The sequence below is a fragment of the Amblyomma mixtum genome, chromosome 2, assembly GCF_055824585.1.
Source record: "Amblyomma mixtum isolate Tamu chromosome 2, ASM5582458v1, whole genome shotgun sequence".
Taxonomy (NCBI): Eukaryota; Metazoa; Arthropoda; class Arachnida; order Ixodida; family Ixodidae; genus Amblyomma; species Amblyomma mixtum.
This window is the reverse complement of record NC_143013.1, coordinates 22,496,851-23,059,828: the sequence shown is the minus strand read 5'-3', so window position 1 is coordinate 23,059,828 and position 562,978 is coordinate 22,496,851. Positions and strand designations below refer to the sequence as shown.

At 46.9% G+C, this 562,978-nt stretch overlaps 11 protein-coding genes, 3 long non-coding RNA genes, 1 other non-coding gene and 8 pseudogenes across 27 annotated transcripts; 14 read left to right on the top strand and 9 right to left on the bottom strand.

Moving 5' to 3' along the window:
• Positions 1-13,301: 13,301 nt before the first annotated feature.
• Positions 13,302-53,872, bottom strand: LOC149358689 (popeye domain-containing protein 1-like). Of its 3 annotated transcripts, XM_089570843.1 has the most exons (9): positions 53,693-53,872; positions 44,742-44,790; positions 29,013-29,316; positions 27,948-28,217; positions 27,037-27,164; positions 25,136-25,244; positions 24,383-24,740; positions 22,229-22,357; positions 13,302-13,992 (listed from the first exon to the last, which is right to left on the bottom strand). In XM_089570843.1, the coding sequence occupies exons 3-9, from the start codon at positions 29,160-29,162 to the stop codon at positions 13,913-13,915; spliced, it is 1,224 nt and encodes a 407-aa protein (XP_089426969.1). In that variant the 5' UTR covers positions 29,163-29,316; positions 44,742-44,790; positions 53,693-53,872; the 3' UTR covers positions 13,302-13,912. The 3 variants fall into 3 exon arrangements, with proteins under 3 accessions (XP_089426969.1, XP_089426968.1, XP_089426970.1); XM_089570842.1 differs by lacking the exon at positions 44,742-44,790; XM_089570844.1 differs by lacking the exons at positions 22,229-22,357; positions 44,742-44,790.
• A 6,070-nt stretch (positions 53,873-59,942) lies between these two features.
• Non3 (Ribosome production factor 2-like protein Non3) lies at positions 59,943-66,093 on the top strand. The gene is made up of 9 exons (XM_089570841.1): positions 59,943-60,048; positions 60,257-60,389; positions 60,454-60,491; positions 60,560-60,599; positions 60,685-60,843; positions 62,187-62,286; positions 62,610-62,712; positions 63,390-63,534; positions 65,825-66,093. The coding sequence occupies exons 1-9, from the start codon at positions 60,026-60,028 to the stop codon at positions 66,029-66,031; spliced, it is 948 nt and encodes a 315-aa protein (XP_089426967.1). The 5' UTR covers positions 59,943-60,025; the 3' UTR covers positions 66,032-66,093.
• Positions 66,094-71,344: 5,251 nt separating this feature from the next.
• Positions 71,345-74,711, bottom strand: LOC149358687 (neprilysin-3-like). The gene is made up of 3 exons (XM_089568890.1): positions 74,218-74,711; positions 73,481-73,726; positions 71,345-72,013 (listed from the first exon to the last, which is right to left on the bottom strand). The coding sequence occupies exons 1-3, from the start codon at positions 74,691-74,693 to the stop codon at positions 71,896-71,898; spliced, it is 840 nt and encodes a 279-aa protein (XP_089425016.1). The 5' UTR covers positions 74,694-74,711; the 3' UTR covers positions 71,345-71,895.
• Positions 74,712-86,394: 11,683 nt separating this feature from the next.
• Positions 86,395-91,708, top strand: LOC149358686 (8-oxo-dGDP phosphatase NUDT18-like). 3 transcript variants are annotated; one of them, XM_089570838.1, is made up of 6 exons: positions 86,395-87,203; positions 87,536-87,726; positions 87,819-87,939; positions 89,034-89,268; positions 89,831-89,936; positions 90,126-91,708. In XM_089570838.1, exons 1-6 carry the CDS (start codon positions 87,095-87,097, stop codon positions 90,369-90,371), a joined length of 1,008 nt encoding a protein of 335 aa, XP_089426964.1. In that variant the 5' UTR covers positions 86,395-87,094; the 3' UTR covers positions 90,372-91,708. The 3 variants fall into 3 exon arrangements, with proteins under 3 accessions (XP_089426964.1, XP_089426966.1, XP_089426965.1); XM_089570840.1 differs by having other exon boundaries at positions 87,203-87,296; XM_089570839.1 differs by lacking the exon at positions 86,395-87,203 and adding an exon at positions 87,294-87,411.
• A 16,456-nt stretch (positions 91,709-108,164) lies between these two features.
• LOC149358685 (uncharacterized) lies at positions 108,165-111,446 on the bottom strand. Its single transcript, XM_089568889.1, has 2 exons — positions 111,223-111,446; positions 108,165-108,730 (listed from the first exon to the last, which is right to left on the bottom strand). Exons 1-2 carry the CDS (start codon positions 111,444-111,446, stop codon positions 108,442-108,444), a joined length of 513 nt encoding a protein of 170 aa, XP_089425015.1. The 3' UTR covers positions 108,165-108,441.
• A 1,874-nt stretch (positions 111,447-113,320) lies between these two features.
• On the bottom strand, positions 113,321-117,829 carry LOC149358684 (uncharacterized). Its single transcript, XM_089568888.1, has 2 exons — positions 117,625-117,829; positions 113,321-114,093 (listed from the first exon to the last, which is right to left on the bottom strand). The coding sequence occupies exons 1-2, from the start codon at positions 117,754-117,756 to the stop codon at positions 113,824-113,826; spliced, it is 402 nt and encodes a 133-aa protein (XP_089425014.1). The 5' UTR covers positions 117,757-117,829; the 3' UTR covers positions 113,321-113,823.
• A 2,965-nt stretch (positions 117,830-120,794) lies between these two features.
• On the top strand, positions 120,795-143,465 carry Jwa (PRA1 family protein Jwa). Of its 4 annotated transcripts, XM_089570836.1 has the most exons (6): positions 120,795-121,001; positions 121,386-121,531; positions 121,613-121,684; positions 122,171-122,306; positions 141,167-141,246; positions 143,043-143,465. In XM_089570836.1, the coding sequence occupies exons 1-6, from the start codon at positions 120,820-120,822 to the stop codon at positions 143,066-143,068; spliced, it is 642 nt and encodes a 213-aa protein (XP_089426962.1). In that variant the 5' UTR covers positions 120,795-120,819; the 3' UTR covers positions 143,069-143,465. The 4 variants fall into 4 exon arrangements, 2 of the variants coding, with proteins under 2 accessions (XP_089426962.1, XP_089426963.1); XM_089570837.1 differs by lacking the exons at positions 141,167-141,246; positions 143,043-143,465 and adding an exon at positions 126,694-126,733; XR_016288714.1 differs by lacking the exons at positions 120,795-121,001; positions 121,386-121,531; positions 121,613-121,684; positions 122,171-122,306 and adding an exon at positions 134,522-136,539.
• Positions 143,466-149,099: 5,634 nt separating this feature from the next.
• On the bottom strand, positions 149,100-159,418 carry Tim17b (Translocase of the inner mitochondrial membrane 17b). Its single transcript, XM_089570834.1, has 7 exons — positions 159,341-159,418; positions 156,764-156,863; positions 155,331-155,394; positions 154,860-154,988; positions 154,716-154,751; positions 153,275-153,349; positions 149,100-152,044 (listed from the first exon to the last, which is right to left on the bottom strand). The coding sequence occupies exons 1-7, from the start codon at positions 159,364-159,366 to the stop codon at positions 151,974-151,976; spliced, it is 501 nt and encodes a 166-aa protein (XP_089426960.1). The 5' UTR covers positions 159,367-159,418; the 3' UTR covers positions 149,100-151,973.
• A 395-nt stretch (positions 159,419-159,813) lies between these two features.
• LOC149358681 (U11/U12 small nuclear ribonucleoprotein 48 kDa protein-like) lies at positions 159,814-178,977 on the top strand. Its single transcript, XM_089570833.1, has 9 exons — positions 159,814-160,027; positions 162,190-162,303; positions 162,506-162,572; positions 162,640-162,696; positions 169,481-169,666; positions 171,611-171,726; positions 173,970-174,052; positions 175,181-175,357; positions 178,800-178,977. Exons 1-9 carry the CDS (start codon positions 159,905-159,907, stop codon positions 178,903-178,905), a joined length of 1,029 nt encoding a protein of 342 aa, XP_089426959.1. The 5' UTR covers positions 159,814-159,904; the 3' UTR covers positions 178,906-178,977.
• Positions 178,978-188,472: 9,495 nt separating this feature from the next.
• On the bottom strand, positions 188,473-191,624 carry LOC149358680 (uncharacterized). Its single transcript, XR_016288712.1, has 6 exons — positions 189,052-191,624; positions 188,928-188,991; positions 188,804-188,867; positions 188,681-188,743; positions 188,560-188,623; positions 188,473-188,499 (listed from the first exon to the last, which is right to left on the bottom strand). It is a non-coding gene; the product is annotated as an uncharacterized LOC149358680 (long non-coding RNA).
• Positions 191,625-191,629: 5 nt separating this feature from the next.
• LOC149358679 (uncharacterized) lies at positions 191,630-198,878 on the bottom strand. Of its 2 annotated transcripts, XM_089570831.1 has the most exons (10): positions 198,150-198,878; positions 197,959-198,084; positions 195,150-197,811; positions 195,027-195,089; positions 194,903-194,966; positions 194,784-194,812; positions 194,662-194,723; positions 194,541-194,604; positions 194,417-194,480; positions 191,630-194,356 (listed from the first exon to the last, which is right to left on the bottom strand). In XM_089570831.1, exons 3-10 carry the CDS (start codon positions 195,158-195,160, stop codon positions 194,144-194,146), a joined length of 570 nt encoding a protein of 189 aa, XP_089426957.1. In that variant the 5' UTR covers positions 195,161-197,811; positions 197,959-198,084; positions 198,150-198,878; the 3' UTR covers positions 191,630-194,143. The 2 variants fall into 2 exon arrangements, with proteins under 2 accessions (XP_089426957.1, XP_089426958.1); XM_089570832.1 differs by lacking the exons at positions 197,959-198,084; positions 198,150-198,878 and having other exon boundaries at positions 194,784-194,847; positions 195,150-195,160.
• Positions 198,879-201,036: 2,158 nt separating this feature from the next.
• LOC149358678 (uncharacterized) lies at positions 201,037-202,285 on the bottom strand. Of its 2 annotated transcripts, none has more exons than XR_016288237.1 (3): positions 201,963-202,285; positions 201,493-201,556; positions 201,037-201,432 (listed from the first exon to the last, which is right to left on the bottom strand). It is a non-coding gene; the product is annotated as an uncharacterized LOC149358678 (long non-coding RNA). The 2 variants fall into 2 exon arrangements; XR_016288236.1 differs by lacking the exon at positions 201,963-202,285 and adding an exon at positions 201,617-201,676.
• Positions 202,286-211,527: 9,242 nt separating this feature from the next.
• On the bottom strand, positions 211,528-485,734 carry LOC149358668 (uncharacterized). Of its 3 annotated transcripts, XM_089570829.1 has the most exons (5): positions 484,929-485,729; positions 354,623-354,654; positions 277,505-277,632; positions 213,528-213,802; positions 211,528-212,143 (listed from the first exon to the last, which is right to left on the bottom strand). In XM_089570829.1, the coding sequence occupies exons 4-5, from the start codon at positions 213,727-213,729 to the stop codon at positions 212,067-212,069; spliced, it is 279 nt and encodes a 92-aa protein (XP_089426955.1). In that variant the 5' UTR covers positions 213,730-213,802; positions 277,505-277,632; positions 354,623-354,654; positions 484,929-485,729; the 3' UTR covers positions 211,528-212,066. The 3 variants fall into 3 exon arrangements, 2 of the variants coding, with proteins under 2 accessions (XP_089426955.1, XP_089426956.1); XR_016288711.1 differs by lacking the exon at positions 213,528-213,802 and having other exon boundaries at positions 484,929-485,734; XM_089570830.1 differs by lacking the exon at positions 354,623-354,654.
• On the top strand, positions 225,554-226,396 carry LOC149358677 (very long chain fatty acid elongase AAEL008004 pseudogene; annotated as a pseudogene).
• LOC149358676 (very long chain fatty acid elongase AAEL008004 pseudogene) lies at positions 231,302-232,532 on the top strand (annotated as a pseudogene).
• On the top strand, positions 241,750-244,758 carry LOC149358675 (very long chain fatty acid elongase 4 pseudogene; annotated as a pseudogene).
• LOC149358674 (very long chain fatty acid elongase AAEL008004 pseudogene) lies at positions 247,475-248,526 on the top strand (annotated as a pseudogene).
• On the top strand, positions 250,172-251,826 carry LOC149358673 (very long chain fatty acid elongase 4 pseudogene; annotated as a pseudogene).
• On the top strand, positions 262,156-264,592 carry LOC149358672 (very long chain fatty acid elongase AAEL008004 pseudogene; annotated as a pseudogene).
• LOC149358671 (very long chain fatty acid elongase 4 pseudogene) lies at positions 266,924-268,123 on the top strand (annotated as a pseudogene).
• LOC149358670 (very long chain fatty acid elongase AAEL008004 pseudogene) lies at positions 270,795-271,634 on the top strand (annotated as a pseudogene).
• Positions 380,949-387,274, top strand: LOC149358669 (uncharacterized). 2 transcript variants are annotated; one of them, XR_016288710.1, is made up of 3 exons: positions 380,949-381,202; positions 381,986-382,189; positions 386,243-387,274. It is a non-coding gene; the product is annotated as an uncharacterized LOC149358669 (long non-coding RNA). The 2 variants fall into 2 exon arrangements; XR_016288709.1 differs by having other exon boundaries at positions 382,009-382,189; positions 386,243-387,273.
• A 22,495-nt stretch (positions 485,735-508,229) lies between the features above and the next one.
• Positions 508,230-508,305, top strand: TRNAA-CGC (transfer RNA alanine (anticodon CGC)). The gene has a single exon. It is a non-coding gene; the product is annotated as a tRNA-Ala (tRNA).
• Positions 508,306-562,978: the final 54,673 nt, after the last annotated feature.

Genomic DNA, 562,978 nt, shown 5'->3' with positions numbered 1-562,978 from the left:
GCTATACTAAAGTCCCGAGACGTCAATCTTAGGACAGCGGTACACCTTTAATGGTGTAAAAACTTTTACATTAAAAAATACTAAAGTATAAAATGTTAGTTAAGGCTCTGAAGGAGGAAATTTAACGCCTACATGAAAAAGGCGTCCCCCTACCCCCCCCCCCCCCCCCCTTTTAGCGAAACATATTTACAACAACTGACCGGAAATCCATTGTTCAAGTAATGTAGCCTCCCGCAATAACACTACCGCTCCTTCCAACGGTTCTGTCCTTTAAATTCTACCATGAGACAATGAATTGTCATGAGGTGAAAAAGGGTTACGGGGAAATGCTCAAGAGCACAAGAGGTCTACCACTGAGAGAACACGAAAGATAGTAAGTGCATAGTAAGCGAAGAATGTTCAGCCTTCCTGGCAACCAAGATCTTGTTTTAAGATGCAAGACAGTGAGGATTGAGATATAATACGAAAAGGTCAAAGTAAGTAGCCATTGCTACTGCCGTAAGTACCTTGAGCGTAACGGTCGCCACACTCAGCGATGCTGATCCCACCGCGAGCTGAACGCGCTTCCGTCCGTGAAGATTATACTTCGCCCCAATCGCTGATGTCCCACTCCGCATGCACTCGTGCAAATTCCAGGCGTTGTCGTGGTAGTCTGTCCATGAAGTAAAGCTTTTGAGCTGGCACACATGGCTGGACTCCAGCCTCTTGTATTCGCCGCCGAATTGTTCTCACGTTGGCATCTATGTTCAATGTGTCCCAAATTTCCTGGGTGCTCAGAACAAGTCTGCGACTGCTGCTGCGGTGATTATTCGATCTTCTTCCACAGACGTTCTACGTCTGTTCCACAGACGTTCCACAGACGTTCTGCCTGACCGTGGAGCATCTCATGCCCGTCCCGATAGGTTGGTATTGCTCTGTTCACCGCTGACATTGAACGTCCTGCTGCCCGACGTGTCTCCTTGAGATGTTCCCTGTAACGACTGGTTAATTATTTGCTTCGAACTACTAAAGACATTCTTGCCGGCATCTTTCTTCGCCTGTCGCACCGAGATTTCTGCGTCTTCTATTCCCGCAGAAAGTTCGACATGGTCTAAATGTCGGCCCCAGTTATAAAATACCATATCAGTACCAATGGGGAGTGGAGGCTTTTTCATTTTATCATCCGCTATACAGAAAGGATCACTCTTCGCGTTGTGCTTTGGCACGCCAGAGCGCAGTCGACTTTGCTGCGAAGCGATGGCCGCATGGCCTTGAGAGGACAAGATAACATGCGGTACGAGACGGCCGTCTTGCGCCCGTTCACAGCTCGAGCCGCTCCTCGATGGGAGCGACGGAACGCCTGCTGTCGTCAGCAGAATATCAGCACCGTGATATCAGCTAAGCTGTGACGCTTCTATAGGCTTGCGGCAAAAAGTGGGCCATGTCGCCGAACGCTCCCCGCGCGTCCAGACACAAACAGTTCCTGACGGTGTTGCTGGGTGGCGCGTAAGCAGTTTTTCGTGGTTATGCGTCCGCATTAGTCTGACCGCATCTGTATACAGACAACTGGACTCTTCCACATTACTTTTTGAGAGACTGACAAAGCTAATATAGAGCAGTAAAAACAGACTGCACAAAGGTGCACCGAACTAACAGTGCATCGAACAGTACACCGAACTAACAATATAAACTAGAACAAAAGAAAAAGATGCAACAATGTCAATTTTATGACCAGCGTTTGAATCAACATTGCATGCTAGCATACTCCATAGTGGACTACGTGGGTGTCTCTTCCTTCATCTGCCTTTTTTTTTTCGAGGGGGGGGGGGGGGGGGGGGGGCGATGGGGGCGAGGGGCCAATTTGAACGCAGTGCTGTAATGAACCAGCTAGACCAAGGATTTTTCGCATTTTTAACACCTATTGCTATTCCTTTCAATATCAGCGCCAATGGCTAAATAATTCACAACACAACAAAAGAATAACTCGGCCACATTTTTAGTAATTTTTCTTTCATTTCCTTGTCTGCTGCGTTTGTGCTTCTATCCTACGTTTGCCATGGACCCAGAGCTAGCCACTGGATATGGGTACAGCAATTCTTTTGTACTTTGCAAGTCGTGGTATTATTAAAACAATGTATGAATGAATAGACCATCCTTGGTATACTAGTAATGGTATTACCAGCAGGAGCATACGATATCATGAAGGAAATGCTAGACTAGTAGGTACAATTGTTTTGTTCCGGCGTGTTCATCCCGTATGCTATAAGCACATGTTCATTATTTTTTTTCTACAAGCCTTGAGCAGCATCTCGTATATTAGTTCTGCTTACTTTACAGGAAAGTCTTTTGGATTTGTGCTTTTTTTAAAGCTCTTTCATCCATGGTATTATTCCAAGGTGAACGCGAAGAGATTTAAATGTTTAATGCAAATAATTATTTATGTCGGATAATTTAAAATCTTGGTAATGAACCCACTCTCTATAGCATCGCATACGAGAATACGGGAATGTTGTGTGATGGTTCATACTTCCCCTTGTCAGTTATCTAGCGAAAACTTGGAACCACGTTGTACAAACATTAACACATGCCGCTGGTGGTTTCGTGTATGAGCCCTAGAATCCACCATATCTTTCCTGAACGGTACATGCGAGAAAATTTCAAACGCGGAAAATCCGACGTCGGCGTCGTTCTGACTGGAATATCCTAACTGACCAAGAAGCTAGTGCGGAGTTTCGCTATAGAAGAAAAAAATACTGGTCCAGCGGAATCGAACCGCACCTATACAGTACTGAGGAGCATTCGTTCATTAGGATACGTAGAGGCCTTTGCACGAGCATCTCACACCGCGCAGTAAGCAAATTACGTTACAGGAACACTCAGCTAATTGGGGTCACTAATTGGCGTCAGTAATAGTAAATATGAATGAGGATGTGTAATAATAAAAGTCATGTGTGATTATAAGCGTACCGATGTCTGCAAAAGGGTGCGCCAGAGAAAAGCAAGGGTCCGTAGGGACCCTTTAACATTATCCCATCATACTCTCTAGGTTAACGTAAGTGTCCCCAAAGTTCTTAGCCGCATCTGTACTTACCAGTCTTTGTCGCAGTGCGTTCCGTCTTGTCGTCGGTGGAGGAAAATGGAGCGAAGAAGTGAAGCCGCGGCGTTCCCCTGCTTGCCACGAGGTAACCGGACAACGTGCATAGCGCACGCAGGGCAGCAAAAAAACACAGCTGGTGATTAGCGGCGCGTGTAAACGACAGACGGGGGCGGGCGATAATGCGAAAGCGATCCCTCCGCACCGCAAAATGAAAGGCTTGCCCCTGGCGGCAGTGAAAAATGCACAGTCATCCGCAGCGTGCACATCGCAACGCCCAGTCAGCGAATCGGTTGCCATGGTTACCGTCGCATGACCGCTTGATTCGGATGCGCTGTCGTGTTCGCCGACCAAGAAGAGACTGTACTGTAAGCTCTTCACTGGCATGCGCCTATCTCGAGCAGGGCGAAGCAGGGCCGGTCTCGACAACGTAGGTACAGTAGTGCTTTGTCAGATGGCGCTATCATACAGTTTGGCCTTAGCCTGGTTCGGAATGCGTTGGCTGGGGGTATCTTAATTTTGTTCACAAGAGAAGTAGTGCATGCTGCCTCCAGAAGAAAAATCCCGCCGAGGTCCACCACCTCGATCGCGAAAGCTTCAAAATTACAGAGAAAGCTGAAAGGCTGCTAGAGCGGGTGCTCACTCAATGCGCTTACTTTGGCTGTCGAACTCGTTTTATTCTAATGTGCTATGACAGTGAGTAAGACAGAATAGTAGTACTTCGGTTCCACTAAGACCTATCTCAACGAGTTATCAGCAGATTGTCAGCAGAGTAGTTATAAGAACAGTGAAGTTGACTTGAGCAACTTTTCGCTAATTCCCCCATAAATTGTATCTTTATGAAAAAGGCAATTAAATTCAATTAATAAGTACACTACAGCTAATTGATAATTCATCATGAAAAAAACAGCGCAAACAAAAGAAAGGCGAAGCAAACAATGAACTCCGCAAAACGCTGGATCGCAATTAAGGCCTTAATATGACAACGCAAAATATGTGCATAACGCCGAAAAAAAGCAAATAAAACAACACCAAAACAGAAGAAATCAGGCTGGTTACGCTGGACATTCAGAAGTTGAGAAATGTTGGATTGCTGTAGCTTGCCTGGGCTATTCATTGTGCAAGTCATGTTCACTGAATGAGTGGAAGTTTTACCGAACAAGTTAGCAGATTAAGGGGAGCAGGTTTTGCGCACGATATTCCGCGTCATGCCTACAACAGTGCGCTTAAAAAGTGAAGAATGCCAACAGGTCATCGCCTACGAGTACAGAGCTAGGAAAGAACTCAAAACGATAGCATATCTTTTTTACGTTCTTTGCTTTTCACATCACCTGTAAAATGTGGGTAGCAGGTATGGCATTAACGTGGCACTTTCATAAAGTAGCCAGAATGGTGAACAAGCGCTCGAACAGTATTTTGCTTGGTATAGTGAGGAGGTGTTCGGTGAAACACAATGCTCAGTACGTCGCATGTGGGAAAAGGGGTCTACAAACCCCCGCTCTCGTGCGGCCAAGCATACTTCGGACAAACTGTCCGTCGCCTGAATGCGCCCTTGCAAGAGCACAGGCGGTCTTTGGCCAACATTCTATATTCAGTATAGGCGTATACTGCATGAATGCCTATGGTGTAAGCATTTGCTTGAAAAAGTTTTTAAGTCACCCGCGGGTAGTTTTAGCTATGTTTTGGAGGCCTACCAAATCTATAAGAACAAGCACACGCACGTTACGAAGAGAGTTGGCTGTTAGACTCTCTTGACTGTTGTTTTTTGTTGTTGTTGTTTTCTGCGTTCTTTTTCCGACGTTATGTGGATATTCTGCATTTTATTTTTAAACCTTCAGTTACGCGTTAGCATTTGTGGTGTCCGTTCTTTGCTTCGTATATCGCCTGTTCGCGCTGTTGTCTTCCACGTTGCCAACAGAATCCTGCGTATCACTACAAAGAACATTTGCTCCCAAGAGAGCTGGCAATAACATTCCAATCGCCTTATAGCAAAATGGCACTACTTACGGTCCACACGAGCACGCAGTACATCTCTCCTGCCAGCCATATTGATTGCCAAATCCGGGAGAAAATGTCCGGTAATGGCTTCATCGGTTTAACCGGGCGCGATGAGACAGGTGAAAATAATGCTCCTGTAATTTTGCCCTGGTCGCAAAAGACGCTGCTATTTTCAATTTGTACAGACGGAATTCGCACCGTAAACTTAGAGACTAGAGGTAGCGATCCTTGAACAGGTGTGCTCTTTCCCTGAATAGTAATGGCACGTAAAAGTTCGAACAACGCTGACCAACCTAGCACTTTGTGCTGCACTTATTACGCGGCAAATTCGACGCCTGTAATGAAAGGTAAGGAAGTAAGATACGCTTGACCTCACTCTTAAATGCCTGAGTAAGGGTGCCATGGGAACACCATGTCTTTTCCTCTCCAGAATCTCCTTTGCTTTCATAGCTGCCGATCCGACAGAGCAATTTACGTCACTCCGCAAACAGTATTATCTTCCTACCTGATGATTGCCGTTCGCCGCGGCGGTAACTCTCGATCAATACAGTTTTCTTTTCTTCTTTGAACAGCTCCAGCATAATCGCTTTTTTCACATGATATTGAATGAGTCGTTTTAATCTACGTAGAGCGTGTCTAAAGCTGTTTCAAGAGATGTTCTGAGTTTCGTTGGTTGGAGTTGTTTACTAGGAAAAACAGAAGGCCGTATAATTACCATTGGTCAGAAGAACGATAAAGCATATCAAACTCGGCACTCCAACCATTTTAATTCATTCCCGCCTTTAAATTTTCCATTAAGCCCGTTACCATGCAACAAACTAAGCGTCTCGAAGGAAACTAAGCATGCCCGGTTTTTGACTTTGGCGCCACCTCTGCGTCACGAAAAAGAAAAATAAGTCGTGTGGACTGGCGCGATGCTGCATTGAACACAACAGTGACCATGCCTATTACCCTGCTAAATTTCTGAGCAATATGCTTCGAGCCAAGTATAAATTGGTTAAACAGCGTTCTCTACATCATCGTTTTTGCGGTACAACCGTACTTGATTGAGTAAAGCATTTCTGCCTCCGCTCTGATTATGTTGTGGGTTGGTTATCTCTGGACCAGGTACTTCTTGTACAGACAGGTAAAACGGCCTACGTGCCATATATATCCACAAAACTTTACGCGTCAAGCTTTACGGACCTGTTCTATAGCTGCACCGTTTGTCTTCCAGCGTAAGGTGCGCAAAGCTGCTACAGTCCCTCCGGAACACATGGATATAACACACCACAAGACTTTCTCGAAGACAAGGTTTTACCACCTGAACAAGGTGGCGTTTGGCTTCTACTGTGAGATCGCCCCGCCGCGGTGGCTCAGTTAGTGATGTTGCACAGTACGACCAGATTATGTTATTGGGCCTTCACAGCATTTGGAGGAGTAGAATGGCTGTTCGACACTGTGACTTGGATGCACGATCGGTATGTGATTATTTTGTGGAACATGTGTATAAATTAAGAGAAGTCTTGAAGCAACAAGATTACGCTGATGATGTATTGAGTCTGATGGACCAACTTGTGTTAATGAAAGTCCATTAGACACGGTTGTCTGCCAAGGGGCATGACAACTACGATATTTTAGTTATGTATTCATTCATGCAATAAAGAAAAAAAAAAGCCGCGGTGGCTCAGTCGTTACGGTGCTCAGCTGCTGACCCGAAAGACGCAGGTTCAATCCCGGCCGCGGCGGCTGAATTTCGATGAAGGCGAAATTCTAGAGGCCCGTGTACTGTGTGATGTTAGTGCACGTTAAAGAACCCCAGGTGGTCGAAATTTCCGGAGCCCTTCACTACGGCGTCTCTCAAAGCCTGAGTTGCTTTGGGACATTAAACCCCAATAAACCAATAAACCAAACTATACAGTGAGATCTGCAATATAGTGCTGATGGTGGTTAGTGGCTCGCTTCAGTTGTTCATAGAGTACCACTCGGGTGCGTATTAGGCACTCCCGAATGATTATTGATTTTTTTTTATGGCAGTAATTAAAAACTCGATAGGATTGTTCGCAGAGTCCACTGTAATATCTTATAAGCGATCCCTAAGGGGCAATGCTCGATTAAACTGAACTGCTTTCTTTATAGTACGCCCATTATTCGTATAGGCTCTGTCTCGGCGCGCGCCGTTCGTTCTGTATTCTGCCGTACGCACTGGTTTCAGATTCTCCTGTTTCTTGTTTCGCGCTTCTGGCCCTAGCTCGGCCCTCGGCCATGCAGTGGCGCCCTCTCTATTATGAACTATACACTACAGTAGCGGCAGCATTTGATTGTGGAACAGCACACAAGAAAACTGTCCTATGCGGGGAAGCGGTGATTGCGACCGCCCTAATCTTATTACCATACAGAAGAGCAAGCGTGCTGGACTCATTAACAGAATGCTCAAAGCTGCTAACCTCAGCGCAACCGCAGGGTGTAAAAATGCTCGTCGGTAGCCTCTTTTCCGTCCTTGAAACTTTCATCCCCTTTGTTGCGACGCGAAATTCCCAGGCAATAAAAATCCTGCTGTGGGCTTCACTCTGGACACTAACGGCAATGCATTGGACGCAGGCGATGTTTGAGAGATATTTTAATTCAGCTCCAAAGAGTCCAAATGCTCTCTCTCGCGATCGAGACAATTTTCTAGCGCGCCGTTAATTACATATGAGCTGATCATGGTCATGACGTGGCCATACTCCTTGCAACGGAGGGCACCTGACACGGAGGTGTCCTTGAAAAGGTAACAGTGAATATTAGTGACACCACTGGACACTACAGCGACACTAAGCGATAATCTAAGCGGGGTGAAGTGAGTATTACCATGACGGTGACAGCTATAAGCCACAACGGAAATGTAGTTGGGGGGTTCCTCAAAAGATATAAAAGTCTCATGTTTTAGCAGCGCGACGCGAAAAACGGTGACAAGAGCCAAATACTTAACTCAGCGGCGTCAGCGTCGTTAACCGTGAGGAAAAAAGCCACGCTAAATTCCCAAATAAGTAACCTAGATGGGTCACCTAGGTCACGTGACCTTGTCGAATCATCATAACCTTCCCAGTGGGTTGTGAGCGAACTGCCCAACTTGGCAGTTAAATTAATGACTGGTCTCTCGAGAAGAGCAGCCTGGGTCACAGAAGCCCCACTGGTAGAAGCACCTGCCATCGCAGGGCGGTGGCGCATCGCTTAACCACTGCACCACTGCGCCATCGGTGGTATGAGGACTCCTAGGGATCTATGTATGTAAAGTAGAGAATCACCAATACCACATATATCGGTATTAACCCATTGACGTCAAACCCTCAAGGCGGAGCTTAAGTGTCCCTTCCAGTTTTCTCGTGCCCCCAGTTTTCTTTATCCCAACTGACTTTTTTCTCTTAATTGTCTGCTTTGGGCAGTTTCAGGCCTTGGTTATTTTATATGTTATTGTTGCGAAAGCAACACTACGCTAGTCGCCGAGCCATTTCGCGGAGCCGAGGCAAGGCCATACTGCGCATGCGCGAGGAGCAGTGATGTCACACGGCGCACAGCCGGCGCGCCGCCGCCGTTGCTGCGCGGGTGACTCAGAGGTGCCGCCGCCGCGCTCGCCAGTTGCGCATGCGCAGTAGCGGCTCATAGCCAGCGTGCCGGGGCCGCCGCCGCTGCCGGGCGCTCTCCATCCCCCCTTTCTCTCTCCTCGTTGCTTTCGCAATCCTCCAGGTTTGACCAGAGCTAAACCACTGCCAATTTTCGCCTTAAGCACAGCGATAAATGCGTTAGGTGGAGGCTCCCTCTGCTTTTATGCGACAACATAAGAGCCCCATGTCTCGACACCTACCGGTATTGTCGCACTTTGCACCTTCCGTCTGTCAGGTGGCGCGGGTATTACACGAGTGTACCACCTGTCACGGGTGGTACACGGAAGAGCCAGCTGCAACCTGCCACCTGGTTGGCAGGCGGCAAAGTAGGGTGAGGGAAATACCCACCTACCCACCAAGTCATTCCACGCGGCCATCTTACCTTGCCGAAGTGAATGAGGAGACTTTCAACAGGCTTCAAGAATAAACACGCAGGTTGCGAAAGATTCACGCAACTATCGGTTTTCGCATGTTTTCAGTCACTTTTATTGTTCATTTTATTAACTAGCCTAGCTCACTGCTGCCCGGCTATGGTTATGTACAAACATACAAAACAATGTACATGATATATACACAGAAATCTGAACTTTGTACACACAGGAAGCATTTGCTCGCAGAAAAACGCTAAACCCATTCGTGGTACAAGAATACAAAGCTCGCCCAGCGCATTTGGGAGAGGCGCGGTACAAGCAGCGCTCGAGAATTAATAGTCACAGTGAAAATAATGGTCACAGTGAGAATTAATGGTCATAGTGAAAATATATAACGATGAGCGCGTGACATTTGTCGTCAGAAAGGCTTAACGAGACCCGGCTTTGTGGCGCCAAACCCCGTGTATCTTTCCTTAATCATCGGAACATAAGTTTGTTCAAGTCCAAACATTAAAACGCGTGCTTTCATGAAAGGCTGTTTGCTCAAAACGCAGTCAAAGCCGCCATGCCGTAAGCTATAGACGCGCCAAAAAGTTTGGAATCGCATGGCGGCGTTCGTGAGAATGGTAGTTGACGGCACTGGATAGCGGCTTCACAGGTTAAGGGGATCCTGGAACGTTTCGTGAGCTTAGTGTTATAAGGTCGCCTCTGCTGAAACGAACATTTAAAAAATGCACAGCTTTTGTTGAAAGTGCCTAGGACGCACTCTTTGTTGGTGAGCTGATTAGACTGGTACTCAGAGCACTTGTGAAGCTTCAGATCTTTAAAAATTGACGGCGGCTCTTTTCCTCACCTGTTAGGATGTTTCAAACTTCAGGACTGCGGTAACTGCACTCATAACTGCATTCATAAAAAAAAAACATGACCTGGGTACATTTGATCATAGCTGTACAAGGTCGGGTTCACAGGGCAACAGAGTACGCATATCGTTCAGCAGCTCCGATAATACTTTCCAAACCTCAAACAATTAGCGGAATTTTGATACCTCGAATTTACCAGCACACTCTAAAATCATCGTACTGTGTCATAAATTCACAATTATTCGATGATATTGGCTTTCTTCTGGCAATAAAAATGAGCTTATTAAATATCGTAACGTCGAAAGCGTCAGTAGCTTGGTTTGGGCCAGTTGGTAACAGTGTTTTGTTTTTTTAACATGGCGCAAAAAAAAACACGGATGAGACGGGACAGGCGCCTGTCCCGTCTACATCAGTGTCGTCCGTGTTTTTTTTTTTTATTATTCTACGTTTTCAAAGAATTGAAAAGCGTTCCGAGCTCCCTTTAAGAGTAGAGTATACCCAGACTTTGACCGTGACTAGCCGAGCGAGCGCGATGGCGCTCAAAATACTGCCACAACCACTGGTGTAGGTGAACACAATCATGGCCTTGCAAAAAACAAAAACAAAGGGGCATGTGGTGAAATATTGATCGCTTCGTAATTAATAGTCGTCACAGGTGCAGCTTACGCGGACGGCTTTGGTGAAATCGAAACAATGTCACTCAGTGCTCGTGCAAGGTTTGTGCTGTGAGATATGGAGCGCTACTTTCAATCCGTGGTACGATATGAAGTTTTTTTAAAAATCGTGCTGAAACTTATACGTATCGCACTTGGAGTCTAAGGTAAATGTTGGCTGGTATACAGGCGATCTATGCTCGATTTGAGCATGTTGTCTTCCTTTTTGCAGCTAGTAGCTTGTATGATAACCTCTAATAACGCGTGACAACCAGCCTTGAAACGTTTTTAGCTTCATATGCGTACGCTGGAAGGTGTATAAAGAACACAAGTTGTGTGTTGTTGAGCGCCAGCAAGCCACACACAGTGCAAACAAGTTCCAACTGGTACACACGGGCAGACCTGCTCTGTAGCGACGAAGGACCGTTTCGAAGGCAGCGTTCGTTTCCAAGCTAATCCTTTCTTTTAACTGATATAAACGCGTAGGATATCACGGTTCTGCGAAATTACGCCTCTTTACTAATCCGTAACAAAGGACGAACGATGTTCGTATATGGCAGCACGAAAAGAAATAAGGCCTCGCTCCATTTGAAGATTGTCCGAGTACCATTTAAGGACTTCCTGGCCGTAGCTCAGATGAATTGGTATATATGCGTACAGTCTAAACACCGATACGCAATTATGGGAGTAAAAGGGAGTAAGTTCTCTTCTAGCAAACTCCATTTTATAAGGAGAGTTTCTTTATAAAGGAAAGTTTACTTTATAAAGGGAAGGGAAGTAAAGGAAGGAAAGGGAAGTTTTTTATAAAGGGAAGTTCTCTTCTAGCAAAATCCCTTTTATAAGGAGAGTTTCTTTATAAAGGGAAGTTTACTTTATAAAGGGAAGGGAAGTAAAGGAAGGAAAGGGAAGTTTTTTTATAAAGGGAAGGTCTCTTCTAGCAACCTCCCTTTTATAAGGAGAGTTTCTTTATAAAGGGAAGTTTACTTTATAAATGGAAGGGAAGTAAAGGAAGGAAAGGGAAGTTTTTTTATAAAGAGAAGTTCTCTTCTAGCAAACTCCCTTTTATAAGGAGAGTTTCTTTATAAAGGGAAGTTTACTTTATAAAGGGAAGGGAAGTAAAGGAAGGAAAGGGAAGTTTTTTTATAAAGGGAAGGTCTCTTCTAGCAACCTCCCTTTTATAAGGAGAGTTTCTTTATAAAGGGAAGTTTACTTTATAAATGGAAGGGAAGTAAAGGAAGGAAAGGGAAGTTTTTTTATAAAGAGAAGTTCTCTTCTAGCAAACTCCCTTTTATAAGGAGAGTTTCTTTATAAAGGGAAGTTTACTTTATAAAGGGAAGGGAAGTAAAGGAAGGAAAGGGAAGTTTTTTTATAAAGGGAAGGTCTCTTCTAGCAACCTCCCTTTTATAAGGAGAGTTTCTTTATAAAGGGAAGTTTACTTTATAAATGGAAGGGAAGTAAAGGAAGGAAAGGGAAGTTTTTTTATAAAGAGAAGTTCTCTTCTAGCAAACTCCCTTTTATAAGGAGAGTTTCTTTATAAAGGGAAGTTTACTTTATAAAGGGAAGGGAAGTAAAGGAAGGAAAGGGAAGTTTTTTTATAAAGGGAAGGTCTCTTCTAGCAACCTCCCTTTTATAAGGAGAGTTTCTTTATAAAGGGAAGTTTACTTTATAAATGGAAGGGAAGTAAAGGAAGGAAAGGGAAGTTTTTTTATAAAGAGAAGTTCTCTTCTAGCAACCTCCCTTTTATAAGGAGAGTTTCTTTATAAAGGGAAGTTTACTTTATAAAGGGAAGGGAAGTAAAGGAAGGAAAGGGAAGTTTTTTTATAAAGGGAAGGTCTCTTCTAGCAACCTCCCTTTTATAAGGAGAGTTTCTTTATAAAGGAAAGTTTACTTTATAAAGGGAAGGGAAGTAAAGGAAGGAAAGGGAAGTTTTTTTATAAAGGGAAGGTCTCTTCTAGCAACCTCCCTTTTATAAGGAGAGTTTCTTTATAAAGGAAAGTTTACTTTATAAAGGGAAGGGAAGTAAAGGAAGGAAAGGGAAGTTTTTTTATAAAGAGAAGTTCTCTTCTAGCAACCTCCCTTTTATAAGGAGAGTTTCTTTATAAAGGGAAGTTTACTTTATAAAGGGAAGGGAAGTAAAGGAAGGAAAGGGAAGTTTTTTATAAAGGGAAGGTCTCTTCTAGCAACCTCCCTTTTATAAGGAGAGTTTCTTTATAAAGGGAAGTTTACTTTATAAATGGAAGGGAAGTAAAGGAAGGAAAGGGAAGTTTTTTTATAAAGAGAAGTTCTCTTCTAGCAAACTCCCTTTTATAAGGAGAGTTTCTTTATAAAGGGAAGTTTACTTTATAAAGGGAAGGGAAGTAAAGGAAGGAAAGGGAAGTTTTTTTATAAAGGGAAGGTCTCTTCTAGCAACCTCCCTTTTATAAGGAGAGTTTCTTTATAAAGGGAAGTTTACTTTATAAAGGGAGGGGAAGTAAAGGAAGGAAAGGGAAGTTTTTTTTATAAAGGGAAGGTCTCTTCTAGCAACCTCCCTTTTATAAGGAGAGTTTCTTTATAAAGGGAAGTTTACTTTATAAAGGGAGGGGAAGTAAAGGAAGGAAAGGGAAGTTTTTTTATAAAGGGAAGTTCTCTTCTAGCAAACTCCCTTTTATAAGGAGAGTTTCTTTATAAAGGAAAGTTTACTTTATAAAGGGAAGGGAAGTGAAGGAAGGAAAAGTAAGTTTTTTATAAAGGGAAGTTCTCTTCTAGCAACCTCCCTTTTATAAGGAGAGTTTCTTTATAAAGGAAAGTTTACTTTATAAAGGGAAGGGAAGTAAAGGAAGGAAAGGGAAGTTTTTTTATAAAGGGAAGTTCTCTTCTAGCAACCTCCCTTTTATAAGGAGAGTTTATTTATAAAGGGAAGTTTACTTTATAAAGGGAGGGGAAGTAAAGGAAGGAAAAGTAAGTTTTTTATAAAGGGAAGTTCTCTTCTAGCAAACTCCCTTTTATAAAGGGGAGAGCGCTGGAGGACAGTTTACTTCTTTTTTTACTCCTTTCTATATATAGTGTATATACCCACGTGTCTTAATGACGGTCCACGGTCGTTCGCAACTTACGACTTACAAGAACAAATGGCGATTGCTGCTCGTCAAAGCGGCCCTTAGGCGTTTTTTTTTTTTCAGTTGTGGGTTGCTTCGAAAACCAAAGCGGCGCGGCAACAAGACATGCCCGAAGTAACTGCTGCTTAAGCTGGGTAAGCGTGACACTTAGCACACACAGAGAACCACGTGTGCTTCTGCCTTCATCCACAGGAGGTCGGCGTCCGCAGGATAAGGATGAAGGATGCCTAGGCCGCCGGCTAAGCCTCTACACTGGCCGCTCCTGCCACGGCGACCACCTTGACCCTCTTCTTTCTCTCCGGCTCTTCCTGGGGCACGGCTATGGGTGGGAACAAAGGGCGATCGGTGCGAACACGTTAGCGACGAAGGATTGAAATGTGGCCCGCACAGTAATTTACTCCTTTTTTCCTAAATTACGCGCATGCGCACGAAGTTTTTCTACGAGCAACGACACCCCTCCTCTTTTTTTCTTGGGTCAGCCTCCTGCATTGATATCCATCGCTGTTACCTGCTTTGGCCGATGGCATTATGGTATTTATAGACCAGGATATGTGGTACCTGTTTCCCCCTTTTCTGAATAGAATTTTTGATTCGTTATATAGCAACACATTTGAATCCTTAAGAATCTATGCATACCGAAACAAATCAGTCGAATCATTGCCCACTTGGCCAATCCAACAGCTTGTCGAGCTGTGAACAGTAAGCTGGAAAAATTCCTTTTGGAATGTCGCCAAGTAATGCAATGCAGGAGAACAAGAGACTAGCGAACATGAATGCAAAGCAAATCGCTTAGCTCGTGGGCGTGGTTTTTCTTAAGATTTGTTTGCGTATTATTTTGTCCAGTGAAGTGTTAGATTAAGCTGTGCCAAAATTTCCGTCCATGTTAGTGCTAATCTATAATCACTTTAAATTCGCCTGCAGCTGTTCTACCTTCAGGACCCAATTTTCGCATCAAAAATACTTCTCGTTTTAAGCTGTAACAAATTTTTGCATTTTAATCATTCTCGCAATGATTACATGGGGCTGTAGAGAGAACTGATTCTTTCAAAACATTGTTTAGCTTTTATTCGCTTCATTTCACGCCGCCTATCGTGTGGGGTATTAATTACAAACAGGCTTAATTACTGCGAAGAAAAAAAAACATGCACGAGGACTAAATGCCATTGCGATGAGCTGCTTGGTCGGGAAAGATATGGCCTGAGACGAGGACGGGCTTTAATGAAGTGTTACAACTGGTTTAGGAGGAGCGCTCTAAGCTAAACTGGGTAACTGCTTACACACTGTTCAAGTGCGCTTGGTTTGCGAGTGAAAATTCAGACGCATTACTGTTCATATTCTACGGAGAAATTTTACAGAAACAAGAATAGGTGACGTAATAGGGCAAACAGAAAAAAGCTGGGAGCAATTTGAACATGAAAAGCAATGGTCACCCTTTAATGGCGAATAAAACTCTGTACCACGTTGTTTATGTATGGAATTGTCTAGAAATATATTCAATAGCTTTGCAAGTGTTTAACCGCCATAGTTATATACCAATGTAGATCGATTAAAAGCAGGCAGTTGCGATTCTTTTTCGCTCAAACAGCTTTAACTACTTTAAGAATGCTGAACAAATAGTTACAAATAATTTATCAAATAATGTCTGTCGCTGGCGGCTAGAACGGATCGCTTCTAGTAATTTTCATATTAATTTAAATGGCCTCGATCGTCGACTTGGGAAGCAGCGGAACTCTTCACTTGCAAAACCTGTGCAGTCCAAATACTGTACTGTCGAACTAGAATGTTGCGTGCTGCATTCCCTTCACTAAACAAACATTTCAGGCAGCGAAACAGGCCTAAGAGTGCAAATGTGACAGAAAGCATTTCGTTCTATTTCGTCGTGCTAATTTCATGCGTAGAGGAAAAGGTCTACAAGAGGTGTGCATAAAAAAAAGCGCACAAAACAGAATAAAAAGAATAATCCTTCTTTCTGCTACTGTCTAGACTTCGTAAAGACCGAAGTCTCGTTAAAGAACAGCATTGCTTCTTTGTTCTCTCGGGTCCCGTGAACAGTTTTTGCGAGATATTTTGCCGCCTTAGACAGGTTCTGAAAGAGCCACAGTGTTGAACGCACAGAAAACCCTGAAAATGCCCTGATGGTCATGCTCTGCTGACATATTTGCTGCAGGCACTAATTACGAGCGCAGTTACATTGTTTCAGCATTCGCCTTGTTGGATATATCCGTCATTCCTGTTCCTGGCAGAGCTCGGTGTTCTGCTCCATTCGTTATGATCATGTCAGCGGGCCGCACGTTTGCTTTTTCTTTTTCCCTCCTTCTTTCTTTCTTTTTTATTTTACAGTAGCAGTTTTCAACCCAAATGCCCTCTCTCCCTGAAAAAAGTTCTCTTGTTTAGCGGGCCTATGATCATCTTCCAGAAGGTGACGTCAATAGGATTGGCACGTGTGAGCTTTATGACGTCAGAAAACCGAAATCTCTTTAAAGCCTTGCCCTTCTGTTCTTTCTTCCTTTCCTTCTCATTTATTAATTACTGATTAAGGCATCGACTTTTGTTCTTTAGCGTTCTGTCAGACAGATTCACTCGGCCCAGATATTCCTGACCGTGTTCCGTGCACTCTGGCCTGCTTATTCTAGAATCTGGAGAGGTGCTTTGGAATTCCAACAAAAATTTAATACAAAAGTGAGAAAGAGAATATGATCAGGCATTCACAAGGTACGCCGAATTTTTTAACTCATTTGCGTAAACTAATCCTTTACGAACTAAAGACAAGCTTGTTGTAGTTCCAGAGTGACATTATCCGAAGTGGAAAAGGGCGGTAATCTATTAAGTGAGAAATGATGAAGATTGTGGCATATACTTTGAGCGCATGCGTGTTATGTCCATTCTCCTCTCTGTGCATACAAACGGATCTCGTTGCAGTGCAGAGCTTAAAATCAACACCGTGTTCAGCCCCGCCCCGCCATAAGCCAGGCATCTACGGAAGCTGGTGTGGTGCCGAGGTGGTGTGTTTTCTGTGTGTGGTGGTCTGGCTTTATCTCGTATCGTCCTGTGGCGCTGTCGTTTTCGCATTAACTCCGGCGCATTGTATGCTGCTTCATCTTAATATAATCGTTATGACTGGTCTGACTTCGTTATGACAGGTTTTACATTTGTTATGTCGATTTCAGTTCGAAGCAGTGGTACCAAGCATATATGACATACAACTGCGATTGAGAGAGGTAAAGTGACAGATCTGTACAAATTATATACTAATTTACTTCAAAATAAAGTTTTCTTTTATTTCCGTTCCCCTATATCAAGGGTGAATGCCTTCGTTCTCACTAACCATGACGTAAGCTGCACAACAGTGATGAAGCTCGCGCAACGCGGACCTGACTGAAAATTGATATGTCTGGCAATAACTCGATAACAAATAAGCCTGAAACCACCGTGTCAACAAAGACCTGCCTGAGAAGGAAAATGGTGGCTCATCACTTTTAATGCTTCTCGTGAGATGTTTGGTCCTCCGTCGCGTCATCCCTTCATCTGCGTTCTGACGATTTTCATTGTTGATAAACCGCAAGTGATGATATTAACTGTGATTATTTGACACGGTTATAACCTCCCCGTGCAGTAAACCCCCCTACCCGCAGCGTGAAATCCACATCTCGCAGCCTTCCAAGCGTTCCGTTGCCCGAGTTGGCCTCCTTCGCCTTCGGGCGCCACTAAGATGAGGTGGCGCTGATGTCATAACATCGACGGCAGCGGAGGCGGAGCGAATCTGAGCGAAACGTGGAGCGCGTTCCGCGCGCATTGCCCAACTACAACTCGCCAGTCTTTACTATGCCGTGACGTCACGCACTTTTGTTTACAACCGAAAGGGGGGGGGGGGGGGGGTGTACTAGGTACATAGTATACGAGCGAAAGCGCTGCGTCACACACCTTTAACGTGGCCTACACTCATCTACGGAAAGAAGGTAAAGGGATTACCTAGACAACCTACTACTGCCACAACCTTACACGACACGATACATGCTCGTCATCATTCTAACCATAGACGTACTACCGGGTGCACCCGAAATGCGAACGGGACGATTCGAGCGCGAGCACAACAACACAAAAGCAATAACCGAAGAGACGAGATAAAGATGGGGTTCGTCTTGGCTTTCGAAGAGGTGTCACCGCACTCTGGAAGCGATATAGCAATATGTAGATCCTTTGAACAAAAATCTGGTGATTTTGCTGTTCGGGTTTGAACTGTTCTATTCACATTTCGTTTGTCCTCAGTAGTACCTTTCGCGGACTACCACGTCGACGCTAGACCGTGCATAACAAGAGGAACCGCGTTGAAGCACGGAACCACTGCGATTGTCCAAGAGTGACGCTTCTCAAACTACACGCCACAGCGAGCTGCGCATACCTCGATGTAAATGAACGCGTACGAAAGGTGAAGGCAAAACTAAGATAAAATATCTGCCATTAGTTTTCGTGTGGTCTCCTGGATGGAACAACCCTCGAGCTTTCTCTGCCCTGTCTGGACTAGCATTCAGCCATGCAGGTAAATTATTCGCCTTTGATGTAATTTGCCCCTCCCCCCCCCCCCCCCCCCCAAGACGCATGGCATCATACCAAATATTACCAAAATTGCTCCTAACGGCATTTCATGCGTATGCATAAAAAAGACACACTCACTTATGAAGACGCGACGTGAGTTAAAAAGAAAAAAGGTGTTCTGCGATGCCACCTTTGCGGCATGTTGCTCCGGTTATTGAATTTTTTACACATATACATAGCTTCGTTCCTTCGTGCGCGGTTTGAGCATGAGGTTAGAGTTATTGGCTTTTTTTTTTTTTTTTAGACAATACCCGTAGCCTCGCATGACAGTTGCTGAGAGGAGTGAGAAACAGTTTAACTATCTTCAACTTATATTTAAAATGGGAACGTATAAATTACAAACAATGGTATAGAAACATTACATTTGCGGCTTTTCTTACTCTTAAAGTTAAAAGGATGAGAAAACGCTCAGAATAATGATATTTTTTTTATATTTCGACAATTGGGGTTTATCCCCGCTGCTTACTACGTTATAATTAAGGTATATAGTTTCTACAAAGATGATTAGAATATGAATAATTGTTATAATTAATAAATTAAAAACATTGATGGCTCTTTTTGAAAGGACGACTGCCAAAAATAGTTTTAAAGGAACCCTGAACCACAATTTGGCTAAAATTTTTAACAACGTTTTAGCGGTAACACAGTGCGTTCCCGTAGATATTGCAACTAGCTTAAGCAGCCCATCTACTCAAGAACGGAATGTACCGCAAGATCTCCTTCTTTCTTAACAGTGGCTTTTCCATCTGCCATATGTGGTCATAGAGGAACCGCTGGCATTTGACGTCAGCACTTGCGTACTGACGTCACATGACGTCACATGCCCACATCTCCCGGCACCGTCTTTCGAAACAGTGGCAAGGGCACGGTTGCCATTGGCGACGCCGCCGACGCGACCCTGGTAGGCAGGCGTTGTTTCCGGCGGCTCTAGTCGAGATATATACTAAAGACAGAAAATGTGTTGAGAATGAATTTCAGGGCACCTTTAAATTTCACCTACTCTAAATTTATGAAATTTCTTTTTAATACTGGCTCTAGCTACATGGGACAATTTTCGTATTATTTTTGATCGTAACGTTGAATGCCACCAAGTTGGAATGTTTTGAAGCTCGAATGAAGTTAGAAAATTGAGACCTTAAAGAACACATAGCTTTACATGCAACCCGTTAATTGAGCCGCCGTACGCCCACTTCTTCACGTCGAATGTCGAAGTGATAGCATGCTTGTGTTGTCATTTATTACTCCTGCAAATCAAATTCATCTGAACGCGGAAGTACTACGGAGCGTCGTGGCATGTCTGTGGTGATAAAATGCACAAGTACAAAAATTAGCGCATCAGAGCCACAAACCTCGCATGTTTTCACCTCCGTCAGCTGCCCAACTCCGAGCGCTTAATTTCTATTGGCGCAATGGCTTAGCCACAGTGCGTCTCACTTGACGTGGTCGTGAGTGTAATAAAATAGAAATAAAAGCTAAATTTTTATAAAAATATTTTACTCTTTCGTTAGCTTCTCAGCGTAGATGAACTAAATAAAGTTGCATATACCGCCCTCGATGGGACTAAAGCAGGAAATGGCGCCCGAAGACGCGACTGGAGCCGCTTAGTTGTTCAAAAAATTTGAAGACGCATAGGCAATGCCCAGCCTGGTTTGGCCATAGCACAAGGATATCGCAGGGCTAGCCAAGTACTACCTAGTACGATCACACATGCTCCACACAAGAGTCAAAAATGATCAGTCGTTTTGTTTCATGCCACGACATTTGAACTTGGCGCGCACCGCTAGTTCGTAGAGCGCCCATGAGGACTCGGAGGGCGCCACTGCGCTCGCTAACTGTAGCAGTGGAACTCTGGCGCAGCTGTATTGGTTGCCAAACCAGCGGCACCACCGCTGGCGTTACGGAGCACATCAACATGACTAGCCGACGAGCTCCTTAAAGTATCCCTAGAGAGCGTCTTTTTGCTTATTAAATTTAGTGGCGGACTCTGGCACAGATGTACGTGTTGCCAGATCAAGCGTTACGCGCACATCAACTTGGCGAGCCTACGAGCTCCTTAAGCTATCGCTTAAAACCAGTCGTCTCTCTCTCCCTTGAGTTCCGTCGAACTGTCACTTGTATTTAAGCCTTCTGTCGCAACTGAAGATGTGAGTTGCTGCTTTTCTCTTTACCTTAAAGGCAAGGTGATTTTTTTTTTTTTAGAATTCAAGCTTATACAAGAATGCGAATGTGTGAAGCTTCTAGTTAACTCAGGCCAAGTCGTTTTGGGCTAACATTTAAAATGGTGACGTAATAGCCGACTAAAATCGCACTGATGTTCAGGCTTCTCCTCACTGCGCTGGACAACTGCGAGAAAACTTGCAATGACGTCATTGTTGCCGAAACTTCACATGACCGCTGCCTCTTCCCACGTGCTGTCGTGCGTCATCCTTTAATGGCAAACAATACTTCGTGAGCTTCACTTTAGGTGGTTTTGTTTTTCTTTCTTGAAACAACCGTTTCTTCGCTCGGAACATAGCGCCACCGTACGTGACGTCATCATTGCTGCATCTCCCCCATCGCTGCGCACTACAGAGAAGCCTGAACGCCGACGTGGCTTTATTCGGGGATTACTCCTCCATTTCAAACGCTAGCATGAAAATACTTCGCATGTTTTATCTGCACGTTTCACACATTCGGCCGCTTTAAACTCGTCCAGTTCTAAAGCCTCTTCACCTACCCTTTAATTCTCCCTCTTGTGACAGGAGCGCTTATAATAAACTGTTGCCTCGGCTCCGTTTTACAGACGCTTTTATTTTACACAAATATAGAGCGTCTGTGAAACGGAGAGCTCATTAACACTCCACTTGGGGAATTCCGTGTTTTTCAAGAACACCCAAACCGGCATGCTGCAATTAGCCCTATGGATTTGAGAAGTTCATAAAAACACTAACATAAAGTGAGCGTCGTGTTCCGTATTAGAACATCATAGTCTTGAAGTGATATGTAGGTCAGCAGCAGCGGAAAGTGCCCGGACATCGGGGACCCCGGTTGCGTTCTGTGCAACTAAAATTGGGCATTAATTCTTAGCCCATGTCACTTCCGAGCGTGAAATAGGAATATGACGGAGTACAAAGTGCCGGCTAGGGTAAGAAAACGATCAGATAACGTCACAGAAAATCAAACGCACAGAGAAAATGCCGGTGAACTGGGGTCATATAAACCGCAGGCGCCATGGAAGCACGCTATTGTGCTCCGAAAATCTTCACATCCTATCCTCTTCAAGGTGACCAGCTAAAGTATAGCATTAGTATGAGTTCGGTGCATTGTCCTCTACAAATCAACAATCTCGTTTCTTCTACAAATTCAGACACTGCGAGAGAAAATCCATACTGCTTGCGGATTGTGTTTTTTCACAAGCATTATATGTACGAAGGCGGCCTTCACGTGGAAGGCGATACCCTCGAGGTCCGCGTCCACTGGAAAACGACAACGGTCACTGTCATACTTCATCAAACTACAACAAACAAACAAAAAATCTATCGTGACTTGCAAAAAACGCTGAGCGATGTAACGGCAAACACTGCGCACATGCAAACAGACCGGAAGAGGTGCGCTCCGCTTTCGCTACTGGAGCGTCACAGCGGTTGTGTGGCAGGTTTTTCACCTGGCGCTACTATGGCGTCACACTTCTGGGCACACGAGCGAGCAGCCACACTACCGCGCACCAACGCCGACAGGCGGCGCACTGTAACACACCGGAAGCACAGGCAGCACTATCCAGCCAGCGTTCAGCAACACAAGCACAGAAGCACGCGGCTTAGAAGGAAGCGATGTCAGCCGCGGCGTGGTAGCAGCACAAGCAGCAGCAGCGGCGGCGGCAGCGACAGAGACATCAACAGCGGGAGTGCACGAAGCGTTCTCTGTCTACAAGGGCGTTTCCGACACGGTGCCGGTGGCGGGAAGTAGGCTGGTGGTGACTTTACCCCGGCCGCCATAGCGCACCACGGAGCGGCGTGGAGAAGGGCGCGGACTGGGGCGTGGAGAAGGGCGCGGACTTGGACGTGGGCTGGCAAGGGTCCTCTTCACAACGCACACCGGCTCGGTGGCACGGCCTGTGGGGTGGGATATAGGCGAGGTACATACGCGCGGGTTGGGGCATATGTGGACGTCAGGGGCTCGGAAAAGGCTCGTGAAGGAAAGAGAGTGATCGGCTGAAAGGAAGCGTGGGGATCGTGTATCTTTCTGGTCGAGGCTTTCTGGGAGCTTCCACATTTCTGAGCAAAAGGAAGCTTTGAAATGTCATGCTATTTTTATCTATCTAAATCCATCAATCCACATCTATTCATTGACATCCATTCCCATCTATCCGTCCACATCTATACTCATCCATCCATCCACATCCATTCCTATCTATATGTCCTTACACATACATCCACATTCATTTCCATCCGTAAATCCATCTGGAATGTGTCGCCTTCTCTGCACAGCCTCCGCTATTAAAAGCATGATATTCGGCTCCTGGAACAAGTGCAAGACAGGTGGACCGTGAAGCAGAGACAACACGCACCACATGTAAATGGAGGACCCCGTCTCCACTATCGACATGACGATGCCCTTAGTTTCAAATTCCTATATTGTACTGTAGTTATAACTCTTTCGTGTCTCGTCTTTACATTCAACGCCAAACACCGTCACGTAGACGATTACCAGGGATGCTGCATGCAGTAAAGGTAGCTGCGGGTTGGCGCTAGTATAGGAAGCAAGCCAAAAACAAGAAGCAGGCGCATCTGACGGATCGCGATGACGTCAGCCGATAGCCCTTGGCTTAGATACGCCCACTCTAAACCGCATAATGTTGCTCACTATCTTGTGCTATGAATTTAGATGGTTAGTAGCTATGGCATCTATTATGCACACAATGCTTGAGGAGCGTTTGCAGGCCCAAGGCGGCTCACTCCAGTATCTCATACCCAAGCTTAATTTCACGAAGCAATCAAAAACCTGCGACATGCAATGGCGTGAAACACTCAGAAGTACGTACAGAACACAGCAATGGCTCAGCAGCCCGGCCGTTGTCATGCTCGGCAAGGCATAGCGTTCTGTCGCCCAAATGAGCCGACAAAATGTCTGTGCGCCAAAGATTTTTGCGAAGGTGACATCGTCCGGGTCCATACTTTTTAGCCTCCCACATGTGGTATTTTAGAGTAGGTATAGACACTCGAACTAGGTCTTTTCCAGTATTCGTGGTCAAACAAGCCTGTACTTGAGTACACGGCCTGTGTCCAGAAAGGAGTGGACGCAGAGCATATCTGAAAGTTATGAAGTCAATGGGCTTTTACGAGTCAAAGAAACGCTATGGGCGACGTGACACCTTGCAGTGGTGGGATAAAAAAGACAAAGTGCTAAATAGGTTCATAATTTCGAGTGTAACTTTTTTTCTGGCCCATTAATTAGCTCTTCTCGCACACTGCAAAGTGACACCAGCAAGTGCTAGTATCTCCACCTAATAACCGTTCGCCGTGAGAGCTAACACAAAGTGAACGATGGAGGGGAAAGCCTCAGGGTGTTTGTCAACCTTTCGGCAAGAGTCCTTGTCTTCGTCTGGGCAGTGTTCATCATTCACGGCGTTTAATTAGGGTCTTCACTCCGAGTAAGAAGCCCGGTGAGGGGGAGGATGGTGGGGAAGTAGGAAAGGTGCTATGATGGGGAGGGTGAGTCTCTTTAGCAGCCATCGTACCTGGACAAGATTCACTCTCCCCTTCCAAACACTTTTCCCACTTCACACCTTCCTCCCCTTCACCGGACCCTCCGCCTCGGAGTGACGACCCTATTAAACCCCTCCAAATTAACGCTTTATCCAAACGAAGACAAGTTCTCTTCTTGAATCGTTGGATAGCATTCTGAGGTTTTCCCCTCCTCAGTTCACTTTGTGATTATCAAGAACCACCTGCCATACCTCTAAATGAAAACAGTTAGACTTGCGATAACCTATTTTGGGATCATAGATTGCAGCGTTGACGCTCATCTTCAGGTATATGCGTCTAAGGAGGGAGTTGGGGGGGGGGGGGGGGGGGTGCGCCTGTAGCTTGAATGCTACGGTCTCTAATAGTGCCAAAGAGCTGCCCCATTTCCCGTACCAGGTCCGTATGAGAGGTGCGCCGACGAGGCGAGCGAGGAGGAGTCGGGGCGCCTGGCCCGCGCCTCGTGCCAGGCGGCCGAGCGGAGCCGTCCCCCGGGCCCCGTGTAGACAGTGTCCAGACTGAGGCTGCGCGGCACCTGCTTCTCCCAGTCGGGGCTGGCGTCCCGCTTGGGCAGCGGCACGCTGTCGGTGCCCAGCTGGTGGAACTCGGCCAGCGAGTAGAGCTTGATGGCGATGTCCCGACCCACCAGGTTGTGCACCACCGCCGACAGCACCGGGTTGGCCCGCAGCAGCTGCTGCAGGCGACGACGCTGCCACGACAGGTAGGTGCACGGCTCCATCGCAGTGATGGTCACCTGCGGAGCGTATGTGCACGCTGAGCTAACAGCTTTGGTTACACTCTGAGGCACATATAAGTCAGGTTCTCAACTTTTGTAACGATATTTGCTCGGTGGCCATGGTCACGCAATGATTTCTCACTGTCAGGATTGATTTCTCATTATCCCTTATTAACGACGCTTGCAACTTCTAATTTTCACGAATTTCCATGCGTTCTCACTGTAGCTAATTCTTAAGAATTTTCTCACTACGATACACAGGTCTGAAATCAGTTGATGCGAGGATTCCCAGTGAGTGGAGTCACATCAGGGTATGAAAAGGTACATCTTTAAAGGCGGTCACACGCACGGCAATTCGTTACGATTATCTTGTTCTGCTCAGTGTCAGGAATGGGCATCGATTTGAGACTCACCTGAAATAACTTATCACTACCTATGGGACAGGACTCGTATTCTGGAGAGTCGATGAATTCGTTGGGCTGTATGTAATGAAGCAATACGTCTTCGCAGGTCACCTGCAACCTGCGCATCAGGGGACGAAGAATGCAGTGTCAGATCAGACAACAATTTGCGACGAACAGTAAAACTTGCAGATTTCTAGTCCTTCCCTTCCGAGTACAAAAGCGATAGCTACAGTAGACCCCTGCTGCCGTAAAGATTTTCCACCGTTTACCTCGAAGAAAGAGTCCCTTACAGTCATCGTTGCAATATATCCATGGCCAAAATTTCGCTCTCTCCGGTATACTCACAGCAAAAGTTCAATCTTAAGTTGCCGTTTTGCATCACTCGGCTCTCCTTCGACACCTGCTCAAACTTTACAGTCTTCCGATGACCTTCTGGCATGTTTTCGACATACAGGCGATATCTGTTTGTGCATCGACAGTCATCACTGTTTTCTTCTGAATGCCTCCGTACGCCTGAGACGTAAGCAATCCACTGCAGCACGCCTTTCTCTCTATGCCTCTTGCTGCTTCTCGTTTCAACCGACGCTGTCATATCGCCCTATCTTCTCTTGCTCGCTCCTCACCGCTTTGATTCTGCCGGCGTTCATGTCACGCTCCAGTGCGCTGCCTCCTTTAGCAATGCATTTTAAGCACTCTTTGAAATGCAAGCTCAGCCGGTTTTGTGCACACCCACACGATATGATTTCACGTCACCGGATCCTGCGCGATTTCGTGCACATTGATCGCTCCTCTCTAACCAAAGTTCAAATTCCCGTCTTCCTTCTCTTTTTGTTGTTGCTGCTGCTTTTTCCTAAATAACATGACAACCAGCCCTTTATTCCTCTGACAGCCACTGCAGCTACCTCGTCGTCGTTACTACTCCTTCCACTCTAGTTGTCTTTGCTCCTCTCTTTCATGTTTCCTCTCTTTCATTTCTCGCCTCTTGCCATTTATGAATCCCAATCCGCTGTCGCTTTCTTTCTATCCGTCTCACACAGCCCGTGATAATGCTACGCAGATTCCTGCCACCTTTCAGTGAAAAAGAAAGATGTGTCTAAACCCACATAAAAAGCGCTAAACGTTGTCCCATAGATACATACGAACTCCTGAAGAAAAATGGACAATATGTCAAATGGCATCCTAGTCGAAATCAAAAAGAAGAAATGGGCTTGGGCAGGGCATGCAATGTGAAGGCAAGATAACCGCTGGTCCTTAAGGGTAACGGAGTGGATTCCAAGAGAAGGCAGGCGTAGCAGGGAGCAGCAGAAAATTAGGCGGGCGGTTGAGATAAAGAATTTTGTGCGGATAAGGTGGCCGCAGCTGGCACAGGACAGGGTTAACTGGAGAGACATGAGAGGGGCATTTGTCCTGCAGCGGGCGTAGTAAGGCTGATGGCGATAACGTCAAATCGTCTGAAGTGCCCGTTTAGATAGTAATTCCTTGCCTGTTGCTCACTCTTTTCCTTTACACATGCTGTGGGCGGTGTGTTCACCAACCGGGTTTTATTGAGCAGATCCAATCAATCACTCAATTCACCGATCAATCAATCAATCAATCCGCCCGTCTGCCAGTAACTCAGTGCTAACCCCAATGTCGAAGAAGCTCCGGATCCGTCTTGTTTTCTCCTTTCTGTATCCCGATTCTCGCTCCTTCATCTCTCGCACGGGGCGATTCGGGCGTTCACTCAGGGTCGAACAGTTGTCCCGCTTTCCCTTTCTGCATATCCTCCTTCCTTCTTCCCTACACCCCTCCCTCCGCATTTCACTCAATCGGCCATCTTGAGGAACAGGCTTGTTTACCCAGGGGAGTGCCTCCCCAAGTGTACAACTTTTCTGAGCGCTAAAGGCGGCTCGCTTGCAAGGCGTACTCACTGGCCGGTGAGCAGAATGGCCACCCTCTGGTCGGCAGCGGTGACGCCCTCTATGGCGTACCTGCGCTCGGCAGCCAAGTGGACCAGCTCGGCAGCACGCGTCAGCTCCATGAACCGGCTCTTGCTCACCTGGGCAGCAGTCGCGCGGGACCGTGAGCGGCCAACTCTTACATGAATTACGCGCAGTCACAGTGTTAAGTCGTCACTGGCAGCCAACCATATTAAGCGACAATGGAGCCTCAGCTAAACGTCTATGGTATGAAAAAAAAACAATAATAATTGGCAGCATTTTCCGCGTGTCGCCGAAGGAACATACTGCACGGTACATGAAGAAAGCAATCATTAATATATATTTATAGCACGTTCCGTCATAATCTCTAAAAGATAGCATTATATCAGAAAAAACTTCAAAGTGTTAAATCATTACAATGCACCGCCTGTCTGAATGCAAGCAGCCATCGGAGCCTGATTGCAACAAAATGTGACATTCATTTACATCCAATGTGCACTTGTTTCTGTTAGTTATTCTTTGGACTGAAGCTAAGCAAAATGCCTACATGATGATTTCACTCAGTGGTAGTGCAATGAAGGTTTCATACAGTTGTGTGTTAAAAGCAAACATTTAGTACTGTGTGGAAACCTTCTAGAGGGTTAATGTCGGTAGGTGGTACCAATGCGGCTTCACACCCCGAAGCTTCAAACGCCAGATCCACCGTTTTGTAGGAATGTCGTTGTTTTTGCTAGAGCAAAACAATGCACCCTAAAGCAAGGCATTACAAAGAATATGTCTGTTAAGTATTTGACAGCCAAAAGTATAATGCGCTGCGTGAATTCGTCACCGCCTCACAAAATGACCGTTTCTCAGGAGCATCAGTTGCCATCGACCGGGGGAGCGGTGAACGGAGCAGGGACCTGGTAGGGCAGGAACATCTTCTCGTAGAGGGTTCGTAGGTGGCCGGGCACCCGCGGCGGCAGGGCGCGCCACGCGAGGCGCAGGGCGTGGGCCGCGTTCACCAGCAGGCAGGTCAGGTGCCAGGCGAGCACGTCCGGCGCGCACACCACCAGGCCCGCCCAGACGCTGGTCAGCGCGAAGCTCAGCGTCAGCAGCCAGCGCAGCAGCAGCGACGACAGCGAGAACCGGTGCGGCACCAGGAACGCCGCCGCGCAGCAGATCTGGGCGCCCTGTGCGAGAGAGCGTGGACAGGGCCATCAGCCTCATTGGTGGCCACAGCGCTTCTGTACCACCTCGACCTCGTCCTACCAGCTTGCTTAATTACGGTCTTATTCCCCAACTGAGTCGTCTTGATCTTCCGTGTCATCATCCTCCCACCTAAGTATAAATGATAGTACGAGAAAAGGAAACAGTGAGAGTGTCTGTCCTGTTCCTTGGACTGTCTCATCTAGAATAACGGAAAGCTGGGATAGTTGGCAAGCCCACTGCTTCTCAATACTTGCTAGGACAGTAACTTTGAGGTCACTGCGGCGACCCGCATTGGAGCAATGCGAAAGCAAAACGACCACATACTATATCGACGTCCGTGGCTGTTCTGACGTCCGTGTACTATATCGACGTTTGAGGTCTAAGCGTATTTTTTTCGCCTTTTTTCACGTTTAATTAATGAAATAATTACACCTCATCAACCAAATTTCTCCAAGGGCAACATTTTATCACATGTTATCAAAATCACACTTTCAAAAGTTTATCTTCAGAGAACGACGTAATCGTGCGGACAAAATTTGCGGACAAAGTTTGCGGACACTTTTTGCGAACACTCTTTGCTGACGCGACATAGCCATATAATGCTTTCGAATTAATAATAACGCTCGGAAAGCCGTAGGGTCACTGTTGCTCCTTTGAGGACAAGAGGAGCTCCAGGACACGTAACCTTAGAGAGTTTTGAGAAGCATTGTGCCCATCTCTGCCCACAGTGACCATAGCCGTATACAGCTGCCTAGTCTGCACCCCCTCCCCCGTACCTGCCATAGGATGTGCTGCGCGTCCTCCCAGGACTCGCAGCCTCCGGCGTTGGCGGCGTTGGGCAGCGAGACGTTGACAGCAGAGCGCCGGTAGACCGATGAGGAGGACCCCTTGCTGTGGCTGACCGGCGCCTGGGGCAGTTGCACCATGGATCAGGGCATCGCCGGAGGAGGGCCGCCTCCCGCCGCCGCCACCGCCCCCCCTCCTCCACCGACTCAGCGGGCAACCGGCCGGTGGCGTCCGCTGCTGTCCCCACTGCGGACGCCCAGCATCCTCGACACCCGCGGCCTCCTCCTGTACGCGCTGAACACGCCGAGCACACGCCGTCACTCCTCAGACGTAATAATGCACATCACATGACTCAATTACAGCACAACCATCATCATCATCATCAACCGGAATGCATCCACTGCCGGACAATGGTTTCTCCGACTCTCCACAATTTTTTTTATTCGAGATGTTAGCCATTAGGCATAATTTAAAAGGGAAGGAAAGTTATAAGGACGAGTGTAATTCTCCATAATTGTCCCTGTTCTTTGCTAACCACGACCATGCTATTCAAAAAAACTTCCTAACCTCATCTCAACCCTTCTTCTTACAATCACACCGGCTATAGGATTTCTTTCTCTTGTAATCCTCCTGTTACCCTAACAGCCGTCGGCTATCCCTCGACCACATTTAAACATGTACCGTCCATGTCCATGTGTTCCTCCTGATTTCCGCTTGGTCGACATGAACTCGAATTTGTTCCCTAACCTACCTTCTCCTCTTTGTGTCTCTCAAGGTAACATCTGTAGTTTCCCTTTCCATAGCACGCTGAATTCTCAATCTAAAATTAATTGTTTATTACATCACTAAGGATAAATAAAACGTCCGACCTGAATTACTACACATCAAATTGCTCAGATAGGTCGTTTAGTAGAATACACGCTGAAGGGGTGACCTTCGACCGTTTGAGGTTCTTTAGCGTGCACTTACATCGCACAGCACACCAGCGTTTTCGCGTTTAACCTCCGGCCGCCGCGGTGGCTCAGCGGTGATGGTGCTCGGCTGCTGACCCGAAAGACGCGGGTTCGATCCCGGCCGCGGCGGCTGGAATTTCTTTGGAGGAGAAATTCTATAGGCCCGTGTACTGTGCGATGTCAGTGCACGTTAAAGAACCCCAGGTGGTCGAAATTTCCGGAGCCCTTCACTACGGCGTCTCTCATAGCCTCAGTCGCTTTGGGACATTAAACCCCATAAACCAAACCAAACCAAGCATTTAACCCCCATTTAATAATAATAATAATAATAATAGCCTTTATTTCCATCAACATGATGGGGGAGGTTAGGGAAAAAAAGCTGGAAAGCTTGACTGGTTCCCGCCCCCCCCCATATCAAATACATGATTGCTTCCATCAAGGCAGAAATCAGCGGACAACAGAATACATTTCAAAGAACAATCATAGCTAACATGACAAATAAGAATAACACGTAATAAAGCAAGTTATCATGAAAAAAAGACACAGCGTAGTAACAAGAAACAAACAGACACTGATATAACTCTAGTGCTATTTAGGATATATCGCATTCACATGGCTCTAGACATACACAAAACTACAAATGCATATTTACGCGTGGAAAATAGCAGACTTCAAGCCATAACAAAAAGAGCACAAGATCCAAGAAAGGAGAAAAAAAAATCAATTCAGGCACAGTAGGATGAAGGTAGAAATGATCTTCAAGTAAACACATTTGAGCACGAAAAAAAAATTCTTAGGTCCTGCTTTGATGCGTTTTCGGGATGTACGGTGTGTCTATAACAAATATTCAATATTTCTGGCAGTTTATGTTTAATCATTTGCTTTCCGTAGTTTGTTCTGCATCTCTGTGGTCATCGCGATCGGGATTCGATCTGGCGACCTTTGACTCTGCAGACGATCGCATAGCCGCTCAATCACCGTGAAGGACTAAGTGCCTCGTTGGCGTACTGTGATCGAAATATTCTGTGATTTTCGTTCTGTTTCGGATCTTTAATAGCAAGTAATGTAAACGGCGTGGTGTTCCGCGATGTAGATCTCACCGTTCGCCATCTTTCTCATCAAGTGAGTGGCGTCGCCTCGAAGTTTTAGCGTGATATGCAGCACTTCGACACGCCGTATTTTGTCAGCCTGATGAGAAACGTTCTCTGAGCCAGTCTTTGTGTATCTTAGTAAAGCGAAGCGCCTCAATAGCCTCCATAGATTGCGAGAAGGCACCCGAGTCATTAGAAACCTCAGCAGTCAGTAAGGAATTGCAAGAGGCTTATGTAAAGATACTATAAAATATAATAGCGGCTGTACAGTGATCATTCTCCTCCAGAGGGAACGTAATAAAATACCAATCAGCAGTGGTGTCAGGCCCGGAGGCACGATCTCTCTGCTATCATTCCCCGCATGTTTCCAGCAGATATTTGAATAACATGATTGAGGAAAGTCAGGGATAAAAATTAATGAATACTTTACTGCTATCCGATTCACTAATAACTATGCCTTGCTAATTAATTCACAGGACGAATAGCAGAGTACGTCTACTCAGTGCAGGTGGGGACCGCACATACCGACCATAAGAATGAAATAACTAAGAGAATAAGAACGTTACAGAGTTCATTTGACAGGTACACTCAGATCCTGAAGAGTAGTTTACCAGTATTCCTCATAATGAAAATATATAGAGTTGCGTGCTACCGGTACTAGTCTACGGGGCATAGACGTGCAGGTGAACTAAAAGGGGTGAACTTAAACTGAGGACAGAGCAGCCAGCTATGCAAAAAAAAAAGCGGTAGGTGTAGCATTAGGATACCGGGAGCAGAGTGGGTGAGTGAGCAAACGAGAGGTAATGATATCGTAATCAAAATCAAAAAGAAGAAATGGGCCTAGGCAGAACATGTATTGCAAAGGCAACATAACCGACAGCCCCTTAAAGTAAGGGAATATGTTCCAACAGAACGCAAGCATAGCAGGAGGTTCCAGTGAACGTGATGAGCGTAGGAGAGCTTGCACAGGACAGCGTTAATTGGAAAGGTATGGGAGAGGTCATTATCCTGTAGTGACCGTGGTTAGGATGGTGATGATGACGAAGTGAAAAAGTTCCTGTTCGGCTCGAACCTTCCTTGCATCCCGGAGTCGTCAATAGCCTCAAACCTGTGGCACCTCATAAACGTCCTTAAGGCTGCCAAAATCGGGCGCCAATTCTCGCCCAGCACACTCCCAGCCCGCGCCAAAGACAAGCATCTTAAGCGAGCTAACTGTATGTACACAGCTCCTTAACTACGACACCCAAGTGTTCCATTCATCTCTTTTCGTCCTTAGTCATTCCTTCACACATCTATAAATGCAAATCTAAGCAACGCCAAAAGAAACGCACCGTTTTTCACGCTACAAACAAACACTTCAAAAGAATGCATGAGAAGTAGGCGGTTTCGTCCCTCTCTGTCCCTTTCTCCCTCCGTCCTTCCCTCCCAGTGCTATCCGCTCTCTCGATACTATTCTGAGCATACATAAAGGCGTACATACCAGAGCTACTTCCAGCCCACATAGTTAGCGTTTTTGTTTCTTCATTCACTCTCTCCTTCTATTCCTCCTTTCCCTACTTCGTTCATTCCCTTCCGCCTAACATCCCGAAGAAGTTTTTTCCTAGGGCATCACGCACACTTACACGCTCGCGCCATGCACGCCACTATTACGCAGCAACCCGGGAGCCGAGGGAAGCGTTCATTCCCTTCATTCGCGCTCTTCCCGCAGCAACCAAAAGGGGGAAAAGGGGATGCCCGTCAGGGACACGTGATGTCCATTCCTGCGGATGAGCCTTACTGCGGCGGCTGCGCAGCGGAGCACACCGCAACGGCCGCCGAGCACGCGAGCCGTTACGCTGCGCTGAGCGCGGCCTCGCGACGTGCTCCCAGTCGCTCCCTCTTTTTTTAGCCTACGCTGTTTCGGCCGCCCGCGCGGCCGCAGCAGCGAAGAATATTTACAAGGCATGCATGGTCGAATGGCTGAACAGGCGGTGGACACGTGCTCTGCGCGGGCACACGTTATCATACGTTAAACCGCGACTTGCAACGCGCCAAAGAACATGTGGAACTGTAAATGGGGCCGCCGTGCTCCGAAAGATAAATATCTTTCCTTTACGCAGCGGACAAAGTTCAACCTGACTCTTTGTTTCACCCGCCTCGTGGTGGCGCCACCTGGTTGGACTCGACACAAATTGCCGTGGCGGCTCAGTGGCTATGGCGTTCTGCTGGTGGGAACGAGGTCGCGGGTTCGATACGCAGTTCCGGCGGCCGTATTTTTATTGAGAGTGAGAAGGAAAGGAGGGCCGGGAGCTTAACCGGGCCTCTCTGGCTACCCTAAGCACGGTAAGGAGTAAAGAAAGCGGTAATGCGGAGATGATGAAAGTATCAGTAAAACCAAAGTACTTCATCAGTGATTTTATAGGCTGGCGCTCTATCCTGTGGCTTGAAAGTCTGAACGCGTACTTGGAGAAGGGAGTGCATATAACGTAAGTTTTCCCTAGTGTATTTATCCCTTGGTGTTTGAGGCTTTGCCAGATACGGTGGTAGGAAAGCATGCCTTGAAAGCAAGCCTGAGCCTGATTACGGGCGAAGTTTTGTTTATATGTTCAGTGCCGAATAACGCTAAAGCTCTGATACATTCGAAGGTATGCGGTAATATCGCGTATCGTTGATGGTAGTGACCAAGGGTGAATTCAAGGAAGACAAGGAGGAAGTGATTGCCCACTTTGAACGATGAAATTTCATTTCTAAAATGACGCTGGGTTCTTTCTTTTTTTCCCCCGGCGGAGAAAGTTCACAAAATGCATATGCAAATGGGACAGCCACATCCCCCTGCCCAACCGTTCCCTGCAAACCCACCCCTAACTGTGATACACGACAAGGCACACTAGGCACATGAAGTGCCTTCAAAGCGTACAAAGATACAAATCAATAGCACATGATGGAGCTGTGTTATGACGTCAAGGCGGGGCATGACTACAGATGAGTGTTTTAGCGTTTTTTTTTTTTAATACCTCAACTCTCTTGTTCCCGCTGCTAAGGCTTCTTTAACATTCTCTTACCCACCTGTGTTGTAGCACATTGAAGACTGCACCGATGTCGGCTGTATTTATGCGCAGGTCAAAATCACGTGTTTTCGCTTGTAACCAAACAAGAAAGCAAAACGAAAACCACCGCATAAGCTGCCTTAGGAAAAAAAAAAAAGAGTGAACGACGTAATATATGCCATTATAGCCAAATCTGCAATGTGGCATCAGCCCAGAACCAATTAGTACAGTCTTAATGGTCGTAGCACTCGGCGAATTAGCTCGAAACACTCTCATCACTCCACGGATGATTCGGGAAAACCTCAGACAGCGTGATCAGTGTTTCGTTGTCTTGAAATATAGCACATTATTCTACGGCCGTAAAAAGTCTATCCGTAATTACTACTTCTTAGAAAGATCTCTTGTGTGCAATCACTGAGTAATTCGAGAGGACTGGCATTACAGGAATCCTTCCCACGTGGCTGATTGTATTGCCAAGAGCGAATTACGTTACAGGCGGCCCTGTGTTAGTTAGTCAAATAGCACACTTTCTCCATCAGCGGAGGAAAGCAGACACTTCGTAAACAACAGTGAGCCCGTTATTCACTCAGCCATCTGCGCCTGACTCTGATTATCGCATGGTGCACCCTGGAGAGCTATTAACCGGTGATTCGTAAGCCCATACACAAGCGAGTCCTCCCCATCACCCATCTCGACTCTTCCCCTTGGGCGCACTAATATTTTCCTTTTCCGCTCGGACAGTAATTAGCTGTCGCCACAGAGACCTAGCCAGGCCTAATGCGCCTGCCCAATAAGCTCGCCATTAGGACGCGAGCGCGCGCGAGTCTGAGCCAAGAATGCGTTAATCTGAGTACGGCGGCCGCTCATTCCGTATTCTCGGGCGAACAGACCAAATTGATTCTCTTCTCTTGTTTCTCCTTGTTGTGATTGTCTTCAGCGGCGAGCGGCCGCCATACGACTCGTCCAGATCAATTAGCAGATCGCAGATTGCAAGCCGCAATGACGATCACGTCCTTGATTCACTATTTTTCTTTTCCTCACGCTCTGTCCCTCTCCATTCACACGCGGTCACTCTCTGAAACGGACCCGCCAGTCTGCTCCCCTAGAGAGATTTGTTCTACTACGGACGGGCTCTGTTCAAACGAAAAAACAAAAATTACCAGGAGCATTAAGGAACCTGCGTGCGAGTAATGCGACAGTATCGCCGTTCTATTCAAGTTCTATGCTGATTATATTTCAATCCTATTAAATGCTAAGTACTTTTACTGGTACTGACAATTACTAGTTCACATTTCGTATTTTCCCGCCTTTGATGACGTCACATCGTTTCGACCAATCGCGAGTTTTGTAACGGTGCCACTTTTTGGGCGAGGGTGGGTTTTCGTGTCGATGAGCCATTTGGTGTTTTCAGATTAATAATACACCTTGTCCTGTAGCCAGGAGCAGAACTAAGCACTAAATTATTAGAAACTCATAATAACATCTATAGCACTCTCATAAATAACAACCTTTAAATAAGCGACCCGCACCTAATACGTATAAGGAATTGATATTCAGTTCTCACTGACTGCTTGCTGGTCACCACTGTGGCCGATCACAGTATCTTGGCTCAGTATGTAGCGCACTGCTCTCGGGATTAAGAGGCTTGACTGCCGATTCAACCAGCACTGCGCGGCATTTCTTTTTCTTTTTTGGTTTCTGACAGCCGGTGTCAACCAGTACTCTGAAAGCTACATTTGATGATAACTAGTGGTAGACACTTTTTGGGCGGGGCCATTCAAGAATACGCGAGACTATCTAGTGAACGGGCTTTGCTATAGCCCGTTCGATTTTGTTTATACTCATTTCATGTTTGACACTCCAGATGCCGTAAAGAAACAAATAATACCTAACGTGAAGAACATAAAATATATAACATGAATACTTGAGGGAGGCGCCTACCAGCCTTTATTTTAGTTAATGTTCCATGAAATGTTAATTATAACTCACTGCATGGCACATCAGGCGTGGTCAGTGGAATGCCACGTAAGCGACGGACGAAACCACCAAGTGATTCGAAGCAGATATATAAGACGTGGTCACTGTTTCGCGTGGTAAGCAGAATACGATTTATTACGTGACCACGACGACACGCCATCAGGAATTAAGTCTGAAGCACGTACTGTCTTTCTAGCACTTGCCAAATGAGTCTCAAACTCAGTTGGCTGTCGCCACTCTGCAGAGATTGCTTAGACTGTTGCATCTTATGCATGTTATTCCGTATGTATACTTTCAGGGCTGCTTGCCAAGCTCATGGAGTAACCATCAACAAGAAAGCTCCACTGCATGAGCGAGCCTTGAGCAGGTCAATGCGGACGATAGTGCTGAATCGGGCTCTGACCATTCGAGTCGGTGTTGCTGTCTGTCCCAATCACCGTTCCTGGAACCATAGCGCAATTCAGCTGAGGCGACTTTTAGCAGTGCTCTTTAATCCGCCAGAATTCACCTACTAAGAAGCTTTATCACGAGCAATCCTGAACCGGTCCCACTCTCTCGTTTAGCCTACACCGAGGTGCGTCGCTTTTATTTATCTGCCTCCAGGCTATGTGAGTCGTTTGTGCAGACATGCTGGAACAGAAGTTAATTGAATTTTCAAACTTGCTAAACTGACAGGCCAGTTTCTCTCTAGTGAATAGACTGTCTCCACCAACGCGACTTCTCCTATTTCAGACAAAAAGTTGGCTTTGCTGCTGTACAGACCTGCAAACAACAAAGTATGCTTTACAGAGACTAAGCATCTAGTGAACGATAACATATGATACATTTGCACAAAATTATATTTCATCTAAGCAATTACTTATTAAATGCTTGCGCGAAGATCAGTTAGGCACTCAAGGCAGTCTCGCAAATCATATTCATTTGAATGCTGTTGTGTGTCCCTGAGCCCACCGTTCACCAATGGTCAACGGAGCGCTCCTGCGAATCGTTATCTCTCTATCTACATACGTTTACGACGGTCACGGGTCGCCACGCGCACCGACCAGTACAGTTCCTTTTTGTCCCCTACTGAACCCGCGCAGACCACATGCTCTAACGAAATTGGCGTTGCCCGGATTAATTTATAACCGTGGCTAACGGTCTACTAGTGCACCGTACAAGTAACTGCGCAACGTTTCATTCCACTTGTGCCTTTAATTGTCTTCTTTGTCTGTGCGTGTGTGTGGGCGCTTTCTTCAGACAAGGGGCTTTTTATATGTTCGCACATCTGGACTTGGGCTCAGATGTTATGTTATGTTATGTTATGTTATGTTATGTTATGTTATGTTATGTTATGTTATGTTATGTTATGTTATGTTATGTTACGTTATGTTATGTTATGTTATGTTATGTTAACTTAAGTTGTGTTGTGTTGTGGTATGTTGTGTTGTGTTATGCTGTGCTATGTTGTGTTTGAGCTGTATTGTATTTATTGTATATATTATATTACATTATATTACATTCAGGAAATAAAGCAACAAGTAGCAGTTCACGAAAGCGAGACAGCATTAATAAACTTAAATAAAAGCAAGACGATTCGATTACTGCCTAGCAGTTAAGCGGCAAAACGCAGTAACGTTGGTGCAGCATACCAAAACGAGCGGAATTAGAAAGACGCTGAGCACGATACTAGCGCTGTATGGCAGATAAGTCTGCGTGCCGCGAGGGGTGGACTACGCGATCGACAAAGAAAGAGTGCTTCGTGGTCAAGTATAATGCGAGACGTACGCACCCGAACACGCTTCTTATAGAAACGTGAGGCGAATACGCAGCACTTTTCCGCCGCCTGAAACGAGACAGATTGCAATAAGACTGATTGTCCCGTGACGCTATTTTATATTTAGCGTTGTGTCGCGACTGAACGGAACTACGACTAACCCTAACAACACTCTGTCCTTAAAAAAAAAGTCGATGTGCGTGCCTAGACAAGGGTAGATAGCGGGTTGCGAAAGCCATTATGTTGGGCTGTTGCAAGAAAAAGTAAGGAAATAAAGGAAAGAAAGGAGGCAAGGTTATGCTCTGTTCCTTTTCCTTCGTGCTCCCTGGAGACACTTTAGGGCGTGACCAGTATTGCAGGATAGTTCGCCGTGCGGTGGACTGAAAACGAGCCGACGGGAAATCCTCTCACTCGGGATTGGCCGCCGGCGCGAACCGCGAAAGGCGCGACTTTGCCGGACAGTCTAATGAATGACCACCGGTGCGGAACGCCTCGCGCTCGGAAACACCCGTAATGTTTTTTGTACTGCCTCTGAGTGAGATGCTTTCTTGTTTTTTATTAGTTTTACTTGTTTCTTTTTTTTTTCATTGTTGTCACCACAGTTCCTGTTTTCCAGGACATCCGCAGTGTTCTCCGCTATCTGGGACGGTGACGTGGCGGCGGCAGCCGCACGCTGCATCGGGAAAGTAAAATAACGATCGGTAGGTGGTGCATCTGCGCTCGGAGCGCCGATTTGTTGGTGCGGACATTAGGCAAACTACTTTGCTGGTGAGGTAAGTTAGACAAATGAACCAGCAGAATATAATAGCCCGCAGCGAAACAATCCCCACGTGTGGTTCTCTTTTGTTTTCTTTTAGAGCAAAGCTTTAATGGATCGTTACGGGCCTTCGCGGCGGCGTCGGTGCGATGTTGTAACCGGCAAGCAGTTCCCGTGGCGGAGGGTGGCCTTATAGTGGCGGCTATATAAGCGCGACTCAGAAGCGCGGCGCAGTAAATCCGGCAGGTTCTCTTCTACCGCGACGAGAGAGGCAGATGAAGCTGCAAAACGAGCCGCTCAAGCAGGGGATCAGCGACGGTAACGTCAGTATCCAGTTGTAAGCGCGGCTGGAGGAGAAGCAATGCCGAAAACGCCGACAACGCCGACACCGAATTTTCGGCACAACGGGAGCCTAACACTGTCACGTTGAAATTTATTCCTGCGGTGAGGGGGGGGGGGGGGGGGGGGGGGATCTGCTCTGCCCACAGTGTTCGATAAAGCTATGGCAGTGAGTGCTTCAAAAGACTTGCACGCTTGTAAACCCTGAAGAAGGGACACAGTTTACTGCCGAGTATAGACAGATCACAACATGACAGGGGCGGATTAGTGGTCTGCTCTTGGAGGAGCGGTATGGGTAGAGGGGGGGGGGGGGGGGGGGGGGAGGTACGGGGTCGTCTTATTTGTGACCTTTTCGTCCAAAAACTGGGAGCATGGTTTTTGAACGCAAAATTTCTCGCTCGGAGGGAGGTACCACCCCCTCCGCCCTCTCCTTCCCCATAATCCACTCTACCAACACAGTGTTCGATAGCAGTGTTCCTAGGTAAAATTTCTCCCTTGGAATGGGGTAGGTGGGCACGACCCCTGTGCCTTCCCCTTCTCATTAATCTGCTCTTACGATACAGCGTTCGACAGATAAAGTGCTAGCAATTAATGTTGAGAAACACTCGCATGTCTGTAAAAGCTGAAGTAGTAACGCGGTTTAGGTTTCACTATTTATAACTCATCAGTGGTCCGTGCGATCCGTTCGCTTTTATAGCGTGCCAAACGTTCATTTGCTGGTAACACGGCAGACCCGTTCAACTCCCGCCGTAACAAAGCCTCACATGTTCATTAAAAGCCGCCAGTGTTTCGTAAGGTCCCATATTGAGTTCCTCTTTTGCCGTACCTGCGCGTCACAGTGTCGCTGGTGGCGACAGACAGCACACGCAGGCTCCGTCCCTCGTGTATTGAAAAAGCGCCTTTAGCACGCTATCGCTTCGTATGGCTCATGGCTCAGTAAGGAGTTTGTGGGGAAGAAAAAAAGGTCGTGTGCAACAAGGGATGTATTATGTACCGCGAAAGCTTTCGTGAATGCACACGACCTGCTTCTAGGCGAGTTCTGGACGATAACCGACACCCGCTTCGGCACCCTCAGTTTTATGCCCACGCATTCGCTTGCTTCGGTCGATTTTCTCCCTCCTCGTACTTGCGGCAGTCACTTAACGTGATTACCGACTATAACTGCTAGGTTACGGTCGCAGTGATCGGCGATTGTGCAGCTCCTGTGGCAATTATTTAGCTATGAGCTTCACGTATGTGTCGAAAAACGACAGCGGTGGCAATTAAGCCTGGAAGAGCTACGGCGCGCGTTATAGTTGCCGTATGCCGCTGCTCGTATAACTGTTACGACTCTAATTGCCTGACGACAGCCGCTGTCTAGGCTGGAGCGAGACTGATTCTTGAAACCACCGCCATTCTAAAGTCATTTTTAAAAGTAATGACGGCAGAGCGGATGCCTTTAATGCACAGTATTGATGAAAATTCCACCCAATTTTGTCCTTCCAAAAAACATCGATAAGGATTTTTTTCTGGATATGCTGACGTTTGACCGGCAGCAGAAGATTGAATTTATTATTGCGAAAGTTTCATCCAAAATTTCCCGTTACTCGATTCAAACTTGCGACGTCTACACCAAAGAGGACTCCGTGATCGCCGTTTTGAAGCAAATGGCGGTGTAGTCAAGCCTCTGAGACCTGCCCCAGGAAAATTGTGTCGATGCAGCACAGTTTACTTGTGAATTCGGACACCTGCATTTAATTTTTCAACCTTTTCTAGCTGACAGAAGGGACGAGGAGACAGGCTCATCGTTGTGGCAGAAACAACAAACTCGCATGCACACCTGATGGCGATACATATGCAGAAAAACTGGTACAAACGCGCACCGTATAAAAGTCACTATGCTACAAAAGCTTTTCACCAATGCAGTGTTCAGGAAGACACGTATGCAGGGCTAGTCAGCGGACATACTGAGCTGACCTGTAAAACTATTGGACACAATCACTGACAGATTTACGCCCAGGTTCGACAGTCTTTTGGAGATAAAACCTAGTGCACAAAAAACAGCGGTTGTACTCTTCTTGACTGCTATCTCAAATTGTGGTGGTTGCCAAAAGAAAATGAAGCCTTCCGCCGTCATGCTCAGGAGCTTCAGAGAAAGCTGTTTCTAGTTTTGTGTTGTGTTGTGTTGTGTTGTGTTGTGTTGTGTTGTGTTGTGTTGTGTTGTGTTGTGTTGTGTTGTATTGTGTGGTGTTGTTGTGTTGTGTTGGGTTGGGTTGGGTTTAATGGCGCATAAGCTGCTAAGGCTATCATGCAATTGGTGTATCAAGTAGCCCTCTGTGCCCGACATGTGGTGTGCGCGAAGATATTCAACACTTGATCTGCCACTGCCAAATCTTTAATACTCATCGCAAGGCACTGTTAGGTGCTTTAGGACTTCGTCAGGACGACCCCGTGCACCTGGAGCATGTCCTTAGACCCTGGACTGATGCGACTTCGGCTGAGCGAGGGACAAAAGCTTTCTTAGTTTTTCTAAGGGACACGGGTTTAGTGGACATACTTTGATAGTCATCTAAGGGACACGGTTTTAGTGGACATACTTTGATACTCATTGTGTGTGTGAGAGTGCGTGAGTGTTGAGTATGTTTGATGTCACTTTTTTTTTTCACCCTTTTCTTTCATCCTCATCTGGAGTAGCATGCCAGGCCTATAACCAGGCAGACCTCTCTATTATCCATTAAAGTCTCTTTCCCCCATGCACCAAGCTCAAAGCAAAGGAAAATTCTTTCCTGCTGATTTTTGCTAGTATATCAAAAAGCATAGTGATATAGAGGGTCTAAAAAGTTAGTTCATTCTACCTAGTAATGTGAGAGAAAGGAAATTTTATAAATGGCTACTAGTAAAAAGCTTTACAGAAGGCCAGGAAACCTCAGCAGCCGTCCTCGGCTAGGCAAGGATCCTGTTTTTCCCAACCAATATGTTTCTGGCTTTGTCAACGCTACAAATGTCACGCACTCTTCGATATGCGGGTCAATGGGGTCATCACCGCCGGCATCCTCAAATGCATCAGCTGATCCATTATTTTCGTTTAGAGAAGAAAGTTCCACAACATTCCGCAATTCTCTAGACACACTAAGGAAACTTGATTAACTACCTCTACGATCCTCGAGTTTACGAGGCTACTGTTCACTGTTATCCGTTATTAAAAGACGCCTTCATCAACTACAACACGGCAGAGCGCATTTCTGGTTGGTTGGTTGGTTTATGTGGTTTAACGTCCCAAAGCGACTGAGGCTATGAGAGACGCCGTAGTGAAGGGCTCCGGAAATTTCGACCACCTGGGGTTCTTTAACGTGCACTGACATCGCACAGTACACGGGCCTCTAGAATTTCTCCTCCAAAGAAATTCCAGCCGCCGCGGCCGGGATCGAACCCGCGTCTTTCGGGTCAGCAGCCGAGCACCATAACCGCTAAGCCACCTATGGAGAGGCTTTTTGCATTTGCTTCGCTTACTGCATGCCCCATCGAGCGGCTCTTTCTTATAGGTGGTTTGAGCAAATGTTGTTACTTAGAACTTTTGAGTAAAGGTAACATCTAAATAACAAATGTTAGTTCGATATGTCTTGCCTAATGCAACTTTCCCCACTTTAATTTTTTTTTCTAGTTTCTACTCAGAATGTCAACTTCCAGCGTCTGATAAACACGGAGAGAAATAACTGTCCGGCTTTCCCAAGCGCACAGAGCGTTCGCCATTTAGCGTAAGGCAAAGGCAGAGGCGACTAGGCAAATATGGCAGTAACAAACTAAAAGCATTAGAAAAAACTTTCGCGTTGTTGATAATGAAGTGCTCTCAGGCCGGCTCACATGAAGAAAATTAGTTTTAAAAAAATAAAGATTCTGCTAGGCTGCTTATAGAAGTTAGCGCTTAAACGTCACCATTACTTCAGTCCCATACTAAAGCTGTAACAAAACTAGCCGCGCCAACAATGCAGCTTACCGGAACTGGAGCTTTAAATAATCCGTGCGGCGGGATTTGTTTAAGCTCTTTCGCCAACAATGCGCTATATAACCTAGAAATTTAAGAAACCGCGAATTTTTTTAAACCTCGGTAATCATATTACCAGCTTTATTAGCGATTTCAGCAATGTATCGAAGTATCGAAGATGCAGTATCCAGTATGTGTATCGGAAATCAATTTAGGTTCTGTATTTTGTATCGGTACCGAATTTTTTTTAGCATCGTGCACGCTCAGCCCTGCTGGTCTGTCAACGGCCACGGTAGCAGATGATGGAGCACCTCAGTTTCCGCTTTCTCCCGTTAAGCTTTAACGCCCCACAGGCGGCGAAACGTGCGCCGGAAAACAATCGCCAGCTTTCAGCTGCGTTAAGCAGTGTTATAGCGTTAGCGTAACCATTTATAATTCTTTAGTGTTTCACAGTCTGCGGGCGTAAAACTGCCACAGCTCTCTTGGCAGTCGCCCAAAGCAAACAAGCGTATATCATATCTCACCTGTTAAAGGCTTAAGAGGCGATCTCGTCGATCGCACGCTATGACGTCATCACCACGTGACCAGTGGTGCAGCGTCACCGGCGGCCAAACCCGTCGGGAACCCGCCCGGCCAATCAAAACTTATTGTTTTTTTATAGCTTTGCGAGTATCAGGAGAGTAGTTTGATGTATATGCGACCCCTCCTCCCTTTCATTTTTTCTTTTAACTGGTTTGCATTATAGCTTGCCCCTGTTGTGTTGATGTTGCCGGGCAAGACTCGCGAGATGTTAGGGCATTCGAGCGCTCTAGAGGTAGAAAAGATACACGCAGACAAACTGAAGAAAAACAAGGCCTCGGCGCATCGGACGATCGCCGTATACACACACGAAAGCGTGCTGAACGTCTCTTGCGGATGGGAGGATTGTGCTCCCGCGGGCATCGAAGTAGACGCATCTTTCTTCTCCCCTTTTCCGCGGCCTCATTCGCGTTTCCGACGCGGCCAGCGTAAGCCGCATCCATCAATTTCTGGTAGCTCTGCGGGAAGAGTTCGATTCGGCCCATCCGTCGGAAGCATGACACGGGCGGCGAATCGGCCACCCCGTACAGCAACAGCACTTTGCCCAAGCAGCTTCTTCCTTCCCTTACTATTCCTTTTTTTTCTTTCGTTTCTTCCTTTCTTCCTTCTGCTATTCGTTACTCCAGTATATCTATGCGGCATGGCTAGACGATCTCTCTTCCCTATCCTCACAAACACACACAACACACGTAGGACGTACGCACGGGGAAAATAGAGGGAAAGGGGAACAAACAGAGAGCAAGGTAAAACTGGAGAGGGAGAAAAAGGAAGAGGGAGGGAGGGAAGACAGTCGCCGCCCTGTTCAATCCAGAACGCTGGAGTTAGCGGTCAATCGTTGTGCTTGTCCTGGCTTGACAGCGTCGTCGATGCTCCCTAGGGTCGAGCGGAGACGATCGCGGTTGGTGGATTGCCGCGTGGTTGAGACACTCGTGCTCAGCGGAGGGAAAATTGTCGCCTCGGTAAACACGGTGCGCGAGAGCAGCAAAGTGACGGATGAGCCCCGGCTTGTGCAACGAGGCCATATATAGAGAGAACGAGCCGTGTCGCGCGGTCAGGCTTCTCCTGCTGCTAGCGCTGGTGTCGCCGATTCTTTCTCTCTCTTTTTTTTTTCTTTGTCATCTAATATAATGATCGGATGGGCCAGAAATTGGTTGTCGCGCACGTATACAGTGGATAGAAGAGACAGACTTGGGGACACGGGTACAAAATAAGAATAAATAAAGGCGCTGTGTATTCGCTGGCTCATGTGAACAGAGAAGACAAAGAAGCAGAATACATACGTATGGTCAGGTGCAGCACTTAGGAGCTAAGGGCCGTGAAAAGAGGCCACTGCGAGAAAAATATTACCACGGCAAGTTTACTTACTACGGCAAAAAAAAAAAAAGATGTCACAGTTATATGCCCTCTTGTATGTAATAATTCTATATGTGCGATTGTAGAAACAAGCGAACCATCCATAAAACCTAATGTAATACTACACATAGTGCTTGTGACTCACACTTTCCGCATTTTTCTATATTAGCCGCAGCGGTGACTCAGTGGTTATGGCGCTCGGCTGCTGGCTCGAAAGAAGCGGGTTCGATCCTGGCCGCGGTGGTTTAATTTCGATGGATGCGAAATCCTTGAGGCCCGTGTACTGTGTGATGTCCGTGCTCATTAAAGAGCCCCAGGTGTCCGAAATGTCCGGAGGCCTTCATTACGGCGTCCCTCATAGCCTCAGTCGCTTTTAGACGTTAAACCCCATAAACCAGCGATTTTTCAATATTACTCCAATTTTTTACTTTTGCGGATAATTTCGCCTCTCATGGTGCGTCCTTTTGCATGAGAGGAAGACCTTAAAACCGAACATGAGGAAGAAACGGAGGTGCCGAACAGCTTAAAGTTCCTAAAAGCCTTTTCTGTTGACATCAAGATAAAAATAAATGAACAAGGACAGCAGAACGTTGAGCACATAATTGTTAAGGCGGATGTTGAGAAAGTGGCGAAGCGGAGAATCGGAAACCATGAACAAGCAAGCAAAACAGACAAAAAAAGAACAAGCCGGAGAATGCACTTTAGTTCCTGTCGCGACTTAGGTTCGAAATAAGACGGTGAACTACTTGGGCGACAACGAAATGGAAGTTGTCGTACCGTCTTCTTTTCTCTACTCCCTTTCCGTTAGTGGCTCTTCGTCTGGAGCGTTCCTTGGCTGCTTACCCGACTCGAGCGTCTTTCTCGAAAACAGCGCGCCGTTAAAGGAGCATGAGTGCTCACGACTGCTGCTGCTCGTTGCGCTCCTGTTGATTTGTCCCCGGGACGCAGAACGCACTACAGATACAGCGAAAAGGGGGCGCCAAACAGCAGCAAGAACAAAAAAAAAAAACGAACGTGCCGACGTAAAGCGTACTAAAGCGCTGTCTTCCGTTTTCGATTGTGTGCTGCCTTCCGTTCTCCCAATCCTTTCCGTCGGCCACGTACTATGTGGCTGTTTCTTTAGCATGTTTTTTTTTTTTTTTTTTTTTTCCCCTCCGGCGCAGTTGCTCGTTTCCGAGGCGCTCGGCAGCCGCTTCGGGGACCCGTGAGCAGTACGCTCGGCCTCTCGCCTTCCTGAGCGGTTGCTAGGCAACGCCTGACGCTAGCCGGGGGGCGTCCCGATGAACCATGGGCCTCTGTCAACGTCTGCGTGCGCAGGCAAGACGGCTCCGGTAAATACGGCCCGAAACGGTCACCTGTCACACTGCTACGTTGCCGCTTCCAGGATCTGCCGCTTATTTGCTTACTTATTACACGCGTACGCCTACACGACGTACTATAGATCCGCCCTGCCAAACATGTTCGTGCCCCTCTCAGCGTCACGCCGGCGAGCTGCAGAAATGCGCAATGCATACGCGGCGACGGAAAGATCGATGCGTCGTCGTCTTGTCGTTTTCGTTTGCGTCTGCTGCTCATTAAAACCGAAACGAAGCCCTCAACGGCTCCTAATTGGCGAAGGCTTTATGATGCCGGGGCTCTGAGCGAAGGCTCTGTAATAGGCCGGCACGGCGGTGTTCAGACGAGGAAAGAAGTTTGAGAAAAAGTGCTTCAGGAAAAAAAAAAAATGTGCATGTTTTTTCTCTCTTTTTTTTTGTCATTTAAATACTGTATTCCCACTTCTTAAGAAACCTATGGGGCTTTTAAGTAAGTCGATGAGCCCAGCCAGTTGGCCTCTTATAAAAATCTTGAGTTTGTTTTGGGTCATGAAACTCCTCACACCACTGCAAACATGCTTTAAATTAAATTTATTTCCAGTATACACAATATATTTCATTCATTCTGCAAATTTAAGTGCTTCCAGCAATATAAACCACCGCGATGCCCAACTCCGGTTTATCTTTTGAATGGCAGTCGGCGCGTTCATTAGTAACACACTCCTGCTTTTGAAGCTCCTATGGACGTCAAAAATAACAAAATCCAGAACAGGTTCCAACATGGCATTGCAAACGCATGGCAAACGCTGCGCGCCTAACGCGAAGCAGGCAACGCGCATGCATGACTAAAGTCATTAGCGGTGCCCTCATCATCTCAGCACTGCGATATACTATAAGAGCGACGTGAAGAGGAGATGGGTTTCGAGCGCGGCTTCATTGTACGTAGAAACAAAAGAACATTAGCACGTGTACGACACATACGTACGCGATGTGTATCGCGCACAAAGCGAGCAGCTCACGTACGAAAAGGAAAACGGTAAACGCTAGTTTGGCAGGCGCGAAAAAGGAAGCCGTAGCAGCCAAGTACGGCAGGGAAGCAAATAAAAATTGGCTGTCAGTAAGAAGCGTGTAAGTCAGATTAGATTAGGTGCCGCGTTCGGGTAGTAATGAACAGTTCCTGGACGCGAAATTCACGTGGCGAGCGGAGAAAAGAAAAAGAAAAATTTCGCGCCCCGAAGTCGGTAAGAAACGAGCAGGAAACGAGCAGTTCCAAAAGTGTTGATTTTGTAGAGAACAGATTTCGCCAAAGTGATTCCGAAAAGCAACGGAAACACGAAACGCACTGAGAGATTTCACAATGATCGAGATTGACTTGCAAATTGTTCGCATTCCTCGAGAGTTGAAAACGTCTAAAGAAGCTTTTTTCTGGACACAAAGCTGAACCAGCTTTGCTTGAATTGATCGAGATGAAAGTAACAAAAAAAAAAATGAGAAGCACGACATGCGTAAGAAGCAAGTTTCGACGAATTCCACTGGGAGTCTTTGTTCACAGAGAAAGTTCCTGAGAAAGGCCCAGGTACGGAAGCCTTAACATCATTTTTTTTTTCAGTGGTCGGCAATGTAAATGCTTTCATTATCATAATCTTTATACCACGACTTCAGTTCACTTGAGGCTTCTCGTAGTGGTTACCAACTGACCCTGTTTAATTCCCCTCTGTGAGGGCAAATTTTCTAGACCCATTGCAACACTCGAATTTTTTTCATCCCCAATCACGTTTCCCTTCTCTCGGCACCTGTATTTGACAACGGTGTAGAAACCGGACAACAGCTCTAAGAGTGGTATGTCTGAACCTACTGCTTCCTCCTGATGTTAGCTATATATGATTCCCTTAACTCGTGTCTTCAATACGTGCCGTTACCAATCTAGTTTTTCGAGCTCCACTTCAACTTCTCCTTTCCTCGGCTTGCTGCGCTCTATACCCGTTCAATCGACATTTTCGTTAGCCTCCAGGTTTCGGTCGCATATTTTTTGATCAGCTAAATGAAGGCCCTGTCTCCGATCGATACGAGGATAGGGTGGCCCGCAGGCGGCGAGGGACAAGGCCGATGGGAGAACAATAGAAGGAGCTTTAGGCCTGAACTGGGCGCGACCAGTCTAATGATGATGATCTGAAAGAAAGAAGGAAAGAAAGAGAGAGAGAATGAAAGAAAGAAGGAGAGAAAGAATGAAAGAAATAAATAAAGAAAGAAAGAAATGATGAAAGAAAGAGAGATGGAAAGAATTAAAGAAAGAAGGAAGGGAGGTAGGATGGAAAGAAAGAAAGAAAGAAAGAAAGAAAGAAAGAAAGAAAGAAAGAAAGAAAGAAAGAAAGAAAGAAAGAAAGAAAGAAAGAAAGAAAGAAAGAAAGAAAGAAAGAAAGAAAGAAAGAAAGAAAGAAAGAAAGAAAGAAAGAAAGAAAGAAAGAAAGAAAGAAAGAAAGAAAGAAAGAAAGAAAGAAAGAAAGAAAGAAAGAAAGAAAGAAAGAAAGAAAGCAAGCAAGCTCGCGGAAACATGCATCTCTGCTTCCGCTCACCGTACGAACACCGAACGGTCAGAGCCAACAGCTTTGCGCAATGCATGATTGTCGATGCGAGAGGTGTACGCCTGAACGTAGTGCGCACTGTTCCCGCAGTCGCACTGCAACAACGCTGCAGATACGCTGGTGAACACCGCCTGGCGCTTACAGACCCTTACCAAACAGAACTCTGCCCCATCAAAGTTGGGTGCAATGCTGTGGAAGGGACTTTTGCTCCGGACCCGATATCAGGTGAGGAATGGCGCATACTTTACCTCTGTATCTCTTTTATCTCTGTATCTTGCACAAGGTACACTCATGCTCCATTTGAGTCACGCACGCCTCCCTCGTATTCTCACAACTTGCGCCTCTCTCAACTGATGCAAACTGATGCATGCATCTTAGCGAGGATGTCTGAAGCTACGCTTCTTCGTTACACTGATTTTCCGCAGCACTGCAAAGAATTGAAGCGTGGATCACGGTGTCCATTAGGCTACAGCGACTGCTACTTGCTGTTCTACCTTTAGTTTCTTTTTTTTTCCTGGACCGGAACGGCATCCACACCGCACATGGTAGTGCAATAAAATCCCTCGCTCACTCAGTGAACGACTGACCAATAGTAGATAGCTTTTCCTCAGTAGTGACAGGGTTTCGGTGGCAATTTCCGGTTCCGGAAACTGCTCTTACGGCTGCAGCGAGATCTTAGGACGTCTTTGTGCCGAGATTTCGGTTACCGTTAGAGAACCTTACAGATTACCCAAACCAACTATAGCGCGTCTTTGCCATCGTCTGCCTGAGGTTGCATTCCCCTCTACATGTTAGCCCGTATGTTCCATGTATGTGGTGCAGAGTCGCTGGAGTGGTCGCTAGACTGAAGTAACTACTGCGATTACTTTTTTTCCTTTACTTTTTTTTTTTAACTTGTACCCTCGAAGCGGTTAGGACAAACAGGCCAGCGATAGTCGCGGGCCATTCCATGGGACAGAATATAGCTAGCGGAAAGCCCACAGCGGCATCAAAAATAAGCCTCCGCAGCAGGGACATCTCCTTCCATATAAGCGGTCGTTTTTGGACCTTCTCCAGCGCGCTTACTTACTTCTACCATCACTCGCTTCAGCGCTCAACCCCGGAGTTCATTCGCTCGTTCGCGCTCGAAAGCACAGATTTGCTTCCTAGAAGAAAGCAGCAGCCCAAAACCGTCGGCGCGTGAATGTTCAGTGCATGGAACATTGCGCCTCTCGGAGTGCCACCTTTGCCTCTTCTAAATTCCTCTCGGCCAAGGTAAGAGAACGAAAGGAAAAGGAGAGGGAAAGAGGAGAAGAAGAAGGAGGCGCAGAAATAGAAATGACGCAAGTACTGGGTAGTATACACGAGGCGCATGACAAAAAAGCAGCAACGAGACCAACGCCTCCGCACTTTTGCTGGTGAGCCCTTCCGCGACACAGCGCCCTGAACATGGCGTTCCTTGATCGGCCTTGTCTGTACACGAGCCGTTCCTCCCCCTTCACCCCTCCCCTGCTCCATCCTCCTCACCCCCGCCCCGCGGCAGCAGCCGTAGGCGATCAGAGCACGGAAGGAATGCACGCTTTTGCTCCTGGCATAGAAACGCGGCGACGACAGCGACCGGGAGCCTTCGTCGCTGACACGACTCCCCCCCCCTTTTGGCCTCGTGAGCCTGCTTGGCCTCCCGGCGCAAGTTCTCGGTCTGTTTTTTCTTTCTTGTTTTTTTTTCAATCCACAGCTCCATTTATTCTCATTTTGTTTTGTTTTGTCTTGTTTTGTTTCGTTTTGTTTTGTTTTTAGCTTTAGCTTCTCCAGCTGTCGTCGGCCGAGGTCGAATTTTTAAGCGTTCGTTCCCTCGGGCGACTGCAAATCACGAGAGTGTTTCGGACAGGCGGTCTTGGAGAAGACGAACGGTTGGGGGTACGCTAATATGGATTGCTCGCTTTTTTTCTTACCTTTTTTTTGTATGCCACAGAACTTAAACGAAAACTGAGAGTAGCTCTTCGCCACAATCGTTTTGTGCAAAAGAAAAAACAAAGCAGAATAGGATTGGGAGAGTAGAAATGGGGGGAGTGAGCGCCAAGACCGAGACGTTTTACACTGTGCAACACTGCTCGGGTCACATTTTTTTCAGCGCTTTATTTTTGTGCCACCCTTGAGCAACCACTTCTCGTTTACGACGTGGCAAAGCGCACCACAATGAAGCCCAAGGCCGCCCTTATTTCGGGTCTCCCGCGCAACTGGCAGACGTCCACGTAAAGGACAAAGAAATTAGGAGCAAAACGTATTGCGCCAGAAAAGTCGCACTCAGGTCGCTACACCTATTCTGTAAACCCACGAGAGGTACGCGAATCAGGTTGTGACAAAAACAACAGACGTTTGGATTGTCTCATTCTTGGTGGAGACCTGAACCGCGCCGTGATGGAAGGGATGGAGAGCGTGAAAGCGGAAAGAGATAAGATGGAGCAGATACTGCATGCCACGAACGGTGTGAGACCTTACAGTACGTGGCTGGTTCCCGCCACTTGTGTTTAGGACCGTGGTGCTGTAAGCCACTATATACGCCAATATACTGCAGATGGCCTCGAGGGTCTGAAATGCAGGAACTTCGAAAAATAACGCAATACCTGGCCAGAGGCGCACACGGGTATACTAATCAGCTTTCAATAGATATGACACAAGCGCGCACGCAATAGGCACATTTTGAAATCGTACAGCACAAAATTACAAGAAAGATTTTCATTCAACGAAAAAAAGAAAATTTAGAAATACGGTCTACATAAATAAATTGAACACTTAAACGTGAGCTTATAAAAAGCGCGTGCAAATACGTTCTCTTTAAAGCGAGTGAAAGTAGCGAACAAAGCACTGACTCCTCCGTGTCATTATGCATCGCAACTTCGTCGCGCTGTTCAGAAACGCAAATAATATTCTCCATTCTTTGAATTATTCATACTTACTACATTCATTTTTAATAGATGTTTGTGGTCTCCCTCCGTAGCTCCTACCAAAGAGGCACTCTTTTCGGTGGTGTTAGTATTAAGGTTGTTTACTACCTTACACTCCCCGGCAAGGGTCCCTTTCATTCGAAACATGCACAAATAATTCGGGCTAGAAGTAGATCACAATGCAGACTACATAGAAGGTATTGAACCCATTTGCTGCCCAACACATTTTATGATAAGCAACTCACCGTCAAAAAAATCAACGCTTCTATTTTGTTCGAAGCCTATGGCAGCACAACTATACGTAAGCGAAAATCATCACTTTACAAATATGCTTTTTTTTTTTTTGTATCCGAAGAGCAGCAGGCAAGTGTTATATCGTCACGACCAGCAAGATGTGAAGAATAGCTCACTTTTCTCCTAAAGTTTACTACGTCATCATTACCTTTGCCAGCGGCAAGTCGGCACCACTGCGTACTTGAATGTTCGATTTCACGCGGCGAACGACGCTGTATATTTGCGCAATGCTAGTGCAGGTAAGTTGCGACGTTCCTTGCGACGCAAGAAGAACTGTGTTGTTCGCACACACTACAGCGCTTGGTAACGAAAAAAGCGATTTCTACTGGCAAACAATATCTAGTCAGACACTTATTGGCGATTAGCAATCGCCAATGATCTGCTATTCGAACAAAAATTCTGGCAACGTGTTTTTTTTTTTTTCACGAACAGATTTATAGTGTGTACTCATCGGCGATGACAAATTTCGTGCCTTCCACTGCTGCATTAAATATTTTTTTCCTTCATTTCAGGAAGTACATATTAAAATTTTAGCCGTCATCAAATTGTAACGCAGCAATTCATGGCAAAAACAGCGAACTTGCCATAACCTTGCGGCAGATTAGTTATCTGGGCAATAATTAAGGGACTAGGAATCAAATGACCCAATATCGAACACGTATCTCAGCAGTTTTCACCCCACTCAGCTGCTAGTTTAATTGCCTCTAGGACAAAATTCAGAAAGCACAATGCTACATTATATATGTGGAACCAGCGAAAAAGGACGATCTCTTTTAACAGCACAGCAATGAACTATTAGAGTAAAGTTTACTTCTATCTTATCAGAATGCAGCTTTCGTAATCGTGACTAAAGAGAATACCTCAACAAAATGTGCGATTCCACTTAAACGCGACGGCAGAATCTCTGGTTGACTCAAAACGAAGTCGATGATGTGTCACCCTTAAACGTAACTTCACTGAATGCATTGAATGTTGAGTGAGAATTGTATTTAACGTTTTGTCAAATGAGAATGGTAGTAAAACCTCCCTCTCAGAATAATGAAGTAAGGTTTTTGTCCGCTTTCAACTAATATATGTAGGAAGAGAAAGCTATAACGGTTTAGACGGTTTAGAACAGCACCGGTGTATCTTCATTGTTTTCGTCAAAACTTTCAAAAACATGCACATTCTCAGATATATTTATAGCCTCACATCGCTTGATGAATCAGTTTCTAACCTACAGTGATTAAGAGCGGCATGATTACCAACCCAAAGTACGTTACGACGATGTCTGAGCCTGGCCAAGGTTTCGGGTGGACTGAGTCATCTAGGAAGCTGCTCGCTTAATCACGAAAGCATGGCATCATTACCTGGCTTCGGGTTATCCTCCGAGAAGTCTTGCGCGCCTATATACACCGATTACTCGCTATCTATAAGCCCGAAGGCTTGCGGTTACCTAATGGGATTCAGCTTTCGTCTGCGCAGGAAGAACGCCGAGGCTTTCTTGCACGCCTTGCAGTGCCGAGGTGAAGCACTCTTTACGAGAGATTCGAGCTTGTTCAGAAAGAAATGCCGGAACGAGAAATAATAAATGCACTGCGCTCGGCGACAGACGACACAAAGGGAACAAAAGATCCACCACGCGGAGCACGATCGCTATATTTGTTTCAACACACTCCGCATTGGTCCAATCTGTCGAGGCGGATCCTCCAAAGCACAACACGGCCCGTCTCTGTCAACGCGTTCGACGCCGCCTCGAATTCGAGCTGGTTGGCGGGACGCTTACCTTTCAAGCGGCGAGCGAAATTCCCGAGGCGAAGCGACGACAGAGTCCCGTGGAAAACAGGAGAAGGCCTAGGCCGTCTGCGGAGTAGGTGTGAAGGCGAGGTCGGTCCTAGGGCTTGGCTTTTCACAGCTCGAGCCGCTGTGGGCTTGGCAGCGCTCGGAGAGCGCAAGCATGGCGGTCGCTGGCCCGACCGTGGTTCCCTCCGGCGTCCATAGAGGGCACAGGGCGGCTCGCCTTCGCCGCCGGCGCCGCCTCTTCGTGAAGCTATTTTCGCTTTGTTCTTTTAGCTCCGTTGACAATCATCGACCGAGGCAGGAGCCAGCCTCCAGTCGGCTCGAGCCGTGGCGTCGACCGGGCTCCGAGAGCGGCGACTGAGAGGCGGACGCCTTGGCAATAAGGGAAGCCTGCCGGGCCCGCCTTGACGCAATCGCTCAGTTGCTTTAGAGATCCCCCTGCTCTCTGAAAGGCGCGCGCTGACTTCTGAGCAGTTGATTACGATCTCAGTGAAGTGCTTTGTTTCGTTGCGCAAGGCAGCAAATTGCCTAGAAATTCTCGATCTTGAGTTTATACGGGAAATTGAAAAGTGTTCTGTTAAAAACCTTCGTGAGTATATTCAGAATAGTCACTTTATAACTTCTTGTATGCCTCTTTGTAACCGTAAGGGCTTATAATTCTTTGCGAGTTTTATTACCCACAGACAGTGTACTCTATATTGCTGAAACCGATAAAAATCGCACATGTGTCTTCATTTCGTTCAAATGCACGAAGCCACCACTGCAGTAACTGGCAAGGTCAAATCATCTTTACCAATTACGTTAAACAATGAAGTGTCATGCTCGTGTCTTTACACGATTACCATCTATTTCCACGATTACCATGAGGTCCAGAGCGTATACTTCTTCACGACATGTAATATGGCTGCTATTTGCAGTGGATATCATTTGCTTGCAATTCTTTTGCGGTCAGGTCGCTGTCTGAGTAGGTTGACCACTTCATTCATTCATTCATTCATTCATTCATTCATTCATTCATTCATTCATTCATTCATTCAGCTTCAAAAATTTTCGCCGTAGCCACTGGTTCATGCACTTAATAGTGTTTTTATTTCTGGTGATTTATACCAGTATCACAAACACCTGGTGATGCCCGTATACTTTTACTGGCTCTTAAACGAAAACTCTGTGCGATAATTTCACCTTCTTCCTAATCTATAACATAATTCCAATCCCGACAGAAGGAAAATGGGGATATTCAAAATCCCGCAAGTGCGCTTTCTCGCATAACAATGTTGTCCCAAACAAGATGGCTGACCATGCGTTTCCAGCTGAAACAAAGCAAGAAAGACGGATTTTTTGTTCGATTCTTCCAAAATACGTTTCTTACATTCTATCCACACCTTTAGCGCCTGTCCTGCAGCCCACGTAGTTCCTTTATAGCGAAGTCGGCCATCTTCAAAAGGGTGGAAATTTGGGCTGGTTGGTGCATGATCTGAGGAAAAAACAGCGCAAACGGGGACGAAGCAGAGAGAGACACGACGCTGACTAACAACCAAGTTTTATTGCACGTTCACAGGTTAAATACCACTCGTTCGTGCAAAAAAGGAAGGAAAAAAAAGAGAAAGAGGGAGGCGTGATAGACGAAAAACCACGTGGCATGAGATTATGCATTCATACATAGATAGTCAATTTCGCTGTCGCGAAGTGAAATGGAAGGGATGCTGACGCACTCTTCACCATTTTGCCGAATGTTGATGGCTTCTTCAATTTCTCTCGTCCGTTGGTCTGGGTAGGTAGATATGATTGTGGTGTTGCCAAGTTGGGGAGCACATTCATACTCTCGGCAATGTCTTGCCAGTTCACTGCTGATGGCGCCTTTCAAAGATCTTTTATGCTCTTGCAGCCTTTCATTTAAACAGCGCCCTGTTTGGCCGATGTAGGTGTGCCCGCATGACAGTGGTATCTGATAGACGACGTTTTTAATGCATTTCACGTGCATGTTCTTGTGCTTCTTTTGGCACTGCTTCCTTCCCGTTCGCTCACTATTTACCTTGGCACACATGCTCCTTAACTTGTTAGGTGCTGACATCAGCACTTTTACGCCAACGTTTTCGCCTACCTTCTTGAGGTTGTGTGAAAAGCCATTAATCTATGGAATTACTGCATACGGCTTCCTTTCTTGTGATGTGGCCTTGATCTTTTTCCTGCCTCTAAGCTCTTGCAGTACTCCTTCTGCGACACTGGACAGTAGCTGCGTCGGGTAACCTGCTTCTTCCAGCCGACAAATTTGGGCGTCGAAACTAGCTTGTACTTCATGGTGGCAAGATCTTGTCAATGCGGCTTTCATTGCTGCTTTCACTATTCCCCGTTTGATGATCTTGGAGTGGGCTGAGGTGTAAGGAAGCAGTCCCTTTTTGCTTCGTGGTCCGTACCGCCAACAAACATGACTGGCGAAGAGACAAGTCTGACAGTCTTCTTCACAGCCATAACTCACAAAGAAGAGTGTCCTTGCAGAGCCATTGTGTCGGAAAAAAGAACCTGGCAGAGCATTGTGGGCGGTTTTTTACAACGGGCCCTCACCGAACTCACGGTGGACGACCCGTTCCTGATACGCAAGCCTCAAAGCGTGGACGACTTTCTTCAGGGTGCCTGTCAGCCCAACGTGAGTGGCTTATCGATAGATGTAAAAGACTTGTACTACTCGCTCCCGCAGAATTTGGTGTGCAGAGAAGTCGAAGAGTGCATTGACCGACACGGCGTGGTGAAATTTCAGAACTCTTGCGGCCTGTCGAAAGGAAATTTTATGGAATTATTAATCCACCATCATCAGTCATAAGGGTAGTTTTTACATTCAGCGAGAGGGGATATGCATCGGGTCTTCGCTCGCCCCCATTCTGAGTGATTTGTTTCTGGCGCGTATTGACAGAAGTCTTATGACTGCTATTCAAGTGACAAGCATCATCAAGGTGTTCCGTTATGTAGACGACTATCTAATTCTTTATAAAGAGGACGAGACAGCACGACAGCAACAGCACGTTGGCCAAATCATTGACGTTTTCAAAGAAGAACTAAAAGGACTAGAAATAACGAGCGAACTCCCAGAAAACAACGTTCTGCGATTCCTTGACTTGACGCTAACCTTTTTAGACAGTCATGTTTGTTGGCGGTACGGACCACGAAGCAAAAAGGGACTGCTTCCTTACACCTCAGCCCACTCCAAGATCATCAAACGGGGAATAGTGAAAGCAGCAATGAAAGCCGCATTGACAAGATCTTGCCACCATGAAGTACAAGCTAGTTTCGACGCCCAAATTTGTCGGCTGGAAGCAGCAGGTTACCCGACGCAGCTACTGTCCAGTGTCGCAGAAGGAGTACTGCAAGAGCTTAGAGGCAGGAAAAAGATCAAGGCCACATCACAAGAAAGGAAGCCGTATGCAGTAATTCCATACATTAATGGCTTTTCACACAACCTCAAGAAGGTAGGCGAAAACGTTGGCGTAAAAGTGCTGATGTCAGCACCTAACAAGTTAAGGAGCATGTGTGCCAAGGTAAATAGTGAGCGAACGGGAAGGAAGCAGTGCCAAAAGAAGCACAAGAACATGCACGTGAAATGCATTAAAAACGTCGTCTATCAGATACCACTGTCATGCGGGCACACCTACATCGGCCAAACAGGGCGCTGTTTAAATGAAAGGCTGCAAGAGCATAAAAGATCTTTGAAAGGCGCCATCAGCAGTGAACTGGCAAGACATTGCCGAGAGTATGAATGTGCTCCCCAACTTGGCAACACCACAATCATATCTACCTACCCAGACCAACGGACGAGAGAAATTGAAGAAGCCATCAACATTCGGCAAAATGGTGAAGAGTGCGTCAGCATCCCTTCCATTTCACTTCGCGACAGCGAAATTGACTATCTATGTATGAATGCATAATCTCATGCCACGTGGTTTTTCGTCTATCACGCCTCCCTCTTTCTCTTTTTTTTTCCTTCCTTTTTTGCACGAACGAGTGGTATTTAACCTGTGAACGTGCAATAAAACTTGGTTGTTAGTCAGCGTCGTGTCTCTCTCTGCTTCGTCCCCGTTTGCGCTGTTTTTTCCTCAGATCGGCCATCTTGTTTGGGGCAACATAGTTATGTGGGAAAGCGCACTTGTGGAATTATGAATATCCCCTATTCTCGAGCAAACATACTGTAACAAGCAACGAAAACGGGAGTGCAAGAAAGGGATGTACACAGGACAGCGCTGGAGTAACAATTAACTAGGCCACATGGTTACCCTGTTGCACCCGAATTTTCGACCGCTTAAGCGTTACTGGTACTGTAGATGGTCATATATAATTGAAATAATCCCGTAGCTGATGCAAGAAATACAGAAAGTCAATGATAACTCAAAGTTGCCAGAAATGGTGGTATTTCATAACCTCACTGCATCAAGGCAGCGTGCGAAACATGCACATTATGTGGTACTAAGAAATGTAGGCAAATCATTGATAATGTAGTCGAGGGCTTCACATGACCAGGTAGAAAGGAAAGCAAAGGAGCTCCAAGCCGTCCGTTATTCAGTGGGAGCATTAGCAAAAAGAGAACCCTCCAAGGCAAACTTTATCAGGTTATCACACGCTTCACGAAACACATGTAGCGTACATCTCACAGAGGTCTCTCTTTTGGCTAAACCGTATTATCGCTCAAACTGAAATGTCGCACAACGGTCACATTTAGGGGCAGAATTTGCTTAATACACCGTTCGGAGGTGATACGTGCCTTCTTTTTCTGTAAACGAATAAAGAAACAAGATCGCCTACGTACGGCCCATGCCAGGACAGAGGATAATTCCACAGCGAAAGCAACCCTTTGATTCACATGTTCCTTGTGTGTGTGTGTGTGTGTGTGTGTGTGTGTGTGTGTGTGTGTGTGTGTGTGTGTGTGTGTGTGTGTGTGTGTGTGTGTGTGTGTGTGTGTGTGTGTGTGTGTGTGTGTGTGTGTGTGTGTGTGTGTGTGTGTGTGTGTGTGTGTGTGTGTGTGTGTGTGTGTGTGTGTGTGTGTGTGTGTGTGTGTGTGTGTGTGTGTGTGTGTGTGTGTGTGTGTGTGTGTGTGTGTGTGTGTGTGTGTGTGTGTGTGTGTGTGTGTGTGTGTGTGTGTGTGTGTGTGTGTGTGTGTGTGTGTGTGTGTGTGTGTGTGTGTGTGTGTGTGTGTGTGTGTGTGTGTGTGTGTGTGTGTGTGTGTGTGTGTGTGTGTGTGTGTGTGTGTGTGTGTGTGTGTGTGTGTGTGTGTGTGTGTGTGTGTGTGTGTGTGTGTGTGTGTGTGTGTGTGTGTGTGTGTGTGTGTGTGTGTGTGTGTGTGTGTGTGTGTGTGTGTGTGTGTGTGTGTGTGTGTGTGTGTGTGTGTGTGTGTGTGTGTGTGTGTGTGTGTGTGTGTGTGTGTGTGTGTGTGTGTGTGTGTGTGTGTGTGTGTGTGTGTGTGTGTGTGTGTGTGTGTGTGTGTGTGTGTGTGTGTGTGTGTGTGTGTGTGTGTGTGTGTGTGTGTGTGTGTGTGTGTGTGTGTGTGTGTGTGTGTGTGTGTGTGTGTGTGTGTGTGTGTGTGTGTGTGTGTGCGCGCGCGCGCGCGTGTGTGTGTGCGCGTGTGTGCGTGTGTGCGTGTGTGCGTGTGTGTGTGTGTGTGTGCGTGTGTGCGTGTGCGCGTGTGTGCGTGTGCGCGTGTGTGCGTGTGTGTGTGTGCGTGTGTGTGTGTGTGTGTGTGCGTGCGTGTGTGCGTGTGTGCGTGTGTGTGTGTGTGTGCGCGCGCGCGCGTGTGTGCGTGTGTGTGTGTGTGTGTGTGTGCGTGCGCGCGCGCGTGTGTGCGTGTGTGCGTGTGTGCGTGCGTGTGCGTGCGTGCGTGCGTGCGTGCGTGTGTGTGTGTGCGTGCGTGCGTGCGTGCGGGCGTGACACGAGTTGTACTAATATATGTGGTCATAAACAAATGCAACCACAAAATACGGTCCCACTGCAAGATGAGAGCACGAATGAGCCAGCTGGGCGAAGCGTAAGTATTCGCCTTCTGAGTAGCGCAACACAGACTTCGCAAAACGACATTGAAAACCGAAACCAAAAAAAACTACCTTGAACATATAAATATTTTCAATAATTAAACATTTAAATATAATTTATCAATTAATATTAGTGGATTTATTTAAATTTTAAAGAACTTTTACAGCAGGCACTTATTGCATTATTATATGCAAACCAAGCCAATCCGATCCAGTAGTTTTGTTTACGGCTAGTTCACTGTGAGTCGACCGTCATATTATAGTCATATTTGGCACGTGTATGTGCGTCCTGTGTCTGATCAATCGTTGAAATGGCTGGCATACCTGGTGTCGTGTACGTATTTTACCCATATGGGCACTTACTACGGATAGCTCATACATGTGGCATGGTTTATTGAGCTAATTTGTGCGAAGAAACCTGGAAGCGGCAGCTTTCTGTCACCTGTTTGATGCTTACTTGTGTACTCGGTTACTGATCGTGAAAGAGACGGGTACGCATTGCCGTTATTTTTATTGCTTGACACGATCTGTTTTCTCTTTAGAAAACCGAAGACGCAAAGGGGAAAGCGGTTTCTTGAAAACCGCGCGTCAAAGCTCGTTGAAAATACCAAGTCCGCAATATTCATTCGTGGGTCCAATGCCAACAACACAGTGCTGAAAGCAATGAAGGATATTGTAAGTGACGCCTTGGACTAGTTTTTGGAACATCGCTTTTACAGACTGCCGTTTTCTCTTCCAGTGCTCTATAAAAAGGCCGAACTCAGTATTTTTCAACAAGTGAGTATCATTATCCACTTGAATCTTTTGTTTTCGATGATATCATCTAACAAGTTGTCTCTCTTTAGGAAAAACGAAATGAAACCATTCGAGGATCAGACAGCGCTTGTAAGCCATATATCTTTGTTTATTTTACCTCTCTTGCTTTTAACCAGTTGCTTATCTATCTCCCATATGTAACCTTGCTTTGCAGGAGTTCATGACACAGAAAAATGACTCGTCACATTTTGTTCTCGGAACGCATTCAAAGAAGCGACCTAACAATTTGGTTCTTGGTCGGACGTACGATGGGCACCTTTTGGATATGTTTGAACTTGGAATGGAAGATTTTAAAGCACTGGCGGATTTTAAGGTAATAATATTGCATGAAGAAATAGCAAGATGACTGAATTAGAAAATTGTGCTGATGTGTAAAAGATTGTGTTGACGTGTGATCGGAAATAATGTAGAGAATACTAAGTTAAGGCAGCGCCTATTCTGCTAGCAACCAGGGAGACCACTGGCCTGAAATTCTGCTGGCATTTAGCTTTCACATGTCATTGTCCCTTAAACTAGTTATTGGTACTCTGATAGCCATCTTTCCGGAAATAAAGTGATCTCGACTTTATGTGCCACACTGCAGTGTGTGAAGAAATTTTTATCAACCAGAAATAGGTGCAGCTTGAGATCAAAGCATCTGCAACCAGTAATCTAACTAGGAAATCTTAAGATAATGTTCATGTGAGATGATTAACACGCAGCCTTATGGTTTATAACACTTAAAAACAGCCCAGCTTGGAATTTCAGCATGTTTAATCAGCTAAGTGCAGTCCACTTAGAGCCTAATCACTGCAAGAAGACAAAGCTTTAAAGGCTATACGAGGGCAAGAAACACCGGCAGGCTGGGCAGGCCAGTGAGCTCAAGACTGTGGTGCCCTTGTTGTCGACTTTGTGCAAACTGTCATTCATTGCTTCCCTCTTTCGGCTGTGTCAAGCGACATAGATTGAGATTTTATAGCTTCGTAGCCAGCATGAGCCATAGAAATAGCAAAGGAATTACTCTCGAGCTGCAACATAGCTGATCATTGGCAGGTGTTTGGTTAGTATGGTACTTCTCCCAACTTTAGCCAAAAGAAACAGGGCTGAGGGAATTGGGCCCATCAGGGGAAAAAAAATCTTCATATGTCGTTCTGAGTAGCAAATTGGAACTGATTGCCATGAGAATTTCAGCAGAGTAATTTTGCCGGCTGCCAATAGAATAGACACTGCCTTAATATTATTGTCCACACTTACGGCTGTAACAGTATGCTGCGCTAAGCTTGTACCAATATATTGCACCTGCTGTCATTAATGCCATTAGCAGCGACAGTTAAAAACAACTTGTTAACAATGGACTACACAACTTGGTGCATGCCTTTGTAATGATACTGGAGTTTGTGACCATGGCTATGCGTAATAAACGCTCCCAAAAGTATACTCACATGTGTGGCACAAATATCGGAAGCATTAAAATAACACAAACCAACATCTATTGCCCAACTTTGCACTAGTATGATATGAACTATTGAATTCAACATTTTTAAATGCTGCAGAAAGTGGATTGTAGGTGCTGTTTTGGGAGGTTTTTTTTTTGTTGTCAGCTGGAATGTGTCACATTGCAGTACAGCTTGTCTTGGATTTATGTTGTGAGGCATAATGAGGATGGATATTTTTCAGGTTCCTAAGGTGCCTGTAGGTACAAAGCCCATGCTTATTTTTGCTGGTGAGCAGTTTGAACAGAATAAAGACCTTGGACGACTGAAGAACTTCTTCATAGGTATGTGCTGTTGTGCACTGTCTTTAGAAGGCTTATTCTCTCCGAGACAACAATAGTCTTGTCTTTTCCTTTTGAATGCACACCATATCTTGTTGCCACATGAACTTTGTGAAATAGTGCCATTTTGTGTATTTTTAAATATTGTGTAATGTCGAGACATTACAATGCACTTTTTGACTGTCAGTAGGCTAAGCTCAAGCAGTTGTGAGGTGCAACTAGAAACAGTGCCTCCTTGGTTTCATAGTGCTTGTTCAACAATTGGTTATAGCACTGATATGTAGCATGCATACGTAGATGTATGTACTTATTGGCTTCCATTCCAGACTTCTTCAGAGGTGAGGTAGCTGAGGCCATCAGTCTACAAGGACTGGAGCATGTGATAATGTTCACAGCAGCTGAGGACAAGATAACGCTGAGGAGTTACAAGTAAGCTGATGTGCAGTCTGATCATTCTTTTTATGTTGCTGTATTGTTCTTGACAACAATGCTTCTGGTATGGAAGCTCCTTGATTGGTGTCTGATAACTTCATTACTAAATGGACTTGTGTCAAGCCCAAGCCCTTGATGCCCTCAACCATAGGGTACTGTCAGCAACAAATAAAACGCAAACAAGAAAACTAAGAAGGTCAGAAAAAAAAAACACCAACTTATTAAATAAGCTCCTAGGGTGGACATACAAGCGAGGTTGAATAACACTTCTGAAGAGGAGTCTTCGTGCCTTAAAAGTGAAAATAACCAGAGCTAGTATTGAGCGTCCCCTCGCTAAGAGCTTAGTATTTTGCTGCCTGTGCTTCACTTGTGTTGTTTGCATTTCATTTCTTGCTGATAGTACATGCTCAGGATTGAGGTCTAGTTGCTGCAAGCTCAAAAGTGCACAGCATCAATAACCAGTGGTTTGGGTAAAACTGGAAATACAGGAGTTGGAAATGGGGAAGTGGAGTGTCCTGTCTCTGTCCTTGAGAATGAGTACGAAGAGCACAAGCATTAACAGTGGTCATGCAAAGGATGAAAAATAGCCTGTTTTTTCTGTAAACACTGTGGGCTGAATTAATATGTGGGGATGGAGGCTGCTTGTATAACTGCTTCGCATGCTATGCATGCAGGGTTTTGATGAAAAAGTCTGGAACCAAGACTCCACGTGTGGAACTGGAGGAGATTGGGCCTCATGCGGACTTCACCCTCAGAAGAACCAAGATTGCATCTGATGACCTCTTTAAAGCGGCAAGAAGGCAGCCCAAGCAGAACAAGGTATAACTGCTCCAAGACCACACATTGCTTCTTTGCTATGACACTGCTGAGTGCAGTCCAGTTTTGTCAGTGCATGAGGCTTCCATTTCTGATGGGTTAATGTTTTCAGCTTTATAAGGGTATCATGGGAGTAAAACTAGTTTTGTTCTGTTGTAGAAATGGTAGAAGGCTCATTGATGAACTCATTATAAAATGGAGGCATGGTCTGAAGGATTGCTGCTTGAGCCACCATTTATAACATTTGCCGCCGCGGTGGCTCAGTGGTTATGGTGCTCGGCTGCTGACCCGAAAGACGTGGGTTCGATCCCGGCCGCAGCGGTTGAATTTCTTTGCAGGAGAAATTCTAGAGGCTCGTGTACTGTGCCATGTCACTGCACGTTAAAGAATCCCAGGTGGTCGAAATTTCCGGAGCCCTCCACTACGGCGTCTCTCATAGTCTTAGTCGCTTTGGGACGTTAAACCCCATAAACCAACCAACCATTTATAACATTCAAACTTGGAAGAAGAAAAAAAAGTGGTGCTGTGTATTTCGGGGCCAATTTTTTAATAATTTACTGTTCAGCTTTTAAATTCCTGATGTGTGGCAGCCGCACTGGTTAGTAGCTTTTATGCGAGATGTGGTTAAATTGCTGGTAGGCAAGCTCAGTTTTTAGCTTCATTCTATACAGTAAAACTTCACTGACATATTTCTGACTCATGCACTCAAAGTCCTGGGCAATAAAAAAGTTGCTGGCGGTTTAGCATTCCTGAGCAGGAAATATTGTGTGAAAGCACATTTTTGCTGGTGGACATCAGCGCCAGGTACCTGAAAGTGCAATTAAATGTCCACTAACCCAGGAAGCCGGTTATGCGCCTTTCCTTTCCTCAAAATCAGCCTCAAAAATCCTCAAAAATAGTCTAGAACGTAAACCCTAACGCCAGTCAACCAAGTGAACACTGGCAGCCTACTGCTTTTTTCGTTTCTGCCAAAACGTTGTCAACGCAAACGCAGGCAACACACATCTCTCTTTCGCTACAGCCATATAGCTCAAAGTGCGATTGGTGTCTCCACTGCCGTAGGGGGCTAATTATGTGCCACACACACAGCGCGAGTGTGTGGCAGTTCGCACGAGGTGGCGTTATAGGCTGCGGCGATAGCTTAGTGCTCTCATGCAGTGACCATAGAAGCTGATCTGTGCCAGTGTCGCTGCACGTTTAGTAGCGGTCACATGCGCCTCAAAATCAATGCTTCAGACGACGTGCCAGAAATGCAGTTGCTCAGATTCTTCAAATACGTTTTGTGAGTCTTCGCTTAGAGCCACCGCCACACTCAATGCCTCTACTAGGTCAGTGCCCAGTGCACTGAAATAAAACATTACCATGATGCTCGCCTGTGGCACAAAAGCGAGACTTGAGTACGCCCTAGCCGGCAGCAGACGTCTTGCTACTACATGCCGCCCACTGGCACGCCGAGCAACATCGGATTGTTACACGCCACTTTGCTCGGTGTCGCTAGGCCTAACGTGCTCTGCAATGAAGTTTTGGAACTATCTGCCGCTTTTCATAAAATGTTTTAGGGTTTCACTGGTTTTCATTGACACGATAGCTTCACACTGAAATGAATGCTTCTGTTATGCCATCATCAGCGAAGCGAGCAAAAAAGCCAAAAGCCGCCTTGCAGCAGCGACCGCGGTTCGGAAGTACAGAGTCCGCGCCGAGTCCACGTCCTCTGCAAAATCGTCGCAAGCAGACTTGCGCCACATCACATCATTACACGCACATGTCCGATTAATTCCAATTCTGCTGGGAATGTCAGCTGCGATGTTGAAAATTCAAACTGTCTTTGGCTGCCATTTTTGGTGTAACCTGTGCCAAAAAAGTCGTTTAGTCGGAAAAATTCCATTGAAGCAGAACCTTGCTTCGAAAATGGTTCGTTGCGGAGGGAAGTAATTGCATTGCCTTGAATGGTTCGCTGGCAGGGAGTGTGTGTGTGTGTGTGTGTGTGTGTGTGTGTGTGTGTGTGTGTGTGTGTGTGCGTGTGTGCGTGTGTGCGTGTGTGGGAATCACAGATACTTCGTTGTGGGGGAAATTTCGCTGTTGCAGCGTTCATTTTAGCGGGGGTTTAACTGTATGACCACAGTTTTTTTTTTTTTTCTATGGATACAGAAACACTCCTTAATGCACATGTCAAGAATGCAAGCAGCACCATGTCAAATATTCTACTGTCTCATTAGTGCTACAGACACGTCTCTTTAACTTGCTAATTGCTGGCTTGTTTATGGACGTGTGTGTTTTCTCTGCTTTGCCTCAGGTCAAAAAGAAGAAGAACATTGAGAAGACACCTCTGGGTGCCACTATGGGACGTATCCACATGGAAAAGCAAGACTTTGGCAAACTGCAAACGAGGAAGCTCAAAGGCCTCAAGAAGACACCAGAAGAAAAGAAGGCAGCCAGAGCTGCGAAAAAGGCTGCAGCACGAGCTGCCAATCAAGATGTGGAGATGTCTGCTGAAACGTGATCTGCACGTTTCTTTCATACTATTGTTCTGTACATACATGGATAAAGTGGTTAGAAACCTCATTTGGATACTGAAAGAGGAGAACATCCAACCCTTGTGGAGTATGGGATACAAATTGTAAATATGTTGGTAAAGTAGCTAAGAACTTGATCGTTTGGTTACTGAAGAACTTCCAAACCTCACAGGATGTGGAGTACTAATTTCACTTCACCTAAAACGCAGCATTAGAGCAGGCTAAATTATCTTCAATGCACAGCCTAAGCCAATACCTAATGTCACCAAAAAGTTATTTATGGTTGCAGCCATGCCTTTTTGTGGAAAAAAATGAATGCTGTGCAAAAATGACAACAGTGTGACCTTCTTTACTTATCCACATAAGCTTTTTCTTGCAGAATATCTGGCGAAGTTTTCGCTATTGTTTATGTGGAAGTTTATTTCTGTGTGCTCCTTGTGTATCTGCATGCAGCGATGCCACACTGTTCCAAATTGACTGCTTTGGAATTGGACGGTGGCGTCTAATGGTTATTCAGCTGGACGCGACCATATAAAACAACACAAGCAGCACACGCATTGAGATTAGGCCGATCGGTGTCCTTCATACGCCCTTCAAATCTGCCCTTTCATAAGCACGATGCAAACGGGCAGCTTAATTAGGCCTAGCGTGAGTGAAGTGATCAGAGCTTGATCTTAACTAGAAGGAAAATATCAATTATTCCTACAATTTTCACTTAGATATAGCACTTTCTGTGCATATTGTGCATCGCATCTAATAAATGCCATCGTTGTTAGACAGTGACGGGCGAGAGCTTGTGGAGAGTCTGCGCCAACACCGCGTGCAGGTGTGGCGGCGACGCATAGAAAGCATTCCATTCTATGCAGCCTTTAGTCTAAATGTAGCGCTTCCGAAGTTTCTGGGCCAAATAAATAGCAAGGAGTTTTGGAAAGAGAGGCTACCTCTTGAGAACTTCACAGGCAGCGGTCTCCGCTTGCATGACAACTAAAGTTATCACAAGGCTCTGATCCGCTCGTCTAATTTAGTCTAAGAGCCATGCAGTTGTGCAGGGCTGGCAAAGGTGTCGGTCTATAGCAACTATGTAATGTTCGTCTTTCTTCGAATGAGTGAGTGAATTGTGCATGTAGCTCAGGAGATCTGACAAACACACTCTAGCGCAGATAAGATTGCGTTGCTTCCTGCAGTATGGTTGAGGGGGGATAAGATCACTTCTTTTACTGCCCAATATAAAAAATAGCTCATATTTCTCTGTTTCAATAACTGGGGGAGGTTGCAGGAAAGGACAAGTGCTGACAGCACATTAGTGTCTCCCTCCACTTCGCGTTCATTCGGCAGGATTGCAACATACCTAACATGGGCAGCCTCGCACTAGACAGCGATGCTCAGCTCACACGAGGTATTTCATGCTTTCTGTTGCATTGATTTAATGGCCATCTTTTCTACATGTGCAGAATATTTTGTGCGGAAAATATACATGCGCGGTGAAGACTGCAGTTGTGCAGCAAGTTCTCGCACTCGAGTTTGTGGCACCTGAGGCTTCGTTACAGCTGAGTACAGCATACATGAAGGTTCGTTCTATCCATGAGCGTTTGTCATAAAAAGCACAACAAGAGCGTCTGTGTGCGTGGACCCTTTAAAAAAAAAATGACGCTGTATGTTGTGTAGGGTTAGTGCAGCCGTGCTGCCTGAAGAACTGTCAAAGACAATGCTTCAACCACTAGAGAGACTAATGAAAACTGGCTTTGCCCACAAGGTTGGGGGGAGTTAGTTGCCTCTGAGTAAGGCAGGCACACGTCTGCAAGGAAATGTGATAGAACTGGCTTTGCATAAATAAATAGCTGGGAGAGTTTTAATATCAAAATTTAACATCTTTTAAGCTTTGTAAGGAAGACTGGAGAGCCACATAGCAGCATATCTGAACTACTACGCTCATGAATATATGCAAAATATGTGCTTTTCAAGCAAACACTGAGATTTCATGAATGTGTCATCTTCAGTCGTACAACATTAAACTGATAGAGCTTTAATTTTTGGTCAAATTATTTTTACTGTGTGCTCCAAAGTGCTTCAAATTAGTGTTTCATTGCTTGGAAGTGCTACAAATTTGAAATTTTAATTGTAGTGCTCCTAGATCAGGCTTTCACTGCTCCAAAGTGCTCCAAATTGAAATTTGCCAGCAGCGTCACTGTGCATAGTAAATGCTAGTTGAAACACCTTTTGCAAGCTAAATTTTAGTCTTACTGTGTCCAGTAGTTTTAATTCACTTGTTCGGTTCAAGTGAGCAGAAATCTCAACTCGTTGCACAGCTCATAGAGTAGTGAAAACGGAGCAGTGTAGCAACACGTTATGTTACAAGGCACGTTGAGCAAGTTTTGCCTCCTGGCTATAGCTTTTTTATTAGACAAACTTCGGGGTGCCCTCTTCTAGGAGCACATCACTTTTGGCATAGACACTACCAATGGCAGTGCGCTTCTACAAATGGCGCGTTGGTCTGCACGCTGCCATAGAAAAATGGGTGGCTATATTGCCTTGCATGTCTTATGGCTTAGACTCCATGGTAGAGAGAGAGCAGGCAGATGGTTTCTTGACACACACAAAGTGAACAAGGGATAGGGAAGCCTCAGGATGCTTGACAACGTTTTGGCTAAAGGACTTGTCTTCGTCTGGGCAAAGCGTACATCATTGGCATGGTTTATATAGGGCCTTCACTCAGAGGAGGAGGTCGTGGTGTGGGAAAGGAGGGTGTGACGTGGGAAGGGTGTTTATGTGCGGAGTGTGAACTTGAAAATCTTGTCCAGGCAGGATGGCTGTTAAAAAGAATTGACCGGTTGACCTGCAGAACTGTCATAAAGAATGCACCAGCTCAGCAGAAAGGAATCTGATGGTGTGGAGCATGGAGGGATAGCAACCCTGGGCTTGAAAGGATGCGTGTCCAGCTGTGACAGGTGGCATGGTATGACTGGCTGAGTTGACCTGGAAAAAGTATGTTAAGGAACTGAGCAGCTCGACAGAATGAAATACCGAGAAAAAGGAAAGAGTGAAAATGGTGGGTGGGTGCAGAGAAAGCGCAAAAGGAAGGCGGCGAGGGGAAGGTGCAGAAACCAAGGGTTCCTGAAAAATGATAGCAAGAGTTGCAGGGCATAAGGTAAGAGTACTAGACTGATAATTAAAGAAAAAGGGGGGGGGGGGGGGGGGTAATTGCAGAGGGAAAGGAGGTTTGGTTGAGGCAGAGGGGTAGGGTGAAATAAAGAAGAGTGATATGATGAAGGAACGTTTGTGGTGCACATGCTCTGCATGCGACAAACACGACAGCTATACCGTGCACCACAATCATTCTGTAATAGATTCTGTAATGTAATGTAATAGTGTAATGTAATGTAATGTAATAGCATTCTGTAATGCAAGAGGTAATAGCATGCCAAGATTACTCCAGTAACGGTAACAAGAGTGTGTCGTTGCTATATAAAAAAGGGGGTTAATATCAAAAAGTGGTGCGCTTCTAGGAAAGAGGATATCTAGAATTTTATTTGTTTAGCATATTTCATTGAATAATATTGAATAATTACTCCCTTGTATAATATAGATATTATTCACCCAGGGGCAAAACATATTGAACCCCACTCGTAAGTCGTGACTAATGCATATGCCGATATGCTTTCATTCTCAGAGACCAAGGAGCTCATCAGCCTGACTACGCCCACTGTAGGGCAAAGGCCTCTCCCATGTCTCTCCAATTAACCCTGTCCTTTGCCAGCTGCGGTCATCACCATATCCCTGCAAATTTCTTAATCTCATCCGCCCACCTAACTTTCTGCCGCCCCCTGCCACGCTTGCCTTCTCTCGGAATCCACTCTGTTACCTAAGGACCAGCGACTGTCTTCACATTACATGCCCTGCGCAAGCCCATTTCTTCCTCTTGATTTCGACTCTGATGTCATTAACCCGCGCTCGTTCCCTCACCCACTTTCCCCACTTCTCTCATTTTTGCCCAAAAGCATTATGTAGGGGTATGGCAACACAGTGTAACTTGTGATAAGCTTCACATTGATGCATAGCTAGATAAGAACAGCATGCACAAACATGACGTTTGCTCAAGCATGGAGCGAAACTGTTTCATGTGGACAGTTGCCCACAACTTGTGGAAGTTATGTGAACTGATAGCAACATAGTTGCTGGAATGCTTAGCTGTAGTAATCATGCAACCGAGAATGATGGTGAGAGAAACACTTGCAAGTGCTGACCTTTTAACATGTATTGAGCACTTTCACAGCATTTAATATCACGATAATATATACACACACAAGCAAAACCGATACAAAACATATATGAATAGTGGAATTTTTGCAATATATTCTTTCTCTGCAGAATTTGTCTGCCAGCTTCTGCTGCAGAAATATTACAATTCTTTCATCGCTAAGAGACATGGCAATATGGAGCACACATTTTTCGAACAAGTTGGTTATGCTCCACAGGGCTCCGCCACTCTACTGTGGCTGGTCTGATGCTAGAAGCCAAGTTTGGTGATAAGTTTACATGTGAAATCATTAATTATAATAGGCTTCTAAAGCCTCAGCTTTCTCGTCTCAGAAGCGAAAAGCAATTCTGTTGGAAGCACATGTCAGGTGCTGTTTATTTATTTATTTATTCATTTATTTATTTCGTTACTATCAGGGCCGTTGAGGCGTTACAGGTAGGAGTGGTAAGTATGCTTATACGAATAAAATACAATAAGGAGAGTAGTTAACATAGGTGATGAAGAAGAGCAGATCTAAAAACTTCTGGTTCAGAGATGGAGACGATGCTGGCGGGCAGGTGGTTCCAGTCTAAGCTGGTCTTGGGCAGGAAAGAATAAAAATACTGGTTAGTTCTGCAACCTGGAACACTCACTTTGAGTCGGTGATCAATGCGAGATGATACATAACTTGGAACAGCGAAAAGACTTTGTTTTAGCAATTGATTTGTGTAATATATATTTTGGAAAGTGAAAAGTCTAGAAAGATGACGCCGGAGTGAAAGATCTGGAAGGTCTAGAGTTCTCTTCATGAGTGTGACGCTAGAGAAACGCGAGTAGTTAGACAAAATAAAACGGGCTGAACGATTCTGAATTGATTCTAAAGTGTTCATCAGTGACTTAATGTTAGGGTCCCATACAGAAGACGCATATTTTACAGCGGTTGTGACCGAAGCAGTTTTATTTCTTAGAGGTGCATCATATGATACTGGCTATGATACTGGCTAACATGCATTGTTCAACACCGGTGCCACCTCTGTTTCTTATAATGGCAGATAACGAGTTAGATGGTTAGCAGATTCCAGCTAACCAATAGTCTCTATACAAGCTCGGCATTATTTTTACAATAATGAACTTTTGGCATTTTCCCGCATAAAGATGCCAATGCACTATCAAGAACATGCAGCTACTGTACTTCTTTGAGTTGATGCATCAGTATAAATTGTTGAAGCAACATATGAACAAATATCTCTGAAATTCTGTGCATCCATTCCAAGCGGCTATCAATTGTCCAGTTCTGTATCAAAGGAGAAACTCGCACAAAGGGCGAAGTTAATTGCCTGTCATTTCTTACCAGGCACCTGCACAAAATAGCACTGTTCAGGGACGCAGATGACGTGTGGACGCAGTATGCAATACCGGCACTGTGAGAAAACATGCAGATTTGACATGGCCTCTGATTCCCCTCTAACAAAATCCATCCTCAAATACTCATGGAAACAGTGAAGTGTTATCAGAAGCACGTGCGTAAGGCATTGTCTATGTGTAGGTGTAGGTGAGGAGTATGTACATATTCGGTCTTAATTAGAGCCACCACACTTTCGCTGCCGTTATTGTGTCTCAGTTGAAGTAGGGACACTTGACTGAAGGGTTCATCCTGGAGCCCGGCTTGCAGTTGAAGGCCTCAGCATAGGGCTCAAAGTGCATGGCCGCTTTGTTGCAATCGCCACCAAAGGACCTGTTGGCATTTGCAGAAAAAAACGAAAATTTAGTGAGACTTCTAAATCTCATGTTACTGCTTTTAAACATCCTTGGATCACCATGCTCTTTATGCTAGTAATTATAGGCAAGTGCTCTAGAGCAGCGAAAGTGACTGAAAAGGTACTCAGCCTAAGTATTGTAGACTTGTTCACTAGTAAGTGTGCCTATCATAGCAGCATTGTGTGTTTTGATGTTGACTGAGTCTCGTGACAAGCAGACCGTGAGCATGTTGTTCACGGGGACTGAACTCTGAATTCGTGGCTTACAGTAAGACATGAACATGTCCACACTGTTGAGCTGAAGACACGGCATCACGAACCGGAAAAAAAAGACGAGCCCTTGGAAGCAGCATTGTTAAGGCTAGCAACCAATAATTAGACAACGTGTTAGTTTCTGTTGAGTTTACAAATAGAGGTTTGACATTTCGGTTTAAACTGAGAAATGTATGCCAAATTCAATTTTCGAAATTCGGTTTTAACCAAAAACAGTCAGTGTCCTTGACATGCACGCCGCAGCTAGCAGTTTGTCACTTAAGAATTATTCAGTCAAAGAAGCAAAATAACATAGTATAGAAACCAGCACCATGATAATATGGTATACTGTTGAAAGTAGTGCAGTTGTACGTTTTGAGACATTGCTCCGCTACCTTGCACACCACTGTGATTGGAAGGCTCCACCTTGTCGTCTGTTAGTGTAAGGTTATTGACTGATAGTAGACGCTCAAAACCATGCATAAACATCGCAAAAATGTGGTGTTCTGTCTACCACGATGATTAATCAGCAATTCCGTCGCTACCATGCATAACCGTGATGAAAAATCGTCTTCTGGCTGCCGTCATGGTTATGCAGCAGTTGTCATCATCATGGGGACCATTTTCCCGGTTTCTCGCTCAGCCTAGCACAACGCCTAGGTAACACATGGCAACACACCTTTTATAAATAATTTCCACTTGCGTTTTTGTGTAAAGGTTACGTCACTTAACTTCCGTTACTTTTGATATTAGTGATACAAATTCCTTCTACAAGCACAGATTAAGTGCTCTACCAGTAATTAATGACCTTTTGTTAAAATTTTAAAGAAAATAAAAACAAGATCTCCAACCATTATTTATAAAACATGTTATGAGGGCATGCCTGCAATTTTGTCATCATTGCAGACAGTGTAAAAGATGAGCATCTTTATCTACCCATGTTTGTTCTTCAGATGATACAGACGGGTCAGGAATGAACAAAACTGAAAATAAATTAAGAATCAGTGCACTTAAGCACTGTAGTTCACTGCAACACTGTGTTCCGAGTGAACCATCCGCAGTCGCAGAATTGGCATCCCTCAAGAAGGCTTAAGGATGGTTTGCCTGAAACAACGTAGTGTCATCTACTGCTCACAGCCAAACTCTCCATGTCTGTAATAAGGTCATGCGATATAAAAGGAGGTCCCGCGTACCTGATGGTATTGGGCAGGCGACAGAGCGTGAAGCAGGCAGTTATGAAGAACACCTGCTGCTCGGTGTATTCGCTCATGATGCGCCTGTGGAGGAGGTCCTGCACCACGTCGTTGGCTTCGTCATCGTGCAGGTCCTTAGGGTCTTTTGGCTTGCGCTGACGCTGATGCTGGAAGGCTGCATGGGTTGCCTCGAGCGCCGGAATTTCCGGAAAGGGGCTATCAAAGGCCGGAGCTACACAGGCCGCCCTGCACATTTGGGGGGTGAACTGAATACACAAAAACTCCCCACTTCCCTCCATCCATGCATGAGCGCAAGACCCAGAAGAAAAGTTTAAACTTTATTTAATAACAAAGATTAAAACCTTCCCGGGGGACGGCTTCTTATTCCAACAGCCCTGTGGCCTTCCCCTCCAGCCTAACCTGGTCAATCAGGTCAATCAGCTTGTGCTGGTCACCGGCTCGTGAGCCAGAAGGGCGCTCTCCAAGTGGTTCGGGTGGGTGTGCGAATGGGCGGGACACAGATGTAATGTGAGCATTCCCACATGTATAGTGATGTTGGGAGGTGTACTGGCTCCGCAAGTGGTACAGTACAAAGGGAAGAAAGTAATATTTCTACGCCAAGCGTGATGCTAGCGGCCATGACTGTGGGAAGCGAAAAAAGACCAAAGGATTTGCGCCGTTGTGTCTCTGGACAAAGGCGAAATCGCGTCGAGAGACATCGTCGCAGAAAGACTTGCCTCTTTTGCGCGGCCTCCTTCCACTGTGGGGAAGCCCATGTGTCGGGCAAGACGTTCCCTTCGGGGTCGATCTTGAGTCCGCCGCTGTCCAGGGCGCGCAATAGCTGGCGGGCGAAGGAGAAGCCCAGACCGCCATAGAGCACGGCCGGTGTGGCTTGCACTGCCCTCAGGATGCCGTGCAGGGCGGCCACTGAGATAAGCACGCGGTTTTGCAGGTAGTCGTAGTCGAAGTAGGGCAGCACGTAATTGGGCGGCATGTCCGGGTCCTTCCGGAAGCTCGGTACGTCGTACAGGACGCGTAGGCTTTTCTGGGCATCGACCCAGTGCTCGATGAAGAGGGACGTGTTTGCCGTGAGACTCGAGGCGAAGTTCGCATACAGCTCGTTGAGTCGCTCGTTGGACAAGATGGACTCCGGCGGCCAGAGTACGGTGCGCGTTTTGTTGAGCTTCTTGAGCGCCACCTGCCTCGTGTCCATGTCTCCCCACACGAGCGAGCCAACCTTGTCGCGGGCGGCCTGCGCGTTGACAAGCATGTGCTATTCGCAGCCACCACGCGTATGTGAAAAGAAAAGCTGACAAATCTAGCAGGCCGCTACCACTAATGAACATTCCAACACGTCGGTTCGGCCTAACGGCCGCAGTAACGACGCGTTCACTTTGCCATATCGTTGACTTCTCTACAGCTCTGCGAGAATTTATGGCATGCGACTAAAAACCGTTTCCTACTGTGAAAATAAAGTACAGGCTTCTACAGAGGTTTTCGGAGCCCAGAAGACATGGAAAAGCTTAATTTCCTCGCGGCATGGAGGTGGGGTTTGGTTTGGTTTATTGGGGTTTAACGTCCCAAAGCGACTGAGGCTATGAGAGACGCCGTAGTGAAGGGCTCCGGAAATTTTGACCACCTGGGGTTCTTTAACGTGCACTGACATCGCACAGCACACGGGCCTCTAGAATTTCGCCTTCATCGAAATTCAGCTGCCGCGGCCGGGATCGAACCCGCGTCTTTCGGGTCAGCAGCCGAGCACTGTAACCACTGAGCCACCGCGGCGGGGGAGGTGGGGTTGGAGCGCACGGCACATCTTTCAATTCGTGGCCGCATGCGTGAACTGCCGACTGCATACATGCGTGCGTAAACTGTTGGCGACCGCTTACAGGTTTATCTATTTGGAATGCTCGGTTTTCCAATGTATGCAGGCTTTGGCTCGGCCTGGTGAAATGTTTGTAAGAGGGTTTTTGATCCAACTTGCTTTGATGTAGCTTTTTTTTTTAATTCATGCGCTCTTCCGCAGCCTCAAGTTCTATAAAGCTTTCACTGGCAGTCAGTCTTCATCTGTTGTGCGCGAAAAGTTAAAAATAGTCATGTTTCCGTAGGCAGCGATGTGTTGCTGCATCGGCGCGGCAGGAGGCGTCCTCTATCTTGGTAGGGCCAGTCGATCTTGTCAGTGGTCTTGTGTTTATACGACAATGGTCATGTCAATTTACGCATGCGAAGCCACGTGCAACGCAAAATCAAAGTACGTATAGTACCTTGCAGACGTTGCTGAATACGTCATCGACGAGACGTCGCATGCGGTTCGTGAAGCGGGGGAAGACATAGAGGGCAGGCACCAGCGGTCCGTACGCGTCCTCCACCTCAGTGGCGCAGAACACGTGTCTATGCTCGGCGGCCTTGGTTTGGTCTGCATACTTGGCCGCCAACAGGTCCCGGTCGGCCAGGGCAGCGAATATCTGCGGTAGGGGCGTATCAGTGTATTCACTTAAGACAGTAGTGTATTCTGCTGACTTACTCTCAATCGAAGGAAGAAAGCGAGCATCGATTTCTTACCAGCCGAGCAGTGTCGTAGCTAGGTGCCACACGGCCACAGACGGCTCGGTGGTGGGTGTACTTGCCTTTACCGTTCATAGCGGTAGGGGTGTCTTTAAGTCAGCTAAAAGGAAGACTAATGTTCTCAGTGCGTGGGACACGCGTGTATAGAAACTGCTCATTGTACCATGTGGACGAACTACGCAACCTTGAATCTGTGCCAGGGTCATCGAACTTTCTCCTACAATTAATGCAATGCTGGCCAAACCTCAACCCATAACTTAGAAGTCGAACATTGCCCCTGCCGGCCACTATGCCTAAACGACTGGTTAAGGTATCTGAAAAGAGTTAATGAAGGTTACCTTAGTAATCTGCAATTCGCTAGTGATGCCTTGCTAAGTCACTCAGGGGATGATTTACAAGCATGATCAATGACTTAGGCAGAGCAGAATGCTGGGCCTAAAAATTAATATGCAGAAAACCTAAGTAATGTTCAACAGTTTTGCAAAAGAACAGCAATTTATAATTGCTAGCGATGCTTTGGAAATGGTTAGCGTATACGTCTCCTTAGAGCCGGTAGTAACCGTCAGATCCGGATCACCAAAGGGAAAGAACTAAAATAAAAATGGGACGGAGCGCATTTGGCCGGTTCTCTCAGATCATGGCGGCAGTTTACCAATATTCCTCAAAAGAACAGTATGTGACAGTTGTATCTTACCGGTACTCACCTATGGGGGCTGAAACGTGGAGGCTAACTGAAAGGGTTCAACTTAAGGGTAACGGACCAAGTGAATGCAAGCTTAGCCTGAGGCGGCAGAAAGAGGTGGAAGGATGAGATAAAGAAGCTTGCTGGGATAAGGTTGCCGCAGCTGGCACAGGACAGGGTTGATTGGAGAGGTATGAGAGAGGTCTTTGTCCTGCTGTGGGTGTAGCCCGGCTGATGATGATGATGAAGGTATCTGAGTGAGTTGTTTCGCATTTGGTTCAAATTGTGCCCATTTCCTGATAAAAATAAATGTGCCGCTACCTGGTGGACATCACTGGAAACACGGACGCAGCGGCCACATTTTCGTTAAAGGCAAAGTGCGATAGGTTTGAGCACGTGGCGCTTACACTTTTTAACCTTCAAGGCTTTGATAAGCTTGAAAAGAAAAGCTACGCAAAAAGTGCGTGTGCTAAGCTTGATGACGACGTTGATAACATGTCCATGGCGCCATCAGCTTGTGAACCTCTTCCCTGTCCTGCCACGGATGCATTTGTAAGGCTCCTCGACACTGCCGATTGCCTTTTAAAAGCTACGTGCTGGCAAACCGTGCCTGCGGTGCACAATGGACGAGATAACAGTGCGGTTTGTTCACTATAGCGGGCGCGCCACTGACCTGAATGAAGAACCATGAGAGGTGGCGCAACAGCACGGTGGTGTTGTGCACGGCGAACAGTCTGTCTACCGCAACGAGCAGTGCCATATCCGTGACCGTGAGGGTGTCGGCTGGCGCGAAGCCGTCAGCACGTGCGGAGCCGTTCGTCGCTTCCTTCATGGAACCAGTGTTCGCGCTCAGCTGCTCAATCCAACGGCTCGCCGGCAACGCCGGCGTGCGAACGCCGATATCGCCGAGCTGAAACTGGGCGGGCTCCTTGTTCTCATTGTTGACGACGCCCAAGAGCTCCTCGAAGACGGCCGCCTCGACTATGGACACGTGCTTCACGTAGGCGTCGCTTCGCTTGGGCAGGCCGGCGCCGAACGCGGCGTAGAAGGTGTCCCAGTAGTCGATATAGCTGTGCTCAAGCAGGATTTCGCTGTGGTGCACCGACCAGAAGCCCACAAACTGTCCCATCTTCATGAACAAGTGACGCCGGCTGCTGTTGCTGTCTAAGTGCCCGTCCAACGTGGTGCCCTCGTCAAATACTGGGGGCTTCGTTGGCAAGCGCAGAGGTTCGAGATCGAACCAGATACCCAGATGCCACCTGCGGGAGCGTGCAGGGGCGCTAATTAAGATATAGCGGCCTGCACCATGCTAAACGTGGGGTGGCCCAAACGCCAAGAAAACTATGCATGCTAGAGTGCAGTGGTTATTGCTTGCACAATTTCAGCGCGGTAGCGTTAAGGAGCTCGTGTCACAGGAAATCCGGCGTAGGCGTCGTCGTCTGTGTTGCTTATTCACTGCATCCCGAATGTGCAAACACTGAGAACAACTTGCACAAGCTGCCGACACGAAACTTCACAAGATTATCATCGTTGGTAGTTCTACTAAAGGACAGTTAAGAAATTCGTCAACGTTTTCTAATTCTTCGTCTGTACGTCAACCGGGCCCACCTGCCAACTGCTTCGCCTCGTCATTTCTTCTGGTTCTCTGTTGTCTCGCTGCAATTTTCCACCTTCCATACATACCGTTTCCTGCGCTTTACACCTCTACTGCATGAAGTACACCATGTTCAACGATTTCGGACAAAAGTTTTGAATGTTGGAAAATTGTAAGATACTCTTATTGAAATATTGAAGGTAATGGTTCATTCTTCTGATATGTAGCAAAATATTCCTTTTAAAGTTTTCCATCGATCGCACGCATCGAACAGCTAAGACTCCCATAGAACAGTAATGGGGAACGCTTTTGACGATACCAGAAACGTTAATGGAAAAAAAAAATTCAAGATTGCCGTCGGGTGATCTGCGGATATGTTGACTGTTATCGTGAAATCTTACATTGTATGAAAAAAACTGCGTTCATAAAAGGTCGCCTGCTCAAAAATGCTTTTGTCCAGTATTGTTTGGTATGCTCTTCCCCAAGTCCGACCGAAACCAACTATCCCAACAGCAAGTTCTCCAACTAAAAAATCCTGGCCCGACAACTTCTATCAGCACTCACCGTGGCGTGCCTCGTGGCCCTTAGTAATGTTCTGCGACCTAACAGTTAACCAGCCTATTGTAACCTGAAACCTATTGCTTTCCACTGCTCAGTGCGGCGTCCTTTTTTCGGCTACATCGTTAGACTCCATTATTTTGCCCCACTGTCATACTATTCGGGAACATTAATTGATTACATAGTTTATTGATGATGCGCCTTATTGGTTATACACTTTAAACATGAATTACCCTATAAGGGAGTAAAAGGGGGAGTAAACGATCCTCTAGCGCGCTTTTTAAAGGGGCAGGTTATGTTTCCCAAGCCCTGGGATAAAATTTCATCGCTAAAAATACGAAATACTTACTATTGGCGACGGAAACAGATTCCCTAGCTCTTCAAAAAATGGCAAGTTTTGCAGATTTTAACCGACGTTTCAATCCCCTCTATTTGCCAAACTCAAGAGCCCCGATGCCGCGTTTAAAAGTCTCCTTACATCGCTAACTGCATCAAGTTACTATGCTTTCAGGTGGGAATATGTTTCCGTTGCTAACAGTGAGCATTCCGATTAGCCATGGAGGAAAGAAAATTTAGGAGAGGCCCTCGCTATCCGAGCTGCAAGCCAAAAAATGTGCCGAAAGTCGCACGCTTTCTCAAGGACGACTGGAAGTCTGGCCGACCGCGCAGCCAATAGAAACGCTGCAAGCAGAGCGGCGTCGTCTGCTACAATGCCTGCTGCGCATGCGCAAGCTCGCTGAGACGGCGGCCAAGTAGGGGGGGGGGGGGGGGGGGGGGAGCAGAGGGGAGCCGGCTTCAAAAAATGTGACGTAACAGCCTCTCCTTAGTTCTTTCCTTCCTCCGTGCAATTAGCCGTCGAAATCTACCTCGTGACTTATGCTGCCCCTCTAGAGGACTGTTTACTCATTTTTACTCCCTTAGATGGTAATTCAGTCTTGCCGGGCGTTGAGTGTACTCGCCTGTAGGCCAGGTCGATGAGCACCCCGAGTGGGTCCACGTCGACGCTGGGCTCGTCGGGCCACGGGATGCGCAGCTTGGTCATGAAGCCGCGCAGCATGCGCTTGCCCTCCTCGCTGCCGTCAGTGCTGTTCTGCACGCAGGCCTCGAACATGGCGAGCGGCTTGGCGCCGGCGAACAGGTGGTTGCTGCCTTCGACCAGCGACGAGTAGAAGCCGTCGAACCAGTCGTGGAACGCCAGGCTGTCGAGAGCAGCGCCGTAGTTGTCGTAGCTGCCACCCACGGGGTGCCAACGCGAGCACGCGAAGGCGTTTAGGTCTTCGCACGGGTCGGCCTTGGGGTCCACCATCGCTGTGATCAGCTGCGCGTGCTGGCGACAGTCCTGTCGTGAGCAAAGATGCGCGCCGCCCGCGCTGGTAACGATGGCTGCATGCGCTGCGGCTTGTGCGTAATGATTATGCATACATCATTATTCCATAGGACTCTTTGTTCCTACCACATAGTAAACTCCGTGTCAGAATTCGGCCATGACCAGTGGCCGGTTTAACATGAGGTTACGCCGTTTATGAGCTGGCCAGTGAGTTAATGGTAGACACTTTCATTTCTTCTCAAAAAGCGTGTATTTGGGCATCACAGAGCACTTCCACCGAATACCACAGGTGGCGTGAGCCTGGTATGTCTTTCAAGTTTTTGCATAATCAGAGCATCAGTTTTGCAGCTTTGGTTTAGCCATATATAGCCTTGTATTCTATCGTGAAATCTACAGGGTCCACCGTAAGACATTCATTACTTAGTGAAGTAATTGAATTCAATTGAATTAATGGAATTCAAGTTAATTTAATTCATTTTAGTTGACATAAGCCACGGTGACAGTGGCTGGAAGATAACGGGAGACCAGGTCAGATTTCGTTGATTCGCATGAGCACGGCTAAGCTTTCTCTTAAAACTGACGATGTAGGTTCCGCGGCCACATGCAGGGATTAACAGCTAAGCCAAAGGTATAACAGCTTTAGCTGATTTATTCGCTAAGTCGGTAAGCTTAGCTTTACAACTCTTATTCGATTCGCGGCCCGTGTATAAAAACATGGCGGAAGACGGGGGCCATATGCAAAGCCCCGTTAACAGGCGTGTACGGTATAAACAGTTGCGGTGAAAGTGTCAGCTAGTGACTTTTCAGGGTTCTGATGAAAATGTAATTTTAAGAACTGGGTGAAAGAAAAAATTTAGGACACAGCACCACGAACAGACACAGTCACCTCATGTGGTGATAGTGGCAGCAAGACACTTTTCTTGGCAGGCTATTTCCCTGTGCTGGCGAAAGTTGACTTTAGGAGCACGGAGAGAGGAATTTTTCCGCACAGAACTGTGCCACGAATGGTCAGCGTTGATTCAACATTTATCTGAAGTGCCCCTACAGCGGCGTATTTGCCGGCAAGTATAAGCAAGCTGCGACTCAAATGTTATGGATGCAGGAGAAAGAGTATGCCGTGTTTAGGGCTCGTGGTTTGCAGTGGCACATGGGCGCCTCAATTTAAATGGTGACGCACCCACTGCAGACGCAATGGTGGCTTATCGTACTACTGTAGTTCCCACTGTGTTGGAAAGCTCCTCAACCTTTACACGAAGCTAATCGCAGGTTTAAGAAATGAACTTAAGCTGCAGGACAAACTCAAAGCGCATGACCGCAATGCATCTGCATAAGTCGCGTTTATATGAATGCGACAGAAGTCGACTCCAGTCCACTTTTTAATGGAAAGTAAAAAGAGTAAAAGACACGCCTTTCCTTCTCAAAACCTGCCCTTTCTCTCGAAAAATCGACAAGACGCATTCTGTCGCATTCGTGTAAACGCGACTATATAGAAACGCTTGTGGAACCCGTCGCCATGGTAAATATTCTGTATGTCGCACGGACAAAAGCGAGGCTACCGTGAAATGTTGCCGTCTGTGATTTGAAAAGCGGCCACATTTACGGATCACACCATAGAGCGAGTCGATCAGCGGCAAAAATAGCCACCGTTCAAGCCGGGTGCCAAACGCGTTACTGATGTCCTGAAACTTCTTCGCAACCGCAAAAGCAGTAGTGCTACAAGGCCACATATTTCCGTACTGTTCTAAATCCAAGTGCTTTTGTATGATCTGTAACAAAGGATATGGGCGAATTTAGTTATGCAGGGCCACATGTTCAGCAATTTCGGGGACGGTTCTTGCGTACGGCGATCCGCCACGTTCATTCGTTTATCTTGACCACTGAAGATCAGGTCATCGCGATAAAACCTCACTTGAGGAGAATGCAGTCTGTTTTGTACTTTGCTTCTTCAACCGACAAAACGAGTGCGTATACACTGCCGTTTCCAACCCAATTAGAAAGCGTATACCGGGAGATTTTTTCATCGTTTGCAGATTATTTTCAAATCAGAGTTACGCATCTGCTTTTATAGCGCGTAATATGATATCGCGAAATCGAAGGCCGCCAACATCGAAGGCGAGCCAAGTTTCAATATTTTCTGAATCGGCACTATGGTTCCAAATATCCAAGCTGCAAAATGTGCGTTTGAAGGCTCGTGAAGTTGGCTTTCTTGCGTTGCACGTTGATAAAATGGCATCGCTCGCATTTCTAATGCAGCAAATACAGACGCAATTTGTTTTTCTATGTTGCTCAAGAAGTCGATGATTTCGGCGACTATACACCATGCGCAGAGATGTCATTTTATAAATGTGCAGCGTGGAAAAGCCAACTCAATGAGCTTCCAAAAGCGTGTTTTTGATACTGGATACAGTTGAATCTTGTTACACTGAAGTTGAAGGGGCCCGGCGATTACTTCGTTATAGCCGTAGCTTCGTTATAGCCCGTGTTGACCGAGTTTCCTAGGGGAATCGTAACTGTTCTGTTATAACAAAGTTCGACTTATTTCGAACCACAATGCCGATTCAGAAAATTTGCTCTTGGGGCTTTGAGACATACGGTGGTGGAGTGCTCGGGATTAATTTAGACGACCTAGGGTTTCTTAACGCGCACTGACATTGCACAGCGCACGAGGGTCCATGCATTTTGCCTCCGTAGTCGGGATTCGATCCTGCAACCTCAGACACAGCAGCCAACCACTATATCCACTCAGCCACTGCTTCGTGTCACTGCTGTCGTCTAATCGTATCACGTGAGACCCCATATTCAGCTGCAGATCCGAAGAGGAACCTGCACCGCAGCTGGAAGACTCGCCTGCGTCTGGCAGTACTGCTCCTCGGTGACGTTTTGCTCGTGGCTGGGCCAACGTCGCAGAAAGGCGACCAGCAGCACGACCACGAGAAGGACGACAACGAGAAGAACGCAGAAGCAGGCCGAGAGGAGAACGATTGGGAAGCCATCGCTGGCGCGCCGCTTCCTCGGCAGCGCCAGGCTGGCAGCCGAACTCCCGGAGGTCTTCTGCACAGCACGACGGCGCCGAACGAGAATTCAGCACTGCATGGGCTAGTTGGTTTCACATGCTTGACTCTTCACCGCAGCGCACAAAAAACGAGCACAGTTATGGTAAGGTGCGTGAGCACAGTTCAAGTGGTTTTGGCGTCTTTCTGTCCGTCCGAGTTCGTTTTTTGTGCGCTGCGGTGAAGTCGAGAATTCATTACGCAACGTCCGTCAGTGCACATCCACATCCATGCATACATCTACAAATAGGTTAGCATACATCTCGCGTAGTGTGGAATATTCCTCGAGGAAAAACGGGCACCTTGCTACTGATCATTATTAGATGCTATCCAGCTGAAGTTTAAGGAAACTTATCTAATCGAAAGGAATACGGAAGCACTTGCCGGAAGCGCGCGCTAGAATGCTTCGCAGACATTCACAGTGCTACTTTGCTATGTCTCTTTGAAGTATAGCGAACTGACTGAGTTGTTTAGGGGCGCGACCGGAGCAAGCCTTCGAATCATAGGAAGAATGCAGTTTTAGCATACAGCTTAGCAATCGAGTTCTGAGTCTGTTCTCAGAGAATCGCTGCTTCCTGGTTCCTGACACGAAGTACTTTAGCGCCGCGGTCATCGTGCTATCAACTCGCTGGCCCGAAGAACGCACTGAGACAACTTATTAGAAGTGCATTGTTGGCCACAATCGGCGCATTTCGACTGGTTGTCACTCAGTCTTGTCGCCTTTGTGAAAGAAACCACGCGGCCGCACGTTTTATAAGCGTAACGATAATACGGGGCCGTCTGGATGAGATTCGCGACCGCGAACGGGACATCCTCTTCAGCTGTTCCTTATATGATGCCGAGGACGCGGATGACCACTGACGGGCGGTTTAAAGAAGAGGAGCGACAGCGAGCATATTCTCTATTGACAAACGAAGCTGACTTTCATTGTTCTCATGAAGTTCAAGGATTGTTTTTGCGAGACCTTGCCTTCCCCCTTCGCACGAAAAACAGCTAAGTCCGCCTCTGGGGTCACGAATTTCTGCACATTACTATCCTCAAAAGCCGCATCGTTCATCGGATCGCATGCAGGCATTCAGGCGCCCCTCGTGAAAGTTGCATGTGCTCACCGACTGCTGATGTCCGGAGCTGACCGTTATCGAAGACTTAGCCGGTATCGCAACCCCACTAGCGCCGCCTAGCTTTGGTTCCGTGGCCACGACTGTCGCCGGCGCCGCCGGTCGATCCCTGGCCGGTGGACTTTTGCCCGATAGGTGTGGTGAAGTCTCTGCCAGTGCCATGGTCTCTGCAGCTGCTGCATTGCATGAAGATGACACACCTGTTCAGTCAGGACTTTGCAGGGACCTGTCAGAAACCTGTCAGTCAGGAACCTGCCAGCAATGTGCTTTACTTAACATGGCAGATTTAAATCTTCGACGAATCAACGACCCGTTGAAGGGGGGTTCGAGCCAAGGACTCTTTCGTCACCCCTTAAACTTCAAGCACCAGGCCAGGCGAAAGCTTGTACCTGCTGAAAAACCGGTGGGTACCCGATGGCACTGGGTATCAAGCCCAGCATCTCCTGCATACAAGGCGGATGCTCAAACCGCTAGGCCACCACTGGTATTATTCGTAAGGAAACTTCGCCGATTCGAAGACACAGCGGCCAAACCATATATATGGCTCTTGAGGTGGCTGCCGGTATGTCCACATCACATTGGTATGAGTTTTACAAATTCATACGCGTACTGCATCCTTTATCTGCCTGTCTATACCTTTTCCTCAGGCAGGAAGGACGGCTGGTAAAGAACAGAACAAAGAAGACCATAGACCTGCTGATACCCCTCCTATATAACTGCTCACCCTGACCGGTGTTGACATCCCCCGCCGAAACACACTCCGTTTTGCGCTTGGCCACCGAGACGGGACTAGCGCTTCCTTCCGGTGTGGCCGACGGTGGCGGCGCGGAGGCTGGCTCAGGCTCATTACTCTTGGTGGCGGTGACCGTCCTGGTTACGGGCCCTGGCTTCACTGGGTCGGCCTTCTCTGTCCTGGGCTGGCCATCCACCTCCGCCTGATAATCCGCACGTGGAGAATCCGCGAGTTGCGTCCGCGGCGACTTGGGAGGACTCTTGGAACGGGACTCCGGAGAAGGCGTCTTGACAGTCGACTCGAGTGTATCCGTGATGTCGGCGGGAGTCCGCTCACCTGCAGCGCAGATGCATGGCATTTCAGTTAAGTGCCAACAGCTGCTACTGATGCTGCCATCTGAACGTGCGGTTTGTCAAGCTGCTCGAACATTCTTTTTTTGTTTGTTTTAGCGCAGGGATGGATTCATTCTTATTTAAAGAGCCAATTTTGTATTCAAGTTGTGCGGCCGTTGCGGAAGCCACGTCAGGTATGTCAACATGTCTTATGCTTGGGCACGGAACTAATGTTCCGAGCAAAGTATTCCGCCTCACTAAGCTTCGAGTCACAGCGATTTCGCAGCGTTCCGTATCGCTACGCTGCACCTTCACAACCAATGCACTGAAATCGATTAGTCGTTCAGCGCATTTTCCCGCTTACGGGAGGTCACTGGTCATTGTGCAGAGAAGAATTCTTACGATGCAACTTCTGATCTGGAGGAGTTGAGAAGGGGAAAGTATTTTATGGGAGGGGGAGAGGGGGTTGCCATATGGTCGTACATATTGGTGGTGGGGCCTCTGTAGATGAAGTAAGCTATACTACATATGGAAGGCTGTCAGTATGCGTCTCCTAAGTACATACCTGATATGTCTTAATACCTCAGTTACGTCAAGTATTGAAACAAAACGCCCTCACGCTTACACATGCAGTTAGTTTTTGCTGGCCACAGGACCGGAAGTGCAGCAACCCTCTTGTAAAAACAGTGCTCCCCCCCCCCCCCCCGCCCGCGAGTTAAGTCCCTGGAAGAACGTTGGAGTAACACCTCCAGGAACCGCACCCAACCACGACACTGCAGCCGAACTCACCTGGTTTCTTGGAGCGGCGGTTGGGTGACCGGTTAGGGCGCTTACGGAGCTTGGAGTGCTTCTGCGAGGTCTCCGACTTCACAGACGACGGAATAAGATCCATTTTCGGAGATGGCTTATCCCGTGGCACGCCCTGAGCCGCTGTCTCTTCTCTTTCTTCTTCGCTTCCGGTTGCAGCACGCGCCCGCGCGAGGCTGGCTGCTGCTGGCACGTGTCTCGTGCTCGTGCCGCTATTCGCCTGGCTGGAATAAACCTGTTTTGTTGACATGTCAACATAGAGTAGTTTAGCAGGACAGCGACAGTTAGGCAACGTGCGACCTCCGTCCCTTGCGCTACCTCTCTTGTTAGTGAGCCGTTTTATCAACTGGAGCGTTACCTTCAACCCTTCAACTGAGATTTTGACAGTCGGATCCATGTTGTAGACTTTCGGCGGGCAACGTGACATGGCAACGCGATTGACAAGATAAAGCGGCAACGACTTGTCGTGCCTGCCGTTGCCGCCGGGACTCGCACAAGATTGGCTGTGTGGGCCATGGGCATGGTGTGGTTTCAAATTGCCGCGAAAAACGATGTGGTTCATCCCAGTCGCCGCCTTGTACTTATTTTATATCGCTTTCGTTTAAAAAAAATTATTGATAACGTTTCAATGTTAACTTCGTGCATTTTTGTTGCTTAAAAGATTAGCACTTTTGGCCATTGAGGTTTATGAGGAACTTTCACTTTTAATCTGCCAACGCGGCATCATGATCATCATCAGTAGCAGTGATGCTCATACCAAAACAAGAAAACTCGCGAATGGTGCGATTGCCTTGGGCGTTATCTGAGCGGCGCTTAATTGGCTCGTTTCTTAGTTAAGCTGCTGCATAATGGACAAAATAGAGAGCGTGATACACGACACGCTCAAGGGTCAGGCAATTACAGATGATGCTGCGGCGATCATTGACTACAGCCTCTCCGATCAAGTTGAAGAGCTTGGTGAGTTGGCTGTCAGAGATGGTCGGTTGTTTCGGATGTCCCTGTCCTCGCTTCTGGAGCAGCCGAGATGAGAGTTCGTATGGTGCATGACAGGTAAAATGTTAACGCACAGCTCTGAAAGTCAATCCTGAGCAACCTGACTGAAGTCAGAGAAAGTGACATCATCTTTTAGCAATGGCGAGCTCGTTGTTTTCCGGTATGCGCTTAGGTATGTCTGTGGCTTGATTGCAGGAACTTCACCTGCCAACGCGGGATCACCACCGCGTCACAGTTTATTCTGAATTCAAGTAATATGCGCGTTTCTGCGGTCTGAACTTTTTTTTTTTCTGCAGCTGCCAAAGGAATCGAGTCAGCCGTGCTACCCGACTACAAACCAGTTGTCAAGAAGTCGGTTACTTACATCGTTGCTGCCGTCGCCGTCAATGAAAAAGGCGAGGTTCTTATGATGCAGGAAGCAAAAAGTACTTGCGCCGGCACATGGTACCTACCTGCCGGCCGAATGGAGCCTGGGGAAACCATCATTGTAAGATTTTCCGTGCACTATATACGTACACATATTATCGAATACCAGCACCGTCTTTTGGACACTCCACCTCGGGCACTTTCACCTTTCAGGAGGCTGCTAAACGAGAAGTTTTGGAAGAAACGGGCTTAGATTTTGACCCCTCTACTCTTCTGATGGTTGAAACTGCTCAAGGGCAGTGGTACAGATTTGTCTTCATTGGGACAGTAGTTGGTAAGCGCCAACCTTTCCCTTTTTTTTTTTTTTTGGTTACATGAAGTAGTTGTAGTGCTGGCTAGGAAAAGAAAATTGATTATTGGGGATTCCTGTACTGACCATGCTGGTATTGCATAAAGTGAGATTGCACTGGTGCCTCTAATTCATTTGCATTCAGTTAGATTTCACTTTTTCTTGCATGCCATGCATTCCTGAGCTATCTTTACTTGCAACTTCAGCTTACGTCCTTAATGACCAGCTGTATTGTTAACATTAACTAACGGAGTCTGTTCTTGTGGGTAAATGAACAATATACTGTTGCATGTGGAATGATGGCAGACAGACAGGCAGAAAAGTGGTAGGGTATACTGGTCAAGGCTTAAGTTGTTCTACTATAAGTCCACTATAAGCACTATCGTACTAAAATGGTTATGAATGTTTTTTTGAGCAAGGATAACTGATGAATTTTGTTTACTTTCTGTCTTTGCAGTGCATGTTTTAATTGATGTGCCGTCAGTTGAGTGCCTGCTCTGCATTACAGGCCGAGTGGAACTCGTAGCCATTTCGTTATTAGGTTTTTTTTTTTGTGCTTGTGATTGCTAAGTAACATTAACTTGGAAATAGCATTCTTTAGGTGCACGTGGACACTATCTTATGCGCACCTATGTAGAAAGAGAAGGATAACAGAGAAAGAGAAGGGTGTAGAAGGAGGCCTATGTAGAAAGAGTAGGATAGCATGTTCAAAAAATGCCACCTCGTGGGGGAGAAAAAATACATCAACAGTGAATCTTCAATTCTCTGACTACAAGCCAGTTGCTCAGTGTGCCCTTAAGCAATGCTGAAGGTTCCGAAATCTGTGCATGAAGTCATCATTAGTGGGCTAACAATGCTTATTGGGTGTGGTAGGGAAAGAGTTAGAAGTTATACCAGCCCTACCTTTTCAATGTAAAGTTTGGATCAAGCACTTGTCCTCTTTTGAATGCAAGCCCCAAGTTTTGAATGGTTCAGTTTTCCTTTGGAATGACGCTCAAGTTGAAGGAATGCTATGTTTTGTATTCTGTTACTTTATTGCTGATTCTGCTGATTCCCGTTATAATTTGTCTGCCCTGAAGGTGGAGAGCTGAAGACTGTGGCAAAGGCCGACTCGGAATCGCTGCAAGCAGCTTGGGTAGGCGACGTTGAACAGCTGAGCCTGCGCTGCCGTGACATCTTGCCGGTGATTGAGCGTGCTCGCCTCTACCACAGCACCCAAAGCTGCCAGCCATGGCACCCAGCCATCCTGCCAGCCCTCAGGCCACACGCCAAGCTTTGCCTGCGCCTCGTCACCATCATACGCAAGAAGGCCAAGTGAGTATTACTTGCGGAGCTGCATTACTTTCTGCATGAGTCAGTGAAAGCAGGAGTAAGGTTAAACAAAGAGGACTATCATCATCAGCAGCAGCAGCCCAGCCATGTCCAGTGCTGGACAAAGAACCCTCCCATATCCATCCATTTAATCCTGTACTGTGCCAGCTGTGGACACCACATCACTGCACTCATCCACCTACCTGACACTTTGCCACCTCCTGCTGCGTTCGCATTCCCTTGGAATCGACTCCATTACCCTAAAGGACCATCAATCATCTACTGCCTGCATTACCTGCCCTGTCAGTATATGGTTTCCTCTTCCTGATTTCAGCTAAGATATCATTAATCCACATTTGTTCCATAACCCACTCTGCTCTCTTCCTGTCTCCTAGTGTTACCCCTATCACTTTCCTTTCCGTCGTTAAGTCCATTAACCTTAATTCATTTGGACACAAATGTATACTTTGTTGTGTTGTTGTATGTGTGCATTGTTATTGCTTATTACTTGCTGCTTGCATTTTTGCTATACGTATGTCGTTTGTTGTGGCCCTCATTTGTACAGCAACCTCCTCCATGTACTGGTCTCTGAAAAAGGAGTGGCCCACCTGCCCACCTGCGAGATCAACCCTTCTCGGAGCATTCACACTGCACTAAAGCGATTTATTCAGGTCTGTTCACACCCACCTCTTCGTACTTTATGCACCGAATACATTTGGAATTGCAATAAAAAATTAAAAGCAGTAAAGAAAGCTGGTAGACGTGGTAGTAGAATCATAGTAATATGACAGTGCCATTCTTGTTTCCAGTGGGTACTAGTTTAATAAATAAATAACTTGCTCTCCGATTCTTCATTTCAGAACATGTTCAGCTCGGAGCCACCACCTCACAAGCCGCTTGGAGTACTCTCCTTGGAGCACAACGGCAGCACAGGGGGCGGCGAACAGGACGGCCTCTGCCTCAGTGTGCTCGTTTCGTGCAAGGCATCCGTCGAGGAAGTGGCGCTCACGCCAGGATACACCTGGCTCGAAGTGAGCTCCCCACTGTCGGAGAAGCTGCTCATGCGCACGGGTCGGAACATGACTGTGCACCTGAAGGTGCAGTGAAGAGGTGGCCGGGTGTACTTAACTGTGGGTGGTTGCAGCCAATTTTCCCTCCTTCAGTTGTTCCTTTTCTGTGCACATCTGCACTGCTCCCTGCTCTTGCTCTATTGTCATCTCTCTAGCGAGTACCGGAGATGACATGCATTTGCTACTCAAGAGTGCGAAAGTGTTTTAGGTGGCCACTCTGTCATGGTTCTTTCTTTATTCTTCTTCTTTGTATCTATGTGCAGTGGATATTTGCACAGAGTATGTACTAACGCTGTCTGTCCGGTGAGTAATAGCCAGTCCGGTAAATAATATTGTGCACTTCGATATTTGTCATGAACGTTCTTTTTATCTTGCATAGTTATGTGCTCTAAAGGTGAGCCTGTGTATGAACTGCGATATGCGCTAGACTGATACCACTGATTTGCAGAGGGGTACCTTGTGCCAGAACGGCTGCTAATGTTATCCTTTATGCAATCCTGAAGGAATGTAAAGGTGGCAATTTCACATCTGCTTCATTGTACACATTCATTTAACGCTGGCTCCTGCTGCTGTTCATTCCGCAGTAGCTGCCACATGAAGCAGTTGCAGGAAGGCTGGAATCAGCATGGATATGATAGTTTACTTCAGCACTGCCTAATACAAATGATTATCCTGCTGCCTTTATGTATTGGTGTATTGTATTGTCGCCGTTGGTGCTGTTGTTCCGTACATAAAGCTGCAAGTCTTAACTGCAGAGGACATGTGGAATTCAGAATGGTTAATGATGTTCCTATGAGGCATACCTAAGGTCCCTAGTTTCCTGCGATTCCGCAACAAATCACGGAATTGTGTGCTAGCTATCGCATTACCTTCTTCGATGCTATTGATGTTACAAACATCAACAAAGTGGATTCTTTGTTCTCAATTCGCAGAATTTCAAATTTTATGCCGCAGGAAGTTAGGGCACCTAGGTATACCACTGTTCAAGTCCCCAGTGACTGACTTGCACTCAGTGTCTGCTGCCCAGCGAACTTGGAAATGTGTTGTTGGTGCTGGATGCATTCGCAAGTTTGACGGTATATTCAAGATGCATGAAAGAGAGAAAGACAAGATGGCGTTTTTTTGTGTGTGTGTGTGCTACAGTATTAAGGTTTAGATATGAGGAGGCATTACTCAAGCTGACCACTGTTACCTCACATGGCCTTAATCTTCCCAGGGCCATGGCTGATTCTTGTCAGAACATACTGCCTCGAGTAACATGAAGCATACTTGTTTGATTCATCTTGTGTTGTCAAGCACTAACACACGCACATGCTTACGGCTTACGACATACTTATTATGAGTTGGTACTCCGAGAGCTTAACACACAGCGCATGATTATGAGTTTGTACTCCGAGAGCTTAACACACAGCGCATGCTTTAACGTTCAGCATAAAAGTTGCTGTCAGGATGCCTTCGAAAAGGTTGAAGCTAAGAAGGCATTTATGGGGGAAATGGGAGCATAGCTCTCTCTCCTGTTTGTTCAGGTGGGGACATTTGTCTAATATTTTGGGAAACGTTATCAGTGACAGGAAACTGTTGCTATTGTTATCACCCTCAGAAAAGCTTGCAAATATGTGCTTACGAGAGATAAAGGAGTGTTTATTTACATGTTTTTTTTTTTTTCATGTTGAAAAATGAGTGCTGAAGGGGGAGCAAAACAAGAAAAATAAAAAGGCAGAGGAATTAATAGAAAAAGATGGTATACTGTCACCAGACATTACACGAGCAGAGATCAATTTGCCTTCCTGGAAAAATAAACTCTACGGAAGCATCATCATTGACAACATGAAATAACATGTTCTGGGCCATTATATTGCAACGTCTTGGTTACCAAATCTGTTGAAGGTCGCTAGGAAAATATTGCATTGCAGTTGTAGTAGGCAGTTGTGGAGAAAAAGAAGGATGCTTGGAACAGGAATGTTTGGAGCGTCTAGCATCACTCTACCTTGTACGCTGTTTGAAAGTAGTAGTCTCACTTTTTGGGAAATGGCCACATGTTAGCAACACATAACGATGAATGGTAGTGCAAAAGAAACGTCAAACAGATGAAAAGGGCGCACACGGCACAGGCGCTATTAAGTTTTACACAATGTTTTACCCTCTCTATTTAGTGCATGTGCTCTGTGTACTCTCTTTGTTTGTCTCATGTCCCGTTTGTGCTATGCTCTTAGTTACTTAACACTGATAAGCCCACATTTTGACTCTCTGAAGCGATACATGCTAAGTTTCTTGTAAGCTTGTCAATGAGCCAAACCTTGTTACAACAAAAGTAGTACCCAAAGAAAAAATGTATTTCATTCTTGCCAGTGACCAGCACACAAACAAAAAGGCAAAAGAGCATAGACTAGACAACACTAAAAATGTGTTTCTTACTCTCAGTATTTTTTATAAAAATGTAAGAGAATATATGTCGAAGTCCTCTTCATCAGCGCAAGGTGTTATGTAAGCTTTCGAGCCCTGATCTAAGGTTGTTTTGTTCCATAGTACACCACAAGGGACCTACACAGTCGCCAGCATTGCAAGAGCAGTACCATAGCAACTCAAGCCATCAGCCATGCTTGATCCTTGTTTTAGGTCATTGAAAATTGCAGTAATCTTAAAGGCCGGGCAAAAACTAAGACAGCTTGGACTCTGTTCTTACATGTTGGAAATAGAATGCATGTTTGCATGCAGACTCTTGCAATGTCTGCAAGATTATGCTTTCTAATTATCAGGACTGTGCACGAACAGTAAAATGTTTTGTCTTAGGCATTACAGTGCTGGTTCATTAGATTTTGTTTTGTGGTAAAAGTAGAAAACTCATCGAAATAGAGTGGAACCTACCAGACATTACATTTACTTTGCCACATTTGGTAATGCGCTTTGTCAGTATTTGTTCTAACAAGGTTTGGCCGTATACTTTGAAGTAAAATTTTCCTGACATCATGCTCTAGGAGAGGTGGAGAACTGCATTTAGAGGCTCAGAGAAGTCTTCTTTTGTACTCAACTGAGTTCTAGTTAGTATTTCCTTCTCACACTAAACTCGAATGCCTGTTTAACCAGCTTGTAAAGGAAACATTTTAAACTTATTGAGAAAGCTGGCTTTTGTTATTCAGGTTATGAAGCACTGAATTGTGCTGTATTTACTGGAAATTTAGTTCTGTTTACCCCTTGGGCCTTTGTTTTTATTTATTGCAGTGCAGCTGCAATGTTCTCTTTTCACAAGCATGCGTTATAATTTTTTCAAGCCTGAAAGCGAGGCAGCTTTCATAGGTGAATGAAGCATTTAACTCTTGTGGGCCTACTTTGTGATGTTTTAATCCGTATATGTTATGGTGTTTGTGACGTATGTATTTAAATGGCCGCTATAGAATCTCATGCATTGGTATAGATCCCATCTTATACTCGTCGTAAGTGAGGGAACCTGAATGTAAAGCGTTTTTTTACTTCAGAGCTGGCATGTAACAGCCTAATAAGTTGCAGCTTACTCATTAGTGCATCTACTCAGATGGATTACGATCCCGGCCGCGGCGGTTGAATTTTTTTCGAGGAGAAATTCTAGAGGCCCGTGTACTGTGTGATGTCAGTGCACGTTAAAGAACTCCAAGTGGTCCAAATTTCCGGAGTCCTCCACTACGGCGTCCCTCATAGCCTTAGTCGCTTTGGGACGTTAAATCCCGTAAACCAAACCCATCAGATGGATTACGCATAATACCACAGATTCCGTAGCAGCACCTCAACTTGCAGTTCACCAGCACTGCAGCTGCAATGGTATTAGTGTAAGCTATCTGCTCTTAGATATAGGAGCTTGCTGGAGTACTATACAACTACAGCAGCCTGACTCATGTCAGTGATTATCTGGTGGTGATTATTTAGTTACCAGAGCTGGACATTCCAACTAGGAGTCGATTTCATTTCTCTCATTTAATTTGCTGTCTGATTTTGGGCAACACACCTTTGCAGCGACTTCTTGAAATCTGCAGTGCGAAGTGGTTCTGCATCATTTGCAGATCTGTCCTGCATAGGCTTATTTTACAAATCTGTAGTGTTGTTTTAATGGACATGATGCATTGGCAACTAAGCTATTTCTGTTGTCAAATGATTGTGATACAGTGTCAGTGAATGTCTCTCGGTGATTCTTGACTTGATTGTCACTGTGTATGCAGAGCAGAGAAGCCATAAACTTTTAGCACGGTTCTTCTATTTCCTTATTTATGAGACAGGTATCATTGTCTCCCATAAATGCTGTCAGGGATCTCTTTTGAAAGAATTCTGTGCTCATTGTGACGGGGTAAGTGGAGCATCTGTATTCAGGTACCTTGGAAGTGATGGCGATCACAAATGTGTATATTCCTAGCTTCTGGTTTGTTTGGGCTCCTTTGGCTTGCATTTTACTTGGCACGTGATAAATATGTCTTGGATTCTCTTGCCACGAGCGAGAGGCACCCCTCCTTTGGTACAATTTACCAGTGACATGCTACACAGATCTGGGTATATTTTTTGTCCCACTTTCCTGAAAATTCTTTTGAACCGTTGACTTGTGCTTTCCCCAAGCTTCAGTAGATTTATTACATCTAGATAATGAGCACTAGCTGCAAATGAATAACTCTGAATTTGCATTTGCGTTCTGAAATGTGTTTTTCTAGGTGTCAGTCTAAAAGCTGGTCGTGAATAGACTGCCTTGATGTCTGTCTTCCAAGATGGCTGTTTTATTCTCTTGTTTCACTGTGGTGATGTGGTGATGGTAATCTTGAATTCCAGACCTTTGGACCTTGTGATGTAGCAGTGAGTGTTTTATGCTATTTTGTTCTGTCAAGTTTTTTTATCGTCAGTTTTTATGGAATGCGCATATATAACAGTGACCCTACCGAGGAAATACTGTGCGCATTGTGGGTTTTCTTTTACTGTTTGGAGTGTTTGTATAAACTGTGATAGCACAGCTAAGCAACATTTGTATGTCTGTAATAATATCCTCTTTAGCTGGCATATTCTGACCCCACTTTACTCAGTTTCGTATTTCAGGCTTAGCTAAGGTGATGACATAGATTCCCTGATGCTGTGTTCATTGTTGATTTGGCATTTTGTGAAGTGACGTTTATTTATTAGTTTTATAGCCATGTTATCATTTCTTTACTTTTCCAACATCCTTGAAACATAGTGTTTAACACTTCTTTGACTTGATTCACAAGGAGCTGGGTCATGCATATTTTGTTTGTGCTTTGTGTGTGTATGTTATCTTCTTGCTTTGTGGTGAACAAGATATATTTAATGTTTACCTAAGCAGAACTGTTGTATATTTGTTTGCTAAGTGCCTTAAGAGACTTACATGAATGTAGGGGTATTTTAACACCTATTTATGCTGTATATACTCAGGCTTCACACAGCTTTCCTGTGTGATGTGCTTTTTGAAAAAAGGCAGGACAGTGTGAAGATGTTGCATTTATTATTTATTACGTAATCGGAATTAGGTTTATGTGCCAGCGTGTACGACCTGTGTGTTTTTTAGACTAATTCTATGGCTGCAGTAGTTTCTCATTTGAGCTCATTTAATTCATATTTCCAGTTTATTTTATCTGATGCTTATGCTCCATGAACATCAGCTGTATTAAAAAAGGCGTGTTTAGTTCGAACAGTGCCTAATTCGACAAATTTTCAGTTACCTGTGCGTTTGAATTATGAAGAAATGACTGTGTTAAAGAATTTCCTGCATGACGGGCACGTATTGTTGGCCTTACAAGTTTGATACTAAGAATTTCTTGCCATACATACTAATACTTGTATCCTGAAGCGTACTAAATACTCACTTCTTTTTCTTTGATAAGTTGAAGATATTTGATAGACCTGCATGCAATATCAGCACTGATGTGCCACTGTTTTACCAGTATAATATTTGTTCTTTATGTTGATAAGCGAGGTTTAATGGTTGACGCATTTTTACTCTTGTTCTTCTCACAAAGGGGACCAGTTTACTAACCTAATAAACATTTACTACATGATGAAATGCCTGTGATGACTGAATTTATTTGCTCACAGCTTTTCCAGTTATCTCTCCATGGAAAAGAGCTGTAGCCTCCTAGCAGCACCCTTTTTGGTGTATCTGAAACAGTGAAGTAAGAAATGCTGCAGTCCATGTACAAATTCACTAAGTTATGTGCGCTATTTAACATGCTTGCGAGGTGCCGTGCCATCAGGACTAAGCCTGTTTTTATATGAGTCCCTACAATTCTAGCCAAACTGACACGATATTTGATCCCCCGACTGCATACAAGGTCTGGCTGACCTAATGTAACGCCATACAACAGTTGCCCAGGTGAGTCAACTGCTGAACTACATTGGCCTCAACACCAGTGGTAGAGAACAACAATGCTTTTGAAACATGTTGCGCTTTCCGATCAAATCAAATGTGGTAAGTGGCATGCCGTAACTGGCGGGAGTGCGTCATCCAGTCAACAAGAAGTTCTGTGAGTACTAGTGTGTGTGTGTATGTGTATGTACATGCATGCAGGCGTATGTGCGAATTATTTCGGAATATCCTAGGGCCATGCTGGGCGTTAGATAGGTGACTGATGAAAAACGAAGCTTTCTTTGTGAAAGAAAAAGTGAGCAGTATAACGCATCCAAGCGGGGTTAAAAGAAAAGGAAGATTAAAACTGCTTACAACTCGTAGAGAAACAGTACATTAAATGCATGAGCAAACGATGTCCAGACAGCACACTGGGCGCAAAATGAAAAACATTCATTCATGTGAAGTTTGGGACTTCATGTAAGCAGTGAAACAAACGCACTACTGGCAGACAGAGTAAGGCTTCAAAATATATTAGAAACATTTGGGATGGAAAGCAAACAGTAATGTTGACTGCAATTGCACCAGGTTTGTTGTATTCACAATGCTAGATGGCAAAGAATTCCACTCGTTTACGGCCAAAATGAGATAATGGTTTTGCTACTTTCCAGTGTTCCTAAATACCGGGCATAGTTAATGAGCGTGATATAGACGAGATGAACAAGAGAGTCTGACATTGACTTGAGAAAAGGGAAGGTCACTTTGATATAAGGTATGAAAAAAAGGTAAGTGAGCAAGTTTTCTTTGCGTGGCTAGTATTTGAAGATTCAAACTGCTTACTACTCATAGAGAAACAGTACATTAAATACAATTCAGGCTTACTTTGTGGCACGAGAGTCTAAAATGCACAAGGCGATAGTTTGCTCGCGCCTGTGACATTTTTGCAATGCAGGGGTTTGCAGAGCTGGCTTCTCGGCATATCTTTCCGACCATGGGGCAGAGCACTCTTTACAGGCGAATCTTGCGGCATTGTTTTTGACAAATTCGATACTAATTTAAACCATGAAAAAAAAAAGGCCATGACTCAGACCTTTGCCTTTTCTCACTGCCTTTAAACACAATAGCGTTCAGGCTCCCGTTCTTTTTTGTTGTCCTGTGGTCAAAATACAGGAATGGCAACATTTGGTCGAAGCAGTTCGTGTTTGGTTCTCATCATTGACCATATTAACGCGAAGAACATCATTATCCTCATTATTATTATCAGCCTAAGTACGCTGACTGCAGGACAAAGTCCTCTTCCATATCTTTCCAATTAACCTTGTTTCTCTGTATTTCGACAAACCATGTTTTCTAATTCCTTGATATCGCTTCTTCACCTGTAGAGGGTGCTCTGCCCCATGGTCAGAAAGATATGCTGAGAAGCCAGCTCTGCAGACCCGTGCATTGCAAAACTGTCGCCATAGACGCGAGCCGACTACCGCCTTGTGCATTTGAGATTCTCGTGCCACAACGTAAACCTGGAGCATGAGCGCATGAAATTCTGCAACTCAAAAACGCAACGGCGAATTCCACTCAAAGGAGGCCCGTTCAGCCAATGGCGTCGCCAGTTCCGGCTTTGCAGCACGGGCTCAGCAGGAAGGGGACATAGGCCTTTGTCCTCAGCCCTAGCCAACCCGCACGGTCTTTTCAACTTCCCCCTTAACCTCTCCGCATCCTTAGCCCGAACAACGAACAACCCGGTGCCCACGGCGAGGGGACAAAGGACCTTTTCCTTCTCCTTCCTCTGCTTCATGAAAACCGGTCGGCGCCATTGGCTGGAGGGCCCTAAATTGAGAGGCATTCGCCGCTGCATTCTTGAGTTGTAACTCACTATAGACGCCGGAGTATATGGTATAGAGAGGGCAGGCAGATGATTTCTTGACACACAGATAGAGTGAAGGAGGGGGAGCCATTAAGCGTAGAAAGCTGGGCTAGTTGGATGCTAGTACAATTGTGACACATCCCGGCGGCGAAAAAGGACACGGACGAAGGCAGAGGATACAGGACGAACGCCGAACTTCAACTGGAGCCTCAACTGGATCTTGGGGGAGCCTCAGGGTATGCTTGCCAACGTTTCGACAAGACGGCTTGTCTTCGTCTGGGCAAAGCGTTCATCATTGGCGGGGTTTACTCCAAGGAGGAGGACCCGGTGTGAGGGAGCAGGCTGTGATGGAGGAAGGGTGTTAAGGCGGGGATCGTGGATTTGAAAATCTTGTCCAGTTAAGATGGCTGCTAAAGAGCATTGACCGGTTCTCTTGCAAATCTATGATACAACTCAGCACAAAGGAGTCCAGGGATATGGAGCGTGGAGAAATAGCGAAAGTGGACTTGAAAGGCTTTGTGTCTACCTGAAAATTCGCAGAAACAACGACTAAAGGCCACACGGCCACAACTTTGTTACCGGTGCACCCTCTCTTCTTGGTCTCCTCATTCCGGGACCCTCTCCCCGTCTTCCCAATCATAGATTAAGGCGAAACAGCACACCGTTACAAGGACGAGGGAAGAACAGACGAGACACAGCGCCGTGTCCCGTCGTGGTCCCGTCTATTCGTGTTTGTGTTTGTGTTGTCCTAATATATAGGGGTGCTGCATAGCCCCCTGGCAGGGGCGCAGTGCCTCTCCGCTTAATTGCTATTCAGAGTTAAACATTTTCTTTCACGAATATGCAGTATGTGCACTGCGATGCTAGATTGAAGTGCATACTTTGTATCGAGCAAAAGGGGGCTCTGAACAAAAAAAGTAACCTTCGACTTAGGTGCCCTAGTACAGTATTGTTACAGGTTCTATTTACAGAGGTCAGTCGACCTGAGCCTTGTTCATTAGAGCGAAGATATCGAGCTGCTTCGGGGCCCGTAGGTAGCGCGTGACACTTCCCCTTTCGCAGACAAAGCACCCTGGGCCAGTAAATTAGGGTCTCGAAACTGACAGAGCTTCATCCGTGCGACATGCACAACTTGTGTTGTTCTACAGCGGCGACTTTATCGAGGTTGTCGAGATACCATGTAATTCAGGTCAGTGATCCGAGAGAGCACAATGAACGGGCGGGTATATAATTCAGGTCATTGATCCGAGAGAGCATAATTAACGGGCCGGTATAATGGGAGAGCAGCTTCTGGTACAAACCACGCTTGCAATGGCGGGCAAGTAGCAAGCATCCTTGCGCATGTGATCGTAGCGCTGTTTAGAGCCGTCCTGCGAGGTCAGGGTTCGTAGCCAGACGATCCTACGAGCTTCTTCAGCGCGGCAGAGGGTGCTTGAAATGGAAGGCTGAGTGTAAAGAGAGAAAGGTAAGATGTGGTGCCGACAGAACTTGGAGGAGGACGAGTACAAAAAAAGGAAAAAGTGGCTATAAGCAGTTGTTTCATGCCTGTAGGTGTTATAGGTGTACGCAATGAGGGGAAGCACGTCGTCCCAGTTCCTACGACAGGAGCCGGCATACGTCGCAAGCATGTTCCGTCTGTCCGGTGGGTGGGTGGCAGTAACTTTGGGGTATTCTGGGCAGGAGATACTGGACGCGAGTTATGTTACTCATAGATGTGTGTCCGGTTTGTACATTAAGCGATACCGTTTGCCTCGGGGTGGCATGGCGTTGAGTGACGGAAACGGCAAGAGCAAAGGCGCAGAAGCTCTTCCACAACACCTGCCGCAGGCTGGCGGCCGCGGTCACTTATAATGACGCGAGGAGGTACAGCCCCCATCAGAAGTATATAGCCCAAGGGGTTTGCCTCTAAGCTGTTTAGCGTGCTCCCTAGCACATCAAGCAGTCCAAACCTTGGGAGGATTGAGGACGCAAAGCCATTCCTCTTTCAAAGGATTACGGTCGCTGAGGATGCATAATGAGACATGCTGCAGGCCTCGCAAGCAAACCCCTTGGGCTGTATACTTTTGACGGGGGCTGTACATGACGGAGGATGACAGCATGAACAAGAAATACAGAGACATCAGCAGCGGTAGTGGAAGGTATGGCTGCAGTCTCAAGTAACACGTGATTGGAATCGACGCACACGATGACCCGTCGGTTACCTTTCTACGACAGGAGAAACGGGCATAGAAGATCTAGACGCATTTGTTCATATGGTGTGCTTGGAAGTGTCACCGGATGCAATTAAGCGTCCCGGCGGAGAAGTTGTCGGAAGCTTGAACCAATGATCTGCACACAGGAGGTCACAACCGATTCGACAGAAGCCATACCGCAGTCGTTGCCTAGTGGTCTTGGCGTCCGCTTCGGCTTCGAGAGGTAATCATCATCATCATAATAAGCCTGACTACGCCAGAGGAGAGTTTTACAGATAATGTAAGCGGCAGCTGGCGCGACTAGGCTGCAGCTGGCGCGCGCGGGTTTCGTCCTTTCCACGTGGCTGCAGCTGTCGCAAAACCGGTTTTCCTCTTTCACCAGGACACCATCAGACTTCGCCAAGACACATAACGGCTGCTTCGCTAGTGACTAACGCACGAACATGAAAGGGGGATCACCTTCTCTCCACTTTGCTACTCATGCCTCTCACACTTCCGCTTCCCTCTTCTATGAAAGTAGAAAGGAGGATTTCTCTCTTTCTCTGTCTCCACTTTTGCACCAGCCGACCGTAGCAGGTGGAGGCTTCAATCGCAGACAGGACGACTTTTTCGCTAGCGAGGCATCTACTGCGACACCGAAAACGGCCATGATCACAATAAAGTAATTACCCCGCCGCGGTGGCTCAGTGGCTAAGCTCAGCTGCTGAGAACGAGAAGGCGTGTTCAATCCCGGCCACGGCGGTCCCGTCTCTATGGAGGCGATATCTAGGGCACTATAGCGATATGCAATATGCTGGTGGGCTGTGCAACGTAAGTACTCATTAGAGGGCCTTAGGCGGTCGAAAATTTTCCGGAGCCGTCCACTGTGTTGTCCCTCATTGCCCATATGTGTCGTGTTGGGACGTTAAATCCCATATATAAATCCCGCCACACCATAATGAAGTAATCAATCATGACGATGTCTTTTTTTTTTCTTTTGCACCGCTTGTTTGAATGGCGATATTACTTCTGAAAGCGCGCCGGCGACTGGTTCGTATCTCACTTCGCAGCGCCCCGTTTTCTGTCCCCTAGCTTGTCGTACGTGCTGTTGTTTCCACTTCGCAGAGTTCGGATTAGTCAATACGTGATTCTTTCTATAGCGAGCATGGCTGGGCGCAAAATTTATTCACGCACGTTACGAGGGAGCAGCCAGGAGTCGTACATCGGTTCGCTGCTTCCCCTACCCTTTTGCGGTGGCACGTTGAACACATTTGAGTTCACGATGATTGTCCAATGCGCCGTCACAGACCTCTTCACTAGGCTACGCTGCTCTGGTTGACGAATATGCCGCTGGGTAGCGACACATCCCAAGGATGCCGACCTGCACCGTCCTCGACGCCCTCGTCCAACGCGCTTGGCGGCTGCTCCGCTCGCTGTGGCGGGGGTGCGACTGCGGGCGGCGGCGGCTGTCGCCGGTCGGAGGACGCGTTAATCGACGCCAGCTGCGTCGCCACCACCGCCACGACGACTCCGACGGAGAGGGAGACGAGCAGGCAGCCGATGAGCACGTAGCGCTGGTCCCTGCGCTGCTCGCGCCGCAGCTCGTCCAAGATGAGCGGCAGTGGAACGTCGGGCAGGTCGCCGCTGCCGACGGTGGTTGTGATTGCGTCCACGCTGTCGTTTGAGGCTGGCTGGACCGTCGAAGTGGCCGCGAGACCGCCTTCGAAGCGCCGCGAGTCGATGCGCACTTCGGGTGAGAAATGCGACGCCATATCTTGACATCTACTTCTTCACCTTCGTGTCCTCGAGGAACCAAAAGGCTAGAAAATCGCGCGAATAACCGTTCTGATATTTTGACTTTTGCTGAGAGAACAGCCGGCCTTTGGAGAAATAGAAAGATACCAGTTTGGCTGGTTAAATGGTATTAGACCATGTGCTTACCCCAGCGTCCGTTGTGAACTCTCTTCCTATCAGTGTAATCGGGTCTTGGCGCCGTTTTCCAGGGTGGACTAACTTTAAGACTATCAGTGTTTCCCTTCTGCGGATTGAAGAGTGTTTCCTTCCTCCTGAACCACGCTTAGGTTAAGCACTCTCCCGCTCTCGCCATGGCCTCTTCTTTCAGAGGTAACCAACCTCCGAGTGGTTTCAGTGGTTGCCACGGAAACCGCTGCGAGTGACGCGCAACCACTACTATACTACCACGTGAAGACCAGAGAACAAGCCCTTAACCGCTGTTGCTAACCCGTGCGCAGTGCGATGTCAGTGCACGTTAAATTAGCATTTCCTGGTGGTCAAAATTATTCCGGATACCCTGCACTACGGCAGCTCTTTCTCTCTTCCTTCTTTCACTCCCTCCTTTATCGCTTCCAATACGGCGCGGTTCAGGTAATGGCGCAATAATTCTCACATCTCGGTGGAGACCCGAATTGCGCCGTAAGGGAAGGGAGGAACGTGGGAGTGCAAAGAAGAAAGAGAGAAAGAGGTGCCGGCTCAGTAGACAAGCGCTCTAACCACTGAGCCACCGCGCGGCGGGTAAACTCCAGCTCCATGAAGATAATTTGTTTTGAGGAAAGTTAAGGCGCGGTCACTGTAGCGCTGCTTGGACACCTCAACTACTCCGTGAGGGAAGGGATGGAAGAAGGCGTGAAAGAAGGAGGTTAGAAAGGTTCGTAGTGAAGTGCTCTGGATTAATTACGACCACGTGGAGTTGTTTAACATGCACTGACATCGCACAGCACATACAGGTGTCCTTTGCGTTTTGCCTTCATCTAAACGCGGCAGCCGCCGCTGGGATTCGGTCCTGCGTCCTCGACGCACAAGTCGCGGACAGATGGGACTCTCGTTACCTCGAACCAGCTGAATTCGAATTTTCGGTTTATTCGAATTACTGTCTTCATCCCGTCAGCGTCCAGTGTATTAAAAAAATCTCCCCTTACGCCATACCCTGCACAACGCGAAGAATATCCAGTAGCCTTAGAGTTCGAATAATGCAGAGCAGACTTAGCGCCGTAGTTTTCGGTATACAGATCGCGAAATATAAGTGTTTAAAGGTTATTTTGTGCTTCGCGGACTATGCAGTTTCTCGAGCATAAATTGAGTCCAGCGGACACCTCGTGCGGACTGTTTACCGAAAATTACGGTAGATACCGCGTGGTCTCCTGAGAATGCGGCAAAAAGCGTTGCCTGAAGTTCGCATAGTAAGGCACTCATTCGAGGCCTCAGCAATGAAGTGGTGTTTGACCACTTCGATGAGAACCCCGACAGCACCATCGCTGACGAATTCAGTCACTCCTCTCGAACGCATGCGCATTATTTAGATAGCGCTAACATGAATGAGCGTCTGAATCAACACATAAATTGGCCTTTAATTGTCCTTAATGGTATGCGTTATCTGAAACGAGAAGCTTATATATACATAAAAGAATTGGAAGGTTTCCTCCCATTCGACTGTTTTCGCCCTTCAGACTCGTAGCAACTAAAAAAAAAACAAAAACAGGTTAACAAGGTCTCCGTCATGCGGTGCGTAAGTCCCAAGCGCATATGCTGACTTCTCAAAGCATTGCATGACGTGCAGTCTTGTTCTCAGCGTCGTCCACCCCAGCTCAAGATCCCCTTCCGGTCGTGCGACACATGGTTGGGGTCAAGACTGGGGCGCAGAGGCCCCTAGAGCGGCCTACATTTTGTCCAACGCCGCATGGTCTGTCGCACTGCCCAGTCTCGACCTACTCTTGTGGGGTCCAGCTCGGCTCCTGAAGTCCCACCATCCGCTGTCGTCGTCGTCGCTTCCGGCTCCGAGGCTGGAGGCGTTGAGACGCTCCGCCGACCGAGGTGCGCCCTCCTTGGACCCCATCGCCTGGATAGTGGTGGGCTGCTTGTACGGAGACGAGGTGAGCAGCCACACGATGAGCACCACCAGGACCAGGAGCACGGAGCCGAGCGTCAGCACGGAGCCGATGATGACACGCCGCTTGTCGCGTGCCTGCTCTCGCTGCATCTCGTCGAGAACGAGGGAGAGCGAGGGCGAACGCGAGCAGCGACCGCTGCCTCCGAGGGCGACCTGCACCGGCGTGGCGACGCCGCTGCCGCCAACAGATCCAGGGGCACCGACGCCCCTGTCACGGGTGGACACTATATCGCGGGAGTGGCGGGGACTTGGCTGCCGCGATGATTTCGCGGAGCCTCGCAGCTGCTCGGTGGCCATTTTCGCGGGTTGCATCGGTCTTGTCGGCCTTGGAACAGTACTGACTTGGTTGGTTGACTGGAGAAAGACGGACGCAGCTTCTTGTTCTTTTTCGATAGCTGTCGCGCGCTCACGCGTAGTCCTGCATGATCACCGCACGAGCGCCGAGCGCATTCCTCTCGTGTTGCCAGAAACGTACCTTCGCCGTCCGCCTGGCGGCCGAGGCTGAAGACCTCTTCTCCTAGACGGGGTCGGATGTCCTCCGGCCGCCGTGCGACAGACTGCCTCCCTGGACGCCTGCGTGTGGACCCGGAGGTGGCTGCCGCGCCATATTCGGCGGAAACAAATGTTATTCCTCCTCCTCCTACCACGATAAAATGAAAAAAGAAGTTTCAATGCGTTATCCCCGCCGTGGGTATGTGCCATTAAGCCTGAGGACATCATCATCATCATCACCGGCGTTTACATGAACTCGACAGTGTCGGGTTGAGTCGAAAACAGGTTTTATTGGGTTCATGTAAACGCGCGCCGAGTAGAGTTGGGGAGACGACGGGTCGGGTTCAGTCAACTCCGCCGCAGGGGATAGGTTGACTCAACACGACCTTGCCCCAACGTGCTTGTGAACGCTGGCGAGTCAAAGAGTAGGGTCAGCGGGAGGGAAGAGGATAAATGCGAATCTGTTTTTCGCTTGGGCCATCGCGCCTCCGGGACACCGGTAACGTTCCGCAATCTTAGGAGACTGCCACTGCACGCTCGCATTGCGCCGCTCGACACTTGGTGTCGCTGCAGTAGAACCGGTCCCGACTCGCTAAAATCGAGTTCATGGAAAATTGCAGTCGTCGAGTTAGGTTGACCTTGATCAACCCGACCCCCGACTCGACCCAATGTTATCTGGTTCATATAAACAGGGCTTAAGGCGCAGAACTCAGCGAGAGCTGCTTGTCGCTGCCGCTGTTGTTATCGGCATTTCCTTTTCGAAATAGGAGCAATAGCTGAAGCACAAGAGCCAACGGCTGCGTCACGCGACGGCGTGTTCCCGCCAAATGTGACGTCACCGGGCAGGCTGACACTGCTCCAGAGTTAAATGTCCCAGAAACAACTTTCTCGGTAAAACTTTCTCGGGGCAGGCCTTCTGGAAGGTTGGGGTGTAATGGTGGTGGATGCCTCCCCCACCAGCCTCCCTTTTGATCACAGCTCCGCTCTTCCCACCTTGTCCTCCATAAGAAGAACACGTGCCCTAATTGTCCTGTGCACTTACCTCCTCCTTCATAACGAGATTGGTGGAGGTACCTCTCCGAAGGATAAGGGCTGGGGCGGGCCTTACTCCATCGGTGACGTGCCGATGGGCTCTCAGGAAGATGCAGTGCCTAGAACATGTCCCAAGTGTTTCACGTAGGCCGCTGAGGTGGATCTCCGCCACCTCAGAAAGCTAATGTTACAAACAACGCCACTTAACGTAGACGTTTTGCTAATGCAGTATTCTAAACGTTATGTTAAAAATTATCAAATAATTTGTTATATATTTTGGGGAAGCATTAGTTTAACGTTCAATCTGAACATTTTCCTAATACTGTGTTCTATATGTCATCATAATATTAAATCATATTTATAAAACATTGCACCTATATTTCGAGCATTGTGCCCCAGAACTTTTCCCTTTGTGCTCGCAGTAAAGATCTTCTTCAACTAGCAGTGCTCTGGAATAGATATTTTATGGCGTATTCCGGTCGGCGATCCGGAGCAGCTCTCAGAATATGCGAAAGAGGAATATGTCTAAGGAGTCTAGGGAACATAACGTCGCGGCCCAATCAGAATTCAGGATCTAAATCTAAATCGCCCATTGAAGCACGCTCTTCAGTTTCGATGAGCAAGAAAACTTGCTCCGCATCACCGATTGGAGCATCACCGATTATATTGCTCCTACCACATTTTGCATGCACAGCCCCATTTTTATTGCGAAAGTAATACTACGCCAGGTTTTGAACCGTCAGCGTGGTCCCGGCGGTAACCACGTTTGACCTTTAGACGACCCCCTTAGTGACGTCACACCAAGCGGAGAGAAAACTGGAGACCAGCTCGGCTCGTCGGCGCGGCCCAGGGTAACCACGTCGCGCCGCGCAGCTGCTGCGCGCCGCAGCCGCGAGGAGGCGCTCGCTGTGGTGGCGTCCACCAGAGATGTGGCATAAGGTTAGAATAGTAGGAAACCGTAGGCAAAGGTGATGGAGAATCTTAATGAGAATTGCCAACACAGTAAACAAAAAAAATAAATAATAAATAAAGAAAAGCTGAGCATGGTGGCAATTGCCACCACCCCGTTTCAAAGGGGGCGCTCCTATCCATCCATCCATCCATCGGTGGCGTCAGACCAAGCGGAGAGGAAACTGGAGGAGGAGGAGGAAAAACTTTTATTAAGCAACCCTTAAAAGGAAGCCAGTGAGGGTGGGGATAAGGATAAGGGGTTTGCAGGAACAGGTGGGCCCTCGCGGTCGCGCTAGGTGGCCAGGAGCCCATGGGCCCTGGCGACCTCTGTGGCCCAGGTCACCATCCGGAGCTGAACCTCCGGCTGTGAGCTGTGCAGCACGGCCTCCCATCTGCCAGCAGCTCGGCTCGTCGGCGCGGTCCCAGGGTTACCACGTCGCGCCGCGCATCTGTGCTGCGAGCCGCAGCCGCGAGGAGGCGCTCGCTGTGGTGACGTCACACCAAGCGGAGAGAAAACTGGAGACCAGCTCGGCTCGTCGCCGCAGTCCCAGGGTAACCACGCCGCTGCTGCTCTCTCTCTCTCTCTCCTTCCCTTCCATTTATGAGAGAAGATTACGTGTGTATGTGTATATATAAGGTGTTTCGACCAAGGCCTCGTTTGCTTTCGCTACCTACCGGGCTTAACCAAGCTAAGCCTCCGCCAATTTTTTGTTAGAAAGCTTGGCTTATTACCCATTCACCTCTATAACTCATGGGGCACCCTTCAATAATGGGTATAGCTTGGCTCTGCGGTGTCCGCTCGGAGGTGATGAGGGGCATATGTAAGGGTACTGGGTGTATTGCTGAACTCAAGTGTCGCCATCGTTGTTGGTCCTTGCAAAACGCTGATTAATGTTGTGTATCTTCGCAACTGGCGGGCCTGCACACTCTTGAAGAGTTTATTTGCCATTTTAGTGAAGGTTCATATATTTATCTTGAATGTTTGATTGATTTTAGGGAAAGTTTATTCCAACGTTTATTTGTAACATTTCATAAACGTTAGAAAAAAAATGAACTATGGACTAACGTTTTACCAAAACAAAAAAGTAGCATTGCTGCGTTGCGGTGCGTCGAGTCTGGGCAGAGTGCACGCGACAAGAGTCATTTTCCTCCTCCCTCTCATCCACAATGTGAAAATGCAGCATATGAGCTGAAGCCGCTGTCTTTTAAGAAACGAACTTTTATCTACCTGCTGCGTATGTCACATGTAAATTTAAAAGAACAATGAATCAGATGCGTGGCTAAACGCACACATAGCCCCTATAATTGCAATGGACGAATGAATAAACTAAGGAATAATTGCATAGCAGTATCCCGGGTAGTCACTCCCCAAAATATTCCTGCTGCTGTCGTCACGCCGCGCCAGGCAGGAAGCCGGTTGCTTCGTGACGTCGTCCGGCCTCGCGTCCGACCCTGGCGTAGACGGACGTGGTGACCGGCGGTGGTTCTCGGTTGACCACCGCCTCGTCGCGCCAGAGGCGGGCCCACACGATGAGGACAATGAGCGCCACTCCGACGAGGACGACGACCGAGGTGATGATGACGCGGTTCTTGGCGACCAGCTGCTTGTGGCGCAGCTCTTCGGCGATCATCGGGACGCCCGAGTGGTAGCCGGGACTCCCCGGCCCCGTGTGGGGGGACCTGCAGATTCAGCAGTGAGCTTCGGTTCACCAGTGAATCGCTGGCACTGACACATACAGGTGCTCTGCTACTGCGCACGAAGTCGTGGGTTTGAACCCTGCTTCGGCAGCCGCATTTTCATGGAACTAAAGCTAAAAGATCGTTTGTGCATAGGCACCTCGGAGCACGTTTAGCAACAACGCGCGCAATATAAATTATTCCGGACCACTCGGCGTGCAGCTTTAATATAAATATATGATTACGATATACTAAGATGAAAAAAAAATTGCAGGATGCTAATTACCATTACGCCATGACAGTTCGTTAGCATTAAGTTTTCTTGTTTTTAATTGCTGCTCTTATACTTTTCTATTATACATGCTCTGTTCTGAAAGTAGTAGGACTCATTTTTTTAAACAAAATTTATTCAAGAGAATAGTACACATGATTACAATTTTTCAAGGTAGCACCCTTCCGCACCTACACGCTGCTGCCAATGAGTTTTACAGTTTTCGTACGCCTCCAGGAACGCCTGGACCGGAATGCTGTTTAGCTCCCTCGTCACGGCCTGTTGAACCACCTCTACCGATCCGTGATGTTTCCCCTCGAGCGTCGATTTTATTCTCGGGAATAGAAAAAAGTCTGGCGGGGCCAAGTCGACGCTGTAGGGGGGCTGAGGCAGCGTTGTCGCCTTGTGCTGGGCAAAAAATCGGGGTCCTCATTCAGATGATGAAGATCCTACCGGTTGGCCTTTTCCTCCTCTGACAACACTCCCGGCACCAACTTCGCGCACGCTTTCCTCATGGATAAGTTTTCTGCCACGATATCAAAAACTTGGGTTTGAGGAATGCTCAAGTCATCAGCAATCATTCTGATACTCATTCTACGATCACTGTTAAGTAAATGTTTCCCTCGCTACACATTTTCGTTGGTCTTGCTGGTCGAAGGGCGTCTGAAGCGGTCGTCTTCCTCCACTCTTTCCTTACCTTCTCGGAAAAGCTTGTGCCACTCAAGAAACACCTGATCTACCCATGGGAGTGTCACCGTAGGCCTCCTTAATCATGTTGTGAGTCACTTTGCCCGTTTTACTAAGATTTACTCAAAATTTGATCGCTTATCGCTGATCCAGTAAACGCTCGACGATTCTGCGTGACGAGACGTTTCGACAGGGTTTCACAGTACTAGCGACCTAGTCTCATCAAGGGCCGAGAGCTGACTGCCGATTTTCTCCAGCATTCCCAATATCCCCCTTCAACGATCCTGCACGCGCAGACCACCTCTCGTCCGCCCGTTCGCTGAGGAAAAAACCAGTAATACTACTTTCAGAACAGACCCTGTATACTTTGCCTTATATTTATTTGCTCAATAGAGATTATTTACTGCTGAGCAACTTTTCTTTGCCCTTTACATAGTCATTCTTAGTAAGGGCCATTCCGCTTTCATCATCATCAGCCTGACGCCCGTTGCAGGACAAAGACCTCTCCCACACCTCTCCCACACCTCTCCAATTAACCCTGTCCTGTGCCAAGCCCATAACTCCCTGCCACCCCCTGCTACGCCTTGCTTCTCTTGGAATGCAGTCCATTAGCCTTAACGACTATCGGTTATCTTGCCTTCGCGTTACATGCCCTGTCCAAGATCATTTATTCTTTATTTCGACTAGGATGTCATCAACCCGAGGTTATTCTCTGACCCACTCTGCCCTCTTACAGTCTGTTAACGTTACATCTATCATTTGCCTTTCCACAGATCGCTGAGTTGTCCTTAATATAAGCTGAACCCGTTTCGTTAGCCTCCACTTTGCTGCCCCAAAGGTGAGTACAGGTAGGATACAGCTGTATGCACTCTCCTCTTGAGGGATATCGGTGAACTGCCATTCATGATCTCAGAGTACTTGTTAAATGCGGTTCACCCCATTCTTATTCTAGTTATTTCAATCTCGTGGTCCAGATCTGCGGTCACTACCTGCTCTGAGTAAACGTATTCCCTTACCACTTCCAGCACCTCGCTACCAATCTTAAACAATTCCCTTCCGAGACTTGTAATTTTTAGTCCCATCGTTCTGCTTTCCCTGTATAAGTCATTGACCGTACTTCGCAGTTCATTATGTGAGTGACTTAGCAAAGGCAATATCATAAGCGAATCGCATGTTACTGAGGTATTCTCCATTAACTCTTATCTTTAACAGTTCCCAGTCCAGGTATCTGAATACCTCCGGTAAACAGGCTGGGAACAGTTAGCCGCCGGACACCGACTTTTTTTCACGATGGGACTTCTGATGCTAACCCATTAAAAAAAAAAAGACACTTCACTGCCAGGAACGAATTCCAGACTTCCTCATGGAGTGTTCTTGCGGAGAGGGCTACATTGTCTTACTTTCTTTATTGTCTGACTGACACTGCAAACATACGGCAGCACTTTTCTAAAGACATTCATTCCTAACCGGGTCACCTGTGAGGAATGTGAACGACTCAGTGTGTTAATGCACACGAACGCATACGTGTTGCACATACCGAGGTGAGACAACAGGCTGTGGCGAGTAGACGAGGCGTCCTTCCGTGATGATGGGCGGTGGGCTGGACACGTACGGGTAGCCCGCCTGGGCAGCCCTTGACATCACCGGACTGCCAGCGCCGCCCATGTCTTGGGGTCCTAGGGTGGCGTTAGAGGTACCGACACCCTGCTGCGCGGGCTCTTGAGTGCCCCGTTGGTGTTGCTTGTGCTGCTTCTTGGCCATTGTTCCTCCTCTTCTTCTTCCTCTTCGCCTCCAGCCGCCGCCTATTTAACTATGTATTTAACAGAGCGTGGCCAGTACTGCAGCGCCCTTTGCGGCGGTCACAGGGTAATGAATGACCGCGAAGAAGCAGGGAGAACCATATTTGTATCCGATATGCACCCTAGCCAATCCCCCGCCGTGGGTATGTGCCATTAAGCCTGAGGACACCATCATTATTTTGGTAACGTTCAAGATATCTATGAGTTGCCTCACCAACGCTAGCTGGCCGTTCCGTTGATGCGACGCCAGCCAGTCACGCCAGGAGGGAGGAGGAGGATTAGGGAAGTGGTGGGGATTAGATAGGCCACGGCGAGCAATGTGCCTTGGTTCGATTTCCCAACCAAGGCATTAGGAAGGAATTCCACGTTAGGAAGGGCGCTAGTTTTCTCACGGAGCTTGAGTGCCTCGATGCGCGGGGGAGGCGCTTTCATATATCTATGGCTTTAATGAAAGGAAAATTTTGGTTAATGTGAGAGCATTAAATGGCCCATGAGGTGGAAAATCGGGCGTTGTCTTGTCCACGCCCGACGGTTCCGAAAACCTACGTGACCTCATGACGTCATCGACAGTGCCTTCATCATCATGAAAGAAAAATAAAATTTCTTCAAAATTTCTCCTGAAGGGAGTTCCGAAACGAGGCCGGCCCGAACAGATCAGCTTCGCTGGCTACAGCATTAGAGTATATATAGTACGCCATCGCCACAGCACAGCACTTCACGCGCTAAACTGCAAGTATATCGCGCAGGGTTTGCGTATCGTTGTCTTCAACTTACACTCGGGCGGCGCAAACAGATCAGATTCGCTGGCCACTGCATTAGAGTAGTTCGCCATCGCCGCAACCTAACACCCCAAGTGCATGCTTTCGCATTCACAGGACGTAAGTAGTCTTAAGTGCCCTCGATAATTTTTGTTTGTTAGTTGTTAACAGTATAGCTTGATACACTTATCTAGAGAGTGAGGGAGAGATTTTAATGAATGCAGGAAAGGTCTGCCTGGTTTTTACACTTACAGGAATTTCGGCCGGTCGGCTAATCTGCAGGGCAATACATTTCAAGGAATTTATTACCATTCACGTTAGCCGGCCGGCCGGCGCGTCTCGATTGCTTGTGATCGCCTTGTGTGCTGGGGCTGGAGCCTAAGGCCTCGCACTTGATAAGAACTGGTACTCTACCTTTTCTCTCTCTTCCGTGCAGAAATATTTGTCGTCTGTGACATCACATTTTTACCGGCAACGTTTGGCAACATCTTCGCATAGCTCAAATGCTGAATTACTTTCGACGCACTGCTTCCTGTGAACATGCTCATGCATACTCTGCCGGGGCCTATTGTTTTAAGGGCCTGCAGTAATTTTTAATTATAAGCTGTTTGTGAAGTATGTGCCGTCCTTTCGCCGAGCTCATTATGTGCATTTGAAATCTGCAGAACCTGGAAGGTTCGAGGCCTGAGAGCTGTATGGGCACGTCTTTCTAAAACGAGCCCTCCAGACGCCCTTAATCTGTTTTCGTCCCACTAAGATCAGCAGTTCAGCTCCTACAATAGCGCACTTTCAAGACGTAACAATTGGGGTTAGCTACCGTTTTATGTGTAACTGTGGGAGCGAGGTTACCCACTTCTGCTCTCGCTTTCAGAGCAAACACCAATGCTAACATCGACTTAGATGATGATATAAACACAGGACGCTTCCACGTTTTTTTACAACTTTCCCGTGTGGAGGCATAAGCATGCTTGCACGAATTCGCTGTTCTTATTAGCTCGCATATTAACAGGAGTGAGTCAGGTACTACGATTTGAAACGCTTTAATGAGAGATGAATTGGGTCATGAGTTCCAGTCAACACGCACATCACATGCAAAGCTAAAAATATGCTGCAGATGCCATTTCAAACTGCCGATACTTCAACCACCCCTCCTACAGCATTCTTCAAGGCACAAATAATTAAGCTGGCTGCATCGTCAATGCGCTTCCAATTGCCGGCGATCTTAACTTCATCGAACCATATTATGTCTCTATCTCAAATCTACCTTCCTTAATTGCAGACGACACTTTTTTGTTTTATTTTTCATTCCGTCAGTGAGAATTCAATCTATGGGCCCCATGTGCTATGCAATAAGACTAACAATATTGTAATTAAATAAACAAAAAATAAAGGAGGCGTCGATGTTGTAAGAGTGACCTATATGCGATGCTCACGCCCACGTATATGTCCCTAAAAACTTGAAGAAGGGCAGAGCTCTCCCGCTCGTTGAAGTGAGTTCGGGTATATCTACACAAGATGAAATTCGGCTACGACCCGAGGACGAGCAGACACACACTGTAAGCGACTGCCGAACTGCGCGCTTCAGCGCAAGACTGTGTGGTTGGCGAGCAGGGCTTTGATGACGCGTGACTCGGCGTCGACGTCCGAGTCGTTCTCGGGCAGTTCGTATCCGTCGGCTCGGCGGGCGTGGGCGGGAGGCATGGGCGGCCGGCGGCGCTCCGGCGCCTCGTCCATCAGCACACGAGCCACCACCACCAGGATGACGAAGGCGATGGACAGCGCCATGACGACGAAGCCCACGAGCACCCGGCGGCCGTCTCGCTTCTGCTCACGCTGGAGCTGCTCCAGGACCTGCAGGAACAGGGATCAGGCGCGTGTAGACCTTCCCAACGTAAACGCCGCCATATTGTTCAGTCGCTGGACTGATGTGTGTACTATCTGGTGCTAATACTTCCACCATGTTTACGTCCGGTGTACACGGAAGCCCAGTAAGCAATAAGGCGACGCCTGGCGCTGTAACTGTCTCATATCTCGAAGGACACTCTAACCACGCCATCAGGGAAGGGATGAAGGAGGGAGTGAAAGAATAACAAGCGGAAGATTAGTTTGGTTTGGTTTATTGGGGTTTAACGTCCCAAAGCAACTGAGGCTATGAGAGACGCCGTAGTGGAGGGCTCCGGAAATTTCGACCACCTGGGGTTCTTTAACGTGCACTGACATCGCACAGCACACGGGCCTCTAGAATTTCGCCTCCATCGAAATTCAGCCGCCGCAGCCGGGATCGAACCTGCGTCTTTCGGGTCAGCAGCCGAGCGACGTAACCATTGAGCCACTGCGGCGGGGCAACAAGCGAAAGAGGGTAAACAATATTAAGTTAATGTTGCAAATCTATTCCACCCCTAAACATTCTGCCAATGTTACGTCACGTTACGTTACGCTGTGTCGTGTTAGGCTATGAGGGACACCGAGTATGTGTAGTGGAAGGCGCCGGATAAATTTCTACAAACTGAGGTTTTTAAACTTGCACTCACATCGCTCAGCGCCTGGCCGTCTTTTGAGTTTCACCTCCAGCGAAACGCGGCCGCCGCGACCGGGGCTTAACCCGTGTCCTCGGGCATAGCAGCCGAACACGCTTACCACTGAGCCACTGCGGCGGGTTAAAGGAATCAAAAGCTTGGCAAGAAAGGAACACGGATAATTTCCATCCGAAATTTCGATTAAATTTTATAGGGAATTTCATTGTATTCATTTGAGAAAAAGCTTGGGATAAATCTCTAGCCTGCGGCGCCACACTAATAATAATAACAACAATAAGTAGAAAAGGAAAGGGTCAGTAGCACAAACCTCTGCAACGTATTTGAGGAAAAATATGGGATGAAAAATTCAGGGGGACTGTCTAAAGTGTGTAGAGGTGAAAGCGTTTTCCGCACCACTTTGACTGCCTCTGTGGCACTGGTGACGTCACCTCTGGATGACGTCACACATAATGATGAATTACTAAGTAATGACAAATTACTGATTAATGGATAATTACTGATTAATGACTAAATACTATTTAACTACTAATTAATGACGCTTAAGCTCCGTCTTTAGGAGTGGGACGCGACAGCGTGCTGTAGCGCTGCCAGGAAGTCCACGGAAAGCCACCACCCGTTCTGCGCGATGCCTTGCCCGTTAGAAAAACCTCTGAAAGCAAAGCTTTTTGTGGAAAGGAAATGCCGCAGTAATTCTCTGTAATCTCGGTGGACACCCGAACTGCACCGTACAGGAAGGGAGGAAGTGGGAGTGAAAGAAGAAACAGAAACAGAGGCCGTAATGAAGAAAATGAAAATTGTATTTGAGGAAAGTAAATTACGCAGTAACTGTCTCACATACGAGGTCTGTTAGAAAAGTATCCGACTTTATTTTTTTTTTTTCCAACACCTGATGGATGTGAAACAAGCGCGCTTGCATCAGCCGACCTTGAACCTTCGTGCGCTTGCACGAATTTTTTCCCGCCTGCCGATAGCGTCAGTCGCTGGGACGCAGCGTTTGAGTGAGGCAGTGCGCAGTGCTCTCGTCAGTTTTTTATTACAAGGAAAATAGCGGAGCGACAGGAGCAGCGCTACTGCATCAAATTTTGCCAGAAACGGGATTACAACCAAGTGGAAACTGTTCGGAATATTCAGTACGGCTTTCGGTGAAGATGCTATGAGCAGCACACAAATTAAAAAGTGGTACAATTGGTTTAAAGACGGCCGCACATCGGTGGAGAGTGAGCCACGCTCCGGTCAACCATCAACATGCCGAAGTGACCAGGTCATTGCCGAAGTGAACGCTGTGGTGATGCGGGACCGTCGTGTGAATATCCGAGAAATTGCGGAAGAGGTGGACATCAGCAATTTTTCTGCACATTCCATTATCACAGAAGATTTGGCCATGGAGAGAGTTGCGGCGAAATTCGTGCCGAAGCTGCTCACGGTGTACCAAAAGCAGCTTAAGCAGCTTCGTGTTGAAGTTTCACAGAACATGCTGAATTCCACATACAGTGACCCCGACTTCATCAACACCATATTCACTGGCGACGAGTCTTAGGTGTACGGGTCGGGCCCGGAAACCAAATCCCAGTCGTCGTAGTGGAAGCATTCCACGTCGCCAAGACCAAAGAAGGCTCACCAAGAGCGCAGCAATATCAAAGTGATGTTGACTGCTTTCTTTGACTCCTTCCGTGTGGCACACCACGAGTACGCACCCTACAGGGTCAAACAATGACCAAAGAGTATTACAGGGATGTCCTCCGTCGCCTACATGGTGCTGTGTGGCGCAAGAGACCGGAGTTGAGGTCAACAGGAAATTGGCGCATTCATCACGACAATGCTCCTGCACATTCCTCGCACTTGATTCTGACTTTTTGGCGAAAAACCAGACTCCTGTAGTTCAACAGACTCCTTGCTCTCCTGATACGGCCCCCTGCGGCTTCTGGCTGTTTCCCATAATCAAGAGGCCATTGAAAGGAGCGCGATTTCAGACAAGAGAGGACATTATGGCTGCAGCGACAGCTGAGCTAAACTCCATTCCGAAAAGGGCCTTTTCGGAATACTTCCAACAATGGCAGCACCACTGGGAGAAGTATGTGGAGCCCCAGAGAGACTTCTTTGAAGGTGATTAAGTTTCCAACGCTCCAGTTATGCCAGTTTTTTTTCTTCGGCCAAAGGTCGGATACTTTTCTAACAGACCTCGTATCTCGGTGGACACCCGTCATCCAGGCGCTGGATATAACGCCGGACGGACGGGAGAATGAGCCATTAAAGGCTTTCGCCCTTAATAGAGTTGAGACCAAATAAGACATTTTGAAGAGGTATAGAGGAGGTCAGGCTTAGTAGACATGCACTGACAGGCGTGTTTAATACGTGCTTTCTGGTAACCGAAATATAGAGGTTTGCTCTATAATCGGCCTCGTTTGCCCCTTGAGAGTGGGCTTCCTGCCTCAATAACGAGTGATGCAGTGAAGCCAATTTAAAGGCCTAGTGTTTTTTTTGTTTTTTTTTTAATGACAGAGTGTGAGGTGCTGAAAGAGAAACGTACACCTACATAAGAGAGTATACCCCTCGAACACCCTGCAGTGCCCAGATTTCCACTGAAACATCGCCTGCGTAGGTAGTTGGCGCTCACCAACATGCGCCCCAAGGGATGCGCTGGCCATCATGAGAATGGTTCTCACCTCAAGAGCGGAGGCCGCGTGTTCTGGACGAATAAATATCAATGTACAAAGTGCCTCTTTCATTTAGGCAGCCCGATAATGCCCATTTGTTGCCACAGTTGACTTACACAGACCTATAGAGAATGACACACGTGGCAGCAGTACGCAGCAGTACGTATGTGCAAGAACTACGAATGTATTACCTGATCCAGGGTGGGGCCAGCCGAAGGATTTTGGCGCTGCTGCATCGAAGTGCCAGCGGATCTGTTCGTGAACAGAGTCTGCGGGCCCCCGCTGTTCGTGTCATCATCCGTTGCTGTCGACTTAGGTTTCATGGCGCCTAGCACTTCTTTATCTTTTTCTTCTTATCACCCACCCTCTTCATTGTTGTCGTTTTCCTGCATACCCATACGTTAGAGGATCATTACATTGGTAGACAAGTCCACGGACTTGGTGCGTATGTCTCCCGATTTGCAAATTTCAGGGAACGTTCAGAAACACCGAATTGAAGTGGTTCTGGCGGTATACTCAATGAGTACCGCCTTTTTTTTTTTTTCAAACAACAATTGGCTCGAAGATTTGTATTTTTTTTCTCAGTTTATGCTCAAAGGCGCTCGCACCTGTCATATAAATGCTATTGCACGCTTTTGAACTTTATACTTTCGCGGCGCGAACTGCGTGACGTCATATCCTGGCGTCCGCTGCGCCTCACCACACCTCTTTTAGCCGATTCAAACCTCTTCTCTCATCAACGTCGAAGGGGGCGCTGGCAGTTCTTCCAGTATAGAGTTACTGTAGCTATAGAGTTGCAGTATAGAGTTACTGTAGCATATACAGTAACTCTATTCCAGTAGTGACCCGACCTCCGAGCGGAGAGCACGCTCGGACGGCTGCATGCTCGCGGTATGGTAGCCACCCATGGAGGAAAGGAAAGAAATAAAGTTTTTTTCTTCCTCCATGTAGCCACCATACTCGCGGCGACAGGATCATGTGACTAATGCTGGTCACGTGACCAGTAGTGACCAGTACTGGTCACGTGGCTGCATGTTCACGGAAAGACTGTCGTGGCCATGGAGGAAAAAGCCATGGTCGTGGCTCACGCTGACGGGTCACGTGACGAGCCAACACAGCGGGAATGAGACACCAACACATACTCTGTAATATACCGTGCAGCGCATCGTTATCATAGTAACCTCTAAAAATTTTCCGGCCTCAGCCGCTGGCTCGTTCGCGGTGAAACTGCTCACGAAGCTTGCGTACTGCGGTAACTTTTGTCTCGTTCGGCCTGGTTCGGCGTTGCATGATGCAAGCCAGTAATCATTTGCGCCTCTGCCGACGACATACGGCGCCGCCGCCGCCCTTTTGCAGAAACCTGTCGTTGGTGAGTTTCGATTTCAAGCTTGCATCATGCGTGGCCGAACCAGGTAAGTACCGTTGTCACACTTACCGTGAGACTAAAGTTAGCGCAATATGAAAGCTCAGATTGCAGTTTCACCGCAAACGAGACAGCTGTTAAGGCGGAAATTTTTTTAAAAAAGTCACCAGGTAAACATACACAGCAAGGTAAATCTACAGTGAACCATTATTCTAGTTCACTGTAGTAAATCTGTCTCCGGTGCCTCGACAGAATACAATGTTGTCGTGTCCAGGGGCACAGCAACAACAATATGTTATCCAGGTCGGTTTGGAAGGAAGGAAGGAAGGAAGGAAGGAAGGAAGGAAGGAAGGAAGGAAGGAAGGAAGGAAGGAAGGAAGGAAGGAAGGAAGGAAGGAAGGAAGGAAGGAAGGAAGGAAGGAAGGAAGGAAGGAAGGAAGGAAGGAAGGAAGGAAGGAAGGAAGGAAGGAAGGAAGGAAGGAAGGGAAAACTTTATTTTCACTCATGGTTTTTCCTGCGGTTTGGGGGCATCTTCAGAGACGTCTTGGTTCTACCCCCAGGAGCCTCTGCCGAAGTCGTCCGCCTCTAATCAGTGGTCGGTTGCTCGAGGATACATTACTTTCCGAGCATCCGACGAGACCGCGGAACTCGCGCCAGCACCAAGGGAATACTCGGCCATACTACAAAACTATAGAGGCAGAAGAATGCGATATCCCCCACCGCACAAATCTCTCGGCAGAAAGGAAGCTGTCACTTGGAGACAATTACAAACAGGCTCTTTCCCAAACCTACATATACTAAACAAAATGCACCCTACGATATACGCGGACAAATGTCCCTGGTGCGACGAAAAACCTACTCTATACTACATCACATGGGCCTGCCAAAACATAGGTCGGTTTGGAAGAAACATTCGAGCGAGAGGATCATTCGGTGCCTCATAACAGAAGCAGACGCGCGCAATGCGCGGGCCGAAATCAGCACTGGAATAAATATGTCTTCAAGTGTGCTCAGAACCCTTCTCTTGTGTACTGTAAGACTGTGTGTGCTCATAAATCCTCATAAATCATAATCATAAATCATATTCATAAATCGTAATCATAAATCACAATCATAAATCATAAACAATAATCATAATCATAAATCATAGACCTCATAAATCCTGTAGGATTTAGAAAGCCTTTGGGACAACCAGTTTTCTTATTTGTCTCTGCCATATATTAGCGGTTTTACGTTCCATAACGAAGAAAATATGCAGCAGCCAGCTCCCAGATGCGGCGTCGGTCGTAACTCATGGCAGCTTATTACCGAATTCACACGGCCCATCTGCTTGCTAACTGAAGACAGTCTAAGGAAAGGTTGTCATCTGAATTCGATTCGATATTCGCCAGCGACATCGTTTCAAAACATCCATGCCGGCCCGGACGCTACCGCGTCAAACTTTTAAATAACAGTAATAATATTACCAGGATTTATTCATCACAAAATACGAAGAGGGCCGAGGGAAAAGCCTCAAAAGCTTGATAATTCGACAGGCCGTATTTGCTTGTTCTGTGCAACAAGAAATAAACTGTTATAGTTGGGTGCACATACGTGTACATGTGTCTCGTGTGTTCTCTGCCGTTTGCTTTTGGCGCCTTTTAAATAAATAAATAAATAAATAAATAAAAACCCCTGCCGTAATTGGAACCTCAGCAAAACAAATAAAAACATTGTAGCTGTTTAGGGAACAACAAAAACCATCTGTTTGGGGGTATTATTTTATAAACGTCCGCATTACGAAACGTCGTGCAATTATATTTTCATGTATATGATCCGCGCTCATGCTCCCAAGTTCTAAATATTTTTTTTTTGCACTTTTTCCCTTCACGCTGCACTACCATTAAGAAGTGCAGCGTTTAGAGACCCTGGCTTCGGATAAGGGCGGGGCCGAGCAGGGCATTACCTCGGGCAGGGTAACCGAAACCGAAACAAGCCCATGCCACGTTGAAGGGGGCGCGTCGAGCGATATTTTGTCTTCAAAATGGCGAACGAAGTCGAGGTGGCTCCGCTCCGGAGTTTAGATGATTTTCTTCTCGAATCTGCCCGCTTTCAGTTTCCCAACGTCAAGGATGTGGACAAATGGGGAAACAGGGTCATCAACAATCTGCTGTACTACCAGTCCAACTACTTTGTCCTCGCCATCCTAGTCTTTCTCGGCGTCGGGTGAGTCGCGGATGGATGACACCACCCTAATTTTAGCTACACAAACAGCTGCGAGCACGCACTCGGCCAAGTCCCGCTGAAATCGCCTATTGGCGCTCCACTATTTCATTGCCAGATTGCGGGATGTCAGACAGCAAGTAATCGTTGTACAAACTCTAGCCCTACTGTCGCTATACGTTGTGCCAAAAGCTAACCACGCATTCTGCAAGACGACGCTGAAGAGAAACTGTCACGAACCATAACATTGCAATGAGGCCTGAGGACTATGTTTTTAAAGTGACTGTCAGCGTCTTCCCGGTTGCTCAGGCTAGCTAGCTTGTATGCCTCGCTCGCACGTGGCATGGCGTTACCAATGCATTATATTTTCCTTTCACTCTGTCGCAGAATATTGCACCCTTCCAAAATGCTCTGCGGGATGCTTGCTGTGGCCGTAGCGTTCGGCCTGTTCTATTACGTCACCAACTCCAAGAGGGCTGCTACGCGGTTCAAGAGAGATCACCCGGTGCTCAGCGTCCTGATCATTTTGTCGGGTATGAGCTCAAGTAGACGAGCTGAACCGCGATTTTGCGTGCTCATCGGAAGATACCTAACTCTGGCTGTCTTATTTCTAGGCGGCTACTTCATTGTCCATGTTCTCGGATCTGTGGTGGTGTTCTTGTTTGGCATCCTCTTGCCCATTATGTGTGAGTATGAGTGACAAACTGCATATGCTTGTGTGGCACCGAACTTTGATCGCCGAAACATATTACGCGCCATAAAGCATTGGGCTCGGAGATAGCTACAGAAAGCTGTGCAGCTTTCCTTTGTATCCGTGTGGCTGCACACAGGCGGATGCTGATTAGTAATTACTTCCTAATGAAACTGCATCCCTCATATGCACTACTTGCTTTAAACTAGGCAGCATGTTGGTAGTAAGAGGATTCCAAAGTGGTTTGCTACTTTGTGTTCTGAAGAAGTGTGAGCATGTCAACACAGCTCATCATATCAGTGATAACTCATCCTGTTTTACGGTTAAGTCCATGTGATGAGTTGATAAGCAGTTTCTTCGACACTTTGTACTCTATGGCAGAGTCCATGTCAGGTTGATGAACAGCCTCTTCTGCCTTGTGTTGGTGAACACCTTGCAAAGAATTACATTTTATAGTGAATCATGCTCCTCCCGTTTCCAGTGGTGTTCATCCATGCATCAATGCGGCTGCGCAACATCAAGAATAAATTGACAAACAAGATTGAGACAATTGGGCTGAAGCGAACACCGATGGGACTCTTCCTCGATGCTTTGGGACAGGAACAGGAGGCTGGATCGTAAGTCATCGCACATGCGCACAGACCATCCTCACCACTCAGTCTGCGGCATCTTTCTGAGAACTGTTGCCCCTCTGTGCACTGCTGCTTCTAGTCTTGCAGCTTTTCTTGGTTAAAGCACTCCGATTTTCATGCTGGGAGATTTTTCTCGAGCCTCCCCAGTTGTGAAATAAAGCAGCTAAACTTCTCTGAGCTTTGCTTTTCTAGTCGATTAACGTGAACCATGCTTATGCTGTGCTTTGAATAATGGTCGGCACACCTTTGTGTTCTTTTGTTGGTTTCTGTAGTGGTTATGGAGCAGTGTAGTATTTGTGCAAGTTATATGTGGTGATACTACTATTTTATTGTGATCAAGTTTGTGACTGATGTGTCATGGCTGCAGCAATTACAAACTTCTACTGTGATAATAAAGTTCATATAGCAGAAAGAGAGAGAGAGCGTTGCATCCTTGCTGCTAATAATAATTACTGCTTGGCATTCAATCTTTTAATCTCCGCTGCACTTTTTGCATGGTGTTGATCCTCACTGCGCTAAAATTTTTTTCTGTTGCTTCAGAGATGTCATTACTTGAAGGATGCAAGAATCAAAAGCTTTTTTTTAGTGTTCATGCAATGCTCTTAGGTGTTGCACGTAATCCCTTTGGTGACACACTAAGAAGTCAGTAAGCAGTGAAGCCAGGGTGTTGTTGCTTGCAATCTTACTGTGCAGCATCTGTGTATTCCATTTATTTCCCTCTTTAGTCTGCTGAAGCTGTGGGTGCTTTGTATAAATAATAATGTAGACTGAAATCGAGTGTGGAAAAAGTTGTGTATTTATGGTAACATTGGAAAACATGAATGGATGCTTTGTTCTGTCCAGTAGCATGAGTAAAGCATGTAATGCTAGTGGTATCCCTAGCTGGAGGCTAACTATTGCCGTGTTCGGGAGTTGAAAACTCCTCTGTTGGGTCAGATTATAGACCTTGTACAGTTCCTCGCTGCTTGCATTGTAATCTATCTACAGCGTGCACTCCAAAAATAGAGAACAGTTTATTTATCAAATAATAATCCGGTGGCTTGCATAAAAATTATATCCTACTTAACAGCGTAGCTTAAATAAATACATATTTTTAACAAATATTAAAACTCTCATGCTGCAGCATTAGCAAAGCTGCAACACCTGTTGTTCACCAGGAAGTTGTGACAATTTTTTTTGTCTGAACTTCGAGCATTTGGTGCTATCACTGCTTTGTTTCTGTAACTACGCGCTCAATATACATTGTCGTGAACCGATACAGTTGTATGTGTTTATTATTTTTTGGTCTCGCGCGATGTTTTCTCTGGGGTTCAATATTTATGACGAAGGACAGGCCATTTGAAAGCGGCTGCAACAGAACGAGTGTGCTTATTGAAAGCAAGGCCGTGCGTCAATTGGAGAGGTTAAAATGGCCTTCACGAAACAAGATGTCATGGGGGCATAGGAAGCCCAGGGCCAGTGAGCAAGCTAAGGACAGCATGTTCATCACTTATTCATGTTTTGTGTTTAATTTGTTGAAAATAGGCTGTGGGATAAAACAGAAGTAGAAAATGAAAAGGACTGGTGTGCATGATGCTAAGAAAGTTTCACTGCCATTCAGTTAATAATAATTTGTAGTGAGTCATTGCATGTGATGAAGGAATACATTTACTTAGGGTAGGCAGTGACCACTGATCCGGATCATGAGAGGGAAATAACTAGAATAATAAGAATCAGGTGGAGGGCTCTGGCAAGTTCTCTCAGGTTATGAATGGCAGTTTACCAATATCCCTCAAGAGAAAAGTATACAACAGCTGTATCTTACCAGTACTCACCTATGGGGCAAAAACATGGAGGCTAACGAAAAGGGTTCAGCTTAAGTTAAGGACAACGTAGCCAACTAGGGAAAGAAAAATGATAGGTGTAACGTTAAAACACCGCAAGCAGGCAGAGTGAGCGAGGGAACAAACGCGGATTAATGACATTCTAGTCGATATCAAGGGGAAGAAATGGGCTTGGGCAGGATGTGTAATGCTGGTCCTTAAGGGTAACGGAGTGGATTCCAAGAGAAGGCAAGCGTAGCAGGGGCCGGCAGAAAGGTAATGGGCGGATGAGGTTCAGAAGTTTGGCAGGATATGGTGGCCGCAGCTGTCAAAGGACAGGATTAATTGGAGACACATGGAAGAGACATTTGCCCTGCAGTGGGCCTAGTCAGGCTGATGATGGTGATGATGTTGACTGGTACTAAGGGATATGATAGACATGTCCGTAGGAACCTGTTTAGCAGTATTGCACTTGATAGGATCTTTCCCCCTCAGGCACCCTCCACCCCCATTTCTTTTTTTTTTATGATACGATTAAGAATGCGCAGATGCGCTCTTCCCGAAACTGTTGCATGATCTCAACTTTAGACAGAATAGGTCACGTCTGAAAATAAAGTTTAGCAGAAGCGCATGAAACCTAGAAGAATGGATAAAGGAAAGAATATGGTGAATAGTAAATAAAAATATACAACATTCAAGGAACACAAGGTTTACTGTTCTCATGCACAGCTTCGCAAATCTTTGCAGTTAGAAGAGACCAATTTGTAGTTTACGTTTCAACATTTTGAAGCGCTTAAAGAGGACAGAATATTTAATCTTTATGTTGTGTATGTACGGTGTCATCCGCACTTAAGGTGAACAAGTGTGCGCATGGCCGCGCTCCTCAGACGGCCGCTTGTTGAAGCAAAGTGGCAGACCATGCCATGCAGCATCTCCAAGTTCCTCTTTGCCTGCGCCTCTCTGCTTCGATGTGCAGCCACATCGGACACATTGGTGTTCTGAAGAGCACAGCCATGCACTTGCGTGTCCACCCTAAGAGTGGATGATCCTGTACAGTACTTGCACCATTAGGATAAACTCACTGGCTTAGTCTATTTTGCATACTAAACTCGCTTTCATGAAAAAATTTTGTGAACAGTTAAAGTTGCGTACGCTCATGTTGCTCTATCTGTTCTCCGAAGTAAGATCTCTACCATTTTCACAAGTTCATGTTTTGATCCTTGCAGTTCTTTGAATCTTGCAGTTTGACAGTTCAGAATGTTGTGAAGGGATAGCAGATGTGGCAGTTGTCAGTCTAATCTCTAGTGGTTTCTATACAAGTCTGATAGTTCATTCTCTTCGGTTGAGTCTGTTAAGCCGAAGTCACGGCTTTGTTTTAAAGGGACAGTGAGGAGAGCACTATTAATATCTTTTTATAGCAAAATCCGATAGTTCGGCATTTCATGGCTTTGTTGCCACTTGGCCGGCAGCGAAAGATGCATTTATTTCTAAGAAATTTGGATTCGAAGTTGAAAAAACTTGGGATTCTCTTATGATGACACAGGACTAAGTGACGTGAAACACGACGTGCACATGACGTAACGCAGACTCCGTGATTTCTGGCAGCCAGCAGAGCGGCCTAGCAGCAGCCGAAAAGAAAGCTACCACCGGCCGCACGTTGAAGGCATCTATCGGCTATTGCGGGCGTCGTTACAGTCGCTTCGCGTACGTTTGCACCGGCGTTTTGCCAGCATTACGATGGATCCCGTTCTCGAAGTCGTCAACGAAGTTCTCCCAAATAGACACCTTTAGCATACCGTGTACCTTGTTACCGTTAGCTGAATACCGGGAGCCCGCCTACTGCTGGTGAGCTGGCGCTGATTGGTCTCGATGCTGCAGGTGAGAGCGAGCTGCCGGGCACGTGACTCCATCTGGCGATGTCAAGGAGATTTGCGCATGTATTGGCTGCGCCTCAGTGATTTGTGGCTTCTCGGGTCCGATTGTTGCTAGAACCATTGGTTCTAGCAACACTGTTTTGTCCTATGACGTCATCACGCTTGTACTTGCGAGTTTGGCCTGTGGCGGCGATACCTGTATTTTGGTTCTTGGTCTTTTCTACGTTACAAGAGCTTTGTTGTCAGTATGAGTGGCGTTTTTGTAATCAGGAGCTGGTATTCTGTCGACACAAGCGAACTTCAATTTCTCCTCAGTGTCCCTTTAAGCTGTTTCACAGGATTCCGTTCTTCTTACTGCAGTGCCTAAAATTCACATCTTAAAAATGCTTCCTTGTGTCTCTATAGGTGCACTGCTGGGCTACTTTTTATGCAAGCTGTTTTAGCACAAGTTTCGGTCTATTTTAATATTTTTCTAGGTTCACAGAAATAGTTACTGTGTGAGCAACCTGCGAAATACGATGCTTCTTGTTCAGCCTCTGCTGTCATGTTAATGTGTGTACGATCACTCGTTTTCTTTGTGTACTTTAATGGAAATACCTGCTTACAGTTGCTATGGCACCTTGTACACGCTGAGCATGTTATTAAAGCAGCTTCGTTAGTTTTTTTTTTTTTTCTGCTTTGCACGTGATCCTGAAGTTCGAGCTTTGCAGCAGAACCATGACTGTGCCGCCTCGGGCAACCCACTCGGTGCACAGTCCACACGCACTGTCAGTATTCTGCGAAACGCCTGATCGGCAGTAAATATTAATTGCTGCGCATTCTGTGAGAACATAGTAGAACTCTGGCGTGTGCTGCATGGTGCATACGTATGCAGACTCTATTCCAGGCTGCTTTCACAGGTGGCACGGCAGTTCTGGCTTCTGTGTGCGTACGTGTGTGTGTGAGGGGGGATCTAATATCCGAAAACTTTTGGCGATGATAGTACGACATTAGCAATAGACCCGCTATACATCGTCTTTAACTCTTTTCTTACCGTGCCTATTGAAATCATTCAGTTCGAATTTTTGACATAGTAAAGCAAAAAGCGTATATGCTCCTTTTCCTGCGGTAAGCAAAAAGTTAAGTTGGCACTGGCTATTAGTAAGACGAGGAAAAATGCTGAACGCCCGTGTTAGTGCTTGGCTAGTGCAATCGCATGGGAATTGAATCGACGTCTTCCTTCGTGTAAAACCCAGGAATTTTATCTCTTTTAAAAATGTGATGTTCCACCATTACAAAGGCATGCCACATTGAGGTGAAAACGGCTCAACAGTGACAAAGATGGTGTATAGTGGCCGCTCCGGTACCCCTCTGTAACGTCGCATGTGCAGATTCATCGAAAACAGCGTATTGTTAACAAAGTATTGCGGTGACCAGCAAGTAGCCTGCGACTTTCCCGCTCTACGATCGATGACAGTTATGAGAGAAGCATGTTCATTGGCTGCCTACGCCTCGAAGGTTGTTGCATATATAAAGCACACAGACTGTGATAAAAAGTTATTTGGAGCCTGGGAGGTAAGGACAAATGAAGGGGGTAGTGTAGAGGAAGATTGTGAGAGTATCCTTTGTTGAAGGGTTAAGGGTAGCCCAGTGGACTTTAGCAGGATCTTGAACGCCGATATATGGTACTGGTAAATGTACAAAGCGTGATGTACCTTACTTCTGGGAAGGCCAGAGTACCGAAGGCGGGTGTTGAGAGTAGAGACATTTAGTGTACCGTGTTATCGTTACAGAGTATCAGGAACTCGACTGCACATGCACAATTTATTTACCGGAGGCGACCACGCGTATCGCGGCGCACTTTTGGTAGCATAAGGCCGACGGCTAATTACGCCTTCATTCAAATAGAAATTTGCACTTGCTGTCAGCTCGCTCACTTAATTGGCCATGTTGCCTTTAAAGGTGCGCTAAAGAGGAATCTGAATTCGTCTTTTAACCACGAAAATTCGATCTGCACATTCCGAGCACTCTTAGAAACTCCGAATTATTGTCCTGTGGGGCCGATTTCCCGTTTTGCTTATTGGGGTTTAACGTCCCAAAGCGACTCAGGCTATGAGGGATGCCGTAGTGAAGGGCTCCGGAAATTTCGACCACCTGGGGTTCTTTAACGTGCATTGACATCGCACAGTACACGGGCCTCTAGAATTTCGCCTCCATCGAAATTCGGCCGCCGCGGCCGGGATCGAACCCGCGTCTTTCAGGTCAGCAGCCGAGCGCCGTAACGACTGAGCCACCGCGGCGGGTTGATTTCTCTAATTTAAATCGGATTAAACGTCCCGGCTCCTGCCTTTTTTTTTTTTTAACTCACCACAGACGACAGAAGGAGTCAACCAACCTTTCAACACTCCCGCGGTGGATTGCCGCTCTGCCCAAATCTAGTAACGTTGGCTGTGCCATCGGCGGAGTGATACCTAGCGATCGGCAAAAGCAAAAAGTCCACGCGTATTTTTATTTCCGTGGGCCTAATTTGCGGCTGTGTAGCCTCTGACTGGGTCTATTTATTCACGGAAAACTAAAAAAAAACTAAATAAAAGCGAAAGCGAAGCCGCCGCGCGAATGCCTGAAAGGCACTCTACGCGTTAATTGACTCCTCCTACCGTGTGTGGCGAGTTCGAAAAAAGGCGAGAGCAGGGACGTTTAATCCGATTTAAATTATGGAAATCGGCCGCACAGGAGAATAATTCGAAGTTTCTAAGAATGCTCGGAACATGTAGATCGAGTTCCCGCGGTAAAAATACGAGTTCAGATTCCTCTTTATTGCACCTTTAAACTCTGACACATCCTCAGATTGAAGTTTCTACACCTCCGTGTAATGTCATGTTCATATTGCATGAAAAAGCCGCCGATGCCGATTGTAGCGCGTCAACTTGTCCTACTACTGATCCTTCTCCACTTCGCCAAAGACTCACAGACCCACTTGCAATGTGCACTCGTTTTAAAAATTTCAGAATGAGTACATGCGCTCCGACAGTCGACGCTGCCACGGCCGGACGGCAATGCTTGTATACATACACCAAAAACGCTGAAAAATGTATTTGCAAGTGAACAAGCATGTTGGAAACAAGGCCGAGAAGGAAGTTTGGTGCGACAAGTATACAGAATGCACGACAAATGACCCTGCTGATATAAAGCCAAATCCAGACGGTAAAAACAAACAGCCTGCCATTACCACGATAAACTAAAATATATGATCCTGTTTGTCTAGACCTTTTAGCCCAGCTGGGGTCTTTTCTACCGCGCAAAGACTTGCGGGTCGGCACCCGCTTTTGAGTAACTGTTTTTCTTTTTATGCTGTTTTTTCTGTGTTGCTATTCATTTTACAAACCCAAAAAAAGGCCATCCAATTTTTTTTTTGTTCGCGCCATGTACTTAGGTTCAGATTAATCATGCCAGCGTCAACGAAGCGGCGCTCGTTGGTATACGACTCCCGGTACTACGGTACGGGATTGCTGTATGCTAAAAGTCTTTTCGGGCGCGTTTTGTAGCGTGAGCTACACTGGCCACCGTTTCGCGTGCTCCCTCCGTCGACCATACTGCGCATGCGCGAGTGACGTCAATGCGCACAGCTGGTGCGCCTCGCCGCCGGCGCTGAGCCACATGACGTCACTAAAGCCACTGCCAACTTTTTTTACGGTACGCTGTGCGCGGCATACGCAGTTGGGCTCTCGGTACTCCTTTATCGGTAACACGGTACGCTAAAGGCCTCTAATAACGCCGTTCGGAGTGTCCTGTCTTCGCGTGAATCAAATTGTTTAATCGCTCTGCCGGAACTCGGTTGATAAGGTTCTTTTTTGACATAACATTGGTTTAGGGCTATCTTCGGTGTGCCTGGTATCGTCTTTAGTGCCGCCCTGCCACCTGGTGGTCGGCTGGCGCAAAACGGAAGCTAAACGCATCATGGCTCTCTTCGACGGCGCGTAGGGTGCCTTGGCGGCCAATGGCGCCTCTTGAACAGAGCGCACACAGTCACACAAAGAAATCGCTTTGGCACCTTTGTTCGAACGTTCCCGGTCGTGGATCATAGTCACTGACACAGAAGAGGCACAGTGTATAGAACTTTCCAAAAAGGGCTCCCTGGGCGCTGCCATATTGTTCCCTGGACTGCAGTGGGCACCTCGCGCTAACACGGTGGAAGCGGCGAAACGCCTCCTCTCTGGACTGCTGGAAACCGGTTCCGCCGCCGGAAACAATATGGCAGCGCCCAGGTTGGAAAGGTGTATAGTAATGCAAAACTATCGGAAAATTGACTATCGATGGTATCGATAGTTTTTTTGAAACTATCGATAGTGCTACTATCGATAGACTATCGATAGTATTATCGATAGTCTACTATCGATAGCAGTACTATCGATAGTAATCTATCGATAGTATTATTATAGATAGTAGAATCGATAGTATTACTGTCGATAATGTTGCTATCGTTAGTATTACTCGCAATAGTACCGCTCTCGATAGTCTTGCTATTGATAGCGGTACTATCGCTAGTAACACTATCGGTAGTAACAATATTGATATTAGCATTTGTTGGCCAGCGATATAACCAAAACATTTGCGATACCTGATTGGTTTCACGGTCTCATGAGAATTAACGTTCCTAAGAGACTCAAGCTATCAGGGATGCCGTAGTGGAGGTCTCCGGGTCAATTTCGACCAGCTGTGGTCTTTAACGTGCACTGGGACAGTTGGGAAAAATGCCCGGAACTGCATCTGATGAAAGAACAAGCAGCACAAGTTGTGCTGGCTTACACGACACCAGCGCGCACAGCAGACGTCGTCTTGCTGACGTAACCCCTGCAGAAATGCTTTTAGCACACATGCTTCGCAACTAGGACATTCGCACGCTAACATTTTATCCAGCAACTTAGGGAACGTCTGCAGAGCTCGTTGACGCGTAGGCCGCGAAAACCGGCGAGTCCTGTCAGATACTCATACCATCATCTCCATACTGCACACTCGGGAAACCAAGTTTAGGATGCAGTGGGTACGCGTGGTTGATTTTATAGAATCGATAGAACTATATATAACAAGTAGTATCGATACGGCTATCGATTGTACTATCGATAGAACTATCGAAAGTACTATCGATACTACTATCTAAAGTACTTACTATCGATAGCGCGCTATCGATAGTACTATTGATAGTCTTTTTTACCATCGATAGTTCGATAGTGAATCAACTTTCGATAGTATCGATAGTACTATCGATAGTTTTGCATCACTAGGCACACAGCTTCGGTCGTTCGAAAAACGCGGCGGTTTGCGCTTCCGTCCTGACAAACCAAGCTTCATGCGTTCTGTCAGCGGAGACGGCGCCGTTATTTTCGCGGCATGTAAGCTCACTCACATGCTCCGGAAAAGAAATATATATAAAAAATAAGTGTTGTAGGATAGGGGGTAAGGAAGGTGCAATAGCAAGCGATGTCAGCCGGTGCTCTTTTTTTTTTCTACAGTTGAGTGGCCCTGTTACTCAATCTGACGGCACCGACACATGAGACCCAGTGTAATCCGAAGGATGATGAACAGCGCTGGTTAGTGACGGGAGTGTTTTCACTCCGTGTGCAGAGGATGGAAGAAGGGTTCGTGTCTTTGTACATGGGTGATCAGTCAGTGGCGAAGCCTTACGTAACACAGAAACCGTCGAAAAACCGAATTCATTTTCACCTTGGAATCGCAGTCACACACTGTTTAAAAGGCTGTGCGCCATGGGCGACGGGAAAATTATTTTTCTTCGCGTACTCCGTACTCCGTAAAATTTTAGCAACGTTCTGCCGGCTTTTTTTTTTTTTTTCTTCCTTCAGGTGCCTCAGACGGAAGGTCATCCGCTGTGAAGAGGGCGCGTAATGTTTTCTTGGGAGGAGATAAGAGGCGCATTTCTACGAGTAACTTCGTTTTCATCGTTCTGTCAGCATTTCAGTTGCATGTAGCATGACTCTGTAGTCTTTCTTTAAGCTTAGTACTGCTGCTACGCGGTTTCCGGCTCTTTTGTGCTCTTTCGTCGTTTGGGCCTAGCATGTATACACTTTGCAACCTTTACATTTTTTTTTTTTTCAGCTTAAGGACAACGCAGCGAGCTATGGAAAGAAAAATGATAGGTGTAACGCTAAGAGATCGGAAGCGGGCGGAGTGGGTGAGGGAACAAACGCGCGTTAGTGATATCCTAGTTGAAATCAAGAGGAAGAAGTGGGCTTGGGCAGGGCATGTAATGCGAAGGCAAGATAACCGCTGGTCCTCAAGGGTAGCGGAGTGGATTCCAAGAGAAGGCAAACGTAGCAGGGGGCGGCAGAAAGTTAGGTGGGCGGATGAGATTAAGAAGTTTGCGGGGATACGGGGGCCGCAACTGGCAAAGAACAGGGTTGGGTTAATTGGAGAGACATGGGAGAGGCCTTTGCCCTGCTGTGGGCGTAAACAGGCTGATGATGATGATGATGATCGGAAATGCTCGAGGGGAAATCTTAAAGTTGGCTAATTAATGTTGCCTGATCACAACGCATAATTGAACAAAATGCTCGCTACTCCACACAAAGTGGATCCTTTCCAGGAGCATACAAAAAATTCTCACTGCGCTGTCGGCATGTGTAATATGCGTTTTCTGGTTTCGTTGTCCAATTCTGCTGCTTTGAAATACATGTCACCGCAAACATCATTCTTGTGGTTCCACCTGCGTAGGGCGCTTCACTGTCCTACTCCATCCTCATTGTGCATGTTAGCTGGGATACCCTCCGCAATAGTAAGCGGGGGATCGCAATTTCGTGATGCGCAGTCAAATGCCACTTGAAGTTTTAAGGTAAATGAACTTCTACGTAATCTCCCTCTTTTTGCAAAATATTCTGCCTGCTCGTAACCTTCATGCGCGCTCAGAAGAAGTTGGGTTGTCGATATTTTTCATTACTGAGACGTTGTTAGACTTGACCGACTTCAGCGACACCTGCACACCAGCAACGACGCGAACCTGTATATTTTTCAGCGATGTTTACAGATGTAGCATGTTTATATCAGGGCTTAAATTCTCCCTTTAGTTGGAGGGGTTTTGTTGGTGGCGGAATCCGCTTTGTCATTAGGTGCTTGCAGCACACAACAGTTTCTCGTTCCCGGAGGAGAAATTTATCGTGCGCCTTAAAAAAACACGTAGCTGTGAAAAGTGAAGAAAGTCGTGTACTGCGCTTCGTTTCCAATGATAACTGCGCCTTTTTTTTTTCTTTTACGATTTAGCAGAAAACAGCTTAGTAGCATAATGCTGTAGTTTCGGAATGTCTTTTGTTTTATTTTCTTCGTCGATATGCCCTTTACTACGGAACACTGTGGGGCCGTTTCTGTTTGTTTATAATTTTGGCACACAGAAAGTCAGCTTACGTGGTCTTTTTTTTTTTCTTCAGTGTAAATCCGGACGACTGTACTTCCACAAGGAGTTGAACCAGTAGTCTTTAACTTAAACTGGCCGCCTTTGCAGTTATATTGCGACCTTGTGGGCCCGGGGAGAAAGGTGCAGCCAACGAACAGTGCTACAACGCGTTGCGCTGCTTGTTTTCCGACATCCAGATGGTTCGCTACTGGCAGCGTCGGTTTTGTTACGCGCCGACAGCGCGGCGCGCTTAAAGGCGAGACCTCCCAGGTCTCGTAAGCGCATCTCGAAACCCTTGACAATCAACGCGCACATTTCCCTGCCAGTCGTGCGCCGTCTGGGGTCGAGCCTCGCGTAAACGCTGCATTCAGCTTGAGATTCCGATCGCCTTTCTTTTTTAGCTTTCCGACACCCTTGGGCAGGTAAAGTGCGCCACATGTGTCGTCGATATCAGCGAACGAGCTTTGCGTTCCTGCTTTGGGTCGTCCCATATGTTGACGCCGGGAGCAGGTACACGGACGGATACAGGCAGCACGCGACTTGGAGCGTAAAAAAAAAAAGGAAAAAAAAAACGCATCTTCAGTGTTTGGTGTCCGAAAACAAGCGTGCTGCTTTTCGCGAAAACGACCGTACCGTTTAACTTCTTTTCTTTGGTGTCAGTGCCGAGCTGTGCACGCTGTTACAGCTTGCGGTGCCGAGTAAACGACCAAGGGGGCGGCGGTGTCGCCTAATTGGACGGGGCAACAACCTCGGGAACGCGGCATGGGTGGGCGACGCGCGCGCGGCTCTTTCCGAAACGTAACCATGTGTGGACGGAGCGGGATATGCCTTTTTTCTCTCCCCTTGGGTCTTTCCATTTCTGCCTTGTGCTTCGTGCGAGCCGTGGCGCTACGCCTTTAGAGGTGTCGAGAAGCTGGGAGATCATACAGGTGCGTCGCTTTGCCGCGGGCGACATCTGGCCGCGAGTGACTCTCGGGGACCCCGGAAAGGGAATAGAGACAATGGGACACGCGCGTCAACTGATAAACCGCGTTTACCGGAAGTTTACGCGGAGAAAGGGGGATGGCGTGTGCTGGGGGGTCTCGTTTACAAAGCACATGGATACCGCACGTTAGGGAGCGAAAACACTTTCCCCTCCCCCCCCCCCCCCCCCCCTTTTTTTTTTCCTACCCATCTTGCACTCTCCTAGCGTCGGCGTCTCTGTCGGCATGTTGGAGAATGCCGAGTTTTTTTTTTCGTTTTTTGATTATGAGCTTCATAACTGGCCTCTTGACGGTGTGGGGATCGACCTTTTTGGACGGAGTCGCACGCGCCTTCGATTATTCTTTTGTGTTGAAGACGCCGCGTTCTTTCACTCACTCTTACCCTTATTAGTCTTCCGCTGTCTGTACCCCGTCCCGACAAAGAGATAAAAACTTCTGAGGAAAGCAAAAAGAAACCGGCGAGGGGGCTTGAAGGGGCGGCTCCTACTAACTGGGCGTCTGTGCACTTCTACGGCCACCCCTCCGTCCACCCCGTTCTTCCTGCCTTGTTCTTTTTTATATGTCTTCCGATCGGCTGACGGGGCCTTCGTATATAACTAAAGAAGCTGCCGCGCGGTTGCGCGTGCGATGTTTTGCCAAACGTGCTCTCTTCAGAGTCCGTCTGCTGCAACCGAGGCGTTGGAAGCAACACGAAGCTTTTGGGGAGCCCTTTTCCCCCCCACTCCTCTTTCCGCCCGTTCTTTTTGTTGTTTCTTTATTTTTTTTCCCTTGCTCGCGCCACGCTCGCCACGCCACGCTGGCGTCGGCGCAGCAAAAGAAGCGAGAGCGGAAAACGGGGGAAGCTCGTCGGCCGCCGTTGGCCGCCCAGGCACGTTCGTCCAATAAGCCCGCCTCCGCTGTCTCTCTCTGGATGCTTTTTCTTCCCGACAGCGTAGACTTTATAATTAGAGCCAGCACCACCAAACGCACTCTCTCGCGCACAACACCGTGCAAAGTAAACACGAGCGCCTCCGGCCAGCGTGCGTGTCTGCTCGCCCTTCGCACCAGCCTCTCCGTGGCCACAGCGCATACGCCGAAGCGACGTGAACGGCTTCTTCCTTTGCCTTCCCTCACCCCTCCTCCTCTCCCTCTCTTCCCGAGGAGAGCTCCTTTGCATAGCGGGACAAAGTTCAGAGTGCCTTCGGGCGGTGTTGTTGTTGTTACCGCTGTGGTTGCAGCCTGCGGCCGCAGACGCTCCTCATCGCCGAACTGGGCAAGGAAGAAGAGGAGAAAAAGAGAGAAAGCGAGATCGGAAAGAGCAGAGAGCCAGCGATGGCGAGTTCAGTTCTTGGGCCAGCACCGCATGTTCGGTGGAGAGTGCGTGCCCGTGTCGAGTCACTTGGTCGCACGCTGTCCTGGAGGTCGCACTAGAAAGAAGAAGCCGAGTCGCACCCATGTTCGCCGACGCTGAAGTCGCGGCTCTGGATGCGTCCGCAGCGTACCAGCATCGCCAGCCTTCCACCTCTGCTGGGGCCGCTTACGAGCGCTGCTACCCGTCGGCGGCAGTGCTGATGCACCGGCCGCCGTATCCCGACGTCGCCGCAACGGCCTCCTTTTATCCTCTCGACGACCTGGCGCTTCCCTGCTCAGTCCTATCAGAACACCAGCGTCGCACGCCTTCGTACTCCGTCTACGACCGGAGCTACGTCGACGCACCGCCTTCATCGTTCCTCTACAACGCCGCTGCAGCGGCCTACGACTGCGCTTTCGGCGGCTGCCCCGACTGCTTGGACGCCGGCTACTCTTCGGCGACTCCCACCGGCGGCCGATCTCCAGCGGAGGGGGACGAAGACGCGACCTCCGCCTCTGTCGTCGGCGCCTCGTCGTCGTCAACGCTGGCGCGACGCTCGTCCAGCGGCAGCAGCGCTCGCAAGCGGGCGCTGTCCCAGGCTGAACTGGAGCGGCGCAGGTCGCTGGCGAACCACCAGGAGCGGCGTCGCATGCACCGGCTCAACTCGGCCCTGGACCGACTGCGCAGCGCCATACCGCCGCGCCTGCAGAACGGCAGTCGCCGCCTGTCCAAGATCAAGACGCTCAAGATGGCCATCAACTACATCGTAGAGCTGCAGACTGTGCTGGGACCCACAGGCGTCTCCAGCGGGGGCGGCGTCCTCACTGCTCGTTCCTGGAACTGACCCGCCCGTGCGTGTTCTGCCTGGTAGTTTAGTGCAACGTGCTGACTGCCGTGCGTGCCGGTCGAGCTGGGAGGAACGGTGAGGTTGGCGGACGATGCCTCCGTCGGCGGCCGCTGCTGAGATTGTGATAGCAGGATCGTTGGCGTTAGAGTCTTGAGAGCGACGCAATTAGCCTTGCAACTTGGGGACGACCGTTGGCCGTAGACTCGAGACCGAGGGGCGTTCACATCGTGGCCAGGCTGTGAGGGGCCATATTTTCGTGTTGTTTGTTGCTGGTACCTGTGGGTTATCCTTGCGAACTAAATGCTGCGCTCTGTAGACTCTTTGCATCGATCCAATGTGATAGTGTGCGTAGTGGGAGTACAGATGCGCTGCACCGCGACATGTCGTTGGGCGTCGTATACCGCGGTGCTAGAATCGCGTCTTAAGAGGCCAGATTACTATGCGTTTACAAGGTTCTGTGAACTATGCGTATATGCAAGGCGTAAACACGAATAACAGGACTGCATTTGCGCGATTCTTGGTAGCATTGGTGGGCATTCTTTATGTACAGCCTTGCACTGAAGTTTACTGGGAGAGAAACGCGGTGCGAGAAATTTCGTCGCTGCCATCGGATTGCAGAATACGCGAACGAATATTTTATCCGTACGTGCAAATTCACGATTATGTGGAGAATTCATTTTTCGGTTTATGCGTAAACACGTAAAGGCCAGCGAGATCCTTGTTTGTTTAATTCGTGATCACACATCCAGATTGTTATACTAAGCGAATCTCTGCTATATCGTGTGTTATGCTATAAGTACAAGTGCGAGGCGAAATGTCTGAACGAAAGGAACGGCGACATGCGTAGCTGACGTTTCAGCCAGTGTCTTAAATGGGACATAATTTAGCGAGTTGCACCACTTATCGGCACCGTTCTGGAAACAGCGCTCCTCTATAGCGTTTCTTAATGTGAACAAAACATATTAATTGATTCCCTATTGCAGCTACGTTTAGACCGATACGCTCCTCTATAGCGTTTCTTAATGTGAACAAAACATATTAATTGATTCCCTATTGCAGCTACGTTTAGACCGATACAACAATGCATTTTTAAACTCTTTGTGCTGCTCAAGGTTCTAAAGGTGTTTTTGTTTGTAAGAGACTCAAACATATTTTATATTTCGCGCGTGGGCTAGTGTGCAGAAGTTAAGGTCAGATTCTCTGCGCAGTTTACCCATGTGCTAAGAGATACACTGGAGTCGTTCAGTGGCTTCCTTTCTCGCTGCGAGTTATGTCTAGATACTCAACGCGATGTTCGTGCAGAGCTTATTTTGCAGCATCGTCTAAACGCGTTTGTGGGTTGAAAACAGTGTCACAGCAACTAATATGATACTCAGTGTCTAATTTGGTATTTTAATTGTTGGTGTCTGTTGGCCGTGCATTTAGTTTGCGATTATAGGCTGGATTCAGTGATTTTCGTGTGTAAGACTAGTTTGAGTGCGTCACACATTTCGCGATTTATTGGTGTACGACTGCAAGGCGGCCACGAATTAAATTTGCGAAGTTTCGGAGGTGAATGTGGTCAGACTAGCGTTGCCAACAAAGCTAGTATTGTAGTTTAAGCATCTTCTATTCAAGTATAATGTTAGCCCCGACCTCGCAGAATAAGGCTTGTTGCGTTTCGAAGAACTGTTTGTGTTTGTTTATTGTTTAATCGAGATTCTGCTTGCTTGACCACGAAATTTCGTGGCACGTGGTGACGATGTTACCGAGGGAGACATCTGGCTGTGTTTGCGTTCGTTTAGAACTAAATGAGATTACGGGAGTCTACTGAGTCGTTGTCGAGTTAGGTAACTTTTGATCAAGTCTGCTGCGTTTACTTCTGCCTTTTTTTATTTTTTGCTTGGCGCATGCCTTGTGAGCGCTGCCTGCAAGATGATGGCTGTCAGCTTGATATGTGCATTTGTTGGAGTAATCTTTCCGCGAGGCAATAAAGGCTTCCGATGTGTATGCAACACTATCGTTTGACCCGATTCACTTCGCGTATCGAAATCCATGTTTCATGTTTTCTCGCCTTTGCGACAAATTCCGAGCGCGTTGTGTATACTGTGGGCACAACGCACGCATTCACACCTTCGTGAAATCAAAGACGTTTACGTTGTCGTAACCTAACCATGACTGTTTTTCTTTAATGCAATCCATCCGAACCTTAAAGCTTCAGTATCTGTGGTCAAAGAAGAGGGAGCGCCACTATGTTCTGGTTAAGTGTACGCTAACGTGATCACTTCAGGCCTCTAACCTATTCGAACTAAACTGCTCCAACGCGGATTAGTTTGGCGAGTAGGCTGAAAAGAATACACGAACTTGGTCAGCCGAATGATTCGTCTATCCTGCAGGTTCGTTTTTATTGCAGACCAATCAACTGTTCGACAAGGAAAAGTATTGTATACACTTAGCCGAAACGAACATGATAACCTTCAAATCGCGCTGGATTTTACATGTTAGGTGAACTATACGTGTCATGGTCAAGGGTCACTGAGGACAAACAGAAGTAGGCCTATATTGATGGACTAAGACATTATAAGGACAAAGAGAGAAGTGTCACCGAAAACGGTGGTGTTTATAAGCTACAAAAAAAAAAAAAAGATACAAGTGTGTCAATTACCGGCCGATGTCACTGGTAAACTGTGCCACGGCCGGTCTCGACGCGCTCGCTAGTGCGCGCCGAGACCGACCGTGACTGTGCGTTGACATCGAATTGTACTCGGATCTCAGAGGCTATGCTGCGCTACCATTCATTTCAAAACGGCAGCGTTCAGTCCTCGGTGTGGACGGCATGGCCATGCATGTTTGCCGATGCATTCAAGGATTAACTCCAACTGTGGTTCTGCTGTTTGAAACTCGATCGAAAGGCAGACAGTACTGCACAAATGCAATTTCTTTGTCCACGTGATATACAGAGTACGCGGTTGTACCTGGTGCGCATATATGGTCTAAATCATTTACTTCTACAGGACTACGCACGCGTAGATATTGTTCGTGGGTGAGTGAATGAGTGAGTGAGAGTGAGTGAGTGAGTAGGTGAGGCTTCAACAATGAAGGTGCTTGCTCACACGCACCGTAAAGTGTATTACAGCTGAAAGCACAGCTTGCACCAAATGGCCCTTGGCGATATGATGACCGCTGCCTCTTGATCTTCTTGTGCTCTAATTGGGTTATTTTAGATGGCGCCCCGCAACTGAAGCTTTTAGAAAGATATTAGAGCTGAGAAATCGCGTCGCTGATCACTGTGGCTGGTGTGAGAGCGAGCACTAGTAAAATCACTGACGCGTGGAAGCCACTAACGCTTGGTCATGCACTGTTTCTGACTGTATATATATGCTTAACGTCACAGCTGAGGCAGCTCTCACAAGCAACTAGGCACCGTGGTCTTCGCTTTGGCTGCGCACGCGCTGCTGTCGTTGCTGAAAAAAAAAAAATGCGAGTTCTTGCAGCTCTGGTATTTTTTTTTTTTGCATTTTTACTGTGAATGCAGAAGTGCGCTTGATCACATCGTTCATTTATACTTTCCACGCACACAGGCGCTTAACGTTAGTATTGCTGAAAGGCAGCTTATAACCGGGAACCCACAACACACTATTGCTGGCTAGCCAGCGCAATGCATTAGTGCCATGGTGAATGACTTAGCATGTCTTCCCAGGTCTCTTTCGTCGTACTAGTTTTGAAACTTCCCATAGGTCCTATGCTTTGAAATGCGGCACGATGTTTGCCTTTGGAGGTTACAAATTGTTGCGTCACCTGTGGGTGGTCAAATGAATTGATCCCTGTTACTGAGAAGTCATGGAGCGCTGTTGATATTTCGTGCCAAAACGCGTAGGTGACGCATGCATCTGCTTGCATTCAGTGTCTAACGAGATCAAGGACGGTCAAATCTTGAAATTGAGTCGACCTTTTCGAATGACCGATAGCGCGGCCAGCTGCGCGAAATATCGAGTTACTACACGGCACTCCATTCTATACAGCCGATTCAGGGCCAGGTTCGCTTAGCCAAAGCGAACCACACTTTTGACTCTTAATCTCGCTAACACCTTGCCCCATCGTTGTGAAAAGCTAAGTCTGGCGTTTACAAATCGGGCCAAATTCACCAAACCGCGATTCGGCCAAGACTTTATTCACTCACCAAATTACGGTAACTATTTGCACCATACCTCTAAGGCGAGAGCCAATCGCGAAGTGGTATTCCTTTGCGAATTCGGTCTCCTATTGGCTGAGGCCAGGCTTAACTTTCACGGCGCTTAACGGTCTTTGACGACTGACAGAGTGAGCTCGTACGGGTGCCCGAGCAACTTTTTGGAGCACGGAAGTTACGAAAAGGCTTAATTAAGCATTGTAAAATTGCAGCCCCGAACTAAAGGCTTGCTCTGCACTTAAGCAAGCTGCACAATATAGCCTTTGAATAACCTAGGCCACGCCTCGAGGCAGCGAGAAAGTTGGGACATTTTTCGTGGCTTCTGTGTCGCCCGAAAACTCCTTCGGGTACCTCTACGTGCCTGCAGCGTATATGGCTTTGCTTTTGCGACTGTTTTGCACATGACATTTGCACAGCGTGCACTAACCGTCGGCCTCCCATCGCACCGACCCTCCCCTTGCAGTCGCACTGCCTCTACGGTTGTTCAGGCCGGCAGCGATCTGGCAGACAAGCTGGAAGAGAAGCTCACCCAAATCGGACAACGTACGTTGATGCTGCGTGCACTGTTTACCGCGCTCTCTTTGTACCTGCCCTGGCTAGTGCTTAATCCGGGTAGAAAAGGAAAAAGTAAACAAAAACAAAAGGGGCATTTTCACGGGCACGCGTGACATGAGCGTGCACTCGAACGCCAATACACCCATATGGGAGTAAACTCTCCGCAGACCCTTTCATAAAAGGGGTGTGCGCTAGAGGACAGTTTACTCCCTTTTTACTCCTTTCTGAGTGTACGCCTGACATAAGTGTACGTCTGACGTTAGTGTCGACCGTCAATCCATTTCACTTTTACCGTACTTGACTGTATAGTAGGATACAACTTAAAAAAACAGCAGTTGCTAACACTGGGCCATGGTCCGCAGCGTCCTGTATTACTCCGCTGGCCAATCGTAACTGTAAACGAAATCAGCTTTTAATGTTTCACTACATCAAACAATCCATGTACCAAAATTCTAGAGCTCGTAATTCTTTTTCTTGTGGTAAGCTTCTTGTTTACGTAACAAGAAACGTTAAACCAGCGGACTACTTTTTTGTCGTGGAGGAATTCTGTGCGCGGAGGCTGAATGTGGGCGGAGCTTCACTGCAGACTTACGTTGTATACGACTATAGTCAGATATGTGCGTGCCTTTTCGGCCAGCAGGTTTACCGGTTTTCCTTGAGCAGCTGCGACCGCTCTGATCAGACGGGAAGTGACGTTAAAAAATTGCTTTATTTTTTTTTTTTAACATAGCGAAGTGCGTTTGGGTATAGTCAACCATGTTACAGCCAGTGTTTTGCCGAGTTCCGCCCGTGCACGACCCGTCACCGATCATCAGATAATAAGGTGAAAGAGACGATATGCGTCAGTGGTCGAGTTGGGGGTTGGACCGTCGACCTCTCGATTCCAACGTAGACCCTTTGTAGAGCCAAATAAAAATATATATATCAGCGGCAGCCCGTACTTTGCAGGAGTCGTTAACGACTTCGACGTTGAGCCGCGCTTGTTGGTTTATAAAAGAAAATGCTCGGATTAAGTTTAGCGGTGAAATGGCGGTGATTGCACTCAGTATACATCCTGGCAGTAATCAATCTACAATTTTGTTCTCTTTTCTATACTTCGGGCGACGACAAAAACACGTTTTTTTTTTTAGTTGGGCGGATTGGGTACAATAATTTTAGCGCTTGCATGAGATTGGACGCGTGAGTGCGGGTCATAACTGAAAAAAAAAAGAAAAAGAAAGGTACGGTACGGCCCTTCCGCCTGTAGCGATGAGGTCGCGAGTGTTTTCATCAGTCAACTATCCCAGACCATCTACGGCTGTTGAATATATCCCTTGCCTTTGTGAAAAGTGCGAGGCTGATCAGCCTTGCTGTCGTTGCTTTCTCTCCCTTCCTTTTCACTCTTGTTAGCGCTGACATGTTTACTTTGGGGCGCACTTGTGATCTTTTGTACGAGTAAAACTTGTGTCAGCCCCCTCCTCCCCTTTTTACCCCTTTGTCTATTTCACGCACTGCTTAGTAACGCCTGCCCTGCACGCTGTGATTAAAAATTTGCGCACGCCGCGGCTAGGTCGCTTTGGCATGCACACCGCAAGCTAGCTTCACGTGAAGTGACGTCATGAGTTTGGGACACAGTATATATATATATATATGTATTACTGCAGAATTGTGCCGGCACGGACTGACTGATGCATAACTTAGCGATAACTAAACATTGCCGGCGCCGGTCATTTTTCATATATGTGCATAATTAAGAAAAAAATTACATGCATAACAACGTGCGTTGCCTTTTCTTTCTTGCCAAGGTATGAAGATTAACAGAAACCGGTGATGGCGGTGCCGTGGCGATCGACCGACGGCAGTGTGGTCCCGCCAAAGTGTCTTCCGTCGTCCTTGCATCAGTGCATTTATAAAGGACTGCAAACATCGCAGCTGGACTGGCACCGTCTCTCAACCCACCGCTACTTCGGAGAGCAGCTGAAGCCAGCCCAGCGCAAGTTCTTTCTGCCGAGATTTCGCACTGTCCCTATTTTTCGCTGTTCGATCTCTTGCACAACTGAAACTCGACCGCATCGCTCACCTAATGTTTGTGCTGAGCCGCTCGCTTCGCAAACATACAAAAAAATGCGGTCGGCATATACTGTGTGTATATTATTAATTTATACTAAAAGCATTGCAACACTTCTTGTTTGATAAGCACGAGTGAATAAAACTGCTTCTATTTGGGTCTTCTAAGTGTGATTTCTGTGAAGCCCAGGTTTTTAAAACATCAAACGCCTCGTCTCCCACTTTTGATGCATAATCTTACGTACGCAATCACGGGTAGTTAGTTATAAAGATTATGCATAACAGGCCGCTCTGGTAATCAGATCGTCGACGCGTTCATTCTAAGACCGGCGGTCTGGAAGTTGAGCCAACAGACCTATCAACATGCTGTGGATGAGCAGAATGCTTCCATTCCTTGACATTTCACGCTTACTGAACAAGCTGCAGAACAAACTGCTTTTTTTTCTATCGGTATATCCCTTTCAGACACGCATTATGTTCTACTATTCTACACGCATTATGTTCTACTACTACTGTTCTACTACACGCATTATGTTCTACTATGTTCTAAAATCTGAAAATATGTTGCGTTTATTTGAAATCCCTATTTCACAAAAAAATTGACGCACGGCGTACACTAGTTCCACGCTCACGAAATTTCAGCCGTACATATTAAAAAGAAACGTTTCTGCCTAATTATTTTCTTCATCATCCTAAGCTGTTTCCGCAACTAAAGCTCAGCTCAGCTCAGTAAAACATTCCAGAGCGGGAGAAAAAAGTTACAGCACCAGACAGCACTTCCTTGGCGCACCGTATAACTTCGCGACGTCCATCTTAATTTCTTGTTTTTGAAAAGCGATCCTTTTTCCTAGGCACGAAATGGCCCCACCATTGTACCCAGCAGGGATCTAAAATGTAGCCGGCATCACCGACTATGTGAATACAGCTTTAGACGCTTCGAAAAGAAGTGTGAAAAGTGCCGCAAGGGGATAATATCCAAAGCTGTGACACTTTACTCACGCGTGTTAATTCTCAAGGCAGCTCAGTTACATGTGAATGACTGAAACCCGTTCTCCTACTACGCGTATGAGCCAGTTTAGGTCTTTGTCTGGAGAAAGACCATAACCGACGCGCCTTGATGATGAATTGCTAGAAATAGCCCATGTGTCTGTATCGGTTGTGCCACCACCCTGATTTTACTGTAAAATTAAAGTGAGGCCGCGAAAAGGGTCTGGAAAGCGTAGTGCATTAAGGCACGCTATGCAGCACTCCGCGCGGTGTACCGCATGATTTCTTACGTCGCCAACTGCAGCTATAGCGTAATCCTTGTTCAGTTCACTCTTTACTACCTGCGATACAAATTCGTTTTTTTTTCAGACATCCAGGTATTAGCTTAATTTGCTCACTTTCACCCTACAGCACTACACATTTTCTCAATAAATTTGCCAGTTTTCTTTTAACGCCGCCGCGGTGGCTCAGTGGTTATGGTGCTCGACTGCTGGTCCGAAAGACGCGGGTTCGATCCCGGCCGCGGCGGTTGAATTTCTTTGGAGGAGAAATTCTAGAGGCCCGTGTAGTGTGCGATGTCAGTGCACGTTAAAGAACCCCAGGTGGTCGAAATTTCCGGAGCCCTTCACATAGCCTTAGTCGCTTTGGGACGTTAAACCCCACAAACCGAACCTAAACCAGTTTTCTTTTAACATTTTTTGAAACGTATAGAGGCTGGAACGGCAAAGTGGTACAAGTTTAAAACTGTTGTCCCATATATCTACTGCCTATGCGTAATACAGCTAACGTGGACACAATTCTAGGCTCACCGTCGTCCCTCATGCATACGGGCTTTCAGTTTTTCAGTGCCATAACCGCGCCCGTGTCAGCTAGATAGGCTGGCCTCCTCAAAGCTGTCAGTAACGGTAGCGCTTCAGATACTCTGTCCGGCGCGCCCTTGTTTTCAACCGTGATACAGAGCAGGACTTTTCGGCTCGTGTTCTTCCCACAAAAGAGATGGGATGGGGAGGAGGTATATATAGAAAAATAAGAATTGTTCTCGTCACAAGAAGAGTGTTCTCTGCCCGCAGAGCTAGAGACGGCGCACAGCGCAGATCGTTCCCACGTGCAGACAACTCTCTCTCCCTGTTTTACGCATGCAAGACTCGAAGAACAAGAAGAAGGAGAAGCGGTTATCGAGAGCGGATCGTACCGTCGAGCAGAGCACTTTTCTAAAGGTGGTGTAGGCGCACGGCGCGAGACGTGGGTTAGCGAGAGAGAGAGCCGGCCTGCTTTCGAGGGGGAGCAAGAGGAACGGGGTATCGGACACGTGGAGTGCGGCAGTTATAGGGCACGCACTTCGTGCCATATATCGTCTGTCTGGTCTCGGCGGGCGCCGCCGTATTTTTTTTCTTTTTACCCGTGCTCCGGTGTTCGTGGTGTCACTTTTCACTTTTACGTGCCTCGGACGTGGCGGCGCCGGCGTGCGGGGCGAGACGGTCCTCGGGCGACTGGACTACACGTGCGCAGCGCACCAGTGCCTCTGCAGCCGAACCATACCTCGACCACGCTGAGCCTGAACGAAAAGGCTGGGAGTCCTTTCTCAGGTGCTGTGTACTATTTTAGCGGGCCTATTAACGCGACATCGTTAAGGCTGGCGTTGTGCAGAAAAGTTAGCTGAGGTTTAGCTCTGGTTAAACCGGGCAAGTTGCGTAAGCAAGCAGCAACTGTTTTGCCCTAGGCGAACGCGCGCATTTATTCCCCGTTTCCCTCCGGCTTCCTCTATCCACATTCCGACACATGCGTCGAGAGTATAGTGAACTAGAATATCACTATAGTCGAGAGCGTGCCACTAGGCTATAGTGAACTAGAATACTAGTTCACTATACACTAGGCGCGCGGCAGCGCCGGCGGCGCAGCGACGGTCGTGCCGCCTGGTGGAGCGCGGCTGAAACGGTTGCTATGGCAACGGCACTTCATCTGTTTGACCTCGGCCACCGCCGGGAGCTACGTGACGGCTCGAAACCTGGCGCAGTATTGCTTACGCAACAAAATCCGGCGTCGTCGTTGTGAGCAAAAGATAGGGTGGGTCACCTAGGCCACGTGACCTTTGGCGCCATCACAACCTGCCCACCGGATTGTGAACTAGCTGACCATCGTGGCAGCTGTGGGTGGCAGTTAAATTAAAGATTGATCGCGAGAGGTTGCTCGGGAAGAGCAACCTCGGTCGCACAAGCCCCACCGGTGGCAGCACCTACCATCGCAGGGCAGTGGCGCATCCCTTAACTACTCCAGTATTGCACAAGGAATGGTGTAAGAACTCCCAGGGACCTATGAATGCAAAGCTGAGAATGATCAATTCCGCATATATAAGGGCGTAAACTCATTAACACAATCGCGGCATACCATTAAGGCGGAGCTGAAGTGCCTCCTCCAATTTTTTATTAGCGCACTTTCTTGGTAGAAGTGTGTTTGAAAAGGAAGCGCTTTTCGTCGGTATACTGACACGAAATGATTGAAATTTCGATGCAGCTCTACCGGCCTGGCCGCTGCACACTCCATATACTGGTACACTCCGCCTGTTCCTCACAGCGATGCGCATGCGCAATACGTGCCTGACAGTTGCGGTGGCCGCGGATTGGTAAAAATATGTCAGTAAAAAAAAGACGACTATTTGTGAGGTTTTGTTCTACAATGTAAGTTATATTAAACCAAGGCGGTAAACGAGACCTGACTGTAGATCTTCGGGCGCATCGGCAGATTTTTGGAGACCTTATGACACTTCCTGTTGAAATCGGTTTTCCGCCACAGTTGCGGCTCCCGCTGTGCTGCACGGAACTGTGGTCAGACACGACACCGAAGCGGCGTGCAAACGTCGAGTGAAGCGCATGTGCCGGTTTAAATGAACAAATTTCGATGAAGTAAACTGCACAGCCTGCCCTGCAATCCCATGAGGAACGCCTCTCGCCGTAAACAATACACAACCGAGCTTCGTTGGATGTGCTGCTCAAGTTATCGGACAATGGGTAAAAAACATAATTCTACCCTTCCCTACCACTCTTTGAGGGGCGGCAGTCGACATATTTTTACCTTTCCATGTGTTTTATTTTTTTTATTTTGTAGCTTGTGTTCCCGTTTTCCGATCAGAAAATGAAGTTCGCGTGTAATCTTCGAGTCTTATACAATCGGGTAAAATTAGCGAATGACACAACCATACGCACCCGATTCCTTACCGATATAACCTATATGTAATCACCTTTATAGATCACACTACAAGGCTATTGATTAGCTACTTCATGCAGAATTTAGCGCGCATGTAATTTTACCGCAAGAGCGGATTTATGGTTCACTTCTAGAGGACGCGGTCCCATTTGAATCATGTAACGACTTTGCCGTGAAATAAGAAAGCATGGTTAAGCGTGGTTTTCCTGTGCAAAATTTCTTTCTGACGAAGAGGGGAGGAGGGAGAGGTGTAAATCCGTCCTTGTGTTACCGTTATTTAGCACAGATTCAGCTTCTGCAGCAGTAGATGGCTTCGATCGCTAGAAAACCGACCCAGGCACCTCGTGCTGCAAGCGCGCTTCTCCGCACAACACATAAGTGTGCGGGGAAGCGTGCCGACAAGCTATAGCGTGGAGCCACACATATATGCGCTTCTCCGCAAGACACACAAGGGTGCGGGAAAGCTTGCCGACGAGCTATGGCGTGGAGCCACATATACGCGCTTCTCCGCACGACACGTGAGTGTGCGAAGTGTGCCGACGAGCGACAGCGTGGAGCCACGTATACGGAGAAAGATGAAAAAATAAAATCATCACACACATAAGGTTCACTTTGTGGGGTCGCAGTGACGGTGGTAAGTCTGCATCGTTTACATAACAAGCTGAAGGCAAAAGGAAACAGTGGAAAGAGGTCTGTCGATCTGGTTGGGAAAGGAATTTAAGTTAAGAAAGCAACAAAAAAAACGTAAAAAACGACGCTTTAGAACGTACTCGGTTCCTTCATGAGGAGAGACTACGGGAGAGTTGCAGCTTGCCTTCCTTTTTAAGCCCTCGGTTAGTCATCCGCCGGGTCACTGAACGCAGTCCATGGATGCAAGAGGGGGAAGGGGAGGGGGCAATGTCAACCCTTACATAGTCTTACCAGAAGAGCTCCCAAAAACAGATATGTGGGCATGCTAGGTATATCCATTTCGGGAAAACAATTAATGAAATAGCCTTTAAGACAAGAAAACTGCAAACAGAGCATTTATGGCACAATGCATGAGTAAGCTGAAGGCTGAGCGCATGAAACCAGCTCACATATCCTACTTGAAAACGGTATTAGTGTCCTTTTTCTCCAGTCATTTTTTTCTCACTGTATCCCACAATGGGTGCTTTCATATCTGATTTTCGTTTTCCATTCTGCTACGAGCGCTTCCTGCTTTCTCTTATCTCGCTCCTTCTGCAGCATAGATGTTACCAACTCCACGAGCAGGCAATGCGTGTGGAGCCAGTACCTGGCCACCTCTGCGCCGCGTCAGTGAAGTTTCTAAGCCCAAAGTCAACGGGCAGGTGCACATTGTGCATACGTGCCTTTTAGTCTGTGGGAGGCAATACACAGCACATGTGATTTCGAGATCTGAGGATGTCCAATATCTGTGCCCTGCAAGACGGTTTTCACAGCTTTGCACAGTGCATAGAAGCCATCTTGTTGGGTGGGGATGCGCTTTCTTGCGTAGATGCATTTCATACATTTTTAGTGCGAAAGCATTACTTCACCAGCAATCCTGAAAAAAGCGGTTTGTCTGAAGCTTGTCATAGATACCCGCAGCAATATATCACTGCGACTGGGTTTTGACTTCAACTTTAATTAACTTTGTATTTTTCTTCCACTGTTAAACTAACTTCTGAAAACTTGGGTTTGGTAACAGCACATTTTCCACTATGGCTTTTGAGATTATCAAGCTCCACCACCTCAAAGAAGCTGTCAGTCTGTACAGTACAGAATGATAGAACGACAGCATATGAGGGTCAGAGTAACTGGACGAATGTGCCTCGACCAGGACACAGCAGCCGGGAGGCCAAAACTGAGAGCACCAACGCCTGTGCATCGTGCAACACCACTACACATTAAAGAACCGCAGGTGGTTGAAATTAACTGGGAGCCCTCCACAACGGCATCCCTCATAGCTTACGAGCAGCTTCGAAGTGTTAAACCTAGGCCGCTGACTTTCCGGTGTTCATTCTTTAGAAAAATCTGTGGGTGTCTTTAGCACTCTTTTTGAGAAATCGGTGTATTTTAGCTCGCTGTACAGTGAAAACGCTAGAAGTGGTAATTATCAACACAAAAAATTCAGTTTAGAAAAGGGGCAACAGTAGCAAAGAGCACAAATTCTCTCAGATATCAAAAGATGATTGGGACAATACGGGTTGGTCGCGCACATGCAGTTCCCAAAAAGAAAACACGGAGCGACGACAGTACTGCGTGTGTACTGGTGGCAAGCGTGGACCTTTTGTTTCTTCAGGCTGCATTTGTCCTGTACTTTGAGTGTGTAGGTCTATTTCTTGGTGCACAAATTGCTTTTCCACAAGGGTCAGCAATCTTAACTTAGATGTCAGGGTCACAAGTGTAATTATGTCATAGTGGGTGTTCCACTGGATGTTCTTAAGAAACATGTCTGGGCTGGGCACCTTCTAGATGTTGTAAAAATGCTGCAAGCTACATTCTTGGGTCCTCACCTACCATGGTCATTAGGCTGTCCACTCTTCAGTGGGCAGCTGCTTGTGCTTGACGAGTCTTTAGCTGGACGACAAGTTTCACACCAAGGAGGGGACTTATCTCCTATATGAGGCTCTTCTCCAACAAGAGCGCCTTCATAACCTTGAGTAATGAGGTGTACGCCTTCCAATGAAAGGCCATCCTCAGAAGTTTTTGCAAACATTTTAGAGCTTGGACAAGAGCTCATAACTTTTAGCTCATCTCTCTGGCGCCGTCAGTCTTCTTGAGAAAAGGCAAAGCTGGGTGCTAAGGCTTCACATCGACGAAAGTCTGATGGAAAACCATGAGGAATGGGAGGCTGACAATGGAGAGGCTCTTTTGTTCAAAATGTAATAATGACAGGGGACACTGAACTTGCACTACTGTTCATGCGGTTCTTAGAGAGACGTGTGATCCAGTGCACTACGCCAAGGTGGCCAATCCTTTTGCCCATGAGCTATGCCAGATTAGAGCTTTATGTGCCGCAGATGAAAAAAAATGTGAATCGTGTATCGACTATAGTCATATAAAACTCAGGAATAAAGTGGCAAATGCTCCTCAGAGGAGCCCCTATAGCCAGTGGTATCCACAAATTCTCCCCTTAAAGGGAAACTGCATAGGTTTTAGAAATCAACGACCTTAAGAGGGTCGAATGTGTGAAACTTGGAGGTAAAGCATGCGAAGTCTTTTTGGGCTAGCACTTGAAATAGTGAAGTAATCGCCGATTAAAATCCGGACGCCCTTCAAGCTTCTCCGCAGCGCACAACGCCAAGTGGGGGGCGCATGATGACGTCATCGAAGGTATCGGTACATTTCCAACGCACAAACGCCTGCTTTGAAGGAAAGAAACCAATGCCACCGAAGGCGAACCCTGCCGAGAGTTGTTTGGCAGCGTCTAACGCGTCAGGGCAGGATGTGACTGACGACAGGGGTAATTTGAAATCATACCTTCCATGACGTCACGCTGAGTTTTCCTGCACTCCTCCAGTGCATTGAGGAGAAGCGCAAATTTCAATACTCGATTACGTAACTATTTTAAATGCTAGTGCAAAAACACTTGGCATGCTTTACCTACAGCCTATATAGATTTGAATCCTTGAATATCACGAAATTCTCAAAAAGTGCTGCAGCTGCCCTTTAATTGATCCTGTTGGACCTGCTAGTGTGAGCTCACAGGGGGTGGCAGATAAATGGGGAATAACCACAGCTAAACCAAATTAAATGAGCTGTCATGAAAATCGGTCGACGCCATTGGCTGGAGCACCTCCTCCGAGAGGCATCTGCTGCTTTGTTCTTGAGTTGCATCCGACTACAGTAAACTTCGCTATTATTGACAAGAACTTTCCAAAAATGAAGTTCGCTGCCTTCACCCGAGAGTTTGGCCATGTCTACTATGCTCTTTGTAGAAGAAGACAAAGCCTTGCTGTAATATTCTTGTCGACGCAGGTTTATAACATCGGCGGCACTGTTCTGAGTGCCTCCTCACTATTTGTTTGCTTTGAAAAGGAAAGTAGCAAGAAAGTTTCTCTATGAAACAGGTCATCGGCTAGTGTCAAAATGCGTTTAAACCAGTGCTTTTTGGGTTAAACTGATTCCAAACTTTTTTTTTATTGGCAAAAGTTACCGGTTAAAACTCAATAGTGCAGGCCTAGTTATATCCCACATACCATAACCTACACTTCTTTTTATTGAGTACCTTGTCGCGACACAGCCACAATTACTTTTTTTTTATTAGAGATGCCACTCGACCGTGCTGCCTTACAGGTCTGGCATTCTTTGGAAGAAGTGAACAACTTTCCAGATGGTTTTGAATATGCACATGAAACCATGCTCATGGCCAGCTAATCGGTGTCCTCTGTCAACACTAGAGTTGGTGACCGTCCACAGTGCACATTAGTGACAAGCCACAAGTACAGTATGTCCAGCACACCACGCAGTCCTACTTGTGCACAGGCCTGTCCCTACTACTGGTACTGTGAATTTGCGCCAAATGGTGACGCTCCAAGTTGTGATGGGTCTTCCATTTGTGGATTCACTGCAACAAAAAATAAGTGCGACAAGAAAGCTGTGTTACAGCCAACACAGATCACCGTCATCACAGCTGAGTACACTGAAGGGCAAAGGCCACTTCTGATGATCTCGTTTTGCACGAGCAACAGCCATACTACCCCAGTAAATTTCATATGCTTTTTTTGGCTTCCTGCAAACCCCAGCTGTTTTCCTTTCCTCAGTGTAACAGACTACTGGTTATCAGTTATGAATATAGTAAACTTGGATATGATAAAGTAAAACTGTGGCCCCATTTCGCCTTCCATAGATGACTGCACATTTTTTTTCCAAAGAAGCAGCTATAGTAAACAGTGTCTGGCAGTGGTAATGTACTTCCCGTGGAATCATGACATCGTGGCATGCACAAAGTCTTATGATTGTGAGGCTAACATTAGCAGGCATAATGGATAACTAAAACGATTAAATGGTGCTCTTTGAGATGGCTCCACCACCAAACTCTAAAACTGTGAGGAGAAGCCAACTTCTTGCGAGCCCTTGAGGCCACGAGGCAAAGCTGGTTACGAAAGTAGAAAGAAGGTGGCACGGGTCGCTCAGAAAGAAAGAAAAGGGCGAAAATTCGCGACAGCACAGGGAAATGGCGGCACTGCATAGGTGGTTCTGCCACACCTGACTGCGTCAGGCGCGTTTCTTAGCTATTGCTTCTTACATGACACTCCGCTTACATGTGGAACTCCGTGCATCTAGCCAGGAATGGGCGCTGGTATGAGGCGTGTACTAGTCATGGCTCAGCCGAGAACACCATAGACACCGTAAATAGGCCGACTCCGCACATAGGTCGACCCCACAATTTTAAAAGACAATTTTTTGAAGGAAAAAGAAAGGCAATATACAGTACCTAAGCTGTTTTTGGTTAGGGTGTATTGCCACATTTCTTGTAGGTTTTCCATGGTACTGCGAAGTACGCCTTAACAAGGTTTCGCTCTACTAATGTCTAAAGCATCATTACAAAGAAGAAAGCAGAGAAGCGAAAAATTGGAGTCTATGCTCCTCTAAAGATTTGTTCATTTGTTCACTGGGCTGCTTAAGCATGCACTTAAAATAAAAACCAGCGCAAGAGTGCAAACAAAATGCAGGTAATGACTAACACACTAACTCTATGCATTCAAATTTGAAAAGAATTTCAACCAAATAAAGAGAAAGAGCAGTAACTTTAACCACTGAAAATTTTCACTTTGTCTGTGCAATGTCTTCTCACCTGGCTTGAACTGCTCTGCTGAGTAGCGGGTGAACAATATTCCTACACCTTCAATCAAGGCCAATAGAACACCACCTGGAAAATGACAGAGTACAGTAGACTTGATCAGACATGCATCTTCATATCTGGAGCATACATTTGAACACCACAACAGACTGTGGTAAGGGTTAATTGGAAAGTTTGAGGAACAGCGCAGGACAATTGTGTTACAAGGGACATCACAAAGAAGGCGACAAACGCATGCGTCCAAGTGCATGTACTACCGCCTATGTGTGTTATCTTATTTGTGGAGTACCTTATAATACGGTAATGCAAAGCTACTCTTGAAATCTCCAAACGGCGCTCCAAATGCACTGCACTTGTAATGGCCTCCCTATGCTGCTCTTTTCTTCTTCACCTGACCATATGTGCTACTGTCCTGCCAGCCCCAGCCTTTTGTCCAAGGCCAATGTGAAAACCATAAAGCAGGCCCTATAAACACTACGTATATAAATGAACTGCAGACATGCACCCTCATTTACTAGACACTCTCATGAGCTCTGCATTGATGTAAGTTGGTAAGTGACACACCACAGATATTTCAACTGCATCCGAACAACATTCACCATTACATGCATACGCTGCCCTACTGAAATAAGTTACCTTTGCAAACACACTATGAACTACCTGTGCTTTCTCATGCTTTTTTAGATGCCACAGAAAAACACATTTCTTCCCAATAACACCTAGGCATCCTTAATTTCTGAAGAAATGCAATTCATAAATAAAGCATTCGTCATGCTAGTTAATGCATCACCTGCATTATGTTTCCCTCATCTACATTCTCTGAAGGAAAGCTGAGACAAGTTTCAATTTGCTTAGCACTCTGTAATGAGTACCAAGTACCAGATGCATACTGGTCGCCATGGAAGACATGGCTGGCGACAGTGTGGCCTCACAACCATTCCAGAAATGCCAGAAAGACCAGCACCTTGGGCAAGTTCCCAAAAGCTGGTCAGCCTTCAAAGTCGGCACGCCTCACAGAATTTCACAAATGACAACATACACTGTGTTATAGACGGATAAAACTCAAGAACGAAGTGGCAAATGCCCCTCAGATGGGGCCGTCCAGCCAATGGCGTTGGCCGATTTTCGTGACTTCGCAGTTAATCCGTGGTTAATCGTAGTGTGATAAATGATTAATCAAAGAATAACCACAAGGTCACGAAAATCAGTCGACAAACATTAGCTGGAGGGCCATTGAGGGGCATTTAACACTTCGCTTGTGTTGTATCCGACTACTGCATTGAGTAAACCTATGGTTGCTGTGATTACAACAGACTCTTTCTGATGGCATCTAATACATATACACAGACACAAACAACACAGGCACTTAGAATACGAAAATCTGTATTTTTGCTTAAAGTTCACCTTATTTCAACTAAGTGAAGCAGAGGCTTACCTATAACTGCCGATCCTACCATTGCACCTGCACCATCTGTAGGAATTAAAGCAATAAAAGACTGTAAAACGGAGCAGAGGTTCTACTTGCAAACAGAGAAGTTTGCAGTTAGGCATGCCAGCGCTGTCAATGTGTGGCACTCACTTCTAACAGCCAATATGGCTCCTGTGAGAGCGCCACTTGTGATTGAGTTCCATGGGTCTTCCTTCTTGCGAATCTTCACCATGGTGCAGTCTATTGTCGAGAACAAGCCACCCCAGACTGCAAAGTTTCCTGCATGGGCGACAACAGTGCACCTGAATCATTGGCATAAATTAAAGCTTATGAAGAAAGAAACCTCCCCTCATGTGAAGCTCTCATGCAACGCAAAAGAATTGGATGAATTGGATGTAGCAGAGCATTACGAGACTTGAAAGACTAATCCTATTGATTATTCTGCCTAATCAAATTATAATGAGACCATTCCAAGGTAAGGCTGTTGTTGCCCCTTGATGGTAACAATAGGTATCGCAGATTAAAGCCACTATAAAAGGTGGAAAGGTGTTTCATAGGATAACAGCCCAACTTTAAGCAAATATGACTCGAGTACCAAAGCAACAAGTTGTCTCTACTCACCTCCTATGATGGGGGCTCTCTCCTTTATTGCACCTAAGCTGCCTAGAAGCCTGCGGTTCACTCCCTGGAGGAAAGGTAAAATCCTGTCAGCCAGCTAATCAGTAGCCACTAAGACACATTAACAATGATCCAGACAATAACAGCGCAGTAATTCTTTCACGTCTCCAATGTGAGGTAGCATCGAAGTTTTCTCCATACAATGTGCTATTCGCAAGAAACAAAGACCTACTACCGACAAAAGTTCACAACTGAAAATTTGGAATACAGATTGAGGAAGCCCTTAAAGGGACAGTGAGGAGAGCACTATCAATATCTTTTTTATAGCAAAATCCGATAGTTCGGCATGTCATGGCTTTGTTGCCACTTAGCCGGCAGCGAAAGATGCATTTATTTATAAGAAATTTGGATTCGAAGTTGAAAAAGTTTTTCCCGCCGCTCTGATTCAAACTTGGGATTCTCCTATGACGACCCAAGACTAAGTGACGTGAAACATGACGTGCAGATGACGTAACACAGACTCCGTGATTTCTGGTGTCCAGCGTCCAGCAGTGCGGCCTAGCAGCAGCCGAAAAGAAAGCTACCACCGGCCGCACGTTGAAGGCATCTATAGGCTATTGCGGCCGTCGCTACAGTCGCTTCGCTTACGTTTGCACTGCCGTTTTGCCAGCGTTACGATGGATTTCGTTCTCGAAGCCGTCAACGAAGTTCTCCCAAATAGACACCTTTAGCATACCATGTACCTTGTTACCGCTAGCGGAATACCGGGAGCCCGCCTAAGGCCGATGAGCAGGCGCTGATTGGTCCCAATGCTTCAGGCGCGCGCGTAGCTGCCGGGCACGTGGCGCCATCTGGCGACGTCAAGGAGATTTGCGCATGCATTGGCTGCGCCTCAGTGATTTATGGCTTCTTGGGTCCTAGAGTTGCTAGAACCATTGGTTCTAGCAACACTGCTTTGTCCTATGACGTCATAACGCTTGTACTTGCGAGTTTGGCCTGTGGCGGCGATACCTGTATTTTGGTTCTTGCTCTTTTCTACGTTTCAAGAGCTTTGTTGTCAGTACGAGTGGCGTTTTTGTAATCAGAAGCTGGTATTCTATCGATACAAGCCAACTTCAATTTCTCCTCAGTGTCCCTTTAAAGCAGGCAGCTCTGAAACTGTACAAATAGTTATCAGCAAAATACGCCAGGAACTGCTAATCCTTTGTTCTGCATGGGGCCTTACTGTCTTTTTGATCACTCTTGTATGAAGTGTATACGTCCGTTACCGATAACAATGTACTAACCAGACTGCTCATACAGCTCGCATCAACATTCAGGGGCTTTATTTTTTTTCACACGCAGGTAGAAAGGTGAATCTAAGAACTAGACACATCCTTTATAAGTGCCTGACATGCACTAACTACTTAAAATGTGATATTGATGCAATGACTTACCGATGGTGCATTTCTGAAGCCCTTTATGCTTTGGAATACAGCGCCGCCAATGGCACCCATCGTGAAAGCACCACCGCAGTCGTCTACAATGCGCCATGGGCTGGAAGAGGACACATAGCATGCTCTGGACGTGCTTTTCTAAGTTTTACTGAAGACTGCAAGTGTCACAGGTCAAAGCAACACACTCAAGCTACCAGAAACCGATGCTGGATCTAGCAGGCAGTCAACTTCCCGTTCTTAAAGCCAGCATAGACAGAAATAAAAGTTGGCATCAAGCACTACCTGTATGTGCATGATGAAAGGAAGGAAGGTAAAGAAAAGAGATGCTACGGCTGCCTGCGGTTATTGCGGCTCAGGCAATATTGTGCCGAAGCATCTCTCTGCTCGAGTGCCTTTAGCTGGAAATATTTTGATGTAGTGCTTTCTACATACACCTTTCATGAGGAGAAAATTATCTGCCCATTCTGGATGACTAAACTTAAAGAAAAGAACATCGTTTTCCTTTTATAATGAAGATGTGTTCCTTGTAACCATTTTCTGTCGTTTATTTCTGGACAATGTGTAATGGGCCAAAGGAGGGCTAACTATTAAAATTGCACTGCCTCCAACACAATGCTGAGTAACCAGAAGGTCAGGCAGAAGACTGGTGGAACCCACATTTAAATGGAGCCAGCTCCAAGACAGGAATCTGGTCTAACACCGAGCCACGGGTCATACACTAGCAGCTAACTACTGGTTCTGGCACATATGGCTATAGCCTACCCAATCCAGCGTGCTAAAAGTAGTGAGTGCCTTGCAAGAGTGGTGAGTCTGCACATGGGAGATCATAAGTCTGATATCATGTATAGCTTAAAGCCTAGAGGAGTTTGGTTTAGTGGAGGTTAACGTCCCGAAGCAACTCGGGCTATGAGGAACGCCGTAGTGAAGGGCTCCAGAAATTTCGACCCCCTGGGGTTCTTTACCGCGCACTGACATTGCACGGTACACAGACCTCCAGAATTTCGCCTTCATCGAAATTCGGCTGCCGCGGCCGGGATCGAACCCGCGTCTTTCGGGTCAGCAGCCGAGCGCATGACAGCAGCATGACATGTGGGCAAAAGCTGAAACCCCCTTCCTAAAGAAGCCCTCATACGGGAATAAAATGTGATTAGTTTTATTAGTAAAGAAGCAATCTTGTGAAAAAATGAAACAGCCACAAAATATGTATGCTGTGTGGTCAAACCTAGGCGCTAATTAAACATGAGTTGGGTAACCAAGTAAAGCCCTAGCTCATGTCAGCATGGGTCCACAAAGATCTCTAACTTGTATGATTAATGCATAGGTGGATAGTTACTAACCACGACAACATCACATTCCTAATCATTTCATTCAGAAATCATGCCGTTTTTGGGATTTCTGTTCAGAAGTAGAAGTTTTTTTAATAAACTGGGGTCAATGTCCATATAGACACAATCATGGCTGCAGCATATAACAGTTATTGCATTATACTGGACTAATAATGAAGCAGTAAGACATACATCTTAATAGAAATAGAGAACTACTATTATAACTGACTCAACATAATTCTCTGCATGAGCATACTGAGGCATTTTTTTTTTTTTAAGATAAGAAAAACGCCACTGCTAGCCGCGGGAAAGAGTGTAAATTCACAAAAATACACCTCGTCATTCTCTTGGGAGAAAAGACATGCCCTAATGTGCCTATTTTCTGCCTAGTTAAGCATACAGAGTGCGAAAATAACTTTTTTTTTCTCTTTAACAAACAATAATCGAAATGCCAACTTTGATGGCTACCGTATTATTAAAAGTCAGGCTAGCTTCATCGGAAGCGCAGCAGCAAGAAACTCGACAGCTAACTCGCTGTCCCTTTGGCCTTTTTTCTTATTTTACTAGAATGGCAGGCCTTTAACCTTGATAAAAGATAAGCACGAAAGAAGAGATGTGTATGTTAACGAAGCTTTTGCTCTATGGTTCTGTTATCCGTGAGAAAGTTGGAACTGAATACAGCTGCAAGTCAATGCGGAACGGACGCGCACGACTCAGTTTCCGACCTTGGGATCATTCGGCCATCATTTGAACAAGTTCATGGAAACAGAGGTGCTGTAAAAAATGTTAGACCGGCAGTGGTGTCCACGTAAACGTTTCTATTCCAAAAGTGATCATCAGCCGCGAGTGACATCTCCAATACGAGGCGATGCGCAGTCGAGCAGAACATGTCAGGGAAAACATAGTTTAATGCAGTTTCAAGCTACGCGTCCTAAGCTGCGCCCGTAGCCATACTCACGCCCATAGCGATACTGTCCGAAAATGTTCAGTCAAAGCCTAGCAAACGCTCAAGCGGCCTCATTCAATGAAAATGTTCGATGAGTTACGAGCGACTGATGTAATATAACTTCACACACAGCCGCAACTAAGCCATGATGCAACAGCATAGCGGCCAGTCTCCTTGAATGAAACACCTCCACTCTGAAAGCAGAGGCGTGACTATTCAAGATCCTGACTACTCACTGAACACTCTTGTTTAACAGTTCGATTAACTACATTGTTACGAGATAAACCAATGAAATATTCCGCATACCATGGTTCACGTGCGTATTCTTCCATGTTGTTTTTTGGAGGAGGAGGAGGATCAAATGAGCATGTAGCCAGACGTTTATTCCCTAGCCCGTTAAAAAAATTTCTACAAAAACGAGCAAAATAAAAACTTTAAGCTTTGGTAGTGTTAACTTCCAAAATTGTGTTTAAGTTACATTATGCAAAGGTTACGTTGAGAAATTTTTGTTAATTTGTTGTTTTCATAAAAGTTTTGTTTTACAAATTCACGCCCAGCATCCACTGGCATACTAACATCGACACCTTCACAAGAATTAAAAAAAAAGAGACAGTCAAACTAGATATTTTAAAAGCGAAATAGAAGGAAAAGAAAACAATTAACACGACTAAATTATAGATAGCGCAAGCTGCCATACGATGCAAAGAATATTGTCCATCCACTTTTTTTTTTTTCTTCTAGCTGAAACTAACGAAGCCAAGCCAAGTATGATGTTTAGTCAGTGCGACGGGCGGTTGTAGTATGGTTGTAGTGTTGTGGCGCTTCTTTGCGCGTGTTGCGAAGAGCGGATTTTGATGCCACTGCATTGCAATGACCTTAGCAAGTCGCGAAGCGCAGTTGAAAAAGCTCAAGGGTTTAATTCATAGCGGGGAAAAACAGTTAACCACCATACTGGAAAGACTGAAATGGTCGAAAGACGAGGTTCTCAAAAAGGTGAGTGGACAACTGTAGGCGACTGCAGTTTGCAGTTCTGTACCTTTGATGATGTGATAACAGTTGTGACCGTAATGTCCACTTGCTGGATGTGCGCCGAAAGCCGGATCACTTAGCGTCTAGGACGTGAAGTTATTCTTTTTCACCGGCTGGATTAAGCCAGAGTTTAGTCGCGACTTAGCATAAGATTGTGCCTTGGTATCGTGCTTTCTTGTGCTGTTAATCATCAGAGTTTCTATGCGATTATTTTTGTTTCGGGGATGGACTTTGGCCTTGGTTTACATGTGAATGCTGTCTGCGTCAAAATGAATACTTGTCTTTTCGGGCGGGGTGTGGGGGGGTGGTGCCGCACCGGTGAAGTGTAGCCGAGGCGGGAGGAAAGTTCCCGAGGATGGCGTATTAGTAAGATGTATTTAGTTTCTGTCGTAGCTCTGTGAGTGTGGAAATGCCGAACCTTGCCTGGGATGGGCCGAGCACGTATAATGTTGACTGATTTCTTTCGTTCCAAAGTTTAAGCCGGGGCTAAAAGCTGTAAAAACAGCGCTGAAGATCCCACATGACATAGACCTCGGCGTATGAAGTTGCCATGCTGGAAAGATGCGGAAATACAGCTTATCGCTGCCGGCTGTACCTTCTGGTGAACGCAGTTTGTCCTTGAATAGCAGCCAAGAACAGCATTATTTATAAATTATACGTAGTGCAGGTATACATATAGGGTTATGTTTTTGTTGCACTTGTGCTTAAAAAGATTTATTTGGCAATAGGAAGTGAACGCCTTTGGAACCCTGCTTCCTACTGAGCCCTTTTTGAAAGTGCTTTTGCAAACTAAGGAGCTTAAAAGATAATTCCACATTTAATATGTAATGTCTCGTGTGTAGAATGCATTCCTGTGCAAGTTGGTCAAATGTTTAGGGGAATCCCCCAAGGTGGAGTAGATTTGTAAAAAGGGAGTAATTACTCATTGTCATCCACCTCAGTGCAGCCGTACGGCTACAAAGGAAAGCTATACAGCTTTCTCTGAAACTTCGTAGTTAAAGAAAAATTTGTTCTGGTCCGGGGTTCGAACCAGGGACCACCGCTTCCGTGGAGCAGTCGCTCTACCAATTGAGCTAACCGGGACGCCTAGTTTATGATAGGGCGAGAACGAATTGATCAATAACTCGAAGTGGGAACAGTGTTGGTCAAATTTAGGGGAATCCCCCAAGGAATCCCTGGGAATCCCCCAAGGAATCCCTGGGAATCCCTGTGCAACACCTCAGCTTTGGTGTCTAATTCAAAAGTTGTTTTATTTGGCTGTACTAGCTGTGTTAAGTTCTAGGGCAGTGCTGCAAGTATGTGGCGCCAGTCATGTACTCCAGGTGCAGCTTGGCACTCTGGCTCTGCAGGCCTGCGCATCTGCTTGTCATGGCATCTGTGCCAAATTTCAGCCAACTGTGTGCTGACATGCCTTATGTTTTGCCATCAATTATTGTTCGTAGGGCTTGATTTGACTGTTCAGCTTTACAGTTCTAATGCCACAAACAGCTGCCCACCTCCTCCTTTCACGAAAGAACTGTCACCATCGAATTGGGAGAATGGTCATATCTTCTCTGACCTACACTTCACCATCACTGTCTTGCTGCACTTCCACTTGCGAGACTAAGAACTTGGGCTACACTAGGCGTGCACTCATCCAAAGATAACAAGGAAGTACAGGGGGGCATGCATGGAACTGGAGAAACGAATTCAAAAGGGCTGCATTCCTTTAACTAGTACAACAAATGCAGTCAACTTGAACTGACCTGCGTTTGTCGTAGTTTACTTTGATGTTTGCACTGTGTGCTTGTTATAGTATTTATGGGTGCATAAAATATGATGGATACTATTTCTAGCTTTAATAATTGCATGTCAGTGCTATGAAATGCAACACCTACTATGTGCGATTTTACCACAGGTGGACTAAATTATGCAGTCTGTACTCTACCATACTTTTTAAAATTTTGTTGTTCGCTTTGAACTGAAAGATGTCTTTAATTTCGCTAGTCAGAAATCTGATTGCTGTTTTGCAGCAGAGTATTGTTTTTATTGTTTCTGCTGCCCTTTCCTGTTACTGTTTTTTTTTTTTTGTACTCATGTAACATCAACTCATTTGTTGTCCTTTTCCTTCTCTCTTCTAACTGCAGAAGGGGTATGTAGTGTGCCCACTAGATCCAGGCCACACAATGCCCGCAGCATCACTGGACACACATCTTGATCTCTGCACTTGGCTGAAGGAAGGATATACCAGGCAAGAGAAGGTCAGTGTTTCTGCTTCATTCATCATGGGATTTCAAAGCTACTTCTCTGACCTGCTGCAGTGGCTCAATGGCTGTAGCGCTCTTAATTCAATGTTATTCGGATCTGTACATGCAATGTACATCTTTATTCCACTTACCAAATGGCTGTGTTGCCTCGTGTTTGCCTGCTTTAAACCGCACCCTCATTTCTTGTTTGATGCAGGAGGCTGCCCCACCAAGCTCTCATTTCTTCTACACAAAGTCAACGTCAGTTGTTCCTGTGTTGATAGGTAGGGTCGATGAACTCTATATGTACTTGTGTGTATCGGATATTTTTACCTTTGTGCTTTATTGCAGATAGAGAAACGCAAAGCAAGATTATAACAAATGCAGTATTCAGGGGAGATGTACCAGGTAAGCTAAAAACAAAACTTTTCTCTATGCTTTTGTACGCATTCTTTGTTTAGTATGTGTGGACTTAAAATGGGCAGTTTCTGTGGTCAGTGCAAGCACTCCTAATATCAGAAATAATGAGAATATTCTAAGCGTGTGCTGCTATTCTCCCTGTGTCGGTGCTCAGTTATTCAGGAGCCGTGATGCAAGGTCCATTGTGATAAGAAGAGGACACAAAATTTGGTGCCAGTCAGTGCTTCAGCTGGAGCATCCTTTTGTCATTGGAATTTCTTGTTGACTTGTAGAAAGGAAGCAGGGGTGAAAAGCTGGCACAAAATTAGAGTCCTAACTAAAAAATCTTGGTAGTGTTTTAATGTTTCTTGGTGAAGCTGTGGAAAGTAAAGCAAGGAAATTGCGTCTGCTCATACCTGGTTGATGACATAACCCTAGTCATATTGATACGTGGCGGCTAGAAGCAGCAGTAGAAACAGCAGAGGTAGCCTGCTACGCAAGGGACCGACGGCTTGGAGTAGACTCTCAGCACACAAGCACGCACCTCAGCGTCGTCTTCGTTACCAACCACTTCGTCGTCCTCCCAGCATCCGTAGCAATATTTCTTATTGTGAGTTATTCACAGCAGACTGGTGTATGTTTTGTTAACTGCTATGGCTCATGAAGGTCTGCACGTACTGCATTTGAAGAATGCAAACCATTAAGCTTCGTGCTGCCACTTTTGAGGAAAGCCCCGAAAAGAGGCTGAAGAGGAAATTGCTATCAGTTGTTGATGCTCTGAACCAAGCCTGTGAGCCTGAAAGCATCATTTGGCTTAGTACAGCTTCTTATGTAAAAACAAATTGGCGGTAATGTGGTTAATCCAAAATTTTTCAACATACATTCATTTGCCATGTGAGGACGAGGCACAGGTATCTCACAAGTTGTTTGCAGTGCTCTAAAAGCTACGGCGAGCTGAGCCAATCATCAGGAGGGCGTGCGCTGCAAAACGTGTTCTTCTGTGGCCTGTATCCCGTGGCAGGAAAGAGCACCCTTGTCCAGTTGCTGTGTGCACGATAAGCGGCCGACTAGACGGATGCCATGTTTATGAATGGCGGCGCACCACATCACAGCAGGCCTCTGCAGTGCTTTGTTCGTGTGGTCTTTCTCTGCTAATTTAATCAGTGAATGAAATGCTCACACTACTTTCAGAACACCATTCTGAACTACCTTTTCAATAACTGCAATACAGTCAAGCCCGCTTATAATGATCCTGACGGTCATGCGGATTGTGTTCGCTATGTCCATGGTTCGTAGTAAGTGTACCACCCATGTTGCAGCCAAAAACAAAAATCCGCTGTTGCGGGGCCGAATTTACAGTGCCTCCTTGTTCACTGTATCTGAGATGCAATGCCATTGCCCTAATAGTACCTATTTTGATGGTGGCGCTGCCCTTGTTCGTGTAAGCGAGTGTGCATCATAATTGCGGCCGTTATAAGTGGGCTCAATTGTAATTGTTTGAAAAATAGTAACAACACTGCTCAAATACTCGAGGGACTATTTGTTGTCTTCCTTAGTCCTGATTGAATAAGAGAGCTCTACCTGTCACAGAGCAGCAAACAACTTGTGAGGTGAAGTATAGCAGCCAGCTCTTCGTGTAAAATTGGTACTATAGAAGTCTAGCGTATAGTGCTCACATGGTTGAGTGAGATGGAAAAGGACATTGTAAGCTTAGTGTAATGGCTTGCCAGATGCCAAAAGAAAGACCTAATGAGTCACTCAGCCAGGTGCGGTGTAAAAAGAGTTCAGTAGCAAACAAGCTGATTGGAGGTACACATTGAATATAATCGCTTGCAGCTGTTTGTGGAGTCTGTCCTGTTGATATTGTGCAAAAACGATATCATTAACTTTAAATCTGAAACAGAATAGAAGCAAAGCTGTGACTTTTTGGACAAGCTTGTATTGAGCTTTTGACTTCTTTTGACATTTATGATGAAAGTGATGTGATTTCTACAATTGTTCTGGTTAACACGTTGCAGTGAATGCGAACCAGAATTCTTCAAAATGGTCTTTTTGAGCAATGGAGATGGCATCTGTGGTGTTGTGAAGCCAGTGTTGGGGGATGTCAGGAAACAGGTAGATCATTGTATCTAGTAAGCTTGTTAAATAATCTAATAGTTAACTTCTTATCTATTACAATTAGGCAGGCGTTAGGCAGCTGGCCGTTACTAACAGGCATATCACTTTTTGGGACCTCAAAAGTGTTATTACTATTACAAGTATTGGCCTTTGTACACATTTCAAGCGTCGTATGTGTGTGGCATGTGCACTGGAACTCATGTCGCATGAGCTTCGCTATCCTGTCTGCTCTGGAGCAGCAAATGGCGGAAAGCACTGCCACGTGGGTGGGAAAAAGAAAGATGGCCTGTGTGCCATGGAGTGACGTCAGCTGGTGGGTGTTGCATTGTGGACGCCAAAAACACATGCTTGAAACGAGCACGCGAAGGCCAGTATTTGTCGAGCCAAAGCTTTGAAGGTAATCTCATTTTCGAAGTAATAAAAGTTGATGTGGCTGTTGCTAACGCTCAGCATCAAATCCTTTAAGGGGGGACATGGGTCTTAGATAATTTTTTTTATTTACTGACCAAATGCAATGATACTGTACAGACTTATTCAGTTTTTTCTGCTTATTTCAAATATGAAATTTGTTTATTTCTAGGCCAATTAGTTCCTGAGATATTAATAATATCATGCCATTGTCTGCTCAAACAATAGAAAAAAAATGGGCCACCAGAAATTTAATTTTAATTCGTGGGTAGATACTACAATGTGTGAGGAATGCAACGCTGGGAGCAGTTTTCAGTTTTTTGTCCGTGTGGACAAATGGGCGTAATAGTTAGCTTTCAAGTGAGTTAACCAGACATACAGTGCCAGAAAACACAACACACATGAAACTAACTATTAAGCCCATTTGTCCACGTGGACAAAAAACTGAAAACTACTTCCAGCGTTGCATTCCTCACACATTGTAGTATCTACCCCCATATTAAAATTAAATTTCTGGTGGCCCATTTTTTTTCTATTGTTTGAGCAGACAATGGCATGATATATATTAATATCTCAGGAACTAATTGGCCTAGAAATAAACAAATTGCGTATTTGAAATCAGCAGAAAAAACTGAAATATGTGCAGTTTCATTGCATTTGGTCTGCAAATAAACAAAAATGCTCTAAGACCCATGTCCAGTTAGGTGCAACCGTGCACCTAACTGTTATTCAGTTGCTAATTAACAGGATTCGCTCGTTTTTTTCTGATATTCACAAACACTGGTATTACAATGCTGCAGACTTGATCTCTGTACCGCAAAGAACTTATTTAAAAAACTTCTGGTTTACCTTCACTGAAACAGCCTGTATAATGCTGCCTTTACTGTGTTTAACGATGTTGTTGAACCTTCAGGACAAGTTGTATTAATTCTCCAGGTTGTTTTCAGCCCATGTTGCCTCGGCTTTGGCTGGCGTAATGCTCTTCTTTGTGGCAAGACTTGTGTATCCTCGCTTAAAAATATCCTTTTATTCTTTAGATTGAATGGCAGCGTTCTGATAAGCAAGTAAGGTGCTGTCAGTGTGCTCACATTTTGTTGAATAGAAATAAATTCTAAGTCTTCATGTTGTCTGTCGTAAGATGATAGAGCTGGTAGTTTAGCCAGGATCATTTAATATATTGCTGTGGTAATTTAGTCTGTATTTTACATCATGTGGGGTGACCGAAAAATACCGTAACGTGAAACAAAAAACCATAACTTTTCAATGCACAAATGAAATGGGGCGGGTTGGTTTTTTTTATCTGAAAGCACATTCAATTTCGTACAACAGCTTATATTATAAGTTCAAAGTGTCCATGTTATGCTTTGATACAGGCTCCCAGACTCTTCTTGAAATCCTTCAAAATAGCCGCAATGCCTTCTGGAGGGATTTCACTCCAGGCCTTCTTAAGAGCGTGGTTCAGCGATTCGTTGGATTTGTGCTGTAAAGAGCATGCTTTTTTCTTCACTATCCCCTAAACAGCGAAGTCCTGTGGACTGAGATAGGGGAAATTTGACAGCCAAACTTCCTTTGAGCAGAAGGTGAGGTTTGCCTCACACCACTCGGGGGGGTCTTCTCTGTACCGTGGACTGGAACCCAGTCTTGCAAAAGCCGGCAGTAAATGTTTCTTGCATTCTCTTGAGCCCAGGAAATGATGCCACCATCCAGGATTAGCTCGCAGTGTCTCTTCGCGTTGATTTTCACCTATTTTTTTTCACAAAAACAAGGTTCGTCTCTTCAAGGCCTGAAATCTCGCCAAAAACTATGACGCTCTTGGTCAAACGTTTAAGTTTTTTTCTACTGGCATAATTAGCAGAGGACCGTTCGGCAGCAAGCCTGAATAATTTTGCAAATTCCAGGCCAGTTTGAGTGTGAATATCTTCTCATCGCTGAACAGAATCTGGTTCGGGGCTTCACCGCGGCTCAGATGCTTCATCATATGGTAGTTTTCCAGTCTGGAGGCCTTCATTTCCCTGAGCAGCGGTCCTTTTGCTGATTTGTGCTCTTGGAGTCCTAGGTCCTGTTTGACAAAGTAGGCTCATGGTAGAGTTGCTAACTTCATGCTGTGCATTCTCTGCCTGTGGTGCCTGACAATTGTGTTGAGTAGTTGTTTAGAGACCGTTTTTCCCCACCAGTATCACACCAATAGCATTAATAATAACAGTTGTATATGAAAAAAAGCAGAAGGAAAATGAACACAATAGCGCTACTCAAAAGTGGGAACAAAATTAAATGAAATATAATTCAAACTGCATTACAGTACTTTTCGGTCACTCTGTATTTTATGTGGTCTGCTGTTAATAGCTGGGACACTGTCGCAAGCATCAGTCAGTACGTGCAGAAAGGCCCTATTGTAGCGTTTTCTTGTTTGTTCACATTAGCAAGCTTATCTCACTCAAAAGTTCACGCTCCTTTGTTTGTGAGCATGTGTTTTCCCAGAGCTACAGCGTGAAAGCAGAGCTTGGAGAGCAGATAACTGATGGTTAGTGGGGGTAGCAGAGTGCGAGGTGGGCAGATTAAATTATGCGGTTTGCCAGATTAGAGCACCCTGTACTACAGAAGGGCTGGGCTAATTTTTGGAAGTCAGTGGGAGAGGTCTTTATCATGCAGTGGATGTGTCTGATTTGATGATGACAATGACAGCATCGAAGCTTTCTAGTATTCACTGGGCGCATTGGTTTTTCAGTCCCGGACTGTCCGGGACTACTTGCGGGCTCGAGTCCGGTATTCGTTTTTCTCGGGCAGCCTGAAAACTCTGCCCACAAGTTAGAAAGCTGCCTGCATTGCCATAGCAACGCGTTCATTTTTTGCCTATGGTTGTCCGTGGGCTACTTTGGGCTGCGGGGGAGGCAGCAGACGACAGCTGCGCACCGCGCTGCCAGCCATATCGAGTTGGACTTTGTGTGCATTTTGCTTACTTTTCGTGTTCCTTGAGGACAATATCGTGCATTAAACCTTCACATGAGGTCCGTAGCTTCTCTCTGAGCCATCATAAGACTTTTTGTTCTTGCATCTTCGTTCTATTTTCTTGAAATCCACCACACACGGATGCGTGTTCGGAGCTGCGAGCGCGTATTGTTTGCTCGTGTCGTCAAGAGGTTCTTGTTCGCTTGTTTCGCGACATGCTGTCTGCGCGCTTACCTGGAACCATCGCAGGTGAACCACTCGTATACTGGAGCAGCTTTAGCACTTGTCCGCATTTTTGCGAAGGGTTTCATCTATCTGCCTATCCACAACGAGTTGGGCTACTATGTGCGAACTTCGTCGCGAGCAGTAGCGGCGAGCATACCCCCGAAGCTGAGTTCTGTAATGCACCTACGCTAAGCTGACAGTACGGTCTTCAAATCGACTCAGTATCATGGTACGGTAACCGAGGAGGAGCCCGGCTCTGGCGGCGAGTCCTCAAGCAGCCTCTGGCAAGAAGGTCATGTGGCCATGATGCTGTTCCCTGTCAGAGTGGAAGCCGAGACATGTCAGCAAGTAGTCTGGGACTGGAAAAACAAATGCGCCCACTGTGGGGTAAAAGGCATTCAGTTGAATGCTTTATAATGCAGAAAGAATGAATCGAAGGTCAAGACAAGCCACTGTATCTAAAAAGAACCATCTAAGATATTCTGCCTTCATTTTATGTGATTTGCAGAGAGGGAGTAATTTCTCATCAGACAGTAGACTTAAACTTGGCAAGAGCTGCAAATACATGAGGAATAAAATGGCATCAGTTGTTGTGGTTGGCTTATTGTTATGTGTATAATTTGTACGTATATTTTTACAAGCAGTGGGTAATGCTCCAGCAGTGGGTAGTGACAAAAGGTGAGATAGTCTGTGTAGGTGCTGTTGCAGTTAAGAGTACCGACAATTTATGTGGGAAGCGATTTGATATTACTCATGTTTATTTCGCTTTCCTTCAGGTAGGGCTGGAGGACACTGGATAGGCACTTGCAACATGCATTACTTGTTTCTGTTTCCGGCTGATGTCGGTAATGGGGCACTGAAATGGTTACAACTCCTTGTAGTGTTTCTGAGTGTGTCTTGGGTAAATAACTCTTTATAGTTAAGATATGGTCCCAGTGATGAGATTGACTGGCAGATTGCTTATGTTATTCCAAATTCTGTGAGAAAATTGTGTATGCTTTGATGGAGATCTTAGTCCGGGTTGCTGAAAGAGTCCCTCTGTTTTAGTACTGTGGTTGTTCTTGACGAAATGACACTGCTTTCATGCTACAAACAGCTGAAGTTTGCCAGAAGGTGAAGAATGGTGTTCCACTGTCAATGGAGCGCTGCTTTTCGGAGCTGACTGCTCCTGAAAGATTTTCCATCTACGACTATGTGGTGGAGCGAGCAAAGGCCACCAACAAGTCGTCGGCTGTGAAGCTCGAGGATCTACAGATCAGCTTTGAAAAGAAATCAGACAAAGGTAGGCAATGTTAGTGATTGCATGAAAAAAAGTGTTCTTCACATGGTGGATAGCATCGCGGTACAGTTAGGATTGGGCAGCAGAATTCACGATTTTAGCCTAAATGTAGCCAAACCAAATATGAAGTATCCAGTGGCGGAAGTGCTCTAAGAAATTTGTGCGGACAGTTTTCTATCTGGGTAATTCTGAGAAACCTTATTTGCATCTCGACTGTTCAGTGCAGCTTGTGTTACCCTCCACGGTGCGTCAGTGGCTGTGGCATTTGGCTGCCGAGCCCAGGGTTGCAGGTTCAATCTTGATCAAAGCAGCTGCTTTTTAACTGAGGCGAAGTGCCTCTGCATTGCGATGTTGGTACATATGAAGAATCCTATGCGATCAGAATTGATCTGGAACCCTCCATTAAGTTGTGCCCCTGTTGCTCGCAGCAGTGCTTCAGCATGTAAAAATCCACCAGTCAGTAGGTGTGGCTTGCAGTGTCTCGCCTCTGCTTCCCATCTCTGGAGGTTGAGAACTCTGGTTCTTTGACTGCCCAGAGGTAGGTGCTGAAGAGCCCCACGGCACTGTCCGACTTTCAAGAAATGGCAAATGGTTTCCTGTCGCAGTTTTTTTTATTTGAAATTGCATTGTTATTGGTGTGAAATAATGCTACCTTGTTCTTTTGTTTTTAGCCAATGTTCTAGATGGCTCGTCTGTGTTTCTGTACCTTTTCTTTTGTTATTGTGTTCATTCGGTAGTGCAAAATAAGGCGTTCTTGTTAGCTCTTCCCTACTATGGGAAATGACCCTTGTGGCTTTTCGTTAATTTCTTTTGTCCAAAAATTGAGGTTTAAAATTTAATGCAGTATGTATGCAGTATATAACCTTTGTTTTATGTGTTATCGGATTTTATTTGTCAAATCAAGGTTTTCAGATAAAGTTTGAACAAAACTTGACAAGAACAGTCAGGTGAACCATTCGCAGCGCAGATGGTATTAAGTCCTGCCCAAATGATGTGGATCCTACTAATGAAACAAATAATGTTGGTAATATCAGTGCCCTTTTCAAAACTGCCGCTAGTCTATCAAAATGGGCCCAAATAAGGAGCTAACGAAGGCACCGATGCTCTGAGCTGGTTCCTCAAGTCTTCGTTCTCTGAGTCACTGCTGCCTAGATTGTTGACAAAATCAACCATCGATGCAGCTGAATCATGAGATTTTTTGTGTTCCAAGATGCGTTCCACGCTCTGCTGTTCTCACCAGAACAGGATTTGTCCAACTTGTTGTAGTACTTGGCCACAACCTCCTATATGAATACGCCAATTAACGCTCAGTCTGGAGCGCCTGCGGAGCAACTGGCCAAGGCGGCAGTCAAACCTATGGCGCAGCAGAGGATGTTACGAAAAAGAGTGAAATAACTAGAAGAATAAGAAGGGGCGGAGTGCATTTGGCAGGTACTCTTCAGTCATGAATAGCAGTTTAGCAGTATTGCTCAAGAGGAAAGTATATAACAGCTGTATCTTGCTGGTACTCGCCCATGGAGCACAAACGTGGAAGCTAATGAAAAGGGTTTAACTTATATTGATGACAATGTAATGAGCTATGGAAAGGAAAATGATAGGTTTAACGCTATGAGGCAGCAAGAGAACAGAGTGGGTGAGGGAACAAATGCGGGTTAATGAAATCCTAGTTGAAGCCAAGAAAAATGGGCTTGGGCAGGGCACATAATGTGAAGGCAAGATAACCGTTTTGTCGTCAAGGGTGACGGACTGGATTCCAAGAGAAGGTAAGCGTAGCAAGGGGCAACAGAAAGGCGGGCAGATAAGGTTAAGAAATTTGCGGGGATGAGGTGGCCACAGCTGGCACAGGACAGGGTTATTTGGAGAGGTTGGGAGAGGGTTTAGTCCTGCTGATGATGATGATTGGTCTTTGCCATTTACTTTGCATGTGGGATCTGTGACAATTTTCAGATGAACAGCGTCCTCCAAGTGAACTGGAGTTGAAGTCCCAGATGCGAGACTATAAGCGACGAAGGCAATCGTACAGAGCAAAGAATGTGCACATCACCCGAAAGTCCTATACAGAGGTAACTAAAGCGTTTGTCTGTAAGTACTTCCGACTGCAAAACTTTGTAGGAGCCACTTACAAATCTGCTTTACTCATGGCATTGGCTTGGCACAAACCTGCAGTTGAGTAGGGGGCAATGCAGTGCTTTGGCTGTTGGGAAATTAGGTTTCCCTCAACTCCTTATCCTGCAACCTTTTGCGGCCAGTAATGCAGATAGTTGTGTCGCTCGAGAGTGACTCATAGAATGCTTCTGGCCACTAAACCACTGGTTTGTTACACGTTGCGCAGAGATGGAATATCAATCAGTTTTGCTTAATAATGCATCTGGATGATATACTTGCCTGATTGGGGTAGAACTGGAAGTCCTCATCATTCGCAGGGAGGTCGAAGCAAACGAAAAGCATTTTTGTGGCAGTGAGAGTGGCAGTGCCATCTTTCGGCAGTAGCAGAAACATCGGGTCAGGTGAGAGCAAATGGAGTGTGCTTCCAGATTCACCACGAGGGTGAGATGGCACTGTTGGCAAATCGCTCCACATCATAGTGCTAAGCAAAACTTACCGCTGAATGCTGAATGTAGTTGGTAGTAGCAATGAATCACCTTGAGAGATGCAGCAGTCCGTTCTGTAGATGCGTGCATGTGAAAACAGCACCCACGCAAGACATTTGAACATACTACCCTTCCTGTGTGATTTTTGCTTTCTTCATTAAGATATCATACCAAATTAGTCCTATGGAACTGGTGATACCTAAGGGCCCCAGTTTCCCGCAATTTCATGAAAAATTGTGGATGTGAGCATTTCGCAGGATTGTGTGCTAGTAGCCATATTCTTTTCTTTCTTTAATGTTTGTGGGAATGTGATTAATGCAGTCATCTGAATCCTCTTGAAACATGGAATCTGGTAAATCACGAAGTTCTGCTGCTGATGCCTTGACATGCCTACTTCTCATTTACTCAAGCAAGTTAGCACGTCTAACACTGCGCCGCAGTCACAGTTCTGCCATATCTGCTGAGATGTTACACGGATAGGTTTTTTCTCGAATCATCTGCTTCAAAAAGCACTTCATGTTATATTTGGAACTAAACTACGCCTATGGTGCAAATTTTTTTTTTTCTCATTGTTCTTTGAGATTCCGCAGAAAGCTCACTCAGCAGCTTGTGAGGTATGCGAAAAAGCCAACTTCTCGACGACTGCATTAATACATGGGAGGTGTCTTATGGAATCATACAGATTCTTTGTTCTAAATTCATGGTATTAAAAATTTTCCACTGCAGAAAATGGGGGCCTCAGTGACACCACACTGAATAGCGAAGCGAAAGGCTTTTAAAGCACACTGCTATCCAAGACCGTATTCACTTTTTGATGGCATGAAGTAATGGCGACAGTAGCTCTGTATCAGGCTTGTTTATCCTGGCAGAAGCATTGTTAAATGTTATGTGGGTGAAGTTTATATTGTGTCATTTAGTGTCATTTCAGCAGTCAGCGTAGCAGATGATGATCTTGTAGTGCTAGTGCTGCTTATTTGCTGGCAACGTATTCAGGAAAGGCCGCATTGTGCAGGGTAGGCCAAGTGGTGTCTTCTCAAAGAAAAAAAAAAGAAAAAAAAACGTTAGCTTCATAAAGCTTCTCGGAAATTTTGAATTTGGTGCAGAGTAACGTCCTTCTAACCAAATCCTTTCTAGGGGATGGTTCACTGCTGTTTTGATCTCATAGTAACTCTCGCAAAATGTAGCGTATGAAAGTTTTTACGCCATGAAAGTGCTGACAAAATGCCGATGGATGATAGAGAATTGCAGTTCTGCAAAGCTTTGTTCCTAAAAGTAATGAAAGTATTGGAGAATTCATTTTTTTTAGCTTTTTTTAATTTAGGCTGGTTGGCCACTATTGCTGTTAATGTTACTTCACTGTGTCTTTTGTGGCCAGTTAGCACTAAAAGCCGCCGCGGTGGCTCAGTGGCTATGGTGCTCGGCTACTGACCCAAAAGACGCGGGTTCGATCCCGGCCGCGGCGGCTGGAATTTCTTTGGAGGAGAAATTCTAGAGGCCCGTGTACTGTGCGATGTCAGTTCACGTTAAAGAACCCCAGGTGGTCGAAATTTCCGGAGCCCTCCACTACGGCGTCTCTCATAGCCTTAGTCGCTTTGGGACGTTAAACCCCATAAACCAACCAACCAAGTTAGCACTAAAAAATAATGGGTATTATTTTGACCTGACCAAGAATCTGCCGGGAGGGCCACGCTTACTGATTATCCAACATTTTTCAGATCCTCAGAGAAGTTATCGAGAACCAGACAGATTATCTGAAGCAGCTTCAAACAGATGATGACACTGCAGATCTCTCATCAAGGTAATCACTATTCTGTGCACGCCAGTATAGTAGGCCTGTGCGAGTCCTAAATATGTGTTTTAGTGGCACCCCCCCCCTCAGAGGTTGAATGACTGGTTTGTTGAGTAATGCAGAAGGCAGCATTGATATGTTGTTTAAAAGCCACAGATGTTCTTCTCTTTCTTTAACTTCTGCCAGAAATGTGTAAGCTTGCTCACGGCTGTAGTCCACATGTGTTGGTTGACTCCTCTTACTCTTGGAGGTCAATGCAAAAAGAAGAGCGGGAGTCGAGGTGTTCAATCCAATTTAATAGGGAAATCAGCCGTGCAGGATAATAGTTCGAAGTTTTTAAGAATGCTTGGATTGTGTAGATCGAGTTCTTGCGGCACAGACAATTTTAGATTCCTCTTTAGTGCACCTTTAACAGTGAAAGACCACCGCGTAAAGATTTTTGGAAATGAACGTTATTCAAGAACTATCCAGTCCAATCTATGAGTGTTCGGGTCCCATCTCATTAGAACGAAGTTTCACTTCAACGAAATTTTTTGCAGGTCTTGACTGTATTAACTGTGCTACAGCGGCAGCTATCCAGTCTTCTACTTTTGGGGTTATATTTATGTTGCATGTAACTTAACCTTGACAGTGTTCACCAGCGTCTCCCTCATCCTTAGCTGCGGACATAGAACGTCCTGTCATGTAGAGTGTGATCGGACGGCGATGGCAGTAGCTGTGTGAGAATCCTTTTATGCTACCTATTGCATCAAGACTCCCCGAACATAGGCCTTCATTCAGCTTTGTCTGTCGTGGCCAGCATGGCATCTGTTCTAACGCCCTACGGCAGAGGACGAAATGGACTGGAAAAGGAAGTGGATGGTTACAGAATGCGGCCCCAGGTTTCTTGTTGTATTCTTGAGGGGCCCGTGATATCGCACCCTTCTGTGATTAAATAAGAATGCTAATAGAAAAGGGTTCAAACTTATGTGCGCATATCCCTAGGAATATGCATTTCACACGCCATATAATCCGGAAACAAGCAGCATTCTGTGCATGTATTTGCCGCTTTTAGCTGCTCCTGTTTGGTGACTGAGATTTGGTCAACCTACAGTTTCTCTCTCACCTGCCAATTCTTTCTTTGTTTCATCCGCCAAGGTCTTCAGACAAGGTTGATGCTGGAGTGCAGTTGCCACCACGTCATCATATCAGAGGAAATCATGATCAGAGGGAATCATCCGTTGTGTCGTCATCATCTAAACGGAAGCGTAGCGCCAGCCCCAGAGACCGCGGTGAAGACAGAAAGCATTCCAGTGACTCGCGTGAGAGGCGCAGGTGAGTGAAGAAAGTGTCTCTAAAAATGTCTTCCTATATGGGACTGCTGTGACTTAAGTCTCCTAGTTTCTCTCGTCACATGAAAATTCATAGATTGGAGCATTTTTCGTGGAATTGGCTCTTAGCAGCCACGTTGTGTCTGTGGACATCAGCAGGTGTGATTGACTTAAATGTCGGAATTCTCTTGGAAGGTAGAACATGGCAGCGAACAAAGTTCTGCTGATGCCTTGACATGCTTGCCCCCTCATCTGTTCAAGCAAGCTAGCATGTGAAGCGTATGTGGCTCTGGTAGCAGTTCGTCTGCACGCTTGCTTGGGAAAACTCTCTATACTGGCTCTTTTTGAAAACTATACTATTTGCAACAATATGAAGCGATTTTATTTCCCGTTATATTTGGAACCAAGCTACGAATACAGCGCGAATCTTTTGTTCTTTGAGATACCTACAGTGAGCTCACTCACCAGGCTTTTGAGCTTGGAGGAAAAGCCAACTTCTCGGCGACCTTGGGTTATTGAGGTGAAGTGCGTGGCAAGCTCTAGGGAGGAAGCATTGCTACAAATGGGCCAAGAAGATCGCGCGGGGCGTTGAGAAATAACAGGAGGCAGTGAAAGGGCAAATGGACACAGAACTGTGCAGTACGAAACATGAAGCAGCAAGGTGGCCACTGCTGCTGAAAGGCTTCCCGCATAATTCATGGTAACAGAGATGATTATTTAGCCAGGCTACTTTATTCTGGTAATACCTAATGAGGGTAGTGTGCTCTTGCATTAAGGAAGTTTGTGTAGCTCAGTGTACAGCCCAGTGTTTGCTGTTTGAGTAAGAGTGAATACTCATATCTAGTAGTAAAAAGTCAGCATCCACTCGAACAACGAAGGAACATCATCATGATGCATGATCAATATTTAGGAAATGTCAGTCAAGTACCGTATTTACTCGAATCTAGGCCGGCCACGATTCTAAGCTGAGACCCGAAAGTTGAAGGCCACAGAAAAAAAAAACTTACCTCGATTGTAGGCCGGCCGAAAAAACAACTGCGAACAAGAGGTACAGCACGCAAACAACATTTATTGCCAGGAGCCCGCTCAGGCTGATCCCGGGCTGGCGTTTGGGCGAGGAGACATATGCAACGCCAGCCCGGGATCAGCCGCCGAAGTCCCGCCCGGCTTGAAGATTTGACGACTGCTCTGCAGCGAGTATAACTTTCCGCTTGAAGGCGGCACTATAATGGCACCGCCTGTTTGGTGCCATGGTGTTGGTGATAAAAACCACGCACGAAAACTCACTGCTGCGAATGTGCTCACGCCACCGCACGAGAACAGAACAAGGCCAAAATGGCAGCCAGTGCTCATGTGTGCTTTGATCAGTATCAGCTACGGATAGCAACGGCTACAGTGCTGTCTTTCGTTGGCGTTTTGTGAGGGCGCCACCTGCGTGCTACATTTATTCGTATTTTACGAATACGAAACCTCGAAACGAAATCCTCGAATCTAAGCCGACATAAGAGTTCTACATCTCGTTTTTTTGAAAAAACTATCGGCCTAGATTCGAATAAATACGGTATCTAATGCGACAAAAGGCTAGACTTTACTGCATAAGCTTACACAGGTCATTTTCCCGCCTCCCTCTGTGTGAGCAGCCTACTGAAATGTTCCATTTACCCACTTTGAATTATCTGTGATACTTCGGTTCCTGGCCAAATGAGTGCCTTGAAATAAACATCCTTTCATTTACTGGCACTTATTCTATGCTTAAATTTGAGTCTACCATAAGCTTCACAAATTTTTATGCGAAGCATACTAAAATAGCCCAACCCAGCTCCTCGAGCGCGGCGGTGTCGTTACCATTGACCTTTCGTGACCTCCATGTCATACCACGTGATGCGTGACGTCACAGCAGATGAAAAACGGGGGCCCAACTCGCGCCGTCGTGACCAAGGATGACCACGGTGTGCGTGACGTCACAGCAGATGAGAAACGGGGGCTGGTCGCGATCAAGGAGGACCACGTGATGCGTGACGTAACGACATAGGAGAAACGGGGCCCCAGCTTGCGCCGTCGCGCGAGGCGTTGCGACCAATGTGTTTCCTGCTTCTGCCGCTAGGTGCGCTGTAGTGAACGCGTGATGCTGGAGCGGCGGTATACAAGGGGGTGTGCCTGCCTCTGCTAGGCGTACACGGGATAGAGATGCCTCCTGGAGACAGGGCTGCTCGTTGGAATGAGAAGCAAAAGTTGCGGCGTGCTACAGAGACTGATGAAGAGCGTGAAGAACGTCTAGCCAAGCAGTGTGCTCGATATGCAACTCGGCGACAATATGCTTCGCATCTGACTAGGCTTAACCTAAGCTAAGCCTCAGTCATTTTTTTCTTTGAACTGCATCATCTTGGAGCCTGTATTTAATGAAACCCAATTTTGATGATTTGCCAGTTTATGTAGTAGACTCATTAATTCAGACTTCAAGGGAGCAGAGATTGTTGAGCATATTAATATGATGCAAGATTAAATGCGATCTGCTTTACGATATCTATGTGCACACATAGGATTTGGAACTATATTTATCTATGCAGCCGTAGCTATAAGCGTTAGCACTGATATGTTTACTGAACTAGAAGCCTCTAACTCGTTGTGTGGTTAAAAAAAAAAGTTACTGATAATGCACTTGTTTCCATGTAGAGTAAGACTGAGTTGACTGAGACCCCAAGGGAGTGTACTGTATGGCCACTGTCAAGAGTATCAAAGCAGAGCTGGTTAAAAATAGTAAGGCCTTCCATGGCTTCTTCAAAAGTGGCGGCAGCCATTTAAGAAAGCTTCACCTGACAGGCAATGAGCGGCTCATGATGAGCGCGCATTTTCGGCATACAGGACCATGTGGATGGAAGCGCAGGAGAACAAACACATTGCACCAGAATGACAAGGTGCCTTAGAAAATGAAAAAGACCAGTTGAGTTAAAGACCGTCTGAGTTAACTGCTGGGAAGGGCTGAGTGTTTAGCTGATGCGGCTTTGCAAACCAGACATATCCGACCTCGGCTGCTGCTCTTTTGCACACCGGGATCGTTGGAGGGAGGCAAAAAGTTCGAATTAACCGAGTTTGAGAGAAACCGCAGTATGAATTAAGTGGGTTTAAAATACATTGAAATTATACCCAGCCATCCAAAATGTTGAAATTTTTTTGAATCATTGCGAGGCTACTGTAATTTTGATAAACCCCTATTCCTCCCGCGTGTGGCCGTCAACTGACTGCTTTCTGAAGTTTGCAGTATAAGTAGCAGCTCTCTTGAAAACTTGCTTGTATGTTCCCCAGAAGTCTGTTGCTGCTCTAAAAATGCCTTGAACAAATGTTCCACTGCAACCGGCATATTTGGAGTAAATAGTGCAGGGCACATAGGAAGTGTTGACAAGCGTGCCATTTATGCTTAAGGGTTATCTGTGTTTTTGTTCTTGTAGGTCGTCTGAGCGGCATGAGCACAAAAAGCACCACCGATCTCACCACCACCACAAAAGCAAACATAGGCACAAACACAAATCAAAAGACACTGAGAGCATTGAGTAATGCTGGCTTGCCTTGTTCCTGAACTAGTGTTGTCGTTAATAAACTTGAATGTTTCAACGCATTGGCCCTCTATCTTGTCATGTGTTCCTTGTTAATAGTTTTGAAATGAATGTACACCGCGTGGAAAAAGTGAGCTTTGGACAGACACTACTGATGTTTTTCTGTGTGGTGTTTTAAAGCTACATTTTTCATACCAGTGCCATGTCTGACCAACAGGTCCTCCTGTCGATGTTGGTAGTGTATGTTAAGCCTGCTGTCGCTGCAAAACCCGCCACTAATTTTAAAAAATAGGCTTTATTTAAAATATAATGATGGCTTCTGTGGCACAGTGGGACATCAGCGTTAGCGGACATCAGAAAACAGGTGGATAACATTAGCTAGAGAAAATGTTATTAAAATTTAGTTACCAAGTTAAAGGGACAGTGAGGAGAGCTCTATTAATATTTTTTTTTAAAGCAAAATCCGATAGTTCGGCATTTCTTATCGTTGTTGCCACTTGGCCGGCAGCGAAAGATGCATTTATTTCTAAGAAATTTGGATTCGAAGTAGAAAAAGTTTTTCCCGCCGCTCTAATTCAAACTTGGGATTTTCTTATGACGACACAGGACTAAGTGACGTGCACATGACTTAACGCAGACTCCGTGATTTCTGGTGGCCAGCAGTGCGGCCTAGCAGCAGCCGAAAAGAAAGCTACCGCCGGCCGCACGCTGAAGGCATCTATCTGCAATTGCGGCCGTCGCTACCGTCGCTTCGTTTACGTTTGTACCAGCGTTTTGCCAGCGTGACGATGGATTCCGCTCTCGAAGTCGTCATCGAAGTTCTCGTAAATAGACTTTAGCATACCGTGTACCTTGTTACCGTTAGCAGAATATTGGGAGCCTGCCTATCGCCGGTGAGCAGGCGCTGATTGGTCCCGATGCTGCAGGTGCGCGCGTAGCTGCCGGGCACGTGGCGCCATCTGGCGACGTCAAGGAGATTTGCGCATGCATTGGCTGTTCCTCAGTGATTCGTGGCTTCTCGTGTCCTAGTGTTCCTAGAACCATTGGTTCTAGCAACACTGTTTTGTCCTATGACGTCATCACGCTTGTACTTGCAAGTTTGGCCTATGGCGGCGATACCTGTATTTTGGTTCTTGCTCTGTTCTACGTTACAAGAGCTTTGTTGTCAGTATGAGTGGCGCTTTTGTAATCAGGAGCTGGTATTCTGTCAATACAAGCCAACTTTAATTTCTCCTCAGTGTCCCTTTAACTATCACAGTTAGGTGCCTGGTTGCAATTAGATTTGTAGCCAGCCATTAGTAATAGCCATATCAGTTTTTAGAATTTCAGAAACATGATTCCCATGTGCTCACACAGTGCTGAGCACCAGGAGCCTCGAAGCATGGTTTGGCAACTGCAGCAGTGTGTACTGAGTGGCCTGGCAGGTTTCCAACAAGGGTCATGCTATTCTACATGGCCAGTGCTGATGCATTGCATTGCATGAAGGAAGGGCATAGGTGAAGCAAGTTGCAGAGCTAAGTGTCGCCTCAGATCAGGAACATATTCAAGGGGAGCCCAGGGTATTCCCCCACCCGCTTAAAAAAAATCTGAATTTTTTTTATTGGTGGCTGCCCGAAGGTGCACCTAGTTCTACATTAGCAGTATTTAGTGATCTTATCAGCGTAGCCATCAGATACTGTTCAAACCACTGTTAAGCACAAAGGAAACCGTGGATAAAATGCAGTTGCCGCCGCGGTGGCTGAGCGGTTATGGTGCTCGGCAGCTGGCCCAAAAGACGCGGGTTCGATCCCGGCCGCGGCGGCTAGAATTTCTTTGGAGGAGAAATTCTAGAGTCCCGTGTACTGTGCGATGTCAGTGCACGGTAAAGAACCCAGGTGGTCGAAATTTCCGGAGCCCTCCACTACGGCGTCTCTCATAGCCTTAGTCGCTTTGGGACGTTAAACCCCATGAATCAAATCAAATCAAATCTAAAATGCAGTAGTAAGTTTTGAGCTATGCTGCTCCAGATACCTGTTCTACCACTTCCTACAATTTGGTGACTGAACGAAACAAGAAAAGGTTTGCTTAACATTCGGATTGACATACTTTAGAATTTTGGGCAAAAACCTCTGAAGACCCATTCGAATTTTTTTAAATTCGTTTCTTTTACTGCGACTGCAGAGTAGGGCCATTCCACGAAATGCCACCATTGGCGTGCAAAGGTGTCACTTGCACCCTCAGGCATGGGGGTCCTCCCCTCCTGTGAAAAACTAAGAAGTCCTGGCTCCATGGCAGCCTTAGAGAGTGGTTTATATACCACCTCTCCTCCACTCTCCGATTCCTTTCTGCTGGTCGTTATCACGGTATCGAGGGTCGACTGGCTAATCCTCTAAAGCAGCCATACCGCCTGGAGAAGATTTTGAAGTTCATACTCTCTATTCTAACACCCTCCTGCCGCTCACTGAGGCTTCCTAATCAGAGTGAATGTCCTACTTAATCCAATTAATTGGAAAGATATGAGAGGCCTTTGTCCCGGAGTGGGCATAGTCAGGATGAAGGTTATGAATTATGAATGCTTTGCCCCGACAGAGGCAAGTCTCCACTGAAATGGCTAAGCGTAAGCTCCCTCCTCTTGTTCACTGTGTTGTCAAGAGACCCATCTCCCTACCATGGACTTTTATCCATTGATGTTTTGCACATTTAACGCGAAGCGCAGCGTTGATGTTTGCAGGAAAAGCCATGCACGCTGTTCAGGATTGGTCGACGGCAGAGGTGTTGGCTTCACACCGCAGTCAACCTGTGAGAGTGATCACAAAATGAACAAGGGAGTTGAAAACCTCAGTTTGCTAGAGCCAACGTTTCGACAAGGGGACTTGTCTTCGTCTGGGCCCAGACGAAGACGAGTCCCCTTGTCGAAACGTTGGCTCTAGCAAACTGAGGTTTTCCCCTCCCTTGTTCATTTTGTGATCGCCAAGGACCATCTACCGCACCCTCTCTCTACCATGGACTGTGAGAGTGAGGTATGACAATAGACACAGCAGAGTCGAGGTGGTGCCAGCTGTGCTGCAGTCCAAGCGTGTGGGAAGTTTCCACTGCTCTGTTCATGGCGCATCGAGTCATGTGACAGTGCATGCAGGGGTAGAGGAGTGGTTTTTAAAAGAAAGGCTCAAGAGATGCGGATTCGTGCACACCGTTGTAGTGCCGGTGGAGTTGCGAAGGGTGGCTAAGAGACTTCTAATGTTGGCGTGTTTAGCTTCCTAAGGGTTTGTTAAGAGTTTGTAGTTTTCACACGATGGTTGTGTGAAATGGCGGAGGCTTTGTCGTATATCATATGTTGGTGCGTCAGTAGTGCCAGAAACCGGCTCTATGCTAGAATAGTTCTGAGAGTTTTGGTGCCTCTTCGAGCACCTTGTGTGGAAAGCAACAAACAGTAATGGTTGCTTATTTGGCTGCTCTACGAAACCACAAACATGTCAGCCACATCGGGCTCAAACTGGCTGATGATGCCAGTGGGCACGGAAGTGGTGACAGGAAAACTCTAAGCAGGGGCGGATGGTTGTATGTCTTTATTGGCACAGCACAGTTTAGTATGGGTGAATGCATTTATTGCCACAGTTTAGTTCTTTTAGAAGGCGAATGGGGTAGAAAGGCAGAAGAACATTTCTCAGAGTCCACTTAACGATGCATGGTAGATAGTGGGCGCAGGTGCCTTCGGGACGCTGGTGCTGGGAGTGCAGTTGACCGGATATGCTCCTTGAGGCGGTGGCATCAGTTCTCCATTTTCCTCCAGTGCAGTTACCGGCGCAAGGAAGACCCATTTGAAATCTGGATTCAGAAGCCAAAGCCTACCTCAAATAGAACATGACAACGACGCTGCCGAACATTGGAGCATCGTCAAAGAAGCAGTCCGCTTCGCCATGGATGTTGCTGAAGTGAGACGAGATGTAATCTTGCTGCATTTTCGCACAGTAACACCAAGACAAAAGGTTCGATTCACTCAAGCTGAAAAGAGCGTGTCTAGCACTTGAAAGCATTCAAAGGATGTTCAACAGCGTCCGGAGACGTCCACACGATGAAAGGCAATCGCAGCCGTCACCCGTTCGCTAGTGCACGCAAGCAGTATTGAGCTGTAGGTACTGTGGAAAAGAAGCGTGCAAGAAACACCTCTATTACCTGGAAAGAAGCAAGAAGCGGAACCATATTGCAACAGTGCACAACCTTGTATGTCAACCAATTCCAAGTTGACAGTGGTGCTGCCGTGAATGTGATCCCGGGGAAGATTGCGATCACAGGAAAAGTAGACAAGAGTGATTGTAGCAGTGGCCAATGAACACAATCACTTTGATTCTTGAAAATGTCATCAGAGTCTAATCGGCTAAGCAGCAGCCAAAGGTGTTCACGAAATGAAAGCCAATTGTCGCAGTCACCTGTGGAAGAGATGAGTGCAAGAAGCAGAACCATTTTGCAACAGTGCACAAAAGCAGTGATACCATGTCCAAATCATCGAGCAAAGCAAACTTGTTCAGAACCTTGCATGTCAACGCTATAAAAAATTCCCGAGTTGACAGTGGTGGTGCCATGAATGTGATCTCGGGGAAGATTGAGACAACAAGCCTTCGCATGTGAAGTGGCTTCATTGTTGTCCCACTGGGCAAGGCAAGAGTGGCTTGGACACAATCACGTTTTTCTCGAAAACGTCGTGAGAGTATGCCTGGTGTATGAATCTGCAAAGAAGCAAATGAAAGCATTCAAAGAATGTCCAGCAGCGGTCGAAGATCTTTGCAAAATGACAGCCAATTGCCGCCGTCACCTGTTCAGTGCTGTACTGAAGGCAAAGCACAAGACCGTGGAGTGAGCAGTACTCAGCTGCTGCGCAAGAAGCGGAACCAATTTGCAACAGTGCAAAAAAGCAGTGATACCATTCCCGAATCGTTGAGCAAAGCAAACTCGTTCAGAACTTTGCATGTAAAAGGTATAAAATATTCCAAGTTGACAGTGGTGCTGCAGTGAATGTGATGTCGAGGAGGATCGAGACAACAACCCTGTGCATGTGAAATGGCATCAGTGTTGTCCCACTGGGCAAGGCAAGAGTGAATGCAATATTGACCATTTGACACAATCACGTTGATTCTTGAAAACTTTGCATGAATTGCCAAATGCGCAGCAGTAGCCGAAGATGTTCGCGAAATGAAAGGCAATGGTCGCCATCACCCGTGGAAGAGAAGCGTGCAAGAAATGCCTCTACTGCCTGGAATGATGCAATGAGTGCTATAAGCGGAACGAATTTGCAGCAGTGCACAAAAGTAGCGGTACCATGTCCGAGTCGTCGAGCAAAGGAAACTCGTTCAAAATCTTGCATGACAACGGTAATAAAATTAAAAAAATTCCAAGTTGACAGTCCTGGGGCTGTAAATGTGACCTCGAGGAAGATCGAGACAACAATCCTGTGCATGCGAAAGGGCTTCATTGTTGTCCCACTGGGCAAGGCAAGAGTGAATACAACATTGCCCATTGGACACAATCATGTTGTTGATTCTTCAAAACGTGAGAGTAGGCCTTTTGCATGTATCGTCAAAGCAGTGGCCGAAGATGTTCTTGATATGAAAGGCAATTGTCGCCGTCAACCGTTTAGTGCTGCAGAGGAGGCAAAGCACAAGACTGTGGAATGAGCAGTACTGAGCCGTAGGTACTGTGGAAGAGAAGCGTGCTAGAAACACCTAGTTTCTGGATTGAAGCATCGAGCGCAAGAAGCAGAACCAATTTCCAGCAGTGCACAAAAGCAGCCATATAGTGTCCCAAGCGTCCAGCAAAGTAAACTCGGTCGGAACCCTTCATGCCAACGGTATAAAAGTTCCAAGTTGACAGTGGTGCTGCCTTGAATGTGATCTCGGGGAAGATCAAGACTACAAGCTTGTGCATGTGAAATCGCTTCATTGATGTCCCACTGGACACAAGCGTGCGATTGATTCTCGAAAACGTCGTGAGAGTATGCCTGATTCATGAATCGGCAAAGCATTCAAAGAATGTCCAGCAGCGGCCGAAGGTCTCCGCAAAATGATAGCCAATTGCCGCTTTCATCCATTCAGTGCTGTACAGAAGGCAAAGCACAATACCATGGAGTGAGCTGTACTCAGCTGCTGCGCAAGCGGAACCAATTTGCAACAGTGCACAAAAGTAGCGATACCGTTCCCGTATTGTTGAGCAAAGCAAACTCGTTCAGCAGAACTTTGCACGTAAAAGGTATAAAATATTCCAAGTTGACAGTGGTGCTGCCGTGAATGTGATGTCGAGGAGGATCAAGACCAGCCTGTGCATGTGAAATGGCTTCATTGTTGTCCCACTGGGCACAGCAAGAGTGAATGCAGCAGTGCCCATTGGACACAATCACGTTCACAATCACAATCAGCAAATGAAAGCATTCAAAGATTGCCCAGCAGCAGCCGAAGATGTTCTTGATGTGAAAGGCAGTTCTCGCTGTCACCCCTTCAGTGCTGTAGTGGAGGCAAAGCACACGACTGGAATGAGCAGCGTACAGGAAATGCTTCTATTTTCTGGAATGAAGCAATGAGTACAAGAAGGAGAACCAATTGCCAGCAGTGCACAAATGCAGCCATATAGTGTCCCAATCGTCAAGCAAAGTAAACCGGGTCGGAACCTTGCATGCCAATGGTATAAAAAATTCAAAGTTGACAGTTGTGCTGCCTTGAATGTGATCTCGGGGAAGATCAAGACTACAAGCTTGTACATGTGAAATCGCTTCATTGTTGTCCTACTGGATGCAAGCATGTGACTGATTCTTGAAAACGTCATGAGAGTAGGCCTGGTGCAGCAAGTGAAAAGCATTCAAGGAATGTTTAGCATCGGCCGAAGATGTTCACGAAGTGAAAGGCAACTGTCGCTGTCACCCATTCAGTGCTGTAGGTACTATGGAATAGAAGTGTGCAAGAAACGCCTATATTGCCTGGAATGAAGCAATGAGTGCTAGAAGCAGAACGAATTTGCAGCAATGCACAAAAGCAGCGATACAGTGACCCAATCGGCGAGCACAGCAAACTCATTCAGAACCTTGTATGTCAACGGTACAAAAAACTCCAAGTTGACAGTGGTGGTGCCATGAATGTGATCGCGGAGAAGATCGAGACAACAATCCTATGCATGTGAAAAGGCTTCATTGTTGTCCCACTGGGAAAGGCAAGAGTTAATGCAACAGTGCCTATTGGAAACAATAACGTTGATTCTTGAAAACATTGTGAGAGTAGGCCTGGTGTATGAATCGTCAAAGCAGCGGCCAAAGATGTTCATGAAATGAAAGGAAATTGTTGCTGTGACCTGTTCAGTGCTGCAGAGAAGGCAAAACACAAGACCGTGGAGTGAGCAGTACTGAGCTGTAGGTACTGTGGGAGACTAAGCCGGAAAGAAACCCCTCTATTTTCTGGAATGAAGCAATGAGCGGAACCAATTTGCAGCAGTGCACAAAAGCAACGATACAGTGTCCCAATCGTCGAGCAAAGCAAACTCTTTGAGAACCTTGCATGTCAACGGTGCAAAAAATTCCAAGTTGACAGTAGTCGTGCGGTGAATGTGATCATGTGGAAGGTCGAGACAACAAGCCTTTGTATGTGAAATGCCTTCATTCTTGTCCCACGGAGCAAAACAAGAGTGGCTAATGGACACAATCACGTTGTTGGTTCTTGAAAACTTCGTGAGAGTAGGCTTGGTGCATGAATCTTGAAAGCGTTCTATGAATGGAAGGCCACTGCCGCCGTCACCTGTTCAGTGCTGTACAGAAGACAAAGCACAAGACCGTGGAGTAAACAGTACCGGGTTGCTGTGCAATAAGCAGAACCTTTTTGCAACGGCGCACAAAAGCAGTGATACCATGTCCGAATCATCAAAATGCCTTGAATGTGGTCTCGGGGAAGATCGAGACTACAAGCCTGTGCATGTGAAATGGCTTCACTGTTGTCCCACTGGGCAAGGCAAGAGTGAATGCAGCAATCACGTTGATTCTTGAAAACGTTGCATGAATTGCCAAATGTGCAGCAGTAGCGGAAGATGTTCACGAAATGAAAGGCAATTGTCGCCATCACCCATTCAGTGCTGTACGTACTATGGAAGAGAAGCGTGCAAGAAACGCCTCTATTGCCTGGAATGAAGCAATGAGTGCTAGAAGCAGCGATGCCGTGTCCCAGTTGTTGAGCAAAGCAAACTCTTTCACAATCTTGCGTGAGAATGGTATAAAAAATTCCAAGTTGACAGTGGCGCTGCCATGAGTGTGATGCCATGGAAGATCGAGACAACAAGCCTGCGCATGTGAAATGGCTTCATTGTGTTCCCACTGGACACAAGCATGTTGTTGATTCTTGAAAACTTCATGAGAGTTTCATCAGTCTGTGTCGTGCAGTTGAGGAGTTGGAGTGCACAGCATGGCAGCAAATGACCGATATGTAATCCACTTGGTATTCGCTGCTGTCCGATGATGTAGATGCAGCAGGCCTGACCTCGTGATGGTAAACAGGATGCCAGGTGCAGAGCCACCGCAATGGTGGTTAAGGCACTTCCGAAACATGTAAAGTTGCGCCATGAAAGAGACGAGCTCCCAAGTCCGGTCACCTGGGTATTTCAAAAGGAGTTATGACCTGCGGCACGCACAAAGAGCCTGCGGTGCAGTGCCCATCACAGCACCCAGTCCGAGACAGCAGGAGGGAGACTGCTTCAAAAGTCGTCACCCAGGTCCACAGTAGCCGATGATCTGCGACCCCTGCCCGCTTTCTACCTCTTGTGCCTTTTGCTCACACACCCCGTGTTTCTTTCCTCTTCGTTTTTATTAGGGTCCTGGATGATGGGGGCACTAGTTCTTCTCACAGGTACCCATATAGGCGAGAGTGTTATGTGCCAAAAAAGAATGCACATAAGTGGCACAGCTGGCCACCGGGAAGCAGGGTCTGATGTTCATGATAGCCTACAGGAAGCCTGTGACCAGCCTTGATCGCCTCAAACTGACGACTTCCAGCCTTGGATGGCCACCCCGTTGTCCTCGTGAACTCAGCCTGTCAACCGGCCTTTACAAGCGTCATCCTCTAAGTGAAGAGATTACATGATGCATTTTGTGGGCTAAACAATCTGGCCCAATACTGGACGTCATGGTGGGGTCAGACGTGGTCCGGGGCAATATGCATGGTATATGCTCCGCAGTGCACGCTGAAGTGGCCTATGGAGTATACGGCATAGCCTGAGTCCGTGTATCTGCAAGACAAAAATGCAACTGTCACTGATGAAAGCGCACAAGATGTGGACGCTTACTCTGGCAGCGTCCGGCATGCAGGCATTTTACCGTTTTTGAGAGAACAGGGGGTATCCAGCTCGCTGATGGTATGGCACCTCGTAGTCCTCCCTGCTGACAACATGGGGTAGCCGAGTTGCGCTCGTTCTTGTGGATTCTAAAAGGGAACCTGCAGGGAAAGCATAGACGTTTTGCACGCACTGTGAAAGCGTCCAACTGGCACAAAACTGGTCCCTGCAGAGGCACTGTAAGCAGAAGATTCAGGGAGCAAGGAAGCAATAGGAAAGTAGGCTTTGTGTGCACTCAGATATGTTAGAGCGACAGTCCACGCATCTGCAATAATAAAAGCAGAGCTGTAACAAGGGTGAAAGCATATAGAATTCAGCAGCTTACTCTTGGAGCATCCGAAGAGGTCCAAGTGCCTGTGTGCAGTATGTTAAAGCGATAGTCCGCGCATCTGCAATAATAAAAGAGCTGTAGCAAGGGTGCAAACATATATAATTAGGGAGCTTACTCTTGGAACATCCGAACAGGTCTGAGTGCCATGTGGAGTACAGTAGAGCGATAGTCCATGCATCTGCGATAATAAAAGCAGAGCTGTAGCAAGGGTGCAAGGATACAGAATTTGGGAACTTACCCTTGGAGCGTCCGAACAGGTTGAAGAGCCTGTGTACAGTATGTTAGAGCGATAGTCTGCGCATCTGCAATAATAAAAGCAGAGCTGTAGCAAGGGTGAAAGCATATGGAATTCAGCAGCTTACTCTTGGAGCATCCGAAGAGGTCCAAGTGCCCGTGTGCAGTATGTTAAAGCGATAGTCCGCGCATCTGCAATAATAAAAGAACTGCAGCAAGGGTGCAAGCATATTGTTATGGGGAAATGCTTACATTTATTTACAAGCGGTAGGTGAATAGTTCCTAGCGGCGAGCAGCAGGAAACACCAACGCGAACAGGAAGCCTTTACAACCTCTTTGTGCGACCCTTCCTCATGGGAGGCCTCTTCGTCGTAGCATGACCCCTGGCGGCATGAGTGCCGTCCCGGCTTTAGGCCGGTGATAGAGGAGCGGCTTGAGGCGCATAACGGGAACAATGTCGGTGGGTGGTGTACATGATGAGGATGCAGGTGTATGAGGAGCAACTTCATCCCATCCGTGACATCGGTGACCTGACGCACAACACGATAAGGACCATGGTAGGGGGACAAAAGTTTCTCAGAGAGACCGACGCGACGGGAAGGGAAGGGGACCACAGAAGAACGAGTGACCCCGGTTCGTAGGTGACATGGCGACGGCGATTATCGTACAATGACTTCTGTATTTGTTGGGACGCTTGGAGCCGAGTTCGGGCGATTTGGCAAGCGTCTGCAGCTTGAGCAATGGCATCCCGGGCGTAGGCGGTGACGGGACAGTCAGCGGTTGGCACGAGTGTGTCCAATGGCAGGACGGCGTGTCTGCCGTATAAGAGATAGAGGGAGAGTAACCAGTTGTGTCATGCCTGGAGGTGTTGTAAGCGAACGTCACATAGGGCAAGGCGAGATCCCAGTCTTTGTGGTCGGGGGGGACGTACATAGACAACATGTCTGTTAAGGTTCGGTTAAAACGCTCGGGTAGCCCGTTTGTCTGTGGGCGGTAAGCTGTGGCAATCTTATGCTTTGTAGAACACGAACGCAGGATGTCAACAACTCTGGACAGGAAATAGCGTCCGCGGTCTGAGTAATTGATGAGGGGCACCATGTTGTAGAATAAGACTGTGCAAAAGAAAGTCAGTGACATCGGTCACGCAGCTCGTAGGCAATGCACGGGTGATCGCAAACCGAGTGGCATAGTCTGTGGCTACTGCGATCCGCCTATTTCCGGAGTCCGAGGTTGGGAATGGTCCAAGGAGGTCGAGTCCTACATGGTGGAACGGCTCCACAGGCATGTCTATAGGATGCTGAAGACCAGGAGGTGGTGCCGAAGGCTTCTTCCTGCGCTGACAGAGGTCACAAGTGGTGACTTAATGCCGGACTGTACGGTATAATCCAGGCCAAAAGAAACGGTGCCGTATCCAGTCGTAAGTTTGTGCCACACCAAGGTGACCAGCTTCAGGCAGGTCATGGAGTTCTGCAATTATAGAAGACCACAGCTGCTGGGGAATGACTAGAAGGAGGGAGGGCCCGTCAGGACGGAAGTTGTGGCAATAGAGGATGCCATTATTAGTGACGAAGAGCTGCAGGGATCGCTTCAAGCTTCCAGAGCTGAGGCCCTTGATGGTTTGCAAATATGGTTCTTTGCGCTGCTCCTCGGTGATGATGTATAGATCAGAAATGCCAAACAGGGAAGGGATATCGTCAGTGTCACTGAGAGCAGGTGGCTCGACAGGGTACCGAGGCAGGCAATCAGCGTCTTGATGGAGACGTCCAGACTTGTACACGACAGTGTATGAATATTCCTGAAGGCGTAGCGCCCAGAGGCCAAGACGCCCAGAAGGGTCTTTCAGCGAGGACAGCCAGCAAAGGGCATGGTGGTCCGTGACAACAGAAAAAGCACGCCCGAACAAGTATGGCCGGAATTTAGCTACAGCCCAAACCAGGGGCGAGGCACTCACGTTCCGTAATGGAGTAATTTCGCTCAGCAGGTGAAAGCAGGCGGCTAGCATACACAACCACGCAGTGTGGGCCCCGGGAGCGTTGAGCCGGCACGGCTCCGATCCCGTAGCCACAGGCATCCGTGCGGAGTTCAGTAGGGGCCGTGAGATCAAAATGTGCCAGAATCGGGGATGATGTCAGCAGGCGGACAAGCGTGGAAAATGCATTTTGTTGATCAGTGTAAAGTCTCTGTCCGTCTTCAGGAGGTCAGTGAGGGGACGAGCGATAAGGGCAAAATCTTGAACAAAACAGCGGAAGTAGGAACACAGCCCAAGAAAACTGTGCACATCTTTCTGGGATGCCGCCGCGGTGGCTCAGTGGCTATGGTGCTCGGCTGCTGTCCCGAAAGACGCGGGTTCGATCCCGGCCGTGGCGGTTGAATTTCTTTGGAGGAGAAATTCGAGGCCCGTGTACTGTGCGATGTCAGTGCACGTTAAAGAACCCCAGGTGGTCGAAATTTCCGGAGCCCTCCACTACGGCGTCTCTCATAGCCTTAGTCGCTTTGGGACGTTAAACCCCATAAACCAAACCAACCGTCTTTCTGGGAATTTGGACGAGGGAACTGTTGCACCGCTGCAATTTTAGCTGGATCAGGACGTACACCGGAGGCGTCGACAAGATGTCCCAGAATGGTGAGTTGCCAGCGGCTGAATTGGCATTTGGACGAGTTGAGCTGCAGCCCAGCCGTACGAAAGACAGTCAGGATACTCCCGAGATGTTCAAGGTGCGAGGCAAATGTGGGAGAGAAGACAACATCGTCAAGGTAGCACAGACACGTAGTCCACTTAAATCCGCGAAGGAGTGAGTCCATCATCCATTCGAAAGTAGCTGGTGCATCACTTTGAACTGGTTAGAACCGTCAGGTGTGACGAAAACTCTTTTCGCGGTCTTGCTCGTCAACGGCGATTTGCCAATAACCGGAACGAAGATCAGTGGAAGAAAAGTATTGAGATCCGTGGAGACAGTCGAGAGCGTCATCGATCCTAGGGAGTGGGTACACGTCTCTTCTTGTGATGCGGTTTAGGTGGCGGTAGTCGACACAGAAATGCCAACTGCCGTCTTTCTATTTAACAAGGACGACTGGAGAGGCTCAAGGACTGGACGACGGTTCGATGATGTCCTTAGCGACCATCTTTTCGACTTCCTGTTGTATCACTTGGCGTTCGGGACTGGACACCCTATAAGGCCGGCAGTGCAGAGGAGCGGCGTCACCGGTGTTGATACGATGCTTCACAATAGTCGTACGAGATAAAGGGCGGTCATTGAAATCAAATATGTCCTGAAAAGATCCCAGAAGCAGAAGCCTCTGCTTGGTCGGCAGAGAGATCTGAAGCGATCATAATGGCAAAGTGGTCAGGTCTCGAAAGAGGTGTGACGAGATCTTCCAGAGAGGACGATGCACAGTTTGTGACTGCAGAGATCACATATTCATCGGTAGGGGACAGCGTGGCAAGGCACATGCCTTGAAGCGTTTGGACGTGCGTACTGAAGTTGAGAACAGGTAACCATACGCTGTTTCCCGAGACTGTGACAACTGTATGGGCAAGGGCAACATTCTTTGTGACTGGCAAATCAAGGACAGGAGTGAGGATATACTGGCCGTTAGGAAGAGGTGGAACAGATTTAAACAATACGTAAGTAGCGGCTTCAGGTGGTAAGCGGGTGAACTCGGCAGTACAGAGACGGTGCACAACTGGGGCAGGTGGTTCCGACAGGTACGGTAGGTCCAACTCAACAACACTGGTAGCAAAGTCAATAAGGGCTGCGTGCTCACTAAGGAAATCAAGGCCGAGTATGATGTCATGAGGGCATTGATTCAGAACGGTAAAGAGCACGGTGATTTGGCGGTCAGAAATCGTCACACGAGCAGCACACAGGCCGAGGACTGGGGATGTTGTGCCATCGGCAACTCGAACAACGGCTATATGTGCAGGCGTCAGTACTTTGCGGAGGCGGCGTCGTAGGTCAGAACTCATCACAGAAATGTGGGCGCCCGTGTCAACCAGAGCAGAGACGGCAACGCCATTGACTTGTATGGTCAGTAATTTGCGTGGGGCACGAAGAACTAAACGAGGATTTTGGAGCCGGGTTGTATCTGCAGCATCACCTCTGGACGCTGCAGAAACTAGTTTTCCGCCTGTGATCGTCTGTAGGGGCCGGGAGAGGAAGCGCGCGGTCGTTGCGGCGAATGGGACTGGCGGCGCTGTGGAGATGGTGAGCGGCTGAAGCGGGGTGGCGAGACGTCGGTGGTGGGTCTTGATGGGTCCAAGGGTCGCGAGAAAGAGCTTGAGTCTGCAGCGTCGGGGCGATAAGGTGGGGTCGAGTAACGGGTCCGCTGGGAGGAGTACCATCGACTACGGCAATGACGGGCGATGTGGCCGACACGGGAACAGTTGAAACAGATGGGCCTGTCGTCAGGCGTACGCCACTCGGAGGGGTTGCGCGGTCGAGGAGCGGCGTAAACAGGCCGGACAGGGTAGAGAGGAGGGACTTCGGGTACTTGGGAGGGATGAAGAGCAGCGACAGAGTTCAAACCCAAGTTAGCATTTCCTGGCGCACGACGGCTTGGATAAGTGGAAGGGGCAGGGGCTGGTTGGCTACAGGTGTTGCTAAGGGGGCCGGAGCAATGGCTTCAAGCTCACGGCCTCTGGTGAGGTCGGTTGGTTCCGAGCACAAAGATCTTGGCAGGACGAAGACGCAGCCGTGTTGGGCAGGCGTGCGATATGCTGGGTGATCCGTCGGCTTTTGGCGTCCTCAAAGCGGGGGCATCCTTTTATGATGTCTGCAATCTTGTCAGTTTTTGTAAACGAGCGGATTGAAGGCCTCATCTGCAATGCCCTTCAGCACATGTCTGACTTTGTCAGCCTCGCTCATCTCTGTATCCACCGTGTAGCACAAAGGCAACACATCCTGAATATAGGAGACATAGGACTCTGTTGATGACTGGGCGCGACTTGCGAGATCTCTTTTAGCGGCAAGCTGCCGGCCGAGTGGTTTGCCGAAAAGGTCAATAAGCTTTTGATTACAGTCATCCCAACTGGTCAATGTCTCTTCGTTGGTATCATACCACTTGAGCGCCGTGCCCTTAAGGTAAAAAACGACGTTCACAAGCATGAAAGTTTGGTCCCACCGGTTGTTAGCGCTGCACCGTTCATACTTGCGCAGCCAAGTCTCGATGTCAGCGTCGTCGTCCCCAGAGAAGGGTCCAGGATCACGAGGGTGAGTAAGGACGACGGAGGACACCGAATCTGGAGGAGCTGCTTCCCTCATTGTCATCCGTGGAAGGTAGTGTCCACTGCGTTGTTCCGTCTTGTCGCACCTCCACCAAGGATGTTACGGGGAAATATTTACATTTATTTACAAGCGCTAGGTGAATAGTTCCTAGCGGCGAGCAGCAGGAAGCACCAACGCAAACAGGAAGCCTCTTCTTTGTTCGACCCTTCCTCGCGGGAGGCCACTTCGACTTCCTCTTCGTCATAGCAATATATAATTAGGGAGCTTACTCCTGGAGCGTCCGAACAGGTCCAAGTGCAGTGTGGAGTACAGTAGAGTGATAGTCCGCACATCTGTGGTAATAAAAGCACAGCTGTAGCAAGGGTGCCAGCATACAGAATTTGGGAACTTACTCTTGGAGCGTCCGAACAGCTTGAAGAGCCTGTGTAGAATATGTTAGAGCGACAGTCCACACATCTGCAATAATAAAAGCAGAGCTGTAGCAAGGGTGAAAGCATATAGAATTCAGCAGCTTACTCTTGGAGCATCTGAAGAGGTCGAAGTGCCTGTGTGCAGTATGCGAAAGCGATAGTCCGCGCATCTGCAATAATAAAAGAGCTGTAGCAAGGGTGCAAGCATATATAATTAGGGAGCTTACTCTTCAGCGTCCGATCAGGTCCAAGTGAAGTGTGGAGTACAGTAGAGCGACAGTCCACGCATCTGCAATAATAAAAGCACAGCTGTAGCAAGGGTGCAAGCATACAGAATTTGGGAACTTACTCCTGGAGCGTCCGAAGAGGTCCCAGTGCCTGTGTACAGTATGTTAGAGCGATAGTCCGCGCATCTGCAATAATAAAAGCTGTAGCAAGGGTGCAAGCATATGGAATTCAGCAGCTTACTCTTGGAGCGTCCGAAGAGGTCCAAGTGCCTGTGCGCAGTATGTGAAAGCGATAGTCCGTGCATCTGCAATGATAAAAGCGGAGCTGTAGCAAGGGTGCAAGCATATATAATTAGGGAGCTTACTCTTCAAGCGTCTGGACAGGTCCAAGTGCCGTGTGGAGTACAGTAGAGCGATAGTCCGCGCATCTGCGGTAATAAAAGCAGAGCTGTAGCAAGGGTGCAAGCATACAGAATTCAGCAGCTTACTCTTGGAGCATCCGAACAGGTCCAAGTGCCGTGTGGAGTACGGTAGAGCGATGGTCTGTGCATCTGCGATGGCTTCATTGTTGTCTCAGTGGGCAAGGCAAGAGTGAATGCAACAGTGCCCATCGGAAATAATCATGTTGATTCTTGAAAATGTGAGAGTAGGCCTGGTGCATGAATCGTCAAAGAATGTGCAGCAGTGGCTGAAGATGTTCACGAAATGAAAGGCAATTGTCACCTTCACCCTTTCAATGCTGTAGGTACTGTGGAAAAGAAGCATGCAAGAAACGCCTCTATTGCCTGGAATGAAGCAATGAGCCCTAGCAGCGGAACAAATTGAAACAGCGCAAAAAAGCAGCGATACCGTGTCCGAATCGTCGAGCAAAGCAAACTTGTCCAGAACCTTGCAAGGTAACGGTACAAAAAATTCCGAATTGACAGTGGTGCTGCCGTAATTGGGATCTTGGGGAGGATCGAGACCAGCCTGTGCATGTGAAATAGCTTCATTGTCTTCCCACTGGACACAAGCACGTTGTAGATTCTTGAAACAGTGATGAGAGTACGCCTGGTGCATGATTCAGCACAGCAGCAAATGAAAGTGTCCAAAGAATGTTCAGCAGCGGTAGACGATGTTTGCAAATGCAAAATGACAGCCAATTGCCGCCGTCACCCGTTCAGTGCTGTACAGGAGGCAAAGCACAAAACCGTGCAGTAAGCAGTACTGAGCTGCTGCGCAAGAAGCGGAACCGATTTGCAACAGTGCACAAAAGCAGCGATACCATTTCCAAATCATAGAGCAAAGCAAACTCGTTCAGAACCTTGCATGTGAACGGTATAAAAAATTCCAAGTTGACAGTGTCGGTGAGGATCGAGATCAGCCTGTGCATGTGAAATACCTTCATTGTCTTCCCACTGCACACAAGCATGTTGTAGATTCTTGAAAACGTCATGAGAGTAGGGGTGGTGCACGAATTGGCAAAGCAGGAAATGAAAGCGTTCAAAGAATGTTCAGCAGCGGCCGACGATGTTTGCCAAATGACAGCCAATTGCCGCCGTCACCCGTTCAGTGCTGTACAGAAGGCAAAGTGCAAGAAGCAGAACCATTTTACAACTGTGCACAAAAGCAGCGATACAGTGTCCCAATCCTTGAGCACAGCAAACTCGTTCAGAACCTTGCATGTCAATGGTACAAAAAATTCCAAGTTGACAGTGGTGGTGCCATGATTGTGATCGCGGAGAAGATCGAGACAAGCCTATGCATGTGAGAAGGCTTCATTGTTGTCCCACTGGGCAAGGCAAGAGTTAATGCAACAGCGCCCATTGGAAACAATAGCGTTGTTGATTCTTGAAAACGCTGTGAGAGTAGGTCTTGTGTATGAATCGTCAATGCAGCTAATGAAAGCGTTCAAGGAATGTGCAGCAGCGGCCGAAGATGTTCATGAAATGAAAGGAAATTGTTGCTGTGACGTGTTCAGTGCCGCAGAGAACACAAAACAAGACCGTGGAGTGAGCAGTACTGAGCTGTAGGTACTGTGGGAGACAAGCCTGCAAGAAACTCCTGTATTTCCTGGAATGAAGCAGTGAGCGGAACGAATTTGCAGCAGTGCACAAAAGCAACGATACAGTGTTCCAATCGTCGAGCAAAGCAAACTCGTTGAGAGCCTTGCATGTGAATGGTGCAAAAAATTCCAAGTTCAGTGGTCGTGCTGTGAATGTGAGCACGGGGAAGGTCGAGACAACAAGCCTTTGTATGTGAAATGCCTTCATTCTTGTCCCACGGAACAAAACAAGAGTGGCTAATGGACACAATCACGTTGCTGGTTCTTGTAAACTTCGTGAGAGTAGGCTTGGTGCATGAAACTTGAAAGCGTTCAATGAATGAAAGGCCATTGCCGCCGTCACCTGTTCAGTGCTGTACAGAAGACAAAGCACAAGACCGTGGAGTAAACAGTACTAGGCTGCTGTGCAATAAGCAGAACCTTTTTGCAACGGCGCACAAAAGCAGTGATACCGTGTCCCAATCTTCCCAATGCCTTGAACGTGATCTCGGGGAAGATCGAGACTACAAGTCTGTGCATGTGAAATGGCTTCACTGTTGTCCCACTGGGCAAGGCAAGAGTGAATGCAGCAATCACGTTGATTCTTGAAAACGTTGCATGAATTGCCAAATGTGCAGCAGTAGCCGAAGATGTTCACGAAATGAAAGGCAATGGTCGCCATCACCCGTGGAAGAGAAGCGTGCAAGAAATGCCTCTACTGCCTGGAATGATGCAATGAGCGCTATAAGCGGAACGAATTTGCAGCAGTGCACAAAAGCAGCGATATCATGTCCCAGTCGTCGAGCAAAGCAAACTCGTTCAAAATCTTGCATGACAATGGTAATAAAATTCCAAGTTGACAGTGGCCCTGCCGTGAGTGATCCCATGGAAGATCGAGACAAGCCTGTGCATGTGAAATGGCTGCATTGTTGTCCCACTAGACACGAGCATGTTGTTAATTCTTGAACTCTACCAAGTCCACCTACTCTACTCTTGAAAACGTCTACCAACAGGCTGCGGCATGACGCGCTGCTCTTAAGCATGGTCCTCTGAAGACTGCTTGCAGAGTCGTTGACCACACGAACACGGGGGAGCCGAAGTCCACGGATATGTCGAGACAGAAGGATCTGCGGTAAAAGATAAAAGGAAACATGGAAGACGTACAAAATCAAGTGTCAGACGGTTTTGGAGGCGATTTGGGGGATAAAACGTGCGGTGCTCCAACGGGTACGAACCAAATTGCGGCTGTTACTAGAAGCGAAAGCAGCACTTACAATCAGGGAGCATGCGTAGAATATGGCACGATGCACAGAAGTCAACGGGCCAGAAGCGAGCTCCAGATTCGTTCTGTGTCCTTGCTCGTATGCATAGCGGCCGTTTGGTGGAGCACACACGAAAATCTGAAAAAGAAAAAAAAGGGCGGCTTGCAGCGAAAAAAATGCCAGCATAAACCTGGTACACTCACCATGGAACGCGTGTAGGGAAGGTTGCGGCCGCTTCTCGGAGAAGTCCAGCAGAGGTGGCTGATGGCCAGGCCGGAGCCTGGCCACTAACCTTGGCTGCAGCGGAAAGTGGTTGGGCCGCAGACCGCAGGCAGCGTCCGTTCTTCAGAGTTGCTGGACGAGGTTGGCGAATTCCGAGCGCCCGTGCGCGGCCACATAACCACATGTCGTTCAAGAGCACTTCCGTGAGCGCGCAATGGCGTAAGGCCTTACACTTTTGAACGGGCGATCACACAAGGGGATCTGACCAATTTCTTTCTTAACATGACATGTTGGCCGCGCCGCAAGGGCATTCGGAACGGATGCTTATTCCGTGACGTAAACGACAGCGGGCACCCAGAGCTGAGCTCTTTGAGGCAGCGAGCAATGCGAGACATTTCCTCGCTGACCCAATGCCTGCAGCTGTCCTGCCTAGTGTCAGCTAAGCCTAACCATGTGCGCGCCGCCCATCCCAGCCCGCTGCGCTTCCGTCATGGAAAAAGACCCGACGGCGGTGGTTCGTGAAACCACTTTACAAGCCTCGTGTTAATTGTACTCCAGGTGGTTTAAATTTCCGGATCCTTTAGCTACAGCGTCTCCATAGCCTGAGTCGCTTTAGTACGTTAGACCAATAAACCAAGCCAATTGGGCTCATTCCTCGTTGGCATCGCAGAACCCTCCTCACAGCGCCGCCCATCCTCCTCCGCTCCCCTCTTCCTTTTTTTCCTTTTTTTTCTCCTCTCCTCTCCGTTTTTTTTTTCTTTCACGCCTGTTCCGCTCTTCGGTCTGTTCCTCTGGCGAGGAGTCGGGGAGGGCCGGCTCGCAATTTTCGCAAGCGTGCCTCCGCGCCCCGCCGCAGCGTTTTTCTGCAGTTCTCTCCTGCAAAACCGCGATTCTGCGCGTCTTCTGGACCTCGCGGTCTCAGATCTTTAGTATTTTTCGTGTTTGATGATTTAATTTCTTTATATTTGTTTTTCATATTTGCATTTTTTAAAATTTTGTTTTCTTTCACTCATGAAACCCGTGCGTTCTCTAGATGTGCCTTTATTCATGCTCAAACCGTGAGCCTTCGTGGCGGAATGGCAGTGACTACCCTTGAAGTGCCAAAGGCCCTGGTTCGATTCCCAGTCTCAGTAAAGTTTTTGAGGCGAAAGCCTTTAATGCCTCATACTGTCGTTAGCAGCCGCGTGGGCAGATGTAGCGACAGCCGTGTCGGCAGATGTGTCCTTGACGGGTGTCCACCACTGCCTGGCAGCGCTACAACGCACTGTCGCGTTCCACTCCTAAAGGCAAAGATTAAGCGTCATTTTTAGCAGTTCATTAGTATTTGGTCATTAATCAGTAAATAGCCACTAATTAGTAATTTGTCATTACTTCATCATCAATTATGTGTTACATCATCCGGTGGTGACGTCACCAGTGTCACATAGGCAAAGTGGTGCGGAAAGCGCTTTTGCCTCTACGCACTTTAGACAGTCAAAGTGTCCCCTGAATTTTTTTTATTCACGAAACTCTAACACACTTGCTAACATTCCTTGCTCACGACAGTATGAGGCATTCAAGGCTTTCGCCTTAATAAAGCGATTCTGTTTGTATTTTCTTTCACAGCTGTTCTGCTCCTGGCGAGCTTCTAGGGCGGCCGGCTCGCCATTTTGGCGTTGCCCTTCTAGCCATTTGTGTGGCCGGCGCGTTCCTCGCGCAAAGAAGGCGACTGCGCACGTACTTTTCATACGACGGTCTGTTCGCCCGCGGCCTGCGCACTAGGTGTCCATGCCGGCCGGCGGCCTGGTCAGCGCGCCTCTCAATGTGCTGACGCATGAACACGTAGTGCGCAGGCCGCTGGCGAACGGACCGGCGTGTGAATCGCCCTTGAAGTACGTGCGCTGTCGCTTTCTTTGTGCGAGGAACGCGCCGGCCACACAAATGGCGAGCCGGCCGCCCTAGAAGCTCGCCAGGAGCAGAACAGCTGTGAAAGAAGTACGAGCAGAATCGCTTTATTATGCCTAAGGAATGTTTGCAAGCGTGTTCGAGTTTCGGCGAAGGAAAAAAAATTCAGGGGGCACTTTGACTGTCTAAAGTGCGTAGAGGCGAAAGCGCTTTCTACACCACTTTGCCTATGTGACACTGGTGACGTCACCACCGGATGACGTCACATATAATTGTGACGAAGTAATGACAAATTACTAATTAGTGGCTATTTACTGATTAATGACCAAATACTAATTAACTGCTAATTAATGACTCTTAATCTTCGCCTTTAGGAGTGGAACGCGACAGCGTGTTGTAGCGCTACCAGGCAGCGGTGGACACCCGTCAAAACGCGGACACATCTGGCGACACGGCTGTCGCTACATCTGCGGACACGGCTGCTAACAACAATAGGAGGCATTAAGGCCTTCGCCTTAAAAACTTTACTGAAACTAGGAATCGAACCAGGGCCTTTGGCACTTCAAGGGTAGTCGCTGCCATTCCGCCACGAAGGCTCACGGTTTGAGCATGAATAAAGGCACATCTAGAGAACGCACGGGTTTCATGAGTGAAATAAAACAAATAAAAAAATGCAAATATGAAAAGAATAAATTAAGAAATTAAACCATCAAACACGAAAAATACAAAAGAACAGAGACCGCGTGGTCCAGAAGACGCGCAGAGTCGTGGTTTTGCACGAGAACCGCAAAAAAAACGCGGCGGCGGGGCGCGGCCGCACGCTTGTGAAAATGACGCGGCGGCCCTCCCCGACTCCTCGCCAGAGGAATAGACCGAAGAGCGGAACAGCCGTGAAAGAAAAGAGGAGGAGAGGAGAAAAGAAAGAAAAAAAGATAAGGGAAAAAAGAGGAGGAAGGGCGGCGCTGCAAGGAGGGTTCTGCGACGCCAACGAGGAATGCGCCGCCACTACACTGTGTTACCCATCAAAGCAGAAGCTCGGGCAAGTTGTCCAGTTCTCCATGACGGTTATTCAGTTCTGCTGGTGGCAAAAATGCGAGTATTCTTAAGCCAATGAACGAGAGCTCGTTTCACGAACACAGCCGCCTTCGCCGCGAGACTTAGCCCCGCTCTCACCTTCGTTGCCGAAGGCCTGGCTCGAAGAAAATTCCGCCAGGACTCCTGGGTAGGTCCTCCTCCTCGGTGGCGAAGACGACAGCAACCAGCTGGCAACGCGCACAAAGTCACAGCAAGAAGCACCGCACTGTGACGTGTCCGCATCGCTTCTCCCTCAGCAATGACAGCTTATAGGAAGGCAGAATGGCAGTGCCAAAGTCCGTGCATCTGCGAGAATAAAAACAGCTGTAACAAGGGTGCAAGCATTTATAGAATTCGGGAGCTTACTCTTGGGAGCGTCCGGACAGATGCAAGTGCCGTGTGGAGAAAGGCAGAGCCAAAGCCCGTGCACCTGCGAAAATAAAAACACAGCTGTAACAAGGGTGCAAGCATACAAAATTCGGGAGTTTACTCTTGTGGCGTCCGAACAGGTCCAAGTGCATGTGGAGAAACGCAGAGGCAGCGAGCAATGCGAGGCATACACGACAATTCCCCGCTTACGCAATGCCTGCAGCTGCCCTGCCTAGTGCCAGCTAAGCCTACACATGTGCGCCGCAAATACTAGCCCGCTGCGCTTCCGTCGCGGAATAAAGACCCGACGGCGGTGGTTCGCGAAACCACTTTACAAGCCTAGCGTTTATTGTACTACACTTATCCAGTTCTGCTGGTAGCAGAAATGCGAATATTCGTGTGCCAATTGCAAAGAGCTCGTTTCACGAACACAAGCCACCTCGCCGCGAGGCTTAGCCCACACTCACCTTCGTTGGCGTAGGCCTGGCTCGAAGAAAATTCCGCCTGCACTCCTCGGTAGGTCACGAGCGTAAGGACCTCCGGGCGCCTTCGGGCAATGGCGAAGACGACAGCAAGCAGCAGGCAGCGGACGCAAAACGGACGCGGGCACAAGCGGACGCGGGTGCAAAGGCAAGAACCACCGCACTGCGCAGCGCGCTCGTCTCGTATACCTCAGCACTGACAGCTAGCAAGGCAGAGCGGCTACGTCTGAGTCTGGCATGCCAGGCTGCGCATGCGCTACTGACGCTGGCAGAATGTTCTCGAAGGCGATGTGTGATTCGTTGCGTTTATCGGCAATCAGTGACTGAGCGTTTTCGTCATATCTTTTTCTCCCCCCCCCCCCCCCCCCCCCGTTCCGTTCCCCCCACCTTGTGCGATCTTCGACACGTGGACGAGCGACAGCCGTGACGATGCAGCGGCGCCGCTTCTTCGATGCATGCGGCCTGATGTTTTTTTTTATTTTTGTTAGACGACCGTCCGTCTGGCGCGGTGCGAAATGCTTCCGATGAAGCGATAAGAAGATGCTTCTTTAGACGCGCAAGTTTCGTCCTGCATGGCGTTCTGGCGCGCTTGCAGACGGTGGCTTGGGCAACTCTTTTCCTAATCAGTTTCTAATAATTGCTTCTTCTACGATTTTGACAGACCCTGTTTTTTGCATAATCTGAACATGTTCAATTGAAACTTGAAATTACAGCCGCTATATCCGTCAAGGCGGCTACCTTTGGAAATTAACAAAGCATACGCATAACTGCCTGTCTTCCGTCTTGCTCTTGCCGTTTCGCAAGCTTCAGCAGTTGTACTAGAGTCGCGGTGATAATTAGGAGGTGCTCTGCGTAACTTTATTAAGTGAGATGTCAGCCTTTCGAGGTGTACTCGCCGCTGCTCCTTGGCTGCGACGTTGCTTTCCCTGCCGATAATACTCTGGTTCAAACTGTTCGTGTTTTCAAGAGGTCAGTGCAAAAAGACATGCATAGAAATCGGAACATGCGAACGACAGTGGGTTCAGTTGTTAAGTTTTAATTCAAAAGATTGGATGAAACTGCATTTCACTCGCCCCTTGCACACACTGAAGCTGGCATGTCATTTTGCCTTGCCATATGCATCAGCCGCATTTTATTGAGGACATCGTCGTTCTCGTCGTTCCTCGTTCACGTTTTGCAGGCGGACGGGTTAAACCAGAGATAATTAATAAAACAAGCAGCAGGTGCAACCACAGCGAAGCTCCACGATACCTGCCTGATATCTGGGTGCTGGTGGGGTTGAATAGCTACCACCCCCTCCATCCACCCTTCTACACTTGTTTCTTTTCATGGCCGCTATGAGCGTCAACTGTTTTCTTTGTTTTTTTTTCGCTGTCTTCTATGTTTCTGCTGCTTGAACAACGTCACTCACCTCGCAGAGGGTCGTTTGTTTCCCTATCTCATGTGCCTGCATCTCAAGCAGCTGTGCTGCCCTGAAAAACAGTTTGAAGCGAAACGGAAAAGTCGCGGATTTTATTAGTTTGCTATGTTTTCATTCGCCTATAATGCTCTTTGTCCCACTTTTTATCCTACGCGAAAAGCTTACGATATACAAGGGCCATTGGAGAGCATTAGAAAAAAAGGCACAGCCGTTTACCCGCAGTTTTGAATGTTGCCGAAGACTTCTCCGCATGTGGTGCCATGTGTTGTTTTTGTATTTTTCTGGCCAGATTTTGTTGTACTTGGCTAGGTTTGGGAAGCTCGTACCCTGTATGTTCCTTCACGCTACTACTTCTTGTCTGCTGAGTTCCCGCGCAATGCCGGAAACCCCAAAAATTGGCTGTGGTTTAGCTCTGGTTAAACCTGGTAGAGTAGCAAGAGGTAATTGTACATACCCCAGGCTACGCTTAGGTTTCGCTTGAAAGTTAGACTCACGGTTTACGTAACGGCTCGAACTTTATTGTTTATACCAATGAAGACGCTCCGGTGGTCAGCAGGAGTAGTGAGACTTGAGCACAACTGACGAGGCGGGCGGCACCGTCGACGCAGCGACGAGACGCACGGCGCGCACACCAGCTGCGTGCTCTGACGTCACTTCACGTATGCGCACAGCTGGCAGAGCGTGGTGCCACGGCTCAGCGCACAGCCATGCTGACGTCGGGAAGCGGCTGACGTAGTGTAACTCTCGCTACAATAAAGTTTTCATTCATTCATTCATTCATTCATTCATTCATTCATTCATTCATTCATTCATTCATTCATTCATTACCCTCAATGTGCGACCAGTGATAAGCACTAGCTGGTGCGTGAAATGATTTACGCAATGATGACGCCTCGCATGACATCCACTGGACAGTATAGTGGCCGAGGGAGAGTGAGTTCTGCTTCCCAGTTTGGGTTAACGCTTCCGGCTAGAATTCGGTTGCCCATGTTGGCTTTCGCTGGAGGATGGTGACCAGGGTAGAGTGGCCGTGGTCCCGAGCCGGCAGCTTTGTACAGTCTTTGTCAAAAGTATGCAGCTCAAGGGGTCTGCTTCTTAGCCGTGCAGCACCGCTCCTTTTGCATACTCAGGGACTCTAATCTCACGAAGAAGGGAGGAATCAACTCTTCCAAGCTTAGAACTTTAAAATGCTCTAAAGAGCCCAGCTACACGGCTAGGAAGTAATCCCCTTGGGCTATATGCTTTTGGCAAAGATTGCACGTATGTATACCCGGTGATATTCTTTAATCTTTATTGATTTTTCTTTCAAAAGCACTGAGAGATACGTCAATGCGGCCTAGGCAGTTGGATTGTACGGTAAAGCGTAAAGCGAAAATAATGTATGTGATAGAGTTAATTACATTAATTAACTCTGTCACATAACTCTATATATCGAACTATATAATAAAAGCTAATTACTTAAAATTACTTCTGTTTAGGCCGCCAACATCGAAGGCGAACCCAGTGTTTTAATCTTCTGAATCAGCATAGCAGTTCGAAATATCGAGCATCAAAAATACGCGGTAGTTAGGAGTAAGGCGTACCCTTCACCTAACTACATTGCTGCTGTGCAGTGAAGCCAACAACTCAAGAAAAATTTAAGTTATGTGGCAAAACTACCGCAGGCGCACAGAACTCTTACGGACATTGCTGACGCGCGGCGAAGCTACCCCACCAGGGTGCCCCTGGCTCCGTTGAAAACTTGGGGATGGCCGAAGCTCTGCTCGCCAACTACTGACCAAACGCAAACGTACAACAAGAGGTCAAGGCAAGAGCCCGTGTTCCGGTGGTGATTCGGCTATTGGCAAGCGGCTAAATGCGCTTTTGCAAGCTCGTTGATTTGGCTTTCTCGCATTGCACCTTTACAAAATGGTGCCGCTTTTGTTGCGAAAGCAATACTACGCGAGTCGCCGAGACAATTTGCGGAGCTGATCAAAGGCCATACTGCGCATGCGCGAGGAGCGGTGACGTCACACGGTGCACAACTGGGGCGCCGCCGCCGTCGCTGCGCGGGTGACTCAGAGTTGCCACCGCCGCGATAGCGCGCCGGGGCCGCCGCCGCTGCCGCGCGCTCTCCATCGCCTCTCCCTCTCTCCTCGTTGCTTTCGCAATCCTCCATGTTTAACCAGAGCTAAACCACAGACAATTTTTATTTCTAATCCAACCATACAAGCGCAGTTCGGGCATGTTATATTATGGAATGTGATTTCGGCGACCATACTACGCGAAGCCATGCCACATAGGTCTCACAGTTAAAAAAATCTGTAAACATTAAAAAAGATCACCCGGGTTAGTTTATATTTTTGCTTCGGAGGGGGACATGTGGGCGGAACGGCGATGACACCGACGTCACTGAGAAACTGGGAGAGCTTGCACCAAACCCTGGCCAATCCCCCACCGTGGTTATGTGTCATTCCTTCGGAGGCAGCAACAGCAACAACGAGGCTAATTCAGCTGGCGCTGTAATATAGCGGAGACATACTAGCTTAGACGTAGAGCTGGATGAGTGCTGTGCATGGCCTGTAGGCTTCCGATAGCCTGGTATGTGAATAGTCTAGTGCATCTCCGCTGTTGTGTTCCGAATTCATTGCTAAGTTAAAAGTGGACGCTCAATCGATCAGAAAGGCTGCGCCCAATTTGTTTTCCACCGGATATGAGGAGGCAAACAAATTGGTAAAAATTCATCGCTACGCTTTGAAAATCAACCCCTAGCAAGCAATTCCAAATCAGAATGAAATAATTAATGTTATCATTCTGGCGGTCTCACTGGGGATCGCCATGTCTGCACTATGCAGTCAGGCAATAAAAACCATATGCTTGATTGGCGTCGACCCCTTAAAGTCTCGGAGGTGACTGAAGGAGAGGTATTCAAGTCTTAATTCAGTACAGCCTAAAAGCTGCTCGAATTCGAAAGCACCGTGTACACTCCGGGTTGCGTATTCGCCAACTGCAGCCTGTACAGCACAAGGCTTGAAACCACGGTGAATTGATCACGGTGACTGAAGATTGTCACTGCGCCTTACCTAAAAGGGATAATAAATCCTCTTAAACGGCGTTATATGCCACTAAGCATCACGATTTGCGACCTAAAAGGGAAATAATTGAAAAAAATGAAATTAAAAAAAAACAATAAAACTACAGTACAGAGAGCGGAGTCGAACGGCCGACCTTCCATACGCAAAACGAGCCTCTAATCCACTGCGCCATAGCAGCGATGTCAAGCTGTCGTTCTGAATGAATATTTATAACCAGCCTTAATGTGGCTGCTACCTGCCGGTGGGCGGCGCTGTCATCGCTGGCTGTACCGGCTGCATTTGGCGAACACGCCTCCGGGTTGGTGAAAGATCCCCAGACCACAGGGTCTGCTTTTGAGCAGTATAGTAGGGCACTTTCGATGCCCCCGAAGCTCAAGCTCTGTGCAAGGTGAGCAGTCTCCTCCTCACCCCTGAAGACCTTGGTAGCTTCACAGGACCCGTAAGCGCCTGACGATACTGCTCAAACAGTGACACGGTGGCCTGGAAACTTGAGAACCCTGCACATCTCAATGCCATTTGTCATAAAAATTTTTATGGTTCCAGATATAGTTTTGCTGCGAAAGCAACACTACGCGAGTCGCCGAGCTATTTCGCGGAGCTTACGAAAGGCGATACTGCGCATGCGCGAGGAGCAGTGACGTCACACGGCACACAACTGGCGCGCCGCCTCCGTCGCTGTGCAGGTGACTCAGAGGTGCCTCCGCCGCGCTCGCCAGTTGCGCGTGCCGGGCGCTCTCCATCGCCCCTCTCTCTCTCCTCGTTGCTTTCGCAATCCTGCAGGTTTAACCAGAGCTAAACCACTGCCAATTTTTTTGTTTCCCGATAACGACCAAGGAAGGGAACATGTTGCCGAACTCCAATGTCACACCCCAACCAGTTGGCGAATTTTTAGATATACACTACGCAGTGTTTCCTCTTGAATTCTGCCCTAGTGTCGTACAGCATAAGTGACCGTCCCTGACTGTGTATAGCTCTGTGCTGGTCTTAATGTTTCCTATTTTATTGCATTTTTGTCCCGAGTGTTGATCATATGTTCTTGTGATAGCCCCTGATTAGTTAGGGCTGACAGCATGAATAAACAAAATGAATTCTAATACAGTACTTGTTAAAGTGAAACTGCAGGGGTTTTAGAGTTCGAGGAGCTTAAAGGTGTCGAATGTGTGCAAGTTTCTGGTAAAGCTTGCGAGTCTTTTTGGGCTATCATTGGCAATTAAAATTAAAACCGGGAGGCCGTTTAGCCTTCTCTGCAGCGCACAGCGCCGGGTGGGGAAGGGGGGTGGGTGGGGGGGCATGATGGCGGTGTCGGTGTATTTACAGCTCAAAAACGCATTCTTTGAGGAAAAGAAAAATAAACACCACCATCGAAGGCAGTGCCTGCGGAGCGTTGTTTGGCGGCATCCGGCGACGCACGGCTAGTTGTGGGCGAAGGCAGCGAAAATTGGAAATCTCTTCCGTGACGTCATTACCGAGCTTCTCCAAACTGCCCCGATGCTGTGAGAAGAAACCTGACACTGCATCGTCAATTAATCACTATTCTGAACGCTCCCGCAAAATAACTTGGCACGCTTTACCAGCAACCTATATAGATTTGAATCCTTGAGTGTCGTGGGTTTCTCAACAAATGACGCAGCTATCCTTTAAGGTCAAGAAAAATGGTCTAAAAAAAAAAAACCTGGGGTGCTTCAGTTTGCTTATGTGCTATGAATGCGAAAGCACTGTGCGCTATTTTTGTTTCCGTGGGTGCGTTTGCGGTTTGTGCGTTTGGGTAACTTAGCTCGCGTTGTTCACCAAACCGCATACCATTCGGAGCTCCGTATGTTAATGCCCATATGTGCAGAATAGGCCATTCTCTACTTGACATTCACAGGTGTCCGCCGCGGTGGCTCAGTGGTTATGGCACTCGGCTGCTGACCCGAAAGACGCGGATTTGATCCCGACCGCGGCGGTCGAATTTCTTTAGAGGCGAAATTCTAGAGGCCCGTGTGCTGTGCGATGTCAGTGCACGTTAAAGAACCCCAGGTGGTCGACATTTCCGGAGCCCTTCACTACGGCGTCCCTCATAGCCTGAGTCGCTTTGGGACGTTAAACCCCAATAAACCAAACCAAACCATTCTCAGGTGGCGGCGAGTCCTCATACCATTACCAGCTCAGTGGTGCAGCGGTTGAGCGATCGGCCACATGCACTGGCAGGTGGCTGTTCCTGTCACAGCCACTGCTAGGGATTGTGCGACCATGTGTGACCCATGCTGCTCTTCCCGAGAAACTTTTCGCGCAGCTGGCGCGCCGTTCGTCTGAACTTACCCGAGCTTCCTCCTATTGGCTGCAGCTTGAGTGGCGCTCCTCCGAACATACCCGACCTTACCCGAGTTGGTATCCGAGCTTCCTGCCTTTGGGTGCAGTGTGCGCGGCGCTCCTCAGAACTTACCCGAGTTACGACCAAGTAACCGAATAAGGCTGGGGTAAATGCCCACACTTTCTGTACACACTACCCGTGGACGCCACACATGAGCCAAGCAATGGTTACGTACAAAAAATTTCTTTACGATTATATCTTCTCGCTGCAGCAGTTGCATGCGCTGTGTCATCTTGGCGTCCGCTGCACTCCACGAACCGCTTTTCAGATATATTGACCTCTTTAATCAATGCGGCCAGCTTGGACGCAGTGTTCAGCCAATCAGATGTGTCGAGTCGGGGGGAGGTGCTCTCGGACGCGTCCACGAACCTTTTTTCGCATGTTCTGGCCTCCTCCGCTTTCTTCGGAGTGTCTTCACTCTCTCCATGCTCTCCTTCTATAACATTTCCTTGTCATCCTCTTGCAGAAGACACCGACGCCCTCCTGCTTTGACATTTCCTCATCTCCTTACAGGCCGCGCCTGTACCGCCCCACGAACCCCTTTTCGGGGGCTCCGACCTCCTGGTACTTCATATTCAGAGCTCTTTCACTCTCTGTCCTCCTTATTGTCTTACAGGACGCCCTCGCTCAGCCCGTAGAGGCCCACGAACCTCTTTTCGCCTTTTCTGAGGTCCTGCAAGATCTTCGGAGCGCTTTCACTCCACGCCTTCCTCCTTTGACCTTTCGTCCTCATCATCGTACAGGACGCCCCAATTCGGCCCGTTCTGCCCCACGAACCTTTTCCTCTGCTCCTTCTTCGGAGCCCTTTCACTCTCTCCTCGCTCTCGTCCTACCACCTTTCCTCCTTATTCTCTTACAAGTGACATCGACAATGCCCCGAAACCCAGGGACCGTGCACTTTGTAGCTTCGCTGTAGTGCTAAAGGAAATTTCTGGGCTTGGTGGCGCCGGTCACCGTTCCGTTCCAAAAGTGGCCACTCTGGTGGTGAAAAACTTTATTTATTTGAAGGCCTAAAGGAAATTATGCAGCAGCATTGCGGGCGGCCTTCAGGCTGCCGATTGTGGCGTCCAGGCCGTGCCTAGGCGTGACGTCCTCTGCCCAGGTCACCAGTCGAAGTTGGGGTACTCTGGCCTCCATGTTTTCCGTAGTTCGTCCGTGCCCACCACCACCCTTCCCTTCTTTTTATCAAACGTTTTTGGTATGGTTCAGCTCGGGCAAAAGCAAGCAACATATGCCGTCGCGCACGTGGCAGTATGGTTCGCCAAAACACCTTACCTTCCGGCATTTAGCAGGAACCACACCCATGAAATAGAGACGACCAGGCGACACAGACTGAAAAAATGTTTATTTCTCTCGTTTCTCTGTGTACAAAACACAACCAAAACTTCCAACAAGCTCCGCAGGCAAAGAGCACCGCAACGCAAACATCTTTTTCAGTTTTTTTTCTTCTAACTTTCAGCACACTCCCAGGGTGCCCGACACGCTTCTCTATGCTCGCGCGACACACACAGGCCGTGAAGGAATGTACAGGCCCGCATATCGCTAATGCCACAAAAACGTCGCGACTCGGGTACGCGATCACGCGCTTTCGCGAAAACACTTGACCTTCACAAGACACTTCAAACGAACACGTATACACACACGTGCTAGGTGTTTTTTTTTGTTTCTTCTTGCCTTCGTGCACAGAATTAGAGCAAATCAAAAGGAAACAGTTGAAGCCCAGTCAAACGAAGTCTTTGGGTGCAGAGGATTACTTCGTTTGATCGGGAGCTTTGCTAAGTCACGAACGCTATAACACGAGCAAAAAATAGTTGAGCGGTAAGGAAAGCTGTAATTTTTTTTTCTTTTCCGGGCTTCAGTCGTTGCTTGCGTGCGCGCTTACCCAACATAATCCAACTGCGCATCTTGCGCATTTCGAATCCTTATGGCCCCGTACAAGTCGACTCACCAGGCCGCAATGGCGTACAGCAGTTATGCAGTTTATTTTCGTAAAAACAAAACGCGCTGCCATAACCAGAACACTGAACCTGGTAACGTTTTGAAGAAAACACCCTCGTAATGAGATCTCTCGTTTTATGTTTTTTTTTAACAAAATGCTCTGTTAGCCTGAGACCGAAGCCAAGTTTATTCTTTCGAGACTGCTATAGCATTGATCCTCGTGGCTACCAGCGGGGGAACCTTATTCGTTCTTTAGATCTAAAAATTCGTTATAACAGGTTTCGTTTATTTGGGATTCAACTGTAACGCCTTTTTCGCGAGTGCTACCTCATCAAGTTGTAAAACTTAGCGGGCCGCGCTTTCACATTGCGGTGCAAGGGTTAGAGCCTTCGGACTTGAAATGCTACGCTGAAGCAAGAATCTAGCTGCACTGGTAAGCTTAGCGAAGACACGTAGTTACAAACGACACGTAAATAAATAAATACAAAAGTGCATTAAGGGAAGGGTCCACTCCGCGGCAAGTGTCCGATGTGTCAAAAAGCTGCCTTGCCGTGACTGTGCACGAGGAAAGCAGGAACTCTGGAAACGGTGCTTTTTACGCTTAAGACGTGTACGAATTGGTGAGTGCTATACATAAAACGCCAGCAAAGAAAGTCAGCTCACTTGAGTCGGCTGTGGATCGGAAAACAATAAGACAAGAGCACTGTGCACCTAAGAAAGGAGGGGGGGGGGGGGGGGGTATCAGCAAGCGATGCGGTGCACATGTACAACATGCTGTTCGATTTTTTGTTGTTGTTGTGTGTTCACGGCGAGTGCACCACGCAAAACTATCTTTGGTTGCTGTAGTTTGTCACAGCGGACTTTTGGAACGTTCCGAATTAGAAACAGATAAAAACATTACCGTTCCGCAAAGTCAACCGACTCGTGGTCAGCCACCAATAGTGCAGAGCTCCATTTTCAACTAGGACCGGATTCTAAGCTGCCTATTGCCACAGCTGCGACCTGATAAAGAGAGTCGCATCGTGGTTCGCATCCCCCAGAAGCGCTTTTTTCTTTTCTCTCATACGAGCATCGCTTCACTGGGGCTTCGCTCGCGTTGAGTGGTGAGCCAACATAACAGCGATGATTCTAGCATATCCGTGCCAATGAGAATTTCGCCGAAGGCTGACTGCTGCTGTGTGGATGTGGTAGGGGACAGAACGTCTTCTCGAAGAAGCAGACCCCGGCCGGAGGGCAGTTCACAGGGAACGACTTTTCACCAACACAGACACATCAGTTCCTGTGTCTTGAATGGGGCAGGCACACTAGGACTTCGGCGGACCCTCCGATGATGATGGTTTGTCCGCTGATGAATCACCGGAGCTGCCGCTTGCTGACGGGTCTGCAAGTAAATAAAGAAAAAGAAATATGAGTTACTGGGGCACTTTAGGCGTTGACATGCACACGAGGCTATTGCTTATGCAGAGCAAAGTCGCCGTTTTTCTTGGTTACTCAAATGCAAGGAATGTTACGGCTAGGAACACTAATTTTCTCGCGCGATGGAAATGTAATCCTTTTATATTTCGTCTAGACGTGTGATGTGGGAAGCTGCCGTACGTGCAGTGCTGCCTGTTTTGTGATCCGTACTCTTCCATTATGAACGAGCGTCATCAGCATTCTATAATAAAAAGGAGAAAGCCAATGAATTGTAGCTACGTGGAGATTCCGTACGATTTGCAGTCGTAATTGAGAATCGCGTTCGAGTACTGCGTCTGGGAGTTAAAAGTAACTTCCGCAACCACAGCCGCGTTAGCGAGCCGTCCTTCCGTCCTGCTTTGCCTACACCACTGCTTTTGTTTCTCCTAACGCGATCTAGCCCGTGCATTGACGTTGCCAGGTGACATTTTTCTTGGGATGTCCTTCCTTGATGTTGTGAACTAGCTAGCGACTTCTTCTCGCACAGCTATATTCCAGTGCACATATTATAACGCTAGTAACCTGCTAGTGAGGTATCTAACAGCGAATGGTGAATAAGGCAAGAACCGCGCGATTCTAGTAAAAAAAAAACAAAAAAAAATGAGCGCGCAGTTTTAGATTCTGGATGTGTGCAAGTAGCGGTATTGTGAAAGGGAACACGGGAGTACGTGGCTTAAGAATGGGCGGCAGGCACCATGCCGATGCGCGGAGAGAGCAGCCGCCCCTGCTTGTTGCGCATGCGCCTTTGCCGCCGATTCTCGCTGGATCTCTAGCTGTTGCAGCACTTCGCGAAGCCCGGAGACCACGCACACCCGTGTACCCTTTCATACTGCCGCTACCTGCCCTCCTTCTATGGCGAAATAAGGCAGGTACACAGTAGCATCCAAACCGTTGGCTCTCGGCTTTTGCGTTCGCGTTCGAATTGGGTTTCCTGTCAACGACAGTGCATCAGGATAATATATGGATGTCTTGCAAGCCACGTCACTGGCACCATGATGATGGACCGCAGATAGCTTCCATAGTGCACGTCGGAGCAGGCGGTCACAAGCGGATTCAATAAGCTCGAGCTTTCACTGCGGTTGGTACCACCCGCAATAATGTGGAGCGGGGAGTCCTCTCCTGAAGGACTCATCTACTATCTGTGGTACTGGTACCTGCGATAGATAAGTGGTGCGGACGAGGTTCCTTCTTTACCTCAACCTATTATCTGTGGTACTGCTGTGCCAAAATGGGGAGCGCTTGACGTCGTCGCAAGTCACCGATATACATGCGTTCAGCGTTCGCAACATTACACGCCGTCGTAGACTGACCGCTGCACGATAGCTTCTGGAAGCTGCAGGGCAGGGACGCGGTGCTGACGTTGGTGGCGCTCTCCTCGAGGATGTCGGGGAGGGCGTTACGACGCCCCGTGCGGCCCGTCTGCAGAAAGGCGTCGAAGCCCGGGGCTGTGCCGCCGCCCGCCGCGGCAGCGCCGCCCGTCGGATCGCCCACCGGCTGCTGCTCCACTTCCATGCTGCTAGTGCTTCCGCCACCCGCCAGGCGCCGCCGCCTTCTCTGCTACTTCCTGCCGCAGGCGTCGACGAATCTGCGCAGACATGAGGGAGAAAAATAAGACACGTTCACACGGCGCACCCTGCCAGCAAAGTGCACTTCTGGGCGGGTTGGTACACGGTCAAGAAATGTGTACACAAAGACAGAATTGCTGATTGGACAAAGGCATCGGCCCTCTAGTCTTGTGCACGTCTTTTCTCGTTTTCGTTAGGAGCGTTGCGTGAAATCCGACACATTTCAAATTCAAGAAGCGTCGCACCTGTGTCGTCCTATTCATGCATGTTGCACCCCTGGCTTTACGAATACACGAGGAGAGGCGAGAAAAATTCCTCCCTAAATCCCCATAAGCTTTGCAGCGTGGGTGCACTAAACAGGAGCCACAACACACCTCTTTGCCTGCATCGGTCGCACGCCTGGCAAGCTCTTCAGTCGGAAAAAAAAGAAAGGAAACAGCCTGAGATCTGGCGCACGCCCCCTTCTTTTCTTCTCCCATCATCTTCTTCTCTCATGCCTTTTACTTCTTTTACATTCTTCCACACGCCCCCTAGCGCAGAGTATCCAACTTGGCTCTGTGCCTCTCTTGGCATGAACTCTGTCCTCCTGTGGCTACCGCACAACGTTTACTCTCAGTATTTTATGTTACCCGTTTTTGCTCAAGCCCACGATCCCACCTATTTCTAAGAAGGTTCCTGCTGCTTCCTCACTGCGTGCAATGAAACGACGCGTCTGTCGCAAGTTCGGTTAGATTGTACGAAAGGTGTCCGCAATGCTGAACCTCCTGGGCTCTCACTTTTCACGTGATAGAATGATGGAACACGCCATCGGGTTACCGGATGTTTCTAAAGACAGCGGAACACCTGAAGGGTAAGCTCTTTGCATCCGACGAAGAGGTCCCCAATGCAGTGCGCTGTTGGTATCGTCAACAGCCCTCACTGCACCTCGCAGGACGGCATTCAAATACTAACGAAACGGCGGCGGGAGAGCGACGTGTACTCTACGATGGAGCGCACCATATTAAAAACCTCTGCTGTGCGGATCCTGGCAAAGATGACACATCTTTCTTTTTCTTTAATGCAACATCTTTCCTTTCTGTCACTGAATAAAAAAAGTAGCGACCCAGGATGGCAGACCATAATGAACATCCGAGCCGCCGCGGTGGCTCGGTTTATTATGGTGCTCGTGATTATGGTGCTCGGCTGCTGACCCGAAAGGCGCGGGTTCGATCCCGGCCGCGCCGGTCGAATTTCGATGGAGGCGGAATTCTAGAGGCCCGTGTACTGTGCGATGTCAGTGCACGTTAAAGAACCCCAGGTGGTCGAAATTTTCGCAGCCCTTCACTGCGGCGTCCCTCATAGCTTGAGTTGCTTTGGGACGTTAAACCCCATAAACCAAATCATAGCGAACATCCGTCATGGAAGATATTTGACATGCATAGTACTTGAGACGTCTTCGGCCGGGCGTACGTCACGGTCTCCGGCTGCTTCATTGCAATTCCAGGTCAATGGCGATGCCGGCCGAAGTTTAGAAACGGGCGCAGATCAAAATGAAATCAGCAAAAAAACAACACACGCACGCACTTAGAACACGCGGTACGAATAAACCAAAGCGTGCGTACGTGCTTCCAACGGTGTGAACGGACGGTGTCCGCCGATTCCGTTAGAGCGTGCATCGAGTTTCAACGACAGCGGCCGCCTGAGGCAGCGCCTTGGGAAATAACTCGCGGGCAGCCGCTGTTTCTCATCTCTTAAGACATCGTCCATCTCTTTTCACACACTCCTTCCTTCCCCCTCTCCGTCACGCCTCTTGCGTCACTCGCGCACGGCCGACATCCAGCGTTCGGCCGAGGCCGCCTCGTTGAACGACTTTCTTCGGTTGAACTCTCTGCTTTCCTTGGTCGATACCCCGAGGCTGTCCTGGCACAGCAGCTTTCTCTCGCGGGGCGCCTGAGGTTATCGTCGTGACCGCGACCAGCCAGTGGCATGCACCGTGACGCAATGCCCGCTTTTTTCAATGCGCTCTGTCAGGCGCCACGGATAACCTGCTTATGCACGGCTGAATTCTTCAGGCATAGCAACGTGGCCGAAGGCTATTAGAAGTTTTTTCACTTTCTTTTCTTGGCTCCTTTCCCCCTCTTCAGTTTTTTTGCCATCATACCAAACGAGCAATTTTTTATGAAAAACTACACTGACTCGCCCCCCCCCCCCCCCCCCCTTTCCATCGCTTTTCAGAATGAAGTTATAAATGAACTGTACACGTATAATCGGTGCCACCGCTCCCTCCACACACCAACATACATATACATACTCAAGCCGCTCGGTCCTGTCCTTGACAAATTAACACTCAAAACAGAATCAAGACTCGAAGTTTTGGTGCCAAGAGCCCCTTTTGAGATCTCAACGTATGATCGTTTCATTACAAGCGGTTGGGTGTCGAGCAACGCTTCCACAACGCAATTATGCAAAGGGGTTGAGACGTTGAACAGAGATCCTGTGCGCTGTTGTTCCAGCGGAAGCACGTTGTTGCGGAGGCAAAAGGGCGTCGGTCGATCGAATAGTGATGTTCACTGGTTGCCCAAACAGTACGCCATGCAAAAACTATGTCCGTCTGTGTACACAACAACGTACTTGCAGTGGAACTGCAACACTTGTAGTGTCTCTTTATCGCGTTTAGTTGTGCTAGTTGGTGGTGACTTCCTGAGTTCATCGTTGCTAGCGCATTAAAAAACTCGCACGTGGCACAAATTAAGGGACAGCGTTTGTCCCATCTCTCTGAGTCCCGTCCGCTTCTTTTAAGTAAAGCCTGCTTCTGGGCTAGTTCGTGCGCCTTTCCAGCTAACAAATCAGCGCAACAGAATACGAGCACACGGGAAAAGCGTGTTGTCGAGCTAGTTGGTTCTGCATAGTATATGCAGATCTATGATGCTGAAGTTTCATATCTTGATTCGTTTTTATAAAATTGCGGTCTTTGTGATGTGTGTGCCTGCTCTACCTTTACGCATGCGCTGCTTTTCTGTATATATGCTGTTGTTGTTTCGCCCCATTAAACAGTTGGTAGTTGCGCTCGTGAACTGTTGTATGTGTTTCTTTCTGTGTCCTGTCTAAGTTGTTGCGCATTTCACTTATATACGGGACAAGGACTGCGCGAACCGCCCTGTCCACTGTCTATCCCGCGCGCTTGCCTTGTGTCACGCTACATCGTTAACCGGAAGTCCGAGTCTTTTAATGCGGTATAGCAATAATGAATTTAGGAAAATTTAGTGCGTTTTTTCTTCTTTTCCTTCCTTGTGCATTTGTTCTTCAGAAACGTCATGCATAACCAACTATCCGTATCCTAGCGGGGGAAGAACCTTCGGCCTCGTGCTCAGCTGCTCATCATCATCATCACCCTGACTACGCCAACTGCAGGGCAAAGGCACCTTCCATGTCTCTCCAATTAACCCTGTCCTTTGTCAGCTGCAGCCTCCGCATCCCCGAAAACTTCTTAATCTCATCCGCCCACCTAACTTTCTGCCGCCCCCTGCTACGTCTGCCTTATCTTGGAATCCACTCAGTTACCGTTAAGGACCAGCAGTTACCTTGCCTTCGCATTACACTCCCTGCCCGAGCCCATTTCTTCCCCTTGATTTCGACTAGGATGTCATTAGTCCGCGTTTGTTCCCTCACCCACTCTGCCCGCTTGCGGTCTCTTAACGTTACACCTATCATTTTTCTTTCCATAGCTGGCTGCGTTGTCCGTAACTTGAGCTAAACCCTTTTCGTTAGCCTCCACGTTTCTGCCCCATAGGTGAGTACCGGTAAGACACAGCTTTCGTATACTTTTCTCTTGAGGGATAGCTACTCAACGCTCCACAGCGACAGGGTCGATAAAGCGTGTGTCTGGCGTGTGGTGAGACCGCGGCTGGCACGCCGGGCGGAGTGCGTGCTCCTGGAGGAACAAAAGAAGGGTAATTCGCGCATTTTCGGCGCGGCGCCGCCCGGCTCATTGCGTTCGCGCCCGTTGCCACAATGGGCCATTGTCTGTGTGGCGCCCAACGTGGTGGCGGCGAATACCACCTACGCGCACACGGGCAGGTGCGCCATATAGGTTCTCTGGAAAAGTTTTCAAAGTACCGAGACCCTTTTCCATGCGCTACCCACTTGTTTCATAACTGCCGCCGCCTAACGATCTCATTGCGCTGTTTGAAAAACTTTTCCTGTGACTGTAACACCTCTGCATTTGCAAATGTGTTGAGTTAAACGACTTAGATATGGCGAATCAAAATTGGTGATACCGTGAATCAGCATTCAAAAAAAAATCGTCAAGCTTTTCCTTTTTATTCAAAATGTTCTAGATCCATTTGGAGAAAATTTAGAAAAAAATAATAAAAGTTTTAACTTATTGGTTAATGTTTCTGAAAACACACCTTCAGATTAAACCTATATATGAAATGATCTATGACAACGTTACAAAGTAAAAATAGCGGAGTACTTTTGCGGTAATTTGCATCTGGACTTTGGATTTGACTCTTACAGAGAGGGATGTATATGACGCAGCATAGTTCGATCATTTTGTCCCGAATATATTGTTTCAGCCAACCTCGCATCTCCTGCAGCCTATTGCTCTCGGCATTTTGGCAATAAAGCCAAGATACACTACCGGCTGGGAGGCACATTTAACATTTAACCTCTATTGTTCACAGCGTTGTCGACTACATGCAACCCGGGCTAGATTTGCACAAAGGGCCTCGCATCCTGGCTGCTTGTGCAATAGTCACTAAGGATGCCAGTCTTGTTGTCCTGTTCCTTGCTCGTGATAAGAAATACTGCAGCCAGTTATGCTGCTTCCATGTTGCCACAACACTTTTTTAAAAATTTTTTCGGAGGTTATCCCGGGCTTGCAGCTCCACTGTTTATTTTGTTTGTTTTTGCACTCCTGGTATGTTTCTGGCGCACCTACAAGTATTTTTCCTTCTGAATATATAGGTACGCTATCTTTAAGCGTACACTTAATTGGACACCGCTGTGAATTCATTACTTTAAGGGTTCTGAATGTTTTAGCCTCAGAAAACCCTAACAGCTTTCAAAACGTGTTGAGGAACCCCATCTGGCTTGGCTTCTGTACCTTTCTGCATAAAATGCACACAAGAAAGAGAATGGCAAGACCCCCAACTCCACGCGCTCCATAAATATTCACAAATTCATGTAATAATGACTTGCTCTATACAAAAACGTTGAGCTGAAAGCACTTAAAGTATGTCTAGTCCGAAACTAAATTTGGCAGAGGAAACGTTGGGATTGAGTTACCCGTGCATTTATGCGCTCGGGGAGCACAAAAAAAAAATGCGCCCGAGGATCCCAAATGTTTCACAGACCCCAGTCTGAAAACCCTTGCTTCAGTCGTATATATTTTGTACGGTATTTTAACTTGTTTCTCAGATCCTAGAACGCCTCCGGTTACCCATTATTACTTCGTACCAGTTTTTTCCATCGCAAAACTGTGGTAAAAAAACAACAACATAATATACAGCTCAGAGCCAAGAATTCTCCCGGGAAGCGGTCAGAGCAACGCGCTGTTTGCTGACACACGTGACTTCCTATTAAGTTTGCCGTTGACTTGTTGGAAACGGCTCACACTGATTCGAACTGGCCTCATAAGAGACATTGGACGGAAGCAAGAACAAGAGTCACTATGAAATTAACTGTAGACGTATTCGATCGTTGTGCTGGCAACATTAGGCAGAGACACAGGGAAAGGGATCGCGGTGCTCCGCAAATCTATTCAACTGAATCTAGTGTCATCCGTCATACACTCCGTTATGCGTCATCAGCTGGCAGGGCTGCAGTACGAGCTACCGCAGCAGAATGCGCAATTCAGGCACAGCACGCCATGAACCGCAACTGTGAACTAGCTCCCGTGAACGTGTCGTGGAACTCTTGCGCTGGCAGCCAGCGGCGTGCCCGTCTTTGAAGTGGAATTGCTCACGCCGTCACTCGCGGATACGTAGAGTGAAATTATTAGTTGCATCTGTCGACCTTGTTTCAGGCTTGTTGTTGCGCAGTTTCATCCAAGAATGCTCTGTCACCAGTTATCCGGATATTGCCATCTAAATACTGGAGCCACAGAGACAGTCCGATGAACTCATCAGCGATAGCACGCACTCGGAACACCTAATACAACTGCTGTGCGGAAATGCGCAAGGAATAAGCATCGAGCAAGACGAGACCTCATTGGACCAGCGCATTGGATATCGATCTCCGCTGCGATTCTCAACATATTCATATCGTTCAAAGCATATGAAAGGCTGCAATTTTATCGCTGAAAATAGAGAGGAAATTTAATCGCGTTCACTCTGGCAGTTTGTTACACTTGGGGCCTTTCAGTGAAGCGCATACACGGACTACAAGAACGGCCTGACATGACGCAAGGACCAATAACGAAGCAGCTTTACCCTGTGAAAGGATCTCCTTCCAGCCAATGGTGTCGCGCCGATTCTCATAAGCACGCTACCCTGACAATGCAGGAAGTGACTGCTGAAAGGGGATAGTCGCCTCCCTGCATTGTAGTGCCGCTCTCTGCATTGCCACGCTAGCAGGTTCGCGAGAATAGGCCGACGCCATTGGATGGAAGCGGGGTCATCTGTCGGGGCAAAGCCGCTATGTTCTTGACTTGTATCCGACTATATAGTAAAGTGTTGAGTGGCTTAGATTGTAGTACGCGGTCTTCCTAACTAGCCTTGCGCGGCGCACAGTGATGAAACGGGAAGAAGCCTCATCCCTGCGGCGTACCTTGTTTTCAAGAAACCAAGATGTGACTTTATGGCTTCCTATGGGAGCGCCTTGCAAGCACCTCGACCCACCGGAGTAGTTACGGTGACGTCTAATGACGCGAAATTTCAACGGGCAATGGACATTTTCAAACATCCGCCTTTGACAATGTGTCCATTAGGTGAAACGGGTTGGTACGTGGTTCGCCGCGAGAGAAGTACCCGCGTTTGATGCTACGTAAAAAAATAAATAAATAAATAAAAGCGATTCAACACCTTCCGGTTACTTCTTTTCTTTCTTTTTCTGGTTATACCTGTTGTTTCACGACACGTGAAGCGCCTTGCATACATTACACAATGGGCGGCGTAGGCGAAGACCATCTTAAAGCATTTCTTAAATTGCTACGTAGGACTGAACCGCAAGCCATACAGAATTCACAACACGATGCGGTTTCCCGCTCTTATGACCCGCTTAATGACAGGTATGAAGGCGCGGGACCAAGGGTCCTGATGGAGCGGCACGCCACAGCCGCTGGTGACAAATGAACGCCCTTAACCTCCACCTGGTTCGCATTACCGCAGTCCCTTGGCGTCAATTCCGCGAGGACCACTCGGGAATTACGTTCGTGTAGTTACTTTTTCAAGGAAGTCGTAAAAAGCACTGAACAGACATAGTTCCCTTTTCCTGCTTTCTCGCAGTTGGAGGGGAACCCAGAGGAGATGACAGGCACTCTGTCGCTTGGAAGTTTGGGGTTCGCAAGCGCGCACGCACGCACGCACGCACACACACACACACACACACACACACACACACACACACACACACACACACACACACACACACACACGCGCACGCACACACACAAACACACACACGTACGCGCGCACGCACGCACGCACGCACGCGCGCACGCACGCACACACACACACACACACACACACACACACACACACACACACACACACACACACACACACACACACACACACGCACGCACACACGCACACAGTAAACATTTCTCTATGCTCCTTGGTTTTCGGTGCGCGCGCACACGCACACACATGCACTGATGGCTACTTCCTTTGCGCTTCCTGCCCGCTGCGCACCCAAGAACACTGTTCTGAAACAAAAGGAAAAAAAAAAACAGATGCGGAGAAACCTTGGTTCTTTTATTTTCAACCCCCCTCAGCGGTCTTTCATTACACTCAAAGTTGTTCTTCAGCGGCTGTTCCTCCATAAAGAACGTGGTTGCTGGCGAAATCACGACGGGAAGGGAGAGCTATGCTTGTGCAGCGCAGGATGGAGTTTCAGCGAGTTTTATCTTCCCATTTGGAAGATAGGAAGACAGTATAGAGTTTCTCTTTGTATCAGCCTCCCACATAGGCGTATTTTTGTTTACTGTGTGGATTAACCAAACCAGAAATGGGTCCGCGGAATGCGTCCCCGGGGAGGTACACCGAGGAAGAAACCACCCTGCTACAGTGCACAGGGACATTAAATGACGAACCTTGGCAACGTGTCCTCAGGCGCGACTATCAATACAGCCTGATGCGTACAACCGAGTATGAAGGAGATACCGTTTTCTCGTAGTTCGGGTGCGCTGATGAATGAGGTCTGTGTCCCGGTCGTTTGAGACGATAGGCGACCGTACGAACTGCCGCGGGCATTAAATATCACCGGACAGTGAAGCGCGGGCATTGACTGCGGTAGGCCGGTGGTCTGTGCCAAATGAGAGACGCGTTAGACTTATATCCCTGCCGCCTGAGTACACATGCGAAGATGGTAACTTGTTTTGATTTGCGGGCGAAATTTCAAAAGCAGTATGGTGAAAAAAAAAAAAATAAAGACGTGTAAGGTTTATTTTTATGCTTCGTAGTGTACACAGTAATACTGCGTTGTGTCCCACAGCAAAAAAAAAAAAGTAAGAAAAGAAGCACACGCAATCAAAAAGCAACTGAGCGATGGCCGGTATGCCGCCATGGTACTACTCGACTGAACCGGTCATACCACACAGAATGTCGTACAGCGAAATACAAGTTTCTTCTAGCAAGATGTCTTTTGCAACTTGAGTGCTTATTGAAAATATATAAAAATTATCAGATTACTTTTTTAATTAAAAAATTTTTTTTTCTTGCAGCGCCTGAACCTACTTGTCTTGTTTCCTGATTTGCTTTATCGCTGAGCAGCCCAAAAGCTGACCCAAAAGATGCGGGTTCGATCCTGGCTGCGGCGGTCGAATTTCGATGGAGGCGAAATACTAGAAGATCCGTGTACTGTGCGGTGTCAGTGCACGTTAAGAACCCCAGGAGGTCAAAATTGTCTGGAGCCCTCCCCTGCGGCGTCCCTCATAGCCTGAGTCCAATGGGGACGTTAAACCCCATAAACAAACAAAAAAAAACATTATTATCGTTTTATTACATACAGGTACAATGCAATGTTTTTTTTTTCCTTACGAAGCCTACAAAGCCTACTTTACACGCGTGCGTTACCTCAAAAAGTACAATTTATTACCATCATTTGCCGTCACGATTTGACGTTGTCATTAAACAGCGCTAGACTACACAGGGATTACGTTTACACTCTGCTCAGCAGCCCGTTTAGGCCTTTATCCGAGCACTTCGCGCTGTACCTCAAGCAAATGCACACAGCTGATTGCGAACATTTTCCGTGTAAGGACTCTACATGTGTAGCGTTGTTCAAACGCTCGTTTGTGTCATTTCCTCACTAAGTAGCAACTCCTCAAGGCATCGCCTCAATAAGCAGAATAAAGAGAAAATACATTTTCGAGGACTCTCATTGAGTGACGATTTTCCGTAGTTACAGCCCGAAAGACAGGACAAGAGAGTACGGCAGAACACAACGCTGAGTTCTGTCGTCCTCTTTTGTCCTGTCTTTCGCGCTGTAACTATGGAAGCGTAGAAGAAGAAATTGCTCGGAGTATACAGTTTTCCGTCTGCTTTGACCCCGATGATTCTGTGTGTGCAGGCTTCCTTCGTGTGCCTTCGTGTTCCTTCGGTTTAACAACGTTAAACCCTTACCAATTTTTTAGGTCATTGACCCCTGTGCTAACTTTCATTGCATATGAGCACGCAGATGCAGCATATTATATGTTGGGTTAACGTGAAGCATTTTTCCAAGGGTCTTGACATCTAGCTCTCTCGTAGCCGTATATAAATTATATTAGGTTGCAAAAAAAAGAATAATCACCCGTGACTCGTTGCGTATATATAATGGGATTTTTATAATCTGTATTTTTTACTCGTTCTTTTTTTTCAGGCTATTTTACTTCAGCAACTTCTTCCTACGTCTCCTAACGGCTGCTGCCGCTGTATATAATACCATGGCTGTTAGTAGCGACGATGAACCTAAGAGGAGGGAAAAAAAAAGGAAACGCATTGTGCAGTTTACGACACCGTCTCTCAGCCCACCGCGACGCTTGGGAACAGACGCATCAAAAACTATATGAACATTACTATAACTTCCACATAACAGATGTGAACATAACTACGATCACATGTTTGAGGTACGAGGCAGTTGGAGAAAGATTTACGGTTTAATTACGCAGCCACAGGAAAGTGTTCTGCCGCGTTCGTTGAATTACGCTTTGAGACATTTCGCTTGGTTATATTATGAACTTCAGTTATCCCATATACATTCGCGACGTAGGTAGGCAGTGAATTCAAACGACCTCTCCCGGCAGTATTTTGCCATTCTTGGAGGTACTGTGTGTTCATGGGCCGCGCGGAAAGAATTTGTGGCCGCACGCAGAAGTCTGTGAACTCAACACAGTCTTCGTGCATCTGTGAGCGCCACTTTATATTTCTGCTTGCAAGCACTTGCACTGTTCGAATACAATTTCAAATGAGATTTAAAAATAAATAAAAAAATGTAGATTTCCGTAGTTAGGCCAAATGTGCGCTGTCCGGTTTTCCCTTCGGTTCCGGTGTTCATATCCAATGCTCACGGATGGCAGTTGTTCGGATAGCGAAAACGGGTTAATGTCATTATTAATTTAAAAAAAACCTACCTAAAAATTTACCTAAGGTCTTGATGACCTCACGCACAGTTGCCCAGAATGATGTCGACCGGCGCGGGAACCGGACGAAAACAAGAAACGGATCACACGAGGATGACAAGCGAGCGAGCGAGACGTGCGCGTTCGACATCATGTACGACTATTAAGCGGCCACGAAGCTACGTGAGCATAAAAAATAGGAACATTTCTATTGCGGACAAGTTTTACAAGCTTTTTTTTTTTATGCGCAAACTGCAGTGAGACCATCCTATGACAAACTGTGGTGCGTAAGAAGGTTCGGTCGATGTAGTCGCTCCCGTCTGTAACGAATAGTACACTGCAGAAGAAAGCATATCTCTAAACGTAGCACTGCTTTTGCGCATCTTATATCTTTGCGCTTTATATCGAAGAAGCATTCGATATAAAGTCTAGCTCATTATATCAGAATTCAAAATAATATAGTTTCGCGGTACTAATTCGGATAGAGACGCATTCTGCATCTGCCATTCTCCTCGCTTCAGTGCCATATCGACAGTGCAGCGACAGAGCACACCACGTGGCCATCTTTGCTGCCTATGTGTTACTGGGACTTTCCTGTATCCCAATGCGAGCCGTGCTGTATGCTGCATAAACCGAGAATCATTAGCACTTTCCCTGTTCTCCTCGCTTACAGCTTCCATCTAAGACAGCACGCGCCGTTCGAGCGGCAGCACGCACAGCGTGGGAAATACGCCTGTGGCGGACGTCGACGGAATCCGCTAAGCCGATTCGTCCATTAATTTGAATCATGCATGAAGACCCCCGACGACGTCTCTTAAATCGCAGTGCCATTGGTATCAGCGCAGAGTTCGGCATTAGCCGAAGCTTCCTCCCAGGCAACGAGCCGGCAAATCTCTGAATGAAGAGTAGGACTCGAGCCTAGCGCGTTCGTCCTCAACCTCGAAGCTTCGGAGAGGCCTGGACTTACTCGTATTCTTTTACAAGCCACCTCCTCTACGGAAGCTGTGTGAGTGAGACCATTGTGAAAATGTCAGCTCTTTCGTGGGTATCGCAAGTCCGTGACCTTTACGCCTACGTTCTATCCCTCCGTGACCCGAGGATTCAAGATAGCATCCTAAGCGACGTTCGCTTTGTTTTCCCGATGCTGATCGGCTACGCGTACATAGCCAAGATCGGCGGTCCCCGCTGGATGCAAAACCGCAAGCCGTTCGAGTTGCGAGGAGCGATCTTGGCTTACAACTTGGCCACTGTCCTTGCGAACGCCTACTTCTGCGTCCAGTACTTGCGCCACTCCTACCTCGAAGGCGGCTACAGCCTTTTCTGCCAGGGCATCGACTACGAGGGAGGCCTAGACAACGAGCACACGGTGGCCATCATTGAGCTCAACTGGTGGTACGCCTGGGTCAGGATCGCCGACTTCACCGACACGATCTTCTTTCTTCTCCGTAAGAAGAACTCGCACATCACGTACCTTCACGTTATTCACCACTTCCTGATCGTGCTCAACGGCTGGATCTTCATGATCTTCGGTGGCGACGGCCAAACGCTCCTGGGACTATGCGTGAACCCGCTTGTGCACGTCATCATGTACTCATACTACTTCCTGGCCGCCCTGGGTCCGTCGGTGCAGAAGTACCTCTGGTGGAAGCGGTACCTCACAGAGCTGCAGATCGCCCAGTTTGTCGGCTTGATGGCGCACATGGCGATAACGCTCTTCTACGACTGCGGGTACCCGAGGCCACTCGCTCTGTTGGCGATCTCCCAGGGCTTCCTGGGTCTCGCACTGTTCATCAACTTCTACGTGAAGACGTACTCGGCGGGAAAGAGACGGCTTGATCAGGAAGCCCGGCGAAAAGTGAAGTCGCTTTGAAATGCCTATCACAACGCGACCATAGTTTGTGACGACAGTGCACTTGTGCTTCGTGGTCCTTTAAATATTTAAACATTGTGCACCATGACATATTATTCGAACCATCACGACGCCTTCCGTGTGTGCGCAGTGCCGCGCAAAGACGGTTGTGTTGAATACAGAGCCTTCTCTGCCGATCCATGTGTCCGGTGTTCGTAAGTTTAAAGCGCAGGACAGTCACGAGAAAGTTTTCAACTCAAGATCTATCTATGAACGTGTTAAGCCTACAAACTGGAATGTTTTTCGCAGAACAACACGGCGAGCCGACCTGGTTATGAAATGATGACATAAACGGAAGACGTATTACTATCGAGTATTTTTCATTTTTTTTTAATTCTGGTATCTATCCTCAATAAATATTCAAAACTAAATATTACGTCTTGCCACCAGTAAGGATTTCTCGCATTTGGATTCTGCAAAGAACTAGAGGAAAAAGCGATGAGAAAGCGTGCTAAGGAAAAGAGTCACTCACAGACTAACGTCTTGAAAACGCTTTGTTAAAAACTTCCCGTTCATTGAGCCGAGTTTGTATGCGCAGTATGCGTGGTTTACAAGAGTACAAGAGAGTAAGCGCCACTTCTACCAGTCGAGAACATGGTGCTGCAGTATGATGTGCGTGACAAACTGATTGCTTAAAACTTTTATCTTTCATTTTGATAGTGAACAAGTGATGGCTTGCAGATTCAGAGGCCAGTGGGGAACGATACGAATTCTTTTTCACAGAGCCTCTTAAATCGCATCTAACTTAGAGCGGGGCTACCTCTTTAATCCCTAGGAAACATCATCGTCATGCCATGACGTAATCATCACCTTCATTAACCGTAGGTATGTCTTCACACAGGTGACTGTGTAAAAGTTTGAAACTCACGCGTGGGTACAGTTGCCGCAGCTTAAACGGCAATTCCTCGCTGCCCAGCCGCGTAGCATAAGTACGGCATTGGTTTAAGGAGCTTACATACAAGGGGCTTGCATAAGGGGCTTACATACATACACGATGTGGGCTGCAGGTCGACGACTCCGAAACGATTTTTACCCGATGGGGCTCTTAGGCACGCACTGAACACTAGCTACACAGCCCTTCGCGAGCACAGCTGTCTAAAAAGAAAGAGGCTGCTGTGGTGAACTTTGACCGTTACTGACCTTTTTCGACCTACAGTGTCGCTACGAACGGCGAAGCAACTGCGGGCGGTAACACGCAAAGCTACTCTACAGACCTCAACCTCAGCCCGTCCAGAGCAGGTCAACCAGCGGGCCAGAGCGGCGTAATTGGGCGGGCCCGCTAGCTGACTTGGCGAGTTTAATGAAAACATCACGTAACTACCTGGTTCGGTAGTTCACTTCAACGACAAAAGCGCCTACAGGGCACTCCAGCAGTTCGTCCACACGCAGCGTGTTGGTGTGGCGTGCCCTCACTTCGGCGGAAGAAAATTAAAATACAGGCGAGCAGCACGAGTAGCACAGGTAGCTAAATGGCGCGAAATTTAAGTGGTTATGAACCCCTCCTCTGAGTCTTCGCGTGGGCTCTTTTCTTTTTTTTTATCTGTCGACTGAGCATCCTTAACACGACCATACTTGTCAGCTTTTTCCCATGCTTCTTTTAACACTTGCCATCGTTCCTGATGCTAGCTTTCTGTTCATATAGCGTCATGAACATAAAGAACCACCACTGGCCGTCATCGGAACCGAAGGTCCATAAAAAGGAAACAACAAACGGCTGTCTCTAAAGCGTCTTCCAAAGGCGTTCTCAGCATCTGTAAGGCCTTCGGGAGCTGCAGTCTGAAGGGAAACTGTACGAGATAGACGTTAAGAGACAGGGAAGTATTTTGTGCCTGTTTCGATATGGCGACACCGCGTAGAAAGAGCCTGCACGCATTCATTCACATCCTCTCTCACGACGGCTCCCTTGCCCGAGGACAACATTCTGCTCCCTATCCGCCATTACACTTCCACCACACCAAGACGAAAACGTCCTAGTACGGACGTAGTACAGTCAACACTCATGCTGGGCCTTCCAGCAACGGCACATACCCCTCTATAGACATCACATTATCCACCAGCATATACAACGAGACCAGTACCTTAACATCCTCGTTCAGTGGATTCCTGGCCAAGAATGCGTATCGCGGAACGAGGCAGCGCACAGTATTACCCGCGACTGCAATTATCCGGGGCTCCCATGTCCGTGGCCCGACTTCCAGGACGGCGCGAAAGGCACATGCTAAGAAAAACACGCGATACTGAAAGACTGCAGATAACAAATAGCTCTACCGCCATCCTGATGGGATATGAACTGCGAAGAAGCCTGCGTACTAAGTCGCGCACAGACCCATTCGATTGTGACCCCGCTTACAATCGGCCAGTTCACCACGTCTCCAAAGCCCGTTGCCTGCACCCACTGCGGGGACTTCCCATCTTTCACACATACACTTATAGCACTTCCTTAACGTACTGCGTGAGATCCCGTAGACGGACACAGCACTAAGAAGCCCTAAAAAGGCGGCTAAAAGTTCAACAGAACTTATTATCTCTCTCCTCTCTTCCCATGTCATCGATCTCGGCCTTTCACTTTACTTTCCCTTCCAGTATCTTCATTTCCTCCCCTCCCTGTTATTAGCTATATCCTTTCTTCATCCCTCTCCCTCAACAATATTAATTCCCTCTCCTCTTTTTAGAGGGCTACACCGGACGTCGGACAACAAAATTCAGCCAAGGAATTGCCAACGGTCGGCGCAATAAATGCGAAACATTTCAAAAAGAAAGGCCGATAATTATGCTTGTTTTGATTGCTATAGAGCATAAAAAACAAGGCAAAAAAAAGGAGAAAAAAAGGGGGGGGGGGGGGGGGGGCGGAGGGGTGGAGTGCTGGGAAAGAACGAAGTAGCTGTGACGACTGGCAGCTTTAGGAACCTTCAAAGTGGCTGTTGTTACAAGAGTGAAAATAAAATGCCAGATTTGGCCGGCTTCCGTTAACGAGAGATAAATAAGAGCACATTTATGAACGTATCGACGTAGAGGACATGCAGACACGAGGAAGAAAAGACACAGCAAAACATAGAGGTGTAAGCAATAGGAAAGGAACGCGTCACCTGCATGCAACCAACGACTGGTACCCAGGTACCAGTGAGAACAATGCTTATGTTTTTATTTTTTTTCCCCTAAAGTATCTTTCCACTCAGATATTTAAACTTTTCCACGTTCATTGAAGAGGTAGCGTAAATCTGGTTGAGTGCCAACTAAATGAGTTTTTCTTCCTGTCTGATCTGTACCTTGCATAAGTGATTTTATAGCGTTCGTCCATACCCCGGAGTTGCTTTCACGCCTTGCGGTGGAACACTTCCTGCACCGCTGAAAGTCCAAAGGTCGGGAGGGGTCGGATAAAGAATTTGTCCTCATCCTACAGACAGTTGCAGCTTCGGGGATGACGTAAGTGCATGTCTATAACCCCGTTACTTCCAGCACATTAGCAGCGTAATCAGGAATTTGGAAAGGCTTCATAGGCGTTTTGACGAATAGAAGGTTAGGACACCTATAAGGTAGGTTTGCACATACCGTACTTACGCGTGTTTTGCCCGCCTTGCACACAACCCGCACCCTTGATTAAATCCTCACAATAGGAAAGCTGGCTCCCCCCTCCCCCTTTTGTTGTCCGCACCACTTACATGTAGGGATAAACATTCAGCATTTTTGTTACTGCACAGACAATGGTCACTTTGTTGTGAGTCCAAGTTAGATTTTCAGATCCTCGATCAGACGATTAGCCCACGACCTAATTCAGTCATTACAGACACTGCCGTTATTAGAATCTTCGTCATCCATGTCTAAAATTTTGTCGTCTTCGATTCTACTCAGCTTGTTAGCGAAAACTCCGTCAAGTTCTTGAGTGGATTGTCCGCACAGGTTGACCAACAACCTTTGATAATCCACCTGTGCAATAGCGTGTCGATGGGGATAGCGGACGCTCCAGTGAAACCGACACTCTCCCGAAATCTGCGCGTAATCCGCAAACCCGCACTTTTACGACATTTTTTTTTTTGTTCAATTTGTAGGGCGGACAATGCGTGAAAAAATGCGCTACGCTTCGAAGGTTTCCATTGCGTCCTTTATGCCAGCACAGAAATCTGATCGGGAGTGTGTTTTCCCGTCGAAAATTAATTTAACAGCGGTCACTAAGCCCAGCCGTGAGAACAGCGGGCACTGATTAAAAAACGTCGCGTCGACAGTGACGCAATAGCCAGCCGACCATGCCCCGGAGAAATGCAGTACCGTGAGAAATTCTGCCCGACGACCCGTCGTACAAGGAAGCGCTTCTTCGACAACTGTTTTTCGACGTGGAGAGCGCTTTTTTTCTTCTACTCGTCTCACCTCCTCCTCCTCTTCATTTTTTTTTTTTGCGCTATTTATCCTGTTTAGCGTGCTTTGCACTGCACTCCGCAGTGTTCATCGAATGGGTATTCGAAGTGTGTAGAGAGAAATTAGTGATTAGCCTTAGGTGAAATGTGTCAATGTGTGGAAACAAAGGAATAGACGAGCTCTCATGGGCGGCGGCAGAGACCGATGGAGAGAGCGATGCGGGGGAATTTTGTTCCCACGCATCCGTTTTTCCATTCAAAGCACTGCCATTCTTTCTCCTTGCGTGCGTAATTTGTGTCGCCAAGCTGATTCCGACAGACAAAAGAAAGCAATAAACGCACATTGCTTTCACTTCTCTTCACTTCTTTCATCGGCAATTCACAGAGGCTGCTCCATAGAAATTCAGAACTGATAAGCAGTTGCCCCAATCGCGAGCAGCATGGGCATCACTTCCTTGACTCCACCTCATTGTTAGTCCCGGACCTTCCTGCTCTCTCTATAACCCTCTCGCCTTCAATCTATAAATATACAAGCGTTGGCGGGCGGACCATTGTCTTCTAATACAGTGCGCTGCGATTCGCCCGACCAGACGAAGCAGCGCGCTCAAGAGGGAAGGAACGATTGCTTGTACGGTGGAACCACACCACAAGGAGAACCTCACAACAGCTCGGCAGACATAGTCCGGCGGAACATACTGGCAAGACATGGCATCGCTTCAGAAGCTCAAGATGGCGTCGCCACTGGTCGAGTGGTACGACTACCTAACTTCGCTGAAGGATCCCCGCACGGCAGGATGGGGCGGCATAGAGGACGCCAGGCTGGTTTTTCCGCTTCTGGCGGGCTACGTCTACTTTGTCAAGATCGCCGGGCCCCGCTGGATGAAACACCGCAAGCCGTTCGACCTCAGGTGGGCAGTGCTGACGTACAACGCGCTGACTGTTGTGGCCAACGCCTACTTCGCCGTGCGGATAATGAGTCTCACGTACTTGGGAGGAAAGTACAGTCTCTTCTGTCAGGGCATCAACTATGACTCACCCGACGAAACGGACATGGCCATCTTGAAGCTCGGCTGGTGGTACAGCTTCGTCAGGATCGCCGACTTTATGGATACCGTGTTTTTTGTGCTGCGCAAGAAGAACGCGCAGATCACCTTCCTGCACGTCATCCACCACTTCCTGGTCGTGCTCAGCGGGTGGATGTACATCAACTACGGTGGCGACGGACATACGGCCTTGGGCGGGTTCGTGAACATGTGCGTCCACGTCATCATGTACTCCTACTACTTCCTCGCCGCCCTGGGCCCTTCGATGCAGAAGTATCTCTGGTGGAAGCGCTACCTGACCAAGCTGCAAATCGCCCAGTTCGTGGGACTCATGATGCACATGGCGATAACGCTCTTCTACGACTGCGGATACCCGAGGCCGCTAGCTCTGATAGCGCTGTCCCAGGGATTCCTGGGTCTGGGACTATTCATCAACTTCTACGTGCAAAGCTACTTGAAGCCGAAGAAGTTGCAGACGGAAAAGGAGAAACACGTGAAAAGCAGTTAGACACGGGCCTGCTGTATTTCACGGTTCGAGGACAGCGACAAACATCTTGTAAAGTTAAACGAGAACTCCATTCGGTGCTTAGGCGAGTCGTAAAGGTGAACCATGCCTCCTTCAGAAATGTACGGCGGATTCTGAGGGACGCGTATGGTGCTTTACGTAAATCCTAAGGTGAATGTTGGGCCATTATCATCTATGATTTATTTTGATATTATATATGACGAGAAGATTTCTTGTCAGCAAAGTGTTTCGTAAACATCCGACGGTCGCATCAATTTTTGATTACACAAGTGAGTGTTGTTAGTTTATGTTATACTTGTTTTTGCCTTGTAGATAGTATTCTTGTATTGCACAATGCCACAGTTTTGAATAAAGCAGCTCTTGGTCTTTGTTCAAATTCTAAATAAATAAAACAACTGCAAGAACTGACTGCTTCTCTTATTGACGTGAGAGAAGTGTCGCAGTTTCCCGTAGGAATAATTTACTGCGAAGTAATCTGACGACAAGATATTAAGGTTGCCGTGGGATGCCTCCAACGCTGGGTTGCAGCGCACATCAGAGCAAAGTATGGTTTCGACGTATTAAGTTGTCTTGCACGTCGGCATCGAAACGACAAATAAAACAAAGTAAAAGCAAATATCTAACGCCATCTGGATCGAAGACGAGCGCGAAGAAAGCCTCAGGCGGCTTCGCGAATAACATTATTCTTCCACTGACCTCATGTGTCCATCTCGAGTCAAATGGCACTGTCTTTGAAGGAACGCAGTCGTGGCACTAACCCATGCATAAAAAAAGAATGAGAAAGAAAGGATACAACAGCTGACGCGACGAAAGCCTCGAATAAGGCAAGCTGACAGCACAATGCTGTGAGCGCAAGCAAGAACGTTATGGCGTGTGGGTTACGAACACGTCTTCACAGTTGAGATGTGACATTTGAGTTCGCGACGAATAATAAGAGGCAACGTACTCCATAGCCGTAGCTACCACAGCGCCCACATGGAGGGACAGGACTAAGAGGAAAGATAGTAAAAGTGGTTGAACAAGCAGGCTGCCTGTCTTGTCCCCGCAGCGGACATAGGTAATGGTAGCATGCTAAGAGAAGAAGCGAATGCGCGCACTTGTATGCCAGCGACATTTTTTCGAAGACTTGTTGAAGGAGGAGTGCCGACACAACGCCAGCACTTACGGATTTCCCAATCCACTCAAGAAAATGCGCTCGGACCGGGACATGTCAACGACAGAAGCAGTACACAATGTAACAAGAAAAGAACAGCTCTCTTGGTTCCAATCGCGAGCAGTCGGGACGCAAAGCAAAGCAAAAAAGAAGCGAGGCTACAGAGAAGATATTCACAAATAGAGATGTCTTTACGTTATGACAGCGGGTTTGCGGCATGCATGGTGCGGCGACTGACAGTACCGAGTGATCCCGAAGCTTCTGTCGGCTTATTTGAGTGCATTATGAAATAAAAAATACAAGTAACAGTTAAAAGCTTGCAAAGCCGCGAAAGGAAAGCCGATTCTGTCCTAGCCGGCTCCATGCTGTAACGTCGCCATTATATCATTAACTGCACATTCATCTTTTCCACAAACTGAAAAAGTAATTAGTTTTGCATTCCCTGTTCCTCAAACTCAAAATATTTCTGGCTTCGGCTTATCCCAAGTTTCTTCCCATCACTGCTCCATCGACAGCGACTTTGCCTTATAACTTATCCCTGCAATTATATTTTATCTTGTTCTGGCGCATGCACCGAAAAATAGTTGCATCGTCCGAAGAGTAACGGCCTGAGCTGGCACAGATGAATTATAATCAAATCGGTTTCGCTATCCATTATTCTTTTTATTTAATCTTCTTGTTAGCGGGAAGAAAGGTTAAAAAGTCTTGAAAAGCGGCTCAGCTTATTAAATGCATTGATGGAAACTTGTACCGTGACTTTCAAAAATCAGAAAGAAAGGATATATCCGAAACAAACAAAAAATACGTAAATTTTGTGCACGGTGGAGAACTAAGATTGTATTTAATTGGTTATAAATTTTATTTGCGTTCAGAATCTGTTCTCGGCACGTGGTATTTTGAGGCAGAACCGCCTTGCTTTTGCCGCAGGCATCCTTTTCATCACTTCCCACACTGCGAGTGAAAAACGGTATAAAGAAGCCTAGCCATTATACGAACTCGAAAAAAGGCACATTCTCAGGGCACGTAGTGCCGACTCAGGAGTGCAAAGAATGGGTTATCATAACTTTGTTTTGTCTTCGCCTACAGATCCATCGTCTTCAGTGCGCATGCGAGACGCCCAACGGCGAACGTGCACTGCATCGGCTACTGCAAGGGCTAGCCGATGCGCCATGAGGGTATACTGATGCCACGGGTCTTCTGGGACGTCCTCATCACTGCTTTCGCATTTTAACGCGGCGGAAGTTTATGTAACGGCCAGCATACACACTTACATAACCTTTTCTTCGCGAAACTTTGTATCTTTGTGCGAACGTGTTCTTCTCGGTTGCTTGTTACATAACAGCAAAAAAACGTCTTCGCCATGTCTTGTCTGGAAGCCACCGTGTCTGGGGTGAAGTGGGGAAGTGTCGTCGTCTGCAAGTTGCAGGGGTTTGGTATGCTGTGACATCAGTGACACGTAAGCTGTACCTATCCGTTGGTGCTCTTCTAAGAAAACTCAAATTAAATTTTATTTCCTCCTTGAACAGGCCCTTACAAAAAAGTTTTAGATAGTATATAGAGCGTCTATAGACTGTCTATAGACAAATCCTAGAGAACAGTCTGTAGGCAACACAAATTACATAGACAGTGTGCAGACAATCTATAGATTTATGGCCATACACTTTTAGTGGACTTTTGTCTATAGACAGTCTATAGGCTATTAATAGACAAAAAGCAATATATATATAAGAAGTCAACAGAGTCAATAAGACGTCTATAGACTGTATATAGACCATTTTTATAAGGGGGCGGTCATGCAAATGTCCTCAACGGTCCGGCTCCTCATCGCTTCCTTAATGCAATGGTTGGGGAGTCCGTTACGGTTACGGTGTTACGGTTACTGCGCCTTCTCTTTACTCAAGGCCTGCTCCTCCTCATGCTCAGAGACAATGGTACGCGCTCGCCGGACGTAGTATGGCCATCGTCATCATCATCATCATCATCAGCCTAGCCACGTCCACTGCCGGGCAAAGGTCTCTCCCATATATTTCCAAATAACCATGGCCCGTGCCAGTTGCGGCCACCTTATCCCTGCAAACTTCTGTTTGATCCATAACCGACTATGCTTTCTTCCTTTCTCTTAACGTAGCCCGTAGCGCCTATAGCGGTGCGGGCAGGGCATTTTTACCTTTATTTTGTGTTCAGGACCCTAACCTAATTTTTATCTTTTAGCGTTAATCCTGCCATTTTCCCTTCCGTTTGGCCGCTGCGTTGTCCTGAATCTAAATTTAAGCTTTTAGGCTTTTCAGCTTTTTGTCAGCCTCTGTTCTGTTACGCTCTGTTCTGTCACTTCGTTTTTTCCCGTGCTTGTCTGTCTGCGCTTTTAACCCCTTTCAGTATGCACCAACTAGCCTCCAAAAACGTTTTCCAAGCTCTCGCCCTGTAAATAAGTATCACCAGCCGTTAATCCCTTCAAAAACAAGCAAACAAAATTTGCTCAGCCAGGTACCCCGGAATTAGCAAAGAGAATTGTGCATGTAAAGCTAAACCTGCACATTAGTGCAGACTAGTGCTAACAAACACTAGCGGCCTAAGCAGGGGCACGCAACCCGGCGCGGACTTCCAGGAATCAACTTCAGCTCGCTGCCAGACAGTGGTTCCTTGCTAGCAACCCGCCCTACCATGGCTTCCGCTTTCAAAGAGCTTTTAAACTTTTAAGCTTCTAAGAGCTCTTAAGCTGTTAAACGGGAAAATTGTAAGTCGCCTGCCTTTGTCTACGCTTTTCTTTACGTCCTGTCAACAAGGATCCTCCTTTAATACACTTCTTGTGCCCAACTACTAACTGACACGTAATTATATATTTTCTTCTTAAGCCGGAAGAGCTCCTTATCTGCACGCCTTAGTTGTTCCGGCCTTCGCTATCTGGCATTGCACAGAATAGTTGGCTGCAATAAAGAAGATTACTTTAGGTACCTGCGAAAGAAAAGAGAGAGCAAAAATAATCAATCAGGGCGTGCCATGTTAGCCCCCGCATGATGACCTTCAACAAAGATTCATTATGTGCCGGGGCATACCGCCTTTCCCCTTTCTAGTCACGGTTAGCTGATTTCATTGTCTCTGTACATGCACTTATTTGTTTGCGGTGAAGTCGCCGCTGCCGTTGTTCGCCGAATAAAGATGAGGCGAAGAGACCTCGACAAAAAAAAAAAATACCAGCATTAAGGAAAAGCTTCCGGACTTTTCCCTCCTCGTCGTTTTCGGTGGCAAGAAGTGCGGAAGGCGAAATACTTCAGACTTGTCGTCATGCGCTCTAATAATAATGCGAGAACATTTTTAAGGCGAAAGCCTTTAATGGCTCATACTGTCGTCCGTTAGCTGAGGGTGTCACACCTTTGGCAGCGTTTTAACTCGTGTGAACTCGGGAACTAGAAAAGATAGGAGAAAGCGAATGGTTGCTTCAGATAGAGGAGGAAAAAGTTAACCTAGAGGCCAAGTTTTATGGCTGTAGACTAATTAGTTAATTCATTATAGGTAAAAATGTCGAAAATGCGTCAAAATAGCGCGGACGTCGATATATCCACGGGAACGGTATGACGTCACATCCACCTGAAGTCGTCACGGCATAGTGAAAATTGTCACAGAATGGTCGGAATAACGTCGGATTTGTGTCAAATTAGATGGAAAAATGTGTAAATAAGCGTAATAAACATTTAAGATCCCCGAAAGATGTATAATTTGGGTATCAATATAGCCACGGGAACGGTGTGACGTCACATCTACCGGAAGTCGTCACGGTATAATACAATTCCATTTCGACTCAATTCCTCTTCTTTTGCTTTTAGTAACTTGCTCATACTACAAGGTCACATCGCGGGCACCATCTTCGGCATGGTGCGTTCAAAGCCGAATGGAATTGTAATGGAATCGATACTTTACACAGGCTCGCATTTGCTAGCGCAAGCTGGACTTTCAACTTCAGGTAACCTGCTTGGAAGCCTGAATTCGTGCAGACAGTAATGTCTACCGGTGATTGCTGGCCGCGACAGCAGCGTATCTGTCAACTTCTTTTTTTCCTTTTGTGATCTCTCTCGCAGTCTTCGGTTCGTGCAGTGATTTTGTTTTTTCTTCTGATAGAAAAAATTCTTTTGCTTAGTGTTATCCGAAAAAAAAAAACAACAAACAAGTGCGATGAAAAAGCAGTGCCGTGAGAAGCGTCACAAATCGCACGAACGTGGCGCGTTACAATAGAGCGATTATTGTCTTTCGATTCGACTTGGTGCGCATCTTCTTAGGGTATTGAGACGGAAGAAAAGAACAAAAATAGAAGAGAAGTTGAATAGAATACTTATATTACTTCGACGTGCTGTAGCCACGGTAATTCCGAATTCATGTATGAAAGTTATTGCTTTCTCTCTCTCTTTTGTGCAGCTGTAGAAGCACGCAGTCTTCCGGCGGTGACGCAGCGAGTTTCACTTTCTTTTTCCTCAACTTCCCCGAATCAGCTCTCTCAACAGCATTGTGTCAATTAAATATCCCGTTCACTTGCGTACACGATCGGGACTCCGAAGCAAGTGCTACAAGACTAGCGGCGCTTTTCACCTCAACTATATAGGCGTATAAAGCGACAGAGGAGCATCGCGTTTTTCCTTTTCATTTCTCGTTGTTCCACGAATGAGCTCGCGTGGCCTTCACGCGCGAAGAACAGATCCCACGACGCCAACGAGGTGATTGCCCGCCGGGCAAAAATCGCTCCCGGAAAATCGAGAACATCTTGAGACCACTTACGATGTCACGCCGTCCAGCCACATTGTACGCACAATGTGACACAAACTTATGCCGCTCGAAAAAGAGCCCCCAGTCCTTGATTCACAGTAAGCGAAGGTTCCAAGATTTGCATTCGAGGAAAGAAGATGTAGGGGAAAGAAGTCGAAAGCAGAGTAAGACAGACAGAAAAATTACAGCACAATAAGCAGCTTCAATAGCTGCTATCATGAGATAGCGGACCAACAACGACGACAACAAAAAAATGCGGGATTATCGTGCACTCATTTAATTCAGCGTTGCTAATAGTCGCCATTTTACTGCGCATGCAATACTATTATTTCGCGAATTTCCAAGGCGTTGTTGAACTGGTTAAGTTGACACAGCTACGGTTGGTCAGAGCGGAGTCAGGCACACTAATAGGCGCATGCTCTAGCATGACATCATGTCGTGTAGTTTAAATAATAAGCAGTTTAGTGTACTGTACAGAGGGGTGTAGCATAGTGCAGTGTAGTGTAGTGTAGTGTAACAATTAGTGCCGAATATATACAGTATGTCAAGAGTAATGATATATAACAGGCACCTATATCACTAAATGATTGCAGTGTAAACAGACTGTGTTCCTAGTATACAGCATGTTTCATTTTATTCATTAAAATTTTTTAAATAAAAAAGCTACCAGGTGATCGTCGAAGATACTGCGAATTTCTGCGCCAGCTAGTCGCTTGAACCTCGAACTCCTCGAACTAAGTTTTGTTCATAGTTCAAAAATGTTGAGAAGAAAAATTTACCACAACGATAATAGATCTTCAGAGAGGCTTGTCTGAGTATTCGCTGAGTAATCTGTGTATTCGTTTCGCGCATCTTTGAGGGAAATATTTTTTAAATGCGACTACCACCCTCACTGATGCTACTACTCTCCTGAAGCTCTAACCACCACCATTAACAACCTATATCCACCCTACAAAAACCTTGCGCCCACTACTCATCCACCTTTGCCCTCCACCCACCTTCACCCTGCAGAAGGGGCCACCGAACACCAGCCTTCCGCCTTCCAACCTACAGAGGCTAATAATGCTCCCTTGAATGGGTAGCCACATTAATACTTTAGCAATTACTCAATTCCTCCCTTATTAGAAGCTTCACCCGCCATTAACCACCCCCCTGCCCCCCCTTCACCTTCCAGAATTGCCTACGCACCAGACGTCTACGCAGCAATGGAACGAAAAAACGAAGGCAAAATACAATTCCAAACCGTAACGGGAAGGCGATCATTGTAGAAGAGAAATGAGCGACCAATAAACGCAGTTTTGTCGCGTCACATCGTATTATCAACTGTGCACTTTTTTGCCTCAGTTTCTGTAAGGGCTTAAACATTCTCGGCATGGTCATGTGATGCTTACGCACGCGCGGATACGTGATTAGTTGTCACTCTCCTAGCATATTACCCTCGCTAATTTCGTCCGAAACTCGCCAATTACGATGACGCACGCTAACTACTTCCTTGTTCTGTTTACAATGCCCGTCCGCAATAAGCGCATTAAACTCGCTGTTCTGGCTCCTGCGCAAACACAAGTTCCAATGTAATGCGCGAGCAAGCTGAACATGCAATACGGCAAACAGACAAAAAATACACACGCATCGCAAGCAAATCGTCGAAGGAAACTGCGAAGATGCTATTTCTTACTCAACACCACGAAACGACGACGACGCGTGCTACGAACGTCATACCATTTATGGCCGTGATGTCATCATCATCATCAGCTTGACTACGCCCACTGCAGGGCAAAGACCTCTCCCACGCAGTGAAGCATTGCGTCCAAGTCAGTTTACAAAGGAAACACCTACGATCCTCAGCTGCAAGCTGGCGTGCATGAGACCTAATAGTAGGGGTGCGCGAATATTTGAATAGAGAATCGAATACCATCCTACTCGATTATTCGAAAGAGTCAAATATTGTTCGTTCAAAATTATTCGAGACGAATAGAATACGTTCTCAATGTTTCGAATTCTTTTCGAATAAATGGCACAAAGTTTGAATAAGGCCTGCCGTATTTTTCATCAACGGCTCTTTCAAAAACAGGGACCATCCCTACACCGTGTGCCATCCTGCCGCGATCAGTATGCACACGAAGGGTTCAGTGCCGCGACACCGCCCATTCGTGTGGCGGTGGTCATAATGCTCATACACGCCCTTTAAGACTGAACGACCCGATCAGGGCTCAGGCAAGTTCAGCAAACCCTGCCTTCATGTCCGATTTCAGTGGCCGTAGCTCATACGTAGCTGTCACTTGTGTCATGACCTCAGGTGCGGCTCTAGTTTATTCCCTTCCATCATGAATAGAAAAAGGTCATTTCCCTATGTGCATAACTTGACGGTCATAGAGTTAATATACTGACTTCATGTTGCGACCCCCTCGTGGAGATCAGTGCTGCAGCTTTTACTGGCTATAGCTTTAAATGCTCAAGTTACAGCACAGTACCACAGCGACTCCGCTGACGCTTCAGTGCTTCGCACGATTGCTCACTTTGTACGATTATTCGCATAAGCAGCGAATATTAGTAGAAATGTTCGATTCGTATTAGAATTAGGTATTTAGCCACAACATTCGTATTAGATTCGGTTTGGAGAAAGTACTATTCGCACACCTCCACCTAATAGTGTCGTATTTGGAATGAATTAATGAAATTTTGAGACCTCTGCTCTGAAACCTATTTCCGTGTTTCTTTATTATGAATTTACCGACCTGATGTGACAAATAAACTTAAGCTCGAAACCTGAATTTGAAACGAATGTCGCCGGCGGTTTCACAACGCTCAATCACAGGATAAGCAATGCAAAATGTTTGTCTAAAGGAAGCTCTCGTAGGAGTAAAAAAAGAGAGTGAAATATCACCGACGTGTTCAGAGTCAATGAACTAGCAAACAGCATTGCAGGTTTACGTGATAAGCTGCTTCAGCCATATTTTGTTTGGCCGGCCGGTCTCATGCGCTCACGCGGTAACGCTGCAGCCTGCCCTGTATTTTGACTACAGGGCACACAGGCAGTTTTCGTGATGAGCTGTACTCTTCGCGAAGCGTGGAACCAATAACCAAGAGGAGTCAGAGACGAAGCCCGTCGAAGACCCGCAAAATTCCGCGGTCGCGATCACAAAATTCCTCTCCCGTAAGTGAAATGCATGATTGGTCGGCAGCTTTTAAACTGGCTGCAAGCATTGGGCCAGCGGTCGCGAGGTCGAAAAATCAAAAGGCGCGCTTGCGTACGCCAAATGTTGTGAATACGGCGCACGTATATCCTTTGACCGGAATATTTACACTAGGTGCCAAACATCCTCGTTCAGCGTAATTGCCAAATTTACTTCACGTTTAACTCTTTCCCAGCTACGCGACTGTTTGGGGCAGAAAACCTTCCAGGTTGCGTAAGCCGTCTTTCTTGCGGCCTCGAGCGCGTTGCCAGTAACCACTGCCGACAGCACGTGGCGTGCATATTTTATCATCGCGATTCACCCAAGGGCAGCACCTATAAGTGCTCCTCACCCGCGGCCACTTCGTCCGCTTTCCTCGTTGCGGCATACGAAAGCGGCCGTGCACGTACAGACCTCACATTGTGAGCACGGATGTCTTGACGAATGTCTGTCTACTCCTTTCTTGGACCTCTTAATCCAGCCACCCAGCCTCTGCGGCTTGCAAGAGTTTAAAACTGCTCTCAGTTAACGACCCAGAAGCGCTCCGGAAGAAGGTGGAGACGAACAACTTTTCGAATCTTCGTCCCGTTTCGGTGACAAGCGATCGCGTCTTCGTTCAGAAGCAAAACCAAAGAAATGGCGTCTACAGTGTTCAACAATCAGCTGACATTGGTCATCACAGACTTGTACAACAATTTCTGGTCCCGGAGAGATCCTCGCACCGAAGGGTGGGGTGGCATTGCAGACAGCAAGTTCGCGCTGCCATTGCTGGTAGGGTACGTATATTTCGCCAAAGTAGGGGGCCCACGCTGGATGAAGGACCGTAGGCCCTTCGATCTAAGGTGGGCTATCCTGGTGTACAACGCGTCCACGGCGCTCGCTAACGCCTACGTCGCTGTGAGAGCCCTACAGGTGGCGTTCTTGTCCGGCTACTACAACCCCTTCTGCCAGGGCATCCAGTATAGCTCTCCCAGTGAAACGGACTTTACGATTCTGCGGCTCATCTGGTGGTACTGCTTCGTGAGGGTCGCCGACTTCCTGGACACCGTGTTCTTTGTGCTGCGCAAGAAGAACTCGCAGATCAGCTTCCTGCACGTCATCCACCACTTCCTGATCGTGCTCAGCGGGTGGTTCTACATGAACTTCGGCGCCGATGGGCAGTCCGTGTTTGGAGTGGCCGTGAACGCCATGGTTCACGTCATCATGTACTCCTACTACTTTCTTGCTGCACTAGGTCCGTCTGTGCGGAAGTACCTCTGGTGGAAGCGCTACCTCACCGAGCTGCAGATCGCCCAGTTCGTAGGCCTCTTGATGTACATGTCCATCACGCTCTTCTACGACTGCGGATACCCGAGGACCCTGGCCCTATTCGCTGTCTTTCAAGGCTTTGTGGGCCTCGTACTCTTTGTAAACTTTTACATCAAGAGCTATGTCAAGAGAAAGGCTCGAGGCGCAGGACGCGATGCCGCAAACAAAAGTGATTAAGTCTGTAGCGCTGTGATGCCAAGGCGGCAGGTCGTCGCAGAACGCGCAGTCTCGCTCCTGCTACTCGCTGCATTCATCCCGCCATCCTTCGCAAGACGGTCGTCGTATCAGCGCTGCTGACTGTACACGCCGGAGGTGCGCGGGACGCTCTTACCCGGTTCCGTGGACAAAAAGTCATGTTATTATTGTATGCTTTGCTTGGTTGTTCACAGCGGTAGTTGTTAAAAATTAACTGATAATTACTGCTTAACGACTATAAATATACTGTAACTGAGGGATGTAATATTTATCCGTGTAGTAATTGATTGATGTTGCCTCACAAGCTATAAAAACCAAAAGAGTTATGTGAGGGGGGATTACGTAAATAGGGGAAATATCAGGGTCATGAGTGACATGGCTGTACAATGCTTATTGACTGTTAGTGCCGATCACTGAAAAGTTAATGGCGCATTAGTGACTACAAAAACGGCCGTTATTTCGTCTATAAAAGTAACCAAATCAAAGATGTTCACGATATACACCGGAAGACCCTTCCAGCGAATGACAGACTGCGTAAAAGCGGACAAATTAAATGTAACGGTTCAACCAGAACGGTTTTGGAAACTTCGAAGGTTTAAACGGCTTGAGGTGCGGTCAGAATGGGTAGCAGGCAGAGTTGAAAGGTTGAAACTGCAGACTATTTTATGAAATAGGCAAGTTTGAGCGATTGATATTCCTGATCGTTGTGTAGAAAGAGCGTTCATTTAATGTTTGCTGCGCTTGTGTGACGGTTGTAGTTTTTGCAGATGAAACGTGCAGCACGGTTTTCAACCAATTCAAGGGTGTTAATTAAATAAGCCTGACGAGGTGACCAAATCGGTGATGCGTACTCGAGTAGGCGAGCTTAAAAGTGATGGCAAGAGTTGCACGGAGATTACGTTTTTAGATAACCTAATACGTTAAAACCTGCGACTGTCTGTATGACTGCACCAGGAGTGCAATGAGATCTGCAGATGAACGAGTTTTGGGTAAATGGTGCAAAAACATGCGATCGATTTAATGGTAGATGTAATTTTAGATGGCAGGTCATTTCGTGTAGATGAAGAACAGCAACGGGCCCACAACGCTACCTTTAGGTACATCAGACAGTACATCGCTAAACGGAGATGAGTGACAGGTAACACTTGCGAAATGTTTGCGAAATGAAAAGGAAGTTTTTATCCGCTAGGTTTTTAATGATTCTAGGCAAAGGGAAGTAATTTTAGTTATGAAACGTCAATAGGCGAAGTGGTCAATTAGTTTGAATAGTGTAAGAATAAGAAATCTGTTTGAAAGGTACCGTCCACGTTGTGTAGCAGTTGTTTAGTGAACACCGTGAATTCAGTCTCAAATGAAAAGCCTTTCTTGAACCCATGCTGGTTAGTAAACAAGAAATTATTACAGATGTTTCGCAACACCTCACTTGATAATGTACTCGACTATCTTGCATGGGACGGATGACAATGATATGGGGCCATAATTATGCGCATTCATTTGGTCACCAGATTTGAATAAGGGGATATTTTTGCCGGTTTTCGAATCCCTTGGATTTTCTGCAGTTGCTAGCGAGTGCGGATAAATACCAGGGAGAGGAAAGCCAACTGAAATATAACATTCAAAGAAAGATTATTGTCCTGTACGGCGCACATACAGCTGCTGTTTATCCTTGCCGACGAAAACAGTTCGCCACCGCCTGATTGATGCATGTATAAGCGACACGCAAGGCATTTAGCATAGTGGCAGAAAGTGGTTCAATGGTGGTGCGACGGAAGCCAGAGAGTATGCACTGTTTTTGGAGTGGGCACTAATGTATTACAATAACAACACTAACATTTTAGATACGATCATTGAAACTTTTTAAAATCGTTTTCTTAAACGTTAAAAAGAAAGAACAGCCTAGTTGTCGCTGACAGCATCGAAATACTGACAAGTCTGTTAAGAGTCCTCACTGTTTCTTCCGTGTTTTTCAATAAAAAAATATTCTTACGTCGAGTTGCTTCTGTCAAGCTCCAGTTTCTTCGTTAGAAACGTTGTGATCTGGTCAGGCGGGTACCTTGTTCAAGCATATTTATAAGCACCAATAGGCACTTATCTAAAGCGGTTTAAACCGGTTTTGTCCTAGCTAGTCAAGTAACCAAACACAATACCATCGTTTTTTCTTAGCGGAAAAATACAGTGAGGCGGACGTAAGAGAAAATAATTCGACGATAGCTTGCAGTTGTAACTAAGTGGCCTTCGGAGATCAAAAATAGTACGAAGTAACATTTACGACGCCAAAATACAGAGGCTATAGTCTGATTATTCGTTGAGGAAACTATGCCTTGAGGAAAATATTTTGTTTGCCTCCGTTTCTATAAGGGCTCATACTTTTGCATTCTCGTCATACAGTGATTACACATGCGCAGTCGTCATGAGTTACCGGTTTCCTAGCATATTTCGTCCAAATCTGGCCATGTTCAGAACGCGCGCGCTGACCATGCACTTCCTTGTTCTTTTATCATCGCCGGCCTCAATAAACGCATTAAACCCGTTCTTCTCCTGAACCTTCCGCCACGTGTGAGTGCCAAGTTAATTTGCGAACAAGCTGAGCTTGAAACGAGATAAAAAGTAAAAAAAAAAAACAAGAGAAAGCATGCACGCATCGTAATTAAATCGCCGCAGCAAACTACGAAGATGCCATTTGTTACTCAGCACCCTCAGCACCACGACACATTGACGACGCCTACTGCGAGCACCATGCCATTAATGGCCTTCGTGTAATTAGGAATTAAGAACCAAAACGTAGTGATACATGATGCACAAATCAGTTTAAGAAAACATCTTCGACCTTCAACTGAAAGCTGACCGGTACGAGTCCTGGTACTGTTTAATTTGAAATGAATTAATCAATGTATGAACTTGTATTTCTTTTATGTATTTACTAAACTGATGTGAACAATAAACTAGTAGTTATAACTTCAATTCGAAAAGAACATAACATGTACCGCGACAACGTTGAATCAGGCGATTACCAATGCAAAGTGCGAGTCAAATAGCACCTCTAATAGCAAGAAAATCAAGAGGAAGTAGCTCCGATATGCTCAGAGCAATGAACGAGAAAACTTCCTTCTAGATTTATCTGATACACTGGTTCAATCCCACTTCGGCTGGCCAGTCTCACGGGTACACGTGGTAACATTACAGCCACACCAGTGTTTTGATTTCTCGATGCAACAGCAGTTTTCGTGATAAGCTCCAACAGAACACTAGGATTCTTAAAGCGTCACCTACGCTCTGCACCTCAGCATGTCAAGCTCCTCGCATACAAATCATTAGTCAGATCAAAATTAGAATACGCATCTCCCATCTGGTCTCCAAAGCAAGCATATCTCTGTAATTCAATTGAAGCAGTTCAAAACCGAGCAACTAGATTCATTCATTCATCGTATTCTTTTGATATCAGCATATCATCCCTCAAATCACAGTCCAGCCTACCTACCCTTGCTCATCGCCGCTGCATTGCTAGTTTATGTTTGTTTCACAAGTTTTTTTACTCTGAGCTACGACAGGAACCCTACATCTGCGCACCACCACCACGCATCTCCCTCCGCACCGGCCATCAGCAGCATGTGTCACGACCTCGCGCCCGCACCACTACATTTTCTTCATCATTCTTCCCCCGGACCGCGAACGACTGGAACGGCCTTCCCCGAGAACTTGCTGCTATCACATGCCAATCATTGTTCATCGAAGAAATCACGCGTGTACTTGCTCAGTGATAATCTTATATTTGTATAACTTTCAACTTATTTGTTAGTCATTCTGTTTTTCATTTCTGTGTGCCCCACCCCTTATGTAATACCCTCTAACGAGGGTCTTTAAGGTATTAAAGTGAAGTGAAGTGAAGAGGAGTGTGAGCGAAGGACATCACTGACCCGCAAAATTATTATGCGGTCGAATTCACGAAACTTCTCTCTTTTAGGTGAAATGAGTGATCGGTCGTCAGCCTTCACGCTGGCTACAACGATTGGGACAGCGGTAGCGAGAGGGGCCAGTCACACGGCGCGCTTGCGTAAGTCAAATGTAAATTTGGCGTCTAGCTACTTTGACCGGAGATAATCGCACTAGCTGTCAAACCTCCTCTTACGGCTTGATTAATTTATTTCGCGTTTTATTCTTTCCTAGATTAGTAGATACGCGACTGCTTTGGGCGCAAAATAGCTAGGACGGATCTATCACGGCCTCTGAGCGACCACGAGTGCGCTGCCAGACGTATGTAGCTGGCAGCACGTGCCGTACATATTTGTTATCGTTCATCCGCATGACTTTATGAAACCGGCTGCGCGCATACTCACCCCACATTGTGAGCACCGCTGTCTTGGACCTCATGACCCAGGTACGGAGCTTCTCGGTGCTGCAGAGTTCAAAACTGCTTGCTTGCAGTGACTGACACGCAAGCGCTATTCGCATTCGGAGCAGTTGCAAACGAACAATCTATCAAATCATCGTCAGGTTTGGGTAACAAGTGATCGCGTGTTCACTGAGAAACAAAAGCGAAGACATGGTGTCTACAGTGTTCGCCGACCATCCGACGTCCGTCATCACGGACGTCTACAACCACTTCTGGTCACTAAGAGATCCTCGCACCGAGGGTTGGGGCGGAATTGCAGACGCAAAGTTGGTGCTGCCCTTGCTGGTAGGGTACGTATACTTCGTCAAGGTCGGCGGTCCGCGCTGGATGAAACACCGCAAGCCCTTCGATCTAAGGTGGACCATCCTGGTGTACAACGCGCTCACGGCGCTCGCTAACGCCTTCTTCGCTGTGAGAGCCGTGCAGGTGGCATACCTGTCCGGCCACTACAGCCTCTTCTGCCAGGGCATCCAGTATAGCTCTCCCAGTGAGACGGACTTGACGATTCTGCGGCTCATCTGGTGGTACTGCTTCGTGAGGATCGCCGACCTCCTGGACACCGTGTTCTTCGTGTTGCGCAAGAAGAACTCGCAGATCACCCTTCTGCACTTCATGCACCATTTGTTGGTCGTGCTCACTGGATGGATCTTCATGAACTTCGGTGCGGACGGGCAGGCCCTCTTTACAGTGACCGTGAACGCCATCGTTCACGTCGTCATGTACTCCTACTACTTTCTTGCTGCACTGGGTCCGTCTGTGCGGAAGTACCTCCGATGGAAGCGCTATCTCACCGCGCTTCAGATCGTCCAGTTCATAGGAACGATGGCCCAGTGTGAGATAACGCTGTTCCACTACTGCGGATACCCGAGGACCCTGACCCTCATTGGTGTGTCTCAGGGTCACCTTGGCCTCTTTTTATTCGTAAAATTTTACATCAATAATTACGTCAAGAGGAAGGCGCGAGGAGTAGAAGGCGATGTCGACGTTAAAAGTGACTAAGTCTGCAATGCACGAAGCTATAGCCGGTACACTGTAACAAAACGCGCACTCTCGCTCTTGCTAATCCTGCCATTCATTGCGCCAACTGTGTCTCAAGGGTCATCGTTTCAGCGCTGCTGACTCTATACGACGGAGCTGCGTCGGACACTCATATCAGGTTTCATGGAGAAAAGAAAATTCACTGTTATTACTGTGTTGCTAGTTTGTTGGGTTGTTAACATCGGTAGTCAATATAAATGAATAGATGGTTGCAGCTTACCGAACATCTAGATATGATAATCAGCGCACTCAATAGGCAGCTGAAATACGACGTTCTGAGAGAAAGTATTGTGCTGTATGGCGCAGGCAGGGCCGCTTCTTCTCCCTACCCTTATAAAAATTGTCTATAGACTTCTTATAGACTCTATGCCTCTCTATAGATATTTTTGTCTATTAATACTCTATCGACTTCCTATAGACAGATGTCTTCTAAAAGTATGTGGCCATAAATAAATAGTCTATAAACTGTCTCTAACATTTGTATTGCCTTTAGACTGATCTTTAGTATTTGTCTAGAGAGTCTGTAGACTTTACAGACATTAGTCTATGGACAGTCTATAGAATGCCTAAAATTTTTTTAAGGGTACGGAGAAGAATATTCCTCGATTGCTTAACTAATATGTGGTTAAGCGAGGTATGTTGGACTTAGTATAGTGGTAGTGAAGGGCTTGAGCGGTGGCGTAACGGAAGCGAGATAGTATGCATTGTTATTTTGCAGTGGGCACTTATGTTTCAGAAAATACGAGGCCAGCATTGCAGATAATATCTTGGGATTTTTTATAGACCGTTTTCTTGTATGTGTAAGAAGAAGAAGAGGACGACTCCGCAGTGGCGCACTCCGTCGTCATCGCTGGTGGTTCGGTGTTCATATGTTAAAAATAAAGGACAGCCTAGTTGCCCTTGTCAGCATCAAAACTTTGGACAAGCAAGTTGACAGTCCTGTACTACTTGTATCGCGTGCTACAATAAAAAAAGTACCCTTATGTCGAGCTGATTTTGCCAGGCTCCAGTTTCTTGGTAAGAAAGGTTGAGTCATCTGGCCAGGTGGGTACCTGACAGCTTGCGCTTCTAACTAAATATCTTTCTTAGATCAAAAATATTACGAACGAGTGCTTAAAACGACGAACATAGCTCTGATACAGAGGCCAATATGAGTATTCGATTCGTTCATCGTTGAGGGAAATATTTTTTTTTTTGGCTTAGTTTCTATAACGCCGGAACTTTTCCTGTCCAGTCATATATTTTTCACGCAAGAGGAACAGTCACGAGTTATCACTCTCCTGTCGTGTTTTCTCTCACTCCTATCGACCAAATCTGGTCATGCTCCCCTTTGTCGAGCTAACCACTTCCTTGCTCTGTTATCACATCCGGCGTCAAAAACGTATTAAACGCGCTCTCTGCTTGACACTTCCGCCACATGTAAGCGCCAAGGCGATGCGCCAACAAGTTGAGCTCGAAACGCGTCAAACACAGAAAATAAATTATGCGCACAATGCAAGAAAATATTTGCATGGAAACTAAAAATATGCATTTCTTACTATTACGAAACTTCGACGAGCGCTACTGCGAATGCCATGCCATTTATGGCCATTATGTAGACAAAACTTATAAGCACAACGCAGTGATTCATTGGACACGTATCAGTTTATAGAAAAACACCTACCATCCTCATCCGCCAGCTCACCGATGTGAGTCGATCTCAAGCCTAGAGGATCAAACACAGTTGGTTCAGCGGGAGCAGCAAAAAGCCCTATTGATACGTTCACGTGGAAACGCTACATCCTACCCTGCATTTTGAGCTCTAGCGCAAAGGCAGTTTTTGTGAACTCCTGTTTAGCCCTAGTCTGGCAGCACTGGCTAAGGGGAGTTTTAGCCGAAATTTGCCGAAGATACGCAAAAATTCTGAGGCCGCGTACAGAAAATTCTTAGCGTGATCGGCAACTTGGACGCTGACTACGACTGGGCCACCGGTCGGGAGAGCGACCAGTCACACGGCGCGCTTGCATAAGTCGTGTGCTGTGAGTACGGCGCCTAGGTGTTTTGACGGGGGATGCTTGCATTAGCTGCCAAACCAACTCTTACTGCCTAGTTATTCAATTTACTTCAGGATTCCTTCTCTCCCAGAGTAGTAGTGACGCGACTGCTTGGGGCACGAAACTTTCGAGGCTACGCAGGACTTATCTCTCGGCCATGAGCCAACAACCCGCGGCCGACATTACGTGCGTGAGTATTTTACCTACGTCATTCCCCATGCCCTCTTCGTCACCGTTCTGTATGTTATCCTCGCCCAGCTACTCCGTTCACCTTCCTCGTTGAGGCGCACCAATCGGCTGCCTTGCCGAATGTCTACCCCCTTCTTGGACCTCTTGACCCAGCTACAGAGACAGCTTCTTGCACTTGGGGCAGTTGTATGAGGACAACGTTTCAAGTCTTCGTCCCGTTTGAATGAAAGCGATCGGGTCTTCGTTCGGAAAACAAAACCAAAGGCATGGCGTCCAGAGTGTTCGCCGTTCACCCGACGTCGGTCATCGCGGACTTCTACAAGAACTTCTGGTCTCGGAGAGACCCTCGCACGGAAGGCTGGGGCGGCATTGCAGACGCCAAGATGGTGCTGCCCATGCTAGTTGGATACCTGTACTTTGTCAAGGTCGGCGGTCCGCGCTGGATGAAGGATCGCAAGCCCTTCGATCTAAAGTGGGTCATCCTGGTGTACAACGCGCTTACGGCACTCGCTAACACCTACTTCTTTGTGAGAACAGTGCCGGTGGCGTACCTGTCGGGACACTACAGCCTTTTCTGCCAGGGCATCAACTACCACTCGCCAACAGAGAGGGACATGGCCATTTTGAGGCTTGGCTGGTGGTACAGCTTCGTCCGCATCGGCGACTTTATGGACACCGTGTTCTTCGTGCTGCGCAAGAAGAACGCACAGATCACATTCCTGCACGTCATCCACCACTTCCTGGTCGTGCTAAGCGGGTGGTTCTTCCTCAGCTTTGGAGGTGACGGACAGCCCATATTCGGGGTCTGCGTGAACGCTTTCATCCACGTCATCATGTACTCCTACTACTTCCTGGCCGCCCTGGGTCCGTCGGTGCAGAAGTACCTCTGGTGGAAGCGGTACCTCACAGAGCTGCAGATCGCCCAGTTCGTAGGCCTCATGTTTCACATGTCCATCACACTCTTCTATGACTGTGGATACCCGAGGACCCTGGCCCTCTTCTCTCTATCTCAGGGCCTTTTGGGCCTTGTGCTGTTTGTAAACTTTTACATAAAGAGTTACACCAAGAGAAAGGCGCGAGGCACAGAAAGCGATGCCAGCGTTAAAAGGGACTAAACCTGAGAGTAAGATGCCAAGACGGCAGGTCGTCACAAACGGCAGTCTTGCTTGTGGTAATCGCTGCATGCATCTCGCCAACTTTCGCCCAAGGGTCGGCTTATCGGCGGTGCTGATTATATGCGGGAGTTGCATGGGCCGCTCTAATGAGACTTCACGGAGAAAAAAAAAATACGCTGTGTTTTTATTACGTTCCTCGTTGGTTTGTTTCAACGGTAGTCATTAGGAATGATTAGATGATTAAATCTTGACGAATATCTTGATATGGTAATTAAGGCGGTCAATAGCCAACTGAAATTAGCGGTCAGAGAGGGATTATTGGGGTGTATGACTCGAGTATCGCTGCTGCTTCTACCCACAGGAACAATCCGCGACTGCCTAACTTATGCATGGTAAGCGACACGGTCGGAATTTGACGTAGTAGCAGTGAAGTGTTTCAATGGTGGTGTGGCGCAAGACAGAGAATATTCATTGTTTATGCAGTGGGTACCTATGTATTATAATAACCTCACTAGCAGTGTACATAACATCATGCCCATTTCTTTTAGGCCATTTCAGTTCATGGTAAGAAGAAAAGACGGCTTAGTTTTCGTTGTCAGAATGAAAACGCTGGACAAGCTGGTTAACAATCCTGTACGACCTCTTCCACGTTCTTCAATAAAGCATTCTTATGTCGACCTGGTTCTGTCAAGCTTCCATCTTCTGAGTGGAACATTCATTTTTATCTTTTCTTGGGGAAAGGATGGCTCCTTGTATCATGGCTGCCTGCTTCCTTGACTGCTTCACTGGGACATAGAGCTCCAACATACCGAACAAATATTTGTCTAATCCTTTTAGTTCGCTATTCGTAAACGAACGAGCTCCTGATATTCTGTGCTCTGTAGTTAGGAGAGCCACCCATATTTCAGCAAAGGGCCGGCTACGATTTTAACCCACCCGTCCCCCCGGGAAAGTGTACACAAAGATGTTCCAATGAAATGAGATCTTAAATGAGAAAAAAGGCCGAGGGCTCCGCACCGACAGAAGCGGCCGTCTGTTGATAGGTGTAGGAAATCCTAGTTAACTGTTTTCTATTTCTGGATGCCTCGTATATTTTGCGTTGACGTGATAGCCTAGACATTTTAATCTGACCTCAGGCACATGTATTTCACCTATGCATTGCAAGGCATTCAAGGACGTTGAGGATACGTCATAAAACACAAATGGGCTTTACCGTAGCTGGCTCATACCTGTGCGATATTATATACTACATAGGATTTTATACGATTGCTATATCATCTAGAAAATAAAGAGAAAAAAATAGGCCACGTTTTACTTCACCGAACGAGCTGCTAGAGGACCGTTCCGCAGAATCGCACGATGACAGAATACAACCTCACATCTCTCCTTGTTGTCAGCTAAGCAGTTGTAGTAAGTTGCAAAAAAAATTATTACAAGGAGAGGTAAGAAGAGCCGCATCGTACCGCTCGCCTGGGTTTTTTAAGGAACCATTTCTGCCGTATACGTCGCTCCGCTGGCATGAAAGAGTGTGCACCCGCCTTCCGAATTTATAGCACGGGCATCTTGTTTCCTTCGCCGCGCGGCACAATAATGCCTTCCCCGAGGACAATGAATCGTTAACCTTGAGAGGAAGAGAAAAATAAGTAAGTAAAAAAAGACGAACGAAGGGGCAGGGGAACGGCGTAGTAGACACTGCGGAGGCAAATAGACGTTCCCGCATGCAGCACGTGGACAAGCGTGAAAGAGTATACTATGAAAATAATAATAAAAAAAAAACACCAGCCGACCACTGTCAGTTATTCTGGTAGTTGTGATGGAAGCAAAGTTGGGTACTAACCACCAGTAAACGACTGCGACGGTGAACGGCGGTAAACGTGACCAAGATGTGTGAAGGAAGCTGTTCGAAAACACTAGGGAGAAGCACGATGAACATACTATATAGCGCTTGTTAGGCTCGAAAGCGGCGACGATGGTAACGTCAAATAACCAGCGATCAAAAGTTAATCCAGAGAGCCTACGGGAGCCTCTGCCAAGGCACAATAGGTCTGAAACGAGGGCGTAATTGTTACTAACGTTTACACCCATTGCCCACCCTCTCCCCCTTTCCCCCTCTCCATCTCGGCGAAGGTGTAGAAGATCTCAAATGGGTGCGTAACTGCGACTAACGCTTATGCCAATTCAGAAGCCTCCCTCTGGATGTTGTTTTTCGAACGAAGTCACAAAATTCACAAGAAAGGGACTACGAAACAAATACAAGCCTTCCATGTAAAAATGGACGAAAAGTAAATGCCCTAATTTCTGTCCTATAGCCCGCACCCGTTTTTAGTCCGCCGCCGCGGTGGCTCAGCGGTTATGGTGCTCGGCTGCTGACCCAAAAGAAGCGGGTTCGATCCCGGCCGCGGCGGCTAGAATTTCTTTGGAGGAGAAATTCTAGAGGCCCGTGTACTGTGCGATGTCAGTGCACGTTAAAGAACCCCAGGTGGTCGAAATTTCCGGAGCCCTCCACTACGGCGTCTCTCATAGCCTTAGTCGCTTTGGGACGTTAAACCCCATAAACCAAACCAAACCAAACCGTTTTTAGTCCATAGGGCTCAACTTTTGCACAAAAAAATTTGCTGCTAGATTTTCTGCTCCTATGCCTCAACTGAGCCTCACTTCAGCTTCACTTCAGTCTCACTTCTAACCATGATGTAAAAATGTAAATAAACCCTCTTGTAATCTTCCTCCCATCACCCAACTCTTTGACTTGGCGGCACTCCTGTCCTGGTGGTGGTGGGAACGGGTGTCGAAGCTTGACCGCGGTCCCGTCAAGTAGCGAGCAGCAGCAGCAGCGAGCTAGCAACGACCCCGAACCGGACCCCCCCTTATCCAACAACTGGTGGCAGCGGTGGGCAAAGCGCAAAATTTCACAGTTTAAACATGTATAGCCCGCGGAGAGGTACAGGGTATCACGGCATTGTAATACGTCTGGGTACTCAATAAGCTGACAGGAGGCCCTTCTGCGCCCCTATCAAGACAGCGCAGTGAAATCATGACCTGTATGTTCAACACCCCCGACATTCCGTTCCGCAGCCATAGCCTGGCACCATCGAATGAATCTCTTCTCAAATGTACGCCTGTGTTCGTCGTAACCACCGCCCGCAGTTGAGGTGCAAAGTTAAGAGTTTGCTTACTTTCACAAACCGCAGAGAAACTTCGATGGAAAAATATATACTGCCCTAATACTGTTGAGCTACTGATGTATAATATTTCTTCTTGACAATTTTGATCCCTGTCCTTCCTTGTATTTTTATTTTTGCCTTTTTGTGTATAATTTCATACATTTTATTTAGTTCTTTCTGCTTAGCATTTTTTTCTTTCGGAAATATCTATTTTTATTTCCATTTATGAATATACTTGCATTTTTATTTTGTGGAGTTTATCCCCATTTCTGTTTGCCCTTTGTATTCCCTATTATGTATGCGTTTTACCCCTCATGTAATACCCTCTTACTGAGGGCCCTTGAGGGTATCGTGAATATATTGTTACGAAGAAGACGAAGCTGGCAGTGGCGCGGGACGGAGTGCTCGCGCTAGGCCAGCGGCCATTAAATCATCTCTTATCCATCGTTCATCACGTCTCATTCTTCGGCTGGCCGCCTGTGCAGCGTCCGCAGACAATAAACAAAACTAAAACAAATCCAGCGCATAGTTAGCTGCTTAATTTCGTTAATTAACATGGATACCTCAGGCAAACATACGCAGCTCATACCAGCTTTTAACTCCAGAAAATTTTCGAGCGAGATGTAGACAAAGAGAATTTTGCTCCCTATTTCACGTTTTGGAGCGCCAGTGGCTTCCAAGACATAACGAAGCGCTAGTTCGGGCCAGTTGGTAACCTAAAGCAAAATGGCAGCAGTGCATTTGAGACATGGGCATGAAAGGGCAAAATATATAAAAGGCCATTAAAAGTTAGGGCGATCGTTATTTCCACCTCAAATATATTTTGAGATCAAAGGCTGCCATAAGTGCTTCACTACGCGACCGAAAAGCCAACGATGCGGCTCGGCGACTTTTGAGCAAGGCTGTACGTCTGCTGCATGCATTAACGTAAAATGGTCTAGAGCGTGAACAGTTACAAAACCGGTTCACTGTGAAAAACATAACCATCAGTGCTCTGTTCCCAGACACACCTGTGAAAGCAGAAACGCGGATCGTATATACTTATAACTGGAATGGTGAAGCAAAACTGCTCTGCAGCTTGCATCCGTGTGAACCAAGCAAATTAAATGCCGTTCACGTGCTTAAAGAGCGTCTCATATAATTCCGGCTAACAGGCAGGCTTCTTGGATGAATCCTTAAACAGTACGCAGGGAGCTAATTATTCGCTGGCGGTAATTTGTGTTATTGAAGAGAAAAACAACAGATGGCCGTGTCGCCGCCTCGCAGCAACGACTGCTCTCTAGCATCTAACCTTAAGTATGAACAAAACAAAAGATGTAAGAGAAGAAGAAGAAAGAAAGAAAAAAGAAGATTGATGTACAATATGCAGAATGAAGATTGGGCGTTTCAAGAGGACAACATAGGTTCAAAGCCTCAGGCCTTCAGGAACAATAGAGAGAAAAAAACTCCCGACCTTCACACGTGTAAACCGCATAAAGCCCAACGTCGCAAATCTAGTGACGATATAAAAACCGATGGACAGCGAAACGTTGGCTGGGCTGAAGACAGGCATAAGGAAGTACTGTTGCTGGAGGCGGCATCAAACATGCCCTGGACTTACTGTGAAGCTTTGAATAACACAACAAAAAAAATCGGGCGCTTTTTCATTCCTTTCGGTGATTCGAAAAGAACTCTCACTCACTCACTCACTCACTCAATCACTCACTCACTCACTCACTCACTCACTCACTCACTCACTCACTCACTCACTCACTCACTCACTCAATCACCTCACTCACTCACTCACTCACCCACCCACCTCACCTCACCTCACTCACTCACTCACTCACTCACTCACTCACTCACTCACTCACTCACTCACTCACTCACTCACTCACTCACTCACTCACTCACTCACTCACTCACTCACTCACTCACTCACTCACTCACTCACTCACTCACTCACTCACTCACTCACTCACTCACTCACTCACTCACTCACTCACTCACTCACTCACTCACTCACTCACTCACTCACTCACTCACTCACTCACTCACTCACTCACTCACTCACTCACTCACTCACTCACTCACTCACTCACTCACTCACTCACTCACTCACTCACTCACTCACTCACTCACTCACTCACTCACTCACTCACTCACTCACTCACTCACTCACTCACTCACAGGGCACGCCGCTTTCTTTCTGAGAGACAAGTAGAGGTATTGTACACAGACTTCGCTGTTCTCAGGAAGCCCGTTAAACCCCGATACATCACCCTTGGCACGTGCAGAGAGGAAAGAGAATAAACTTTATCGAACATTTATCCCCCTGTCCGGGGCTTTTGGCACGTGCAGATGACGTACGAAACGCGGCGTGCGCAGCAGTCGCCAGAAATCGCCGCATGGCACCGACATATTGGCGGCCGCCACAAGAATACACACAAGGCCTTAATTTGACATCAGTAGCTTTCCTCTCCCTATCTCGAATGATCACGAAACCGATACGGACAAGAGCGAATATTTTATTTGTTTTTTATTACACTCTCGTTTGCGTATGACGACTTCTTGTGGAAAGGAAAGGCAGGTTTCAAGGAACTCAATCAGCTGCTGTATGGGAAGACGTCAGATAAGCGCTGGACTATGAAATCAAAGCAAACATATCCGCGGGGTAACGACAGTTCGTCATCGGTAGAGTTACTGGATAAGTAGTCGAAAAGTTATTCAGTGAGTCTAGTCATGGGCTATTACTGGACGCCATGGGTGAGCAATTGGGAACTCAGCTTGGGTGTGTGCCAAGAAATACTCTTTCATATATGCATCAAAGCGTTTCAAAAGGAAGTGCATTTCCACTGGTCTTCATTTAGGGAAGAATCCGCAGATGCCGATGCTATACAGTCAATAGGCGTCCTGTTCATCGAACCGAATATTCGCAGTCCATCATTCTTCTTCAAGACGTCGAAGAAGCATGTCGCCCTCCGTACGACCACGCGCACTTGACAGAACATGGTCTCGAAATTCCTGTCCGCCTCATACCGAGCACTCGGCGAGTCAACCGAATTCATTTTTCCATATCTAGTGACCGGACTACAGATTTTCTGCTTCGAATTTCGCAACATCTTTTCCTGCTGAAATCGAGTGATTGCTTCTGTATTTTCCCTTCTACTTAACGAAATCGTTTCTATGTTATTGTTATTGCCTCTACTAGACTGGGATACTTGCATATTCTTTGGTGCTGCCCTTTCATTGTCTTCTCCATTACTGTTATGCGAGGCAACTCGACGTAGGCGAATAAAGTACAAATAAAAAAATATATATCTGTGAGCTAAGCACATCCTTACAAACCAGCGCATTAGACGCGCACGCATGCTTCTCTCCTTTAGACCTCAATACAAAACAAATAGTTCCAGCTATAAAGGAGTAAATACTCATCGGCATCCACGCAAGCAAAAAAGTACAGCTACTTAAGGCAATTATACAACCTCCACAGGAACTTCTTCCTGGCCCGTGGTTCGAACCCGGGACCACCGCTTCACCGGAGCAGTCGCTCTACCAACTAAGCTAACCTGGACGGCTAGCATATGATAGGGCGAGAACGAATTAATAACTCGAAGTAGGAACACTGTCGGTCAGATGGGATTCTCTTCAACATCTGACATACACAGTTCCACTTCGAGTTATTAATTCGCTCTCGCCGTACCACATGCCAGCCGTACCGGTTAGCTCACTTGGTAGAGCGACTGCTCCGGTAAAGATGTGGACCCGGGTTCGATCCACAGGCCAGGAAGAATTTTTGTTTCTGTGGAAGCTGCATAGCTTTCCTTTGCAGCCGTATGGCTACGCTTGGGTGGGTGTCAATGGGTAATTACTTATTGCAAATCTTGCAAATCTTATTGCAAATCTGCTCCACCTTAGGGGTGCCCCTAAACATCTGACCACTATTTCTAGTTATTGCGCGAGAAGCATGTTCCTTTTCAGTATTTTTTTTAAATTGCAGTTAACTGCGCAACGACAGTTTGCAAACGGTAATAAGGTTATGAGGTTGAGTAGGCTTAGTTTTCTTATTTTGCTCTCCTGGGATAGAGGAAAACCAGAATTAACACTTCTTCTTGGGCGAGTTGGTGCATACTTGATTTGAAGAAAAGCGCTTTGTGTCTCGTCCTTGTCTTTTCGTGGTTTGCATGTTCTGGCGCTATTTTCTTCAAATAAAGGAAAACTAGAAGTTTCAGGAATCTAAGTGGAAGGGTTATGTGTGAAACGGCGTCCAGCGAGCATTAAAAACTCGCCTTAAACTTCATTAATCATCAAGAAGAAGCTGTCTAAAGGGCTGGAGTCCCACAGAAGTGCTGGCTACATCCTCGACCGATAGACAGGGCAGTACTACCCATCCAGGTTCAGCCTGCTAGCACTCTCTGGTGAGTCCGTTTCGAAAGACTATCTCCGCAGGGCGACTGAGAGAAAATAAGCGGTTTAGCCAATGAGGGTAATTTATTTGTGAACTGATCCAATTTCTTTTTTTTTATAAACTTGCGCCCAATTTCCTGCAAATAGCCGACGATTGCGTACCGTTTACGGCACCCTCCAAACACCAAAGCAAACTTAAGACCGGCTGGTGATTAAGTCTACCACGTTCAGCAGCTTACGGAGTACGTTGTATAAAGTAAAAAGCAACAACAACCTAAGTGGATGAGAAAGCGCGAATTAGCAGCCATTTGATCAAATAGTTTGTAGTGTTCGTGATATGCGCAACGTGTATGCTCGAACATTGAGGCACGATATGCGTCACTTGTGAAGCATGGGAATAAGTGTGGTATAACATCAAGCACTTTAAAAAAGAAACAGCAAATTCAAGCGTATCATTAGGCACGTATTCTACACAACGACGGTGATCTCTGCGCTGCGCGTTATTCAGGGAACGCCTAGACGCCTCTCTGACGTTCTTGCTGGTTGAAAAATCACCCGCTCAGTGGTTAAGGCGCTTGTGTACTGAACCAGAGTACCGGGATTCGAACCCGACCGCGCCAGCCGCTTTTCGATGGAGGCGAAACGCAAAAGGCACCCGTGTGCTGTGCGATGCAGTGCACGTTAAAGATTCTCAGGTGGTCGAAATTATTAAGGCGAAAGCCTTTAATGCCTCATCGTTGTCGACAGAAGGCAGTCAGCGGAAGCTTGTCAGCAGTAGTGTCACGCTTCTATTAATTAGTAATTTGTCATTGCTTAGTAATTAGTCATTAATTATGTGTGACGGCATCCAGTGGTGACGTCACCAGTGCCACAGAGGCAGCCAAAGTGGTCAGGAAAACGCTGTCGCCTCTACGCACTTTAGACAGTCAAAGTGCCCCCTGAATTTTTTCCAGAGCCCTCCACTACGGCACCTCTTTCTTCTTTTCTTCTCTCACTCCCTCTTTTATCCCTTCTCTTACGGCGCGGTTGAGGTGTCCGCCGAGATGTGAGACAGATACTGGGCCATTTCCTTTCCACAAAACCAATTTTCTAATTTTGTTTGCAAAAGCGAGGCCTCTCCGATCATTTCTACGCCACATAAATGACATGCAACTGTGCACTTGGCTGGCGCTGCTGTCTAGCGTTCTACAAGATCTGGCACAGTGAGCGTATTTTTTCAAATAATTTTACCTTCGCAAAACGACAGGTGCTCAAGGCATAATCGTAACGACGTCTTGTCTAACACGTGCTTTGTTTTCGCGAACCCTTCCCTGTGTCTCCAATTCCATGACTGTTATTCCCATCCCTGCTACGACGTTGGAAATTCGTTATATGATTCCGGCACATACTTCTTCGCAGTTGCCTAATTTATCGTCATTCTCAAGCATCCATACCCAAAAATTCTGTACAAAAGCATTTTTGAACTGGAAGGAATTTGTGAACGCAATATTCTTATATGTTGTAAGATTTCACTATAATAATCAATATACTCGCAGATCTCCCGTCGGCAGCCTTGCATTTTTTTTGCTATTAACACTTTTGCTATCGTCAAAAACTTTCCTCACTGCTTTTCTAAGAGCAACGCTTTCAAATATTAAACATTTTTATAGAATAATGTTGGACAAGAGAACATCGTTAACATGATAAAATCTGCTTACACAGCAAAAAAAAAAAGAAAGAATAAAAATGCACTGGCCGTAACATTAATTGCATGACTAAGCACTATAGCCCACAGCTCGGAAAACTCTCCGTACCCACTGCAAAGCTGCCTGAATAAAACTCTGGTATCCACAAATGTGCACAGTATACCTTATTAAGCGCAAGGCATCGCGGTTGGCAGCCGGCGTCGTGAACGCATGGGGTATCTCGCGAGCACCGATGCATACTGTTCAACGGCCCATATTACAGTCACGTTTCTTTTGTTTGTTTGTTTATTTTGGTCGGCGTTTTTTTTTTAAAGTTTTTAAGTTTTATAATGATTGTCCCCTACCAGACGAGATGACGAGATTTCGTCCAACTCATACCGCGACGAGCAACTCAAAACAAAAACAATGAAAAACAACAAAAAAAGATGCACAGCTAGCATGTACACCGCACTTTACTGGCGACTTTAGGAAGAGTAAAGGTTTTCGGGGACTTCATAACACTCTTTTTCCTCGCGAAGATTAACTTAAGACCAACCCGAGATATGAACTCTAGCTACTAGGAATGCAAATTTTCTCTTGCCGTAGAGTAAAGATGCTAAGTAACAACCTCTCAGCATGCGCGAAGGACTCGACGGTGGAGATAGTGTCAGTGTTTCCCCTCCGCTCTGTCCTTTATTTTGGTGTAATGTATCGTCTGTCTTTCTATATTTATTTTCTCGCACCCCATTCGTCCTCCTTTCTTGTGTACGAGAATACCACACACAAGTGGTGCTTGCCGTATTTGGCACATAAACGCCCTCTCTATTTAGGACAATGCAAACCGTAGACAAAAAGAAGAAAATGGAATTGCGCGAGCCCCGCACCAGAGAGAGCACAGTGACGTGATGGTGACATGACCTCCTCTCCCACTCTGCCCGCAACCGCCGCGCGTTCTCTGCGGCGCGCTTGTTTTCTTGGTTTTCCCGGAGCGCGCCTCGAAACAAACGTACGACCAATGATGAGGTGCGAAGGTCCATTTTGTGGCGACCACCTCAGCTATTCCGAAAGTGCTACTCGCGCTGTGACGTCACCCACACGGGCGCGCGAATTTTGTTGCACAAAGGGGCTTATTTGCTCAAATTTTACCCGCACTTTCATCCTCCGCTCCTCCCTCGCTCTTCCCTCCCCTTTAGTCTTCTTCCAAGAATCGCGTGGCCAGGGCTTATAAAGGTGCAGTTACGAAGGGAAGGAACGAACTTCTTCGTGGTTTACCCGTACGTCTAAGCCTGGCAGCTCTCAGAGCTTCTGAACGCAAACCAGTGAAAGTACAGCAAGATAGAGTTTCGCAGGACTACGGATTGTGCGCTCACCCAGGAGACGGCCAGATCTCAAGACTAAGACGCCCTGGCTAGACCTTTCTAGGGCACAGTCGTCAAGATCCCCAGGCAGCTGACCCCAGAGTGCAAGACATCTTTTGAATAGAGAGCTATTCGGATAGTACGGTTCTCTCGTCCAGACACTATGGTCTCGCCAATACACACAGTCACGTCACCCTTTACGGACCTCTACGACTTCTTCTGGTCCCACCGAGATCCTCGCACCGAAGGATGGGGGTGCATCGCAGACGCCAAGTTCACTTTCCCGCTGCTCATCGGCTACGTGTACTTCGCCAAGTTCGCCGGCCCCCGGTGGATGAAGGACCGCAAGCCTTTCAACCTCAGGTGGGCCGTGCTCACGTACAACGCCCTCACGGTGCTCGCCAACTTGTACTTCGCGCTTCGCTTCCTCTCGTTGACCTACGTGGGCGGAGATTACAAGTTGTTCTGTCAGGGCATCAACTACCACTCGCCCACCGAGAGGGACATGACCATCCTGAGGCTCGGCTGGTGGTACAGCTTCGTCCGCATCGGCGACTTCATGGACACCGTGTTCTTCGTGCTGCGCAAGAAGAACGCGCAGATCACCTTCCTGCACGTCATCCACCACTTCCTGGTCGTGCTCAGCGGGTGGTTCTTCATCAACTTTGGAGGCGACGGACACCCCATATTCGGGCTTTGCGTGAACGCTTTCATCCACGTCATCATGTACTCCTACTACTTCCTGGCCGCCCTGGGTCCGTCTGTGCAGAAGTACCTCTGGTGGAAGCGGTACCTCACAGAGCTGCAGATCGCCCAGTTCGTAGGCCTCATGCTGCACATGTCCATCACGCTCTTCTACGACTGTGGATACCCCAAGTTCCTCACGTTGCTGGCCTTGCCACAGGGCTTCTTGGGACTGGGACTATTCATCAACTTCTACATCAAGAGCTACAGGGCGCAAAGGAGAGCCCACATAACCGCAGAGAAGCTAAAGAAACATGAATAACTGGCCAGTGATGTGCGTCTGTTTAGAAGGAGAACTGTGATAGAAAATTAAGCAGGGAGGGAAAAAAAAACTTGAAATGTTAAACTGCGCACCATACTTACAAACATGCGATCTGGAGCTTTGGAGCTTCGTCTCATCGCACGAGGGTATTTATGCTACGCAGGACGCGGAGTAGTTCGCTGTCGTTGGCTTGCATACTTATCCCCTGTATAGAACAAGAGTATATGCGAAAACAGCAACATTTTTCATAGGCTGCTTTTGAAACTTTGACGACATCCCAAATATAAAAGTAGAAACGGCGAGAAAAATAACTGAAAATAAAATTGTTGCCTCCGCACCGCCAGAAGCACAACGGGCTGTACCAGCAATAGCGGTTATTGCTGTACTTTTTTTTAAGTGCCGTCAGTGCAAGAGCGGCTGACTTCAGCCTCCTTGCTTTGTTATTCCTCCGGCTCGGCTGAGTGTTGAGTTGTTGACGGGGACCGCTATAGGAAGGAATGAAGACGTTCTCTCCTTGGTTCTATCCCCAGGAGTCTTCTTTGTCGACGTCGTCCACCTCTAATCAATGGTCGGTTGCCCTCAGTCCAGGGCTCCGATGGCCACTGCCGCCCGTTGAGCTCGCTGTACCAGACCTTGTTGGTCTTCACAGCGGTCGCTGGACAGCAGACTCTCCCGTTGCTCCGCACTCGGAATTTGTATTTTCGGGACCGCGTCTTTGTTTTGGCAGGCACATGTGATGTGATATAGAGTGGGTTTTTCGTCGCACCAGGGACATGGGTCCGCGTATATCGTAGGGTGAATTTTGTTTTGTATATGTAGGTTTGGGCAAGAGCCTGTCTGTAATTGTCTCCAAGTGACAGCTTCCTCTCTTCTGAGAGATTTGTGCGGTATAACACCATAGATCTCAAGTTAGAGAGTCCTACTTGAATGTCGGGTTTTCTACATGTAATATATTTGGCCTGTACGGGAGCTGTGTGGAGCTCTTGATAATGTTGACGCGAATGCAACAGTTTTGAAAGGACTGTGTGACCAATTATGCCTCGATACTGTCGAGCGTAAATAAGCGGCTGTCATGCTCATGAGTTTCAGGTTTAGAACAAACAGTTATTTCAAGTAGACTTATGCAGGATGCATCATGCTTTTTACGTTGCCTTTGAGAGTTCTTTATGGTCAGATGAAGAGTTCTTAGTCGTCGCAAAAGATCTCGCGAATATTCCTACTTGGCGGCAACAATGCATTAAATCGGACCGAGAAATGAAGAGGTACGTATATAGTGGCTTCCCGACTTCCGAACGAAGAAATAAAATGTATTTCTCATGACTTTTTGTCTACAAACATTTTTGGTGGTGACGTCTCCTGCAGTTGGCATATACCGATTATCTTTCAGAGTGAAATATCTTTGCAATGTCCCGCCTCTGTTCTTGATGCCCCTTTAAAATGGCGTTAGCAATGCGGGCGATAGTCACTCGTATCAACGCCGCCTCTTCATCAATGCATGCCTACGACTAGACTGCTGGTTCGGGCGCGTTCACGTAGCAACCTCTGCAACCTGTGATTCGTTTCATGCATTGGTACGCACGTTTAAAATTTACAACTGGGCGCTAGCGGTTCGAGGCACCCAATTACGTGGTCCAGCTGCGCTTTCTGGGAGGGAAATTCAACGTTCAGTTTGTGACAATCTTTTTGTTAATTCTTCTCGCAATATGCACTCGTATTATTTGCTCAATTTATATCTATTGCTGATCCTTTACATGTATTAATGCCCGTAAATTGTATACAGGAAACCAGAAAGCTAACCATTCGTAGTTGTTAGAAAACACCCCTACAAGAGTACAAATGAGGCACTTTCTTTTTAAATGGCTTGTTGCTCCGGGTGCTGATAGGTAAGAACTAAGGAACACATAACGTAGAGACGTTACTGCACGCGCACCAGCGATTTTATGAGATCAGTAGTCTGATAAATAAATAAGGCGAGTAACATTGTTCGGCTAAAGCGGCCTGTAACCCTTAAGCAGGTGTGTAGGGCGGACTTAAAGTAAAAAGTTCAGCTCAGCCGTCTCCACCAAAAACTTTATTCCTCAGACGAATTTGATGTGGTGAACTTATATTTTACATCACTTTAAGTTGTGTTCTCGCAAAAGGCGCGTGATATTAATGAATAACAGTTTAGTACAAACAACAGTTTGTCATGTGTCTAGCAATCAATGATAACCAGCTGTTCTCGTGATGTTGGGCGCACGGTAGGTCTGCACAAATTTATGTTCGCAACTCTCATTTGTCTAGATTACCGTAATGAGACCTTCCCACACCATGAACACTCAGTGCATATAGATTACAGGTAGTAAGGCTACAAATTCCTTGCCGGAAGTGAACTTGACTTTCCATATATAACGACCTTCAAGCATGCGCGAAAGGTCAGAAAGCGGAGATTGTGTGTGAGGTATGTTGCCGGGCTAGTTGGTCCAGCATTTTAAGTTGTGAAACAAGGAGCTACATTCCCTTACGACAGTTTCTTTAGAGAGTCTATAGACTGTTCATAGACTTCTGTCTTAACGACTATAGACTCTTTATAGTCAAATCCTAGAGAATAATCTATAGACAATAAAATTACTATATGCAGTCTATAGGCAATCTATTGATTTATGGCCCCGCACTTTTACCAGACTTTTTTTCTATAGACTGTGAACAGAAAGAAGGAATTATCTATTGGAAGGCAACACAGTCTAGAAGAAGTCTACAGATTGCCAAGATTAACACAACACAAAAAGACGGTAGGACAGGCGCTTGCGCTTGTTGTACTGTCTTTTTGTGTTGTATTAATGTAGAGCCGTGTTTCACGAGTTAAAATAGTGTGCCAGGATTTCCCCATCTGTGCCGCTCGTTCTAGTACAAACAAGCCTTGTATCTGCATGTCTTCAGTAGAAAAACGGCGAAGAAGAAGAGTGCAAGTCGCTGCATTAGGTGCAATATTCCCACACCCATTTAGGACACGGCACCTCGATGAGAAAACAGAAACCCGACTGCACGAGCACTCCACAGACTTCAAAGGAACGCATGGTGACCACACCTGGCCTGTAACCGCTTCCTCCTTCCCCCCGCTGCTTCCAACGGGCGAGCGCTCCTCGACTGCTGTTTGTTTTGTTGATTTTTCTCAGGCTTCCCGCGTCCACTGCCGGCGCACGTGTCTAGTCACAGCGGCTTCTCTCACTGTTTCTGCTATATAGACCCACTGGAGTCATGACGACACAGCCATTTGCGCGCAGGTTTCAAAGCGCACAACACGACTGTCGACGCAACGTTTCGCCCGTACCCTCACTCTCCACACTTCTTTTACTAGCCCTCGCTTTGCGCTCTTTCGGGAGCTGCAACTATATATAAAGGTGAGACGGCCAACGGCAAGGGCGAGCAAATGTGGTCCCGATAGCTGGCCTGTCTAAGCAGCCGCTCCTAGCGGTACAAGGCGCGAAGGAAGCAGAGTAAGAAACTGACGAGTTTTAATCTTAAATCGCTGCTGACCAACGATCAGCACAGCTTCAAAGGTACAGGTATCTGCGCAGTCGTCATCCCACTGTAACCGACGGGCGTGAAAGCCGGAAGTCGAACTGCCCCGAGAAGTTTTCACTGCGCAGAGTATTCGCGTCCGGAGGCCATGACCTCTCTAGTTCACTCAGTCGTGTCACCCACTACGGACCTGTACAACTTCTTCTGGTCCCACCGAGATCCCCGCACCGAAGGATGGGGGTGCATCGCCGACGCCAAGTTCACCTTCCCGCTGCTCATCGGCTACGTGTACTTCGCCAAGTTCGCCGGCCCCCGGTGGATGAAGGACCGCAAGCCTTTCAACCTCAGGTGGGCCGTGCTCACGTACAACGCCCTCACGGTGCTCGCCAACTTGTACTTCGCGCTTCGCTTCCTCTCGTTGGCCTACGTGGGCGGAGACTACAAGTTCCTATGCCAGGGCATCAACTACCACTCGCCCACCGAGAGGGACATGGCCATCCTGAGGCTCGGCTGGTGGTACAGCTTCGTCCGCATCGGCGACTTCATGGACACCGTGTTCTTCGTGCTGCGCAAGAAGAACGCGCAGATCACCTTCCTGCACGTCGCCCACCACTTCCTGGTAGTGCTCAGCGCGTGGTTCTTCGTCAACTTTGGAGGCGACGGACAGCCCATATTCGGGCTTTGCGTGAACGCTTTCATCCACGTCATCATGTACTCCTACTACTTCCTGGCCGCCCTGGGTCCGTCTGTGCAGAAGTACCTCTGGTGGAAGCGGTACCTCACAGAGCTGCAGATCGCCCAGTTCGTAGGTCTCATGTTGCACATGTCCACCACGCTATTATACGACTGTGGATACCCCAAGTTCCTCACGTTGCTGGCCTTGCCACAGGGCTTCTTGGTATTGGGACTATTCATCAACTTCTACATCAAGAGCTACAGGGGGCAAATAAGAGTCCACATAACCGCAGACAAGCTAAAGAAACGCGAATAACTGGCCAGTGATGTGCGTCTATTTTGAAGGAGAACTGCGACAGAAAATTATGCAGGGAGGAGAAAAAAAACTTCTAATGTTAAACTGCGCACCATACTTGCAAGCACGCGATCTCGAGCCATGGAGCTTGGTCTCATCGCACGAGGGCATTTATGATACGCATAGCATGGAGTATTCCGCTGTTGTTGGCTTGCATATTTGTCCCCTGTATATAGCAAGGGTATGCGTGAAAAGTACACCGTCTTTCACAGGCTGCTTTTGAAACTCTGACGAAATCCCAAATATAAAATTAGAAAGGGCAAGAAAAATAATTAAACCGAACATTGTTCCGCCCGCACTGCCAGAAGCACAACGAGCTATGCCAGCGATAGCGGTTATTGCTGCACTGTTTTCAAGTGTCGTCGGTGTAAGAGCGGCTGACTTCACTCTCCTAGGTTTGTAATTACTCCCGCTCGGCCGAGTGTTGAGTAGTTGACGGGGACCACTATAACACCATAGATCTCATGTCAGCGAGTTCTGCTTGAGTGTCGCGTTTTCTAATATATTTGGCCTGTACGGGAGATGTGAGGAGCTCTTGATAATGTTGACGTGAATGCAACAGTTCCGAAAGGACTGAGCGACCACGAATGCCTTGATGCTGTCGAAAGTTAATGAGGTGGCTTTCATGCTCACGGATTTCATGTCTGGTACGAACAATGATTTCAAGTAGGCTTATGCATTATGCCTTTCATGACGCCTTTGTGAGAACTCCAAATGGTATGAGATGAACAGTTCTTAGTCGTCGCGAAAGATCTCGCGAACGTTCCTACTTGGCGTCAAAAAATGCATTGAATTTGGAGAGAGAAATGAAGAGATACGTATATAGTGGCTTCCCGACTGGATAACGAAGGAATAAATGTGTTTCTCATCACTCTTTATGCCTACAGATATTCTTTCCGGTAACACCCGCTGCAGATGGTATCCACTGATAAACTTGCTGAGTGAAATTCCATTGCAGTGTCCCGCCTCTGTTCTTGATGCTCTTTTTGGTGTTAGCGATGTGGGCAATAGTCAGTCGTATCAACGCCGCCTTTTCATCAAGGCATGCCTACGACTACACTGTTAGTTCGGGCGCGTTCGCGTGGCAACCTCTGAAACATGTGATTCCTTGCATACACTTGTACACAGTTGAAAATTTATAACTGGGCGCTTGCGGTTTGAGGCACCCAATCACGTAAGCCGCCTGCGTTTTCTGCGAAGGAAGTTCAACGTTCAACATGTGACACTCTTTTACTTTATTCTTCTCGCAATATGCACTCGTATTATTTGCTCATTTTTTACATCTATTGCTGATCCTCGATATGTATAAATGCCCGTAAATTGTACACAGGAAACCAGAAAGCTAACCGTTGGTAGTCGTTAGAAAACACCGGTATAAGAGTACTAATAAGGTGCTTTTTTTTTTTAATGCCTCGATGCTCAGGGTGCTGACAGGTAAGAACTAAGGAATACATAACGTAGAGACGTTACCGCACGCGCATCAGCGATTTTATGAGATCAGTAGTCTGATTGATAAATAAATATGGCAAGTAACATTGTTCGGCTAAACCGGCCTGAGAAGGCGACAGTGTGCTGCTGCCAGTAATATTAGAGCTTGATGTAACCCTTAAGCAGTTGTGTACGCCAGGCTTAAAGTTAAATGTTCAGCTGAGCCGCCTCCGGCAAAACTTCCTTCCTCAGGCGAATTTGATGTGGAGAACTGATATTCTGCATCACTTTAAGTTGTGCTCTCGCAAAAGTCGCGTGATATTAATGAATAACAGTTTAGTATACACAACAGTTAGTCATGTTTCTAACAAGCAATGATAACCAGGTGTTCTCGTGATGTTAGACGCACGGTAGGTCTGCACAAATTTATGTTCGAAACTCTCATTTGTCTAGATTACCGTCATGAAACCTTCCCACACCATCAAAACTCAGTGCATTTAGATTGCAGCTATTAAGGCTCCAAAATCTTTGCCGGCAGTGAACTTAATATCCAAATGACCTCTTAAGCATGCGCGAACGGTCAGAAGGCGGAGATAGTGCGCAATTACGGTATGTTGCCGGGATAGTTGGAACAGCAGTTGTCAAACAAGGCGCTACATTAACACAAAACAAAAAGGCAGTACGGCAGGCGCTTGTGCTTGTCGTCCTGTCTTTCTGCGTTGTATTAATATAGCGCCTTGTTTCACAAGTTAAGATAGTGTGACTGTGTGCCAGGATTTATCCGTCTGTTCTTTTCGTTCTAGCGCGAACTATCTTTTGCTTTAGTCATCGCACTCCATCTGTATGTTTTCAGTACGAAAACTGCGAAGACGAGGAGTGCATGTCGCTGCGTTATGTGCGATATTCCCACACCCATTCAGCACACAGCACTCCGAAGAAAAAATGTAAAACTGACTGCACGAGCACTCCGCAGACGACAGTTGGCCTGCAACCGCTTTCTCCTTTCCCTCACTGCTTCAACGGACGAGCGCTCCCCGACGGGTGTTTGCTTTGTTCATTTTCCTCAGGCTGCCCGCGTCCACTACCGGCGCACGTGCCTATTCACAGCTGCTTCTCTCACTGTTTCTGCTATATAGACCCATTGAAGTCATGACGACACAGCCATTTGTTCGCAGGTTTCAAAGTACGCAACACGACTGTCGCCACAGCATTTCGCCCGCAACTTCGATCTCTACACTTCTTTTACTGGCCCGTGCTTTGCGCTCTTTCGGGAGCTGCAACGATATATATAGGTGAAACGGCCAACAGCAAGGACGAGTAATTGTGCTCCCGACATCTGGCCTGTCCAAGCGGCAGCTCCTAGCGGTACAAGGCGTGAAGGAAGTAGAGTAAGAGACGGCAGAGTTTTAATCTTAATTCGCTACTGACCGACGATCTGCTGAGCTCCAAAGGTTCCAGTATCTGAGCAGTCTTCATCCCACCGTAACCGACGGGCGTGAAAGCCGGAAGTCGAATTGCCCCGAGAAGTTTTCACTGCGCAGAGTATTCGCTTCCAGAGGCCATGACCTCTCTAGGTCACTCATTTGTGTCTTCCATTAAGGACCTGTACAACTTCTTCTGGTCCCACCGAGATCCCCGCACCGAAGGATGGGGCTGCATCGCCGACGCCAAGTTCACCTTCCCGCTGCTCATCGGCTACGTGTACTTCGCCAAGTTCGCCGGCCCCCGGTGGATGAAGGACCGCAAGCCTTTCAACCTCAGGTGGGCCGTGCTCACGTACAACGCCCTCACGGTGCTCGCCAACTTGTACTTCGCGCTTCGCTTCCTCTCGTTGACCTACATGGGCGGAGACTACAAGTTCCTATGCCAGGGCCTCAACTACCACTCGCCCGACAAAACAGACATGGCCATTCTGAGGCTCGCCTGGTGGTACAGCTTCGTCCGCATCGGCGACTTCATGGACACCGTGTTCTTCGTGCTGCGCAAGAAGAACGCGCAGATAACCTTCCTGCACGTCGCCCACCACTTCCTGGTAGTGCTCAGCGCGTGGTTCTTCATCAACTTTGGAGGCGACGGACAGCCCATATTCGGGCTTTGCATGAACGCTTTCATCCACGTCATCATGTACTCCTACTACTTCCTGGCCGCCCTAGGTCCGTCTGTGCAGAAGTACCTCTGGTGGAAGCGGTACCTCACAGAGCTGCAGATCGCCCAGTTCGTAGGCCTCATGCTGCACATGTCCATCACGCTCTTCTACGACTGTGGATACCCCAAGTTTCTCACGTTACTGGCCTTGCCACAGGGCTTCTTGGGACTGGTACTATTCATCAACTTCTACATCAAGAACTACAGGGCGTAAAGGACAGCTAACGTAACTGACCAACTAAAAAGGCGTGATTAAATAGCTGATGACTTAAAGGGACCATGACAGCCTATTTTCGCGCATACCCTGCTTAATGCATTTAATTCCCGACACGTTAAATTGCACCCCCCCCCCCCCCCCCCCCCCAAGTTTCAGTTGAATCTGTGCGGTAGATATTTTTAAAACAATTTTTTTTTCGTTCATTTTGTGAACTGCTTCCTGATCTGGCAACCTCTGATCGCTGCCATCACAAGGACACACCCATGCTTGCAGGTGCTTGCACGCACACTGTGGACGGCGGTCGCTCGAAAGGTTTTTTTTTTTAGCTTAGGGAAACAAAATGCGTTTTACGTGTTTTCTGATGGGAATCCGTTTGCTTAATACTCGAGATTAGTAATCCTTGGGATCACTATGCTCGCGTGCATGTCTTTGCTGATGTGGGCCGCGAAGGGCGTGGCGTTCTTTCGCTAGCTACCAATATTCGTTGGCTCGATCATGGAACTGAAATTATCACAAGGTTGCACTAGAGTAAGGTTGCGGCACGAAAGGGGCAGAGAGAAGTGCCGAATGCGACGGCTTCCCTGCAGCATGTGTGCGTGTGTAAATCGAATGCATTCCTTTCGGTTCGTAGAACCCTTTTTAAGAACCATTGGCCGCTGACGAAACACAACGCGTCTGGCAGTCCCCAAGGAATGCGACTGAAGCCCAGCTCTGAGGTCGTTTAAAGAGCTGTGCACAAACAGTACTGCTGATTCAGTTGCTTGGCATGAAATGCAAAATTGGCTCACCTTATCTTAAATGTTATCTACTCTTGCTCAAATGGTCAGAAATTGTAGTTCTACTCGCTTACACACTACGATAACACTATAATAAGCGCCGATGGTACTATCGCCTGCTTGGGAAACTCTTCGCGTAGGACAGACGCTAATTGTTGCTTGTTCCGATTTCGCCAATACTTGATTTTAAATCGCTTTGCCTGAAGGTACGTTCGGGCATCACTTGCTTAATGAAAACAGCCAAATCTGTAGTCCGCAGTCGAAGCCGACGACTGGTGCCGGCTGCCTTTAGCTCATACAGACCGGCTCACATCGGCACTTCACTCTTTTTGTACAGCAATCCTGCGATGTAGTGTCGTCGCTTTGCGGTCACTGTAGCTAAAGCTGCACTCGACGACTATTTTCATGCGCTAAAACTTGTGAATGAATTCGCTCTACGCAATCGCCGAAATCGAACACACGAATCTTGCGAACTCGCTAGGCCTCGCCGCAATAGGGCCGGTGGTCCACAGCCGACCGAAATCTAAGATCTGGCAAAAGTTCACCGCTGATTACTGTTAAAGTGCGAAGATATGAAATGCAGCCGCTCGTTTCGCTTTTTTTTTTCTATTCGGATAAGGTACACACACGCGCAATTTTTCAGGCCATCGCCTCACCGGGCGTGAAGATTTCGTTCTGCCTCACAAGCGGCAGAGTCGTGCGGTGTTTTTTGCCCCTGTCGCTCGCCTCGCCCTTCGGTGCTACTCGCAAGCACTGACTGAAAGTATATCTTCGCTGGTGCACGCTCGTCGCTTATGTCACCGCGGCTAAGATGAGGTCCAATTTAAGTTTATAGAATGTCATAGCAACTAGCCCCCCACCACACTCTTCTGGTTGCCACTAAGCTCATTCTTTACACTACTCCGATACGCAGTCGTTGGTCGTGCTGTCGTCGTCGTCTGTCCAGCGCGACAGACAGGTGCGTCACCGAAGGCATCTGCATACCGACCAGGCCACCGAACGTCGATCGGTGTCGCATCGGCCTAGTGTGACAGGACTCTAATTACACCGAAGAAAAACTACGTTACTCTTATCACTTTTGCGTTACCAGTCACTCATATATGAGGGATGACTGCTATTTGGATCGACCGCGAAAGTACAGGGGAAAAGAGAGCTCGCTGCGCGTATTGAAGCAACGATAGCAGACGACGCTGCTCTGCTCTGTGTATGCCCTTGTGACGTCACGAGAGCATTCAATATGGCGGTCGCTGCCGGTGGGAGGAGTTTCCCGGTCTCAATTTTGATCGCAATTTCTGTGGTATACAACGCGTCCTAAGCACCGAAATCTTGGAAATTGACTCATAGGCTCTTGAATTACGTGTAGTTGCTGAAGTACAAAACTGCAATATGAAGAATGACCCTGCCATGGCCCCTTTTAAGTATATTTGAAAGGAAAATTGTGACAGCAGTAATGCTAGGAGAACGAAAGAATGTCTACTCAAAATTATGCGAAAGCAGGCTTACGCAGAAACTACGAGTTATTGTTTGATTTGGCGCCTTAAGCCCAAGTATAATCGCCGTCAATTTTTTTTTATTTGGGAAGCTGTACACATCATATCGTTCGGGTTCGGTTTGTTGAGACAGAAATAAAGTTGGATCATGTGAAGAGCACATATTATAGCATTATTGAACATGGCGCCAGCAGCAGTGGCGTAGCCAGAAATTTTGTTGAGGGGGGGGGGGACTCATGCTGCAGCGCGGTCTCCTCATAAATTTGTGGAGGGATCAAACGCAAGAATAATAACTGTTTTGCCGTACTGACAATGCCATTGTGTATTAGATAACGCTACGGACTGTCTAGACAAGTGAGGTATGTATTTTTGATAAATAAAAGAATGCATTCGTATGCCTTAACAACCGTGGCAGATATAACTGATACCAATGCTTGCATGCTTTTGCGTATTTAATAAGTAAAGAAAATATCACACGAAGTCTAGAATTCTATCAGCCCGAAACCAGCAAAGCAGTGCATGCCGCTGGTATGAAAAACGTAAAGGCCATGAAATTATCAAGTATAAAGGACAAATATTTTAATAAATCTTTGTCGTTCAAGAACCTTTACATTTTTGTGCAGACATTTTTGTTCCCATGAGCGATGCCGCACGTCTTCCTATATGATGTCATGAGTTCAGCATTAAGGAGATAGCTATTATGCGATGAATGCCACCTCGAGCGGGATGGCTTAAAAAAGAAGGAGGAACGGACTTTTTCTTTCCTCTGTTTTCCAAAGTTCTTGTTGCAAAGTTTTGTTTGGTTTTGTACCAACCAAAAGGTTGTGCGCCACCCGTTTCCTCGACGACGTTTCAGTATACATGTCCTTAAAAGGATGCAGGATTTCGACAACATACAACTACCACGCGAATACGCCCGATTTGTATACGTCCTTCATTCACGCACACCTTCTGAAGTGCATGCAGAATATGACAACTGCCACAGCGGTCAACACAATCATCATCATCATCAGCCTGTTTACGCCGATTGCAGGGGAAAGGCCTCTCCCATGTCTCTCCAATTAACCCTGTTCTGCGCCAGCGGCAGCCATCGTATCGACGCAAACTTCTTAATCTCATCAGCATACCTAACTTTGTGCCGCCCCCTGCTACGCTTACCTTCTCTTGGAATTCAGTCCGTTACCCTTAAGGACCAGCGGTTATCTTGCCTTCGCATCACATGTTCCACCCAAGCCCATTTCTTCCTTTCGATTTGGACTAGGATGTCATTTAACCCCCGTTGACTGACGCAAAATGCTCATCAAGCCACTCGTCTACCCAGTAATCTTAATAAACGTATTCGTGCTTCCAGTCATGTGGTGTATCCTAAATCATAAAATGCAATGAACATAAATAAGAAGCAGCGATTTGCTTTCCAGCCCCAAAATGGAGTTTATACAAGCGTGGCCAGCTGTAGTTGAGTAGAACAGTGAGGGGACGAACCGTTGAGAAAGAACCTGTGCTTAGGGTTGGTGCAATTTAGAATGGACTGCATTGCGCAGATACAGCCACGCTGCGACTTGGCGCGCTGTTTTCGTGGGCACGTACGGGTGGCGTCGACATAGCGAAGACACTCAGTTGCGTCTGTTCTATGTTAACGTGTTTAAAGCCGCAGCACCTGTCACACTATCATTGAAGAAAAGCATTGGCACTCTTGGGAAGACCAATTAGCGCATAAATCCTGCAAATTAAAGGCGGAAAATAAATCATGGCCAAGAAATTCTGTTTGAGCTTAGCCTCTCGTTGCCTGACTGTCTTTAGACGGTTTCCCGCTACCTGACCTCTGTTGCTTTGATATACTGCTACTTCGACATACAGGCGAGCGGGGTTGGCGTAGCCGAGCCACGGGAATGACTGAACAGAGCTATGACGTTGTCAAAAGCAGCGCAGCAATCTCAGGCTGAAAGAACAAAAGACAGACAGGACTGAACACGATAGAAGTACTAAAAGCTTAGGACTTGTTTCGCGCAACTGCGACGCTGGGGTTTAATAAGTAGACTATGTTCCAATGCAAGATATTAATGTTTCGAATTTATAGTACGTACATACTCCTCAACATCGTGATGCCATGTTGCCCTTCATTTCCGGTGTGTAAAAGAAAAAAACAAACAAACTAGTGACCCCAATGTGACACGTAGGAAGCTCCGCAGCCACAGCAGTGGGAACTCCTTTCGGCTTCCTTTAGTAACTGCTGTTCGGCCTCTTTTGAGAAAAAATACGAAATCTTGCAAAAAAAAAAATGAAGACGCACTTCATTTAGCACATTTACTTCGTAACTCATAAATAAGTAAATAAATATATATTTAACAAAAATAAGGATGCTGCAAAGTCTTTTTCAGGAAAAGATGGTGGCATATTGCATACAATACTATCGACGCAAATCAAGTGAACGTCAGTGCTGGATAGCAAATGCTTGCTTGCGCGCCTCTTCCCACGTTTAGGTTCGAGTGCGCGTACTCAAGTTTCTGCACGCACTCGGCAAGCCTGTTGCGCAGCTTGGTACGCAGATTGCCGAACTGGGGCTAGTTTCTTTCATACGACATAGACGACTGAAGAATTCGGAGTTGCCGACATGCGACTGACGTCAGCGGTTGATTGCTAAGATTACTTTGCTACTACGTACTAGGCACTTGGCACACTCTGAAATAACTAATTCAGACGAGCTTTTACAGTGCGTACGGAGGTCACACTGAGGGCCTCACTCCCTGTTTGGAAATTTTTGAACGGTTTGGAAATTCTTCTGGGCCATGAAAGAAACATAAAAAAAAAATTCTCCAATTGTTCAAGGCCTCCTTCAGGCACCCATATCTCTATTTCAGACAAGTGCCTCAAAGTCTCCTTCGGAACTCCTTCGGTACTCCCATTGAAAGCTCGTTTAGGGAATAGTTTAATAACTGGCGTGGAAGCCCTCTACGTGGAGGACACATAATTTTGAAGAGGAGAAGGTAATAAGAAAGAAAAGGCGTGGTAACTATCGCGCAAAGTGCAAAGCACGACACGGTCACTCCAGCTCGATCACTCCTGCCGCTCAGAGAAGGAGGTTATGAGGAGGGAATAAGCGCAATAAGTCGGTGACTTTACAAAACCACAGGCTCCCACACTGACATGGACACAGTACGCCAAAAAGATGGCGTGGATGGCTGAAGCAGAAGCGCCATGTCATATTGTTTAGCTTATGTTAGAGCGAGAAAGAGAGAGAGAGAGAGAGAGAGAGAGGGAAGGAGGGAGGGAGAGGGAGGGAGGGAGAGAGAGAAAGAGGAGAGGGAGAGGGAGGGAGAGGGGAAGAGAGAGGGGTATATTGAGACCGGATAGAAAAGAGATGGTCTCGAACAAGATTTCACGCCAGAGTGAAATATGTTATGGCATCTTCGGAGATGTACCTTTGGCAGGTCGCCATTTATCGAGAGCTTCCACCGTCCACGAGGTCGGCGCTAGCAGCGAGCTCCTCCGGGCCGCCCACACACAGTGTCCCCGTACATCGGTGATCTCGGGTTAGTGGAAACGTAATCCGCGCGACGTCTTACACATAACAGCGCTGTCTTCGTTCATGTAACCTGACGACGACCGCGACGAGGAGGACGGGATAGCAGTGTATTCTACTTACGGCCCGCTTCTTTTCTTCTCTTTTACTGCTGTCCTGGAGACCAAGCCTGGCGGCGGGTGAAAGACGGGCGATCGAAGATCCTCCACAAAGCGTCAGGCGGCTCGCCGGACGTTACTCCGCGCACCGGTCTGCGAGATAAAAGAGAAAAGACGTTGCGAGTCATGTAACTCCCATCGGGATTCTTGGGAAAGAGCAGCGTATGTGAAAAGGGACGAAACAAGCGGGTGAAACAGCCCTGTGAAACGCTCTGTGCAGTGGGTTTTTCCCTTTATCGACAATGTCTTGTGATGGCGCGCAAAAAAAAAGCACTCTTTTAGAATAGGTCACCAAATGGCCCACAACACAACCACCAGGAAGGTCGGCAAGAGGAACATAGTTAGTACGATTAGTATTAAGATTTTCTAAAACTTCTCCTAAGCAGTAATCATCGTGGGAAGTGTTTAATTAAAGTAAGTATTTTCTCACACAACTTTTTAGAGAATAAATGAATGAACGCACTGTGATCAGAGGCGTTACAGTTACTGCATTCCATACTGATGTTTCGTAGTTAGACTGGTTGATTGCTTGAAACACGTCCTTTATTAAACGCCCTTCATGCACACATTGGTCGAGGCATCCGTGCGGGCGTCTGTTCCCACCGCTGTCGTGGCGACCGAGGCGGGTGCTGATTCGATCGCCGTCAACTGCCGTAAAGCATGTTGCTCGGGCCTTCTGCAACAAATTCCCCGTGCTCTGACCAGGGCAGAGCGATGGCCGTGCTGCCATGTGTGGCTGGAAGAACCAGGCGGGGCAGGGCGTACAAGGGAGGGCGGTTAGCAATAGGAAGTTCTGCAAGCTTCCTTCTGCATAGTTCTCAATATTCTTTATATTCCCAGATGATGTGGGCCATGCTGGTGGCGCATTTATTGGACGAAGCTTGCTGTAAGTGTACAGTGTGCAAAAGATGGTCGTCTTAATTAGTTATCTAAGTGCTCCTACGGTGGGGCGATTGTCGCAAGTATTACGCAGTTCTAGTCCCGTCTGTATAGACTGCAATGACATCAACTTACATGCACATCTAGAAGGGAAAAGGTTGTTTCGCGAGTCCGCAGACAACGTGCTTGGCTGAACGAGTTAACGAAGGAGCACCAGAAGATACTGTCCAAAACGACATGGAGAGTGAGAAGTGATTAAATAAGCGCAACCATAAAACAAAAGGTCGCGACAAACTGTAGTTCAAGGCCGAGGAGTGTCGCGTGAGCTGAGACGAGTGAGAAATAAAATTAAACTTGCATATCTCTTCCAGGCTCCAGCCGGTTCTGTGTGTTAGCAACAGATCAGTAGCAGAGCTTAATAACACAAAATTACTATCGTGTTCTCATGCTATTCAGCCAACGACGGCCTGTTTGTACTCACGTTCCCGTGTCTCATGTTCTTTGCCTGTTTAATTTAAATAATGGGGACCAATGAAAACTTGCCGAGTATGCTGTATTTCTTCCACAGAAACAACTTTGACGTATGGGGTAACGCCAGGAACATTTCTTTCCTAAAAAATTGGTTAAATTTGGGACTTTTCCAAGGAACACTACTATTGAAACAAAGCAACAAACGTCAGAGATAGCCGTGTTTGGCGAGACTGAATTCAAGCCGCGAAGTTTGCTCGTGCCATTTTCAGGCAATCGTGTAGGCAAGGCGCGTGAAGGCCGTGTGCAGAAATGCAGCACTTCGGCATTGACACATAGTGGCTTAATATTCTTGCAAGAAATCGAAGCGAAAGTGCACGGGGTTTTGAAGCCAATATTCCGCTCAGGAGAATGCGACGTTTCAAGTACAAGCTCAGAAATGAAACTCGGGTTCCCCAATGGGACTTCACTTCGATAGGCTGTGGTAGAGCGTAGGTCTCTGCCTAACGTTACTGCGCCAGAGGTGAAAGGGCTTCTATTCCATGAATCACCTGCGCTTAGATCTACTTCGCCATTTGCATATGGACGCAATTCTACTTAACACGTCATGCAGTGAGGATCCAAAGATAAAAGGAACATTTACGTGAGCACGCGTGCAGAGCACGAATGCGCTCGAAGGGTCTTGTTTCCATTGAATCTAAACAATTTGTGCAACACTATCTTTGTCTTGTCGTTAATTGGATACGAACGGAAAAGATAAAGGCATGCGTATTTAAAGTTGTGTTACTTATAAACGTCAGAAAAGAAGCTTGTCTAGGAACGCATATCAGTAGTGTGTACCTCGCCCAAACATTCAAGTAATGCAGCTTCGGCACTGCACCAAGGTTAGTTCGGTGCAGTGCGCGACAGTAGATGCGCATAGTCAAATTTCAAGGAAATGAGACGAAGGCATAAGTAGCTCTACCGTCGTGATGCAGACAACCTGACGATGACATATGATTGTGGTACGCGCCGAAACGAAACGAATGGACCTTCTGATCATATGCCACACGCAGGCGGCACACTTGTGCATTGAGGAAGCGAAGATAGATGAATATTTCACGCGTTCCACCACTCTCCACGTGCGCAGTGAGGTCAGATAGCACAGGTCATCACCACTGAGATTGCGATGGTAAAAGGCAGCGAAGAGGCACGTTGATGACATTTTTCGCGGAAAAAGGCATAGATCCCTTTAGGTCGGAGAAAGGAATTGGAAATATTTTGCGAAGAAGAGTATAACTAGCTGTAAAAGCTCCTCGGCGAATCTCTGCAAGAGCTAGAAGTATAAGCTGAAGTGCGCCTTAACATACCGTAACATAGAATATCATAGCATAGCGTGCCATAGCATAACATAACATAACATAACATAACATAACATAACATAACATAACATAACATAACATAACATAACATAACATAACATAACATGACATAACATAACACCACATAACGTAGCGTAACATAACAACATAACATAACATAACATGACATAACATGACGTATGTTGCGTATGTTATGTCACATTAGAGAGTTTTAGCCCCACCGTACGGTAAACGCGGCAACTACGGCCACTGCTACTTTACGGCAAATGTGGCTAGGCAAGCCTGACAACGGTAGCAACGGCAACGCGTTACCGTATTTGCTGTACGGCTGTCCGGCTATGCTAAAACTGTTTATTATGCTATCTTACGTTACGTTGTCACGCTGCGTTACGTTGCTTTACGTTATGTCATGTATTTAATGCATACTTTGCTATGCTATGCTATGCCATGCTATGCCATGCTATGCTATGCTATGCTGTGCTATGCTGTGCTATGCTGTGCTATGCTATGCTATGCTATGCTATGCTATGCTATGCTATGCTATGCTATGCTATGCTATGCTGGGTTTAACGTCCCGGATGGACACATGGGCTATGAGGGACGTCGTACTGGAGGGCTCCGGATTAATTTGAGCCACCAGGGGTTATTTAACGTCCGTTGACCACACAGCACACGGGTGTTTTTGCGTTTCGCCTCAATCGAAATGTGGCCACCGCGGCCGTGATTCGATACATGATTGGGATCAGCAGCCGAACGCCAAAGCAACTCCGACACCGTGGCGAGTTTTTACTAAACTTGGTACCTTAATAATGCACACTGAAATTACAGGCCTTCAATAAATCATGTAGGCTAATGCACATTCACGTATATAGATGCCATCGATCAAATGGTGCTGATTAATTGAAAAAGCGCTCTAACCAATCAGAAAAGGAGGAACAGAGCGGAGATGATACGTGAGAAACGGGGACACAAACGAAGCGCAAGCCCAAGTTTTCAATTTTTTTAGAAAGCGCAAAATGGTGAATTCACTGAGTAATTACTTTCGACAGTGCGCAGCTAAGGAAGTATAGCAGGGACGAAGCAGTGCTCGTTCCCTGAAATTAGTATTTTGAATATAAACAAATAGAGGAAAGCGGCAGAACGTCTTTGCTCTCTATAAACACGGCAGGAATCATCGCACGCGACCCAGATACAAAAGGGCTGAATCACAATCAACGACACTGGCACCGCGGTATGAGAGGTTATAGGCATCGTACACGTAAACAACGGACATCTGACCGCACTTCCGTCAGCTGCCGTTTGACATCTGGCTCCAGAAGTTCGGGCACTGCCCCGGGAGACAAGGCAGCCTGCTTTTCCCATCACCCCCCCCCCCCCCCCCCCCCCGCTATTTACTGGACATGCTAGCATACATCGAAAGAGGGGGGGGGGGGGGGGGCGGCACGTGGCCTTCATTGACACCGGGATCGACCCACGCCCTTAACACGGCCGAGGAAGCCATTATCTGCGCGCAAACACTTACCCTATGTTCGCTCTCCGCAGCAATACTCCTATATTGCGCCACCGAGAAAGCAAACACAAAGCGAAGTATTCGATCGCCTACAATGGTACGCCTTTTGTGTGGCCCCCGGCAAAATTCGTTATACATACGATGTGCTCACGGCAGCTTGAATCTGAATAGCGACCACAGTGAACTGAAGTCGCTTTAGAAATGATTGGCGAGCCATCACCGTTCGGGCCCCCGCGACTCATACCAAATTTACTGCCTCGGAGAATCGAAAGCGCATTCAGTGAGCACACCATGATATATTGCATACCATATATACTGGCTCTTGTCAACACCGTTTAAGTGGCTGCGGCCGATATCGTAGATCGTCATCGTAGGGCGACGCATATTTGCTGCCCGCCACCGCGTACTTAGCGGCTGGTGTCAAATAAACTCGTGACCGGCGCAAACACGACGGCCGCGTCGCGTTGAAGCCCCTGTAGGACAAGACTCGAGTTTCTTTTTTTTTTTGCCCCCTATGAAAGCCAGCGCGGCTGCAGCCGCGTGGCTTCCGTCGAGTATATATTTGCACAGCGAAGCCACACCGCGGGATATTTGCGCAGAGAATGAACGAAGGCCGTGAGCGACTTTCGTGGCCTTCTGTGCGACTGCCCATGTACTGTTATTTATCTTCAGTACTCCGCCCCTTTAGGCAGTGCACGTATACAACTTCTCCTTCGACCAGATTTGCGTGCCGCGAAACCAATTGCGTATTTCGGCATATGTGCGCTGCGAGCTCTGTCCTTGGGAAAAGGGGCTTGAGTTATATCGTGTTCTTTCTAACTAAGAAAGAGCCAGATGAATTTCGACTCTGCTTAGAAGTTTTCGAGGCATTTTAAATTTTTTTCCCCCTTTACCGCTTTTCCTTTGCCTCGAAGCCAAATCTCGGTTGGCGGGCTTCTCGCTCGCCTATGAAACGGTTCTCGACAGAGGTTCTAGTAGAATTCCAGTGCTGACACTAATGAAATTCTACTAAACGAAAGGGCCTTTGAACACTGCGGTGGCCTTGTGGTAGAGAATCCGTCTCACATTAGGGAGGTGCTGCGACGATTGAGGCTCTCATCTGCTCTTGTAAAGACAAGTCATGCGAACTCCACTCAACTCTCGAAACTTCCAGGAATTCCGTTGAACCTCGCGATCTGAAACACGAATCAGCTTTGCAGGTGCTCGAAACTAGTTTGGTCTTCATGAGGACGCAGTGGTGTTTGCGCCGGCTCTTCCAAACGTAGCACACCTCAGGAGGTCGGACACAGGCCGACGGACGCGGTGGGTTTCGAACCACTAAGAACTCACTTACACGTTATGACATGTAAGGACACATGATCATCATCATCATACTGGAGTCGGCTGGCGATTCCGGAGATCTGGGGCAGGAGCGTTACGTGCAGTCACATAGCGCCCTTGGGATCGAAATGACCGTGAGTAACTTACAAAGCGACTCCATGAAAGGAGTAACAGTAGACGTCTGGGAATGCAAATGCGCTTGTACTTTCCAGGGTTGGAAAGCAAACGCACACGCGCAGAGCAAGCTGGCGGGGCAAAACACTCTGAGGAGTGTCAAGCATTAAGAGCTGCTCTTTTACACACGTGCTGTTCACGCATGACCGTGCGTGCAACGAGGAGCGCCACAAGCTCCGTTCCCCCCAACCCCAGCGGAATCAGCGACCTCGGTCGTCCAAAAAGAAAAAGAAAAGCCGGCCAGGAGAGCCCGGAGGTTCACGGATGGGTTACACGCTAATTAGGTGCAGCTTAATTGTTCTATCGCGCCAAGACGCCGCACTGACGCTAAACTTTTCGAGACAATAGCACACGGTTATAAGTGGTCCGGCTTTCCCGGAACGACACCACCCTTTCGCGCGGCTCGGGACGGCGGTCTGTAAACATGCAACTGCTCGGGCTTTTATTACACAACATGTAAGTGTGGCCCGCTTAATTGTGCCGACAAAACTCGACCGTGGAAAATTTTTGTCCGCCGCGTGCGAACAAACCAGGTAGGAGTGAGCAAACAAAAAGCACCCCCTGTAAACATGGTCTCAACATGTTGATGTTAGGTGAGGTGGTTCCTAAGTAGAGAAATAGGAAAACCAAACAAGTTGAAAATTCTTTACGTCTCTCGCAGCATACATCCTTGAGAGGGGAGACAATAAAAAAAGCCGCAATATGCAGCTTGGAGGCCCACAGTTCCGGCAGCAAACAGAGCGCGAGAACACAAGAACAAGGTATACACACAAAATACAGCCCGGGGAAGCAAATTCAACATGGAGTATACACATGTCATGAAATCACCGTTGATTAGACCAGTGAAGAAGACAAAGCGGGGATATTAGGGATTTTCTAGATGTGTTTTCCAGTATAACATTTTTGTTTTCGAAGGCGTTAAGGAGTATTGTAATTTTGTAGGACATTGACTGAGCATAATAGTTAGTGCGGATATATGGAAATGACGAAGAACTATGCTACCATACGTAAGGTGTATAACTGATCATGTGAAGCATCTGCTGAAGAATGTAGCTATTTCATGATACAGATTTTTTTTTACATGGATAATAACCGAAGGGCATACAAGTGTGAATTCTTCATAACACCAAAATCGACAAAAATATTATCTATGTGAGACTATCATGGCACGTTAGCTATCAGTCTTATTGGTCGCTTTTGCGCGAGGACAATTTTTTTCGATGTTTTGTTTAGTGGTATTATCCGACAATGAATAAATATATTAGAGGTGGAAGCAGAAAGTCATTATATATTAAGAGTTTAATGTTAGTTGGTAAATTGAGCCTATTGCGGCATATGATTCCATTTATTTTATTCGTTTCGTTACGAACATAGTCAGTGTGCGCATCCCAGTTTAAAGTCCCAGAGAAGATAACACCCACAAATTTTATGGTACAGACGACTTCAATTTTGCTTGCCCCAAGTTAAAGCTCTTACTGATGTTCATTTTTTGTTTAGAGTGGAAGATTGTGCCTTTTGTTTAAGTTGTGTTGGATTTTAAATAATTAGCTCGGGACCAATTTAGCAAGTGTTTCAGAAATTCATTTGCGCATTTTTTTACTTCATTTACATCCTTACCTGTAGTAACCGTCGTCACATCATCGGCAAATGTAATGAGATTTACTGAAATGGGAACAGAAAATAAGTCATTTATATACAGCAGGAATAGAAGACGGCCTGAAATGCTGTGCTGTGGGACTCCAGAATTGACCGCCTCGCTAGCTCACAAAGCACTGTTGTAGGAAGCAAATTGTTTGCGGTGTTTCAGGTAGGAGCCTATTAAGGAAAGACTGGCACCTATAATACCATAATGGTCTTGATAGCTAATAGAAAGCTAGATAGCTTTTTAATAAGAGATTTTTAGTAAGAGTTATTCACATTTTCCCCTTCGTTTGCCATCCCTTAGGGTGAGTGTGAAATGGGATAGAACAAAAGACCTTGCTTCACGTTATCGTCGTCCACCATTACCCAAGAAAAAAAAAAGAAACATTTATGGAGCCAAAAAGTACACCGTAGGACCTTAGCATACACGATGATGGGATTGCGGAAATTAACGCACTCGATATTATCTGTCATTAGCGCAAACCTTGTCTCCGTCCTGTTCGACAAAAATATGTGATTTTTTTTTTCTCACTCGTTGTACTCTAGACATTAACGATGTAAGGTAGATGAGTGCCATGCTAAGTTATGGCAAAAGCAAGACTTTGAGCGACACACACACACACATTTCCGGAAACAAACACGATATTAAGATCCTTGCAGTGCTGTACTCTAAAAAAAATCGGTAAAATCTAGAGCAGCTGTTCTGCATTAAAAAAAAAAGTGTGCTAATAATGACATCAACAGAGAGCAATCGGTGAAACCTGCAATCTATCTTTCGTTTCTTCAGTTGACTGCAGACAGAACGGCACAGGGCGAAGAAAAGCAAAACAGAGCGCTGTGTGGGAGACACAAAACAGGAAAAAAAGAGAAGAGGTTAATGAGGACAAGCTACAGCGATAACTTATCAGTAAATGAAAGAAAATATTTTTCATGCCGTGGAAATTATTTATACACATGCGAGAGGAATTTTCTAATCAGAAACGACTCCGCAAGTCCCCAAATCCACTCAACCCATTGCTTACACAATACTATAGTGCCCCGAAAGTTTAGGGCGTAAATGCATGACTCGCAGTGCGCTTCCAAGTTAGTTAAAGGTTGCTTATTGAGCAACCGCCAATGTTTAGTCAAACGTACCTTAACGCAGGGACCGGTCCGTCGTACATATTAAATTCCAGACGTCACCAGCACGGTACGGCAAACCTCATCATTCATCTTCGATGCTTTAAACCGAACTAACATCGGCTAGTCCTGTTTTCCATCTTATGAAGTGCAATCTTCCGTCCTCGTTGAATTTCTCGTTGGCAGTTCAATGACGAGTTCTACCTTGAAGCATGGAGCATCAATTGTCGTGACTTCTTTTTTAATGAAATGCTTACGGTCGCCAAAATCCTTACATGTTCCAAGTTCTCGTGAGGCCGTACAGTTGGCGTTGCGTCACCAGCCATCGATTAAAAAGTAAAAAAAAAAAAAAACCGACAGCACGCATCATTGGGTCAATGGGGAAGTAATGAGTTCAGCTGAGCCAAAAGATAATGAGCATCAGGATATCAGAGATAGTTGTGCAGTTGTTGGTGCGACAGACATGGAAGTGCCGGTAAAACTCTCGCGTGTACTTAGCAAAAACGACGATGATAATAACACTAGGCAGTAAGTGGATGATTTCCGTAGATTCAGTGGCTACTGGTCACCGATAGCTGAGAGAAATATATCAGTCGTGAAGTCTGATGAGTGTGAATAACTGGTGCGCGACTACACGATACAAGACATACTCGTATATTTCACCAGTTCTGCATACGGGCTGTAAAGCAGAAGCACGAGATTTTTCTTACGTACAAGCTGAATTTATATATTTTACTCAGCGGCATTACTTCGGCGTTAAAGACGAAACACTCATTCTCTCTTTTCATAAAACGAGCACCACCATCACCGTTTAAAAAACGGCACATCTCTGAAAAGACACTTAGTCATAAAAATTCAGTTTTACTGCACTTCCTCAATAACTGGAGCGAGATTTTTAATACATAGCTCTTTGAGAGAACAAGAAGATAAAACAAACGGCAGTGGCTGTTTTGAATTCGCCCTCAAAAACGGCTGCCACTAAAACAGAGAGAGAAAAAAATCTCGCTAGTGGAAAAATCGCAGCTCGCACGAATAAAATTCAACTGGAACTCGAAAAAAAAAAACATCCTCGTCACCAACCTCCACTCCCGTCTTATTTTTACAGCGCCGTGCTGCTCGCAGAACCACCAATTCGCTTCAAATCTTCCAGATCTCTTCGAACCATCCGTTTTAAATAAACAAAAAACTTTTCTGACAAATATATTTTCAGCGCCCTCCAATAAAGTGTTGTACCGAAAGAAACATTAAAAAAAAAAGTAAACCTCCCCCACAGGGGGTTCGACGCGAATGCGTTTTTCAGTCATACTCTTTATCTCATCAGCCGTCCGTTCTTCACTTCAGCTTCGCTCTTTACATTTACTATACCTCGCAAATGCATTTTTCTTCGAGCGTACGTTTGTCACAGAGGAAATGTGCCCCACATTGATCCTGTCAGAATAAGTGGGGGTTTAAAGCGCTTGAAAAGGCGCTTCATCTACGGCACATGCAGTAACTGTGCAGTTAAGCTGGCAGGAATTTTATTGTAGATTTATTCCTTTTTAAGGCTGTCCTACGTCTCAAGTAATGCGGCTGAAGGAATCAATATGCCTGAAGCAGGCCGTTACAACGAATGAAATCCATTCACTTCATCGCAGCGGAATCGGCGACGGCCCTTCGTTCATTTCGAAATGAAATAACAGCTAGCGGCAAATATATCAAAATTTTATTGAATTCTTGCATTCACTTCACTTATTCTGTGTCGCCTGGACCCGGTTTACAAAGAGGCTATGTAATTATTTTTATCTGACGGACAGACGAACACCATCTTTTTACGAAAAAAGAAATAATCAAAATGAGACCGATTAGTTTTCTCGGCATTTTGTTCTTTGTTATTTGAAGGGTTTTTATCACCGAATGAAGATAATGAGTTAGCGCAGTGATATTTGATTTAAGGTTTGGGACTATGGTATTGAATGTCGAGAAGCGCCTCAGGCTATCAGGGACGCCGTAGTGGAGGACTCCGGATAACTTAGACCATCTGGGGTTTTTAACGAGCACTGACATCGCGCAGTACTTGGGCCTCTAGCATTTCGCCTCTACTGAAATGCGACTGCCGCGGCCGGGATCGAACCCGCGTCTTTCGGGTCAGCAGCCAAGCACCATAACCACTGAGCCACCGCGATGCCTATTTGATCTAAGGATACCCTTCAAGGCACCCCTAATTATTCTGACTTTGTCGTGGTTTTTATTTGCACAGCCCTACTGCTGCAATTCAGTGACGTCGACGCTAACTTCAGTAACCGCTATTACTCATTCCTAAATCTCTGATGAAAAACGAATTCGTCCATTAGTATATAACTGCAAATTTTAGGGATTGAATGAACGAACACGGCAGCAAATTATGCAGCAGTAGAGTGAACATAATTGCACAGCATGTGTACGTCTACCTGGCCTCGTTGGCTGCTACTTACTTTGTACATTGACCTAATGCTTAGACGTAGGCAATAAATGCGTGGGCTACAGTATCCAGTAAACAGTACTCAGCCGTACCGTTAAGGCTACACAAGTTGGCATTTTGTTTTGACGTGAAGCAAGTTACGTTGCACTAATATTAGCCAGGATAAGTGGAAAAAGATGCTTTCGACAAATGAGAGCCGCAATATTTTTTCCACGACAGGTAGTGAGGTTTAACGAAATAGTATTATTTATATATTTATTTATTTATTTATTTCATACTGCAGACCTTGTTCAGGCCCAAGCAGGGTGGTAAAAAGAATAATACAATAAACAATGCATCGGTCAACGGAAAAAGGAAACAGCGAATCATTCCAGTCTGCTACACTTCGGGGAAAATATGAAAACTTGAATACATCCGTCCGTGCAAAATAAGGGGTTAGTGAATTCGGATGATGTTGTCGAGTAAGCCTAGAGGTTGAACGAGACAGATAGGATGAAGGGTTAATTGCTAAATCTCCATTAAAAAGCGTGGAAAGGAACCGCAATGGAAGATTTTTCCTTCGCTGGTCAAGAAGCTCAATGCCATTATAACTCATTACTTGTGAGGGAGAATCATAGCGAGAGAATTTTGAGTAGATAAATCGCACAGCTTTCCTTTGTACCCTTTCAAGACATTTTACATTTTGTTTAGTAAACGGGTCCCAAACAATGCATGCATATTCAAGTTTAGGTCTAATTAGTGAATAATAAGCAAGCAATTTTACGTTAGAGGGAAAGTTTTCAAGTTTATGTCGCAAAAAAAAATACAATTTACGCAAGACCGGAGAACAAATATTGTCACTGTGTAAATTCCATGATGAATTGTTAGCAATTGGGAAACCCAAATACTTATATTTAGTTTCTTCCTGCAAAGGCGAGGAACCTAACAAGTATGTGAAGGATAATGGAGCTCTTTGACGAGAAAAGCGATGAAAGACCGTCTTTTTAGTATTAAGCCGCATTCCCCAGATTTTGCACCAATGCATTTATATGACTGTATTTATAATTACAGTCAGTCTGTGTGGTGTCGCATGAAGTAACAAGACTTACTACGCTCAGTTTACCTTTAATTAGTATTAAAGAAAAATACACCCTGGCCTGGATGCTAAATCTGGATTAAGCACGTTAACAGTCTGATCCTGCTAGACTGACGAGGCTCGCGCATTGAGTGGAAGCTGTAGCAAAGTCTGCATGTACAAACTCGGAAGAATCGACCCGGCGTTTATATTCGGCAAATGACGGAAACAGTGCTCATCGATTGTATCTCTGCCCAGTAACAAACATGCTAAAACAGGACCCCGCTCTCTGCTTCAAAAACAATGGTGCTCCATTACGAACCAGCTCAGTCGGTTTAACCTTTGCCGCAATGTAATAAAGTTTAGCAGACAACAGGTGTATTGTTTCTACTGATACTTGCTAAATGGCTTTAATTTTGACAGCGGGTTTTTTTTCATGCCCGCTCGTACTGCTGGTTTCTGTAATCTCACATGTGCAAGTTTCCCTCCGACTGCCGGGCGGCTTGGGCTCACCTGTCATAGTCATTTGTAACTTTGCTTTTATGAATAAAGAAAGGTGCTTGTTATTTCGTTTACTTTATCCATATGCTCATGGATCACTGTTTTTTGATTACCATGTGTATTATGCATTATAAGGTCATACAAGCCAATTAAAGGCTTCGATCGGCCTGTTCGTATGTAGCGAACTTGTTGGTGACAATAATAATGATAGTTATTTTCATCACAAAACTAAAAAAAAACTGCGAGGACACTTTGGCAACTAAAGTGTTGAGAGGCGGAAGCCGAGGACACTATGCCGTGACGACTTCCGTTAGATGTGACGTCACACGGCTTCCGTGGCTATATCGATACCAAAATTATACATCTTTCGTGGATCATAGGTGTGCTGTCCCGAGTCCAGTTTGAATTTCCCGCCCGGGCGCCAACTTCATCTGCGAACACTGGACTTCTCTCCTCCCCGCTCTTTCTCTTCCTTCTCCTCGTGCGCCTTCCCTCTCGCCCGCGTGCTTTCTCCCTCTTTACACCTCCCTCCGGAGGTGTCATGTTACGTAACTCGTGACTCTTTCCTTCCTTCTACCGCGCTGCACGACTGCGGCAGCACCGCGTTTTTACAAGTTGTAAATGCCTGGATAAATGTTCGATTTTCCTTGTGTTTGCGACCTGTCATCTATCTGAGGAGTGGCCGCAGCCCCAACGCGTGCCACGGAATCAGAATAGTAAAAACGCGTTGAACGTCGAGTCGGTGTCTCGCGCAATCTTCGAAAGCACCTAGGCTCCGCTGGCTGGCTCCGCTCTTCAGAAGTTCCGTTTTCGCATCGCAGCCCCGGACGACATGGCGTCACAGGACCGCAAGTCGCCCGCTGCTCAAGTGAGTCCGGACCAGTCTCATTTCGCATGCTCTGAGAACACAGCAAGCTATGTGCCGTCACGGCATTCGTCGCGCTCAGCTCGTTCGGCCGTCTCGACAACGCCAAGCATGCTGGCCGCCAGAGCAAGAGCGGAGGCCGCCGCGGCGCGAGTACAGGCTTCTCTCAAGAGGAAAGAAGCCGTGGTGAAACTGGAAAAGGCCAGACTGGAAGAACAAGAGAAAAGTGCGGCTGCGGCAATCGAACGCAAGAAAGCCGAGCTAGACACAGAGTTACAAGTCATGCAGTTGGAAAGAGAAGCGGCCGCCGCGGAAGCGCAAGCGGACGTCCTGGAGGCTGCCGTAGATCAGCACGGCGGGGAGCATCACATCTGTCGGACTGTCTCCGAGGCATCCGAAGACCGCGCTCAACGTACCTTTGACTACGTGCTTGACCAGGCTCACGTGCGCATCGGCTCGCGCCAGCAATCGCAGCAGCATGACCGCGGGGAGCATTACGTCTGTCAGAACGCTAATGAAGCACCTGAAGACCGCGCTCCATGCACACCAAGCGCTCGCAGCCAAGGCATCACGCAGAACATTGCTCGTCATCCGGGAGATGAAGCTAACGCCCCTGAACTGACCGCCATGGCAAAGTATCTGATTCGGCGCGACCTTGTGAGTACCTCCCTTACGAAGTTCGACGACTGCCCTGAAAACTACCGGTCGTGGAAATCTACGTTCAAGGGAATGACTCAGACTCTCGAAGTCACGGCAAGCGAGGAACTTGACCTTCTCGTGAAATGGCTTGGGACCGAATCGTCAACCTACGCGAAGAGGCTGCGTTCCGTGCACGTCGACAGCCCAGAGGCCGGGTTGAAGGTAGTTTGGGAAAGACTTGAGGAATGCTATGGTCGTCCAGAAATTATAGAAGAGGCCATCTTTCGAAGAATTTCGAACTTCCCCAGACTGACCGACAAAGACACCCAGAAATTGAGAGAGCTGGGAGACCTCCTTCTTGAAGCTGAGGCAGCAAAATGTGACCCTCACCTGACTGGGCTCTCCTATCTCGACACCGCAAGAGGGGTAAACCCCATTGTAGAAAAGCTGCCCCAGCGCTTGCAAGACATGTGGATCGCGAAAGGCTCCAAGTACAAACAGAATCATCAGGTCGCCTTTCCCCCTTTCTCGTTCTTTGCCAGCTTTATCAGGGACCAAGCGAAAACGAGAAACGATCCTAGCTTCAAACTCAGCTCCGCAAGCAGCACCCCTTCAAGGCTCACGAGAGCAGACAGATGGGCATCGGATGGAAGCCCGAGAAGAGCACCCATCTCAGTGCAAATGACGGACGTGGAAGCAAGCACTGACCATCCGCCCTCAAACGCATTAAAGTGGCATGATGCAACCAAGTATTGTCCTCTGCACAGGAAGCCTCACCCCCTCCGGAAGTGTCGCGCATTCAGGGAAAAGCCGCTGGATGAACGAAAATGTTTGCTGAAAAAGTTTGGGATATGCTACAGGTGCTGCGCTTCGACAGACCACTTTGCAAGAGACTGCAAAACAGTTCTCAAATGTGACGATTGTGGTAGCGATCGGCATGCCACGGCGCTTCATGCTGGAAATGCCAGCCACAGGCCTCCTGTAGCTCAGAACGATGCTGAAGATGCAATTCTAGACAAGGATTTTGCACTTCAGGTGTCATCCAAGTGCACAGAGGTCTGCGGTCAAAGCAACGGTGTCAAATCCTGCTCTAAGATCTGCTTGGTGAAAGTCAGTCATCCGACTCAGCCTCACAAGACTGCAAAAATGTATGCCATCTTAGACGACCAGAGTAACAGGTCCCTTGCAAGAACAGAGTTCTTCGACATTTTCGGACTCAATGGTCACAGTTCCCCCTACACACTAAAGACATGTGCTGGAACTAAGGAGGCAATAGGAAGAAGAGCGTCTGGCTTTCTCATAGAAGACATACATGGCTCCGTGAAGCTTCCGTTGCCAACGCTTATCGAATGCAACGAAATGCCTAACAACAGGACCGAGATCCCAACACCGGAAGTGGCATCGCATCACCCTCATCTCAGAGCTGTTGCTAAATTCATTCCTTGTTTGGACCCTGAGGCCAAGATTCTACTTCTCCTCGGGAGAGACATCCTCAGAATACACAAGGTTCGACAACAGCGCAACGGACCGGCTGATGCGCCATTTGCTCAGAAACTGGATTTGGGATGGGTCATCGTAGGAAATGTCTGCATAAGTCGAAGTCGCACACCGGACTGTGTCAGCAACCTCAAAACAAACGTCCTCGAAAATGGACGTCCCTCCCTTTTCGAGCCATGTGAGAACCATTTCTTGGTCAAGGAGAAGCTCACTGCCATGCAGCGGTCGACACAATGCTTCCAACCAGCTCAGCACGCTGCTAGGAAACACAGCTATGACGATGAGATCGCTGAAACGCTGTTCCAGACAACGGAGGATGACAACAGACCTTCCCTTTCTGTCGAGGACAGGAAGTTCTTGAAGCTGATGGACGACGAGTTCTCAAAGGACGAATCCAACAGTTGGATAGCGCCTCTCCCCTTTCGTTCTCCAAGGCCATGGCTTCCGAATAACAAGTGCTTGGCCGAGTCACGCCTCACTGCTGTCCAACGGACCTTGAAGAGAAAACCAGAACTGATGGAACAGTTCACGGCCTTCATGGACAAGATGTTCAAAAACGGCCATGCCGAGGAAGCTCCACCAATTCGAGAAGGAGAAGAGTGTTGGTACCTCCCCATCTTTGGTGTTTGCCACCCACGAAAACCCGGCGAAACACGAGTTGTATTCGACTCCAGTGCACAGTTCAAAGGCGTGTCTTTAAACAGTGTGCTGCTTACCGGTCCAGACTTGATCAACAGCCTGCTCGGAGTGCTCATCCGATTCCGGAAGGAACCCGTGGCCATAACTGTGGACATAAAGCACATGTTCTACTGCTTCCTGGTACGAGACGACCACCGAAATTATCTGAGATTTCTGTGGTTCCGCAACAACAACATCTACAGTGACGTGGTGGAGTATCGAATGAAGGTTCATGTGTTTGGAAATAGTCCTTCACCAGCAGTTGCAACCTACGGGCTGCGGAGAACAGCACGAGAAGGAGAGGAAGAATTTGGCAGCGACGTCAGGCAGTTCATCGAGAGGGATTTCTATGTGGACGATGGGTTGAAGTCTCTTTCTACAGACAAGGAAGCCATCAGCCTGATACGCCGCACACAGCAGATGTTGGCCGCGTCAAACCTCAAGCTCCACAAAATAGCCTCTAACTGCCCTACAGTGTTGGAAGCATTTCCAGAAAAAGACCGTGCCAAGGATTTGAAGGATCTTGACTTGTGCAATGGCACGCCGCCAATCCAACGCAGTCTGGGAGTTTCTTGGAACCTGAAGAAGGATGTCTTCACATTTACGACTCCAATCCAAGAGAAGCCATTCACTCGACGCGGTGTCTTGTCAGTGGTGAATAGCCTGTACGACCCACTTGGATTTGTTGCTCCAGTCATCGTTCAAGGGAAGTCCCTCCTCCGAGAGCTGGTCGTTGGGACATGCGACTGGGACTGTCCACTTCCTGAAGACAAGAGGGCCGCGTGGGAGACGTGGAAAGACTCCTTGCAATTGCTCGAGCAGCTGGACATACCTCGCACCTATTCCCATGCCTCACTCACTACCGCACAGCGCAAGGAACTGCACATATTCTCCGACGCATCAACCAAGGCTGTGGCTGCAGTGGCTTACCTCAGAGTGACATATCCAGATGGTGCGTGCCATGTCGGGTTCGTCATAGGAAAGGCTAAGCTAGCACCACATCCGGAACACACCATCCCAAGGCTTGAACTGTGCGGCGCGGTGTTGGCAGTGGAGCTAGCAGAGCTCGTCAGTCGTGAAATAGATATGGAGCTTGATGCTGTAAATTTCTACACTGACAGCAAGGTGGTCCTAGGTTACATACATAATGAGACTCGGAGGTTTTATGTGTATGTCAGTAACAGGGTCGAACGCATCAGGAGCTCTACACGGCCAGAGCAATGGCACTACGTTCCTTCAGACGTGAACCCTGCGGACCTCGGAACAAGGTCTGTGCCAGCAGCCCAAATGGCAGGATCGGCCTGGCTGACAGGCCCGGAGTTTTTGTATCATCAAGAACACTGCTCGCGGGTATTGAAGGGCAAGTTCGACTTGGTCGATGCTGATTCTGACACGGAGGTGCGGCCCCAGGCAAACGTTCTCGCAACCAGTGTAGACGTGCAAGAACTCGGCAGCAGGCGGTTCGAGCGCTTCTCGAGTTGGATTAAGCTGACTCGCGCAGTTGCAATGCTCGTGCAGCTGGTGAGCAAATTTCGGGGCACCTCTCACAACGTGTCAGACTGCCCGCATAACAGCTCATCTCGACAACTAGGACCTTCTACAGAACACCTAGCCCGAGCGAAGGCAGTCATTATTCGGTCTGTCCAGAAAGAAGCCTTTTCAGAAGAGTTGAAAAGCTTGGAACGAGGAAAGCGACTTCCGAAGTCAAGCCCTCTGTGGAGACTGGACTCATGGGTTGATTCCGACGGTCTTTTGAGAATTGGTGGCCGACTAGACAGAGCAAACCATTTCGACCAGCTAGAGCGGAAGCCCATCATCTTGCCAGGACGACATCACGTCACCACCCTGATTGTGCGGCATTACCACGAGCTGGTAAAACATCAAGGCCGCCATTTCACTGAGGGAGCAGTCAGGGCAGCTGGGTTCTGGATCGTCGGAGCTAAGCGTAGCATCGCCTCATACATACACAGTTGTGTTACGTGTTGCAAGCTCAGAGGAAGGCAGCTGCAGCAGAAGATGGCAGACCTGCCTGCAGAAAGGCTAAGCACCGAGCCGCCTTTCACTTATGTCGGATTAGATGTATTTGGCCCGTGGCAAGTCGCTTCTCGTCGGACCAGAGGCGGTGAGGCCAACAGCAAAAGGTGGGCCGTGCTCTTCACTTGCATGAGTATCCGCGCTGTTCACATCGAAGTGATCGAGAGCATGGACACCTCAAGGTTTATTAATGCTCTCCGGAGATTCTTCGCCATAAGGGGCCCGGCAAAGCAGCTGAGGTCCGATTGTGGTACGAACTTTGTTGGAGCGTGCTCAGAACTAAAACTGGACACCAGTGGCCCAGACCACGAGAAGCTAGGAACATTCCTGTCAGACCAAGGATGCACTTGGGTATTCAACCCCCCTCATGCTTCTCACATGGGAGGAGTGTGGGAAAGAATGATAGGAGTCACACGGCGAATTTTGGACTCCATGCTTCTTGAGAGTACCTCTCGTCGCCTTACTCACGAAGTATTGGTAACCTTCTTGGCGGAAGTCTCGGGGATCATAAATTCCCGACCCCTCGTTCCTGTCTCAACGGACCCCGAGTGCTGGGAAGTGCTGACTCCTTCAACACTCCTGACCCAGAAAGTCGGCGGCAACACAGTGCCACCAGCCTTCGGTGAAAAGAATGTGTATCGGCGACAGTGGCGGCAGGTTCAGTGGCTGGCCGACACCTTTTGGTGCCGTTGGCGACGCGAGTTCCTTACCACCCTGCAGAGTCGTCGGAAGTGGCAGGGGACAACTCGGAATCTCAAGGCAGGTGACCTCGTGCTCCTGAGAGACAGCCAGATTCATCGCAACGAGTGGCCCATGGGACTCATTGTGAACGCCATCGCGAGCGCGGACGGCAGGGTGCGAAAGGTCGAGATCAAGACGGCGACACGGGGAGTGCTTAAGACGTTTCTCCGTCCTGTGACTGAGACAGTCCTGCTTATTCCGTGTGAGGACTGAACACATCACATAGTGGTTATATGTATAACCAGACGGGGAGTGTGCTGTCCCGAGTCCAGTTTGAATTTCCCGCCCGGGCGCCAACTTCATCTGCGAACACTGGACTTCTCTCCTCCCCGCTCTTTCTCTTCCTTCTCCTCGTGCGCCTTCCCTCTCGCCCGCGTGCTTTCTCCCTCTTTACACCTCCCTCCGGAGGTGTCATGTTACGTAACTCGTGACTCTTTCCTTCCTTCTACCGCGCTGCACGACTGCGGCAGCACCGCGTTTTTACAAGTTGTAAATGCCTGGATAAATGTTCGATTTTCCTTGTGTTTGCGACCTGTCATCTATCTGAGGAGTGGCCGCAGCCCCAACGCGTGCCACGGAATCAGAATAATAGGTATTAATTACGCTTAATTACGCATTTTCCGTCTAATCTGACACAAATACGACGTTTTCCCGACCATTCTGTGAAAATTTTCACTATGCCATGACGACTTCCGGTGGATGTGACGTCACACCGTTCCCGTGGCTATAGCGACGTCAGCGCTATTTCGACGCCATTTCGACATTTTTGCCTATAATTAATTAACGAATTAATCTGTAGTCATCAAATTTGCTTCTAGGTTCATTTTTCCTCCTCCTCTATCTGAACCAACCATTGGTTTTCTTCTATCTTTTTAGTTCCCGAGTTAAACGCGTGTCACACCCTCTGCTAACGGACGACAGTATGAGCCATTAAAGGCTTTCGCCTTAAAAATGAGGTGGAGCGTCGCTTTGTGCTTCCATTGCAGTCGCTAGCGAACGCTGCGCCTCAGACACGCAATCACAACGATCTCCCGAGACATCTGTTTCTGCGCGCACACTTTCTTGCTGCAAAATCGAAATGGCTCAGTGAAGCCGGAGAGAGTAGCCCTCTGATGACCGGAAACCTTCCAGGTAGAACCACTCCATCACAAGCCTTCTCGCAATCATCTTTCCGATACGCAGATGGCGGTTGCGTTTGCTCGATAAATGATTTTCCCGGTTTCTATCAGCGCCGAGAGTGAGGCTTTTGAAATCGAGGATACATGAAGGCGAGGGTGGGTGACGTGAGGCGAATCGGCCCTGCCGCTCGGTACGACTTTTCGCCGGTGTGTAATACACGAATCGAGCGCTCTCCCTCGGAAAAACGATGCAGCGCAGCGAAGCCTGCACTGCATTTCACTGTTACCGTGCAAAGCGGTCGAGACCACGAAATCAGCGCAAACCCAACAACGTATCCCTCTTCTGTGATTCACCATTACGCCTAGTGACCTCGTTAAAGGTTAGATAAGCATGAGTTCAATTATTGCACGCTCTCATGAGCGTTGGACTTCAGTGCGAAACAGACCATAAGCTTGCGGTTAAGAAAACATCAAAGGCAGCCGAATTCTCAAATTTGTTAGCCCCTAATTTGCCGAAACCTATTTTATCGTATCGATGGTTGTCGTGCGTTTATAGCGTGCGGGCACCATGCTAATCACGTGGCGGGGGGCTTTCAGTGAAATCTAGTGGCCCTGGTTCATTGACAGCCGCTCTAAGCTTAGGAACAGTGCACGGTTTTCACGGAATAAAATAGACCTACGTGTGCGTACGCGAGTGCGGCCATGCTCCCGTGGCCCGGACTTTTCCGCCCAGACAGGAAGAAACGAACGAGCCGTAACCGAGAAGATATCCCCCTCCGAACGAAATGGAGGCTTCGAAAGGATGTACGGCGCTTGTACTGGTTGGACGATGCACCGGTGCCCTCCGCACAGGGAGAGAAACAGGAATAGGAATGAAGAAAAAAATGCGTGCTCCTTTACATAGGAACGATCCCAGTTGAAAGCAAACAAATAAAATGACACAACAGTGTCTAAAAAGACAAAATAATTCCCCATTTTGTAGTAATGAAATATTTTTTTGTAGTAACATAGTATTATTTTGTAGCGATTTTTTTGTAGTTCTGTCGCTACGACTAGGGACAGCACAATACTGCAGATAATTGCGTTGTTACTACAAAAATATCCGTTGTTACTGCAAGTTCATGGTCTAAAATGCTATAAAAATATGTTGTGTTTTACGCGGTAGCATAAGGAGCTCGTTCTGCTCAACACACGGCGTCGGCCGTCGTCCTCCATCAGTCGGGAAGAAAAATCGCAGAATATTCATTTATTTTATTTATTTATACATACTGCAGCCCTATTGGGCTATTCCAGGGGTGGGTGTGAAGAAAAGAATGAAGAGAAATATGGATCACAACAATGGCAAACATACGAAACAATATGAGTGAAATGCAAGGAAAAACGGCAAAACTACTCAATAACCGCTAAAAACAGCTGTAAAGGAAGAGAGCAAGAAGAACCAGCAAAAGAATTCCACCATTCGATAGAATATAGAAGTAATTCGATAAAACAAAATGACATCATTGGAGATCGAACCCCGGCCTTCTGCGTGCCAGCTGAGCGCGCAACGCATAAGTCACGAATTTTCTTTCAGATATTTCTCTTTATCGCATGGAAGTACACCCACCCTGACAGGCTTCAAGCCCGACTTAACCATGTTGCATCATGCAACCCCTCATACAGAGTCACACCAGCGTCCCGCTGTTACTTTGTCCGCACATCAAAATTCCTGGATACAAACGCCCATGCTTCGAGTAGAGGTAGCCAGCCAGGAGGACGATCATGCGCATCATATACCCCCTCCCCCCTGCCCCTCCCCCTCCATATCACAGTGCTCTCTGAACTGAGACTTCAATGACTTTCCTTTTTGAACTTCGCACATGAACCTTATCTGTGAAAACGGGCTTCGTGCAAAAGGGAACTTTTGTGCCACGGTTGATTTGTCGTGATCCCGTATTTTTTGCGACATTCTTCAACAGGCCCTCAAAAAGGACATTGAGATTACGCCCTATACTACAAAATTTTTACATGAAATGGAAGTTTCTAAGGTTCCATGCAATATTTTAGCGCTCATGGGATTGTTCAGCATGTGGAAGAGCCGCACGACAGATCGCCACGTTCATCACATGCCACGTGGCTTAAGCGTATTAGAGGGGCACCTAGTGTACGCGTTCTGGTGTGCATGACTTCGTTACGTGTGTTTGGGATGTGTACTGACGTTATATGCATGACTTCGTCACGTGTGTTTGGGATGTGTACTGACGTTATATGCATGACTTCGTCACGTGTGTTTGGGATGTGTACTGACGTTATATGCATGACTTCGTCACGTGTGTTTGGGATGTGTACTGACGTTATATGCATGACTTCGTCCCGTGTGTTTGGGATGTGTACCGACGTTATATGCATGACTTCGTCACGTGTGTTTGGGATGTGTACTGACGTTATATAGTACACAAGACTGCTGCAGCAACGAAGAAGGCACGCGGAAGCAAGACGCCGTTTCGAGTTTGCCAGGTGTGCGGATAGTTATGCAGCTTGTTTTTGCGATGCCGCGCGGTGACACATCCGCTAATGCATCCAACGCCTCACGTTGCCTGTTGCGCGCGCGCCAGGCTGGCATTGCGCGAAGCTGCCAAAGTCGGTCGTCAAGGGCAGCGGCCTCGTTCGTACAGGAAACCGCGCAAGACCAGACGTTAAGTGCGTTTCCGTACTGGGCAAGAAAACGAAAAAGGGGGAAAACACGAGGTAACCTAGTGGGAGTTAAAAGTGTAGTAAATTAAACACTTCGCTCCAAAAGGAAATGACGTTTCTTGAAAGTAATTCCGACGCGATATCGGGCTCTCTTTTTTTGTTGAAAGACAGTTCTGCAATATAGCCGTTATCTAAGACTGGCTCTTTAGGTGATGGCGCCAAGTTCAGTTTCTTGTACAGCGGAAAGGCATGCATGAAGAAGCCGTGATTCCTGGAAGCTTGCGAATAGAAAAAAATCGATAACTAGACAAATAAAACAACAGAATGAGCGAAGAAATACTAACGGCAAATATGCAGTCATGCACGGCAGGCAGAAAATATATACGACAGATATTTGAACCTTACGTAAGGTGGTATTCATTTTCATTTCTATCACCTTGCAGCAAGCCTCGGGTCTTTCGACGGAGTAAAGGTAAAAATGCTCAAGCAACTCAATTATCGAGGAGAGTTCTTACGGACGACGGCAGAAAGGACGTGAAAATTGCGCTGAATGCCGCGTGCACTTCACCGAAAGGCGTGAGAGGGGAGGATAGGAGGAGGCACGTGAACTTATTTACTCTGAACACGACGTCTACGCGACAGTGGACGCCAAAAAAATAAAGAGAAACAAAACACGGAAAAACAGAAGCGCAGCGGTACCATTGTTTTGTCACATTCGTTTGTACCCTTTCAGCGAGCTCACAGCCGTTCGTTCAGAACGTTCTGCCATGACAGGCAAGAGTGAAACACTGAGTAGTCAAATAGGCGCATCACGGTTATTCCTCAGTAACGGAGACAAAGGCTGTCAACACCCGACGCTGCAATTTCCGTTCTGGAGAAGAGACATAAATTTGGAAAGCGGACACGGCTGATACACAGGCAGACAGACCGACAAAGAGTGCTTTAAATGAACTCATATTAGCTTAACGTAGTTAGCAGCTCTTCGCAATTATACTGTCGAGGATTTACGACGAGAAGCAGAGGCAACCGTGAGCGGGCTGTTGCCATATTACCGAAGCGGCCGAATCTTGCTGCTACGCGTCGGTCGCGAATCTCAAGGACGTTCGTTCGAGAGTGCTTCTTAATGCGGCTTCGCGGGTCAGCGAACATCAGCGCTCGTTACACATACGAGCTGGCGCAGCGCGCTTTCAAGTACACCACATTCGAATGAAGAGAAGTGCGCAATGAATGGCGAAATTTTATCCACCTTCTTTCTTTCATGTCGACTTTGCTATCAGGAACGGGCCGAGTGTGCTCGAACGACGAATGGCTCGGCTCCTTTAATCTTACAGAAAATGTAAGATACACAGCGAGAGGTTCTAATGCATCGTCTTGTTGAAAGCCCTTCGAGTCCCGAGAAGTTTTGACTGTGCGCTAAGCTTGTGTAATACAGTACAGCGCTGCATCTGCTGAAGGACTCAGTTTATTACCTTACAGCCGAGATTGTTTTCTTTCACAAGCCATTTCAATCTCAAACTTGAAGAAGACGACTTGGATAAAGGCGCCACATTCACGTGATCCTTAATTAAGGCATTTGGCAGCTGCAGACAATATATGTGTAATTTCAACTCTGCAGAAACGTTACTATACAAGAAAATGGAAGGGCGTCTCGACTTCTCACACGGAGAACAAAAAAGATTACGCTAGAAACTTACATATAAAACATCACATGACGTACCAGACAACACACAATAATTAATATATAAACTTATTGACATAAAAAAAAACTACAGGGTAGGGAAGGCTGAAAACACAGTATCAAGCGCACACGGACACGCGCTGATAGAACAGAAAGTCACAAATCATGCGCGAACAACTGAAAAGCTGTACTTCTATTCGATACAAAGCTAACTAGTTAGTATGGTATAAACCGACCTTAGCTATTATGTAGTTCGCTATACAATTACTGTCCAGCACGCGGGTTTCAGTCTAATCACGGACCCCTTCCTGTGGTAGCAGCTTTTCCGTCTCTATGGCTTTTCCAGCGCTGCACGTTCTTAGCGAGACAAGAGGACACTTACCACCGGAATCAGGTCTCTTAATTCTCCGCGACATAAAACGTGTCACCACCGGAAGGGGGCATATTCAATTAGGCTGCCGCCGAGAGTCAGAGAGCTTTCGGCGGCTCGCTCCTTGCTTCATGTGAACACGCGTGCGCTTAATTACGCGGATTCGCCGTTCGCTCCAGTCCGGACGCACCGGCCATTAGGGTTAGACCGCTGAACAAAGACACCGCGATTACAGTCATGAGAAGTTAGGACTTATGTTATCCCAGATTTAACGAAGAAGTACAGGTCTGAGAGACCTTCTCCTGCTGGAAGGCTTATAGCCACTGTAAAACAGAGACCAGCAAAACAGTTAAATCGTCGCAGCCAGTAAGAGGAAACATGCGCAGCATGACTTCATCAAGAAATATTAAACTTCACCGAGCAAGGGTTGTAAGATTGGCGAAAACTAAAGGGTGCTCCAAGGTAAGTTTACGAGTTCGGCAGGTTTTTTTCTTTGCGAGATAACAATGAACTGAGTAAGATTTCAGCATTTGCATTGAAACCACTCTATTTAGGGAGAATTTTTCTTTTCCTCCCTTGGTTTTCTTTTTTTTGGCAAGCAGAGCAAGCGGACGTGACACAACGCGCGCAGACACCACATTGCTGGCGCCACGCCCGCTTGGGACGTGACGCCAGGGGTCGAAATAAACCAGAACAAGAGGACATGCGGACGATGCGGTCAGGTTCATGCCTTCCTTGCCTGTCCCTGAATTTATAAAGTAACGGCATAAGAATAAAAAATAAGCTTCGGCAGATGGCGTTGTTTTCGAGGCGTGCGAACTATTCGTCTTCATGTTCCAGCATATTGGAACAGTCCCTTTCTTCGTGCGCAAGCACTGCTCTGGTCTCGCAAGTCAGAAAAGAGCGGGGTGAAAAGAAACTAGCAGCTAAATAATAAAGCACCCCCAGAAACTCGCATGCTTACAAAAGCTCCCGTACGTGAGCATCTTTCTTCTTGATGGCTATCCCACCATAGTGGGCGTGTCGTCCTAAAAACCGAAGACAGAACAAGTGACCCATGCCAAAGTGGTGAAAAACGGACGTTCCTGGCGTTTCTCTCACCGAGGCCAAGAAAAACAACTGGCGAGAGCAAGAAACAGGAAGAGGAGGCAACGTAAGGCGAGGTCTTCCCATTTCGCCGATGCGTCCCTTGGGTTGGGGACGGAGGGGTAGCAGACGCGTTTGAATAAACAGCTTTGAGCCGTGACCTTCTGCCCTCTAGTCGTCGCCCGCCCGTTTTCCGGAATGCCAGCATAGGTGAATAGCGAATTGGTTCAATTTGAGGCTCAGTTCTCGCCGGAAGCATCTGCGCGTATCTCTTCTTCTCCAGTAACGTCTTCCACGCATCTCCATCTACCCCCCCCCCCCCCCCCCCCCCCACCGCACATACCTCATCCCCGCGCTCAAAATAAGAGAAATAAAATCTATTTGAACGTTTTTCAAGGCGTGATACTAGGACGGCGCGACAGTGAAGCCTTTCAGCTCCTGAGACACGCGAAATGAGGGACTGAAAGGAAAGAAAGGGTAATTTCTCGACTGAGGTAAGCGATTAGCAAGCTATCTAATTCAGTGTTACATTCCGCGTTGTAAAGATGAACATTACTGATTTCAATTCATGCGGCCTTATCTGAAATATTTTTCATTATTATTTATACTACTTAGAATGGCTTCAGTAGAAAGTTCACTTTATTGCGCTATGTAATTATTCAATTATTATTCAGCTATATGCTTGAACAAAGGTTGTCCACATAGCCAGATAATCAACCCTTAAAGTTGATCTTGCAGGACTATAATAGCAATTTTATGAGAAACCCGGGTTGGATAAAATGAAGTGTCCTCTATAGCCGATGAGTTAGATATAATGGCACACGAGGACTACAGTCTGTAACCGATTGTCCGTGTCGGTTCCATGTAACTGGCTTGACGAGATACAGGCGGCGTTGGAGTTAGAATGCTTGATTGGTTTATTAGTTTGGTTTATGATGGTTTAACTTTCCAAAGCGACTCAGGCTATGAGGGACGCCGTAGTGAAGGGCTCCGGAAATTTCGACCATATGGGGTTCTTTAACGTGCACTAACATCAAACAGTACATGGGCCTCTAGAATTTCGCCTCCATCGAAATTCAGCCGCCGCAGCCGGGATCGAACCCGCGTCTTTCGGGCCAGGAGGTTACACAGAAGTAAGGTTGTTTGGTGGTAGGGCAAGACTATTCAGTGCACCCTATTTTTTAACAAATCGTTATATTCAGTGAAACGTTTATTTTCGGAAAAACTTTACGAATATTCCAAGCACTTCGTGCAAATGTTTTCTCCGCTATCCGCGCTGTGTTCCGTTATCCGCACTTTTATCGACTTTTCTTGCAAGTTTCTAGAGAGTGAAAGGACGTTCTACTGCCTTAGTGTGTTTTTTTTTCCTTTGTGATGACCTTCTTGAGTGTGAAGCTACTATGTTCAGTTTTAACATTACGCAAGTTCCGAGCCTAGTTAAACCTCGCTGAATGCCCGCTTCTCAAGCGCTGTTCTAGCCTCCGATTCGGAGAGCACATTGAGGAAGCTTCCTGCACTGCATTTAAAATAAAACAAACTATAGTGCAAAAATTAATGCTTATATTATGATGCATTCATATCCTAAAATATGCGAGTGAGCGCAAGAACACGCGCACGCTTGCGTCCACGCAGTAAAAAAAAATAATAACTATGGCAACCAATACTGCTTCGAAATGAAGACACCCTTTTGTTTTGCCCTGGAGGCGAGAAAAGAGCTCGCTCGAAATGACGCCTGTGGGGTTTAAAATTGGGGAGATAAATCCGTTCTCCCCGTTTAAGCGCGGCTGACACAGTTCAAAACCGTGCGGACCCCACCCCGTGGTCGCGAGCGCTACCGAGCGCACGCCGACCACGGCGGGCCTTGCTCTGCGGGAACAAAGGAACGACACACTGGCTGACACAAACAAGGCATTTATTGCTATAACAACAATAACGCCAGCTAGCAACAAAATACACTGAGGAATCGAGGAAGTCCGACTCACCAGCAAGGTTACGAGCGAACGTTCGCCCACGGTAGGGCAGAGGGAATAACTCCGAGGTCGGACGGGACGAGCTGAGGGGAATACGTTTCCACACGAGGCCGCCCGCCGACGAGCGAAGCTGCGAGCGAAACGTCCGGCCGCTTCCCGGTGTCGAGCAGAAGAGAGCCAGCTATCCCTCGCGCGCGCGCAGCAAAACGCCATCCGTGGCGCTGGTGTCGCTACGACGCGAGCGCCCTTCCCTGTTAGTTAGAGTAACCAAACTGAGAAGGGTGCGTTGCGGGAGAGATAACTACAGGGAACTAGTGCGTTGAGGGAAAGCGAACGCAAGGGACGAAGGCGTCCCCACACGCCCTACAACGAACAAAATTAACTGCCTCCTATTCGCGACTTTCTCACTTTTCGAAAAGAAAAGTTATTTTTCGGAATGCTTGCTTTCTCCGTCAACATAAATTCGACGCTCGCGGTATCTTGCGGGCGGAATTGCCGCTGTGTCGCGTTGTTCAGCGTTCGCCTGCCTCACTTGCAACGTTGTGAAACATCGTAACTGCGAAACAAAAGAGGGAGGAGCCAATATTTATCTCGTCATAAGCAGTGCGTCACCATAAATATGCACATCCGGCAACCCTCTCAGCGTCTCCCAAAGGAATTGTAATGCGTTCTACAACGACATATGTAAAAGGAGGTTTACAGCGTTAGCGTCATGGTGCGTGGTAAAAAAAAAAAAAAACAAACAAACTCATGCTTTCACTTATCAGCTACGTGTTCGCCACTGGATGCTCTCGCGACACAGCGCTGATGCTCGTGATATCCAAGTGGGCTACGCCTATATCGTCCAGGCCTACGTGGGCTTGGCCTTTGCTGGCTTTGCTCAGGTGAGCTAGGCCTAAGTTAGCGAGGTCGATGTGGCCTACGCATATGTGGGCTGGGCCTTCATATGTGGGCGGGAGCGCTTATTTCGCGTCTTGCGTTGATTTTGTCATTCTTCCGTTGATGACAGCTGGCGCTGCCAGTTCAGCTGTTGCGAAACCGTTTTTTTTAAAGCCCGGCATCGCCGTATACGCGCAGACATTCGATTAACTCTCACTGATTCAGGTAAAGTATAAGTAAATAAAATACCACCAAATGCCACCTTTGCGCAAGATTAAAAGCGAACAAGCCAGCGGTTCAGCAGCGATGATTTCTCTTCGATTTCTTCGAGCGATGCTACACTCAGCATGTGGACTAAGCCTTGTCACAGTGCTAGGATCAAAACAGCTGCAAAATTCCCTACACGCCCGTGTGTCGAAATACGGTGGTCTGATTGGGCCAAAACTCTGAGGTTAGCTTACCGCCTCGACTCCCGTGGGCAGTACAATAAGCTGTGTAAAATTTACAAACTCTGAGATGGCTGATAACCGCGCTAGTGCTTGTGAGAAAAATCAGCGAAACAGATGCAGCAATGAAAAATTATCGATACAACAGCTCGAAAGGTGAGCGTAAAGTGAAAGCCAAAACATGCAATACATTTCGGCCCTTCTCAAATTGATGACGACTAATGGCGAGAATTTATACAAGCCGCTCCTATATGGCGCCTCCATCTGCTATTTTCCGTGAAGTCACCATGGGGTTTGGAAGCGGAGTTGCAAAATCGGCATCATCAAACAGCTATGGCTGGAAGGCAAACGGTTGTGAGATCTATGCTGGCTACTTCTATATGCGACAGGCCTTTTGTGGACTCGGCCCTTGTTGTGGGCGCATTCTTATCCACCATGAGTCAAGCGTGTTCTCACGGCCCTGTAGGAGGGGGAAAACACAGCAGCTTAGCGTCATTTTCTCTTCCGCGAAACCTCGCAGTGGTGCCCTTAGCTTTTACTGAGCACGACTAAAGTTAAGACCTCTGGCCACTGCGCAAGGAGAAAGAGGGGAAGGGGTAGCCACATCTGTCTCTCCACCCATCTCCAAGCCCAGCACGATCACATGACTAAAGATGGTGCATTTTCGACAAACGCAACTCTCAGGGCTTAAATATCCGCAGTGGTTTGTGCTCCCTATTCTTCTCAATCGATAGGTGGCAAGGGGGGCTTTTCGAGTGCGATGTAGTACAGCTGAAGCGCAGTATACCGGAGACAAAGTCACATATACACCTGTCCAGCTGTTATAAAGGGCACAACAAGAACCCGGCTATCTTTCTTGCATTACCAAAAGAAAATCGGTTGCAACGCTAAAGATGTCGTCTTTCGCGAGATACGCAACACACCCACACACGCACTCACGAGCGCGCGTTGGCGTCAGCAGACCGTGAGCGAGAATTGGCAAAGGTCTGCGCAGATCGGAAAGAATCGTAATGAACAAAATCCTTGGGTACAAATAGTGTTCAACAAGCGCGAACTGAATCCATATGACACCTTTCCATGCGCTTGTGAACTTGCACTTGCGTACTCTGAGCCTTGTTCGCTGACGTAAACATCATCTTCCCCAAAAACACACTCCTCTGCGGTTCCGCACATTAGACAAGATGCACTCTTGAGAGCGCTTCATCGCGTGACGCTCTCGCTCATCGCTGTTTCGGCATCGACGTTGACAGTTGCGACGCCACCAGTCAACCCTCTCTGACTCTTCGGGCTAAGTAGATATTTTTTTAGAAAGGCTGTTGCGTCATGGTGTCATGGGGACGCCTATGTAACTTATATTTTTATTTGTTTAACACCCCGAAGCGACACATGGGCTATGAAGGACACCGTAGTGGAGGGCTCCAAATTCGTTTAAATCATCTGGGGTTCTTTAACGCGCGCTGACGTCGCACAGCGCACGGACGTTTTGTGTTTCGCCTCCACCGACATAGACCCGCTGTGACCGGGATCGAACCCGCCCCCTTAGGATAAGCAGCCGAACACCAAAGACACTGAGCTACCGTGGTGGGTCCGCACCTCTTATAAACCTTCCATAACTGTGTTAGGGTTCAGTGTGACGGCAGCTGTACATAGGGAGCAATGTCGCGGAAGCTTCCAGCATAACACTGGTCAAATTAAGATTTTTCCGCGCGCTATCAGCAGTGCAGACAAATATCCCCAGCTTTCACCGCGCAGTGCAATAAAGGAGGCAAAAGGAAAAAAGGGAAGTAAGCAAGAACTCTGTGTTTCTCTCTGACAACAGCACGTGGCTAGAAAAAAAAAAAAAGAAAAGGAGAAGGAAAGGGCCGGCAAATGTCGCGCGCAGGCTGCGCTTGGGTAACATGTCTCGGGACCCACTGCAAACAACGTCAGCCCCCAAAATTAAAAGATATAGCGCACTCAAAAAGCGCCGTCTTCGATCGGGTTTCCTGGCTCCGAAAACTAGGTCGAGCTGGGAGCACAACAGAAACAACAAAATAATTTGGAAACGGGTGTAATCTGTCTCCACCAGAGCACCTGCCCCACGCGAGCTCGGGATTGCTCATGCGTTTCTTCGGGCGCAATTACCTGTTTGATTTCCTGCACTGAAAGTTCGGAAATTATAAAGCGTTACACAAGTAACGGAACAGCTCTACAGGCAGCTGATTGGTTGTCCGCTGGTTGCACACATTTTCTTATTTTCTAATGCGCGGAGCAGATCTGCTCGATCAAACACATCGAAAACGGTAAATAGCCTCCGATTATAAGACTTCATTTTCCCTTCAGAGCAGTAGCAATCACAGTGGATCAAATCCCAGGCAGAACGTCAGAACGTGAAAGGAACTCATCCTAACGCAAGAGGAACCATTTCTTGCGTTGCTTTGATTCCAAACAGATCAAGCACTTATTTCAGGGCAAAAAGCTTTCTGGCACACCGCCCGAAGTAATATTGCGTTTTTGAAGCTAACCTGGCATGGTCACCAGGAAGATGGCATTGCCTCTCCACGGCAGATTGTGACCTTTAATGCTTAAGCATTAGATGGCTCATATACACGAAAACCAAGCGTCGCCCAAAAAGTGGCAACATTACAAAACTCGCGAATGGTCGAAACGGTGTGACGTCATCAAAGGCGGGAAAATACGAAATTTAAACCAATAATAGTCAGCACTAGTATGTAGAGCTGCACCAGTTACAAATAAATAGAAAATAATTAGATTACTACAGAAATATAATCAGAATAAAATTGGAATAAATTTGAAATAGAACTGGAATCTATTTAGAACAAAAGTGGAATAGAAGTAGAATATAATTAGATTAGAATTTCAGTGCTCTCGCATTACTCGCACGTAATTTCCATAGGTGCTTGCGGGCATTTTATTCGCATATGTATAGAAACTAATTGATTTCACGGTTCGAGAGGTTCTTTTCAGCGTTCTTCAACGTGATGGTGGAAAGAGAGATATCCGCTAGTGTCCAACAGTGAAAACTACAGTGGTTTTACTTTAGCAAAGAACCACACAGGCTGTTGTCTTTGAAATCTTTGCTCCTAAAAGAGCAAATTTTTAGCACGGCTTTTCGACAGTCATTGCATTAATACTACAGATTACTATTCACTTCGACGGTAACTCGGCTTAAATTCTCGGCCATTCCACACTGGGAGTCTTTAAATTTGTTCTTTTACTTTCTGATTAATTTCTTACCTTAAAAACTTTTTTTATGTGTGCGTGTGTGAAACGCCATTTCGCCCATGCGGCCGTAGTATCGCATATTCTTTTTTTGTGTTTTACATTTGGTTAAATTCTGTAGTTTCCCTTTCCTTATTCTAGACTCATCTATTCTCATGCCCATGGCTTCCCATTGTCTGCCCGAGACAAGACCCCCGATATCGACCACGCGGCACTTTCAATATAATCTGGCCCTCTCCTGTAAAGGCTACCTTTTCGCACAGCAATCTGCACCAGGGAGAAGCTTACTTTACAAATTAACTAAGGTTTTTTTCAAGATAGAAAGCTTTCGAAGGATGATGGCTAAACTAACTATGCAAAAGCCAATAATTATAAATTCCTTGTTTCATCGTGATCGTAATTCCGTCACAACTACTAAGCCAGATTAGCTCCCGCAAAAATATACTTGAATATTACTTAGGTTTTATCTAGCAACTTTTGAAATGGTTCCGACATAGGATTAAGTTTCAACGTTAAGCCTGCGCGCGAAGCGGTATTGCACAAGATGCCCTCAGAAGCTTATAGCTGCATGTACTTAGAAATATAAACCTTTTTGGTACTGTTGCAAAGCAGTGCTGTCGACACAAGTGACATTATTTTTGGATCATCGGCTTTCGACTTCAGGTCTGTTCCTTTAGCCGACTTTCAATGTTTCCACAGCGTGATGCTTCAAGTCAGTACTGCAGTGCATCCGATTAAAAAGTTTTGCTCAGCGTTCCTGCAGGAAATCTTCTTTTTCTTATTCCTTTTCCCTCGTTTTGACCTTTCTTGCAAAAATGCCTTTTTTTTTCGTATTGAGTTGAAAATATATATTTTTTAATAGCAGATGCATGAAAATAGTCAGCGCCTCTGCGAATTTATGAATTACTCTTTCTTCCTTAGGGCAAAAGCTGGGCGACAGCAGTATTCTCACAAGCATCAAGCAGCAGGACACAAGGCCCGTTCTATTCCTCCAGAGGAGACGGTAACGTTGGCAGTGTCCAGAAAAACTCCGAAGGAATTTCCTGTGAACTGCAGAGGTGCGCGAACAAAAACTCCCGTCACCATTAAACAGACTCAAAGAAGTCGCACTTAAGCTGCAACAAGGCTTAAAGGATTTACCGACAGATCCCTATAAGCCGGTTCGACTTTCGAACTGTAGTCGTTACCTTGGTGCAGCGGTGCGGATTTAAAAGGCTTTGGGATTAACTTACTGGAGCCAGACAGGATTAGTCGGCTCGCATGAGCAGAATGGGATAGTTTCGATGAAGCGGAACGACATACACAGATTAGTTGTGCTGAAAAGAAAACAACTTTAACTTCGAAGTAATAAATACAGCATGACTTAATAACAAACTTCCAAACTAGTACCTTCGTCAGGCCAACCTGCCCTTCTTTCTTTCTCCACTCCCTTCCTCTTGAAACTTTTGTCGCTTTCCGCCACATGAGCCCATAATTGTAGTACGCTAGCACCAGATGGGTTACAAACGAAAACCCCGTGACTCGTCATGTTGAAGCCTTGGAGTAACTCGAGCAAGCTCACTAGGGCAGGCTCGGAGAAGTGTCGCGCCAGATGCAACGAATGGGAGGAAGCTGGGGTCAGCACGGAGGAGCGCCGTACCAACTACAGAGAATGGAAGGAAGCTCGGGAAAGCTCGGAGGAGCGCCGTGTCAGCTGCAGCCATTTGGGAATAGGGCGTAGCGCCAGCTGCAGCCATTGGGGATAAGGGCGTCGCGCCAGCTGCAGCCATTGGAGATAAGGGCATCGCGCCAGCTGCAGCTGAATGGACAGTGGGCGTGAAGTTGTAGAGCGAGAAACGCGGTTGCGTGCACATGCGGATATCAGAAACAAGAGACGAAGAATGAAGTCGTCGGAGGAACTTGCAATGCAGCAAACTGTAAATCATGGATTAATTCGGTGCTTTGACAGATTCCGCAGCCGACCGACTCGCACGGTAAGCTGAATACTATCGCTAAAGAAGAGAGCGCCAACGTGGGTCAACCGATCCAGTGGATATAGCCAGGCTGCAAGCCGAAGCAGACGCCGAAGACAGTCTAACCTTGCGAAACAGGATGTGCAAACAGATGAAGAGCGAATACCAACCTTTACCACCCGATTCTTGGCCGATCCCCCAGAGTGGGTATGTGCCATTCTGTCGTAGGCTACAACAACAACAACAACAACACGCAGTGCAGAGGCGAGTACAAGTGGCTTCAGAGACCGCCGAAAAGCGGGAACGATGACACGAATCCCAATAAACAGCGCAAGCAGCTTATTGCAAGAGGCCCGCCGCGCGCCAAAAATTCAAAATTCACGAGCTGACCAGCTGAAGTGTTGCTCTTTTTATCGGTTCTGTCGGCATCACTTCGTGCATTTAAGAAGATGATAATAATGATAAAGGCGCCGTCTCGGGGAATGTGCCGCAAAAAATAAATTTATACACAAGTGAAACTCAACTGCTCTTTGCGGACTTTTTTTTTTAAATTACCCGGTCCAAAGTTGGGAGGACCGGCCCATACACTACCGCGGCCCTTAGTACTGTTTAAGGTAATTCAGCCCGGAGCAAACATTGAAAGATATTGCTAGTAAGCGAAAGTTTTAACTTCTTTCATAGAAAAATGCTTTTCTCTTTTTTATTCACGTACCGTAAAGGCCCTTTAGAGGCACTACATATGGGGCTGAAAAAAAAAACATAAAAGAACCGTAATACCCAGCACACTGAATCATCAGTCAAGAGAACATACGCAAAATGTGCTGATAACCGATAACAAAACTGGCTGAAAGGGGGGTCGAGGAGAGGCGCTCAAAAAAGTAGAGAACAATTATAAGGACAATGACAACAAAGAAAACAATTCTATCAACATGAGAGAAGCCAACAGCCACAGAAATCAAGGGGCACAGGGGATCTTTAATTTATTTATTTATTTTGCGGTGTTGATCAATTTAAGAACGTGGGTGGCGCTGGTGAACACTCCCAAGGTTCGGTTATTTGTAAACATAAATACCCCCGAAAGCAGAAGGTTTGACAGCCGTCGCCGTAGCTCAGAGGTAGAGCACCGGACGCGTAATTCGGAGGTCGTGGGTTCGGATCCCACCGGCGGCATGTGGTTGTTTTTTCTTCAACTTTTCTAATCAATTAGCTTTAAGCGATAACATATTCAGTAATATTATAAATTGATCAACACCACAAAATAAATAAATAAATTAAAGATCCCTGTGCCCCTTGGTTTCTGTGGCTGTTGGCTTCTCTCATATTTATAACGAGCCCCTCATTCCCCTTTCCTTGTCTGCTTAATTGCTTAACGACTGCCTCGGTTCTGGCAGCCTTGATGCCTTAGGAAGCATAAGAGGGTTCTCACACAGCTTCCACCCTAGCCGTTCGATGACGTTCTACGTCACATCAGCGGTAACTCAGGACGTGCTACGTCCGCCACTTAACAACGTGGGTGGCGCTGGTGAACACTCCCAAGGTTCGGTTATTTGTAAACATAAATACCCCCGAAAGCAGAAGGTTTGACAGCCGTCGCCGTAGCTCAGAGGTAGAGCACCGGACGCGTAATTCGGAGGTCGTGGGTTCGGATCCCACCGGTGGCATTAGGTTGTTTTTTCTTCAACTTTTCTAATCAATTAGCTTTAAGCGATAACATATTCAGTAATATTATAAATTGATCAACACCACAAAATAAATAAATAAATTAAAGATCCCTGTGCCCCTTGGTTTCTGTGGCTGTTGGCTTCTCTCATATTTATAACGAGCCCCTCATTCCCCTTTCCTTGTCTGCTTAATTGCTTAACGACTGCCTCGGTTCTGGCAGCCTTGATGCCTTAGGAAGCATAAGAGGGTTCTCACACAGCTTCCACCCTAGCCGTTCGATGACGTTCTACGTCACATCAGCGGTAACTCAGGACGTGCTACGTCCGCCACTTAACAACGTGGGTGGCGCTGGTGAACACTCCCAAGGTTCGGTTATTTGTAAACATAAATACCCCCGAAAGCAGAAGGTTTGACAGCCGTCGCCGTAGCTCAGAGGTAGAGCACCGGACGCGTAATTCGGAGGTCGTGGGTTCGGATCCCACCGGTGGCATTAGGTTGTTTTTTCTTCAACTTTTCTAATCAATTAGCTTTAAGCGATAACATATTCAGTAATATTATAAATTGATCAACACCACAAAATAAATAAATAAATTAAAGATCCCTGTGCCCCTTGGTTTCTGTGGCTGTTGGCTTCTCTCATATTTATAACGAGCCCCTCATTCCCATTTCCTTGTCTGCTTAATTCTATCAACAGTCTATTAAAAGTCAGCATGCAGTAGCCTCTTTAGTTTGTTGACAAAAGCGCCGGAAACAATTTCTGCACGTAGCAGATTCTAATAATAACTTGCACATGAACACCGGGAAATTCCGCAGGTGAGTACGAGTAATCTTGGGTTGCACTTTAAAAGGGTTGTCTAATCAGGGAAAGATGAGATGGTCTGCTTTAAGCATTCGTCATCTGTCTCTAGGATCTTTCAATATTGTTCGTATATATAGCCCTGTTTTTGATCTATGTATTGTTTTCTTCACTGTCCCACCCCCTCTGTAATGCGAAAGCCCTGAGGGTAAAATAAATGAAATGAAATGAAATGAAATACGAGACTGTATGAAAGGAGAAAGATTTGGATAATGCCCGTGAAAGTAAGACAGCAGTGTAACAAGTTTTCGGCATTCATTCCGAGATGATTTGATGTCAATAATGAAGAAGTAGCGAGAGTATTTTTTCGTGACAGACTTAATGGCCTAATTTTGCACTGATTCGAGTTTTCCTTCAAGTCATGCTTGATGCAGGTTCCTGATTATACCGGTGTATTCTAGTTTTGATCTAACTGAACTTGTGCATGCTAGGAGTTCGGCAGCCTCATTTGCAGAGTGCAGGTGGCGCCTAATGAAACCCAGGATCTTGGACGGTTTGGTGGCAATATTGTCAGTGTGTTTGTGGCATGTTAAGTCTGAAGAAATGTGAATGCCTAAGCATTCTATTACATCGCGATGGAGAAGATTATGGATGATGGAAAGAGGATAATGGGGAAGGAGAGGAGCAGAAAATTTTTAGTGTTGAACAGCTTGAAGCCAGCTGACGAACAACCTTTTTTCCCATGGCCTCATTATTAGGCGACGCCGTAACAATGCTTCGCCACAAAAGGCGCGGGATGCTGCTTTCCTGCGAGCTCTGTTTAGTGCAATTCTGAATCCCTTGCTACAACGACTGGCACAGACCTACTGTATACCTCTTGCTCGCTGTATTTTACCACCTTTCGTTTTTTTTTTTTTTGAAATATATACGATGAGTAAGGCCTCCCATTTTTCCTGACCAGCCATCTTGCCTCACGTTGGCGCCCTAAAAAGCGGCACTAAATAGTTTTATGCATAGCTACCTCATTTGGGAATGTTTTAATGGAGAGAACACATGTCACTTCCCAAAATTGCTGACTTCTGCCGCCAAAATATAAGACCTCGTGTCCCCGGTGCTTATCGTATGACAAATATTTATTCTGCATTCAAATCGGTTTTCAACACGACAAATGGTCTGGTTTGGTTTTTATGGGGTTTAACGTCCCAAAGCGACTCAGGCTATGAGAGACGCCGTAGTGTTGGCGCCGGAAATTTCGACCACCTGGGGTTCTTTAACGTGCACTGACATCGCACAGTACACGGGCCTCTAGAATTTCGCCTCCATCGAAATCCGACCGCCGCGGCCGGGATCAAACCCGCGTCTTTTGGGTGAGCAGCGGAGTGCCATAACCACTGAGCCACCGCGGCGGCTGACAACACAACAAATGTTTGTGTCGCCATGAACGAACCGACGTGTTGTATCTTGATGACAGGCCAGAAACTACTGTCTATAGGAAACGTCGGCGCCGAAATATGGCAAGAGCTTCTTTATTTCGCAAGTATTGATTTCTAGTTTTTTTCTACCTTAGAACAAAGTATGTAAAGTAAATGGTAGGCCACAAAAAGCGAAGACAAAGAGGAAACAGAAAACTAACACATGAATAAGAAACCCAGGAGAGGTCAGGTACTCACAGGGCCTCGGCACGTGTGAGGAGGGGTTAATTCTCAGGCCAGCTTCGATCACACCCGAGAGCAGTGTCGTTAGTCGAGCGAGTCGCGGGGCAAGCCTCTATCGACCATGCCACCCACACTTTGCCATTGTCGGCGCATAACGCTTCAGCGATTCTCGGTTAATGACAGCTTCGGGGCCGCCGAGAAAAGAATCTAATTACGATACTATATTTATACACGGCCCTCGCACTGACCGGGCCCTTATGAAGAACATATAGAAACTAGCGCGCCGACAGCGACAGGCGACGAAGTTGGTGTCGATTCTGCGAAATTCGTCGGCGTATATTTTATTTATTTACGCATACTGCTGCCCTTCAGGGGGCTGTTGTAAGAGTGGGACAACGAGAAAATAAAGATAAACCAGCAAAGTTTAAAACGTACCAAATGAATGGACAGAAAACAGTATACAAACAGCTAGGAGAGTTTGTAAATTTTCTATGACATACATAAATGTGTCTACTGCAAGAGAGCGAAATGGACCAGGCAAATAATACTAGTGCAGCATCGCACAGACGCTGCATCAAAGCGAAGTGAGCCGGAAAATATGAACTATTAAATGAAATAATTAATGCGCGCTGAGGCGGCTCCTCCAGCCGCTCCTCCAGCCCTCCTCTCCCCCCCCCCCCCCCCCCCTAACCACCCTCCCCTCTCCCACCGAAGCCGTCTTTTTACGGCCGCGTAGAAGTGCCATGCAAACAAAGTTCACTAAAACAAGCAACCAAATTAATGTGCATCGACGTCAACTGAATCGATTTTCCTTTTAATACGTGATAGGGCATTCTATTGTTTGTGTCTGCCACTTTCGCTTTGCTCGAAAAGATAAGGTAGCCAAAAATTTAGCTTCCTTTTGTTTACCTTTCGGTGTGCACATGCACTGGGGAATTAGAGGCATTGTTCCGCTGCAGTCGCTTCAGAAACAACGCCCAAGAATTGGTGACTACAGAAAAAATGTAAAAAGCACTTACAAAAATAAAGTGAGCGAAACGCGCAGAGTTATGATGACTAGGCGTTTGCTTCTTTGTCTAACACAAGAACGCCTTCTCTCATTTCGTCATACAGCTCTGGACAGGAATGTGCTAGAGAAAGAAGCACATAAAGAGTGTGCAGGTAGGCTGGTGGATGTTTTGTACTAACAGCTTCATTTAATCACCCCCGAATATAGCAAAAGCTAACTGAACTCTCCGTCCAGGTCACCTTAGAAACGGCTTATGTCAGCCACAAATTTTATCCGACATCCCAAGTTTGCCGCTGCGCAACACATTGCGTGGGTGCCGGACACTCCCTGATTTCGAAACATCGCGCAGTAGACAGGCCAGATGGCGTGGGAGTGCTATTAATCATCAAGAGGACTTTTTCTTGTCACCTTCTCAGTTTCGGCGAGTAGATTACAGTTTAGAAAAAAAATGAAAAAAAAAACGACGCCAGCAAAAAAATAAAGAGGACGACGCCAACTCACAAACATATAAAAAATCACGTGCTTATTTTTTTCCTTGGATGCTAACGCAGCAGGATTGAATTGTAACTCGGAGAAAGGTCAACGACTTTAAAGTGGCGCGAGGTGAAAATTTAAGCATTATCCTCGACAAATGAAGTGCCGGTGTACAGAGAATTGAAAATGCGGACAAATAAAGATGAAGACAGGTTTCTCATTTTTGTCGGGAGAAATGTAAGTTCGTTTGCGCAATGATTTACTGCGAAGACAAAAGCAGTCAGCAGAAGGCGCAGTTCTTATCATTCAATCCGCCCAATTCTGCCGCTTCAGCACATTTCTGCAGTCCGGTGAGGAGCGAGAGTTAGTATAAGAAATTCAGTTGTGCAACATTTTTTCAGGTTTACCGCATCAGAAAGTTTGAAAGTGGAATACATAATTTAAGTCTTGTGCATCTGCGGTATGTGCTATGGTTGATTATACTTTATTAAAAAGTGCCAGATCGTCAAGAATGAATGCCTTCTATGTAAAAAAAAAAGAAAAATCACAGGCTCTACGCGAAGAAAAGTGCAATAACCGCGGCGCTTCTTTTAAAACTCTGTAACGGGCATTAGATTTTACATATAGAGATACAGACTATGCTATTTTTTTTTATACAGGGTGTTTAACCCAAGATTTTACATAATTTTTAAAAGAGGCTTTTTGAGTTAGAAGAGCTCTATTTTCGGCATAGCATTGTGAGCGGTGCAGTAAATCAGAATACGGCTAGGGCGTGCTAATCAGCAGGCTGGTCAACAAAACTTGAATAGCTTACTTTTTAACTATTACCATTACGCTCCTAATGTAATATTCAATGTTTAAAATTTTGAAAACTAGATTACCCCCGGCGCTGCGCGCCATCAAATTCTGGCAACATCGCACCAAAATACATGCCTTTTTCGTTGCAGCGAGATTTTTGCGCATGCTTGTTTGTTGCTTAAGATCAGTTCCATTTTTGAAATGTTAAAACATGGCACCGACTGGATGGTGCTTGTGTTTTGTTTGTAGTGTTCCGCCTTTGTAATCTGTACTACCTTTGTATCACTCCTATCTTGGTCCAGACCGGACTGATAGTATATCTAATAAAAAAACAAATAAATAAAACCTGCTGGAAAAGCAACTCCTCCAGCGCACGTACCTCGCCGAAATAGCAAAAATTTGTTCAGTCACAGGGCCGAGGGTAATCGCGCTTTTGAAATTCTAAAAAACTGATATGGATATGATGTGTGGTGGGCTAGACGCCTCTCTATAATTAAAAAGCCTAAGAGTAATAGTTAGAACTTAACTATTCAATATTCATTAAACAGCCAGCTAGCTAGCACATCTTTGCTGTATTCAGATATACTACACCACTGACAATGCTGTGCCGAAAAAAAGCGTTCTTCTAACACAAAATGCCTATTTTTAAAAATAATGTAAAGTCTTAGGTGAAACACCCTGTATATACGCGAAAAAAAAAAAAAAAAGATGCTGGCCTTCTGTCTTCAATTTGATTCTCTAAAAACGACGTAACAACAACTACGCAGGACATACATAAAGTCTGACGGAGCATATTTTGCAAGGGTTGAACACAGCAGGAATAACAGTGGCGAACATGATGGGATTATACACAAATACTGTTTGGAAATCGCTTGTCCACGCGCCACTTATCTGCCACCGAACCAGTCACCACGCCAAGCTAGCTAGCTGCCTGTAAATCATACTTCACCTCGCCAACCCCGTGAGTGCGGAGCAGCGCACCTAACGAGGACCAGGAAGATGTGTAGGAAAACCGCACTCAGCCTGTAAGACGTTGTGGTGGTTTTCTGAGCCATGTTTTCTTAAAATCGTGTCTTGCGCCGAAATCACTAAGATACTCAGAAAGGTTGCCTAGCGCATTGGTTATCGCATTGTATAGGACCGTATCGCATCGTATGGTATCGTATACTATCGTGTCGTATCGTGTAGTGTGATGTAGTGTAGTGTCTTGCCGTGTCATGTCCTGTCGTGGGCACTGTGTTTAGCACAGAAACAGGCTTTCCGCAATGACGAGCGCTTCTTGCGCCGGCAAAATTTTGATAAATCTGCTAGCGATTTGCTCGCACCATTGTACGTCGCAAAGCAGGGCATCGGTTCAGTGAGAGACAGTATAAGCATGAAGAGATAATGCAATAGCGTGAAAAACATTGGGCGCTAGTCGTTTTAAATTGCTACAAAACACTGAACAGAGAACAAACATAAGAAAGCGGCGACACAGTGCAAATGACAGAGTACAAGACGTTCAAAACAGCGATATGTGCAAAAGGGTACCTTCGAAAGAGACCGGCAGCCCTGCAGTGCCTTGCTTCACCAATAGCCCGGACGAAAAGAAAAAAAAAAGCACGTTTCTAGCGGGCTTTGGCCTGATGTAACGGTAAAAATCTTTCAAAGCAACTTATTTCAGACAAAAAAAAAACAGCAGTAGGCGGTTCAGAATAGCTACTGCTTTCTTAGAAAAACAGGAACAAAATAACGGTTGAGACTTCGCTCGGCACGTTTGACACATGTCATCGAAAGGTGCAGTGGAAGAAACATATTTGTGCTTTCTTTCTATATTTGCAGGGAAATTCTACCCGAATCGCCAACAGAGAGCGAACTGTTTAAGTTCTCTTTTTTGGTCAGCAGCCCTGCAGCGTGGCGAAGCATAACGTTTTGTTCTCTTCTAGTAGCCAGTTCGGATTGGGAAAGCCATTAAACTGCAAGAAAGACCCAAGGCAGCCAAGGTTACTTTCTCCGCTTCTTTTCCACGTTAATGGTGAAAAAATAGTAACAGTAATAAACTCATTTCACAGTAACAATAATAAACTCATTTCACTTCCAGTACGCACTGCGAATGGTCATTAATTATTTGGGAAATTGAGCACATGTGCCTTAGTTACTTGTGCCTTCGTTGGCAACAAACAGCCGTGGGTCAAAGTGGCGAGATTGAAGAAAACGTTGGCTTGCACAACCCAAGAGGGCAACCCCGCGGGTCTCCGCAGCTTGTAAAAATATCTATAGTTTCGGAGCGATCATATTGGACAACAGCTGTCTCTCACGCCGCGTACACAAACAGACCGTCGACAATCTTCGGTTGCTCCTCACTTCGCCTCGACTGTAACGTTAGACAACGCGAAGGAGGAGGCGGATAAGTATAAAAGATAACACGCGGGGGCACACGTTTGCCGCGTAGAAGCGGCAACAATAAAACGCGCTAGAAATGACCCGAGGAGGTCGTTTCCCGGCCGCCCGCCATAACCGCGTTTTCTTGGTTGCCGAGACAACCTGACCCGAAAATAGCTGCCCCGGTGTCTTCATAAGTTTCGCAGCGAGTGCTCGACCAAGCGACGCCGGTCGCTTGTGGCGACCTGGAGATTATTGCGCAGCCTTCAGTAAAAAATAAAAAGGTAAAAAAAAGTGCACTAGATGTTAGGACCCTTTCTGCGATGAAAGACGTAAATCTATAGGTTTCGTCCCGAGTGCGCGCTGTCTGATAAAGGGCAGTTTCGGGTAAACCATGCCATAATACCTCTACCCCTGTCATCCTGCAATAAGCTCCTTTTCTTTGGGATATTCGGTACAAGAGTGAGTTTGCAGAGCTTCCTATGTCTGTTTTTATTTATTCAGTTGTGAGTTCGTTGCTCATAAACGCTATAGCTGGTGGTCAACCACGGCGTTATATCATCGCATCAGGGATTTAGTGGAACAGCAAAACTTATAAACATACTTCAGAGAAAGCAAACGCAAACTACGATGTCCCAGTTTATTTCGCCGATCGTGGATTTGCATTCGGGCGATCGGTTTCTTACACCGTACGTCTATATTGCATCGTCCTGTTGTGATTTTTGACGGAGCCTTTTATGTCTGACTCTAATAGCGTGTGGCTTGGCTACAGAAGGCAGTACAATCGGCCCATTAATGTCGTGTAGGAAGCTACTATATGAAAGGGAGCATATCATAAGTTTTCAACCAATGATTGCTCCATATATTTGACGAGCACACTGATTTTTTTAAATATAGTTTTTCTTTATGTGATAATACCCATGAGATATTTTCAGCTCCGGCACACCAGAAAACGAGCATCGTTATCACGCGCAAACAAGTTGTTTCCTTTTAAATCGCATCAATCTGCATCTAAGCAAACAAAGAAGAAATTCGGTGTATGGCGTTTTTTTTTTTTTTTTCCGATGCATCTGGAGAAATATTTTCCTCGAAAGGGCGCACTTTGAGAGCGCGTTGAAAATTCCGTTTCTCAGCCAACGCAGACCTGGCGTGACCTAATCGACTGTTGTACCAGGAAACATATAAAATGATGTGGTTTCACAAAGAAAAAAACACTCCTAAAATTCTTGTTGTCCATTCACCTCGCGCTAGCGGTCACGAACGAGACGAGAGAGTAGTGTTGCTTCCCTTAAGCAATCGACATCCAAAAGGACACAATTGCGCTTCCTTCAGCCACTGCGGGCAATGTACTCTACGTACCCCGCCCACTTGGCTCATAAAAAAAAAGGGAGCACAGTTGTTTGTATAGCAGAAATGCTCCGTTAGTGTCCCATAACGAGACATTCAAAATTTAACAGTGCCGCTAGGAGGCTATGACGCTTGTCTTCATTATGGAACGTTGGTTCCGTATGCCTTTGACCAGGCTTACCGGAATTGCCGCGGTGGAACAGTGGTTATGGTGCTCGGCTGCTGACCCGAAAGACGCGGGTTCGATCCCGGCGACCGCGGCGGTTGAATTTCTTTGGAGGAGAAATTCTAGAGGCCCGTGTACTGTGCGATGTCAGTGCACGTTAAAGAACCCCAGGTGGTCGAAATTTCCGGAGCCCTCCACTACGGCGTCTCTCATAGCCTGAGTCGCTTTAGGACGTTAAACCCCATAAGCCAACCAAACCAACCAATACATGAGAGAACACGGTAAAAGAAGAAGGGACGGAGAACAGCCATGCGCAAGCTGTTCAATCTTTACTTCTCAACATCAACACAATTAAGGTGTGAGTGTATTTAGCAAGCGTCGCAACTTTTACCATTTGAGTTATTAATTTTAGGCAGCTACTCTGATTATGAGCTGTTACATTATGTCAGTTACGACAGCTAATGCGCTTACGCTTTTAATTAGAGCACATCAAATTGTCGATAAAGAGTTTGGCTAAGCTGAGCCATTATGTCGGCCGACAAGTATCTTAAAGCAAGTAAAGGAGCAGGCGTTGGCACATATAAAAAAAGATAGTGGCAGGCTGAAAATAAAAAGAAAAGACGCTGGGTCCGTTTATTTTCGGACTCAAAGATCGATAGAGACAATTGAAAGTTTGAACCAAAGCGAAGGTGTGAGCCACAGATAGCCCCACGCTACACGAATCAGGCTGGTGAAAGGAGAGTTAATATCTAGCTGCGCTTTTGTGCCCTTATTGATCAACTATAAGAAATACAAAGAAAGCGAAACAAACACGGGCACTTTGTTTCACAGTGCCTCGTCTCATATCGTAGAAGGCACCGCAGAAGGGTCAACTTATTGTGACTTCTAAAGACTTACATCAGGACAACAAAAAAGGGGGGTAAATTTGCGCGGGCAACGGTCATAGCAGCTGCCACTATAAGCTTTCGAGTGGCGCATATGATCACGAAGCACGGCTTCATGAAATATTACGTATTAAGTCTTTTTTCTGCGCGTGATAAGTGGCGACGAATACCATGCGCCGCAGGAGGCCCCGTACCATATATCTTAATGTTTCTCTATTCATTTCCCCCTTTCTTAAAATATAAAAGACGCTTAAAACCTTTCCTTTAACACTTTATTTCGATCCATTGGTTCAGTTGCTTATGCGCCAATAAAATGCACATAACTAATTTTCCCATTGTATTCTGATGTGAACTGAACCCGAAAAGGCCGTTCCACTAATAGTGGGCCGCGTTGTAGCAGCTGCAATGACCAATCAGCGGCCAGATTCATGTAGCTGTCGGTAGGCAAGAGGACGTTCGTGAATGGCTGGTGTCTTGTCCAGCGTATCGCGATCGGGTACCGTACGTGGAGGTTCACAAGCTGCGATCAATGCGAGCAACTTCTGCACCTTCGTCCCTGATTAGTTTGCGTCAGTTCTATGTGTGCGTGTGTGCGTGCGTTTAGGATATAAATAGAGGGGGAGGGTTGGTTAGAGTTAAAACGAAGCGAAAAGAAAGAAAAGAAGTTCGTTAAGGACATTCAACGCGCGATAACTAACGAGGTACAAAACTGCTTCCTACCAGAACCTTCACTAACCGACTTCGCCTAATTACACAATATGTTGACTGAATTGCACTAAGGTTATAGACCAGAAAGTAGCGCGCAAAGAAAAAAATATGAAGCAAGGGAAGTCGGTCGTCTAGAGGGAGACGAGAGCAAAGAGCGTACCACTTTGCCGAGGCCCCCTAAATGGAATCGGTCGATACGGATTTCCGGGGCGAGAGCTGGGGCACAACCGCCGCGGAGTTGCGTTCGAAGTTGATCAATGTACCCCGGGTTTCCTCCAGTGTATTCTCGTGCTGATGCACAAAGTACGCGAACGGGCACGCTGCAATTCGGGAAACGTTAAGCTATGAAGCTATTCTTTTCGATAAGATTATGAACAACATGGTACATATCGATAAGCAGCAATACATAAGTGAAACTACTTCACGTATCACTCGGGGTAAACATTGCAGACATGTAAAAGAACAAAAGTTTTCTAAGCATTGCCACCAGCATTCCTTCTTCCTGTCCACAGCGAGAGAATGGAACAGACTGCCAGAGAATGTGGTGCTCGCATCGGGTGTGGATGTGTTCTCTGCTGGAGTTCGTGATTTGTTAGTATAGTGCCTGATATAATGCGTTTTGCATTTGTGTTGGGCATGGTATTTTCACATAGCTTTCTGTTTCGTTGCAGCGAGTCTCTCGCGCATGTTTGTTTGTTGCGTACAGGTCAGTTCGATGTTTTGAAATGTTAAAACTTGATACCGACTGGATGGTGCTTGTGTTTTGTTTGTTGTGTTCCACCTTTGTAATCTGTACTACCCTTGTGTGGCTCCTATTTAGGTCCAGACCGGACTGATAGTATATCTAATAAATAAATAAAAGAAGGATAGTGACGATAAGAGACCGGATAGAAGCCGAAAATCCAGCACCACTGCTAGCCGGAAAGATGAGTTTTGCGCGTGAAATTGAGGTGTAGCTTTTAGGACGCTCGTGTTTGAGCTCTCAGAGATGTATAGGCGTTAGAAGATGCAGAAGAGGTAGAAAAACGTAAAGAAGAAGGTTTCCTCTAAACATCTGACACGCAATGTGTTTTCTTGACGTGTGTGAGTGCGCTTGACGACTGCATGAGGTCGACGTGACGTTCACTGTAAAAGTACCCACCCACCAGTTTCTATAGACGCGTACGGTTCGTCTGCTCCAATCAATAGGCTCGGGAACACTACCACCTATTCTTGAAATCACTGTTGCGCGCTGCGGTCCGGAGCTGACCTCTGGAAGCTTTGTGATCAGTCGCGGGCCAGTTGGGACAGTGGCCAGAATAATAGCCCGTTCAGTCAGAAAGTGAGATCTATTGGTGGGAAACTTTTGCCGTTACTACAGTTACCACAGCCTGTACACGGTAGCCAATACGCCTAGACCTGGAATAACCATTGTATAATGTGAAACTAAAATTATGTAAATGTTTTCTGCATCTTGTAATGCCCTTAACTATTGTGTAATGAAATAGTAACAGCCAATATATTGTATGCCAAATTCGTTATGTTTTTCCTTCAATAAAAAAATGTATAATATTCTACTGAAATCATGCAAGCAACTTTTATATTTTATCGTGACCTGATTACTATTAGATAATCAGAAAGGCAAAGCGTGCACTTTTTTGAGCATGATATCTTTAGTTTTTTGTGTAGTTGAACATATATTTATGTCTTTTATTGGACTAAACTACAAGTGTAAGTTTAAGAATTCTGTAAGCGCCCCTGAGCCTGCCCCTTCCTCGGCGGCTGGTACTATAGTAGATAATCTTTTCTGTTAATCTTTTTCCTTCTGCTATGCATTTTTTTTATTTTCTCGTGCGTCCTCACTTATATTAAATTGTTTAAGCCAATTGTGCAATAGGCGATGCGGGCAGGGCCATTTTTATTTTCATTCTTTCTTCTCTTGTCTGCCCGCCATCTAACAAAAGCTTGTGGACCGTTCCGCACGATGTTTTGAAAACGCCTTAACAGACGGTGGTTGCTTGGAAACAGCGTGAGGCACAACAACAACGATACTAAAGAGAAGTCGCGCGAACGCATTCGCGCGCGACCATTGCTGAGTGAAATAAAAGGAGGACACGTGGACATATTCACATGGAATAATAACTGGAGCGAAAGTAAGGACACAAGCACATCCACGCATGACAACGGAAGGACGCGGGTTCGATCCCGGCCGCGGCGGCTGAATTTCGATGAAGGCGAGATTCTAGAGGCCCGTGTGCTGTGCGATGTCAGTGCACGTTAAAGAACCCCAGGTGGTCGAAATTTCCGGAGCCCTCCGCTACGGCGTCCCTCATGGCCTTAGTCGCTTTGGGACGTTAAACCCCATAAACCAAACCAAACCTAGGAGCGATGATCAATACAGGACACAGGAGCCGACTCACAAGGGGAAGCAGCTCGGGTGATGGTAGAGTAAAGACAGGGCACAGAAACACACTTACAAGGGGCAATAGCTGGAGTGAAAGACAGAACACAACAACGCATCGACATGGGTCAATAGCTGGAGCGAGGAAAAACACAGGAGACTGGAACACATTCACCCGGGAAAATAGCTAGGGCGAAGGCAAACACAGAACACAAGAACACATTCACGCACGACAATAGCTGGAAGGTAAGGAGAGGTCGAAGGAACACATTCACAAGAGACAAAAGCAGGGCTAAGGGTAAAGATAGAACACACTAACACATTCACACCGAACAGTACCAGAAGGTAAAGAGAGTTTGCAGGAACACATTCACAAGGGACAATGGCTGGAGTGCAACTAATGAGAGGCCAGAGGAACGCATCCACATGGGACAATCACTGAAGCGGTCGCAAAGGCCGAATACAAGAACAGCAGCAGGTATTTTTTTTAACATAGACACCTTCCATTTAGACAACCGACTAGACTGAACTTGACTTCTTTGTTTCTTTTGCTACCGTTATCCCTTCCTGTCCAGTGCGCCCATCCGGGCATTAGGCAGTTAAAATCTCTGTCTTTCCTCTTCTCTTCCAGGGCATACCAACCTCCTGAGCATTTCTACATTTTGCTGCTGAAGCATTACCCGTGAGATCTGCACATAAAGCTATAACTTCCATTCGATTAGAGCCCCTTTGCTTTTCTTCGGAGGAAACTAATTGCAGCAGCAACCATGTTCGTGCAATGAGACGGTTTAGACAAATATTAATACGTCTTCGCTTCTTCGAAAGTTGGATACTGAAAAAAAAAAATGTGTCTGATCTATGCTTAATAAGAAACGGCATATAATTACATAGAAATATTTGCTGGTTCTCTCCAGGTTAATCCCAGGTGTCTATAATTCTAAATGTGCGCCGTTTCTGCATTAGTCATCATAATGTTTGGCTAAGTGGTATTTGATCTCTCAGGTTGCAACATACCAGCGACACGGTGTAGGTGACACTACACGATCTAATAAGGGAGTAATTACTCATTGACGTCCACCCGAGCGCAGCCGTACGGCTACAAAGGAAAGCTATACAGCTTTCTCAGAAACTTCGTAGTTAAAGAAAAATTCGTCCTGGTCCGGGGTTCGAACCCGGGACCACCACTTCACCGGAGCAGTCGCCCGGACCAGGACGAATTTTTCTTTAACTACGAAGTTTCTGAGAAAGCTGTATAGCTTTCCTTTGTGGCCGTATGGCTGCGCTCGGGTGGACGTCAATGAGTAATTACTCCCTTATTACACGATCTAGCTTTTAGGAATAGTTTTAAGAAACGCATTCAAACATAAAAAGAGTACAGCAGCTGCCAGAGAGCAACAATAACCCACGGGCACCAAAAAAGGCCAAATTTGCATAATGACCATCATATCGCGTCCAAAGAACAAACCGCGAAGGAACTCACCAAAGACGATGTCTTTCTCGGCGTGAAACCACGCTTCCGAATTTTCTTTTTTGCCTGTGATTCGCGATGTATTCGGTAAAACTCTTGTTCTGGGAAATTAGGCGCCACGAGATCCTTAGGCGGCCCGATGTCCCCACCGTCAGATTCTCGTATTATTGCTTCTTAACCAAATCGCCCCTCGGCGCGCTAATGGGTGCCTATATTCTGCTCCCACACCTCGCTATGGCCGGGTATGATCTATGGCGTAGTTAGATTTCGACGAAGCATTGGACGTGGAAAACTTGCGAAACATCAGAAGGTTTGGAAACAGAGGGCGCACAATCCTCTCTCGCCAAAACCGCGCAACGTTAGAAAACGTACACTTAGCGTCACCTAAGCAAGAGGTGAATACACTAAGCTCTTAACACGCCGTGCAAACTTACGGAGACGGACCGAACGACGGCGACTTTTTCTCAGCATTGAAAACAAGTCGCAAATATTGCAGCAGGGCTAATTTTCGAGCCATAAGGTAGCAAAAAGTGTTGCCAGGCTACCAAAAAAGGTCAAAGACAAGACAGCAGTTTCTTCACACGTAAGGGCGGTTCGTGATTGGTTAGGTGTCTGCCTATCGCACGCCATCCGCCGTCGTGATTGGTTGCTGCACGGTGACCGACCAGTGAGAAGCCGTTTCTCGCAAATTCAACCCCTGATTGGCTAAGCCTAGCTTCTGCAGCGCTGCGTGGTTTTATTGACACAGAGTAGACACGAGAGAAACGAGCAGCGCGCCCTGTACGGAATGCTCGCTATCAAAGGAGATGCTTTCAGGGAAATGGTGTGGATCGCCAGGTGAGAAGCATACACATTAACACGACTGAAAAAAGTATATATAAGGCAGCCGCCAGAGGGAGCCAGGAGCGCTTAAAAGTGCTGAAAAGGAATCCCTTAAGATGTGTTGTAAACGCGCCCAGTGGGCACTGCTCCCGAACACATTTACACGTTCGACGTGTTCTGAATCGCACCCCAGGGGCATTTCCGAGAGAGCGAGGTATTCTGCGAAGCAACCCACTTTTGTCTCGACGATGCCCCTTTGTTTTCGAAGAACTGCAAAGGAAATTTCCGCTCCTTTTCTCTCGAAGCCCGAGCGAGGAATAAATGTTTATGTGCGCGGGGCGAAAGAGCTGGCGCAAGGCACGAGCTGTCATAGCCGAAGGACGGAAAAAAAATACTGCGCTGATATCCTTGCAGAAACGCTTGACAAAATAAGATGCTTTGCAACTGAGTTTTCCAACTCGTTCTTGAGTAAGCCTTGACTTCACTCGCCAACGTAGCCATAATCATAAGCAGAGCATGTATCAAGCAAAATTACAGATATTACACAATATAAGAGGTAATATTCCCGATATGGCATCGACGTGATCTAATTCCGCATGCAGTAGCATAAAATATTCTGTAAATAAGCCTCCATTTAAAACTATTGAGAAGTGAGACCATCTGTTTGCATTTTTTACTAATTATTATCCGGGATATATCGCGGTCAATACTTTAGAACAGACCAGTAACGTCTGCAATTCTCAAAACAGGTCGTTTTACAAAATCGACTTGCAAGATTAAGAATAAGAACCGCAAGTTCTCGCACCGTTTTCTATGACATCATCAACGCGTTGGCGGAAATAAGACCCATTTCATGTTCCCGTCACGCCTGCTACCAAGAGCACCGAATTATGCACCCGAACAGGGACCTTAAACATGAGAAGCTCCCCTGTATATCACGGCTCACGCGAAATTCGAGCAAGGAAGTTATGCGAAACCAGCACGGGAACCAGCAAGAAGTTGAGGCGAGGCGCAAATCTCCAATCTAAGTTTATGCAAACTAAATGGCTGCCCATCTCCGCCGGGCGTCGATTTACAGCGGCGCACTCGGAATCCATCCCCTAGCCTCGCGTTGTCGAATGCGGGTGCCACGTAGAAGATCGAGCACTTCCGGAAATCGCGAGCGCGCAGTTGAAGAAATCAACAAAATCACCGAAGAACAACGCGCTGCCATTGAATAAGCGCATTCTCATGTAACACCGCATTGGCTTTCTTCGTAGTGCTTGGTATGCAGTAACGACGCATTTGATGAACTCTTAGCGACTTGCCGCCTCTAAGCAACTAACCACCACGCCGTCAGCCCAGATATTGATGATAACTTGGGCACGATTACTTTATTACTTTTTGACTATTATTTTCCTCACGCCAATTTTCTTTACCGATTGCCCTTCACCTCAGCTCAGCTTTTGAATAGTCAGGAGAAATCAAGCAAGATCAGTTTCATACACTCTTAATCCAATTAAAAGCCATCAAGAATGAACAAGGCACGTCCATCTTCCTGCGAATCTCGTTAGGATCATCAGTCTCAATTCTTTTTTTTTTAAAGCAGTCACTGCTTTACGAAGCGTGATAGCAATAGTAAAGACGCAATTATCGTTATATTGGGTTATTTGATGCTGATGATACCAAAAAATACTCACGTGGCGAAACAACATTTTCAAAGACCATCCTTGGCGCAGTACTGAATTCCGGAATAATGTCAACCTCCTGGCTTTCAAATGTGCACTAAAACGTCAACTGTCTAGTGTAAGCATTAATTACTTTGATGGACAAGAATGCGCGGAGACAAGCAAGGAAGTTACGCCAGTTTAAAAAGAAAATACAAGAAAAAGGAGAGCGAACAAGACTGCACACCCGCGCGACACCTTCTTCTTCGATCACCCCTTTCGGCGAGCACACTCTCGGCTCGACCGGGCGTAATCTATGTCCGGCCCAGATTGGAGCCAGTAAAACACACCTGTCCAACCGCAGCGCGTCCTTGGAATTTTAGATGCGCCAACGATGGCCTAGGTCGCCTTCGGGGCTCGATCGCTTCCGCCCGGAATTTGTCCTTTCGTTCACTCTCCCAATACTTTTTCGATGGTTCTTCTTTTTTTCTTTTAGTGTCATCTTGCTGGTGCTCGTTCTTTTTCTTAGCTTGTCTCTAAACCCTCGACCTTTTGCGCGAGAGGCCAGAAATAGCGATCTACTGACTGGGAGAATATACGAGCTTAATTTAAGTTCCTTTCCCCTCCCAACGCGGTAATGAAACAAAATCACGTTGCTTGCGTATCTTTTTTTATCTCTTCGTAACACTTTAAGTTGCGCAGTTATTGGTGTTCGCGAAAGTTTTTTACTTCTGTTTCGTGTCCTGTATTCGCATTGTTGTTCCTCCTTTCTTTTTTTTGCCTCGTCTTTTCAAGAATGGATGTGCTGGACTCGCACCTTATCTCTAAATGAGAAACCGGTCAGGGCTGCGCCGGAGGTCCAGCAGACCAGTGATAACATCGACAGCACCTCGCCTCATGACTGGAGAAAGGCGAAAAAGGTGGCGCGCAGCAAGTCCAGTGCTGAGAGGCCACTTGGGCAAAAAGATCACCAAACCGCACTCGCTTCAAAAGCAAAATCGCGACCTTCCCGTCGACCTTGAAGAGTTGCGGACGAATGAAATGCCACGCCCGGGACGCGATTGTTTAAAAGGAAGACAAGGAGATGATTTTTAGTGATAACTGAGGCAACTTCAGATGTTAGCCTGGTAATTTAGCTAGTAGGCTACTACAGATGCGGATAATTGAACACCAGCGCACGGCACAGTCTGAGCAGATTTGCGCGCCGTGAATTTTGACTCGCGGACAGAAACATAACAACCACTATGCAATGAATCCTCTTATGAACACGAAAACATTATATGGTTTATCGGCAACGAAACTCGCTGTCGGCGTTGACCGTCAGCAGCGGTCCCAAAAACCCCAGATGGCATCGACATGGCATCAAAGAAAAATCAAATTTTTTCCCAAGGTGGGAGGAATTGAACCCAGGACTTTCAAAGTGCGAGGCGAGCACACTACCCATAGGCCGCATAGAACCGATTTTTTTTAACATGGTATTTAGTACACTGAAAATGTGTTCTATTTACATGAACTATTTACAGAAAAGCGCTGCTTCTTAGAGAAAAAATGCGAACCTAGTATATGTGTCCCTTGACGACAGTATGCTAATGAGTAAGTGTAATGAGTAGAAAAGAAGAGAAAATTTAAATAAATACAAAGTAAAAAGTAAATAAACAATAAACAATGCTATGGCATCAAAAGCACGCAAGTGGTCTTCAGTGCCATGCGCATTTTTTTCCCGTACTTCCTATCTCTTCTTTACGGAGCAGCTAGGCGTCTTGCCTCTTATCACGGTTAAAGAATGCAGCGCGAAAAGACAAGGACAAACGAAGAAGTGGACAGGACTGGCGCTGATTACCAACCCATTTATTCAAAGAAGCGAGCAGCTTTTATATTGCCATCCAAGACCCACGAGACCAGATAAAGCAGCAGGCGTGGGAAAACTATCTAACATTGATACACATCATTGCACACAACATGGAAGTAACGGCACATCGAGGCGACGCAACGTCACCCCGCTACCTAAAAACTGCATGGCTAAATGACCAGGAAGAGCCAAAACAAACGAGTAACAAAAGAATGAATTATCGTCTATTGCTCTCCACTCATCGTGAGGCAATTGACAGAAACAAAGAACAAAAGCCGAAACAAAACAATACCGCAAAATTGTGTAAAAGTCGAAGCAACGCTGTGGCAGCTACCAGCCTCTTCCAATAGCCTTCTACGTTTCAGTGCGTCCATTATATTGATTTTAAGTCAGGCAATACTATCAACAATAATCAACAGTGGAACGCGAAAATCCGACCGAGAGGCTGAAACGCAAATGCTGAAAACAGGTATGTATTTGCTCAACCTCCGTCCTCACCATATTTATATTTATCCACCATCCGGGTTTGCAATGCTATCAACGTTTCTTCCTCGGCGTCACCTCACGCCTCAAGTCACGCAAAGAAATGCCAGAGCAATTTTTTTTTTCTGCACTGCAAGTAACGTTAAGTCATTTAATTTCTATCCGACGCTGTTTACAGAGACACGTAAGGAGTTGCCGTAAATTGGCGCAGTCCAGACGCTTGCGGAAATTTTCACGAAGCGCAACTTTTTTTTTTTTAACTAGCAGGAAACACCACTTCAGCCTCGGTGCAAAGCAAGGCGCCTTTTATAACGCTGAGAAGGCACGGCCTTGCCCACATTCTTGTCAAAGTTGCAAGCCCTTGAAAAAAAAATTATAAATCAAAAGCTGGTCCTCAATACTAGGCGTGCACATTACACGGAACGGTAGTCTGCAGGCTTCGGACAGCGCTGGCGTTGAAGGCGCCTCAGCAATTTTGATACCGAAACCCGGAAGCCGATGAAAAATAAAACTTTGCGAAAAACTTCCGGAGTGAAAAGAGCACAAAACAGCGGAAGGAAGGAAGCTTAGATGGCGATCTAGCGCAAAAACGATTTCTGTATTGCTTACGGGCTCAGTGATAGCGGAAAAAAATTGAAAGGAGGTCGCTAACGTGGATGCAATTATTATTTTTTGCATATGGCGACCGGCTCTGAGATAAAAGAAAGAAAAGCGCTTTGCTAGATACCGCGTTTGTTTTTATGTTAAGCGGCTCAACGCATCAGTGAATGAAGCGTTTGCAAAAAAACAACTTTTTATCATTTAAACGGCATCGCTCATTAGATACCGCCTGTTTTCTTCTTCACTGTTTCTTTTTTATCTCGCAGTGTTATCTCGCAGTGTTTTATCTTTTTTAATTTCTTGGGCAGTTGATCAATTTCATGGCTTCCTTGGAGGCCTTCCATTAAAGGTCAATAGCGATTTAAACGTCAGCGGTCTGCCAAAGGCAAACACGCCCGAGACAGAGTGTAGTTGAAGGCCAGTTTTATTCAGTCCCAGGTGATTGATTGCTTTTTCATGCTAAAAGTAAGCGATGCTATGCGCTGGTGTTTGCCTACTGGGGAGCTTGTCTGTGTGAAAAACTAATCGCAGCTTGTGTGAATGAAGAAAGAAGTCGAGCATTGTTTCTCGTACGATTCTGACGCAGTAAATCTGCCGCTCCTGATAGTTCGTAACTATTCGAATTGACTAGGCCTCGAACTAGCACTCGAACATTAACTAGGCCTCGAACATCATTAGATGCTGCGGATAAACCGCGCAAAAAAGTGTGCGTCTCGACAGTATGCACAGGGGAGCGTGACGGCACTGTTGATTAAGTGATTGAGTGAAAGATTTACTGAGTGAGTGATAGACTAATTCTATTATTAATTAATTAATTAACTAATTGATTGGTTGATTGATTGATTGATTGGTTGATTGATTGATTGATTGATTGATTGATTGATTGATTGATTGATTGATTGATTGATTGATTGATTGATTGATTGATATAGTTTCACGTGCCAAAGCAAATAGACTACGGCGATGAGGCATGTCGTAGCGGTTGGCAAGAGTATCTATAAGCAGCTTTGGAATTTAAAGTCGCAGTCTACCTTCGAATGTATTTGTTTTTCGGAGGATTGAGAAACAAATGTACCCAGACTCGATTTTAGAAGCCCTGTGCCATAAGGAACATCTCATGATGTTCGAGGCCTTTTCCGATCCGCTATTTCGACTAGTTACGAATCGACAGGAGCGGCAGATTTACCCCGGTGGAATATTCAGTTCAATGAATGGATTACGAATTCTGTAGAGCGTAGCACGTCTTCTTTGGAAACAAAGAATTCGCCAAAGCGTATGCTATACTCTCTGCTGTTTAGTTTTTGTCAAGCTTGCCCAGTCGGAAACAGACTGCGTTTGAAAAATACTGCATTAAAATTGCTGTACATTTACTAACTGCTAAACCCCACGTGCCCCGTCATTCCAATGGCATGATGAAATGAACATCTCGAGCAAATGAGTAGGTGCGCAACAGTACGATGCGTATGCATCACTACAGTTAATAACCTTTTTTTTAAAATAACTCAAACGACTTGTTCACACTTCACAGTGATTCCGTCCTTACAGCGCCTTGTCATTATTAATCTTACCTGCTTCCGTTCGTTCAAACGCACCAAACGAGCAAGTTTTTATGGCCGAGCGAATTTACGCAAATTTGTAATGAGTAATTACAACAAGGATACATAACGAGGACTCCAGCGATTGCGCTGGTGTGATGAAAGCTGTGATGCCAAGATATTTCAATAACCCCGCTGCGCAAGAAGTTCTCAACCATCAGCAATGCTCAGCTATTTCAGTAAACGTGTTATGCAATAAGTTCCTCCCCCATTAAAAAGCAATGTTCGTATATTTCAATAACCCTGTTCTGCATCATGTCCTCTACCTTGTAAAAGCAAGGCTCAGATTTTTCATTAACCCTGTTCTGCAGCAATTCTTTGCCTTGCAAAAAGCGATGCCCAGATATTTCAGTAACCCCGTTCTGTAACACGTCCTATGCTTTGTAAAAAACAATGCTCAGATTTTTTTTATTAACCCTGTTCCGCAACACAATGTGGGCCTTGTAAAAAGCAATGACCAAATATTTTACTAACCATGCTCTGCAATACTTCCTCTACCTCGTAAACAGCAATGCTAAAATATTCCATTAACCACGTTCTGCAATAAGTACCACACTTTGTAAAAGCCATGCTCAAATATTTCACTAACCCTGTTCTGCAACATGTTCTCTAACTGGTAAGAAAGCATGTTTGCAGTCCATAATAAGCAAGCGCATGATTCAAGGCGATATAAAACGCTCGCTTGAAGGAAGCGAAGCCAATCCCATAAAGCATTGCGATGAACAAAACGCCACCTTTTCCGTACGCCACGCCTGCCCGCTTAGCAACCTCAAGAAATGTTCAGTTGTTCTTCATTACCAAACGAAAACGCTTTTGCGAGTCGTCAGTTCAGCAGCGGCGAATTGCGATCGTAATGATTTCGAATTTGTGAAAGCCTGACGTCTTTTCGCCGCCCTTTGCGGCATTACGGTTTTTTAAATGAGCAGGTCCTGCATTACAGCACCTCAAGCCGATTACAGCGAGCAGACAACGAAGTGTTTTCCATGCATTGGTTAAAGTGCCTGTTCAAGAATGAATTAACCATCCCATCTAATAGCACCCGTAATCCCCACCGAAGATTCAAGCTCGACTGGTGACGCTAGTCCAAAATCATATGAGCGACCAGAGCAAGTCCCAATTGTGTAGATTAAAAAAAAAAAAATTATGCGCTAGAAATGAAAGGTTTACCTGCGAGCCTAAACCTTTCCAGGCATGGCACACAGACTGTTTCGCAACGAACACCGTCGGAAGAGTTGTTGTGATTGCAATTAGGTCCTGTTTCACAGCAAAACTAGGCTGTCGCAAAATGCTAGCTTTTAATTATCGTTGAGATACCTCCCACCATGCGACAAGGGCGGGCTTAACCAACTGCTTTCGCAAGCATCCTTCAGACCTTTAGTAATTAGCCCTCTATGCCCGCCTCTCGCGCCGCTAAATCCTCTTGTCAGCGCGGCACGACTGTAGCGACATCTATGATTCAGCGAAAGCCCTAGTATTGCTCTTGTCGCATGAGTTACGGACGGGAAAATGAGAAAAAGTCTGACGAGCCGGGAAAGCACGAAAAAGAAAAATCGGAGGATAGAAAACTTACCCCGATGTTGTCATTAGCCTTGGCTACGATTAACGGAGTCCCTGAAAATGTACAGGTACTGCTGCGCTAAGCCATTACCGTAATTAGGGGCAATGGCAGTGTTTAACCTATTCGGGATCTCGAAACACTGGCTGCAGTGAATTCCATTTTTTTTTCTTACTTCGCGCAGGTACATGAACACGGCTGAACAACTTTCAGTTAAGCGCTCGTAAGCTCCCCTGCGCTACGGCATACAGTTGTGATAAACGAAGCTTCGGAGCTCTTTGCAGTGTTTTTTCCCTTCATATCTATATCTCAATAGCATGGCTTTTGGGGCTTGTTGGTAGCGCTCGTGGTGTCCGTCTCTTGTGCCCTCGTCTGTTGCTGCGCTACAGTGTATTAGATCTATATCTATATTTTTTTTTGCGCTCGGTTTAATTCCTGGGCACTAAAGTCGGGACACCCGTACGGCAGGAACGTATAAGTAGTTTTCAGATAACGTGCCCTTAACGAAATTTGACTAGCATGAAAACTTCACATGTCATGCAACACCTTTAATCTGTGCCCTCCGTGGTCGCTCCGTGGGCAGTGTCTCCTATTAAGATTCTTGCTTACTGTTAAGTTGCAAGTTTGTGTTAAAAAAAAAAATCAGAGAGGTTGGACAGAGATGGATAAATTATGTAAAACGCCTCACTACGCCCACGACTGAGCATGTGTTTTGGTGGTGGAAAATATTTTATCCATTAAATAGCTCTGCGCCCTCCCAACCGGGAAGGCCCTTTAGTCCAAGGCTCGTACGGCCTTAGCTGTTTGTTATGCCCGCATAAAGAGCTGTCTCTGGCCCTGGCCTGGACAGCACGACCTCCCATTGCTCAGGTTGTGGGTTTGGAATTTTCAGGGAGGCTCGCACGCTTTGGCAAGTCGATGTAGAGTGATGCAGAGCTGGCTGTTCCTCGCATAGGTTAATCGGCGACTCTACCTCCTATCACAGAACGCGGGAGAAGAAGCTGCAGCTTGGAGGCAGCTACAGAAGAACACATAGCTACAACTGTGCCTCTTACATCACATGCACCCCACATTATACCCAACACAAATGCCGAGCACGCGTTTTCGAATTGTTCTTAGATCTGATCTACGAAGATAGCGCATAGAGCCATGAAAAAGGAACGTAAACGAGATGGACTGCAGGTCGAGTGTTAACCGCACTAATTATGCGCCCAAACTTCATGAATTCATTCCTGACTAAGTGAATACCGGCAGTATATTGCCCTTGAAACCAGTTTGGGTAAAACTGATGGAACTAAGATACCCTATATATGGGGCTGAAAACTGCAATTCCAAAGAGGAGTCTTACAGTAAGTAAAACGGGACGATGTCTGAGTTAGAAAAGGGCACGCCTAATTTGATTCAGATGATGACATGAGACTCTCCCTTTCAGAGATTGAGGCGGTGCTGACAAAGAATACCGAAAATTAAAAAAAAAAAAAAGATTATAGAGAGGGACACAGAGTAACGAGAGCAATTTCCGGAGCTCGTCTCCGTTCTGCGACCCTACACCGAGCGCTTTGTATTTGCATGAGGAGCTGTTCTTAAAGAGACAAAAGAACGAGGACGTCTTTAGAATCTTACACTAGCGCTGTTCGCCCACAAAAGAAAGAAGCAGTCGTTTTTCTAAAAGGAGAAGAAAGGAAGGAAACAAAAGGGCGCAATTTCAATAATCAAGGAGGTCAAGCGAAGCGATAAATATAAAGGGCAATTTTACTGTAATCACCATCATGTTTGCGTTTATTTGTTTGTCATTCGTGTCGCAATGAGTTGGCGAGCAGATTAAGACCAGCTAGCAGAATGCAACTAAAGTTTTCTGGAATGAGAGACGGGATAGGTTTCGATGCAGCCTATGCCATGATACAGCGAAACGCGTCGCATCAAGCTACCTCGGGCGGTCCATTTTACTACTGGTCCCTGTAACTAACAGGCGAATTTTTGGTGCGCCGCCAAGGGGAAACTAGACTACCCCCCCCCCCCCCCCCCCGAAATAATAAAATAGAGCATTTTTTCCTTATTTCCTTGATTTATTTTTCCGCAAACTTCGTCTATTTCAAAACTTTGCTTACTGATTAATCTAATTTTATCCCAAACGTCGTAAATAAAAACCCATTCTTGCCTCAGGAAGCCCACGCGAAAGCTGAATCCGCCACCCTGACATGAAGTTGTTCTGGTGCGAAATATCTGAAAATGTGCTCGCGCCCGAAAACTATTTTAAAGCAAAAACTTTTTATGAGATTTTATTTGGGACAAGCGCCGTTGGTGTCGTAGTATGCCGTAGATGGAAGCTGACGTTTTCACGCGCTGACTAGTGAGAACGCTTTGCACATGGAGCGGGAGGTGGCGCAACCGGCAACAATTTGTTCACGTATATCGTGTTTCCTCCCAGAGTTGTCCAATGTACTTCTCCTCCTTGTGATTGCGTCCTTTTCGCTGGTATTCTACGTACCATGCACCAACTGGCCCAACAAGCTACGCTTCTTCAATACTATGCATCGTGTTTCCTTTTGCCGCATGCATGCCGGGGATAGAGAATATTATCATCCTGTGTAAAGCCTTCCAGCACGGTTGCATAAACCAGTAAGTGGAGATTAAAGCTTAAATTTGTGCGAGTTGGTACGTATTCATGGTGTCTCAACAGCGCGAAGAAAGACAGGACGCGGACGGAAGTCTTCGTGCACTTGTGTATGCAAAGAGGTCATAGGGATGCCGGTGCGAGCATTTTTAGATCTGGCAAACGTGAAACTTGACATCAGCGATAAGGATTCACAGCTGCGTCTCTCTCCCGTACCCTACAGGAGCATACAGCTATGCGCAATTCAGGTTACCATCACCACATTTCTTCACACGTCAACAACCCTTCCAATGGTAGTGCGAAGCCTCCAATAAGCAAATTCGTCACAAAATAAGCGACGGAGGTCAGTCGCACGCATCCGATCCACCAAGACAACGCAGACACTGTCGCACTCGGTGCAATCACGCAAGGAATGCAGCCTTCGGCGCGAGTGAAAGGCCAGCTTCAGAACCGGTACTGCATTGTTTCCGTCTACGAAAGCTGGGAGTTCAAGATCTCACGAAAAAACGCAGAGCAGCCTTTCTCTCCGCATTCGAAGTCTGGCACTGACGAAGATGAAACGTAGTGTTTCTTGCACGGCCCGACTTAAGCAAGTGCAAACAAGCAAGCAAGAGAGAGAGAGAGAGAAAGACCAGTATGATGGCGCAAGAAACACTAGACCGGGGGAAGATAAGAGTCTTAGGGGGCAAAGAATGCGCACAGCTCTGATTGCGGGCTCAGCTCCGCATGGTCCAGCGGATGCCGATCGAAGCCAGCGAGCTCATCTCGGCCCCCAGCATCGTTTGTGCCTCGTACAGACGTGCTCTCGCCGGAGTGGTCGCGGGAGGAGAAGTCGTGCATCGTTATCCCGGCGGCGCAACACGCTGCCGCAGCGGTGCCATCGGATCCCCCGCTGCTAATCTGTTGACACCGCGCACTCAGTAACGAGCATCCCTCTTCTCGGTGCCCTCACAGAAGCGGCGCCGGTCGAACCACTGGTCGAACCTCAGATGCAATCAGCGTCATCCGCTCGGGCCTCTTCGGTACTACTGTGAAAGGTAGAGCAGGTAGCTGGGGCCCCCAAGACTGAGGTAGGCTTAAGTTGGTTGAGAGTGGGTGCCCGACGCTGTCACTTTGCGGCTGGGGGATGCTGAGGCAGAGCTTGAGGTCGAAGGTTCGGTAGCAGCCCACAACGCTGTAAGCAGCTTAAGGCGCAAAAAATTGGTTCGAGGCACGTAGATATTTCGGGAAGGCGAAAGGCGTTTGCGACTCATTGCACTCTCTGGAATTTGCCGCGCTTGAATCCATTTCACGACAGAGGAGAAGAGCGTGGCGAGAGGATGAAGTGACGTCACGCTGCGCATGCGCAGCGCGTTGGCAATTGTTACTTGGCGGCGGATCACACTGCTTCGACGTCCTTTCGGCTGATGTGACGTGATCATCAAATTCTTTTCGCTTGTGAGCAATTTTTATCCAAATTATAGACCTTTCAGTGATCTTAAGCACTAATTACGCTTAATGACACATTTTGCAATCTAATTTGACACTAATACGGCGCTTTTCCGCCAATTCTGTGATAATTTTAATTATTCTGTGACGATTTCCGGCGAATATGACGTCGCACCGTTCCCGTTGCTATATCGACGGCCACGCTATATCGACGCCTTTTGTTGTTTTCGTTGGTTTTTTTTCGCTATAATTGGCTATAATTAATCACAATCACCCTACAGTCATCAAACTTGGCGTCGGGGTTAGAGTTTGTCCCCTCTATCTGATGCTACTATTCGTTTTCTCCTATCCCGATTAGTGGCCGCGTTATTCGTGGAAGACAGCGTTACACCGGACGCGACCTTGGCCGCGAGTATGAGCCATAAACAGGCTTTCGCCTTAATATCTATTAGTGAATCCCGAAACCGAAGGTCAAGTGAAACGTGAGCATTACGAGCACTATTCCGGCGTAATTAGTTGGACTGTGCGAATGCCACTGAAAGCAGCTGGCGTGGGCGCAGTGATTGTCTCTTAGGTGTCCCTGTGTTCGGGTCCTCTTATCGTAGTGCTACGCAAGACCTTCAAGATGCTACGCAAGACCTACGCAAGACCTACGCGAGACCTTCAAGTGCCACACCAACTACTCTGCATCTAATTGTTGAGTGAATGCTTTTCTTTCCTCCGTTTTCCTTTTGTCGTCTTCGCATTTGCACCTGAATAGGAATATGTAAAAACATTCAAACTTTTCAGGTTCACAAGAGAAGCCCATCGTGTGACAAGTTTAAGAAAACTCGACGAATTTCTTCGGGAACCATTACCGATATACAATACACGCTTCGAGCTCAGTAAACAGGTTTCAACGCGCCAAAGCAGGTCACGCTGAATGGAGTGAATACATTCAGCCGACGCCTTTCTACTCTGCTAAATAGGTTCGCAAATTCCCTGTCCAGCCGGGCGACTTCAGCGTTAAATAACAAAACAGCAATGCAACCAAAGCAAAATAAAAGGATAGAGAATAAACTCAAGTCACAAAAATAATCTCTTCCAAGGTCGGGTCGGCTGGCGAATTAAAGCAATGATTTCAACCACTCATGGCGTCCATGAGCAAATCACCACTCCACTGTCTCCAGCCCAAACTGTGTCGAACCCCGCGCTACGCTGGACCACTCACCATTTTCTTTCTCGGCTGTGACCAGTGACATTGACAATGTGTTTGCAATCAATGTCACCTCTCTTTTGTCCTCGTCTTGACCCATCATAGCACTTCCGTTCACTTGAATGCCTTACATATATTCTCTCTAGCTCTTTCCTAGTATGATTAGGTTGCTCGGGCTGAGCCTCTCTGCCTTACATCGTCATCATCATCACACTCACTGCCACTGTCATGATCATTCTAACTACGTCCACTACAGAGATCTCTTTCGTTGACCCTTAAGTTTGCTCCGCACCAGCTCGGCCACGTCGTCGCCGCAAACTTCTGTGTCGCTTATCCGTGTCGGCCTCTCCTGTCATCCATGTTTTTTTTTTTTTGTTATCGCTTTGTACTGCTCCGTTCCTAATCTCATCCGCCCACCTGACTGTCTGCCACCCCTGTGCATGCACTCTCTGCCTTTATACGCAAATAAACCTGTCCATCTAACCTGTCCTGTGCCAACTGCTCCGCTTCATCAGCAAATGTAGACTACATCTCTTTCTCCAGTACCGCAGCTCTGTAATCACCTCATTATGCCAACCTCCCTCCTCTCCCCTGGCGTGTAGTGTTGGTCGCATGTGGGAGGAGATGGTCGCCATGGCGACCACCTGGCCATGGCGCTCCTGGCAGTGGAATACCAACAAGTCTTGGCGTGGCCTCAAATCTCCCTTTACTCTCTCCGCCTTCTGCAGTTATTTTCTAAATGCGTTCGAGAAGCCTGGGCAGCCAGGCTGGGCTGTGTTTCGTTGCGCAGCTTCAGCCCGACGGCCCGCCTAAAGATGTGAGTGCCAGAAAAAAACCTAAAAAAAAATCGGGGGAAAAAGATTTTTTTTTGTCACGGTCCAGAAGAAGGACAAAAAAAAAAAAAACAGGCGAAGTTTCCTAATCGAGTTATCTACAGAGTTTCACCGCTCTAGGGAGTGTAAAAGTTGGTCTAAATGAGATGTTTTGGAGTCTCCAAGCATCTGGAGACCTCCACATGGTGGCAAGGTCTTTGTCGAAACCAACTGCAGACGTCAGTCGCATGTCCGTAACTCCGAATTCCCTATTGCTTGTGTCGTGTGAAAGAAACTGGACGCAGCTCGGTAATGTGCATAAGATGCTGAGCAGCATACTTACGGGAAAGAGCGTACAAAATTTTCAGCAGTTGGTCAAATGTAGCCGTACGTAGCCGTTTGTAGCCGTATGGCTGCGCTCGAATGGATGTCAGTGAGTAATTACTTCCTTATTATAAAATGTTCAGTAGGTGCACTCAAATTTCGATGTGAGAAAACGCGCACAGGCAAGCATTTCCCAAAGAAGCAGCGACCAGCCGCACTAATGCAATGCTTTGCATCAGTTGTCATTATATTACCTGAAAAGGCTTTTCAGCACTTATGTCTTGGCTCAAAACTATAATTATTTACTTATTTCTGAGTTACAAAGTAAATCTGCTTAATAAAGTGTGTCTTCGCATTTTTCCAAAATTTCTTCTTTTTTTTTTCTGAGTCTAAAAAACGCAAAAAAAACGTTGTTTTCTTTTTTTCGAGCATTCAAAATTTCAAGAAATTGTTACAGCTCTATAGATCCGCCTGCGCTGCAGACCTTTCGACTTTGCGTTTCCTGCTTGTCTTGAGTAACTTCGAACGCCTACCTTATACCTTAAACGCTTTAGAAACTTGCCAATACTGCTTATTACATTCCCGCAGAGCTCCCGGCGCCGGCGACCTTGTGTGAAGCCTTGCGTAATGGTCAGAGACGTTTCTCTGGGGGTTTGGAAGGTCAGAAAGTGAGGGAAATCTTCAGAGAAAAGTATCTGGGGATTCCTATCGCTTCCCAACTTTTGTCGCTAAAACGATTAGACAGAAAGACGCCTTCCAGAAAGCTAGGTGCCGAACTTCCTTTTCTCCCGCTTTCGCTTTTTCTACGCGGCAGAATATGGCCTCCTGAAGTCCTTGATGGAAGATTACCACAAAGCTCATTTACACAAGTTCATGACAGCGGCCGACAAAGTGGCCTTGATAGCCCTTAGAAGCCGCGTTCAACGATTGCCCAACCGCCTGCTGACGAAGCGTGGGGTTCTTATACTGCAGACGCAACTCCCATCAGCAGTAAGACATCTCAACTTCGCTCCACTTCTTAAGTCTTCGGAGACACCTGACAATTGTGCAACTCGCTTCCTTTTGTGTCTGCGCTTAGCGTTCCACTTCCGTTCCTTCGTGGAGCTTTTTGTTCCTCTCTGCATTCTTCCCGGAGTAGTGCCAACGGCCGTTATCAAGACGGTGTCATTCTAGATTATCAGTTGTAGCGCACTTTTTCAAGACCTCCAATGCGAAACGCTACCAGCCTCTCTTTGCACGCTTGTAATGTTTGCAGCAACATTTATCTCTTACACACTTCCCGGGAAGGCCACGTAAAGAAGGCATGCCAATCATGCGTCCCCTGAAAACTCGTCGGGCCAGCTATTATGGCAGTCCAAGTAATATTACAATCAATGGCAAACTCAGAATAGGTTGGAAGGACGTATCGAATCACCCAGGCGAGAATCTTTTTTCCTACGAAACGCAAACAATGATGCTATCTCCCTACGTATTCACAATAAGACACACCCCGCTAAGCTATAAAAGGCTTGAAGTTCTACGGGCTAGAAGTCTTTTTGGATCTAACTGCGCTGTGACAACTAACAAACACTGAAGGAGAAACCATGACTCGCTCGAAAGGCTAGTCCCATTTTACCTTCACTCTGGCTCATAGTGTACAGAATTACCATGAAGACCTGTGTCATGATACCATTAAGCCAAACGTTATGTCACAGCGCCGTGCTAATGTTCGCCCACCTGGTCATCGACCGCAACTTAGCTTGACCTGCCCAGCACCCTTGTAGCTTCTCCTCACGAAAACAGTCGTGCGCAGCCGTTGTCCATCGCTTCGCCCGACAGCGGAGCGAAGTGGCTTGACGACATCCGTCGCGCAGTTTTCCCGTTTCCTCGTCACTGCGGCCTTGGGCGCGCTAGGGCGCGCTAGGGCACGCGGGTTGTCGTGCCGCGCCGGAGCAAAAATATGTCCTACGACGGCCATCACCCACGTGTCGGAGTGCAGGCAAGAAGCCCATTTCCGGCAGCAGCGGCAGCGTCGCGCGAAGAGGAAGGAGACAGCGCAGAGTACTTGCGACGTGACGCGTGTGTTCCCCCTGTCCGGCCCTGTCCATTTGCACCCGTTCGTCTTTGCTTTCTTTTTTTTTTTTACCGGCTGGTTTTTTTTCTAGTACGTTTTGTCCTTTTCTTCTTTCTAATGCTTTTCCTCACTCCCACGCCCCTCGTGTTTGTTGTGACGGCTGAGTGTGGACACGTTCGGTCGTTCGGCGTCGCTGTGTAGGCGCCATGCACGACGACGTGGCGTGGAACATGGCGCGGTGCTCGGAGCAAACAGAGTTTCCGGGTTAGCGAGTGCGCTGGGTCGTGCGACTTTGCTTCTCTCTGAGCCCCATGGCTCCGAACAGCAGCATCTCAGCTGTCACTTCCCTGAACGCCAAGCGATGTTACTGATCTGACTTTCATGCAAAGCGACCATATTTACGCTGCGGAAAAAGAAGGAAGAACAAACAAGCAAAGAAACGAACAAGCAAGTCATAGTAGCGATGAACTCATTTGCAAATGAGCATGAACCGCGATCGGATATGAAGGCAGTCAGAGCATAAATATGTCGCCTGTCAGTGACGTGACTACAAATAAAAGCAATGGGAGAATTCCAGCTGCACTACCCCACTGGCAATATGCTATGAGGACGCTCTTGACTTTGGTAGTAGCGTAGCATGTGGGGATTAGAGTCCAGAAAGTGCACGTCGGGTGTGAGGGATACCGCAGCGGAGCACTTAGGTCTAATTCACACCAAACGTGGTTCTTTAACGTGCACTCAAATACCGCACAGTACACGGGCGTTTTAGAGGTCCGCCCACATCGCACTGCGGCCGTTGCAGCTGGGATTCGGTCCCTCGATCATCGGCCTCGTGGCCAGCGTCAGAATACTACAGTACAAGGCACTGAAGCAGGTGCCCTTAATATTAATGAGTTAAATTGAGCACTGTATGGCGTTTAAAAACAATCAATCCAAAACTCTCGAGTCGGTCGAGTCGGTCTTGTTTCTCACTGAAAGCTTGTCCCTCACCTTGTGATCATTCGTTAGTTTCGGGCACGACAACTATTGCGCTTGTCGAGCGATATTGATCCTTACACGTTTTTAAAATGCCGCAATAGGACGTTACTGCACAATACTGATCTATCACCCCCTCAGTCATTTAGTCTAAAGAAAGTAGTAAATTAGATATAATTGCACACAGGGTAAGTCAGCTGCTTGTCGGTGCCACGAAAGCTCGTTGCAGGGCTGGAATAACATCTTTGTTTCTCCGGTTCTGAATTTACCAAACTTTTCGTACATCAGTGGCCTGCGACTTGCAAAAGCTAGCACCACTGGAACTTTTAGAGGCCCAAGAGACGACAGCGAAACAGCATGGTGATCCCGGAGTGACCTTAGACACAAAACATGCATTCTTAGTGTTGCTCTCATCATCACCGAAAAGCGAGGAAACAGCTGCCGCACAACGACGCACTTTCTTACGCGCCTTTTCCCTCTACATCAAGAGTGCCTGGAAAGAAGGGATGCTTCAGGATCTGCACGGTCTTCTCGCGATGCGCGTCACCACTGCGCCTTATTTTTCTCAACTCAGGGGCGCAAAAGCAATGTACTCGAAGCGTCACGTCTTCTGTCGCGCACTTTGGAGCGGTTTTTAGAGATCCGAAAACCTGCACCTCCTTTGGTTGGATGCGAGGAAGTCGAGGCACGCAGAATCACTGGTGCCAAGTCCTCTCGAGACACTTGAGGAACGCCATCGGCAGCAGGCGGCGGTAAAGGAATAAAAGGTTCGGGACCGCAGGCTGTACCATCCTATATGGAAGGCCCCAAGCATTGCAGCCTCATAAAGTGTTGCGCTAAGCCTACAACAACACGGTGTCCGGTGCTCCATTCGAATAGTTCCGTGCAGTGCTCTGACAGCAGACTACCAGCTTAATCAAAATCGAAGAATGAGGGTAAAACCTGTTCAAACGTTGCATCATGCAAGCACTGCAAACTTTTATAGGATGAGTGCGTTAATTAGGAATGCACGCTTGATTCGCACGCGCCTATAATTGCACACAGAAAAGACTTTCACGGGATCATTGATGCGCCGCCATCAATAACGGTGCTCTGCGATGCATATAACGCACCGCAGCCCACATCTACCGATGCACGAACACGTTCAGATTTAGACGCCGAGTGGTGCAGCAACGACAAAAATATCGCATAAGAGAGGCGACCGTCCCGAACGGCAGCGCCAATGAAGGATCTGTTTACACTGCATGACCTGCATTGGACTCTCTGGAATCACTTCGTCGTAGGCAGGTTTACGCAACGGCTCGACGCGCTGCAGTGATTTAGCGAAGCGCTTCATCAGGTCACATCGAAATTGTTTGCTAGGGAGTGTCTTTAGTGATCACAGCAGGAGAGGATAGGGATAACGATGATGACGAGACACAGCGCGCCACTCAACCCTTGCCGCCTTCGCTGGCCCAAAGCGGCTCCTTTCCGCCTTCGCCCCCCCCCCCCTTATCCGCTGGACTGGAGGCTCGAGTTGCACTTCTCGCCCCTTCTCGCCTCGGAGCGCGAAATGACGTGATCCGATTGCGCCGAGAGCGACAGCACACAGCGAAAGGACGGCGGCAGCGAGTTAGTAATTCGACGCCAGCGCCGCCTGGTAGAACACGGCGGGCAGTTCGCGCCGGTAGCCTCGCGTCATATGCGGGCGCACGTCTGGGCTCTTGAGAAATGCGGAGCGCTGCGATATTAATGGATTGCTCTTATACTTCATCCGACGTGACGAAATCTCTCCAGAAACCATATCTTATGGCGTGAGCATACACCTATATTCGAGCATATTTTGCGAAGAATTCGGAGTCTCTGCGACGCAGTAGAGACAGGGTGCATAAAAGCATTCCGAGAAGTCGGCTGTGCACGGAATCCGCGCGAAACGAGCCTGGAATAGCGATGACTCGGGTTCACTATTCCATCTTTTAAATTTTGAGTTTCGACTTGAGTCGCCTTGTTTGTTCTGATTTGTAGAACTTAGAGACGGCATTACAATTGTCTCCAGGGCGGGAAATATAACTCGTTAACATTACGAATACTATTTCACAAGAAATTATTTTCTTTTTGTGGGCTGACACTTTGTCAGCCATGCTCAAAAAAAAAAAGAGATACCACTCAATTAAGCGCCCTTGTAGAAACCTCCAACCACACCGTCCGAGCGTTTTTCACAGATCCGCGTCTGATGTACTCGTTGAAGACTTCCAATAACTCATTTCCGATCGTACGCCGTCCGTGCTGTCCTAGACAGAGGAACATTACCCTTTCCTTAACGGAAATTTCTAAGCCTGCATTTGCACTTTGTCGTCCTCAATTCCGCATAAAACCTCCCCTCATTTACTTAGGAATTACAAAGGTGTTCAAAGTAAACTGCCATACCTAGTTCTCCCTAACCCAACCCTCTGAGCACCTCATGTAATCATGGTGTGAATTAACAGCAGACGCAGGACTACGGTCATTTCCTGTTGATAACATCTAGGACATTTGCATGCACTTCCAAGAATATATGAAGTTCTTGTATGATTCCTACTCCAGGCCATTTCCTTTTGCTTCTCAACGTCCCGCTATGCTCCGGCGCGCTGTAGCTATCGCTAAGACAGGCTGCGGGTGGCGCGGGTAACGATAAGGAATCAAATGTATCAAGAGAAAACATATGACAAATTGCGCAGACATGTACTGCATTCGATGATTAGATTTCCCGCGCGGGACAGGCTGTCTGGCATGTCTTGGACGACTGCGAGTGCTCACTACATATGTGATGCTTGGTTGGCGCTCTTTACTTTCTGGAGTTATAATAAACTTTATGAAAGCACAGTTCCGTAAACTATGTGCATGCATGCGCACAATTTTTGCTAGCAGCTTTATCTTCATTACAACCAAACTGACCGCAAGGTATAGCTAAGACTTCTTCCTTTCCCCGGTAAAACCTGAGAGTAGGCTTATTAAAATTGAGATATTGCAAGATATACAAAAGCCTTGAATTTTACTTTTCGACCAGTTTTGATCTCGGTTCTGCCTTCGATTATGCTATTCTCCGAGTAAACTGTCGATTATTCTTTCTGTCGTAAAGACAGCGTCGGAACGCACGACGGACGCAGCGCTGTATTGAGCTCTGTAAAATCATAGCCTATGCGAGACTGCTGTTACTACCGCGCTTTAGGTAATCTCCAGCTGTATTGTTTGCGTTGCGACAAACTTTTAAGGAAATGAAAATGCACTAGCAAAAAAAAAAAAAAAGAAAGGAAACATCCAGGACTCTCAGTCTTACAGATGCGCAGTAACTCACCCCTTCATTCTTTTTCGTTGCTGTTTGCCCCAGGTTCTCGCGTACACGTTACAAAAAAGAAAATAGTATAAAAAAAGAGTAGCAACTTCCCTCTATTAAGTTTGCAAGTTTTATAGTTAAGACTGCGTTTTACGATCGAAATTCACGGCCGGGAAAAAAGAATAAACTGAAAGCGAATAAGATACGTAAATGGCTGAAGGTGACACTTAAATATTTAAAACCCGGCTTTTGAGAGCCTCGCCTGATGAAACACTTACCAAGCAGCCAGCGGACTCCTCCCGCTGTAAGACCCAGGAGAAAATAAAGGTTGCTGCTAAGCCCCTGGCGCCCTGCTGATTTCGCTTGTCATTTTTTTTTTTTCGCCGTGCCGGCCCCAGTGAAACGCATCAAAGCGTTCACGCTGGAGTCAGCGTGCCTTGGTCTCCGCCCCGTCTGACTTATAGAAAAGCTTTGCGAGAAAATTGAAAGCACGGCGCCCCTGTTGCCGGGACATGCTGCTCCTCTAAACTAGTTGCGACGAGCAACCGGTCAAAAAGGAGCAGGAACTGCAATATAGTATCGAAGATTAAATCCTTTAAAGCCGACTCGGCACTCTATCATTTCGCGAAGCTGTACAGAGAAGAAACCCGCCTAGCATTATTTTTCTTTCCGATCAATAAAAATTGGTGTAGTTCGTTACCTGTGAAAAATAGATAATTGATGTGTGTACTGGCTCAGTCTCGGTCTTGGTCTGAGTCCTATTTCTGTTTACGCCTGACCCTAGCGAAAATTCTAATAGCAGGACTATTAACCTATTTACTTATCAACAATAAATGCGTAAGTACATTAATAAGAAGTGTATTCCCGTTTTACTGCGTTTCGTATTAGACTAATTCCCTCTTTGGGGTCGATAAGCAAATAGGTAGTCAGGAGTTGAATCTGGTAGGGTATTAGATATCCTCTCATTGGGATTAGTATTTGCAGGCCTATCTCCATGACGTCGAATGCACTGATGTCTTCTGGGAACGCTGCGACATCATAAAGACACGAAGAGAACACGCCCTTTATATTTGACGTATACAGATAAGCAGGCTTCACTGGGGCCCTTCTGAACAGCGCAGTTATATTTATTGGAGGTGAGCAATTGATCAGCGAAGCCACCTGAATAAATAATACGACTAGACATTCGTTATATGTCGCATAAAACAGCAGGTTTTTTGTAACTTTCTGTTAACTGAAGACCTCAATATCTCGTGACACGTAAAGGAGATAGTGCTGCTCTTGTTCCAAATACTAAATGTTTTCAACCCTTACACTGATACAAAAGTGTATTAGACTAACAGAGGACCTAAAAAGCAAGTACAAGAATGCATTATTCCACTGAAAATTAGCAACTGAGATTTTCGCTAGAGTGTGCTGCGGAAATTGAAAAAAAAAAAAAATGTTGCCCACATTTAGAAGTTACTGTAAAATATTTATGTCGCTCTAGTTAATCACTAGTCAAACCTCAACCGTATACGTCACTGTGGAACAGAACACTGTGGAACGCCACTTTCTCTCTCCTAATCCACAAGATACACACTTCCAAAATTAATCGAAGACTATCGGATTCTCCAATCTGATTTTTCTTCTCAATATTGCACTGCATTCTGTGCTTGACACAAAATGCCAGGAGAATGCATAAAATGTCCAGGTTTCTCATTCGTTAAAGCTTTCCCCTTAGTCCTTATTCTCTTTTATGGTTGCGGTGTCTTCATAAATATCCGTAAAGAATAATCAATGTTAGTGCAGGCTATGAGCAGTTAAGAGAGCTTAGATTCCCACTCAGCGAACTGCCTCCGGCTGGCTAGGTTACTTAGTGGGTTTATCCCTGACTGAATTAATACTAGCATTTTATGATATGTTGCTTAGAAACTTAGTCTCTATTTACTTCACGGAGAACCACAAGGATTTATTAGAAATGAACTTGGTTAAAATGCTGCCTTTCAGTGCCCACTAGCCATGCAACTTCACCGCACACAAAGCACTGCAGTGAAGCACTACTCTGTGGCTTTTTTCTCCTAGCCAGCGAGCAAAAGAGAATGCAAAATTATTTCTGGAAATTTCGCCAAATTTTTTTTAAAGAGCTGTTGCACTAAAACCACAGTGATACAGCTGTGACAACTCTTTTTTTTTCTATTTGTACCAGCGAGGCGTTTGGGCCCGTTAGCTTCGAACCCGAGAAACTCATTGTATTATGCCATCATCAGCCTTCATTCGCACTTTCCTTTTCCTCCTCTTCCCTTTCCCCTGTGTGGAGTAGCAGGCCAGGGCCATGTTACCACCGGCCGACCTCTCCACCTTTCCCTCATTAAAATTCCTTTCTCTCTCTCTCAAATCGCGCCAGTCTGTTGAGATACCGACTGTAGTGCCGTGAAACAGCCTGCAGTTTCCACTATGCTCGATTCCGAGCAGTAAGTAGTCTGTGCGTCACTCAGGTATTTGTTTCTCACTCACTCACTCACTCACTCACTCACTCACTCACTCACTCACTCACTCACTCACTCACTCACTCACTCACTCACTCACTCACTCACTCACTCACTCACTCACTCACTCACTCACTCACTCACTCACTCACTCACTCACTCACTCACTCACTCACTCACTCACTCACTCACTCACTCACTCACTCACTCACTCACTCACTCACTCACTCACTCACTCACTCACTCACTCACTCACTCACTCACTCACTCACTCACTCACTCACTCACTCACTCACTCACTCACTCACTCACTCACTCACTCACTCACTCACTCACTCACTCACTCACTCACTCACTCACTCACTCACTCACTCACTCACTCACTCACTCACTCACTCACTCACTCACTCACTCACTCACTCACTCACTCACTCACTCACTCACTCACTCACTCACTCACTCACTCACTCACTCACTCACTCACTCACTCACTCACTCACTCACTCACTCACTCACTCACTCACTCACTCACTCACTCACTCACTCACTCACTCACTCACTCACTCACTCACTCACTCACTCACTCACTCACTCACTCACTCACTCACTCACTCACTCACTCACTCACTCACTCACTCACTCACTCACTCACTCACTCACTCACTCACTCACTCACTCACTCACTCACTCACTCACTCACTCACTCACTCACTCACTCACTCACTCACTCACTCACTCACTCACTCACTCACTCACTCACTCACTCACTCACTCACTCACTCACTCACTCACTCACTCACTCACTCACTCACTCACTCACTCACTCACTCACTCACACATTTCTGGTAGGGCCAACAGCGCACACTGCTTCCTTTCTAATGCTAGTAGTGGCATTGTACACAGACTTCGCGTTTTATCGCTACCTGTTCGTTTTCCCAAACTGTCAATTCGATTTTTAAAGAAAGAAGTAGGAATACGCAGCCCATTGCCACTGAAATTCACAACGCGTCTGATGCCCAGTTTGCATTTAAACATTGAGTTGCCTGTAAATGAGGTCGATCCTTCGCTAAACGATTCACTGCAACGCACCTGCGTGTGCACAGAAAGCGACTATGGCGACAACATAATTAAGCTGCATGTATTCTGCAGTAAAAATCTCTACATCAACAACTGAACGCGCAGCTGATGAAGCGGCAAAACGTGTTTCACATGAATAGTTAAACTTGATGTTGGCTCAGCATGGTTCCCATTCACATTGTGCTCGCTTCCTATAGAATCCTACACGCGTTACAAGTGCCTCATAAAACGAAACTACCCTACTATTTTCGCAAATACAGAACTGGAATGCAACGGCTATCAAACTCATTGTACGCTCATCGTAGTTTTGCGAAAAATGAAAACATAAAGGATCTCACGCGTACCTTACACAGCAGTTAAGCATAATCTTTAATCTTCGAAAAAAGTCTGGCTGTTGGAAGAATGGCAGTACTTTCGATAGCAGCTGTAACGATTGTCTTTCGGTATAAAACTGTCAAGTGCTTCAAGAGGGGTGAAATGCCGCACTGTAACAAGCAGTCGTGTACTTTTTATAACCTCTGGGCAGCCTCTTACAACGAATTTTATGTCCTCAAAGCGCAGCTTTACTTTTGCAGTGCGCCAAAATGCGAGTTTTTGTTTCACTGCGGAGACAGAATTCTGCAGAATACACAAGACCGTAAGGATGTTTAATTTCGGGCTTAACACTGGCTGGGACGAAGAAAACAATAAACAGTAAAAAGACGCAGATACGAAGTAAGCGTGGCAGTACATTAAAGTGTAGAAGCAATTAACGAATCTGAAAAACACGGCTGTAAAATCACGCCCGGCCGCTACCACTCCGCCTTACGCAAGAGCAATTGCGCGAAGTTTGTGCTCCAGAGTCCAGTTTCACGCTGCTGAAACGGCGGCTAGCGGTGCAACAGCATGCAAAAGCGCATCTGCGTCGTTTTATTACCGGCAGTAACGCGACATCTCATGCATATTCACGCGGTCGTCAGCATTGCCCGTGAGGTCGCTTACTCGCGGCGTTTTCCGCCTCCCGCACTCGACTAGGTCGTCGTCTCTCGCGTTCCCACCGTCCCTCCTCTTAGTTTATGGCCAAAAACTCGGGACATTTATCGTCAGAAAACATGCCTGAACCTGGTGCTTCGTATACTACCTGCAACTCTATTCCTACTCTATTTCTTCCATTCTCTTTCGTAGATTCTTCCTTACTTTCATTTTTTTCGTCATTTTTCTTTCTTTCCTTCTTTCTTCCTTTGTTTCTTCCTCTTTCTTTTCTTCTCCTTCTTTTCTTCTCTTCTTTCTTTCTTTCCTTCTTTCTTTCTTTGTTTCTTCCTCTTTCTTTTCTTCTCTTTCCTTTCTTCTCTTCTTTCCTTCTTTCTTTTTTCTTTCTGTTTCTTTCTTTCCCTTTTTTCTGTCTTTCTTTTTTCTTACTTCCTTTCTTACTTTCTTTCTTTCTTTCCTTCTTTCTTTGTTTCTTTCTTTCATCCCTCCTTCCTTCCTTTTTTCTTTATTTACCTATTCCTTCCTTTCTTTCCTTGTGAACGCCGCCGCGGTGGCTCAGTGGTTATGGTGCTCGGCTGCTGACCCGAAAGACGCGGTTTCGATCCCGGCCGCGGCGGTTGAATTTCTTTGGAGGAGAAATTCTAGAGGCCCGTGTACTGTGCGATGTCAGTGCACGTTAAAGAACCCCAGGTGGTCGAAATTTCCGGAGCCCTCCACTACGGCGTCTCCCATAGCCTCAGTCGCTTTGGGACGTTAAACCCCATAAACCAAACTAAACCATCTTTCTTTGTCTCTTTCTTTCTTTTTATCTTTCGTTCTGTCTTTTTTCTTCCTTATTTGCTTCTCGCCTCGTTCACTCTTTCTTCCTCTCTTTCCTCCATTTTTTCTTTCGCAGACGAGAATGAAAGCACAGAGGAACTGTCGTCAGCTGTCAGAATGAAAGAAGGGGCTGAAGGCGGGCAACAAACCTACGAATCGCGAGCTCTGGCGGTGGTCGGTGATAACGAGAGTGATGGATGAGGATGAATGAATCTGCAGATGGGAGCATGCACTTGATGTTGAAGGCGCGTCTCAGCCGGAACAGTAAAATAAGAAATAAAATAACAGCCTGCAGGATAAAAAAAATGACACAAAAGTCAAAATGGCAAAAAGTTACCACATACTGAGACACGTGCGCCTTTTGCGAATTTTAGGCAGAAAACGTGAGCCTTAAAATTTAAAAAAAAAAAAAAAATTTCGTCTCGAGACTGATGCGCGCACGTCCGTGACACGTATCTTAGGAATAAAAAAAAAACGGCGTCCTTACCTTCCCTGTGCCTTCACAGCGCAGACCGGTATCTGAAAAGAAGCGGAAAGGAAAGAAATACATCACATTTCTGCCACGATGAAAATGAATAAACATGCTCAGTGACCACTGGGACACCCGGTGAACGCGAGCTGAAGGATCACGGTCTCAGCAGATAAACTTAGACTAAACCTTGGACGCTACGAGCAATAAAGAATTATGATGTTGCTATGACCGTAGGTACAATATACTATTAGAACACTGCAACATTGGAACACTATTCAGGCTTGTACTTCGGTTAGATGTTGAATTCATAGCAGGATTCAATGGCGGGAAAGATGCGAGAGACAACAATTTCTATCGGTTATTCTAACTATGAACTTAATGAGCGAATGTCAGGAAAAAGTCCCGTGCATTGCGCTTAATCGCCAATATCAGCACGTAAAACAGTTCCTTGGTTTGCTTTTGATGGTGAGAGTATAGGCAGAGTCTTTCCATCGAAAGAATCTGTTATGGACTCAAGTGTTCCAGTACATATGCCACCACTTTGCACGCAACCCTAGCGAGTGTGCGATGTCAGTGCACGTTAAAATTTCCGGAGCCCTCCACTACAGCGTCTCTCATAGCCTTAGTCGCTTTGGGACGTTAAACCCTAATAAACAAACCCTACCGAGAGAGGGCGGCAACTTTCTGCTAAAAGCGACGACAGTATATCCATATTTAGGCATCCCATGAAAAGCCCGGGTCATCACAATTACAACCAGGACTCTCCTCAGGGTTGGCTGTTGCAGCTGACTGCAAGCCGTCTCTCATGCCATTTAAGGGGGTACCACGTACGGATCTTTACGAAGAACCCCCCTCTCAGAACCACCCTCTCCACACGCTTCATCGCTCCCCGTCGAGTCTCGTCCAGTCGTTGCTCTCCCCTTCTTCGCGCTTTTGCGTCTCCTCTTTGCTCTTCAGCGCACGTCAGCGCTTGTTAGCGCGGCGCGCTGGGAGCGATGTGGCCTGTCCACGGTATCTCGACACGGGTCCCTTAATGGCCCTCATCAGGGAAGGCCCGCATGGCTCGGCTGGGGACGAGGCGGAGAGAGTGATGGCAGGAAACCCGCCGCGGTTCCTGAACTACGCCGCCGCTAAAACCCGATTATCTGGGCGTGCGTCCGTGCCTAGAAGCACGGACGATGTTCGGGTTTCCCGAAAACCAACGTTCCCTAGCTCCCCGTGCCGGCGCAGGCGATTCTGATGAGAGCACGCCGAGGGGAGGCGGAGGCCATCCGAGGAATTTCCCTATTACGACAGTGACTCGGGCTCATCGCCGGCGCACCGCAAACACGGTTACGCGAGTGGTTTGTCTTTGCCCCCACCCCACCCCCTTGTGTAACGCGTGCTGGGGCAGCCGGAGAAGTGCGGGCCACTGGAAGCTGGCTGAACATGCGCACAGGGATGCCGAGATAGAACAAGCAAACGGTTAATCTCTGTTGGACTACGATGTTTGCCTCCAGAGTTTCCACGGTGCAGTCTTCTCCAGGTTAACGATGCAAAAGAAAACGATGTCTGTGCAGACTATATCCTCTAAACGCGAATACACCTATATGCAGTGGCGTAGCCAGAAATTTTGTTCGCGTGAGCAGGGCTTTCAATAAGCAAGGTGAATCAAGATCGGGTTTTGATGGCCTCAAAATTTTCGTATTCGCATGGTAATTTTGATCATGATGCTAAGTGATGCCTGCGTTAAGTGACTCCATGTGCATGGGCGTTGCCACGAAATGCAACAAGAGTTAGCAATGTTCACGCCGAAATGTCTTTTCTAGACTCAAAGACATTGTAGGTGACAAAATCCAAAATGACTTCTGGCGTCGGTGTTTGTTTTGGTCAGCGGTGCGTGACAGTTCGAAAAAATTTCGAGGGAGGGGCTAAAAGCCCCATAAGCCCCCCCCCCCCCCCCCCCTCCCCTCTGGCTACGCCCCTGCCCATATGGGAGTAAAAAGGCCGAAAACAAGCTCGCAACAAGCGCATACGACGCTTATTTTCTACTTTTTTCTTCTTTCTTAGAAAAGAGTTTTCTACTTTTTTTTTCTTAGAAAAGTGTCATGTTTGGCAAGGTTCGAAATTTATTTACTTATCGTCTCCATTTTTTTCTTGGCTACAAAATCATTGACACCATTCATGAGAAAATGTGCGAATATCCATGCCGTATATACTCGTATGTGCAGCTCACGCATTCAGAACGGCGCGCCTTCATATGTTAATAAGGCTAGCCATGTCAGCAAAAGGACGTTCTAATACCATGCTGCAGCAAAAAGAAAAAAAAGAGAAGAACACATCTGTTTGCACAAAGTGTCGTCAGCTTGGCGGTTCGTGTCATTGAGAAGGTAAACAAAAATACTGGATGATCAGACGTCTCTTGCGAAAATTTAGAGCAGTTGGATTTACCTTTGATGGTTACTGTGATGCATTTCCTGTAATCAATAATTTTACTTTAAGCCGACGCCTCACACACATGACACTCCTCGCTTGGGCCAAAGGCTGAATTTCGGAGAGAAACAATTAAGGAGGTAAAATGCGCAGCAAAGAACGCCATAAACTGTAAGCGAGCGGAAGCAATCTATCACTTCCCGACGCTACAGGTTCCTGTCCTCGGCGCCACTACGTAAGCGAGCTGCCGGAAAAGCGAGCGCCCCGGAGATCGCGAGATATCATCGAGCGCGGAAGAAGACCGCCCAGACCGCATACAAAGCACCCGCATACAAAGCGGGCATAAAAAATGGCACGCCTTACTCGGCGGAGCCGTTATCTTGCTCATTAGCGAGTCTCCTTTCCGGGCGACACCCGATCATTTAATTTGACGCCGTGATAGATTGGTCGCTACGCCGTCCGCGCCTCCTGCCGGATTCTGCGTCAACCACGACGAAACAGGAAAACTGGAGCACAGATGGCCGCGCGCGCGTCCTTATATGTACATGTATATACGCGCACTTCAGACGGTGCGCATCAAGTTTCAATATGTGCGAACAGTGACGGTATTTTTTTTCCTCCTTTTGTTCTAGCAGCCGGTCTTGCTTCTGAATGTTGTTCTTTTCTTTCTTTTTCTGTTTTTTTTACTTCCGCGCCGAAAAGCTGATTTCTTCCGGCCGGTGATCGGCGTCGATCCTAACCGTCTTTGTTTCCTTTCGCTTTTGGACGAATGTGTTGTAATCGATAAGGATCAATCTCCTTGTCGACAGAAGCTCATATGAGTTGGAAGACGAACAAAGAACGTACGTGCATAAAACACACACAATCTTTAGCGTTTCTAAATCTTAGTAGCAACAGAGGAAACTTAAACTCGCATGGTTCCTGCACTGACGTAATGAGTTGCGCTCATGGTGTAATAATTCATTCATTCATTCATTCATTCATTCATTCATTCATTCATTCATTCATTCATTCATTCATTCATTTGAGGTTTATTTCAGAGAAAAAATTGCCCGAGATGATGCAGCAAAAGTCATACACTGCCTGACGAGGCCGCGGCACTCGTGAGGAAAGGAACGGAGTTGACATATTGCATGAAAAAACGTACAATGAACACAAAGAGCTACAAAAAGAAACACAGAGAAGTTGCATGAACAGAGTTAAATGCACATTTTAAACAATAACAATGTATAGTTTTACGAGGACTGTGTTTACCTGTAAAATAAACACGCTATAACATGAGTTGAATATTCATGTTTAAAAAATTAACAAGATGTACCAGAGAGAGATAAGAGCGCGTTTAGGTCGCATCTCAAAGTTCATTTATTACCATTTTCCTAATTACACTTTTATATTTATGTGTAGAAGGGGCTTAGGAGTTTTATATACATTCAATACTATTTCGTTTTTGTTTTCTGTGTTTTTTTTTCCAAGCGTAAGTAATGGAACTGAGATAGCCATTCAACATGTGTTTGGAGTTTTTTTTTTTTTTGCTATAGATACCCTCGCACTACAAGAGTGCACCTTCACCATCAATTATTTTTCTAAAAGGATAGCTTTGTTGAACCGTGAATGCAACAAAAGCACTACAAGCAACTCGTCGCAACTGATGCTGCCTAGCGCCCCCAGCAGTAACGCATATTTTTTTTTTATCTTACTCTACGCGTTCTTGTTTCGGTTTTCGCGCCCAGTACGTAAAGAGGAGCGCATTTATCTACACGCATAACAACTGAAACAGAAGCACTAAAATAAATTAATGTTTAAAAAGAAACGCTTAAAAATGGTGTGCCTAGAAAACTAGACGTGTATGTACCAACCGGCCTGCTTCAGCTTGAGTTCTTTTCATCAACAGTTTTGTATCCTTACGCTGTTACTTTCAAACTTTTTTTCCCTCAACGCTCTGTTTGCCCGGAACGACCCGAGACTATCGCTTGCAATTCCACTGGGCGTAAACAGCGAACGGCCAGTTAACGAAGGCTTCGGCAACTAGAGCCCTCTTGTTAGCGGTGATAACAATACGGAACCCTTTTTTCTCGGTCGGCAAAGGGCAAAAACGCCCGCTGCGCAAACGACCCGTTGCCCAGCAACGCATACCTGAAGGAAAAAGACGCAGTCAAAGGGAATAAAACAAACGCAGGTATTGTCGAGAAAGTATAGAATTTTCCTCGCTACAGTGAATAGAAGTGGTTCGGATCAGTTACTGAAACAGCAAGGAAGATCAAACAAAAATAGAGAAATCTAGGTAGATTAACAGGTGTACAGAAGTACACAGCAGTGCCGACAACAGACGGTAATAAAAAGGTCAGCGGAGATGGAAGGATTTATTTTGCTTTATTTTGTTCCACTCAAATACAGCGGGGAAAATGGTAAATTACTAAGGACTGTTAGGAGGTGACTATATGAGCAACAACAAAAAAAGTGTGAAGGTTTTAACTTAGTTAAAGCGAGAAGACATGGGAAAGCATGTGTTTCGCCTGGCTGGCTCATGTTTTCTGCTTTGCTCGGTCGTCGGCACGTCTGGTGACGATATTAGACTCAGGCTACTCAGGTCAAGCTCGGATCGAGACTAAGCTGACCTGATTTGCTCGCGCCGCAGACGGAAGTTGATGAGGACGAGGATGAGCAGGATGTGCAGGATGTGCAGGGTGTGCAATGCACAGCGCGAGAGTGTGTCGCAGTTTAACACGAGGCTCGATCGGCTGCGGCGACAGCATAGTGCTCTTGTGCACTGTCCGCCGAAGCTGGTCTGCTCGCGCGCGGTGGCGGGGCAGATTCTGCCCCTGAAGGTCAGGGACGCCATAAGATTCTTGGTTGGGGTCGTCGTGCTTTCGCACTAAAAATAAAGAAAATTGTCGAAAGGCGCTCAAAAGAGTTAGCACTCCTTCCCTATTCGAACCGGCATACCACGCGATTGGAAGCGTGATGTATGGAGTAACACCAGATTCTGTTACCTGACAACAGCACATCGCTCCAAAGACATGACACGGCTTGCTCTTATTGTTTTACAATAAAATTTCCCCTAGATAGAACGAACATCTTATCTGGTGCATTGACCAAGAACTTTACCACTGGAGGATGTCGCCGTCTCTAGGTCGGGCTTGATTTCTTCGCCTGGCCCCATATTTGTCAGTTCTCACCTGAGCTAAATAAGGCTGACACCCCAAATGTAGAGTGTCGATTTCCAACCGCGTTCTTATTCAGCTATCTCTCTGATATATAGCACCGACGGCCTAGTGGTTTCAGCATCGGACTCGCATGCGAGGTGTGCAGGGTTCGATCCCCAGTGCCGCTGGGTGCCTACTGGTGATGCTGGGTACAAGCCCTGGCCTGCTACTCGGCTTCATTGGGGTGAACTGTTTGGGAAATGGGTCTTCGACCAAACCTTGATTAGATAAGAACACCTGAAGCCATGACGTTCTTTGGCCGCAGATGCCTTTGCGCCATAAACATTTATCCCCATCATCATATTCTCTGAAACGCCTGTCAAGGTATACTTGAGGTGACATCTTTGCCATAACTCCTTCTACTGCGTAAGTCACTAGAGCAGAGTTCACGCTAAGATATATATCGAACCTGCGCAAGGAACAAGACTCCTTAGTAACCGCAACGTGAAGGTTTTGGAGTTCTATGCGAGGGAGAAAAAAATTAATCTGTTAATTACAAAAATGTGCCATGGCCATTGTGAGCCTGTTTCTACAGCTGCTAGCCTCCGTGGCATTTTTGTACAACAACAACAAAAAAATGGAACTGAATCTGAACAGAAGCAGAAAAAAAAAATATTCCAATTATATACCTGCGGCCAAAAAAAAAAAAAAAATCTCGGTTACTTCAATGTAACATTGGCCGTTGAAGAAAAATTCGTACTGCTCCGGGGCTCGAACCCAAGACCCCTGCCGGACTACGGCAGTCGGTGTACTCACTAATTCAACCGAGCGCCTGAAAGAACAGTTCTTTTCGGGGTCGATTCTGTTACCGATGTAGCATTGGACAGCCGTGCCTTTGACACTGGACACGGCCACTGGAATTGCTTTAATAGAAGAGTGGACAGAACAATGGGTAGAAAAAATTTTCTGGACGATTACGAAGTCCGTAACGCAACTGTTTACCGTTACAAGGTACCCATGTGGGCTAGTTGGTGTACATCAGACATAACTTCACCAGCGGAAGAACGAGACACGAGGAGAATTATCCTGTGTTCTTCTTCTCCTCGTGTCTCGTTCTTTCGCTGGTGAAGTTATGTCTGTTTACCGTTAGCTGGAGTGGGGAAAAGAAGGGTTTCTAGAACATAGTATTGAGTCTGGGGAGGTATCGTGTGTCTGAAGGAGGGAGCAGTTCTCTTTTTTCTTTCTTCCGTTGCCATGGCGCTTTGTAATGACGTAATGGGTGACGTCACCGCGTGCTGAGCAATTCGCGTGCCACGTAGCCTGTCTTTGCTGCACAGCTGCCAACGGCGAAGAGGCCGCAAAACCGGGTGAGGTGCTAGTACTATAGTGGGATAAATATAAGTCAAGAAAAAAGCGTAATTTCAAGTGAACGGCTTCTTTCCAGCCAGTGGCGTCGGCTGATTCTATTGAGCCTGTTGGTGTGACGATGCAGGGAGTCGCGGATGAAAGAGACAGTCTCCTCCCTGCATTATCACGCTACTCACACGCTAGCGGGTTCAAGAGAATCGGCCGACGCCATTGGCTGGAAGGGGGTTCTTTGACGGAGAAAAGCCGCCTTTTATGCGAAGCATACTACTTTAGCTACCACTTCAGCCCTTCACCGTGGTTATGCGCCTCCAAATCACGTGATACATGACGTCACACCACGTGACACGATGACGTCACGACAGTGGAGAAACGGGGGCCCACCTCGCGCCGTCGCTGTGGTTGTGCGCCTCCAAATCACGTGATACATGACGTCACACCACGTGACACGATGACGTCACGACAGTGGAGAAACGGGGGCCCACCTCGCGCCATCGCTGTGGTTGTGCGCCTCCAAATCACGTGATACATGACGTCACACCACGTGACACGATGACGTCACGACAGTGGAGAAACGGGGGCCCACCTCGCGCCATCGCTGTGGTTGTGCGCCTCCAAATCACGTGATACATGACGTCACACCACGTGACACGATGACGTCACGACAGTGGAGAAACGGGGGCCCACCTCGCGCCGTCGCTGTGGTTGTGCGCCTCCAAATTACGCGACACGATGATGCTTGGCATTCTCCAGGCTTAACCAAGTTAAGCCTCAGCCATTTTTTTTTCTTGAATTGTATCCTACTATACCAGCCTACGCTGTAAAAGAATCCTTCCAAGACACGGCTCCGAAAGGCCAGCATTTGGAAGCACGAGAGCGGAGTAAAGCGAAGGGAGCTCGACAAGGAATACCATTTTCCCTGAATGAATCCACTCTCACCGTGTGGAAATTCCCCCAAGACTCATTTGGTTAAAACAGGGAATTCGGCAAACGCCCCAACTTGTCGTTTTACGCAAACGCACGCTTAATCACAGGCACTGCCAATCGCCCTTAGCAGGCGGGGCACGGACGAACGATCGAAACGGGCCCCAGGTGTGCGAACCGGTCGTCCGGCGAAAAACTGCGGTTTCTCACAGACAGATTCGGCAAACGCCGGTTTCCGAGAACTCGATGCCCCGCTTTCGAAAAGACTCTCTCCACAATCGCGACGCAGACCAACCTACCCTTCGCCTATGGGCCTCGTTCGCTGGAAAACGGAGCTGTAGTTAAGAGGCTCACAAAGCTGGTCGAGCAGCGACGGTTCGTGAGCGTCCGGTGAAAGACCAATCAATACACCCGCATATAACAAACACACAGTCAAGCCGGCGGCCAATCACAAGCCGTTCTTGCGCGCTAAGAGCCCTGAAAATTCGGCCGTCGATTGGCTGGCCTCATGCTGCATAGTTTTAACAAGCCTGAATGAATAACGATGCGAAGGCGGGAAGAAAGAGCGCGCAGGGATGCTGCTAATTCTGTCCTGCGGCTTGCACAAACAAAAATAAAAATCATAAACTCTCTAACCACGCTCCTCTAAACCAGACCACGCACATTGCTACTGAAAGACGCTTCGCAAGCTTATGTCTTGTTGATATGACGCAACATCTACCACTGTGGTAACGACGGAAAGGCAGTCGTGAGTATCGCCCCCCAGGCAGGACCCTCGCACGCTGCCGCAGTATATGCGGGAGTGTGTTTGTGTCATTATGAGTACGCGCGTTGGTGTCCTCGTTAGTGTCTGGTGCGTGCTAGACCTTGAACAAAGACTGTCCCGGTGACAAAACTGCATTCACTCCATACTGTTGTAGCAGCTGCTTCGTTGGCAGGGTGTGGTAGTGCATTACCGAATCTTCCAAATGTGCGTTTTTATCTAGAAAGCATTCAGCTTTACTTAACCTCGATGTCTGCATAGATGCCACACCGCTTGAAAGAACGTCCGAGCAAATGACAATACCACACGGGAACAAAGAATCAGCTCAAGGAGTAAACCATTACCACTTGCTGCTGTCCCAGACAGAGAAAGGCAGCGCTCAGTATAGCACACAAATTATGTGTGTGCCATATATGTGTTCCATAGGTGTGTCACACAGTACTGATCATACGTGCATGAAATAGCTCGCCCATGTTTGCACACATCGCAGCGTCGGTGCCGAGTGCATTAATCTTTCACGTTGAACCTGCCTACTTAAGTGTGTCTCCATTCCAGCGGCAGCACGTGAGAGAAACACCAAATGCGTTCCATCAGATTGCTGGTTTGAATAAGTGCAGACTGAGCACTGCGATGTCAAATTCCATGTGGTACGTACGAGAACAATAGAGCGAAAAAAAAAACGCGTCGTTTCTTTTTCTCTCTTTTTTTTTGCGAGCCGCGTTCCCAAGCTGACACTATTTTGAACATCTCTCTCTCTCTCTGTTTGGAACAGTTCTTGAGCAACAAAAAAAAAAGAAAGTAACTAGCAGGAACACCGAGAGCGTAGATTTTCGTACGGGTAGCAGGTGGTGAAGAGCGGTTCTGAAGCGCGTGTTTCGAATACATTTCGCCGTGGTTCATTCAAGGGGATAATTTCTGCCAGGTCACGTACGAAAATGGAGCTCCGACTACGCAGGGACGCGCTGAGTTCGAGCTAGAGGCGTGGTGCACCGCACAGGAGCATGAAGAATCTTTGAGTACCGCCTCGTTTCTTCGTTTAGTTTTGGTGAGAGAACATTCGCTTCAGAGATGCTGGTGGTGCGCACAAAACGCTGAGGCGGCTTTTAACAAAAACCTCAATCCTGTTTAGGTAAATACTATATACACAATCAGAAAATGGGAGTTACAAGTAAAGAGCGGTGGACTCAATTTGTCTGATGACGATCAGAAATCAAAGTCCGGTCGAAGACTAGTACTCAATGTTAAATGGGTTGTAACAGCTTCTTAAGCACTGAAAGTTTTATTAAAGTCTTTTCTACTTTGATATACTTCATTATCACCTATGATAAACAGCGTCACATCCAGAAAAAAAAAAAGGAATATCAGCTACTGTCGCGAGTTCGTCCGAAAGGATGTGACTTCATGGTGACGTGCACTTCGATAAAGAGCCTCCATGGTCGCCCCGCATGGCCGTCTGAAAACACGGTGTTTAGCTTAAAGGTGCACTGAAGAGGAATCTGAACTCGTCTTCTTGCCGCGCTAACTCAATCTGCACGTTCCGAGCATTCTTAGAAACTTAGATTTATTGCCCTGTATGGCCGATTTTCCTAATTAAATCGAATTAACGTCCGGCTCCCGCCTTTTTTTTTTTTTGAATTCTCCCTCGTACGGTGGGCGGAGTCGACCAACGCGTGGAGTGCCTTTCAGCCAGTCCCGTGGCGGCTTGCCGCTCTGCCATCGGCGGAGTAATACGTAGTAGTCCGTAGAAGCAAATAGTCCGCCCGTATTTTTATTTCTGCGGGCTTATTTTGCGGCTATATAATCTGCGAATGAAACTATTTATTCACGGAAACTTAAAAAACAAAATAAAGCGAAAGCAAAGCCTCCACGGAGCTGGCTGAAAGGCACTCCACGCGTTGGTTGACTCCGCCCACCGTACGAGGGAGAATTAAAAAAAAAAAAGGCGGGAGCCGGACGTTAATTCGATTTAATTAGGAAAATCAGCCACACAGGGCAATAAATCGAAGTTTCTGAGAATGCTAGGAACGTGTAGATCGAGTTCCCGCGGCAAAAAGACGAGTTCAGATTCCTCTTCAGTGCACCTTTAAGTCCTCATATGAGGCACTACTGCACCAGCGATAGTAGCGTAAAAAGGAGGCGAAAGATCCAACTCCCTACTATACCTGCCCGACTAGCGCTGCCTAGTGTTTTCCTTTGTTTGCTTGATTCGTTAGTATCTGCCGGAGATTGGCGGTGTATAGGAAAAGAAAACGGAAGAGCCCTGGGTCTGCGAGACTCTATGTATACCACAGGTGGCCGACGCTATTTAGACAAGAGCTGGCGGAAAGCAAGCTGTTGGGCGAGTTGGTGACGATCATTCATAGTTACAGCGCGAAAGACAGGTCAAGAGAGGACGACAGAAGACAACGCTAAAGAGAGCCCGACAGAACATAGCACTGGAGAGGACGACAGAACACAGCGTTGTGTTCTGTCGTCCTCTCTTGTCCTGTCTTTCGCGCTGTAACTATAGAAGCTTGCGGAAATTGGCGAAAGCTACGAGGAAGCGGATGTCGCCGCCTTACGAAGCATTTCGCGTTGGAAAAAGGAAACAGCGTCAGAAGTTTTCCAGAGGGGAGAATCGCGAACCATAGCGACGGATATTATGCAAGCTGAGTGTGTGCCGCTAATAGCCCGCTCATAAGGCGCCTCAGCTCGCGCTCCGTAAAAGCTCCTTCCGCGGGCGATCTGGAGCATGTCATGGCCACTCTCAGAGCTGGATGCAGAACGAATATAGCGCACTTGCCCGCAGGCACTTGTATAATCGAAATCCGTGCAGTACTATGCAGAGGCTACAGCAGGCGCCATTCAGTGCAGGGTTCATCAGCAAAGGAGTTGGAGCATCTCTGCGTCTCACCACTGAACAGCGCCAGGCCAGGGCGCTAGCGAATTACGATAGCCTATTACGCAATACTTCAGGTAACAGCTAACCACCAAATATATCGCAGTAGCAAACGCACGACTTTGCGCGTCCGTCGACCGTTCGTCGTGGGCGTTCGCAAGCGCTGACACCACCTTCCAACGCGCTGCGCGGTACTGCTAAAACAGAGCATGCTTCCCCGCCACCGACTTCCGCACGCAAAATTATCCACGAAAGGGTTGGTAGCGTGCCTTTCTGGCGAACGCGTGGAGGAAGTTCTGGCCCCCTGGTTTCTGTCGTGACGTCGCCATCACTCGCCGCACAGCCAAGCTGTCCCTATCCCTTCACCCCCCCCTGCCTTTCACACACCACGTTGCATTTTCATGTCTTTTTCTGGATGCGACGCCATTAATTATACCGCTCCCTGTTGGCGCAAAATTGATCGCCCCCGTTCCATCGTCACGCGCAGAGCAGTGAAACACTCTCTGTGGTTTGCGTGGTCGACATCCTGTTTGGGAGGGGGGCACGTGTAACTATTTTTACTAGACACCGAGGCACTTCGCTTCCGAGATGCCCGCGGCCGCCCCTGATCGTACAAACCATTTCCTCCGGCTCCCGCTCGGATCTGCCGGAGCTACACGGATCACTAAGTGAGCCTGTGATCAGCCAAGGAAACGAGCTATAAAAATAACCCCCCACCCTGTGTCTCTGTGTGTGTGTGTCTGCGTCTGTGACACTGCGCATAAATCAAACCGTCGCCAGAACGAAAAGAATTCGTCGAGGCGGGAAACACTCGTGCAAGGCGGGCTCCTATGATAAAACCACCTCGGCCAATAAGTCATTTTGGCTGCCCGCACACACCGACTAAGCCTGCGGCGCCAACGCTTTGATCGGTAGGCGTTGATAGGTACAACCATTAAGTTAGGGAGAAAACACGCAGCCCGAACGAAAGTTCATTTCTTGGTGGGGCAAGCATATGTAATAAAAAAAAGAAATAGTAACGTGTCGCTTACAAGGAAAAACGATGGCGGCAGAAGGAAGGGGAGGAGGAAGTTGCTGCCGCGTAGGGGGAACACGTATTCTATATGCCCCGCCGCCACTGCATAATCAATCACCACCTTTTCCGCGTACGTCTGCGGATTGGTGGCGCTTGTGTTATCACTGCTGCGATCATTTCTCTGCCGATATTTGTTTTATGCATGGACTGTAGCATATTCGGCGCCTCCGCCGACAGTATCTTTTGCGCCTTTCGCTGCAAACACGACCTGAATAGTAAACGGAAGCCTCAAGACGGATAATAACGTAGCAGAGCGAAAGAGGTCCAGGTCCCAAAGGTACGCCATGAATCCGAAGTTCACAACAGGGGAGGGTAAGCACGGAATATCATCCTATCACCGAAGTAGCGTAACCCACGCTTACACATATGCTATGACTATTGCCCAAGATAAGAGCGCTGTGTAGTATCGGTTAGAGTGCGCACCATTAGACATAGCCGATGTGTGCAAGAATGTGTGAATTGTCTATGCTGCCTGTCTATACGAGCGAAACACTGGCAGGTCAGCGCTTCTGCAGCACCTTCATTTAAGTAATAATAAATAATAATAATAATAAAAAACTTTATTCACACCAAAGAAACAATACAAGACGCGGACGCGCCAAAGCCTCAATTGGGCTTGTAGGGCGCCGTCCGGCAGCAGCAACAACCTCTGTTACCAAATCAATTCTTTGTTTTGTGTACATTAAAACATATGCACTAGAGCTGTTCAAGCTCGGCAATAGCATCACGTAACTGTCTGCGAGTGTTCAAGTTGAAAACATTATCAGGCATCTCATTGAATATACATGGGATATAATATGACCTCATAAACATACCAAAATGAGTTCGCACTGCAGGGACAATATATCGAGAAACTTTTCTTAATGGGATTGGTTTAACGTTGTGGAACCGAAATTCAGAGTTCCAGAAATATCTGAGTACAGTGATTTGTTTGAACACAATGTCAAAGGAAGGCAGACCTGAAGAAAGGAATACACTTTGCTGTTTATGGGGTATTGAATAGATGACACTCTTAGCCATATTCTTGAGAATGCGGTTTATCCTATTTTTCCATGTTGCAGAACATTTGAAGAAACAGCACATGCCTTATCTCAGCAGAGAATACCCCAAAGACTGTGCAATTAAACGTCTTATGGCAAATGGCAGGTAGGCCCTTAGAGCATATAGCAAGCATGCGACGCCTCTAAGCTTCTTACTGAGGTGTGCCATGTGCGTGTTCCAGGATAAATCACTGTCAAAGTAAATGCCAAGGTATTTTACGGACGGAACACATGTAATGGGGTAGCAAGAACATGCAGTGCAACTGGAGCTGTGCAAAAAAACCGCAGCGTTTTTCGGGATTGGCTTGTGTGCATTTCTAAAGCACACTAGATGAGTTTTTTGGGGGTTTATATCAATCAGGTTACGTTGAAACCAATCATATAGATTAGTAGCGTCCTGTTGAAGTTGACGGAGTGCGCAAGAAAAATCTGTATTAGATGAGATGAGGAGGGTGTCATCTGCATATTGATAAATCTGTGATGAAGTTATAATGCTGGGGAGGTCATTAACATAGAGATTAAATAAGAGGGGTGATAAGATGGAACCCTGGGGAACACCACTATATAAGTCTATAATTCTGCTTTGCACAGGTCCAAGTTCCACCATCTGAGATCGCTGAGACACATAATTTCTTAGTAACATTTGAAAAGGACCACGAAAACCACAGCAAAACAACTTTTCACAGAGAATATCATGGTGAACAGTATTAAATGCCTTCCTGACATCAAGAAAGAGACCAAATGCAACTTCATTTTGATCAAAACTAGAATGAACGGAATCCGACAACTTTTCTAATAACGTTTGGGTACCAGAACCAGCAACAAATCCGTATTGATGTGGGCTAAGCACGTTATGCCTCAGCAAAAATGCTGACATTGTACATAAGACCATGGAAGACAGTTGGGCTAGTTGGTGTGAATTCGTTAGTGACTGCGACATTGCAACTAGCGTGGAAAGCACAAGGACAGCGACAAAAGGAACCGACGGGACAGCACGCTAGACCAAAAACTGACTTAGGCATAACAACAAAACCGCCCTCTTTATCAGAAACAAGCAAAGTCAGTGAATTACTCTTTAAGAACTCTACCGTATTTTTGACCGCTAATTTTTTTGCAGATTTTAAGGGACCTGAAGGAAGACAGTCGACGCCATCTGACACACACCTACACTTTTCTTCACTGCTAGCACGGTTCGCTATGTTCCTTACAATACCTAGAAGAGAAGCAGGGTTCTCTTCGGGCTCAACGCAAAATTTTGGACCAAGTTTTAACACTTCTTCGACCTTATTAGGTAGCTTCTCCATACCAATACAAATTACCGGTGCAGCCCTAGCAGGCAATTTTTTGCTACAGTTCCTCCAAGTAGTTAAGCTCGGCAAGCACTGCTTCCACAAAAATTCGCAAACATTTGAAGCCTCACGAGTTCTCGTCCTAAGCACAGCCTCACAGTCCCGATGTACACTCACTTGCGACGAGGTGACGACACGTAGGCACACATGCAAGTGCCTCACTTGTCGCCATAGTTCTGACCGCATAATTTTGACGATGCGTCTTGCATGTTGAACGGAAGGGGCGCATGGAGCAAACAAGGCTTGAACCTCCAAGGGAACCAGACGGTTGTTGAGCGCAAAGGTAAGAATCCTGGCACGGCACGTTGCGATGGCGATCAGGTTCACATAGGTCGTTGACGGGTCACGAAGAAGGAAGTTGGGAAGGACAGGGCCCAATGTACTAGAAAGGAGTATGATCATGGAAGACAGTTGGGCTAGTTGGTGTGAATTCGTTAGTGACTGCGACATTGCAACTAGCGTGGAAAGCACAAGGACAGCGACAAAAGGAACCGACGGGACAGCACGCTAGACCAAAAACTGACTTAGGCATAACAACAAAACCGCCCTCTTTATCAGAAACAAGCTAAGTCAGTGAATTACTCTTTAAGAACTCTACCGTATTTTTGACCGCTAATTTTTTTGCAGATTTTAAGGGACCTGAAGGAAGACAGTCGACGCCATCTGACACACACCTACACTTTTCTTCACTGCTAGCACGGTTCGCTATGTTCCTTACAATACCTAGAAGAGAAGCAGGGTTCTCTTCGGGCTCAACGCAAAATTTTGGACCAAGTTTTAACACTTCTTCGACCTTATTAGGTAGCTTCTCCATACCAATACAAATTACCGGTGCAGCCCTAGCAGGCAATTTTTTGCTACAGTTCCTCCAAGTAGTTAAGCTCGGCAAGCACTGCTTCCACAAAAATTCGCAAACATTTGAAGCCTCACGAGTTCTCGTCCTAAGCACAGCCTCACAGTCCCGATGTACACTCACTTGCGACGAGGTGACGACACGTAGGCACACATGCAAGTGCCTCACTTGTCGCCATAGTTCTGACCGCATAATTTTGACGATGCGTCTTGCATGTTGAACGGAAGGGGCGCATGGAGCAAACAAGGCTTGAACCTCCAAGGGAACCAGACGGTTGTTGAGCGCAAAGGTAAGAATCCTGGCACGGCACGTTGCGATGGCGATCTTATGTCTTATGTACGTCTTATGTCTTATGTATGTCTTATGTCTTATGTCTTATGTACATAAGACGTGTTTTTCTAAAATTTGTGATACACACGACACGATAGATATTGGGCGATAATTCGAGATATCATTTCTTTTGCCACCCTTGTAAAGTGGTATAACACGCGCTTGTTTAAGAGAGCATGGTAAGAAGCCACTTTCAATCATATCATTTAGCATAAAAAGAAGGACACACTTCAAGCTTTGGAAGTTTCTGGAAAGGTCGCTGATAAATATTCCATCAATGCCAGCCGATTTGTTATGCCGTAGGCTGGAGATTATGCTGAAAAGATCTGGCTCTGTTATGTGTGAAGTGAAGTGCATTAACTGATAGCATCTATGGCCTCCGCTATGCTGCCGTTATTATTCCCTAAATTTCAAATAACTGGCCTTTTATCGCAAAAGAGAGCGTCAGAGTTTGAGTTGAACAACTAGACCATGCTGTAGAAACCCATTTAGTGAAACTATTAAACAAAGGCGGCCTTACGAGGTCTGTTAGAAAAGTATCCGATTTTTTTTTAATTTTTTTTTGCGAAACACCTGATGGATCTGAAACAAGCGCGCTTGCATCAGCCGACCTTGAACCTTCGTGCGCATGCACGGATTTTTTTTCGCCTGCCGAAAGCGTCAGTCGCTGGGACGCAGCATTTGAGTGAGGCGGTGCGCAGTGCTCTCGTGTGTTTTTTATTGCAAGAAAAATGGCGGAGCGACAACAGCAGCGCTACTGCATCAAATTTTGCCAGAAACTGGGCGACAGCCAAGTGCAAACCTTTCGGAATATTCAGACGGCTTTCGGTGACGATGCTATGAGCAGCACACCGATTAAGCAGTGGTACAATTGGTTTAAAGACGGCCGCACATCGGTGGAGAGAGAGCCACGCTCCGGTCGGCCATCAACATGCCTAAATGACCAGGTCATTGCCGAAGTGAACGCTGTGGTGATGCGGGACCGTCGTGTGACTATCCGAGAAATTGCGGAAGAGGTGGACATCAGCAATTTTTCTCCACATTCCATTATCACCGAAGACTTGGCCATGGAGAGAGTTGCGGCAAAATTCGTGCCGAAGCTGCTCACGGTGGAGCAAAAGCAGCTTCGTGTTCAAGTCTCACAAGACATGCTGGATTCCACAAACAGTGACCCCGACTTCATCAACACCATAATCACTGGTGACGAGTTTTGGGTGTACGGGTACCACCCGGAAACCAAATCCCAGTCGTCACAGTGGAAGCAATCCACGTCACCAAGACTTAAGAAGGCCATCCAAGTGCGCAGCATTGTCAAAGTGATGCTGACTGCTTTCTTTGACTCCCACTGTGTGGCACACCACGAGTACGCACCCCATAGGGTCAAACAATGAACAAAGAACACTACAGGGATGTCCTCCGTCGCTTACGTGGTGCTGTGCGGCGCAGGAGACCGGAGTTGAGGTCAAAAGCAAATTGGCGCATCCATCATGACAATGCTCCTGCACATTCCTCGCACTTGATTCAGACTTTTTTGGCAAAAAACCAGACTCCTGTAAATCAACAGACTCCTTACTCTCCTGATATGGCCCCCTGCGACTTCTGGCTGTTTCCCAAAATCAAGAGGCCATTGAAAGGAGCGCGATTTCAGACAAGAGAGGACAGCTGCAACGACAGCTGAGCTAAACTCCATTCCGAAAGGGGCATTTTCGGAATACTTCCAACAATGAAAGCACCGCTGGGAGAAGTGTTTGGAGTCCCAAGGAGACACTTTGAAGGTGATTAGGTTTCCAATGCTCAAGTTACACCAGTTTTTTTTCCTCGACCAAAGGTCGGATACTTTTCTAACAGACCTCGTATATTGTGTACGTACAGCGACTCAGCTCCCCAACAGAACACCTCAGCGCTAAAGAAATCGGCGGACACGGGCGCATCCAAAGACAAATTCACAGACCGAGCGCGCACGCATGAACAGTCACGGCGGTCTGGAACACTTAAAGTACGTCAGCTGACGAGCCAAATCGCGCTGCATGAAATGTGTTCCCCATTGAATACGGCCTTAATGCGCTGCGCCATTGCCGACGATTCTCCATCGATCGCCATCAATAAAAAAAATCGAATTAACAAAAATCTAGCGAACAGGACTTCATGAACGAACGCGTTCTTAATGAGCAAACTGTAACACATCGACAAGAAAAAATGTTTCCAACACCAATACATTGTCTTTTCTCCCCGAGACAAATGTAAGTTTTTCACAACTCCTCTGCTATTTCTCCAGTGGTAATTAAATTTAAAATAGCTTTAAAAACCTTAACTTCAAATAGCTTTAAAACCTTAACTTGTGAGGTTGGAGTACTACCTCGGAGGCATAACTTTTTTTTTATTGCAACTGCTTTCGTTTAAGCCACTATTGATGTCTGTTATGGAAAACTACTAGCAATAAGACCCTGAAAAATTCTACTTCCTAGAATGCTCAGCTTTGTCGCGCGCCGCCTAGGTGCCCGGAATATTCAGCTTATTTGATATACGCCATTACTTATGCTGCAAGAAAAGCTTCGGTACAAAGTTTCAGCTCTCGCAGATATAGCTAAGCTAGGACCTACATAAGCTCTACGGAGGCGAATACATTACCCTTTAAATAAGTCAGGCCCGTGCGGATTACAGGGGCTTAGGTATTGTGCCCCCGCCCTTCTATACCGTGTCTTCAAAGCTGGTATTAACATTACTAATTCCAGCAATGCTGAACCTCAGGGGATTGCTCCTAATTCGTTGGTTGCGAGAGTTTTTTAGAGTTCTATTTTAGTAATAGTTACTTGGACCATCTCGGCCTATGCAAAACAATGGAACCAGTATCTTGACGAACAAGGGTGTCAAATTTTATTCTCTTAGTACGCACGTCTAATTCAGTATTACAGAACCAAAGAGTGGCTATTAGTGGCTAATAGCACGATTGCTTTTGTTGATGACACATTTTTTTTTTTAGCTTTTAGTTGATAGCCCAGGGTCTGTGCACTTCGCGCTCATTTCTGTGAGCCGTATCTGTCGTGCACTTGTGTTTGGGCTAGTTTTCTTTGTATTTTTACTTTCCAACGAACCGTTTATTTGATGACGAGGGCAAAGACTTGCTGGTCGGTCCGTTTTGAGTAAAAGGCGGACGCCACCCAAGCCTGTAGCAATAAATTATTTGGTTAGCCAGCGCAGTCGTCTCTCGTCTCCTCACTAGACCCTTTGTTAGAGCTGTTCCTTGCCTTTTACTCATGTTTCATTCATAATTTTTGTCTGCTTTGTTTTGTTATTATCGGTACAGACCACTGGAACTTTGCGCTTAGATAAGTTTTGTACTCCAAATTTTATACGTATTATTCGAACATCTATTTTGTCGACATGTGCCGTGTTCTCTAATTGGCAACAATATTTCTTGCTTATTCAATAATGTCTCAAGTAATGTTGCACTTTGCATTCGTTCTCTTGTCAGTGGTGTTACCTTTGCCTGACGCGACGGTGCTTTGGAACTTCTGCATCTGTAGCTGATCTTTCACAAAAGCCCAAGGGTTCACCGAGCAGTAAATAAATAAACTGCAACTAAAAATATGTCCGGACCACCTTAATTCTTAACAGTTAGAGATTTCGAGAAAGTAACTAACAGCAATGGAATTAAATCTCTTCGTCACGTGGTATAACTACATTAGCTGACGTGCAGCGCGTGCCAGGTTTATCCGTTTTTGGTTAGAGATTATCCTCAGCGTTCGCTGCGGGACCTGTAAGGACCGCTTTTGCCAGCATGGTTTCTACTTAGTTCCAATATTTTACTGCGTTAGCAGTATAACGCTCTTTCGTCGGGAAACCGTGGCCTATGTGAAGCTTCAGCCCCCCCCCCCCCCCCCCCTCCAGCGTCCCTAGCGGATTGGAGCGATCCGGGCAACATCCGGGCACCCTCCGACCTCGAAGATGCCTCCTCCGGAGCAGCCTCCGAAGCAAAGATGGCCCATTCGGGGAATTTTCCCTTCTTTATGAACTTTGAGGAGTACAGTTCGCGAAGATAATTTTTACAACGATTAGAAAATTTTCAGAACCAAGATTGACTCACTTTTTCCCAAATTTTTCGGTTTTGAAGATGATGCAAGAAAAAAGTGACTGAAACAGGATTTTTAGGGTCTAACTGAGGAATATTTTGGTTATGCATGGAACGCTACTGCTTTGGGCACTTCTGGGGCACGTCCGGGAATCCAGCGGTAAAAATACATCTACCACGTACAGTCATCCATAGACGTGTATAGAGCGCTCGGACTCCGTGCCGTCTGCGCTCCGCAGCGCGCAGAGCGACGTCTAGCGGGGGTGCCTGGTTCAAGACAGTGCGTCTTTGACTATCGTTTGAGCATTAGACAGTTCTGTGGACGACTGTACAAGCGGCCACCAACCCATCAACATCCACCTTACAACCACTGCTCACCCACGCATCGCCACAATTATGGAACAGACAGAGCTATAAAGAACATTCCACGTAGCTTTTCGTTAAATATGCGCCGCGAATTGTTCCAGTTGTGTTTATGAACGAGTTTTTGCGTAAATTATAGCAACACGAAACTTAGACGGCAGCTTTGATGAGAAAGAAGTCGAAGTTCTCCGGAGAGAATTCGGATTACGGCGGGAGACGGCCGGAATTTCTTCAAAAGAATGAGCCAGTTGTAAATTCTCCTTGCCTCAAGATGCGAATAGCATTTATTGTTCGGACAAGAAACGGTACATATATACTGAAACAAAAAGTAGAAATTTTCCTTTATCGAACTTTATTATGACACGTACCTAATGAAGGGCTCCAAAAGGCATAAATAGGATTGAAGTTCACAGCCATGTTCTTTTCGTTCCTGCATTAAAACTGAACAGAGGCAGTTCGACGCCTGGTTTTAGCATAAATGGGAAGCCAGCAAAATTACGGCGCATTTCTTTGGGAGATTGGCACGTATTACAACTCTATACTCTGAAGGGATACTACGCGTATTGCCTTTCCAACTACTTCTTTTTTTTTTCGCTTTCACCGCGCATAGCAACACTTCTAAGCCCTTTGAAGTCCTGTGAAACGAGGCACTGACAAGGTTTGGCGTGGGCATAATGCTGAAACTTGGTATGCATTCGAAACGGAGTCCTTACATATGCAGAAGTTCATTTAGAAGTCCGTCATCGCTTTGATGAGATTCGTTGAACGGCGCCCTCGAAGATCGGAAATACAAAGCGGTAAAAAATAAGCGACAGATCTTTCTTTCTATTTTATACTTGGAACAATTTGGACAAAATATTACCCTCTTCTCTATCTCACGCCACTTTCCGTCCCTCATTTTAATTTTTTCCTCTTTGAGGCATGCTGTACACACACAAGCCAGCTACACCCCATCAATTTCGCTCTGGTGTATTGAAGGACATCACATGGGGAAAAATATTATATTATATTATATTATATTATATTATATTATATTATATTATATTATATTATATTATATTATGTTAAATTATATTATATTACATTATATTATATTACATTATATTATATTATATTATATTATATTATATTATATTATATTATATTATATTATATTATATTATATTATATTATATTATATTATATTATATTAATTATATTGATACATGCATTCGAAGAAGAGACAGAAGTAGCGCATGCGCTAGAAGAGGAAGAAGTTAGTTGGCTCCCTCGCGCGCGCTCGAACCACTAGGGGACCGCCGCAGGTTTTTCGTCTCTGCGCGGGTGTTCTTTTTGGCGTTGCACGCTACAGTTTGGTGGAGGTGCTGGGTATCGATCCCAGTACCTCTCGCTCCTGGGCTCTGTTAGTACCACCCAAATGGCGCAGCTTCAGAGGGCGGACACGGAGTTGGCGCCGCTCATCGATTGCCTCGAAGGCAGTGAAGCTCCCATTCCGCGTGTTTTTCTTCGAGGGCTTCACACCTTCACTTTACGGTCTGGTGTTCTCTACAAGCGCAACTTTGCCAACAGCGAAGAAGTGTTCCTACTCGTCGTACCATCACAGCTGCGGTCTGAGATCTTGAGTGCCTGTCATGATGCACCATCCGCCGGCCACCTTGGAGTCAGCCGTACACTCGCGCGGATTAGACAAAAGTATTATTGGCCCAGGTTACTCCCATCGGTGCGGGCCTACGTCAAAACATGCCGTGAATGCCAACGTCGGAAGACTCCTCCATTGAAACCGGCCGGATTTCTTCACCCCGTCGATCCACCGAAGACCCCTTTCCATCAAGTGGGCATGGACCTCCTTGGCCCATTTCCGAAGTCTTCGTCTGGAAAGCGTTGGATAGTCGTTGCGACTGACTACCTCACACGGTACGCTGAGACCACGTCTCTTGCCAAAGGCACTGCTGCTGAAGTGGCGCAGTTCTTCGTCCACAACATTGTCTTGCGTCATGGAGCACCCGCCGTTGTTGTTACTGACCGGGGAACTGCTTTCACGGCCCGCTTAACCCAGTCCGTGATGACTCTGACGCACACGAGCCACCGACGTGCTACGGCGTATCACCCGCAGACAAACGGGTTGGTAGAGCGACTCAACCGCACACTAGCCGACATGCTATCAATGTACGTTGACGTCGAGCATCGAACTTGGGACGCCATTCTGCCGTACGTAACGTTTGCGTACAACACCGCCCTGCAGGAAACAACCCGACTGACCCCCTTTCAGCTTGTCTTCGGTCGCCAGGTGACCACTCCGTTGGATGCTATGTTGCCCGTCGACCCTTACTGCGACTCTGACGCTGACATCAACGTAGATACCTTCGTTCAGCGTGCTGAGGAAGCGCGTCAACTGGCCCGCCTGCCCTTACAAAAATGGATACCAACTTTCTTTAGAATTTGTATTAACATTCTATTGACTCTAGTAACCTTGTAGTAACTTTTACATTCTATCAACAATTGTTCATACAACGTTGATAGAAGTTACTTCTTTGTATGTACTCCTGTCAATAGAAAGTTACTAGAAAATAATTTTTACATTCTATGTACCTTTGTCAATACAATGTTGGTAGACTGTTACTTCTTTGTATTTACTCCTGTCAATAGAAAGTTACTAGAAAAGCTGGGTGCAGTTTGACACGTTGAGAGAAGTAAATGAACAAACTGCATGGTGTTCGAGGTGATTAACGCTATCTTGTTCGCATAATCGTGACGACATCTTACCTGATTGCATGGTGGAATCTGTTGCAGCTAGTCAACAATTTCACTATATCGAAAAGCGACCAACATTATTCGCAGCAAATGCGTTTGGAATATAATCAGGATATGGGAAAACGTTTTAAAACAGAAGATATATTCCATTTTAATACTTTATGTTCTTTACGGACTGCTGTGAGCAGAAATACTCTAGAAAGTGACAAAACATTTTGGTCATGCGAATAGATGCCTCAAATCATGTACTGTAGGCGAACACTTCAAAGCTATGAAAACAACCTTGAACACGAAACAAACATTACACTCACATTCCCTTAGCCAAGCATATTCTATTAACATTCGTTGATAGGAAGTTCATACAATTTCCTTACTGCTTTCTATGTACTGCTGTCAGTAGAAACATACTATAGACACCGACAGAACGTTTTATAATGAGAATAATTGCCTAAATTAATTAAGTACTCTAGCCTAACATGTCAATGCAACTAAAGCAACCTTGAACACGAAACAAACATTTGCAGTCACATTTTCTTAGGGCATATTTTATCAACATTTGTTGATAGAAAGTCCATACAATTTTCTTACTGCTTATATACTGCTGTCAATAGAAATATACTACGAACCGAGAAAGCATTTTGGTGATGCGAATAAACAAATAAAAGCCAAAAATAATCAAGTACTGTAGCCGACAACTTCAAACCGGCAACTCAACTAACCTTGAAGACGAAACAAAAATTTGCAATCACATTCCCATAGCCGAGCACGCTGTGGATTTTTAGAAATTTCAGTTCAATTTTCTCAATACTAGATTTACTGCTTTCGCATTTTCGAGTGCGGGGAAAAGGGCAAAGTTCATAACAGAACATTTATCCCGAAATTCAGAAACGTGCCTTGAATTGAAGACATTTAGTGACAATTTTTGATTGTATAAAGTCTACGAAAAAAGTTACCAGCAAACGAAATAATTTTGGTACAAAGTGAATGAATTCATAGAATACTCAAGTATTATTGCCTTGCACTTCAAGGAAATTAAAAGAACTTTAAGAAAAAATAGGAGCTAGTGAGATATTGTGTTACATAAGCGCAATGATGACTTCGTTACAGCGAATCAGTTTCGCTGATGGCTCATTCTACACGAAAACAATGCTTTCTGCTGCGTATTCGTCCTTAAATTCTGTACTCAGGCAGTCATTAAACAGATTTAACATTTCAGAACTAACAAAGAATTTCAGCAGAGCTGTACAACAACTCTGCCAATTCGAAACACGTTGGTGTTGATGTTGTAATTCTTGATAGGTCATATTTTAACGTGCAGTTGAACAGTGATGTACCGTACGACGGTGCTAAAACACACTAGCATTAAGAGCGTTTCGCTCTGAGGTTTCAGAGGGATTATTGTTGCGAGCTACAAAAAAATTCAAGTTTAGCATTGCACCGATGTGTTTCCACACTCATTGAATGACACGTTCTCGCTAGCCCAAATGGCGCCCAAATTATATCACCAGCTTCCTGAACCTGCACCGCAAGCACACTTTCCCTGCACACTGCCCGCCATGCAAAAGTGCCCGGTACACTATGCCACTCCACGTGGGAGCGCCCAATTTAAACCCTCGCACTACCCTCCTCGAGCGACCAGCAATGGCTGATCGCACGGGACTGAAAAACCCCGCGCGAAAAGGGCCGCACCGCTTCGCGCTCTGAGTAAATTCTGTGTAACGTGTGCAGGCTTACAGCTTCGAGAACTCAAGTTGCTTCGTTCCTCAGCGACTGTACATGCGAAATTTCAGGCAAGGCAATATTAATTTTTATTCATGTTCGGCGGCCGATACTATAAAGAGAAGTTAGAGAAACAAAACAGGTAACAGCGGCCCGCTGTACTCAACTGCGGTAACAAGGGCTTTGCATGAGGAAGGTGCACGGCAATTGGAGCACTATAAGCCCTCATTCTTGACTTGTTACATTTTTCGGTAGTACTGAGCCACAGAGGAGCTTCCAGTATGGAAAAAGCTAGGGTGAGAGCAGCCCCCACTTTGAGCACCGCTAAAACACAGGCGCAGTGCCTCTTCCGCATCTTCACTTGCATCTCCTTCAACGCAAACACGGTACGAAGCTGTGGCGAGGGAAAACGTGGTGAGAGCTGTATTTTCTATCTTCCCGTAATGCAATGACTAAGGAATCCTGGAATAAAGTGTTGGGTTTTAACGTAGTCATACGGAGTAGACGCGCGAAAGCATGTGTTCAGTCTTCGCCTTTTCTTACTGCCATCAGCGGACGTGAGGCCGAGCCGAGGACCGCATAAGGCAGAGGCAAAAAGCAATCAAGGAAGCAGACAAAAAGACTACGGTAGCGCGACTGTCGGCGGGGCTCGCTCGAGCAAAGAGCGTGCAAGGTGTCCAATGACGTGATATAAACACACACAAAACAGAGGCGATGCTGCAGCGCAGCCTTGAAAGTTTCGCGCGTCACGCTAGAGCGGCGTGCGAACGCTCGTGTTCCCTAGGTACACACACGCACACTAAATCGCATGAGCCAAGCTGTGTAGAGTACGCTAAGCCACATAATATGCGAAAATAAAAACCGAAACCAGTAGCGTTTGGCAACATCATCATCATTCCTTATTCTGCGACGCAGTTACGGGGAGCTGAGTTATAGCCTTAGAACTAGGCAGACAGTGCAGCCGTGCAGCGGCTGCGGCTTTCCTGGCCCCAGATGCGTCGCCTGTAGCTGCCCGGCATGCTGCCCGGTTTTCCAAGCTTTCGTTCGCAGCGCCGCCAGAAACAGATGCTTGTGAGTAGTCGCATTTTTTCACCGCAATCATTCCCATTTGCTGACTTTGTAATTGAAACAAGATATTTTGTCGTTTAATGCAACAAGTTTGTGGCAAAAAGGGCTTTATCAATTCTCTTTTTAACGCGTGTAAAGTTAGGCGACATTAGCGCCACCTTTCCGTTCGCTGGCGGCGGATTGCGAGTCTCATGTTGGCCGTGCGCTACACTATCTCTTTTAGGACGCTGAAACGACTCTTTGTTGGCGAGGTGCGACGTTTGTGATGTGGGTGCGTTTCTTCAGTTTGTTTGTGTTAAATGTGCGGCCTCGTTAGTGTTGTGGTAGTGTGACTGAACTCGGAAGGTGACAGATGGCTCCAGTGCTGCGGAAGACGTTCTTACGCGCATGCAGTGCTCAAAAACTGCTCTGACGTACTGCACGCAACCACGCCGAGAGCGGCCGGCGCCCGATGCCCGATAGAAGAAACGGCTTGCCGTGAACGTTGACAAATGTAAGTACAGAACTGGAAAATGACTTCTGCGATGTGTCGGGGGTACGATTGAGGGCTGCGAATGCATTTGGGTTGGTCTTCACGTCTTGTTCGCAGTGAGGTGCAAAATGCGGGCACCACGCGATCGTTTGCAGAGAGAAGGTGTTCTGACACGCTCGCTTGCCAACTATGCAACTTTTAACCCGCCGCCTCACGCTGTTTGCGTCAGCTCCTCGGCGCAGGAGTTATGTGATAGAATTTGGTTGCACGCCGAGAACTATGGGGTGCTGCTTGATTCGTTATTCCGACTGAACAGGAGCAGCGCGTGAAAAGGAGACCATAAGAACGAAAAGTGCTTGTAGCGGCGTGCGTCTTTTGATTCTGCTGCCTGAGTGTTTACTGGATAAGGAGCATTGCCCGTTCTACGTCGCAGTCACATCAAGTGCTGTGTTTCTTGATAGTTCTGGTCAACGAAACGACGACTAAAAATAGCAGAACCATTCCATTGCAGTGCAGCTGAGGTAATCGCACAATGGAAGGTTTGTTGTCATTTTATTTTTTTACGTTCACTACATTTATGTCATTCCCCCATTTTCAGTCTGAAGCGATAAAAGTATAACGTGATTCGCGATTAATAGCTTTAAGAAAAGTATGACAAGCTTTGTAAACCATTTTTTTGCTAACTATTGGAGGCATAGGTAATTAATAATTAGCCTCCACTCATGAACACATTGGACTGAACAGCTAGAGGTTTTAATGGGATGTGGCTTCTGTGATGTTTATGAAAGCATGGCTCTAATGCAGCCTTTCTTCAAATGCACCCGCAGTCAAGCCCTGTACAGCTGCTCCACCGGTATCATCACGCTACTTTTGCACCAGCTTTCATCTGTCATCGAGCCAATGCTACCTCAACCAGAGGCAAATGACATCAAGACGTGCTGGTTCAGCCTATCAGCCATTGACACTGGATATCAAGCATGTGCCACTTGTAAAAGGATAGGTAGACAAGTGGGTATATTTTCCTTGTCTTTTTTAGCCTGCCAAAAATCTTCTGGTCCAGGCTCCCTCTCTCTTTCGTTTTTTTTTTCTTTTAAAAGAGGACCAAGAGAAAGGGAAAAGATATTGCGGGCGTCATGAAAGCACTCCCCTAGTCAAGTGCATTGTGTTATAGTGTGAAATGCTTTCTATAGTTTTTTCCCTCATGCCTCTCGTGCTTGGAAATCTTGACCACTGTATAGACCAAATTAAAACAATTATCTGCTTCATGACCTTTATACAGCAGTCTAAAAGCAGCAAATAAATTTTATAGGTTTACTTCAGCAGTACCTACCTCTTACAAGGTATGGCATGTTTGAAGTGAACCAGTGATGTGATAGGCATGGCCTAACGGGCAATGCATAATTGAATATTGGCGTTCAAGTGGAGCACTCTGCTTTAGAAGCATATTTGTTGCTAGCATCAATAATTGATACCTTACCAGGTTATCCTTGCATTACATGAAACCCTGCAAAGCTTATATTTTAGCTGTACAGAAGAAAGGTGCTTATTTGATGTCATGAGCATTGCTGAGGTTTTCTTTCACACTCCCTTTGTCACAACTGACTGCACTGTACAGTTGAAATGCATTTGGAATTGAGTATTGGTGCTTTGTTTTTTTTATTCATGCCGACGTTCAGTTACTGATTGCATTACACTAGCTGAGCCTAAGTCAACAAATATTGCTGTGACCTTAACAAGACCCCTGGCTTTACTTGAACCGATGCATTTGATGTTGCCTTTCTCCCGTGTCATCAAGGTTTGTAATAAGCTGTGTAAATAACTTATTTTCTTTCTCGAGGTATTTATTGCTGCAATTAGTGACAGGTAATTTCCTAAAGAACAACCTAAGTGCACATTTTTATCTTCTTTGGAACACTTGTTTGCTTGTTTCCCTTGTATTCTTAACTTAAACAGATATGAGCAGGCCTCAGCACTAGAGGGATGTGCTGCGGGACAAATAAAAAACTACCAGTCCAGCTGCTCCCTTAGGGGCACGTTTCTGAGGCTTTTATCGCTTGTAGTTCTATGCAGCTTTACTTACAAGTATTGTATCTGACGCAGTGTGTGCCTTAATATTTTGATTCATTTGCTTTAGAGTGTGCCACTCTTGCCCTGACGAACTTGCTCACCTTTGTACTCTTTGTTCATACATTTTCCCCTAACACCTGGTATAGCTCCAAATGATACATTATCTACAGCAACATGTGCATTATATTGCAATGTCTTTGTGCCATCACTTTTGAAAACAAAAGCTGCCTGAATTTTTGTGCAGACAAATCAGAAACACAAAATAATTTTTATATTTTATGGCCTGCATGTTATCTTCATATGACTGGAATGGCTAAATATCTCTTCGTGGTAGCCTAATTTGGTCATCATCATCATCAGCCTGACTACACCCACTGCAGGGCAAAGGCCTCTCCCATGTCTCTCCAGTTAACCCTGTCCTTTGTCACTTGCCGCCACTGTATCCCCGCAAACTTCTTAATCTCATCCGACCACCTAACTTTCTGCCGTCCCCTGCTGCGTTTGCTTTCTCTTGGAATCCACTCCGTTACCCTTAAGGACCAGCGGTTATCTTGCCTTCGCATTACATGCCCTGCCCAAGCCCATTTCTTCTTCTTGATTTCAACTAAGATGTCATTAACCCGCGTTTGTTCCCTCACCCTCTTCCGATCTCTTAACGTTACACCTATCATTTTCCTTTCCATAGCTCGCTGCGTTGTTCTTAACTTAAGCTGAACCCTCTTTGTTAGCCTTCACGTTTCTGCCCCATAGGTGAGTACCGGTAGGATACAGCTGTTGTATACTTTTCTCTTCAGGGATATTGGTAAGCTACCAATCATGATCTGAGAGAATCTGCTATATGCGCTCCACCCCATTCTTATTCTTCTAGTTATTTCCCTCTCATGATCCGGATCTGCGGTCACTACCTGCCCTAAGTAGACATATTCTCTTACTACTTCCAGCACCTCGCTACCAATTGCGAACTGCTGTTCCCTTGCTAGGCTGTTGAACATTACTTTGGTTTTCTGCATGTTAATTCTTAGCCCCACCGTTCTGCTCTGCCTGTCTAACTGGTTGATCATGCTTTGCAGTTCTTGTCCTGAGTGGCTTAGCAAGGCAATGTCATCAGCGAATCGCAAATTACTCAGGTATTCTCCATTAACTCTTATCCCTAACTGTTCCCATTCCAGTCCCCGGAATACCTCCTGTAAGCAGGCATTGAAGAGCATTGGCGAGATCATGTCTCCCTGCCTGACACCTTTCCGTATTGGAATTTTATTGCTGACTTTATGGAGAACTATAGTAGCTGTGCAATCATTATAAATATCTTCCAATATTTTCACATAACACTCTTCCACACCCTGATTCCGCAATGCCTGCATGACAGCTGAGGTTTCCACTGAGTCAAATGCTTTCTCGTAATCAATGAAGGCTATATATAGGGGTTGGTTATATTCCGCGCATTTTTCTATCACCTGATTGGTAGTGTGAATGTGGTCTATTGTCGAGTATCCTTTACGAAAGCCTGCCTGATCATTTGGTTGACTAAAGTCCAAGGTTTTCCTGACTCTATTAGCGATTACCTTAGTAAATACCTTGTAGGCAACGGACAATAAGCTGATTGGTCTGTAATTCTTCAAGTCCTTGACGTCTCCTTTCTTATGAATTAAGATAATGTTAGCGTTCTTCCAAGCTTCTGGTACTCTCGAGGTCACAAGGCACTGCGTATACAGGGTGGCTAGTTTTTGTAGCACAATCTCTCCTCCATACTTCAACAAATCTGCTGTTACCTGATCCTCACCAGCTGCTTTCCCTCTTTGCATTGCTCCTAAGGCTTTCTTTACTTCCTCCTTCGTTACTGGCAGGATGTCCCATTGCTGTGCTCGACTGCCTCCCTCAGTAACTTGATGATTACATTCGCTACTGTATAGATTTGTGTAGAATTCTTTGGCTAATTCAACTATCTTATCCATATTGCTGATGACATTGCCCTGTTTGTCTTTTAGCGCATACATCTGGTTTTTACCTATGCCCAGTTTTCTCCTCACTGATTTTAGGCTACCTCCGTTCCTTAGAGCATGCTCGATTTTCTCCACGTTAAACTTTCTTATGTCGGCTACCTTGCGCTTATTTATTAACTTCGATAGATCTGCTAGTTCTATCCTGTCTGTGGAGTTAGAAGTCCTCATGCTTTGGCGTTTCTTAATCAGATCTTTAGTCTCCTGAGATAGCTTGCTGGTATCCTGTCGAACCATCCTACAACCTACTTCTGTGGCGCACTCTGTAACGATAGCTGTAAGATTATCATTCATTGTTTCAACACTGCGGTCGTCTTCTTCAGTTAAAGCGGAAAATCTGTTTTGCAGCGACAGTCTGAATTCCTCTACCTTCCCTCTTAATGCTAACTCGTTAATAGCCTTTCGCTTCACCAGTTTCCTCCGTTACCTCTTCAAATCTAAGCTAACACGAGACCTTACCATTCTGTGGTCGCTACAACGGACCTTACCGAGGACCTCCACATCCTCTACGATGCCAGGGTGTGCACACAGTATGAAGTCTATTTCATGTTTAGTCTCACCATTGGGGCTCTTCCACGTCCACTTCCTGTTTGCTCGTTTGCGGAAGAAGGTATTCATAATCCGTAAACTATTTTTATCTGCGAACTCTACTAATAACTCTCCCTTACTGTTCCTAGAACCTATAGTCACCTACCGCCTTGTCTCGAGCCTGCCTAATTAGGTGTAACACGTTAATGTCAGTTCCTGTGAATATCATTCAGTCTTCGAATGTGGGGGCAGAATTGAACACAACAGCATGTTATAGCTTTTTCTTGTTCAAGGACGCATTACATTTAGTTCTAGTCTTGTGACTGCTGCTTATGCTATTACTCAGCAGCCTTATCAAACTCACTCGGAGTGCTGCATTTTAGTGCACATTTAACTGATTGTTGCTGCTTCGTGTTTGATTCTATTAGAAGTTACTATAACTGTATACTTTGAATGTTTTCTTGTGCAGTTCTCTTGCTGCTGCATTCTGCCATGGAGAAGGCTACCTGTTCGTGCACACGTCTCATCACTAGGACGCTACCTCTTCCACTGGTGATGCAGACAAGTAACGACAGGGTTAATTGGAGAGGCATGGGAGAGGCCTTTGCCCTGCAGTGGGCATAGTCAGGCTGATGATGATGATGAACAACAAGCAGGCTGCCTGATATTGAGGACAAGTGTCAGGATAGTGCACCAACAAAGCCTCTTAAGCATTTCTGTGCTTATGCATTTTTATTAAAATCAGCTCATAGCTTAATATCTACATCCATGGGGACATTTAGCATATGTTTGGCATTTGTTTGACTTTTAATTCGCTAGTGTTTGCAGCCTTTAATGTTGGTCTTAAGACAGTGTAAGCATTGTTTCACTGTGTGGGATTTTTTAGCTGTTTTGGAGAGATGTGTGTGTATGCATGCAGTTTTTTTCCACGGGTTTGTTATGTGGCTCATGGAACTTTCATGTTACAGAAGAAATTATTTCGTTTCTGTGTTGTACAGGAAAGTGAGCAGTATTTATATGCACCAGGTGTTTCAGGGAAGAATAAGTAGTTTTCAAAAATATGGCTTTTTCTGCATAATATTACCAGTGTTAGCAGACACCAGAAAGCCGGTGAGGTGTATTTAGTAAGCTGGTTAACTAATTTCTGATAATTAACTTTTTAACTAACACAGGTTTGCAACTGGTTGCAGTTAGAGACTTTTAGCCAGTTGTTCGTAGTAGCCATATCAGTTTCTGGAATGTACAAAACATGATTACTTTCGCCGCTGTGGCTCGACAAAATTTGGCTGCATCGTGCGAAAATACATGCGCTTTTGAAAGCACACAGGGAAAGAAACCCCTCCAGTGCATGTAACTGCTACAAATCTCTAATGGCAACTAGACGCCTAACTCTGATAGTGAAGGAATCATATTCTTAGCAGTAAGAAACACACATAACACCAAGACACACACACACAGGACACCCGCTAGACTTCAACTATCTTTACTGGACACTTGTACAACATAAATATGTATCACTGAGCACACGCAGGTGCCTCGTCATCCGCAACAGGTCTAACTACGCCGTGCCCTCTCCTGCAAGGCATACGGTTGCGCCGATAAACAATCTCTTTTTCTGCCAACACCAGGGAGGGAGTGCTTACACATGTCACCCGCCTCTTGAATACGAAAGACTTCGATAATTTTTCTTTCTTTTTTCTCGGCTCCCAGGCCTTTCGTATTCAAGAGGCGGGTGACATGTGTGTAAGCACTCCCTCCCTGGCATTGGCAGAAAAAGGGATTGTTTATCGGCGCAACCGTATGCCTTGGAGGAGAGGGGAGGGCGTAGTTAGACCTGATGCCGATGACGAGGCACCTGCGTGTGCTCAGTGATACATATTTATGTCGTACAAGTGTCCAGTAAAGATAGTTGAAGTCTAGCGGGTGTCCTGTGTGTGTGTGTCTTGGTGTTGTGTGTGTTCTTACCGCTAAGAGTATGATTCCTTCAAGCCGTTACCAACAAGCCAAACTTAATGTTTTAACAAAGTTTCTGATAGTGAAAAGGTTCATTAATAAAAATTAGCTAACCAGCTTATTACGTAAGACTCTTCACAAGTTTTCTGGTGCCTGCCAACACTGGTAATACTATGCTGAAAAAGCCATACATTCATCTCAAAATACCTGTTTTTTGAAAATTATTTAGTCTTCCCTGAAACACCTCGTATATATATGTAATAAAAACCTAACGGGATTTAATTGACGATGTTTTGGTTGGAGGGCCAGTCGTTTTCTACAGCATTTGAAACGCACAGCTTTCGTTTCGAATGCTATACTGTGCTCGAAAAAGGCTGGTCCTCCAGCCGAAACATCGTGAATTAAAACCTGTTATGTTTTTCAATTGCTGTGTGTCAGTCATTGTTACTCAGAGGGAACTGAGGGGAAGTGTGCCGAAGGCAATATTCTGTTCCTCTATTGTTCTCCATAAAATATTTTGATGCATCATGCATGTGTTGTAGCGCGTATGTACACTTGTGCACAATAAATGTAATAATTTGCATTTTGCTTCTATTATTCTTTAAGCACTCCAGGATAGTGTTCACAAAATGATTTTGAAGTGATAAAACTATGTTGGTAAAAGTGTTGTACTGTGTAGTTAACATACACTTTTCCAAAAGTTGATGTAGGAATTATACTTTCTTCGTACTTGAGTCTTTTGAATAACGGTGGCCAATTGTCGGAAGACCGTTGATAGGGCGTTGGTAGACATTGTCGGTATGTGGTTGATAAGAAGTGTAAAGACTTTCTATGTACTTGAGTCTTTTGGATAACGGTGGCCAATTGTCGGAAGACCGTCAATAGGGTGTTGGTAGACATTGTCGGTAAGGGGTCAGTAGGAAGTGTATACAAACTCGATAAGGGGATGATAGGAAGTGTAAAGACTTTCTATGTACTTGAGTCTTTTGGATAACGGTGGCCAATTGTCGGAAGACCGTTAATAGGGTGTTGGTAGACATTGTCGGTAAGGGGTCAGTAGGAAGTGTATACAAACTCGATAAGGGGATGATAGGAAGTATAAAGACTTTCTATGTACTTGAGTCTTTTGGATATCGGTGGCCAATTGTCGGAAGACGGTTGATAGGTTGTTACTACAATGTACAAAGGCGTTTAAAAGACTTTCTATTCAATGTTGATAGGTTCTATTAACAATTGTCGAAAGACTTTCTAAAGAATGTTACTAAAAATTTTTGTAAGGGTGCGCATCCACCGTCAACAGGAGGCTGACGCCACTAAGTACAACTGTGGACGCCGTTTCGTCAGTTATGCTCCCGGCGACCTTGTGTGGATTTGGATACCTGTTCGTCGCCGCGGGCTCTCTGAAAAGCTGCTGCGCCGATACTTCGGCCCTTACGAAGTAGTGCGCCGCATCAGTGATGTGACTTATGCAGTTGCTCCCGCCCCGCCAGCTTGTTCATCGCGCCGGTCGCACCGAACTGAAGTCGTACACGTTGTTCGCATGAAGCCTTACCACGACCGGCTACCTGCCTGAACTGCGGTCCACTGCAGCTGTGTTCTACCCTTTCGCTGACTTTTCCCTCCCAGCCGCATCGTGTCGATGCTGCAGAAGAGGGGGGCAGTGATACATGCATTCGAAGAAGAGACAGAAGTAGCGCATGCGCTAGAAGAGGAAGAAGTTAGTTGGCTCTCTCGCGCGCGCTCGAACCACTATAGGGGACCGCCGCAGGTTTTTTCGTCTCTGCGCGGGTGTTCTTTTTGGCGTTGCACGCTACAATATTATATTATATTATATTATATTATATTATATTATATTATATTATATATGGGGAAAAGAATATTCGTGCGTAGGAGGCACACAATAACCTTTATGACACTTTATACATAGCCAACGTTTCGACCTTGAAAATCTAAACAGGATGTTCATATATGGAGAATGAGCGCGATTACTGAAAAGGAAGAGAGGAGAGCTGACCGCGCGATGAACTCCGCAATGAAGCCTGGCACGTGAATGCAGCTTGTGTATGCGTGGAGGCTCGCAAGCTTTGCATTTAAGGGCGAAGCGTCTGTATAAAACCTCGTGCGGTGCCCCGAAACCTTCACGGTGTGTTCGTGAAGCCCTGAAAAGAAGCCCTCCATCTGAATTACCGAGCGCAGCCCACGCAACGACTTTTCCGCGAATCAACGGCCAACCTCCCTCAAAGGCTCCTTTACTCACTGAATCAAGGATTTTGAATCACCGACTACACGCCAAGGGAGGTCTCGCCCACCACAAACTATCGACAAGAAGTTCAGAGTGTTTATAAGGCTGCGTAGGTCAAAGCTGAGGTGAAGCTTACGCTAGTTGGTTCAGCACAAGAAACTTAGAGTGCCAGCGTGCCTTTTTAATAAACTTTAAGTCGGCTTCAACTAAATACTGTATGCCTAACTAATGAAAAAAGAGCAATATTTTAAAACAAAACTACAGCCCTAGATCCCATGCACGAAGAAAAATATGTTTTACTGATGGCCACTGGTCCCATTATCAGGGCAAGGTGTGGGGAATCCAATTTGACGACCAGTGGCCCCAATATCGGGGCAAGGCCTGAATTAATTGAAGCGGTTCAGGATTGCGGAATAGACTAGACGCGCATGTTTCGGAGTAACACAAGCTAAGGACGGACTCTAACAGTCATCATAAAAGTCACCGTTACAGTCACCGTAACAGTCACAGTAACAGTCATAAGACGGATGCTAACGAAACCTAGGAGTACAGATGATGTATTACCTTTTTTAAATTGTAATTTTTATCAATGGGCGATGAATAAAAACTACAATTAAAAAAGTAAGACATCCCCTGTACTCCTAGGTTTCGGTGACTGTGATCATCCATCATGTATGTCATAATGAGCGCCTCTTTCCTTCCCCTTGTCTCCTGACAAGGTAAGGACGATATACGAGTACGCATTACGACCAGTAACACACAGGACGGGCTCATATAAAAATCCTATTTAGGCAATCTATATATAGACTTCTAATAGACTATATTGTCTTCTTATAGATATTTCTTTTTGCCTATAGATAGTCTATAGACTGTCTATAGACAAAAGTCTACTAAAAGTGTATAGTCATAAATCTATAGATTGTCTATGACTGTCTATAGCATCTGTATCGCCTATATACTGTTCTCTAGGATCTGTGTATAGAGAGTCTATAGACTTTATAGACAGAAGTCTATGGACAGTATATTGACTGTGTAAAAAATATTTTGTGCGGGGATGCTTTTCCAGGCGTCTTTTTCTTGCGCTACTTGCCATCATGAAGGCCTACATTCAGTCAGCGTTCCGCTATAACTAGACGTAACCTGCTTCTCAGCAGGTATATCGTAAATCTGAAACCATTCGATTCGAATTGTGTACGCTGCAAGCTTCCTTCGTGTCTCATTCATTCTGTCGTCCTTGACCGCAGGCACTTAGGGTTAACACGTGTACTTACATTCCGATCGTCGAGACTGTCTCTGCAGTAGGAAGCTTCAGTGTACTGAAAAACGCGACGTACAACGTACAGAAAATCAAACAGAAGTCGTTTCCTCCGCCATTCGTCAAAACTGAGGCAACTGTGTTGCCCGCATTTACATCAAGCCTGACAAACCAAAGAAAAAACCACAAAAGCTTATCTTAGCTTCCTTCCCTCGTAGGGTCTGCGTAGCTCAAACAGCACGAAACCCCGGTGGCAGCGCCAAATCATTTTGACGGACTTTTTGCTTGCGCACTATTATCATTCTTAGTTTTAGCAGAATGCATGCTGCACCCACATAAGGGTCCAACATTTTCACCCGGCTCACTTCCACACGGAGCTTCTCGCATCGTTGAGCGCCAAGCCTCATCCTGCACCGCGAGCCAAGCGTACACATCTGCCCTGTCCTACTAATTCCGTGCAGCGTTACAAAAGCTACAAGTGACGTTACCTAACCAGCACCCTTGCTAACAAAAACGCCCGCAGACAAATAACGCTTCGTGGTCGCCCGGAACCCACGCAGAAATTAATGAGCATTGCCTGTAGTCGTACAACGAATGTGCCGGCGAGCTTCCACCGTGCGTGCATTGAGGCCGAACTGGCTGATGCCTGCTCCAGTTCCCAGAGCGGTGCACAGTTTTAGCGAGGCAGAGCAGTGGCGCACCAGAGTCACAGGCACAGATAGAAGCCAGTCAACGTCAGCTAAGAAACCGGTCGCCATCTTCAGCAGCAGAGGTAGAAAGCAAGCTACCGCAACAGCCGGAGTCCTTAGTCCGATGCGGAGAAAGCACCAATCAGAAAGCAAGCGAATCCAAGAGCATTGCCCGGGACACGTTCGCAGAACACCAAGAGCAAGCGAGCAGTAAGTAAGTGCGTGCAATCCAAGTCTCGTGGCGGCATCCGGCCAAGCTGAGACCCTAGCCCCCAACTCCCCGCATTACATGTGTGGGCCAGGACTCAAGAGGGTCGCTAAGTCAACGGCCCGCGACGAGCCTGAGAGCCCGCTCCGAAGGCCACTGGTGTCACCGACTCTCGGTCCTGCTAGCTTCTGCAGCGGCAGAGATCACCGTCTGCCCTGCCATCGACAGAGCTCTTAGGCCTTCCAATCACGTCACCCCTGCCGCCGGAGTTGTGCTTATGTTCTTTTTCGCTTCGCTCGCCACTTCTATATCTCACCAGGACGTCTCTGTCGCGAGGGAGACCTGGAACGAGAACCCCTTGAGAGTAAGCTGTGCCCCCAGGTCTTCGGCGACAGAAAAACGGTCATATCTGGCTAGAACAACTTATGGAAAAGTTTCCGAAGGCCCCGAGTAGCTCATGGGGAGGGGATGCAGCAGCAAACATGTCCCGATGGGATTGCTTTGCCTGTCTCGTCCCCAATCGCTTTCCTTTCGCTTTCTGCTCGTTCCTTTGATCGAAGTCTTTACTCCTTATATCCTAATCCTTTGTTTTTCTCTCTATTTGCGAAAAGGCAGCAACTGGCACTGTCCGGACAGCATAGTTGTTCTGCCCTGGTTTGCTCCGCCACGGGCGTTCCTGAGCGTTGCGAAACAAATGAAACGCTTTGCGACAACGGCACGAGTAAGGATAGCACACACAAAGGGCCCGCGAGTCTTATCGTTGCTTGCTCCATCCTCATGTATTACGACTCTTTATTTGCGTCGTAATGCTGAACCGATTGCACTGACTATGAGATTCAAACAAGACCCCGAGTGAGGCCATTTTACGTATGAAAGGAAGCAGAAAGGCTGCCCCATTTCTCTCGAGAACGAAGAATAGTGGGGAAATAATAGGTTTTCCGGGGACACAAGCGCGCTGGTAAATTTACAGTGAAGACGAAAAATAAGACAGAATCGGAAATAAAACGTCAAGATAAGGGGGCAACGCAATCACGATTTCCATGAAAAAGGCCCTCCAGGCTACAGCGCTCTGTGCCAAAAGGACGATTTTTTTTTTCCTTCTGCACTGCAGCAGCCTCGTATTGTTCGCGTCGGTTCTATCCCTTCTATCGCTTGCTTCTGAAGCCGCTACGCTGAAAATATGTACGCAGGTCTCCTTTATTAGAGAGCACAAAGCGGGCGCTAAAAGGATTAGAAATGGGGGAAAGTTTGAATGACCGGCGCTTGGCCCAAGGGGTTCCGTCCGACGTTCACACGCGATTCTTCCGGCCGGCGGCGGCCATGCAGTTCTTGATGAATTGCTTTAAACCTACGATACAAGTGGAACAGCTTGTTCGATTTAACGTCAACAAAACTTCACCACTCTAACATACAGCGCAGTTTCGTGTGAGCATCTGAGAACATGAGCTTTCCGCGCGCGATCAAGGCATTGTGACAAAAACCGGAAACCCATGTAGCCTGCATCTTATTGCTTCCTGCTGACGTCATTGGAGAGGAAAGCGTTATGCGTTGCGTTACAGCGATATTCTAGTAGCGACTACGGTGATCACTATGGCGATGACCCACTCGAAATGAACATTTAGAGAAGTACGGTTGTTCCCTTTTCGGTTTCCCTTTTTGCTGAATAAGGGGAATGTTCGCTCTCACTGGATAACGGAAGGAGGAAAGGAGTCGCTGCCCAAGAGCAGCGTTCGGAAAATTTGCATACAGGTTACCGAACAGATAGCGAAAACTTTTTAAACCGGTAATCGGCAAGCAAACAAACCAGTGACTCACTAGAACGTCATGGGTTTAAAACAAATATGCGCAGGAAAAACCGGGTGTTTTTCAAACTGCTCAGAAATAAACAGCACCAGTACTATGTAACACAGTTTCAAATGGCGTAAACGAAAACAAATGGTAGTGCATTGACACCACAACGCCTGACGCCCTGGTTCTGCGGACACGAAGCTTCGCACAGTTGCTTTTCTCCAAATTTTGTTTGCCTTTGTCACAAACAGCTATGCGGCGTCATATTGCTTCAGGTGCACCGAGCTGGAAGCGTCAAAGTCGCGCCGTTATTCCAGAGAGCAACAAACAAGACCTGTTGACAAAGAGCGTGCGGCGAGTCGACATAGCCGCGGATTCTTCCATTTCTCTCGCGCACAATTGTTTTGGTCGCCGAAGCCCGTGATTCTTTGTTCGCCCCCTCTCCCTAATCCCTCCCACTCCTCTTCTGGGGCCCATGTTTTGTTCTTCTTCATGTCAGAAAAAGCGAACTATTTCCTTCCTACTGCTGTGTTTACGCAGACCCCCCCCCCCCCCCCCCCCCCTTCCCTCTGACTTCCCTTCCTCGTATTAACCACACGCGAGATGTTTTGCTTGGCCTCGAGTCTGTTTTTATCCGGCCGAAAAACTGCGGTCTCTCTCCCCTTTCTCCCCCGTGCAAGACCGGCGGCGCGTGGCTATTGATGGACCTCGGTGTTGACGCCGTTCGAAACCGCCGGTATCGCTGTTTATTCTACGTCCGCTGTTTGAGACAGCGCAGGGATGGTACGAGGGTGCCCGGTATACGTACACCGAGCTTTATACTCGCAGAAAAGCCGAGGTGGATGTTGGGGGAAGGGATCCGAACAAGGAGTACCTCTGTTATTAGTTCCCAGTGGAGCCCGCGAGTGTTGTGCATGTGGGCTGGAGAATGGTCATTAATGAAGGCAGGAAACACTCAAGACGGGCACAGATTGACTTGTTCTCTGAACAGTGTCTATTATGGGTTCGCAAGACCCTCAACATCCGCAATAGGGCTGTACTTGAAGGGTGGGTTACAAAGTTTGTTGACAAAAAGAAAGGAGAAAAAAGTGTACAGGCGATCATACGATGCGATGCGACCAATCTGCGATAGTAGCGCTGGTTGCAGTAGATACCAGGGGTTTCGGAAAAAATAAGGAGGCTTTTTGAGGTAAAAAAATAAGGCTTTTGCGGCGTAGTATTAGCAGTGTTGGCGGACACCGGAAAGCCGGTGAATTGTGTTAAGTAGTAAGCTGGTTAACTAATTTCTGATAATTAACTTTTTACCTATCACAGCTACCCAAACGGTTGCAATTAGAAATTTGAAGCCGGTCGTTAGTATAGCCATATCAATTTTTAGAATTTCGAAAAAGCGATTATCCCCAGGGCCGTGGCTCGACAAAATTTGGCTACATCGTGCCCAAATATATTCGCTTTCGAAAAGCATGCAGGCAAAGAAACTTTTCCAGTGCGAGTAACTAGTAAAAAAAGCCAAATTTTATCGAGCCACCGCGCCAAGGGTAATCGCGCTTTCTAAATTCTAGAAACTGATATGGCTATTACTAACCACCGGGTCCAAATCTCTAATTGCAACAAGGTGCCTAACTCCAATAGTCAAAAAGTTTATTATTCAAGAATATTCAACCCGTTTGCTACATAAAACGATTCACCGGTTCTCTGGTGTCCGCCAACACTGGTAACACCATGCTGAAAAATCCATATTTTCCCTCAAGAAACGTATTTTTCAGAATTAGATAGCCTTCCCTGAAACATCTGGTAACGTTGTATTGTGATGTATCGTTTTCCATTTTATTGTATTGCATTATGTTTTGTTGTATCAACGTATTATTCCCAGTTGCATTTGCTTTGCCCCCCCCCCCTTATGTAATGCCTCAACAGAGGTTTTTAAGGGTAAAATAAATGATGATGATGTATATACTTTTCACAGTGATCTGCTGCCTACTGCGTCTTCAGCCTAGCTTTCGCCGTGGGCATGTGGTGGGCGGATAAGGGTGAGGGCGGAGGGGGAAGGGGGTTGGGGCCCTCGGGAGTGCGGAAGCAGGTAGAGGGTGATGGCACGTGTAGAGACTGATTTCTCCCGATGTGTACCTAGAAGTACACTCACCACGGCCCTGAAGGGGCACCTTCCAGGCCCGGAGAGTGCCCGGAATGTGGTCGCTTCACGTACAGACAGAGAGACGGCCGGGTTTTCGTCGAAAGATGACTACAGTGCTAACGCAGTAAAACAAAAACACCCTAACTATGGTAATGAGCTGCGGAGGAACATAACATGGTTCAGTGCGACTAACAACAAAAGGGCATGATTATATGAAATAAGAGCAACCGAAGTAAACATTTGAAGGGGACTAATGCATGCTTAGTGCACTTGTTCAGTCAGGAGGCGCGATGCTAGTAAACATATGAGTAATGCACAAACATATGTCTTCGCTTAGGAAATGGTTTCACCGAGGAGTCCTCATTATGATATGCTCTGTTTAGAGATGAACTCCGTTCAGAAGTAGCATTCCTTCTTCCATTTGCTCATTTAGTGATATAGTAAGTAATAACATTTAACAGCGCTGACAAACACACGCACACACACGATGCTTTTCCTTTTTTTGACAGTGCGCAGTGGTTTTATTATGTAACAAAAAAAGGAATGGCAGGCTCCACTTTATAATGCTAAATTCTGCTTCCACACGTTAAATAAATAAAGAAAAAGCCGGCCTCACGAATCCATCAGTTTTGCTTTTAAGGAGGAATACCACTATGAAAGCAGGGTAACATGAAAACCAGGAAATCTAGCGCACCAAAGCTTACAGGGAATTGAGAAGAAAACACAATACTTACAGGAGTACAAAAACAGCGAAAGTACGGCACTTAAATTCTTTCTGTAGAACTTAACTGCGAAAGAAGGTCGTCTTTGCAGTGCACTTTGCTTATGGTGCGTTTTACACGCGCACAAGTGTGCGTGTGTGTTGTGCGCGCGGGAGTGCTCGCGAAAGCACGTGTGTGCTAATTACCAGGAAAGCCCAGTGCTACAAAGATCTCGTTTCACATTCGGGCTTCAGAGAATATTACTTTTCACCTTTTGTTTCTGTCTTTTTATTTTTTGTACGCTTCCAGATACGCACTTCTTAATTTCCCATCAGGTTTAATGGCCCTTATACCCGAGATCACATCCCATTTTGCTTCGACAATGACAGGGCTTTTTGGAGAAAACTCTCGGTCCAATAAACAGCTTTCTTTTCCTATATAAGCGTGCAGAAAGAACATGTTGGCCTTCTCCAACGGAGTCAGCTTTCCATTTGTCCTGTTAATGCGCACACATAAAAAAAGGAGAAAAATCGATGATTTAGTCTGTATAAGAACGCTAGAAGGCAGAGGGCCAATAGGAAAGCCGCAATCTGCTCAAGACAAACAATAAATCGATAAGAACGCTGAGCTGATCCGTTGGAAGCGTCCTACAGTTACGTGAAGTAATCTTCGGCGTTCGCGGAGGAGTTGTGCAAGGCGCCTGCCAGTCTCCAGCGGGGATTACCACTTAATCGCCGGGCGCTTCGCTACTTGGTTCGCCGCTGAAAGAAGGCCAAGACCAAGAAGGCTGTATCCGACGTACATTCGGGGATTCGCTTTGACACGGATTCAGCCCTACCGACGTACTGTTTTCTCTTTATTTTTGTTTGCACATTCTTCTGGATCACTAAATAGCCGCCGCAGTAACAAAACTGTAGCGCTGCCTAGCCCGTACTTTCAATTAACTCTAACGTTTCTTTAGGTGTAGATTGTCGGAGGCCTAGCGTCAAATGCTCTTGGAACTGTGCAGTGAAGGAACTGCCTACTTTAAAAAAAAAGAGTTTGCACTCGCGTAGCAGTTGTGACAGAACTCCTCTCTGGCTCATTTTCCGGTCTCTGTCGCGGTGACATTCGAGGCTGAACAGGCTAGGTTGCTTCGGTGCTAGTTCAGATTGGCGATAGCGTTTATACACGGCATTGCCAGTACGGTTCACACAGTTTCTGAAGGAACCAGCGCACAAAACACAACGGACAAGAAAAAGGTGGTACACGACGGACAGGAGCGCTTTTTCTTGTCCGTTGTGTTTTGTGCGCTGGTTCCTTCAGAAGTATGTATTACCAACTAGCCCAACAACAAGTGTTGCTCACACAGTTTGACCGCACAGTTTTGTGTGTTAAGAAATAAAATGATGTACAGGAAGACACGGATAATCGACAACAAACGCGCATAATGCAACACAGTCCGAGTAGACTTTGACGCCCCTGCATTGTCAAGCAGTATAATCACTGGTTGGCTGACTGATTGACAATAACTTTGTCCGCTGCGGTGGCTCAGTGGTTATGGCGCTGGACTGCTCACCCCAAATGCGCGGGTTCGATCCCGGCCGCACCGGTCTAATTTCGATGGAGGCGAAATTCTAGAGGGCCGTGTGTTGTGCGATGTCAGTGCACGTTAAGGAACCCCAGTTGGCCGGAATTTCCGGAGCCCTTCACTACGGCGTTCCTCATAGTCTGATTCGCTTTTGGATGTTAAATCCCATAAACTAAAGCAAAAGTCATGACCCTCCCCCCCCCCCCCAAAAAAAAAAAATGCACTGAGTATGCTCATTTACCGATCAGTCAATCACGGAATTAACCAGCCGACCGATCAATCAATCGACCAATGAATGAATTCATAGAAAAAATTATTTATTTCAATCGTTGACGATTGATTGATTAATTGATTGATTGATTGATTGATTGATTGATTGATTGATAACACCATGCGCAATAAGTACAGGCGCTTGCAAGCCTAAAAATCTTATTTCCTAACACGTTTCTTTCATTCACTGCCGCGCTAGCCAGACCGCATATGAAGACGCTGCTTCGCATGGCTCCGCTTTGTTTAGATTTGGCGGAAGTAAAACAGTACGGCAAAAGTCGGAAATATCTGCGCGCCCCCGGCGCTCGTGCGCCTTTGCCCGGAGTGCAGCGTCGCGCCGAGAGTGGCACCGTTGGGGCCAATCCGGTGCCGCTTCGCCAACCTTCGATGCGGTCGGGAAAGCCGAAGGAACATGGAAGTCATCGTTAGACGGGCCGCACCGGTAGCACGCCCGTCGCCGTGGCAACCGCGGCTCAGCGCACGGCACGCGCGTCCACGCAGGAGACATGGCACAAACGCAAGTGCCGCAGGAGAGGGAGGAATCAGAGCGGTTCGTACGCGAGCCACAAAGCCAAGAAATTGCTCTCGGCACGAGGGAAGGAAGAAAGAGAGAAAGAAAGAAAGGGAGAGAGAGAGAAAGAAGGAAAGAAAAAGAGGGAGAGAAAGAAAGAAAGAAAGAAAGAGAAGAAAGAAGGAAAGAAAGAAAGAAAGAGAAGAAAGAAGGAAAGAAAGAAAGAAAGAAAGAAAGAGAGAAAGAAAGAAAGAAATAAATAAATAAATAAATAAAGAAAGAAAGAAAGAAAGAAAGAAAGAAAGGAAGAAAGAAAGAAAGAAAGAAAGAAAGAAAGAAAGAAAGAAAGAAAGAAAGAAAGAAAGAAAGAAAGAAAGAAAGAAAGAAAGAAAGAAGGAAAGAAAGAACAGCAGGGCGGAGGCCAGTAAACTTGCAGCTGAGTAAAGCATAGCCTCTACAACAGGGGGCGAGCACACGGGATTCTAAACGGGAAATGGGAACGAAGCACAAGTAACGAGCGGCTGGCTTTGGGGGCCGTGCCTGGGTTCCCCTTGAAAGCGGACCGGTGCCGCGGACGTCTTCGCGAATGTCAGCGGCAGAAATGGAAGGGCGGAAGGGCGACCGATAAGCGGTCGCTAGGCCGGCGCTGCTACTAAGTGCAGCAGCTGAGGCTGGAGGATCGGTCGTCCCCGCGGTGCCGCCTCCGCCAACCCGGTCGGTCCGAGACGGCGAGGCTTTGCGTCGTCTAGCACCCCGTCCTGCAACGGCCAAGGGGCGTGGGCGCGCGCCTGCACTGGACGGCCCAAGTCCAGGGTCTGCTCTGTCTTCACGGCGACACGCGGAAGAGAAACGCAGCGTGGGTAGGTCGACCGAGCGCGGTCCAATTACGACATAACTGCACTGCCGACATATGTACCGCTTGCAGGATCGCCTCATTTCTGGAGAGCCCCAGCAAAACCTGCTCGGAAAAAAGGGAGCGTCTCTCATCAAGTTCTAAGGTTCGAACTAGTCACCCATTATCTTCACGCAACAAGACAGATACCAGGGCTGATTATAATTTTTTTCTTTAATGCCCGAGACCCACATAAAACAGTTATACATCGCTGTTAGCAGAAACGAATGCGGGGAACGTAAATCGGCTGAGACATCGACATAAGACACAGGCTAAAAACTCAGTTTACTAGTGCGACAAAGCAGCACGGGGCGCGATGTGGAACAAAAAATGTTGATTCAAAACACCACATAGAATAGGCGAGTACACCACGGAGAATCCGGCCTGTGCTCGCTTATTCCACGTGGTGTTTAAAAGCTCCATTATTTCTTCCATTGTTATGCCTGACCAACTGGCACCCCAATCTACATTGTCAACACAGGGTGTCCAACCACATTTCGCGCTCCCCTCAGCCTTTTCCAGAATAAAATATGCTTCTACAAACTTTTCTGTTCTACATTTCGTTCATTTCGCGCTACAGTTGTTTAACACCTTAGTAAGAACCATTTGGTTTGGTTTGGTTTATTGGGGTTTAACGTCCCAAAGCGACTAAGGCTATGAGAGACGCCGTAGGGAAGGTCTCCGGAAATTTCGACCACCTGGGGTTTTTTAACGTGCACTGACATCGCACAGTACACGGGCCTCTAGAATTTCGCCGTCATCGAAATTCGGCCGCCGCGGCCGGTATCGAACCCGCGGCTTTCGGGTGAGCAGCCGAGCTCGCGCCGTAACCACTGAGCCACCGCGGCGGGGCAGTAAGAACCATTTATTCCGCCAGGAAGCAGAAAGAAAGAGACAATCGTCTTAATGTAGAGCCCAGATCAAACTTTTCCTAAATTCTGTGCCTGGTTGGCCAAAGCCAGCTGTATTTACGGCTGCACTTAACCAACAGCCAGGCACTCCAGGAGGAGAGTGATGGAAACGGGGTGAAGGGAAAGGGGAGTGAGCGGCTTGGAGAGGGGGACAGAACAGGAGAAAAGGCGGTTTTCCAAAGTTGCAAGCCGTGGCGATTGTTCTCCATCAAGAGCGGACAAATTGCAGCGAACTTCATGGATGCTTTGCAGTGAAGAACAAAGCGCTCCCACAGGGTAATCTTTCCGTTCGACCAAGCGCAGTTTAGCTCACTGCCGTTTCACAGGTGCCCTCACGTTGCCGACCCCCCCCCCCCCCCTCCCCGCTCCTTAGATCTGTGCGAACGCCATAGTTAACCTTTGTGCAAAGTACCGGAGAGACTTCCAGTCAAAAGAAACAAAATGTCTCCGCCGCACCACTCACGGAAGACAAATGAGCCCATTGTTTCTGAAGATAAGGATCGCTGTTCTATACAATAACTCTTCACAATAGGCTCGAAATAAGCTGGCCATTCAGAAGGCGAAGACCTATTGCCGACTTCCTTCATCCACTACTCATTTGTCAACAAAATAATCTCGTTATCCAGCCGTAACGCGACATAAAAGACGTGCTTTCGCTACTGTGAAAGACCCAGAAGCTTGACATTTCGAGACTGTTTATTTTCATCTCTCGTGACCGACCCCCCTTTTTTCTTCTACTCTGAGACCGCGGTCTCCGCCAGCAATTAGGTCGGGCAGCGACCATCTCCGCTTCCGTCGGCGCTCACAGCCGAAGGCTCTGTCCTTCGTCGACTGCGGGAGAATTATTTCGGGCAACGCGGCCACGGCTTCAATGGCTTCGGTCGGCTGGAGACTATTGATTCCAGAGCTGCCCTGGGTCGGGATTCAAGCATTATCCCTTTCGCAACCGCACTTCGAAAAACGCGGACATTTTTTAATACCCTTGTCCTGTCACACCCTGTTGTAACTGCACGCCGCGCTGTTTAAAGGGCAACTCCAGAGCATTGTTCAATGTTTTCAGTTGGCTATCGTATTACATTTCGTGGACCAACCTGTCCTATTTGCGGTGAAGAGTGCCTCACAACTGTAAAAATGTAAAATATCAAGACACCGAAACCGAAACTAGGTTTCGAGAAAAGTGTGGCGTCTCGACAGGCCGACGAATGACGTCAACGCCAAGGCCTCTACTGTGCACTTTGGACGCCTCAACTTGCTGCTCTAAGTGATAGCTTCAATCATTATTTGGCTGAAATTAATAAAGGCAAGCTCGAGAGATTTTCCGACAACAAATGCAGAACGAATAATGATGGACGCGCGGCTCATGACATCGCGCAAGCAAGGTTGCCCTTAGAAGTCGCCAGGATTAAAGACTGACCTCCATGTACGCGAAAAAGTAAACGACGCGACGAGGCGGCGCGGCGACGACGGCTGGCTGTCGCTCTTTCGCCCACCGGCCAAGCTCCATGCATAGCGACAACGCGAACGCGAAATGGAGACGACGATCAGTGTTGCTGGCATAATACACCGCAAGGCTGTTTGCGTTTATAGCAAGAGTCACATTATTTGCAAGGATTAAAATTTTGGGCAGAAAAATGTCAAATAAAACGTGTTTACAGCTTTGTCATTGTATGTCATTGCATGTCATTTTATGTTATTGTCACGGGCGCCGCCATGTTGCCTGAACGTGGGGCGCACACCTGTTTGAACCTCGCGCGCTTTCTGACCTCAAACGACGCATACTCGCTAAGCCTAGCAGCACAGTAAACACTAGCAATCTGAAAATCTGGGGTGTTTTATCGCTAAAATTTTGTGGTTGAGGCAAGTTCAGACAAAGCGAAAGCTTCGTGCGCATTTAGTTTGCCGTGAACGTGGGGCACAGCGTAGCGACAACGACGAATCGGTGGTGAAGCAAGATTCCCGGCCAGAGCCAGCGCCATCTAGGCAGAGCCGGCAAGAGGCTCGGCAGTGACGTACGCTGGCAGCTTAGCTGCTATTGGCTAATCGCGTTGGCAACTTCCGGGCGACGAGCGAAATTTTCTGTGAGTGCAGATCCGAGCGACACGACAAGCGACACGGGTATTTCGCTTCGCGCGACGGTGTCTCTCGTCGCTTGCCGCTGTCGCGTTCGCGTTCGCATGAGTTTTCGCGTACACGGAGTTTAGCCTTAAGGCCACACAATGGGAAAATAATAAATAAAAACATTATTTTGCTGCGCTGAAACGAAACGCTGCCCAGCTGCGAATTTCAGCAAAAACAATCAGAAGGCTCGCGGGACCTATCACGCAAGTTTCAATAAAACGTGGTGTCATGAAAAAAAAAGTAATAATAAACGCCGGAGTTGTAACTGGATATTGAGTCAGGCTGATGATGATGACTGAGCTTCTGCGTCTGCGATGACGACAACTGCGCCATTTTGTTCCACAGGCGCAGTGCGGAGCAGCTGCTATGTTCTTCTGAACATAGGAAAAATGGCGGCGCTGCACTTCATGCTCCAAGGGCATGCCGGGAAGATAGGGTGTCGTATTTGGCTTGGCTAGCGTTGGCCGAAAGTGCGGATTCAAACGTAACGATAGAACTGGTCCCGAGGAAAAGCTCGAAGAAATGCTTTGCTTATTTACATATAAACCTAGTGGGTACCGAACATTCACTCATGCCAAATTCGTTAAATAATAAAACACGTCCCGTTCAAAAAAAGGCCGCCACCTTCTGCAAGACGTTGAAGTAACGAGCGTTAGCTGTTTGGTTTACTAGAATTCACCATATTGGACCGTGACGCCATCACTAGGAACGCGGCAGGTGGTTGTTTCTACAATGCTATTGTAGATGGTGCTACAAGTCTCAATGCGAGATGTGCTGTTTTCTAGTTGCTGCCACAGATGGCGCTGTGATAACAGGGTGGTAGCAGACCCCACGAAATCTCGAAATGTGATGATTAAGAGCTAACGCTCTTAAAAATTTAACCTCCACAAGGTGCAGCATCGCGGCCGCGGTTGCCATAGATATAGCCACTGCATCGCGGCGCAGCCATGTTTCCGCGGCTAAATCCACGTTTTCGGCCAACACTAGCTTAACCAAATACGAAACCCCAACTTCCCGGCACGCCCCTTGAGGATGAAGCGCTCTTTAAGAAACTCGCATAGATAGTGGCGCCATTTTTCCCGCTAGGTAATTTTGAGAACCTCTTAAATTCTCAAAGGCCGCACTCGCGGCTTCTTGGGGTACGAAGTAGTCCAATACAGCTGTCAGGCACACAGCTCTTATTTCAGGGACCAATTTAGAACTTCCATGCCCGTACCAGAGGTCTACACGTTTCTTGTGAAACAAAATGGCGTTTCCTGAGCACTCAATGGTTGTCAGCAACCTGAACAAAGGTGTTGCTTCAAGGCATCCCATGCTGCTCTACGGCGTTTCGATGTCCACTCCAAAGTTACTACAATAGCGTTGGACTAAGCAGCGTTGCCGTCTAGTGCAAGTACTACTCGGGACAAAAGTAGTATACTCCACGCGGCGGGAGCCGGAGCAACGGAAAACTGCGGCATTTTGGCGAGCTAAAGCACGAAACATTGAAACGAGCCAAGCGAAATGCCTACTGATAATAAAGGTCACGCATTGGTTGTCTCGATCCCAGATGCCGCCTGCAGATGGCGTCACAACGCAGTTTTCCGTTGCTCCGGCTCCCGCCGCGTGGAGTGTACCACTTTTGTCCCCGATAGTACCTCTACGCCATTTTCGGTCGACGACGAAATGCTGCGCAGGCGCAATACCGATCATTACAGATGGCAGCACTGTCTGCTCTTTGGTCCAAGAACCCGACCATTACTGCTGCCAGACATAGAGATATACAGTAGTTCAAATAGAAAATTAAAAGCTCCTTTAGGACCCAAAAAGCGGCTTCTTGCGCAGGTAGCAAAAGGCCTTCGGCCATGACTGGGTGTCCTTCGAGTGATTCAGGACACTTTATTTTGGCTGAGGCAAAGAATGACTCCAAAGAGCTATAACAGCGAATTTAATCGTACCTTTATGTAATGTGTCCATCGAGGGATTTAAAGACCGTACCTTCGCCGCATAGCAGCGTCAAAAATAAAAACCAATGAGGAGCGTTAATAAGGGACATACAGAGTATAGCGTTTTCTTAAATGACTCGGCAGTGAAAATCGCGGATTAAGACATTGTTAACTGAGTTAATAAGAAGAGATATAGAGACCGTGCGCTTTAAACAACCGAGCAGTGAAACTAGTGGATTACTAGATGGTTACTATGCAGCGGTTTCCTCCTGCGCGGAAAAACGGCCGAAAGCAAAAATTAACCCCCCCCCCCCCCACCACCACCACCACCCCCAACCCTTCCCCCAGTTCCAACTAACACTGAGAAGGCCGGAATAAGGGCGCACATACACGCACAAGCCCAAACACGCGAATGCAAATTCACATGCTCCCACTCGAGCCCCCTCCCACGATCGGGATTTTATTAACGAACTTTCAGCTTTAAACGGTACAAGTAAAAAAAACGTTACAAGTAAGCCACCGCGCTTGGGAGATGTTCCAGCTTCTAACAAAGAGCCCAGTGTCTCGCTAGTCACGAGGAGTTTCCGCGTGCAGACGAAAACATAGGTTATATAAATTCGGGGCGATAGTATTTGCATAACGCTTTCATCAGGCGCACAGCACCTGTCAGGTACCGCTCGACCTGAAGCCAGAATTAATAAGGGAAGACAAACTCGCAATGTATTCGCAGTAAACCAATCGAAATTAATGAACGTTTGGTTGACTTTCGGCTTGTAGCAAATATATTGAGCGCACCCTTGATTAATAACGGCACAGGTGCCGCCAGTCTATATTCCAGCGTGCTCGATATTCAGCCTTACGAGACTCATTCGCGTAGAATCTCCGCTTAAAAATTGTCGTCAACCTACCGTAGAATTCCCATTCTAAATATTTCGCGTTTTCCCAGTTCTCCTGTTACGGACGAAGGTTTTAAATCGGTTCTTTTGAGAAAAAAATATACCGACAGAAAGTCAAAAGCAATTGCAGCGCAAACATGGAGGAGCCAGTATTCACCGCCAACCAACAAAGCAATAAAGGAAACGCGGAAGTCGATTTATTCTTCAATCAAATCGGAGTGTCTAGAAACCTGACACAAAGCCGTTTTTTTTTTTTTTCGGGGATTGTCGGCAAATCCCCGAGAAAAACACTTTTCGACCTGAATGTTTGTTCTTCGTTCTTAACGGAGGCGTCCGCACTAAGAGAACTTTTTTTTTTTCCTTTTCTTCCTCACACTGTTATTTTCTCTTCAAGTCGGCACGTGCAAAGCTGTTTTTCTCTGCAGGAGATCGGCCTGCAAATCTGATGATCACCATGTTCTGGAAATAAAAGTTTCGCGGCGCCGTTGCCAATCAATGTCCACGATCTTATAAGAACAGTAAATACCTGCGCTAAAGGGACGGGACTAGAGAGAAGAAGCACCTAAAAAAAAAAAGAAAGAAAGCTTTCTGTGAATGAACTTCAGTGTCGTACAAGCGTGCCGAAAATGACATGCCAAAAATAACAAGGGATAAGTGTGATTTTATCCGTGGAACGAAATAGGGGCAGGAAATAGGTCACAGAAAGATGTTTAAGGATGTTCTAACCAAGCCTGTGCGGCTGGCTGGTTCGATTAAAATCCGCAAGTGAAACGCGGAAAGTAAACTTGCGCAACGGGAGGGCGAGGTGGGAGCTGCCTGCGTACGGACGTGAGCACATTTCTCTGCAGCGCTCGAGCGTTGCTCCGCCGAGCGAAGAAAGCGAATTTTCGACGCAGCAGGTGTTTCAACGGCACTGCACGCGCTTGAGCGTATCCGCATAATCATGCAAGGACAAAAGCGTTAGCGACGCCCTTAACGGAGTAACTGCGCTAACATTGCGCTTTAATAATTGCACACCACGGTGCTGCAGAGCTCTAGACAAGCCTGCTCACGTCTGTACACAACTGCGTACATAAAATGAACAAGGGAGGGGAAAACCTCAGTTTGCTAGGCTCTAGCAAACTGAGGTTTTCCCCTCCCTTGTTCATTTTGTGATCGCCAAGGACCATCTACCGCACCCTCTCTCTACCATGAACTGCGTACATAGTAAACCAACCACTGCCATGCCACGCGCTGTATTAGGCATCAGGCCTCAATAATCCACATCGGTATTTAGGGAAATATTTTCACAAACACAGTTGATTGATTGAATGCATGATTGACTGATTGATCGATTGATTGATTGATTGATTGATTGTTTGATTGATTGATTGATTGATTGATTGATTGATTGATTGATTGATTGATTGATTGATTGATTGATTGATTGATTGGTTGGTTGGTTGACTGACTGACTGACTGACCGATCGATCGATTGATTCATTGATTTACTGATTGATTGATTGAATACATGATTGACTGACTGATTGATCGATTGATTGATTGGTTGACTGATTGATCGAGTCATCGATCAATTGATCAATTGATTGATTGATTGACTGATCGAGCGATTGGTCTATCGTATCGACCGATTGATTGATTGATTGATTGATTGATTGATTGATTGATTGATTGATTGATTGATTGATTGACAGCAGTGCACATATTAATAAGACTGATTCGCACAAGTTCCTCCGCGCAACGGAGCGCGCGGTGCACGCTGCTCCTCGCTGGCGGCGCAGATTGCGACTCTGCCCCAAGGCGCAGGCGCTCGACGGGGCCCCGCGCCGAGGGCTTATTAGCGCAGAAATCTTGTTTACGCCGTGCATCAGCGCGCTCAGGCATCGACGCGGACTTGTGCCCAGCAAACGGGATTGAGGCCTGTGCTGGACGGCCGGGACATTTGCAGACCGACACCGCTGCTCAGCCATGCACGTAACACGCGTCTCGGCGGCAGAGTCTCGCACTGAGAAGGAGCGCTTCCTTGTGCAGGGTGGCCAGACTGCGTTTCTCTGGGTGCTGTTCTGTCTGCGCAGGTTGCGTGCAGTTAGTGAAGGAGCAGCAGCTCTTAATGAGTGGGTCAGTGAGAACTCAAGAAATTTTAACATAAGAGGGGCAGGACGAAAAGACGAAATGAGTGAGTGAGTGAATTGGCGAGTGAGCGGAGTGAGTGAGTTCGTCAGCTAGTGAGTGAGTGAGTGAGTGAGTGAATGGGTGAGTGAGCGAGTGAGTGAGTTAATGGGTGAGTGAGTGAGCGAGTGAGTGAGTTAATGGGTGAGTGAGTGAGCGAGTGAGTAAGCGGAGTAAGTGAGTGAATTGGTGAGTGAGCGGAGTGAGTGAGTTCGTCAGCTAGTGAGTGAGTGAATGGGTGAGTGAGCGAGTGAGTGAGTTAATGGGTGAGTGAGTGAGCGAGTGAGTGAGTTAATGGGTGAGTGAGTGAGCGAGTGAGTGAGTTAATGGGTGAGTGAGTGAGTGAGTGACTGAGTGAGTGAGTGAGTGAGTGAGCGAGTGAGTAAGCGGAGTAAGTGAGTGAATTGGCGAGTGAGCGGAGTGAGTGAGTTCGTCAGCTAGTGAGTGAGTGAGTGAGTGGAGTGAGTGAGTGAGTGAGTGAATGGGTGAGTGAGCGAGTGAGTGAGTTAATGGGTGAGTGAATGAGTAAGCGGAGTGAGTGAGTGAATTGGCGAGTGAGCGGAGTGAGTGAGTTCGTCAGCTAGTGAGTGAGTGAGTGGAGTGAGTGAGTGAGTGAGTGAATGCGTGAGTGAGCGAGTGAGTGAGTTAATGGGTGAGTGAGTGAGCGAGTGAGTGAGTTAATGGGTAAGTGAGTGAGTGAGTGAGTGAGTGAGTGAGTGAGTGAGTGAGTGAGTGAGCGAGTGAGTAAGCGGAGTAAGTGAGTGAATTGGTGAGTGAGCGGAGTGAGTGAGTGAGCCAGTGAGTGGGTGAATGGGAGAGTGATTGAATGAGTGAACGGAGTGAGTGAGCGAGTGAGTGAGTGAGTGAGTGAGTGAGTGAGTGAGTGAGTGAGTGAGCGAGTGAGTGAGTGAGTGAGTGAGTGAGTGAGTGAGTTCGTCAGCTAGTGAGTGAGTGAGTGAGTGGAGTGAGTGAGTGGAGTGAGTGAGTGGAGTGAGTGAGTTAATGGGTGAGTGAGTGAGCGAGTGAGTGAGTTAATGGGTGAGTGAGTGAGTGAGTGAGTGAGTGAGTAATTGAGTGAGTGAGTGAGTGAGTAATTGAGTGAGTGAGTGAGTTAATGGGTGAGTGAGTGAGTGAGTGAGTGAGTGAGTTAATGGGTGAGTGAGTGAGCGAGTGAGTGAGTTAATGGGTGAGTGAGTGAGTGAGTGAGTGAGTGAGCGAGTGAGTAAGCGGAGTAAGTGAGTGAATTGTTGAGTGAGCGGAGTGAGTGAGTGAGCCAGTGAGTGGGTGAATGGGAGAGTGATTGAATGAGTGAACGGAGTGAGTGAGTGAGCGAGTGAGTGAGTGAGTGAGTGAGTGAATGGGTGAGTGAGCGGGTGAGTGAGCGAGTGAGTGAGTGAGTAAGCGGTGTGAGTGAGTGAGCCATTGAGTGGGTGACTGAGTGAGCGAGTGAGTGAGTGAGCGGAGTGAGTGAGTGAGTGAATTGGTGAGTGAGCGGAGTGATTGAGTGAGCCAGTGAGTGGGTGAATGGGAGAGTGATTGAATGAGTGAGCGGAGTGAGTGAGTGAGCCAGTGAGTGAGTGAGTGAGTGAGTGAGCGATTGAGTGAGTGAATGGGTGAGTGAGTGAGTGAGCGAGTGAGTAAGCGGAGTGAGTGAGTGAGCGAGCAAGCGGAGGGAGTGAGTGAGCCAGTGAGTGGGTGAATGCGAGAGTGATTGAATGAGTGAACGGAGTGAGTGAGCGAGTGAGTGAGTGAGCGGAGTGAGTGAGTGAGTGAATGGGTGAGTGAGCGAGTGAGTGAGTGAATGGGTGAGTGAGTGAGCGAGTGAGTAAGCGGAGTGAGTGAGTGAGCGAGCGAGTAAGCGGAGGGAGTGAGTGAGCCAGTGAGTGGGTGAATGTGAGAGTGATTGAATGAGTGAACGGAGTGAGTGAGTGAGCGAGTGAGTGAGTGAGTGAGCCAGTGAGTGGGTGAATGGGAGAGTGATTGAATGAGTTAGCGGAGTGAGTGAGTGAGCCAGTGAGTGAGTGAGTGAGTGAGTGAGTGAGTGAGTGAGTGAGTGAGTGAGTGAGTGAGCGAGTGAGTGAGTGAATGGGTGAGTGAGTGAGCGAGTGAGTAAGCGTAGTGAGTGAGTGAGCGAGCGAGTAAGAGGAGGGAGTGGGTGAGCCAGTGAGTGGGTGAATGCGAGAGTGATTGAATGAGTGAACGGAGTGAGTGAGTGAGCGAGTGAGTGAGTGAGTGAGCGGAGTGAGTGAGTGAGCCTGCAAGTGCAAAAAAGGTTGCGCATTACCACCCGGGTAATATCTAATATTTATGATATCGAATATTCGGTGGCCCAGTGGTTATGGCGCACTGCTGCTGACCCGAAGGACGCGGGCTCGATCCCGGCCATTGCGGTCGCATTTCGATGTAGGCGAAATGCTAGAGGCGTGAAGTACTGTGCGATGCCAGTGCACGTTAACGAACACCAGGTGGTCGAAAATTCGGAGCCCTTCGCTACGGCGTCCCTCATAGCCTGAGCCGCTTTGGGACGTTAGACCACCATGAACCAATATGTAACACTGGATTTGGATCCTAGATGACATGTGCCTAATTAGAAAAATGAATATTCACTTTTTCTTGCCGCCTATCATAGCACATAATCCCTTCCTCTGCAATGCTCATAAGTCATATGATCACGCGGTCATACTACCATAGCTTGGGCTATACCACCACGCAGTTCTGTTTGACCTTGTGAAGCATTGAATGTCATTGTCTCATCCACATCGAGATCGGAAGTAGTACCGCGAGGAGCAGAGCTCTCGCTCTGAAAGTTGAAGACGCGCATAACTGGCACCCTGGGTCAGTGGACACCTCAGTCACGCTTTCACGTACATGGCGTACACCTGCAAAAACTGTGCTTTCGAACAACATTTCACACTTAGCGATGCTAAACCACCAGACATATTTTTTTTGGTACTACTGCGGTAATTTAACGTGCGCTGACAGCACATGTCACACGCGTAACACGTAACCGCGGGATTCGATCCCGCAACCTTGAACCCAGCAGCCAAAGCCAAAAATTCAGGGAGCACTTTGGTTCTCTAAAGTGCTGCAAGGCGAAAGCCTTTCCTGGCGAACTGTTTGGCATTGACTGCGAGACTGTTTGTGCTGTACTAGTGCTTTATTTGACTACAGAGTTTGACTACACATTACAACTACACACTTTGACTGGAGACTGACTATTTCTTTAGCACGACTATCTCGTTGCTTCGATGAGTTCGGTTGAATCCATGGCTCTGTTCGCAGTAATGAGGTATGTAATGTGGTCACCCACGTACGCTTTACGCCCCCTGTCGGAGCGGACGACAACTATTTTATTTGTTGTCGTGTGCTCCAAAAGGGGCCTCATGCATCAGTGGGTGACCTCATTATTGCGAATCCGCGCACTCTGACGTCATAACCATATCGACCAACCGAAAAGAGTGACACCTCTCCCGACAACCTTCTGTTGGCAACGATGAGGCATTAAAGACTTTCGCCTTAAAATCCCCCAAGCTGCCGCGACAGGCGGAGCCCAAGATGCAAGGTCGAAAGCGAGGAATCGTGTGCAGTACGTTAACGTAGAATTGTATTTCAGGCTTCGAACGCCAGACTTCCACCCACTTAAGGGTCCACGCCACAGAATGCGCCTAGAATCCGATAAATATAATACACGTCTCTAAAACTATATCGCTGTTTAGCCAGCTGCGTTACGCAGACGAGTTTTGAAAAGGAATGAATTAGTATAGACGGAGATGAAGAAAATAGCTTCGATAGCAGTGTGCGATTATGTTCACGACTATACAATTACTTCACTTAGATTCATGTGCTAGAATGAGAATTCACTGCTTTTTCTTCTCTGTTATTTTTTTATGTAGAAATTGTAGTCTAAGTCGCAAAATTATCCAAATACTCCACTCCTTATACATGAGTGCGTTTGTATCCGCTATGCACCCTGTCCCATACCCCGTTGCGGCTATGTGCCATAAAGCCTAAGGACATCATCATCATCATCATCCGGGGCTTACGGGCAGTCGCTGGTAGGGCACTACAGCAGCAGTCGCAATCAGAGTTTCGGACGTGCATATACCGTTCCTTTTACTTTTATGCGAAGCATATTAACGTAGGTTTCGGTTCGCGCCGTCGCGCGCGACGCGGCGGCGGCGCCACCATCGCTGCAATCACGTGATATGTGACGTCACGCCAGGGATGAAGCGGCGCGCGCCCGCCGTCGCGTCAGTCTCTGTGCCCGCAACCGCGCCAGCGTCTTTGCGTCGGGCGTGTATGCGGTCAAGATGCCTCCAAACGCTAAGGACGTTAATAATAAGAATGCAAAACGAAGGCTGCTTCGCATCCACTGGGGCTTAACCTTGATAAGCCTCCAACTTTTTTTTCTTTCCGCTTTTTTTTTGCACCTACGCTCAAATGCTCTCAGGCAAACATCGGGAGCTGGACGATGTTTTCATTCTCGCAACAGAAATCCGACGGATATACGGGCACGTATGAACAAACTTTTTCTTCGCACCCGATCGAATGGAAGTCAATTTCTGCGGGCGTGTCTTGCCGCGCTGCAGAAATACGGGGCGACGCCCAGCGCCAAACCGCGGTTTTTTTTTTCTCCAAACGCATTCCCACGAACGACAGCTTCAACGTGGCGCAAAACCCAGCTCCTGGGATTACCGCAGTCCTCGTCGTGTACAGTATGCAGCCTCGAATCAGGCCCGTTTCTTTTTTTTTCATATTTTAAATCCCAAGTGCGCGCCCACGCTAAATCCCCAAGCTCGTATTGGACCGGGATTACTCTTGATGCCGGTAAATGTGTGCAGTGTAGCCGAAGCCTCAGCCGCACCTGAGCAGCACCAGCGCATGTACAAAAAATACATTCGACCAACGGATTATGCATACCCTCGAAGAAGCCCCCAATTTCAACCCTACTCCACCTTCCTGTTCCGCTGCAATCCACTTCTGGTTCTTGCTGCAATCGGTGCACTGCGCAATCCATGTCAAAGGTTCCTGTTGCAGTTGCTCCAAAAAGTAACAGCTCCAATATGCGCGCCATATATACTCTGCATTACTGTGCTTATTGCTGCGTAATGGTATAGATATATGCGAGCGCAAGTAAACAGCTTCTAGAAGTGTGCATAGCGGATTCATGAGCGCGTGAGATGAGTAGCACAGTTGTAGTAGCTGACGCCTTGCGATCCTACACTCTCAACACGAATACGCCTATATGGCAGTAAAAAAGAGAGTAAGATGTGCTCTAACGCAAGGGGTGCGCTAGAGGTCGGCTTTTTACTCTTTTCTGTTAAAAGTGTAGCTTCCACTGCATCAAGCAGTGACTATGCACACCCTGTCGCGGCCTGGGTGTACAAGCACGTATTCGCAGTTTTTCTTGGCTTCGCAGAACTGCACGCAACTAAGTGGGGCACGGTAGAGAGAGATCTAGGTGTGGTCGCGGAGCGCGGGTGTTACAAACGCGCGCCTGCACGCAAATCGAAGTTCCGGAGATAAATCGTCGTCCGGATAGAGTTTGACGTTGCGAACGCGATGCGTTAACCCCACCCGCGCCGGTCTTGATCACACGGGCTCTGTGAAGTTTGCGGGCGTTGCTTAAAGCTAGAACTGCTAGGCAGAACACTAACACAAGAGGATTTAAACGGGACGGTGCCCCGCATCATGACCCAAGCGAGAAATGTATTAACCAAGAACAGCATTCACCACCATTTTTACCGTGAATAAAGTTCAGAAGGCTAGAAAAGAAAAAGCACGCGCGATCTTTTTTCTGTACACTTCTAAACTTGCCTGGCTGAAAAAAAAAAAAATGTTGGTTAAAGTCTAACCAAGATTTTATACAAGCATGGATGCTGATCAGACTGGTAATTTATACGAGCACATCATCATCATCATCATCAGCCTGTCTAAGCCCACTGCAGGGCAAAGGCCTCTCCCATGTCTTTCCAATTAATCCTAATTAAGTCTAACCAAGATTTTATACAAATATGGATGCAGATCAGACCGGTAATTTATACGAGCACGACTGGCGTCTAAAGGCACTAGCACAGCAAGCTTCGGTTCTGTTTATTGGTTCAGATCATGGCCGAATTTCAACTTATTCAATTTATTGTTAGCGCATGGTTAATCATTTTTAGTCATTGGTTATTGACTTCTTGTTCCAGGAGTGTTTTGCCGCGAACTCCTGCTACATCGCGCGTCTCTATTTATTAATTTTTTCACTACAATGCATTTCACTACAAGAACGTGAAATTTGACAATGCCAAAACCTGTGTATTGAGTGAGGTATTTAACTTCCAATATTCTAACAATTAAGTAAACAAGGGAAGGGGAATGAGGGGCTCGTTATAAATATGAGAGAAGTTCGATGACGTTCTACGTCACATCAGCGGTAACTCAGGACGTGCTACGTCCGCCGCTTAAGAACGTGGGTGGCGCTGGTGAACACTCCCAAGGTTAGGTTATTTGTAAAACATAAATACCCCCGAAAGCAGAAGGTTTGACAGCCGTCGCCGTAGCTCAACGGTAGAGCACCGGACGCGTAATTCGGAGGTCGTGGGTTCGGATCCCACCGGCGGCATGTGGTTGTTTTTTCTTCTGCTTTTCTAATCAATTAGCTTTAAGCGATAACATGTTCAGTAATATTATAAATTGATCAACGCCACAAAATAAATAAATAAAATTAAAAATCCCCTGTGCCCCTTGGTTTCTGTGGCTGTTGGCTTCTCTAATATTCTAACAAGGCATGCACTGACGCTGATAACATCCCTAAAAAGGCGTGAGGAAACAATTCATCTGCCCGGCAAAATCGGTAGTGGCCGCCCTTTCCCCCCACACCTTCTTTGTAGGCGCAAGAAGAAGAAAGAAAGAACAAGCATTACACCCTAAGCAGAAAGAAGAAAGGAGAAGGTAAGCTGTCCTCTAGCGCATCCCCAGTTCATAAAAAGAAGTCCGCTACAGGACAGCTCACTCCCTTATTCCCTTTTTACTCCAATATAGGCGTATTCTTCTTAGAGTAGAGGGCGCTTCAGAAAAGCCCACATAGCGACTGCAATTTTGCAAAGGCCCGCATTAATCTCTTCTGTCTGTGATAGCTATGCGCCGTTAATCTTCCGATAACCCTGGGTTCAGAGAACGCTCTTTTTACCAGGTACAACGTTCTCACACGCGAAAGTGCCCGCGGAAAAGCTGTTTCCCAAGTGAAAGCAAGAAGTGCGGCTTTGACGAGTTATCGACCACGTAGCGATATAGAGGGAGTAAATGCAGCATGAAATTAAGCCAGAGCTGACGAACCGTGAAATGAAATTGCGCCGCGCCTCCTTTGCAGGTTCGCGCCAGCAACAAAAAATGATGTCAATGCACCAATGGAGGGCCCCCTGATCAGTTTTTCCTCGGGATTACGACACTATTGATTATAAAGCCGTCCCTGTGGCGTCTCCGTTATAGTGCTAGTTGCAGGAAAATTAGAGGTCACTTATATAAATCGCATGTGGTAACTAGTCTGCTACTAACCTGACGTCGTATTCATCATATTCACTTCGAACGACTGATTCCGCCGCCTAATAAGGGTTCATCCGAGGTCACCAGAAGTGATTGTCCTACAGGATTAAAGATAGTAGGCAAAGGACAGACGCTTTAAACTTGCTTACCACTCCTTGGCGTGATAACTGACGCGGAGAAGGAAGAGCGATAATAAAATTAAAGGCGATGTTTGAAACGGCACATTAAGAAGCAATAACAGGCGCGTTTCGAGGTTGCGTTGAAAATAACATTGGTATTGGCGTCAGCGACAGCGCTTCGCTAGCAGGCGTGTTCAATCAAAGAATGAGCGAAGATTTCTTTATATGTCATCCGGTCAGCTGTTATGCTCCGAACCTAATCAACAAAGGCAGTTAGTTATGGCTGTACGGGTGAGTTAGATGAAAATTTCTCTTGAGACGAAGGCGTCTGGAAAAGACGTCTTATTTTGGCGGCTACAGAGCAGTACAGAGAGTTCGGCGATTCACTCCTCCGCATTCATTTACGCAACTCAGATGTTACAATAGAAAGTAACGCAATAGTTGTGACAAATCAGCATTTTTTTTACTTAGTTTTTTTTTTTATACCTACTATACAGCGTTTGTACAAATATCCATAGTAACGAACTCTTGGCATGGCAACGTCTCTGCATAATGAGGCGCGTACATCGAACAGCAGGGAACCCGACGAAGCGGCACGCGCACAAGAGATCCTTCTCCATAATTCCTAAATTGCCCATATTCTCATTTCATTTATTTTACCCTCGAAGTACAATCGGAGACAAAAGTCTCCAGGACGCGTCACGGGGAACATAAGCCGATAGCTCTGTGATGAGCCGGTCTGGCTGGAGACCTCACTTGTCGAGGTGAAATTATAAAATGCAGTAGAGGTGCCTCATCTAACTGAAAGCTATCAATAAACCATTTACCATTTAACCGAAGCATGTTAATAAGCAATTTGTATGCTTTTCTGCGCGTGGAATGGGGTAGAAAATGTGCATTTGTTGGACGAATGTGTTGTGGCAAATTCAATAAGTTGCGAAAGGCAGTAGGGCTAATTCCATTAAATTTTTGCGTGGAGCACCACACGAATGCCACTTACTCACAATAAATTTGCCTTAGTGGCACGGGTATAAGAAATTACGAACGGAACATCACTAAAAACTAGAAAAGTAAATGACACAACAGAAAGGATTACAAATTTCAATTTCACATCAGGGGGTGATAAAACAGGGGTATACATATATACATATCGTAGCTATACACATGATTCATGCATCAAAATGCAGCAGCCAGACTGGGTCAAAACTCGAAGGCTAGCCTACTGTTGCCTCACCTGTAGGCATAAAAGAAAAACAAATGCGTAAAAGATAAGGCCTCTAAGGTTTTTTTTCTATTTTTATTGCGTTGACTTGGTACCGCCTACCAACAAAATCAGTGCAACAGACTGAGTGATAAAATAGATATACGCATATATAAGAGTTTCACAGAAAAACTAAAAGGTTGAAGGAGCAAAAACTTCCTGTTTCTTAACTTACAAGTGGTAAAAAGGAAGAAGACGGCACTCGAACTTGAGCATCACAACACCTATGATCAAAGGGGTTTCCCTACGACCTCCAAGACTCACACAAGATACCACGCACAGCAGTTTCAGGCTAAGAGACCGCGAATAAAAGAAAAAGAAATGGCGAATTGGCCGCGCATACGCTATTGCGGAAACGACCAAGCAGAGACGAAAGACCGCTACCCGCCGTCAATCGAAGAAAGAACGCAAAACTATTCTCTACACAAGAACCCCAGCTGTTGCGTTGAATAACCAAACCGCGGTCTACGTCTTTTCAGCGTAAACAGCGACGGTTAGGTTAAGCTGTGCTTGCCACAACGCGGATACAAAGGATCAATGAAACTACGGCACCGCCGTCCGACGAACACGTCTGGCCTGCAACCAAGCCTATATTGCGGCGTCGCAGTGCTCCATCAGCAATTTTATATCTCGGGCATACCATTCGGACCGTTTTCCCAATCCCCACCCCAGCTGTTGAACGCTCTCGCGTACTACTTCCTCCTTCCTGCTTCCGGAAGTGGTCGGTCCAAAGAATTCCGCCAGCATCGGCACACCCTCTCCAACTTTGTTTCTTGAGTTGGCTACTTTTTCGCCTAAGGTTTCGTCGTTCCTTCTATAGCGGCCGGTTTCTTTCACGGTCTATCCACCCGGCTGCGTTGAATGTTGCTTCTTCGGCAGGATAGCGCCATTGTCTGTCTCACGTCTCCAGATCTCTCGCGCCAGCCACTGGAAGCGAAGTTTGCCGGGCATCGACGGTTTCAAGGGCGGTAGGGGTATTCAATCAAGAGCGCTCTGACCGAGGGCAATTCGGGGAAGTATCGGGCGAACTATGTGCCAGAGGATGGAATCCGAACACAGATTCTGGTAGATGTGAGCCTGGCGCTTCGAGCCAAGAAAGATTGCAGGATGAATTGCACGCAACCACAGCAACGAAAGCGCTTATTTCTTCGTTTTGCTGCAGACGAAGCGGTTGGAACTCGTTGAATGTAACTACAAGAGTGCTGTCCGTGTTCGGTAGGGAGCAAGGAAGATGGAAGTCTTGAGAGCAGGAACAAGGGGCGTAAGAAAAGCGCTCACCAAGCAGTCGACGAAAAGATTCAACTTTGTCTGGGCCCAGAAGAAGCAAGTTCCCCGGTCGACACCAAGGTCAGGGAAGAGAGGCTTTTCACACGCCCCTCGTTCAAATTTGTGATATTTTTGGCAGATTGCGCGCCCTAGAGGGGGCGGCTCAATTGATCCAATATATATGTCAGCGTTACGGAGAGCTGCTCCCGGAGTGAGCCTACGTACAAGCACGCTTGTTTTAAAATTTCACGATACATTAGCCCTTGTTTTTAAAGATGGTGGCAACCTCGTGAGTGGATGACAATCTAACCTATCTAAGGTGTAACGAAATAAATGAGAGACAGGGAAAAAATGGTTATGGCGTATGAAACTTCCGCATTAATGTTGAGCGGTAGAGCATCAACGCGCACTTTGGAGAAGATTTAAAATCCAACACACCAACGACGGAAACTTCAGTACAATGGGTGATGACAAAACCAGAAGGTCGAGTAAGCAAGACCTAGCGATTGTCAATTTTTTTTTTATGTTGCTTCGCAGAAAACAAGCTAGGTATATTCGCCAGTCACTGTCGCTTGAGTTTTAACTTGTAAATCTGCGCCATGCTGCGCTTTTCTATGACCATAAATTTTACTAACCCTGCGCAACTTTGAATATAGACTTGCAACCGTGTGTACAAGTGGGAAGAGATGACAATGAGGCCGACCTTTTCCGTGCAGTGTCTTCTCGGAGCAGTTGACCGCTCTATGTGCTCTCAATTTGCTCGCAAGCAGTGGATGGCACGCATGAAATGAATGTAAGGCAGATATGATAAAATTCTTTTCACCGAATTCTTTTCTATTCTTGCCACCCGCCCGTCTCTCTGACTGATTTCAGCGACAGCGAGAGCAAGGGGAATTTAAATTATTAAAAGCGTAAGAATGAAACTCATTAGGAAAGTAATCACTATATCGCCGTCCCACACTATGCGCAATACGGAAGCTTTACAGCACCATGCACGTAAGCCGTAATAAGGCCAACGTTTACAAGGACTATGAGGTACAAGAATTTCGCGCCTGAATTACTTATCTGCTCGATTCTAACAGGCAATTTTTCGTGAAAGTCGAACCCCGAAACGGCATGCGCGTTACAATCGGCTACGAAAAAACGAAACCACGCTAGCAAAGGGTGCGCGTTAAAAATCGGGTGCGCGTTAGAATCGGGAGCGCCTTATAAACCGGCAGTTACAGTACATGCCCGCTTTTCATGCGTGCTCAGCGGCGTTTCATGACAAACAGCACCGACAAATCTCGTTTTTATAAATCCCGTTTTTAGCTCGATGCCTGATAAGAATGACGCTGTCATGTCATCATCGAAGAACTCCACTGCAAGGTGGAAACGTCCTGTTCCCCACGCTCTCTCTGTATTGCTGGCTGGCCGCAGAAAACTCATGCAGTGACGCTTACCTGTTCGTGTATCTTTTTTGCGAGCGAACATCCGTGTAACAGCGCTTTTAAGACGTATTTTTTTAGAAATTCTGTGACAATGTATGCACCAAAGAGCCACTCTGGAAGCAGAACAAAGGACGCTGTTCCGCACACGCCTATAATTCTTGAACAAGCACACGGCACCGTCTCATGAGGGCGTCGATTTCGCGAAAATCGACAATACAGTGCGATGTGTTTTCACCCGCCGGTTCAATTTAGGGACCCTGTCGCGCTGTACGCTGGCATACGCAGGGCTTGTGCGTGCATATAAAGCCGAAAGCAGCGCGAAGCTTGCATCATGTGCGCTACAGCTTTGATCACTGCGAACATAAATCGGGTGGATGCTCGCGCTTGTTCCTCCTGTGCTTGAAGAAAAGCGTCTTTAATGATACCGGCATTTTCAACTGATTGCACCCATCGTCATCCAATTCTAGAGGCCCGTGTACTGTGCGATGTCAGTGCACGTTAAAGAACCCCAGGTGGTCGAAATTTCCGGAGCCCTCCACTACGGCGTCTCCATAGCCTTAGCCGCTTTGGGACGTTAAACCCCATAAACCAAACCAAACCAAACCATCGTCATCCCGATCGGCGCAATGACTACGCTTCTTCAACTACGCTTTGTGAATGCGTCAAACCATGGCACTCCGTCTTGCGACATCCGCTATGATGGAGTGCAAATAGCCCGAAAGTGCAGACGCCAAGAACAGGAGCGGCATGCGTAACACGGGCGGGTGTGCGTTCACTACCAACGATGAGTGATGCGTAAGTTTGATGATTCGTTTAGAGTTGTCGGTCAGGTGACCAACCAAGCAAAATACTGACCTGGCGCAACTAAAGATTGATTGATTGATTGATTGATTGATTGATTGATTGATTGATTGATTGATTGATTGATTGATTGATTGATTGATTGATTGATTGATCGATCGATCGATCCGTCGGTCGACAGGCTGACTTAATTATCTGTTTATCGAATGACTTAGTTATTTTCTATTATCTGTACTGACCGACCGACCGACTGACTGACTGACTCACTGACACAACTGCCATTTATATTTTTAAAAATATATTTATTCCCAGTCAGGGACAGGAAGCAGTAAGCGTTTACACGAACGCATGAAGTTTATACTGTGAGCGAGGCGCAGTATTCGCAGACGTATTAGTTCTCAAAGAAAACACCTCCGCTTGCTAAGCGCGAAGCAGCAAAAAAAAAATCCTGATCGCGGATAGAAACGCGGAATCGTTTCGAAGGAACCTTGAGTATAAATCCAAATATTTTTCGAACGTCTTATCCACTCACATAAGAAAAATTGGCTTAGCGTCAACGGATCTATTCTCCTTAAGAAGCGATGAAGGGTGACGGGGCGTTCTACACACAACGAAAACACGCACACAGCACCATGGCAAATTGCGACGCTTTCCGGCCGTCGCCTATTCCAGTTCACCGAGAATGCAGAGTTGTCGTAAAGCACAGCGCACAAACAGGTCTCAGCTGCAAATAGGAAGGCGGAATAGCCTGTCAAAAACTACTGTCCAAACATTACTATTCCCACAAATCTGATTTCACATTTTTTTTTTTCCGGTCTTACTGACAAACAGCCACCACTGTTTGTTTACACCACTGTCGTCCACACTTCCGAAAATATATGACTCCGATGAATCGAAGGTACAAAATATATGTTGTACTGGGAACCCGTACCGTATCTCGACTTCTGCTTTATGCTTCTTTGCTGGTGGCAACCGCTGAACATGAGTATTACCCTGTTTTTCCGGCTTACTCGAATTTCCTGACACGGTGTGGCAGAAGCAGGCTTTATAATGGAACAAAATGTAAAGAAGCGTCCAAAATATAGCTAGCCGTCCATCACTTCTTAAGAAGTACGCAGCTATTTTCCCTATTCTCCTTTGAAGCAACGTAGACATCTCAATTCCGCTTCAGAATGGCGTCGCGCATCCACTTTCGTATTATAAAGCTCTCATCGGTGTTCCCTTCCGATGCGCCCTCCCAGAATCAACAAATCCCAGGGTCCTTAAACCCTACACGCATATATCTACAGCTCCGTCGCACTTAAACCATGCAGTGCTGTGGAAGGCAGACCCCGCACCAATCAATCAAAGGCCGAATTCATAAAGATGCCCGCATCTGAAAGCGACTGACTGGGTAATGTTACTGGCTAGTGCAAGGGTGCCGACCAATCATGAACAGCACCAGCCTTTCATTGAGCATTCGGTTCGTGATTAACTTGAAGAAGCTGAGGTTTCTTTCAACACTGCAAGGATCTACTGAGACAGGGCGTGGTGCTTCCTCTACGAAATGTGGTTTGGGAACTTCACCTACATGTCTGTTTATGTCTGTGTTTCGTCTGTTTTGTATCTTTTTTTCTCTGTACCCCACTCCTGTATGGGCCCGAAATGGGCCTCCAGTATATGTAAATAAATAATTAAACAAATACACTGAATAGGCACAGGGAACGGGAGACCAAAAAATATAGGAAATAGAACGAGAGTATATAGTTTCGCAAGTGTTTTGTCTCGGCGCCACTTTGCGCGTTGATTGAATGCTTGCCATTGGCACGGCACTGCAGCTGGGGCAGTGCCAACAGCCGCAATGGCCTTTCACACCGCCCTGTGTGGCGCGATATTTCAGCTCCGTTACGCTGCCGCCGACGGGGCTCGAGGGCGTAGAGCGCGCGACGCTGTGGCGTGACTCACTGCAGCGGTGTCCGCATTGGAGCACGGGTCGCTGCATAATGGCGATGAATTGAAGCGAGCCCCACTCGCCCTCTGTCGACTGATGGGGCCACCAGCCCGAAGGGTGCGCTGCCGCTGACGGCACGGCGATGCACGAACGCTCGGCACCCGTTTGAATAGAATGGATCGGCAAGCTTCAGCTAAGCGCGCACTGTGGAGACGGCTACAGTGGCGCCGTTAAACGCGTTCGGCCCCGCCCCTCTCTACTAAGTAGCCTACCGGTGCCTGCAAGCTATTGCGCGAATATTGACGGTGAGAGCGGTTAAATTAATGGTGGAAACAAGGACGTCCGTTTCTTTACGATTTCACGTGTAACTAATCGAGCTCATTGATACGACATCACTGAAGATAGAAATACCGCATTTTTTTTTCTATGAGGAAGAACGGGTGAATTTCGGTCACTCGTTTATCGTGTGAACAGTACTAAGTAGCCACGAGCCTGTTTTCAGTACAAAACAGACCTCAAGTGTCAAAAAGGTAACTGGTTTTAGAATACGACGACTTCTCCAGCAAAGTGTTTAAGTGACTAAGGTTATACGAAGCGCGTTTTATTAGAAATGAAAACGTTAAGCTAACCTAATGATTTCAGTAATCTCACCTAGAGCTTTAAAGCTACATATTAAAATCAGAAGACTGAAGAAATGAGCGCGTAATCTGCTTATTATTGTCCAACGAAGAGCCGACATTTTCTTCCACAGTCACCACTGGCTCAACTAGAAGTTACAATGAAGCGTCAATATTTTACTCCTTTGCCAAACACGGCAAGCGAAAAGGCGGCAATCACAAAGCAAAAAAAACGGACATAAAGCCACCTTTTGGTTCTATTTGTGAAGGTGTAGGTTGCGCAACCAAGGGACGAACCACGAAGAAAGACACAGAGACACACACAAGCGCACTAACAACAGTTGTTAGTGCGCTTGTGTGTGTCTCTGTGTCTTTCTTCGTGGTTCGTCCCTTGGTTGCGCAACCTACACCTTCACAACATCATGTACCAACTAGGCCCAACCCAAGTTTTATTGGTTCCAGTAGAGGGCCTTGTTCCAAAAGTCCATCGTTAGCGATACACTATGGCACCAATGTGAACAAGTCCCCCGTATGGATGTAGCTGAGCCGTCACTTTTTTTTTTTTTCACACTCTACCATGGTCGGTACGTTTCCTATTTGATGGCTAACATGATCGATCATAACCAGAAACGAATCTACCGAAATCTTAGCTTCAAGTTACACTGTTATAAACGCCTGCAAAATAATTTTACCTTAACGCCTTAGATAAGCAGAAGCAGTGTGAATGACTTTCTGTAGGCACGTGCATTGGAAGAAATCAATCACTATACGTGCGTCAGCGACGCTCACCAAACTATTATTGGAAAGCTCCGTCCACTTACCCTACTAGCACCCGCAGTTTACTTGCTGTACGCCCAGCGGCAACACTGTCCCTGCATCTTGTCCCCCCTTTAGATCGATAATCGACCGACCACTGCGGTCGATTATCGACCCCAAGAGCTATCGGCACCAAACCTCCGAGCGGTTCACTCCTCCTTTATGCCGTGTCTCCCGCGTGCCTTATTTGTTATAGCACAGACAAAATAGAAATAATACGTGCCTCTCTGAACTGGACAAGGCTTGAAGCGATTAGGATAGCTATCTTGTGTTGTGTGTAGATATTGCGTGCCCAGAAACTATTATTTATTCTTCCTATATGTAGGAGGCGGGTGGGAGAGGAGGGGAGGGGAGGGGGGGGGGGGGACGGGATTGAAACTGGATTTACCCGCTCCCCCCAAAATGGGAGCTGATATTTTGAAAAAGAAAAAAATATGTGCGCACAGAGCAATTGCATTTCGTTTGAGCATGAATTTCCTGGTGCAACACGCTCCCATGGCCGCTGCCACATGACGGCAGGTACCCGCTGCTATTATCGTTATCATCTTCCAGCATGCACGGTTATCGCTCGCAATTGCCAAATAGCCAACTGCTGCACCGTCCGCCGGTATGTGGCGCCACCTGTGGAACTGTGTGTCATTTAAAGCGGAATTCAGACGAAGTCAAGTTACATAGATCGAGAACGCGATGCTCGAATGCGGTCTAGAACCAGGCGCCAGCGACATCAGTTAGAGCTGTGGAACTCAAGCCCATATTGAAATGAATGGTAAAAAAAAAAGGAAAATACTGGTTACTTGCTTGTGGTTTATAACCATTTAAAACGTTATTTTAGTTACTGGTTCTAAAAATGTTTTAGTTTGGTACATTTGGTTGGAATGCGCACCTTTTTTTCTATACATGTTCGCGTTCTTTCACAGCAGAAGGCAGCGGCTCTGATGCCGTCAACCTTTACTGTTCGGTGTCTTGCTTGCCGCTAGCTGCCGGCTTTGGCCGGCTATCTCGTCATCTTGGTGATCTCGTGACTTCGTTGAGTGCGGCTGCTCGTCTTTTATCAGCGTTAATTTCAAGTGCTTGGTCACTTTTCGTCCTCCTGCTCGTTCTCATTGGCTACGTGTGCGAGCTTTTTTCTTTTTTTTTTTTGCCATGCTAGTCACACTTCCGGTTGTGCGGTTTTTACGCTGCTGCCTTCGGAAAGACGATATGTGGTTTCAGACGAACAGCGCGTAGCACGCGAAGAACTGGCGCTCTGTAGGAATCCAAGTGGCAACTGCGCCGCTGGCATAACATTGCAAAAGTAGTGAGCTACAGTCGCTTTGGTACTAAAGCATACTATTGTCACTGAGTGCCACCAGCCGGAAAGGCGTCTTATAACGTCTGTGTCAGAGGCGTCAGATGTGAGCTTCGGATGATCGATTGGTAAGTCGTACTAAAAAGTATGTTCCGCTGTGAACTCTAAAAATTTCCTCGTACCTGCAGTAGGACTGAATTACTGTGCTTGTGTTGACTGTACTGAGTGAAACAAAGCATGAGAATTATTTGCGTGCGTGATGAAGAAACGTTATGATCAGCGTGCTCTTGGCAGTGATTTGAAGGATATATATGCTTCTTTCCGTCTAAAATCGGAGCACTAATGGGGAAATATGTGGCCCTATCTCTCACAAATACAGGTGAATGCTGCCTTGAACGCTTGAGCTACTTACACGTTACTGAGTGCGAAAAACTGCCTACAAAAAGCATTTCCTGCCAGAAATCGCGTAGCTATGACGTCAATTTTTGATAACTTAATTATGACGTTATTGTTTAGTGCACTCATTTCGAAGAAGGGGCTGGCTCGGCCCCATAAGCGGCCATGTTTTTAACGCATGGGCGTCGACGCAAGCTGCGCTACCACTCTACGTCCACTGCCTTGATTCAGACGTCTTTTCCCGGAGTGGATGGCAACGTCCGATAACGAAACGATGGCAACAGCACGGCTGAGAAGGACGTCAGTGCAATTCCTCTGCTCGTGGATTACCAATTCGCGGTACGCGGCGTCAACGGACTTTAATGGTACAGGCTTTCTAATTAGAGGAATTTCGAATGCAATGAAAAAAAAACCTATGACGACTTCATTTATGAGGGTGGTGAGAAGCCGGGACCGAGCAGCGGTGACAGCTAGAGCAATGAAGAATGTGAAGGTGACTTAAACTACGTGAGAGATATAGAGTCAGAATACATGGTAGATTATAGTTTCCCCAAAATATAGTTGGAGAATTGGACGGCGAAATTCTGCGCTCAAATAATGGCCGCTCGCAGGCATATCAAGAAAATGAGTGCGGCCTATAGTCAAGGTTATACGACATTTCGGTTGTAATGCTCTCTCTTTTCCGGCGCAGTTCTTCTATGTCTTATTTTATACTTCGCGGCCGGCAGAACCGCTATGGAGTAGAATGCCAACGTTTTCTTCAAAGACGTCTAGATAAAAATTAAAAAAAAAACATTCATTGGCTTTTTCTTATTTTCGTTTACTCTAAAGCACGGTAGTAATTTCAACCAGACACATTCAAAAATCGTTTTAGAGCCCCCTATAAACAACGCTATTTTTGATAGCACCGCAAAGCAATAATAAAGCCGTTCCGATAAATGAACCCACAGATAGTACAGAGGCTACGTCCTCCATTAGCTGTCCACTCACAGGCACAAGAAAAACGCGAAAATATTGTTTCCAGGGACTCGCTTCCACGCGAAAACAACGCACAGGCTGTGAGTGAAAACCATTCGACTGGAGTCCGGAGGCTGAACAGCGCCTGTGCAAATGGCGGATCTGAGTGCTACCGACGCCCCGGGCTCAAGACCACCGGCCTGGGTCCTTTTGTGCGCCGGCCATCACGACGACACTCCTGCGCACATCGATCTGGACTCCGTTTCTGACGCCCTATCCGAAGGCCCGTCTCTCTTAGCGGAAAATCATTTGGCGAACGGAGACTGTTCCCGGACCGTATAGCTGACGACGTCGGTGGGACCGTTTGAAACGATCCTCGAGACTTCCGCCTCTTCGGACTTGAACGGCTCTCTTCGCTTTATTCTCGCCACGCACGGCGATGCAGCAACCGCACTTTTTGAAGCAGTTGCTTTCCCCGCAATGACCGCATTTCGATTTGCGCAGTCGCTGAGAGAGGCACAGTGGAAAGCTGCTCACACTTGGTTCTGCTTTGAGCGTTCAGTGTGTCGACGTGGGTGAAAAGTGTAGTGAGGATGTGAGTGCGTTTCTCTCGCTCATGTGTCGTTCAAATAGAAAGCAGGGAAGAGAGTTGGTACGCATGGTACATTTATATTTTTGCGCTGAAAAGACGACGAGAGAGAGAGAGAGAAAAAAGCACGTACAGCAAGAGAACAGTGAGTCTCTGGTGTTTGTTCCCTCCTCTCTCGATCTTTTTTTGATCAAAAAACAAAAATTCAGGAGCGCGCTTTGTTGACCTAAAGTGCGGTGAGGCGAAAGCCTCTAACGTGGTGTTGCTGCTTGTGTCACTGATGCGTGGTTAATATGTTAATTAGGTACACAATTGTTTGTGAATCTTAAATGCTGGAGACACTAGAGGGCGTTTGGGAGGCGTCCGTCTGATTCGACGCCTTTTTGCAAACACTCTCGAGCGTCCTAGACAAGGAGTACTACATATGCGTTGGGACAAAAAAAAAAAAAAGAAGTAGCGTAGACATTAGCACGCTCGACTGCGGAACGGAAGGATGGTGGTTTGAGTCCTACCGTGCACGAAGATTTTCTTCTGGTCTGACTAGAAAAGCGTGATACCTCTGCTGACAACCTTCTGCTGAGAACCTTCTGTCGACAAAGATGAGGCATTAAAGGCTTTCTTCTTAAAAACTTTGTTTGTTAATGCAATCATGAACCAAGTAGCCCGTATACGCTTTGCTATCTTTCCCGTTGAAGGCAATGCAGAAAAGCAGCGGCCGCTGCATTTTGCCGTGTCACTTCCACACTTAGTCCACAGCATGTACTGAATACCAGATTTATCAATGTCCCTCATACTTTCGAAAAGTTGTCATATCCGGGATATCAGTCCGGTTAACCTTCCTGCCGTTCCTTGGAGCCTATCTGCTTTCTTTCTGTATCTTTCTGCCTATCCTAAAAGACATATTAAGCTGGCTCAAAGGTACCAAATTTTGCAACGCTGCACAGAGGAACTGGGCAAACACTGTTAGCCATGAATGATCGAAAACCGGCGACATGGACACTGCCCACAGTAAAATACTATTCTCACGGTAGGAAGAGCTTGCACAACGAACTGCAGAACGCCAATGATGCACAACTTATTCCAGAAGCAGGCGATCTTCCTGTGAAAATTATTTGTAAAGATGTAATGCATTCCACAGCCATATATAGAGGATACAGGCCACAGTGGGCGTTCTTGCTGTTGTACTATAGAGAAATTCCAAGCCAGAGAAAAAAAGTTATAATAATCTGCCTTCTTGCATCAATTACCCAAAGTTCAGAACAGTGAGGTTAACTGCGCTATGCTGCGTTGCTCACTTTTTTATCTGCTACTGCCTAAGAGGCGGAGAAAGAGTTTTACGCAGTTCCGACTCGGTAACTGATGAACGGTCGAACCTTTTTATTGAAAAAAAAAAAATCGAGCTGGAACTTGTCGCTGTTACTGTATCCAGAATGAAGGTGCTCTTTTTGATTCGTTATAATTTTTTTTATGCCCGGAAAGTACTTAAACAAAAATTCTTCAAGCAAGAAACTCTCACTGCGAACAGCTGTTCCAAATTACATTCCGTCGGTGCCGGCTTATTTCTTGCCAGTCGGTGGAGCTGCTACGCCGAGCGGAAACAAAGTCGAAGAGACGCAGGCTTCTGCTAAGTGGCTCTGTTTAGTGCTGTTGCTGCAGACGCTGCTTCGTTGATCGATGCCGGGCCAGTCTCTGCGGACAAGACAAATGACTCTGATCGCTCCTTTTGCGTCTCGGAATGAGATCCTGCTTCCTTTTCTAACTTTCTTTACTTCATTTCATCGGGCTTCTTGTCTGTTATTTGATGGAAGTAAATAACTGAGCCTTCTAATTCGGCCACTGCACTGGCCAGCTGTCTTCGGCAGCAAAAGGACTGGATGGAAAAAACAAATATATTTTTTTCGTGGAACTTCAGCGCTGCTTGAGGCAGATGTTACGCAAGGGAAGAGAATTCATTATCATAATTCACTTTCAGCTTCTCTTCCTTGCGTAGTAAGGATAAATATAAGAGTAGAAAGTATTTTACTGAAGTCTGAAAACGAATAAAGGATCGAGAGACGGCATTGTATTCTTGCGGAAGGCTTTCTAAGCCACGTAGAGCGGAAACATTGTTCGACACTTTTTTTTCCATTCGGTACATCCGTGAAGTGGCGACGAACGTACGCCGTTTAAATTACGGTTAACAGCGCTCTTACCGCCATTTCTTTTTTTAACTTTGCCACAGCGCAGGCTTCGTCCTTACTACGCTTCGAGCCTCGTTAGGCTAACGATGGGGAACGGTTAAGCAAGGCTGACGCGACAGTGTGGTAAGCGTTCGAAGGTGGATCTAGCGTTTTCGAGCACTACGCTGAACGTGGTGTCCGCGACGGCGAGGATATTAAACGCAAGGCGACCTGGAGGTTGTGTCGGCGCCTTCCTAAGGGCGCAGGAGATGTTTCTATTTTTGTCCTTCTCCGTAACCTTCTATTCTCATTTCACAAACAGTGCGTGACTGGCTTAATCGCAAGGCTGTTACGCCTGTGGAAAACATCTCCACACCCCGTTGATTTCTGTACCTGTTTTTTTTTTCCTTGTTTTATTTCTGTTCAGCGAAAACTCGTCTCTGCTTTCTGTGTGCCCAGAAAGGCACGAGGAGTGATCGAAAAAAAAATGTACAGTGGGAGCCCATTTTCATGGCAGGATTGAACAGCGCACAGAAAAGAAGCGACAGCGCCTCTTTGTCTTGTCGCCTCTTTTCTGTGTCCTCGTCCTGTGTGTGCAGTTCAATCCTGCCATGCACCAACTAGCTCAACTTTTACTGGCCATCTTCATGATTCCAGACGAAGAAATATTTCAAGCAAGCTTTCATGACGCGTATTCAACCGAATATGCACCTGCTAAAGTTTCCAATTTTCAAACGATTGTCGGTATAGCAGCACACTTAAAAATGCCAAGTGCAGTGATGGGTGTCGGTGGTACCCTTGCTGCAATACCGACCTGGATCTGCAAGCCACTGCCACTGACAAATAAAACGTAAGGACCCGCCCCGACACCCCAGTGGCTGAGCTAAGCGTCAGAAGAAAAGATGCTGGAACCTAACATAATAGAATAAGTAGTGAACAAAGACACGCATATGCAATGTGTTAAGAAGCGAAAGACGAAGCTCATGACCTTGCAAACGGGTCACGAATTTCACGGTGTTTGATTTGATAATTCAAATCATCAAATCTTCATTCATTTTTCTTTATTTTTTTTATTATTTTGTAGCGTTTGAGCACCTGTCAGTCGCCGCGTGTGTCTTGGCCAATCCCCCGCAGTGGTTTGGTTTGGTGTATAGCTTTAACGTCCCAAAGCGACTAAGGCTATGAGAGATGCCGTAGTGAAGGGCTCCGGAAATTTCGACCACCTGAGGTTCTTTAACGCCAGGTGGTCGAAATTTCCGGAGCCCTCCACTACGGCTACGGCTCCGCTACGTGCCCCTACAGTCGGCACGCGCCCTTATCTTCTTAGGATAACAACAAAGGGGAAGCGATGAATAAGCTTATGGTAACCTACGGCAGATTTAACACCAACAAACGTTACCTGTAGCCAACCCCAACCTCAAGCTACCGTTCCGTTACTGAACGAGAGGTCACCGGTGCAACATCGGCCGCGGCGGTTGTCTTTTGATGGAGGCGAAACCCCAAAACGCCAGTCTACAGTGATTTCGGTGCCTATCAAAAAACCTGAGTTGGCCGAAATGAATTCGGAGCGCTCCACTATATGAAAGCGCATCAAAAGCACCCATTCGGTTTACGCAAGCAAAATTTATTTGACGAAAAACGAGGTTGAAGGTTTCTTAGGCACCTAAACAGATCTGTTGTGACAGAGATACAATAAATGATAAAAATTGTGCAGTGTCTAGAAAGCATCAAGATGTCATATCTTTCAAATCCGTGATGCTAACAACAGCATAGAGAAATTTTCTTGAGGCAAGACGAATGATATGATGACGCGTGAAATGGACGGAGTACAATTTTGCGTAAAACCATACCGCATACGTGCAGACATTAGAACGTATTGCAACAGTATGCATTTTGCAATCGAGACCAACGACGCATGGTACAAACAGATTGTCCCTGGTAGCGACGTCTAAGACTCAGTTTCTATTTTTTTTCTCAGCGTAACAACTGCAGCAAGTCACTTTGTTTCACAACAAAAGCGTTCAACCCCCCCCCCCCCCTCCCCCCCCCTCTGCGTCCTCGACAAGCAACCGGAGAGCATAACGAAATGACCAGGAGCTCAAAGTTCCATCCTGGACATAAATCACAGCTGAGTGACGCCGACCGAGGTCTTTGCATGGCTGAAAAAACCACTTCTCAGATTGCGCTATCTCGAAAGAACATTTTGAAATTGAATTTTCCTCCAAAAAACAGCACAGCCAAAAAAAAAAAGGACAATCTCGCCAACGCAGCCTGCCGTATACAAGAGAGGCGTTTTTTTTCCTCCTTTAAGAGCCTTCCGCTCCGTGCCCTGGGGAGGTAGAAAGAGAAAGCCAGTTTTCGCAAGCACCGTTCCTGCCTTCTTTCTATCACTCGTGCTATACTTGTTGCTGTGCGGGAGCTGTCACATTTACGAGCCGTCAAAAGAATGACACGCGAATTTCGCGTATGTCGCGAGTAAGACACACGCACATGACCGATCACTCAGTCGGGCGCATCAGAATGTCCCCGCCATGCCGTTGACAAGCGAGCCGAGGGAGCACGTGGAGCGCATGAGTATGTTGTTCTTCGCATAATTCGACCTGTCTTCCCGGAACACGAGGCAACAACAATTGACGGTGCGGTAGGTGATAACAAACAAACAAAAAACAAAAACAAACAAAAAACAAAAATCTTTACTTTCGTCTGCCATTCCCTGCATTATCACGCTAGCGGGTTCACCAGAATTAGCCGACGCTTTTGGCTGGAAGGGGGGTCATTTCAAAGGGTAAAGCCGCTTTTTTCTTGACTTGTATGCGAATATAGGAAGGTATTTTGCTGAAACATTCTCTCTGTCTCTTATTTGTTAATTATACTTACGCTACTAAAACTCATTTCCGCATCACGGTAATCTCATTTAAGGTGTCAACCTGCATCTGGTTAATATTAGCGAATAGGCGCTCCTCTGAAAGAACATACGAGGTCTGTTAGAAAAGTATCCGACCTTTTGCCGAAGAAAAAAAACTGGCATAACTGGAGCGTTTGAAACCTAATCACCGTCAAAGTAGCCTCCTTATGACTCCACATACTTCTCCCAGTGGTGCTGCCATTGTTGGAAGTATTCCGAAAAGGCCCCTTTCGGAATGGAGTTAAGCTCAGCTGTCATTGCAGCCATAATGTCCTCTCTTGTCTGAAATCGCGCTCCTTTCAATGGCCTGTTGATTTTGAGAAACAGCCAGAAGTCACAGGAGGCCATAACAGGTGAGTAAGGAGTCTGTTGAACTACAGCAGTCTGGTTTTCCGCGAAAAAAATGTGAATTTAGTGCGAGGAATGTGCAGGAGCATTGTCATGATGAATGCGCCAATTTCCTGTTGACCTCAACTTCGGCCTCTTGCGCCACACAGCACCACGCAGGCGACGGAGGACATCCTTATAGTATTCTTTTGGTCAATGTTTACTTTGTGGGGTGCGTACGCGTGGTGTGCCACACAGAGGGAGTCAAAGAAAGCAGTCAGCATCACTCTGACATTGCTGCGCACTTCGCGGGCCTTCTTTCGTCTTGGTGACGTGGAATGCTGCCATTGTGACGACTGGGATTTGGTTTCCGGGTCGTACCCGTACACCCGAGACTCGTCACCAGCGATTATGATGCTGATGAAGTCGGGGTCACTCTTTGTGGAATCCAGCATATCGTGTGAGACTTCAACACGAAGCTGCTTTTGCTCCATCGTGAGCAGCTTCAGCGCGAATTTCGCCGCATCTTTCTCCATGGCCAAATTTTCGGTGATAATGGAATGTGCAGAAAAATTGGTGATGTCCACCTCTTCCACAATTTCTCGGATAGTCACACGATGGTACCGCGTCACCACAGCGTTCACTTCGGCAATGACGTGGTCATTTCGGCATGTTGATGGCCGACCAGAGCGTGGCTCTCTCTGCACCGATGTGCGGCCATCTTTAAACCAATTGTACCACTGCTTAAATTGTGTGCTGCTCATAGCATTGTCCCCGAAAGCCGCCTGAATATTCCGAATGGTTTCCACTTGGCTGTCGCCTAGTTTCTGGCAAAATTTGATGCAGTAGCGCTGCTCCTGTCACTCCGCCATTTTCCCTGCAATAAAAAAACCGACGAGAGCACTGCGCACTGCCTCACTCAAACGCTGCGTGCCAGTGACTGACGCTATCGGCAGGCGAGAAAAAATTTGTGCATGCGCAAGAAGGTTCAAAGTAGGCTGGTGCAAGCGTGCTTGTTTCAAATCCATCAGGTGTTCGTAAAAAAAAATAAAGTCGGATACTTTTCTAACAGACCTCGTATGCGTTTTGTTTCGCACGAAGCCTTGCCATCTTGAAGTGCGCACAGATACAATGTTTGTTTCGAATGTAGAAAAATAGGCTGTCGTGCTAGATTAGCTGTCTTTTTGTCTCTGATGTCTCTACGCAAAGAAAGGACGCTTAAACGGTTCCGAGTAATTACCACAAGTTAAGAACCAAAGCAGAATCGCCTCTATCACGCGCCGAGCGATTCACCGAACACGTTGGAGTCTTTAATCTTCTGTTATCCATTTTCGAATTTATTATGACACGATGCAAGTTAGCGATGACGTAGTAGTTGATTTATCGTTCTGTTTAGACCACTGGGAATAAAGGCGTCAAAATTAGTTCTTCCGTAAGGGAAAGGCAACATCTTTTGATTGCCTTCACCGTGCCTTCGTAATGGCATACTAAATAGGAAAAAAATTAAAAGAAAGCCAGCAATTCACTTTTGAAAGCAGCCTCAAAGACGAGACACTTCACCTAGCGAATGATATTCTCGAGAAGTTCGTTCGATTTGTTTGTGAGTTAACTTTCAAAGACCGAACGAGGCAACCGGAAGAGGCGAACACGCGAACTTTACGCATCTTGCCTTTCGGCAATCCTTTGTACCCCTCACCTGCGTTCACTATTGATTTTATTTTTGACCCCAGCTGGCTGATGACATGGGCGTGAACTGGCGATGCGTGGCAGAACCGCGGACGCGTTTCGTGTGCCAAGAATCCCGTGAAGCGAGAGCCACAGAGAGCGCAAAGCGTGAAAAATCGAAGCAGACTTCAGCTAGTCTTTGAATCGTTTATTCACTTTTCTCTTTCGATTTTCTTTGCGTCGTCATCGCTCATTCAAAACAACTAGAGCGAGACAAGATGCTGGGTAACGACGAACCGTGCTTTTTAGAAATTCCTCGCGCTATTTCGACCGCTGTAACTTTTGAAGACGGCCGAGAACAATATGCGCATTATGGAAATACGAGCGCGCACTCTTTTTTTTTGCTTTCTTCCACCTGAACATTACGCGCGTTCACTGTATGTGGGTTTCGCTCCCTTGCTCTGCTCAAATTTTGAAAAAACAAAACAATATGAGCAGATGAAGTTAAAATGAAGGGCTACACAGTTTACAAGATGGTGATCTATAACTTAGGCAAACCGGAATGGTTGGTCTAAAAAATTGGCTGTGGCTTAGCTAAGGTTCAGCCTCGGTAAGCGAAAAGTTCTCGCTGCTTTTCAGCCAACTCCCAAGCTACTACTTCTGGATCGGTGTTTCTGCGCCGTCCGACTGTTGCTTCTTCTTCTATGGCGAGTGTCTGCGCCTGTTCTATGGGCAAGCGCGCCTTATATACCCGGGTCTCCTTTCAAATGTGCACTGCGCACGGCTGCGGCGAAAGGCCGAACGGTGGCGAGGATGGCCGCCTCTTCTATGGCCGCCGCCGATCGCGCGTTATCGCAACGCCTTGCGAAAGAACCTTCTCTTGGGACGGCGGCGGCGACCGCGCAGCAGCGGCGAAGGGTAAAACGGTGGCGAGGAGGAGAAGCGGCGACGCTCAGACGACGGAGTCAGCGCGCGGCGGCGACGACGGCTGCGGCAGCAGCGGCCACCTGCGCTCCGCGTGACGTCGCTCGGTTTCGCGCATGCGCAGCTGTGGCTAAAATTGATCACGGCGCACGCCAGACCCGCTGTTCACGAGCCTAGTGAAGCTTTTCGCTTGAAAATCAATATGCAGAAAGCCAGTCAACAGTCTCGGAAGGCAACAGCGGTTTTCAATTGAGAGCGAGTTCCTGGAAGTGGTAAGAGATTATGTCTACCTAGGGCAGGTAGTGACCGCTGATCCGGATCATGAGAGGGAAATAACTAGAAGAATAAGAATGGAGTGGAGCACATATGGCAGGTTCTCTAATATCATTAACGGCAGCTTACCAATATCCCTCAAGAGAAAAGTATATAACATCTCTGACCGATACTCATTTATAGGGCAGAAACGTGGAGGCTAACGAAAAGATTTATGCTTAAATTAAAGCGTCGCGTGCTTCTCTGCCTCATATTTTTATCAATTTTAGTGTAACATCTGATGCACTTTGTGTGTGTTTTTTTTCCTTTATAAGCACCAGGTGTTGCTAATAAAACCTTAGTTGAGAGACAGCGTTCGTCCCGTGTCCTTCTTGTTCTTGTCCAACTTTGTTCGCGCTGTTTTACAAAAGACAAAATTGTATGGCCATAAATCAATAGATTGTCTATGACTGCCCATAAGATTTGTACTACCTATAGACTAGTCTATAGGATTTGTAAGTACAAAGTCTAAAGTCTTTGAGTACATCAAAGATTATGAGTACATCAAAGATTCCAAGCAGATGGTAATCAGGCATCGCCCCAACAGATCTTGTATTTTCATATTTCTTAAGTCAGTGCCAATGAGTGTTAATCTTGTGGTGCACTTGGCTCGCATGATTTGGAGCTGCAACATAACATACCAAACTTAGCAGCACACTACAAAGCCGGCGTCGAGGCCTTGTTGTTAGAATTACGCAGCGCTCTGCTTATGGAAGCTATGACACATGTGTTAACCATGGGTTCGCTCCCCACTAATAACATGTGGCGCACCCGATGAGGCATTACAGCGAAAATTTCAAGGTCTATGATGCTGGGAGAGAAGGATTCTAAAATGCTATCACCACACCTTATCATCAGTTATTCAACAGCATCAACCTTCAACGAACTTATTTAAGTTTCATTACCCTATCTTTTACCAATTAATTCTTAACGACATTTCATATTTACTTTTTGTGGCTGTAATAAGGACGTTTACCGTTTTCATACTCTTGCCGTGACTTTATTTTTTCATTTTATTGCAAGATCTTCGCGTCGTCTCGAAACACAATGGATCTAAAATCTCTTTTCAGCAATAAGCTAGCTGCGCGGTAATGTGATCAAAGTGTAGCACCTGCTTGGAATCATTAAATTTGCGTTAGCTAATTGCCTCTTCATACAACGGTCGGCGATGACGTAACCTTGACTTTCAATATCGAGCTCAGCCGTGTGTCCACAACAGCTCGCCGCCTCTACCTTCACTCAAGTCTCCCTCAGGCTCGTCGCTCTTATCGATTGCGCTCGTCATCAGCAATAGCTTCGCCACATGCACCAAAACGTTTTATTTTACCGTCCGGAACGTCGTGCAAGCTTCTAATCTTCTCTTACGCCTGCCGTTCGCTAATTAGCACGCCCTGAACGTTTCCTCTCGAGTTAAGGGCTGAGACAGAGTTCCAACGCAAAACATTTCCTGTCAAAAGAATAAAGTAAAAAGCAAACAAAAAGAGAGTATCATGTGTGCTAATCTAATAAGAGCGCTAGAGAAAAATAATAGGGCTTGTCAGGTTTGTCCGGCAAAAACACAATGGCTCTTCGCCTCGAGGCGATGTTAAAGTGCTCTCGGAGGGTCAAAGCCTTACACTGTTTCTCATTAAAAGCATGCGGCTTTGTCGAAGCGAGAGCTGCGGGAGCCCTGCAACTTCTAATCGTGAGTCAGATCCCCAAAGCCATTCTCACGAAAAAACAGCTGCGACGTTCATTGGTCCGTCACGATCGCTGACGACACAAATTCCAAAGCGCGCGAGCCAATTGGTGTTCACGAGCGAACACCTTCGCGCGTCGGAATCTGATTGGCCGCCAACGGCTGTGCCTACGGCCACGCTGCACGAAATTAGAGGGCCGCCGTACACTGCGCTGCTTCCACAAGATAAGCCTTTATGAAGGGAGCGAGCTACGGCCGACAGAGCTGTAAAGAAAAAAAGCAAGAATATAAATGCAGAGGAGCAGACTGACGTAAAGTGCACTTAAACCACGTCGCTTGCCTGCTGTCCCTTTCGTCCTGACCAAATAAACGTCGTGCGTCCCGTATAACGCACACACGCAAGCCCACGCACCGCAGGCACTGCCGCTTCGCTCCTGCCATTGTGTGTGCCTGCGTGCGTGCGTGTATGTGTGCGTGCGTGCGTGTGCGAGCGCCAGATAAGAACCCCTTCCCCGACTACGACATTACTGTTGCTTTTCTTTTTTTCCCCGCCACTTGAACCACGGCAGGGGACGCCCCAGCGACTTCCTGACGACGCTGGCAGCAAGGCGGTTAGACAGCGCGTCTCATTTTGAAGCCTACGGTTTTGTGAAGTAGAGCGTCGAGTCGGCGACGTTAGAAGACGCATTATCGAGCGCCATACTCAGCTAGTGCGTCCCAAAACGGGAAAGCTGAAAGGACGTCGCCCTTCAGCGGCACCCTGCGCGTACAATGAAAGCGCACTTGAAGCGCGCTCGCTTTAGCGTGTAAGCCGCCTTTTGTGCAGAACCTGCCGACAAAGCTGAGCACGGAGAACAGCGGAGGCGGCAGGACGGAAGGCGGCGAAGTTAACACCTGGCGGTGGTACAGTGCAAGATTGCGCAGTGCCGTCGAGCGGGCTTACTCTGCCGTTTTTGCTTGCGAAAAGGAAGATTGCCGTTCATCTTAAGCCTAACTTGCCAGTTAAGTTAAACATTGGAAGACGGGGTGATGGCCGTATTACGCGAGTATGCCTTAGAAAGCGACTAATTAATGAAGCAATTTCATTATTCAATCAATTTATCACTGTATTGATTGATTGATTGATTGATTGATTGATTGATTGATTGATTGATTGATTGATTGATTGATTTCCCCGACAAATTACACATGAAAGCACGAGCAGCTCCTTCTTCCGTATGCGTAGCCCATCACCTTCGAAACTCTTGCCAGTGCCTTTGCATCCAAATTTATTGCAGCGGGGCGGAAATTGAAATTCGAGTGGGCCCTCCCGGTCGTTTATTTACTTTCTAGTCCTGCGAACGAAAGTCCGTAAGGATAATGCAACGTCAAAACTTACGATTGCAGTCAGCTTCGCCATTACGGAGAGGAGGCGTAACGGTGAACCACAAATCCATAAAAATTTAAATAAAAAATTTAATTAAGACCTTCAGTAAACTGGCAGCCTTGAATATGCTTCTGTAAAATTTTTCTACATTCCTCCCTTCGATGTTTCGGTATTCGTGTAATTCTTGTTCCGTTGCGGCTAACGAAGAAAGTAAATGGAGCAAAAATGACGCAGTAAATGCAGTTGAAACGCAGGGTTATTTACATCGTTCATTAATTTTGTTTTGTGCGCCCCCCGTTCCCTGCTACCGCAGTTAAAAATTACTCTGACAAACTGCTCAATGCTTCGCATACTTCAAAACGTTTACAAAACTGGCGTCTGCGATTTCTAAATGTGCAGGTACTCCCAATATCGGAGGAAACACACTGTCCAAATCATCCACTGATTCTTCCATAAGGACGAGCGAAAGCACACTTTTTCTTTTCTTCTGAACAGTACTGGGTTCGGCGGAGAACGTCCAAGCTTTAAAATTCAGTGCTGAAGTACAGCAAAGTTCTCGTGGGAAAACTGACTGCTCCCTTTCGTACTGGCTCTACCTGAGCATCTATTTACGTCTGCTTCAGAAGTCTGCGCAAGTGATGAAGCGAAATGTCGCATGCTCTCCCTTACCCAAACCGTTCGCCTTTACGCACGCACTGGTTTAAAGCAATCACAGCTAAAAGCGAATGGAGTTCAATCTCCCCCTGACTTCAAACATCTCCTTTCAACTCGGGCCATCGCTAAAGTCCCTTTGGAAGCAGTCAACAAGATCGCAATCGAAGTTCGAAGAACAAATTCACATCAAAAGGGGTTCGCAGAAAGCCGACTGTTAGTGCACGTCTAAGGCTTAGTCCGGGCGCGGTCCATTAGGCCTATTAGAGAGTCACGTCCCGCGGTCGCTGCGGACGTGAGCGCAGAAGGGCCTTGGGGGCGCCCCGTACGTGACGTTACCGCTCCCAGGGGGCTCAGCCATAGCTTCCCCGCCTCCGTAGACACGCGTACCTGAGAGGGCTGAACTTAGAAGCGGGGAAAACGCGGTACCTGCAAGCGTGGCGTCGAGGACCCGTTCGGCCTGTGTACAGACGCGTGGGCACCTTTCGTGCTTTCACCGCAATTGAAAACGTCGGGGGAAATAAAGCGGGCACATCGGTAGACACGCCACGCTGAACTCAAATTGAAAGCGTGCTGCAAGCACGTAAAAGACCAAAGGACGCGGCATGTGCGATTGCTAAACACTGCGAGTGAGCGCGCCGCAAATGCCGGCCGCTGGAATACCCTTTATCGTCTGCTTTCTGTCTGGTTCCCTTTTAATGCTTACGCGCATTCTAAGGCTTGAACGTCAGCTTTTAACGCGATAGCGTTAGGGGCCCAGTTACGCAGAAAATTCTGTGTCGGCGTTGTCGGCGTTGTGAGCGATAAATAGGGTGGCGTAATGTGGTTCAGGCAGCCACCCCCGGAGAAGCAGCCTAGGTAAGCCACCTAGGTCACGTGACCTTGTGGGGTCTTCACAACCTACCCACCGGATCGTGAGCAAACTAACCACCCTAACAGGTGACAGTTAAGTTAATGGTTCATCGCGAGAGGTTGCTCGGGAAGAGCAACTTAGCTCGCCGAAGACCCGCCGGTGGCAACACTTGCCATCGCAGGGCAGTGGCGCATCCCTTAATCGCTGCACCACTGAGCAAGGAGTGGTATGAGGACTCCCAGGGACTCATGAATGTAAAGTTAAGGATGACCATTTCCGCATGTATGGGCATTAACTCATCAACTCTATCGCGTCTTATCCTTAAGGCGGAGTTTAAGCGTCCCCTCCAATTTTTCAATCATTTTTGAGGTAGGCACTGCAGAGTTTACCTCATCTGCAAATATAGGTGCAATCTCACCCGGGTAACAAAGACATGTCTTTATAAGCTTCAAGGCTGACAAAAACCTGTACAAGCGCTTTTAGCATGCGCGGCTGACAAAACGTGCTGCACGGCGCTGAGCACCAAAAGTAACGCGCAGGAACTTTGAACGATTGATACACCCTATTAATTTTCCATGGCCGTTAAAACTAATCATGGCGACCGCAGGACGCATTTTGTAAGCCATATTCTGCAACGCGCAGGAACAATAACCCCTCAGTATCAACTTGTTTGCTCACCATTTAAAGAAAGGTTTTAGTTTTCTGTCAGCTGCAAAGGAAAATACCCTCCTTCTGTTACGCGGTATTCGCTATTGGCGCCCGATAGATGGCGCCAGTTGACGCCCATTTTATCACCAACAGAAAAGCTGGGCGTATACAATCCATATTTAGGCGCGTAGGTGTTATCTTATTGTACTAGAATAGTGCTATCCTATAGTGTTATCCATGCCATTCAGGTGAGCTTGAGAGAAGAGGAAGGAGTAGCAGACGAAGAAAAAGAACGAAATAGGCTCAGTAGAATACAGAAGCTTCCACGGGCAATTTGTGAGAATGCAGATATCGCGCCCAAAGTTTCGTGCATGCATCTAAATTTTTTTTTTCTCCCTACTTATTCCTCGCATTTCATTTGAAAAGCATAAGCGGTGGTTTTTCAAGCACTTTGGCGGCTGCATTATAGAAGGAAAAGTATTTTTCACTGTTTCGTCTTCTCAAAAATTTCGTCGTGTGAAAGCGTGGCCCAAACTATTCTATTGTCACGCTCAGAGCGCAGCTAACAGCTGTAGCGGGATACAACTCGATAATAAGCCAAATATTACTCAAATCATATTCAATACGACGGAACGTGCAGCTCCGCATTGTATGGCACACGATGACAGAAATAACGAAAGTAGACAACGAAGCAAGCCGCAGAAAGTGTGCACGGCCTTCTGCGGAAGGACGAAATAATTAGCTGCAGAACAGAAAAGCTCCGGTACGCAAGGTACCAACCTTGAATGCAAACTAGGGCGAAACAGCGCGCAATAATGAACAAAAGAAACCCCAAAAAATTAGTGGCGCCAAGCATGAGGCTGCAGACTGTACTCACCAGAAGTTCGCACTAGCTCACACCCACCACTTTTATCAAAGAGCAACCGACATGCGAGGAAGAGTTCTGTCCTCTACCTCCCACATTATCTTTGGAACTGGCGAGCGCCTGGGCGCTCAGGGTAGCTTCTCCAGCCGTGATCGCTGCGGCCTGGCTACTTTTGACGAAGAACATACGATGTAAAATGCCATTTTGCAGATCCCATGACCAGAGTACCCCGTGTCAGCGCCTGCCAGCTCAAATCCAGAGAGGTGATTCAACTGTAACACGGTACCCCTTGATACTTCACCGAAATTGAGCGGAAATATAGACCTGTACATGTAGTCAAAATAAACTGCTTCATCGTTATGAATTCCTTTACTGCGGACGGCTTATTTGTGTTATAAGTAAGCGCCGCGTATCAACCACGGAGAAAACAAAAACAAATATGTCAGGATTTTTGCACACCGCCAATCGCGTGTGTTATTAGTACTGTGTCAATGCGCACACTTTGTCGCCCTCACCTTCCCAGAAGATTTAGCACAACAAACAAGACAATGCAGAAGCATTGAGCGAACTCAATTCCTATAGCACTCCCTTATCAACTCGCGCATTATCGCGCATACGTCAGCGCATCGTCACCGTTTCCTGCTCACGTCTTGTGACCCGCCGAACTGCGGTCAATAACATCTCCGATTTCCCTCTCGTCTCCTGACGGAACAGATATGCGCCGCAAAACACTCCACGTCCAAAGCCAGAGCTGCAAAGCAAGCCCTCACTTTCCATAACCCGGCCCGTGTCACATTTACATCGGCAAATAGCGGAGGCCGCTTACGCCCCCCTCCTCCACGGCCTTCGCGAGCCGCCCGCGCACACCTGATACGGGAACAGGCTGCAAGGACGAGTGCAACGGCCGCGCGACACACACAGGCTGTCGCGAGCGAGCCGGCAAGCTGCGTCCTATTTCTCCCTTCCTGCCGGTCGTACACGAGCGCGCTCTCTTATAGCGCGCGCAGTTAGTTCCTATACATAGCCGCCGCTACTGCAGCTGCGTTCTTGCCCGCTCGCCACCAGCACTCTCAGTCCAACCGCAGGCCCTGTTCTGTCTATCTGTTTAATTCCCCGACAACACGCCCGCACTGAGGCATCCATCTCGTCTCACGGGTTCCATGCAGGTCCCAGAATCAAGTTTGGGCCCGAGTACCGTGTCTTCGGAGTGCCCCGTACTGCCTTGTCTTCCACTGTCGTTCGAGCCCCCTCTCTGTATAAACGCATTGACCGAGCCGCCCAGCTGTGATTGCATTGCCATTTGCACGCACACCGTCGTGCCCGTTCCCGCATGGCAGGTGAACTCGGCTGTGAAGGCTATAAATAGCGGCGACACCGCTGCTTCGCGCTTGCGCGGGCGCGGCGGAGTTGGTGGTGGCCACGCCTGCATGACTGAGCCGCCATGCGAGGGCTGACGAGCGCTTGGAAGTCTTGTCCGTCTAGCCAAGGAAGACGGGGGCGACGACGACGCGGTGGCGCTCCGTTCGCTTATGTAACCGAACGTCGGACTCCGTGCATTCGATCACGTTTACAAAAAAAAAAAAAAAGAAACAGCGAGAAACTACATGTAAGGGAGCGCCGACAGCACCTACGTCATTCTCTCTTGGCGTCATATCTTCGCGTTGTTTTTTCAAAACATGACCCCGTACCTATCGGCCGTTCTCCACAGTCCCCTTGAGTACCAGCGCTCGGTACTGATGTTTCTAACCGGCGAAAACAGCAATGTGGCAAGAGGTACGATAGAAGACCGTAGACCACACGAAGGAACAGAAAACATGATCGCGATTGTCCTGTCGTTATCGGAAGAATGCGCTGACACTTTTGCGGCGTTTGAAGAGATGCAAGAGCAACGTACCAGACTGTCAAGGTCTGAAACGTGTACGAATGTCCATACACTTTTTCCGAACGCGGAAAAGACGAAAATGCTTAATCGCTTGGCAGTCCAAGCATGCAGCCACGAAGAGAAGGGTGTAATCGGCGCTTCTCAGCGCGACCAGCGTGAATTGCGCAGTGCAGCCCTCGATGCAAAGCCGCTCCAGTACGCAGCGAGAAAGTTGTTTTCGTGGCTTCAGTGTTTTGGAAGCTTCTGTGGGTACCTGTACCCCAACAAATTCGGGCATAAGAAAGGTTAAATTAATCACTAACTAAGAAGCTGAAAAATTCCTGTCATGCAGATCAATGTTGTGCCCTGGCGAACAGAGCAATACTGAACGGTACTCATGAGAAAAGTCACCCGCGGCAACGCCCCCCACATATGACAATACAAATGCGTTGGGATCGGAGCAGTAATGGAACACGTCGAGAAAGTTCAGGAGAAAAGGCTGAATACATAAGATCGCGGCTGCTAAACGCTGGGTAAATAGAAGGGGAACATCGTTTGTTGATCAGCGTATGATACATACGTTATTGTCAGATCAGGTACTTGGTCGTAGCTCCTCGTGAGAAACCATTCGGGCTGCGCGGACGCTTCTCAAACCCTTCAAACGGATTGAAATTACGATCGGAATGTGCATCTGAGATAACCCAGTCGAAAACAAAAATTACAGAACCATGTAACATATACTCAAAATGTTTTGTCGTTTTGTCGTAATGACAGATATTTCTGATGTTTTGTAGTATTTCCTGTACTACTTTTCTGTAGTAACTACACGAAAATCCATTGTACGTTACTATAAAAAGTTCTGTTGTCACTAGTTCAAGGACAAAAATATTACAGAAAATCTGTTATGACGGCAGAAAATTTTCTGATGTGCTTTTCGACTGGGAACATGCAACCTTTTTGGATCGTGCAGTGCAAATTTTGACCAATTGAAGTTGTTGTTTTTTTATTTACGCGGACCGAAACCTCAAGTCTTGTATTTCACCTCCACCGTATCATGCATCGAACCCGCCATGTTCTGGGCTTGGAAGTTAAAGTGCGTATAATACACGTGCCTGGAATTCGCGGAATAACGCCGCATCAGGGCTGCTCCGAAGAGTCCTCAGTGTGTGCACCACAGACACCTGCTCGTACTGAAAACAACCCTGTGACCATGGGCAGAGAAACTAGTCACGTGATCTGTCTGCCCCCCCCCCCCCCCCCGTTCTTTTTTTTCAAGTCTTGCTGAGACTACGCCTGTAGAATCAGGCGTTATCCGTATACGTCACATTTACAAAAGCCTCCTACAAAATGCGTGTTGCAAACTTACAATGCACTAATTTATTTGATTGTCTATTCATTTATGATTATTTCTGACAGCCATTATAGTTTGTTTTTTTTTTTTGTAATTTGGACAGGTAAAACCATGATCACTGCCAGCACTGTCGCCTGTACAAATAAATTCTATTTTTGCATTACAGTGAGCCCCCAGTGGGAGGAAAACAATTAGCCCGGCATTCAGCGTCTTTCGTTCAACCAGGCAATCCAATCCTTCACATCTCCCTTTGTTTTGTTTTTGCTTTGTTTTCCTGCGTCCAGCAAATGTGGGTAAACACGCTCCTCACTGGAGAAGAATGCTAAACCAAAATCGAGACACAAAACGTCAAACGATCTCGCCAGCATTGCCGGTCGGGACAATAGAGGAATGCAGCGACACTCACTGCAAGCCTGTCTCTTTCGTCTCGCTCGCTTCGTCAGCGTGGAACGTAATCGAAATGGACAACATTCATGAGAGCGAAATGGATAGCAGCCTCACTTCTGACTCTGAGTGGCCAGGTTTTTGTCTGTGATTCTTTTTTTCGCCCGCTCGTCCAGCTCATCTCGTCCGTGCATAATTGAATCAGGCTGTTCTTTTCTCCTCAGCAGCAGCGATGCCCTCCCGCACCTTGCCGCCCAGCCTGACGCTGAGATGGCTCAGGACGACGCTTTTTCACTTGCTCCGAGAAGCGAATGCGCTCCGTGTTCGCCACTCGGTATCGTGTTGTTGCAATGCGCCAAGCGGACACCAGAAGCATTGAATGCCGAAGAAGCGCACGTCAGGAAGGTAGAGAATAAGTGCTGCTCGACTGCTGCTGATGAGAATATGCAAGCATAACTACTTGAGGAGAGAGAGAGTGAAGGAAGGAAGGAAGAAAGAAAGAAAGAAAGAAAGAAGGAAAGAAAGAAAGAGAGAAAGAAAGAAAGAGAGAAAGAAAGAAAGAAAGAGGAAGAAAGAAAGAAAGAAAGAAAGAAAGAAAGAAAGAAAGAAAGAAAGAAAGAAAGAAAGAAAGAAAGAAAGAAAGAAAGAAAGAAAGAAAGAAAGAAAGAAAGAAAGAAAGACAGACAGAAAGAAGGAAAGACAGAAAAAAGGAACGACAGAAAAAAGGAACGACAGAAAGACGGAAAGACACAAAGAAGGAAAGACAGAAAGACAGAAAGAAACAAAGAAAGACAGAAAGAAAGACAGAAAGAAAGAAAGACAGAGAGACAGAAAGAAAGAAAGAAAGAAAGAAAGAAAGAAAGAAAGAAAGAAAGAAAGAAAGAAAGAAAGAAAGAAAGAAAGAAAGAAAGAAAGATAGATCAGCCTACCCAGCTGTCGCGTAAGAGGAGAAGGATGTACCTTTAGCCCGAAGTGGTGACAAAAGCAAGATCTGCCCGATTCCAGCCAAGATTCCGCCCAGTTTCGCGGGACACCGCCGCGATCATTAAGGAGCAAAGCGAAAGGAACAATGTACCGACGGTCTGCGGCGAGGAGGAGAATGATAACGACCACGCGGGGGAACGAGAACAATAGAAAGCGATTCCCGCTGCAATTAGTGCGCTCAGTTCAACTTCCGGTCGGGCCACTGGTCCGAGGAAAAAAATTGGTGCAATCACTGCGAGCAAAGATAGTTTATTTTTCTGTTGCTTCATGTTCAAATCCACGAGAACGCTATTCAGCCAGCGAAATCCCCTTCTGCGCTTCTGTATTAGCACTCAGTCCGACGCTAGCTCCTGGGGGACTAGCTTTGCGATCGATGTCGGGAATTTCTCCGCCATAGCGACGCTTTGATAAGAAGAAAACGTAAGAAAAATTGTGCCCACTCATGGCACTGTTCTGTTCTGTGCTCTCTATATGTCATGTTATCGCCTACGCTTCGATATAAGAACGAACAGGCTGCCACAAACACCAGCTCCTCCCAGCGGACTTGATGCTTGTATAAGATTGCTACGTTGGCCGCTCTCAACACTCATATCATTGCATCTGTGAGATGCTATTTCTTTTTTTTTTTTTTTGAGATGGGACGTTGCATTTCGAGTGGTACTAGACCAGGAAACGCAGGTCTGCCGCCGGCAATGTACAGTCGCGTTAATGCCTCCATCTCGGTCCGCTGCATATTCGATATCTGCCACTGAATGCAGGCCCTGAATTAATAATTCCTACCGACTCACCGCTCTCAGTATCGGCGTCTAGCCTGCATATAGTATACCAGACACGGCTGCAAATTTTCTGACACTCTTTCTCTGATCGATCGCATAATCTCCAGAAGGTGGCGATGGCGTGACATTACTGTCGCCGAATGCCTGAACAGTTACGGCAACTGCACGGAGATCATGTTGACTTTCTCGGCTTCCCGCAATAATCGAGTGCCTGATCTAACACGCCAGACGTTTTCCGCCGTTGTGCTTTATGTACGCGCCCTCCTTACGTGAATCGTTCTTTTTGCGCTACATTATCCATCAAGAACTAATACCGACATTCCCGACTTTTCGGCCTGCTTGTGAAACGAGTGTTAAGGGGTGTTGGTAAGTGGAAGATGATGCTGCACAGTCATCGGCATGCCAACCTGAATCGACGAAGCGACGAACAAAAACTGCCGGTAGCGACGTGCAGCGACGAGAAAACGAACCATGCCGAGATGAACACCGGCAGTAGAATTCAGACGAGCGCGCATGGATCGGAATATTCGAGGGGCGTCTTGTACTACCATTCCTACAATTTCTGAGTGTCGTAAAGAAAAGGAGAAAGATATTACCATGTGCTCTCACCGCTTGATTTATCAAATAAGGATTCTTACCCTGGAATGCATGCAGCACCCTGGTGGCAGCGATTACCATGTTGCTGGTTGATAATGTAGAGGGGGTCCAGTTGGTCAGGCGTAACATCAACCAGCATGACCAATATTATGCTCGTTGATGTTAATGTGGTATCACAAAGCCGCCGATAATCTTTGATCGTCGCTCTGTAATTTTAGGTTGGCCTCTCCACGACTGCGCGTAACCACGAAGAGACTGCAGCTCCAAGCTTTGAGAAGGCCCGTATATGTACTGTACTATGGCGTTGTACCAATAAATAATTTATTATTATTATTATTATTATTATTATTATTATTATTATTATTATTATCGTCGTCGTCGTTGTCATCAAGTACTGCATGCGAGTGCACTGCATGCATGAAGTCCATGCATCTGCGCATGCGCTGCCGGCAGGCACGCCTCCGCTACGCTGAATCTCTCTAATAGAAAGGGCCTCTCTAGTACAGTCTCTCTTAACGCCACGGTCCTTGGACACGACATGCTAAAATTTTAATCCATTTCTCATTTGTTTTAACCACTTCTCAGGTGTACGCAGATAAAAGATTCAAAAAGAAATGAGAGGAAAGTTTCTCTCACCGAAAAGTTTAGACACATCACGCCGGTGTTTTCTTTTCTCTTTGCACTGCCTGTCCTTATCCCGAAGTTTCCGCCCGCATATCGCCCTTGCGGATTAAGCGCGCTTTTTTTTTTTTTTTTTTGGTTACGGTTCAATCTCTCCGCCAGACGGATTCAGGGCGTCCCCCTATAGTCCACATGAACTGATGCGGGTTTCCTCCATTTATTTTATCATTCCTCGTGTTTTCTCTTGAACGTATGACGGGTATTAATTGCGAATACGTTCGTTTTTCAACCAACTATGCATCATGCACAGTCATGCGCACACAGAAATAGATAAACAAAAGGTCTCGCACGTTCGAGAATTTCTAAAATTACTTACGCAAGCATTAGTGCAAACAAGCGAAAATGAACACGCTAGGTGGTATTACCCAGCAGTATTCGCGCGTTTTCATTTGAGGCGGTAGTTGGAAAGGAGTTCTCCAGCGTTGAGTGATGAGACGGTGGTAAGAACGGGTGTGCTTAAAGTGCGTTTCGCTTCTTCCGGCTTATACGCCCCGGTTTTTTTTTTCTTCGTGGTCTCTAATGAGCCATTCGGATTGTTCATGTATACTTTCCTGAGTGTTAATAAAAGACTTGCGGCCTTGAGTACCAAAAGCAGTCCAAAAAACGCGTGGTTTCGCAAAAATTTAAAGCATTCATTACAGGGAAGATGAATTGTGTCAAGTCTGACGGTCTTTTTCGTCCCAGTCTGCTTCCGTCAGCTCAAGAATGCAATGCGAAAAATTTGAGAAACTTTTCGCTCAGTACTTCCCGTCTGCGGTTGTGTGTTCTGAATCTCAGCTTTTTTATTTAATTAAATCCTGGTTCACTGTTTGGCACCGTCTTCACGCATTTTTGTTTGTCACTATATTTCTTTTTTATTAAAACACCAAACGGTGCTTTCAAAGCTTCACCAGGATTAGCACGAAATAAAGAACTTATCTGCGTTCGTGAACAAGAAAATAAAAACCCAGTTTGTTCAAGAAGGCACAGCAGGCGTCAAATTCAGAGTTAATGGATATCCATCTATGTCAACTGGCGGTCTGGAAACTCGAGGTTTCAAACACTTTCGCATGAGCACTAAGTGAGTTAGGGAAAAGAAAGACTTCGAATTATTATAAAAAACTGTGTACAAATCGATCTTTAAGAAAATGTCACAACAGACTTTCCAAATTACACGTCACTATGTACTCCGCACTCTTGACTGCGCGGCAATAAAATATAACACGCCATTCTAAAAATATAACGCACATGTCATTCGCCCGTGTAATTAGCGCATGAAAACCATAAAAGCAGGCACATTAATTTGCTCTAACAACGAGGCTACCTGATAGTTGTTAACTAGGGATAACTGTTCTATCTTATGGTTTTCGTGTTTAATTATATATTATAACCGCATTCTTGCCATGCACTGTGCGAGTCCTTTTATTCTTCTTACTTAAACGACGGGAAGGACCACCATATTCTATATCAAGAGAACAGGAGATTTTCTTCAGGTATCTTCACAAAACACGACGTCGCGGCGATCGAATCTCGATGGAGGCGAAATTCCAGAGGCCCGTGTACTGTGCGATGTCAGTGCACGTTAAAGAACCCCAGGTGGTCGAAATTTCCGGAGCCCTTCACGACGGCGTCCCTCATAGACTGAGTCGCTTTAGGACACTAAACTCCCATAAACCATAAACCAAACAAAACATCACATCGCTGGTCTTCTCAGAGCGACACATGTTGATGCAGAGATATTAAGGCGAAAGCCTTTAATGCCTCATACTGTCGTTAGCATACGCGTCGGCAGGAGTGTCGACAGACGCGTCGGCAGAAGTGTCGACAGACGCTTCGGCATGCCGTGTCGACAGACGCGTCGGCAGATTCGTCCGCCTTTCGGCGTCACTGCTTAAAAGGCTCAAGGTTCCAGCATGAATAAAGGCGCATCTAGTGAATGCATGGGCTTCATAAATAAAATAAAAGGAGTAAAGTCAAGGAAAGGAAAATAAAAAATAAAAACAAGAAAATAAGCAAAAATAAAAAAAATAAAATAAAAGTAAGATGTGAAAGTAGAAATAAAAAACAATAAAATTAAGAAAAGGAGCAATAAATAAAAAACAAAATATGAAAAATAAAAAAGTAAATAAAAACAAACAGTGGCCAGAAAGCGTATTCGCCAAATGCAGCCGGTACAGCCAGCGATGACAGCGCCGCCCACCGGCAGGTAGCAGCCACATTAAGGCTGGTTATAAATATTCATTCAGAACGACGGCTTGACATCGCCGCTATGGCGCAGTGGATTAGAGCCACGTGTTGCGTATGGAAGGTCGGCCGTTCGACTCCGCTCTCTGTACTGTAATTTTATTTGTCTTTTAAATTTCATTTTTTTCCAATTTTTTCCCTTTTAGGTCGCAAATCGTGATGCTTAGTGGCATATAACGCCGTTTAAGAGGATTTATTATCCCTTTTAGGTAAGCCGTTGTGACAATCTTCAGTCACCGTGATCAATTCACCGTGGTTTCAAGCCATGTGGCTGTACAGGCTGCAGTTGGCGAATACGCGGCCAGGAAACGCTTTCGCCTTGCAGCACTCTAGAGGGCCAGAGTGCCCCCAGAATTTTTTATTTCCTCTTTGCTTCAGCGAGTGCGCATTCAGTACAACTAATTTTATCATTCTTCTTAGCCACCGCGCAACTAAAAGAAACCGCGAACCCGGCATTTTAGTCGCAGACATCTTATGAAGTGCGTGTCGATGCTCCCGCTGCATTCGCTTCATCGAAACCATGCCGGAGAAATTCACGCCCCTAGGCTTCTACGTGCGACGCAGTGTCACAAGTAATGCACAGATCGGGTCGCTTTAATATATCGAGCGGGCGAAACTCGAGTGCGAGGCCATGAAGGAAGCTGACGGAGCGTCCTAATAGAACGACGAACCCTGCAGGAGCAACGAACCGTAAATAAGTTTATTGCCAGGCAACGTTTTGCAGTCGCATTGGGGCCAGAAATTTCCAGCCCAGCATCTCTTTCGAAAAAAAAATTCAGGGGGGCGCTTTGTTGACCTGAAGCGCGGAGAGGCGAAAGCCTTAAGCGCGGTTTTTGCTGCTAGTGTCACTGATGTGTGGTTACGACGTTAAGCTTCGCCTCTGAGTGTGGAACGCGATAGCGTCTTGCAACGCTGCCAGTTGCAACGCCATCGCCCGTTCGGCTCTACGCCTTGCTCGTCGGTAAATTAGTTTTTGAGGAAAGGAAATGTATCTGTCTCGCATATTTCGGTGGACACCTGAACCTCACCTTAAAGGAAGGGACGAAGATGGGAGTGAACGAAAAGACCGTTTCGCGGAGCCCCGGAGAGCCTCGACTGCGCATGCGCGAGGAGAGAGAGTGAGACAGTTACTGCGTAATTTCCTTTCCTCAGATACAATTTTCACTTTCTTCATTACGGCCCCTCTTTCTCTCTCTTCTTTTACTCCCACTTCCTCACTTCCTCTACAAACGGATGACGGGTGTCTACCGAGATATGTGATACTGCCTAATTTCCTTTCCTCAAATACAATTTTCATTATCTTCATTACGGCCCCTCTTTCTGTTTCTTCTTTCACTCCGACTTATTCCCTCCCTGTACGGTGCGGTTCGGGTGTCCACCGAGATGGCAGAGAATTACTGCGCCATTTCCTTTCCTCAAAAAGCATTGCGTTCAAAGGGCAACGCATCGCCCCGAACGTGTGGTGGCGTTCCGTGGACTCCCTGGCAGCGCTACAACACGCTCTCGCGATCGCCACATGGCGACAATTACAGACAGGCTGTTTTATTTCACCCCACCTTTCCTCCTGATTGTAACACCTGTGGCGTGCCCAGATCCACACTTTTCCACTACCTTCGGGAATGTCCTTCCCCAAAGGCAGTACCCCCCATCCCCAATCCCACTCATTCTTCCTGGGAGGCTGCTTTACGGACCGCTCAGCCCGCCAGACAGAAATGGCTGGTGGATCGGGCTTCACGTGAAGCACAAGCCCGTGGACTCCTGGACCAGTAGGGGACCACCCTGGAAGATTTTTTTTTGTGTGTTTGTGTTTAACAAAGTTGTTTCCATCCATCCATCCACTCCTAAAGGCGAAGCTTAAGCGTCATTAATTAACAGTTAATTCGTATTTAGTCATTAATCAGTAATTCGTCATTAATTGGTAATTTGTCGCTACTTAGTAATTAGTACTTAATTATGTGTGATGTCATACAGTGGTGACGTCACCAGTGCAACAGAGGCAGTCAAAGTGGTGCGGAAAACGCTTCCGCCTCTACGCACTTTAGACAGTCAAAGTGCCCCTGAGATGCCGCCGCCGCTGCGATTGACGCGCCGTTGCTTCCGCAATTCTACTCGGGATGGCCATTGGTCAGACCACAGCAAGTGATTTCCTCATCTTGTTAGGGGGCCGTTAGTGGAGACTGACGGCAATCTCTTTTGTTTTTATTGCGAAAGCAACACCGCTAGCACTTTTCTGCCGTCGTTCCTTCGCTCCGGCGCACGACCATGTGACAGCGTGACATCACGACCAGAGGAGAGCAGGGGCCCCAACTCGTCTGTTCGGCCGTAATCGTTCCTTCGCTCGGCGCACGACCACGTGACAGCGTGACGTCACGAACAGAGGGGAGCAGGGGCCCCAACTCGTCTGTTCGGCCGTAGTCGTTCCTTCGCTCGGCGCACGACCACGTGACAGCGTGACGTCACGAACAGAGGGAAGCAGGGGCCCCAACTCGTCTGTTCGGCCGTAGTCGTTCCTTCGCTCGGCGCGGCGGCTACCACGTGACGGCCCCCTCGGCCCGCCGCGTGAGGGCACTCGCTAGTAGAGCATAAACGGGGCGCCGCAGGCGCGCTCCGCTTAGTCATGTCTGAGGAGTTGTACAAGGCATCGATGGAGCGACGTGCGGCGCGCAAACGCCGGCGCCGTGACAAGCTAGAGACAGATGAAGAAAGAGAAAGGCAAGAGCGGTTGGCTAAGCAACGCGCCTATGCCGCAGAATGGCGAGTCCGGCGGCGTTCTACAAGTTCAGTGAGCGAGAGTAAGTTTCATGGATTCTCCGAATGGCGAAGAATCGTCTATGAGTAGTACAGAGCGATATAATGACGACTATGTAATTACCAGTGTTCAGACCAAGAGTCACTACTTTACGGACCACCAAAGCGTGTTCATTGGAATAAACAAACAGTAGAAACCATGTTGTGTCCAGAGTAAATCCTTTAGTTGCCAGGGAGCTATTGATTTCTCAATCGCTCAGGCTTAATGAGAGCTAAGCCACAGCTAATTTTTTTTCTTATTTCACTGCCGCCTTCCTCTCTTCCTCCACGGCGCAGTTCAGGAGCCCTCCGAGAAGTGACACAACTACGACGCCCCTCAATTCCACCAAAAGCAACCGAGAAGTACCCGCCTTTAATTTCCATTCATTAGCACTTCAGAGAAGTTTATTGGACTGATTATTCATACAAAGGGACCATAGTCCCTCACAAAGACAAAAACACCAAGGCAGCGACTAGTGTCGCTCGGTACAAAAAAGCTATGAAACAAGAACACGACGGCGACTGCTGCCAGCCGTTCACACAAAATCATTCACAGCACAAAATGTTCAAAGGGTCCATAATGTCCAGGCATCGCGGGGAAGCACGCTCACTGAATACGATGAACGCGCACCGACACCGCGCACCACACACTCAATACGGCAGGAGCCGCACCGTCACGCGGCCCCCGCTTAGCATTATTAGCATTATTGAAAGAAGAAAGCATAACGATGTCCCAAACACGCTTAATACAATCACCTTAACTCATTGCCATCCAAAAGAGGACGAAATGGCGTACAAGCTTTTTAAGCGAACCGTGATTGAATAGTGAGGCCATTTCGGTGACAAAAAGGTAAAGCACGAAAATTCATAAGAGAACTCCGAAATCAGCGGAAGTCCTTTATCCGCATTTTTATGAGTAAGCAGCGTAAAGATAAAATAATAAAATAACCACTTTTAAAAGCAGCCGCAATCATGAAATTCCAGCGCTTACGTAGCAGAGCTCGCAGGTGGCCAAACCTCACACTTATGGAGCCTCGCAGTTCCTATAGGATGCTGTACATGCCGTCGCCTTCTCTTTTCTTCTTCGATCTAAGACATTACTCAGCAAATTGCAAATTTGGTTTTTGAGGAAAGGAAATGGTGCAGTATCTGTCTCACATAACGGTGGACACCTGAACCGCGCCATAAGGGAAGGGTTAGAGGAGGGAGTGAAAGAAGAAAGGAAGGAAGAAGTGCCTTAGTGAAGGGCTCCGGAGTAATTTCAACCGCCTGGGGATTTTTAACGTGCAATGACATCGTATCTGTTCTCGCTTCGGCGAGCGCGGCTTCGGCCGCTTATCTGTTTTTGTCAGCAGCGTCCGCTCCGGCGGACGCAGTTGTTGCTGCGACGCGCGTCTTTTCTTTCCTTTTTCTCTTTCCTCTGATCTCTTAACTCTCCTCTATCTGCACGTAGCAGCGGTGGTGGCTCGGCTCGAGCCAGTAGGCAGGCCCGTGCAATATCCTTTTCATCCTCCTCTCAGTCACAACAACAACAACAACAACACAACACACGGTCGCCTTATGCGTTTCGCCTCTATCGAAACGCGGCCGCAGCGGCTGGGTTCGAACCCGGGAACACCCGCTCAGTAGCCGAGCGCCATAACCACTGAGTCACCGCTGCGGCCCTCCGACGAACAATATCGGTCGAACAAGAGAGAGAGAGAGAAACAACTTTATTGCCATAGATTGGCGGGATTTAGGGCAGGTGGGCTTGGTGTGGCCCCCAGGTGGGGGCGACTTCCTGGGCCCACGAAATGAGTGCCAGTTGGATGCTCTTGTCTGGCCTTCTGAGGAGTTGGTTCCATCCGTCTTCGGAGGGAGCTGGCAGTAAGGTTCGAGGGGGCGGATTTCCCGCGCAACCCCAGAGGATGTGAGCCTGGGTGGCGATTTCTCCCTGGTAACAATTTTGGCAGACGGGGTCGTATTCCCCGTCTGTGATGAGTGAAAGTCTAGAATGGCTAAGGATGGAGTGTGTCTGCAACCTGCGGAGCAAGGTGGCTTGCGCTCGATTCAAGTCGGGGTGTGGAGGCGGGAACTGGCGTCTCATCTCTCTGTAGAGGTTGGTAATTTCGGAAAAGGTCTGGAGACAATACCGGTCGCCGTCGTACTCTCGACAGCGCGCCATAGGACGGCTTAAGCCTTTTAAAGTACCAGAAACCCGCATGGCTCTGAAATGAATCTGCTGTTGCAACTTCCGGCGAGGAATTCTCCCTTCTTTCTTCATCGGCCGGAATTAAGCCCACATATTCCCGTCTCGCGCATGTGTCGCTACGACTCCTCTTAATTAACACCGTGCTTGCCCGAAGCGATCAAGCGACGTTGAAAAGAGGCAGAAATAAAGCTCAGCTACAGAAAACACAACCATACTATACAAGTGACGCCCGTAGAATCGCTGCGCAATCTGTATACGCGTATAGCAACAGCGAGGGGAAGCCGGGATATTTTCTGCAGGTTTGCCTCACTTGAGCTCCCTTTGGCGATCTGTTGTGCCCATTAACAAAAAGAAAAAAGAAAATACTCGGTTCGAGACGGGATTAGCAGCGTCGGAAAGGTTCCTCGTTCTCGTTATTTTTTTTTTCGTAACTGATGTCGCACAGAGGGGAACAGCTATTTTCGGAAACCATATATCTCTTCACGCGATGCCGTCGCGCCACTGTATAGCGGCTGTGAAAGGCGAATTCGATATGAAAATTTACTACGCAGTCGACGCTGGCTTCCTCGATATTTAGCCAGGCTCAGGGAGATTAACCCAAGTAAGAAATGAATTCGTGCTGAAGTAAAATGGTTATTACGTACGATCAAAAAAAAAAATAGTGAAGGAGGAGGATTGGGAGAGAGTGAGAGATAGAGACTTATAACAGGCCGGAAAGCAAGAATGGGGACGGCAGTCAGAGCGGAAGAAAATAAAACAGATATAAACGTGGTGCTGACGCTGCACGGCGTTTAATGTCAATCTATCAGAGGAAATCGCACCGTTTTGCGGTTGAAGCCCTCGTCGCAACGATCACAAGAACGAAAAGCGATTTCGAGCGCTCGGAGACGGCGTTCCCATCAAAAGGTCAGGCTGGTAACGGTTTACCTTTTTTTAATGTATTAGTTATAAAACGGGTACGCGTGCCACTAAAACTTTACACTCCGGATCTTGTCATCTTCTTCATACGTAGCGAAGGAAATCGAAAAAAAGTACGAATAGACACTATTTTCTCCGGGATATAAATATAAGTTCGTCGCCTTGTGAGCCGTCTCAGAACGGAATTGACTTTGCTGTTTTTTTACTTGCTTTCCTTACCGTTCCCTTCGAGCTCAGTAAGAGGCCAGTAAAAAACGGCTTTTAAGATTGGACTTCAATAAAAGCAGGTAAATGGCCTAAGGACTGGCTTTCAGCGGTTAAATTCAATATCGCCTTCAAGTTATTGGATTTTGTATTTTAAAGAAGAGTGAATTCCATGATCATACTTCTTAAGGTTTAAAAACAGTTTCAAATAAAATTAAATAGAAAAAAAAACTCTTGTGAGCATGGTGGTGCCCGCCAACGTTCCACTTAAAAGTGAACGGACTTACCTCTCATCTATCAATACATTATTCCAGCACACCATTCAAAACACACATAGCATTCAGCGTATGGCAGCCATCCCCGATTTTGCTCATCTGCTGAACACACACAAAGCACTAACAATGCGTAGAGCTTTTTCTCTTGCGAATCACGTGGTTAGCCACGTGACACAACTGGCGAGAGCCAGCGGCGGTCGGCGCAGCGCCGGAATGAACGGTAACAGCTGCGACAAGTCACGTGGTATGACGTCACAGCCACACCTCCGGCGAGCCTCCAGTTGGAGGTCAAATCCAGGCCTGATTCGACCTTCAGCTCTGCATGCGACAAGTAGAGCGTTTCGCTCCAAAACTATACATAATTAGTAACCCATATTACTCAACAGTGTTGAACTGTGCACTTAATGGCATTACTAGCAAAACAATCACTACTTACGGCGGACAGTTCCCGTGAGGTTCGCTAGCGCGAAACTGCGTCTTTCTTAACCGACGCAGACGCCCCCAAATATATACGTTCTGTGCTGATGTCAAACTTCAGGCGAAATTTCTTGACAAGAGAAACATAAAAACCCCGGATAAAATATCTGTAACTGACTTCCTACCACCAAGAGCAGAAAATGGAAGCATGTTACCAACAAAACTTCCGTCATTTGACACAGACCTTCCGGTGCGTTTAAATTGTCCATCCAAGTTACACCCCGAAGTGGGCGAACGAAAAGTCATATTTACCGAATAAAGAAATTTATCCCTTCAAATGTTCTCTCCTCGACATGCTGACTGACTCCAACATGGACATAAGAATATATCCAACTGACAAAACGGCCAAAAAGACTGCACTCTGAAATGGACTGAAGTCCAGGATTCTTGGACATCAGTTTTAATTGTGAGGCAATTGTGGAATATTGTAAGGTACTGTTACGCAAAATATTGAAGGTACTGGTCCATTCTTCCGACGCGTGGCAATATCTTTTAAAGTTTGTCCATCACTCGCATCGAGTAGTTAACACTCCCTTAGAAAACTAACAGGGAATGCTTTTGACGATAGCGAGAACGTTAATAGCAAAACAAATGCAAGCCTGCCGAGGGGAGATCTGCGGGTATATTGATCGTTATGACGATGGAAAAAAAACTTCAAAAAACATCGTGTTGAAAAATGCGCTTGTCCAGAATTTCCAGATATCGGACATCGAATTGGATATCGGATCGGATATCGGATCGGATATCGGATCGGATATCGGATCGGATATCGGATCGGATATCGGATCGGATATCGGACATATCGGATATGATGTGCGACTTGCCGAGACAAAGGTGCATACACTAGATCAACTCTATGCACTGCCGCATTAAAATGAATTTAACAGTTTCTCTCCAAACGCAATGCAACAAAAATACGCTTGCGCAGCACTTTTCTCCACATCCTCATAATACAGTGGAAACAAATCCCTGCTCTTCAAAGGCCTCAATGTAGCGAACCCGCCAAGATTATGATAATACGTGAGTGGAGAACGAGACCAGAATTGCTGCTATGTGATTTCGGAAAACGACGAACGCTGCCCTCCAAAAACGCGGCCATTTCCGAAATCCGGCTCAGTTTCGAAAGCGGCGGAGCGACGCTATATTTATTTACTTTTTTTATGACAGGCTGGTCAAGCAGCCTCTCAGTGCGGCTTTCTGTTGAAGCAGGACCTTTCGACGACCGGCCATTCAGGCGGAAACCTTTCAACTGTAGCTTTCTTCAAAATCTTGATCCGTCTTACGGCTTATACGGCCCAATGGAAATCACAATGCTTTCATGTGAAACAATTGAAGGTCCGTGCAGCTAAGCCGTAATGATGGCAAATGGCGCCTGTGACGTCCAGTGACGTCAGCATGCGTTCGAAGATTACGACGCTAGTGAACGTGGGCGCTGGTTGCGACATTTGTGCGCAGTGCGCCGGTCTGTTATACAGCTGAAACTCGAGCACCGCGTGAGAGACGAAAATACCGTTCTTGAACGTCGCACAAAGCTGGCCGTTGTTCGTGGAGAGGAACAGAGAGAGTTAGTCAAAAGTCCCCAGACTGTCTGCTTGTGTGAGGCAATTACTACATCCCCGAAGTTCAAAATATGTGGAGGGTGAGAAAGAGGTTTCTCCTCAGTCCTGAGGGACTTGGCACCTTCATAGGCGCCGCCACTGTGCTGCTGAAAAACAGAATATATATGGTATGGCAAGTTTTGGTCAATCACGAACACTCAACGAACCCGAAGGCATTTTTCGCATCTAATGCGTTGGCTGTGCGTTCGAGGAAAAGGAATGAGATACGCACGACGTAACATTTCATGTAACTGGAAAAACAGCTCAAAGAAGGCAAGGACAAGAGACACGCCGTTGTGTGTATCTCCTTCTCGTGTCCTTATCTCCTTTGCGCTGTTTTTCTAGTTAAGGCATCAGTTACCAACTAGCTCACGCATTCGCTCTGGTAACGTCAAAAACAGAAGCGGTACCGGGGTAATTCTATTCTGATTCTATTCCTATCTCCTTTCACCATCAGCTGAGGAGACCGTGCGGCGTCATTGTTATCGCCGATATCAGCCAGTCGTGCGACGAGTGATAACAGTGTAATAGATTTGATTGAAAAAAAATTATATATTATATCGGCCCAGGACAATTTAGAAAACGTTCAGGAGTGTCTCAAACACCAGTACTATGCAAAATAATACGCAATGAACACACACGCGCACGCAGGAACACAGGGGAAAAACACAAGGAAAAATTTCGGTAAGCTTTGATTCCGTTGTTCGCTTTCTTTCACAACGTTAGAGAGGCTTAGGAAAAACAGGCTAAAGAAAGGTGACAGATACTTCTACGCAGCGAAGCAGCGCCAGCGATCTGAAGCACACAGCGCAGGAGGGCGCTCCTGGTCTCCTGAGATTCGTTAGAGCAAAGCTCTCCTCCACAGACTGAAGCTTAAAATAAGCGCGAAAGCTTTTGCCCTTTAATGTAGCTTGTTTTTCGGCAGTTTCTTTACCATCTCGTAGCGTTATATCTTATCATGAACGCAATCTAACGCTTTATTTTCTTTAGCTGGAGCCCTATTCTTTCTCCAATCTTAACAAATTGCCAACGCAAGGAAAAGTCAGGGGATTATCAAGGAAAAATCTTGTTAGTCGTCCTAAGCAAGCAATAGGAGGAATTAAGGTATAACGATGTAAACCGTAAAGAAGAGAACGCCAAAAGAATGAAGGCACTCTGGGCTGTGGCAGAAGGCCTCGCGAATTGTTAGTGTCTGAAGTTCAGAAAGGCGTTCTTGCTTCTTTTAAAATCTCCACTACCGAGGCCAATGTCCGGGAGGCTTTTTTTTTTTAGAGAAGCTTGTTTGGAGACGCCAAGACTTACCCCTATAAATACCAGAAGGTATTGTGGAAACATTCCTGAACCTAACGTTTCCTTCCTCTGTGAAACTCTAGTTCTCTTGCTTTGTTTAAAAAAAGCTGCAACGGCGATGACAGGCTTCCTTTATGCGAAAAACAAAAGCTCAGTTCCTATAACTCAACCCTCCAATTTGCCCGCAAGTCACAGTTAAGCTCACGTAAAATGTGCTTTTGGTAATCCGTAATTCTTACGTCCATGGTTGTTCTTCCAGCTCAAACTTTGGTAATCGTGTCTTGGAACGCACACCTAACTTTTTCGTTAAGAAGAAAAATAATACACTTTATTGCTGCGCAAACACTCTAAAGCCCAACGCAAGTGACCACATTTTTCTGCGTTCTTTTTTTCCGACCGTATTTCTATCCTGAGGAACGCACAGCACTAGCAAGGTAAACCAGTGTAGCGGAACAATATAAGAACGTTTCAAGGAAGAAATAATCGATTAGAAAACGCTTCCTTTTGTTTTGCAAGAACGTCGTTTTATTCTCCGCCATTGTTCGTCTGCACAGGCACAAACTACTTTCCGGAAGCCGATCGATGAAAATGCGGAATAGACAAATTCCACTCGAGGACGCAGGCGTGCTTCAAAGCAGACAAAGACTCAAACAAAAACGCAATGCACGAGGCACATACAGAGAACGGTTGGAAAGCGGCCTGGGGAAATTAGTTCCAAGTAGTTTTGGGCTAGATGTCAGAACAGTGGCGGCGGCACGCCCGGTGCAGACGCAGCGTCCGCGTTGTACCCCTCCCCCCAAGCCTCTACCGTACCCCAACCAACCCAACCCATTCTGCGCCTCCCATACTCTTCTCCGGCGCTACAACCTTCGAGAACAGCGGCCTCTTACGGGGGAAAACGAGGGGGGGGGGGGGGGGGGGGGTTATCATTACCGGGAATTCGTTCAGCGCACGCATCGTAGGATTCCGTATTTCCTCCAGCCCTATGCTGCTTCTTAGTTCGTAGACAAAGGGTGATCGGTGGGATTCCGTTGAGCTCGGATGTTCTTAGCTTTCTGGAGTGCTTTAGCAAGCCCGGCTTTCTTAGATATAATTTTTAATTGTGACGCAGCTGAGGAATATTGTAAGATACTTTTATGAACATACTTTTATGAAGAGAATGGTCTAACCTCTCGCTGTGTAGCAAAACCTTTGTTTTAAAATTTCTCCGGGGTTCGTACCGAGTAGCTAAGACTGCCATCGAAAACCAACAGGGTGCGTTTTTGACAATAATTGCGAGGAGGCTGGCGAATAGTGTAACTACGAGGTTAATGAATCTAAACGGTCGTTTTATGAAATCACCCGGCCTAACTAACTTTCGCACTAACCCGAAACAATTCTGGGAAGTAAATAATCCTTAAGAGAGAGATAAATCGATATCGAGACAAGGCAGCCGCTGCCCAATGACGGAGATAACCAATCTAACCTTTCTTCCGTTCTCTCGAGAGAACCAGACGTTAACTTACCATATGTTTCCACGTATAACCATCCCGTTATGTTAGATATCTTTTCTTCCCATGCTTGAAAGTTAGAGAGTTTTTAATATTGACGTCACCTGCTGGCACCGACGGCATCAATGCAAAAGTGCTAAAAAAACACAAAGGAAATCATCTGTGTGACTTTGTCCCACATTTGCCAGCCATCATTGTCCGGTATCGTCCATCTTGATTGGGAAGTGGGCGAAGTTGTTCCTGTCCCCAAACCAGGTTCTACTAACTACCGGCCCGTATCATTAACCAGCGTCTGTTCCAAAATTTTGGAGCACATTCTTTATTCACAAATCACAAATTTTCTTACACTGTTAAGTTCTTTCATCCTATCAAGCACGGATTTCAAAAAGGACTTCCGCGTGGTACTCAACTTACACTATTCCTTCACGCCTTAAACATTAGTGTACACTATATACATGTTGGCGCCCTCTTCATCGACTTATAGAAGGGTTTTGACAAGTCCCTCACAAACACCTGCTGCTAAAACTTTCACAACTAAGCCTTAACCCGGTTATCTTCAACTGTATGCAAGATTTCCTCACTAGCCGCCAGAAATTTGTAGAACCTAGCAACCAGACTTCTTCCCCATCTAACGTACTGTCTAGTATGCCGCAAGGCACAGTTCTTGGTTGTCCTCTTTTCTTAATTTACATCAATGAGTTGCCCGATAACATTTCAACGAACATTCCTTTATTCGCCGACGACTGCGTCATTTACAGGTATATTAAAAGTGCACAGATAATAACGTTCTTCATTTGATTAACTAAAGCTAGATTAGTGGTGTCGCAAATGGATAATGATCTTAAACACTAACAAAGCTGCGTTTGTTTCCTTCCACAGACGACAAAGTTCCCACGCCCAAATTGTCCTCTGAACAGCTCCAGTGTCTCATTCTTCAATTATATTAAGTATATTGGTGTCAACGTCTCGCAGACCCTTAAATCGACTGCCAAATAATGCGGACAGTAAATGCTTACAGAGCTCTCCGCTAGCTTTGTCGTAGTTCACACTCAGCTCCCCAGCGGTTAAATTAGAACCTTATAAAACCCTCATTCAGCCCAAATTAGAATACGCATCCGCCATCTGAGACTCCGCTCAACTTAACTTCACTAATTCTATCGAACTCGCTCAATACCACGCAGTTCCATTCATCTAATCTGATTACTAGCACTCCACTCACTTGTAGCTTAAAAAAGTGCAAGAAAAAGTGGTACGCGCCTTTAACGTAGTTAAACCGAGAAGACGTGCGAAATCATATGTTCATTCTTCGGCCCTCCTTCCTGGCATCTGCATGCATATGCACGCAAACGCGTTTCTTGTTCTTCATCTTCACACCCTCTCTCCACTCGGCGGCAGCTGGCGCGATGCCCTCCTCCCATTGGCTACAGCTAGCGCGACGCTCTTCCGAACTGACCCGAGTTTCCTCCCATTGGCTGCAACTGCGCGACACTCCTCCGAACTAACCCGAGCTTAACCGAATCACTCCAAGGCTTCGCACAAAATTCTTCGTTGGAACAGTGTTAAGTAGTGTTTTCGCATTAGAACTCCCTGCATGGTTCCTAGTCAACTCCCTTGTTCTCAGATGTAATATATCTCTCTCCCCTCGCTCTTTCCTCCCTTCTCTCTCTCTCTCTCTCTCTCTCTCCACGGTTGTGCCACACGTATGTGGTCTAAATATAGCCCCACAGGTAGGTTTCAGGAAGCCCAAGATATTTGGTGACAACCTATCACCCTGCGCACTATCCGTTTCTAAAAGCAGCGCCCTGCTTCCCGGCGAAAATTCATATGTCGCGTTCTGATCGAAGCGAATAATCAGCAACCAGCGATGGTGTCGCGAGCGCCAGCTTCATTATTTCAGGGCCCGCTCTTTTCTCACTCTCTCCAATTCCTACTCCGCAGAAAAACAGAGGGAGAACGACATTTTGCGGATCCGGTTTACGCGCCAAAAGCTTGCGTGGCCAACATAGGCGCAGCGAAAAGGACCCCCCTCCCCCCCCCCCCCCCCCCCGCCACCCCCTCGCGCCATCGACATCTGCGGTGGAAATCATTTGCATATCTAGTTACGTATGCGAGCAATGGGATTTGCATTTCCTGCGGACCGAAAATCGGCCCGGGTCGCGCACGCGACGAGAAGGGCCGCGAGATCACGAGAAAGGAAAAGCGAGCCCGCGGCGTGACGAAATTTGGACAGCATCAGCCAATCAGGTAGCTGCTATGAAGCGACTGCGTTTCTTCCTTTCCCCGATTTGAATACACTGCTTCTCGTGACGAAAAGAACAACTGCTGCCTCGAAAAGTGGACGCCATGGTATCAACGCGGCTTATGAAAGCGCTTAAAACTGCGGCACAAAGCTGCCAGCGGCTGAGTTTATTTTCATTTTTCAGTTCGTTTTTCGTTTTGAGCCCAAAACCGAGGCAGCCTCAAAAATAATGAGCTCGCAAATTCGGGCGAAGAAGCCAAGTCAATAATTTTGATTTCTTTCTTTCTTTCTCTCTCTCTGTCATTGCTTTTTTTTTCTTTTTTTTTTTCTTAAAGCAAGTACAGGATTCGAAGGCTCTGTGGTGGTATCCTATTTGCTGACGAGGCGAACCGAATTATTCTTAACTGGAAACGGGATCACGGTGCATGTCTCAACGAATCTGTCGCAAATGTTCGTTTTGCAAACAGACGAAAAATAAAAGTGGGGAAAAAAAAATAATGGTCGATTTGCGTAGTTAGGCTCAATGCAAATTAGGTGCGCTAGAAATTCGCTTTTCCCTTCGGTTCCAGCGTCCAGTGTTCACGGATGGCAGTTGTTTGGATAGAGATAATGGGTAAATGTCCATAATGGTCATTCTCTCCTTACATTCACAGATCCTTGGGGGTCCTCGTGCCACTCCTGGTGCAGTGGTGCAGCGGTCGATGTATGCGCAACTGCCCTTCTGTGGCAGGTGCTACCATCCGTGGGACTCGGGATGCGATTCAGGTTGCTCTTTCCGAGCAGCCTCTCGGACTTACGTGAGGTGCTTAAAAGATATATAGCGAAGTAGCGAAGTATATGCCTCGTAAATGTAATATTCTTATGTGACGAGACGTTTCGATCGAAGGACCGATCTTTTGCAAGGGTCCGACTCTTGAAAAAGATTCGGCCTACGATCGAAACGCCGAGTCAAATGAAAAAATGTTTCCTTTAACGAAGCGTATACTTTGCTATATATGCCTTGACGCCATAGGAAGCATAAGAGGGTTCTCACGCAGCTTCGACCCTCTCCGTTCGATGACGTTCTACGTCACACCTGCGGTAACTAAGGACGTTCTACGTCCGCCCGCCGCTTATGAACGTGGGTGGCGCTGATGAACACTCTCAAGGTTAGGTTACTTGTAAACATAAATACCCCCGAAAGCAGAAGGTTTGACAGCCGTCGCCGTAGCTCAGAGGTAGAGCACCGGACGCGTAATTCGGAGGTCGTGGGTTCGGATCCCACCGGCGGCATGTGGTTGTTTTTTCTTCTGCTTTTCTAATCAATTAGCTTTAAGCGATAACATATTCAGTAATATTCTAAATTGATCAGCAGCACAAAATAAATAAATTAATTCAAAAAAATTCCCTGTGCCCCTTGGTTTCTGTGGCTGTTGGCCTCTGTCATATATATATATATATACATATATATATATATTTACCTGGGCAGGTGAGCAGCCTGCCACACAATAGACTTCAGCAATACAGGCATACAATGGTGAATGCCCACTTTAAGTTCAAGCGCATGAAAGGAGAAGGATGAAAGCATGAAACAACTAGGTACTAATAATCCGATTTAAAAAGCACGCCTAGAGATTACAGTAACATCCTGACACCGGATAAAACTCCAAGAGCAAGCCCATGTCTGCTAGGCTTGGCAGATAGATTTTCCAAACCAACATAGTTCACTTGAAATTTCCGCAATACTCGCTGCAAGCCAACAATGGCCTCAAATCACGTCGATGCGCATCACAAATCAATGTAGCCCGCTTTCGACCTCTACGTTATTGTTTTATTACTGCTTTATATTTCAGAAGATTTGGCGATCTTCAGCTACAAACAAATAAGCAACTGTCAGACAAAGCGCAACTAAAGACGAAAAAAAAAACACTACATTCATAGTAGGCAGTTATACTGAAGCAAGCTAGCCTCATTTCCCCAAAGAAACTAAATTAAAAAAGTGCTATTAGCGTTAAAAGTTCTTAAGAGCGCTAGGCCAGAATCAAACCTTCCACAACAACCGAAAATCCTATAAGGGGCGAGCAAATTTTGAAACTTTCGTCTTCAGCAGATCAGACCTTTTGATATGGGCACTCTGACAGTCGGCGGACTTCTTTTTTAAACCGAATTCATTTATAAAGTCTTTTATCTCCTAATACCTAACTGGGTTGTCAAGAGCTGTCCAGATTTGGCGGTGCTGAATAAAGGGCGGCATACCTTGGTTTATACGGGGAAAGGGGGGTAGGGGCAAGTGTAGAGAGGAGAGTTTGACAAAATGCAAAGGCCGAGCTTAGCCTGCGGAGAGGTCAAGAGTTCACGACCGCCTTGTGACAACAAAGCAGACAGACCGGCAGGGACGGAAGGGCGGTGGTCGCTGCCTGCACAGTCTCAAACCACGAAGAGAAAAACAGCACCAAACGAGGGCAGGCGCGAACTTCTAGAGGCGAGAAACGCCGGGTCACGGTGTAAATAACATCCGTCGGGCGTTAGTTCCCCAACCCTTATCGCGTTTCTTACTTTCCAACTTCGACATTTCTTTTAGTATTTTTTTCTTATCTTCCTTCACTGCCACCCGCCCTGCTGAATCGCAAGAACTTGTGCCATCCGACTTTACGGGAATGCTTCCCTATGTAAATTTCTCGCGCGTTTCGGTTCTGGGAAACTTCAAGCTGAATTGACCCTTCGCCCGGGGCTCAAGTTTGTTCCTGGCACGAAGTTCGTTTCCCCCCGTTTTTTTTTCTTTCCCCCTTTTACTTATTTCTTCCTCTTTCTTGCTTGCGAGAGGCTCTTATTGAGGTCCGCGCTGCACTGCTTTTGAGGATGTGCGCCGAAATAAACAAGTGTCTCTCTCCGCTCGCCCCGGCTCCCCTGTTTTGTGGGATGGCAAGGAGCCAGAGTCTGTCAGAGTCCGTGATTTGCGATGCGACTTTGCTGTCAGCTCTCCCGTGCAAACAATTCGCTTTCGCGTCCGGGAAACAGAGTGAGAGATGAATAAAAGAAAAGAAAAATAGCCCGGCATCAGTCGAGGACGTGTTCCTGCAGGATTGGATGGACAGTTCTCTCTAACAGTACTCAGGTACATAATGGCGTTGATACTCAAACGAATGGCTGCTTCCTCGCTGGAACGTTTAGCGTCCTCAATGCTTCTTACACATGGTGCACCAACTTTGTTTGTTTGTTTGTTTGTTTGTTTGTTTGTTTGTTTGTTTGTTTGTTTGTTTGTTTGTTTGTTTGTTTGTCGATAAGTTTCCAGTCTCTTCTTTGCGGTTAGTCTTCCTCTGGGGCTGTTAGAGAGTTCTGGGTGTTAGACCATGGCGTTGTAATAATCTACCTCCACTCTGCTGAGCTCAGCTTTTCGGAAAGAACGCGCTCGAAAGTTTTAGTAACACCAGTATTTGATGGCGTTCTGGTTGAGAAATAACGGGCAAGGCCTTCGTGTGCCTGATAATACCTAATTGTTCCAGTTGCCAGTGAGACGTAATTAAAGAGTCTTTCACGGGGCAAACGAGTGCCATGTGGTAGTTATCGATTTATTTCTGAAGGTAACAGTCGCGCGCGCAAAGTTTCTAGCTAAGATTCTTCACTTCTCCGTTCATGATGCAGGCACCCATGACCTCTTGCTAAATGGTTCATGAAACTTGGAGAGACGGCTTAGGTTTGATTGGTCGGACCAACGTGTCTTTGGTGGCCTTCCTTGATAGGGGCCTATCCGTAGCGTCCAATGTGGACGTTGCGTTAAGATGCGTGAAGCAATCAGACCCGTAGCTCTTTAATGTTCTCCTGCTCTCCAACATGGCGGCCACTATGACGTCCGTGCATCCCTTCCATACGACAGTGCCCGACATTGCACAGACCGCCATAAAAAAATATATGAGACAGTTTTCGCTATGAAATTATCTATCGAACGACGTAAAGATCGTGTTTCCGCGTCGTTCATCTACCTTGCACATTGCTGGCGAAGCTGTTACGCTAATCTTTCTCACAGCTTCTGAATCTGGAGACAGATACGTCATTTCGGCCCGTTCATATTCAGTATAGGAGAATCGCCGTCACACCCAACGCAGGTCAGGAAAATGGGACGAATGGAATCCAAAGCGTTTTTTCTCTCTCTCTCTCTCTCTCCTGTTTCTGGTATGCGAATGAAAGGGCCTGTTCTTCCCTTATGGAGGCAGCCCACGCTGAGGGCTTTGCTGAAAGATGAGTCAAGATATGGAAGGTCGGCGTCAGGCAGGCTCCTGCATGTGCAGAGTGTAGCGCGTCCAATCAGTTCCCGCAGCGGTATTTGATTCTTTCAACTTCATCAAAAACGACTATTAGTGACTAAATCGTGCTTTATAACTACTGGTACACCGATGCGTCGCAATTCCATGGCACCCTCTCCCTTTACGGCCGACTGTAAGCAAGCTGCATACTTCAACCTGAAAGGTGTAGACCGTATAATGCTAGGCCTAGTGAGAGCCCGACGTCAGATATGCACCTCCTGAAGGCTCCCGCACTTATTGACAGAATAATTGTCGGCTCTGAGAGGCACTCCGTGACGTCACCGGCCGACTGGCAGGTGCGGCGGCGTGACGTCACGGGTACTGCCGTTTCTACGTCCGGCGTGCGGCTCGGCTCACGCGAACACCGCGTGGTTCCATCGGAGCCGCTTTTGTAGACACGCCAGCAGCCTCGCGCCGGTGTATCGCACTCCCGTGACGGCCGCCGGCGGTACGCGACGTCAGACGCCTTTACGTCACAGCCGATGTCACAACCTGCGAGCGTGCGAAACAGAAGTAAAAGAAAACACGTCTGCGGTGCGAACAGAAAGTGTGCTGGTGCATTGTGAGGAGGCGATAGGAAAGGGCACGGAGGAAATTCTGAGCGACGAGAAAGGGCGTTCAGGAAGAGGAGAGGAGACGAGGTGGCAGAAAATACCGGCGCCTGCCGTTGCCTCGCCTCCATATTCCTCCTTTCCTTCGCTTTCCTTTCCTTCTCCTTCTGTCTGACATCGGCCCAAAGTCAGCACTCCTTCCTACCTCCAACGAGCGAGTTTCCAGCCGCAATGCTGCTGCGACTACCTGTCTCTGCCAGCTCGGTACGAGGCAGCGTGTTTAGAAGCAGGCTCCGAGCGACTGCTTTTGAAAGAAGACAGAACGGTCGCGATGAAAAGTCGCGGTGCTTGCCTCGGTGCCTTTAACGACCTACGTTTTTCAATGCTGCGGTCGCTAAGATGATCGCGGTGATGTTTGTGGGCCAACTGAGAAGCCTCTTCTGGCTGCCTCTTTCTGAGGTATAACGGAAATGAAAGCTAATCTGAGTCTTCAGTCAATGGCTTCGCAATGAAATGTTTGTCGGCTAACCATATTTCACAAGTGATATTATCATTCCACAAAGCACAATAATTTCTTTCATAGACTATTGCCAACCGCGTCCAATTGATCATCCCCACAAAGTTGCCATCCGCACAGTTTCTTTCTTACGCTCATTTTTTCCCCGTACTTCTAATGAATTGAACAATCTTCCTAATGAAATTGTCTCTATTACTGACGTACATAACTTTCGAAAAGCTACGGCTAGCATTGCAAAAACTCTGACAGTTTTGTTTTGCACTAATGTATTTATTGTTTTAGCTGACATTGCATATACAGGATTGATCTTTTATGTACGCGTTTTTTTCTCACTAACATTGTTTGCTGCAATGTTTCCTACCCACTCCCCTCTGCAATGCCTGTAAGGCCCTCAGGGTAAAAGTAAATAAATAAATAAGCAAGCTAGCTGTGTTCGAGCAACCAGATTTGCTTCCACTCTATTTATCCACGGTGAAGACACAGTGCGGTACAAGGATGCGAAGGCCATGACGCAATTCATCGCACAAAGTTGACTTCTCTGAAAAAAAAAAAAAAGAGGACAGCTGGCGGACAGACAGCACGAGAAGCAAAACTCGAACGAATTTGCGTCGTCCTCTTCCTCAGTGTGTTGTCTATTGCGCTTTTGTTTGTGTTTTTCTTATACAGCCGTCCGCTGACCTGTCTACAGCGCTCGGACTCCGTGCCATCCGCGCTCCGCATCGCGCAGAGCGACATCTGGCGGCAGCGCCTGGTTCGAGATAACGCATGTATGATGCTCATATCATATACTCAGATATGCGCGATCTCGAACCAGGTGCTTCCCCTAGACGTCGCTTTGCGCGATGCGGATCGGAGACGGCACGGAGTTCCAGCGCTCTAGACAGGTGTATGGACGACTCTATGTTGAAGATTGCCCCAAAGCATGCAAGGAATGAACTGCGAATGCATAAAAGGTTTCGCCGAGTGAATGCACTCCAGAATGAAGGAACTGATGGCGGCATACCTCCGTCCATTGAACACAGGATGCGGGGTTGTCTTACGAGAGACCCGTTGCCACCTACTACTGGGTTCCGGTTGATCGCGGTGCCGCACATATTCAAAGCAGGTAGTATCCACTTCTACGCCGCGGCAGAGACACACACGGGAAATCCGGAGCGGGTATATGAGCCGAGGAAATGGGGCCAGTTACGACTGAGTGCACTGATAAAGGGCCACCCCAACTGGAATCCACCCAAGCGCGACCTCCCCACCAGCACGTTAATAAGTCGCCGTTCGGTGGTGGAGGCAACTGGTAGAACACAGAACTAACCCGAGAATTCGCACGAACTCGCCCAGCAACCTGCTCTTTTAAAGCTTGAGCTCTTGGTGCTCATTACCATAGTCTGTGTGTATAGGAAGCTTTCAGCAGGAGCCAGAACTGTTATATCAGGCCGATTCACAGGCTGACGAGATCGCAGCCCTTTTAAAAATGGTCTATAGACAGTCTATAGACTTCCTATACACTCTATTGCCTTCCTATGGATATTTCTTCTTGTCTATCCATAGTCTGTAGACATTCTATACACAGAAGTCTACTAAAAGTGTGTAGCCATAAATCTATAGATTGTCTATAGACTGTCTACAGCATTTGTATTGCCTATAAACTGTTCTCAGGGATTTGTCTATAGCCAGTCTATAGACTCTATAGACAAAAGCCTATAAACAGTCTATAGACTGTGTAAAAAAATTTTTGTAAGGGAGACCTGGCAACTGTTTACCAACAAGTCCATCCAATATATCTCTCTGTAAAAAATGATTTTCTGGCTCCTTCTCGTTACGTTGACATTTGTTCGGCATCGAAATCTTCCCGCCAGTTCATTCAATCTCGCGAACAAAGAATGAGCGGCACGCGAAAGCTGTTTTCGCGCTTAGGTTTCGCGACCAAGAAGCCACAACCACTGAGGATGATTATCGAAGTCAGTCTTGAAATATGCTTGAATCAGTTATCAAACTTAGCCACTGCCGTAATCACACATGCTTATACTAAACACGTTCAGGCAGTCGTACATTTATATATATGGTCTATAGACTTCTTATAGATTCTGTTGACTTCCTATATATATTTCCTTTTGTCTGTTCATAGTCAATAGACGAGCTATAGACAGCAGTCTACTAAAAGTGTATGGCTATAAATCTATAGAGTGTCTATGACAATCTATGAGGTTTGTATGTGTTATAGACAGTTTATGAGATTTGAGTATTGAAAGTCTATAGACTTTACAGACGATAATCTATGGACAGTCTACAGACTGTCTAAAGAAATTTTCGTAAGGGTAAGCGCCCTGACTCTTTCATTTGACGAAATTCTAGGAGCGTAACCGCCCTCCGAAATATACACCGACGTATTTTCCACTCGGTCCATGCAATTACGCAAACCAGACCGCGGAGATCGACGCTAAACTCCTTCCCATTGTTACGCAGCTGCCGCGTTTTAGTCTCAACACGATGCAGAACAGCAGGTGCAGACGATAACTGTTCCCCTTTCACATTCGGCTCGCGGAATCGGAGCGGAGCCATACGCAACAGCTGCGTCACACTGACGCTGGTCCGATCCCCACGGTCTTGCTTGCGTAATCGGACGTCTCATCATGAACAACCAGCCGGGGAAAAAAGTAATAATAAAAAACACGGAGAGGGACGGAACACGAGACTAACGCAAAACCGTGTTCCTTCCTTCTCCACGTTGGCTGTTTTCACGCTGCTTTTTTCACGATGAGTTATTACAAACTTGCGAAAGTTTCCATTCTACTCTAGTAATTACACGGATTGAGCTAAAAATTAGGCGGCGAATATCTCGGACCAAAGCCAAGTTACGAGTTTTCTCCCAAATGGAGTTTCCTGGGAATACGACCTTCTCAAGTTTCCCGTGCTAACACTCACGATAACTTCGTGGCAAATAAGTTTCTTAATTGATTCTGATTGAATACAATACTGATTTCACTATTTTTCTCTCACTGCGACAAAAGCAAATCTGCGCGCTAGCACGTGTGGTGGTTATAAGCGCAGGCTACAATTAAGATGCCTCGCCATACTACCCCCAAGAAAATATGACATCCCGCAAGCTGTGCCAGTTTCGTAAATGTAGCGTCCGCAGTTTTGCGGACGAAAATTGCCGGAACAATCCTGAAGGTATGCACTGTCGACCGGAAGCGGCACACATGTGCTTTACAAAACGTTAGCTGAACAGAAAGTTGCGGTGTGCTGGCATTCGTTCTGTCGAAACATACTTGCATTGGAAACAACGGCGTTTCCCCAGATTATTTCGGCTAAGGTTTGCTTATAGCATTGGTTCGTTCAGGTTACCGTCGTTCAAATGCCATTTCATTCTATTTGGTTATGTTCACTATGAAGAAAACTAGCGACAGTTACCATCCACTGCGGTGACCCTAGTCGATGCCATCATCATCATCAACATGATCACGCCCACTGCAGGGCAAAGGCCTCTCCCAGGTCTCTCCAATTAGCCCTGTCCTTTGCCAGTTGCGGCCACCGTATCCCCGCAAACTTCTTAATCTCACCCACCCACCTAACTTTCTGCTGCCCCCTGCTACGCTTGTCTTCTTTTGGAATCCACTCCGTTACCCTTAAAAGGACCAGCGATTATCTTGTCGTCGCATTACATGCCCTGCCCAAGCCCTTCTTCCTCTTGATTTAGGATGTCATTAACCCGCGTTTGTTCCCTCACTTTCTCCGCCCGCTTCCGATCTCTTAACGTTACACCTATCATTTTTATTTCAATAGCTCGCTGTGTTGTTCTTAACTTCGATGCCATACCGAGAAATTCCGGGAAAAAAAATGCATTCTTCAACAGGAAATAGTTTATGGATGCAATTTTTTCATATCTTGTAAGATTTCACGTCAACAATCATGTTCACTACAATAATGCTACAACAATTTAGCATGCAGGCTGGCATTTCTTTGCTAGCAACATTTTTGCTACCGTCAAAAACGTCCCCCATTGGTCTTCTATGGCATTCTGAAGCTACTGGATGCGAGCGAAGGAAAAACTTTAAAAGAAAGATTTCTATAAGCATCGCAAGAACAGACCATTACCTTCAATATTCTCATAACAGTGCATTGAAATATTCCACTGTTCAAAATTTTTATCCAAGGAAGCTGGACTTGGGAAAATCTGCATCTAACAAAATACGTTTGGTAGGCTCTTTTGTACGAACAAAAAGAGCCTGAGGCAGAACAAATACCGATTAAGCAGCTCCTTTTGAACCATGTAAGTGATCGTGCCTAAGTACCTCGGCTGAGGAAGCAGTGGCGTTCCACAACGCTGCACAGAAAATTGCACGTGAAAAATAATAAAAAACAAAAACTACCTTTGACATTTCAACATACCTGTGCCTGCAAGTATCGAACGAATCCATGGAGCCGCTGCATGCTCTTTCTCCTCGCAAACGGCCCATAACTACCTTAATTAGAACGAACAATTAATTGGCAGCCTTGGTAAATCAAGAGTGAGGGTCACCACGTATCGAGTACATTTATCCGATGGATTTTTGTTATTCAGCGTCAGTAGCAGAAAATCGGTAAGAACTGAGCTGCTGTCGTTTATTTCTGGGGCACGGAAAACCTTTCTGCAGCACTCCCTTCATTCTCTGTAATTTTTAGCACGCTACATTGTATTCGCGCGAGGAACAGAGAAAAGTGTGCGCGAACTTTGTGAAAAACATAAAACGCTCTCGCGTCCAAGGCGAACTTAATTTATCCGAATTTACGAAACAGGACCTTGCGTAAAGCGTGCATGATATATATGAGCATTCAGGTGCATGTATAGTGTTGAGAAAGAAGCACGAATATGCACAGGCTTAGTAAAATTAATTAATTGTTAAACGTTAAAGCCCGGATAAAAAGCAGGAACCACGAATTCTGAAGAGTCCAAAACACTGCAGCTGCGACCCATATGTTTGTTTTTTTCATTCTTTCATTTTTTGATCAAAAAGTATTCTGAAAATTGCCCATTGCATCACAAAAGAATCCCTTTAACAAACTGCACCTGTTACTCCCTCAGACGAGTGCCGGTGTGCGCAATAGAAGCGTTAGTTTCAATACTAAGAGCTGCGGGTAACAACGACTGAAGGTAAAACTGAAAATTAAAGAAAAAAATCGGCCATCGTTTTCTCCTTTTCTCTCAACTGTACGTACAAGAAAAAATCGGAAGTTCTCAGGCCACATTTCCATAGTCGAGCGCCGCACAGCTTCCGCGAAAATTCACAAACCTTCAAAACACTAAAAAAGGAAATAAAAAAAAATCCCCGAAGTGAGCTAGCTCGCGTAGCTACACTGGCCTTCGTCCGCAACGTCGGAAATGCTTACAGGCTTTTTAGTAGGAGCAACGGGGCAGGAGTTACCAGATCCGCTTTATATAGCGAGCAGCCTCTCTACCTGGCGTCCTTTCTTTCGCTTGCTTGACGCGCTTATCGGCTCAGCGTCCGCATCGACAGAAGCTGGCTGCATATCTCATATATAGCGAGGCACCAGTGACATGCGCGCCGCGACGAGAACGCCCAGTCTGTTCCATATTTACGGGCATCGTTCAAGCGGCTTTGTGACAGCTCTATAAGCCGCAGCCAGAAAACTGGGCAGAAAAACAGGAAGCTTCGGTATTTGCTATTACTTTTTTCTTTCTTTTTGTCACTTCTTTGCGGGTCTCTGCGGCGCTGGATGCGGCTGAGTACGCGTTTAGGCTTGCAGCGGCTATAAGGGCAGCTGGCGCAGATGGCCGGCCACGACGATCGGGCGCGAAGGTATTGAAGCTTCGCAGGACGCAAGAAGCCCCGCGCACTCGTGCGGCCTGGAACTCAACGCTGCAAACGGGAATCCCCCCCCCCCTCTGCTGTGGCTCAAGCCTTCCTCTTGCGTGGGTCGGAAAATAGGTTGTGCACACACACGTTCGTACACGGAACTGCAGCCTCCCTCGTTAAGGTACAGTCGAAACGGTGGTCCTGCCGTTCTCTTCCGAAAACACGGAGCGTTCTACGTGGAGCTCTGTCTGCGAGCATCGATCCGTAAGGAGCTTTGGTCTATCGCCCTGCAGGTTCGCTTTTCCTTTCTGTCTTCATTCCTTCTTTCCTTCCTTCTTCAATTTCTTTATTTTCTCCAAGTGAAATCCTGATTTTAATGCGATAGCATTAGAGTTGGCGTCCCAGCAAAACCCCGCCCATGTCCAGCGTCGCGATGTTCCCTGGTTGGTCGAAAGATGTCGCGTGACCTTGTGACGTAATCACAACATGTTCTCGTGGATCACCCTCATTGGTCGAGAGAGGTGACGTGACTTAGTGACGTCATCACAACCTGACCACCTGGTTATGAGCAACCTAGGTTTTAGACAGCAACCTAGACAGAGAATCGAAATAAAAAAGCAGAAAATAATGTGGCATATGCAAATTTCGGCACCGTCACAGTATAGCGGCTTCCTCTACTGCAGCTAGCAGTTCGACTATGATGGTTGACGGACTAAAAATTGCAAAGCTTACACAAACGTACTCGGAGTTTGCAACGGAAGCTGCGACAAATGTGAAATATAATGCTATCGCATTAGATTCATAAAGTCCTTTAAACGCGTCCTCATAGCTTTTTTACCTTTCTTTCTTTCGACCTTTCTATCCTTCTTCCTTCCTTTCTTCTTCCTTCGTTCCCGCCTTCATTCCTTTCCTCACTTTTTTTTTATCCCTGCCATCTTTCTTTCTCATCTAACGAAGCAATAACTGAGGCTAGTTGGTATCACATTTCGAAGAATCATCTAACTTCAAAAAGCGAGGACCTGGAGTGCTGGCACACACCCGAAGGCCTACCCACACCTTTTGAATCCGCCGTTGTCCATTACGAAGACATCGGACAATATGTTTCAGCAGATGAAATTTATCCTCCCCTCCTCGTCCTCCACGCGCTCAAAAGAGTTTAAGTGTTGGAACAAATGAATTTTATTCAGTTTAGTTTTGCTTGACTTGCTTAACTTGCATAGTTTTCTCGGTTTCGCCGCAAGCGCTAGAATACGAGAACGCGGAAGGCGCTGAAGGCGAGGCGTGGCGCAAGAAAAATGTCGAGTGTATTATTTTGTCGTAAGCTTTTAATTCACGCTCAATATTGTTCGAGTCTGATGCGAATCTACTTGTTGAAAGGGAGCTAGCTCGTTGTGGAACCGCCAGCGGGTTTGCAGGCGCCCGGCAGCGATTCGCACACACATGCCGTGAAACCTGACCCGAGCCGCCCCCGTCCACGCCGCGCCGATCGCGGTCGTAAAAGCAACTTTAGCGCCACGTGTCGGTTCTGGTTTGGTTTGGCACTGGTTGTTTTCCGGGTCCCCCGCTATTCCACCCACGTTTTATGTGAGGTGCATACGCTCTGTTCTTCAGCTCGGGCTATCCGCGTATGTCGTCTTAAAAAAAGGAAGGGCTGTGTGCAGCGGCAACCCCCTACTGCCTATTGTCGTGGATAAGGTGAATATTATATACCGCAGATATATTCCGGAAGGAAAAGTCAAGGAAACACTGTTACGCTTAGATTCGAGCGTTGAAATGTAATTCTTGAAATGCGTTGAAATGCGTTGAGCGTTGAAATGCAAGTGCACTCTGTCCCCCTATAGGTTCTGCCAGTTACTCACGCAGTCACATAGATAATCGTGAAAATGCAGTGAAGGCCTTCGCGGCATTGTAGGAAGTGCAAACGCGTGCACAGTGAAGCATTCTAACAACAAAGCAGGATTGGGACCGCTGTTTTCAAAACCAACACTATTATGTCACCCGTATGTACATGCAGTACATCTACTTGCTTCATTGAACGCATTCTGCAGCTGCGCCTTGACTGAGAGAAAAGAGTACGAAATCGTCAGGGAAGGATTTGCGGAGGCAAAGACGCATTGAATCTGTCCTGGCCCCGTGGCGACGGCAAGAATGCTATAAAACGTTTAATTTATAAGTGAACAAGATGCACATTTTTTTTTTCACCGTAAATCAAACTAATTAAGAGATGAGACAATGCATTAGAGTCAGAGCGGTCAGAGCAAAATTAAGTAAAATATTCCTGGCTGGACTGTAGCACTCTAAGCAATTACGAATCTAGCGCCGCCGGAAACCTGCCAACAGTGTCAACAGAACCCCGAATCTCCTCTATTTTATCAAAAAAAAAACTTGAGGGGTCGCTTAAGCTCCACCTTTAGAGGATGACGCGATAGCTTAATGGCGACAGCTTAATGGGGCCCATACACGCAGAATTGATCATTCTCTACTTAAAATTCACAGATCCCTGGTAGTTCTCATACCCCTCCTGGTGCAGTGGTGCAGAGGCTAATGGATGCGCCACTGCCCTGCGATGGCAGGCGCTACCACCGGTGGGGCTTGTGCGACCCAGGTTTATCGAGTCATTAAAGCGTCGTAACTTGAAGGTGCTGACACAGGCTAAGGCAAGATGAATGAAGAGAGTAAATCCGCTATGCGAAATCAGAGAATATTGACTAAACTTCTTTTTTTTTTTCAGCTTTTCCAACACCTGTGGAGCTGGTAGGGGCTTACAGAGATGTTCAGAACGTTTCCTGTGGCCCATGGGCCAAGAGACATTCTCGCACCGTTTCGCAGTCATTGACGCCAGGACTATGGCATCTATTATCACAATGACACATAGAAAAAGGGTCAGTGACCCGTCGCCCTTATCAGCATCCATGTAGGTGCATTTTCCCTAGGACCATAAACCTTTCCCACTAGATAAAAAAAATGCCGGAGGCGGGGGAGAGGGGGACCGAGCGGAACGGAACCGATCTCCAATGTATACACGGGGTTTCCGCGTACTCAGCAACAAATTATTGAGAACATACTATATACAACGTTAATAAGAGTAAGTTCAACAATAAATTACATATTCATAAACATGCTTGAACGTGGTATTCATCTGACCACACAACCTAGGATAATAAGCGGTACTTGGTAACTTTCGTAGCATTTGTATAAAACATCGGTGAAGGTGATTACTCACTACAGACTAACATCTTCACGCTTCGAGTTTCGATAAATTCGGCTCTTCTCTCCCATCTGGCAACCGCCTCGGTAAGCCTGTTTAGTAGAGTCACTGCTACAGACAGGCAGCGGTTCCTGGTTCGAATTCCGGACCACCATGGTTTCTTTTTCAGGTGCGAATGGTCCGAGGACATTCCGCAGTTTAACTTAGCGCATGCACGGCAGCGCACAGGTGAAAAAACACACTGAGCTAAAGCATCGCTACTGAATTAAACTAAACACCCTGTATTTAGGGAAGGTGCCAGAGACGGAGAACAAGGACACACCGACCACGCAGGCTTCCCTAGCTCGCCATGGAAGGCGTCGAAGCAAAACAACCTCCGGCCACGTCCGCCCGTTGTTAACACGTTGCGTCCCACGCGCGGGTGCTAACGCGGCAGGACGGGCCGCGCATCGCCAACGACCTTACGTCACGCGCGCCGGCATGTCATAGGGAAAGGGGAGGAGAGGGAGGGAGACGCGCGACTAATTTGGTCGCCCTCTATAGCATTGTGCCGCCTGTCACGGGACGCCGAGCACGGCTCTCGGGCAGAGTCCCTGCGCTCTCGCGGAAACGCGCCAGCAAGGAGGCCTCTCCCTTCGCCGGCTCACGAATATCACCCTTTCCATGCCGCAACCCACGCGCACCTCACTAAAACCGTGCAGCACTGGGAAAGCTACAGCTTGAGTCAGCCTACCAGGGGCGGCATTTATGTAAAAACGCTTCGTGATTGGCCGTTCACAGAGGTGCTTGCCAATCGCGATAGAGAGTTCAAGACTCCGGCCGATCACGAAGCGTTGTCATGATATAGCGGTCCATTACGAAGCACCCTGGCATAAATCCGTCCCTTGATTAGTTGTAAACAGCTGCAGTCAGTCACGAGGACCACACTATCATCACTATCATCATCAGCCCAAATAAGTCCCCAGCGAAACAAATGTCTATTCCCAGTGGCTTTCAAAGCCCTATCCTTAGCCATCTACCGTGAAGTTATCCCAAAACGATAGGAGAGTTAAAGCGCCTGATAATAAGGAACCACTCTCAAGTCACAATGGGCAATCGCGAGGCATTCTCAGATTAATAAGACCCTTGATTGGCTTTCGCCAGCTGTATCCAGTCACGATATAAAGCTGCCTGCTCCAATTACAACACTTCTCCTTTTCCACCTCCTCCCATCACGATAGGCAACGTGACGCAATACTCGACGCACCGGCCAATCCTGAAGCTTTCTCATATTCGAGCGGCCAATCACGAAGCGTTTCTCATGTGGATCCGGGTCCTGATTGGCTGAGGGCCCTGAGTGCAGCTGCACAGTACTCGCCACGCGTTCGCTCGGACTACAGCTTGCGTTCTTAGCGCACGAACAGCTCCGCGAATGCGGCCTCTGGGTGCCTTTGATTGGCCGACGGCAGCTGCAGGCTCCACTACACTGGACGGTTTTAGTTAGACAGACGTGCTTGCGTGTCGCCGATGGTAGACAACACGCCACGAAACGAGAAAAGAATGCGAAAAACAAAATCGCCGAGGGGGGAGCGCTGCCATATCGAAGGTCGCTCCGAAGTTTGTTGTCGCGAGCTGCTCGCGACGCGGAACACGCAGCACGCACGGCAGCCGTGTGAGCGGCCGCCTTTGTTCTCTGGGGCCCCAAGGTTTCGTTCCTGGCTCGCACGCTGATCCACACACACTTTCTGCCGCGGGAGAGTGCGGAGTGGAATGCCCAGGGCTCCTTCATCGCGAAAACTGCCGCTAAGCAGGGTTGTCAGCAAGGCCAAGAGGAGGTGCAGTCAGGCCGGAATGAAACGCGAACAGTGTCCGTGGACAAAACGAAATATTTTACCGGTGTACTTTTAGCTGCAGAATACAGCTAGCCTGATTGGTGTTTCTGGGTAAAGGGTCTTACGAAATACAGATTAAAGGGACTCTGAAGCACCCTCTGAGGAGAGGACATCAACTCGCTCAATCACTGCATTGTGTTGTCACGAGAACCAGAGCCAAATAATACACTTCTATACGCAGCAGAGAACCCACAACCACGCGCTAAAGTTGGCGAGCCCTTTCCGGTGACTATTTCGTTCTCGCACCTTCCTCCGTCGCTCGCACCTGTGTATACAAGTTGGGAGGTGGTTATTGGTTAGACTCCTTCATAGGTCAGGCAGCTTCCGTGGCCGCGGCCAATAAGCCACGTAGTTGCGGCGGGTCATGAAGCTCCGCTCCGAGAGGTGGAGCCAGCGGAGGAGTGCCGACCTTCCACAGTGGAAAAAGTGACGAGAGGAGAGGGAAAGGCGCGAAGACGCTGAGATTCAAATTTTCACTATAGCTTCTACAAAGGTAAAGATAAATTGGTTCTCCAGGAAAGGAAATGGCGCAGTATCTGTCTCACGTATCTCGGCGGACACCTGAACCACGCCATAAGGGAAGGGAAGAAGGTGGGAGTGAGAGAAGAAAGAGAGAAAGATGTGCGGTAGCGGAGCGCATTTAAAAAATTCTTGCTGCACAATATTCGCGAAGCGGCGCGCTTTAACATCCCACGCATACAGAAACCTTATTAGAGCTCCTTTCAGAGTCCCTTTAAAGTTTGAAAGGAATATCTCGCTACAAAGTAGAAAAGTACTAGATTTGTGTGTTTGCGTTTCATTCCGTCCTGATGTCCGGTGCAAAATAAGGACTTTTTACTTCTCTCTATTTAGACAGACAGATTTATTTATTTGGCATCATGCGCACACAATGTCGGGAACATGGGCAAAAAGCTGAAGAAGCGGTGGGTTGAAGAGGCCCATGTTCCCTCAAGTACTACAGGCTATTGAATCTGTACAGGCCTGTTAAGAAAACTATTTGGCGTTGCAACATTAACACACATTATATAGATAAGAAAAGCATAGGTCACGATTCAAATTAACAGAGTAATACGAGATAGGAATACGAAACATAACACAGTTCACCAAAAACCGTGCAAAATATAAACCAGAGAAAAGAGCAAACGGCGCACAAGTTTTTCCGCATCAAGGTATAAATGCTGAAAATTAACAAATCAGATTAACGCAGTCAAGTGTGTTGAGTAATGATGAGAGTGCAATACTCTGCCTCTCGATTATCTGGCTGGGGTGGGAGCTATGACCGTGACACCACTGCAGCTGGGGAAGGAAGCCTTCCCCTCGCCCTCGTAGCCACCGCTGCGAGAGAGTTGTGAGACGGAGGACAGATTACACGGCCTCCGCACAGAGCACAGGGGACGCTGCGTGCATAGGTACACACATCGGATGACGTAACTCCAGCAATAAGTCTCGCTTATGCCGCAGTCGCATAACTGCCACGTCTCCCGCCGCAGGGAGCGGCGCTGACGTAGCCTAATATCGAATGCCGCAGCAGCCAGCGGAGTACCCTCAACAAAAGGCTGTTTGCAGCAGGTTAGTTACGAGTGCCGTGAAATGAAGGCGGGCCGAACACGTGGGAAGTACGAAATTCCTCAGAACCCGTGTGCGCTAATTGGCACGTCGGCGTGGGCGGTTTCTCCACCTCGATCGTGTTGTGTAACGCCTTCTGAGCTCCCTTCTGTTTCTTCCAGAAATATTGGGATTATGCAAGCGGCCACTTATGCGGCACCGTGTATACCTTTCGTCGCCATGTTCTGTCCCAACTTTTATTTTATTTTTTTCTAGCGATGATGTCCTGGGCTGTGAGAACTGGGGCACACTTTCTTCGCTGCGGCTTTTTCGCCCTGAAATTCGCGTTTTTAACTAACAGTAGGATGACGGTGCATACCAGATTGGCGGCGGCCACTCTGACCGGTTTACAGACCGTTATATGCGTTGACATCTCGCAAAATCATGACCACCACAAGCATCACTAACGTAACCGTTATAAAAAAAAACGACTAATTTCCTTCGATTTTGTTCAACTCTTATCATTAGCTTATAGATCCCGCCAATATCACGAGGCCTGTTGGTGCTTGAACGACTGATTAAATCCGATGAACCGTTGTTTTACATCGGCCAAGGCGTCGTATCTATTGTTGGTGCTGATTTCCCCTGTCAGCACAGTGAATTCCTTTTTTAGAAAACAAAAGGGCCAGTGAGCGGCACAACAGCACATGACAAAAAAGAAGCTGACAAGACATTATCTGCCGTTGCCCTGCATCTCCGGCAGTTCTTTTTTACTTTTCTTTTTCCAGGTGACATTAAAAAGCGCCAACCAAGTTCTTGTATAGAAGTCATTTCAACTCCTCTCTTGCTCCTCTCCACTCCGCTGACCTTGAAATATCACAAGAGCGTTTTCATCACTACTCAGGGGGTTTTTTTACGTACACATGCACTCTAAGCTCCCGGTGTACTGGCTGTACTCGAGAACGACTGTCGCCCTGTGAAGAGCTTACACCATTAAACTTTTTTAGGCTGCATTTATTACTTTTCTAGCGCCGACAAACCGATAAAGCACGCGAGCAAGTATTCACGGCGAGTACGCCACGACGAGCTTATCGGCGCTGTACCAGGCGACGACCGCATCGACAAGGTCAGCTCGCATGTGTGGGCGCCGTTAACTTCACCAAGTTAACCCGTGTAAAAAAAAAAAAATGGTTCTATAGTCCAGATAAAAAGCATCTTTTTTCCCGTCAAAAGAGCTACTTCCAGCCACTGTCGTCTAAACCTACTAGCGTAGCAGTGTAGGGGAGTGGCAGATGAAAGGGGATAGTCCCTGCCTGCATTGTCACGCTACAGACGCGAGTAGATTCATGAGAATCAGCCGACACCACTGGCCGGAAAGAGGTCATTTGACGTGGAAAAGCCTCTTTTTTTTTTTTTTACCTGTACCCGACTATAGTAGACTTCACTAACAACAAAAGCTTCTGTCTAAGGACTGAAATACAGGAGATGAACAAACGAACCGCCCTCGTAGCGATCATTACCAACAGTCGTACCGTATTTATGAACTCCAAGAAGAAGAGCATCGCCTTCCGACAGAACTCGGGCACGACAGGCCCGATCAAGCGACCGAGCGGTAGAGGGGGACAAACGTTGCGTGGACTCGTCGTCAAGGCGACGACGTTGCTTGTATGCAAAAACGCATTAGTCATTATGACCCTCCACCGCCCATCCCTTTCCGCTATGCCTTCCCTCGTTTACCCGGGTGCTTCGCTGACTCGAGCGTTAGGACTACGCCCTCTCCGGCAGCGCCATACAGAGGAACTCATTAGTGCGGGCACACCATGTCAAACACGCGTGTTTCTGCTGCTGGCCAGAACGTATGGAAACCAACTGGAGCCCGTTTCGGTCTCCGAACAAAAACGGCAGGCACACTGTCGCGAAAAAACGCAAAACCGCCGCAGTCAATAGGATCGATAGGCGCGCACGGAATCATGTAGTGATCGGTGCCACACCAGAAAGGAAGCCTCCCTGCGACTCTTCATACAGGAGAAAGATTTGACCGCGCTGGGAGAAAGACGAGACATTTGCACTGAAATGACGGGAGACAAAGGAAGTACGATTTGTTTGGCATGCAAATAGCATTATTGAGCTTCGTCCTAACCAGGCGTTATCGAGGGCTGTCGGCTTTTGTGAGCAACACCTTCGCTGTTATCCGAAGTGGCTCAGCAAGGTTTCTGAAGAGCGGTTGACTTTTGCTTTGAGTGCGTGCAATCTGCGCAAGGATATCTTCACAGGGAATCAACGAAGCGCATTATCCTTGAGACGCAGTGCTAAGCCTCGTTGCCACAGCATACACGGGCGGCGTTTGTTTCGGCACCTCAAGTCGATCCTTAACTCTTGCGCTTACCAATGGGGAACATGTGCTTATCCAATATAAAACGGTTTTGCGCACAATCCAAGATTGTATACCACGTGTATCGTATATCTGAGACCTCCAGGACTGTGGCGGATGCACCTTGCATGCTTGTTTTGCATTGACCCGTTTTTTTTTTTTTTTTTGCAGAGTTCTGAGGACAACCTGAGCTGTAGTCACGCACCAGTCACTCCATTTCTTTTAGCGAGAAGAGGCAACGCTGAGATCGCTGTTAAATCAGGGATCTGTCATCGCTACGCCATTCGGCTCCACGGCAGGGCTATGTACTATACTGTAAACGATGCCCACATGATGTAAAACACAATATACAAACCTTCATTCAAAACGCCAGGTCAAAGTAAAGAAAAAAAACGCGATAGAAGTTTTTGCCTTCATTTAACTCAGAATACGCCTCTAAGCTACTAACTTCCAGGTATCCGCCGTGATCCTGGTTGAACAAAACAAGATGTTGCTGATTAAATGCGTGGCGTATTGAAGACATAGCGTACTTACACGCAGAAAAGGCAGCTAATTAGTTGAGTATTTTCAAACAAGCTAGAAGGTTTTTTTTTTTTTTGTCAAAGAAGCGAACAATTTTTTTTTTTTTTTTCATAATTCAGCAGCGAATCGCTCCCTCGACTACTTACTAATACCAGGAATACTTATGCTTGAACTTAGTCGTAGAGTGTAGTGAAGCATAATAGCACTACATACGTTTTAAAAAATTAAGCGCCAGCTGTGCTCTCACAAGCCCGTTCACCAACCAAGCCTCAAACTTGAGGCGCGCGTTTAAGTTTGTTCGACGAAGTTCGCACAACGCACTGCGCTCATGCAGCGCGCCAAATTTGATTCTTAAGCTATAGATGTGATTCGCTCTGTTTACCACGGCCTTAGAGAGAGCTGAAATACCGAATATTTTATTCATGTAAAAAAAAAACGTAAACAGGAAATTAGAGAGAATAAGACCATGAAATGACAACAAAAGAATACCAAAGCTAGCATTCATCTGTGTGATATATGTATACCTGGCTCCGGTGTTACCGCTGAAAACTGAACTGCAAATTCAACGACAAGGAGGGCGATTCGCCTACCTTTGGATGATTCCTTGAGAAGCGGCCGAAGGGGCAATCTTCGCACCGTTAGGAATCCGGGTGTAGATCGTCTGTACGTCTCGACCTCACAGGCCAGAACTACAGTCCGCACAGGACGCGCACCACGCGTTCAACTGTCAACACAAACACGTCGCCGGCTGCACTCTTTCAAGCGGTCCTCCTCGCACACAAGACCTCCCTTATCACGCCGAATCACACACACGAGACGATAAGCGTACGCTCCTGCAAGAATCGAGGACTCTCAGATGCGTGCTCGGGGCCCGCGACGACCTGACGAATCAGTGCACAGCGGACGGCGTCGTCGTCGGTAGCACTCCGCACACACGCGCACGCGATCGCACAAAACACGCCGACTTCGTCGTCGGCGTCTCTCCTGCAGCGGCGTTGTTTCTTGCACCGTGCGCTTCGCCGAGACGGCCAGGCGCTGCGACGACGCCTCGGGCACGACCCAGCGCCGACGCGAAACCGCGTGCTCACCCGAGAGCCTGACGCGTGCACCGTTGGGCGCCGCTCAGTCGTTGCTTGGTGCCGCAAGAACGGTTCTTCGTCTAGCCTGCTGCTTCTTTCTTTTTGTGATGGCTTCCACTAACTCGCTGAGCACCGGCAGTGCTGGCTACAGTTCTCTGTCGACGATTTCTTCCCCGGATTCCTCGCAGCAAGCCGCGGGGTCCCACCAGTCGATACGGCGCGAGCCTGCTTCCCAGGCCCGAGTCGCGGTGGTGATCGAGGCCTGCCCTGTGCGTCGCTCGGCGCGGGCGGAGCTTGCGGGAAGTGGGCGATGGAAAAAGGAGGAGAGAAACTGGCGCGCGCGCGGACGCGCGTCAGCAGCGAGGGCTGGAGGGCTGCCAAGAGAGCGGGAGAGGTCGATTCCGGGTCGTCATATCCGCCGCTGCCTCTGCTAAAGCTGCGGCAGAATTCTTTCGTCACTTCCTGTGCGCTGGTCGCGATTGGTCGCGATCTCCTCCGATCTGCGCTTCCGCCTCGCGAAGCGCGCGAGTTTTGTCTGCGCCACGTCATTCGAATAACGGGAGGTTCATGCGGTTTCCACGCTGTTAAACCGTTTGTTCATGGCTCAAAAAAGGCAGCTGCTGCCTACTCTTACGAGTGCGATACAAAACGAGTCAGTCAACATGCTCACCATCTCTCGACTGATCTGGGATGCCGAAATAATAGCCTCAATTCAATGCCTTAACATTCGGGACTAAGGTATGAGTTTCCTTTTTCTTCTAGAGAGCCTTTCTAGAGACTCCTTTACGACCAGCCAAGCTCACGGCTCGACAGCGGGAAATGTCGATCATGTGCACACTAAACTAATACACGCTTCTAACAGCGAGGTCCTTTGGCGTTGGATAGTTAATTCATTAAATGACGGTCAAAGAGACGCATACCGTCGCCCCCACGGTAGCTCTTAGGATGAACTGGTCGTGATGAGAGCAACGCACTCCTCCGTTCGCGTCTGCAGCACAGCTGCGTAGAAGGGTGGTTAGGACACAATACAAAGAGAACATAATTCTGACAAATTGCACCCCCCCCCCCCCCTACTCAACTCCATTGAGGCGTCCGCACAGAACAACACACTTGCAACAATATATGCGTACGTATACCATACGTCTGCACAAAACAAACGCACCAATGAACTACAAAACAACTAAGCTGATAATTAACTAAAGTGGACAACCCATTGCAATAACACGTAAGGTAGAACACTTGCGGCCAATGGGACAAAGAAATAAAACGAAAGACCGCATGTACGCAGCGCTCAGCCTTCTTTAGTGATGTCTCATCACTGGTCAGGTCATGGTCCCTAAACATGAATTCTTGGAACACATCAGATAAAAAGAGTATGACATACGTCACAGTCCTGTGGCGTCTTCTGATGTCTTTTTTATACACCGAGTTCTTTTTTTTTCTCAACAAAAAATGGTCACGAACTTCCTAGACAGGCCACTCTTTTTCACATTGGTAATTTTATGGCACTTTTACAAGACCGCGCGAGAAGCCGGGCAATGTAATTTGTAACATTGCTAACATGGCTGCCGCATCGGGGCGTACTGTTCCAGTCGTACTTGCAGTGGTTGTCTGCGTAGCGCGTGCAGTAAGCGGCACCATCCGCAGACTCTGCAGAATGCGGAAACGGTGCATTCTGTTGCATCATAACGACGCTGCACCATTGTGAAAATCAGGCACGTATAGCAGCTGCTCGTGTGTGCAGCGCATTCGTATGCGCTTTCCGTGCTCGCCATGTCGTTTCCCGGAAATGCTGGTTGTCGCCTCGAAATGAATATGAATTCAGGACAGGCGAGCATCGGTTTGGTCTACTGGCTTCCGTGCTATACAGCGAAACGGGCGCTCTCCTTGAATCTTCTTTAGAGTCCATCGAAGCAGTTGAACAGCGTTTTACAACTCTGCTTTGCATGCCGCATTATTAAGTACACTCCAGAGTGTCAGTAAATCGTTGCCGTGAGGAAGACGGCCGAAGTCTGAAGATAATATATGGTCCTGAAGTCTAGCAGCCACACACATCGCTGCGGCTACCAGATTTGTAGTCTTTGTACTCGTGTGGGATCAGCTGCCGTGGCTTGCCCGATTATTGTTCATGATTCAGTGCTGCCAGTCAAAAAAGAAAAAAGAAAAATTGAAAGGTGTTGGAGTAAGGAATGAAACGTCGATGGTATTGCGAATAGGTTAATGGGTACAAAATAAATATGCGCTAATTTTGCCCAAGCCTTCGACCAATAAATATACTTATGCATGCTATGAAAGTAACTGGTCCCCACCGCATTATTTAAGAGACGAAGGTTTCTTGTAGATCTCATACACGCTACTCACATTAAGCTTTTTTGAAATGCACTGACCTCCATGACAGTGCAATGAAAGCAAGACTAAATAAAATTCGACACAAACGAGTTGACCTTCCGGACGTAAAATAGTGAAGCCTAAACATGTGCGTCTTATTCTTAATATGGTCGCTACCCCCAATGCATTTGTTTATGCAGTGATCGTCCTGCTGAAGGCACAAACGCAAAATTGTTAAATCGTGTTGAATCGCTCTAGCCGTGTATTGCGTGAACATTCTTTTTTCGATCACTTCTTTTGCCCTTCTTGCATTCGTTGCCATTCCGCGAACAAGGAAATTTCGTCGCCGAATCTATGGATAACAGATGAGGCTGACGAGTAGTTGTCAATCAGAAAGGATTAATGGAGGAAAAAGCGCTAAAAAATTTAGACTATATCTGCACCGATATTTCTCTAAGTTTTTTTCTTTTCTTTTTTACTTCATGTGTTAACCCTTCACCCTCTCCGTTATTTTTCACTTAGTTCTCCACGCGAGTATTCTGTGTCATTGTTCTGTCCTTTTCCTTGGCGGGTGGGGGCGTAATGCCTCTTTCAGAAGCCCCTTGTCATTAAGAGTTTTGTTCCTGATGTGTACATTTCTGTCGTTACTGGTCATTACAATGGCCTGCGTACGGACCTAAGCCCCCGTAATGCATGGCCAGCAATCATCTCTTTAAGCGACATCTTATTTTTGTGCTGCCTTTTAAAGACTGCATTCACAGTACGCTTTGTTCAACGCTTGTGACGGCAATTAAGAATTTGCGCGTCGACGATAATTTAGGAGTAGGGAATTATTTAGCACGTTATTCTTGACGACAGCTGAACAAAACATAGCGAGTAGATAAAACAACCTGCTTAAGTTAAACATCGCGGAAAATTGCCAAATATGAAGCACTCTATCTTCTTACGGTCACCTTGTTTTCTTAGTATTTTATTTTTATAAAGGGGGGTTAAATTGCTGAGGTCTCTGAGTGGTGCGTATAGTTGGCAGAATAATCTTTAAAAAAAAAAAGAAAATAAAGACGTCGACATCGAGACAGAATACAGTTCAAACAAAGCAAAGGGAAGAATATATTCGAAACGTTTCTCCATGAAAGCTTTACGAAAGCCAGTTAGTGTGAACTCCCGAACCACTTAGGAAATTGGTGTCAGCCACTCGCGGGTGCTCTGAGCCTATTACTTTCGCCGTTTGCGCGAGCCCGAGAATAAAATGAAATTCTCGGGGAAAAAGAAAAGGAAGGACCGCTTTCAAGACTCCGAAAAGAGTAAATTGCTGCAAGTAATCCAGCAGATTAACAGTCTCGTGCGTAGCCTTAAAGTGCGACGGGAGGGCACAGTGTATATGAGCTGCGTTTTTCCATTCTCACGTCGACTCCCCTTTTCTCTGGTATTCTAAGAATACTCCATCGCTACGCCGCTCCATCGACTACGAGGCGAGATCGTGACCCCTGCTCAAAGAAGCACGCAACCATAGCTGCGCACCGTTCTGCTGACGTCACTTGATTCAGGCTTCCCTGGAATCCGCCCGTTTCTTTCCCCTCCCTAAATCCCTGGAAATAAAAGCGCAATAATAGCGCGCCTTTAATAACCACGATCGCCCGTGCACCGAGCGGGATACCTTCCTGAAGCCTTATTTTTTCCCACTCAGCCTGGAACTGCGCCTGAATTGTGGGAATTGTTTCCAGAATTTTAAAGAAACAGGGGTACATGATTTATGCTCCGCGTTGTCGGAGAGGTTGTCTTAAAAATGGGAATGATTTATTTACATTCCTCACGCGATATGAGAAGCTAAAGGCTGCTTACAAGAGATCACAAGAAGATAAAAAAAAAATACCAGCACGTACTAGCGCGCGCTGGGATTAAAAAAAAAAGAACGTAATTATAAAACCCTAGCGAAAGGTGTAGCGAAAGGTTGCTGGTGTTTAGCGTCCCAAAACAACTCAGGCCATGAGGGACGTCGTAGTGAAGGGCTCCGGAAATTTCGACCACCTGGGGTTCTTTAACGTGCTCCGACATCGCACAGTACACGGACCTCTAGAATATCGCCTCGATACAAATTCGACCGCCGCAGCCGGGATCGAACACGCGCATTTCGGGTCAGCAGCCTTGCGCCGTTTTTTTTTTTCTTTAATGGTATTTATTTACATGGTTTTGTACAGAAAGCATATATGTACCGTCTTTGTCAAAAGTAACCAGGATGCATGGTTTGCTTCTAGCTCGTATACCGTCACTGCTTTTGTACGCTTTTTTTTTAACACGGTGGGGCACGCAGTCAAGAAGCAAAGCAGTGCCAAATCGACACGTCACCACCACTTCCGTGTAGTACATCAGTATCGCATCGAAAGCTGGCACTAATTAATTTTAGCGTTCAGGCAGGATAATATCAACAAACAGCATAATACACTGAGGAACGGAATGCAAATATTGGTCTAATTTTAAGACTGTTGGTTTTGCAGTGTAAAACAAACAACGTAGAAAAAAAAACAGGAAGAGAGAGAGGGAGACAACACCACGGTATGTCTGTCTGTTTCTGTTTGTGGCAGAGTGGACGTACGAGCTCTAAGAAGCGCTCATTGGTAGGACGCCGACGTCTCGACAAACGGTCTTGTCATAGCCGTCCTTTCGAAGGCGTCAATCTAAGCCCCTCGTTGTCCTGATGACGTAACTAGTCACCTTGTCTAAACATGGACGCCGTTTGGATCTTCGCCCTTTCCCCTTTCTATTGGTTAAGCAAACGACAAGTGATGAGAAAACAGCGCCGTCTTTCTCTGGTTTTCTGTCCACATTGTTCATTATGTCCGCCTGCAAAAACTGCGCAGGAAAGTCGTCCCAGCCATTAGCTCATCATTAACAAGGGCCGTATAATGTTTCGATTCTATACAAGGTGGAAGAGCGTTTACACAAAAGGCCGATGTTTACATGAAGGTCTTTAAGGTCTGTACCGAACGACAATGGAGGACACCATGGCCTAAGAGGAGGATAGTGTTACTGCATTTGTTTAGATTACTTTGGCTCCATTCTCTCAAGCAGGCTCGGCCTCCCGTTGGATATTCTTAAGCAGAAACCCCTAATATAGGCACTTTCATAGAATTTAGAAGACAGGGGACTGCGCAGTTCTCCTTTAACAGGCACACTAAAAAAAAAAAAAAGTTGAGTTTGCTGTTTCACCTATTTAGCAATTGCGACGTCGTTTGTGAAATATGATCTGAAGGAGACGATAGCATCGCGGCCTCTCCGGAATAAAAAACGAGAAACAAAAAATAAAATAGAGTGGCTGCACGATATCGATTTTTTACTCATTCGTTTGCCAGCACAGCGATGCAGGTCGTTTTCAATTATTCATTTACAAATACTACAGGAAACATTCTCGCCCAATCAGCGGAGGGTAACCTCAGGCGGGGTAACAATAAAATCATGAAGGAATTCTCATCAGATTATTTACCAATCCACGCTGACTGCGAATTCCATTTTTCAGTTGTGAGAAGAAAACAAAACGGCTTCTAAAAAAACGCTTGGCCCTCGCAAAGTGCGGCTGAATAACCGGGTTGCTTGATTCCAGCTGACATGTACTGCACAGAAGAAAGGTAAGTTTACCGCATGAAACCAGTTATGTCATGATCTAACAATCAGAGTTGCTTTGGATCTTTCGAACAGAGATCATAGACGACATGGTATGCCAAACACAGACGATTAGTGAAGAAGCGAAAACTTGCATGTGCCCCAGTCTTCTTATCAAAAGCACGAAGAAGAGGAAGGCACCGTAACACATTTGTAAAAAGTATGGCTTGACCCCTTGAGCCTGCATGACTTTGTGCATGGAGGAGTCCACGTGGGGTTCATTCCAGCCTAACTAGACGCGAAGTTTGAACCATGAAACGCTAAATGGGGACAACACGGAGGTGCATGCGACCCTTCGGGGTACAGTCATGAGCAATTCAAGTTGAAACAAGCTGTGACGTTCCGTGCGTGAGCTACCAGGGCCCATATCTTCGGCGGAATCTTCTCTGTGCTCAACCGTCCTACTCACTTGTCTCCCCTTAAACGGTCCGCGTTCGGCGGCGCCGCATAAACGGAGCCCCCAGCGGCGGCAAAGCCACTGAAGGGGTACGGTCCGCGTTCGTCGGCGCCGCGTTGACGGAGCCCCCAGCGGCGGGAAGCCACTGAAGGGGTACAATGGTACAAAGGCGCCGGCGGGAGGGAAAGCCAGCCCAATTAGGCTGCCTGGCCGTACAAGGACACAGGAGAGGCTGACAACCCGACAAGAGAAGAAAGCTGCCGGCGGGAGACAAACGACATTCCAACGAGGGAGGTCGGGGGTGCCGCGGCGCCGCCGTGGAAAGGAGGAAGAAGGAAACATTCCAGTCGGGAAGAGAGGAGATCGGCGTATAGACCTTTTTCAGATGCGCGCGGCCATCTTTCGACAGCAGCGCCGTCTTGCGTCTGGCCGATTTCTCCGCCATGTTGGCTTGGGCGGCTGCCGCTGCGATACAGGCAGCGAGTACTCGCCGCGCTGTTCAGCCTTATCCGAGTGTTGATTTTTGCATGATTTTGACCTGCAAAGTGTTGCACTCAGTATGCACTGAGCAACTGTGAACAAAATGGCCCGTGTTTCGGCGAGCGGCGACGCGGATGTTTCCCTGCAAGTTGTGCCGAAAATCGGCATTGGAGGTGCGCTTCTACGCAAGTGTGCGCAATTTCTTTAACGGCTTTCTGGTATCTATAATGGAGACATTTATTAATGCGAGCACGGAGCTTGCTGAGCGCTTCTATGTTGTAGTTATAATTATAAAAGAAAAACTGCTCCCTTCCGAGCTAACAGCAGTGTTGCTGTCAAGCGCTCAAGCGGTCTGATCTGCGTTGCGCCGGTGACATGAACTGATTGAAACTGCGCTCGACCGCGTCTTTCACTACATTTTCCCTCCGCACTGTCCTAAAAAACGATACTTTCTGTAGTGCTACATGGAGAAGGCAGCGCTGGAGCGCATAAGCGCACAGAATTCTGTTCCGGCTTTTGGCTTTGCATAAATTCCTTGATTACTTCGTACTAACGCTAAAATAACTGGTGAAGCGTGCACATGTAAGGTGGTCCACTCTTAGCGTGGACATGCGAGTGTGTGGCAGCGCTCTTCGGAGCACCAGTGCATCCGTCGGCGGCATGCGTCGAAGCAAAGTGTCGCAGGAACAGAGGAAACTGGATTTGGAGCTTCGCGTCGTCTGACATTTCGCTAAACTCAGAAAAAGAAGTAGTAGAGAGTTGTGGCCTTTGAACGCGATGTAATTTATACACTTGAAACTGGTGCACCTGCTGTGACAGTTATTGAGGAGCGTATCTGCTTGGTCAGTCTCGGGTGCGGCCGCTGATTAATGCCGAAAGAGCGAGAAAGCGCGTGCGTGTGGTCGGGTGGGCACTGCGTGCCTGCTGATTGCACGTCCCTAATAGACACATTTTTTTTAAACAATCGGGACTTTGCATTATGGCGTCAGTTGAAAAAAGAATTTGGTCGAAGCATGAGGTGTCACGATGCAAGGTGGACACGCCAAAGCTGCGGCCTTCAGTTTTTTGAGTCCTGCTGGTTTATCGGATATTTACTGCAAGCAAACAGCTGTGGCATTTGCGCAATGCATCATGGCTTTCAAGTACTGTCAAATAGCTATGTTTACAGTGCCGTTGTCTTTATGTAATCAGTCGCCAGTATCGGCAGTTATAACAGAAATGTTTCACGTAACCCGCCGTGCTGCTGCATCATTTATCCAAGTTATTACTTATGTTTTGATTTTGCAAGGGTCACAGACAACACATATCTTAGCGACATCAGCAGTAGGTGCTCGCGTGTAAGGTATGTGCAGCTGAAACTGCCCGCAACCGCACTGCCGCCGTGGCTGTCTGTGTTCTTCACACTGCTCCGCTTCAAGCCGCCTTCGCTTAATGTAGTTCAACGGTGGTTTGAACAGCAGACGACTGCGCAGTGGTTTCCCCAAGACCTCGTTGCAGCTTTCATCGCACATACACCCAAATCGGGCTAATACAGCTAGGCAACCGCATACAGTAAACACGGAGAACCGCAGAGAACGCCCGGGACGCACGGACACCGCCTTTCCGAACCAGCCAGAGAGGAGGAAAGCAACATGGCGGTGTTCGGCGCGCTGGGAGCGAGGCTAAAACTGAAAAAGGTCTATAGCTGGCCAGTGCGGACGAAAGGCACGCTGAGGACGACATCGTTCACGAAAAAGGGTCCTTGAGCGCCGAAGCCGGACGGCGCGCGGTTTCTGCCAGCCACCGACGGATCGCAACTCCGGAGCCCCTCCATCGCCCCCATGCCGGCGTCGCCACGTAAGCTCGGGCACCCCAGCCTCTGATGTACAATGTATAATTATTGAATACATCATTTTGTTTAAACTGAGCCATACGGTGTCTTCTTGCCTCTCCGTCCCGTGTGGACCTGCGCATTATGTGGGGTCGTCACAAAGCATTTTGCACAAAATTTCGAACTTTATGGTTATTTCTGCAGTAAATTTGAAAATTACGTTTGGATATTATACGTCAAGAGGTAAACTTGTTAGAATACCAAAAAAGCGGGGTTCATCACACATAATTATGGGGTAATCAATACATGAATGCTCAGACTAGCTGTATGTCATAATGCTCGCGACTGTACAGCCAGAATTACTACCTTACAAGGACACAGAGGGGCAAACTAAAGTTGACCTGTATCGATCTGAAAATTGGATATTTGTTTGGGGGGCCAGCTGCCTAGGCCGACTAAGAGCCGTTTTCGTCTTCTCCAAAGCTCTAGCTGCAGTTGTCGTCCACCTAGCTTCGCACATCTTCATTCTGCGGCAGAAGTTAACAGAACGCGGGAGCCGCGAAGCTACCAGTTTAGTATACAGTATACATGAGGTAGAAGAACGCGGATCGCGTTCTTCTACCGTGATCTGCTAAAGCGAGTGCTGCGCTTCCACAGCGGTGAATGTGCGCCCGCATCTGGCCCATAATTGTGATCTGCGCATGCGCACTTGGCATGTTTTAGAAGCGTGCATGCGCATATAGCTCCCCGCGGAAATAAATGTATCACCGATAGCGCTATGCTAAAACTCTCGACTATCGGGGTTGCTGCAAGTTTTTAAAATCGACGTGTGCACATTAATGGCTGCATGGTGAAATGCAGATTGCAGCATTCAGTGTATGTCTGCGTTCCAATATTAAGGGTGCTTCAACACTTTTTTTATCTGTGAAGAACTTGCCTTTCATTTCGCAACTGTCGCATTTTGCGAATTTGTGTAACCGAATGTATTTTTTTTTCTGTAGCTATTCGCTTGTAAACATTCGCATTTGTAACGATTTGCATTGTATTTCAAGAAACAAAGTACAAACTTGGGCCGTCACCGAAATGTCTGCTAGCACCAATTTACAAAACGTTCCTTCTTTCAGTTTTATTCCGGAGCATGGATAAATTAGCTTGCCAGCGTTCATTGCTTTCCCATAACACCGACTTGCCGCGAGCGACGGGCTATACGCTATGGCGCGTTCTCTCACTTTGCCTGCATTAAACCCTTTCGACGCCTTTTCTTACGGGGACAGGCTGGACGTCGCGAGGTGATACGAGGTCACCAGAGTTGAGCGATCTCCATAATCGCTAGCGGGAGGCCCTGAAGCTTCACGGGACCACCGGGGACGAACAAAAAGGCTCGCGTCGTCGAGGGCGAAACGCGCGCCGATGAAGACTTTGAGCGACAAAAGCTCCGTATACACGGTGCCCCGCACAAAAGCCCGAGGCAGTTTCCCTCGAAAAACGTTGCCGCGCTCGCTTATCACGGCAGCGGCATGCGTCTGTCTAGGGGGCGACACGTCGCTGCGACAGCTATCACTTCTGGGGCGACCCCTTATAACCCTCAGCTCACATTCGCGCAAATACTTTTCTAGGTCGCAAAAACCTAAAAAGAAAGGGGATGATAGGAGTGCTTTTCGCCCACTATGCGAGGATGGGACGTTACAGAAATGGGGAAAAGATGAGCTGGAAAAGAAAGTTGAGGAAAGCGATAAACGGGAGCTTTGCAAGCCCGTCAAAAGTTCGGAAGACGCTCCCGAAAGATTGGCTCACGAGATGGGAGTGTCAAACAGGGGAAAACGGTGAAAGGATGAAGGGGAAGAAGGACGACAGAGCTGACGCAAGTGCACGTCCCTAAAGAGCCTATATATGTTGAACTAACGCATCTACTGCGGCGCGTTGATGCAAGTCGCTGGAGTAATACTTTTTTGCGAGTTGACTTCTCGGGAACAGCAAAACAGAACCAGCCACACTAACACCTTCTTGTCAACATTCTATCATAATATGAGTGCTCCATAAAGCAGGGCCCTCGCTTTTAGGGTCCCTGCTCTTTCGGGGGTACATCAGCGATATCACTCGGGTTGTCTCATGAAAAATACGTGTGTATGCGAATGATTGCGCTGTTTATCACTGCATTAAGTGTTCCTGCGATGGTCACATTTAATGGAATTCGGACTGTAGTTGGAACCGAGTTTAAGAGTGCACCACTGTGCCTTTTCTCTTTACTTAGCTCCATCGCGATATTAAAGGGGCACCGCGATGATTTCCTCGGTGCCAGTTAATATCATTAAATAGATTCATCATGCTTTCCAGAGACCAGAGCAAAAAGAATTATTGAAATCGGAGCATGCAAACGAAAGTTATTCCACTCTGAAAATTCGAAATGAAAAGCTCAGACGAAAACGCATTTCACTCACCCATTTCACTCACCCAGTACCAAGATTGGGCGCTACCAATCAGAACCGCGCCTAGCGCACACGCAGCGGAAGTACAGTGTTCTGCAATATTCTAGAGCACTGTAGCGGAAGCGTGCATGCAGTTGTTGCTTTGTCGTGTAGACAGCCGCGCATTTTGACGGCGTCTTCCCCCCGTGTACGCGACGCTGTAGTCAGGGCAGGGGTGACTAACAACAAAGGAAGCTCCCCGAAGTTTCTTTTTTAGTCGGACTGTAAGGTTGTCAGCGGTAGCCCCCCCCCCCCCCCCCCCCCCCCCCATACTCGACTCCCGTCTCCTGTCCGGCCTTTTTCTTCACAATTTTGGACAAGGTGTGTCGACTGGCTTTTTTTTCGCTGCCGTCTTGGTATGGTCACGGCCGGTCTCGACGCGCGCGCTTTCTGGTCTGAGCCAACGTTTTTTGAACAGCGCTGGCCGCCACGAAGGTTTGAAGCGGAATGGAAAGTGTCGCCCCTAGCTGTATTCTTGTTAGTTTTCGTTCGCTTTCCCTGCTTCTTTCCAGTTTTTGTGGCATGCGAAAAGCTTTCAGTACTCAGAGACATAATATTTTGGATCCATTTCGCAAGTATAAAGGAACAATATGCAAACTGGACGCCCAACCAATGAGAAAGGCAGCGCCCTATCTGGATGCCACCTCATTTCCACTGCCGCAAATGGCCGCCGCGTTGCGACACCATCGGCTCAAAACAAGCATTTCTAGCGAAGATTAAAATATCAAATATTATGATTTAGGTGATCTCATTGCGCGTTCAGGACTCACAGTGTCCCTTACTCTGCATACAAAGAATAAAGAACCCATGCTTTATGTACGTCGCAGGGCACCTCTAAGGCGAAAGCCTTAGGCTCATACTGTCGTCCGTTAACAAAGCGTGTCACACGCGTTTAACTCAGGAACTAAAAAAGATAGAAGAAAACCAATAGTTGCATCAGATAGAGGAGAAAAAATGAACCTAGAAGCCAAGTTTGGTGACTGTAGATTAATTAGTTAATTAATTATAGGCAAAAATGACGAAACTGCGTCGAAATAGCGCGGATGTCGAGATAACCACGGGAATGGTGTGACATCACATCCACCGGAAGTCGTCACGGCATAGTGAAATTTGTCGCAGAATAGTCGGACAAACGTCGGATTTGTGTCAAATTAGATGGAAAAAGGAGTAATTAAGCGTAATTAACACTTAAGATCTCCGAAAGATGTATAATTTGGGTATCGATATAGCCACAGGAACGGTGTGACGTCACACCAACCGGAAGTAGTCACGGCATAGTGTCCTCGGCTTTTGCCTCTCCGCACTTCAGTTGTCAAAAGTATCCTCGCAATTTTTCGTAATGCTTTGAAATAAAGTTCGTACGTCTGTCCATCCGTAACTATCATCTGTTCCAAAAGTAACTAGGCTACATGGTTTCCTTCGCCCTCGTATAGTGGAGATTTGGAACGCTGTATATGTATAGCGAGTCACACGGCGCGGCCCATAAGCAAACCTCCGCGGGCTCTAAACTTTTGACAAATGCTGTCCTCAGTCGCCAGGACTAGCAGTGTTTGTTACATTTTATTTCCCGAATGGTTGACGACCCACACTAAATAGCTGAAAACAATGCGACAACTATAGCAATCACAGTGTATAAACACTGCCCCACTTGAAGCAGCAATACCGTGAAAGAAAAGAGCATTTGTCTTCTTTTTTTTTTCTAGGCACAGAAGAACGAACTCTAAAACAGCCATTTAGAATCTTCAAGCCAAGAAAGTGAATACTAAGGAGGGGAAAATTGAAGTATTTTATTAGACATGATACAGACAGAACGCCTTACTTGATGTCAACAGTAAGAGATGACACCGCCAAATATTAGTTTGCTTTCGTTCATCGCTTTATCGTTAAGAGTGTCTCGTGAATTCGACGGCCTTTACGCAGTATCTAGTTCATCCTATCCTTGCATAACGCAATTATGTAACATGTTAGCACACAGTCTTCCGGAACCACGGCGTATGCCATGAACCGCTCGGTTGTTTTAATGAGTGCTCTCAGGTGTACCAGTTTATATAACACAAACCACATACCGCAATGCTCTTTGATTACGTTGCGGAATACTCAGCTCTGCAATGCTTCCAATCTCTCTGACGACACCGCATACACAATCAATGCGCTGCATCCACCCTGAAACTCGTTTCCACAGACCGATCTTCAAAGAGCCGGGAACCGCATGCAAAAGAGCGGCCCATCTCAGTAACCAAGTGAAGGCTTCGCGCCGGCATAATTGATGCCCCCGCTTCCCGCTTTCCGGCGCCAGCTCCCATCTCCTCAGCCGTAAAAGGCGGGCGGCGCGTCAGAGCGCGTTACACGAGGACGACAGTTGCTAAGACACCGGGCGCCGAGTTCTCCCTAAGCGCCCTGGTGCCCTCCTTCCCTGCTCCCTGCTCTGACAAGCGTAGCGAGCCGGCAGCTGACATTTCGTTAACTCTCTCTTAAAGGTAGGGCCTCTCGAGACAAGCTGCTGCAACGACTTCATTCGTAAGGGCGCCAATAAGAACTGAGGTTTCACTGCCCTTCCTGGAGTCTATCCTTTGTTGTAGTGTTGGAGTGCGTACCACTGCTGCCTTTGAAAGAGGTGAATGTTAATCAGACGCAGGGCGTGTTTGGCGGTCGCTTTTATCGTGTCATTTATTCTTTATGGTCTTACCAGGGTCTTGAGAGTAAAGGAGACAACACAGTGGCTTGAGCGTTCGCGGCCCGTTTCGCCCTTGTGAAACTTGGCTCTGAGGTTCGTCATTGTTTGGAGTTAGAATACAGGGTTGCTTCTAAGGCGCTGAAGTGGAGAAGTTGCGCCGTTATCGCTTCACTCTCTCCGGTTAAAGTATAGTGGTGTAGGACGGCCTTCGTTTGACTTTGTGCACGCGACGTTTCTGACCAAGTTGACAAAAATAACATTGGTGTGTTTGTTCTATTGTTGCTCATCTACATCGCATCTATTCATATAGAGAAGCACCTGCAGGTCTGGTTGAAAAAGCTTCGATCAAAGATCTTGTGCTTCAACCGGCACATTTTTACTGTGCCCTGATAACGCTCTCAAATTACAAAAGTACACATGCACTCTGATCAGTTTCATCCAACACGTTAGCCGCACCATCCATGGGAACAAATTACAGATCATTGTCATTTCAGTTTTTTGCTACAAAGGCGTGGAATAAGGTAAGACAATCTGTAAGGTCAGATGCCACTTCGGTCGTACAAGCAAGAAGTCAAAACACTTGATTACCAAATAGAGTAGCAAAAATATATGAAATTGTATGCTGTTTTGTATTTTATCGTTCTTACTTCTTGTATACTCTTTTGTGTACTTATTTTGCATCTTCAAGGACCATCACTGATATATTAACTTCGCTTAAACTGCGGACCCCTCACGCAACTCCTGTGTTGTGTTCTGCGATCCCTCCTTTATAAAGAAATGCGAAGTGAAACCACGGGATAACAAGATCCTGATTGTGATTCTCAGTGCTTCTCATGCACCGAAAGCAGGATCGATGTTATTGCTGTGCCTGTCTAAGAGTTTCATCGCGGCCTTTTATGCTTCGAACTCGTAGTTATTTTTCTAGTAACCTAAAGTTCCCCGATACAGCGTTTCTTTTTCAGTGTGGCGACCCCCACATTTCGATCGGGAGATGCTATATTGAGCCACAAGGATTGCTCCGAGCCCTACAGGGGAAAGTAGGGCTCTAAAATTCAACCTTACGTTAGACTTCGATGTCTCGAGGTAGTATTTCGAAGCTATCATGCGTCAAAGAATCGTAAATTCTAATTTCCGCAAAAATATTGCGATGCGGCTAAATGAGCCGATGCTCTAAAATGGCGGAGATGTCACCATCCTGCTAAAGAAAACGCACCATCGAGACTACTTATTCTAGGGCCTCTTGCTCTGTGCTCTGCTCTATGCAGTACCGTCTTGTCCCTGTTAGAACTTCCTGTTAACTACGTTGGCAGGTTCCCATGAGATTATTTCCACAATGAAGCAAGTACTCATGCGGAAGTTTACAAATTTGCTAACTGTGCTACTGCCGTCGGGATCGGGGACAATCGGGATCTTGTCGCATTTCGGAATCCTTCATAATTCATTTTTAACAGGACCGCCGCAAGACTGTTTTTACTTAGGCTAAACACAACGGCAAACGATGATATTTAGTACTTGAAAACAGACATACTAAACTGGAGAAAATTTTTGCTGACAAATGGAGAAGTTTTCTGGCAGCTATAGACTGCCACATATTTTCTTGAATGCTCTGTTTTGATATTACTATGTGTGTTTTTTAACATATCTTATCCTTTTGGTCTTACAAAAAAATTTTGCGTAGCTCTATTTTCGTTCTTTTCTGTGATTTTCCAGACTTATTTTGCCAAAAGGGACAGAAGAGCGGAGGGGGGGGGGGGGGGGGGGGTAGTGAAAAGTTATGTAAAACTTTCTTCCGTCTTTTCTTTCTATTCCTGTCCTTGAAACGTCTATTATGTCTCAGGGACAGTTTACGTAAAACCCTCATTGTTTAATAAGCAACACAGCTGAGAAAACTTTCGCGAGATGAAGTTTTGAGGTGGCAATTGTAGGCTGTAACTTTGTGTGCCAAGCCGTGCTGGCCCTTCGGAACTCCTTCTTGGTGCCGCGCTCCCCGAAATCCACAGCTTCAGTGGCACTGCGGGAAGGAAATGAGAGGCTTATTATTAGCGCAGTAAAAGCAACTAAGCGTTTTAGCGAGATAATGAACTCACATCAAATACATTTGTAGAATACAAATTTGCAAGCAATACGAACGGATACAAATGAACGCATGCCACTGCGGTTTTGTTGCGTGCCTGTGGGCCTCTAAAAACTCGAGGCAAGACTCGCCCTCAGGATGGATGGGTTTCCCGTCGATTTCGAAAACTGGCTCCAATCTCGCGAACAACTGCATTCATAGAACGAGCCCTTCAGCCCTGCAACGGCGCTTGCCTACACTTTTTAGGACGGCCAAATGCAAAGGCTTACTGCCAGCTTCTATTGATGATTTTCACTACCTAGAGAGGGCGCCTCAAGTGTTCCAACATGGCGGCTCTACTGAGGATTCCTTGTGGGTTTAGCCTTGCTAGAACCCCACTTACTTTAAAATTTCCCGACACTCCTACTTATTCATGAATAGTGGCAGTCTCGTGTGAGCCAAGCAGTCTCGTTTATCGAGGGTGGAAAGAAATAAACTCGAGACAACTAACAAATCACTGTCTGGAGTTTAAAAACAGCCGTCATGAAAGCGGCACAGAAGATGAGTGACGTACACTTTCAGAAAATTTAAAATTTGTTTGGTGTATGGTTTTGGTTTATGAGGTTTAACGTCCCAAAGCGACTCAGGCTATGACGGACGCCGTAGTGAAGGGCTCCGGAAATTTCGACTACCTGGGGTTCTTTAACCCCAGGTGGTCAAAATTTCCGGTGTCATCAGTGATGAAGATTTCTGTAAAACAGGCAATAAACAAACCTAGAAGCACTTTCTTTTTTTTCCATTTAGCACTACTGGTAACAAAGACTGAATGATTTTGATGCTTCTTCAACAGAAAATAAGCTACAGTAGGATACCACTTACAAAAACAGTGTTTCAACACTGGGCCTCGATCCGCGGCGCCCTAGTATCACTCCGCTCACCAATCCCAACAGCAAACTAAATCAGCTTTTTAACTTCTGACTTTATTAAACCAACCAGGTACCAAAATTTTAAAGCTTATAATTTTTTTCTTGGGATTAACTCTTTGTTAAGGTAAGAAGAAACGTTTTAACAACGAACTACTTTTTCTTTCTCAAAGAATTCTGTGCAGCGGTCCTCAGTGTTGGCGGAGCAGAGTCGTATCCACCTATAGAAAAGTTCGGAACACTGTCTTCTAGAGTTCACCTAATAATCAGGCGCCTTCTTGCTTTTTCTGTGCTCACGTTATTAGTCACATACTTATTTAAATATGAGCTTAAATTTCCAATCAGCTTTAGAGGTAGAAACCGAGAGCATTTAAGTCGCCTTTTCGGCTACTTCAGTGTTATCAGTTTTTTTGTTCATAAACAGCGGCAGGAATGTATATAAATATTTTCGTCAAGTACTTTTCGAGTCTTGCTATCCGCCTGTCTGACTGACTGATTCCAGTGACGGAGAAAGCATAGTTCGATAACAAATTGAGAAAAAGAAGAAGAATTGACTGTGTTTTGAATAAAATCATTATATCATACCCGCTTTCCATGGATAACAAAGTACGATGTCGACATTCACGCACTCCATAATTATTCCTTCCATTATAGAAACAGTTAGGCGCAAAACTCTTCGCGCTGGAAACGTGCCCGTTAGTCATGTGTGTTTGCAAGGATGTTCGTAACAACTAGCGCCTCGTTTTTGTATAAGCACTTCATAGAAATATAGGCCCGGTGCCTTATAATAGCTGCGCCTTCCATGGTCCTGCAAGCGTTCCACTCTAGAGTGAAACCCACCTGTCCTCATGTCTTTTTTTGTGTTTTTTTTTCTCTCTGTGTGTAATGATGACACCAGAAAATTCGCACATCCACTTATATTTCGTAGAATAGTTCGCGGCGCCACCGCAGCGCGACACCAGTTCGCCACGCGCTCCCGCGTTATTTTATACTGGATACACTTTTACCCATATTACAAGCGCACGTACGGACTCCGACCTGTCGATAGCCCGCGTTCTCATCTGACGGGAGCATTCTGAAACTAATACGTCATCGAGTTCATTCGTGTACGCCACTGGGAAATGTCTAACGGCGTATTCAAATTGGCTATCCGGAGCATCTTTCCGAATTTGCGAAGGGGCAATAATCCCATCCAGGTCCAATCAAGACTCAGGATCCGAATCACCCATTGAAACACGCTCTTCGGTTTCGCGGTGCAAGCAACTTGCTCCGGATCGCTGACTGGAATAAGCCATAAAATACCGACCCCAACGACAAGCGCGCAAGTGTGCATTCATGCACTTAGCATTGTCCTATGTGCAGCGAAGACAACTTCAATCGGGCAGAACCGCACAGCTGTTCCAGACACAAAAACAATACTAGATGGCAAGAACTCCGAAAAAACAAAGCAGAGCACATTTTATATACTAAACAGTGAGAATATGCACCGCTGTATAATTTCGCAAATGGTCTGATCGGTAAAACTAGCAGAAAACGCACGCACGTGCTGCGCGGCGGCGACAATCTTGAAGAAGGCAGGACCGCAGCAAAACAAGGGACCGCAGAGCACACAATGTGCTTAGTCTTATGCAAACATTGCACATTATCACTTTTTATTTTATAAATGTGCAAATTCATTTATAATGAGCTGCATGCGTATTAAAACAGTTCTTTCTGAACCGGAGTCCACTTTACGGGTTCTTCGCGTGTAGCTGCTGTAAAATAGAAAAAATGACATTTTTCTTTTTTTGTGGACAGTTTTCTGCTAGGGGCATTGAACAGAAATTCTCTCTTTTTCCTTACATGCATCTAACTTTATACAACTTTTAAACAGTGCGTGATGTGTCATATGAGGCTGCAACACACTACGCACACTATACCTCTATTACAGTGCTATTATTGAAACATATATAGTGTAGAAAGAAATATAGTGTAGAAAGAAGTGTAGAAACATATATAGTGTAGACTGATTGGTCGTTAGCACGAGATACAGTCAAACTGATCGAGCGTCAGAATAACAACGTTATAACCAGCATTTGGTTTCAGCGATAAGTCACCTTGACTGCGAATACCATCTTCAGAGGCACTGTAACTGTCATATAGAGTGAAACCGAGAACGCCAAACGGGCCAGCCGTCAGAAGGCTAAGCGACTGGGTCGGCCATAGAATCGTAATAGCCACGTCTTGAGCGGCATGCTGCACAGAATATCTTAACGTTTATTTTACCGGGTAGAAAATAATAGCAATCAGTTTTCTAATAGACTCATTGATTATGTCTCGAACCGTCATCCTTAAACGTAAGTTTTATGGCAGAGAAGTTCTACATTGCTTCTCGGCCTATTAGCACTCATATAAAACAATGCCTCCACAGCAGCAACTATTGCGATAAGATTGACCCTCGGTTTTTAGGCGCCTAAACGTAGCGCCCCAGTTGACGCAGAGCGTCGGGAGCTTCCTACATAGTTTGCATATTTGACGCCTTGGCAGACGGTATCTAAAAATCGGGAATTTAAAAGTTAAGCAGTTATTCAGAACGAACATTTCTTCAGTTGAATGCACGACGCGACAGTACCGGTTACATTTTAATGCAGGAGGATAGCAGCTTGTCACATCAGTTAGCGGTGAAGTTTACTCCGTTAAAATGAGGTACAAAAAGCACGGGAGCCTGTGGAAGCTTGCAAGGACATTAACATCTGATTCGCAACTCACATCGCATTGTCGCAAAGCGCTTCGTCGTGGCAAGCCTCCGATGTACAGTTCCGAGCGACTAACTCCTGTTTACGTGACTCTGACCGCAGAGGGTTCAATGTTCTCCCTATACGCTTTAGTGTTGTTATCTTTGGCATTTACAAGAGGGACTGTCCGAATCCACGCAAGTGCTTTGACTGTGACCTTGCTCCTCCTGTTTGCGTCGGTAAGCGTAGCCCCAACTCGTGACTATAAGAAGTCGAGTCGTTAACAAAAAACGAGTTGGGAACGCGGTGATTCCGCCGCCAGTTTAACGGCTGGTTGAGAGCCTTAACCCCGCGAGCAGGGTGTACTTGGAATCACCCTGCAGGCTCCTTCATTTCCATCGTCCTTTCCTTCCTTCCTATCGTATTATGCCTCGGTAACGATTTAGAAGCCGGGTCGTAAACCCAAGGAACCGTCAACGCTTTCACTTTATGCTCGCGCTTTCGTGAGCTGCTCAGAGGATTGCCTCGAATTCAGCTCAGTGTAGTATATAGCTCAGAGCGTAGTACGTGAAATCTATGTCGGGCTGTAAGGCATGAAATATTCCACGGCGCCATATTACAAGTTTTCTGACAAACGTGGGCTCTAATTTTTTTTTCTAATCTGTTATGTACTGTTCTCCCATACTCGGAAATCCCTGAAAAGCGTGTTTTTTGTTTTTTCAACAGGAAGTCGTTTACGAATGCAGTTTTCCATATATATAAATAAAGATGTCAATATAACAATCAATATATCCTCATATCCCCCCAGCAAGCTTGCATTTTTTTTTTTGCTATTAACGTTTTTTTCGTCGTCATAAACGTCCCCCTTTGATTTTGTGGGGCAGTCGTAAGTACTCGATGCGAGCGATGTACAAGCTTTAAAAGAAAGATTTTGTTACGCGTTGGAAGAATGGACCATTAACTTTTATATTTGCCTAATCGCACGTCTTACAATATTTCCAATTTGCATCACAATTAAAATTGATTTCCAAGAATCCTGGAGCTGTGTCTTTAGACAGCGTTTCGATTTCCCGTTTGTGCTTCGGCACTCATTGTTGCTTCGGCGCTTATCGTTGTGCGTCAGCCGCATGGAGAAGTCTCCCTCCTCGCTTCTGCCCGTAAGCCTTATTTCCTGCAATATTCTTGTTCTTAACGCCTTTCTCACTACACACGTCCGCAGCACGTAGCGAGCATCAACCTCAGCGGCCGGCGTGGAACATTTCAGACATGTGCTGAACTGTGCGTCTTCTTGAAAGTCCTATCGGCACATCTCCGACGGGGTAAGGGCCGCTTTCCTAAGGGACACCTATTCCAACTTCGTTAAGAGGCAAAGGTGGGGAAAGTGCCCGGAAAACCAGGACACGAATACTTATCCTTATAAAGGATGATAGGAAGACTGGAGCGGGGTTCAAATGGGAGGCTGGTGGGGGCCGTGATAGTTTCAGGGCTTGTGTATGAAGGCATTGCTTTACTCTGATCTACATTCTAAGCACCAGCTTTGGTCCTATGTGACTGGATGAGTGTCATTATTTTCTTATTAAGCTATGTATCTCCTTATTTATGATCAGAGGTTGGACTTCTCTGGGTTTTTCTTTGTTACAAATTCAGTGTTTATTTCAGACTGTTTTTTTTTCTATTGCCCAAGGATGAATTACAGCCTTCTTATTTTAACTGATATATGTGGCTCCCTGTACGGTCAAAAGTCGCGTATAGTTTATCGTGGCTCGTTTACTACCAAGAGCGGTTCTTAGATACATTTGATGTCTAAGAACCGAACTACAGAAGTCTGTATCAAACATGAGCACAAAGCGGTAGTAAAATCAGGAAAAACAGAGTTCGACGCCCATTTACGTCATTGTCTTTGCAACCTTCGAACATTGTACTAGCTCCGCCGTTGCAGGGCTTTGTGAATTTTGTTTTGTGGAGAGCTCTCCCCTCGCCCTTTTATGATTTCTTTTATTTCTTAGGCTAGGAGCATTTACTGATCTTACTCCCTTCACGTATCCTCGTGTTTTTTTTTGTTTTTTTTTAAGCACCGAGAGAAAGGGGAATGAGTTCATCGGCACGATCATGGACAAAGCACGGCAAAGCCAGGGAACGACGCTGTAACCGCACGGTATACGGTCTCAAATACAGCGTCACGCAACTAACAGCGATAACGGGCGACAAAGAGAGCTGGGAACAGCTTCCTTCCGCTTGTGTGCAGAAGGGGCAATCGAGAAGCACCGCGACTAAGGAGAAACAATAAACGGGTGAAGAGGATGAGGCTAGGGGGCGTCTGAGGTCAATGAACCCCGTGGCCAGTCGGCAGCCGCTCGCCTTCTAGAAGCAAGCTGCTGCGCAAGTTGCAGCAGCAGCAGCAGAGGAGGCGTGCAAGGGTTGGCGCGCACCACGAGCCCAGCTATATACTCCATCCGGCTAATACCGTGCAGCGTTACGGGAACCGCGACTGGTTTCAGCCAATCGGAAGCGGAATTGGCCAAACCGGTCGCACGCAGGAATGCTTCGTCATTGGCTTGGTGATTTCGCTCATTGGCTGCCGTGTATGGCCAAGCCAGGAGGGGAAGGCCAATGAGAAGCTCTGCCAAATTTGGACCCTGAACAATTCAGTACAGCGCTGGCTTCCGCAACGCTGCACGGTATTAGCGAACCGGTATGGTACGGATCGTTAACGGGAGCCCGGCAGTGCCCAGCGCCGGCGCGATCGAACCGTTTGTCGGGTCCGCGCCGTTGTACGGTGGCTCGCTTGTTGCTCGCGCCTGCCGTTGCCAACCGAGCGCGGTATGGCTCGGCTGCTTTAACGCGCCGCCGCCAGCAGAAGCGGCAGCGACGCGATCAAAAGCAGCTAAGCGGCCGAGCGATGAAGGGGCCCGATGGGAACGGCTATTGCTCGCGGGCCTTCCTCACTTCGCGGAATTCGTCACGCCACGGGCTGCGCTACACGGAAGCCCAGAACACGCAGCCTTCCTGCCTTCCCTGCGAGCCAGTGCGGCACCTGTCAGCCGCGTTGGCTCCGGCGTTTTTCCTTGAAAGCATACGCTTTGGGTGTAACGTTATTTGAAGTCGGACACTTGTGTCTTACGCGGAAGATTTCAGTCCTGGCACCTGAAATAGACTTGGGGGCGGCGTGCGTATGCTCGTGAGTGCATTAGGGATTGCGGCGGTACTCACTGTTTTTTCATCGCTGGCACATTAAAAAGTCTAATACACCGAATAATATATATACAGGTCCCTTGTAAACATAAATACCCCCGAAAGCAGAAGGTCTGACAGCCGTTGCCGTAGCTCAGTTGGTAGAGCACCGGACGCGCAATTCGGAAGTCATGGGTTCGGTTCCCACCGGCGGCATGTCGTTGTTTTTTCTTCTGGTTTTCTAATCAATTATCTTTAAGCGATAACATATTCAGTAATATTCTCCACTGATCAACACCACAAAATAAATAAATAAAAATAAAAAACGCCTGTGTTCCTTGGTTTCTGTGCCTATTGGCTTCTCTCATGTGTATAACTGTATAACGAGCCTCATATATATATATATATATATATATATATATATATATATATATATATATATATATATATATATATATGATAGTGCAGTCCGTTCGTAGCAGCCCTGAAGCAAAAAAAGTTGCCGACCGCCGCCGCTCCGACTTCAGCGCTCTGTGAATGTAGTTGAAATAAACGAGGCTTTGCAGTTCCCAGCACCTCACTTCACTTGCGGTTCGTCGACCCTCCACTCTCTCCGGCTCGAAGCTAAATTCCGGCGCACACGTTTCTTAGCACGTTTCACACAAAAGCTTTACTGCGCGTGGCTACATTCATCACTGGACATCGCGCAATGTGTTAAAGGGTATACGACCGAAAGCCAGTGACAGGACAAGACACATGAGCCCGTCTGGCAGAAGTCCAAGGTCTCTGGTGCATAGTGAGCGCATGGTCAACGACGCGCTGGGGTGCATCGACTGCAGGAAAGATGCAGACGCTGTTTGGCACGTTTCTCTTTGATTGAACGAATAGCACGGCTCTCTTTAAACGGAGACAAATCATGGTATGCTGCACCGCTGTCAGAACCAGCCTAGAACGAAAGTATCCATCAAAGTGAAACTTAAGCCTTGTATGCCGTCTTTCGCTAGTAATAATGAGATAGGGCACGAGTCTCGGAGGCACACTCAATCAGTCTTTCTCAGCTTCCTCGTATAGAAAATCTCGCGTGAAGTATACGGAGGCAGGAAAAGGAAAAATTTGATCTAGGCGTCAAGCTCTCCTTTCTTTATTCATTTCGCAGAATTGTATGCAAAAAAGAAAGACGGTGTTAGTTATTTAAAGCTATCCGCCTACATGGCAGCCGACGTTGTTGTGCATCAAAGAACGGGCTGTGCAGGCGTCTTGATGCGAAACAAGCATTTTGATTACTCAAAGATTAACATAGCTTCGAACATCTAAAACTCGCTTGCCTTTCCACACCCAGAAGTAAGCGCACCCCTTTCCCACTTCTTTTTCTTTTTCTTGGTACGTGCATTACGGCCCTCCCCTTGTAACTGTGAGGTTGACGATCATAAATGCTCAAAGCGTTAGTACGTCCATTTCCATTCCAAGTTTCATCATCCTCAGCCTGACTGCGCCCACTGCAGGGCAAAGGACTCTCTCATGTCTCTCCAATTAACCCTGTCCTTTTGCCAGTTGCGGCCACCGTATCCCCGCAAACTTCTCAGTTTGCGGCATACATAAACCTTTTAGGGCAGTTATCCCCAGGTGACAAGTCACCAAGAACGGTATCCGTGATCCCGCGAGGTCAGGTAATAACGCAGGTCAGCAAAGGTCAGCAGTCGGTATGAACTAAAGATGAGTGAAGCAGTGTCCAGAAAGCCAACCTTTTGAAAGGCCATGGATGGTTCACCGCTTTTGGTGGCGCAAGCCACAGGTTACATCGCTTCTTTCACCTTTATTTTTGTTTACGCATACCTGTGCGGACGTTGAAATAGGCCGGGATGCGGGTTGCACCACAAGCAGTGCCGTTCTGCGCCAGCGACCGTTCGCACCAAATGCCGGCGTTGTCGCAATCCACTGCTAGACACACTTTACACTTGCAAAACACACTGAAAGCTAGCTCTGGGAATCTCGAGAAAAAAATAATAGTTTTAAAAGAAATGTATTTCGTTTAGTTTGCCGCAAGGACGGCAAACCCATAGAATGGTGAGAAAAGAATATTAAGCTTCCGTGACAGCACATTCAGCGCAAGCCCCGGCGAACTTTGCAACGTAAACAAAAACAAAGCAGATGCTCTAGACAATTTCCAATCCTTTCATTCTCCTGGGAAGAAAAAAATAAAGAAAATAACTGTGTCGCAAAAGACGTACTTTTTTCCGGGCATGGAGGGAAACTTTTATCGTCCCTTTCACAGAAAACGACCGCCATAAGTGCTCAGAAAAAAAGATAAACAAGAATTGAAGGCATATAGCGTACAAAGTGGCGGTATCTTCAACGCACAGAATGTGCACCAAGCGGAACAATGGACTCCCATCTGAAGTCGCCTTTCGTCCCATCTGCGTGCTTGGCCCGGGGAACTTTCAGGCTTCAACAATGTTGCACTTCTTTTGTCGAGAGAAGCTATAGACTGCAAACTGTATGCTGTCCTTGAGGCACGGCAAGATTTTCAAAGAGGAGTTTGTAAAGGAGAATTGGAGCAAGGCCTCTTTGACAAGGTACAGAATGTGCGTTTGCTTCTTCTAAAAAGCACCGTATGTGTTACTCTTACAAGCTGCCCCATGGCGGCCATATTTCAATGGAGGCGCCGTACAAAAATTCCCGTGAGCTGTGCCTTGTGTCCTTGTTAATCCGGAGCGCTACGGCGTCCCTCATAGTTCGTGTGTTCCTTCGGGACATTAAATAATATGGTTTGCAAATTATAATTTACAAGCTGCCGAATGAAAACTGTGACCAGGCCGTACTACCCAATTAGGCCTGTTAATATGCCTTTCAACTGTGAGTGTGTATATGGGGGGTAATAAACAATGAACGATACTGTGGGCGGTCGACACGCCTTCAAGTTAAGTTACATGCAAGTGATGATATGATAATTCCGCACGTAAACCTTGCCGTTTTTCAGTTGTATCGATGTGAACATTGTTGGGGTTGAGGGGGGCGGGGGGCTGAATGCACGAGAGTACCAATATACTGGCCATGTCCGTAACTATAAGCCACAATAAGAGTCGCGTAATATTGATACCTGTTTAGTATCTCCTGTTTGTTTGTGTTTTATTGCTACTGTTGTCCGCACATGCTGCTCACGCACAGTAAGCAGGTCCTTTCTGCAGTTAGTGGTTTCTTCCATGTTTACGCAGAAAGTTTCTTAAATCACTCTAGTTAGCATAGCTGCTATGAATCTCTTGATACTTTCACGAAGGGGGTGGTGGTGGTGGTGAAAAACATTTATAATACAATAAATATTTACAGAGAGGTGATTGGGGTAGGCCCTATTGGCCCTTTCCCCTAACAATACTAGGTGGAGCCCCTATTCCGGGGCCCCATTGGCAAGCAACGCCGCCCGCGTCCGGTGAACCAAAGCCTTTTGGGTCTTTAGGTCCTGACAGCCGAGCAGGGCCGCCTCCCAGTCCTCTCTGCTGGGGTTGGGGTTGGGGGGGATAGATGGGTTTGACTGACACGCCCAAACCATGTGGAAGGTGTCAGCCACCTCCCCACAGAACTGGCACGCGCCATCAAAGGATGTATTGAAATGTTTAAGCACCGCCGGGCACAGTACAGTGTTAGTAAGAATTTTGATGAGGAGGCGCTCGTCAGCGCGATCCAGACCCTTACAAGGGGCCGGGTAGCGCCGGTGCTCCTCCTTGTAGTAATCGGTAATTTGTTTGAATGTAATGGCCAGATTGTCTGATTGGGAATACCCTTCCAAGGACAGGGAGATAGCCCGGGGAGAGAGTGCGCGGGCGGCCTGATCGGCCTGTTCGTTTCCCTGGAGTCCCTGGTGACCGGGGGCCCAAATCAGGTTGCGTGGAGTTGGATCTTCAGATCGACAGCTATATTCCAGTATGCGCCAGGCAAGCGGGGGAGCCCAGCCCAACTCGTAGTTCCGACAGGCCCCTTGCGAGTCGGTGATGATGTGTTTCGACTTGGGAGTAGTGAGAGCAAGAGCAATGGCAATCTCCTCCGCGTGTGTTGCGCTGTAGGCTTTGAAAGTGAGCCCGTTGACTGTGTTTGTGTTGTGTACGACTGCGGCCGTGTACCACACCCCGTGGTGTGGGCCGGCAACGTCTAAGTAATACACATGTTCTTGGTTACCATAGTATCGCGCCAACGCTTCCGCGCGCGCCTGGCGACGACCGCTACGGTCTTCTCTGGACATGTTGCGGGGAAGGGGTCGGACCCGGAGGGCGCGTCTCCAGGGTTCTGGCACTCTGTCCCTTTCCTCAATATGGTAGTCATTTTGTGAAACGTGGCGCAAGACGAAAAGAAAGAAATATATATGCCCTTGCCCTTCACCGTACTGTTTGAAGGAGCAAGCGGTTCAAGGGTGCGGACCTTTTTGTTTTGTATACTTCCCAACACTCATTTAAGACCCGCAGATTGTTCTACCCTGCATCCCGTTGTGTACGGTGTACACGAGGCCGAGTGTAAACAAAAAATAATTGCTTTACGGGTCGGTTCCATCGTCCTTTAAGATTGAGGTAACGCTGGAAGTAACCCATGAGGGCTCACTTTGTTTGTTGTCCTGTTTTCCTTGCGCAAATCTCCTGAAACATGCTTGTTAAACCTGCGGTGTGTAAACACTACCACTGGGGTTCTTGAAAAGAAAGAAGAAAAAAGGTGAGATTGCCTCAGTTTCACTCTTACTGGTGCAGGGTCGTTGCAGCCAGCGTTTCTTTCTTTTTTCTTTGAGTGTTTACATTTCTGCGTAAACATTCGTTTGTCAGATTGGTATTTTTATTCGATTTCTTTTGTTTTTCTTTGGAAATGCTATTTGTCCGCATGCCCAACGTCCCTTTTTATGCGGGTGGTGACCTGGGTTTTAACCTGTCATTATACCCGGCTGGTTGTCTACTCCAGATGTGGGGTCGGAAGCGAAGAGACGCAGAGAGATGAGAAGGAAGGAAGGTTTGGATCGTTTCGTAGACGGAACCTGTCCCGTAGTCGAAGGTTCCTTGTCAGTATAAACAAAGAACCTTCGCAGTGTCTCTATACAAACGCACACTCGTTTTGACCCTTAAACCAACGTTGCTTAAACCAACAAATGTTGCCTTAAACATCTTAACAGGGCTTTGGTGGCACTGTACTCTCTACAGTATATACATACTAAGGAGTCGGGCATTACGAGCCGTGCTTGCAAACTTTTTATCCATGAAGAGGCTTGTATAGAGTGCGCGTTTTGTACGATAATATCCGGACATGAGCAGCTCATGGATGAAGAGGCAGATTCCCCCACCCCCATGCCAAGAGAAGAATTTCACATAGGGAAGGTCTTACTCGAAAACGAAGGTCCATGTTCGTCGAAGGAAGCGCCTTAAATACATGGTACAGTTTGGAGCACCCCCTCTAACAGTGACCTATAAATCAGCGCTTGCACTGATGACTGCGACAGGCTAAGTCTTTTATCTGGTGATTTAGCACGTCAGATAAATGGTTCCCACTCTTGATTACAGCGGCAAACCCGTACACATTGACGAAGACGGACATGGACCCCTACTAACTCACCCAGTTTGCCATCGTTGCGCCCTTGCTTGTTGCAGAACGCTTTCCTTTATAATAAGCAGGCTCTCGAAAGGAAACGTAATACACAGCCACTTTTCTTTATAACCAGAAACTTACATGAATTTAGTTCGCAGCCAACGTACGTATCATCCCGATTTGTGCCAACATAAAGCTACCATATCTGTCTGAAGAACAGACGAGCCGGTATTGATTGGTTTATACGAAACGGAGTGGTAATATCTAACCTACGCTCCCCGTATCCAAGACGTAATATTCTATTAGAAAATCATCCCCAAATACATAAACATATTTTGTAATCATGTATTATTATAAGCACTGCTTACTATGCCCTTAGGGTATTGTAATGAATAGGTTTTATGGTTTATGAGGATTTAACGTCCCAAAGCGACTAAGGCTATGAGGGACGCCGTAGTGGAGGGCTCCAGAAATTTCGACCACCTACGGTTCATTAACGTGCACTGACATCGAACAGTACACGGGCCTTAGAATTTCGCCTGCATCTAAATTCGACCGCAGCGGCAGAAAAACTAAATGATAGTGCCTGGGACGTTCCTCGTGCTGTTACAGCGGACTTCTCCGCTGGACATTTCCTCCAACATTGCGTTGTAAAGGAATTTTAATCATGAAAACAACTTTAAAAGGAAGTACGAAATAGCAGTGCAATCAAACTCGGCGAACACGGTTCGTTCGCACCCGTTAGTGACTGCGACATTGCAACTAGCCCAACTGTCTTCCATGTTCGCACCCGTATTTCTGCACGAACCCCAGTCCTTTCATTGCCCAATATTGGAAACGTATTGGCAAAGGCCGGCAATACAAAGGACCAGAGTGAAACCATCCATTTTCAATACTGAGGCGATTGCCTGCGCCTGCTTGGATTCTCAGACCGCGAGGCATTCGGGAGATGCGGAAGTTACCTGCAATAACGGCGCGTGCCGGCCGAATATATTTTGCCGGTGATTTCGTGCATGCCTGCCATCGCACACACACACAGCGCTAATAGGACGCGGGAAAAGGAAGGGCTTATGGTGTGTCTCATCCCAACAATTCCTCTCCACTTCCCTGTGTTGTTCTTTTCGTCCTTGCGTCGCCGGTCTGTTATTGATGGGCCCATAAACACATCTGCAAACGAGCTCTCTTTCGCTGCTACGCGACGCGATGATTGCAGTCGTGCTGTTTTCTTCTTTTGTGTCAGACGTCGTCGCTTCGCATATTGTAATCTCGGATATAATGTCCTCTTGAACGCCCATAGGCGGCTTTGTGATTGCGGGGATATAGTAGGTTAGCTTATCATTGTAGCGAAAGCTACATTGGCCACGAACTTGTGATTTCGCTGTGGCGATGCTCCGAGGAAGCACATAGACCGACCTTGAGCTACTTGAGCCGTTGCGTAGCAACCGCCGCAGCTGGCGGACGCCGCGCGCTCGCCGCGCCATCTGGCATGACGTCACCCCGCGTGCCTCGCCGCGGAGCCGCCGCCGCCACTTGGTATGACGTCACACCGCTTGCCTTGTCGTTGCGCTCGCCTCCGCTCGCTTCGCCAGCTGTGTCGCATGCCTGATAACATGTCGGAGGATTGGAAAGGGAGAACTCGCGTGAGCCGTAACCACAGTTGAGGCGGCAGTCAGATCAGCCACTGTCAATGCTTTCGCATTACTCCAATGCGGTTTCCGCAGTGCCCTCCAATTTTTAGAGAATGGAGGTTGCATTCCTGCAGATGAACGTTTTTGGAGCCGACTTGGTACTTTACTAGTGTGCATCGCTGCAGTGTAGAAAAGTTGTCTCAGTGAGGTAGCGGATGGTAGGGTGAGTTAGTGAGTGGGCGAGCAGGGGAGTGATTAAGCACGCCAGTTATCGTTAACACTAGTGAACATGATTCGACTGTTTTTTTTTTGTTTTTTTTTAGGTCCGCCAGCACTGGTAACACTATGCCGCAAAAAAAGCTTCTCTTTACCTCAAAAATCCTATCTTTAAAAATTAGGGATCGCCTTGCTTGAAACTGCTGTGATTGCTCCTCACTACGCGTCTCAACAGCCGAGTCGTGGATTGGGCACCCGCATTAGGTGCAGGAGGTCCGGGGTTCGATTCCCTGCTCCGCCGGATACCCATCGGCTCTTTAATTGGTTGAACATGTAGCCTTTCGTGGTTCTTAATTTCTTTAGGGTGAAAACCTTGGAAAAATTCGGCCTTCGAGCTCATCCCGTGCAGACCACCAAAAGGACTTAAGGCATGGCTCTCTTTGACGAAGCAGCCCCTGCGCCATTAAAATCAATTCATCATCAACAGCCCACTCTTTGGTCTAGGATATTTTGACCAATGGTGTACGTGCATTTGTGTGCATGCGCTGACGGACGGGTCTGCGCGTGGGCCATGAATAGACATAAAAAACTGCGTTTTTTGTTTTCAGCGCTATTGCTCCTAGGAGTCTGTATCCTTGGATCTTGCTGCGCCCATATCGCGGCGGCCTTCTGTATTCGACCAGCTCGCGGCCGTCGCCTTTTTGCCGGGCATTGACGGCAAAAGCGGAAGTACCGCATCCATCACTACCCTCCCACCCCCGGCCTGGCTCTCGTTCGCTCTTGCGCATCACGTTCGGAGCGCGCGCGAAAACGGCTTCGGCGCAGTAAACATTCGTAACGGCAAAGTAGCAAAACCGCTTCACATAGCGAGGCCTCTTGTCCTTGTACAGGGACAGGCATGCGAGACGAATATACGTCCAGTATAGGAAGAACAGAAAGTGCGTGTTACAGTCCTGACCGTCGAAGGCCGACGAGCGCCAGCAATGGCTGCGTTGAGCGGCAGCTCAAAAGACGGGTTGTCACTGCGACCTTCTGCAGTGTGACCGATCCTCCGTAAGTGTTGAAAGACGGTCACCATTGATTCGCGGCCAAGCTGGAACACCGCTTTCATGATCCCGCCTGGATACATTCTTACATAGTATACTACTATGTAAAAACTTGAAAGTATGTGTACCGAACATTTTTCCGGCAACTTTGTGACTTTGTTCTTACAGTCACACGGCATATATAGCGTCTAAAATTTGTTTACTGACAACTATGACTTGCCGCGCGGGACGCACCTCGAAAACCAAAGGACGCTGAGGAAAAAGATTGACGGGGGTCACGCGGAAGTTCATGGAGATGAAGCCTAGAAGGCAGGGCCACAGAAGCCGGGGCGAATAAAGAAAGAGAGAGAGAAGGAAAGAAAGAAAGAAAGAAAGAAAGAAAGAAAGAAAGAAAGAAAGAAAGAAAGAAAGAAAGAAAGAAAGAAAGAAAGAAAGAAAGAAAGAAAGAAAGAAAGAAAGAAAGAAAGAAAGGAAGGAAGGAAGGAAGGAAGGAAGGAAGGAAGGAAGGAAGGAAGGAAGGAAGGAAGGAAGGAAGGAAGGAAGCGCTACGATTCCTTTCGAAGAATGCTGAGTGAGTTTGCACGGTCGGTTGTGGAGCGCCAATTATACTTTTGTTTTTTACACTCGCCGCAGTGGCTCAGTAGCTACTGTGTTCGGTTGCTGAGCCCAAAGTCGCGGGTTCGATCCTACTGATGTCAGATGCATTTCAATTAAGGTGAAAAGCAAAAAAAAAAAAAAACGTTGACGCTTAAGTGACCTTAAGTATCAAAATCAGATGACATTAGATTTCACGTCTGCCGCAGCTTCTGTTCCCACTTCCACGCGTGATTGAGTCATTTTCTTTTGCAATTTACAGTCCATCAACAGCCGTATTCGGACTGCTAGCTGCAAGAACAGGCACTCGCTATGCTTGAGCCTAGACTTCATTAAACGATCGGTCAACGTCACAGCCGCCTTTTCATTCACTGTTTCTCCCCATTTTTCTCGTCTATTTCTAGCCCATTTCGGAAACTAGGAAGCGCGCTCAAACGCGTTTACACTCGTTAAAATGTCAATACGCTTCGGCCCCGTCAGTGGTATATGTGCTGACGGCGACGGTTATTTGCCTTTCACTCGATGCTGGCTCTGCAAGGAAGGTGGACCGGCCTCTATTCTCTCTATATTCGACTCCCCCCACGGCCTCTTGACTACTGACTAGTTTACCTTCTACGTGATGTGTCGACCGGCGCACGCATAGAAATGTCTGGCCTATAAATTTCTAACCACGCCGTCTTTCTGCCATGCCCGGCGCGCAGCCGAGTCTGGAGGCGGCGGCTGCTAACGGCCCACTTCCATTACGCTCGCATTACAGCAACAAGCACACAAGGCGGGCGATTATGGCAGCAAGAGAAAAAAAAAAGGAGGAAGAAGGGAAAGAAAAAAAAAAAGAAGGAAAGTGAGAATGCGGGAGTAAAGCTCTGCGGCAGTGGCCTTACTCGCCACGTTTCTTTTTCATCCCAGCGCCTTCGTTTGGAGGTTGGGGCTTTTTGCCCCGGGCCTGTCGGGAACGTTTGCCGTTCCCTCCAAGTGTTTGCTTTGGTCCGCACTCCGCGCTCTCTGTAAATTCTCGGCGACGGCTTTGCAGGTCATCTTTTTTGCAGCGCTCGAAAGCGCTGCTAGGAAGCCACCCTCAAGAGGAGATGGAACGGAGCAGAAGATAGGGCGAGATGGGAGAGATATGGAAAGGGAAAGTGAAGGAAGGGGAAGGTAGTGCTGCTATGGGTTCTTGGAGGCAGGCGTGTTTCCGGGAGAGGCGATTTTTCACTGACGAGCCGAGGTGGAGTCGGCTCATTGATTTTTCTTCCTTTCGATAGCATGTCTCTGTGTGGTGTCGCGATGGGGTGGGTTTGGCGAGAGCTCATGAGGCGACGGCGGCGGCTTTGTTCGGAAAAATGGAAACAGTGCCAATGAATGACGTTATTTTGGGGACTCGCTGACCTTAACGAAGTGCACTTCGGGACGGTATTGGTTTTTCTCAACGCAGGCTGAAATGAAATTTTTTGCGAAATCAGTCGAGGGTGTTACCGCAGTTCCGTTTAAACATCCGTCTCGCTTCGTTCTAAAGGGCGCTGAACTTCCTTTCGTCGAAGCTGACGATTATTGGTTGTTTCTGGGAGTTCAAACGTCTCCACTCGGCACTGATTTTGTGCTTTATTGCCCAAGGTCACGACTAGTCCAGCCACCACTACTCTTGAGTGATCATTTTTTTCGCATGATCTCTGTTTACTTATTTAAGGTACCTCGCAGTTAAGAATTGCATTGCATTGCATTTTGTGGACTCCAGTAAGGAAAAGTATGGAGAGAGATTATGCATTAAAAATTATTGTAGCCTCTCTGTGCTTGTGTTTTATTAATATTCTGATTTCTTGTTTTCTTTTACATTTGGGACTAGAGATGCGCTAGTGGTAGCACCTTTTTCTCTGCATGGAAGCCTACCAGATGTTGGCGTTTTGTTTTCAGTGGTACTACATATTTCATGTCAATTCCGCAAGGAATGATAAGAATGGAAACAAGGCAAGGATCTGAAACGAGCGGTTTACGATCTTTTTCAAGAGTACGTCCTCACCGCGACTGTTACCGAGGTTTAGGACGAATCCCATCAAAGCGATACGAATTTTGCGGCGGAACATCATCATCATCATCATTTCTTTTTTTCTTTCGCTATACGTCCGTCTCCGGAGGTGGGAAGAATAAGCAGACAATGCGGCAAACTTTCAATACATAGCGCCAGATGGCGCTAGCTACCCACGGCAACCACGGCCTCGAGAAAGGCTTTGAGGTGGTAGAAATAAACAAGGAAGTGCACAGAGCAGGTTCGGGCAGAGACTTTGGACGAGATGGCATCCATTTCAGTGGAAGGGTAGGAGAAGAGATAGGCAGGCGCCTGGGAGGCCGAGCGGTAGCTTTTTTAGGGGGTCCACGGTGGCTCAGGGCGTAGGGGTAGGTAGAAGCGATGTAAATGTAACAATGGCGGCTGATCCCAACAAAATGGCCACTAGGAGGCCCAGAAAGAAAACTACGAAAAAGAAATTTAACGCCAGGATCAGTTACATAAGCATGCAAGAGGGTAGAAAGAGAGCGAAATGGCTAGAAATAGAACAGCAGTTAAAGGACGAAGCAGTAGGTGTGTACGCTCTATGCGAGACACATCTGAGGGATCTAGAAGATCCACCTTTCATCGATGGCTATGTCTGGGAAGGGTGCAACAGAACAACAACGGAGAAGAAGGGAGGAGGAGTAGGTATGCTGATACATCAAGGAACAAATTGGCAAAGAATAAAATCAACTTGCAAAGAACATGTCTGGGTATCAGGTACAATTTCTGGCAAAAGGACATGGCTAGGGGTAGTTTATTTAGGGATCGGGGACAAATGCAGGCAAGAAAACAAGGATCTAGTTAAGTGCCTCAATGACGATATAAAGCAGATTGGAGACGGTGTCAATATTATTTTGCTTGGAGACATGAACGGCCACATCGAGGATCTGGATGGATACACAGATTGTAACGGGAAGTTAATGCTAGACTTGTGTGAGCGGCACAACTTAGTTATTGTCAATATAGAAACTAAATGTGAGGGATCACGTGGGAATCCCGTAACAGGCAAACAACCATTGACTACTGTCTAATGTCGCAGGGCATCTATAGCAAGCTCGCAATAATGGAAATAGACGAAGAGGGGAAGGGCAGCCTATGAAGTGATCATAAACGTATTAGTCTACAGTTGGGAGCCCTAGTCAAAAGAGAAATGCAACGAAGTCCAAAAGACAACGCAAAATTAAATGATGAACAAATAGCGCTAATATCAGCCGATATAGAAGAAGTAATTGAGAAACGCCACATGGAAAATTGGGATTATAATCAGTTGGAACTGCTCATCGCTACAAAAATTAAACAAGTGAAAGAAGTTAACCGCTGGAGAGGAAAGAGGAAGCCACGAAGCTGGTGGAATATGGAAATTAAGGAGGCCATCGAACAACGACGGGTGGCTTCAAGGGAACACAGAGAAGCAAAGAGGGCGCAGTTATCTGTAGAGGAAATAGGAAAAAATGGGAATCTTATAGACAAAAGAAACAGCAAGTTCAGGTCCTAGTCCAGGCTAAAATAAAGCAGTCCTCTGATAAATGGCTGGCTGAAGTTCGCGAGGCAAATAAAGGGGGGCCAAGAAAATTCTGGAACCATATAAGCTGGTTGGGAAAAACAAATCAAAGAAAGCAGGAACAGATTATAGATGCTGAGGGAAAATGTTTAGAGGGAGACGATGCTGTGGACTACATTACGTCATTTATAGCTGCGTCTTTTAGCGACGCCAATGGGGTAATCTCCCCAAGTGAGGCGGCAACACAGGACAGCACAAAAGAGAACAGCTTAGAACTGACTAGTCTTAACTGGGAAAAGGCGGAAGCGAATATTCCTAAAACCACATCCGCAGGGATAGACGAAATTCCAATTAAGCTGATTAATGAACTTGGCCCAAGAAGCAAGGACGCGCTGATAAAAGCATTGGAGGCAGTCATAACAAATCAGCAAATTCCGCACAGCTGGAGACAGAGTAAAATGAATTTGATTTATAAAGGGAAAGGAGATAAGATGAACATAAAATCCTTCCGTCCGATTACGATAACATCTGTTATGTACAGGCTGGCAATGCAGGCGGTGAAATTAAAAATGCAGTCATGGGTAGAAGGGAATAGGATACTCGGAGAACTTCAGAATGGGTTCAGAAGGGGTAGGCGGTTAGATGATAGCCTGTTCGTGCTTACCCAATGCATATAAATAGCTAAGGCGGAAAATAGACCTCTGTTTATAGCCTTTCTGGACATAAGGGGTGCATACGATAACGTGAACAGGGAACTCCTGTGGAGCATATTGAAAGATTTAGGTATTGGTGATGAGGTAACTGATTTTCTACAGGAAATCTACCGAGATAATGAAGTTGAAATTACATGGGAAGGGAAAAAAAGTACCACAACTGTGGGGGTGCACAAAGGATTAAGGCAAGGTTGTCCTCTATCACCGCTGCTGTTCATGCTTTACGTGATAAATATGGAAAGAAGGCTAGAAGAAAGTAATCTGGGTTATAATCTATCGTACAGATTAGGCGGAAATGTAGTTGAGCAGCGACTCCCGGGTTTAATATATGCGGACGATATTGTACTGTTAGCAGATAGCCAGGAAGATTTACAAACTTTGGTTAATTGCTGTGGAGACGAAGGAGACGCTCTAGGATTCAGTTTTAGCGCAACTAAATCAGGTGTGATGATTTTTAACGATACAAATGATCAGGTGCTTACAATACAAGGCCACGAAATACCCAAAGTGGCCGAATACAAATACCTCGGGATATGGCTAAACGAAGGGCAGATATACACGGAAAAGCATGAACAGGCTCTTAGGGCAAAAGGACGAAGAGACGCCGGGATAATGAAACATAGGGCATTATGGGGGTACAACAAATATGAAGTACTAAGAGGTATTTGGAAAGGAATAATGGTGCGGGGACTTACTTTCGGCAATGCGGTTCTGTGCTTAAGGGCAGAAGTTCAGTCGAGATTAGACGTAAATCAGAGAGCTGTTGGAAGATTAGCACTAGGTGCCCACGGCAAAACCACAAACGAGGCAGTACAAGGGGATATGGGCTGGGCATCGTTCGAGGCACGGGAAGCTAAGAGTAAAATACTATATGAAGAACGCCTGAGGAAATTGGACGATAACAGATGGGCAGCTAAGGTATTTAAATATTTATACAGAAAGAACGTTGACTCACAGTGGCGGAAAAGAACTAGAAAACTAACCAGTAAGTATGCCGGCCATGAGGACGGAGAAAGAAAGAGCATTAAACGACAGGTTAAAAACGCGGAAGTTAAAAATTGGATGAATTCAATGGAAAAGAAACATAGTGTAGAACCATATCGATTCTGGAAAAGGCAGATCAGGAAAGAATTTTTCTATGATAACTCAAGAGGCAGTGCCCTACTTTTTGAAGCTAGATCAGGGTGTCTTAGAACGCGCAGCTACAAAAAGAAATTTAACGAAGAAGATGACACATGTGCAGTGTGTGGTAGATCTGTGGAAACAATTGAACACCTCATAATCAAATGTGATGGTATCCATCCGGATGTCGATGCAGGCACAGTCACTCTTTCTGAGGCCCTAGGGTTTAAAGATAACAATGGTCATGTAAATAAATCTGCAGTGGAAGTCAGCAAAAAGCGATTGGAGGATTGGTGGCTGAAAAGCAGAGATGTGGCATAAGGTTAGAATTGTAGGAAACCGTAGGCAAAGGTGATGGAGAATCTTAATGAGAATTGCCAACACAGTAAACAAAAAAAATAATAAATAAAGAAAAGCTGAGCATGGCGGCAATTGCCACCACCCCGTTTCAAAGGGGGCGCTCCTATCCATCCATCCATCCAACCATTTTTTTTTTCTAAAATGCAAAGGAAGTTGCATAGGTGTCAATGCAACAGTAGTGAAATGGGCATGGAAATAAAGTTCGACCTTATTAATCTACACAGAATGCTTTAAGCGCTCACAAAGCACCGACCATGATCACCAGAACGAGCGATAAGTATTGGTTTGTGGTTTATTGGGGTTTAACGTCCCAAAGCGACTCAGGCTATGAGGGACGCCGTAGTGAAGGGGTCCGGAAATTTTGGCCACCTGGAGTTCTTTAACATGCACTGACATCGCACAGTACACGGGCCTCTAGAAATGCGCCTCCATCGAAATTCGACCGCTGCGGCCGGGATCGAACCCGCGCCTTTCCGGTCAGCAGCCGGGCACCATAACCATAAGTGTTGACGTTTTTGAAATCCTTAAGCGATGTAGGTGATCCTAAACGCACCGAAACGCTCATTTCTGTTGCATTTGTGTTGCGTTGTTTCAGTTGCATCTGTGTTGTTTGAGTTGCATTTGAAGCCAAGTTTACAGCATGAATGCAAAGCTTAGCCCCTTGTATATCTTCCTCAAGGAATTTGCTCACAACCGGTTTCAAGATGTACAGGGTCTGTCAAAAGATTTCAGGCCACATGGTTTACTTTTGAACAGTATATTCAGGCGGAAGCTCAATATATCTGCTGAGGATAGAATAATTAAGGATCGCCCTACCCTCTGGGAACATTGATAGCTTTACCTACATCACGAGAGCCAGGATATACCGATGAAATACAGGCCCTGTGGCCTGGGAACTTTTGACCAACCCTGTACCCTCAGAGTCGGACGTAAGCAAAATGTAAAAATGCTGCTGAAACCAGCCCAACAAATTCAGTTTTTGCTTTCTGATCAACGTCCGAGGTTAATCTCACCGTAAGCAAGCAATATAAGTTGTCGATGATGATTGTTTTTGTGCTGTAGGCGAAATTTTAATGGCGCACTTCACGCCAGTGACACTGTATACTAACGATTAAATGAGCGACTCTCGCTTTCAATAACGTCATATGTCGGAGCAAAAGGGGCCGAGATGATCCCTAAGGGTTTTCGGGGCTAGGCGCGAAAGAAAAGTCGGCTAATGACAAGGGCATAAGTTTCTGCTTAATCATTTAGGATGCTTTGTCCGCATGTTCGCAGATTGTGAATTCGGGGCTTTTTCTGTATTTTGTGCAAAATTTATTACATTCTCGTAAAAGAGCTGCCTTTGGTGTTCCCGGTTTGAACTAAACTAACCGTCTTTCCTTGGGGCTTGAATAAATTTTATCGACGGAAAAATAATATCGCTGAAAGCTTAATCTCGAACTATAAATTTTATCGACGAAAAAATGATATCGCTGAAAGCTTAATCTCGAACTTATTTGGTCACTTAGTGTACGAACGAACCGGCCCAGACCGGGCTGTAAATTTCCTCAGTTAACTCTCTTTCTAAACTTCTTTATCTTTTAGCGCAAGGATGATATCATATTTAATTTCATTTATCAGTGAAGTTCTGATTAGGACTGTTCAGCATAAATGTCTGTAAGTGTCACACTGCCTTCTGAAAGGGGGTTCCAACCTTTTCAAGTAAGTTGTTTTCTAGGGTTCCAGCTCCGCTCACGTCGACGAAAACAATTTCGTCGTCCTCTCCTCCTCCTCTTCATGCGCGCGTTCAAGCCACCATTAGGTTTCGTAAGAATCGATAATAAGCCGTTGTTGGTTCCTGACAAAGTAAAAAGATATCCTAGGCCATGGAGGGAGAATATTGAAGTTTTCATTTTGCATAGAATGTAGTAGGGTTAAATCGATTATCCCTCTCCGTGACCTTGGATGCAACTACGTGAAGGGCGCAGAATTCAAGCTGCACTCACTAACAAAAATAAAGGAAGATAGGAAAATGCGTTCGTTGCACCACTTAGCAGCGCAGCACTGACAAAAAAAAATAAAGATAAGAAATGTGCGTACCTTCCACCACTTAGCAACGCTTCTGAAATTTCCTCGTAGGACCGCGCAGTGACATACGCGGTTAATACGAATAATGCTGCTGTTTTTTGTGTTCTCACCTAGGGATATTTAAAAGGAAAAAGCGAATAAATGAGTGGGACATCTACACTAGTCTATACCTGGCACTATGCTTCAGACCCATACTGCCACGCTGCTTTGTAATGTGTACATCTTTAAACATTAAGTAATGCGCGCGGATTGAAAACAAAAAGAAATAAAGATAATATAATAAAAATAAGAAATAACGCGGGCAAACGGCCTCTTCATTTTCTTTTCGCCACTTAGTGCGAGTTATCGTAATTCAGTCGGCTCGCGAAATGCTGATACATTGTTTGCAAGAATAGCGATCACACACAGTCGATTCTACGATGTTCCAGCCTGTTGGCTACGACGTAAGCTCGTTATCAAATATTACACCATGTCGAATCATTGAATGTCTTCTACGCTTGTTTCCTTGTCTCTCGCCACCACAACGTGACAACACAACTGGCAAGCTAGGAAAGAGCCGATTTTTACCTTTCCACGCAGGGCTTGCAGAGGCAGGTTGCATGACTGTCTCAAATCAGACGCTCAGGACGAAGCACGCATGGCGCGCCGCCGTTACAGTCAGTCGGACAAAAATCGCAAGCTGCCCTGCTTTTTTAGTTGAATCGATAAAAATGCTCCTGGGGTGCGCCGATCGACTGCTGAGACAAGTTGCAACACCGAATTCACCTTGTGTGGCGCAACGCAATCCAGCCCTTCATTCAATCATTCTAGTTGCATACTTGGGTTCAGCTGTCTGCTTTTTTCGTCTTTTTTTTATTATTTAACCTTTCGGCGATTGGGTTCGATAAAGCAATTTCTCGTTCGCGAGAGCGCCTATGTCGCACTTTAATGAAGGGCCGCCGCGGTGGCTCAGCGGTTATGGTGCTCGGCTGCTGACCCGAAAGACGCGGGTTCGATCCCGGCCGCGGCGGCTAGAATTTCTTTGGAGGAGAAATTCTAGAGGCCCGTGTACTGTGCGATGTCAGTGCACGTTAAAGAATCCCAGGTGGTCGAAATTTCCGGAGCCCTTCACTACGGCGTCTCTCATAGCCTTAGTCGCTTTGGGACGTTAAACCCCATAAACCAAACCAAACCTTTAATGAAGGCCGCTAAGGCGGGGGGCAAGGGTGTAGTGCTATTTTTTTTTTTTTTTTGCCTGCGTGAAACCTTACCTAGCTAAATATTGCATGACATAAACTTCATTTCATTCGTGTGATTTTTCTGACATACTGCGGACGACTTCCAAGTAGTTATCTGAATTCCAAACGTCAGCATCGGCCTTCCATCATCGACTAAAGCTTCCAGGTTGCTACAAAGAAAGGTGAGTGCTTCATCTGTGAATGTCACGAACTTTATCGAACGAACCAAACTCGCTATCCTGCGTGACCCAAGCAATTCAATATGCCGATTAATCAAACTGAAAATACTAGTGGAACGTCAGTACTGCAGCATGATTCGGAGATCCCGCGTTTGAACAAATCAACAGATTGCGCAGCCTGCTGCCATCTGTGTGGCGCGCCTCGCACTACGCCTGTCCTCGCATAGCCTCCAAGATTATCGAAGTGGGCTGGTAATCGGAAAGGCTATAGTCCCCACTTGGTCATTGGCCTTAATTACCGACGCCATGATTCCCGACTTGGAGAAACTGCTTCAGAAATCTTCTACTCAAAGGAACGGCTCGAAGGCCACCACAAGGTGTTGCTTTAGTTATAGAAATAGTCGCCAGGTGGTGCTAGCTGACTGGCTGCTTGACGATACTTTGTTCGGCGTCAAGTCATCAAATTGCAGTGCGCATTGCGCGCTTCGTTTGAGTTTCACTGTGTGGCATCGATTTTGTGAGACCTTTTTTCCCTTGACACAGCATATACTGCTCGAGAGGCATGTGCATGTTGTGTGTCCTAGTGTAAGGACTTCTTGTCGTTATGAATGAGAAATTCCACGGATGGATCGTACGGGTTTGTAGAATGTAGGGGACGTGCTGGAAATTGTCGCAGCGGGGTAAAGATCAAGATTTGCAAAATATACCTTTTGGATGCATGTGCTCCACCAAGAAATATCAAAAGCCGTTGCAGCAGCCGCATTGGGGTTGGTGGCGAACGAGATCGAGTTACGGTGATGCTGCACAGCGCTTCTAGATTTAAAACTTCGGCTATTTGTGAAGTCAACTTACTGTTTGTACGATCGGATCGTCCTGTATGAGCGATGTCAGCACTGTGGGAGGCAACAGCCTGATGACCTTTTTATTTGTGTGTCGTTCATTTTCTGGCTTTCGTGTTACCTAATATTTTCTTGTACTTCCGCGGAAAGAGCCACCGTGGGTGACCAGAAACGGTCCAGCCAGAATATAACAATAATACAGCACGGAATGTTACATGCAATCATGACATTATTTGTAGCAGGAATATTACATATCACAAATGTGGTATTAACTACGGATACGAGAAAAAATCACCATTCAATAACATTAAATGTAAATCCCTTCGCGTATCCAGAACTTGCAACAGTACCCGCACCACCCCTCCCCCCTCCTCCTCCCTCTTATTTCTTAAATTATGTCCTCTTAGAATTGGTGCGTTCATACAAGTACCTTGGTGTACGCATCACTTCTACTTTCACTTGGTCTTTACATATCCCCTATATACTTACGAATAGACGATATGCGAAATTGCTTGGTGATCTGGCAACACCGCGCCCACAACTTCCGGTTTCCATCTTGGCGCGGTCGAGCTCGTCGAGCTGGTGCATCGTTTGCTATGCGTACTTTCTTCTTGTGCATGGGCGTCCGGAGGGGGGGCAAGGGGGGGCGGCTGCACCCCCCTGGAAAATCACTCACTCTAACCGTGAGTGATGGCCGCACACCAGGGGCGGCGGTGCGCTCAGCAAAAAGAGTAAAAGCGGCCCCGCTTCCAGCTTTGGGTCACATCTGCGAAGTGCCGCGTCCGGGGACGCGTCGTTGCAGACATAGAGCGGCACCGGCGAGCATATGTTTCGAGGCGTCTTGAGATGGGTGCCTGTTTCTTTGATCTCTAGAGAGATAGCCACACGGAGGCAGACAGTGCACAATCCGGCCACCGATGAATTCTTCAGGAGGGAGGGACAAATCAGCCGTGTCCACCCCCGCTTTGTCGGGCTGCTCAAGGGCAAGCAGGCGATGAGTTGGCGCCGCCGCCGCTCGCTGTCTCCTCCGATCCACGGGAGAGCGCAGTTCGGTAGAAGCGCCGCTTTCAGAATCTTCGGCAAAGGGGATTAGCAGTTGCTTTTGTTCACGACGACGCAGTCTCCAGAGGCGCCCCCACACCAGCGTTCCTTGCATCTTCTCCGGAAGCCAGCGCCTTTGGTCAAGGCAGCCCGATGGCGCCTGCCTGGCTCGACTGGCTCGCCTGTCACCTCTGGCTGGGCCTCAAATCCCAACAGCGCCCATGTACTGTGCGATGTCAGTGCATGGTAAAGAGACCCAGGTGGTCGACATTATCCGGAACTCTGTACTACTCCGTCCCTCATAGCCTGAGTCGTTTTGGGGCTCTGAACCCCATAAAAACACACAAAACAAATTTTCCGACCGGAGTGGCGAGTGTCCCTTCCCCTCGGAAGTCGCGAGGCGTTCCTTTCACCCCCAAATGCTATTAGGAACGACGACAACAAGTCTCGCCGGGTGGCCGCCAGCACGCCTGTTTCTACTGTGTATGGCTGCTAGCGACTTGAGGGTGATTGCTTTCGGGCCTGCCGCCATGGACCACAAGCACCGAGAGGACCCAGGTGCCAGCTGACTTCAATTACGGAGTTTGCCCGGTTGGAGTGCAGGAACAAAACCAGACCCCCTTCACAAAGTGCCTGCACGTGTAGAACGCCGCCGCCGCCTCGGGGAGACGAACGTTATCTTCCCCATTTGCCGTGACCGTGCCAGGGAACAAAGGGCCTCGTCTCCGGTTGCTCTTTGGCGTGCCCAAGCACCGCGACAAGCTGGCGGGCCTCATCTCCGACCCAAGCACGAGGAACCACTTTCGGCGTTTTCGTGACCTCGCGTCTGGCCTCGAGCGGCGGGTGGCATTTGATGATCAACAGATGTCGGTGACCCGCAGAAACCTTCGGCTGGCCGGAGGCCATCACCTACCGCCGTCAACGCTACCTCGACGACAACCTTCTTTCCCTCAGACTCCACATGTGAAGGGGGCGTGACCATGAGTGCAGTGTCGTGTGTGTGCGCACAGGTGAAAGCTCTAGGCCCCTCCCACTCCGGCAAGGGCGTCCTCAACCTAGGGACTTTAGGGAACAAGAAGGATATAAAACTCGACAACGGATGCGGCAGAATCGTCTCACTTCTAACCACCAATGTAAAATGTAAATAAACCTATTCTCCTTTCGCCATCTACCTCTTCGCTCAGCGGCACTCCTGTCCTGAACCCTCAACTCCAACAGTGCGTATTCGGGGATACTGCGGCAAGTAGGCCCTTGCATGTGTGCGCGCCTCTGTGTTTGTGCTTCGGTATTTTTAGTGGCCGGTTGTCAACGAAGCTGAGAACAATCAAGACAGCGGACGAGAAAACGACGAGCGGCGAGTAGTGTGTGTGCAAATACTCGACTGTGCGGTTGCGCGAGCAAGATGGAGCGAGGTGTACGAAGCTGCGAGCGTGCATTTATCTTGTAAATAAGTTTTCGTTGTATATATAGTCATTTTTTGTTTTCAACGTACGCATTCAACCGTTTTTTCAATCAATGTGTATATATTTTTAACACTACCAACCCCGAAGAACTCCATAGCCAGCTTTGTCTCGCGCGGTTCCGAATAATGGACATTCGGCGCTTCTTCAAGCGTCCGCGGTTGTCTGACGAAGCGTTATCCAAATGCGCCCCTGCAGATTCTGGTGTGATATGTGACAACGGTGTAGCATTTGAACAGAGTGATGCAAGCTTTTATCACCGGACAGTAGCTGATGTCGTCGACTCCATGGAAGGGACTCTGTCAACAGTGAGTTCAGGTAATGCAGCAGGCCGAGATGATTCCATTTCTCCTTTCTTGGGATTTAAGTCCGGATTTGACCAGAGCGATGCAACCTTTCATCACCGGACAGTAGCCGACGTCGTCGTCTCCATGGAAGGAACTTCACCAGCGAGCTCCGGTCACGCAGTAAGCCGAGACGATTCCCTTTCTCCTTGCTTGGGATCGAAGTCCGGAGACAACATCAAGAAAACAAATAACTTGCCTCAAGAATATGACTTAGGAGAGTTTCTAGGCAAAGCTAAACTCACTGGCATACCGGACTTTTTGAAGTTACGTCTTCTTACTAAGCCATGGTCACCAAATGTTACATACGATTTTAAGAAGGATGTAACACCTGGAAAGAGGCCTTTTCGACATCAATGGCTGGGAGATTACGCCCCCTGGCTTGCGTACTCAGCGACAGCGAAAGGCGCTATTTGTCGTTTTTGCGTCATTTTTCCTCCACGTGTTCACCGGGGTTCAAGGAAGTTTTATCGTGCGCGCTTTCAGTAACTACAGAAAAATGCACGAGGCGTGCAGGGATCACGTAAAATCCCAATGGCACCAGGAGGCAATGACGGCCTCACAGAACTTTATGGATGTGATGAAAGGCAAGCAGCTACCCGTTGTAGAGCAGCTGAACAGAGCACTCCACGCGCAAGTTGAAAGGAACCGTGAGAAACTATTTCCAATAGTTTCCACCATTGTCTTTTGCGCGACGCATGACTTGCCAATTCGCGGCAAGCAGTCCGATAGTGGAGTCTTCAATGATCTGCTTGACTTTCGTGTAGAAGCTGGAGATACTCTACTTCAGGAGCACTTCGCTTCTTCTGCTGGCAATGCCAAGTACACTTCTGTCCGCGTCCAGAACGAGATCATCACAATCTGTGGCGACATCCTGAAAGAGCAGATAGTTACCGAAGCTAACAAAGCGTTTGCTTTTTCCGTTCTTGCTGACGAAACTGCAGATATTTCAGGAAAAGAGCAGATGTCTATAGGCGTTCGCTTTATTGACAAGGCGGGAGCCGAAGTGTGCGTTCGAGAGCAGTTTTTGGGATTTGTAGAGCTGGAGCAATTAAACTCCGCTTGCATCGCCGCGGCAATCTTGAAGTTTTTGACGAATGTCGGGCTGATTCTTTCGAACCTCGTTGGACAGGGGTACGATGGATGCTCTACAATGGCTGGAAAAGAAGCTGGAGTGAACAAAATTATACAAAAACAGTTCCCGAAGGCACTATTTTTCCACTGTGCAAGTCACAAACTAAATCTCGTCATCAACGATCTGAACGACGTCTCTGAAATTCGAAACACAATTGGCATAATCAAACAAACCATAAACTTCTTCCGCGAGAGCGTACTCCGGAGAAAATTGGTGCCGAACATTCCGATGCTGTGTGAGACAAGATGGTCTGCAAAATATAAGTCTATTAGGATCTTCTCTCAGCATTACGTGGCCATAGTCGAAGCACTCGAGGAGCTCGCGTCCACGGAATCATGCTCGAACGCTGCAACTAGACAACGAGCTCACATCCTCTACTGCGCAACAACAAGCTCATCTTTCATCGTCTGCTTGCATATTGTAGCGAAGTACAGCGCTCGGCTCGAACCAGTTACGAACATTCTGCAAGGTGTATCCATGGACTTCCATTCTGTGCATGACCACATCACTGAGCTGCAACGTATTTTTCGCGGCCACCGGACGAACGCTGTAGAGGAGTTCTCTAACATCATGAATGCAGCAAGGGAGGCAGCCAATCACTTAAATGTGGTGATATCTGTGCCAAGACAAGTCTCTCGTCAGGCCCACCGAGACAACTACGGGATTCAGTCGCCGGAGGAATACTACCGTGTGGCAATATATGTGCCGTACTTGGACTCCCTCACTGCTTCTTTAGCTCGGCGCTTTTCTGAAAGCAATGAGAGGAGCTTCAAACTTCTCCAGCTGCATCCATCAAAAATGAAGCACTTGAGCCGTGTTGAGTTCGCTGTTCTCGCCGAAGAACTCCAGTGCTTTTACGGCATCGACAACTTCAAGGAAGAGGCCATCTCTTGGTACGAGATGTGGTGCAACAAAACTGGGGACCCATCAGAAATAACTTACTGCGAGCTTCTACATCAGGCCAAGACATTCTTCCCTGGTGTTGCAAAAGCCATTGAGGTGGCTCTGGCTTTGCCAGTTACTACCTGTACGGTCGAACGCTCCTTCAGTACAATGAGGAGAGTGAAAACGTGGCTACGCTCAACGATGACAAACGACAGACTGGACGGCCTTTGTATGATGAGTGTGCACCGAGAGCGTGTAATGAAGCACAGGAATGAATTTATCACCCGTGTCATCACGCAATTCGCCCAGAAAAATCCGAGGCGTCTACAGTTGCTGTTTACTGACTGACTGTCGTTGCGTGTTTGTGAACATATTGTGCTGTGTGCTGGTCATCAATCCGGGTGTGTCGAGAACCCGTATGCAGCAAGACTGAGCACTCTTCTCCACGAAGTGATAGTATCTTTTTGCATTTTTATTAATTTTAATTGTTTCTTCGTTGATAAACTCCAATGTATCTCTCCTAGCCACGCTTTAATTTGCTGTTTGTAATTTTTCTTTCATGTGTGTATTTTACTTATTTATTTTATTTATTTATAAATAAATAAATTTACTCCGCAAATAGTGCCTTTTTGCTACGAACATAACCCCCCCCCCCCCCCCCTCCGGCGCCAACAGCCAATGGGGCCCCCCCCTGCAAAAAATTCTGCGGACGCCCTTGTTCTTGTGAGTGGAATTTCAAAAGGCAAGCTTCAGCTGCTGCGTTGTTTTCACAGCTGATCTTTGACCAAATGTAGGTGCTTTCAATAAGCGCCAGCTTACTCCTACCGCGTCCTCAGCTTCGCTTGCAGTCTGGCGCTGATGATCGCAATAATCGGCACTCGAAAGTGGGTTGGAAAGTCGAACCGTGACCGTGTGCTGTTGTCGTTTTAATGCTCGCATTAAAGCGCCAATTCAAGCATCACGCATTATCATGGCTATTTTATTCCCAGGTGGACGCGAATTCATGGTAGCGAGCGGTTATTTTGCGGTGAGTGCGCACGTGTGTTGACAAACTTCTGTGACAGTGCGAACTTTCGTTCGCGCCGACGCCAGGAGCTTCGTGCATTGCAGTATAATCACACAAGACCCTCGACCAGCTGCGTAATTCGATTCCTTTACTGTAATGTGCAATGCGCATCCGCGGTTTTCAACGTCACCGTTTCAGAGCCCGGCGTCGGTTGATTTTCGCCACAATTTGTTGAAACCGCGTCCTGCTTAAGACGCAGTCAGTCGACATTAACAAGAGGAAAGTAGGCATGCACATATAATTCAAAATATTGTAAGCAAAGACGCAGCTTTTTTTTTTTTTTCAGATAAGCACTGAGCCACCGCGGCGGCTTGATTAGAGAAAGATGCTACAGCTGTAGGTGCATGCACGGACTCGATACGCTTGTCAATCTGTGTGTGCAGGGGCGAAATTAGCATGTTCGGTTGCTTCCGAAACTTAATTAGCTTACTCCCAAACTTGGACAAATGGCTTTGTTGCGAAGCAAGCTGTTGGAGCTTGCCACAACGGTAATAAAATCTGATGGCCTGAAGCGTTTTCAGAACACTGTTGCACGTACTTTCTAGCTTAGAAATGCGCGTCCCTCCTTCATATAATAAAGTAGCTATATTATTCGCTTCTTTTTTTTTAGATTTTCGTCGCCGCAGATATCGAAGGTATAGGAATCCTCAAGAAATAAAGCATTCGCACCTCAGTTTTTATACGTAGGGTGTATTGCTTCACAAAGACTCCTTAACGCGCATAACATATGCGTATATGGTCCAGAGAGTTTGTTCGCCCTTCTAAAACTAATTGAACACGGGAAAAACTTAACTGAACACGTAGCAAACTAAGCAGTAATCGGCATATGGTTCTTCGAGTGAACTTATTTCGCCACGGCACGAGCGATTGGCCCGCTCAAAAAAATTACCTTCTCTATTACGTTGTTCAAGTATGCGTCTATATATATTCACGCCCGACCGGAGAGTTGATAAATGCACGAAATCGACTTCTAATTTTGATCAGAGACAACAAAGGCTGTGGCCCTTATCTCAATTTAAACGCAAATCACCTCGAGAGATTTGTCAAAAATCAGCGCAGAAAGCGAAAGCTGCGCACAGATCCGCGTGCTGACACATGATACCTCGCATGGCGTTTTGTGTTACTAAAACGTTGGGACGGAGTAAAAAAATAGAAAAGCGAAAAGCTGGAGCGCACCTAGTTGTGGCACGCATCGCAGTGTCTTTTCACAGTGGAGAGGGTAGCGCAACACTGCATCGGCATTTTACTTTTCAAACGAAGCGCAGCCGTTTTAACCCAACGCTGGGCAGCGGTTTCGTTTTCTGTACCGTACCAACATGGAGGACTTAGTTCTCGGAGCGCCGAGAGATGGCGCTGCGCATTTCGCATATCGTCTAATCGCATGCTGGGTTACACGCACCACAACTTCGCTAAAGCTCCTTCGTCCTTCAAACTGCTGTTGTACAAGACGTTAATACGTCCGAGGCTAGAATACGCCGCATCCATCTGGAACCCTCATCATGAAAACTGAGTCATGAGTCATTCATTAAAAATGGTCCAACGTAACTCAGCTCGTTTCATTATTTCTAACTACAATCGGACCTCTATCATATCTTGAATGAAATCAAGCCTTAATTTACCATCCTTGACTTCATGTTCCAGAATGTTTCGTATTTGCCCTTTTCATAAGATGTTCCATCATCCGCGATTTCGTAGTGAATTCATCCTTCCCCCACATCACCTATTATCGCGATTAGATCATGCCTACAACGCGGGTCTCATTTTGCCGAATTGAGGCTTTCTTATAGTCGTTTTTACCTCGTAAACAGCAGAGTGGAATCACTTTCCCGTGCTGACAGCAACCATCAAAGCCAGCTTTTCAAGAACGCCTTAGCTAGCATGGTATGAGTACACACATCTGCAACCGTTTGGATGACAATAGCTCCAATTCGTTTTTACTTTGTTATTTTTCGTTTCATGCCTGTAACCACTCCCCTCTTTAATGCCAATGGCCTTGAGGCTACCTCAAATAAATAAATAAATTTAAGAAAAACACTTTATTTGCCGCGTTCTAACCTGCGTACTGCAGTAATCGAGACGACAGTGTCTGGGGTAAAAAAATATAGTATGCCCGCCAATACCCGCAAGAGCCGCCGCGTTGGCTCAGTTGTTATGGTGTTCAGCTGCTGACCCGAAAGACGCTGGTTCGATCCCGGTCGCTGTGGTTGAATTTCTTTGGAGGAGAAATTCTAGAGGCCCGTGTACTGTGCGATGTCAGTGCACGTTAAAGAACCCCAGGTGGTCGAAATTTCCGGAGCCCTCCACTACGGCGTCCCTCATAGCCTTAGTACTAACGCTTTGGGACGTTAAACCCCATAAACTTAAACCTAAACCTAATTCCCGCAAGAATAATCTATTTCTCTCTTGTCGTATGCTTTGAAGAAAAAATAAACGATATCGGCTATGGTAATCTCAACCGCCAGTACCTCATCGATGCACTATTAAGGAAAGGTAGCACTTTTTCGATAGAGGCTCAGCAAAAGGAAAAATAAAGCGCTGCTAGGGAAAAAAAATGAAACAATGCAAATAAATCTTCAAGTGGTGCCTTTTGTGCTGCACGTGTGCCCTATGATAGTGTCGGATTACAGCGCAGTGGCGATAACCGATACATGGGAACTGCATCACGTTTACTTTATTTTTTTTTCTCCAGCTTTCAAGTACTAAAAATCTAAGCTCGTTGACGCCGCTCAGTGCCATTCTGAACAATATATATTTCCCAAGCATACCGCAACGGATGCCCAGTTCACATTTCCCAGAAAGAATGTTGTTGCCGTACCTACACCACAGCTGTTGCGCGCGGAAAGCTGCGTGGAAAATGGCTACGTGTGTGTGTGTGTGTCCGTGGAAAAGTACAAGTATATAGCTTTACACTGGTCCACATTAGTCATGGCCTGTTTCGCATACCTTGCACGAGGCATGTGTTCCACAGATGGCATGGGCGTGATTCCATCAGCTCATCAAGGGCAGTGCGCGCAGTGCAGCGAAAGGTTCTGTTCCAGGTACACTGCAACGGCCGCCCGCCGTAAAAGCAGCGGATGTGCCGAGCCTCGTGATTCATGGCGTACGACGTTTCCACCTGCCATACGCAATTATAGTTGCTGTTTATTGCACAGTGATATATGAGGAAAGTGGAAGAGTCCACCTTGTACGTCAGCTGCCCCAATAAGCACTAAAACTCCCATGGACGTCCACGGGACGTCCATGGGAGTTTCAGTGCAAATTGGGTGCGTAGCACGGAGGGGGGGGGGGGGGGGGGGGTGCAGGTGACAGGGTGTGCCTGTTTAAGTGCTGGTGGTCAGTGTGCAAAATCGTGGTACAGATAATATAAAACGCATAGGGGGGCGTGGAGGAAGAAGAACTTATGAAGTAAGCAATGACGCCGTAACTGTCTCCCTATTGAAAAACAACGAAAACTGTTTCAATTGAAGTGAACACCCGACTCACACCTTGGTGGAAAGATAGATGGGGTTGAAACGGGGATAAACGGAAGGCGACTTGAAGCGCAGTGAAGACCAGAGAGCAGCTCACTAGGCACTGGACGCAAAATAAAACACAAAAAACTCTAAGTAGCAGTGAAACGCGCACACAGATGTAAATATTTATTTCGAGAAATTTCCCCCTCTCCAACACTACTGGCTATTCCGAGGCCTTCACGCTCCCAGAAGTAGTTATTTTATTGAAAGAAAGGTAAAAAAGAAGAAATGAAGAAAATATTAACCTATTAACAAACATAACGGCGCAGTGAGCACACTGTCTCCGCACGGCCTTACAAAGGCCAGCAGTTGAACACGTATCGACGCCGCAAACCTTTACGAAAAAAAAAAAAGTTCCTGGGTGTCGAATGGCTAAGCAATGGTATAACTGGCGAAGCAGAAATCAAGCTTGTTTTCTGAGGTTTACGGTGGATAGAATGAAGGAAAATGTTCACATAGAACGTTCCACTGCCATGTTTCGTGAGTTATCTACGAGCGACTATATTCGTGCAGGAAACTGCGAAGCTAATTAACTTCAGGGTATCTGCCGTAAGATCAGATATCCACCAGTTTTAAGAGCACGCAACTTCAATCAATACTCTACAACAGGGGTTCTCAAACTTTTTTGCTTGGAGGAACCCCAAAAGCCTTCAATAAGTTACAAGGACCCCCCCCCCCCCCCTCCGCTTGCACTTACCAGCAATGTTGTCGAGTGCATTTTTGCAAAGAGAGAGTTTCAAAAGTTAAATGTTTATTGCACAGATTAAACAAATGCTAATGTGATGGGTGGTACTGCTTCCCTTTTAAGAGCAAGTCAAAGCGTGGCTCAGTAGCACTCAGAGCCAGTCTGATATCAGCTGTTGGGTCAGGGCCGGTGAGGGTTTTCGCGGAACACAAGAATACAGCCCGCGGAACCCCTGTGTTCCGCGGAACCCAGTTTGAGAACCCCTGCTCTACAAGAAGCAACGAGTGCTATACTTGAGCGCTGCAGTGCAGCACAAATAAAATACACGCAACTCAAACATATGTGAAAAGTTTTTTAATTAAGTTATGGGGCTAACCATGAGCTTTATGGCATTGAACATCTCCAATATGTAACAGCAAAGTTTAGCTAGCTTAAAAACACCTTTACTGTACGAACAGGAGAAAAGTTCTGAGAAGCGGTGCTTGAGATATATTTGGTAATGTTTTATAGCCATGAATTAAAAATTATAACGGCATTTAGCATGTTTATTGTTGTTTAATAATTATGATCTGAACATTAAAGTAATACTAAGCACACAGCACTTACATAATGTTTAGTTTGAGCACTAAACTATAATATTTACAATGCAACCGATAACATTATTTGTTAGTTTGTTAGTATTGAACAATAGCGTGGTGTTTCAAAGTAGCATGTAACGTTGTTGCAAAATACTCAACCATCTTATAACATTATTCTAATGTTCAGCGCTATTTGGGGTGTAGCGGGTTCAGTTAATGTCATGTGGGAACCCGTTGAGGTTTTGTCGGTTACACGCACTAACCGATGTTCCTTATGTGCATCGAATTTTCAGTTCACTAGTGTTCTTGCATTTGGCCAGCAATGAAACTAGAGACGGGAGAGTCAAACAATGTCCCTGCCGCCGCCCAGGATTCGAACCAGCACCACCGCGGAGGGTGAGAAATGCGTATTTGTTGAGAGGTTGATTGTGTAACAAGGAAGTCACAACTTCTTCCACTGCCATGGCATAGCACTTCCTTTCCACAGACTACAAGCGAAGCGAGCAGGAAAGCGGGACTGTTTGATAAGCAAGTCGGGGAATTCTTCAAAGGAAACGTCATGTGATGTCTCGGGTGCATGTGAGTCAAGCGGCATGGCTTTACGACATAGAGCGCAGCTGGAGCACGTGGTGTCTGGGCCGAGCTAGGGCATCCACACCGAGCACCGGAACTGATGACGTCACTCGGTGGCGTGTGAGCGATACGTGGAGCTAGGGGCATCCACATCGTGCTCCGGAAGTGCTGACGTCACTACGTGACGCCTGCGCAGCACGTATCGTTCGACTTGTGCCGACCATCTGTTGCAACTAGCTAGCAATCCGCGCTTGCGACATGTCGCTACCTTTTTCCTTTTATTTCGCTTCGCTCTCCTTCGACGTGAAGAGAATTGCATGAGACGATCCTGCTGAGCGACTATTTCTAGCCGTATGATATATTCCTTTTTCTCAGCTCTCACCAGACAAGCAGATAGAGAATGCGAAATAAACACGCAACAGAGAACTTATGTCTTTCACTTCTGCTGCTTCTAAAAAAGTGAAATCAAAGTCATTGACTCCAAGATTGATGTTTTTACTACACATAACTATGAAGAGTCCTCGCTTTCATGCGCAACCCAGTTTAGAAGAAATTAGCGCTGCGGAATACGAACACCTTTAAGCAACACTTCTTTTGCTGGCAGTGCCTTGTCGTGGGTTCATTTCTATAAAATTCGACACATGTAACACTAACTCCTCCTAGCTAGAGCACCAACTAGTATATACTAGTAACAACTTTTACTCGGTGCTTAGGAATCATTGAGTTCGAGCTCCTGCACGAATAGCCTTTCGTCGGGCATATCTTAGCGTTATAGTATGGGATAACATGACAAATGATAAGAAGCTTCACAAATGATAACAAGTTCATCAGTCACTCAGTAACACCACAGAGATAGGCTTTACGGCGGCTGACATAAAACAGGACAATGGGCAAGATCTTTGTAATGCAGGGGTGTAACGTTGCTGGTTATTTGATTTACTTTATTTATTTATATTCTGAAATTTTAGCAACTGCAGTTTTGCCGTGGTATCGAGACAAAAGGTGGCATACAAGTAATCTGACTGGTCCTTCGGCATCACAATAGATGCGTGCAATACCACAAGTCAGTAGGCACACAACAGAAAAAAAAAATTGTTACAGATCACGAATGTGACAAACAGGCATGGAATAATAACCAGGAGCATCAACACATGAAAGCGATTATTATCATAACATAAGAGAAATATTTGTGGTAGAGTAAATGCAATAAGACTGCGGGAATAGAACAGAAATAATCACATACACTACAAAACGTACAATTTAGCTTTTTTTCCTGAAGGTGAACGAGGAGGATGATCGATCTGTTATATCGACTACATCAAGGTAACCGTTCAAAAGATGGGAAATTTGCCATTGAACTAATTGCATTCCATACCCAGTTTTATTCGAGGTTTTATGGAAGTTCATGTTTCTGAGGGCGTAACGTGGATTTGTCTTATTAAATGTATTTTTGAACGCTGCAAGGTCCGTTTTGTATTGTCGGTACATACCTGTAAATTTTGGCAGTCGTTGGTTGTAGAACCATGTAATAAAACGCAATAAGACTTTAAAAAGGACGCCGAAACAACAACAAAGACAAACAAACAAAAAGGCGTTCTTATTAAGTTTTATTATGATTGTCCCCGAGCAGATGAGGTTTCGTCCAACTCTCAACTTCATCAGAAACCTGTAATATCTAGTGTTTGGCTTTGTCTAAAGCATCCTGAAACAGAATCATATCTCGACAGTCTGTAAATTAAAACGAAGGCTTTTCTTTTGTAAGAGATAAATCTTTTTCATGCTTATTTTGCAACCCGTACTCCACACCCGTTAACACTACTGCAAACGTTACTGGACTGTAGTAAAATATAGTTTCTTTCTCAGGTTTGATGGTTATTATGACGATGATGCTAGCGGTGGTGATGGTGATGTTGAGGATAATTTTAGCAGCATGCGTCAATTCGAAATGTCGCATGAACTCCCAAGCTCACAACCCTGTAAGGTGAGTAGTATTTACAGTACTGGGGAAGAAAACCGCGCTAGAGTAAGTCCACTCATGTTTGCAAAGCTATACGGCTTGACGTCCACTTTCCGGGCTTCGGACAAAGGCCACACTGCGGTAAACATTTCCAAGCAACTTCTCACAAGTTTTTATCCTGCTGTTCTGCTCACTATACCCCTGTAGACCAAAGAATAGCACCACTTGTTGTGTTGATGCTTCACATGAGGCGCCGCCGTTCGGCTTCTGTATGGCTTCGACAATCACTGTTTCTGGAGCCCCCTTCGCTTTAACACGAGCCCATGAGTGGTCGGCAGAAAATGGAGGTGAGTGGGTGGCGGCTGTGCGGAGAGGCTCGGCGTAGAAGTGAAGCCCACCGAAGCAATGCCGTTCCGGAATTGACCGGGCTTCTTCGTCGGGGCTCGATTGAAAGCCCGTAATTACGCTCCCGCCATCCTTCCTGTTTGTGGCCGAGAGAACCAGGCTTGTGCGCTGGCGGCGCCGGCCCTTGCTGTCTTGACTGCCACACGTGCGAAGCCACTGAAAGGGCCGACTCTGGAACGACTCTCACGAAAACCGAACCCTGTTTTTCTTTCTTTTTTTTCCAAAAGAAAGTGACACCTCTGCGCTTCGAAGGTTCGGGACTTTCCCGGGCTTCTTCTGTCTATCCCCCTCCTCTACTGGCCGCTTGTTGCCCTATATGGAGGCCGCTTCTCAGATCTGCTCCGTCTTCCAGGAATGGTGCTATTGAACGTGTCACAGAGGACAGCCGTGTGCTCTGCTCTAGGAACAATCACACGTTGCGTGCTGTTGCACCGCAGTTCTTTGGAGGGATGGTCGAATTACTGTACTCTCGTTCCGAGAGGAAACGGCCTTGAACTGGTGGCCTACAAACTGAAAGAAAAAAAAGCGACGTGAGTTCATGAGATACCTTTCTTTATGGCAGGTATTTGAAGACGCAGCTCCGATAGCGAATTCTATTGCGAAGTCAGTTATGTATGATGTTTTGTACCTGTTTTTTTATTTTCTTGTGGTTTGTGGTTTTTAAGCAGTTTGGATTAAATACCATGATTACCTCTGTTCTTAAGGCAATGTGTTACGGGCCACTGTTCTCAAGAAGCATTTCCACGTGATTATACCTTACCCCTCTTTGCCTTTTAATTTTATCGTGTTTCCTCATGTCTCACAGTTACTTGATGACATGAAGGCGATGAATATTGTTTCTGTTTTATCGACCATTAAAGTTTATATCTTCCATGATCCTTTTTCTAGGCACACATGAATCCCCTCTGGGATGTTTTGGTCAACTTATAGTTGTTTATGCGATACCCTCAAGCTTTACTACTGTAAAGATCAAGCTTTAAAATGTCCTGCGTTACTATGTAAAGCTCAAGTTCTACAGTAGCAATGCAGGACATTTTCGGTGATCTTCGACTGTACTGCAAACGCCCTACATCTATTCAGTTTTTAAACCGAGCATCAAACGGTGCACTTTCGCAGACGTCTTCACTGAAATTATCTTTCAGAAAGCGATGCCTCGCTTTCATTCATAAACGGCAACATTTCTTCAAGAGCCGTCTCGCGTGCTGACTGCATTTAGCGTCTCTGCAGAACACGACGCTCCCACACATATGCCTCCTACACGCTTACGATTTCCAGTGATTCAGTGCAGTCTGTCTCCCTTGTGAGTACGCGCATGAATACCTGCACGCACTTGCGAATACGTGCACGGAATAACCGGAATATTTTGTCCGCTCTTTCTTTCTCTGGTCAGCTTTATCTCTCGTTTAGTTTTGTGTTCCGTTTAATTCTTTGATCTCCTCTTATCGCACTATACCTCCATGAACTCATCTTACACATTGCATGCCTTGCATCGGACCGACCTGGTGACGATAGCTCATTGGTATACGATTACCGTTATCACAAAACTCTCCTGCTGTCCACTCACGAACTAGGACTGCATTCTTTCGCACTTGTAAGTGATTACTACACAACTAGCTTCCACCACACTACGTCTTTATGCCACAATTGAAGGATCTCAATAAAGCAACAAAAGGGTGAAAGCAATTATCCGCATCGCAACGTATTCTTGCGTATTGATTATTTCGTGAGCTTTATACCTTGGAAGTCTCTGCTTTCTTGCATTCCGCGTTTGTGGTTCATATATTTTATATTTGTTTATTTGCTTCTTTGCTTCTTTGTTCTGCAGTGTGTAATATTCAACTGCCTCAGAAAGGAACAACCGTTTACAATTGATAGCGAAGTGCTGGAAGTGGTAAGAGAACACGTGTACTTAGAACATGTAGTGACGCAGATCCGGATAATGAGAGTGAAATAACTAGAATAAGAGGAGCCCATTTGGCAGGTTCCTTGAGATCATGAATGGCAATTTACCAATATGCCTCAAGAGGATAGTATATAACAGCTGTATTTTGCCGCTGCTCACCTATGAGGTTGGAACATGGAGGATCACGAAAAGGGTTCGACTTGAGGACAGCGCAGCGAGCTATGAAAAGGAAAGTGATTGTTTTAACGTTAAAGGTGCACTGAAGAGGAATCTGAACTCGTCTTTTTGCCGCGGGAACTCGATCTACACATTCCTAGCATTCTTAGAAAATTCGATTTATTGCCCTGTGAGGCCGATTTCCCTAATTAAATCTGATTAACGTACAGCTCCCGCCTTTTTTTTTTTAATTCCCCGCATACGGTGGGAGGAGTCGACAAACGCAAGGATCCTTTCAGGCAGTCTCATGGCGACTTTGCTTTCGCTTTTATTTTGTTTTTTGTTTTAGGTTTCCGTGAGTAAATAGATCTAGTCAGAGACTACAGAGCTGCAAATTAGGCCCACGGAAATAAAAATATGCGTGGACTCTCTGCTTTCGCCGATCACTACGTATCACTCCGCCGATGGCAAAGCGGCAAGCCGCCACGGGACTGAGTGAAAGGTTGGTCGACTCCTCCCTCCGTTCGCGGAAAATTAAAAAAAAATAAAAGGCGGGAGCCCGACGTTAATCCGATTGAAATTAGGGAAATCGGCCACACAGGGCAATAATTCGAAGTCTCCAAGAACGGTGGGAACGTGTAGATCGAGTTCCAGCGGTAAAAATAAGAGTTCAGATTCCTCTTCAGTGCCCCTTTAAAGGGCAACTGCAGCACTTTTTTGCGAATTTCGCGATATTCAAGGATTCAAATCTATATAAGCTGTAGGTAAAGCATGCCAAGTGTTTTTGCACTAGCATTTAAAATAGTGACGTAATCGACGATTGAATTTTGCGCTTCTCCTCAATGCACCGGAGGAGTGCACGAAAACTCAGTGTGACGTCACGAAAGGTATGATTTCAAATTACCGTTGTTGTCAGCCACATCCTGCCCTGACTCGTTAGACGCTGCCAAACAACTCTCGGCAGGGTTCGCCTTCGGTGGCATTGTTTTTTTTTCTTCAAATCAGGCGTTTGTGCGCTGGAAATGTACCGATACCTTCGATGACGTCATCTTGCGCCCCCCACTGAGCGTTGTGCGCTGAGGAGAAGTCTGAAGGGCGGCCGGATTTTAATCGGCGATTACTCCACTATTTCAAGTGCTAGCCTAAAAAGACTTCGCATGCTTTACCTGCAAGTTTCACACATTCGACCCTCTTAAGCTCGTTGATTTCTAAAACCTATGCAGCTTCCCTTTAAGAGACAGTAATAGGGCAGAGTGGGTGAGGGAACAAACGCGGGTTAATGACATCCTGCTCGAAATCGAGAGGAAGAAACGGGCTTGGGCGAGGCTCCTAATTCGAAGGCAAGATAACCGATGTTCCTTAAAGGTAACGGAGTGGATTCCAAGAGAAGGCAAGCGTAGCAGGGGCCAGCAGAAAGTTAGGTAGGCGGATGAGATTAAGAAACTTGCGGGGACAGTTGGCGCAGCTGGCACGGGACAGGGTTAATTGAAGAGATGTGGAAGAGGTCTCTGCCCTGCGGTGGGCATATTCAGGATGATAATGCCGCAAGGATTAGGGGTCAAGCTTCAATTTCTACCTTCTCCGATGTTTTTAAAGCTTTCCCTGCCTGCCGATATGTCAAACAGAAGTTTTTATACTGATGATAGTCAACAGTACCGCGTTCTATGACAGCGCGCACATAGTAAGGAAGGCGAACACTAAATCATGTGGGCGCCTACTGCGCATGCGCAACAGGCAACGCGGCTGTTACGGTGTGTGTCTACGCTATAGTATGCCTCAGCTTAGTTAAAGTCTCTAATGTCGGAAAGTATAACACGTACAACGTACACGTACAAAGTGCCGCGCGAAGATGGACGTGCGTGTGTATGTGTTGTACTTTGCGACACTACACTAGTTGAACCTCGTTATAACAAAACGCTTTATAACGAAATAATGGATTTAACGAAGGAATGACGATTCCCCTTGGAAGCTCGGTCAGAGGCCTGCGGAAATCCCTCCTGGCCCGGTGTATGTCTCACCTTGACCCGAAGAGGAATGCGCCTCGGTCGGAATGCGACCCCTGACACTGGGATCTCTGACCCAACGCAGGTATAGCCGTTTCCGTGTTGTTTTCCACTGGATCGTTTTACCCGGTCAGTCGCCGGCGGTCCCTGAACGCATCCAAAAACGCGCGACCGCTCACGCTTTCTTTTGAACGGTCACTCACTAGCTAGATATAAGCACATTAAGGGCCCTCCCGAGGAATGCCATTCTCTAACGGAGCTCGATCTCGAGCTTTGGTGCGATCGTGCAGCTGCAATTTATCCGGAACGCAGGAACAAGCGTGCTATTGTTATCCCCCCCCCCCCCCCCCCCCCCCCCCCATCGCCCGTTTTATCTGAGTCATGCCAGCAGTGTCTCCCGGCCCTGCACCCATTGTATGCAACCATGCACCGCCTTAGCTTGCCTTCAGCAAGTGTAACTTGGTCCAGCACCTTCGTCGGGGAGTTCCCTCGGCTATTCAGAAAGAATCGCTTAGCCACAACCATTTGTGAGGAATGCAGACGGGTATCCCGACTGTTACCTCACAGCATCCTCCATGACTCAGCCTCATATGTCCACAGCAAGCGCAAACTCCTTCTTATAGAGTGATCTGAGTTTATTCGTGCCTGGCCATTGTTGCTATTCCCTCAGCGTACTTTGGCACGCAGAAAAAACACCCATTCGTCGTTTCGGGTAACCATTTTGTCCGACGATTTTGGCGGAATGCAGTCGGTATTCTTCCGAGCGTTACGTCACAAGGAACGGGGTCCATGACTCATGGGTCCGATGTGTCCGGTAACCTTCCATACCTTTTAACTACAGTGACGTTTATATTTATAATACTATGTTTATTTTATTTTACATTATGTTTGAAGTATTCGGCCTTCATAACCTGGCCAATGACCTGGCCCCACAGGAAAGCCCCTCTGGGCGTTTTGTTTTTATTTTTCGAGAACGCGGGGCACGCAAGGCTCTCAACGAAAGCTGGACTCGTAAACAATGCGAAGAAATTGCGAAGCTGCCGTTGGAGGGTTCTCGCGCGATCGGAGATTGATGTGACCCGGTTTCGAAGAAGTGACGGCGAAGCGTATAAGCGCGGAGCTGCGAGAAAGAGGTAACGTTATAGCAAAGATGACTGGCTGCAGCTCTACAAGAAACGCCTGGGCCCCTCCCGCGATCCTCGCTACATACGAGCAAACTTAAACGATCCGCAATGAAGGGTCACCCGACGCGAAACCGGTTCCTTCCTCCGAGCCCTCTCGAAGCCCGAGGCGACACTCCCGTGCTTTTTTCTTTTGTTGTTGTTTACCGCATAAACATACGACGATGCTGTTTAGAGCGCTCGATTATGACGATACGGCACCCCGGGATCGTCCTTCATATGTACGGTGGGATTTGGGGTTCTTGTTCTTGTTCGCTGATCCAGCGTGCAGCTAGCGTTCCGTAACGCGGTCAACGCGAGCGTTTTATAAGCCTGCAGGGGCTGCTTCTTTACGGCCGGGCGCGTCTGTGTGCGACCGGATGGCCGCAGGAAGAAATATGCACAGCAGGGTCAAAATGGAGCTCTCCGTCCCGCCCCCCGCGATCGTCGTGCCGTAATGGACGCTGTAATCGGCGCGGGCCTGAATCAAAATCAACAGGCGGAGTGTTCTATATAGCCCGGTCATTCCGGCGTGACCTGCATCATACGCAGCCGTGTTTATGGAATAGTTACCCGAGAGTTTGTTCTCATGTTTGATTGCCGTAGTTGGTGTTGCGGGTGGCGGCCGAACAGCGCGGTCGTATGCATAGATTATTCAGCTCCTCAGCATTCTGCTTTTGCTTCAGATGTTAGTATAGTTACCGGGTAGTTATTGAGTGGGATGGGGGAGTAGGCGGGTACAACTGCCAGGTCAAAAGGAAAGAAGAGATGCAAAGAGCAATAGGTGATGTTGGTTAATGGCCCGTCCTGTGTTAGAAAGAAGCCGGTTGAGGGTATGTGGTTGCCCATTTGGTAAGGTTGTTGCAGGCTTGTTATAGCTAAGGCGGATACAGGCTGCCTGAAAAGGGCGAACGACGACTTTAGACCTGTCTTAGTAAATTCGAAAAGCGGCGAAGGGCATGGTCGCTCGAAGATACGCATGACAAATCCAGCAGACGTAAAGCTCTTGTCCCGCTTAGCCCATGCAGAGTGTCCTGCCTGTTGAGCACCTATCCTGGATTTTTTTGCATATCGATTATCCCCACTATGACACTTGCATTTCGGAGACAAAGGCTGTAAAGCGTTTGCGTATTAATGATTCGAATGTTAGTGGACATAAAAGAGGAAAAAATAATGTTTCTGAGCTTTCAATGTTTTTCTTTCTTTTCATACGTCGGCGTAGCGTTTACTTTACATTCATTGCAATAGACTGAAATACAGTTTTGATAGCATAATAAGAAAAATCTTGCTTTCGATAGACTGCAGACTTCGCATTATGAAGAAGAGGCAGTTGTTGATGGAAAGATAAAGGTAAATAATATCGATTAACATAGAAGTCAGATAATTAGCCTGCTAAGCAAAAGTGAAACGCACAGACAGTCCGCTTTGTATCAAAGTTAGTTACTCATGTGCATTTGTGATGTCCCTTTTAAGGTTGCCTTTGCATATGTTATGAGTAGGCTGCTAGAGTGTGTACTAGAGTTTTTATTGCAGTGCCCAGCTTGCTTTTGAGTCATTGTTTCGCTTCATTTTGTGTTCGCCCCAGGTCATTCGAAGCGCGCCAAAAACCTCCGTCATCAATCAACAACGCCATTGTCTTCTCCTGGAACACTGCTCTCTATTCCTCTGAGCAACGGGCACCATTCTTCAACCGGTGGGTCCCTGAGCAAGTGACTGCATGGTGAAGAGCTGCCGCCTTGTTCCCGCGTATGCAAACGAGAAAAAGCACAGCAACACGCAGTAGCTGAGGTGGGCGATAAAGCGAGCGAGTGAGTGAGTGAGTGAGTGAGTGAGTGAGTGAGTGAGTGAGTGAGTGAGTGAGTGAGTGAGTGAGTGAGTGAGTGAGCGAGCGAGCGAGCGAGCGAGCGAGTGAGTGAGTGAGTGAGTGAGTGAGTGAGTGAGTGAGTGAGTGAGTGAGTGAGTGAGTGAGTGAGTGAGTGAGTGAGTGAGTGAGTGAGTGAGTGAGTGAGTGAGTGAGTGAGTGAGTGAGTGAGTGAGTGAGTGAGTGAGTGAGTGAGTGAGTGAGTGAGTGAGTGCGAGCGACGAACAGAACAAAAACAGAAACACACTAGCGGGAGAACTGCACATGCGCTGAGCCTATCTGCTTCACAATCACGCTGATCTTTTCGTGTGCTTTCTTCTTGCTGTGTTTACTGTGCGTCATTTCCAGCACCGCTTTTCTTTCAGAGTTTAATGTGCTATCATCCCCTTTCACAGGCCGTTGGGACGGATAATATCAGACCAGCCTCCCTCTGTACCTGATGCCGCTTCTGTGGGAAGCGCCTGATCACTATCCCACCCAAGTTCGTCAGTGCCAAGCGCATGCGCACTAAAATGCATGCTCCTTTGTAAAATCACAACGATTATATCAGTCGTTCTCCCAGCCGACAGCGTGCCCGCAGGCTTATAGCTAGGAGGCGTGCCTGTAAGTGAGTTCGTGTCGGACCACTTCCCAGAAGGAGCGACGGGTACTCAGACCCCGTCCCGCCCCCCTCCAGCCCCCTCCTCGACATTGTTCACGCTAAGTGGATCGATGCAGTCGGGGAGTTGACCCCTGCCCGCACCGTGCCGCAGCGGTGAAAGAGCGCTTCCATTTTAGGCGCGACAGCGAACACATGTCGCTGACCGCGACTCACTGGCCACTACTCTGCCCTTCCCAGCCCCCTTCCGTCTACTCGTACCTTGTTTACGCGCTGTAGGGCCCAAACACGGCGCCTGTGAGGCGTCGTCTCAGGCCGCACAACTGTTATTGATCACTGGTAGTTTTCTTGCAGAGAATTCTAACGCGTTTCTGCTGGGTGTGGGTTGACTGTCAGTATGTGTGACGTTAGAATCGATAGAATAGCATGTTCAATATTGTCTAGAATGCTATTTGGGCAGGCTGACTATTCTAATCTTCTCAGCACTGACTGGAAAAAATCGGTGGGGTTTTAACGTAGTTAAATCGAGTAGACGTGCGAAAGCATGTGTTTAGCCTAGTCGGCTCATGTTTTTTCTTTGCTGGGGCGTCGTCACGTCTGGCGACGACTCTGGTTGGGCTCTGCTCGAGGTTAAGCTGATCTGATCTGTTCGCGACGCATATATGGAAGTTGACGAAGACGATGATGTGCAACGCACAGCGCGAGAGTAAGTTACCCGAGGACATCATCATCATCATCATCATCATCATCAGTTTAACACAGGCTGTGGTCGGCTGCGGCGATGGCATAGTTTGGGCGAAACAATTGAACATTGTTTTATAGACTGCAGAGGCGCGATTTTGTTTTGGGATGTGTTGCAGAGGACGCTACAGAAAGATTTTCTCCTAAATTCCTACAGTGTGCGCTACCTTGTTGTTTCCCAACCTTACTTGAAACCCTATGATATGATTCTTCTCATTGGACTTCATAGCCTTTGGAAAACGTGCATGCAAGACCGCAACTTTGAACCTGTTTCGCCCAGAATTCATTTTAGCCGAATGTTGCTGCAGGTGACGGACATTTACAAAGAGTTGGACTTTTTACGGGATTGGTTTCCTCTCCTGATGCGCTGTATATCCTTACCGGCCCTTTAGTTCTAATATGTTTACTATCATGTTTGTGCCACGTAGCGCCTACCTAGGTGCTCTGTAAATAGTTTTATATTTTGTGTGTGCATACACACACACATATGTATATATAACCTTTCTGTACAAAACCATGTAAATAAATACCATGAAAGAGAAAAAAAGCATAGTGGTCTCGTGCAGTGGCCAGCGAAGCCGATCTTTTCGCTCCGCCGTGGGTTCGAACTCCAGTCATGACAATATTTATTTTATTTCTGCACCCTCAAGGTCATGAGACTCCACAAGGTTACTTTTTGGGCTTGACTTCCTGAAGTAGTGCTTTCGGACTAAAAGTCAGTAGTGGAAAGAGCTGCTCTTGCTACCTAGGCGGATAATTTAAATATGGTTTTTTGACTGGTTCGAGCCCAAGTTTCCTCAAGTAAAGATGTCCATTTCTCCACGCAAAATGAGTCGGCTCCTTTAGCTCTCTAAAGAGTCTTCAACACTTAGGACAACGTCGACGATTAGCATAAGTCCTCACACATGGAGCCGACACAGCTAAATGCTAACGTTTTTCAGCTGTTTTTGTGGCAGAGTTCCCTGACGCTGATTTATACCACTCATACAGTGTTTCCCCGCCATTCAACAAAACAAAAATGAGCACCGCAGTGCATTGCACTCTCAACACTCGAAGTATATCGGGTCCTTAACCCAGTCTTGACGTGAATACTTCCCCTACCGGCCCAGAGAGGTCAGGTGAGAACTCTCGCAAACAACTGCTGTGCCATGGCCGACATCTGCAGCAGCATCCACAACAACAACCCTCGTTTATGTTTCCTTTATTGCTTCTGCTCGCTCCCTCCCATATCGGCAGCGGAACAGAAAAGAAATGGGCTGGTGGGAAGGGGGAGAGGCAGCGCGCATCCTACTCTGTGGGTAATCATCGAGCTCTGAAATAAAGCGGCGAGACAGGAGGCTTTATCTCTGGCAAGCACGCCATCTGGTGTGGGATGAAGGACCTTCTACACTTCTATAGCGCTGTTCACAGCGCGAGAAACGCGCGTCTCGGCATCGACCGCGCGCTTGTCTGTTCGGGGTAATCGTTCGGGTGTTCACCTTTGACGAAAGCGGCGATATTCATCGCACCCGGGATCGACAGGCTTCGTGGAACTCGGCACCCCGGACACGATTTGACAATTAGACGGCGCAAAAAAAAACACAGGAACACCGGGACCGCCGTCAGCCCGCCGCCCTGCATGGCGACGTCACGTCGGGTCTGCAGACGGCCTGGCGCCATCCCGTCTGTGAGAACGAACCGACGCGTCTGGGAAAGACGGGTCGGGATAGTCCCTCCACCCTTGATGGTCAGCCGCTCTGGATTCCATCGCAAATGGCCCGGTCTGAATGGCCCCGGGTCACAATAGTCCTTTTGCCCCCTGGTGCGGTCATTGCCTAGCATATCCCAGATACTGGGGCAAACACTGGAGGGTCGGGATAGTCCTTTTGACCCTTGAGGCGGTCATCGCCTAACATACCCCAGATTCTGGGGTAAACACGCGAGGGGTCGGGATAGTCCTTTCACCCCTGCGTCAGCCGTTGTTGACTCCTACCTAAATGGTCGGGTCTCGCCGGACAGGTCGGGATAGCCCCTTCGTGTACTGGCGCCACAGGTCGTTGAGTTCTTTCCGATAGCCATTCATCTGACGTTGCCGGAGGGTACCAGGCTAACTGGCGCCTTTGTGGACAATGATTTTCGACGCCCCCGGTTTTAAGATGCTGCGGCAATTCTTCCCTGCAGAATGGCTGAAGGTTTCAACGGCGAGAACAATGGGTATGTGTTATGTTCCGAGCAGGTTTAGTTCTGCACCTGAAGCTTTTGTAGATGATGTACTGTACTCGGGTCGCCTAGGCTCCACGCTTAGTTTGCCCTTGCTTCTACACAAAAGTGTGATATTTATAGTGTTGGTAACCTCTCGACGAAGCGCTATATCTTTAAAATGTTTATTGCTTGCCCTCCTGGTTACTGCAACTATAGAGTGGATACGAAGGCGAGGCGACTGCAATAATGTCAGTGTTTCCTCCCTGTTCATAGGTTTGCAATGTGTGTTTGGTTTGGTTTATGGGGGTTTAAAGTCCCGAGGCAGTCAGGCTATTAGGGACGCCGTAGTAAATAGCTCCGGAAATTTTGACCATCTGTGGTTCTTTATCGCGCACTGATGTCGCACAGTACACGGGCCTCTAGAATTTCGCTCCATAAAAATTCGACTGCCGACCGCCTGTAGTGTGTGCCTGTGTGCGCGCGTGTGTGCGTGCGTGCGTTCGGGCGCGCGCGCGCGTCGCCTTTTCATCTTTTGTTTACATTGGTAAAGTGGGAAGTATGAAAAGTTTTGAACGAACTGGAGGTGTTGCGACTATGTATGCCAGCTTTCTTCACTGCTTTCGCCATATTCCATTCTCTTCCGTCCTTCAATTTTCTATCTGTCAAGCCCAGATCGCTTTGGTACAACGCAACACTGTCACCCACAAAGTGCTAACCATACAAGTTGCGTTCCACCAAAGGCAATAACATTTGAAGACATTCACGCTCGGTACGCTTACGCAGCACATTTCATTTTGTACTGCACTTTTAAAAACTTAAAAGAAATGAGTTAAAAGCAGTTTTATTATAATGAACAAGCCAAAAAAAAAAGGTGTTTAGATGGCCAGGTTTTACTTAAGCTTGTAAAGGAAGAGGAAATCGCAGGACGGACACAGTGTTGTAGCCATACCCGAATAAAAGAAAACTGTGACCTCCAGCTCTCCTATACTGAAACTCATACCCACGTTTTCACGAAACGACACTCACAAAGACAGGAGTAGAGTCCAAGCTTCAGCAAGAATTCGACTCCCCCAGCAACTTCGATGACGCATGAAGAACAATCTTCGTGTATACTGTTCGCGAAGTTACTGCAAGCGACACTTCTTTCGTCATCAGCGCAGATGGCTTCGCCTCTGCGCTTTTTTGACGACACAGGGGTGCATATCGATCCGTTTTGCACTGGCTTTCCGACGTCGGGCACCGGCTGAGTGGACGAGACGCGCGGCAAAGAGCGGCCGTCGTTAGGCGCTGCCCGGGCGGATAACCACTCCGCGATCGAACCCACGGCCACGGGTGTCCAACATTCGATGGGTCGCTGGCCGTGGTGCAATAACATCGTGTGTCTCGGCGGCTTTCCTTCTCAGAAATCGCTCACCGTGCTCGCGATTACCAGCTGCAAGCAACCGCGCAGCGTGTACCCCGTCAAAGGCGTGGTCGGAGCAGCGTGGTTCTGGCAGCAAACGAGCGCGCTTCTTCAATCCATCTGGGCAAGCACAACGCGCCAGGCTTCCCTCGGGTGTCGCAAGCAGCGGAGAATGAATGCGAACGATAAATCATACGAAGTACTGCGGTTGAATGGGGTTGTCGTAAGCAACGCTACAAGGACATGTTTCTAGCTCTTCTCTAGCTTTCTTTGTGTGGCGCTGGCATGAGGCAAATTACATTTCGGAGTGGTGTTGCAACTCAAGCACGTGGATGAAGTGCAGCGGAGACAATTTACCGAGTAAACAAATTGCGTTAAGGTTGTTTAAGTGTCAATGCCATACGCCCTTCGCCTCTTTGCTGAATAAAGATGGCTCAAATGACGCGTTTGCTACATGTATAGGCGCTTGTTAAGTATAGGCAGGTTTGTATTTATTTAAGTATAATGTTCACAGAGACACTTAGATACATTATGTGTTCGCAAATTGATAGCGTTAGAAGTTGTTGATGCCTTACCGGAAGTAACGTCACTTCCTGTTTGATGACGTCACTTCCCTATGGCCGATGATAATTATCTGGTCTGGTGACGTCACTTTCCTCCACCCAATGGGCTAATTTTATGACAAATGATACATTTTCTTCGGCGCTTTTGATTCTATCATGTGAAAACTGATCGCCACTGTATGCATGACAGACTGGTTCTACGCAAGAAGTACTATGCAAGGGCATAAGAGTTGCACGCCACCCGGGTAAAATACGTGTAGAAGGCGACATGGACGGGAACGAAAGCGGGAAGATGATGTTGAAAGGGGAGGGGGGGGGGGGGGGGGGGGTGCTCTCTGTACCTGTCTCCGATGTGTTCAGGCCTCACTTTTCTAAATTCGCTCCTATAAGGGATCGCAGAGTCTACTTGTTACGGGATGTAAATCACTGAAGACATTAACATTGACAGTATTCCACGTTAGGCTTGATCAGATAGCAGTATGGGTGCTGAATCAAGGCGCTCGTATCCATAACCTTCTCACTGCATAGACAAAAACCAAGCAAAGCGAAGAAGTTACCTCACACGTCGTAATTCTACAGACTAGAGGCTGCAAGCACAACTGAGCCGGCAGCATCGGGCATACCAATATTTAAACAAAAGTAAAGTTCGGCAACTCGACCGACCGGGTCACTGCAGCGCTTTTATTCTTATAAATGCATCGCTGCATTATTAACGCCGGAGTAAAAACCCTCATTGTATACGTAAAGTATTGGCATTGTTCTTGGCTGTTGCGTCGTGTTCATCATACTTTCTGCAAGTGCTAGAATTAAATATGGCAGTCTTTTGTACTTGGTTGCGTAAACGTAGAATCATTTTTAGTGTTACCGGTAGCTTAAAGAAAAAGAGAAGAGAGGAAAGAAGTTCACTGAACGAACACTGCCTAAAGGCAACAACACACTTTGTTTGCACGAAGGGATGTCATTGTCTTCTGAATAAGTTAAGCCAATTGCGCCGTTATTGTTTGCGCAAGAGAGAATGTCCACAGCCAGCCATCCGGTGAGACTAGTCGCGCGCTGACAAATTATGCATAGTGTTTTGCTTCACCCCGTCACTGCATTCTCTTTGCGCGCAGACTCGGAGCTCAAGGTCTCCTTTCACCCTTCATCGAATTAAAGTTCATTGACTTCAATCTAGGCGGTGTACAGCAGGCTTTACACCTAGCGGATGAAAAGGAATGTTCGCCGCGCCCTGCAGACAAATTCAATGAGGCGGCGTTTATTCCCTTTTCTTCGCACGCCGATGAAAGCAGCGTGCATTGAGCCATCGGGTCATTTCCTGGGGTCATTTAGACTCCCCGGGTTTTAAATAATAACAGCCAGAAAATGCCGTGACAGGTGTCCTTTCTGCCGCTCTTGCGCAAGCAAGCCGCCTTTTTGACTCGCCGGAACGCAGCCATTGAGCGTGCAGCAATGCACGCCTTTGATTCGATCTTTCTTATTTTCGTCTTTAGTATCACGCTCTGGCCTGGGTCATCGCACGGCGCTGCGTGTTTGGTACGTGGATGAGTTTCTTTCTTTTGAGAAACGGCGTTTGCGCACTCAAGGCAAACTTTCGTAACTCTATGCGTTTGAGCGCGCGGTAGTACGCGCGCCTGCTTTGTTAAACTTGTTTCACTGAATCGATGGGAAGAGTTACACGACGGTTTAAATAGTGATGGAGTGGCGGCCATGTGTAACGCTGATAGTAAGTGAAACCTATTGGATGTGTTCACTGCTTGAACCTTGAAAATGCCTTAGAAGCTGTTCGAATCAATCTACTTTTAACCGATCAGTCTTTTCGCCTCTAGGTAATAATTCTTTTACAAAGGCTTATCAGTGATGGGCCTTGTCCGGGGTTTAGTGAGCCCGTTGCCAATCGTCTGCCATCGGCATGCCTGTTGTAATACTATGGTGCTACATCAGCTGTGGAGAGGGATAGAGGAGTTGTGGGAGCTCTCAAAAATCTCCCATCACGGGATTCCACGTACGCCTGCGAGGAGACGGGCAAGTGGGGTAAGGGGGGGTCGGTTGCGGGCAGTTACCGCTATCACGCCACCTCAAAAAAAAAAAAAAAAAAAATTGCCGACAAGTTTTGTACCACCTGCCGTGTAGTTTTGCAGCGAAAAGCTCCAAGTAAGAAAGTTCGTCAGAAACGAACAGAACGCATATTAGCACTTACGCATGCGCATAGAGGAACACATAAGAATGGGCTCCAGAAGAAATGAGTGCCATGCCTGTCGCACGGAGCGATATAGTATACAGCCACATGCATTCTGCAACGTAAAAAATTTCGTTTGTTGTTTCATTAGTCATATGCACAAAGTACCATCTCTCTCGCGATTGAATTTAATTTATCTTACCAGTTAACCCCTTCTCCAGCATGGAACTGCACTGAACTACTTTTATATTATGTGGTACAACAACCTACATAATACTTCTGCGACCGATAAGGTCGTATTCCAGGAAGCTTCTGTTCAGCATGAGCGCTCGGCTATTTGGCCGGTGCATTAATGATATTCAGTCATGAATACCAAGAGGCCAATAGCCCAATCACAAATACAAGGTGTAATGGTGTCATGATTTACTCAGCACATACTTTGCCATTCTGGTCTGTCAGCGCCATTATTTTCTAACCTTCAGATCCGCATTTGAGGCTGTCGTAGAAATACTCAGAGTCCGTGCGCAGGTATAATCGTCGTTGTTTAAGAAATCTCTCACAAGCAGATGGCTGTATAAATACCTCATAGACAGGCAGGTTGTCGCCCGCACCCAAGGTGCACCTTTTAAACGGCCTTTCAACAGCTGCATGAACTATGGAAATGAATTTTAAAAGAAGCTAGGGCAAGCATAATCCTGTATTTATTAAACCAAGCCCACTTCTGGCTGCATATTATGACTGCGTCGGTAAAACCTGCCATGCCGGCTATTTTGAACACGCCGGCATAATTTGCGGAAACGAAGAGGGGAGCTTAATGCTCCTCTGGTATCCGCCTGCAGAGTATCTTCAGTGTGTACCTATCCCGGTGTAGTGTACTCTCGTTGGCAATGCTTGTGGAGGCGTTCAATATTATTCTACACTGAAGTTACAATGATATTTGCTGCAAGCTTCTGTATTACGGGTTGTACTGCCTAACACGCAGCACTAAAATTAGTTTTTCATTTGACTTCAGGTAGCCGGCAGGGTGTTGCAGCACCCTGCCGAGTTTCAATCGAGCGCTGTCTTGGAGATGAGAACACCTTGACCTGCCAGTACAAGGCTTCTTTCAATACAAGGACATCTTCCTTCCCTTTTTTTCCTGTTTACCGCTGAATCTCGTTCCGCACTCACTCGTGAGATGGCGACACGAATATCGTTTGCCGGTCGGCGTCGACGGTTGACTGCCACCATCACCGCGCTTCGCGTCGAATCTGATGCGATACGCGCCGGTTTAGCGGGAGCGGAAGCCACCCTCTTACCGCAGCGACGGCTGCAAGCGATCCCCGGCTGCGTTTCAGAGCGAGGCGGTCCCAGATGCCCCAGCTTTTGGTGCAGGGACGGGGGGTTACCCGGCCCGGCCGCACATGAGGCGTGCAAAACGCCAGGCACACTGCAAGCGCATAATGATCACTGCAGCGTCTCTGCACCGCTGTGCACGGCGGACTGGCTGCAAAGTAATTTGCATGCTTGCAAGATGCAGGAATGCCTGCGAGCACCGCATTGCGCCCAAACTCTGGGATAAAACTGCACGCGAAAGTGACGCCCTCCGAGTGTTCCTCCAAATCTAGACTTGAACGCTGTAAGCTGCTGTGCACGTTCTTTGTGCGCGTTTACGCGCTACAGACTACTATGCAAGCTGCTAGTTCAACATTCAATGTTGGAACCTTCAATGCAAGTTTCTAGTGCATATTTCAATGCTGCGAGCAGCTGTGCAAGTTAACAGTGCAAGTTTCAACACTACCGCTGTAGAAGTTAATGGCGGAGTGCGCGAAGCTGCGAACATCTATACAATACAAGTTGGTAGTATAGGTTTCAACGCTGCTGACTGATATGCACATTACTAGGGTTGATTTCAACTCCGAGAACAGCTTTGTTGCAGCTGTTGGTTTCAACATGCGAATCGCTATGAAAATTTCTATAATGCAGAGTACAATGCTGCAAACTGCTCTGCACCTTTTCAGTGCAGGGTTCAACTATGTACACTGTTGTGTACGTTGCTATTGCAGGGTTAAACGCTGCATACTGCTCTATGCGCTTTGCTATAGTGCAGGGTTCAACGCAGCGCGTGGTTATGCACGCTCATGGTGCAGGGTTCAACATTGCAAACTGCTAAGCACTATGCAAATGCAGGGTTGAAGGTTGCAAGCTATGCACACGTTGCTAGTGCAGGGTTGAAGGCTGCAAGCCTACACACCTACACACCTACACCTACACACCTACACACGTTTCTAGTGTAGGTTTGAAGGCTCTAAACTACTACACACGCTGCTAGTGTAGGGTTGAGGGCTGCAAGCTACTACACACGTTGCTAGTGCGGCGTTGAAGGGTGCAATCTACTACACACGCTGCTAGCGTACGGTTGAAGGCTGCAAGCAACACACACGCGGCCAGTGCAGGGTTGAAGGCTGCACGCTACTACAAACGCTGCTAGTGTAGGGGTGAAGAGTGCAAGTTGTTGCAGAGATTATCAGTGCAAGGCTGAGGGCAGCAGGCTGCTATGCACATTAATAGTGCAGTGTTCGGCTCTGCAAATTGCTATGAGCGTGGCTAGTGCAGGTTTGAACGCTACAAACTTCTATGAACGTTGCTTGCGTGGATTTAAAAGCTGCAAACTGCCATGCACAGGAGACAGAATTGATTACTCACGCAATTTCGCAAGAATTTCTTGCGGTCCTCGTTTCAAGTGTTGCACCTGCAGTTACCTAGCGCAAAGTCAGATCTTTACATTGGTTGTGAACAGAGCTACAGACAGCTTTCACTGTGGCTTACAGAGCGCGATGTTGATTAGTCCGCGTGCCTACCAGCGGAACGCTTGTGTAATTTAGCATGTCAGCAAGAATTTTTTTTTAATTTTTAGCCTTTGGCTTTTGTGCTTACAAGGCGGTCTCAGCATTGAAATATTTGTTCTCCGCTAATTAATCCGAAATGACGGAGACTATGTTTGCAGAAATTCATCAGCTATAGCAGCTGGCAGTACGTATAATGTCCGGAAAACTGACACCATGTATTCTATAAGGCTAAAACTGGAGAGCATAAATTGCGCTCACTGTTTGCAGGTGCAAGACACTCGAACTTCGGGCCTGTGAATGCAAGCAAACATGCGAGCTACAGTGTTAGCTGTCTGCTTGCAGTAATGCTCCTGTGCGCCATTAAACCCGCCGCGGTGGCTCAGTGGTTACGGCACTCGTCTGCTGACCCGAAAGACGGGGGTTCGATCCCGGTCGCGGCGGCCGAATTTCATTGAAGGCGAAATTCTAGAGGCCCCTGTGCTGTGCGATGTCAGTGCACGTTAAAGAACCCCAGGTAGTCGAAATTTCCGGAGCCCTTCACTACGGCGTCCCTCATAGCCTGAGTTGCTTTGGGACGTTAAACCCCAACAAACCAAACCTGTGCGCAATTGTCTACAGACAGATTCAGTCTTGCATCACCGTGCAAGCAATCTTCTGGCGAAGCTCACGCTTTGAAGTTATGGCGTTCAACCCCGAATTTTAGGAGCCTATAATCTATTTTGTGTGATTAACAGTGTGATGATTGCTGTTGTATAGCTTCCCTTTGCTTTTTTTTTTTGCATTCGTCTGTGACCAAAGCCCAGCCACTGCGAATATGAACGCCGCCTACAGTGGGCTCGCCTTATTACTAACCTCTGACTAGCTGGCAGCGTCAAAGCATCTATGTACACGTTTGCGCCATTATGAGAAACACGATGCGCATATCTGAATCGCAAGCAAGCCAGGAAGATCCAGCTTCAATTGGTGTGCTGGCGGGGACCGTTTCGCAAGCAAATATGACACAAAGAGGCAGGGTCGCAGTGTACATACGATATGAAAACTACCCCAAGGTCAGAATACCGGTGCCCATAAAGTTTTATGCCTAAAATACATGACAGTGAGCGCCGCAAGCAGTGTTTTTGTCACCACGAGCATAGACACACGTAAACCGACAAGAAGGTGGTCATTCGCTGCTTTGTCGTCACCGTTGTCCCCTCAGGGACGCGTTTATTTTCTGTGTTTGACCGCTGTCTGGAAAGACACATCTCAGCCACTGGGAATCCTTGCCGTTCTGGCAAGGCTTCCCTTTGTTCCCCGTGCACATTCCAGCTGCCATCTGCTCAAGCGCATTGTCCCGGGGGGTGCCAATACCATTCATGGAGGTGCCGCTCTCACGCGAGCTATTTGCGTACCCGCGAACAGCATTGCCGCAATGCAGTGGCGCGGACATGATCTATGTTCACTGCCTTTGTTCCGCCGGCACTTGGCAGATCTCGTTATAGCTTCACACCTCTCCTACCACTGCCTCGGGCTGGCACGCGAAGACGCTAAATTTGAACGCCCGCTTGCGTAATTTCCCGCCGATGGCGTGGAAACTGGGAGCGTCTGCCAAGCGGTGTTGCTGAAAGGATAACCGTGATGAAAAAGGAAAAAAAAAAAAGCCAAGGATGACGCAAAGAAAAGAGAGAAAGTGAGCTAGAGAACGACGTGAGACGGAAGGGTCAGCTTTTGACTGCGGTTCTTCTTTTCAGAGTGGCGGTCCCTTTTTTATTTCTTTTTTTTTTTGTTGAATGCCCCGAGCCCTCAAGATTGTGAGTCAGGCGTGAATCACGATGTTTTGAAGCTGTCGTAAACACTCAGCATTGGCGAGGTTGCCAGCCGCGGCCTGTCTTCGGGCCGAAAAGGCGGTGTACCAAAGAAAACATCGCTGTTTGCAGAGAAGGGATCCTGCTTCTCTTTGCTGCACTGACGGCCTTTTTTAAAGGATTCCAAAGATGTGACGAATCAGACCATCTGCTGGGGAATAAGCAAAGTATAGCCCAATGTGTTGAAATAGCCTGTTAAATTGTATCTGACGTCCGCTGCTGTTCAGTCAGTTTTTTCGCTGTTGAAACTTTTCTCAGCCCCACTCATGCTGCCCTTCGGAGTGGGAGTGCTTGGCCGTAGAGGTACGGAAATCACAAGTTAAGGCGTAGTTTAGTTTAAGGGGTTTAACGTCCCGAGGCGACTAGGGCTATGAGGGACGCCGTAGTGGAGGGCTCCGGATAATTTCGACCATCTGGGGTTCTTGTAATTGTCATTGTTAGTCGGGTTACCTCCACTGAACGACAGCTACCTCTCCATATACGCCATCCATTTATTGTCCCTGTGTTGCGCTACTTGCGGTCTAACCCAATCCTCACAACCCCCTAATCTCAACTCTAGTTGACTTTCGACCGCCCGATTGTGCTTTCTTTCTATTGAATGCACTTTCTTACTCGAATAAACCACCGGTCATCTGTTCGCTGACTTATATGTACTGCCCAGATCTATTGTTTTTCTTTTCATTTCCTCTCGGAAACCATAAACTCCAGTTTCTGCGTAATCTAGGTAGTTCTCTTTGTCCCTCAAGGTTTTGTCTCTTTTCATCGTTAATGATTTTACTGGCCTATGCGATCAGCAGCAATTATGTGTGAAAGCACGCAGCCCTATGGAGACTTCAACTGGCACGGGATCCTGTCAGTATAGAGGCCAAATGAGCCATTAAGCAACATTGCCATCAGCAACAGTGGCGGTCTTTCCCTGCTATAATTGCGATCATGAGGGGATAATTGTGCGCATTCCTTTCTCCGCAACTGTCTGACAGGCATTGTTTAATGGCTGGCTACTTTAATGGCCGGTTTGCGTAAGGCTACATCTTACGTTGCATAAACGGTCAGGTGATGCAAGACTACGACGTGAGGTAGAGTTGGGTTCAAAAGTCAGAGGAGTTCTGGAAGGGTTTGGTGGTGGCAAATTGTCGATCTTGCACCTGTATGTTCTTCCGAATCGTCTCTCCCGACAATAGCAAGACAACAAAGAGAGTCTTTAATAATAGGGTGCAACACTGAGCTCAGTTGCCCAGTTTCCTAATGGATTTCGTTCAGCCGAACGGCTACTCTTCAGAAGAGGGGGTAATATTCATCGAAGTACTTCGCCTAATCCCGCACTGCGCACGGCCACAAGGCAACGAATATCTCTTTGACTGCAGTTTCTGCCACCTTCGGTCACAATGCAGTATTTTTATCGCGCTGTTCTGAGTTCAAGGTACATGAAAGGCAGGCGAAGCGCATGAGAGAAAAATGCATAAACCAGGAAAGCCGTCACTGTGTTTGACTGCTCGTCCAAAGCTTCCACCCTTCGGTAAGAGGAACTAGCCACTTCCTATCCATCCCTTGGCAGGCCGGATCACATAATTAGATGAGGCTGAGTACAGGCAAAACTCACGACATCTTATTGAAACGTTTAGAAGAGAAAGCTTAGCAAAGAATATTGAAGAAATCCGCAGCGCCTTGTGGACTGTGATGTGATGACGCCACAAAGTCACGTGACTTAGGCAGCTCACCACCTGAGTTGCTCCTCCGGGGATTTTTGCTCACAACTCTGAAGACGGCGTCGGATTTTCTGCAGAACGGAAACCTTAATTAACACTGAGTGCAACTGCTACAGAAATATATACGCTCCGACTGCCCCCCAGGAACCTCTGCATTCAATCGAGGCTATCTTCCTAGTCTGCTACTTCGTCCTCTTTATCCTCCTGTCCATCAAACCTTTCCAGTATAAGAGAGAATTGATCCTGATACCTGTGAAATAATCTATGCTGTGCTGGCTATACAGCCGGCCTTCGTATAGTGATCGCTTTTAAGACACTGGTGGTCTAAATTGTTACACAGTTGACACAAAATCGGATGAAACTGGCGCGCAAGCCTTACAGTACGCTTTTCTGCTTAAAAGAAAGCTAAATCTACGCTCCGATGAAAGGGTGAACGTGTGCGCGTTGCCTACACGGGAAGCTGGCGGACTCGCACGCGAGTGGCCTGGATTCGCGGCGACGTGTGGCGATGTGGGCCAGCCGTCGGCCCCCTGGACGGACGCGAGACGGACGGACGACGCCGTCAGGTAGCAGCGAGCAGCGCCCGTCAGTCTCGCCGACGCCGCGTAAAGTGGAGCGCTCGCCGCCGGCGACAGAGATCCGCTCCCGAATCCGGCACGGTGGGCGGAGACCTCCCCCTCCTCCTTTGCCGCTGCTATAATACACTCGGCCGCCCTTGTGGTCTTCTCGGCTCTACGCAACAGGGAGCACGTAGTCCTGGCTGCGTCGTGGTGGCTTTGTGGAGATTCCCCCACCGGCCCAGGGAACACAGGGCATTGTGATCGCTGTGTGTGACATCACTCGGGTGGATCGCTGCAACTCCGTTTCAGCAGCTCTTTGAAATGAGTGGGTGCGCCAGCGATAAGACACTTTTCCTCATCGTGACGAGGGGAACTAATAAGGGTCAGTCAAGATATTTGTTGAGTTCCTCCGACGTGAAAAGAAGATGGGCTGCACTGCAATGTTCGCTCGATGCTCGTTCGTGGTCTTTCTGATCCTCCTCGCGGATGCCAG

Coding starts and splice junctions, on each gene's coding strand:
- LOC149358679 (XM_089570831.1), bottom strand. Junction 194,967..195,026: donor CCTGTCCAGACGCTTGAAGA/GTAAGCTCCCTA, acceptor TTATCATTGCAG/ATGCACGGACTATCGCTTTC. Junction 194,724..194,783: donor CCTCTTCGGACGCTCCAGGA/GTAAGTTCCCAA, acceptor TTATTATTGCAG/ATGCGTGGACTGTCGCTCTA.
- LOC149358685 (XM_089568889.1), bottom strand. CDS start 111,446: ATGGCCAAGAAGCAGCACAAGCAACACCAACGGGGCACTCAAGAGCCC. Junction 108,731..111,222: donor CAGCCTGTTGTCTCACCTCG/GTATGTGCAACA, acceptor CTGAATCTGCAG/GTCCCCCCACACGGGGCCGG.
- LOC149358687 (XM_089568890.1), bottom strand. CDS start 74,693: ATGGACACGAGGCAGGTGGCGCTCAAGAAGCTCAACAAAACGCGCACC. Junction 73,727..74,217: donor AAGGAGGCCGCGCAAAAGAG/GCAAGTCTTTCT, acceptor CCAAATGTGCAG/GGCGGCCTGTGTAGCTCCGG. Junction 72,014..73,480: donor CGCCTGCCCAATACCATCAG/GTACGCGGGACC, acceptor AAATGCCAACAG/GTCCTTTGGTGGCGATTGCA.
- Tim17b (XM_089570834.1), bottom strand. CDS start 159,366: ATGGAAGAATACGCACGTGAACCATG. Junction 153,350..154,715: donor GGTAGGATCGGCAGTTATAG/GTAAGCCTCTGC, acceptor GTCATTTTCCAG/GTGGTGTTCTATTGGCCTTG. Junction 152,045..153,274: donor AGCAGAGCAGTTCAAGCCAG/GTGAGAAGACAT, acceptor TTTTTGTTGCAG/TGAATCCACAAATGGAAGAC.
- LOC149358689 (XM_089570843.1), bottom strand. CDS start 29,162: ATGGTGCAACTGCCCCAGGCGCCGGTCAGCCACAGCAAGGGGTCCTCC. Junction 25,245..27,036: donor GCCATTCTGCTCACCGGCCA/GTGAGTACGCCT, acceptor CCTGATGCGCAG/GTTGCAGGTGACCTGCGAAG. Junction 22,358..24,382: donor GCACCTCTCATACGGACCTG/GTACGGGAAATG, acceptor CCCACCCCACAG/GCCGTGCCACCGAGCCGGTG.
- Jwa (XM_089570836.1), top strand. CDS start 120,820: ATGGCGAACGAAGTCGAGGTGGCTCCGCTCCGGAGTTTAGATGATTTT. Junction 121,532..121,612: donor CGTCCTGATCATTTTGTCGG/GTATGAGCTCAA, acceptor TCTTATTTCTAG/GCGGCTACTTCATTGTCCAT. Junction 141,247..143,042: donor GCTCACCCAAATCGGACAAC/GTACGTTGATGC, acceptor TTTCTTGCCAAG/GTATGAAGATTAACAGAAAC.
- LOC149358681 (XM_089570833.1), top strand. CDS start 159,905: ATGACCTTAGCAAGTCGCGAAGCGCAGTTGAAAAAGCTCAAGGGTTTA. Junction 160,028..162,189: donor AAGACGAGGTTCTCAAAAAG/GTGAGTGGACAA, acceptor TTCTAACTGCAG/AAGGGGTATGTAGTGTGCCC. Junction 162,573..162,639: donor AGTTGTTCCTGTGTTGATAG/GTAGGGTCGATG, acceptor GCTTTATTGCAG/ATAGAGAAACGCAAAGCAAG.
- LOC149358684 (XM_089568888.1), bottom strand. CDS start 117,756: ATGAAACCTAAGTCGACAGCAACGGATGATGACACGAACAGCGGGGGC. Junction 114,094..117,624: donor CTGGCCCCACCCTGGATCAG/GTAATACATTCG, acceptor CTGTTCCTGCAG/GTCCTGGAGCAGCTCCAGCG.
- Non3 (XM_089570841.1), top strand. CDS start 60,026: ATGGCTGGCATACCTGGTGTCGT. Junction 60,844..62,186: donor AAGCACTGGCGGATTTTAAG/GTAATAATATTG, acceptor GATATTTTTCAG/GTTCCTAAGGTGCCTGTAGG. Junction 62,287..62,609: donor ACTGAAGAACTTCTTCATAG/GTATGTGCTGTT, acceptor CTTCCATTCCAG/ACTTCTTCAGAGGTGAGGTA.
- LOC149358668 (XM_089570829.1), bottom strand. CDS start 213,729: ATGGAAGTGGAGCAGCAGCCGGTGGGCGATCCGACGGGCGGCGCTGCC. Junction 212,144..213,527: donor CCAGAAGCTATCGTGCAGCG/GTCAGTCTACGA, acceptor ATTTACTTGCAG/ACCCGTCAGCAAGCGGCAGC.
- LOC149358686 (XM_089570838.1), top strand. CDS start 87,095: ATGGACAAAATAGAGAGCGTGATACACGACACGCTCAAGGGTCAGGCA. Junction 87,204..87,535: donor CGATCAAGTTGAAGAGCTTG/GTGAGTTGGCTG, acceptor TTTTTTCTGCAG/CTGCCAAAGGAATCGAGTCA. Junction 87,940..89,033: donor CTTCATTGGGACAGTAGTTG/GTAAGCGCCAAC, acceptor TCTGCCCTGAAG/GTGGAGAGCTGAAGACTGTG.